The 576,716-nt window shown below is 43.2% G+C and overlaps 7 protein-coding genes and 3 long non-coding RNA genes across 43 annotated transcripts; 8 read left to right on the top strand and 2 right to left on the bottom strand.

The window, feature by feature from the left end:
- The first annotated feature begins 521 nt into the window (after positions 1-521).
- On the top strand, positions 522-31,947 carry PPP2R2D (protein phosphatase 2 regulatory subunit Bdelta). 3 transcript variants are annotated; one of them, XM_083443540.1, is made up of 11 exons: positions 522-804; positions 1,012-1,101; positions 17,106-17,189; positions 18,845-18,942; positions 20,940-21,105; positions 23,759-23,871; positions 25,420-25,597; positions 26,730-26,894; positions 27,561-27,730; positions 27,824-27,915; positions 29,661-31,947. In XM_083443540.1, the coding sequence occupies exons 1-11, from the start codon at positions 798-800 to the stop codon at positions 29,938-29,940; spliced, it is 1,443 nt and encodes a 480-aa protein (XP_083299666.1). In that variant the 5' UTR covers positions 522-797; the 3' UTR covers positions 29,941-31,947. The 3 variants fall into 3 exon arrangements, with proteins under 3 accessions (XP_083299666.1, XP_083299667.1, XP_083299668.1); XM_083443541.1 differs by lacking the exon at positions 17,106-17,189 and having other exon boundaries at positions 529-804; XM_083443542.1 differs by lacking the exon at positions 17,106-17,189 and having other exon boundaries at positions 548-804; positions 18,845-19,110; positions 20,889-21,105.
- A 2,998-nt stretch (positions 31,948-34,945) lies between these two features.
- BNIP3 (BCL2 interacting protein 3) lies at positions 34,946-45,854 on the bottom strand. The gene is made up of 6 exons (XM_083443559.1): positions 45,251-45,854; positions 40,946-41,123; positions 39,968-40,052; positions 39,679-39,785; positions 39,430-39,579; positions 34,946-37,344 (listed from the first exon to the last, which is right to left on the bottom strand). The coding sequence occupies exons 1-6, from the start codon at positions 45,294-45,296 to the stop codon at positions 37,290-37,292; spliced, it is 621 nt and encodes a 206-aa protein (XP_083299685.1). The 5' UTR covers positions 45,297-45,854; the 3' UTR covers positions 34,946-37,289.
- LOC310678962 lies at positions 45,529-46,915 on the top strand. The gene is made up of 3 exons (XR_014512064.1): positions 45,529-45,639; positions 45,781-45,876; positions 46,287-46,915. It is a non-coding gene; the product is annotated as an uncharacterized lncRNA (long non-coding RNA).
- Positions 46,916-58,396: 11,481 nt separating this feature from the next.
- On the top strand, positions 58,397-165,213 carry JAKMIP3 (Janus kinase and microtubule interacting protein 3). 18 transcript variants are annotated; one of them, XM_083443502.1, is made up of 25 exons: positions 58,397-59,039; positions 94,374-94,664; positions 97,362-97,594; positions 103,066-103,563; positions 117,852-118,067; positions 119,707-119,826; positions 122,498-122,644; positions 123,246-123,377; positions 123,805-123,840; positions 124,507-124,566; positions 125,495-125,623; positions 126,199-126,327; positions 129,407-129,490; positions 130,538-130,600; positions 130,833-130,931; positions 133,940-134,038; positions 134,142-134,201; positions 135,548-135,613; positions 137,123-137,191; positions 137,285-137,362; positions 140,448-140,651; positions 141,176-141,241; positions 143,112-143,184; positions 144,800-145,998; positions 163,730-165,213. In XM_083443502.1, the coding sequence occupies exons 3-23, from the start codon at positions 97,460-97,462 to the stop codon at positions 143,160-143,162; spliced, it is 2,541 nt and encodes an 846-aa protein (XP_083299628.1). In that variant the 5' UTR covers positions 58,397-59,039; positions 94,374-94,664; positions 97,362-97,459; the 3' UTR covers positions 143,163-143,184; positions 144,800-145,998; positions 163,730-165,213. The 18 variants fall into 18 exon arrangements, with proteins under 18 accessions (XP_083299628.1, XP_083299614.1, XP_083299629.1 ...); XM_083443488.1 differs by having other exon boundaries at positions 143,143-143,184; XM_083443503.1 differs by having other exon boundaries at positions 134,142-134,195.
- Positions 165,214-170,668: 5,455 nt separating this feature from the next.
- Positions 170,669-203,363, top strand: DPYSL4 (dihydropyrimidinase like 4). Of its 2 annotated transcripts, none has more exons than XM_083443528.1 (14): positions 170,669-171,034; positions 179,058-179,146; positions 179,996-180,180; positions 181,422-181,586; positions 184,417-184,478; positions 184,577-184,657; positions 187,479-187,547; positions 188,530-188,650; positions 189,440-189,596; positions 191,144-191,285; positions 193,261-193,431; positions 194,046-194,225; positions 197,939-198,110; positions 201,365-203,363. In XM_083443528.1, exons 1-14 carry the CDS (start codon positions 170,684-170,686, stop codon positions 201,454-201,456), a joined length of 2,037 nt encoding a protein of 678 aa, XP_083299654.1. In that variant the 5' UTR covers positions 170,669-170,683; the 3' UTR covers positions 201,457-203,363. The 2 variants fall into 2 exon arrangements, with proteins under 2 accessions (XP_083299654.1, XP_083299653.1); XM_083443527.1 differs by lacking the exon at positions 170,669-171,034 and adding an exon at positions 173,981-174,472.
- A 15,181-nt stretch (positions 203,364-218,544) lies between these two features.
- STK32C (serine/threonine kinase 32C) lies at positions 218,545-386,331 on the bottom strand. The gene is made up of 12 exons (XM_083443552.1): positions 385,380-386,331; positions 288,459-288,514; positions 238,992-239,143; positions 237,329-237,502; positions 235,684-235,721; positions 232,360-232,449; positions 230,910-231,013; positions 230,662-230,778; positions 225,479-225,604; positions 225,172-225,303; positions 222,759-222,826; positions 218,545-221,449 (listed from the first exon to the last, which is right to left on the bottom strand). The coding sequence occupies exons 1-12, from the start codon at positions 385,468-385,470 to the stop codon at positions 221,311-221,313; spliced, it is 1,287 nt and encodes a 428-aa protein (XP_083299678.1). The 5' UTR covers positions 385,471-386,331; the 3' UTR covers positions 218,545-221,310.
- LOC310677824 lies at positions 332,479-334,762 on the top strand. The gene is made up of 2 exons (XR_014511480.1): positions 332,479-332,926; positions 334,131-334,762. It is a non-coding gene; the product is annotated as an uncharacterized lncRNA (long non-coding RNA).
- An 8,362-nt stretch (positions 386,332-394,693) lies between the features above and the next one.
- Positions 394,694-438,501, top strand: LRRC27 (leucine rich repeat containing 27). Of its 11 annotated transcripts, none has more exons than XM_083443534.1 (13): positions 394,694-394,733; positions 397,102-397,196; positions 400,054-400,329; positions 400,596-400,726; positions 402,299-402,357; positions 408,713-408,865; positions 411,012-411,134; positions 417,047-417,287; positions 419,763-419,906; positions 421,001-421,094; positions 434,081-434,214; positions 436,222-436,348; positions 438,312-438,501. In XM_083443534.1, exons 3-13 carry the CDS (start codon positions 400,120-400,122, stop codon positions 438,459-438,461), a joined length of 1,566 nt encoding a protein of 521 aa, XP_083299660.1. In that variant the 5' UTR covers positions 394,694-394,733; positions 397,102-397,196; positions 400,054-400,119; the 3' UTR covers positions 438,462-438,501. The 11 variants fall into 11 exon arrangements, with proteins under 11 accessions (XP_083299660.1, XP_083299662.1, XP_083299655.1 ...); XM_083443539.1 differs by lacking the exons at positions 394,694-394,733; positions 397,102-397,196 and adding exons at positions 398,713-398,912; positions 399,044-399,107 and having other exon boundaries at positions 436,227-436,348; XM_083443532.1 differs by lacking the exons at positions 394,694-394,733; positions 397,102-397,196 and adding exons at positions 398,715-398,912; positions 399,044-399,124.
- Positions 438,502-450,349: 11,848 nt separating this feature from the next.
- Positions 450,350-484,211, top strand: PWWP2B (PWWP domain containing 2B). 4 transcript variants are annotated; one of them, XM_083443526.1, is made up of 4 exons: positions 450,350-450,668; positions 454,940-455,338; positions 473,422-475,069; positions 483,623-484,211. In XM_083443526.1, the coding sequence occupies exons 2-3, from the start codon at positions 455,196-455,198 to the stop codon at positions 475,049-475,051; spliced, it is 1,773 nt and encodes a 590-aa protein (XP_083299652.1). In that variant the 5' UTR covers positions 450,350-450,668; positions 454,940-455,195; the 3' UTR covers positions 475,052-475,069; positions 483,623-484,211. The 4 variants fall into 4 exon arrangements, with proteins under 4 accessions (XP_083299652.1, XP_083299649.1, XP_083299651.1 ...); XM_083443523.1 differs by lacking the exon at positions 450,350-450,668 and adding an exon at positions 451,352-451,432; XM_083443525.1 differs by lacking the exon at positions 450,350-450,668 and adding an exon at positions 451,412-451,891.
- A 7,555-nt stretch (positions 484,212-491,766) lies between these two features.
- On the top strand, positions 491,767-499,569 carry LOC310678964. The gene is made up of 2 exons (XR_014512066.1): positions 491,767-493,135; positions 495,463-499,569. It is a non-coding gene; the product is annotated as an uncharacterized lncRNA (long non-coding RNA).
- The last annotated feature ends 77,147 nt before the right edge of the window (positions 499,570-576,716 follow it).

Consider the following 576,716-nt stretch of genomic DNA (forward strand, 5'->3'; position numbering starts at 1 on the left):
GACCGCACCAAAATCCTCCGCAGCCCCTTACTTCCAAGTTTCCCACGAAACAGGACTGAGTTTCAAATGAAATGTGAAAAGCCCCATAAAAAGAAGCCTCAGCCTGAAGCACAATTCTGCTGAAGCCGAAAGCTCGCCACACTATACCTGGTGTGACTGTTCACCTGGCCCTCGTTAAAAGGGTTTAATTGGTATAGTTTGAAGGACTCTTTTAACTGCTGGCGTGTTCGTCACCGAAGGGCACGAATCCCTGCTGGATTTTCAACCCCTATTTTGGGGGGGGGGGCGGGAGAGAAGCAGCCCCATTCTCCCCTTCCCTTTCGAGCAAACCCTCCAAGCCCTGCGAGAACTTGAAGCCTCCTCCGGCCTGGCGGGAACCGGCCTCCTCCAACCCACGCGAGAGCAGAGAGCCGCTTCCACCCCCCGAGGACTCCCCTCTTCCTCCTCCCGCCTAGTCCTGCCTGCCTCTCCCTTCCCACACACACACACACCATTCATTCAGGCCCATCCGGCTTCTCCCTCCCTCCCTCCGCCCGGCGGAGGCTGGCAGGGGGATGACGTCACCGGATCAGGCTGACCGGCAATGGGCGCCATTTTGAAACCCCCAAACCTCCGGCGGCGTCGGCGCTGGCGGTGGCGGCCGCCACAGCAGCAGCAGCAGCGGCAGGGGCAGCGGCGGCAGCAGCTCGGGCACCGGCGTCGCTGGTAGCGGCTCCCTTTCCGGTCGCGGTCGGTTTACGTCTGCCACGCGGGCTTCGCTAGGCCCCGGTCTCCGCCCGCCACACACACGGCGCGACATGGCAGGTGAGGAGAGGGGCGCACCAGAGGCAGCGGCTATGGGGCTGGTTTGGGTGGCCCTGGTCTTGGCGGGCGGAGGCAGGCCTGAGGCCTCGGGGAGCCGGGCTGAAGGAGCTGGAAGGTTTTGGCCTATTGGCCTTGGGTTGAGAGAGATACTGAGAGGCGAGGGTCGGGCTTCTCACGGCATTTCTTCCCTTTCCCGTCTCTTCGCAGGGGTGGCCGGCGGCGGCGGAGGCGGCAGCAACGATTTCCAGTGGTGCTTCTCCCAGGTGAAGGGGGCGATTGACGAAGACGTGGCGGAAGGTAAAGGGGGTGGCTGTTGTTGTTGTTTTAATTATTATTTTGGGGTGGGTGGGTTTAGGGGACGGAATGACCCTGGGCTCCTAAGGAAGGGCCTCCGAAAGGCCTCACTTCCTCTCGACCCGGCTTTAAAAACCTCCCGCAATGGGGGGGGGGGCGGAATAATGGTAGAGGAGGCTCCTGCTAGTCCCGGAGCTCCCTCCCAAGGTTGCTGCAGGCCCTTCTCCTCTGCAACAACCTTCCCCCCCCCCCCGCACCCTCCACCCTTCCTGCAGGGTTGATGGGCCTTCACTTGCAAGGCATCCCGCAGGTCCCCAAGCGCAGGATGGGAAGGGGCTGAGGATGAACCCTGGTTCCCACCGCAAGGGTGCCCCCGTCACCCACCCCGGGCCCTTGTTCGGTCTGGAAGCAGCATTAGTCTTGAGAAAGTGTTGCCTTTTGCTCGCCTTTTTGTGGTTCTTCTCTTCTCTACCCCCCCCCCCCCAACCAAACCAAACCACCACCATCTTCCTCCCCCTTTTTTTGAATATGTGTAGGGGGGATTGCAGAGTCTGACTAAGCTGCTGCTTGCTCTGCCTCTCCACACTGTACAGAAAACTGCTGTCTTTTTCCCCCTTTTCTTTTTTTAATGTTCCGGGAGAAATGACAGACAGTGGAACAAGAGGAGCGAAAAGGAAAAAAGAGGATTGGGAGTGGGGAGCAGTCTGTCAAGGTTGTCAAGCTACATTCTAGGCATACAAGGAAGGGGAGGAGGCAGCCTTCTCTGAAATTTAGTTTTTAGCAGCAGAAATGTGAAGTCTTCTTTCTGGCAATGCGTAGCTTTAGGAGTACTTTTAAAAATGATATATCAACCAAGGTTAGATTGAACAAGTTTGTAGCCAAAACCAGCCCAGCCTGTAAAAGTGCCTTAAAAGTTCATTCTTAAGTATGTTAATTCCAAAGTAAATCTTACAAAGTTCTGTTTGATTTATTATCTAGTAATTAAAATTGCAGCCTAACTGTTGCTGCTTCATTAAAGTAGCTGGCTGGTACTCATGGTATTCTAGAGTTTTATTAAGAGTCTGCATTGCTTTTTGAAAGTGTACAGGTTGTATTCGTAAACTTATTAAATACACTCTTATTAAAAGTTTGGTTATTTTGGATTTTTTAACACTTATACTACTGTCCTTAAAAGCATTTTAATTTGACTTTGTGTTGTATTCTTGTTGTAGTTTAAAAATAATTCAAAAGACAAAAGTTGTGGGTTTTCTCTTTACAAGAGTGGAGAGGCCAACTTAGGGTGTGGTATGGAAGAAGATACTGAAACTTCTGTGATTACTAATACTCAGACTGATAATAGGTGACCCTTTTAACATAATAGAGAATTAAAAATGGTTTGCAGATAAGCAGTTTTCACACTTTCTTGAACCGCTGTTTGTTTTCCTGAAAGTGGCGTGTTTTCCAAGAAGCAATAAAGTTTCATTAATGCTTACTTGGGTTCAGTTGCCATTCTTTGTTTTATTAAGATGTTTATGCATAGTCAAGCCTTCTGAATCATCAGTGGGTTTTATTGCTGTTTGCTTGTAGCATTATGAATAAGTGTAGTAGAAACAATAAATAATTATTGGTGAGATGTGAAAGAATTCTGTGCTAGAATGGATAGTAGTAAAATAAATTCCAGTATGTGTACTAAATCTAGTATTGTTTTTCAACCTTGATAGTGATATTTGATAGTCTTCACACAGTTCTGTATCTGGGTGGCAGCCAGCTGCAAAACATTGGTAACAAGATGTCTACATGCTTTCATATTGAGCACAGTTAATATTTATGTAGAGAGTTGCATTTAGAGTTCTATTTATAGTGAAACAATTAGCCACACCCACAGTATGTGTGTCTGTCTCTAGCTACTTTGTGTAAGGGGAAGGGGTTACAATAATAAAATACCTGGTCTTGCACCAGGTGGGAATTTATAGTATTAATTAACGGCACTAAAATTTTCCGTAAATACCTTGATCATATGTTCAGTCTTGCAACTTTATTGCTCATGGTAATAAATGACTGCAGTGCATATCAGTTTATCCTGTTTTGAAACAGTTGTTGCAGTATACTTATTTTTGTTGTGAGAAAATAAATTTCTAACTACTTGCTAATGAGAATTAGTTTTTATAAGGTTGGCAATTGGTTTTAAAAAGTGGGTAATTTGCCATCTACTGTCCAAATTATTTTTTCAGAACAGTCTCAAGGAAGAAAGAATATTGTGCTTATGATCAAAATTACTCTTCTGTGGAGGGCTCCAGAGTCCAGTCCCTCTCAAACTTTATAGACACCCTTCCAGATCATGTGGAAGCCTCATTGTTTCTATAACAGTTTTCAGTATTTCCTACTCCTGGGCATTGTGACCCATCACATGGCTATAAAAGCTAGTGTGGCTTAATTTAGAGAAGAGAAGTTAGAACCACACTGGAGTGCAGAATACGACAAACTTGCTATTAAATGTGGGTTGTGTGCATGTTATATTAGTATATCGGAATATACTATGCTACATGTACAAGGGCATGTTTTATTTTATGGAATATTTGAAAATATTTGACCATAGCCAGATAACAAATTCACTTAACCAGCACCTCAGCTCTAATTTTTGCCCTTGTTTATTTGGACATACATTCACATCTTTCTTCCATTTTCCTTACCGCTATTTTTGAAACAACTTGTTCAAGAAGCTTTGTAAAAGAAATTACATTTAGGTTGTTGGGCCCCAAAGAAGGGCACTATAATTGATGATAGTATGTTTTTGCTGTTTCGTCAGTAACATTTTATAATCTTTAGAGATAAGGCAATATAGAGAGTTATACAACTAATCTTAAAAATAACAATTTTCTGCACTGGGCATAAGCAAAACTATCAACAAAAGTATATGCTAAAAAGAAAACTGACATTCAGGCAGCACATTTGAGAACTTAACCAGTTTTTCAGGATTAAAATTAAAATGTCATAGATCAGAGTACTCCAAACACATGCAAGTAGTTGCTTGCATTTCGCAGTATTACAGTTAATAGAATCAAGCCTGATATATTTGTCAGTAACATGTTTTCCTTTCTGTTCTTATACCCTATCCAAAAAAAATTTTTTTTAATTACCATGGATTTTAAAGGAACTTGCTTCCAGGTAAGTGTGGATAGGACTGTACCTATAATAGTTTTAGAAAATGAGGCCCGTAATTTTTTATTCATATATTTGTGTAATGCCATCTTAATAGTGATACCCCCATGGTGAAAATTACATTGCCAACTTCCTTCTAGCTTTTGCACTAATCACACAATGTATGGAGGTGTGTATTTTATGTATATGTGTGCAAAATAGGCTTCTAAGTTGTGCAACAATCTTCTCCCTCTGAACAACACATAAATTCATTCTATAAGACCTGTATTAATTCAGATTTTAGGAACACATTTTTGCATCAGAACCTAATATATATAGTGTTTTCAGCACTGGCATTCATGTGTACTATACATTCCACCATAACTCCATATAGGTAGGCAATGCTGGGTGAGAAAATTTGACAAGAATGTGTCATCTCCCTGTTCATAACATTTTTATTTTCCTGTCAGTTTCTTGTAGCGTAATGCGAGCCTTGATTTCTCTCCTGACTGTTGACTTTCTGCTACTTGAATAAATAATACAGAATTCTTTTCTCCAGGCCAAAGTCTTGTCTTTACTCTGTAAAGTACCCATCAAATTGAGGGTACTATATTTTTATAATAATACAGGCATCCCCCAACTTGTGTGCGATCAACTTCGCGTGTGACCACGTATATGTGTGGTGCCAACAAATAACTAACTAACCTAAAACAGTGAGAGAGAGCTGGAAAGTCCTTGTGGCTCACAAGGAAACCCTCCCCAGAGCCTGAAGAGGACATCAGTCATCCAAAAGTAAAAAAAAAAAAACTCTCCAGGGGCTCTGAAATGGTATGCAGGAGCTCTCACTGCTGCCGTGCTACCCCATTCAACAGCTGTTGGGCTGGAAGCTCTATGTACTGCAGTAGGCTCCCCACTTATGCATGTGGGGCCCTGGAACGTAACTCTTCATAAGTGGGGAGTCACCTGTACTGTACTATGGAACTGGGAATTATGGATTATAGTTCCCTGTTGTCTGTACATACTGTTGTAAACACATATTGGACAGTTTTGGACACTTGTACCTGCTTAATTAATCAAGATGTGTAATAGACTGGTGGGTGTGCATCAGCCTCTTTGTTCCTTTCCTTGCACAAGTGAGCAAATAAACCAGGAAATCTGAGATTAACTATCATTTCTGGCTTTGTTTGAACTGACAAAGTGTTGTTAATGGCTCTGAAACAAGCCACAGTATGAAGTTCACAAATCTTAATGACTTATTAAGCTGACATGTGCACTTCCAAACACAGCCATTATATATTGTGTGAAGCTGCCCTTAAGGCAGGGGTCGGAAACCTAACGTCCATGGGCCACTTAACTGGACCATGCACCCCTGCCGGTCGGTCGGCTCCCATGCGCTGTGCTAAACCGGTGCAGAACAGAGCAGGGACCGCCTTCCGCAACACTGGCCGGCTTCCCATTGGCTGCCGGAAGCTCCTGCTGCGCACGCCTCCTCTGCTCTGGAAGGAGCGCCAAAAATAGTGTTTGCACACGCATGCACGCACTCCGGTCCACCGCAGCGTCTGCGTGACCGTGAACCAGCCGAAGCCACAAAAACTTTGCCGATTCCTGCCTTGAGGTTATCGGCTACAAGTTGATAGACCACACCATATCTTGCTGTGGCTTAATAATATCCTTTAAACTTGAATTTTAGATAAGCTATAAAGAATTTTATACTTTTATTTTATGATGCTGTTTTTGTGCTGAAACATCACAACTAGTAACGAATCAGTGTTTGGGAGTGTTTAAATGCATTCTTATGAATTACCGTATTTTTCACTCTATAAGACGCACCCGACCATAATACGCACCTAGTTTTTAGAGGAGGAAAACAAAAAAAGCCAGCAAGAGCCACAGACATGCTCGCTTGGCGTGGCTCTTTAAAGATAAAGTGACTCTTGCTGACTTTTCCAGGAGGTGGAAGAAGGGACTGATGGGCTGCCCTCTGTCTCTTCTCCCACCTCCCTGAAAAGCCAGAGCAAGCTGTCCAGCTATTGCTGAAACCAGGAAGCCAGCAACCCAGAAGCGCTGCGCAGCTCTTGCTCTTGCTGTGCTAGCTTCGGCGATAGCTGCGCAGCCTGCATTCGCTCCATAAGACGCACACACATTTCCCCTTTTTAGGAGAAAAAAGGTGCATCTTATGGAGCGAAAAATACGGTATGTGTAGCTGTAAATAAGTGAAAATTTCAAGGCATTTATTGAAATGATCTCACATGCCACTTATTTTGTATTGATCTGGTACAGAAAGATGTGGAGCTATTAGAATAATAATGGGCTCGAAAGTGCTGATTTGAGTATAGCAAGATATTTTGGTAAATGAGGCTGCAATCATATATACACCTTAGAATAGCCCATTGAACTTGGTGGGGCATAGTTCTCCGTAGACATGTTAAGGATTGTATGGTTAAATATCACTTTTGCTTATATTTTAACTAAAAAACATTTTTTCGGTGGGGGGGAGTTTGATCAATGTTACTTCCTTATCCCAATATTGTGCATAACAACTTTAAAAATGCTTCTGATTTTGAAGCTTTGTATCAACCAGATATGTAAACTGACTTGATCCTCAACATAGTAACTGAGCTTTGCAGAATCTTCCTTTCTTGCCCCATCACTTACCCACTCCCACTCTTCCTACGTACATTGTCAGCACTTTGTACATTCTGCACACCATTAATTTTGCCTTTGCTGTGTTCTTTGACACACAGTATGGTAGGACTGGTGCATTTGGACCTGTCCACTCTTTAAATGTTGCTAATGTAGATGGTAAAGCCCTGTTGTGCTTTCTCCCATCTTGAGGAATAGCACTGTAGCAATTCTATTTATTTATTTTAAAGCATTTGTTGAAACAAAACTATAGCCTAAAATCAATAAAACGGTTTAGAAACAGAAAAGTATGTAAAAAGAAATAAAACAGATTCAGGGGATTCAAAAACATAAATATTGTGGTTGTGCATGCAGGCTCCTATACACACTGGTGATGAAAAGTGGATGGAGGGGAGGAGCCATCTGCTGATGCATGTCTGTTCAGCCAAGGGAAACCACTACTTCAGGCAAGCAAGAAATTGAATCCCTAAGCTATATAAGAATGTACCATATCACATAAGATATGCTCCAAGAGCCATAATATTTTGAGAAACGTACTCATTTTAAACCATCTTTCTTATTGGCAGTACTAGATTCTCTGGTTTTACATTTGAAGGATGTGACTAATTCCATATAGAAGCAACTTTGATTTTTCAGCAAACTCATTTTCAGCTGGGCAGATGTCTTGGCACTCATGCCTGTAATCCTGCACTGCAGAGTTTCTTCCTAACTGCATGGTTCAAAGTGCTTTAAGAGCATTGCTATAAGCAAGTGGTCTAACTTGCTTAAAAAGCAAGCTATTATTTGTTGTCACCATCAGGCCCTCCCTCAAGTCCTCTGGCATATGCAGAGAGGTTGGGGTCTTCCTGTCTGTGCATGGGTGGTGTAATGTAGAGAAAAGAAGATTGAAGGGACTCCTCTATACCTTACCTTCTGAAAAATTGTACTGCAATTGGAAGACTCAAGGAAATATGTGTACTGCTGGTCATTCTGCTTATCTTCTTTGGCAAAATTGCAGTTCTTATGCCAAACCATCCCATGGCATGATTTTTCAAAACTTGTGCATTTAAAGAGTTGTTTAGGACCAATTAATAAAAATCAAAGTGTTAGAAATAACCTCAAGTTCATCTAGTCCAATTGATCAAAAAAATCCAGTATGTTTTTAACTGGTTACCATTCAGAAATTACATAAAGCTGTGTGACATGAATTGATAGGGATACTTATCAGTAATTTACTGGGGTTCATGTGCTTCCCAGGATCATGCCCTATATGTTAGGTCCACAGTGCCTCCTTTCAAAAGATGATTTTTAAAAATGAGATAATTTATATGTAGTAAGAAAAGCTTCCTAATGAATATCATACTACATTAAGAAAAAAAATAATAGTACACTCGGGCTGTACTCATGCCTTCATGTTTCTGTGCAGTAAAAGGTTGACCAAGCCATCAGTTCATTGTATTTTTTTCTGGATAGTTGAAGGCACAGAAACCCTATCTAGTATACCAATGCACAGCTCCAGGATTATGAGCTTAGTTTGAAGCAAAATCAAATATGAAAGTTCATTTCATGCAGGCAACTTATTCCTACTACCAAACCTCCCTCATGTGTCTAAATACAGGCACAGGGCATTTAAGGTCAAAGCAATGTTGCTGACTGACTTTCTGCTTAGAGACAGAAGAACAGCAGTGCTGATCTGACGGATCCTCACCTTTCTTCTATCGCTGATTTGGCAAGCTATTGATTAATTCCTTCAATGCTGTAATGTGGCCTAGAAACAAAATATAGTACTACCATGCTGTCTTGTCATGACTGATTCTTATAACCTTTTGCTGCCTATTGAGAAGATATATGCCTAATCTTTGAAAATCTTAAAAGTATAAATGATTGTTATACTTTGTCATATTGTTAAAAATGGATTAGACCTGAGTGTTGCAAATATGTACCGTATTTTTCGCCCTATAGGACGCACCGTCCCATAAGGCGCACCTAGTTTTTGGGGGGGGAAATAAAGGGGAAAAAATTATTTTCCCTCCCCAGGCGCGGGGCTGCGGCGGGGGATGCCCGAGCTTCCCCTGACCCCAGCCCCCAAACAGGCAGCTCTCTGCAAGCTGTGGGAGCCCAGCGCTGGCTCCCGCTGCTTGCAGAGAGGTCTGCGAAGCCTGGACGCGCTGAGCTCAGCGCGCGCAGGCTTCAGCATGCAGGCAACTCTCCGCAAGCAGCGGGAGCGCTCCTGCTGCTTGCAGAGAGGTCTGCGAAGCCTGGACGCGCTGAGCTCAGTGCGCGCAGGCTTCAGCATGCAGGCAACTCTCCGCAAGCAGTGGGAGCGCTCCTGCTGCTTGCGGAGAGGTCCGCGAAGCCTGGACGCGCTGAGCTCAGTGCGCGCAGGCTTCAGCATGCAGGCAACTCTCCGCAAGCAGCGGGAGCCCAGCGCTGGGCTCCCGCTGCTTGCGGAGAGGTGCGCGAAGCCTGCATTCGCCCCATAGGACGCACACACATTTCCCCTTCATTTTTGGAGGGGGGAAAGTGCGTCCTATAGGGCGAAAAATACGGTAACTGAAGAAACTAAAGGCCTAAATCTAAAAATGTTAGCAAAATCAGTATATTGCTTCTAGAATTTAGCCGGTATAGGTATTTTAACTTTCTGAAACATCACAGGCATTCAAACCTACTTAGGCCACCAAGTGAACAGGAAATATGTTGAATAGCTGTTGTATGCTGTGTCACTTGGGAACTACTTTTACCTTAACTGATCTAAATAGCTAGTAAATTCAATGGACTTTAGCTTAGAATTGTCCTCATTTTTGAGAGACAAACAGATGTAACACTTAAACACCCCAATAAGATGTTTGCATTCTAATTTAAGGATTTGGGGCGCTAGCTATTAAACTTTTTGCCAAAGTTGGAATCAGGATGATAGTCTCAAAAAGACTGGTAAGGATCCATATGTAGCAAAAGCATCCTGTAGAAAAAGTGAACATACAGTGCAAAAGTTATGAAGTGTATGTAAATAGTTTTTCATGCATTACTTGTGGATAACATTGCTTATACAGTCATCAGTTAATCTTCCGTATTGGGAACATTTCCAGAGCAAAACATGTGCCCCTCCATTGCCTCAGCATTAGTGTTCACCATACCTTGCAGATATTCCATGCTTCCCTTCAAATGTCTTGAAAGCAAATGTGTTAGTATTTGCTATTTATTTTAATATAAAGAGGGTTGTTTCTTCATGGGAACACTAATGTGGGAACGTTAGAAAAAATAGCATATACAACAGGCTTACAGGTCATGTTTTAATATCCCATGGGAATTTTAATTTGCAGCAAAACAGGAACTGGCAGAAACAGTGTCCAACCAGTGATCATTAGGGATTTGGGGGATTAGATTGTGGAATTGCCTCCTAGATATTGGTTTGTGGAATTTCAAAGGGTTCAGTGCCAGTTTTGCTAACATCTTAATGATAAAGAATATCAACCTTTTTAGAGTGAGTTGCCATCAGTATGCAGATGACGCCCAACTCCTTGCTTTAATTACTAAACATTGAGGTGCTGCTATTTAGGGTTGCCATATTTTGAAGAGCAAAAAAGAGGGTGCTATGATGCAATTTGCCTCAGATTTTACCCCTGAAAAAGAGGACATGTCATGGAAAAAGAGGACATAGGGCAACCCTATCTGTTCTGAATATGTGTAAAGATGTAGCCATGTGGAGAAGGGGTAACAGATTGACACTGAATCCAAACAAAAAAGGTTTGATACTAGCATCCTGCAAAAAAAGTACATTTTACTATAATTGGTTGGCGTTTCAGTCTTCCTATCAGAACTGGAACCAAGGGTAGGACTGGGTTATCAACATATTGTCCCAAACTGGTCTGAAGTCTATATCATGATGTCAGTTTCATGATTTTTGACCTGGAAATATTTTGTGAATGTGTGTGTGTGTATGTGTATGTATGCGCTATGCAAAAATCACGATGTGGGAAAAACAATGAAGTATGACAATTACTCTACATAGCTTCATCCTTATTTCAGACATTGTGATATATCACAACGTTGAAAACCTTGTGATATATTGATTGTATGTTGATCACCCAGCTGTATTCAAGAGTTGTGCTGAACCTTCTCTTTGATGAGCATTTATCTGCAGGACCAAAAATAGTTCTATGCCAGGTCCATCTGTTGTGGAGGTGCCACCTAATTATGACCCTGTGGTAGACTTCTGTTGAAAAATAATTAAAGCAAGTTACACTTTGATGACATAGAGGACATGGTTTGGAATAAGAAGAAAATGGGTAGTCATCATGCACAGATTAACATAAGTTTGTGGAAGCAATTTTCCAAAATAGCTTCTAGACTTAGTCCTGAAACAGAATTCCATGAACTATGGCACCTATGTTTGTAAAATGTATGCTAAATGATACATTTTGTGGTGTTTATAATAGTTAACGTAATGTTGATAATTCAAATAATTGTTAAAATATGTGGAAAAGAATGTCTTCCTGGTTGCATGTTATTGCCCACAACATATATTATTGCCCACAACATATAATAGTGTTGCCTCCAAAAGCAAAATACAATAGCAACTCTGGTTTAAAGATATAAGTTAAGCCTTTTCTAGCATAGAAATGCAGTTATGGGAAAACTTCATCTGATGACATTGTCAGACGTCTTATTGCTTGTTTGTGGCCCCTGACACATGTTTGTGCCCTCTGTCCTACCCACAAAATAGGGCATACATTTGCATATATGATACAAAACAAATGCAGACCTTTCGTGGGTGGGATCGGAGACCCAATATGCATACAGTGTACTGTGCCTAGACAATCCTGTTGGTACTTCTGAAAGGAACATAATCTAGTTCATCAATAAAAATGTGCTTCAAAGGGTTTTCTGAACAAGGCAACTTTTAGTTCCATACATAAGAAAGTCAGGTGGCCTGATTAATGTTATGTGTTGTATGACATTATCATGGTAGTATGAAACTGCTCCCAGATAATAGGACAAGATTGCTTACTGAGTTCTTCTGTGTTCTCTTAGAATCTCTGGCAAAATTATAAGTGTGTATTTTGTCTTGGTTGCTGAATTCATGCTGTTGGAAAAGAGGGGATTTTTTTATAGCAGAAAACAATTGCTTCAAGAGGTCCATCTGTGCAGCTTAACCTTTCCATTCAGCTGATAGTAAACCATTTATAGCTATATGCAGGCAAACACAAGGCTTTAAGCATACTGGGTATAAAAATATTTCCCAGATGCTTGAATGAAGCACCACAATAAGAGGTCTTGTCTGATTGTTATAATTCAATGACTGTGTTTTGAGTTTATTTTTTAAATTACAAGATCTGGATTACTTTGTTTTGAAGGGACTTTTTTGTCTTATGCTTAATCTTTAGTTTTTGTTCGTGCATAGATGCTGTTAATGTAGGAGCCTTAATTTGCTATTTGTAGTTGTATGCTAACATAGCTTCCCATATCACTCTAGTTAGAGGCTATCTAAGAATAGAAGTGATTATAACTTGCTCACAAAAATTCACATATAAAATCTTTCTAAATGGTGCATTTTCATTCAAGCACCTAAGTTTTCACTGTAGAGGGAAAGCATTTGTTGTCAAAATGCTTAGTGGTTAGAATCTCTTGGGTCATTATTTTTAGTATCTTATGGGAAGGTATAGCAATTGCGGAAAATTAATGTTTTCTCTAAAATAAGTTGTACATGCCTAGTACCATCTGGAAAAGAAGATTGCAAAATAGTGTATCAGGTCTTGAACCTGAGTTGGTGTATGTGTGGCTAGCTCATGTGTTATGGGCTTGCGCCAAAGCTGAGTAGTTACAGTATTGGTACAACATTCTATATCACTATTGAATTTCCTTTCACCATAGTTCTAGTAGAACTATGCTGGAAGAGCAAGTGGTCTGTTCAATCTAATCTTCTTTGCTTGGTGCTCAGAGCCTTGAGGAACACTAGTTTATTGCACATTCGCCTCATCATTACTGTATTTTTTTCTCTATAAGATGCACCAGACCACAAGACGCACCTAGTTTTTGGAGGAGGAAAACAAGAAAAAAAATATTCTGAATCCCAGAAGCCAGAACAGCAAGAGGGATTGCTGCGCAGAACAGCAAGAGGAATCGCTGCGCAGTTAAAGCATCGATCCCTCTTGCTGTTCTGACTTCTGGGATAGCTGCGCAGCCTGCATTCGCTCCATAAGAAGCACACACATTTTCCCTTACTTTTCAGGAGGGAAAAAGTGAGTCTTATAGAGCAAAAAATACGGTAGATTCTCCCCACTCTCTATGGGTGAGGTTCAACTATTGTTGCACTTTGATGTAGAAGATGTGCATTGGGAATGCTGGGAATTTGCTCCAAGGTGGATGTGGGCTCATTGACAAAGCTTGCCAAATGCCTTCTTAGAATGCAGGTGTTCAAAAACCTCAAAACTGGTTGTCAAATCTTAGCTTGAGAAACCAGCTAGTGGCACTTGAGGCCAAATTGCATTTTTTGCTTCAGCCTGGAATTCTCTGATCTATTGCTCTTAAAAAAAATCCTCATGAAGAGGCCATTTACAGCATGGATAAGAGACTTAACCCCATGTCTCTTAGTCCCACCCATGTTTTAAGTTTTCCGACCATGTTACTTACAAGTGCAGTTTTGGATCCCTTGCATGAAGGAAAAGAAAGTGAGTGGCAAAGGAAGCACTCTCTTCTCTGTGCCCTTCTCTGATGCAAAATATCCTTTACCAAACTGAAGCTGTGTTTGACTACTTAGTGGTTGCAAATCCTTGTTTCCTAGCCTCTACCAACACAGGATCTCACAAATGTGGAACTGTCCAGTTATCATACATAGCTACAATGCTGGTTCCCCAGCAATATCTATGCCTGTTTTGGTGGATGGGGGGGCAGCAAAGTCATATATCGGCTTGTCCCTTTGGTTTGAGGGACACTTAATGACATACATTTAGATTCATGCAAGCCTCCCTGCCCCACAGCATATATATGATAACTACAGTGGTACCTTGGGTTACATACGCTTCAAATTACAGACTCCACTAACCCAGAAATAGTGCTTCAGGTTAAGAACTTTGCTTCAGGATGAGAACAGAAATTGTGCTCCGGCGGCGCGGCGGCAGCAGGAGGCCCCATTAGCTAAAGTGGTCTTCAGGTTAAGAACAGTTTCAGGTTAAGTACGGACCTCCGGAACAAATTAAGTACTTAACCCGAGGTATCTGGCTATCGTTAGCAAATTGTCTTCTTCTAGTATGCCATTCTTAAAATAACCAACTGTTACCTTTGGATCTGCTGGCATATTTTTTACTAGAATTTCTGATAAAATTCTAAAATGTCTGAATCTTCATACATGCCTAATAAGGTGGAATATACCGTATTTTTCCCACCATAGGATGCACCGGACAATAGGACGCACTTTGTTTTAGAGGGGGGAGAACAAGAAAAAAAAATTCTCCCCCTCTCTGCCCAGCGCCCCTTCAGTGAAGCGGCAGGAGGCGCTGCATAGAGGGGGGGAGAACTTTCCCCCTTTTGTTTCCCCGCTCTAAAACAAGGTGCCGTTTAAGGTGCGTTCAGGCGGCTACCTTGGAAGCCTGGAGAGCGAGAGGGGTCGGTGTGCACTGACCCCTCTCGCTCTCCAGGCTTCAGGTTCCTTTCGAAGCCCACCACCAGCCCCAAAGAGCAGGTCAGGGAGGAGCGGAAAGGCGCAGCGGAGAGACTCCTGCCATAGCCGCGAATCACCTCTCCAGCCGGGAGAGGGTTGCGGGGGGGCCTCTTTAGCCCCGCACACGCTCTCCTGGCTGGAGAGATGACGCGCGGCTATAGAGGCTCCTGCCATTGCTGCGCGTCACCTCTCCAGCCGAGAGAGGGTTGTGGGGTGCTTCTTTAGCCGCCCGTCACCTCTCCAGCCGGGAGAGGGTCATGGGGCTATGGCGTCTTCGCTCCATAGTACGCACACACATTTCCCCTTCATTTTTGAAGGGGGGAAAGTGCGTCCTATAGGGTGAAAAATACGGTATTTGTTCCAGGCATTTCACATTTCCATCAACAATCTGTAATTTTTGGGTATATTATTTAATCAGCATATATTGTTCCCACTTAGGCTGATATTTGTGTTCTAGAGACTCTAAATTGGTTAAGAACTTGCATATTCTACTCCCTTTGTTATCAAATATAATTCATATTTTACACCTTGGGTCACTTAATGAACCACAAATCCATAAAAGTTTTAAGTATATCTCTAATTTCAATGTATAGTGTAACAAGGGTAAAGGTATAGGTACCCCTGACCATTAGGTCCCGTCGCGGACGACTCTGTGGTTGCAGCACTCATCTCACTCTATAGGCCGAGGGAGCTGGCGTTTAACCGCAGACAGCCTCTGGGTCATGTGGCCCCATAACTAGCGATTTCTGAAGTCTGCCTGTGACTAGGAATTCAATTTGAGCTAGCAGACTGAATCACTGCCAAAAAAATGTTATAAGGATTGGTAGCTCTTACTAGAGGTAATGAAGGCATCTTTCTAGAGAACTATGGGTGACGTTATTTTTTAGTATGGAAGTCATTCAAAGAATATTCTAATCTAGTTCTCTAGGGTTTTCATTTGCGTAAAAAAATCACTTGTGTGGTAGAAGATACAAACCATTTCAGACAGCACAAGCTTATGCTCATTGGCTTACACTTCCTGTTTCCCATTATTGCATCTAAAATTGTTAATATGGAGCTTTGAATATCCATGCATAACTTTAAAACAAGAAATTATTTCCTCTCCAACACCATCCATTATTACATTTATATGGGCCAGATAAATTATCTCACTAACTGCCCAAAGGTTATGGAAATCTGTTCGCAGGTGGTTCATTTTATTAATCTAAAATACTAATTTTACCATCCCAGACCTGTTTTTCTCCAAAGCATGTTGCTATGTCTTCAGTAGAGACTGCAGCCTAAGAAACATAAAAGAGTATGGCCAGGGTACACAGAGCTACACAACTGTGTAGTACTGTCTCATCAAATTGTGAGGTTCAGTTGTGTGAAGCAGCCCAAACACAAGCACATCCTATGCCACATAATTAGTTAATTTTGAAACTGAAGCAGTTCATAGTATCATAGAATTGTAGAGCTGGAAGGGACTGCAAATGTCATCTAGCCAACCCCATGCAATGCAGGAATCACAGCCAAATAATCCATGATACCCAACTTCTGTTTTAAAACCTCCAATGAAGGAAAGTTCACTTCCTTCCAAGGTAGGTTTTTTTTCACTGTTGAACAGCTCTTACCATCAGAAAGTTCTTCCTAATGTTGAGTACACATCTCACTGATTCAACATAGGTGTGTTTGAGTGTGCATCTGTGTAGCTACTTGGATTCTGGCCTATAGGTTTAGCATGATAGTGTGTACCTTAACTTTAGAAATCACTATTACCCTGCTTATACTGCTCACTAGAGGGAAGAGGAATTAAGTAAACTCTAGGAATACTGACATCAGAGTGTTACCTTGTGGTAAGGGAAATGGGTGTGGGGGCATAGAAAGCACTGCAGACTTCATTCTCATTTTATTGAGATTTGCTCAAGTCTGCCAATATCTTAAGCATGTTTCCTTAAGAAAAAGGAATATCTGCATTCTCTCCTCAGCTCTGTTATTGTAGTGTTTCAAATTTATTCACTGAATAATTCAAAATTTAGAATCTTAATGCTAGTAAGTACATCCAGTGTAGCAGTAATCTTTCTCGCACAATACAATATAATAACCAAGCAGGCTGGGGAACAGATTACGTCTAGTTATTAGATAATGTTCAAGGAGCACTTTCATCCATTGAAGGGCAAGACTGGATCCAACCCAATATGTTTTATCCCTTCCAAGCTGATAAATTAATGCCATGGTCATAGTGTTTGTAGCTTTCTATAACCTTGAGGGCTTTTTAAAATGGAAAGCCCCATTTTCAAATGTTGTTGTGTTAGAGGTATTATTACAATCAATTGTATATATATTTTGTCAAACAAATAAATAAAACACTGAGTGGCTTTCCATGTGTCTTTTAGGTAGAGTTTAGGCTTATGCACCCATGACCTTTAGACAACATTCATTACTAGGATTATTTATTTATTTGCATTTATATACCACTGCTCTGCCAAGGCATCCAAGGCAGTTTACCATTTTTAAATAGTAAAGCAAATAAATTATATCAAATGTACAGTAGTAAAGTCTTCTCGGGCCAACTGGGAGCTGATGGCACAAGCTTCCTGGCCTGGGCTCCCTCGCTTCTCCCTTCCCTCAGGTCACACAGAGCTCCAGGGAGTGTGGGAAAGGAGCTACCCCAACAGTTCTCTCAGACCGTTGATGTTTCTGTCAGGAGCCGATGGTATGTTTGCCCAATTTTATCCTAAATTGTCATTTGTCATATTGTTACAGTAGAGCTAGGTTGCATGCTTTTAAATGCAGGCAGTAGCTGTTGGTGCAGCAGAGCAGGGAGGGGAAATGACATTGTGGAGGCTCAACGGCCTCTCAGGAACCAGCAATGGCGCCTGGTGTTCAGACGACCAGTGACCAACCCTGCCTACACTGCCCCACCGACCACTACTGCATATAGGCGGCCTCCTTTTTGTACTTTGAGCATCCATGACCGCCTAAGCTGCTTGTGAATTTCAAAAGGTATCTTGACATCCATAGCTGGTGCTCATTGTAACTGGTAGGGAGGAAGGCAGACAGGAGATAGCGTAGGAGACAATGACTCCTGGAGCCAAGGCCAATGACAGGCAAAACTGACTCCTAGTTTTGTCCACATCCTTCTCCCTGCTGAGTTCTACAGTGGAAGCACAATAAACGACTTGGACGAAGGAATTGAAGGGGTGCTAATCAAATTTGCAGGTGACACCAAACTGGGAGGGGTAGCCAATGCTGCAGAAGACAGAATTGGGATTCTAGACTGTCTTAACAGATTGGAGAACTGGGACCAAACTGACAGAATGAATTTCAATAGGGAAAAATGTAAGGTTCTACGTGGAGGCAGGAAGAACCAGCTGCACAAATATAAGATGGGGGACACCTGGCTTGCTGGTAGTATGTGTGAAAAGGATCTGGGGATCTTAGTGGACCACAAGCTTAACATGAGTAAACAGTGTTATGAAGCAGTGAAAAGTGAAAAAAGCTAATGCTATTCTAGGCTGCATCAACAGAAGTATAGTGTCCAGATCAAGGGAAGTCATAGTACTGTTCTGTTCTGTTCTGTGTGCATAGGAGGGTGGTTAAGATGGAAACAAAGGCTTATGAGGAAAGGTTGAGGGAGCTGGAAAAAAAGTGACTGTGAGGAGGTATGATAGCCTTCTTCAAATATCTAAATGGCTGTCACATGGAAGATGGAGCATGCTTTTTTTTCTGCTCGGGGGGTAGGACCCAAACCATTGGATTCAAGTTACAAAAAAGGAGATTCCAACTAAACATCGGGAAGAACTTTCTGACAGTAAGATCTGTTCGACAGTGGAATGGACTCTCAGGAGGTTGTGGACTCCCCTTCCTTGGAGGCTTTTCAGCAGAGGCTGGATGTTTTACTTGAGATTCCTGCATTGTAGGGGTTTGGACTAGAGGTCCCTTCCAACCCTACAGTTCTGTGATTCTTTGATTTTAGAGTCATAAGAAGGAGGAACCTGACAGTCAGTGCTACTCCCTGAAATGGTTGTAGGTAAGGCAGGCAGGTGGGGATTGGCTGACAGCAGATTGGATTTGGTGGGGCAATGCTCCATTCACTGAAATGAGCCAGCCTCCCCTGCATCTTGTTATCTTTAACATTTCCACACTCAGTGTTGAGTGCACAAATTTGAGATTGTTCTTCAAGATGTTTGGACTACTTAAAAGGTGATGAAAGCTTGTAGAGAGAACCCATCACTTTTAATAGTACAGTTGAAAATCAGCTTGCAAATTCATGTGGACCTGTTGTCCGTTCAATTGTATACCCTGTTCTTAAGGTACTTGGCTCACTTTACACATTATAATACTTTTGTCTCTGTTTTCTGTTTACAGCTGACATTATCTCAACAGTTGAATTTAATTACTCTGGAGATCTTCTTGCAACAGGAGACAAGGGTGGCAGAGTGGTTATATTTCAAAGGGAACCAGAGGTCAGTGCCATTTAAAACAATAAAAAAGTGGTTCTTCTCCCTTGCAATTTATGTTTAAAGTGAATGGTATCACAACATCACATCATCAGTTTTAATTTATGATCAAGCTATTTTCTTTTAAAAATTGATCTTTATACTTTACCTGCCAACTATTTCAAGTACATTGATGTTTTCCCCCAGAATTCATTAAGTCACAGTCATTCTTCAGATTACTCATTTTCAGATGATACTACCTACATTAGTTGTATGTGCATTCATAAGTAGGAATAGAATGGCTTGAGGAACATCTGTTCTTTATTGCTTGTTCAACTATTCTGAAAAAGAATGCAATAAGATGACTAAGAAAGGTTAAGCAATACATATATATCCTTAGCCACTGATGAGAAAGATTTTTGGGTTGGCTACTAGTTTTTATTTTACGTGTTTATTACATAGGTATTGTGTCAGCTGAAGGGGAAAGTGTGCACTAAGTCATACCATTGTGTTAAGGAATGCACATTTGTCTTTGGGAATCTTTAGAGAGAGGACTTAACAAAAAAATAGAGAAAACTTGCTGATACTTTTAGGAACAGCAAATAGAAAGGTACTAGAAAAAGCTGTCTGATTTATTCACACCATCTCAGGAACCTGTAAGTCTTCATTCCAACTAGGGCTGCAGTCCACTTTGTGTACTGAGAGGAGTTTAAGGTTCACAAAATAATGAGGTCTTGCAGCACTGCAAGGCAAGAATAGCCTTGCTTTATTTCAGATTTTGTAAAAGGGGAAAAGCCAGTTGCAATACTACTTACCTTACTACAGATGAGGAAGAAATTCTGATTTAAAACTTTGTGAAAAACACACATGCAAAGCTAATCAAGAAGATCCTCGTTTTCAGAATAGTTAAAAATTAGTAGCTGCAAGAACAAGTGAATTGATTCCATACATTTGCTTTTTCAAAGCAACAACAAAGGAATGATACCTTTATTTTTTTTAAAATGGTGCTTCCAGATATGTGTAATGGAGCTAGGTTTCTCTGACTAAAGGTAATTTGTGACATTGCTCCAAGTTTATGAACCGTGAAACAGTCATATACTGACTTAAACCATTGGGCCAGTATTATATTCTCTGATTTGGCAACAGCCAGTGATTTTTTTTTTTTTGGGGGGGGGGGGAGTTGAGTTAGAAAAATTGTCCATGCAACTTAGGTCCATTTTACTTGTATTTGGTAAATAAATCTAAAAACTGCCCAGCTTGTCTAATATTTGATTGCTGCTGGCACCCATTCGTTGTTACTTATGAAACAGATTTTTTCCATTAAAAAATAAAGTATTGGAAAACTTTATGCCCCATATCACTGGCAACAGCTCTCTAATGTCCCAGGCAGTCATCTCTCCCAGCCCATATTGTATCTGGGGATTTGCTACATGGATAGCATGTGCTTTATCTCAAAGCTACTTCCCCTTCTTGATCATAAAATGAACACTGCTATTTATTACACTTCTTGAATTAAATGAACAGTGGTATATTCCAACCTGTCATTCAGTAGGTCAGCTCTTCTGAATTTTTTTCTCCTTTATGTAAATAATTCCTTTTGCAACTTGTATGACAGATAAAGTTGTAAAGGTCTACCTTTCAATAGACGTGGCTATGATTCAAGAAAGCTGTTTGCCAACATATAGGCAGGAGCTCTCAAGTTTTTGCTGCAAAACCGTTAGTCAAAGAGGCAGATTGAAAACAGTTTGCTTCTGTGACTGTTATATGTTGCAGCACAAACTTTGGTTCTCTCTTTGTTCACGCACATGTGAACACAGCTTCTTTGCACCCTTTCCGTTGCCTCTTTATCATGCAAGAACCTCTTCCTGTTGTACTTTGCAAGTGTGAGGGCAGGTAGCTGCTTTAATAAATTCAGTATATTTTTTTATTGAATAACTTCTGATATTGTTGGAATCTTGGTTAATTCTTCTTAGTATGTGCATGCTACAAAAATTACTTTTTCACACATGTGTGTTCCCTTGCAGAACAAAAGCCGTCCTCATTCAAGGGGAGAATATAATGTTTACAGTACCTTTCAGAGTCATGAACCTGAGTTTGACTACTTGAAAAGTCTAGAAATTGAGGAAAAAATTAATAAAATTAGGTGGTTACCACAACAGAATGCTGCTCACTTCTTATTATCTACAAATGGTAAGTTTACACAACACATTTTTCTGCATATGTTCTAGTTGGATCTGATTACTTCTAAATCATTCATGTCTACTTACATATAGTATCATTTCTAATGTAACTACAGTGGTACCTTGGATCTTGAATTTAATCCATTCTGGGAGTCCATTCGACTCCCAAAACAGCCAATTGGCTCCAAGAGCTTCCTGCACTCACGTTGGACATTCAGCTTCTGAAAAACATTTGCAAACCGGAACACTCACTTCCGGGTTTGTGGCATTCAGGAGCCAATTTCCTGAGGAGCCAAGCCGTTCGACTACAAAGGTACCACTGCATAATTGAATTCCTCATTTGCAACACCAAATAACTGCTTGGTGCTACAAAAGCAAGTCAATAATAATAATAATAATAATAATAATAATAATAATAATAATGGTTGTTGCTGTTGTCATAATCAACCCTGCCATCTGGTGTTTCAATTTCTGCAGTCCCAAATCCCCACACTGGCCCATGAGCTAATAGCAAAGTGTAAATTTGCCATGACATTTAAACTGGTGAACCATGGGTTCTCTTGCTTTGTAAGCCATAGTTCACTAAGCTAGTTCAGTTGTTCTTTATGAAACCGTTATCGTGCTGTGGACTTCATAACCAATTTTGAACGATATATTGAAAAATCACCCAGGTCTAGACATAAGAGCATTGAGGCTATCAGCATCATGATGTAACCCTCCTTGTAAAGGAAACCAATACGCTTTCTCACTGTCAGTGTTCCCAACTGTTCTTTTCCAGATACTAAAGAGAAATTATTTGTGAAGTGTTTACTTGTCCTGTGTCAGATTTTCACAATTGCCCAAATTATTTTGATATCTTTCTGCAAACCCTTTACATTATAAGATTTCTGATACCTTAAGAGGTATCACTTGCTTGAGTGGGCAAACAAGAATATATCTTTAGATTAAGTGATTTAAGATGCCGAAAACCTTAATATTTAATAATTTAGTAAACGATAAATCCTTGAAGACTCCACTCTGCTTCTTAACTATTATACAAGCTAGTATTAATAATTCATGGCTTAATAATGTACTTCGCTGAACTGATACTTTTCACCCGAAGAGGACAGCATTATAGTGGCAGGAAACCTGCAAGTGTGCTGTGTTTCTGAACATAGTCTGGCCCCCACAGTATTGTTGAGGATCTCTGAATCATGTTTTTCTGTTCAGTTTAAAATATCTCCAGAAACCTATTTGACACAATGGACCAAGAGATTTACAGCCGTTGTGCTAGTTTATTTTATTTTTGCACTGGTTTTCTTAGGTAAATTAACTGGGGTATTTTTTAAAATATTGTTTTTAGAAAATCCAAACACTACTTTTGTAATAACATGACTACATGTTATAATAAATACCTTGCATAATGAAAATATCTGAAGAAATGTTTTCTCGGTATAAAAGTATCTATTTCTCTTCAAATAATCTACAGCATTTATCAGGCAAATATATCCATTTTATCAGAGTGTACTCTAGGCTGTTCATCAGTATGATAGTGCTTTTTATATTTTAAAAAACTTGTTGTGTAAGACTTTCTACTTATAGTTAAAAGAAGGTTCTTAGTTGCTTACTGAAATTGTAAATTCTTCAGTTGTGCAGACTGTTGTGGCAGGCACAGCTGAAACAAATGCTTATTGTTCAGGCTCTTAGAGGCACTCCTGACGTAATTATATAAATGCTAGTGGCCTAATGCATTTGTGTGCTTGGTTATACAGAAACTATGCATAAGTTCTTCATAAAAGTTGCAGCTTTGTAATAGAGAACGGTGACACTTCACATTGTGTGTTGCTAACAAATTGCTATATACAATGATTGCCTAAATTATATTAATTTTACCACCACTAGAAAAACCAATACAACACAGGGTTGTGTATGTGCCATCATTCTTCAGGAATGCATAAAAAGTGCAGCTTGTGTATCAAATAGAATTCAGTTTCATGAGAAATAAAGCCCCACTCTAGCCCGTATGGTTACAAAGATATGCTTTGTAATGTCAGTACTTCTGAAATTTCAGGGAAGGGAAGGGACTGAATAAGAGTGGAAGCAATGCTTTGTAGCTCCTTACTCCTTCACAATATTACCCAAAATAAAATTGATTATGGTCTGGGCTTCAAAAGTCACCAGTTGTAAGTGCCTCCCAATTCTCTGTAAAGTGCAAGGGTAGGGAGAGTTCAGGTCCCTTTTTCTCAACAATGCCTTAGCAAACACAAGTATCACACTGGAAATGAAACAAGACCTAGCCCTTCCCACCAGCTTTGGAGAAGAGGCTGCTTTCACTGCATCTTCCCTTCTTTAAAACCCTGCTCACAGTGAAATCCAGCCCGCCTGCTCCCCCAAGTCGTCCTCTACATGTGACAGAAGCAGTGTACCTGAGTATCTCTGGAATGTGTGTGTGGCACATTATTTCTATACAACCGTTGCATAATATGTTCCACTTGCAAAGATTATGCATTTAGAATTGATTTGTCTGGGCAGAGTTCAGTTTATAAACAAACCATTCATTCAGTCTTCTCCACATCCAAATTCTTAGTCCAGCTTGTATACCATACTGGGTTATTTGTAAGATGACAAAGTAGCTTTCGGTGTTGTTTGATTTCAACCATTTGAATATTTTCTCCTTTTTTCAGATAAAACTATTAAATTATGGAAAATCAGTGAACGAGATAAAAGAGCTGAAGGTTATAACTTGAAAGATGAAGATGGAAGACTTCGGGATCCATTTAGAATCACAGCACTACGGGTATTTTGTTACCTTTATTTAGACTTAACAAAATCTAAGCAATGTTACTAACTGTTGCGTCACAGTTGTATCATGCAAAGTAGAAACTTGATTAGATACTTGATTTTTTTGAAAGCTGTCAGTGTTTGTAAAAAGCAAAAAAGGAGGAAAAGGTTCTGACCTCCCTTTGTCTCCTCAGCCTGGTCCTCGGACCCTTGTCGGCACAAAAGAGTCCACGAGAATATCCTTGCAGAGTTTAATTCTTAAAAGTCTTTGTGCAAAACACGACTGAATAACTATACACACCAGCACTAACTAACTAACCAACCAACCCAAACACCAGCCTCAGCAACAAACTAACATTTCTCACTTATATATACAACTTGGTGCAGACCACTGAGTCATGCTGACCCACCTTTATTCGCATTAAAGAAACAGCGGCCATTTTAGCAGTGACAAAAGCTTCTAAACATCTACTTAGAAAACTATCAGGTTGGAAAAGCGCTATAACTCATTGCACCATTTTCTCTGTATAAAGAGAATCTTAACTATAAAATCTTATCTAAACACATAATTTTGCATGAAAAAGGTTGCAGCTGCAGTCCCTGTCCTCTCCAGGTACACCTGGATAAGCTCTGTCTTTAAAGCCACTGCCAGTCAGTACTGTATAGAGAATACTGACCTAGATGTAGCCATAGTCTGACTTGGTAAAATGAAGCTTCCTCTGTTCCTTTAATTCAAGACGTTTAACTCCCTTGAAACGTCTACAGTTAACCTAGTCATTTCAAAGACAATTTTATCTGTGTATTTAATACTGTTCTTTACTGGATGTTCTGGAACATTGTTAAGCTATTTGAAAACAGGAAAAGGTGATTCTACTTATGGTTGCATATCGGTTAAATTTGCACTTTTGGAAACTTGCACAATGTTATACCACTCTTGATTGTTTTTGAACGCTGAAGACAGGCTGCTAGAGAGCCTTTTCAGCTTAATCTTTCACAGACACAGAACAGTTTGACAGTCGCCATTTAAAATATCAAGCTACTTTTGAAACAGTGATGTACAAATTAGCATGCCAAAAGTTAGAAAGCAAGATGTCAGAGGAATGTAAAAGGACTTGATACACATGTGGTTCTATAGGTCTGAGTCATGCAGTTTTACTTGGCATGCTAGTACGTTTATGCCTTGTGTGTTGACACTTGAATTCTAATTTTTAGAATGGATTTGTGATCCCTGACTAGAGAAGGGTGTTGAGTTGATTGAGATCTGAAATAGTACACCATTAGAAATATCAAAGTCTTCAAAAGTAGGGGGTCTATGGCTTGGCTTTTGAAAAACAGGGTCCACAGTACTTAGCTAATTGGGAATCACTAATTTAGGGTATATTCAGAAGTAGTTCTGCTTGAGCAAAGGGCTACTTAGTACTATCTTGAATGCAATCCAATGCCAGATCATTCCAGCAACTTTTGTAACGTTAAAGATTTTGTAACTTTAAGATATTGTAGTGATTAGCCCTTTAAATAAATATTTTATGTAGCAGTGAACTTCTCTCCCTTTCTCTATTTTTAGGTGCCAATATTGAAACCCATGGACCTAATGGTAGAAGCAAGTCCCCGAAGGATATTTGCAAATGCACACACATATCACATAAACTCTATTTCAGTAAATAGTGATCATGAAACGTACCTTTCTGCAGATGACCTAAGAATCAACCTGTGGCATTTAGAAATCACAGACAGAAGTTTTAGTATCCTTTTTTATATTAGATACATAGAAATACTTAATGCTTAGTAGCTTCTTACAATAAGTATTACTGGCCTCAATCAATTGTTCTGAATATGATAAATCATCTGTTTTATTTTGTTTAGTCTTTTAAGACAAGGGTAGGGAATCTCTGGCCCTCTCAGGTGCTGCTGGACTATAGTTGCCGTCATCATTAGCCATGCTGGCTGAGGGTAATGGGCACTGAAGTTAAATAAAGTTTGGAGAGCCTACATGTTCTCCACACCTTTAGAATTTCAGGAGTTTTGAGTTTGGAAGAGCAAAAAACTGCAAGGCATGTAAAAATGGTGGACTCTACGACCTTGGAGGTATTTAAACAGGTTGGATGGCCATCTGTCATGGATGCTTTAGCTGAGATTCCTGCATTGCAGGGGGTTGGACTAGATGACCCTTGGGACCCTTCCAATTCTATGATTCTATGAAATATCGGGGAGGGGGAGCATTCTTCGCAGCTGTCTTGTGCTGTCAAAATAATGAGCAGTAACAGTGCCTTGTAACTTCTTTCTGCCTTGAACTCTTATGACTCCCAGTAAACAATTCTTCTCTGGGTTTTGCATTTTTTTAAAATAATATTTATCTCTCATATGCTAGAGTTCTGTTTGGCAACTATATTAAAGGGAGTCCAGAGCAGTGACCAACATAGTGTCTGATAAGACCATAGCCAAATGATAGCTTTAAAGTGTACAGTGCATTAATGTGTTTCTATCCCCTCCCAAAGGCCTGGACAAATTAAATTCAGTCTGAACATAGTCAGGGAAGCGGGTGCTTGATTCCCCCCCCCCCCCTTCCACCTTGAGTACCAAATATGAGGTGCTTCTATGAGAAAGCTGTCTCTCATGTTCACATACACCGACTGTTGGTGGTGGTACTCTGAGAAGACCCTCTACCCTCCACCCCTGTTGTAAACTGCAGGTTGTAGAGAATGGTGATCCTTCAATTGTATTTTAGATGATAAACTGAATGCTAGAAATGTCAATTCCAAATAATATAGAATTTGGGTACAGTTTTTAGATTGTTTATCTCCCTGTATTGCATACTTTGAAAGTTATATTTTGAGGAAAACAAAACTATATGAACCTATACAAACAAACTTTCAGACATTGTAGATATAAAGCCTGCTAACATGGAGGAACTTACAGAGGTCATAACGGCAGCAGAATTCCATCCTCATCATTGTAATGTGTTTGTCTACAGCAGTAGCAAAGGAACTATACGGCTCTGTGATATGCGTTCATCAGCTCTTTGTGATAGACATTCAAAATGTAAGTATTTTCTCAGTTTTCTTTACCACTTCTCAGAAAAAAAACAGGTATGTTTTTTGAAAAGGACGCGGGTGGCTCTGTGGTTTAGACCACAGGGCTTGCCAATCAGAAGGTCAGCGGTTTGAATCCCCATGATGGGGTGAGCTCCCATTGTTCAGTCCCAGCTCCTGCCAACCTAGCAGTTCAAAAGCACGTCAAAGTTCAAGTAGATAAATAGGTACTGCTCTGGCGGGAAGGTAAACGGCATTTCCGTGCGCTGCTCTGGTTTGCCAGAAGCGGTTTAGTCATGCTGACCACATGACCCAGAAGCTGTCTGTGGACAAACACCAGTTTCTCAGCTTATAGAGCGAGATGAGCGCCGCAACCCCAGAGTCGTCCGCGACTGGACCTAACGGTCAGGGATACCGTTACCTTTACCTTTATGTTTTCTGTAAACTAATATTAAGTTCTGTTTATTGGTAGAGAACATCCCAGTGTCTATCTGGGATCTCACCGTTCCAATGGGCATAGAGTACATGGTGTCTTGATTTTTTAGGGCACATTTCAGCAACTCTTGTGGGGCAGAGGTTGGAAACCACTGATATGGCTAAGCCTTGGTTAACTAAAAATGTTAAAGTATTAACCCTAATAGTAAGCAGCTTTTCTGTCCACTTTCACAACTTTCAGTCTTTGAAGAACCTGAAGATCCCAGCAGCAGATCATTCTTTTCAGAAATTATTTCCTCAATATCGGATGTAAAATTCAGTCATAGTGGTCGATACATGATGACCAGAGACTACCTTTCAGTTAAAGTATGGGATCTCAATATGGAAAACAGGCCTGTAGAGACCTATCAGGTACGGTGTTTGTGTGTTATATTTTATAATAATAAAGATTTCTTCACAAAATTGAACATGTTCTCATGCTCTTCAACACTTATATATTTTAAGGTTCATGAATATCTGCGAAGCAAACTTTGTTCACTGTATGAGAATGACTGCATCTTTGACAAGTTTGAGTGCTGCTGGAATGGTTCTGATAGGTAAGGCTGACTTGTGTAAGGAGACTCGCTTAAATGCTTGCCTGAACTGAAAATTGGTGGTGGTTTTAATTCAAGCAGAAGGAAAAGTAAGATCTATGATCCACACTGGGGCTGGTGAGCAGGGCGGGAGACAGCCTAAACTTCTATTTTAGCTTCCACAGTAGTTCTCGGTGTATCTATATTAGTTATGTCATTGTGTACTTAATAACTTGCTGTAGGTCATCCTCAAAATATATGATGGGTAGCATGATAAAAACAAATGTGCTGCCTTAGGAGGAAATATAAATTCAGTGATGGTACATTTGCTTTGTGTGGAAAAAAGAGGGGGAATTCCTGGGATCAGTCCTCAGTATCTCAGACTTCAAGCATGTGGCCTGGTTGCTGCCAGAAGAAAATTTTGTGTGTGAATTGAATGGTATCTTAGAAATGGTTGGCTGCTTGAAATATCCTTTAGTGTGGAAGTGGACAACCTTTGTTCTGTTAAGAAGCATATTCCTTTGGGGGTAAACTGTTGGGATCCGCATCCCAAAGTGAGTGGGGCCCTCCTTTTTTCTGTCTTCCCACCCAGTGGGCTGCTAGTATAGGGACAGATTGCTCTTGCCAGTGGTCTGAACTGAACATTTGCTACAAGAAGGTGTTGAAATGAGGTGAAGGACCACACAAATTAAACACCAAGGGCTTTAGGCAGCCCACTGCTCAGTGTGTGGCACGATATAGCATAGATGCCACAACACACAAAGATTCAGCAATGCCTTCCTCCAGGTTAAGTGCATCTCCTCTGGGAAAAACCCCACCCTAATAACGAGAGCTGTTGCCAATCAGTTGGTCTGGCTAAGCTGCTGGTAAGAGACAGTTTATTATTTACATGAAAAACATGATATACATAGGAAAATACTAATAAAATAGGAATGTCTCTCAAGCCATTGTAACTATCCATTAAGGTCTGCAGGAAAGGCCCATCTTTTGTGCTTCCACCTCTAACTAAAGTTCAGGGAGCAGGGGCCTTCTCTGCAGCAGCACCTCGTCTCTGGAATGACTACCTCTCAGAGGCGGGTCTGGTACTGACATTGGTTCCCTTTCATTGGTTAGAGAAGATGCACCCCTTCCCCCACTCTTAGGAGGAGTGAGAACTGTAAGGAGCCACAGCAGTTTGTTGCCTGCTGATGATCTTGCATATTTTAAGGAAATTTTAGACTGTTTGACTTACATGTGTGTGGTTATTTTATTGATATTTTGTTATCTTTCCCTGAGACCCATTGATGAAGAACAAACTACAGTGGTGCCTCGCAAGACAAAATTAATCCGTTCTGCGAGTCTCTTCGTCTAGCGGTTTTTTCATCTTGCGAAGCAACCCTATTAGCGGTTTAGCGGCTATTAGCAGCTATTAAAGGCTTAAGGGATTGGCGGATTAGCTGCTAAAAGGCTATTAGCAGCTTAGCGCCTTAGAAAAAGGGGGTGGGGAGCGGAAAAAAACCTCAAGAATCGCAAGACATTTTCATCTTGCGAAGCAAGCCCATAGAGAAATTCGTCCTGCGAAGCACCTCTGAAAACGGAAAACCCTTTCGTCTAGCGGGTTTTCCGTCTTGCGAGGCATTCGTCTTGCGGGGCACCACTGTAGTAATAACAAATAAATAAATAGTAAGGAAAAGGAAATTGCAACCCTCCTAAAATTGCAAGTAGCTTGACATTACCTATCAGAAGTAACCAATGAATAAAAAGTTGTTATCTTCTCTTTTCCAATGCAGTGCTATTATGACTGGCTCATACAACAACTTCTTTAGGATGTTTGATCGAAACACACGGCGAGATATTACATTAGAGGCTTCAAGAGAAAGTAGCAAACCTCGTGCTATCTTAAAGCCCCGGAAAGTGTGCACAGGTGGCAAGAGAAAGAAGGATGAAATAAGTGTTGACAGTCTGGACTTCAATAAGAAGATCCTTCACACAGCATGGCACCCTGCAGAGAACATCATTGCTGTAGCTGCCACCAATAACTTGTATATATTCCAGGACAAAATTAATTAAAGACGGCTTATCTGAGGACAAAGTTGTCGTCTTGCATAGTTAAGCTCAGTTGTTTATCTGTCAGAGAGATGGCCTTGTTGTCCTCCCAGTAAAGAACATTGATGCACTTATTTCCCTTTATAGGTAAAGGAGAGAAGCTGGCCTGGACTTGAGTTCATGGTGTATTTCTGCCTTCAGTGAGGGAGAACGTGGAATTGAATTTTTGTAAACGAAAAAAAGCCCACTAGAAGCAGAATTGATGGACAATACTCAATAAAGGCCAATATTCAAAACAAATGTATTTATTTAAGTCTGAGCCTTCCTTTCCAGTTGATAGACCAAAAATCTAACACCCAAGAAACAAATTGTCATAAAAATGTAATTTCTATCTCACGTGCTCTTTATCTGCTGTAATATTTGGGCCTTTCAAAACATATATTTGTGCTTTATGCCTGTAAACATTCTTTCTCTGGCCTTCATCTAAGCTTTAGGTGTTTCTACCTTTGAGCATATAGGTAAGTCTAGAGTTGGGTGTGTAGACAGGTTTTTCATGTATATTTACTCACCAACTGTATCTATAACCACACCTTCCGGTGTAAACCACTTAATAAAAATAACAAACTATAAAAAGTGTTTTTAAATCTGAAAGTATGTATTCAGTCTTTTTTATTGCATGTATTGAGATTGTGCAAAATAACTGACGGAAAGATTTGAAAATAGTTTGTCCCAAAAATATTAGGTTGTATCTAATGCTAGTCCTGCTCTGAACAGGCCCATTGAAATTAAGACACGTGACAAACAGGCTCATTAATCTCAATGGCTCTACTCTGAGTAGAACTTAATTGAATACTATCCATTTTTTGACAGTATAAGCAGTTTAAAGCAGTATCTACCGCTTCAAACACTAAACTGAATTTTTTTCTCCAGTTGTCATCACCTTAGCTTGTATTAGTTTTTTTGTGTAAGAAAGGGGGGGCATCATATGGTGCGCAGAAAAGACAAAGTGTAAAGTACTTGTTTAAAGTTATATACAGCCTTAAAGGAGCAAGATGGTCTTTTACATCAAAACCTTCAACAAATCACTGCTCTTGTTTAACAGTAAACATGCCTCAACATTTGAGAAGCATACCTTAATGTGCATTACTACTACTTCTTTTCTTAACCTTTAGTCCTTTTTGTTCCATAGAGTACACATTTGAAAAATATTACAACTGGGCATAAGCATATGCATACAAAACTTTCCATTGCAGTTCATATGTGTATGTTTTTAAACTTGATTATGCCAAACAGGAGCACAACTTAAACATGTTTTAACTCTTACTCCAGGTCTGTAACACCAGGAGATCAAGCTGTCTTGAGGCTGAATACTGATGTGAAAATATATTTGTAGAATACTGAGTTTCCACTAGCAATAGGGGGCTGCAGAAAAGTTATGGGGTCTCTCTCGCTCCTAGAAGATACGTGATTAACTCCCAGTATTTCACTGTAAGCTTCTGTGGGAGAAAACTTGTACACACAAAAAGAGTGGGCACACTTTTAATAGCATCAAGTATCTTAAATACTAGCGCAAGTACTATCACTTGCTCCAGACTTCCTACTAAATGTGCCTATGAAATCCTCCTTAAAATTCAGGCCCTTTAAGCTTCCAGGGTGAAATACTTGTGTGTGGTTTACACTCGAATTTTAAAGAAATGAAGGTTTAATATGATTGCTAGAGTCCGATATGAATATGCAAGAGCAGCATGTCTCTGTTCCTACCCTATCAATTAACGTCCATAGAGTGCCACTCTTGTTCGCGATACAATAATAAATACTAATTTGGGGTTTCTAAAGATAAAGATTAAAAATCGTATACTGTATATCAGTTGTGACACTATTTGCAAATCTTGAAATGTGGAACGGTTAGGTCATTTAACCATTAGATTGACTTTGTTCCTTAAAATACATGAGGTAAATACAATGGGATTGTACATAATTGTTCAATTATTTTGACCAAAAAGTTTAATAAATTTTAAATGTTTACCTGCACTTGCTCTGTGTACTTTGAAACTTTTTCAATGTACTCTTCCCAAAAAAAATTTCATCTGAATTGTCCAATGTCTTTCAGAATGTTCAATGTTATTTTCACTGTATAAAGTGGCTGCTACATGAGAGTAGCTTACACCCCGAGACAGATGGATGCCAGCCACACTTCTTTGCATAGATGTGACATATCTACTGCTTTCTATAGCATTCTTTGGGCCCATTTAGGTGTATGCTGGAAGATGCTATGATTCCGTATTTCAGATTTTTAAAAATGTTTTCAATGCTTTTAATGCTAGACTGTTTGCATGTCCTCTTCTTACTCCCCTACTAAATCGTAGCAGTTAATTGTTTTGCAAAGCTGTTAGTTGAAATAGCTGAGAAACATGAAATGCTTAAAGAAGCTTGCTGTGACTAAGTCAGAGGTCTCTTGGTGTAAGGGATAGCTTTGAATTGTGCATTTAATGTAAATGGGTTGGATTCTAAGTTTTTTCCTCAGTAAGTGAAAGGGATTCTTTCATTCACAAAACAGAAACTTGAGAATCCAAGTCACTGTGTTATCCAGCCTGAGCAAGGTATTTATATTGAACAGCTTGAAATTGGAGTTAGACTCCATTTTCCTGGTTCCAATCATACTATCAGTTTTGCATGTATTTGGATTGCTTCGTATTATTAAAATGTGTGCTTATGTTTTTACAGCACCTTGAAAAGTACTGTTGATTCACAATGAGGATAGTCATGTTCAGTTTTTTCATCTTTTCTGTAACATCTACCCATTTGAATGATAAAGCAATTGTGATGAAATGTAGGAACATTTAGCTTTCCCAGTAGACTCAACTTAGTAATATTGCATTCAACTTTTTGAATCTTAATTTTTAGGTCTGTGAGAGCTTTAATGCATAGGCAGTGCTGTACTATTTGACTTTGAGTTATGGTATAATTTCAGAGAATATTGTGAGGGCTTCCCCTCCTTTTGAAGCATCTGGATAATCACATTCAGATCTTACCATGAATATGCAGATGCTGGCTGGCTGGCTTATGAAGAGTCATTTAGGATGCAGGCAGCTGTGGATACCAATTTGAACTGGGTCAGGAAGGAGCCTGAACTTTGGCTCCCAATTTATGACTACAGCTGGCTGCATTCAGGGTGAGAGGCCTGCTAACAGTCTGGCACACATTCCTTTCAAATTGGCTCTGTTTCGGCATCTACCAGTCTGGGTTTTGGAACTGTTCATGGGTCACTGGAAAACGGGGGCATTTGTATCCTTACGATGGGCCGCTCAAGGGCCCTGGCTAATACTGTTTTGCAGAAGTGTGCTTGTTCCCTTCCTTGCTTTTGTTTTGATAGGTGCTTGGAGGGTACTGGTGCTCATTTGTGGCCACAGTTTGGTGTTTCTGGGCCAATCACACGGTGTGGCAAGATGCTCATGGAATCCAGTTTGGGCTTGGCAATAGTGCATGTATGCAGGGGTTGGGTAGGTATGGTATACAATGATAGTGCATTTTGCCAGCATTGTTTAACCCTCTCATATTTCGGTCATTTACCTGGGTGGAAACTTTTGCAGTTGCTGAAGGTCAGTGTTCAAGCCCATTTGGAATTCCAGGTCCTATAACAGTGGTGGCCCAGGGCCTTGATTGTGTGGGCTGAAGCTCCCCCAAGGTGGGTTTGTCAGGATTATGGTGACCCCTAGCTATCTTAATTGGGCAAGTCAGAAGATAAAAAGGGAAGCCCAGCAAGCCCTGGTATGTTAAGATGGAACTTCGCAGCTGAATGGGCTCACTTCTCCAATATGAGTAGCAATAAAAAAAGAAAAACAATATTTTTATTTTATTTTTTAAAAATGTCCAGTAGCACCTTAGAGACCAACTAAGTTTGTTCTGGGTATCAGCTTTTGTGTGCATGCACACTTCTTCAGATACACTGAAACAGAAGTCACCAGACCCTTATATATAGTGGGAGGGTGAGGTGGGTTTTTTCTCAGGAGGGTAGCAGGAGATGGGTGATTGACTCAATGGGTATGGTAAATCTGTTGACGACTGTTAACAACTGCAATTAGTCCTACAGGAAAAAGCAAGGGATAGTATGCAGATGATTAGCATATGTAATGAGACAGGAATCCAATATCTCTATTGACCAGGTCTCTCCATAGTTTTCAGTTTAGTGATAAGTTGTAATTCAGCAACTTCCTAAGTGATCTGCAGCGTGCAACGTAATTTGCTGCAGGTGAGAGAAGAGGGACTAAGTAGAGGCTTGTCCTTTTCTGTGGCGGGTACGTGTAGGACTTCTACAGATTAGGGTTTGGAGAGTACCCTTGGTGAAAAGCAATTTGCCTTCTGTGGCCTGTAAACTCAGTATGGTTCCATTTGGGGTGGGTCTGGAAGACATTTCTTAACACCTATGGGTGGAACTGACAGAAGGGTGGACTTAAAACCCATCCCCTTTCATGCGGCACAGTTGGCCTCGCCTGATCGGTTAGCAGTTTGGTTCCTCCACAGCTAACGCTGCAGAAAATTGGCATAAAATCATGGCCCCATATTTCACCCCAACTTCACACACATCAAACTTCTTTATTCACACAAAAGAATAGGGTTCTTGGTCTCCCTAGACTTCCGACATGTTGACACAAAGATGAATATAATTCAATATCCTGCTTGCTCATTTTTGAATGCTAGAGTTCTGAGAAGTTTTTTCTATATAAAGGCATTTGGTTCCCAAATTCTATTCTACAAAGATTATTCTGCCTTTAGTTAGTTATGTTCCGTGCTAGTGACGACGGCACCGAAGTGCCTAACTTCCACAGCAGAGATGGGGAGTTTATCTCTAGGCCACATGCCAATGGTAAGGGATGAAGCCTATGGCAATATTGCACTCTTTCTCTACTAGCAAGTCTGCCTTGCCTTTGGATTTTATTTTTGAAATGTTTGACAACTGAACATCCTTAGCAGCACCTCTTCCTCATTTCACACATCTTGACTACTGATAACACATAATTCAAAAGCAGTTAAATATTTACTCGCTTTATTGTTTTTGTATAGTAGCAGTAAACTTGTAATATACATTCAGTGGAGTATTTCACAGCTTTTCGACTTTGTGAGTTGCCAGAAGATGAAGTTCTAGATGTTCTCCATTCATGTTGTGAAAGCCAAAACAGTACTATTCTAGCACGATAGTTGCACAAACTCCCACTAAATAAATGAGATTCGTATGCAGTACATACACAATGGCAACAGGCAGCTTCAATCAAGAATCCTTTTTTTTTCTTCTGCCTAACTCCTTTTGCTAAATCAAAACAAAGCTACCACTTCATTTTATGTACAATGTCCAGTTTAAAAAGATGGGTTTCTTCTTTAAATGTGCCTTATCTACTCAAATTTGCAAAACAGTAAAGTAATGGTCTTTAATGATTTTACTAAAGCCCAGAAATACACAGCATTGTCCCCATACTTTGTATTCATTCCCCCCCTGATTTTTTATTTCCATTTTTTTTTGGGGGGGGGATAAATAATTCAATAATTAAACCATTGCTAGCTGACATTAAGAATATTCCATTCATCCTGATTCAAATGTATAAATGAATATAAGAAGTCCAAATGGGTAACTGAACAAAATTAATGGATTTACTGTAAGCCATGCGTTCAGACACAGCAAGGAAATTTATGGAGTTCCTAAGGAAGCAGTTCTGCATATTCACTCTAGCAGGAGAGAGCTTCGCATGTCTATATGCTTTTGTACTTGTGTGGCTGCTTTTTCCACTGCTGGGCGTAGGTAAGTCCTTGCAAGCAGGAAAGTTTCCATCAGTTAGAATACCCACCTATTAATAGTAAAATGGCTTAGAGTCATCTTTCCGTATGAAGCAGTTTGGTGACTGGCGAAACAAAGGCACACCAGTGGCTCACCACATTCATTTAATCAATATATTTTTAGACTACTTACACAAGAGAATGACACCAAACTGGGAGAAGTTGTCAATGCTGCAGAAGACAGAATTGGGATTCAAGATGACCTTAACAGATTAGAGAAATGGGCCCAAACAAACAAAATTAATTTCAATAAGGACAAATGTAAGAATCGCCAGCCGCACAAATAGAAGGTGGGGAACATCTGGCTTGCCATTGGAGCATGTGAAAAGGATCTAGGGATATTAGTAAACCCTAAGCTTAACAGTGATGCAACAAGAAATAGGCTAATGCTATTCTAGGCTATATCAATAGAGTATTGGAAAATATACTTGTCTTTGGAAGTGCTTGACTACCAAAATGCCTTGGTTGATCGTTGTAAATATTGTAGTACCATACACAAGCATCTATTTAACTCATAAGAAGCTTCTGCAAAAACAACATTCCTTGCTGCTTTTCAGTAAGGCTGTGATGATATTCAAAACTTATTTAACTGGTAAAATCACAAACGACTGGAGTTTTGTATTTAAAACCATTGTTGAACTTGCAAAGATTCAAGATGGGCAAAAGAAGTGTAAGTTGCAAATGTTTAGCACATGTTCATCCTTGTGTAAAACTTGATTTCAAATGGGCCAATTGCTAAAACCTGCACTGAAGCCTAGTGATAAGCTTGCACTAAGGCACATGTGGGTACCTCGGGTTAAGAACATTGCTTCAGGATGAGAACAGAAATCGTACTTCGGCAGCGGGAGGCCCCATTAGCTAAAGTGGTGCTTCAGGTTAAGAAGTTTCAGGTTAAGAATGGACCTTCGGAACGAATTAAGTACATAACCAGAGGTACCACTGTATAAACTCTGTGTTGAAGGCTTATTTACCTCACTACTTTTACTTCTGTTGCATATACATTTTCCTTTTTAAAACATAATGGAAAGATCCCATACTAAAACACACAAACCTGTATTTAGGATTTAGAGAGGTATCTTAAAGAAAATCACTAAACTGCTTCACAGACTCCAGCCTTTAGAAATGCAAGGCCATAATACTCTTGACCAAATATTCTTGCTATTCAATCAAGTTGTACCAACAACAACCCAAACCAATTTCTTTTTTACAAAAGTGAAACAAGACGAACCGTTTAATCCCTTGCTACATAATTTTCAATATAGACATCTTGTTCACAAACACACAGTTCATTTAAAGACCTTCTGTCAACAATTTGCTTTGATGACTTGAGCAACAAGAGGTTAGTTTACAAAGGAGTCATTTGGTGTTGGTTTTCAATCTTACCCTCTACAATTAGAAAAAGCCCCAAGAGCACACAACATTTAGGGACCAAAACATACATAGCTGTGTCACTTCTGCACACACAGGAGTTCCTTTTCGTTCACCATTTTGCATGTCTGGATGAATGTAGTCATGGTTTTTGTAGGAGATGAAGATTTGTTCCCATCTTACAACGAACTGCTGCTGTAAGCTGTAGTTGTCAACCGTCTTCCGATATAAATCCTGAGATCAACAAAAAGACAGCCAGTAACTGCTTTGCTTAATTTTGAAAGGGAATCAGATGGTAGTGAACCCTCTTTCCCTCTTACTTTGACTACTCACTATGCTATAAAATTGGGACGGGTGGCGCTGTGGGTAAAAGCCTCAGCGCCTAGGGCTTGCCGATCAAAAGGTCAGCGGTTCGAATCCCCGCGGCGGGGTGCGCTCCCGTTGCTCGGTCCCAGCGCCTGCCAACCTAGCAGTTCAAAAGCACTCCCGGGTGCAAGTAGATAAATAGGTACCGCTTACTAGCGGGAAGGTAAACAGCGTTTCCGTGTGCGGCTCTGGCTTGCCAGAGCAGTGATGTCACGCTGGCCACGTGACCCGGAAGTGTCTTCGGACAGCGCTGGCCCCTGGCCTCTTGAGTGAGATGGGCGCACAACCCTAGAGTCTGTCAAGACTGGCCCGTACGGGCAGGGGTACCTTTACCTTTACCTTTATGCTATAAAATTAGTGGGAATCTGGTAGGTAAATATACCTGATACCACAAATGATCCAGCTTTCTAAGCAGCTGGTTACCTACACGGAGGAAGAATTGGCTGGGATAGGTTAAGCCAGGGGTAGTCAACCTTTTTATAACTACCACCCACTAATGCATCTTTCTTGATGGTAAAATTTTCTTATCGCCCACCAGTGCTCGATGGAAGGAGGATTCCGCTTGTGCCATAGAACCCCGTACCGCCCACCCAGAATCCTGAAACACCCATTAGTGGGCAATAGGGACCAGGATGACAACCCCTGGGTTAACAGAAGAAAGGAAAGCTTCCCATCCTAACACACCTGGAGGGTTAGAGGGGCCTGCTGAACCCTGTGGGATAAGGGGCTGGAAGCACATTTTCCTCACACACTTCCTGATGGTGGGAGCCTTATCATTTTTCTGGGCAGTTTCAAGGAAGCCTTTTGTAAGCTTGGAAAACTTGGCTCCATCTGGGTCACGTCCATGCGAGCAAGTAATAGTTGTGAGCTTACTTGCATGGCTGAAATAGCCTCCATTGGATGTCTGTTTCCAATAGATTAGCATCCAGTGCTGCTGTGCCTACTGTGTATAGCAGATTTCTGCTTATAGAACAGAACTTCCTCCTCTTGTTGGCCTCCCTTCCACCCGGCACCCTCAAAATCTGCCCCGGGGGAGTTGGTGGAGTGCAGGGAGAAAATGGGGAAGTTTTGATGCATGAGTGGAACTCCAGATGCACAGCGCTGGACATCACTCAATACCTTGCACACATCTCTACGCCACTCGCATTAGATGACAAAATGCGAAATACCGAGGCACTGAAAAAACAAACTTGGGGGTGGGGGTAAAATCTGGTCCACTTCAAGGATCAAAGGCAAAGCTACTACAAATTCAGATTTCGTGTTTTATAGCTGTGATAAAATGTCATGGCTGCCACCAATCTCGGATGAAGGAAATGCCATTCCATTGCTGCCATTTACTCAGCAGCAATTACATTTCTGCACATTCTAATATCTGAAGACTGATCATCACCCTATATCTATATAGCACAGATCTGTCTTCTTTTTGCTGCCATCACTTTAAAAAAAGGAAGAGATTTTACCCCATTTTGTTTTATAATACCAGTGTCTACCATAAACCTCAAATATCACCCCAAAGGCTTATGGAATGATTCCCTGAATGCAGATTCTGTCCATGTAACCATATTTGATCGTGATGGGTAAATTACATTTTGATGGAGTTTTCACTGCAAATTATCTTGTAGATCAGGAATGGGGAGCCTGCCTTCCAGATGCTGGACTTCAAAAGACCCATCCAGCATGGTCAGTGATGGGATTTGTAGTCCAGCAAAATCAGGTTCCCCATCCCTGCCATGGATCAAAACATTTGGAAGTGTGGCAAAGCATAGTGAGCCTAGTTTTTCAACTATAAAGCCATCTCTTTGCCTTAAAAAAAAAAATTAGCACTGTATTTCTGTGTTACTCTCTCTTCGTGTAAATTAGTCAACACATAAGTTGGTTATGTTTCTGGGAGAAGCACACTAGACTTCTGGTCCCCTACAATTCCCACATTTAATTGACTGAAGGACTCCTTACCCTAATCCAATGGCAAGCAGATGGGAAAGCAACAGAGATGGCAGAAAAACCTTCAAAAATTCCGCAGAGAAGATGCCCCCTTTCTTCATCACGCTCGTGTTTCTCATGCTGAGGGTAGCAGTGCGCTTGGGGTGTTTAAACAGAAATTCCCTAGTTTGTGACGAGAAAAGAAAGAATCCAATCTGTAAATGTCTGTCACCACATTCTGTACATATCAGCGGGAATCAAGGCAGCTTCTGTCACACTTACTTGGGTGGAATGTTTTCAGGCCTGCTGGACCAGTCCCACATCCAGTCAGAATTTTTCTTCAAAAGCTGTTCAACTTCTTTCCTTCTTTCCTGAAAATCTTCCTCAGACTAAAAGAAGGAGACATATAATCAATTGGTTTGGATGCTATTTCTAAAGTGGGGCCGGGGGGGGGCACCTATTCAGCTTCTTTGGTCATTTCTGCAGGTTCCCCATCCCCGTACCAGACCATTCGATGGCTTGGAAAAGGCCCTCGGCCATCTGGCAATCTTCAGAAAAGGCTCGGCTTTACCTGAGAGCTATTCTTTTCTCCGCTGCCACGGCTTTCGACTTCAGAAGCTCTGTGAATGTCCTGAGGCGTCTGGGATCGAGGAGGACTTGGTAAAGAGAAGTTACAGGGCATTAACCCACATAGAACAAGGTTTCTAGATTTCGTTGCTTTCACTGCAGGACCAAGGCAGTTCAGATTCAGATGCCACAACTCAGCCACTAAGCTCACTGGGTGACTTGGAGCCAGCCACCATCTCTCAGCCTAACCAACTTCACAGGGTTGTTGTGAGGACAAAACATGCGGGTGGGTGTGCCTTTGTGAAGAATCATGCCTTCTGAGCTACTTGGAAGATTAAAATGGAGGAAATAAATACTCTCAAGATAAGCACAGAAGAAGAATGCTGAAGTTCTGGGAGTGCATACCCTCCAACATTCCTCATTTCTCACTCCCCGCTAACTGACCCTCCTTGAGCCCCCATTTTGTGCGTCCCCACCCCCGCAAAGCATTTCCTATCAGACAATGGGCAAGTGTCACCATCACTACATCAACAGTACCCTAATCGCTCTTTTTTTCCATTTTGGGGCTAACAAAACACAGGCCACATACATAAATAACCATTTTTGACACCTGGGAATTTCAGTCTGAATTATCCGCAACAGAAAGGACATTGGGGTTTTTAGGAAAGTACTTTTAAACATTTTTTTTTCCAATTCATTATGGATCATTTCCCAATTGTCTTTTACTCTTATACAAGTCCGTAAATAGAGACATTCTAGGACCAAATCAGAAGCTGGGACAGCTTTCATAATTCCGAGACTATCCCTGGAAAATGGGGACACTTGGAAGGTATGGGAGTGGCCTCAGCTCTTATCCAAAGACCCTGATTGGACCAGGGCCACTTACATCATCTCACAGATCTGCCAGCCTCTTAAGACTACATGCAAATAAATAGGAGAGTGCATCCTTTGAAAAGAGCAAGTGCTCTCTCTTTTGTTGTACCTGTCACAATGGGAGCTCTCTCGTGAGCTGCTTCTTCCAGACTCATGCTGGGCATCTAGCAGGATTTTCTCCATGTCGCCATTGTGAATAGAAATCGAGGCTGGGCCTTGCTCCTGGCTTGTTGGCTGGGCACCGTTACCATTCCCGTTGCTGGAAAAGTGCAGCTCCACCCAGGAACCTGCTCGGCATATGTTCAGAAACAAAACAAAAGCCACACAATTGCATATTAGGAAGCCTTCAAGCAGTTTCATTTGCCGGCATTCTGTTCCAAGCCTGGCTTAATGGCCTCCTTCTTGCATTCCAGGAAATGAGCAGAGTACTGCCTGTTAATAATAAATCTCTGCTCTAATAGGATCCTGCAATGGTGAAGCCTTTTCAGTCACCATCAGAGCACAGGAGTTAGGTCTTCACCCTATGCTGTCTCAACACCAGCACCACACTTGATGGTCCTTTCATAGATCACCTAGTTCCCACAGCAGAAGACCCTACCTGTGTATGAAATCTGCAAAAAGGAGGACCTCCAAGGGGGGAAATGATCCACCTCAGGCACAAAGTGTGAATAGGATGCTTAGTAGCAGAAAATGCGTTCAGTATTCCAAACATGGTAGGGATACTTGGCTTGGAATCTGAATTAACAAACAAACTCTGTTTTTCTTTTTCCTTTTTAAGCATTGCAAGTCCTGGGCTGCTTTATACATTAATGGGATGTCTTTCCATCAGCCACAGTGCCGGGAAAAGCACAATTTTAATTCAGCTAGATATTGACAGATATAAGGCTCCATGCACACAACATTATATTCTACATTCAATGCACACCAGGATATTGGGTGAGGGGGTTCCCTCTACCTAGCTGGCACACAATATGGACCTATTACATATTTCATGCCCCTGAAAAGCACTTTCCCACAAACTGACTTCATTCCAAAAATAAAAGCTGAATTGATTCTGCATTACCCACCAGAGCGTCCATTTGAAAATGGATGAAGGCAGCTGCCCAAGGACGTTGTGGGCCGGCATATACCAAGACCACAATCGCCACTTCCTTCTTCACCTGAGGCATATGCAGGGCAGAAAAGGCATAGCTAATCTAACCAAGGGGAGGGTTTTCAAGTCTATAGGATGTAACCACACTGAAATATACTCAGAGTCACAAAGTGATTTCATGCTCTTTATTCAGCTCATAGTGGTGAGGAGGAATGAATAAAAGTCCCCTCAAAGTATCTGCTTTATATACATTATTTACACAATGGGCTGCACATGATTGGCTAATTCCGGAATTCTACTGTAAGCCAATCAGGTTGTGGATTCACTTATATCTGGAGCATGATTGGGTGGTTCCTGCCAACCAATCATAGTGCTGCATTGTTCTAGGACCACTCAGACTGCTGCATTCTGAATCCTATTGTTCTAGGACCAATCAGACTGCTGCATTTTGGATCCTATTGTTCTAGGACCAATCAGACTGCTGCAGTTTGGATCCTATTGAACTCAGTACATAACACACACCCACTCTTGTGGAGGGCAGGATGCAGAAACAATCTAGATGGAAAGCAGCCTGTTCAAGACAAGTATTCGTGGTTCTTTATTGAGCAAAACTACTTCTTTGCACCCCAAATGAAATACGGGTGTCCATAGCTTAAGAACAGTATGTGAGAAATTGCCACTTTTTCCCTGTGGAAGAAACAGCATCCGAATACTGCATGTCTCAAATCCCTACCATAAATGCTGGTTTTTAAAATTAAATGTGGATATGGGGGCTGAGACTAATTATACAGCATTTTGAATCTTTCCGTTCAGATTCAGTAAGTCTTTTATTATGCAAAATCAAAAGAATCGATTTTAGGTGCAGCATCTTACAAATCAGTTCATTGTCCTTGTCTGTGGCCTGCTTCTGGGGACTAAAATCTCCAGGATGCTTAGTAGCAGGAGAAGGAAGGAAGTAAAAAAAAGGGGAGGGGGGGGACCAGCACAAGCAACATGTCAAACAACCACAGGCATCCCTGTTGCCAGATTGAAGCTATAAATAGCCTACAGATTATATATTATACCACCTACTACATAGTATCTCCTGAGCAAACAAGTCCTTCTGGGTCACTTTGAAAAATAAACAGTCACTGGGAATTGTGAAATACCCTCTTTCAAAACAAAAGTTATAAAAGGCACCAACAGTTTTCAGTCACATGGCATAAACAGACAGCTGCCAGCCTGTGCTTCTGCCTGCTAGGTCTTTCCCAAGCAACAGAATCCCATTCTGTGAGGGGAGCTGCACCAGTTGAATTTCTGCCGCAGAAAGAGGGGAAGAGAAGCCAGCTAACAGAACTCTAAGAGAAGCACAAGGTGGCAGTCAGATTTTGATATCGTTGTCATTAATGTATTAATTGCCTTCTACGCAACAGCCCCAAGGTGATGTACAATAAAAACAATTTAAAGAAGTTAAACACACACACACACAAACAAACAGACAAACAGTAAACACATTTAAAACAAAACTGACACCATACAAAACAGAGAAAGCAAAGACTCATTTCTCCAGATTGGAAAGTGCAGATACTTGGTGCCTGCCGTGGAGCAACAGGAATGCTGTTTCACAGAAGAGGGCAGCCACACTAAAAGTCTCCTATGAGTAACTATGGAGCAGGCTTCTGAAAATCTGGAACTTGCAGGAGAAGTTCTTCCACAGATCGTGGGAAATAAGCTGAAGTAGAGTTTAGAAAAGACTACAAACTACAACTTATTTTCTCCTTGTTTTGTATTTCAGAAAAATACAACTACAACCCAGCAAGAATTCTGCCAGTGTACCCTACACATTCAAAATACCAGGCAAGCAAATAAAATTCAAAAAGAAATCTAAAAGTATGGCTGATGGTGCAATAGGATGTTTCACATACTGTGCAAGTGTTATATTTACAGCTGCTAGTTTGATTTCACTTCCCTTAAGCTTTTTTTCTTTTTTAAGGAGCATGGGGCATATGCATCAGCTCTAGTCACTACAGTATAGGTGGGGCAGACCTAAATGAATGTATTAAGATCACAACGGTACAGACTGGAAGATTTTTGCTTCCTACATAATTATTTTTGCAGCGCTACATCTAGGGAGCTCATATACATTTTGTATATCACAGTCCTCAGCACATTTAACTCCGCATGTTAATTGCACATACATGAAATCACATGCTTCGCAAGAATCAGGTGATGTGTAGCGAAAATCATTTCAGGCTTGGTGGAAAGTTGACTATATAATAATGATAATGATAATAATAAATTTATTATTTATACCCCACCCATCTGTGGGGTTTCCCCAGTCACTCTGGGCGGCTTCCAACAAAAGATTAAAATACAATAATTCATCAAATATTAAAAGCTTTCCTAAACAGTGCAACAATAAGAATAATATAAATCAATACCAGCACATCCGCTTTGCAACAGACTTCATATTTAGCAATACACCCTGGTACTGTTATTATTACTTAATGATCCAATTACTGGTACGATCTACATCCCACTGAAGTCAACGGGGAAATTCCCTTTCATGTTACAATCTACCTTCAGGTTTCTCATTGTATGTTGGTAATAAAACCCAGGACTGCAGCTCCTTGAACAAGCACCGTATGCCAATAATTTCCGAAGGCCAATTATTTACAGCCACAAACGTTGCACAAAGTTCTGAGTAAAGGGCCTATGAGTCATGCAGGCAAAGGTGTCATGAGAACAGATGGGAGAGAGCAGGGATGACTCTCGCAACAATAAAAAAAAAAGTGCCCTGGATCTGCCCGTTCTGTACTTCGAAGGCCTTGAGCTACACAGCCCTGTGTCTGAACAATACTTGCCCTCCTGGTTGGCACTTCAGCTGGCCAGGAGCATTACACTGTCGGTGCGAGGCGAAGGAGGAGCAGCAGCAGCACATTTCCAAATCTTAGAGAGAAGTCAAGTTATCGACAGCCCCACCAAACCGAGAGGGCCTTGGCCAGGAAACGGGGGCAAGCTTTCACCCTGGCATTTCGCCATCCCATCCGTCTGATTCTCCTACCAGGGCCATTTCCCCACGAATTTCAGAATCGCAACCACCGTTAGGGGGAAGGGGAGAAAAGGAAAACAGAGAAAGAGTGACTTGGAGAAATCTCTGGGGTTCAGAAACCAGGCGATCAGGAATGCCCAATATCTCTGCCTCTGATCAGCCAAGAAGAAGAGCCTATCTCCCTGCCTCCCTTCCCACACCCCAGCAAGACTTCTCCCAGTAGAGGCCCAATAGTAAAGGGCGACCTTAAGGATCATACTGATTTCATGACAAGAAGGCCGATCCCTTACCCTGCAAGTTCTCCTCTTGCACCCCCAGCCCCTCGCTCGACGACATGGCTCCTGGGAAAGAAGCGCGTCTATTTTGGAGTCTCTCTCTCGGCTGCTCTCTTCCCGCTGACGCCGCTGACAGTAGCAGCTGCTGCCTGTTTCGGGAGCCAGCCGCGCACGCCCAGCTGATCGACCCCAGGGAGAGATCCCGTCTGTTATTGTTATTGTTGCTGCTGCAGGTTCGAGGGAAGGTGACGTCGAGGGAGAACGAGCGGCCCGGATTGGCTGGCAGGCCAGATCTTCGCCACGCCTCCTCCTCCTCCTCCTCCGGCTGGCGATGTTTGCAGTCAGCTGGCTGCAAAAAGCGAGCAGGGGAAGAAGCGCAAAGAGAGCAAGCGTGGAATCGGGAGGTATGTAAATAGCAACCCTTGCAGTGATCGCAGTATTTTGCGAGGTTCCCCAGCAAGGCGGCTCCGCTGTTCACCCCACCCCCCAACAGGCCTGCTATGCTCGCGCAATGGAATTGTTGTTGTTGTTGTTGTTATCCGGAGCACTTTAACGCAGGATTTAAACCCACGAAGAGACCCTGCCCACCGGACCATCAACTGCATTGCACGCTCCGGATTGGCTGCAGTGGGTGGCAGAAGGTAACCGATCCCGTATTGGTCGCTGAGCGTGGCTGGGCTTCTCTCTGATTGGGCGAGGAGCGGGGTGGGGTGGGGACCTCCAGGAGGATCCCGTCGCCACGCAGCCTCCTAGTTAATCTTTAGATGAACGATTGTGACCTCCTGTTCCAGCATCGTCTCGTGCAGCCCTTAAACTCGTGCGCTTGCTAGGCAACTTGTTGACCTGTCCAGCTTGGTCGTCTGGGAACATTAACCCCTTGCTACCTGCAAAGGCTCTTTCGCTTCCTGCGCTGTTATCTATCACTTTCCTGGTGCACAAAAAAATGTGCTGTTAAGCTTTCACAAGCAAATGTCTCCTGAAAGCTCCTTTACCCCACTAGCCAATTTGATAATCTCCCTATTGCCTAAACTATGCCACTTCTGTTTCCTAGGCCCAGGGTGGCTGTGTAGAGCAATAAAACTCCACAGTCTATTCTGAAATCTGCAAAGAACCTAGGAAGCTGTCTCATACCTTGTCAGAGCATAAATCCATCCAGGGCAGTATTATCTATGCTTCTCTCCAGAGTTTGAGACTGGGGACATTAAGGATTGAATCTGGACTTTTGCACATAAGTGAGATGTTCTGCCACAGAGCTTGGGCCCTTCCCCAGAGGTCAGTCAGCATATCAGTTGATACATAGCACATAGTGGCATTCCACCCACCTCTTGGAAATGCTTCTTCTCTGAAACCTTGTGTTGATTTTGCCTGCTTAAGAAAATGCTTTCTGAGAAATATGCCCAAGAGCCAGAATGTTCCCAAGCATGGCATCTTCAAGGTTACAGCTTCTGCTTCACCGGCCTCTCCCATCCGGGAGCAAGAGCATCGGGGGATGGGTATAGCCATGTGGAAGTTCCACTAGATGGACATAGTGCAGTTTACCATGTTGCAGGAATTTATGTATAGGTTGGGGGGGTTGCCCCTCCAGATATCATGCACATGCAGCACACTACCAAAATCAGCACAATCTCTTATGTGACTTTTGTGATTTGTCCCCACAAAACACTTCATCACAGTTTCTTTCTTCCTGATACCTGAGGGCCAGACAGGTAGCCATTCCAGAAATAACAAACCCAGATGAAGACAAAAAGGTGTGATTAACTTGGCTGGGAAACAGGGAAATGTAAATATCTCTTTTATTACACTTGATGGGTGTTTGATGGAAGGCAAGGAGAACCATGGGGCAGGGTCCAGGATGCTCAGATTACTGCCATCAGACCTCCCCTTTCATGATGTAACCATGATGTATTAGTGATGTAGTTTGGGGGGGATGTAACATGGGGATTAGCAGCTAATAAAAGCTTGGGTGCTCTTTTGTTCGGGGCTTCCATCTTGTTTCACCTTGTGGCAGATGGAAGTCCTGTCACGATAGTCTTCAATAAAGACCAAGTCTACTCGCTGCTGTTTTGCTCTGGTACTCCTGGCTGGTGTCCTTGTTTTTTTGTCCAAGGGAGCCCTCAGATTTCTCCATTAACAACCATTTCCAAAAATAGGCTGAGCCAGCCTATTTTGACCTCAACACAGATCAGAACATCCATAATTGGGTTCACATAACTCCATACCTCCAAGGTGTCTCTGATGAAAATAGAGACATCCTAAGGAAAAGTGGGACATTCCAAGATCAAATCAGAAACTTCTGTAAATCTGGGGCTGTCCCTGGAAAATAGGGACACTGATGCTTTGCCCCCACCCACTTTGACCTCACCCACCACTGCTGGTATGTGTTTCTCAACCACTTTCTCCTGAAGGAATGCAGTCCCCAACTGCCCAAAAGATTGTCCACCTCTGCTATGAGGTGAGACAGAGAGTCCAAGAACTTTGCGCAGGGATCAGTGTGAGCATGGGTTTGTACCCGGCATTTCCACTTCCAGATCCAGGAGTCTGTCGGCTGGACTACTTTGGCATCCACCAGTGTATCTCAACTAGCAGTGTATAACTTGAGAACAAAAAAGACACTGAGATACCGTAACTCAGGTGGTGCCCTGTGGTAAACTCTGCTTTGTTGGTGTAATCCATTCATTTTTATGCTAGTCAGTAGATACTGATAACTTTGCCCCAAAGAGATTCATCTCTGGAAGTTCGGCAGTCTGATCAGGGAGCTCGATATAGAAATCCTGTCAAGCTGTGGTGTTGATGGTTTTCACTTGGTCCTTAGCACAGATGAGTGAGTCATAGACGGACTCAGTAACCTTGAAGGTTTTCACAATAGGCTTCGCAGCCAACCACAGAAGCAATAGGGAGGCAAGTTGGCCCATCTCTTCAGGAACTGAAAATAACTGGAGAGTAAAATAACCCATGCTTGTTCTGGGGAAAACCTTCATGTGGTGTAATGTTCCTTTGAGTCCAACAGCCATTCTGACTGTTGCTCTGGAATGATGATTATTATTAATTTCATACTGCTTTATATTTTTAAGAGAAAAAAACCTCAGAAAAGTTTAAAACATCGAACAAAAGAATTCAGAATAAAACATGACCGAAGAAAGTCAAATATAAAGTATACATTCAAAGCAACACAATTAACAGGAAACTAAAATATTATGTTAAAGGTTTCAAAATAATGCATTACAAAGAAGGTCAGTTACAGAATGCACATTAACATGGCAAAGTTAACAAAAAGAAATCTTAAAATATTTCAGAATAAAACACTTCTAAAGGAAGTCAAATATAAACTGCACATTTAAACAATATAATTAATAATAATAAAATAATAAAACTGCATAATTAATAGCCAAGTCAGTGTCAAATGTGGGTAGAACAGCCCTGGCGAAACATTCCATGGACCCATCTTATTTTGATGGTTGCAAGTTGTTTTAAATTGTTTCTATTTTTTTAATGCTGTAACCTGCCACCGGATCTTAGGTGAAGTGTGGGTTGTAAATAAATTATAATAGTTATTAATTATATTAATAATAATGCTTAGAACAGGAACAGGCGCCCTGTGACTCTCCAGATGGTGTTAGACTTCAACTTTGATCACCCCATAAAACAATATATATATTTTAAAATTATTATTTTATTTTTATGAATGTATTTTTAACAGCAGCAACAACAATAGATAACTAGCGTAGCCCATCAACATTTAGAAAGCCCCACAGGCTTCCCATCACTGGCTTTGAATAACCCCTAGTAACCCAAACAACCACAACTGCCTGACTCAGCATAAGACAAGCTTCCTTTGTTCCTACTTCTTGGGGAAAACAGCATCAGCATGAAATGAAATGCACTTCCCTAATGGGTGGTAATAAAGTGTCTTCTAGGCTGACTCCATTTAGCGTGCCTCATTTGTGTGCTCTCTGGTTCAAGCCAATGGGGAGCACATGATTTCCCCCAAAGCATCCTGGGAATTGTAGTTCCTCCCTCACAGAGCCACAATTCTAAGCACCCTTAATATACCACAGTTCCCAAGATTCTTTGGGAGAAGTTATACATGCTTTGAATATGTGGCGTGGATCTGGGCCTTAGTTTACACGCTGCCCTGGTTCGCCAGAAGCGGCTTAGTCATGCTGGCCACATGACCCAGAAGCGAGATGAGCGCCACAACCCCAGAGTCGTCCGAGACTGGACCTAATGGTCAGGGGTCTCTTTACCTTTACCTTTATCTGCACTTTAAAATCCTTCTAAGTAGACCGCTTTCCAGACATACTAATCCTTATATCTGATTATCCACATTTCCCCCATCCAAAGCAGCTGGTCTCAGTGACTGGAAGACTTGGGTATTGCAACACGGCTGTCTGAAAAGGAGAAACTTGCATTCTGGAGAATTTTGTTGATTGCTGTTATGAATGACTCAACCAACACAGTGAGATAGACACACAGAGAGAGAGAGAGAGAGAGAGAGAGAGAGAGATTTGCTTGGATCAATGATCTTGCCTATATCAACACCAAGAAGCAAACTGTAGCCTTGAGATCAATCCCCACAATCTCTGTGATGACCCACGAATCCCAGGCTCCAACAAATGCAAACCGTGTTATCTTCCTTAAATATTGACCGAGACTGTAATAATCTCTGGAAAATAAGCACATTCTAAAAATAGGTGATTGCTAATTTAACAACACTACTTGGTGCATAGGAGCCAGAGAAAAGGCTGCTTTTGAGAACCGGGAAGCACATTTAATGATAAAAAGGTGATTTCTGTGGCTGAAGATAGCTAGTCATTGGAGCTAAATAAACCCAAGATTTTATGGACTCATTATCTAGCATAGTTAAATGCAATCAAGTAGGAACGGACAGTTATCTGCCTCAACTCTCCTTTCAGTCCTATGAGATCCTTTTGCAAGTGAGCCCATCTTGGCTGTGAGTCCAGCAAGACCTGCTCCCTGGCTTGCTAAGCCTTTTTTTCAACCTGGTGGGGAAGAGCAGGACCCTCACTCACTGCAGCTGCAAAAGCTGAGGCTGCAGAACAGACTCTTGGGCTGAGGTATTGTTTTGGGTTTTTTGTTGCTGATATTAATTTTCTTACACCTAGATCTGTTTACGATTTATGTGGAAATTGTTCAGTATGGTTGTGTACTTGTTGATGGTTGTTGAACTGTAAATAAATGGTTTATGACTACTTTTGTTATGTTTGTAATTATATAAACTCTTTTGTGCTGTTAGGCGCCTTGAGCATGGTTTTAACTATGGAAAGACAGCATACAAGTCAAATGACGATGGTGGTGATGCAAAAAAACAAAACAAAAAACAAAATCACAGGGAAGGCAAAATGAGGGAAACTCTGGAGGGAGAGGGGTTTATGGGAGGAAAAGAAATTCTATGCATATGCACACCCAAATTCTATCTGTTTCCAATAGTACTTTGATATTTCCATGCTACTAGGCTTCAATAAACATGATACTGTATTTACGCGAATCTAATGCACACCTGAGTTTTCAAAACCTTGAAACCAAAGTATTTGCTAGTGAATGTAAATGTGTCATCAAGTCTAATGTGAAACCTACTTTTCGTGACATAATTTGGCCAAAAATGGTGCACATTACATTCAAGTAAATACGGTAGGTTCTGGGATCCCTTTCTGGAAATGTGAACATGTACTAGCTGCTTATTGTATCAAGTCTTGTCCATGTCAGCCCAGGACTTAATAAACACCCTTCTGAATCTGTGCTCACACATACAAATGCAAAACTCCTCAAGTTGACCCATGTCTGATCATTCATTTTATAGCAGGTTACAGACTGGCATTCTTCCATAATAGCTCTCTGTTGCCCTCTGCCGTCCAGCAACACCACTGGCACCTGGTTGAGAAAATAAGGAAATCACTGTCCATTCTCTGTCTTCCTCACGTTCTGCTGTGTTTACTATCTAGCCTCAATTCTAGACAACTCGAAAGCTTGCACAATGTGATATTTTGATTGGCCTAGTAAAATTATTGCCCTACAAAGGATTTTGGAAGTTTCCAATGGGTCAAACCAACTACATACTCTACCTTGTTGTGTGAACTCTGAAAGAGTAGCACTGCTGAGCTGGCTTTCCAGAGTCACTTTTCCATGGGAGGTGCAACATTTCTGTGCAACTTTCCAAGGAACAAGATGCTAGTGGTGAGCAGGGTCGGGGCAGGGGGTCGGAATGGGTGGAGCAACACATGTAATTATTTCTGTACAGTGTGCTGCTTGCTATGCACACCCCTACCCACCAGCCAGCGAAGGAAAAAGGCAGGTGAAAACACTCAAGGAGGATGCAAAGCAGGGCTGGTGAGGGGCAAGACCTAGGGAGAGGGGGTGTGGTTAGAGAGAATCGCAGTGACTGGAGAGAGTAGCTTAGAAGGCTGCATCTGGCTTCAAGTCTTCCGAGCAAAGAAACAAGAGGGCATGCTGCCTTTCATCCCATTCGTAATGTGTGGCACAAACATTCTGCACGTGCAGAGGGCTGGATCATGTGATCTTATCCTTTTGAGGGGATAGGATTGTATGATTCGGCCTTCAGGCATGCAGGTATCAGGCTAGTGTACCTGTATGACATTGGAAAACCTAATGGGAGCTGGAGGTCCGTCCCCCGTCCCCCATGTTAGGAATACCTTTTACGGAAGATGAACTATGACCAAGGTAAGCATCGTAGCTGGCTCAAAACAAAACATCATCTGGACAGATAGTGTGTTAGGTGCAAATATAGGACACGGTCAAATCATTTACCAGAACATCAAACCCTTCTGAGAGTCAGGTATGTTTTGCGGTGGGGGGAGTTCTTATTGTATTTATTTTGACTGAGAAATGATGCCTGGTTTGCTTGTGGATTCCTATTCAGCATTCAACTGTCTGCTGCATAGGGACTGGGTGAGCAATTAATCAGGGATGGCAAACTGGTGTGTTGCTGGTCTCAACACCATACCCTCCAACACTTCTCTGATGACAATAAGAATGTCCTCTTCAATAATAATAATAATACCCCACCCATCTGACTGAGTTGCCCCACTCTGGGCAGCTTCCGGCATATGTAAAAACATTAAACATTTTTTTAAAACCCTTCCCTTCAGGGCTGCCTTCAGATGTCTTCTAAAGGTTGTACAGTGGTACCTTGGGTTACATACGCTTCAGGTTACATATGCTTCAGGTCACAGACTCCCCTAACCCAGAAATAGTGCTTCAGGTTAAGAACTTTGCTTCCTGATGAGAACCGAAATCGTAATATGGCCGTGCGGCAGCAGCAGGAGGCCCCATTAGCTAAAGTGGTGCTTCAGGTTCAGAACAGTTTCAGGTTAAGAACGGAGCTCCGGAATGATTTAAGTACCAGAGGTACCACTGTATAGTTACTTATCTCCTTGGCTCAAGGGTCACATAACTTCATACCCTCCAACATTTCTCCATTGAAAATAGGGATGTTCTAAGGAAAAGTAGGACATACAAAGATCAAATCACAAACTGGGAGAGCTTCTGTAAATCTGGGACTGTCCCTGGAAAATAGGGACACTTGGAGGCTTTGCAACACACATCAACTGCAACCCAAGTATGGTCAGTGGTCAGGGGATGATGGGAGTTGTAGTCCAACAACATCTGGGCAGCCACGTTTCCCACCCCCACTATATATGAAGAGATTAGATGGATTGGCATATTTGGTATTAGGTTCTAAGGCTATCAGGTGATTCCTGAAGAAAGAATTTTTTTTCTTTATTTTACTGACATGCCTTAGGAACGTTAAATTTGAAAAAGCACTGGTTTAAATGTCCAGATAGCATCCAGATTGCTCACTGGATTGTACTACTTGGCTTGAAGCGTTCTGTCAAATACATGTCAAAGGCTAATTGGGTTGTGAGCCTTCCTTCCATAGTGGCCTACATCAAAGCTATGCCCTGGATCTGGCAACTGTAGATTGAACAGACATAAATAATGTAAAGGTCTATCGATCTGGGAGCCTGCAAAGTTGCTTCCAAATGCATCTCTATGGGAACCAACTTGGTCTACATTTTCTTCATTCCGCATCCCGTGTGATACTGACCCACCTTTGTACAAGTGCAGCAGTAATAAGAAGAGAAAATCACCAGCTGAAATCAACACAATGACTTCCTATGGTGTTAAGACAAAAGCAATTACTTAATGGTTATTTTGATGATCATTGAATGGCCACAGTGCCGGCCCTGCCAGGAGGCACATTGAGCATCATGCCTCAGGCAGCAAATTGGGAGGGGTGACAGAAGTATGTTCACTGCAACTTGCCATTTGAAGCACATGACTTCCTCTAAAGAATCATCAGAACTGTAGCTTCCCCCTCACAGAGCTACAATTCTCATTACCTTTAACAAACTACAGTTCCCAGGATTCCTTAGGGGGTGTCATGTGCACTGTATGCTGGAGGTGCATTAAGCATATGGTGTGGATCTGCCCTACGTAGTAAGAGGAAAAACTCACCAGAGACAAGAAACAAAGAAAGACGGGAAACAAAAAACATAGGACTCCAGCACATGCCAGCATCTATAAACAAGTGCACAAATTGCAGCTTTGCTTGTAGTCAACCACATTGATTAAGCACTGCTTAGACTTTCAGAAGCTTGGGCCCACGGGAGTATCTTTGTATTGGGCAGCTCAAGGCTTTTGCAGCTGCATACAAATAATCTCTGGATGCATCTGATGTCTGTAGGATGTCATTCTTGCTGCTGCTGCTGCTGCTGCTGCTTTCCCCCTCTGTTCCTAACATAAGTCAGCCCTGCCGTTCTTCTCCTCCACTTTGAAGATGCATAAATCACACTGATATAATTAACGGCATCTAAGCCCGTTCTACCTGCAATAGCCACTTTTTCACTTATTAGAAGTCACAGTGTTCTATTGAGCTCCCTACTATCGTTAACTGGCCAGTCTCTTGTGTGTTATGCTGATCAGAGCCACATATTTTACTGCTTAGGCATCATCTGTCATGTCGTCTGCCTCATTGAGATTTTGAAATTAAAAACAACAAGAAGTCACAGTTCTGCCTCAGTGTAGTCAGATATAATGCTAATGTCACAGAAGCTAGGAAACCTGTGGGGTAGTTTATTAAGATAACCATTCAACTTCCACCCTATTTACTTAGCCAAGCTGACAACAACTTCCTTTCCATTGTTTCGATGGCCCAGATAGTTGTAAACGGGATGTAAAATATCTCCACTGAGACTGGATTCAACCACGACTTATGTTACATTGATTAGTTTGTGTAATGCATATGAAGTGAGGTGCATGACCGCCTTCTCACATGAACCCAGGAACATGGAAGTCACTTCCATGTGATGCAAAGCAGCCTTATGCTGCTGGATTGTGTGTGTGTGTACATGTATGTGAATGGAGCAAACGACGTAAGCAGGACGGAGCCAGGGTTTGTGGGTCTTTTCCACCCAGTCGGAGTCCTTTCATTCAATGGGGTGTCAGTTGGGTGGGAACGACCTGCACAAGCCACGTGGTTGTTTCATTCACACACACACACACATCTCACCAGTGGAAGACCTCATTAAAAGGAAGTGACTCCCACACATAGGCACATAATATTAAACATGATGCAGAAAAAGAGACAGAGAGGTGGTTTCCCCTCCTCTCTCATAACGCAAGAGTGATCCAAGGAAACGGAATGTTGGAAGATTCAGGACAAGCAAAAGAAAAGGTTTCTTCACACCGCACACCACTTGCATGGCTTTAAAAGGTGGTTAGATAAAATTTGTGGCAGAGAAAGCTATCAGTGGCTACTAGCCACAATGTGTCTATGTAAAGGGTAAAGGTAAAAGACCCCTGGATGGTTAAGTTCAGTAAATGGGGTTGCTGCGCTCATCTCTCTTTCAGGCTGAGGGAGCCGGCGTTTGTCCGTAGACAGCTTTCCGGGTCATGTGGCCAGCACGACTAAACTGCTCCTGGCACAATGGGACACAGTGACAGAAACCAGAGTGCACAGAAATGCTGTTTACCTTCCCACTGCAGTGGTGCCTATTTATCTAACTGCACTGGCATGCTTTTGAACTGCTATGTTGACAGGAGCTGGGACAGAGCAACAGGAGCTCTCCCCATCGCAGGGATTCGAACCACCAACCTTGATCAGCAAGCCCATGAGGCTCAGTGGTTTAGACCACAGCGCCACCCACGTCCCATGTGTTTATGTACCAGTTGTTGGGAATCGCAAGCGGGGAGGGTGCTGCTGCACTCATGCCCTGCTTGTGGGCTTCTCATAGGTATTGGTATTGCTACTGTGAGGAGAGGATGCTGAAAGAAAAGGGCATTCTCCAGCAGAGAGAGAGAAGGGGTGTGTGCCCTAATTCATATGACTTTCTCCATGCGGTCAGATGTTGACCAAATGGAAGTTTATGCCAACTGGTCTCAAAATACTCAGATTTAGCGCAGATGCTCAGATTCACCGCATGGCTGAAAGATTCACAAAACGTACTCTTATTGTTTAAGGCAGCATTTCACTCTGTGGCTCACGCTGTGTAATGCTTCTCTCCTCCTTTTCTTCTAGGCTGCAAGGGATGACATGTTGTTCCTTGACGTGTTTCTAAAAGTAACCTATTCAAATGCTTCCTGCTTCAATTTTACACTGTTAAAAAATCCCCAAGTCCATTTATAATACACATTCAAATGATAAAACAACGTAAAACAACTATCACACCCCCCCAAAAAAGATAAAAGAGCAGTAGAAGTATATAAACCAGCAGAACTGCATGAAAAATTCTTAGGAGCACAAAATTTCAGAGAGAGAGAGAGAGAGAGAGAGAAGAAAGTAGTAATAATAACTTTTAAAAAATAGCACCCCCCCCCAAATTTCCCAATGTTCATGTGGGCAGACTGAGAAGCAGATTTGGGTGACAGCCGGTTGCTAGGGTGCCCTCTGCATGGGCTTTAGAAAGATGCCCGCTTCTGACCAATCCCTCATCCTGCTTTCTGACGTGCTTGACACTCATTGGGCACCACAGCTGCCACTCGGGTAGGTCACCGAGATTTGCCCCTTCTTTCCAGCCTATCAGCAGGCAGTTTAGAGGACACTTGCCTTGTACTGGGTGCTGGCAACCCACACTATGCCACTGCTTCTAAGTGTCACAAAGGTTAGAGGTTGCACTAAGGTCTACTGGTAATGAGAAACATATCATGATTGATTCCCCACCTCCGGAAATATGGAAAATAGGAATTAGGTAGTTTTCATATTAGCAAAGTTGGAGATCAACTTTAGGTGGTAGATAGACTTTTAAAATGTCTACCCAGACATGCAATTTTATTATGTATATTTGCTTTCAAAACTGTTTTTTTTTAAATAAAAAAAGTCTGTTGATTTTATCACTATTTTCTTATGATTAGTTAATATTATTTTATTAAACTTACATTGGGGTTTTTTGTTTTCTTGTTTGTTAAAAAGGAAACCTAACTAACATATAAATTTCATTAAATATAAATGCAATAGAAGCCAGATTGGGTAGCTTTATATTGCTGCTGTCCCCACACTCTCTTTAGTGATTAAAAAGTACGGTAGACCCCACAGCCTAATTGGCATACATGTCTGATTTGGCCCTTAGGAAGCCTTGCAACATATATATATAACAATCCTGTATTTTTAAAACAATAAAAGAAATCATCATTGCAAGATAGTGTCATACCAAAGGCCACCCATATGAGTTTAGCTGAGATTTTGGTATTTTGCAGTTCATACCTACTTCATTAAATTACATCAACTCTCAAAAAGCACCTCCTCTGTTCTAAACCACATGGATGTAAAATCATTTTGCGGGAGATCTATGGCAAATTGCTAACATTTTTTTATTTTTGCAGAAGTAGATGCTTCTATTAAGCCTGTGCATCATAAATTAATGGCATTGCATCAATACCCCATCTCATTGTAAACAGAAAGGGATAGCTACCAACCACCTGTTACCCCATCTGTGGACCTTTAGAGTTTTGCCAGGCAACAGTGAATTAAACAAACCCCCACAGAATAAGTGTCCAATGAGGCTTGCACAGCTGTGGTTATATATTAAAGATATTTATCAGATACACAGGGGCATATATGCATCTTTCCTCTTCAGAGCACTTCACAATCGAACAGTTTGGACAATGCACAAAGGTGCCTTTTGTTAATGGATGCAATGAGCTATAAAACCCCAAACAATTCAGGGAGCGACTATAAATGTCAAAGCCTACTAAAAGTAGAATTAGAGAATATTTGAGAACTCTTGTTTAAAGCAGTTAGCTGTGGTACCCCTGTATTTGACAGAAATACCACTGTATTTGTATCATTGTGATATTCCTTAGTAGGTTCAAAAATCCTAAGAATTCTTTCAACGTGGCATGTGGCATTTAGGTTTCCTGTTGTATGCTGGCTGGTTAACTTAAGGGGGGACCCCCTAAAACAAAACAGTATGCTCAGTGGCCAAGTGAGGGACAGAAAGGGAGGGAGAAAATAGGGGTGGGGAAGGGAAGGGCAATGGAATGGGGAATCCTTGAAAAGGGCTTGGTTGGAATCTGGAACAAGAGCTCTCCATGATGCAACTCATTGTTGCAAGTTCCCTTGCTTAGTACTGTATCTGTTTCTTAGTAGGACAAGTCACAGCCCATTGCAGGCATTATTTAGCTTTGGGCTCTATTCTTCAACCTTGGTTCCCCAATGTGGGTGGACTACAATTCCAATCATCCACACCAGTCTAGCCAAGGATGATGGGAGTTGTAGTCTACCCACATCTGGAGACTCAAGGATGAAGAACATGGGGTTTGGGGGTGTCTGTGTGCTCTTTTTCCACAGTGAGCTGTGCCCAAAAAGCCTTACAAAAAACCACCTGTCTTATAGATATACAAACCTGCAGTTTACAAAAGGTACCAGAACGTTCAAATAGGCCAAAGTCCAACCATTCAGTGTTGCAAATAAATAATTTAGTCCTAACATGGAAGCACAGACCAAAAGGAAAGTTAACAAACAAGCAGTACATAAATACAACTCAAAGGAGCTGGGACCGTCTCTCTAGATCTGGGTTTCCTACAAGGGGTTAATGATGAGTTCTGCTATCTGCCATGCCCGGATACTTTAAAGACGTTTGCAAAGACCCCAGCGCAATTTTCCCTTCTGCATCCTTTCAAAGCAGAGAAACAAGAATTTCAAAATGAAGATGAGGAGGTGATCGATTAATACCTGGCCCCGGACGGGCCACGTCTGCGGAGGACCCCTGCAGGAGGAACTCGGACCGTCTCTCTGGCTGCTTGCAAATGCCAGAGAGAGGAGCCACGGGGATTTTAAATGTCAGTCTCGGCTGGGTCCTGCTACATCCCTTACTTGGCAGAGGGGAGGAAGGGGAGGTGGAGAGAGAGGCAAGCCTCTGTAACCTTGGCAACGCAGAGAGTGGAAGCAACAAACCCCACCCTGCTTAGGATGCTGGAGAGGAATTTGTTTTCCTCTTTGAGAAAAGCCAGCCGCGAATTAGGTGGCTGCAGCTGAGGGCTGGCCTTGCTGCTGGATCGAGCGCCTTTGCCTTTCCCTTCCTGAATGGGAGGGCCTCCGTTTCTCCAAGTGAGCTCCTCCGATGACGTGCCTGGAGTCGGCTGCTAGCTGCAGTGTCACTGCAATGGCTGAGGGGCGGCTGTTGGATGCTCGCAGTGAGCTCATTTTTCCCAGGAGGAAGGCGAGCATCCAGAGCATCGCCCGGCAACTGCAACCTGCTGGTGAAACCCCTCTCTAGCTCTTTGCCTCAGTTAGGCTGGCCTGAGTCTCCACTTTCAGGGTGTGTACCTGGTGAGCAGCTTTTTAAAAAAACAAAACCTGTATGGTCGATTCCACCCCTCCTCCTCCTTCTCCTCTTCCCTCCCTCCCTCCCTCCCTCCCTCCCTTGCTTTCACCCCCCCCCCCAAAAAAATAATAATAATGCTGGACTAGACTTGACGAATCATGCTTGCATCACATCTGGTTCTAAGCCGTTTGGAGGACAGCATATATAACCTGCAGGGAGAGAACGGACTTTTGGATTGCTTGATTTTTGCAGTTAGAAAATGCTAAACCTCTTGCAAAATGCAAGGTGAATGGCAACCCCTCCCACTCCCCTCCCCGCGCAAAAAACCCCCCCATGCTGCTTTAAACCTGCCTGCTAGGAACAACCTACAGGTTTTAGGCTGAAGTGCACTGCAATACACGGAATGGTGCTTCCTTCAGGTAAAGCAGACCAGCAATGTGCCCATCATGATGGAACTTGCCTGTAAGGTCAGTCTCTCTGCATATTTTTGCCTCTTTCTGCACCCGAATGGTATTGGTGTCTTTGCACACACAGTTATATAACTGTCTGCTTGTGCATTCTGGAATTAATCCATTGCCAGGTTCTCTGGGGTTTTTTTGCATGCTATACTATGCTAAGCTGTGCCATGATTTGTGTGATGTATCACATGTCTGCAGCCTGGGTAATAAATATAGGTTGGTGGTGTTATTTCTTTTATGGGGGAAAAATATTTTTAATGGAAAAGAAAAGGCCTTGCCAGATCCACGGCATTATATTCTATTGCATAATGTAGGGAGCTGCACCCATTTTGATTTGGTTACTTCAGATACAAATTCTGAGTAGAGCTTTTAGTTACAAGGTCCCACCTGCACTTTCACATATTGAGCATCAGCATTATTATTTGGGGGGGGGGGGTGAGGTGAGGAGAGAGAGTCTAGCAAATTGCACTGAGCTCCTGTGTGCTGTGGACACCTCTTTAATTCTCTTCTATAACAATAGAGCCCTCTGGGGTTGAATCTGCAGTTAAAAGGGAATTTCCCATTTCATCACCCCTGTTTCCCTTGTCGGTGATAAATGTCAGTTTGGCCCATTAAGTGACTGGACCTTCCAGTTCATAAAAGCTCACGAGCTGCAGTCAGCATACAACAATGCAGGTGGAGTTTGGAGTACAAAGATAGCAGGTGCAAATCTTTTTTTTTCCTTTTTCCTTTGGATTGTTACTTTCCCCCCTCTGAGCAATCCTGGTAAGATGGGACTTGGTACAATGGGATTCACCTCCATCAATGGTTCCCTTGGGAGAATTGAACAGTTTCTTTCTGCCTTCCATTCTGATTTGCTGCTGTTGGCCTTTACCTTCCTGAAGTACTGTGTTGTCAGCAATGTCATCCTTTGCTTTAAATATAGGTTTGTAGGGAGTTCTCTCTGTGTATGTGAAGGACCAGGGTGGAGGGAGGCAAGGTTTGGAATAGGGAGCTGTCGCTTCAAAGTTTAGTTTCCACTACTTATATGAAATGAACTGTCAGGCATCTCATAAGAAACCAAGGACAACACATATGACAGTAGAAACTGTTCAAGACAAAATGTTAGAAGAGCACTTGAGAAACAGAGCCACTGCAATGTTTAGGGCTGCAATCTGATAATAATTTTTAATAACAACCTAGGCTTGCCTTTTTTTCAAGCATTTTATCCCTTCTGTGTATCTAATCACCGGTATACATTTCAGTATTTTATTTCAGTAGATTAACTATACTGTATAAGCAACCTCAGAAATATTTGCTACCATCCAGGGGAATTCTCAAGCTCTGTCTTGTTGGGTATACTAATACATAATATTTCATTTCAGCATTGGGTGGGGGGCAAATAGATGAGTCTCCAGAATGATCTTTAGATGACACCTGAAAAGACTCAACAGTCTTTTAGCAGTAACAGCATTAATTGAGCACAGCAAACTTCCCATGAGTTCTTAAACCACCCATATTCCAAAAACAGATTGAATTTTATATTGTGGGGTGGAGCCCACCAACTTTTTAATAGCTGATTAGCTTGTTATTTATAATACACAAGGTTGTTTTCTCTTGCAAGAAACCTTGCAACATATATGGTCCATTACAATAACAGGATATGTAGATTGGTGAATGATTAACTGTTGCAGGTTAGATTGTGTGTTAACATAAAAGGACAGGAGCATATTTCAAAAGGAACTGGAGCACAAGACAGACTCCCATTGATTATATAAAATAGCACCATTTACTGAGTCTCAGTTGTCCAGTACCCCAGATTACCCATATGAACAGTGTGTGCATATCTCAAAGAGGACAACCCTCCCATTTATTTGAATTTCTAAATATCCAAAATAATTTTATTTTATTTTCAACTTTCTGAGTACCGGTATGTTTGGTCAACACTCATTAAAAACTCACCAGCACATTAGACATTCTTTGCAAAAAAATAAAATCAAAAGTAAATCACCAATTCTGCCATTCTTACAAAAACCATTGCCAAAAGTTCAGATTCTGCATTTGCATCTATAGCTGAGAGTTAGGTTATCCATATATCTTATGTCTACATATGTATAAGATATATACATAAGATTAGATAAGTAGATAAATAGATATCGCTGCGGTGGGAAGGTAAAGGGCATTTCTGTGCACTCTGGCTTCTGTCACAGTGTTCTGTTGCATCAGAAGTGGTTTAGTCATGCTGGCCACATGACCCGGAAAGCTGTCTGTGGACAAACGCTGGCTCCCTTGGCCTGAAGCAAGATGAGCACCGCACCCCATAGTCATCTCTGACTGGACTTAATCATCCATGGGCCCTTTACTTTTTTTTAACGTCTACATCCTTGAGGCTCCTTCTGATATTGCTGACAAAATACACATATTTTGTCAATGTTCATCTTTAAATTGTGAGAAACGACATTTTAAGAAGCTTTGTATACTGATCAGACTTTATGTGACTCATCCCATTGTGTATTTCTGTGTAAATTCCACTTGATGTTCCATTACCTCTTTTGTCTCCTCTGCTTCCTTCTAAATTTCACTAGGACTTGTTTAAGTTGTATTCAATGTTTTTTTTTCAGGAAGAGCTAGATGAATGGTTCCAAATGAAATTTAAGTATCCTATGCATATTTACTAGGGAATAAGCTCCATTGAACTCAGTAGGATTTATGTTTGAGTAAATATGCTTAGGATCAGGCTATTACAGTGAAATTCTTTAGTATTTACTCAGTCCTAAACCACACTGAGTTAAGCTCAGTGGGGCTTACTTCCCAAGTAAGTGTGTGTATGATTACAGTAGAGCTGCCATACATCTGGAATTTCCCAGACATAGCTAGGCTTCGTCTGTCAAAAATTCCGGGTGGAATTTTCAGGAAATGGCTATAATGTCTGGGGAAACCTAGCGTATGACAGCCCATATCACAAGTGTTGTTTTTTTGGGTGATTTCCCTTTTTAAAAAAGTTTAAAACTTCAATTTTCATGTCCAGATTTTCACTTTTTGAAATATGACAACCGTAAATTACAGAATTAGGGGTGTGTGTGTTTTCTTTCTGTAATGATATGATGTGTGGATGAGGCCATACATGCCTTCTTCCTCCCATCTAAGTCTACTTTGGCCAATAACACAGCCAGCTCAAAAAAGCAGGGAACTGTGCTCTCAGCATATCAGCTGAGATGGACAGAAGTGCTCCGGCTAATACTTAGCCATAGCTCAGAGGCAGATTACCTGTTTTGCATAGGAAAGCTCCTAGGTTCCATTACTGGCCTCTTCATGTAGGCCTGGGGATGACCCCTGTCTAAAAACTTGGGAAGCCATTGCAAGCCCTGTGGACAATACTGAAGTAGATGGATCAGTGTTCTGACTGAAGGAGCTCAATGGTCTGACGTTGTATAAAGCAGCTTCCTAGGTTCCCCGGTGCTTAGCCCATTCTGTTGCAGCACAGGTTTGCTTGATCCAGGCTGAGTTGTGTTGATGAGCTGGCTGGTGTACTTGGAAGTCAGACCAATTGATCCAAAAGGAATTATTTCCTATTAGTGGGTTTGGCATTTGGTTAGGTACTAAATCTGAGAGCGAGCAAATAACAACTACGATCTTTGGTGCAGATAGGAAAGCTTAAGATACTAGACTTAATGGGCTTCCAGGCATACCTTCTTTAGATGGGAAGAGCTGTAGCTCAGTGGCAGAGCAATTTGCATGGTGTGCAGAAGGTCCCAGGCTCAATTCCTAGGTCGTGTCTGAAACCCTGGAGAGCTATTGCCAGCCAGTGTAGACAATACTGAACTACATGGACCAGTGGTATAATTCAATATAAGATTTCCATGTTCCTATGTGATGTGTAATAGTTTACTTACTTAAAAAATATGCTAAGCCAGATCTGTTGCATTTAGGGACCTTTTGCTGATTCTGCCCTGCATCTTCTGCTCCAAGGTCCTACTCTGATGACACCACTGACTAGTGCTGTTGCAGCTGAGCTAAACTGGAACGATTTGTGCATGGAGCCTGCCCATTCTCTCCAAGAGAAATGTGTTTTTCCTCCTCCCTTATTTTCATTTCAGATAGGGCCTGCAGAGCTTTGTTCAGGCTACAGTGGCTTCCAAGGACAACGAATGCCATCAGAGCAAAGTGGTTCATATGTCTGGGCCATTATGGCGGTCCTCTTCTGTGTAACGCTGCTACAAAAATAAAAGATCAATATTAAGAGGCTAAATATGGTTATATGCAAAACCCTATATAATTTGGCTCTTGTAAAACCAGACAGTTTACTACTCTGTTCATTTATTTATTTTTATCACTTATAAAATAGCCTCAACCTTTTCTTTTAAAAAATGAACTCATTAAATAAGCAATTCACTAAACTACAACTTTTATTAATATGCAAAGTATGTCATGCTTTTTCATTAGCACAGAACTTTATGAGACGCTGAGAGCACATTAAAAGAATCTCATTTCTTGTTTTATTACGATTATCTAGGGTTTATTGAACTTGTAGTTGTAGAGAGTTATAGCCAACAGTGGTGTGCAGCATCACTTTGAAGAACATTTATTTCCCAATATGCATAGGATTGTGTTGCTAGTTGTACATACATCCTATTGAAATTAATGGCCACGTATGTCATAGAAATTTGTCCCATTGACAATGGCCAATTAACTTCACCCAACCCATGGTCCACACTCGTCCTTTCAGAAGTTGGTTGAAATGGGCAGCACTGAGGTCACAACTGTAGCCTGCTGAAAGTTAAGGAAGAGGCAGATCACATTGCCACATTCAAAACTTCCTCAGCACCATTCTGTTTAGCTCTGGGTAAAAGCAACAGCAATAAGCTCAAGGCCTATTGGCCGTCTTTCTAATTTGTTAAATGCGGGTTTCAGCTAACTTTGACACAATTTTTCAGATTATTAATTACTGGTTACAGTGGATTGAAATCAACGGGACTGCTTGGGTGGCAAGCCTATCCCCTCTTGCCTGGGATAAGCCCCACTTAATTCAATAGGACCTACTTCTGAATAGTTCCTACAGCCAGTCTTGACTTCACTTGAGTCTCACTGATTTCACTCGGTTCAGCTTATTTAGTCTGGATCCAGCCCAATGCCATAATTAACCAATTTTTGAATTGCAAATAAAGCTCTGCTTCTGCAGTGCAGTCTATGAAAATAAAAGTGCAGTTCACCAATTTCTTTTCCGTGGTCTTAGTTCATGTCTACAGAATGCACACTGGTTTGAACCCAGTCTATTGGCTGGGGCTTACACAGTACTACTGCTGATGGATTGCACTCAGTAGACCATAACCCAGTACCGTTTTGCATGTTTAAACTTAATTGATTTCACATAGGGTTTAGGTGGATAGCACTGCACTCCCTGATGCTCTTTTAGTCTTTTGATGTGCATTCAGGATTTCTATGGCTGCCTAATATAATTCTGAGCATTCCTTAAAAATAATAAAGATATTTTCAAATCCAACCCTCAGATTTCCAAAGACTCCATTGAAATGGAAACATAGTTTGGACCAATTTCTGAACATCTCATCACATTCAAACATCCACGTTTCTTCCACCCTGAAATGCAAAGCACTCTTCAGGGAGAACTAAAAGTGTTGGAAACAACTGAGAAATGGACATAAATCCCAAGTGAGTCCAGCCACTGAGTACTCTGAATGAGTTTTCGCCTGACAAGCTGAGTGCAAATGGCTCCCCCAGGGATCAAATGTAACATTGAGCATGGAGGCATTTGTTTTTTATCCATTTGCAGCCGCCATCGCGAAATCACCTTACACTGCATGTACACAGCCTCCATGCAACACTGACTCAGAGCACTTCCGCTTTGATTACTGTTTCAATCAGGTTCAGTTCATATATTATCCTGGCACGAGGCTGCCTCCTGGAAACCAAATTGCATAGGCACCCAAGAAGAAATGTTGAGCAGGCTTGGTGAGCTTTCCACAGGTAACTGATTTGCCACTGTAGTAAAGAGGATTCTGGACTAGACAGTCCTCTAGTGTGATCCAGCAGGGCTGTTCTGAAACAGTTGGCATAATGGGGCAGCCCCTTGGATCAGACGTCCTGACATTGTGTCACTGCTGATTACATGGACAGGATGGGGCAGGGAACCAGCAAAGTCAGGGCTGTGTGGACTTACACACCAGTGAAGAAGAAGAAGAAGAAGAAGAAGAAGAAGAAGAAGAAGAAGAAGAAGAATACCCCACCCATCTGGCTGGGTTGCCCCAGCCACTCTGGATGGCTTGCAACACACATAAAAACATCATAAAACATCAAACATTAATAATAACCATCTGATCTGATACAAAAAAGTTACAATAACTTTAAAATAGACAACCTATATCAAACAAAGCAACACTGAACAATCCACAAAAAAGCAATAGTAAACGAGGGTTGCCATATTTCAAAAAGTTGTTAAGTTGTTGAGCTTTTTGACTTGCCTAAGTTCCAGGACAGGGTGCCACCCCCCGGACGTCACTTCGGCCTTTGAAATCTGGTAATGTCTGGACGTATGTCAGCCCTATAGTAAACAACAAAATTAAACATCAGCAAATAATAATCAAACAGTCCACACCCATTAATTACAATAAAGAATTACCAAACTATAATCAGTTAAAAAACCAGCATACTAAACTATAATCAGTAAATATAATGGCAAGTCACAATGCGTAAAATACCACCAAGAATGCAAAGCCATTGTAAAAAGATCAAATTGAGAACCCAGGGCATACAACCATATATATATATATCACTGGACTCCTCTTCTTTCTTTTCAGCTGCTTCTGCCCACGCAGCATTGATCTTGCCAACACAGCATCAGGGTGTGGGGCAGTGACACCCTGCAGAGTGCAGAGCTGTGGCACCAGCCCCTTCTTCTTATGTACTTATGTCTGTGCAAAGGGCTGCCCAAGTAATTTGTGCTGATAGTAACCGTGCCAGGGAAACCATGCCAGTAATGTGTAGTTTCCTGGCATAGTGATTAGAGACCTGAATCAAAATGGTAGCCTTCAGTGCTATATTAAGCCACAACTGCACAACCTGATAATATAGAAAGTGGCCCTATGAACTGTGACCCATTTGATTATCTGCACTAGGCAAAGAAAACCCAAAACTTTCAGAGAGCGATTGATTTCTGGTGCACTGTATCTGATACTGCAAACCTTAAGAGTTTCAGCGGCATTATCGTTTCCATTCAGATATTCTGAGAGTGGTGATTCAAACTCCCTGGAGAGTGATCAGTGGAATTCTTAAATCAACACTATTTTGCCAGGGTACCAGTGAATTATACATAGTTCTATAAACCTGTCTCAGGATTCTTGTTTGATATACAGCTGAACCTGCTGTGCAAAAGGGGCTAGGATTAGTCTTTGAAACACCCCATCACCCCATATATGAAGACTTCCAGCAAAGAGCTCCAATTCCCAGAGTGGTTTAAACAACCAATCCCTCTTCCCAGGGAGCTCTGGGAATTGTAACTCTAAGTCCTGGTACCCTTAACAAACTACAGCTTCCAGAATTCATTGGGGGAAACCATGGCTGTTTGATGTGGCATCCTAGTGCTTTAAATGTATGGTGTGAATGGGGTCGTTATTTCTGTCCGGAGGAGCTGTGGCATAACAAAATCAGAGAAAAAGAAACCAGAAGATTTGTGGTACAAAACTTTTTTTGATTTTAGCAAAACGTTACAGGACTTCCATTGATTAGAAATGATGCAGTGTGACCACTTCAAAACGTTTGCAGGTGCAATGAACTGCTGAAAGCAAGATTGCATATGACTGCTCCAATAGCTTCATGTGCACAAATGATCATGCATGCTCAATTTAAAAAAAGGATGTCTGGAGGAGCCCAATGGTAATTAACCCACATAAATACAGTTTGTACTGCTTAGTAAATTAAGCTAATTTAGTGAAAGAGTTTTACAAAGGTATCAGCTAGTGAGTCTTTCAGGGTTTCCCCCCCGCTGGTCAGTGAAGAAGGGTTCTTAGGGATGGGAGAAGTATTTTTGACTCGTGGCGCGTCTAAGTGTCTTTCACATACATTGTTATCCATTGTTATAGTTGTAGCTAGCAGCACTATACCTTAAACCAATGATTTCAAAGTTCCTACCTGCAGGCCCAATTGACGCAGCTGAAAACTACTGAGGCCCAGCACTCACAAAATGGTGGTGGATGGAGATCAAGTTTGACACAATCAGCTGAAAATTACATACATCATTTTCAACTGAAATCTAATCCATCTTTTGAAGTTATTCCGTTTTTTGACCGCAGCATTTTCCTCATGGCAAGAAGTTCCACTGCTCAGGTTTCCCTGAGCTAAATAAAGAGGTGTTTTGACAGCCTCCCCATTTTCAGCAGAATTTGCTGATCCAGAAGCTTTAAGTGGAGAAGACTTTTTCTTCTCTAGTCTTCCTTCCTGCTGCCACGTACCCCTCAAAAGCATTTTTAGCCTTCCCCTGTACATTCATTTCCCATTCTCCTTTCACACTCAATTTGAACCTTATCCATACCCTCACCTCATTTTCCCCTCCTGGTCCTTTTACATTCACTTTCCCCTCCTGTAGCCCCTTCTCTTCTATTCCCACCTTGTTAGTTATAAACATTAACATTTTCTCTCACTTTTTCATCTCCTTCAACACCTCCTCTGGCCCTTTTCCCCCAGTGGAGGAAGACTTTCCTTCCTCTCCCTTTCCCCTTGAACATCTGTCACCTGGCCACTTTCATTCAGCATGCAAAGAGTTGCTGGTGCTAGCATTGGTCTGACCAAAAGGTTATGGGCATATGCAGGCAGCAGGGCAGACAGGTGAAGAGGCACCACAGCCCACCTGAAAGTGCCCAGGTGAGTCCTGGCCCACTGCTTCAAAAACACTGCCTTATGGCCTTCCTCGTCTCCAGCAGGAGCAACCAACCAATTATATCTAGAAGAACAGGGCTCATCACTTTTTGGATAAGTTTGCTCTCAGGAAACTTTCCACAGGTCCATGGGCTCTTTCAGGCCCTCTTTGTTATAATGACCTTGGATGTTATCAGCTAATTGGAGCCATTCTGCGATAACTTACTGTTCCCAGACAGAATCTCGTTATTTTTTGGCAATTAACTACACCTGGCGGGGGGGGAAGCTGCCCTATCTCTGGGAACGAATTTCAGTCGCGAAATAACTCTTTTTAATCATCTACTAACAGTGGCTTGGGTTTCTACAAGACAGCTGACAATGGATGGCTATGGGGATGCCATGCATAGCAGCATCCATTCTGTGCTCCTAGTGTGGGATGCAAACATGTATGAGGTCCAGACACTGCCTGCATCCTTTATGGGACACCAGGGATGTTTGCTCATATACTACTATATGCTCAAGAACATATGCTAGGGATGTTTGCTGGGTTTGGGCTCCCTACAAAACACATTTGAAAAGACTGAAACTGCCCTTTGTGCTTTTTTGTGTTCATGATGGCAGACACCACCCACCCACTGAAGTTATAATAAGAGGGAGTTAAAAAAGTAAAGGTAAAGGACCCCTGACAGTTAAGTCCGGTCGCAGATGACCCCGGGGTTGCGGCGCTCATCTCGCTTTACAGGCCGCGGGAGTTGGCGTTTGTTCACAGACAGTTTTTCCAGGTCATGTGGCCAGCATGACTAAGCCTCTTTTGGTGCAATGGAACCAGAGCAGCGCACAGAAACACCCTTTAACTTCCCGCCGGAATGGTACCTATTTATCTACTTGCACTGGTGTGCTTTCGAACTGCTAGGTTCGCAGGAGCTGGTAATGAGGAACGGGAGCTCACCCCATCACGGGGATTCGAACCGCTAACCTTCTGATCGGCAAGCCCAAGAGGCTCAGTGGTTTAGACCACAGCGCCACCCGTGTCCCTCTAAGAGGGGGTTACTGGGAGCTTAAAAGCGTCAGAGCTGTGTTGTACTGAGTGGTGTGGCTTGAGCTAGTGCTGGATTTATGTATAAGCTAAACAAGCTATAGCTTAGGGCCCCACTCTCTTGGGGGCCCCAAAAAATTTAAAGGAAAAAAATCTGGATGTAAAATATAAGATAAAAAAATATAAGATAAAAAACAAAATATAAGATAAAAAACAAATAAAATAAAAACCTACATACAGCAACTGTGTTTTGTGTTGTGTAGGCTCATATATGTTATGTGCACATGGCTTTAGATACCTATTAGGTCCATAAATTACCATATAGCATATATTCAACACAAAAACAGTGACAATTTGTTGTTGACGAAGGACAGCTGGACATATAGCTTAGGGCCTCATCAAATCTAAATCCGGCCCTGGCTTGAGCTCAAGTTTGTTTTTTTCAGGCTGGAATGTGTCTTTGAACTCTGATTGTGACTCTTTTGGTTGCCTGGATGGAGGATAGAAAGTGTGTGTGTATGCAGAAAGTACTGTACAAAGATAGCATTTGTATGTCTTGTTCTGCCCACTCTTGTCTCTGGCCCTGCGCATCACTGGTATGTGGTCCCTGCCATCTTGCCCAGGTGGAAATATGGACCTCGGTCGGAAAAAACATTCCCCACTTTACACTTTGGGCATCCCAGGGAATGAGCTGATATTCTCTGGGTAAAGGTATTGTTTGTGCTTGGACAAGGGGTTGGAGACTTGCCATATCCTTGCACAGGTGAGTATAGAACTGCAGCCTTAATTGCTACTTTTTATATAAAATAAAATATGCCATGTTATTAGCAGCCAAAGTTCTAGGTATGGTGCAGACTAGTGTTTGAAAAAGAAAGAAAGTCACAATGTTTATTGCTGTTATTAGATAGTTATAGAACTGTACCCGAGGGACTCTTTTGCCAAGCACAGTGTTCCTTATCTCAGGTTTTCCTGGTGCAATCTTGTGTGTTGTGCAATTTAAACTCCTGCATGTGCAGAGCCGAACAGTTGCCATCCAGCCCATTCTATAAAATATATGCAAAGGCATCCTCGTTGAAAAGCACAATGCCGCACGCAGGAGCAGGATACTTCCGCATACATGGTTATGTTTCCTAGCAACTGCAGCCATTCAGATGGGGAAGGCTTTAAATATTCAGTGATGTTATTTTTCCTGCCACTGCAAAGGCAAAATGGTCTCTGTTTGTTTTGCAAGCTTTTGTTCCCAGTCTCAGATTTAAAGAAAAGAATGCAATTCTTAAATGGTACTAGGTGGGGTGGGGAAAGGTGGGAAGAATGAATAAATTGAATATAGCCATGAATTGGATTGAAAACAGAAGTTCCAGTATTGCAGGGTTGCCATATTCTGAAGAGCAAAAACCCTTCCTTGCCTGCCTGCCTGCTTGCCCCCTCCTTACCTTTGCTGTCTTCTGTTCAGGAGTTGCTGCCCATCCCTGGGAATGTCATGCCAGGTCTGGCGACTGCCCAAGATGGCAGGAGGCCTTGCTCGGCTCCATGAAGGCCGCAACCGGCCTGCCAGCCACCAGGAGCAGTGAAGGGCCTAGCGCAGCCCCAGGAAGGCTACCTGATGCAGTGTTTTGTGTTCTGGGGCACAGCGCCTTCTGAGCATGTGCATGCCCCACAAAGAAAAATAAAAATAAAAATTCAATGCCCAGTCAATCTATGAAAAATGCAAAAAATCCACCCGGATGGGTGTGCTGCCCCCCCCCTCAAAAAGAGTTCATGTCCGGGAAATCCCGGACTTTGGCAACCCTACAATTTTGTTATAGAATCATAGAATTGGAGAGTTGGATGGGGTACTGGTGGTCTTCTAGTCCACTTCTGCAATGCAGGAATATGCCCCTATGGGGATCAAGCTGCAACCTAGTTCAGATTGCTGTATCTCAAGAATATATGGAGGCTGAAGAGCAAAAAAGGTTAACCGCAATGATCATGGAGTAATTCCCCTATGAGGAAAGGTTATGATTTCGGGGGCTTTTCGAACTTAGAGAAAATGCAAGTAAGGGAAATCTAATAGATTTGGGTAAAATTAGGCGGGGTGTGAAGAAAGTTGATAGGGCAACATTTTTCTTCCTGTCTCATAATATTTGAACCTAGGGCCATCTAACGAAATTGAATGCTGGAAGATTAAGAGTGGGCAAAAGGAAGGCCTTCTTCACCCTGTGCGTAGCTAAAACTAGGCAGTTTGCTTGGATAGGCCTTTGGTCCGATCCAATAAGGCTCTTTTTAAGTGTTGCTCCTCTTTGAATCTAGTCACAAATATGAGCATAGCTGTCAACTTTTCCCTTTTCTTGCGAGGAATCCAATTTGGAATAAGGGAATTTCCCTTTAAAAAGGGGGGAAAGTTGACAGCTATGAATATGAGGTGTAGCCATCTAAACACTTTTGAAAGCATCTCATGTATGCAGCTATGACAAATGATATTGCTTTAACTATGCATATGTTCTCTTCCAACCGATTCATTCCATGACAGAGTGTTAAGAGTGCTTAAGCCCACTGATTACAGAAAACTTAAAGCTGAAATCATACCCACACTTACTCGAGAGCAAGTGCCACTGAACTCATATAATAAGCATGCATTGGATTGCAATGCACAGCAGTGCTGGATTGTGGCATTAACTGAAAGGTTTAACTGATGAGAGACCATATTGCTGCAGAAATGTTGCATATGAGATCATCCCACCCAGAAAATATACACACGAGCTTGTTAGGAGCATATTAAAAGATAAATTAGGACTGTGTATCAAAATTCAGAGAGAAAGAGAGAGAGATGCCTTGCCCTTTGAAGCTGTGCTACCTAAAATAAGGGAATCCTTTTGCAGTCTAGTGAGCTGAGACAATAGTAACACTTACACTTAGCTTTGTATGCAAACGCTGAAAGTGTTACACATACGTTATCCCCCAAATATACAGCAATCCTGTAAGAGAACTGAGTCTTATTTTCCCTTAGCCCCCTTGCAAACACTTCTAATTAGCAGGATGAAGGATGTTATTAAAAGACAAGAAGGATCAGGGAAGGACCATTGCTCATTTGTAGAGCACATACTTTGCATGAAAGGTCCCAGGTACAGTCTCTGGTGTCTCCAGGTAGGGCTGGAAAATGCTGTTGCCTGAAACCCTGGAGAGATTCCACCAGCAACTGTCCTTGGTACTGAGCTAAATGGACCAATTTGCCTAACTTGGTATAAGAAAGCTTCCTGTGCTCCTCTAAAAACAGTAGTCCTGCCTGCTCAGATAACAGTAATGCATCAGAATAATAATTATAATGATAATGATAATAAATTTATTATTTATACCTCACCCATCTGACTGGGTTTCCCCAGCCACTCTGGGTGGCTCCCAACAGAATATTAGAAACACACTAAAACATCAATCTTTAAATACTTCCCTAAACAGGGCTGCCTTCAGATGTCTTCTGAAAGTCAGATAGTTGTTTATTTCCTTGACATCTGATGGGAGGGCGTTCCACAGGGCAGGCACTACTTCTGACAAGGCCCTCTGCCTGGTTCCCTGTAACCTCACTTCTCACAGTGAGGGAACTGCCAGAAGGCCCTCGATGCTGGACCTCAGTTCCAGGACGAATAATGGGTGTAGAGACGCTCTTCAGGTATACTGAAGGAGAAAAGCACACACATTCTCATGCAACCAGAAGCAACAGACAACTGCATCTGTCCTCCACAACAGGATGTAGATGGCTGTGCTCCAGCGTCACTGAAGTCTATCATGTTCAGAAGCCTCTGGCTAGTAGCTGTTCTGTTTGTACTGTTCCATATATAGTCAAAGGACTTTCTTCCCTGCCCTGGGCCTGCCTTTCATGCCCTGCAGCATACACCTTTCATCTCTGCTCGTCCTCGCTGACATGGGTCATTGTAAAGACGAACTGCTGATTTTGAGAAATGCTAATGCAGTGGGAGAGACAGGCAGCCTCGGGGAAAGAGGAGATGTGAAGAAATCCTTAAATCAGATTGCACATGCAAGAGAGCTGCAGGTGTCTTATTCCCCCTGTCTCTGAGTCTTATTGAAGTTTACATTTGTGGTGGTGTTCCTACCTCAATATTAAAGACATTCAAAATGGCAGTTACCCACAGAGGGATAGCCATGTGTAAGTGTTGTACATCAAGAATGGCCAAGAATCTTGTGGCATATTAAGGCAACCACCAATTTAATCATGGCTTCAGCTGTAACAAACCTGCAAGATTTTCAAATGTCGCCAAAATTAGACTTCTACAGAGCCACATTTGACAACTTTTATGCGATCATAAAATGAGGGCTATGGCTTGATTAGGTGATGGTATAACAATGGCTTGCTTTTGTATTAGGAAGGGTCATAGTTCAGTGGTAGAAGACATGTTTTACCTGCAAAAGGTCTCAAGTTCAATTCCTAACATCTCTGGGTAGACCTGGGAATATGCCCTGTCTGAAATTTCAGAGTACCTCCACCCATCAGTGTAGACAGTACAGTACTGAGCTACATGAAAAAGTCATCTGCCTCAGTATTAGAGCAACTTCCTGTTTGTAGAATTCAAAAAAAAGAAAGAAAGAAAGAAAGAAAAAGGGATGTTCAGTCAAGAAATAATTAACTTTGGTAGTGTGACACTGGAATGTAGCATTTTATATGCAGTACTACACAGAATGCAAAAGGGTCACATGAAGAAGGGTCACATGAAGAAGAGTTTGGATTTGATATCCCGCTTTATCACTACCTGAAGGAGTCTCAAAACGGCTAACATTCTCCTTTCCCTTCCTCCCCCACAACAAACACTCTGTGAGGTGAGTGGGGCTGAGAGACTTCAGAGAAGTGTGACTGGCCCAAGGTCACCCAGCAGCTGCATGTGGAGGAGTGGGGACGCAAACCCGGTTCACCAGATTACGAGTCTACCACTCTTAACCACTACACTACACTGGTTCCACTTGAGTTTCTCAAGTGAAAGGATGGCATCATAACAGGTGTCATAACAGGACTATAAGCAGTTATGGTTTAGGCCAAGTTCATATATTGCCATAGTAATGTGGCAACTTCTCCCTGTGGTCTGTACTCATACTACTCCAATTATGTCTGGGTCACTGTTCTTCTGCTGGTGATCAAAGGTAGAGCACTACCACCATGCAAATATATGGCAAGGGGTTAAGAAATGGGTCCCCAAATGCATGTTTCGATTAAAAGTTGGTCCTGGATCTGAAAAGGTTGGAGATACCTGGTTTAGGTGGAAAGTATCCAATGGTGAAATGGCAAGGTATGGATGATGTTGTTCATTTCAAGTGTTGTCCTGCTTGGGGACTGTGTGATGTTTGTGTGTTAAAGTGACAAAGGAGCACTTTAAATGTCTGGTGTGGGTATGACCTCAGTTTCATTTTTTGGGCCTGATGGGCTTGCTTTTAACACCATTTCTGTTGAAACAGGTTGTGTTTTGGGCTGAATTTTTAGATACATGTATGTAGTCCAGAGCAAACAAGAAGAGAAACCCTTTGCCTCATTCCTGAGTTTTCATCCTTGTCAAGAAGTTACATAGTAACTGGAAATAGTTTCAGGGCAGCGAGGATTTGAAGGACATGCTAGACACAAGTCTGCTTTTCCACCTACAGGGGAAAATGTTCCTTCTGTCACTTCTCTTTCCATTTTAATAGTGCTACAGAGGATGACAGCATCATGCTGCTCTTATCAAAAGTTTCCATCCTTCTGTTCTTTTACTTGCAAAGGGCCATGACCAGTGCTGCCATTTTGTTTGCACAACAGACTTCCACTTGCACCACAGAGCTTCCTCCTCCTCTCCTTTTCATTGCAGCCCCCTGGGCACCCTTGAAATCTGCTGCAGATGGGAGGACCTTCTGGAGCAGAATTTGAGGAGATGCTGGCAGAGGAGAGGAAGTCCCCTTGTGTGAAAAATTGCCTCCTACTTGATTTCACACTTCTCCAAAATTTGCTGCTCTCTGCTCAAAAACACATCCACATGTGTTAGATAATGTGTTTTTTTTAAAATAAATAAATAAATAAATATAATCAAGATGAACACTGAGATGAAATGCATATTTAAATTCATATCTTATGGCAATAAGTGGTAAAATAGCATATTATGATGACTTTTTGTTTTATTCTCTGAGCAGTTTATTTTTATGTACACTGCTTAGAAATGCTAATGATTCAGTGGTATGCAAATGTCTTAAATAAGTAAGAATTTTTGTGCAGACCCCCCTCAATTTCAGATTAATGCGGCAGCAGGACAGGACTGACTTACAAAGGAACAAATGTGAAATAGAGTGATTTGTCCATCCGTAGTTAAAATTAACTCCAGTTTTTGAGTTTCAGACAATGTAAGAACGTAAGCTGTGGTTGAGCTAAAACACAAGTGAAAGCTTCAAAACAGCTCCTTGTGACTTCACCATAGGAGCAGGGATCATATAAGCCCTGTGGCACCTCATCCTTGCAATGATAAATGATGATTTAGCATTACATGCAGACCTGATTTTAGGGTGGAATGGACCACCATTTCTCTCTGGTTGATTTTGGCCAGTTAGCAAATTAGCACAGATTCTTTAAATCCCCCCTTCCCCCTGAATTGTCTCTTTGTTTCCTTTATCTCCAAATCCACAGTAGGTATACATTATTCCCTCAATTGGTCTTTATTTTGAGCTGTTTTTACCTGATATTTGCTGAATAAATACCATCTTCCCCAGTTTTCATACAGTAACATAGATGGGGGAAAAGACTAGCAAGGCTGTTTCAGACAGACAGTTTAGCAATGGATAGTGGCAGCAAAGCTTCCCTGTACTGTGCTAACATGTTGGTAAATTCCATCTGAAATAATAAATGCAGACCTCTTTGCTGAGTCATAGACTCTTCAGAGCTGAACGGCTGTAGCTGGAGTTTAGGAAGCCAAAAAATTGTTGTTTTTCTTAAGTAGAAGCAAAGGCGAGGAAGGCATATTCTGAATTTATTGTGATGAATTTTGGATTTGATATCCTGCTTTATCACTACCCTAAGGAGTCTCAAAGTGGCTCACAATCTCCTTTCCCTTCCTCCCCCACAACAAACACTCTGTGAGGTGAGTGAGGCTGAGAGACTTCACAGAAGTGTGACTAACCCAAGGTAATCCAGCAGCTGCATGTGGAAGAGCGGAGACGCGAACCCGGTTCCCCAGATTACAAGTCCACTGCTCTTAACCTCTACACCACACTGGCTCTGAGTGTTTCCAGAATTAGACTGTCTTTAAAACTGGTGTCATATATTAATCCAGTCTGTCTAATCTCACATTACTGTTGGCACTTGGTAGATATACGATATATACGATATACTATATCTATATTGAAATGCATGGTTTTAATTTTAAAGGAAAGCTTTATTTTCCTGGTGTCTTGAACCCTAATATTTCCCACTTGGAAGAAGGCAGATAATAGCCCTGAAAGAGGAATATTTCAGGTGTTTTGCTGCTACTATGCTTGCAGTGCAGTCCTCTGCATGATTGCTTGAAAGCAAGTCCTACTGTGTTCAATGAAGCTTACTCTCATGTTATTGTGTATAAGATTGCAGCATTACTTAATGTGCACTAAATGCTCTTGTCATCTCAGAATGAACATGTCCATCTCTGGGTGTTTTAGGCTGCAATCCTCACCAAGTTTACCTGAGAGTAATCCCCACTGAATTCAGTAGATTTTACTTCTGAGCAGACATGCATAGGATTGCACTGTGAGCCTATACACACTTATCTGGGAGTATTCATTGAGGCTTATTTGTGAATATATATTCATAGAATTCTGCCATTGGTGCATTTAGCATCCAAATGAATGGCTGTGCTCAGAACTGTTGGAGTGTCTATTAAGAGGAACTGCCTACAAAGCAAATGTATAGGATGTGTATCTGCCTACAAAGCAAATGTATAGGATGTGTAATTTAGGAGAGAAGATGCATCACTAATCTTGTTTAAATAATTCTCCTGAGATGTGGGGCAAGCTCCCAACCCCCAGCCTCCGTTCTAATCCACCTGTCAGTTGAGGAGGTGTGGCTAAAGTTAGTTCATATGAGAATTCACAATGATCAAATTTCTCAAGCACTCCTGGGGCAGAACTTTCCTATGGCCACCCCACAGGTGGTTGGCTATTCATTTATTTCAAATATTTCTATACCACCTCCTTTTTATGAATTACAAAGGTGGTATACAAAGAATGAAATGTGTTAACGATGTAGTAAAATCGCAGCCAAAAAGCCAAGGCAGGAATAAAATCAATGGATACAATGAGCTAATATTAGTAATCAGCCAAGTCCTGAGATAATATATTCATTTTTAGCAAGTATCAAAAGAATAACATTGGTATCAGTGCTTTGCAGTGCCCCAATCTTGCTATTATTTTATTCAGCTTAATGCTGGCCTTCCAAAATAATCCTCCTGAAGCCTAGGGCATTCATGGGCTGTCATAGCCAATGCCATCTGTGTACAGGATGCAGTGCCTTGCTTTGCCTAGTTCCCCCCGCAACCCCACCAAAAGCTGATATTGCAATACATGACTGCAGTCTTGGACTTGGCTTGCTTGTTCAGTGTGCTTCTTCACACATCTGCTCCCATTTACTTCCAGGTGTTTGGGGAAAACTAATGAGAGGATCAGTTATCTTCACTCCCTTATTGAACAACTTCTGCTTGTTCACCTTATTAGAAAGATTCATAATCTTGGCTACAAGCAGAGAGATGGAAACAAATTAGATCTCCTGTTACAGTCCAAGCAGTTACAGTTGCAAGCTGGTTTTGGTAATAAAGTAACAAGATCAGGGCCGGATTTAGGTTTGATGAGGCCCTAAGCTACTGAATGTAATGGGGCCCTTTATATATCCAGCTGTCCTTTGTCAACAACAAATTGTCACTGTTTTTTGTGTTGAATACATGCTATATGGTATTTATGAACCTAAAGGTAAAGGGACCTCTGACAGTTAAGTCCAGTCGCGAACGATTCTGGGGTTGTGGCGCTCATCTTGCTTTACTGGCTGAGGGAGCCAGTGTTTGTTCGCAGACAGTTTTTCCAGATCATGTGGCCAGCATGACTAAGCCGCTACTGGCGAACCAGAGCAGCACACAGAAACACCTTTTATCTTTCCGCCAGAGCAGTACCTATTTATCTACTTGCACTTGACATGCTTTCGAACTGCTAGGTGGGCAGGAGCAGGGACCGAGCAATGGGAGCTCACCCAGTCGTGGGGATTCGAACCACCAACCTTCTGATCAGCAAGCCCTCGGCTCAGTGGTTTAGACCACAGCGCCACCCATGTCCCTATTTATGAACCTAAAGCCATTTGCACATAACAAATAGGAGCCTACACAACACAAAACACTGTTGCTGTATGTAGGTTTTATTTTATTTCGTTTTTATCTTATATTTTGGAAATGCACATCCAGTTCTTTTTTCCTTTAAATTTTTTTCTGGGCCCCCAAGAGAGTGGGGCCCTAAGCTATAGCTTGCTTAGCTTATACGTAAATCTGGCACTGAACAAGATAAAGAACTTTTTTGTGATTGGTAGACCTGATCACAACATGAAAATAACTTCTGCAAGAGGATATTTCTCAATTAGATTATGCAGGCAGCTGGATTTCGTCTCTTTAGAGGCGTTTAGACCACAGGGAAACAGAAACAGAAATGGGTTCTGAGGCACTGTAATTTTCTATTTCATAAGAGACTGAATTCTGGGAAGTAATGCATTTTTGTTTCTTTTAATAATTTAGGAACAATTTTGCTACAGTGCACTGGTTGTAGTGGACAAATGCTACAGTGGTGTGCATGTACTGTATATGCCTTTCAGTGCACTGGCTGGGATTAAGTCAGGGCAGGCAAATTAATTGGACAAATTCATGGAGGATAAAGCTATCAACAGCTCAGAGTCATGATGAGTGTGTCACCCACTGTCAGGCAGCATGCTTCTTTATATATATATATATATATATATATATATATATATATATATATATGATTTTCAGTTATATACATTTCAATAGTTTTACAATCATTTTAGCATTTCAAAACTCGACTTCCTCCCTCCTTTTCTGCGGTTCCTTAAATTTATTTTTATCTTTTCCTGCATATTCTAAATTAACTTATTCTTTTATTCATTTACTTTAATTATATACTCTACAGGTTATTACAATAATCCTGCCAATGTCCTTATCTGTTTACAATTTGTTTATAAATATTCAATAAACCATTTCCATTCTTTTATAAAAAGTTTGTTATCTTGATTTCTTATTTTTTCATTACGTTTCACCATTTCTGTCCGTAAGTTTTTGTATCCATTCTTCTTTTGTCAGGACTACTTCTTCTTCCATTTTTTTTTTTTTTTGGCAAATAAAATTTTTGCTGCTGTAGTCGCATACATGAATAAATTTCTATACTGTTTAGGTTGTTCTACCCCTATAATTACCAGAAGAAAAGCTTCTTTTTTTAAAAAAAAAAAAAGTTTAAACATCTTTTTCAATACATTATATATCATTTCCCAGTAAGCTTTAAACTTACTGCAAGACCACCACATATGACAGAAAGTACCTTCTTTCTCTTTGCATTTCCAACACTTATTTCATTATGATTTATACATTTTCTCCAGTTTACTCGGTGTTAGATACCATCTATATAACATTTTCATATAGTTTTCTCTTAAACCATTGCATGCTGTGAATTTTATATCTGTATTCCACAATAGTTAGGCAGCATGCTTCTGAACACCAGTTGCTGGGGAGCACAAGTAGAGAGAGCGCTCTTGCGCTCATTATCACAGAACTGGAGATTTGGAAAGGATCCCAAGAGTCATCTAGGCCAGGCATAGGCAAACTCGGCCCTCCAGATGTTTTGGGACTACAACTCCCATGATCCCTAGCTAACAGGACCAGTGGTCAGGGATGGTGGGAGTTGTAGTCCCAAAACATCTGGAGGGCTGAATTTGCCTATGCCTGATCTAGGCCAACCCCATGCAATACTGGAACCACAGCTAAAGAACCCCTGGCAGATGGCCACCCCACCTCTTCTTGAAAACCTCCAATGAAGGAGCGTCCACCACCTTCTGAGGTAGTCCATTCCACAATTGACCAGTTCTTGTGCTCAGAAGGTTATTCCTAATGTTTAGTTGGAATCTCTTTTTTTTTTTTTTTTGTAATTTAAATCCATTCATTTTGGTCCTAACCTCTGGATCTCAGTCCCAGCCCTGGACAGGAGGTGTTCTTCCTTTTGTAGAAGTCTAGAGTGGAATCCAAAACAATGCTGAGTGCAGCAAGGATTTCTGCATCTGCAATAGAATGTTCTTCCGCTCTCCTCCTCCATCTCCATCTGTTCTGGGGAAGATTTGGGGAGGGCATGGGATAGGGAGAGGAGAGAAAATTCAGATTGCACAAGTGGAAATACTTGTGCTGGTGGGATGGGTTACTTGAATACTTTCCCTATTCAGGATCCAAGCAGTGTGAAAAACCTAATTGCCCACATACTGTATTCGTGATTGTCCATGCAGGGTCCAGTTCTGTTGCATTCTTAAACAAACTTATCAGGAAACAAGCTTAATTAAAACAGCAAAAGGTCTTGTGGTACCTTTTTTGACAATTTCTCATACATGGATGCCTGCCTTTATCTCTTAGTATCTTTCCAGTATCGTCATGGAAAGGCAGATTGGACAAAGATGACACACACAGGGATAATTAATGCAATTATCCCAATGATAAAGCATTTATGTCATTGACCGTGCTATTTTGTACCCTTGCATAATTTTTTTAACATAAATTCTTAAATTGAAGGGATTCTTTGGAGACGGTAACATGTTTTTATTATGGGACATGGTGGTGGGTAATTTCATCTCTGCTACAATGGAGATTTCAGAGGGGTCCTTTCTTAGTAACCTCTGTAGTGCTATGCACATTAGGAGCTTGGGGTGAGATAATGAGATAGTTTGGCCTGGGCTGCTATTGACATTGTTGACAGCCATATCTGGTTTTTGTTAGACCTGGAGCATGTTGCTTCCTGATTTCCTAATGCATTACTTCCCACTTAGTTAGGAACCCATGTACAATCAGTCATCTGGCTAATGGATAATAAGAGATAAGATGGAAGCAGTGTTGGTTGTTCGATTAATATTGCAGCACTGATCAGTGAGATCTTGGAACTGCAAAGATCAGGCATTTCTTCTTCCTCGCCTATTCTGTGCTTGTTGAATGCTCGGCTCTTTGATGTGAATTTTGATGCAATTGCTCAGGCATTTTTGGTCTCAAGTATAGATAGCCTCGGCAACTTTTGTAAGCAACAAGGAAGGGTTTGTTTACCCTTTGAATGAAGGACAATAAATTTGCAAATTGCTCTGGGATTCGTTTGATCTCAAGTGCATTTTTACAGTTAAACGGATGGCTTGCATGTGCATTCACAGTTGATCCTTTGAATAAGGAACTTAAATAAGTTAAGGCCTCTGGTATAAAGGCACATTGTGTGACCAACACACTCTTTTATAGAGTAGAAGAGGGATTTGTAAGCTTTCAGATCTTAAACAGGCGGTGTACAAATTTTTCATTGTTTTGAACACCATTCTATTGGATTGCTGAATTGTTTTATTGATTGTTTTGTAAACTGCTTGGTGACCTTCTATGGTGTAAAGTACTCTATAAATACTGAAAATAAATAATTTTTTTTTTATTTTATTTTTTACAATCATTACTTGCTGTGGTTAGATAGAACCTGTAGATTCATGTACACTTGGTCATAGAGTGTCAGTTGCTGAGGACTCACCAGGAGCCTGCTACAGCTGGTGTCTTCATACCTTGCTTGTGGGCTTCCTAAAGGCATTCAGTTGGTTACTGTGAGAAGCAGAATGCTTGACTCTTTTGTCCCTTTTCTTTTAAATGGGCATTATAACATGTGGCACTTTTTACTGAGAGTTTGTCATACTTGCTTACATTGTAAATAAATAATGCATGGAATTGTGCCAGGGCAACCAGCAAATGCTTTGTTGACCTGGGCTAAAACATATGAGTCATCTAAAATCAGATCAGAGATACAGTGGTACCTCTAGTTACGGACTTAATTCATTCATGAGGTCCGTTCTTAACCTGAAACTGTTCTTAACTAGAGGTGTGCTTTCGCTAATGGGGCCTCTTGCTGCCGCTGCACCGCTGACACATGATTTCCGTTCTCATCCTGAGGCAAAGTTCTCAACTCAAGGTAACTCTTCCAGGTTAGCGGAGTTTGTAACCTGAAGCATTTGTAACTTGAGGCGTTTGTAACTCAAGGTACCACTGTATTTTGTTTCTTAATATCATGCAATGGCTTTAAAATGATGGACTTATAACTCTCCATGCTTTTATTCAGCTAGTATTCAAATTACCTTGACAAGGTCATTGGTGACAGTGTAACCAAGCCATATATTTCTGTTCAACAACATGTCACTTATATGCTGTAGACAGAGGAAGTCTTTGTACCAGATGACACAAAGCATTTCTTCTGTTTTCAGATTTCCTACCTACTAACTGATCCACAGTTTGCTTCAAGCATTTTCTTTTTCTGCTGTCTTTTATTAGCAAGATCACCACTATGAGAGTTGTCATTCTTTTATTAAAAGTACACAGAGCAGAAGAAAATGTAAAAATTAAAACAAGAAGCACATTATTATTATTACTAAAATTTATATACGTCCCTATACTTGCAGGGCAAGGAGGGAACTGCTCAGATTCATGCTCTCTAGGCATGGGACAAGTGGGACGAGCCCAGAGACAGACCTCCTCAGTTCCCTAGCCACATCTGTAGCTGCTGAGTTAGCAAGAATTTAGTTGTCTTGGTTACTGCAACCTTGTTCTCTCCAGTCTCCCATTTTCCCATTTGCTGGAGGCTGGTCCATCAGGGCAAACAGCTGCGCTGCCCCACCAGCCTCAGTTTTAAGTTCTCCAAGCCCACCTGCCTTCTTGTTTACAACCATTCCAGCCATGCTTGTCTGTTTTCTCCTCATTCTAGTTTTGCCTTTGTATATCTCAGCAGGGAGCAGGAATGGGGGCAAATGTATAATTGGTTGGTTCTGGCTTTACCTATTGTTGGGTCCCCTACCTTTGGCTCTACCACACCGAATGGGCACCAGTCACCACTGCTCTCACCTCAGTCCAGAATTCTACTGCCAAAAAAATATTCACCTCCTTCATGGCCCTGATCAAATTACATCTCTCCTTAAATGTCTTTGCTGGCTTCTTGGCTGCACTCAGATCAGCCAGCAAATGCCTTGTTATTGACTATGAAGTCTAGGAGCTTTCTATCCTTATCTCTCTCCTCTGGTCTCCCAAAACATCCCTGCCCATGACCATCACTCCTGCAGCTGCATCACCCTCGGCCATTTGAAGATATCCTGCTCTGGCAAATGACTGCCCTTTTTCTTTCACTGGTGCTCACCTGGAACTGCCTCCTAGCAAACCTGTGTGGTATATTCTCTCTCTCTCCCGCCCTTCAAATCCCCAGTCAATAATAATAATAATTATGGAACATAGCTAAAATAAATACAAGTTTTCCCCTCCTCCATTTCCCTTCCTTTGTTGTCTCTCTTTGTCACATTTTATGCTAAATCAGCCCTCACCAACAAGATGTTTTGGAATGCGACTCCCAGTCAGGATAGTCATATGAAGCTGGGCATGATTGGAGTTGTAGTCCCAAACATCTAGAAGGTAAAAGGTTAAGGTTAAGGACCCCTGGACGATTAAGTCCAGTCAAAGGCATTGGTTCGACATTCCTGGATCATTGGGGAAACGCCAGCTGCCTATTTTCTTTTCTCTATTGTGAGCTTTCAAAGGCTGTAGGACACTGTTTGGACCAGAATTTGTTTCCCGTTCCCCATTTAGTATTACAAAACCATTCATTTAAGAAAAGATGAAATTCATTCAAATTATTGAAAGCTTGTCAATGTTGGTTTGGCTAGATGTTGACTTGTTTTTCTTTCTGACACCCAGCTGTATTTTGTTTCTCAACAGGAAAGAAATTATGGAGTTGGAAAGTTAAGTAGTAATTTAGGCTTATTCTTGAATTGTTTAAAATGCATTTATGAGCATCATTAGTGTCTTAGAATGTCATCTTTGTTTATATTGATTACATTTAATTACTGAGTCATTGATTGCAAATGAAAGGGCTGAATCTTAAGGGTAATTTGATGTATTCCGATAAAAGGGAGGGAGAGCTATGGATATTTTCAGGGGCCGATGGTGCAGGCTGCCCTAAGGGCCCCATATTGGACAAGTGGTATCATTTCTTTTATCAAGAAACAGGGAGGGGGGGATAAGGAATTTTAATTGCTTTGTTTGTTTTCTACTTTGATTGATTTGCTGTGTGAAAGAAGCCTGCTGCTGTTTTATATGTTGTTGGTTTTTTCATTGCTCGAAAAGCAGACTAAGCCATTAGCAGATAATATTTTTAGTGAATGTAGGAGCCACTCCAGATTTTCAGATTTTTTCAGTGGCCTCCAGGTTGGCATGGATTTTGTTATATATTTTCCAGAGGCTCCAACAGGTAGGCACATCTAGTCCAATCCCCTGTAATGCAGTTTATTTGTCCCACCTTTCCTCTCCAATAGGCCCAAGTGCTCATTTGAACCCATGGGCCTTACCCTCTAGAGCAGCCTTTCCTGAATTTGGATCCCCAGATGCTGTCTGACTACAACTCCCATCATCCCTAGCAAACAGGACCAGCACTCAGGGATGATGAGAGTCATCCTTCAACAACATTAGAGGATCAAAGATTGAGAAAGACTGCTCTGGAGCAACAGAAATCAAATCTTGCTCCATCCTCTACATGACAGCCCTTGAAATATCTGAAGGTGGCAATCGATCACCTTTTAATCATCTCTTCTCTAAGGTTAGCATCCCTGGTGCCTTCTACCTTTGCTCATAGGACCAAGTTCCCGATTTTCTTGTCATCTTTGGTGCCCTTCTCTGACCGCATTCCAATTTGTCAACATTTATCTTTAACTGCAGGGTCCAGGACTGGATGCAATGATAATTATGATGGCAATGGACCATTAGTTTAGAGAATGCTCTTCCCAAGGAGGTCTACCTGGCATCACCCTTGTCAGCATTCTGGCACCAGGGAAGGATGCTTTGGTTTTCACAGTGCAAAGATGTGTTCTACAAGAACATTCTGCATGATGATAGTAACTTAGCATGGTGCCAAGATTGCTCCTATTTCCAACTGTAGATTGTTCTAATTGTCCTTTTTATTAAATCCAATAAGAGAATTTTAACACAAACAGCTAGGACTCTGTTGCTCTCAAGTCCTGTTTCCAGGCTTTCCATTGGCATCTGGTTGGCCACAGGAGGCTGGAGTAACTGGGTCTTTGTCATGATCCAGCAAGGCTTTTCTTATGAGTGAGAGAACTATGATGAAAGGCACCATGATTTCTTCGATATGAAGAGAGGCAGAGACAAACAGAAGTGAGAGATGAGGGGGAAGGAAGAATCTGTGGCAATGTGGACTGGAGAGGCTGACTGGCATAAAGAAGCACCATTTGGCAAGTTCTGTGGCTCTATTGCAGGTCATATGGTCATAGGGGATCCTTGCATGTGGCTCTTAGGGTGTTGGTACCTTGGCTGTCCCTGATGCACAGCCATTCATCTGGAGCTCACACCTTTGAAGTGCTCACACTCTACTGTGTGTTGTGCAGTAGCTATGCTTGGCAGCACAGGAGCCCCATAGCCCACTGTCTTCTACATTAATTCCACAGCTAGCTTTTTAGCTTCAATGGGTTTGCCCTAATGCAAACACACAAACGCACACACATCTACAGAAACAAATGATTCTCATCTAATTTACAAAGCTGTACATATTTCATATTTATTATATGCTTAATGAAAACTGTTGGTGAGCAATGCATTACTGTAAAAATGTACATATATTCGCTAAATGGATATATTGTTCATTTTCCTGTCTGAAACGACTGAGCCTTGGGCTGAGACTTCTTGTTGTTTTACAAGAAAAGAAACAGCCTAATTAAAGATATCTCACTCAGGAAATTGCATGTTTACAATTTATTTAATAAGGGGGGGAAAGACACTAAAACAATATTGGCCTTTCTGTGTAATTCACGCTACCTACTCTGTCTCTAAATTGCCAGTAGGATTAATAATATGCACTATGTAAATGTGCATAATGTACTGGGCAAACATGGAAAATGTACCATTCCCTGGTAATTATACATTGCTGGAAGGGACAATAATTACCTATCATGAGTGACAAAGTGCTACAACTTAACAAAACTGCAACCTATGCAAATGTGAAACTAAGTGCTAAGTAAGATGAGCCAGAGTACTCCTCTTATTCTTAGATGCTAACCCTTTGTTTTAATAAGTCAAAGAAATACAGAGACCTGGAGTTTTGCACGTTGTTCAGAATACAGGGAAAGGACAGCGCCCCACCTCCCGAATTCTTAGCTACAGAGGAGAACCAATTTGCTTAAATTGTGCATTGTGAATATTTTGATGGGCCCGCCTAACTTTCCCCAAGAATTTGACTACTAGTGTAGCAGCTCTGCATATGCTTCCACACTCGTATGGGACTGTTCAGTCTACTCCTTCATTCACTTCAATAGGGGGATCAAATCCATATATGGAAACTGCGGCATGCCAGAACGGGAAGGCCCTGACAGGGTGCCTCATATGTAAAACATTTCTGGAACATACTAGTGAGCAAAAATGAAATGAATCTCTTCTACTATTATGCATATCCTATATCTGCCACTACTCAGAGATTTAAAATATCAGTTATAAAACAATCACTTTTTCTTGCAACATTGGAAACCTCTCTGGTGCAAAACCACAAACAACCAAAAAGTAACTAGAAATTTGCAGCTCTTGTATTTCATGGCCCTACATTTTTTTGAAACTGCTCATGTGTTTAATATCTGCCAGCTGAGGGCTATAGCCCACAAAAGCTTATGTCTCAATACATCTGCCTGTCTTTGAGGTGCTACAAGACTGTCATTGTCTCTGTTAATCATACATGTAAGATGCCATTCCGGTTTTCATCCTTTGGCTATCTTCGGCTTCTTATGAGCTATACCCTGTACTTATTCTGCACATGTGTGCGCATGCCAGAAGACCTATTCTGATTGAGCAATGGGGGGGGGGGGAGGATCTATGGCTCTAGAAACAAACTTAGTACACACTTATTGCCTCAGGGTGCCTGTCAACAGGCACTGCTGCAGAGCTACTAAAGTGGGAAGGATAAGTCCCTGGAGACTGGTGCCATCAAAGACCAAGGCAAGCCACAATAAGTGTCCCCTGCCCTGATTTCTGCCCATCAGATACACAGGAACTTGCAAGGCTATAAGTTCTTTTGCTTTGTTTCAATTTATTTTGCATGTAAGTGTTTTGCAGAAGGGTGAGGAATCTATTTGCAGTTCTGCAAATTTGAGTAGATTTTGAAAAAGAACAGCTGGGGATTTATTTATTTTTTTGGTAGAAAATTCAGGTCATTCAGGATCAAGCACGTGTCTTCCCAATCTGTTGTGGGCATGTGCTAATCCCAAAGAATAACTTTGACTAGACTTTCACCAGGACAGATTGATTGTCAATTATGTTATCTTAAGAAAGCCCTAGATAAGGGAGGCAGCACAGTCAGTGAGTTTTTCTGCACTCCTAAAGCAGAATTCCCAATTGTTTTGTTAAGCATTTCTAGCAGCTAGTTAGACCATGATACTTTCGATTCTTGTTTGGTTATTTATTTCAAGTATTTGCAGACCACTTTTCAGAACCCTTTTACACAAAGTTATTGGATGTACAGTACGCATTAAAATAGAAGAAGCACAATATTAATGTATAGCTGAAAACCAAGTGCCAAAAATAGAAAATGGATCCCCTCTGGCTGCAGTGTGCGGAGTAGCCATCCATTCATTGTAATGTGGTCATTCATAAATGTTTAGCTATACTAGAGGCAAGATGGATTGATTTGACTATGCATTGGGGAGAGAGATGAATCCTAAAAAAGGACACTATGTCTAGCAACTTGCACTAATAGAAATTCATCAAGACATTCTTCCCTTCAAAGCAGAGAAATTAGGGATAGTAGGTACATGTGTCCTTTCTTTTAGTAAGCATCACAGCCTGTTAAGTTTCACTTGAACTCGGGACATCTAATGGCAGCTCCAGAAATAAAGCAATTGGTATATTTAGTCAAATATATATTCCTGATTTCTTTCTCAAACATATCCCCTGCTTGCTACTCCACATATACCCAGATGGAAAATGCCACTTTAGGAAGCCTGCTATAGATATTAAAGAGTACACAGATTTGCCTTTTGTAAAAATGCTTTTTTTGTTATTTTGAAGAAAAGAAAAGGGGGAGGGGCAATCCTTGAAGTAAAATACATGTTAAAGGTAAAGGTACCCCTGCCTGTACGGGCCAGTCTTGCCAGACTCTAGGGTTGTGCGCTCATCTCAGTCTATAGGCCGGGAGCCAGCGCTGTCCGCAGACACTTCCGGGTCACGTGGCCAGCGTGACAAGCTGCATCTGGCAAGCCAGCGCAGCACACGGAACGCCGTTTACCTTCCTGCTGGTAAGCGGTCCCTATTTATCTACTTGCACCCGAGGGTGCTTTCGAACTGCTAGGTTGGCAGGCGCTGGGACCGAACGACTGGAGCGCACCCTGCCGCGGGGATTCGAACCGTCAACCATGTGATCGGCAAGTCCTAGGCGCTGAGGTTTTACCCACAGTGCCACCCGCGTCCCTTAAAATACATGTTAGCTATTAATTAATCTGTTGGTAAAGTCCTTTTTATTGGCTGAGTTGCTATGTTCTCGTGGAATGTGCACAAACATGATATTTTGTAAATTGTAAAAAGCACACACACTTATCTAACTTTTAAGGAGTTGTCTTGTTCACTGCTTGATAACTTGCAATATCATGTGATGCCTTTTATATGTGTGAGCAAGCATAGGTTGGTTGTGGTTGTTATGGTAAAGCTACAAACAGAGGCATCTCATTAACTCAGACCTTATACCAACAATGCTGCTTTCTCCCATTTGTGTTCTGCACAAATCCCCACCAGGTATCAGCTCTGCTGTTTCGGGGGATCTTCTTGATGGTGAAATCCATTAATCAAATGGGTATTGATTTTTCACTCAGTTGGAGCCAGATAAATCTAATTTACAATTCAAATGCTGACAGACTTGAAGAGCAATTTTTAAATGGGTAGCATGCAGTGGACTATATTCCATGCAGTGGACATGACAATATTCCATTCTTGGCAGAATGTCATTCTGGATGCCTTATGAGAGGAAACATCATTTTCTTAGAATATTATACAAATTCCAGGCAAAGGAGATCCTAGGTAAAAGACAACTGCGGAGCGAGGAGAGATATTTCTTTATTCATCATGCTTGTTTTCCAACTTTTACGAAGCTGACATATGTTGGGTTATGCAATTTTATATAGATGAAGTCAAGGGATGGTGAACTGGCTCAAAGCCATCCAATGAGCTTTTCAGCTGAATGGGAGATTTGCAGCCACTTCTCCCTGGTGTGACTCAAACACTCTGCAAGCAACATCACAATGGCTCTGCACAGCATTCACAAGCATAGCAGCATGTCTGAAATGGCAATTTGCCCTTATACCATAATGTTCTTTTCTTCCTTCCATGAAAGAAACTCTTTAAGTAGACATAGTTCTGTGATCATTTACTATTGCTCCCCATTAAAAGCTCCTGCAAAATATCCCATTATAAATTGTCCCTTTCCTGATCTCACTTACTGTTTACAGTCATACAACTTCACCCTTAACTGTCCGCAATGGGTCTCTTAGGGTTGTATTCTGTCCCTAAGCCAAGCTATTCAACCTTTACATGAAGCTGCTGGGAGAGGTAGTTGGGTTTTTTGCAGTTAGATGGCACCCAATTACCCTGGCACTCACACTGACAGTATTTAGATACCCATTCAAGAGATGGGTTTTTGTTTTGTTTTTGGGAAGTTGCTGCAGAATCTTGCCTGATATATTGTGTCCTTGAGTGACTTTTCAGGATTTAGTTGTACTGATATTCTTTTATTGCAACTTGTTGGTACCTGCCCCAAAGTCTTTCAATTAGGGATGGGTTATAAATAGTCAAATAAATATTTGAGTGTAGATTTGTGCATCTGGCACTCAGGCCTTTCACTTGAATGTTGATTTCCTTTTCCCGCCTCCTGCATGTAGCCTCTGTACTTTGCTCCAACTTCCATAATTTTTATTTCATTCATGGAAGTTGAGGAATTCCCTTTCTTGATGCAGAACACACATCTAGCCTTGTTTTACAATGCCATCCTATGTGCATGTTTACTCAGAAGTAAGCCTCCTTTGTGTTTGTTTGTTTGTTTGTTTGTTTGTTTGTTTGTTTGATTGATTTAAAACATTTCCACCCTGCTCTTTAGTCAAAAAGGCTTCCAGTGTAGCTTACAAGATGAGCAAAAAGACGCTCTTTGTCTGCAGGCTTATTATCTACAGTAGAAGACACACAGCAGGGAAAATAGGATGGAAGGGAGAAAGCAAACTCAGGCACCAGACTGTAAAGTTTTAGTTCAGTGGAAACTGAGAACCAAGTAAATATATATAGGATCAACGCCTTTAAACGAAGAGCAAATATAATAGCTATGTCTGCCTCCTATTAAGGTTATGCCTCCCCCTTCCTTTTTTCCATTTATTACCTGCAGACAGGATATAACACCTTTGTCATTTGGCGAGGCTATTGCACAAAGTGGGCTTGGGAAATGCCTTGATGGATTTGCAGGAAAGGATTGATCTCCACTTAAAGGCAGGTGGCAGAAAGAGTGAATCTGACTCAAGGCAGTGCTGGGTGATGCATTATTCATGCCGCCATCTTTGACACAATGTGAGAGGCATTATCATATACATAATGTATTTTCCCTATTGCTGAGAAACGTACTGTTTTGTTTGAATGTCCTAAGGGGTAATACTGACGGCTGGCTAGGCTCCCTCCCTTGCATGACTCATTCTTATTTCTGTAAAATGAATTATAAGTGGAAATTGAGATAGCAGAGAAATGAAATTGGACTACTAATAGTTTGCTTGTGGTAGTCTCTTCATTGTCCAGATCTATGTAGGCTAGGTTTGTCAATGAAAAACTTCTCAAGAGAAGTCCTGCTATACATTTCTGGAGTTTAGTCATGGCAAGTCTCTGGCATGTGGCATCTGGGAGCAATGTTTTTTTATTACTGGCATGTGTCCACCAGTGTCCAGATGGCTTTGATTAATCATCTATGAGCGCAGACATGCACAAACAAACAAACAAACGGCACTTTCATTCTTCATATATAACAAAGCTGAGGCTTGAAGGAGAGAAAACAAAGTTACGCGGGGGGGGGGGGGACAAGAAAACACCAACTCTTTCATAGCTTCCAACAATGCTTTCCCCTGTATGCATAAAACTACATGTCCCCTATCAGAAAGATGCTTGCTTTCCCATTTTCCTCCAATTCTTTCTCCATATCTTCTATGGCTGACAATGCTGAATATTCCCATGCCAAAATCTGGAAACATGTTTTGGTGCAGTTTTTCTTGTGTCAACACCCAGAGTTGCGCTTCTTGGAAGAACGACGGGATGTGGATGTAATAAATAAGTAAATGAATATTATATCTCTATCTTGATTCTTGAGAACCAGCAGAATGTAGCTTTATGGGTTTACTTCTCATTAACAGAGGGGGTGTTTTATGAAAAAGAAAAATTGTGGAAGCCCAATGCATGCAGTCTTAGATCACTGTTATATATTTTATATTATATTATATTATATTATATTATATTATATTATTATACATCAGCAGGTATTGTACATGGTGATATCCATGTATTCTCTCATTATATTCCATTCCTTTGCAAAAGGCTTAATTAAAGAGTTCCATATTAATCTTTTTCTAGGAGTCCACCCCTCCACCCACTCACCAGCCAGGCATGCTGCTTAGCGAATGATAGCAGAAGCCAATTTCCTTAGTGGAAAATCTCATTATACAGTTAACATGTTTCTCAGCTTCATAATACCCTCTTAACATTGACTTTCTTGTCATTGTAATTGTGTGTGCCGGTATGAACAGGCAGGAAAAGAAATCCATTCTACGTTCGTCTTTATTGAGTATAACAAATTCGCATTCACATGTTCTCCAGGCCAGAAGCTTTCAAGCATTAAACAATGGGGGATTATTAGGAATTGAGTTTCCTGCATTCTGTGCTCATCGGGATGCACCTAGAATGCACATCATTGTATATCTTATGGTCAGTTTCTTAACAGAGGTTAAGCCTTCCTGCATAGGTTGAAGATTCGGGGCCTGGCTTTTTGAGGAAAGCATCTGTAATGTTTGTAAGGGATCCATTCATTGGTCCAAGCCAGTGTTTCAGAAAGCCATGGTTTAATAGCAGGTCAGTCTATCCCAGGACTTAACACTAGACTGAAAGGACAAGGAGGATTCTAGCAGCACAAACAAGACCCTGCTCATGGTTGTAGAGAAGACAAGAACCTGAACATTAAACTCTACACCTGCAAAGCTTATTTTACATCCATTGTCTTATTCCAAGGAGCCCCAGGCCTTCTCATTATAATATCATCCATTCTATTCCAAGTCTAAAATTAATATTCCCATGAACCTGGAAAACCACATTTCTCATTGTGGTTCTGGGGAGCAACCCAGTTTTTCATACAGAATCATAGACTATGAGTCTATGATCTTAAAGTTGGAAGGGACCCGACCCCCTGCAGTGCAGGAATTTCAGCTTGATCATACGTGAGAGATGGCCATCCAACCTCTGCTTAAAAACCTCCCAGGAAGGAGAGCCCACCACCTCTCGCAAGAGTCCATTTCACTGCCGAACAGCTCTTACTGTCAGAAAGTTTTCCCGAATGATATAAGGAGATGTAGCAAACTAAGAAAATGAAATAGGATGTCAATGGAAGATAAGTCGGGAAGTCTGTGTAAGACTAAGGTATGACTTGTATAGATGTAATATGGAAAATGGAAAATGAATAAAGGGAAAAAAGAAAGTTTTTTTCTGAATGTTTAGTCAGAATCTCCTTTGTTTTGGTTTAATTGAATCATCTCTATGGAGAAAACAAGATACAGTGGTACCTCGGGTTACCGATGCTTCAGGTTACAGACTCTGCTAACCCAGAAATAGTACCTCGGGTTAAGAACTTTGCTCCAAGATGGGAACAGAAATGGTGCCGTGGTGGAAGCAGGAGGCCCCATTAGCTAAAGTGGTACCTCAGGTTAAGAACAGTTTCAGGTTAAGAACGGACCTCCGGAATGAATAAAGTTCTTAACCAGAGGTACCATTGTAACAGGAAGCATATGTATAAAAATGTCAGCATGCTTAGCAAGTCAAGGGGCAGCTTGTCCTTTAAATACCACTGAGAGTCATGCTTTCTCTCTAAAGTTTGTCACAGCCTGGTATTTCCCAGTGATGGGCACTGAATATCAGTTGATGGGCAGCAGATGACCTCATCCTATTTGAATTGTCAAGCACCTGGGATGCATTTTGAGGGCATACGAGGCTGTCAGCAATTTCTCCAGCCTGAGCGACAGTGTGTGGGTGAAGTGTTGTAACCGTGTGGATTTGGCTACTGAAGAGCTAGTTTTGCATTTCAAGATGTTAGACTGATGCTGCTTTTTAACAAGCAATGCCTGCCTGCTTGCTTGTTTCTGTGCCCCTATCATCCCTGCATTACTTGAGCAGTGGTACATTAAGAGATTGTGACATCATAAATCTCCACCACTTGCCCCTCTTTTTCCTCCACAAAGGAGGGAAGCAAAGGTGCTTGATCAGACTATCTGATCCTGCATCCTGATTCCAAGAGTAGCCAGCCAGATGCCTTTGGGAAGCCCATAAGCAAACATTGTTTAGGAAAAGGGGAATGTTCCAACCAATACCATTTCAAATGTGTGCAAGGAAAGCAGACACTGAGTGCAATTGAGTTATTCTGTGCAAATTTTGTAACATGTGCTTTGTTTTCTTTTGCTTTGCTTTTTCAAGGAGGAACACGGGAGTCTAGAGATTTCAGCTGGGGCATGCAATTAAACAGCACAGAAGGAAGCCGCATCTCTCTGACCTATTAATGGATCATCATGGCTGGATATAATCTGACATTCTGAATGGCCTTTCCCGGCATCCTTTATGTTGCTATGAATTGAAGAGTGTTCCCTCTATTAAAAAAAACACACCCTGAAGTGTAATTAGTGGCCATGAGAAAGGAATCCGGTCACATGCTGGTGTTTTGCTGACAGCTTGTGCAGCAGAGGGATTTTCTTCCCATCAGAAGGCAAGGTAAATAGCAGCTTGCTTAGAAAGAAGAAAGCCTTTCAGTGTGGTCCATGTGGAATTGCAACTCATAAAGTAAAAACTCTATTTTCATTCCTGAAATTCTCATAAACTTGAAGACCACTGGAGGTCATCCCACCATTTTCCAGTTCTTTGTGTCTTTCTTACCGTGCTTCTGCAAGAATGGTCTTGATGAAACTTTATTGGATAAAGCTAGCAATTGCAAACATGAGTGTAATGGATGTTTTGATGTTTCTGAGAAATGAAAATAGCATGATGATTGTCCTTCAAAAAGTGAAGGAGACATTCACCTTGGCAGAATTCCCTGGGAAGAGGAAATGACTACTAAACCACCCAGGAATTGTAGCTCTGTGAGGAGCATAAAGGTCATTTTAACAACTCGCAGCACCCTTAACAAACTACAGTTCCCAGGATTCTTGGGGAGATGTCATGACGGTTTAAAGTGGTATGATACTGCTTTAAATGTATAGTGCAGATGCGTCCTAACTAACAGTCCTTGCTTCTGGAAAAGTATTTTGTCTTAAATACTCAAACTCCCTGTCCTGCATATGCATCACAGAGAGAGCCAAACAGATATGCTTAGTTTCACAAATGCTCCTTTGCCTTTGGGTATGCCTGTTATAGTGAAAGTGGCTTATGGGCTGTATCATCAGAGACAGTACTGTAAAGGCACAATTTCGCCTATAAACAACTCAGTTTGAATTGTTATCACAACTGATTAGTATGCACATTTGTTCAATAAATATAGGCTTGATTTGAGTTAGTTATTTTAAACAGCTTTTCCCCACTGGTGAATTAAATACTTTTAATCAATGATTTAAATTGCCTTGATTTAAATCAATGGTTTAAATCTAGCCTGTCATAAGCTGATGAGAAATCAATAATGTGCATGTATTTTTGAAAAAAATCACAGCTAATGCACCAACCAATATTGCAGTAATTCACATAACTCGTACGTTATCATATGGCTTGATATGTGATTTGGGAGAATGTGGGTGTGCAAAGAAGCAAGCCTGTATTTCCTACTCTTTATGACCAGGTGGTCAGATATTTTATGGAGTCACTCCCAGAGGCTTTGAATGGCTGGCCAGTGGTGAGGTGATGAGATGTCATCTTGCTGGGGTGGGAAAGGGGATAATGATTTGGGGTTCATAGAATCATAGAATCATAGAATCATAGAGTTGGAAGAGACCACAAGGGCCATCGAGTCCAACCCCCTGCCAAACAGGAAACACCATCAGAGCACTTTGTCATGAAGCATTCGCACAGACATTCTGCTGCATCCCCAAACTCATTCTGCAGTTCATTTTTCTATTCATTTTCCATACGAGTTAGTGTTGGACAAGGACCTGGGACAACAGGATTCAAATTCCCACTCAGCCATGAAGCCCAGTGGGTGACCTTGGGCCAGTCACTATCTCTCAGAGTAAATTACCTCACAGGATTGTTGTGAGAATCAAATGGAGAGGCAGATAAGTGTGTTGAGCTCTTTGGAGGGAAGGTTGATGATGACAATATATTTTAAAAGGAATAATAATAATAATAATAATAATAATAATAATAATAGTAATAATAATAATAATTTATACCCCACCCATCTGGCTGGGTTTCCCCAGCCACTCTGGGCGGCTCCCAACAGAATTAATAATAACAAAAAGCGATAAAACATCAAACATTAAAAACTTCCCTAAACAGGGCTGACTTCAGAGGTCTTCTAAAAGACAGATAGTTGTTTATTTCCTTGACATCTGATGGGAGGGTGTTCTACAGGGTGGGTGCCACTACGGAGAAGGCCCTCTGCCTGGTTCCCTGTAGCTTCACTTCTCGCAATGAGGGAACTGCCAGAAGGCCCTTGGCGCTGGACCTCAGTGTCTGGGCTGAACGATGGGGGTGGAGTTGCTCCTTCAGGTATACTGGGCTTTTAGGGCTTTAATGGTCAGCACCAACACTTTGAATTGTGCTCGGAAATGGGCAGATAAGCTTTCCCCCTCCACCAATTAAGAAACATACCAGAATAGGGATGAAGAGGGCAGCTTGCACTTCACCAAATAACTGCAATGGCTCTTTAGAGTATCTCATATGGTACTTCAAAAAGTCTAATGTATGGTTGGACCTTCTATGTGGTGCCACCATGTTTTCTAAAACACACAAAAGCTGAAATTGCTGACCTTTCATTGGCAGCTGAAACTCCTCCTCCCAGTCTTTGGGGAAGGGGTTGAGGCTTTGAACCAGCATGTATTTTATCACTCACTTGATATGTAAGTGATGCTGTGTTTTTATTGAACTAGTTTTTGAATTTTGTAATTTTGTGATGTAGCTCCACCCTAGGATGAAATGATGATGAGTTGCTAAGGAAGAATCTGCAAAGTTGCTCTAGGACAGCAGTTCTCAACCTATGGGTCCCCAGATGTTGTTGGACTACAACTCCCATCATCCCTGAGGCCTTGCTAGCTAGGGGTGATGGGAGTTGTAGTCCAACAACATCTAGGGACCCACAGGTTGAGAAAGGCTGCTCTAGGAGAAGATGTATTGTTACCAATAAGGAAGTAAATAGAAGATGCACAATTCCTTAAAAGGGGCTTCTTTCTTATGTACTTTGGTTCCTCTCCAGCTGAAACACCTTGTATTTTCCTTAGACTAATGATGGGACTCCCAACTGTTGGTCTTTCTTTTATTTTGCAGATGAATAAGAAAATGTCGTGGAGCAGAATCAAGGAATAGGCGAGAGCAGGAGGTCCTCTCTGCTTGGGATTCTGCCCCTCTTGCCACGCCGTCTCACGATGTCAAAGAAGGGTGCCAGCTTTCGAGCTAAAGGAGAAAGACCGGATGCCTTAGCTGCTTTGCAAGCCGCTAATGAAGAGCTCAGGGCAAAACTAACAGATATTCAAATAGAACTCCAGCAAGAAAAGAGTAAGGTGTGCATCTTTTTCCCCCCCCACCACTGCTAATCAAAACAAAAGCCATCCTGTTTCCTAAACACACCCACTTACAATGTGATGGCGAATTAGGAGGCAAAGCTCTTTTCCTGTGCCAGGAAAAAACACACCGCACCATGCAATTTGGTACACTTCATCACAGTACAGATGAGTGTTTTAACAAGTAAATGCACTTCTGAAAGATAGCATGTGCATTAATAGATTAGGTCCTTCTTTGCAATGGAACATAAGCCTTGGATCTGTAAATTGAGGAGTTGATCATGAAAAAAGAAGATGCTGCAAACATTAAACAAGGGTCCTCCTCTTAATATACTCTTGTGGAATGAAGCCTGAAGGTTGTTTTAGATCTTGTCTTCATACGAATGCGGGTTTTGATGCATTATTTAGAGACTTCTCTAATTGGTCCCCTATGGAGGCAAAAGCAGCTGTATTGTCAGCATGTACCATACACTAAGAAGCAAAACTGCCAAGAAGGGGTGGGGGGCGATGGCATAAATCCATATGCAGTGCACATTAAACAAGCTGATCCGGCAATTTCTTTTGAGCACAATCCAGCTTTTTAATGCGAAAATTAAATTAATCTTTGGTTACTGTGTGGGTGACAGCTGGAGCCCGCATTGGCTTTTAGAGTAATCTACCAAATCTGAAGACAAATTATATTTTGTCTACACTTCGCTTTGCTTTCAAACAGGGTTGCAGCCAATTAAGTACTACTCAGGGTGAACCTGCTGAATTTTATGTTGACACTACTGGAGAACGGTACTGATGATGAACAGATGTCACAGGCAATGTTAAATAAATGGCTCTTAATGTACTTAAATTCAGATAGGTTGATTATTTAAATGTTAAACTATAAATTGAATTGCATAAATGTAGGATAGACAGAAATATATGGCTGTGAAAGTTTATGCTTACTAGTAAAGGTAAAGGTAAAGGTACCCCTGCCCGTACGGGCCAGTCTTGCCAGACTCTAGGGTTGTGCACTGATCTCACTCTAAAGGCCGGGAGCCAGCGCTGTCCGAAGACACTTCCGGGTCACGTGGCCAGCGTGACGAAGCTGCTCTGGCAAGCCAGCACAGCACACGGAACGCCGTTTACCTTCCCGCTGGTAAGCGGTCCCTATTTATCTACTTGCGCCTGAGGGTGCTTTCGAACTGCTAGGTTGGCAGGCGCTGGGACCGAACGACGGGAGCGCACCCCACCACGGGGATTCGAACCGCCGACCTTTCGATTGGCAAGTCCTAGGTGCTGAGGCTTTAACCCACAGCGCCACCCGCGTCCCTAATATGCTTACTAGTAGCTGTAAGTAAATATCCCAAGTAATTCTAACGTAATCCAAATAAAACAATATAAAAATAGATAGGTTTGTGCATGGAGTTCTGTTTGTGGAATGGGCCACCCCTGTCCTCTCCTTGTGTATCATCAAATTTTTTCCTGCACACCCTAAAAATCTTCTGTGAAGGGCCCCTCAATCCTCTGGAGCAGATTTTGATGATGAGGGGGTCTTCATGGGAGAAGCGTGGAGGGGAAAGTTGCATGGTGCAACTGGTTGCGCTAGTAGAACAACAGTGTTGAGTAAGACTCATAATTTTATATAAGGCAATATAAAAATAAATACTTTTCTATATGGGTCTCCCACTGATATGAATGAACCCAAGCTAGTCATGTTCATTAATTTCAAAGGATCTACTCAGAGTAGGGCTAATGATGGCTACAACCCTTGGGTTTCTTTAAATTTATGTATTTAATTTTGGCTGGAATAAGTGAGGCCATATTTAGCCATGGCACATTTGCACTAGAACAAATGGATGCCTTCATCTGTGCCCGCTGCAACAAAACATGTCTCTCCTGTATTGGTCTCTACAGCCACAGCAGTCGCTGTGACTCTCCAACAGTTTGACTTCAAGTCCAAAGGGACACTCCTCCATTGTCTCCAGAGACAGATGTATGCCAGCTATTGAGCCAATATTGAGGCAACTGCACTGGCTAACAGGCCTTAAGGACCACATATTTCCACATTATACTATCTAGGCACCCAGGTCATTCATAGAATCATAGATATGTGCGTGTATACTGTACACACACACACATTTCTATTGTTTCTTCTATGTAAGTCCACACCATTTTTAAAAGCCTCATTCCAGGTATGATAGTTATAACCCACAAATGCAAGCCAGTCCAGACTTTAGTATTGATTTTATTTGATGTTACCAATCCATCCCGAGCAACACTGCAAACTAAGCACTGCAAACTAAGCAGTCGGTAATGAAATATAAGCAGTATGCTAATGTTAGACGTGGCCAGCATGTTGCTAATATCAGCTGCAGACAAGCAATTGCAGCCGAGGGTTCTGAATGGATGGCATCTCTTTGTAATTCATTTCTAATTAGGAGATTTAGTGTTACTCCAAAATTCTTGTGTAAATCACACGTCGGAAAACAAGCCCGGAAGTATTGCATTATTGAATCGCTTGTACAGCAGCAGCTTCATTCCTGGGAAGACATCATTAAAAGAAGGCCATTTGTATATTGTTCAAAAGTGTATGTTTGCATACTGTCCAGGCAGGACATTTTTATTTATTCTTTACTTCCAACGCTGCTTAATTAACATTTTAAAAACCACTGAGCAAGCACAAAGCTGTTTTAGAATCATAGAGGGAAAACCTAGGGTAGTCTGGTCCAACCCTGTGCAATGCAGGAATCTCAAAACACAGTCTCCCATCCAGTGTGAAACCACACCAGACCCTGCTTAGCTTTGCAAAGGGGCTGGAAGATTTTACTGCTGCACCACTACTCTGAAAATGGTTTGGGGATTTTTAAATTTAATTTGGTAGCTAAGAAAATTTGTAACATGTTAGTTTTAAGGGGCTTCCTGATGGGTGTTAGGTAATTTACAGATGGGTGAATCTTGAGAAGCAGTTTGCTGGGGATGAGGCCAGCTGGAGCCATGGCACTAGCTTCCTAGCAGGTTGGTCCCTGTTGCTTAGCAGAAAGGAGAAGATAAAGGATCAAAGGGGCGGGGAGGTCAATGTGGTGCAAATGTACTAGATTGGCTCTGTGAGTGTGTTTCCACCATGCCAAGCTCCCCGCCATCTTTCCCTCCAAGTGAGCCATCTTCTGGGTAGCTAGTTTAACTGCTGCACCCCACCCAGCAAGCTGCTGTTCTGTTTCCTGTGGGTAGGTGCTCCTCATACATGCAGCTTTTTTTTGTATCATCCACACAACATCATTGGCATCAAAATGACCATACCCCCCTACACACACTTAATCCAGATTTAACAGGGAGGACGGGGGATTCAGTCAGTAAAAAAACTGCTATCAGTTGTGATACCTGAATGACCCTTTACAATATTAAGACCCCATTTAGTAAAACCCCTTTAGTAACTGGGGGTGCCTCCAGACTCCCCCTATTTTGTGGGAAGGATTTAAGCGCATACTGGAAATTTAGGCTTGTGCAATTAAAGTGGAATAAAACACTTTGTTGCCCTAGTTCAATCAATCCACTCTTTTGTTTAATAACAAAAAAAAAAAACCCAATCCCCCCAATCTTTTGAAGTTAGGAAAATGATAGAGAAACATGCCAAAAAATGTGGGATGAATGAATAATGTGGGGTTAATGAATGATTAACAGGAAGACATGTAAGAACCCTGTAAGCAAATCAGGATGAATGCTCAGTGCAACTGGACAGAGTCTAACCACCGAGTAAGTTTTGTGCAACCCAGTTAGGATGAATGCTGAATGAAGGAGCCCTGGAAGTAACTGGAACAATGTCTGTTGGATCAGTTGTGTAATAGTAGCAGAGTATCTAAGAGCCAAGTAACATGGCCACTGTAATGGGGCACTGAGGTGGAAAATGGGGCGAGCTCATTGACAGTCTTTGCTTTTCAAAACTCTGCTACACTCACAAGTGTCTTACTTTTGCCAGCGGGTGATGCTTTTAGCTGGAATTGTTGCCTTGAAGAACTCAAAAAAAGCATTCAGTGCAAAAGTTAAAAGACCAGTGCAAAACTTGTTCTTACGTGAAACCTGAAATGAGCTGAGTCTTTGACTTTTGCGTTAGAAATTGGCAGGAGGTTGGTTCAGACAGACTCTAGTTGTTTTGCTTTCACTATAAAGGGTAGGCAGGCAGGCAAGAAGATCAGTGAATTATTTTAAAACTTTTGAGAAGGAGAGCTAATCCAGCCATACCAAAACTGCTTTTGTCAGCTAATTTAAATGGGTGTGTGCGTTGGTTGGTTTGAATTATTGTCAGGCGTATCTGTGTCGACACTCCTGTGTATGCATTAGCACGTTACCAAAAAGTGCAAAAATACAATGGCATGCAACCAACTTTTAGACATGGTAATTGTGTATCATCAAGGAGAAGCATGCAGGCGGCTGTTGAGAAACTTTGGTATTGTGAATATTCCTGTCCTTATTAAAGTTTATTAGTGCAATAAAGGGCCCCCTTTAATTCCCCATTGCCCATGCAGTGTTCTCTTCCAAAGCCACTCCCGACCTAAAGAGGGGGTGGGGTTGCGGGCTCACGCCCACGTCTACATTCTCGTGGGGCTGGCGGCAGCCCCGCGGGATGCAGGGATTCCCCAGGCTCATTATTATTCATCACCTTCGGGCCAGCCAATCAGCGGACGGGAGGGGCGGGCTTAGCTAGGTACTCTTAAGGTCGGGGCAGCCCCAGCTCACCCCTTTCTCTCCTTTACAGCAGCAGCGGTTTCTTCCAACTACTGTTGTCCCACACTGTCTGCTCACTAAATCCAGGGATTCTCTATGCCTTGGAAATCTGAAAAGGAGAGCTACATTAATTGCATATTGGGATCTCAAGATTTTTAGAAGGGGGGCAGTAGTTGGAGGTGAATGCCACATGGACGAGAGGAAATTAAAGAAGGCACAAAGAATCCATATTAAGCCAAGGTATGGACGGGCCCTAATTTTAATGTGTAAGTCACTGTAGAAGAGAAAGGGAGGTATTTTCCTTCCCTCCCTTTGTCTACATCTTCCCAGTACACCCAGTGTGCCCGGTGTCCGATGGGAAATGAGCCCAGGATTCAGTAGGAGATGGAGTTTTTCAGAGGGGTGGAGAAACTTGTAATGGGAGGACTCCATCTTTCCTTATCCACCCCTGACATGCTGCATTGTCAGGACTATGAGCAACTCTAACTTTCGGTGGGATTCTAACATGGGGGACAGGATTAACCCCTCCTTCCCATGCACCATGGTTCTGATCTAGCTTGTGCCTCCCACCCTGCATAGCTGATGTTGCTAATAGGGAGAAAAAACCCCAGACAAACTCACTCATTTAATCTTACATCTCTTTTTAACCCTTAATTTGTGATAAGGAAAAAACACTTGCTGATTTCCCAACAGCTGCCTTAAATATGTCCTCCAACATTTATTGCTAGGTTATAAAATCCATCTTAAACATACCGCGTGATACTTTCTTTTTCTTCTAGGTCAGCAAATTGGAGAGGGAGAAAAATCAGGAAGTGAAGCTGATCAAAGAACACGAACAGCACAAAAACACAGTGACTGTAACGGAGCTCAAGGCTAAACTTCATGAAGAAAAAATGAAGGAGCTCCAAGCTGTTCGCGAGGGACTTTTAAGACAGCATGAAGCTGAGCTTCTTAGAGTCATAAAAATCAAAGATAATGAAATTCAGAGACTTCAGGCCTTACTCAATGTTGTCCGGGATGGGACGCCTGATAAGGTTAAGACGATGCTCTTCTGCGAAGCAAAGGAGGAGGCCAAGAAGGGATTTGAGGGTGAGAAAACCAAAATGCAACAGGAAATTTTGGAGCTTAAGGGGGCTAAAAAGCAAGTGGAAGAAGCTTTATCTGTGGTCGTGCAAGCCGACAAAATCAAAGCAGCAGAGATACGGAGTGTATATCACCTTCACCAAGAAGAGATTACCAGGATAAAGAGAGAGTGTGAGAGGGAAATTCGCAGATTGGTATGTGCAAATTTCAATCATTCTGGAGGTTTTCAGCAACAAGGGGAAGGGAACGTATGTTCTTTCTGTGTTTTTGCTAATAAACAGTTCAAATTCACTGTGACGAAGCATCCTGCATTGGGGCTACTAATCCATACAGACTTTCTGATCCTTCTGAGGTTTATCCAGCACTAATGAAAATGTCTAGGAGGAGGTTGTCTCTCAAAGATATGCTGTGCTGTAAGTTAACAGGGCGCAAGGTTTTGATCCAGGCTGTCTCTTGGTCTCTTGCCATGCCATCTGTTTAAATGATCATTTTAGTTCCACTAGGAATCAACTTCACATCAGTACTCGTTAGTGAGCAGTAGGTTGTTCTTTTTTAAAAAAAGTTTTAAAGCTTGAAAAATAGTTATGTGCTAGAATGCAAATACTGCCTTGTCTTTCTGCTGGTAAAGGGTAAATTAGGAGGAAGGAGGTCACAACCAACTTTGCAAATTGTTGTGCATATCTACTTACTTACCTTTTCACAATGCTGTATTGTTACTGAGACATAAAACACTTCTGATGATTGTAGAAGTATAAGGTGATCTAATTGTTACGATCAACCTTTTTCTAGGCAAATTGGTATAGGCAAAACTTCAAATATGACAATAAATAGGCCAGCAAGGCTTTACAGTACAATTCTAGCCATGCCTGCTTAGAAGTAACTCATGCTGAATCTAATGGAACTTAGATAAGTGTGCATAGGATTACAGCCTCTTCAACTTAGACCTCTGAATATACATTTATGCCATTTCAGCAGGTTTTGGGGTTTTTTTTTTAAATGTATAAAGCAATTCTCTTTAGCCTGGATCTAGTCATGGTTTCTTAGCCTGTTTTCATACGTAAATGTCTCCATCTGGCCTCATCATATACAATTTGAGTTGCACAGTATTTCCCAGACAGAAGTGCTTTCCATGCAGGAAAATACACAACATATAAGCTGGCCTGTACACAGTTTCATTTCCAGGATAACATATTTGTATTATAAATGGCGGTATTTTGCATATAAAGCCACTCAAGAGATGGTTTAAATTCTCATTGGATAGCTCCGACTTTGCATGATAGCTTTCAATTTTCTATTTCTATTTCAACAGTTGTTTGATTCCCCCCCCCCCAGTTGTTAGGCGGTTACCAGGCATTCAGAGAGCAAGGCCTTTGCGTAGTCTTACGTTTTTGCTGCTCCAGCACCACATCTACATGTTACTATGTGTGAATTTATGTTTAACACTCCCGTGATCACAGTGAAAGCTACACTTAATGCTTTCTAACACCATTAGTGGGAGACTAGTTGCAGCAGCTAATTATTCATAGTAGATCAATTCTTGATGTATAACTTCAGCTGATTTATTATGCTCAGGGAGCTTTTTGCTGTTTTCCATGATAAGGATGACAATGACAAATGCACCTTCAGTTTCATATTAAATGATCTGCTTTTTCACAGTGATAGGACCTATTCTGAAATATGCAATATCCAGAATGGGTACTTCCTTTTCCAAAGTAAAATGCATAACTTTACTTGTAATAGAATATAGGCTTGATAAGTTAAGTCTAGTCATGTTAAATCCAATGTTGTCCAAATTGTGGGGTTCAGGAACATTGGGATCCTATACCAAAGGGAGAACTGTGACCAGCATCATATCTTTCCTTCATAGCCAAATACGCTGAATGCTCTTTTTCTGTTTGGAGATATCATGCAACTTGTGTGCACACTGCTCATTGAAAGCACATTCAAGCTTAATCTTTCCCTCAAAGAATCCTGGGCACAGTAGTTTGTTAAAGGTTTCAGGGAGTTGTAATTCTGTGAGAAGTAAACTACAGTGCCCATAATTCCTTGAGGGAAATAATGTGCTTTGAATGTACTTTAAAAGTATAACGTGGACCAGGTCTAAGTGGAAATAGCATCCATAGCATTCAAGGATGCAAAGAAACAGCCTAATTGTTCAATACCAAAATGTTGTTTTATTTTACTGCAGTGTATAGTTAGTAACATTGTAACAAGGGAGACAGAGTAGTATAATGGTTAAATATAACTGGATATGGACCTCTCTTTAGCCTTCGTGGCTTGGTGACCTTGGGCAAGTCTCATTCTCCCATCCTAAGTCATCCTCACAAGGTTGCTGGGAAGGTAAAACAAGGTAACTCCCACAAATACCGAGAGAGAGAGAGAGAGAGAGAGAGAGAGAGAGAGAGAGAGATGGATGGATGGAAATTGAATAATACCTTTTGAACTGAATGGAAATATCCACGTGAATGGACGGTCCAATATGTGAGCCGATAGTTCACAGAGCTCAGTCGCAACAACTGTGATTGCTGATGCTCCAACCTACATATTAAGGAATTCAGCAGTTGCTAGAAGATGTGAGTTACTTCTTGATATATTAGACTGATCACAAAAATGGGTGTCTTAGTGAAGTGTCCTAAGATATTTGGGGAGGCACAATTAAATGTTACATGCAAACACATATCAGTGTAGCCTGTCGGTATCTCTGACCTTCACAAACACGACTTAAATTCAAAACCAGTGTAGAGGGAGAAAGGTGTGATTTGGAGAGGGAGGTAGCAAGTGGGGAAATGATTCTTCCCCAAGCACCAATCCAGGCTCAATCACCTTTTCCCAAAGTAATTTTTCAAGCTTAAATGAACATGGGAAGAGCCTGCTGGATTGTGCCAAAGAGCCATCCAGTCTAGCGCTCTGTTCTCGCAATGGCCAACCAGATGTCCACAGGAAGCCTATAAGCAGAACCTGAGTGAAGCAGCCCTCTCCCCACTTGCAATTTCAAGAAACTGGTATTCAGAGTCATATTGTCTCCAACAGTGGAGGCAGAACATAGCCATCATGGCTGGTAGCCATGGATAGCCTTATCCTCCATGAAAAAGCCATCAGGCAACACTGTTACATGTTGGCATGCAATGTGCATTTTAGCCGTGAAATGGCTCTTTGAGTCTAATTAGAATGGAGCCAAATTAAGATATTGGAGGATTCCTGCAAAACCCCACTAGCCTTTTTCATTTTTACAGTAACTATCTGACTCAAGTGAGCATTTCAGCTCTTGTCATCGTGTTTGGGTCTTTTGTAGGGAACAGCAATTGGTGGAACACAAAATTCCGTTTATAGTAAGGGACTCAGTGGCTAACTTCTGCTAAATCCAAATATAGCTTTCCTCTCATATCTTACTTCCTTTCTCTAAATGTGCAGCTTTCCCCAAATAACCATCCCCACGCTTCTCCTCCCAACCTCGTATAGTGTGAATATTTCCAAGCAAAACATAACATAACTTGATTTTGGATGTTTGATGCAGCTCCATACTGGCTCATATCTGGATTTCAACCCTAGCACTTTTCTACCAGGCTGTGGGTTTAAATCTTCCTTACCCAGAGAAATGATAAAAACTAAGAGTTCTCATGAGAAAAGCACCACAGCTAATGTTCACCAAGGGAAATATTAACCTATTAGACAGAACAGCTGGTTGTTAATCAAGCAACAAGGTGACATTTTCATGTTAGCATCCTAAACCTTGGATGAGACCCACATTTTGAACATTGCTTTGAACAGTATGTGAGAGTTATAGGATAGAAAATAATGTTTTGACTGAGAAAAATGTGCTCTAATATATTTTAGCAACATCACAGGTTCAACTCTGCTCAATGATCTATTTGGTTTGCTGTAGTCATGTGATTATAATGTTTTCTCTTCCTCATGTCAGCCATAGACTACCACAAATTAATAGCAGAGCTCTGCTCAACAGGAGGCAAATTAATCCCCAACAGCAAACACTTTAATGCCAGAGTATTTACTATTCTTCGAGATCATGAAGCCATATGTCTTTACACTTATAATATAACATGCTATTTTGCAGATAGATACAAAATAACAGGAGCCAGAAATCTGTTAGTTTTATTAACTGGGCATGTTTCCCACCAACCACATGATAAGATGCAGGAACTTGATATCAATACTAAAGTGGACTAAGTACTGATTCCAGAAAAAATAGCTGTGTTGCTCTGCAGGAGCGGAAACAGCCATGTGATCCATGGTACTTTAATGTCTAACAGATTAGACTGTGGCATGTGGTTACATGGGCAAGAACCTACCGTATTGGCCCAAATATAAGCCACACATTTTTCCAAATTCCTTACGAGGGCTGTCTAGAACACAGGGCAATGGCGCCCGCCCCAACCGCTGCTCCCAAGCCTCCCCTGAACCGCCAAGAAGGGGGCGAGGCTGCCGGCAAAGGGGCATGGTTCCCCCTCCCCAGACAGCAGCCCAGGAGCATGGGGGCAATGGTGCCCATCCCGTCTGTGGCTCCCAAGCCTCCCCAAGCCGCCAAATTTTAAAGGTGTGACTTATATTTGGGTGTGGGTTATATTCGGGCCAATACGGTACTTCCATTTCATGCAGATGACAAAGGTAATCAATACTTATGAAAATTCATGCCACAATACATTTGTTTGTCTGCTAATAAGATATCTCACTTAGATCTTGTGTAAAACCCAGCAAAGAAAAGATTGGAAAAATAAAATAGTGAGCATCATTTTTTTTAATTGAAGTTTTCAACAAGCCCCTGTGCCACCCCTCCAAGTATTTGTGGAATAAATACTTGTTTAAATTATTGGGAATAATTAGACCAACCTTGTTGCATCGCCAGCATCTTACTCTTAAAAGTTGTTATTCACTTTGAAAATGTTAGAAAATATGATTCAACAAGATATTTGCATTTTGGATTTCTAATAATTTATATATTGTATTGTCAAAAAATCATTAGTAGACCTTTCTCTCTTCTGCTGGGTGTAGCAGAACTCAAAACAGCCGCATTAAACCCCTACTTTGCATTGAATATGTAACCTTTGATCACACGTATGGTTCTGCAGTTGTCAAATGTGTGCTAATGCATTCATCAGAGCTCTTCAAGCCTTTCTAGTATCTATCCTTTGGAGAAAAGTTGCAAGCATGAATACCACATTTGAGGAGGGGAAACACAGCAAAAGAATTCGTGACTTTGAAGGCTTCTCCTCCCCACTGAATAAGCATACCCTACATTCCCAATCTCTCTGCTTCTCTCTCACACACAGGTGTGGAGCATATCAAAGAGGGGGGAAAGATCCTTCTAAGCCAAGGCCAGCCCAAGACTTTTTGCTGCCTGAGGCAAAGGCCAAGATGCTATTCCCCCCTGCCCTATCCCATATATAAAAATCAACCAGACTGAAGGCTTTGGGACATTACTTTCACCTCAAATACAATGCTTTTTAATGATGTCAGCTCATTTTACATGGGGTGTCATCAAGTGTTTACATAGAGTGGACTCGAGTGTGTGTGTGTGTGTGTGTGTGAACAAACCCACAAAGTGCCCCACTCTGCTTCCAGCCTAAGGGTTGGAAAGAACAGTTTGCTGTTGGAGGGACTTGGAAGTTTCGTGCCAAATAATCCCAACCTCTGGAGAGGAAACACAGTTGTGATGGGCTTTAGAAGCCCTCCTGAAGCAAGCACACAAGTGGGAATGGTACCTGCCCTTTGGTGCAAGCTTGGATTTGGTAAAGAGAAGCAGGATATCGTCCCCTTCAGAGGTGCAGAGAAAGATAAAGTTCTAATTCAGGCATAGGCAAACTCGGCCCTCCAGATGTTTTGGGACTACAACTCCCATCATCCGTAGCTAACAGGACCAGTGGTCAGGGATGATGGGAATTGTAGTCTCAAAACATCTGGAGGGCCGAGTTTGCCTATGCTTGTTCTAATTCATTACAACAGGAGTGGTGTCATGGTGGCTACAGATGTTGGGTGACTACTAAGAGTTGCCCAAATGTTTGGACTTCTAAAGTTTGAACGTGTAAAGCCTTAAATAATTTTGCTGTGTTTGCTCCCTTGGAGAGTCCCAGTATTCCCAAAGCTTTCCATGGGCACAGATTTGCCGCTGGTGGTATTTTAAGACATGTCATTGTAAGCCTTGGATCCATTGGATACAATGCTCCTTCATGTCCTCAACATGCCTATATACTATATTGGGCTTTCAATGCATACTAGCCTGGATCTGCCATAGAGGTTTGTTCTCCCATTGCTACCAGTGTTTGGGAAAATAGTTTTGAAAAAACAAGCCAGAAAGCTGGAGGTGTGAAGGTAAACAAACACCCCCCCCCAACCAGCTTTTACCCTGGGTTGAGCAAACTGGCAAGGTTCCAAATGTCAGGATTTTCAATTCCATTCACGCCTAATTCATACTTCCTGGAACAATATACAGTGGTACCTCGAGTTACAAATGCCTCAGGTTACAAATGCTTCAGGTTACAAACTCTGCTAACCTGGAAGAGTTACCTCGAGTTGAGAACTTTGCCCCAGAATGAGAACGGAAATTGTGTGCCGACGGCACAGCAGCAGCGGGAGGCCCCATTAGCGAAAGCATGCCTCTAGTTAAGAACAGTTTCAGGTTAAGAACGGACCTCCGGAACGAATTAAGTTCGTAACTAGAGGTACCACTGTACAAACCGAAACACTCACTTTTCTCTGAATTTTGCAGTTCAGTTCTCTTCCCCCAGCCCCCCAACAGCAATGTGTTCAAAAAAGTATATTCTAGGGTGAAGTGTGCATGTAAATGTTCGTGCTGGTAAAAGTAACATACAAAAATGCACTGTATTAGGGGGAATTGCTTGCAAAAATGTGTATATTAGGCAAAATTGCATACAAAGACTTGAATATTAAGACAAATGTTCATGAGGACTCCACTCAGCGTTTTGTGCTGCAGTGCTCCTATTCTTCTTGGCAAAAGACAATGGCTAGTTTGGAAAATATACAGTGAAAGAGGTACATATAGCTTTATTTTTGTAAAATTACTTTTGTTTTGTTGTTGTTGTTTTAAAAAGTAACTAAAATGTTTGACAAATGAATAATGAAATAAATGTCCCTAAATAAGATGAAAATAAAATCAAAAGCCACATAGAGAAGAGAACTGAAGTAGATGCATACATTAGTTGATATGATTACATGCATGTTTTATTAAGGAAAAGAGCTATAGCTCAGAGGCTTTGCACTTCAAAGGTCTTCGGCTGCATTCACACCCTGTCTGCTAATCCCCACATTATATTTGAGCTTTCACACAACATAAAAGACACTTCTGGAAATATGGTGGAATATAGTGCAATATAGTGCAAGTTCAGCACTCATTGCCGCATTATTTGCAAATAGATGTTTTCTGGGAGCAAATAACACGGAAACATGGGAGCCAACTCCTAGGAGCCGAGCTCCATTTGCCCCCACAATAAAATATTTGAGGAGGTCATGGCCCCCAAAATTGATGGGCATTGCCATTCAAATGGTGTGCACCACATCTTGCGATCGATTCTGCAGGGTGGGACTTACGTGCCTCCCCAGTACTTTATTCAAACTGCCCCCCCCTGCACGAAAATGAGCACCCAACTTGTGCTACGTTCCACAGTTGTTCCAGAAGTGGAATTTTATGTCATGTGAAAGCTCAAATATAACGTGACAATGAACACTTAGGGAAGTGTCAGGAAAACAGAATGAACTGAAGTGTGAATGCAGCCCCAGCTTCCGTCCCCAGGATTTCCACTTTTAAAAGATCTCACATATCAATCTCTGGAAAATCTGAATCCTCAGAGAACTGCGTCCAATCACAATAGCCTGTCCTAGACTAGGTGAGCCAATGGCCTGCCTTAGCACTATTATGGGCCCTCTAGTTTCCTCTTCTGTATGCCCGAGTTTCCCCTTAATGGCATAATATTGGCTGCAGATATCTCCCTGCTCCCTTTGATCTTTAGTTACCTCTTTACTAATAAATGACTGACAACTTATTTACCTGTGCTGGTTGGCCCTGCAAGAGACATATTTCTTGTGGTACATTCTAATTGCTTCCTTTGACAGCTTGCCTGCAGGGAGATGGGCAAGCTATGGAGCAACCAATGATTGGCATGGATTTTCTCATTTGCAATTAAAACCTCTGTCTGGGAATGGTATGTGGGTTCCCCCCCCCCTTTCCCCTTTTCTTTTCAGCCCCAGATGCTGCGAGTTAGAAATGTTGCCTTGCCCTTCCACACCTTCTGCTACAGTACTCTATTAAAAACGCTTATGGAAGCTCCCAAGCTTATAAGCAGCTTATGCAGCATTGCAAATGACATGTTGGTGGGTTTTTTTCCATAGAGTCTGAGAAATAACAGCCATGACAACCGGTTTGATACAAATGATATTAGAAATTATTCGGTTTTGATTTTTAATAGCAGATGCTGGCGAGGGACGGCTGGGAGGAAGAGAAATCCCCCATCTTTCCTGGCTTTCCATAATTGGCAGCAGCGATGCTCGCAAGCTGTTTATTAATTAAAATGCATTATTGGTGGAGACAACCTGCTAAATATAAAGTGGAAACATCCATGCTGTTAAGCAAGCCATTTTCTTAAAGACCATTGGTTGCCTTCCTCATGTATATTCATAGGCTCTGTTTCACAAGTAGGCCTTCTGTTAGAGAAAGTAACTGGGGTGAAATTATCAGGAAGGCGAGACTGTTGGGAGCGTCGCTTCCTACTGTCAGGAAACAAACGCATGAGCTAGTCTTTTAGAGATATACACCTGGATACTAACCCAATACTCTCAGTGAGTCAACTCCTTTTTCTGCACTAACCTCTCCTTTGTGTTGATAGTATGGAGCTAAAAAGGCTGTAAATGTGGGTGGGTGAATGAGTGTCTCTATGTCCATGAGTGTGTCTCTTTTTATTAATTTCTCTACTGTTCTCCATATTGCTTAATGTTTCACTCTCTTTAAAATCATGTTATTATTGTTATACTTCAGTGGCTTTAATATATTAAATAGTATTTTCCCTTTTCCTTTTTGTTGTTGTTGCTTCCTTATTGTACAAATTTTTCACAGTTGTTTCTTTTTGAGGACTGAATATATGAGCAAGAGTCAATACTTGATATTATTTGAATTACCCTTTATTCTCTCTCTCTCTCTCATTCTCTCTCTCTCTCTCTGTGTGTGTGTGTGTGTGTGTGTGTGTGTGTAGGTGTGCGGTTTTTCTCTAAATTAAAATGTTGCCTGTTGACAGATCTGTGTTCAGATCAATAGATATTAGCTATGCAGATTTTTTTTTTTAAAAAAAGAAACCTTTATAAGTATTTCTGTCCTATGGCTTGTTTATACCATCCATGGAGAGATGCATAGTAAGCAGTCCTTTGTTTTATGACAGTCTTTGGTAGACTACAGTACATTTAAAATAGATTATATATTTCTTCATGGGGTTTTGTTTTTTTTTAATGATGGTGTGAGAAGTGCAGCACACAAATGAATTTTATTGCCTCTGTCAAAGAGGATTTCTTCCCTTCCATTCTTGTGTGCTAGTTCTGGAATGCATGGGTCTAAAGATGTTTGATGTTTTCTCTTGAGGATGTTCAAACAAATCCACTTGTCCTCTGCAAAAAAGAAAAAAGGGGGGAAAGGCAGTATAGTCCAGGGGGTTTCTATGATGTATTCAAGGCGCTTAATAATAAAGAAGGCTCTTCTATAGGGAGAAAATATTCCTCAGAACTACTTGGTCTCCAGGTCAACTATAAAGGATGTGAGGCAGCAATGGGAAAAGGATGGTAGAAAACTTTATCCATCTGTGACAAGATGCAGTGTACTATTGGCTGAAAGGTAACATCATAGTCATGATGTGTTTATTAAATTTTCCAACAGAAACATTTGATACAAGAGTTATCAAACTCTGTTCCAGAAGAGTATGTGTGTTTATTGGAGGTTTATCAGAGGCTTACTCACTAAGATCAGTAGTGTTTTAAGGTTCCTGGATTTATTGGGTAGTCTTTCTGTAAGCATTGTTCTACACTCCTCAATTGTGGCGAGAGTTTCTGGAGTAAATGCTACTTGGGATCCCCCTCCCCTTAAGTGAAGAGTGCTGGAGATTAAGGAATTTTTTGTAACATTTGGTTTACTTGCAACAAAGGCCTGGAGTGCCCTCCTACCCAGCCCTGCCTCCTCAGAGTATTTCTACCCCCTAGCTAGAACAGGTTGTTGAAGAGTGCCTCGTTCTTGCCAAGGTGGAGAATGTCAGATGGCAGCCACTATCTGCACCAGCTGTAGCTTCCAAACTGTCTTCAAGGGGGCAGCCCCTCATGGAGAGCATTGCCATAGCCCAGGTGGAAGGTTGCTAGAGCATGGACAACTGAAACCACGGTAGAAAGCTGAAGGACAGGCCATAACTGGTGAAGCAGACTAGGCAAGGCATATGCACCTCTAGCTACAGACTCTACTTGTGGTGCCAGTGACAGGCTGGAATCCAGAAATATCCCTGGACTATGAACCCTTTTCTTCAGAGGGACTACAACTCCTCCAGGAACATGTGGGGTGAAATATGTTGCCCACCAGTTGCTGATAGAAACCAAGTAGCTGCTTGGGTCTTGGTCCATTACAGTGCTGCTTTTGCTGCTGCTTGAGAAACAAGTTTATGACCACAAAGGAGTAGTAGGTGTTTTGTCCCAAGACCCAATAAAGGGGTAAAAGAATCCTGAAAACTGCAGGCTGGTCAGTTTGACTTTGATATTAAGGAAGACAGTAGAACAGATTACAACGCAATCAATCCAGAAGCATCTTCTTAACAATACAGTGATTAGTAGAAGCCACCATGACTTTGCCAAGAATTAATGCCAGACTAATCTTATATCTTTTTTTATTACTGGATTGCTAGCTTAGTGCAGGGCTGGCACGCCAACAAGGCAAGATGAGACAGTTGCCTCAGGGTGGCAGGCTCTGGACAGCCAGGGGAGTGGCTGTGCTGTTTGCCTCCTCCTCCTCCTCCACTGTGGCCTTGCCCACCACTCTGCACCCACTGCCAGCCACTACTCTCTGGTCTCCTTTTACCCCCCCCCCCCAGTGGGCAAGTAGCAGGCATGCAGCAGAGGAGGGGGGTGGGCTGCAGAGGAGGAGGAAGTGGGGCATTTTCTGTTTTGCCTATAGTGACAAACATCCTGGGCTGGCCCTGGATCAGTGCTGTGGACACGATTTATCTTGATTTCAGCAAAGCATTTACCGATGATATTTTTCGTTAGCAAACTGGTTAAATGTGGGCTGGGTGATCATACCGTCAGCTGCTTGGAGGTCTGCACTCAGACTGTGTTCACCTATGGTTCCACTTCAAACTGGAGGGAGGTTTTGAGTGGGGTGCTGCACGGCATTATCTTGGCCCCTGTATTTGTCAACATGTTCATCAATGGCTTAGGTTAGAGATGGGGAGCCTATTTCAACCAAAGGGCCAGATTTCAACTTGGCCACTTACTGGGGTTTGCTTTCCAATGGTGGATGAAGTGGGCAAGGCAAAAGAAGAACAGAACAGAAAAGCCCGCAGGCGTCTATCCACCACCTTTTGTCACAAACACACATGCATCAGATATGCAGCCACACAGCGCTTCCCCTTCTCTCTTTGTCATGCACACCTCACGCTCCAGATATGCAGGAACACACACACACACACAGAGAGAGAGTATTTCCAGCCCTTTCCACTCCAACACTAAGGTGGGTGTGGCTGGAAACATCCTGGAGCCTAAAGGCATTCCAATATCACAATCAGTGGCGGAGCAAGCTGAGCTGGGCCAGCTGCCCACGGGGATGGGGCCAGCCAGGACAGGACATTCCGCGGGGCCTCCAAGGAGTCTGCCTGCCTCCTCCCTCCCAGCCACCCTACAGCGGAGGGGAAGGCAGCAGGCGGATGTTTGGGGCAGCGTGGAGCTTGCAGGCACCCAAGCCACCGCGTCACTCCCAGGAGAGACGCGTGGCTCAAGTGTACTGCAGGCCCCGCGGTGAGTGCTGCCCGCCATTTTGTCACCCCCCCCAGTGGTGACACCCACTGCAACCCCACTGCAACCCCCCTTCCTCAGCCCCTGATCACAATGTTCCAGAATCATGACGGGTAGTAAAAAGCAAAGCCTCCCATCCCAGCATGCTGCTTCCCTACTATGAATCAGGCTCCCCTACTTTTGGGGGGGGGCGGGGAAGCAAAGTACATTTTTGCTACAATTTAACTGCAAGTTAAATTTGAGCCCCACTTTCTCTGCACAGTGTTCTGCAACCTGGTGCCATTTATATGTTTTGGACTGCGACTCTCAGTGTTGGCTGGGGCTGATGGGAGTAATACTCCAAAAACATCAAAACCTCACCACGTTGAGGAAGGCTGTGCCACACCATTAGTGCTCAACTCTGCCTGTCCCATCGCAACAAAACTCTGCTCCCAGCACACAGCAAGCAAGACAGCACAGGCATCTCATGGCTCCTAGAAAATGAACAGCATTTTTTCTGTATTGGTTAGCCTTGACTACAGAAGCAGCTTTTTTTGCTTGGTCATCCTGAGCAGGGGGGATAATGCACTCAGCTCATCCTGGTTAGTCTTAGGAGAGAGTTTCTCTCTCTCTTGGTCCCCTCTCTTTTGGGGTCTATATATAGATATGGTACATTCATCCCAGCTGTCCCTGCTTATTCAGAGTAGACTTAGTTTTCTCGTGTTTGGTAAATCACCATTCTTGCTTTGCCCCTATTTTGCCTTTTTAGAAGATACCTTATTTAAATATTGTTCATAGAGTTGTCATTTTTCAGGGTTCAGCTCTAGAACACAAACCTTTGAAAGGGAACTGGGCACATCTCATCTCTGTCTGATGCATGCATGTGTGAATTAATTCATGCGCATCGATATTTCAGACTGCAATCCTATGCACACTTATGTGGACGTAAACTGCATTGAATACAGTGACACTTAACTCTGGGTAAGGATGTGCATGATTATACTGCATAGTACCACACAGTGCACACAGCCCATTGGTAACATACTGTAGAAAGTGATTAGGCTTTTCCGATGTAATTTAAAGGAAAATGACAAAGCGGCATTTGATCTCAAATCAGCACAAGGCAGGTTATGGCACAGTAAATGAATACAAGTTACAAGAAGCAGCTGAGAGCAGCCTCTAGCGATGTGTTCCCCAGAACTGTTTCCTTCCATGAGCCTACTCCCAGGGTACTTTGGTTCCTACTATAATTACAGAATGCAGCAATCTAGATAAACAAAGAATGCTTGAATATTTTTACCACTTGTATCAGTACAATACATTTCAATGAGATTATGTTTGCTATGTCTTTGTATATACTTGGAAATTTGAGGATTTCCCCTCAAATATAATTCAGTTACATTTTTAAAAACTCTCCATGTGGCCATTCTCACTAAGACTTCAAATTTAAATAAGGAAACATCCCCAAACCCAAATACATTGAAATTAACCTATCCCCCCCCCAAAAAAAATTGACTCTACATTTCTGAGCTGCATGTTCAGCTTTTAAACAAGGTGTTTTCTTGTCGAGATGCCACAGCAATGTAGCTTGCTTCTCCAAAATATTCCCTTTATATATTTAAATTTTTCCATTTCTGCTACCCTTTGGGGAAATATTTAGGTTATTCTGTTTTTCTCTTAATAAAGCTGTTTCAAAACTATTTATATTTATATTATAGTTGGTTTTAATGGGTGTCATTGGGGTTCTGACCTTGCTTTTGAGTAAGCATGCATAGGATTGGCCACCAAGGGATTATCATTTAAATGCTGACACGAACAGCAAAAAATGTCATAACATTTCTGTGGAGTTATGTTATTCATTCCAAACCTAAGTTCAAAAAAGTATTCTGTGTTGTTATTCTTTTGTGATTAAACTCTCAGTGTAACAATCATTGTGGGTCAGGAATGGAGCCTACTTCCTTACTAATCAAATGAGAAACATTTCATGCCTGAACTCCAAAATCCAGGCCCTTGAACTTTAATGCGTGCATGAGGCACACTTTCAGTGCTGCACAGTTAATAATAATCCTGAACTCTGAATCTGATTCAAAAGCTACTGAAACTTACTTGTTTGTAGGAAACCTGGTGTGAGGATTTCAGTGTAATGTGTAGACATGAAGAAATAGTCAAACCAGTTCTCTCTCTCTCTCTCTTTTTGAAATTGTCTTTCTTTCTTTTGCTGAAAGAATTCCAAAGAGGTTTACTATAAGGGATAATAAGTGAGATGATTATTATCTTTGCTGCCAAAATACTCTATTTTTTGGGGTGCTCACCCCCTCCCCTTTTCAAAACCAGTGCTTCTTTTCCACGTTAAAGGGCGTGAAATCTGCAGGATTGAATTTTATGCGTTTTTACCTCTGGGTATCATCTAAAATGCTCCGCTAGCGGGGATGCTGCCAGTTACTATGGCAACGCCAGAACTGTACCATGCATGCCCGTATGTGATTGTATTTTGTTCTCCTTGTAGATGGAGGAGATCAAATTTAAAGACAGAGCAGTCTACGTGCTGGAAAGAGAGTTAGGGGTTCAAGCCGGGCATGCTCAGAGACTTCAGCTCCAAAAGGAGGCTTTAGATGAACAACTTTCCCAGCTCAGAGAGGCTGACCGGCATCTGAGCAGCCCCAAGCGGGAACTTCCTCATGCAAGTGGTGCAGGAGAGACTTCAGATCATTCAGGAAGTCCTGTAAGCACTTTCTAGTGGTTTTGCCTGAAACAAACAAATATGCCAAAATCTTGATGAGTGAGTGCACATTCTGGCAACAAATTCTTTTCCCCTCTGGGGTGGTGGCGAGGAATCTGCAGCCCTCCAGATGTTGTTGGATTCCAACTCCTAGCTGCCCCGGCCAGCATGCCCAATGGTCGGGGATGCTGGGTGCTGTGAGTTCAGCAGCCTCGGGAAGGACACCGGTTCCCCACTCCTGCTCTAGGGAGAGAGAGCCAGCAGGATTTCAAACCGAATTTTGACATGTGACAGCATGGTTTTTTGTTTGTTTTAATTTGCCAGCAGGTTAAAAGAATTAAAACAACAACAACACACATTTTGCCTTAGTTTGACAGCATGAAATGGTTTGTCCGAGACTTACAATGCAAATGCATAACTAAACTGATTAATGGGTGTGTGCTAATTTTGAGGGCTACTTACCAGCATTGTCGCAAACAACCGCAAAACTGAATTGACTAGCAGGGGGGAAACAGAAGTAGAGATCACTCTTAGGCTTCATTACTAATATCACTGAGGTTGCTCATCATCACAAAGCTCTTAACTTTAGCCAATGCTCTTTGCTGTTTCTTCCATGCTGTTTGCAGTCTCTTCTTCCATTATATCTAAACCCATTAAATTTTTATGCTGGCTTCTTATGTGACTTTGCCACTTCTCCAGCTTTTGTATTAATTTGCTAATAACAGAGATTTTTTCCCCCTGTGACATTTGTTGAACTTCTTTTCATTGTTGATCCTCATCAAGATTTCTTTTGTAGTGCTGCTTAATTTGAAATGTGGATATATATATATATATATACACACACATGAGCACAAAATCTTTTCTGTCCTTTGTTCCAAGCCTCTCCTGCACCTGTTGAATGAAGAATCCTTGCACTGTTGAGTGTCATTCAGGCCAAATATAATCATTGGTTTGCTTGAATCAAAGCTCTTAACATATGTGGTTCCAAATGAATCAAAATAGATCAAGAACAAATGAAGAGGAAATGTTAATATAATGAGATAACTATTTCGCTCTTTTTTTAAAAAAGCAATGATACCTACTCTTATATCTGTATTCATTCTCTATTTGGGTTAAACATTTTCACGTGTGAATTGATTTTAAAACACAATCCTCTGATTTTTTAAGTGACCCATTTAGATGCTCAGTTAGATTCACCGCTCCATGGGAAAGGAATTATGCAATGGTAGAATTGCACGTACCTGTTACATTTTATATTTCAGCATCTATATACCTCACATTACCATAAATAAGTTCTAGGCGGCTCAACTGTTTTAAGGCACTCAATTCAACAGTGGCAAATACAGGAAACATTGCCATAATTCCCAATGTTTTCTTTCACGATTCCCAGTATGACGTGTGTGGCTTGTTATCTACATATGCATCCCTTTTTCTTTTGTGTTTGCTTTCTCTTACATACATCCTTTCTTCGATATCTGTTGGTCTCATCTTTCAGTATTAAGGCATAGGTTACACTATTGATTATATATAATTAGTCAGGAATGGATGGATTCAACAAGGGAAGAAGATGGGGTCTGTAAAGAGCTCTAATATATATATATTTCCTCTATGAACAGTTATTTGCAGTTGTTTTTTGTTTTAGGAACAGCAGTTGGATGAGAGGGATGCCCGGCGCTTCCAACTTAAAATAGCCGAATTAAGTGCAATCATCAGGAAACTGGAAGATCGGAATGCATTACTGTCAGAGGAACGAAATGAGCTTGTAAGAAATCACTTTTATTTTTCATAAAATAACTTCTGACTGGATTATGTAGGGCAGATCCACTTCATCTATATGTCTCTTGTACTCAGCACTACAAGATCCTGGGTCTGAGTTTGGTTTGGGGGGGGCAGAGGGGTGGCACTCTTTTTAATAAAACGAGGCTGGTCAGATTTTATGCTGGATTCAGCCCTGTTGCTACCATCCAACCTCTTTACACCTAGGTCTGTTAAGTTTTTGTTTCACTCAAGAGACTTGACTATTTTTTGTGAGAGCATTGCTAGCAAGAGGTTGAAGCAACTTAAGAAGTAGGATAGACGTTCAGATATAGAGAATATAATATATGAACATAACTTGGAAAATAAATGTTGATGACTTTATAGTCGTCAATGAGTTCATCAATTTACTCAACTCATTTCAGAAAGCAACCATTAAGTCCCCTTCAGCTATAGAAAGATGCAAGAATCTGACACATATCTTAGCAAAAATTGCCTTTCTCTGAAGAAGATGTTTTTCTAACGTGAAACGTCATAATTGCATGTGGGATTAGGAACTTATCTACAGTATGCCATCAGCTGAAGTTTGAATGCATAAGAAACATTGAGGCTAACCCAAAGAAAGCTCAGAACACTTTTGATAGATGGCTAGGACAAGCCCGTTTTCTAAGGCAGTTTCAAAGTCGCTGAAGGTCCATTGGTAACCTCTCTCTTTTTGCCACAGGAAGGAATTTTCGCTCTTTCTTGAAGTGGCCACAAAGAAGCATTTTTTTCTTACCTCTTAGTTTCTTTAGTTTTTATAAGCATTTCTAGCACTAACCTTTTCAATAAAAAAAATTAGGCATCATTCAAAGATAAAGCACTTAGATTACAATGTGTGGAACTTGGGGCCTACCAGACGTTGTCAGGCTTCCAGTTTCCATCATTCCCAGCCAGCACAGCCAATGGGCTAGGGTGACGGAAGTTGTAGTCCAACAAGATCTGGAGAGTTCCCCATCCCTGCCATACATTTCGCTGTAATTGGAAGTGAAAAGTGGAACATGGGAAGTTCCCATGCATCAGGTCAGACTGTTTGTCCATCTAGTCCAGGCACCCCTAAACTTGGCCCTCCAGATGTTTTGGGACTACAATTCCCATCATCCCTGGCCACTGGTCCTGTTAGCTAGGGGTGATGGGAGTTGTAGTCGCAAAACATCTGGAGGGCTGAGGTTGGGGGATGCATGAATTCTAGTCAATTATTGTCTACTCTTGCTGACAGTGCTTCTTCATGGACTCAGATGAAGACCCACCTCATTACCTGCTCCTTGATCCTTGCCAGTGACTGAATGTGGAATTTTTGAATGCAAAAAGAGTACTCTACCATTGAGCTATGGCCCTCACTTTGCTGTAGGCTCAAGTTCTCAGTATAATTCTGACGAAGTCTGCAGAGTTAAACTTCTGGAATTTTCCCCTCCTGCTTTTAGTTCTTCAGAGCGCTACCCCATCTCTATGCAATCCTATTTAAAGGCTAGTTAATGACATTTACTGTGGCAAACCCTATATTTCACCGAGCTGCTGCAATAAAGCATGATGGCATGTTGGAAAAATCCATATAGATGAAATTTATAGAGGACATTAGAGCAGCAGTTCTGCAATATAATCTGGGGCCGCAACTGGGGCTTGCATATTTGATGAGGCAGTTGTGAGCACTGGAAGCACAGTCACTTGGCTTCTTTTCCATTTCCTTAATAGTATCCCAGGCTCGCAGGTATATAATCTCCATCATATGTTTCATTCATAAAACAATGCAAGCATATCTTCAAATGGGATGGTCTTGGTTGAAGAAGAAGAAGAAGAAGAGTTTGGATTTGATATCCCGCCTTTCACTCCCTTTAAGGAGTCTCAAAGCGGCTAACATTCTCCTTTCCCTTCCTCCCCCACAACAAACACTCTGTGAGGTGAGTGGGGCTGAGAGACTTCAGAGAAGTGTGACTGGCCCAAGGTCACCCAGCAGCTGCATGTGGAGGAGCGGAGACGTGAACCCGGTTATCCAGATTACGTGACTACCGCTCTTAACCACTACACCACACTGGCTCTCCACATGGCTTTCCCTTAAGAGAAAAAGCTGAGGACATGTGTCATTCTTTCTGAAAGTATACTGCGAAAGCGCCCTGCTCCCTGCTCTTTAAGGCAGGAGACATAAGAAATATCTATATTATTTTTAAACATATTGGTATTTGTGCAAAACGTCTTTGTTTTAAATTTTGCCAGTGCCCTTTTGGCACTTTGACTTTCTACACAATATTAAACTTTGCTTCCATCAATAGACAGTACCACAAACCATTACCTGAATCTGAGCCAATTCCTTCCATATATGGAATTCTAATAGGATCAAATTGGACTTCTACACCTAAGACTTTTCAGGTTCACATGTGAGGCCACTGCCTAACTGAAGCCAAACAGGTGTGAATGTGGCCGGTGCCTGGATAGATGACCACCTTGGTGCCATGCAAGCTACCTTAGGTTCTATGATAGAAGAAAGTAAATGTAAGAAAACCAATATTTGTTCCAATCTTTCCGATTAGAATTTTTTAATAAGTGGAGCATTCCACCCAATGTGTACCATATTTCTTTTATATTTATACCATCAACATTGTGCAGATTTCTGACACCTGTGTAATTTACCCCCCACTTTTCAGCTGAAGCGTCTGAGAGAAGCTGAGAGCCAGTATAAACCACTGCTAGACAAAAATAAACGCCTAAGTAGGAAAAATGAGGATTTGTCTCATGCCTTACGTCGTATGGAAAATAAGCTAAAATTTGTCACACAAGAAAATTTAGAAATGGTGAGATATTTACATCATGTATTTTCCCAGGAATCCCATGTTTTACAGTATTTCATTTTATTATATTAGCATTTTCTTGTACTTATTGTATTCTGTTTTACACATTTCATTGAACCCACCTTGGGATTGCAATATGATGGACAGCTTATAAATGAGGTATATAAAATGAAAAAAAATGCACACAACTTCATGCATATATGCAAAATGTCAAAGACTCACATCATTTTGCATATTCACCCACTGTTATATTGAAAAATATAATAAATGCTGGGAAAGGATGTGATTATATCTTTTGACTTTCTCTATGGTTGGATAATAATTTTATTATGTTTACTGTTTGCAAATTATGTTTTTATTGTGATTTTAAAATGAATATGTTGTGCCATTTTATGTAAACACTCAAACAAATTGTTGTTGATCCAGTGGTATATATTACTATTTAAAAATAGGGTTGTTTTTTTCTTGGAAAACTTGCATTGTGACAGTGTCACAATAATGAGGTGTCAATAATGACAGTGTCTTGCATAATGAGGAAGGATTTGATGATGTTTGTTGAAAAGCCACTCTCATCAGTTGCTCGACATTTGTTCTGTTTCTTTAGAGACAAAGGGTGAGAACAATAAGGAGACCAAGCTCTTTAAACGACCTTGATCAGAGTCAAGATGAAAGAGAAGTCGAATTTCTGAGGTTGCAAATCATAGAGCAGCAAAATATCATAGATGAACTTTCAAAGGTAAAGGAAGACTTCACTGCAATCCTTCTGTAATTGCCATGTGGCCTGGCACTGCGTGGACCTAGCTTCACTCTCTGGGGACAACCCCTGGGACTTGTGTGGGGAACCGAGAAGTCATCACTTAGAAATATGAAAGGGGTGGGGGTGAAACCTGTGGCCTCTCAGGTGTCTCTGGGCAGAGAAAGGCCCAAGGTCACCCAGTGAGTTTCATGGCTGGGTGAGGAATTGAGCCTTGGTCTCCCAGGGGTTGACCCTCTAGTCTAACCAGCACCTCATAATGAGTCTTGAATAATAAGCATACACTTATTATTATGTAATATATAGAGCTGGTTGCACAAGTTAAAAAAAAAGTATTGTGATATTTTGCTAAAGAAAATGAGACACGTGTCCTTGCATATAACAAGTTTTCCTAATTCTTTTAAACTAGACCCTAGAAACTGCTGGCTATGTGAAGAGTGTAATAGTAAGTAGCATATGGGTTTCATTTTGCTTTTCATGTGTGCTTATGTGAACTCTCCATTGAATTGTACAGTGAGGTTGTTATGTTTAATGGCTTCATACGTTAATATAAAAGAGATTCTGGTTAGTGCCTGTGTGTGTATACACAGGCGGTGACCATTTTGCACTAGGGTTTTGTTCCTGGCCCCCACGCATACACTGGGTGCATATAAGCACACCCCACCCCGTTCTGCCCCATTCCACCTGCCCTTCCCTGCCCTCTTTTCTCCCTGCCCCCATTCCTCCCCCATTCTGGAGATCAAGCATCAATTGGATGCACCTAAAATGATCACCACTTGAGAATATATATATATATTTTCAGGGACTAGTTTTAGTGCAAGGTTATTTCATCACAGATACCAGCCAAAGAATTTTGTCCTCAGATCAGGTGCTTGAAAGTGAAGCTGTGCTTCTTAAAGTTCGCAAATCATATTTTTATTATCATCACTGTCCTTTGATTTGTATTCTGATTTGCCTCACAGATTACCTGTGCAATTTAAATGCCCTGTTCTATTCCAATTTCACACTTTCCATAAATATAATGGTATAAGAGACTGACAAGTTCTTAGATGAATTGTATTCAATCCCAGTTTGTGGATCTTTAACATATGCATTTTGCTTCCGCTTGCAGGAGCGGGATAAGCTTCTAAGGTATAGGAAACAAAGGAAGAAATTCGCAAAATTTCCCAAGGTAAGAGACTAAGTGGGAAACTATGTATTATTTCAATGCATATATAATGATATTTAAAGAGCCTTTATGGAGTAAGCCAACTGTGACCATCGGCTATTATAATCCCTTTTAGCTCACTGCCTATTCAGACTTCTTCTTTTAGCTGATCTGCCTATTGGGCTCCCTTTCTTGTCATCCCTCTACCTCCTTGCCTCTGCCTTTTTCAAATAGGCTCATTTCCCTCACAGCCACTTTCTTTGTCAACAGGACAAAGGACTGACCTGTCCCCTCTCTGCAGTTAGAATGCCCATAGCTGATAGGACATTGCCAGTGTCCCCCCCCCCTTATACAGATCAAAGATGAAGATTATTCCATTGAGTTATGGTGGTGTATTTAATTTATGCAAGGTTTTTACAGCCTTTGTTGATGATCAGGAAATGGAATTAACCATGGGGTTGTATCCAGTGAAATTTTCCTTTTAGTGCAAGGACTTTCAGCTGTACTACAATACTTTCTCTCCCTCTTCTCTTCCTGCTTGTCCCCCGGAGCCTCCTAAATCTGTTATGGGGGTTTCTCCAACTCTCCAGAGCAGGTGGAGGGGTGGAGAGAGAGGAGAGGAGAGGGAGAGGACTTCCCATCATGCAGGAGGACATCCTTGCGCTAATGAGATGCCTTCATTGGATACAGCCCAAAGATGCTACTTGATGGGTAATAAGTGTTTACTGTGATGCATCATTCTCCTGGAGGAGCTTCTCATAAATTACTATATATCAAGAAAATGAAAAAGAGATGATATTTGCTCATATTATTCAAACAGGAAGTCTTCACGTCAAAGTTCATATAGGAAGGAAGTCTAGTTATCTTGTATTGTAAGATCTGCTTGATTTAATATGGAAAGATATGTTTGTATTGTTCAGTGGCCTGCACTTACACATTGTCATTTGGTCAGAAGCCAGTGGTGGAGACATTTTTTGGGTATGATGAAGAAGCTTCCCTTGAGTCTGATGGCTCTTCTATCTCATATCAAACTGACCGAACAGATCAAACACCCTGCACACCGGATGATGACTTGGAAGAGGTAAATGTCACACATTGTCCAGTGGTTTGGGTACTACTACTACTAGCTTGTGTCCAACTACATTATACTCAGAGAATAGACCAAGTGATGTTGATGGACCTAAGTTAATCACTAATAATACGTTTCTCAAAACTGTAGCTTATTACTACTAATAGAGGTCCTCTATAACCTGGGGAAAAATCTGGAACGAGAACATGGAATCTTTTATTCCCTTATATTTGGTGTAAGGGTTGATTTGCATCAGATGTACTGGACGCTAGCTCAAAAATGGTTATGCCATAATCAGTTTGTTAGTCTTTTAAGATGCTGCAGGACCATTTCTTATGGCTATGTTTTCTTGGTTTGTTCACATGGATTTGTTAGTAGCATAGATATTGCACAAACTCAAATGGTTAAGCCCATAAGAAATGTAGAATAGTTTTGTGTAAATCTTGTCGAAATGTTCTATCCTAGAGGAGAGTTGACTGTCTGTAAAGGCCGTTTATGAATTCCATTGGGGTTTTTCCTCAGGAGAATTATATTCATAGTTCAATCTGGCATTTCCTTTTTTTTTAATTATTGTTGTTGCACTTTAGGGCATGGCCAAAGAAGAAACAGAACTGAGATTCCGGCAGCTGACGATGGAATACCAGGCCTTACAGAGGGCATATGCTCTGCTGCAAGAGCAGGTTGGAGGAACGTTGGATGCAGAACGAGAAGTTAAGGTCTAAATGGCTTATATTACATGAAAATAAAGGCTTGTAACTATATAATATTTCCTGCTAGTCTAACCCTTATAACAGAGGTACTCGATCCTTTCTGGGTGAGAAATAATGGATATCCTAAAGTTCAGAGGTGGAGAAATGCATCCCTCCAGACACTTCTTGGACTTGAACTGCCACCAGCCCCACAGGTTTCCCATCCCTGCTTAAGGTTAAGACAATTTATGGTCGCTTACCTGAGCAAAGACTCTGAAAAAAGTATAGATGACATGTATATTTTAATGTTTAGGGACGCGGGTGGCGCTGTGGGTAAAACCTCAGCGCCTAGGGCTTGCCGATCGCATGGTCGGTGGTTCGAATCCCCGTGGCGAGGTGAGCTCCCGTCTTTCGGTCCCAGCTCCTGCCCACCTAGCAGTTCGAAAGCACCCTTAAGTGCAAGTAGATAAATAGGTACCGCGTTATAGCGGGAAGGTAAACGGCGTTTCTGTGTGCTGCGCTGGTGCCGGCTCGCCAGAGCAGCTTCGTCACGCTGGCCATGTGACCCGGAAGTGTCTCCGGACAGCGCTGGCCCCCGGCCTCTTAAGTGAGCTGGGCGCACAACCCTAGAGTCGGACACGACTTGCCCGTACGGGCAGGGGTACCTTTACCTTTACTGATATTTTAATGTTACCTTATCACTGTGGGGACCACTGCAGAGCAGTTCCTTTCACTCAAGTAATGTCCAGAGTCATATGGGAGGTGTCCATGGTGCTGTTCCTCTCTGCATATCAGCATTTCATCAATTTCTGAAGAATAATAATGACAATTTATGAGAAGGCGATGCTGTTAGGGGAAGGAATTCAGTTGTCAACTCACCCTACAAGACTTCAGACTATTACTGGAACAGCACAGGGAGGGAAATACCCTACAGCAGCAACCATATCACTAATGTAGCAACGGAAAGGAGCCTTAGCTTCATAAAGTATTATTTGTGGTACGTTATTATTATTCACTAGATATCCATAAACTGTCCAGAACAGGGCAGGGGAACCTGTAGTGGACCACAACTCCCACGAGTCCCAGTTAGTATAGCCAGTGCTCAGGGATGATGGGAGTTGCAGTCCAACCACCCTGATCTAGAATTGCAATCCATCAAGAGCAGCCATGACTATAGTCATGTTCAGATGCTCTTTTTCTGGCTTAAATCAACATGTGAGCAGAGAGAGAAGGGATGAATGTGCTTGTGTTGCCCCTATGCATATCTGCGTAGAAAGAAGCCCCACTGAATGCAATGATTCACTACTTTCAGTGGGACTTAAACCTTATACAGGTGTTCCTTTTCTGAGTTGAGCCTATATGTGAGAAGGGAAAGCAGGGCTGAGTGCAATAGGTCCACCCTCTTGCACCCTCCATGAACAGGATGGTGACAATCTACAGTGTGGACCCTGCTGCAGTTGGGTAGGTTCCCCTCATGATGTAGAACACCAAATGCAGTGGGACTTGCCTAATTCATTGTGCTGTTAAGTTGCATTTCTTTCAATGAGAGTGAGTCCTGATTAACTTGAGATAAATTGGCACCTTAAAAAACTTAAGGCAGACCCTGTTTTCAGGTTTGTGGTCTTAACTAGAATAGTAGGAACATGTGGGAACTACAAGGGAGAAGTACCCATATTAAGGGGGACAACCATCCAAGCTAAAGGTAGAAGCCATATAGTGACAAGGTGAAATGATGTCTGGGTAGAAAGCTAAAGTGCAGAAAGTTGAGAAACAGCTTAAAATGAGTTTCAGTGTGCTCCTCATTTTCATTCTTCCACTTTACCCCACTCCCTTCTTTTAGTTATCAGTGATAAATTATTTTGGGGGAGGTTTTCCTGGGCAGAAAGTTGTTTAATGTGACTTCGATCTGCTGTGAATTCATAATGTGCCTACGAAACCATCTCAAATACTAAACTCAACTTTATGGTCTCTCAAATCAGTCACATTGTCCACTCTTGTGCTGAAGGAATAGATTGCTGAGAAACCACATCTAGCGCATTTTTATTTTCATGCTTCTCGTCAGCTTAAAAAAAATGATGTATGAAAAAAACATTGCCGTTGAATGCCATTAGTATGGAAATCTGTTAGCAATATCATTGAATATAAAATGCTCACAAGCCTTTACTAAGATTACGTATTCACAGGTTTACACTTGTAAAAGAGATGCATTTCCTTACAAGTATCTGAATATTTAAATTGTGTTTTGCCTTCTTTGAGCACACCTTGCAAGTAACAATACCTTATACCACAGATGGGAAACATCCTCCAGATGTTGGTAGACTCCAGCTGCTATCATCCCAGACCATTGGCTGACACTGATGGGAGTTGGAGTCTAACAGCACCCGAAAAGTCAAAGGGTTTTGCATCTCTGTCTTATACATATGTCTACAGCAGTATACATTCTCACCTATTACTATATAATTGGGGGGTGGGGTTGCTCCCTCCTACCCTAGCCCAGACTTCTTTTTATTGAGAACCAATTGCATCCCAGGAGGCATAGAACACAACATAGACAGGTGATTGAAATGCACTGTTTGAAAATCAGCTTGAAAGTTGTAATATGATTTAGTCTGGGGAGAAATTGACCATGGATATCCAATACTTCATGCTCAACACAAGACCACTTCTTAAATCAGTATCCCCACCTCAAAAGCATGTTTTTATTTAAAGTCCACTGTTGGGCAAGACCTTTAGGACAAACCAAAAAGTTGAAAAAATGTGGCAAGTTTTCCAGTTCACCAGAACTTTTTCAGGCAAGATGGTACACACAGCATGAGATGCTGAGACAAGGGAAGTTAGAAAGAAATACACCCCTAAAGTACCCAGATTAGGCTGGCTAATGCAGCCCTGAGGTCAGCTTGTAGACTCAGTTCCAAGATGGAAATTACTGGCTTTCATAATGTGTGAACCAACTACCTGCAAATTGCAGTTCAAATTGTCCGAGTTCATGGATCAGCATTTGGGTGTTATTGTGCAATCCCGGGCTATTCAGATGGGTAGAACTGCATTGTCCTTGACATGATAGCTATCAGAGAAAGTTTGACGTTTCTTCAATCCCATCCTACAGACTCGTGAGCAGCTTCAAGCAGAAATCCACAGATCCCAGGCTCAGATAGATGACCTAGAAAAGGCACTTGCGGAGCAAGGACAGGTAATAAATGCATCGTATCAAATGCATCATAGCAGTCCAGTATTCAGTACATGTTTAGCTATGTGCAAATACATCCACCCTCATGTATTCCTTGGCCTGCAGCCTTCTTCATTCAACGTTTTCCTTTTAAGAGTTTGAGAAAATTGTTCTTGTAATCAGTCCTGACAGATTTTCTCAAGGCCTCCAAGCCACAGTCCAGGCACCTTCTAGGTCCTTTCTTGGGCTGATTTACTGGAATATGTTTAACTCCAAGATTTACTTCTACAAGTCTGGCTTCGATTGGGTTATATATTTTGAGGGCAGCTCAATATTTAATCTCTTGCACCTATGTTTGAGGTCCTAATCTACCAGACTCTCCACAATTCTCTGGTTTTGGCAGGTTTATTACTTAACTGTGGTAGTATACATTGCAGGGGCTTTCCCTATCCTTCATTCTGGCTTTTTGGCACTTCTGATCCTCTCCCTATGTGTTGAGCGTATAATTAATCTAACGGAAGGCTCCAAAAACAAGGATGATAAAGCACTCCAGAAATAGTTCATTTCACTGCTGCACCTCTCAAGAGAGGCAGCCTACGTTGTATTTAAAAAGTGCCTTGACTCAACACAGTCAGGAAGCCAATGTCCTGCTCACAATTCTCTCCTGGGAAATCATATGTCTTCTATTGATTTCTGCCCGTGGCTGTGTTCACATGTAAGCATGTAGACATGAATGTGCTGGCTCCTGGGGAGAGCACTGAAGCCACTTTGCTCCTCTTCAGTCCTTTCAGCTTAGCGCAGCAGCTAAGCCAAGGTTCTCAGCTCCAAGATTTGTTTTTGGCTTCAGTTCCTGGTTAAGGAGGAAAGAATTTAGTCGTGTTAAGATGACATGGTAAACTAAACTTTGGCTCAGTTGCTGCACCATGCTGAGCTAAGAGGCCCAGGGACAAGCAAAGCAGCTGTGAGTTCCTCCTCTCCTATCTTGGTAACCATTGGATGAACCAAGCCTGTGTTAGGAATTGAATATTGCCAGTGTTTTTTCAGTAATATTAATGTGTTTTCCCCCCCAAGGATATGAAGTGGATTGAAGAAAAACAAGCATTATACCGAAGAAATCAAGAGCTTGTAGAAAAGGTACATTTTTGGACACTTCTATTCAGAGAATAAAAATCCAATACTTACATGCAAAAGTGTAATCAAAGATTAATAATAAAGAACATTTGCATCATATGTGAACTAAAAGGGAGTTTAATGGACTAGGTGTGTATTAGTTTTCATTAGAACAAGAAAAGATGGTATTTTCTCATGAAGTACGTAATACTTTATGTATGTAATATCATAAAGAGTAATCCCTTTGCTTTCCCAGATAAAACAGATGGAGGTAGAAGAGGCTCGGTTAAAGCATGATGTTCAGGATGCTAAAGATCAAAACGAACTCTTGGAATTTAGGATATTAGAACTGGAAGTGAGTATGGGCCACAGAGCCTTTCCAGTTTGCTTTGTCGTAATGAGAGGTGGGTATGCATAGCTGTAAACTGAGCAATCGGCAACAAACACCAGTGTAACTACAGTGGGTTCTTTCATGAAGCAAGAGTGACAGATCTGTGCTGCATGTCAGCGGCAATCATTTGGTGGCAAATATTACAGAACATCTGCCTTTGTGCCGAGTCAGATGGCATCGCAGTGTCAGAAGAGCTTTGGAGATAATGTACAAGTAACTAAGGCATGCCAAGCATCACTTCCATCATGCTCTCCCTTGGTCGATCCTGCACCACCTTTTGCTACATCTGCAGATGTAATAGTAGTGACTTGCTGTAATGCAGCACCATGAATGATAGTGTGAGTCTGCTCAACATGCAAGCTGAACACCCCCTGGTTGTGACATGATGCTACTGCAGTGATCCTTTTAATCAAAACCCCAGGCTGTGTGCACAATATACATTAATGTGGCATTTCCCACCCACCCCAAATAATTATAGGAACTGCAGTTTTCAAAGAGTGCTGAGAATTGTAGCTTTGTGAAGGGTGAACTACAGTTTCCAGGTTTCTTGTGGTGAAGGCATGTGCTTTAAATGTGTGGTATGCCTGCAGCCAAAGCCGACCATTCTCTAGCTCTACAGCAACACGCTGAAATCTTAGCCTGTTTAATAATGCCTTATGATGTGGAAAAGTACTGTTCAAACCTTCAGAAGTGTGGGTAAAAATAGTGATAGTTCAGTTATAAAGAGCACATAAGCAGACAAAGGGAAATGGAGGTTAGATGGACAAAGAAACAAAGCCATGTTAACTGTTGGTCCTGGATCATACAGCTTATTATTTATAGTATTTTATAGTCTGGGTTTTGGGGGGATTTTTCTATTTAAAATTGTTTTTATTTGCTAGTTTTTAAATATCATCTGCACTGTATATTGAATTGTTGTACATTGACAACAGCCCTTGAATCTTTGTTGTTTTAGAGTCTGGCTCCTTACTATAATCTACTTTGAGATGTTTTATATATAGGGAGTGATCTATATGTTTACTAAATAAATTAACCCAACGCAGATGCTTTGTGGACTCCGCACATCAACAGGATGCAATATTCACCTGCATTATCTTAATTAGAAAGTGTAGGAAGATATTAAAAACACCATACTTCTTTTATACTAGGAGAAAAAATATAACATTGAAAAGTTTAAAGGGGAGCTGAATGGTAGAAAAATGCATGTTTTGCATACAAAAGTTCCAAGGTTTAATCATGGGCATTTCCAGTTCAAAAGAGCAAGTAGCAGCTCTTGGAAAATACCTTTGTCTAGGTCCTTTGAGGGGAGATGGAAGGATCTGCCAATTTTGATTCTTTCCATTTCTCATTTTCCCAATCTTAAATTCAGTTTTCCATGTTTTGCAGCCATTTCTGGTTTGTTTTTTTAAAAACTTTATGAAAATTCAGCAGCATTTTAGTGAAAATTTCTCTGAATAAAATTTCACCTAATGTATACGTTGTTGTTGTTTTTTGCTAGCAATTCCCCCTGATATCATTTTTATGCTTACTTTCTCCTTTACCCCCTAGCATATGCATTTTTGTGAACATTTTGTTCCGTTGAAGAATTTTTTTCATCGCAAAATTCAGATAGGTGCAACTTTTGAAGGATAGCTGTGTTTTGGTTCACATATTGTTTCAGAAAGTGTGAGTTTGATAGATTTAGCTTTAAATACACAGTGAATCAAATTTCTCTGCCATCCATACTGGAGAGGCACTGCTAGTCAGAGTAGAACACTGGGCTTGACAAACAAATCGTATCATCAGGTATAGTGCCACTTCCAAAGGCCTTGTCTCTCCCTAGCAGCCCAGAATTGAATTTATGTCACATATTTCTCTATTATGCTTCCCATCACCGCTGTGCATGCACAGTGTTGAATGACTGGTAAGGAACAGTCCATTTGTTTGTGCACTTCTGACAGAGCAGAGTGACCAAGACACTCCTTAAGCCCATATTAGCTAAGGTGAGTTTGGATTTGGATTTTTTATCCCGCCTTTCACTCCCTTTAAGGAGACTCAAAGTGGCTAACATTCTCCTTTCCCTTCCTCCCCCACAACAAACACTCTGTGAGGTGAGCGGGGCTGAGAGACTTCAAGGAAGTGTGACTGGCCCAAGGTCACCCAGCAGCTGCATGTGGAGGAGCGGAGACGCGAACCCGGTTCCCCAGATTACAAGACTACCGCTCTCAACCACTACACCACACTGGCTCTCTTCTCTACATGTGTTAGTTGAGGACCAGGCAACTTCCAGAATATTTTTGCAAAATAATGACTGGAGACAAAAGAGTTTTGGGATTTCCATTAAAATATATATAGAAACTCAAATTTGTGGTTTTTTTATTACTGAAAATGCAACGGATGAGATGCTTGGATTTCCCCGTTTGTCTTTGCATATTCTCGCTATCCAATGTTTGCTGTATGCCCGAGTTTCAGAAACTCTAAGAAGGAGTTTCTTAGATTAAAGGTTCTGCAATGAACAATAATTTTTTGCCTGTACCATTTATACACCACATTTGTACTATTACATCACACCATCACACCCCTTAGATCATGGATAGGCAAACGAACGCCCAGGGGCCTGATCCGGCCCAATTGCCTTCTAAATCTGTCCCGCGGACGGTCCGGGAATCAGCATGAGTAGAATGTGTGCTTTTATTTAAAATGCATCTCTGGGTTATTTGTGCGGCATAGGAATTCATTCATTTTTCTTTCTTTCAAAATATAGTCCGGCCCCCCTACAAGGTCTAAGGGAAAGTGGACCAGCTCTTGCTGAAAAAGTTTGCTGACCCTGCCTTAGATATATCTCAAAGTAGCCAATGCTTCTCCTTCTATACAGATTCCAAATGATTGACAGTCACCTTCTTACATATTTGGCTTACGTATGGTTTATATTTATGAAAGCTCATTCTTAATTAAGCTGATAAGAAAGCAACACAGTTTTGGTTTGATTACAGGAGCGAGAAAGAAGATCTCCAGCTATCAATTTTCATCACATTCCTTTTACTGAAGGGAAAAGCCCCCTCCAGGTCTACTGTGAGGCAGAAGGAGTAACAGTAAGTCATTCTTATTTTCTTTTTTCTGTGTTACTGCTTCATCTCAACAAAGCATTGTGCATTTTTCTGATATTCTGTGCCTTGTGTACCTCTCTCTTGTTAGGACATACTAGTAGCAGAGTTGATGAAAAAATTGGACATTTTAGGGGATAACGCCGTAAGTGTATGTTCATTTAATGAATTGTGCATGTTCCTACTAGTATGTTTTGTCCTTTTGTCCAGATAGCATTAAATAACCTCAAGCATCTTTTAATTAGCATCCATTTTTTAAAAAATGCTTTTCTTACATTTTGTTTGGGACAAGTCAATACAGGTCAATATTTGCATGCCCTTTGCTATTATATGCCAATAAGGTCCTTTATGGTTTTTTCCACACCACCTTAATGTTGGCTATTTAATTTTACGCTACTTTTCTTTAAAAAAGCAAAATCAATTCATGAGTGGGCACGCGCTTTCTATTTCCCCCTAACGCTTTCTCGGTCTTTGTTTTTTGCTTCTTTTGACAAGTATTTTAATAATTTTGAGAATTTCAGTCTGTCAAACAAAATAGAGCCTAAGGTGAACTAAATTTAAATTATTTCTTTAAAAAATGGTACAAAATTGTGCTACATAAATTCTTATTTCCTGGTCAAACTCTTTAGCTTACTACTGACCCTGTGCAAGTTACAAGTGAATTCTGCTGGACTGCTTGTTGGTTTATTTGATGATCCGCACAAAGATGGAGCCTGGCTGATTTCATCACTCCCACTGAAATCAGTGGGATTTAAAAGTGCTGGCATTTGCATCTTTGTCATTTGCTGTCTATTTCAGGAGTTGCTGGCACCATGGGGAAGGGCCACTCCACCTACAGCAGCATTGCTGCTACTTACTGGGGGCGGGGGCAAGGCAGTGGTAAGCTTGGGGCTGTGTGGGCACACCAGTGCAAATACTAGACTGGCTCCACTAGCGCAACTGCATGCTGCCAACCCTTCTGCTATTCTGCCCTGCCCTCGTGCCATCCCTGAAAGTGGGAGCAGCGGCACAACACCACCCACTACTGCTGGCTTCTTCTGTACATCATGCTTGTAGATCTGAGTTGCAGTTCTCTTCTGTATACTTACGATTTCTCTAAAGGAGCAGTGTAGAAGACTTTGGCTATGTGTAGAACCTCCCTGTGTGCAAAAAAAAGTGCTCTTTGGGAAGCAGGGCTAGGTCATGTGAGGCATGGAGCTGCTGTATCTCCATAAGTCTTTTTCCTTTTGCTCCATAATATCCAGGTCAGAGAGTGGGGACCTGTGGCCCTCCAGGTGTTGTGGGACACAATTCCCATCTCATCCCTGATCCTTGTCCTTCCTGGCTGGGGCTGGTAGGAACTGAGTCTGACAACAGGTTCTCCCTACTTGATCTAGGAAAACACAGCATGATGCCACCATGCCAAGAGCTGCTCTGCTCTCCTGACATAATTTGGCTATGGCAAAAAGATGAAAAGGCATGTGCTCTGATGACAATTCTGTTTTGTTTTTGCTGCAGAACCTAACGAATGATGAGCAAGTAGTTGTTATACAAGCGCGGACTGTTTTGACACTGGCCGAAAAGGTAATGAACATGGTTCCCCCATCCCATTCTGAGAGCTATTCAGTGAGCACTTTCTCTGATGTAGCACAGTCATGATCAGTGGGAGTATAGTGGTAGGGCTGATATTTTCCCACTCCTCGTCCACCCTGCATTCAAAGCTGTTTCTAAGATGAGGAATGCTTCCATACAGGTGTTTATTGTGAAATTGGTACTTTTCACACATGCAGGTTTTTTGCAGCACCCGCAATGTTATTGGCCTAGAAATGCTAGCTTTGTTTATGCCCCCCCCCCATTTAATTCAGATTTACCCTTTCTGGGGGAAATCAAATAAGTAAAAAAACAAACAACAACAGCCCTGGTACCAATGCCCAATATGCAGTATGTCAACAATTCATTTGAAAATCGAGGAAGCACCCCTGGACTACACATTACTTAGTAGATGCTGGTTGAAATGGCCCCCATGCATTTCTCTTCCCCATGCCACCACCAGAACATGTAGAATAGTGCATCAGAAGGCCATTTCCTGCCTCAAGGCAAAGCATTTTTATACTAGCACTACAATGTGTAGCACATATATTGGGACACTCTTGTTCTTGAGGAAGAGCTACAGAGAATCTTTGAATTGTAGAGTTGGAAGGGAACTTGAGGGTCTTCTAGCCTGGCAAGCCAGGAATCCTGCTCACAGCTGTCCCTGGGTGGGCCTAAATTACCAACCTTCTGGTTAACAGTCAAGGGCAGATGGTGCTGAGACGATGCCCCTAGGGCGACCATTGCCGCTGGCACCTGCGTGATTAAGGCAAAGTAAGCCAAAGAATACCTTGTGAATTGGTTAACATCATAAAAGACCATTTCCATTTGAATGCTATTCATTAGAAATGTCTATGACAGTTGAATTGATACAAGTGGGACCTGTAACGAACGGGCACAGTGTGGAGTCACTCCTGTTCATTGCGCCAGCTTTCAGGGCACTCCATTGCATTCACACACACCCCTCCAATTTCTGTTCCCCTACCTTACAGATATTCAGCATTCTTTGGCCACGAGCATGCTCAGTCCCTGTGAGTTGAGTTCATGTTCTCCAAAGCATGCTGATAGCTCTCTTTTGTCCTTGGTAGCCCCATTTTGACTACATAGCTGTCATAACTTAGCACTTCATTTTGCTGTTCATAATACCCTATGGGCAGCAGTCTTAAGTGCAGTCAAGACAAGGGGTAGGGATCTTTTTTCAGAACAATGGCCACATTCTCACCTGGGCAATCTGAGGTTCCACACTTCTGTTCAACAGCAAATGCAATACTCAGAATATCCTCATTGCATTCTTGGTAATCATTACCATACTCAAGGAACTAGTTGATCATTTTGTTGTTTTTTGTTTGTGGTTTATAAGCTAGCAATATACTGGAGCATCTTCGTTTTGTGTCTAATTGATCAGTAATATGAGAGCAATAATAAAAGAGAACTTCTGACAACTACTCATTTGTCAAATCTGCTTATCTGACTTGGATTTTTTCTCTCATCATGTCTATGTAGTGGCTGCAGCAGATAGAAGTAACAGAATCAGCTCTACAGCAGAAGATGATAGATCTAGAAAATGAAAAGGTAATACAAGAACTTATACAAAAAATTAAAAACGAATCCCACATAGCACATAGAAAAATAGCCAGTATAACCAAAATCTCTTTCCATCTTTAGGAACTATTTAGTAAACAAAAGGGATACTTGGATGATGAACTTGATTACAGGAAGCAGTCCTTAGACCAAGCACATAAGGTAAGTTGAATTCTTGGAAGATTAAATTCTTGGAAGATTCAAACAACCTGAATGAGAGTGACCATTCCATATTCCATCGGCTGATAGAAGCCTTTTAGTTAAAATTGAGTGTTGAAGAACAGATGTTACAGACTCGGTTTCATGACTTTGTGGTAAAGGTCCCCAGCCACCCGCCCCTCCCTCACCTGCCTTTGCTCTCCGGCTGGGCCAGGTTTCTGGAGCGGGGCTGGCAGTCCTTTACTTTTTTACAGAAACAAAACGCAACAGAGCTGGTAAATGCTGCCACCACTCCCTTGACTCGGGGGTACCTGGAGACACAGTCCAAGGGAGAAGACTTATGCTCCTTTGTTACCAGTTGCCCCCACTCTACAAGTTGCTTCCACAAACTTGCAGGCAGAAATTCGTTAGGTAAAGCATAACCAAGAAGTCAGGCTTTGGACTTAGCTTTTCCCTCAGATAGGCACATAGTACAAGAGAAAGTTTCTTTCTGAAACAGGACGACTGCTAGCAAGGTGGTATGCTAACAGCCGGGCGGATTTGCAGGTTGCAGAGCGCGCCTTTCTCAGCCATTCTTAGGATCTTTATTCACAAATCTCACGTGGAACCAGAACCCAGACCCAATCACAATTCTTGATTACATTCAAATTCACCAATGACCAGCTTATGGGCTAATAATTTTAACTTGTGACAGCTGAGCTCATTAAGTTCCCAGAACCGGGATCAAAAGATTTCCTCCCTTCTGTAGATGTTTGACAGATGCACATTCCCAGGTAATTAAAAATACTGATAACCACACCATGTAAGTCTGAATAGTTGGAGCCCCAGGTGTCAGGACTCCAAATCAACTGGAGAATTTCCTTCCTAGATAAGCCTTTCACACCCTAGGAGTCTGTTGGTCTGCAAGGTTAAAGCAACAAGACCTCTTTCCCATAATTCTTGTGGCTTGCTGGTTTCCCACAAGACCTCGCTCTTTACTTGACCAAAGAACAGCTTATTTGAAATGTACTAACTTTACTACAGACTTAATGGAGCATTTCATCCAAAATAAGTCCCAGTTACTCTCTGATTGTGTCATGAGTCTTCAAAGAATTATGATCAACTTAGTGCTAAGGAATAGGGGATACTGCTTTAACAAACTACTCTTTGTTTTAGGAACTCCATTGCTGCTACAATTTCTCTTAAGAAAAATGCCGGATTTTTAACTAAGGCACTTTGCAAATGCCCTTTCATGTTAAGAAGAGACAGTGATTCTGAGTACATGGTGAAAGAGATCATGAGAGTTGGTTTGGTACAAAAAGCAGGGCAGGGTTTCCCCCCTGGCATTAAGACAAAATGAAAGGGAAAGTTTTCCATACTTAATTTATGTATTCCACTCTGCTTTCAAAGGTACAAAAGTTGGATCAGTAAGAATGTTGGCAACAAGAAGTTTATCGCTGCAAGTCTGAGAAGTGTCCATTGATAGAGGGACATAACATAGCTGATTAACCCTCTGTGCTCCCTCTTTCTAGCACAGAGACTCAGGTTATCATGCTTCTACATTATTATGCGCACATAACAATATATCAGGGATTATGAACTGATGTGTGAAATGAAAGCTCCCTGCAGACTTTGCCTAACGCACAGAAGGGATTTCTGCCTTATCTTAGACAGGGCAACACCACAGAACATTCTCTGTATTATTGTCGGAGACGTGGCAGAAATATGGAAATCATTTCATATCAAACACATTCCACCCACACCTTTAAAAGTGAGAGGAAGAGGCTTATCCAGAATACTCCGAGGACTTTTATTCCTCACGAATAAAAGGCTCTCCCTGCTATCTTTGCATATTCCAGTGAATCTATCTAGTGGGTGGTGGCTGATGACAAGCAGTCATGGAGGCATTTGTTGTTTTCTATGACCTAGTGCTGCTTGTTCAACAATGCATGTCCATTTAAATAAAAATAGAATGATTAGGAGTTTAACTGGAAGTACTCAATTTAGGCAGACATGGCATGACCCAACTACCCATCACTCTTGCACATCTATATCAGCAGCTAAGTAAGACTTTGATGTGCAAAATGGATCTCCTTCTTGCACTCAGACACTATGTTGTCTCCAGAGCTTCCCCCCCCCCCATTTCCATTGAATTTATTTCTGTTGTCATTTCATTTATGAATCTCCTTTTTCATAATATGTCTCAAGGTGATCTGCAGTCATAAAATAAAATAAATAATCAGTGGAAGTAGTTTTTAAACCGTACAGAACTGCCCCCGAAAACAGATTTTAAAACAATGGAAAGTGAACATTTAAGGCAGAGACCTTTTCACCCTGCTGGAAAAGCTTGTTGAAACAAAAATGGCCTATGTTGTTTCCACAAAGCACAAACGGTGTGTGCCTGGGGATGCTGTTCCACAGAGCAGGGGCAGCCACACTGAAAACTCTGCCCCAAGTTTCTGTGGAGTGGGCTTCTGATCTCTTTGGAACCTTGAGAAGAAATTTTATGACAAACCACAGTAACCTACTGGGTATAAAGGGGTAAGCGGTTTCCTCAAGTAACTTGGAGCTGAGCTGCATATGTTTGTGCCTTCCATGTCGGTACCAACACCTTGAACTTGACATGGTATCAGACTGGCAGCCAGTGCAATTCCTTCAAGCAAGGCGTGATATGCTGGTGTTGGTTTGCTTTCACAATCAATCTGTCGACCATGTTTTGCACTAGCTATTGAAATCTCCCTCTTCACCACACCTTACACAATGGATATTTCAGACCCACTTTCATGCTAGACTCAGGGTACTTCCAAACGGGGGCTGAATATTGCACAAAGGACTTTCAGTTATCAGAAAAAGAGTTTTGGCAGCTGGTTTTCTTTTTTAAAAAACTTAGCAGATTTTCCACAGAAAGGGCAAAACCAGATTAAATTAGTTATGAACAGGGTCTGATATTTGGGTGGCGATGCTATTGTACGAGGTGAATGAAAACTGGCTTTTGTAACACAATAAGCACCCACAGAAAAGGAATAAAAGGCCACACAGCAAGTATTCCAAGAGTGTAATGCAAATAACAAGCCTCACAGTGAACAAATCATTTTCCCTTTTCATTTAGCACATTTTAGAATTGGAAGCCATGCTTTACGATGCCCTGCAGCAGGAAGCGGGAGCCAAAATGTCCGAAATCCTCTCAGAGGACGAAAGAGAGAAGCTGAAGAACGCTGTGGAACAATGGAAGCGTCAGGTGATGAGCGAGCTCCGTGAAAGGGACGCCCAGATCCTCCGTGAACGAATGGAGCACATTCAGCATGCGCAACAGGTATGTTTTGGGCAGGAGGAAATGTTCCAATGCTTCTGAATTCCCCTTGCTGGAAACCATAGGAGAGGAGAGTGTCATTGCGCTTGTGTCCAGCTTGCAGGTTTCACACAGGCATCTGGGTGGCCACAGGTTGCTGAACTATATGGGCCCACTGGCCAGATCCAACAGGACGTTTCTTATGTTCCTATGTTGAAGAAGCTCCCTCAAGCAGAGGAAAACCTGTGAAAGAGGTGCACTGGCTTTTCATTGCACCCGAGTTTCTTCCGCACTGTTATATAGCAACAACTCAGGACCAAGTTACTTGAAAGACTGTCTGCAGCCACAGACCTGTAAGTTCATTCATGTGAACCAAGGCTCTGGAGGTATTGTGAACTTTATCAGAATTCTGTACATATCCAAGGAGTCAGAGATGTCTGCATCACAGCCCCTGGCTAAGCCCCTTCCTGAAGTGTTTGAAAAATTGTTCTGGTTAAAATCTTACCCACCAGTATGGTAGTATTCATGCAGAATTTTACTTTTCACAGAGAATTAAAGAGCTAGAAGAAAGAATCGAAGCTCAAAAAAGACAAATAAAGGAATTAGAAGAAAAGGTATGTATAGTAAGGACAACCCTGAAATATGTGAATAATAAGGTGTGCCTATTGCAGTAGGATTTGTATATAACTATTTGCAACAGCCTCATTTAATGATCTGGTTGGACAGAGGAATTGCCTTGATCATTACCTGCTCAGTCACAAGTGTTATTAAGAACATTCATACGGGGTTGTAGAAAAGGGATGGTTTCTTACTCAATTGGCATTTTGGCTTCTGGAAGTCAAATCATGATTCTTCAAGCATGAATATGTTTTCATATAATTTATTTCATTCTAGTTTATGTATGTAGTAGTTATGGTATTGGCCTAGGACTTGGGATACAATGGTTTAAATCCCCACTCAACCATGGAGTTCTCTGGGTGACCTTGGGGCAGTCAATCTCTCTCAGCCTAATCAACCTCTGTTGATTTGGACTGTTGTCAAGCTAAAATGGGGTGGTGCTAGTTGTGGTGGGAAGAACGCTGTATGCCACACTGAGTTCCTTGGAGGAAAGGCAGGATATTCATATAATGAAATTCCCAGAATTCCTTTAAATATGTAGGGTGGATGCGGCCTCAGGGAAAGAACAGGTAGGAAGGCAACAGCCAGGAGACAATGGGCTATATCCAATGTAGCACTACGTTGAAGCCATTTAGTGGTATGCTTGTTCCACTGGCAAAGTGTTTGGTGCCAGAGGAGCATGGCTGTGCAAGAGGACATAAGAGCAGCCCTTACCCATCCCACCTGCCAAATCTGGCCCACAGGGAGTAAAAGAGATTTTCCCCTGCTGTGGAGAAACAACAAAAGTTAAAGGAGTTCTGTATTCGACTTGCAGTAGCGCCAAGGGGCTCACGTTCTTGTCATGATGTAACATTCATGAGTTAGTGAATTTTATTTGGGGGGGGAAATAAGAACCAATGAAAAGGGCAAGGAATATGCCCATGTGAGAAGGGGCCCCAGTAAATTCAGTGAAGCTTACTTCTCAACAGACATTTATAGGACTGCATCGTTAAAAATATAACTGTGCTATCCAGATACTAGACTTTCCCTGCTGCTAAAGGGATTAAAATCACAGAGAGCATGAAATTTTAACTTGACATTGAATTGAGGAAGACGGCAGAGGGAAACCCAGCCAGAGGAGCAGGGTATAAATAAATAAATAAATAAATAAATAATAATAATAATAATAATAATAATAATTATTATATCTGTATACTTTGATGAAAAGTTGAAATGCAGCCATAAATTTCCCTTTTCACGTTACATTATCAAACAATCTTTATTATGGTCAGAAACCAGACAACAGAAATAACAATAGTAACATGTATAACTACAATAGCACCAAGGGGCAGAAGCAATACACAAAATCCATAATCTCACATATAACTCATTTACATTAAAAGTTACAAACCAGCAGCTAAAGGCAGTAATCCAGAGACATTGCAGCAACAATTATGGGAAATTATGTGGAAGGAGAACTAAAGATTCATTTAACTTGTTTTCCCATCATTTTCTGAACCTCTTGGGTTCCAGTTTCAAGCCTCTATCTCTCAGCCTTTCCCAACCTGACGCCCTCCAGATGTTTTGGTATCCAATCCAATTAGCCCCAGTCTTTGTGGCTGATGGTCAGGCAGCAATGATCAGAATTGTGGTTGAAAACTTCTGGAAGGCACCAAGTTGAGAATGTCTGTTCTATACTGTTCATGGGCATGAAATGTATGGAAATGCTGATCAATTTGGAACTATGCCCTATTGCTGCTTATTTCATCTCTTTTTCCACAGACTGTTGTGCTTTGCTCTTATCTCGAGTTGTTGCTCGTTTCTCACTAGGCTTACTGTAATTTCTTTTTCTCTCTTTCCTTTCCCTTGTTTCCCCCCCATTTTTAGTTTTTATTTTTGTTTTTATTTTTCTCTTTAGCTTTCATTCTTTGGTCATAGTACACCCACACAATGGCAAGAGGTAAGTTTCTTGTTTTCCAGTTCTCTCTTTCTCCTCTGCTTCCTGCTACACTCTGGTTCTGTCGTCTCACAAAGCCGGTGTCAGAGACTGGGCAGAGGAGGAATGGTAGAGACCGCCTCCCTAGCCTGTCCCTTCCAGAGAAGAAGACAGTTCAGAATTACAAGAGGGGTTTGAGGGAGATCACAGCTCAGAGGCAGATGAGGGGGAAAGCTGGGAAATAATGGGAGAGGAAGAAGACGCACCAGAGGGGAGATAGCCGACAGACATAATATCTTTAGAAAGCATTCCAGAGCCCCCTCTTTCAGAACCCAGCAGGCATTGAAAGTAGGAGAGCAGAAAGCTCAGAGGCAGAAGGCACATTTTCAGGACCCATAGTGATGTCGCATAATAAGAAAGTGGGAGGGGGGTGGTGGCTCACTCGGAGCAACGCCATTACCCCAGGTGTCTGCATTTCTAAGCCTCTCTCTATGTATATTGAATAAACAGCATTGGTAAGAACTTTCCTTGTCTAATCCATTCCTGGCAACCTCCTGTGGGGGGCTCGATCCTGTGACACTTGACAGCCAGCTATGTAAAGCTGTATGTGATCTTGTATAGCCCGGACTCACCCCGGTTGGCTTGCCAAAGAATCTGAAAGGCAAGGTGATGCTGTGCTTTCTAGATGACCTGGTGGACTTGGCTTTCAGACTAGAAATTCCAGAGCAGAAAAAAATTGTACTTAAATACTGAATTCAAGACTTCCCTAGAAAAAGTGAAGAAGACGAAATACCTTATCTGCTCAAAGAATGACTGTATGTTCATTTATGCTTTAGTCCAAGAAACAGTTATCTGGGAGCAAGTCCCATTGAACAAAGGGATGGATTCAGCTAAATAATTGTATTGCAATGGGGCTTCCTTCCCTCCCCGCCCACCCACCACCATATGTCCATGCACCTCCCCTAAATCAACTCTGGGATATAAGGAGAACCCAAAAATAGTATATGGGAAAGGAGAGGGGAAATGGTTTCATCAGAAATGCTTACCGATGGAAAAATGGTAATAGTGCTGTGCTGAATTCCTCCCATAGCCCTAGGAACCTGGGAGTAAGCCTTACTGGACGCCATTAGATTTTCTTCTAAGTATATATGCACGGGATTGTGCCATCAGTGTCTTAAATAACTTTAACAAAAATAGGCATTCATATTCAGAAATCAAATGACCAGTGCATGTATCATCCAATATGCTCCAGCTTGCTTTTTACTGAGTGCTTTGTTCAAATATTATTTTTTTAAAGCCCAATACATCAGTGATTAGCCCACCCCTGTGGTACATCCTGTGCCCAGATGGGAGCAGTGGGGCATCACAGCTGAGCCTGGGGCAGAAACAGTTGGCTCCTCATCCTGTTCCTATAGGGTCCTCCTCAGCTGTGAAATTGCTGCCTTCTCCCTTCATCTTCCCCATCACTTGGACACATTGGGTCTCTCCCCCCCCCCAGTAAGTTTATCTGAGGCCAAGGAAGTTCAACTGAAATGTGACCCAAAGGAGTGGGGTATGTGTTTGAGACACACAGAGGTCTTGTTTCATACTACCTTTATAAGTAACTTAGCTTCTATTGTATATATATTTTTTCTTTCAGCCCAGAGAGAAATCTAGGAAATCTGTCTCATATGGAACAATATAACAATGGTAGCCAGTGCTGGAAAGGAAAGAGACATTGCCCTTTCAAGAAACTAGGCTGTGTACTGTATTCGGACATTAAAGACTGGAGATCTGCTCTTTTTGACCATTTTTATAAAGAACAACTTGTGTGGATTTTATTTTGGAGTGAAGTCTGATCTTCTGATAAGTGTAACTGTGTAACTTTTTACAAACTAGTATTAGAATTGTCAAAGAAGAAAGCCAAAAAACAAACAAACCCCCAATTGATGAACAACTACTGGCTTCTCTCTAAGGGAAGCCTTGACTTTGCTGCTCAAAAACAACTTCAGCTTTACATGAAAAGCAGTAAACTCATTCAGATGAAGTGGATATATTTTGGTTCCCTGCTAAGCAGGCAGTAAACTGCTTCTGTAAAGAAGTGAACATGTCCTGTTTTGTACTTCGGTCCTTTGTACTGTTATTCATAGTTGCTTAAATACATGTCTTGAAGGAAGATTCTCAGAGAACTCCAGGCTGGCGAAAATATGAATGGCTGAATGGCTGAACGACAACAAAAACGGTACTGTATTTCAAAGTGTTTTTTAACCAATAGAAATGGGGAACTACACGCAATTGTATTTGGTGGTGATCATTTAAGAAATACATGTTTCATTCCCATTACACATGAAATCATTTATATGAAACTATTCCCAGGCATTAAAATGGGGGGCGGGAGAGAGATTTGTTCTAAAATTTCATTGAAGTTTGTCTACAGCACTAGTAGAAAAATAGCACCATGATTAAGGTGTAATGCACTTGAATTCCTGGATGAAATGAAGCCACCAACATCAGCGTACGGGGAAACTGAAGTGGGATTGAAATAAGAAATTGAAAGTTGCTTGGATCTGTAAGGTCTGTCATGGAAAAATCTCTGAGAACGTTAACTTACTATCATGAGAAAGCACAAGATCTCTTGGCTTGAATGTTGGTGGAAGTGTCACCTGAGAAGCGAAGAAACCGAAAGGATGCAAAACAATGCACATAAAATTGCCAAGAGAAAAAGCAACCAATACTGGATATACAAAAAGGCCTATACAGATATATTCTAAGATGAAGAAAAGAAGAGGAGAGAAGAGGACAGAGTCAAAACACCAAATTTCCTGGAAATAAATTTGAAGTTCAAGGAGTTGCCCAAAGGTGAGAAGCTGATATTTTATGTACTCATTCACCACCTTACAAGCAAGCATTCTAATGGCCTATTCCTTATGCAAACCAATGTTGTTAAATACTCAGTGGTTATCTAAAACCCATAACTATTTTTGTTTGGTTGGCTTATTTCATGCATTAACTGTCTTCCAGTGGAGGCTATTTTTTCTCCAGCTGAATTCTGAATCTTTAGGAAATTAGATAGATATATGTAAATATTAAGTACTAGGTGTCATGGCCCGGCTTGTGTTGCTTGCCAATGCTGCTTGCCACCCATGCATCACCAAACTCCACCCCACCCCAAGGCTATTCTTTGGAGATGTGAAGTCTTGGATTCCAGTCAAAAAAACTGCTTTCAAACAAATGAGATAGCCTAAACTGCAATGAGTTAAAACGGATTAAGAAGATAGCGCACTTAAGTACAATCTTTCCTAATGATATTGACTTAAAAGTAACTTCCACCCATTATTTCCTTGCTTCAGGAAGTAAGCACTGTGGCATTGCAGCCCAATTCTAGTCATGTTTATTCAGATGTAAGTCCCACTGATTTCAGTGGGACTTACTCCCACATAAGATTGCATAGGACCACAGCCTAAATGCAGCTTGGCTTGTGTGGCAGATCCCACTAAATTTCCATTGGGCTAAACTAGCTCAAAGGCAAATATGTTGGTTGAAGTTGTTCCCACCAAAAATCACAAATCCAGTAGCATTTCTTGAAGTTCCTTGGATGCCAGCAGAGCAGCTGTTTTCTTCACTTAGGAGATGATCCCAAGCATATTTGATTACTGTATAAGAAAGTAATGCCAAAAGCAACAGATTCATTTTAGAGTTACATGTATTTATTTCCCATTCTACAGTCATCCACTTGAGGGCGCTCCAACCAATAATATGTGTCGTGTAGTGTTAAATCTCATTATCTCATATTTAAAGGGTTTGGTAGATGCTACACACCAAGTTGCAGCGGTATTCCCAGGACTGCATCTGTTCAGTTCTAGCCAGTCAGTATTCCCTCCTCCATAATAGTCCTTTTCTATTCCCTTCCCCCATTTCCTTTTATTTTTCATTTGCATTTAATATTATGTAGCTACTGAGCATGCTCAGTCCTTATCCGTGCGATAAGCTATTGGTTATACTTTGGTAGAGGAGACACTGGAGTTTAGGTCAAGCATTCATCAAATTTAATTTACAACACAATTCCATACAAATATTACTCAGCAGTAAGTCCCACTAAGTTCCATGATACTTCCAAGTAAGTGTGTGCAATATTTCAGCCTGTTTAAATAAATGTACATGCTATTCATCTAGAATATAGATACATTTTGACATTTTTTCCCCAAGTTTCATGTTATAAAATGTGGCAAGGTTTACAATTTAGTAGACGAAAGCCACTTCTTGAAAGTAAAGATTATCTTTTGTAATATTATATGGTTAATAACTGGGGAACCTGAACTATAGAGTATTCTGTTACTTTACCAAACTTAATTCAGCTTGAAATCCCATTGTGAAAAACCTATACAGTGGTACCTCAGGTTAAGTACTTAATTCGTTCTGGAGGTCCGTTCTTAACCTGAAACTGTTCTTAACCTGAAGCACCACTTTAGCTAATGGGGCCTCCTGCTGCTGCTGCACCACCAGAGCCCAATTTCTGTTCTCAACCTGAAGCACTATTTCTGGGTTAGCAGAGTGTGTAACCTGAAGCATATGTAACCTGAGGTACTGCTGTATTTAAAAGATCCATTGACCATCACATGGGCTCTATTTGTTTGTCACAGTAAACCTAGCTTGGGACGCGGGTGGCGCTGTGGGTAAAAGCCTCAGCGCCTAGGGCTTGCCGATTGAAAGGTCGCGGTTCGAATCCCCGCGGCGGGGTGTGCTCCCATTGCTCGGTCCCAGCACCTGCCAACCTAGCAGTTCGAAAGCACCCCCGGGGGCAAGTAGATAAATAGGGACCGCTTACTAGCGGGAAGGTAAACGGCATTCCATGTGCGGCTCTGGCTCGCCAGAGTAGCGATGTCACGCTGGCCACGTGACCCGGAAGTGTCTTCGGACAGCGCTGGCCCCCGGCCTCTTGAGTGAGATTGGCGCACAACCCTAGAGTCTGTCAAGACTGGCCCGTACGGGCAGGGGTACCTTTACCTAAACCTAGCTAACCATCAGGTGTGGGTGAGGGGAAACTTTGGCCCTCCAGATATTATTGAACTGCAGGTATTATTGAACTGCAATTCCCATCATCCATGATCATGTTTGTTGGGGCTGATGGGCATTGTAGTTCAGCAACATCTGGAGATCCAAATGCTCCCCACACCTGGTTTACCTTGAAAATGCCTGTCTGGGCTGCCTTCCTCCTCATTCCTAGTATGTGACCAAAACACAATCCCTGGCTTAACATTACATCCAAACCAGGGGTTGTGATTTGTTTCATTCCAGATAAACCGTGATTGCTAAATCAAGAACAAATGCTGACTTACCACCATTGTTTATTTGGAGTGACACAATGCTATCTCATGTTTCAAGGTTTGCTTCTTCCCAATACAAGAAGGGAGGAGTTAAGAGGCTGCAATCTCCTCATGTCCAGTAAACGATGGTTTGCGGCTTACTGTGATGTGCAAAGGTGGTCGTTGTGATTAACAGAGCACTTTGGGCTTCTCTTAGCTGTGTTGCTAATTGCTGACAGGAAAGTGGATATGGTTTCAGACTGAAATGCTAGATATATTCTAACCTTTTTCAAATGACTACTTCATTTAAAAAATGTGTTTGAAGATTTTATGCATAAATGAATATGGCAGTGGAGATTAACCCTGAGCAAACAACAACAACAACAACAAAAAGCCTGAACATTTACAAGCACGGGATGTCTGGTACTTCTGCTTCAGTGTTCCAGCCATTTTACAGAAGCTGAAATGCTTGGAGTTGACACTGCCAGACTGAATTTACAACCTTCTGTGATGAGATTAGACGAAGTTCCTGAGGCAGGAATAATGACATCATGGTTGGCGCTTGAGCCCAATGTAGCTTTTGTAGCACAGTTGGGAAAATAGGTTGGTTATAGTGAAGTTTCAATTTCTCATTACTGTTTCACTTATTCCCACCGGCAAACAATTTGATAAATTTCCCTGCTGGGCTTTACTAAGCAATTTTTTTAAAAAAAACAAAACCCAAAACCTCTGCTTTATTAAAATGGTCAGTCAAGATGTCAATAGCAAGCAGACCTTCATCAGAGGGCACCTCATCCAGTTGTGTTAAGGAAAAATAAATGGCCTTAGGCAGATAAATCTGAAAACCAAATTTTATGGAAAGTTGAAATGTTTCACTCATTACAGAACTGTTACTTAGTATTAAAAATATAACGCTCTGTTTCAGAGCCAGTACACATTCCAGATTTTCTCTATATGGAAATAATATTTATATATTTAGAAATTTTCTATACTGCTTAACTTTAACAAAAAAAAAAGAAATCCAGGTGTTGTCTGATATACAATAAAACAATGGAATAAGATGGTATAATAGGAAAGCGTGCGTATTAAAATATATCAAAGTTTGTTCACCCCGCAATATGCCTGTATGGATTGTATACATGCAGGCACCAGTAGCTTGGTACAGTGAAAGTCTTAAATGTTGACATTCACATGTGAATGAGGAAAATCTCAGGCATTTTTAAAATAAAGCTTTAAAACTCACAGATGTGAACACTGACCATCACTTAAATGAGACAGTTAGCATTCACTGGTATATGTCCAAGAAGTGGTGAAATACCTATGCAAGAAACATATTTAAAGGACCATTCAGTGGTTCACAAAATTTGCCTGGGACAAACATATACCCATATTTTTGGTACTCAGTTGGTTAGAACATCAAGGTTGCAGGTTTGATCCCTGAATGGGACAGCTGCATATTCCTGCATTGCAGGGGGTTGGACTAGATGATCCTTGTGGTTCCTTCTAACTCATATTATTCTATGAAATGCATCTCTTTTCAGCAGTGACTATTACTGAGCTTTTCAAGTCCGTAAAGTTCTTCTGAGACCCCTTTGCTTCTAGTTAGTGGCATCTTCCTAGACTATAAGGGTTAACCACTTTAATTACCATTTTAAAAAGCCCTTACATCTGTTAAGCTTCTTCACAGCTGTTGCGTTTGAGGCAGTGATAGCGTTTATTGGTAAAGAATTGATTGCTCCCATCTGCCAGCGATTCACTGGGAGGGGCCAGCAGACAAGAGGCCATTGTTTTATAGCGGTCGGTCACATTTGTGTTTGTAGGCTGGGAAGGCTTTGGGAAATGTCTGCAGGCAAGAGAGCCTATCATTTCAAGAAGTACCAAAAGACCAGCCTGTGATGGCTACATAAACCTGCCTGGCTCCTGACAAGGTTCATTGATTAGACAAACCCTGCTTTGATGGAAGTTCCGTTTTTCAAACAGAAGCACATGGCAGGGGCTAAGAGAATGATGGAGCACGGTTGCTTCTGGGAACAATAAAAGGGAAAAGGGTGCTGATCAGCATTGTAGTGACTCAAGCTTCTCCATGAATAATGTTTTTAATGGGCGATGTGTAATTAAGATCAGGTGGATGTATTTTTCAGATAGGAGCATGTGGCATCCATTCTCTTTCATTTAGAGCCCACATAGTCCCACTGAATTGTTACTGAACTTTACTCTCTTTGGGGAATTAATACTACAAGCAACATTTGCATTATTTATCTTATACAGGCTGTTTTAGCACACTAGGTGATTTGTAATTCACATATTCACTATTTATCAGTCAAATAACTTTGTAGTCATTGGGTGGAACCCACAGAAGTGCTCTTACACTAACAGAAGAGCTTTTGATTCAATGGAAGCATCTGCTAATGGGAGAGAAGGGCAGGCAAACTTTGCTTATTAGTCCTGTCATTCCCCACAGGCACCCCAAAAGAAAAATGCCTCTGGGAAGTTGAGGGACTCTCCAGTACAGGGTGGAAGGTAACTGAGGTAAGAAGAGTACAGGGTGGAAGGTAACTGGGAAAGAGCAGTCAGCAAAAATTGCCTCTTTCACCTCTTACATTAGCAGATGCCTCTACAGTGGTACCTCGGGTTAAGTACTTAATTCGTTCCGGAGGTCTGTTCTTAACCAGAAACTATTCTTAACCTGAAGCACCACTTTAGCTAATGTGGCCTCCCGCTGCTGGAGCACGATTTCTGTTCTCATCCTGAAGCAAAGTTCTTAGCCTGAGGTACTATTCCTGGGTTAGTGGAGTATGTAACCTGAAGCATATGTAACCCGAGGTACCACTGTACTGGGTAAACAAATTCTTCCAGGAGTGCAAAAGCAACAACTGGATTCTGTCCATCTTTCACAACAGTGCAAGAATGTATGAGGAAAGGTTGTGTCTGTGACAAGATCTACAACAGGAATAAGAATAAACTGTTCTCAGTAACATGCATAAAAAAGCAAATCTACTTCAACCCCACCCCACTAAAAATATGCAGAGAATTAACCGCCTAAAAGCAAACAGCAAAGGTTCCAGGCATGCTTCCCTGAGGAGAGCATTCCACAACTGGGCAGCGAGCCCTGAGAGGACTAGTTATTGGGTCACCATTCTCTGCACCTCTGGAATAAGAGAAGGGACGTGAACACGGTTCATGAGTGGAGAGGCGATATAACAAAGAAAGCTCAGGAGAAGCCTGAGGTCAAGATTTAATTGGCTGGTAAAACTGTGGATTTCAACATCACACGTTTGCATTTGGGTTTTGAAAGTGGCAAATTAGCGAATAGTTACTTCATTCATCCCAAAGTTTTGCATCAATTCTTGCTGGATATAAAACTTTCTTGGCAAACACAGCTTTATGAATAATAATTGAGCCTATTAATAGCAAATTTCATTATTAATGAGAGATTATTTATTTCCATCCTGCCAACCTAGCAGTTCAAGAGCATGTCAAAGCGCAAGTAGATAAATAGGTACCGCTCCGGCGGAAAGGTGAACGGTGTTTCCGTGCGCTGCTCTGGTTCGCCAGAAGCAGCTTAGTCATGCTGTCCAAATGACCTGGAAGCTGTACGGTGGCTTCCTCGGCCAATAAAGCAAGATGAGCGCCACAACCCCAGAGTCGGTCATGACTGGACCTAACGGTCAGGGCTCCCTTTACCCTTTACCTTTATTTATTTCCAAGAAGCCCTTGTGTGATCTTCATTGGCTCCCTCGCCTTCCATACTCCGCCCCCTCATATTCACAATGCCAGTAGTATCCAAAAGACAAGCTGTGCTCGTCTGCAGCACTAAGCAAGTTGTACATTAGGGATGGGGAACTAATTCCCTTCAAGATATTATTAGGCTCCAACTCCCGTCGGCTCCAGCCAGCCGAGCCAATGATTAGGATGTTTAGTCCAGCAATAGCTGGTGGGCCACAGGTTCCCCATCCCTGTTCTATAGGCTAGCATGGCTATTCTTGTGGAATTTGCCGGCTCTAGTGACAAAGATGTATCAAGGAGGACCCACAAGCTTCTCTCCTGCTCCTTCAGGGGGAATGTGACCACACCCAGAACAGGTAATATACCTATTTCTCAGACATTGGAACGAGCCACCCCAAAAGCCTCCGTCTCCTTGGGATTCAGATGCAGTTTATTGCCCCTCATCCAGTCCACCACTGCATCCCAGCAGTGACCTAAAGCTTTCACAGTCTTCCCTGAAAGTAGAGCTGTGTGTCATCAGCATACTGGTGACACCTTGCTCCAAAGCTCCTAATGACCACTCCCAATGACTTCATAAAGATTTTACATAACACTGGGGAGAAGATAGTGTTGGTAGCAAGGAAAAAATAGGTATAAAAGGATAATTCCCTGGATGACAAGATCCAGGAGTAGGGCAAGTTTTCTTTGGTGAGAGAACCCCAGCAAAGTTAAAAAATCTCAAAATATGCAGCAAAGTAAACTGTGTTAGACCTTTAAAACACACGCCCTTCTGTTCCCCTATTCCCCCAGCATAGGGAAAAGGCCACACATATGGCAAGTTTAAAATAGTTTACTTACAAACTCTTCAAAGGTCAGGTTCATGTGCTTTTCCATACATCAATCAGAAAAGTTGCACAGGCAGTAAAAATTGGCTTAGTTCCAAAGTAGCGGAAGTTCCTAAATTATTAGTATATGAAGTCAAGAGTGGCTTGTTAGAACCATGCAATCTGAGCTTGGAGTAACCACGTTGAGCTTCTCATATAGAAGGGAACAAAGGCTTGATTGCCTAGTCCTTCCCAAGGTGAGCTATGTCTGGCAGGACAGCTTTCTCTATGGTTTTAACCCCTTCGTGCATTATTTAGATTTAAGCCTGTTCGTGATATGAGGCTAGTTATCCTACAGATATCCCTATGAAATCCCATAGCACAAGCACCTGGAAGCCAAGGAGCACTCACCCAGTGCTACTCTCAAAACATGGCCTTGAAAATATGAACCACCATAATACAGTGCCTGTGATACCCATCCCACTGAATTGCTAGGCTGATTCTGTTCTGAAGCAAGGTCTGAACTCAGACTGAATGTATAACATTGCATTCCGTCCCCTCCCCCCAAGACTTGCTGAGCAATCCTAAGGTACAAGGGCTAACTCCTTTGATGGAGGAACTACTGCTTCCTATATCCTGGTAGCTCATTCCAGCCAGGGCAGAAGGTTCTTGCAGAATGTTTGTATTTATTTTTGGTCTCTGTTTTGTCCTGCCCCCCCCCCCCATTTTCCCTTTGATTGACATTATGTGGCATGGAAAATCACTGTGCTTCAAGGCTGGCATGGCTTTGCCATTTTCAAGGGCAAGTTGTTTTTATATCCAAGGCCTCCCACAATCATCCTGAGCACACCCTCCTTTTGAGAGCTGTTGCCAGCAACACATCACCAGTTCCCCTTAAGGCACAAGTGCCACCCTGTCTGGAAAGCTCCTCTCCACCAATGGAGGAGCACATACTCTGTATCCTTTAGGATTGTAGACTGATTTACCCTACCTTTATATCCTTTTCGTTTTCAGGTTTCATGTCATTATAAACACAGCTAGGTGAATGTTAGTGTAGTTTTGTCCCTTACAAATATAGACCCTGGTAAGGTGGTGGAGGAGGAGGGTGTGTGTGTTTACAAATAAAAACCCCTGATCTGCAAATGACAATGGGGATTTGAATCTCTCTACGGCAGAAAATCATTTCAAGAATGTTAATTAGTGGCCTGTAAGTGCAAACATTTTATATACAGACAAACTATTTACATTTAGTTGTTAGACCCATTTTGGGTCAGGCAAGGGGTGGGGAGATGAACGATTAGTCAAAATGTTCATTTCCCCTGATAAACATTGAAGTTTAAACATGAAAGAAATATAGGAAGCCATTTAAAATCCAATCAGTTCTGTCTCTTTTGTGTGTGCGTGTTCTAGTCAGGGAGAAATATAATTTGTCAGCAAGCCTCTTTAATTCTATTTATTATTAATGAATATTTAATCAGTGTGCATAGCAAATGAGGTTATTTTAAAAAACCAGACTAAATTTCCAAGGGGCACATTCACTGTAAATACATAACTATTTTTTATGGAATCAAAAAATGTTAGAGATTAGTTCTGGTATGCAAACAGTGTGGTTTAGGTTTGTTTTTTAAAAACAAAAAATACATATACATATACATAATATATACATATACATTTGCGAGCCCTGATTATAAACAATGAAGACCAGGCAGTGTGTAAATTGTCCTAGATGAAGTTCAAACAACAGTGTTATTTGATGAGGCGCCCGTCAGAAATTCTCGTCAGACCATCTTAAGTCATAATTGTCTAAATTGTGTTTGTGCTGCTTGTACATTCAAATCCAGATTATAATGATCTAATCCAATTACTTAGCCACAAACCTCGGAGAATAAGTGATGAAAATGATACCCACATTTTCTGAGGTCATGGTTTGCTCCCTGCGTAGCCATCTGTTTCCTGGGCTATCCCAGTTTCCTTTCAATTTGAATGCTTTGTTTCTTTTATGTCCACGTTGTAGAAATGTGTACATGAAAGGTACAGCTGATATGCAATGGGCAGCAGTGCTCTAAAACTTGGCTTGGCTTAAACACAGTGTATGATAAAGTAGCTTTGGAACTGCTGCAGGCTGCACTGCTGCAGTGACCTACTTCCCCGATTCATATGTGTGCAACGTTGTGGGTGGAACTCTTGATACGTCTGCAGAAGATTTATCTGCTCTGCCATGAAAGTTCACTGGATGGAATTTAATTGGCCACTTATACATCACCAAAAAGAGAGCAGGGGAAAACCATCACCAAAAAGAACAAGGAAAGACACATATTGTGTAAAATTTGCATATGCTAAATTACATGTATAGCGGCAAGGCTAGCAATAATTACCCTAGTTAAATAGAAATGCAATATATTTCCCCATAGCGGGGAAAACAGTGGTCCGGTGCTTTTTCAGTCTGCTGTTGAGATGCTTACTGTTGATGGACACCTTCAACTTCCTTCATAGGGTGCTTCATCTTTAAAAACCAGACTTGGAACAGACAGCCTTTCAAACATAGGATTAGTCTCTGACAGCCCTCCAAAGAATGTCAGAGTAGGGCATATGGCCATCCTAGGAAGCATTCACAGGGCTGGGAAGTGGAATGGTAGTAATCACTTGCCGTAATTCTAAATTTATACCCTTTTTTTGATAGCCCTCAATACCAGCAGTGGGGAATCTCCATCTAGTGGGTCTCATTTCACCCAGGAGGGATCTTAATTTGGCTTACGAGGTTGGTTTCCCCTAAACAATACCCAACTGCCCCACACTTGACATTCTCCTAGGCCTGCCATATGTCTGGAATTTTCCTGACATGTCCAAGTTTAAAAATGACGCCAGGCGGGATTTTTGCCAAATTGTCAAAATGTCAGGGGGAGACCAGATGTATGACGGGATAGAAAAAGCAGGTGAAAACAGCTCAAAAAGCTTAAAATCTCTATTTTGGGGGTATGTTTCCGCCAAAAAGCTCAACAATTTGGGTTTGTTCCTATGTATCAAAGTCATGGGCTGCACTGATAAAAGGGGCTGATTGCTCTGAGAAGCATAGTCCTCTATCTTGTGCCAGCTGTTCAAAAATGAGCCTTAGACAGCATGATAAATTTAGACTATGGTGAATTTATAACTCTGTTTTCTGAATCCACATAAAGGGGGAATTGAAAAAGCTGAACAGTTTTCAGTTGAAAGTTGCTATCAAAGGGTGCTCACAAAGAGAACCGGGTTTCAATCACATTAAACGTATTTATTCACCCAAGAGGAGGAAAGGGATTAGAACAGAAAATCTGAGTTGACATCCTGCCCTTAACTCATGCCACTGGGGTATTCCTCCCCCCACCCCATATTCAAAAGTGTGAATTGTGGGAAGAGTGTCTGTCGACCTGAATTTCCTGCTGTAACCTTGAAGTGTGTAGCTTGAATAGCTTGAAGTCAGACCCTTAATTTTCATACCTGGTATCTATCCACTTCTTCAATTCCATGTTTATCTATGGAACTTTTCCTCTAATAGCTGTTTGTCCTTTCATCTTACAAGCATTTATAGTTAAGAGGATGCCAAAAGGCTGTGTGGACCACCCGTTCTCTTATCATGCAAACTGACTGCCCTGACTGCAAACTAACAAATTAGTACTTTGTTATGCATTAAGTCCAGGGGGCAGTCATGCGATAACCACTTCAGTGACTGTTCTGGGATAGGGATCCAATTTGTTTCCAGCAGCATGAGCTACATTGGTTTATAGCATAAGCCTGTAAAAATGCAGTTATCCTTGGACATGTTTAGACAGATGGATATGGGGAAAGTGCATTAAATATTTCGTGAAGTGCAATGATGGTCTCATTTGATTTTCAAAGCCTAAAACAACCCTCTGCACAAAAAAGTAGGTGTTTATAATATATCCTGCATGTGCATCACATATGATATATCTGGCATATACTTCATATCCATTTCATTATCTGTACTAGTTCCAGTCTGTGTTCTGGACAATTTTGGATTGGGATTGGTCAATAAAGCAAGACCCCCAATTTCATAGGGCATTCTACTTGCATTCAAGCAAATCTTCCCCTGGTTACCTAGTGTAGCTTCTGCTATATAGACCTGCCAGTGGTTAGGAATGGTGAATTCAGACTGGAACTGATTAAGGACAATAAGATATTAAATATGTAATTTAGATTTACTCGTGGAATTGATCTTCCAGGAAGTAGATAATTCCATATCCCATTTGGGTCAACATATTCTTCCCAAATACATTCACCGTTAGAATTGCAGGGAAAGAGAGCAGATTACGTTCATAGGCTTAATCAGCAGCCTTATTCACTACTTCCTGACATCAGTGCATCATCTCTTTTAGGAGCCACACTTTTATAGCTTGTCTGCATCTGATTTTCTTAAGGCTTAATGATGCTGCAGACCCTCACGTCATTTTGCATCTGAACTTTTACTAGTCTGTTGTTCATTTAGGAATCTCAAAGGAGTTGTATTTCGAAATGTGCGTTGCCTTTATCTATCTCTGGCTTAATTTCCTGTGCAAGCCCATAAAGATGACAGTGGCAATAGCAAAAAATGTGCGCTTTGTCACTCACTTCAGTCATCTCTTTCAAAGAGCACCGCAATTGAATACATGCACCTCCTGAAGTGGTGCTGATTGGAAGCTATAATCCACAGCAGCATCGACACTAAGTGAGCTCTCAAACACCCCTATGCACTTGGATGGGACATCTATTTGACTTCAGATAGCTAAGAGCCCTTATCTGAAGTAAAAATCCCACTGCCCTACAACATCATGGCCTCATAAAAGATAGCAACAACTCCTTATTCAAGAACATCCACTTCACATTGGTTCTAGTGTTTCCTACTTTTGAAAAGCTGATGTGATAAATTTTAATATCCCCTGCATTGTAAACACTGACTGGTTGAGCTGCTCCAGCACAAGTAGAGAGTTCATCCAGTATATGTTTGTTTCATTTGAGAGATGTATGCCCTGCCCTTCTCATGCTTTTGCACTATTTTAAAAACATGGTATTCCCAAGAGGCATGATCATGGTTCAAGGACGCATTCCAGCCATGCAAAAGCACTAGCAGACCGCATTAGAAAGCTTAGGATGGGGCGTGGCCTGAGGTGGAGTCCTGAGAGCTGGCAGAGAGGCATGGAGAGCTCTATGTGGCTCCCTGATCTGAGTTTCCTTGCTGTTGCTAAAATGGATGCTCCATTCTGGACTCACACCAAGCCCAGGAGCATTGTCTACCCTCCTGTGGGAGCTGATTGGCTGGCCTCCACTTTGGGCTAGAGGACATAGGCTATTATTGAGTATATAATAAACTATTGTGGATCTCTAAGAAACAGTAGCCGATATTGTCATATGCGTGTTCAGCACCTCAATATCTATAAGAAATGGCTACTTTTATCTCATAGGCATGACTTTTGTCAAAATTTGTGGTGCAGTGGGTTGTTTTATTATTATTATTATTATTATTATTATTATTATTATTATTAAATTTCTATACCACTTAAAATGTTATAAATTTCTCTAAGTGGTGTACTGAAACCTGAAGGAACCACAGACAACTTTATATCTATCTATCTATCATCTATCTATCTATCTATCTATCTATCTATCTATCTATCATCTATCTATCATCTATCTATCTATCTATCTATCTATCTATCTATCATCTATCTATCTATATCTATCTATCATCTATCTATCATCTATCTATCCATCTATCCATTTATCCATCTATCCATCTATCCATCTATCCATCTATCCATCTATCCATCTATCATCTATCATCTATCAATCTACAAAGTGTGCCTTGAGAGATGAAATACTGTGGAAAGTCTCCAGGTCACCTGAAAGGCAGACTCTTGGGACCCTACAACTATTACAGGCATCAACATAATCTGCCCTAGCAACTGGGATAGGGTGCTGACATGCGTGTACTCTCAGAAATAGTGGCCCTCACCCTGTCTGTGACAAAAGAAATGGCCATGGATACAATAGTAGGGATAATGATAATAATTAATTTATGCCTCACCCATCTGCCTGGGTTTCCCCACCCACTCTGGGTGACTCCCAACAGAATATTAAAAACACAATAAAACATCAAACATTAAAAACTTCCCTAAACAGGGTTGCCTTCAGATGTCTTCTAAAGGTCAGATAGTTGTTTATTTCCTTGACATCTTATGGAGGGCGTTCCACAGGGAGGGTGCCACGACTGAGAAGGCCCACCGCCTGATTCTCTGTAGCTTCACTTCTTACAGTAAGGGAACTGCCAGAAGACCCTTGGAGGAGGACCTCAGTGTCCAGGCTGAGTGATGGTGGTGGAGACACTCCTTCAGGTATACTGGGCCAAGGCCATTTAGGGCTTTAAATGTCAGCACCAACATTTTGAGTTGTGCTCGGAAACGTATGGGGAGCCAATGTAGGTCTTTCAGGACCAGTGTTATATGGTTTCAGCGGCCACTCCCAGTCACCAGTCTAGCTGCCGATTCTGGATTAAGGGAGGCATCTATCCTCAACAGGATCACCATTCTGAGGATTAGTCCTGCGCACTCAATCTAGAAATGTGTGGAGCTTCAGTTTGGTGTGGCTGAAATGAAACAGGATGAGGCTTAAAAGCCAGCTGTGTCACTCACACTAGGAGCAGTCTCTGGGGAAAGAGTATTAAGCATTTCCATCCACACAGAAGTTCTGGCAAGGGTCTTGAAACTCTGGTAGCATTTGAGTCTTGCAAAAATATCCCCTGCATAGTTTGTGGTCTGTGCCTAGGTCTGCTGCCTTTGCTACTTTTTGTTCATAGCAGATTCCCCCTTCTGTCATTGAATGATGGGTTGTCTCTTAGGCGATTTCAAGTCATTTTCACATCATTTGACAAGCGTGTAATGGTGTCTCCTGTTTTTTTGTCATCTAAATAATAGTTAATGATTATATTAATTCAAGTTAATAATCTTACAATCTCTTCTAAACCAAACACACTTTAAAATAGTGGGTTTTCCCCAGAACTGAGAACTGGTCTCCAGGCATTATGCTCAGCATTAACCTTTTTGTCTTATACAGATTTGAGGACAGATTATTCCTATACAGTATACTGCTTATTTTGATGTTTCAAATAATAATTCTAATGTAATTTTAATTTCCTTCAGTATTTTTTTCACTCTGTGGGAATTGTAGCACTGTCTCCCACATCTTCCTATGGCTTTCATTTAGAAAAATACAAGGGAGTGTGTGTGTGTATTCTGGCAACGAGCTGCTATTTTTGCTCAGTTCCAATGTTTACATAACTAATTGGTTTTTTTATGGGGAAATCCCAATAATGCTTATTGTCTAGGTTTAGAAAAAAAATCCTTACAAAATAAATATGGTGAAGGGGAAATGCATTTCTTCCTATGACTGGAGGGAAATGATTTAAATTAAAAAACTTTTAAAAAGAAAGATTGCACATATATTGTGATGTCCGCTACTTGGGACAATTATTAAATTGTAAACTATTACAAATTGTTAATTATTCCACATTTACAGGTAAATTTTATCCTTTTCCTTTGCCCCCTCCAAAACATATTTATAAAAGTAACCCATTTCTGATGCTCATAGTGTCTGTGTTTCCTAGCCATATGGTGGCTTATATGTCTAATGCCCAGTTGAGAATTGACTGCAAGGACAGATGGACCATCTGCTGAGTGTCAAATGGGAAATCGTTTTATCCATTCATGATTATCCTCATACCCTCCTACTAAAGGCGAGATCATGGGACCTGTGATTTTCAGATCAGAGTGATGAGTTTAAACAAACTGTCATCATATCTATCTATTTGTCTATCTGTCTTTCTATCTATCCGTCTATCTATCTATATCTATCTATCTATCTATCTATCTATCATCTATCTATCTATCTATATCATCTATCTATCATCTATCTATCTATCTATCATCTATCATCTATCTATCATAGATTGATTTGACTGCTTATTTTAGCATTCATCTTTATAATATTAACTTGTCTGTCAATAATCACACCAACTCTTTAAAACATTACTTACCAGCTTACATTTTCCATACTCATTTGAGTTTTAACTTCAGTGCTTACTTAAACAAAAATCAGCTCTTAGTTTAAACTTTTCTGTTTGTTTGACTCTGAAAAAGAGAGTTTTTATTTTAAACTATGGAAGACCAAAGGCAAAAAATATCGGGTATTTTAAAAGACCATGATGTACAAAAAAATAGTCTCTGCTGATTGATAGAACTAAAGTATTTATGTCCTGAGGCAAGCTGAAGCATATATGTGTGAGCCTGGATTTTCCATTCATTTCATGTAAATGAAAGGAGAAGATTAAATAGGAACTTCATGTCCTCAGTGATACTCACTGCTTCAAACCAGCATCTCTAAGAACCTTGGAAGTGAGCCCCAATAGCTCAAGCTTGCAACTTCAAATGTGACTTCTATATTATCATCAGTAGTGCTGCCTGGCTGTAGTCAGATGACGAGTTTCTTCCATCCTTACAGCCACACTGATTGTCACTGACAGAAGCTTTGATGTAGCCAGAAATCCACATATACAGTAGAAGCCTACATATATAAATTCTGGTTACATCATTTGCCAAGTGATTTCTGCACCTTGTACTGGGTGTTGTCGTTCCTAAGATAAGAAAAGGAATGTGTTCTGTTTCCAAATTATGTGTGCAAGAGACGGTTGATTCCTTTTCTTTATGCTTTTCCATGTGCTCCATGCTATTTCCATCTCAAGGATAGCATGGAAGGAGGCAGTTGGTTCATCATTGTCCCTAGAGAAAAAGAGGAATGTCTGTAGTTGCATGCATTAGGGATCCCCAAGCCAGCTGCAGAATATTCATCAATTTCCCTCTCCGTGGGGTAAGGCAAAAATGGGAGAAATGTCAGGGTATATCACCACTAGTTCAATGGTTTTATATCAGTTTTACTATTCCCCAAAGGATCCTAGTTATTGTAAAATGTTGAGAATCCTGAGGTCTTTTATAGAGCTCATTTCCAAGGTTCCAAGGCTCCCTGGAACACAGTTAAAGGCAGTCAGTGAGACTCATGCACAAAGGTGTAGTGGTCTGGGATCATAGAAATATTATTATTTCTGCAGAAGGCTCCCCATCTCTTAGTAGATTTTTAGCTACTTTTTTTTTTTAGCTTTTTAGCTACTGAGAAGTCTTCTCACCCTTTGCACTGGTTGGAGACAAGAGATGAGTCAGTCACTGAGGATTGGCTCATAGTATCACTCTGGAAAAGGTGCATAAGAAGACAATTGAGGAGGCATTGTTCTGTATGCTCCAAAGCTAAGCATTTAGGAACACTGAAAACACATGGTGCTTCAGTTTCAAGAGGGTGGTGGGCAAGTTCTTCTACATACAATGGACCATCAAAGAAGTCTGATGGACCATTAAATCACTCCAGAAGATGGTATTGGAGCAGTCCAAATCATTGGCCAATGTATTCACACAGAAAATAATTGTTGCAACGCTTGCAACAATTGATTGTTGCAAAGCATCCCTAATTATTATTGTTGTATAATTATAGGATTATTGTAGAACCTTAGAAGGCAGTGTGTCTGTGAGGAGGCGTGGTTGTGAGGTGTGTGTGGCAGAGATGGGGCATGGCTATGACTATCATGAAGGGACCCTGCACTTCTGAATTCACCACTACTCTACATGCAGGATGTCCTCTGGGTTGATAACTAAACTGAAGGTGGGCAGTGGGCCCATCTGATTTTCTTTTACTGATTTATTTTCTTTTATTTTTCTCATGTTTTTATATGTTTGTTGGGTGCTGATCATAAAAAGTGAGATGAACCCTAAGAACCTCAAGTGGATTTTCCCTTGTGGAACAGAGGTCCCCCATCCCCTCTTTTCCATCGCGCTCAACTGTGCTTTTCAAAAGCAGCTCTTGATGGTTGGGGACCCTTAGGAACAGAATGGGATGTGGTGGAGGTGTTGCAGCTGGAGGGGGAAATATGTGGAAATTGGGTACCATATGTGCAAACCAAAATGTCTTAGGCTTGCTTAAACATCCCTTTGGTTCCATCCTATGGTTGGTCACTTCTGAACCTAACACTATTTTGATGTTGCCTTACATCTTTCCTTCCCCATTTGATTGACACATACTGTGGTTTCCTCTCAGATTTATAAATCTTTTGATTGATGGAATCAAAAAAGATTGGCTCCTCAGTTAACAAGCAGCCTTGTTAATATAAAACTGCATCATTCCCTGCACTCTCCTAGTCTATAAACTCAGTTACATCATAACATAGATACCTGAGGGGAAGGCTTATGATTTGTGTTTAATCAGGCTATATGGACAATCAGCAATTATGGTTTCTCACATTGCACTAGTGCAATGAAGGATAGTGGCTCATCCTTTGACTTGTCCATCCTTAGAACTTCTTTTACGATGTAGTAAGATTGCATTTCCTCTTTGTTTCCATCGTTTTCTTTGTTAATTTCATAACAAAACATCAGTGTCCACTAAGTCCAACATAGTTCACCAGACACGTATTATGACTGCCAAGCCTCCTCTTTTTTGAGTCCCAAAAGATAGCAAAAAGCAGGCATTTATCAAGCCCTTCATAGGCTTCCATAAATGGCAGACTGACTGTGTTTGGCTTGGCGCGTCACAATTCATGCAGGACGAAATTATACTATGAGCATTTTGTAGTTACTGTCTTCTTCTTCTTCCCTTTTCCTTTCTGGTGTGTGTCTGCGTGTGTGCACTTTCTTTCAGATTCAGACCAGGATTTGATGCTTCAATACATGGTCCCAAATGAGACTCATCAAATATAGTATGCAAAACCCCCAGAAACACCAATTAAAGATTCCCCCCCTTTTAAAGTAAATTCTGGCCACAAGCTGCCAGTTTTGGTAGCCCCTGAACACTTCCAAAATGTGTGCTACTGTTAACAAATTTAGCTTCAGTTTTTGTTCAAAACAACTGCTCCTGAAATTGACATTTACCCAGTATGTGATCCACTACTGATCTCGGAGACTACACTGAAAATTATTGCATTAATGGGAGAAGAAAAACAGAAGAAACTTTTGGGGGAAAATATATAGCCTATTCAATTGACATATTGGTACCACCATCTGGTCATTAGAAGATACTCTAGATCTTTATGAAAAAAGCAGTGCCCAAACGGGAAATTTTGTTGAAAACAAATATAAAGGAAGTTAGTGTTTTCATACTCATAATACCTTTTTGCTCCTGAACACCACATGATCCTTCTGAAGTTAAACACCTATGCAGCATGAGCCTAAGCGTGTTTACTCAGAGATGACACTTAAGGCTACAGTCCTCCTAAGCACACCTAGGAGAGTGTGAAGTCCCATTGAGTTAAATACTTCTGCCTAGTGATGTAAGTGCTTAACTTAGTAGTATGTATGCTCTAGTAGGAAGTGCGCATAGGCCTGTAGCCTTAACAACCATTTCTTTTCATTGAGTGAGATATTTACTGTATTGGCCCAAATATAAGCCATACCCAAATATAAGCCACATCTTTAAAATTTGGGGAGGGGAGGAGAGAGAAAAAGACAATACCCGAAAACAAGCTGCTCCCTTAAAATTCTGCAGGCACTCACGCCCGTTCCATTTTACCATATGTCTGCTTCAGCAGCAATATCATAAAAGCCAATTTTTGTAAGGTCACGAATTTAAGCCGTGCTTTAACTTTTCATGGTCAAGATTTGGGGGGAAAGTGAGGCTTATATTCAGGCCAATATGGTAAGCACATGGCTAACTCTCCCATCAAAATATATTGGCATCGGTTATGCCCATGGTTGACTGATGATTTACTCATTTGCTGCTATCCCTGAGCTGCACTCAGTTTTTTCTCCACAACAACTAACTACTTTCCTGCTAATTCCAGCAGGACCGACACTTCTACCTTCAGATAAGGTGCTTAAAAAAATGTGGATTTAAACCAATCCATGTGCACTGACTGCTTTGTGCATGCAGTATTCATTCTACTGGACATTTGCCCTGATCCAGCTACTCTTGCAACAAGGAAAAGCTTCAAATGCATGCACACAGCTCCATGTGCACAATTGGGTTTTTGTTTTCTTCAAAGACAAAGGAACTTCATGTGGAAGGAACACTTAACTGAGTGTTCTCCTTATCTTTAAAAGAATGGGAGATCCCTGCTTCTGGGGCAACTCCATATGCATCTTCTTTACCATCTCGGTTAGAGGTAAGAGTGGGTATTGATCAAATCATATGGAAGTGTGGCAGAATGTACAATGCAGGCATCTTTCAAAATGCCTTAAATTAAATGCCTGGCTGTACTTAGGGATTAAGATGCTGCTAGTGGCCTGGATATACAGGATGCACTTGATAAGATTTGAGAATGTAAAGACAAGTGTATTTGGAAACTGGCTGGAATACATTTCTTTTTCAGCCATGTTTCTGCATTATATGTATATGTTTATATATCCATTTCATGGACCTAGAATTGCCAATTTCCACTTTCATTCTCTCTTCCTTCTTCCTTATGAACACAAGTTTATCTGTACAGGACAGAGAAGCATGTAAATAAGTGATGGTGTATAAATATGCTATTGTTTATATGGAAACAGATATTTTGTACAAACAATGAATGTGATTTAGATTTCTGTTACTCAGATGTATTGCATTGCATTCACACACACACAGAGAGAGACAGAAGAAATTTTCTTTCACTGACTCTAAACATAATAATTTAGTCTTGATGATGAGTAGCACTTTACTCACATTGCTGATGGTGATAACATAAAATTCTGGAAAACTCCTGTATGATGGTGCATTCAAATGTTGAGCTGAACTTCCTTAATAAGGGAAGCAAAATGAAGCTCAGACATTGCTTGCCATGCCATTTAGATTGAAATTCTCTACAATTTAACTAGGAATAAGCCCTGCTAAATCTTCAGAACCTACTTTTGAGTAGATATGCATCTTATCAAGCTAGTTACTCCATCCTAAGGCATGCTGTACAAGCAGCAGAGTGCTTCGAATGGGTTATAGTGACATAGCATTAGCTTCCAGAAGCAAGATGCCCATTAAAGGATGTCACCATCCCTTCCTTTGAACTTGACTTGTGGCATACATGCCAAAATGATAGTCATCACCACAGTAAGCTGTATAGAACATTAAACTGCACCCCATCCACTTGAGTCGTTCATTGCTAATATTTCTACCCCACATTTCTGAGGCTTTCATCCCACTCAAGACTGCTTATATGAATTAAAATCACAATGAAACATATCAAAGAAATACAACACAAATACGCAAAGAAAGCCATGCTTTTCTGAAACAACAACTGTGCTCAGCACAGACCCTTATCTAAGCCAGTGTAGCAAAAGGCTGCCTGCACAGAAGAATCTTCCCTGATGCTCAGAAAATGTAGCTGCGGCCATAGAAAAGATCCTGTCTCTAGTCTCCATTAGCTATATGTAGGATACAGGAAATGGCCTCTCCACTAAATCTAAGACATGTCAAATACAGGTAAAGCTGAATTCTGCAACCTCTGTAGCCACTTTATTCCTCAGAGAGTGACGCAGGGCTGCGAGTGTATTTTGCTGCACTACCCTGCCACCTCCTTCAGTAATGCTAATCATTGGAGGAACTGAAGGAACAAGCAAGTTTCCCCAAAGAGACTCACACAAGACAATGTCATAGTGCTCATTTGCCTCTTTCAGAATTGTTTCCCTGGTCATCTCTGCTGCATGTTTTATCTCCAGTCCTGCAGATCAACATGGAACTTGGGATTAGAGTAAATGGCCAGAATCTAAGTCGCTGAGTAGAGTACACTGAAAGTACTTCCATAAACTACCTGGTGTATTACACATTTCATTTTCTAACCCCAGCTTCCCATGCTGCTCTGGAAGCTGCTCTTGTGTTCATGTTTTTGTATCTGTCCATAAGGTGGAAGGAGATTCCATGGATTTCGTTGGAACTAACTTCTAAGGAGCTGTACCTAGGATTATGTCTTAAATTCACTGTTTCTTTGGTAATGCACTAACAAGGAATAATATGCTCCATTTCTCCAATGTAATTCTCTAGCATTTATATGGGTCTGCTATGTATATTGTGAGATAAAAGTAGTAAAAACAGATTTGTATATAATTTTGCCTACCTTGAATTTACAGTTGCCCAATCTAGAGTACTAAGTGTGCTCTTCATGTGCACACTGGTCTCTTGCATGCACAAAAAGATTGCTCCCTTTAAATTTATAGTGAAGCCATCACTTGGAAGGAGCTGTATGCACAGCAAACCTTCTAGAACATATTCTATATGAAGGCAATTTAGGCTGCAATCGTACACACTTACTAGGAAGTAAACACCGTCGAACACACTGCAAAGTACTTCCAAATAAGCATGCGTAGAATTACACTGTTTAATAGGAAGCCAGTTCTAAAGCGTAGAGCTAGTATTTCCCTGTCATGATAGAATAGTATTCTGCACCACTGTCATCATATCTTGTTTTGTGATGTTTCACCAATGCAGAGATTCATCCAACCCATCAGCTGCATGTTTTAAGCACTGCCATTATTTCACATGCCATATACAGCTAATTCTTGGGAAGCTAGCAAAGGAAACCATGGACTCCAGTGAGTGGACAATGCCAATTTTCCTGTTTGAGTAGTACATGGCCCTAATGGAAGTTTGCTGGCATTCAAGTAAACAGGGAAGGCATCCCATGCACTGAACTTATCTGGAGAGGGAAATATGCCTGTAAGTGCTGTTTGACAGTAAAGGTTCTTGTGCCAAAGGATGCACAAACCCAAGGATGCTCACTCCCCCATCTCACCCCATGTAGTAATAGCTGGGACCATATATGCACCAGCACACACATTTTTAGTTTAATTACTGATATATGACAATAGCCAATATGGAAAGAAGATACGTGTAACTACATTGAATTGTAACACCAGAGTTCCAAGAAAGCCTTAATAATATAATCATATACCATGTTCACAACTACTTTGGCATATGACTTGCGCTCATCAGTTAGAGAACATGTATATTCTGGGTAATTGTTTTGCCATCACGTCTAAACTATAATCCATTTGAATTGCTGCTTAATTTGTCAGTGACTGTGTGTTATGTATACCAGACTTATGCCTGTGGTTCAAGCTGTTGAAGGACTGTGGCTGTTATTTGAAAGTATTCAGCTCGCTTAAAATCTGTAGTCTTCAGTATATCCCAGAGTGCCTTACACAGCTTGTTAACATAAATACCTGTCATCATGGAGGAAACCAATGCACCTGAAAGTTATTTGTGGTGGACAGGTGCCAAATTAACCTGTATCTTTAATGACACCATTAAACCCTTACAGTGCAGAGTGTGTTTCTGAACAGTAATGGATTTAGTTTAGACTCAGGAAATCGTATTGTGAATATGTACAGTACACCCGCATATTTAGTGTACAGTTTATTTAAGCAGCTGTTGTAAATGTCTGTAAAAACTAAAAGCATATACAATAGTTTTCTTCCATGATAAAATATGCCATGGTTTACTTGTGTTTTCTAATGTAATCTCATAATAATCATATCCTAAATACTTAATGTTTGGTTCTGTGCTAAAGAGATAATTGATGAGCCTAAAATAGGCTTATATGTACAAAGTTTTACACATATTTTTGTATTGTGATTCATATGCTATATATATCAGAGACTTTCTATTCATTTGTAAAGTACATAAATTATTGTAAACTTTTAATTAAAAAAGTCTTTTAAACGTATGAATGACTAGACATGGATTTTCTCCATGCAGCACAAAAAGAAAAGTGTTGAAGCCACCATGTAAACAGCAGTAGTTGCTTTTGAACTATACCAATGGAGTAATCTGAGTAAGTTTACACATTGATCAGCACACACCAAAAAACTATGCTCCAGATTGTTGTAGAGAATATTTCCATTTATTATACCAACAATTACAGCCAACCATAGACAACCCAGCTCCCAACACATCTCTTTAAATGTCTTATGACTTGATTGAATGTTTCTTGGCAGGATACAACTATTTAATCAATTTCCATATCTTTATCCTATTTTACCACATGCATGCCTAGTGTCCAAAAAGGTCTATATAAGTCTATATGCTGAGGAGGTGTGAAGACAACAGCAATGTGCTGACAGTTTGGAAATACCAAGGTTATGTAAGGTAGGTTATGCTGAGAAGAAAGAAGTAATTGACTGGTCTGTGACCTGCAGCCCACTTCCTCCTTTCTAAAGTTTCCTATTATGGTGGCCCATTGGAAGGGAATATAGCACAATTTCTGTAAATGGTGGTTCCGGTTTCCTGCTCATGGAAGTAGCCTCCAAAATCTTCCAAGAGAATTTGGGGAGTGTCACACTGGCCATAGGAGACCACTTTGTGTGAGCAGTTGCACATAGCAACTGGATTAATAATTCTGGAACTAGTCCTTACATTAGGTACATTAGATATGTATGTTCATTAGATTTTAGAGGTCTTGACTGTAAGAAATGACTTTGTGTTCATGGATAAATAGGGGTCTCTCCTTTCTGCTTGCTTTAAAAACAAGAACTTTGAGCCAAGCTTTCTGCTAGCATTGCAGTGCAATGACCTAATTCTGTTTAGTAACTCGTTTCTAGAGCTATAATCCTGTATCAGCTAAAACAACAAGGGAATAAAGTATGTGAAACAGAACAGTCTGTTGCCCAAAGGCTGACATCAGTTGCAAGCAGAAATCGTATACTGGAGTACTGTTATCTCATTCATAATGAAACTCAAAATTTAAATAATCTGTGGAGGAACCTACTTTTTATATGAATTCTGACCTAAATTACCATCAGCAAAATGAAACAATTAGTAAAAAAATAAATAAATCCCACTAGGTAGCATTGAAATTTTTCCACAAATAGTACAATCAAATTGTTTGTCAGACACCACACTGCAGTTGTGATGAAAATGTAACAATATTTATTCTACTTTTTTTGCACATATCTGGATCAAAATTAAAGGAATGCAGAAGAGAAAATGCAAGGTATGCCAGTGTATCATGTGCTTCATAATGCATGCATTCCATTCAAATAAGTCTTCAAATTTCATCTACAGAATTGTAGTTGGCAAGGGTTTACAGACTTAAGTGGAAGCACTGGGCTACAAATGTTCTATAGCCCTACATAGAAAAGTGCTTCGCTTTTGTTCAAAACGCCTTTGGCAATCCCTTGATAAACTGTTAATGGAGCAAAAGCAAGCACGTTATCTCTTGTGTCTGTCTCCGTTGGTAAGGGAATAATTGATTCAATAAAGGCTGTCAGTAAACTTCCATTGTGTTTATTCTTCTTCTGGGACCACCTCGACTCATGCATGGTGAGTTGAGCCAACCCCCCGCGAGAGGCAAAGCAGCGTTTAAGTGACAGCGATGGAAATTCTCCTGTAGGTGGGCTCTCGCTGGGATGTCCTCCTAATGAACTCCTCCGGCGCGGCTGCTTCAGCACCACAGAGCGTGGACAGCTCCCAGCCAGCCAGCCAGGCTCGTGGCGAAGACCAATGGCGTTACCTGCCTAACGCAGCGCGGAGCTGGCTAGGAGTTTACATCTGACAAGTGAAATCGGATTGAGCCCCTGCGTTGCCGTGACACCCCCATCCCCACACGGCGCTAGTTCCCCAGCCCTCCCCGAGGGCAACACTTCGCTCCACTCTCCAGCAGTCCCAGGCAGGCGGCCTCCCTCCCTAGCAGCCATGGCAGAGCCGAGGGAGCAGCTCCAGCCGCCGGAGAAGAAAGAGGAGGAAGTGCCCGATTATTTCGCGGCCCTCGGCACCTGCAGCCCCAAGCCCCGGCAGAAGTACGGAGGGATGTTTTGCAACGTGGAGGGCGCCTTCGAAAACAAGACGCTGGACTTCGAATCGCTCGGCGGAGGGAGGCGAGGGGGCAGCAACCAGAAGCTCAGTCGAGGGGACCTCAGCCAGCTCTCGAGCGGGTCGGAGGGGCAGAGCGAAGCCAGCAGCGGCAGCCAAAGTACCCCGGTCCTCACACCCGCGGGCCCACCGTCAGTTGGAGTAGCGGAGGAATTACCCAATGGCTGCCATCAGGTAACAGGGGGAGGAAGGCGCTGGGGACGGTCATTGGAGGAGATGCGCTATGGGGCTAAACTTTTGAGGGTGCGGGATAAAGCTGAACCAGCGCTCTGTCTGTCTCTCATAGAAATGTTTCAGTGATGTATTTAACGACCTGAGAAAGGTAATGAGCAAATCCGGTGCAGAAAGGCCAGTCCCTTAGCGGAATCAGCCAAACGGCCCGGGAACAGGCAGAAAGCGTCTAGCGTCTGGGTTTCTTCCAGCCAAGTAGGCGGCGCTCGAAGTGACTTGGCTCATGCGCGCAGGTTCAGCTCGTGAGACAAGGACCTGGCAAACCCGTGAGCGGCTCGGCGTCCGCCCTCGATTTCAGAGGCGCGAGAGCTGCTCCGAGCAAGCGACAGAGCCAGCTGCATTTCCTGAACTGGAATGCGGTTTGGAATTCACAGTGGAGCCGCCGCTTCTTAATCGCATCCGAGGTCACGAAACCGGTCACAATCGCCCCCCTCCCGCCCTCCGAAGAGGACTGATCGGGACGTCAGGTGGCGATTGATTTCCCAATCGGCGGCAGCCCGTTTAGACGGCTGGCTGACTTTCTCCAGCGTCCTCTTTAAATGTAGCGAGGCAGCAATGTATACCCCACAGGTAGAGCAGGAGCACTGTGTCCTCTGTTATTTTGCAACGCAAATGAGCGTCACCGGGGACCTGGCTTTTGTCTCTTCAGTCTCTTTCCAAGGCAGAGTGCACATCGGAGTCAGCGTGCATGGTCCGTAGAAATCTCTGCTGCTGTGAGATTCAACAGACCCGGTCTTATGTTACAGCCAATGGGAGTCATTTTATTGATTTTCATATGAATAAAAGAATTGGATGGGAAGGCTGAAATGCTTTACACATTTACTGCAGGGTAGGTCCGGGTTAATTCAAAGGGACTTACTTCTGAGTAGATAGGCATAGGAATTTCAATGAGGCATACTTTGGGGGAAATTGCCATAGAATAGCAACCCAAAATGCCTTTTAAAAAGGTAGGACCGGGTGTTTCTTCCCAGTAGCAGGAGCCACGCGGAGTTTGTGGCTAGGGCTGGAGATTATATCAACCCAGAATGCTGGCCTTGGTGGCTATGTTCTTACCTCCACTGTGGAGGTAGTAGACTTCTGAATGCTAGTTGCTGGAAGCAGCAGGAGGAGAGAGTGGCAGCAGTGCTCAGATCCTGCCTGGGGGCTTGCCATAGACATCTGGTTGGCCACCAGCATGGTGGAATAGATAGGCCATTGGCCTGATCCAGCAGGCTCTTTTTACACACACACACAACCACACCTCCTACATCTGAGTGGGAATTGCAGCAAGGCAGAATTCCCCTCTTCTCTTCCACTTTAATGCTGATAAATGGTTTTTAATAAACTACTTTCCACGTGGTGCAGTGGAGAGGGAGGGAGGGAGTCTCTTGTGACAGTCTCTTTTTCCTGGTAATTTGAGCACAAAGCTTTAAGAACTGAGGTTTTGTTCGCCAGTCTAAATGCCACTTGGCTGCCCTGCAAGTTATTGATTAAGGCTGATATTCTAAATAAAAATAAAGAATACTTGCCTTGGTGTAAGTTCCCTTGAACTCTGCTTCTGAACAGGCATGCATATTTTCTCTTTGTTCTCTGAAATGAGTGACACATTTTACTTATTACTGCAAAACACGTATACCCCCTTCTCTAGCCCAGCAAAACGCCCATTTAAAGTCTTTAAAAGATAGGACACAAAAGGAAAGGGGTGTGTGGAGGGAAGAGGTAAACAAACAAAACCCAGGAAACACATTTTTAATGTTACAACATCAGCCTCGTACACGAGAGCCCTCCAGGATCACATCCAGACTCCAGCTAACCTGGAACTTGCGTTTCCATAGGAGTGCCAGACTGATGCTTTCAGGAAGCCTACAGGCAGAACACAAAGGCAGGAGCCTGCTCCTTTTGTTTGCCTCCCAGGCCTCCCATTATTCATTATTTCCTCGAAATATGGACGACCCATCGCTCGTGGCCAGGACCCCTTAGAGCAGAGCAGACATATCCTCTGCATGAATTTATCCCATCCTTAAAAACAAAACCAGCATACTAAGCTACTGGTCACCAATTAAATCGTGCGGCAGAGAATTCCTTAGTGAATTACGCGTCGTTTGAAACAGCACCTCGTCAAGTGCGTCTGATTCCGCTGAGGATCCCCTTATTATTGGATACTACCCAGATCTCTGGCTTCAACACTCGGTGGTGCTTATGAAGGAAAATTCTGACCCGGGCTGAGCTGGTTGCCCCGAGGATCTGATGCTATATTAAAACAGAGGGTCACTTAAACCTGAGATACACTTGGAAAAGTTAAACAAAACGGGGCTTCCTTTTGAATGGACGTGCAGATGACAGCGCTACAGGGAAGCACCCGCCTGTTTGGGGCTACACAACAACACTGCTCTGCATAGGAGCCAACTCCTAGGGACTTCGCCCCCCGCCCCCTCAAATATTTGAGGGGGCCGGTGACCCCCAAAGTTGATGGGCATTCAAATGGGGTGTATGTGCCGCGTCTTGTGATCGATTATGAGGGAGAGGGCTTACTTGGGCCCCCCAAAATTTTATTCAAGTTGGCGCCCCTGCTGCTCTGCGAGCGTGTGGTCCTAGTCACTCGGAAGCCGGTTCTACCGACATCCAGGATATTGGATTTCAAGCTAAACTCGGGGTGAGTAAGTCCCAATCCAACGCAAGGTTTGAAATATGGATCTGAAGCGGGGTGGATGGGGGGCAGGTGAGCTAACTTCCCGCTCCCAAATCAGCCCCGGGGAGCCGCCTGCGTCTATACCAGCTCCCAGCAGGATGCACACACCCCAAGCGCCAAACGGGAAACACAAAAGCCCTCTCGGCTGCGTCTCCAGCCAGCCGCCCCCCCTGCTGACGAGGGCCTGGCCCCTGGAGAGAGAGGGCTCGGCCACGTGGCCTTTGTTGGCCGGCGTGGGGAGGCGCAGGCTTTTGTTGGACAGGGCCGTGGCTGCTGCGGCGGGCCGGGTTCGCAGGAGAGGCCCCGGCGGAGCTGTCTGCCTGCGCGTCTGGGGCCCTGTCTGCCGCTGCCTGGCGCACGGGCGTGGAATGCTAATCAGGCAGCTGCTCACTCGGCAAGGCTGCCGGGCGGCCGGCGCAGGGGGAGCCACCGAGCTGCTCTCGCTCGCTCGCTCTCGCTTGCCCGCCCTCCCTCCCTCCTTGCCAGAACAATCCGCCGGGCGGAGAGGCGCGCACGCACACGCGGCGCCACTCAGCACAGAGCCATCCGCCGGCGCCAGCCGCTGCTCCCTCGGCCGGCCGCCCTCCGGACCCACAAAGGCCCCTCGTCGTCGCTGCCGCCCGTGACCCCTTCCCACCTCCCCGTCCCGCGCTCGGCAAGGCCTGCGGGGGAAGATGTCGTACCAAGGCAAGAAGAACATCCCGCGGATCACGGTGAGCCGCCGGGCCCTGGGCTGGGGATGGCGATGATTCTCGGGTTGGCATTGCTCTATGAGGGTCCGATCTGCGCTTCCCGGGCTTGTGCGGAGCCCCCAGCCCCCACCCTCCGCCTTTCCCCAGGCTTCTGGCGGCGCTGGTGAGGATCCCACCCGGGTGGGCCGCCGAGCTGAAGCCCCTGGGTAGGATTTTCGTAACGGGAAGGCGAGGGGAGGTTTGGGTTGCAACGGGGAGGGAGGGGTAGGTGGAGCTGCGCGGTCCCGGTGGGCTTCAGGGGGAGGGGGCGTGAGGCTCAGGCGAGACCCGAGCGAGGGCATTCGGCATTTGTGCCTCCGCCGGCCATGGCTGGTAGTGACCGTCCGCCTGGGGACTCCTCGAACAACCTCTCCTTGTCCACAGCGCGCTCTTTCTCCCCATGTAACGTTCAGCCTGTAGGTGCGCGCTGCTGCCTTCTTCGCGCAGAAGCGAGCCAATGGGTTCCCCCACCCACCGGCTTTCCAAGGAGAAAAACAAAACAGAGCGCTGTGTTATTCTGGAAATCTCCCAGGGTTATAAAGCGCTGCGAAAGACCTTGAGGAATCCGCACCCCGAATCAACTTATAAGGGAATGCAAAACAACATTCTTCGTGGCGCGCCTTTCTTCTTCTTCGCTAAGTGGCTGGTGTCGCCTTCTTCTGTTGTTTATCCGCTTGCAGCCCACTCCCGCCCTCGATCTGATTGCTCATTCGAGGATTTCTAACTCCCTTTGAGTGGGTGACCTCCTACGACACCATCCTCCATTCGACCCTCTTCAGAATGTTAAAATGTGCATTTCCAGAAGCAGGTGCGCAGCCCAAGCCTCTTTCTCGAGGGGCAGAGGAGCCCCATTTGCCTCCCATGGACAAATCTATATCCGTGTTTTCCACCTCAAAGAGAGGGGATTAATATCTTTTTGGCTGAATTTGTTTTTAAGCGCAAAGAGCTTAATTTAGCTTGGTGTCTAGAGTATTTCTCAGTATCAGGCATGTGAAAGGCAATCAATACAGGTTCTTCAGATACAAGTTGAACAGATAAACACTGAAATGTGAGCATTTCCTATAAGGATTTCTTCAGTGACTGTGGGATGTAGTAACTTCTAATACACAATCTGTTCCTGGGAATATAGGTGGGGGGGGAATAGGGGGATGGAAGTCTTCTGACTGAGGGCTGCTATTTAAGACATTTGCCACTGAAAGCTCCCTGTGCAGAGAATTAGTGTCCTCTTTTGTTAAATGTAACCCAACTTGAACCCCAAGGATTTAAACAGTGTTTTATCCTCAGCTGGATGTGCTTCATAATAACAATGCAACAAGCTTCTATTTACCTGTTAAATGCTTTTCAAATACAGTGCACATTCATATTATGTGTAAGCTAAGCTCTGCTGTTTGAAATAAGTCCATGTATCAGACCTATCTTTATGCAAAGGTAGTTATTTCAAATGCCTTCTGGATCTCCATTACATCAACCCATACACACCTGAGACTGCAATCCTATATATATTTCTTTGTCATAAGTCTTACTGAATTTAGTGGGATCTACTTCTGAACGGGACAGCGGGTGGCGCTGTGGGTTAAAGCCTCAGTGCCTAGGGCTTGCCGATCGAAAGGTCGGCGGTTCGAATCCCCGCGGCGGGGTGCGCTCCCGCTGTTCGGTCCCAGCGCCTGCCAACCTAGCAGTTCGAAAGCACCCCTAAGTGCAAGTAGATAAATAGGGACCGCTTACTAGCGGGAAGGTAAACGGCGTTTCCGTGTGCGGCTCTGGCTCACCAGAGGAGCATTGTCACGCTGGCCACGTGACCCGGAAGTGTCTCCGGACAGCGCTGGCCCCCGGCCTCTTGAGTGAGATGAGCGCACAACCCTAGAGTCTGTCAATACTGGCCCGTACGGGCAGGGGTACCTTTACCTTTTTTACTTCTGAGAAGTCATTCAGGGGATTGCACTATAAGGGTAACAATATTTTCCTGTCTCTCTCTCTCTTCTGCTTCCCCACACAGCGAATTGTCAGGCATTTACCACAACTAAAGGTGTTAGGATCGGTTGCATATAGCCCACATCAATGTGAATCTCTGCATATTTCTACTTTTCAAAGGCAATCACAGTTTGTTACTATCTTAACATTAGCATTCTCCAAAACACAAATTATTCTTTTCTTGACCTACTTTTGATCCCTTCCCAGGTTTGATCCACTAAATCATTATTATTATTTTGTCATGCTACCCATTTGCATCCCCTCCTTATCCTGCCCTTTATCAGAGGGGTGTGTGTACATTGCACCTATAGACACATGCACTATTAGGGTTACATCTAATACAGCAGATTATGCTTGTGAAATCAACTGTGGAAATTTCTGACCAACTCCCCACTGAAATAAACTGTGGAATAAAGCACACCACATTCATTAGGATCTAAAGAATTGGGAAACTAGTGCTTATGTTCAGGCAGGAGTTCCCAAGACTGTGTGGCAAGCTGAAATCGAAGAGGATTGAAAAAAACAGCTTGTGGAACGGCATGAAGAGTCAAGGGGGAGAGAGCCTGTGAATATTCCGCTGAGCTAGTGCACGTCCCTTGTGTGAACCTAAGTGTCTCCTTGGATCCTGGCCATGATGACTGAGGAAGCTCTGATGCCTGCTTAAGCCCTTTAGGGTTGACTTTTAAAGTAAGCAACGTCAGAACTCATTACCTGCCAAGTAATTCTTGGCTGTGAGCCTCTTGACCTGATGGCCTAGCCTGTGAACTCTCAAATGCATTAGTAGGAGAGGTAGGTGACTCTTTCCCATTCCTTGCATCCTGTCATGTTAGATGGCTTGAAGAGCCTGCTGCATCAGGCCAATGGACCATCTATCTGGGTTTAGACAGGCCTCACAGCTCCCTTCCTTTCTCAGTGTACTCTATTTCTCCCATCAAAATGAGCAGCTGTGATGTCACTTCTGTAGAAGGGGTTTTCTTTCGAGGTGGGCTTTGAACAGAATGGCTCCCCCCAATTCCTGACATGTGAGGGCTTTATTCTTCATTGTTTGGCCGTGAGCGAGCCAGAGTAGGCCAGCCCTTGAAGCAGCGACTGAAAGGAAGCTGTTTGAATAAAGGCTGGCTTACCGCATCTGGCCCGTGCTCTGGTTGTTATGGAGAAGGGGTGCAACCTAGGAATAGTTACAGCATTGCTCATCCAATACTGTCCCCCCTTCATGGGGAGGAAGAGCTGCAGTGGGTCACTGAAGCTGTTCATTGAGGTATCCTGATGAAACAAACCTCTTATGCTTTCTATACATTATTCACTTTGATTGGTAGCACATGTCTTACCCACATCATCATTATTGACCCAATATTCCTGTATCAAGGTGTAAACACCCAGGAATTGTTGTGAAGGCATTCATTGTTCTGTCTAAGGCCCATGGGCTGGAAGTGGCCCGCGGAGGTCGTTTGACTGGCCCACGAGCCACCCCCGAACCAAGCTGGTTGTGCACTGCGCTAAACCAGCGCGGTGCAGGGATTCGCTTCCGCGGCACCGGAAATTGCGTCTGTGCATGCACAGAAAATCGCAGGCAGGCGCATGATCCAGCCCACAGAGGGAACTCCGCAGGACCGATCCAGCCCAGGCAAGAAAAATCTTGCCGACCCCTGGTCTATGAAATGAAACTGGTATGGGCTAACTTGAACTTGGAAGAAGGCCACCTGGGTACTCTAAATCCTATTATAAGAGGTCCTTGAAAGGGTGTTGTAAACCAAAGTAGCCAACTCCTTGATACTTTCCTTGTTAGTACTGTTGCATTTATAAAGACCTACAGTTAAGGGTATAAGCCCCAGGCTATGTAACAAGGAAGCCAATTCCACATGCCTTCAGAAATTCCTTTTTGTTAAAAATTCTGTTTCAGTTGCAAACCATTACATTTTTGTTGCCGTTAGGATGGGATACTGTCCTTCTCTGTACACTTACTTTCCTTTGCTGTGTGACTTATTCTGCATTTATTCTGATAATGTGTTTCTGAGTCCCTAGCATTCTCCAGCAGCTGGCAGATTCCCTGGAATTGCTAACAGAGGTCAACTCAAAATGAGTCACCTTTCAGCAAATTATAGGCCTGATTCCTTGTAATATCCTTGGAGACAGCGCCGAGAGGGGAAATCAACAAAGGCTTTGCACCAGAAACCCATGGCTCCTTGTTTTGAGAGCTGAAAAATGTGGGATTCTAGCCATCTTAATTAAGAGCTGCCTGGCTGGCACTGTGTTTTACAATAACATTTGACAAAAAAATAAGTCAGGCAAGACTGATGAGTGTATTTTCTAAATTCTATAACACATAATTCCTACCAGTTGGTCAGATAGCCCAGAGATGCCAACAATTTTTGCTGCCTTTGTTGTTTGTATTACATTCTTTTGCATTTCTAGACAAAATAACATCAGCTGCTTTGCATGTCTTAGACGAAGTCTGAATCTCAGGTGTGATTTGAGACCAACACTCAGCTTGCACCACATATTTCTCCATAGTCTGCTTCTGAATGTCTACCTAAAGTCACCTTTAATAAAATGTCTGGTTAGCTTGGAAATCATTGTTTGTTTGCTTTTAAATCAGAGTGACCGGCTGCTCATCAAAGGAGGAAAGATTGTCAACGATGATCAGTCATTTTATGCAGATATCTATGTGGAAGATGGCTTGATTAAGTAAGTTGCTGAAAAATATTTTGGAGTACAGTTTTATTTATTACAGATATTTGTGTACAATTTGATCTACTTTCATTGCTCTCCGATACATTAATTACAATATAAGCAAAGCATAGAGGAGACAGAGTATAATTGTTGTTACGCAACTACATGAAAGTAACACATTCAGTACTACGGTACACAGCACCTTTTGCTCACAGGGACCTATGGATCAAGATTATTATTATTTATTTATTTTCTATATTGCTCTTCATCTGAGGATCACAGGGAATGCCCCCAAAGAAGTATGATTGGCCTCCATCTGTCTTGGGAGACAATTGAGTAGTGCACCTTTGGGGGTTTAAGTCAGACTGTTGGAAGGTTGCAAAAGAAATATATCTATAGCTTAATCCTAAGGCTGTGCTCAGGTGGCACTTTCCTTTGCTCCCTGTTGAGTGCTAGAACATTTAACTGTGAATGTAGAAAGCATTTCAGCAAGGAGAGTCTGGTAAGAAAACACATTTCCAGAAGCCGTGTTATGAGCATCAGGAACACAGTGAGTTGATCTAGTTCAGGGGTAGTCAATGTGGTCCCCTCCTGTAATTTTGGACCATAACTCTCTTTATCCTGATCATTGGCCATGTTGGCTGGTGCTGATGGGAGGTGTCGTCCACAGCATCTTCACTACCCCAGATCTTGTTACCAGTACTCGATTGCCATTTAAATCAATGGGATTTAAGTAATAATTTAATTGCTGGGATCTTCATTCAATGAAATTAGTCTGGATCCGACCCAATATGTTGGATATCTGTATGCTGTTGTCCTCCTTGAATGAAACTTGCAAGCAATCTCTTTTAATGTCATTTTCAGGCAAATTGGGGAAAACCTGGTTGTTCCTGGAGGTGTGAAAATGGTTGACGCTTACGGCCAGCTAGTTATGCCAGGTGGGATAGATGTCCACACTAGATTGCAGATGCCAGTGTTGGGAATGACCTCTGCTGACGACTTCTATCAAGGAACAAAAGCAGCTCTGGCAGGAGGGACCACCATGATTCGTATGTAATGTCCTTACTGTGGACTGCATTCCCTCTGTTGTTAGAGCAGAAAAATCGGTCACTGAAAATAGCTAATTAGAGGTTGCTCACTTGGTGCGGTGGGGCCACAGCACTAGTTTCCCCAGTGTGACTGCCTCTTAGCAGGAGGGAGAGGAGCATGGTGGGAGCATCAGATTGGCTCTGACAGTGTGCCTGCACAGCCACAGTGGCCCTGCCACCTTGCTGCTTACCAAGTCCCTTCCAGTACGTGGCAGTGGTGCCACTCCTAAGAAGCTTGCTTTGCAACTCTGTTCTGTTCAACTCAGCGAGGCACTCTTGCCAGGTACCACTTGGGTCCAAATTTCCTCAGAGTGTAGCTGAGCTGAACACATCCAGGCTGACTTTCAGCAAATGAGAAATGCCCTGTGTTTGCCTTGTAACACGCTCCTTTTGATACACCAGTCACGAAACCATGTTACTTGTATGTATGTAAGATCACTGCTCATTTGGTCACACGAATTAGCCTTTAATGCATGTCTGGGCTCCCACAATGCATTCTGTACTGTAGACTTGCATAAACATATCCCCATGTCATTGTGGTACAACGACAACCCTTTGGGTGTAGCAGAACTTTCATTTTTCACAACATTTTGTGTGTCCTTCCCCTGCCTGGTTATAATCTTAAAAATTAGGTTGTCTGAAATATAATTATAGACACTGCAGATCTTTGGTGCTACCTATTCTGATGTGAGAGCCAGTGTTATGGGTCAGTTAGAATCTGTTAGAGTGTCAAACTAGGACCTGTGAAACCAAAGTCTAGATTCCCACTTATCCATTAAGCTCACCTTGGGCCAGTCATAGTCCCTCAGCCTTATATGAGGATAAAATGAGTTTGGGGAGAACCATGTACTTCACCTTGGAACTCCTTGGAGCAGGCATAGGCAAACTTGGCCCTCCATATGTTTTGGGACTACAACTCCCATCATCCCTGACCACCTGTCCTGTTAGCTAGGGATGGTGGGAGTTGTAGTCCCAAAACATCTGGAGGCCCAAGTTTGCCTATGCCTGCCTTGGAAGAAAGGTGAGATGCAAATGCAAAAAACCCCCCCAAAATGCTTCTTGAAATAAGAACCTTTCAATAGATATGGGGTAGGAAACCCATTGCCTTCCAGGTGTTGTTGGACTCTAGTTTCCATCATCTCTGGCATCCCATATTAGGCAATTGAACCCTCATCATCCAATGAATGCATTTGTTTCTCCAGTTGACCATGTGTTCCCTGAATCTGGGTCAAACCTTCTGACTGCCTATGACCAGTGGAGAGAGTGTGCTGACAGTAAAGCATGTTGTGATTATTCTCTGCATATTGACATCACACGCTGGCATGAGAGCATCAAAGAAGAGCTGGAGGCTCTCGTCAAAGACAAAGGTAAGTGCAAAGATACGCTTCATAGAAAGTAACAAGTGGATGGAGATTTACGACTGTCATAGCTTCCTAGTTGCAAAAAGGCATGAATATTGCAACACTGGAAGGCAAAGATCCCGCCACATATAAACTGCTAGATTATGCAAAAGAGTGTTTTAGCTTGAGAGCAAATGATGTTTAATAGATGAGTGAAGCTTATCCTTTTTGACAAGATGTGTTTATCATTTTATGAATATGATGTCCTAACATGCAGTGTTTTTCCACCATTGGAAAACTCAGTTTTTGTGTTCTTTGATTATTTGAGATCATTTGTCCTCTAATTCAATATTTGGGAAGTATAACTATTTTAAATGTTCTTTTTATTCTGTGTGTCTGTACCCACATGCATATACACATATATATACACACACATAAAAGTAAAGGGACCTCTGACCATTAGGTCTAGTCGTGACTGATTCTGGGGTTGTGATGCTCATCTCGCTTTATTGGCCGTGGGAGCCGGCGTACAGCTTCCGGGTCATGTGGCCAGCATGACTAAGTCGCTTCTGGTGAACCAGAGCAGCACACGGAAATGCCGTTTACCTTCCCGCCGGGCGTGCTTCCTACTTTGACGTGCTTTCGAACTGCTAGGTTGGCAGGAGCTGGGACCGAGCAATGGGAGCTCACCCCGTCATGGGGATTCGAACTGCCGACCTTCTGATCGGCAAGTCCTAGGCTCTGTGGTTTAACCCATACACACACATAGGACAATGAAAATTAGTTAACCATCAGTAAAAAAAACAAGCTTTCTTTCTTAAGCATGACAATATCCAGTGTTGTGGAGTAACATTCAATAGCATCCCACCTTAATATGATTTGACCCTTAGGTAGACATTGTTAAAACTAGAATCCCCCACTCCCAATTCCAATAGTTTATTAAGGTGCCAGCTATGACTTGGATGTGGAATACTTGAGAGGGCTTTTGGTATCCCATGCTACTGGGCTGCCCAAGTGGACCAAAACAAAAGAAATAAAAACACCCATTCTGGGTGTTGCATTCAGGTTGCTTCTGAGAAGGTCCACCAGGTGAACATCTAGGCAACTACTTGAATGCTTCTGTCTTTCCTGCCACTTTTGAATTACTATTGAATCAAATCTGCATAAAATCATTCCACTGTGGCAATGATAGTGGGAGAAAGAAGGATCCTGCAGGCATCTCACCCCCTTTGGATTCCAACCTTCATCATGGTTTTTCCCCACACAGAGGGCCTTCTGGGAAGCCAGCTGAATCCTTCCAGATTAAATCCGCTGTGAAGCTACTATAAGGCTATGCTATGGCTCTGATGTGGTTTCCCACTCAGAGAGCCAGAAATTTCACCCAAGAGCTACTTGGTCAGAACCTGCCCAGGCATCCCAGTGGGAAGGTCCACACATTCCTCATTGCAACAGGCTCCTTGTGGTGTGGAAGCCACTTCCATGTGGTGTGGTTCTAAACTGTATGTGAGACTGTTTGTATGCATGTGTGTGTGAGAGAGAACTGGGTGACAGTTCGAATGGGGTGACAGTGTGAATGGGGTGACACTCTTGTGTTTCCCAAGGAATTGGCACTAGACCCATACGACCAGGATCGTCTGCATGGCCACACTATTTCCTGCTATTCAGAATTGTTCTCTAGTATTGCTTTACTATTAGTAAAGAGAACTAACAATTATTCCCATTCACGATTGTGTTGTGCCAGCACAACTGGCCACAGGATCCATCACTGGCCACATGGTTGTTTCCATTAGTACGATTATACTCACTATTATTCAGTGTTCACAAAATCATGTGCCACAAGACCCACATAGTCCCACTCATCACACACATGCCCTGCATCATGGGATTGCACCCTGGTGAAGGGGCCGCTTTCTATAGGCCATGCTGCTGAAGGAGTTCACACTGAGTAGCCCCAGAAGAAAGTGGAAGGAAAATACCAAGCATTATCAGGAAGAGATTGGGAAACCTTGCAGGAAAATCATTTCTGGGAACACAGTGCACCATCTTTCAAAGAAACTGATGGTGAAACACAAGAGCCATAGCTCAGTGGTAGAATGTATGTTTGCATGAAAAAGGTTGGGTTCACTGCCTGACATTCTCAGGTGAGGTTAGGAAAGACTTCTGCTTGAAACCATGGCAAACCACTGCCGCTCAGTGTAGAGGATACTGATGGTCTCATTCTGTTTAAGGCAGCTTTGTATGTTCCTACAAAACACAACGTTAAGATTTTAAGTTAACCAATACATGGAATTGGTTTATCCAATCCAATGTCAGATTTCTCATGTTTATTTAAACGTTGCAATAAATTCTAATAATATAATTGGAAACTGTTGGGGATTTTGGTTCAATTCTACAACCCAAGAAGTCATACAGAGAAATTAACATAGCGCAGCTTAATGCATGAGCATAGCTTATTGCTCCAGATTGTCTGAAAAAGAATTTGATAGGTTCAGAGCCTTGTGGTATATACCTGAGTGGTATGTATCTGCACACTGTGGTTCCTAACTAATTGCACTTTTGACATTGGAAATAAAATGCATTAATGACAACTGTTCACTTAGCATAGATGAGTAATTCAGAGTCATATCATTGTATTTGACTTGACTGCTAAGAATGTTAAATCAGACACTTAGGATTCGATAGCATTTTCTTCTGAATAAACAAGCTCATGGCTCACAGCATAGATTTTATTCAACATTTTTCAATTCAGATTCTAAGCCTTGATTAGTTTTGTATCTAAGCTGGCCATGCTATGCAGCCTGGTAACTGATGATCATCTTTCAGTAGCAATCATTAATTCTCTTCTGCTTTCATTAAGGTGTGAACTCCTTTCTTGTTTTCATGGCTTATAAAGACAAACTCCAGTGCACTGATGCTCAGGTAATATACATACAAGATGCAAACTATTGTTCAACTATGCTTTCGTTGAAAAACATAAGCATTATCAGACTCCACCATTTTTCTTTCTTTCCTGGCAGATGTATGAGATATTCAGTATTATTCGAGATCTGGGCGCCATTGCCCAAGTACATGCTGAAAACGGAGACATCATTGATGAGGTAGAGTGTTTATTTATTTCATTTCATTTATGACTCACTGGCCATGAAGCATCCCAAAGCATTTGGCAATTTAAAAATCAGCAGTGAAAACAATTTCAAATCCAATCCAGTTAGAAGGGTGGTTGGAAAAGAAATGTCTTCAATAGGTGCTGAAAAGGCTGTAAAGACAGTGCCTGTCTGATCTGTAATGGGCACAAGTTCCAAGGGGCAGGTGCCACCACACTAAAGGCCCTGTTCCTACATCATGTGGAATGAACTTCCTGATGAGATGGTATCCACAGGAGACCCTCATCTGCAGAGTCCATTGATTGGTTGGGTGTATAAGGAGCGAGAGGATCTTTTAGGTATCCTAAAAGGTATCCAATCCATCTGTAATATGTTGAGGATAATGGCCTACAGTACAAGTTTGTACTTTATCAGAACTTGATTCTGGATCAGGCTGTGTGTGTGTGTGTGTGTGTGTGTGAGAGAGAGAGAGAGAGAGAGAGAGAGAGAAATGGGACCAACAAAAAGTAGCATATGGCAGTGCATAGGAGCAGCCATATGGATTCAGAACAATGTGCCCTCCAATCTTTGGGCACTTTTTCATGGCACTGTGGAAAATGATAGTATCTATATGCCAGCTGGGCATTTGATAACATTTGTTTGCCACTAACTACATATTGTCTGCCAAGTTACAATTGTAAAAAAAAACAACACATACAAAAGTTTAAAACAGCAACAAAAGAGTAATGCAACTTTATTTGCTACAAGTGTTCATACTGCAAAACGATAAAGAGGATGAACCCAACCCTAGCCAACTAAAAGATGAGCACCACAGCAGGCTAGAGTATCCTCATACCATGGGAACGTGTGTGTGTTGTCCTTTCCATGTGTTTGCTGTGAGAAACATTGAACATAGTTCACCATGGGAAAGTGGCATATAAAAACATGAAATCTATTAGGGATCTTCCATGGTAAACAGTTTAAAGTAGTTTGTGTGTGGTTGCTGATGCTTGTGTCTCAACCTTGTGTATTTAAATGTCAGGCACCTGAAACCTCAGAGAGGGAGAGGGAGAGGTGTCTGTGTGTGTGTGTGTGTGTGTGTGTGTGTGTGTGTCCCATACAGCCAAGGAGGGGTTGGGTTTGTGTATCTTCCTTGTTCTGTTTTACAGAGATCCTTAATATTCACCCCCAGGGCATTCTTAAATTATCATCAGTTGAAAAGTTGGAAGCCCTTCTGAAGATATTGATCTGCTTGGGATTAGAGAATTTTTGTTCACATCTGACATCATACTTTGATCCAAAGCAGATAGGTATCACCAGAGCGGGTGGTTGTTTTTAGGGTTTTCAACATAGTTATTAAAAAACTATGAAGGGTGACCTTCAAGTGTATTTGCAGGCAAAGAACAAAAGCATGGAAATAAATGTCTCTAGAGCACTTCAAGGACAGAAAACATTTACCTCGGATTGCAAAAGATTAAATGCTCTTGAAATTACCATGTAGAGATTTACTGCCTGTCAGAATATAACTAGTTATTCAGAAGGCTTACTTACCGCTTTGCACAACAATCTTCTGAGAAAGTGATTTGTAATCACTATAATACCTCAATAACAATAAATTAAATCCAAGTCTAACCTTGACTTGGCCATTGTACTGCAGGCTCTGGTAGCTGCCAGATCGGATTATCACAATGTTCTCTACAAGGAGCAGCTCTAGAAGTTACTTGGAAACTTCAACTGGTCTAAAATGCAGTGGCCAGATTACTGGATAGGGTCCCACTTAGATCAAATATAACACCTATTTTCAAACAGCTGCATTTGTTTGCACGCCCAATTTAAGGTGCTCATGTTAGTCTGAAAAGCCAACTCAGGTCCCAAATACAGTACCTGAAATAGCATCTCCTTTCCTACAGTCCTCCTTGAGTATTAAGGTCAGCAGAGGGGGTCCTCTTAGTTTTTCTGTATAAACAAACTTCATAATACAGCTTTCAGAAAACACTGAAGATGCTTATCTTTACCCTGGCTGTTGATTCCTGAGATGTGTATTTTTTTTTCAGGAGCCTATTTTAATTTTGTTTAAAAAAATTATACGTAGCCTAAAAGCTATAGACATATTGCATGGGTTCAACTTGTTTGTTGTACTAGCAGAAACCAGCATGTGTCTCAATAGCACAACAGGACTTCTCTCTCTTTCACTGCCACCGTGCATCTCCCAAACCTCCCCAAATCTGGTCAGGAGAACTCCTAGAACAGTGCATGGATGGAGGAGCGAGGAGATCATTCCTCCTGGCAATGCTTTTTGGGCTTGGTTGGTCAAATAGAAACATAAATTTGCTTTCCATGAGCCCAAATCCTTGGAGAAATTTTTTTGGACTCCATCAACACACTTCGTTTTGTTGTTGTTTTTAATGTGGATCATTCAGATGGAACAAGGATGTTAGAAAGATGGGTACTTATTATACATATTTAATCAGCTAGAATTATGTATCAGAATTCTATTTTTAAAAATTCTTCCTCTTTTGGCATCCTTGATATATTTCACTTGCCTTTTTTAAAGAATGGTTTCAGAAACACCCCCACACCCCCACTGCCACCCTAAGACAGGATAACAGTAGGATCTATGTTTAGACTTGCCTTGTAAACTACCAAACAGAGAGTTGCAGAAGGCAAATGGTTATGCTGCTGAGTTGCACATATAGATGAGGAAGTTAACCTCTCTAATTGTCATGGATAATAAATGGTTGTGGTGGTGTTTTTAAAAAGATAGCATTCTAAAGTTTCAAATTAGATTTTTGCACCTTTCATTTATTGCTTCTCCCATATTTCTTCATTTATTTAGGAACAAAAAAGACTTTTGGAGCTGGGGATTACTGGTCCAGAGGGTCATGTTCTCAGTCATCCAGAAGAGGTAATATTAAGTAGGTCCCCACAGAATTACTGTCAACTCTACTCAGTAAAATAAAATTGGGGAAATACCATTGAGGGTTAAATTCACACGTGAAATCTCTTTTGCCGAGCCACGTTCAGACTTCACAAAGCCTTCCAAAGTACCGTTTCGATAAGAGAGGGATGCCCATGCTTAAGCACTGAATGTCACATGCAAGAGCATCATGCACTACAAATTATTGTAGAGCTACACTATTTTTGAATAAAATCCTGTAAGTGTTTTGCTGCAGTGAAATTAGCATCAACATAGATAAGATTAATGCAACTGTATCTTTCAGGGGTGGATTATAGGTTCTGCTCCAGATGTTGTTGGACTACAATTCCTATCAGTCTCAGCTAGCATGATTTAATGGTCTCAGACTTAGTTATAATGAGATGATACCCCACAACATCTGGAGGACACCATGACGACGATCCCGGTGTAGCTTATAGATTTTGACACTTGGTGCTTTTGCAATCTGAAATGAGACTAAAAGGATGGTCCGTGTGTCATTATATAAACAACACCACTTCTGCTGAGTTTTATTGTTCTAGATGGCACTCTTAGGTTGCTTGTTAGGCAGTAAACCCCCTTCAACCCACCAGGAGCTGCTTCTGAATAAACATGCATACTCTTTCAGTTATGTGTTTATTTACGCATTTATTTGTTTTTAAAACCACATTTGAGTCTCTTCCAGTAATAATTATTGTCCGACTGAATTATTCATATATTTGAAATCAATCAATATCAGAGGAGACATAATGCTAACTTCCCCACATTTCCCTGTAACTACAGTTTCCCCGTAAGTGCAGTTGTGAGTGGGGTAGACTTATGAAGAACAAGTAGAACAATCCATCATAACAGAATCCTAGCAGCCCTAGCTGTTGTTTAAGCTCTAGGCAAGCTACTTCAGATGAAGCAGACATTGTGAAGTAAGTATCTGACTGTGTTCATGCTTCCAAAGGTTGAAACGGAGGCCGTGTTCCGTGCCATTACAATAGCGAAACAATCCAATTGCCCCTTATATGTCACAAAAGTCATGAGCAAGGGGGCTGCAGATGTCATCGCTCAAGCCAAGAGAAAAGGTAAGTCCTGTTTCACGCTTCCATACTGATGAGGACTTCCTGTCAAGTCAGCAGTTTTTGAACAGGGAAATTTAAATGCCCAGACATTTAAAATGATGGTACATAGTAGACATTTTTCTCCAGGAGATCAAGCAAGGACCGCTAGTGGTGGATTCAGAATATCTTTCAGGCATAAACTTGACATTCTTTCATGTCGTTTGAGCATCCTTGGAGGTGACAAACCTCTGGAAGTGTTGCGGACAACGTCCTGTCCTACTGTCAGAAAATCTTTGGTTGCATTCAGAAACCTTAAGGTTAAGAAATGTCATCTTCTGTGAAAGGTCTTTTGCATGGTCTTGTCTTGAAAATCCCTCTTGAGACAGGTTTGTCCCCAATACTCTGTTCTCTTTCACAGTATCTAAACGGTATACCTGACATTCAACCACAGACACTGGAATTTACTAGCACAAGATTTTTTATCAACCTTTTGCCCCTATATTTTCGATTGGGAGCTGTATACACACACACACACACACACACACACACACACACACACATATCTAAACACCAGTCTCATCTCAAGGGAGTCTCAAGTTAAGACCAGGGAAGCCAAATTTCTAACATTTGAATATATATGCAGATACAGCATGCTTGTTTGTTTCATATACATTTTCCTGCTTCCAAAGGGGTGTGCATATCACACATTTTTGTACCATAGGATGTTCCTGGGTGGGGGAGATGTGGGGCAGCTGCTTTTGATGGCAGCAATGTGCATACTGCAGTGGTGGTGACTGTTGATTGTTTGTTCAGGCACAGTTGTGTATGGAGAGCCAATTACAGCCAGTCTTGCTACAGATGGCTCTCATTATTGGAGCAAGAACTGGGCCAAGGCTGCTGCCTTTGTGACATCTCCTCCCATTAGCCCAGATCCTACAACGCCCGATCATCTCACTTCCCTCCTAGCATGGTAAGTCCTAAGGACAGAATGACCTTTCTCTGGAAACACCAAATAACAGACTGCAGCTCAAATGTGATGGTTAGCATGAGAAGAGCTAGCGGCTGTCCTGGAATAAGCATCCGAAAACCTCCTTATTTGGACCTGGTTTCCCACTATGCCAATATTTCTTTCTTCCTCTGGATTGCAACCATGGTGGAGAATGTCAGAGCTGTGGGCGTCTCTCCTCACCACAGATGCCACGAGCCTCTTGGAAGTTTTTATAGTCTTTATTTACAGTATTTACAATGGGTCATTAGCACATCGTTCATCCATCAGAGTCACTCAGTTCAGATCTCTGCTGAGGCCTGCTTTTGCCCCTAAAACAGCTCATAAAATGGTGAGGTCTCCCACCCCATAGTTCCGCCCTTCTCTTTACCACAGGCCTTCTCTAGGGCAGTCGTAAATTTCCCCCCTGATTCTGAGCCTGAGCTTAACCCCTGCATTCCCTGTGAACTTTCCGTCTCCCCAGCCCTTTCTGGGCTTATTCCAACCGCCCTCTCCTCATTGCCTCCCTCCCCCTCAGGCACCTCGTCCACATCTTCCGCTCCCAGGTCCCCCTCCCTCTGGGAAACTTGAGACTTCTGGTTCTTCCCTGACAGAGAATGTGTTCCTCTCATTTCCATATCATTTGCAGGTGGATTTTTTTCCTGGAAGCAAATAACCTGGGGATGAGCACTAAACTGGCACAATATCCCACTATGGTTCCAGAAGTGGGCTTTTGCATCATATATAACTTAAATATCATGTGGAAATTAACAGTCAGGGGAAAGTTGTGAAAATGGAATAAACTGCAGCCTTTGACTGGGACCTGGAAGACCAGGGTTCGTGCCCCCAATCACCCATGAAGCTCCCTGGATGACACAGGGCCAGTCACTGCCCTTGAGGCTACGCTACCTTACAGGGTTGTTGTGAGGATTAAATGGGGAGGGGGAGCCACTTGAGCCCTTTATAAGAAAAGTGGAATATAAATGTACTACTCATACTATTTTAAAAAAGGAGTGTGGCTTTATATGTTTGTTTTCCCCCATACCGTGGCTGCTAGTCCTGCATTCCTGGCAACTTTTTCTACCTTTTGCAACATGGCTGAGGTTAGGAGTCACTGAATAGATTGGTATCTCCCCTCTTCGCATAGAGGCCAAAACATAGCTTCTCCCCCCCCCCCCCACTTTTTTTTTAGAATTTAAGTCACTGTGACATTCATCTTGTCGCTTTGTACTGTTGAAGTCAGCACAGTAAAAAATATGGCAGAGTCAAGGTTGATTATGAATATAAAGCTGACAGTCTATTTCCTCTACTGCCTCTGTTCACCTCTATTGTAACCTCTAAGGAATCATTTTGAAAATCCACCAGTTCTTTAAAGTTTTATTAGCTGTTTGTTTCTTTTCAACTGACAACAAATCAAAATCACCCCAGATTTTCAGACTCGGTAGGAAAATATTGGATAAATTGGCTTATGCAACCATCAAAGAGCCGCCCCCCCCCCATTTCACTCTTTGCTTGCCATTTGTTTTAATTAGTGGGGATCTTCAAGTGGTTGGCAGTGCTCACTGCACCTTCACCACAGCGCAGAAGGCCGTCGGAAAGGATAACTTCACCCTCATTCCAGAAGGAACAAATGGCATTGAAGAACGAATGTCGGTCATTTGGGAAAAGTGTGTGGTGAGTCAGTTCAGCAGAATCCAGTGTGCTCTGAAAAGCAAAGGATGCTGACGTGGCTTGAACGTGTTAGATATCTCACTGCATTGTATTGGCTAAACCAGCAGTTTGCAGTGTACCTAATTTGCACTACAGAAACACAAACAAAAACCCAGCTGCCCTTCAAAATTCATACTTCTCTGAACTTTGCAATGCAGTTCTTCAGCTGAGTAATGTGTTCAAACATGCATGCTCTAAAGTGTTTATAGAAATGCACATCTTGGTGAAAATAACCAAGAAAATGCACTATATTAGGGACATTGCTTTTCAAAAATGCGCACTTTGGGCAAAAATGCATATAAACTGCTTTGAGTGTTTGTTTGTTCTTTACAATCACGCAATATATAAAAGTTATAAAATGAAATAAATATAGAATGAGAAATTCACACTTCAATGCTGATAAATCTTCACGGGGACTTTAACAAACAAACAAACAGATGCAGAATTGTGGAGAACTGAATTTAAGATTGAAAACAATGAGAAACATGAGAGAAACGAAATGGAAAGATTTGCCCATCCCTAAATGAGTAGCCATCACTTTGCTATCATAAGATAAGAATCAGATAATACCGTATTTTTCGCCCTATAGGACGCACTTTTCCCCCTCCAAAAATGAAGGGGAAATGTGTGTGCGTCCTATGGGTCAAATGCAGGCTCCTTGGCTTCAGCGATAGCAATGCGAAGCCTCCTAAGCCTGCTCTTTGAGGCTGGCGGTGGGGGAAAGCAGCGCTTCCCCCCACCGCCATCCCCACAAGCTGGGGGGGCAGCGGGAAGGCACGCGACGCCTTAGCGCTGCTCCCCGACCCAGCTTTGAGGCTGGTGGTGGGGGAAAGCAGCGCTTCCGCCCACCGCCAGCCCCACAAGCTCGGGGGGCAGTGGGAAGGCACGTGACGCCTTAGCGCTGCTCCCCGACCCGGCTTTGAGGCTGGCGGTGGTGGAAAGCAGCGCTTCCCACCACCGCCAGCCCCACAAGCTGGGTTGAAAAGCCCACAGGAGCCATGCAGCCTTTAAAGAGTGTGCCGCTCTTGGGGGCTTTTCCCAAAGGAGGGAGAAGGGACTGACTGGCCGAGTCAGTCCCTTCTCCCTCCTGTGGGCTTTTGCGGGAGGTGGGGGAATTCCGCCACCTCCCGCAAAAGCAGGGAGAAGGTCTTGGAGTAGCGTACAGGCTGCATGCAGCCTGTCCGCTGCTCCCAGAGCTGCGGGGGGGGGGGTCATATTTTCCCCTTGATTCCCCCCCCCCTGAAAACTAGGTGTGCCCTATGGGCCGGTGCGCCCTATGGGGCGAAAAATACGGTATCTATAATTTTAAGTGTTATGGACTAGAGGGACCTGTGGCCTTCCAGATATTGTTTGACTACAACATCCCTTCATCCCTGGTCTTCATCCCTGACCATTGATTATGCCAAGTAGGGCTGATGCGAAACAGCTTCTGGAGGTCTGCAGCTTCTCCACCTCTGGGAAAGAGTTCAGTGCTGAGTTTTATGAGCAGTCACCTCCTAATGCCATCAATAGACATGTACCATCCCTACTGTCTATGTCACAGTAAGAATAGCTGTGTTGGATTGAACCACCTTGATCCACCTGGTTTAGCATCCTTTTTCCACCATTGGCCAGTTGGATTTTTCTGGGATGCTTGCAAGCAGGGCATGATAGTAGGTAGCCCTCCTTTTTCACTTGTTCCCAGTATCTTCAGTACTTCAAAGATAAGTAGTTTTTTTCCCCTTCTCATACAAGCTGCAGTATGAATTACAAAGGAGCTCAGCAAGGGGGATAGATTTGGGATGAGATGACAGATTAAGGCCAGAGACTTTAATCTGTTTGCCTGAATGTAATACTTGTCAAATGAGCATGCTTTCCACACCCCAGAGGTCTATGGTTTTCAGATCTCTCTTTCTAAAATCCCCCTCTCCCTTCTTTCCCTCTTTCTGCCCATTTGCAGGCAACGGGGAAGATGGACGAAAATGAATTTGTAGCAGTGACCAGTACAAATTCAGCAAAGATTTTCAACTTCTACCCCAGGAAGGGGCGGGTTGCTGTGGGTTCCGATGCTGACTTGGTGATTTGGAACCCGAAAGCTACACAGATCATCTCTGCAAAATCTCACAACTTGGTAAAAGAAGAACTCACTGCTTTTACCTTTCTTCAGCACATTAGAAGTTTCATCATTTATAATGTTGAGCTACTAATTAGCTGTGATAAAATGTAATCCAGCTAAGGCTGCTAGCTTGTTTTCCAGCTTTGCTTTTAACTGTGGTTTATCTGCATGCATTAGCAGGTGCTCATGTTTATCTCCCAAGTGATGAAAAGGGTCACCTACAAAATGCTGCAGTTCAAACTATTATTAATGCTTGCAAGCAGGTGAGGTAGAGCTCCCCCCCCCAGTCAGCTGACAACCTTAGATCCATCAAAGATTGAACATTAAATTTCACCAATTTCAGTAGAGTTAGTAATGTGCTATGCAGCCAGATCCTATTTGTGTTTACTTGCATGTAAGTTTCAGTGAGTGCCCTATGTATACCTTGGAAGCTGTGCATGATCATTCAAAGCCACCTGGAGATTATGCACATTGACCAGGCCGTGGGCACCACTTCCCGTTTGTGTGCACATTTTCAGTTGGCATTTATGAACATTCGGCATCCAACCCACCATGGTGACCCTCTGACACTTACCTTTTGATATAATTCATCTTGAAGCTGATCAAGAATCTCTTGTTGGTTTTGCCAGAATGTAGAGTACAACATATTCGAAGGAACAGAATGTCACGGTGTCCCTACGGTGGTGATAAGCCAAGGGAAGGTTGTGCTGGAAGATGGGAACCTCTTTGTCACCCAGGGCATCGGCCGTTTCATCCCTCGAAAGACATTCCCTGATTTTGTTTACAAAAGGATAAAAGCAAGAAACAGGGTGAGAACATTTCTGTACATGAAACTCCTTCCTTCCCACTGCTGATGAAATGCTTCCTTGTCTCTTGGAGGCAGTTGCAAAAACTGCTGATCACAGGATCTGGAAAGAGCTGTTCAGTATGGTCAGATCTACTGTGCAATATTTAAGCAGGTCTTTCTGGAATGTAGCTGTTAGGGCTTGAGAATGAAATCCGGCATATTTAGTAGTGGATTTTGATGTTTTTCATATTGGGTGTTAAGCTTAGATGATGGCTGAAGGTGAAAACTAGGTATGAGAGTTGGATTTCCTAAATGATTCCCTCTCACCTTATTGCTGCTTTCACCCTCATGCTATGACTTGCACGGCCATAAGTGGATTGCAGCTGTGACCTGGAATCTCATATATAAGAGGGTTTTGAATAGTTAAGACAACTGATAAATCTCAGAGACAGAATTGGTACAGCTAGGCAGACATTTGGCCGGAGGCTGGGCATGTCAAAAAAAGTTCAGTCAGTGTTCAGCCAATGGGTCATAAACTGCCCTAGATATGTACAGACTGATCTAGGATAATCTGCATCCTCAAGTAGGAACTTCATGACAGCCAATGAATCCTCAGTTCCATGAAAAATACCTATACTTAAAAAAAATACAATGAATCACTATGGAATGATTGTATCTCGTAGCAAGTTTTCATCCTCTTCCACTTCCTTTCAGGACTCTAATCCTTCAAAATTCTAAGAATCATTATCCCTTGAGGTAGCATAGATGAGAACTAGGTAAACCTTGTGGTACCCTCCACAGATGTTTCCTACCTGTTGATCCTCACCAAGCTGTGTTCTTGCACACTTCCTCCTCTCCCTTTGCACCCAGCATGGGACAGGAGCCAGGAGTCCTTTCTCCTCTCCTGCCCTCAGACGCTCAGTTGCTTACTTTCTCTTTTGTAGAAACCATAGCTCGTGGTTGTGTTTGGGCCATTTTGTCCTCTAAACCAGTTTTGCAAACTACCTTCAAACTATGGTTTGCAATCCTGGTTGGAAAGGAAAGTGCAAACCATAGTTTGCCCATTTAGACGTAATGGCAGGATTCAGTAACGGAAGTGAAACGCATCAGTAGATGAGGGAGTTTGCAGGCACAAGGCACATTCCTGCGGTGACCAATCATGGTTTGTCAAATGGTATTTCTTATGGACAGAGGTGGACAGAATGTACTCCTGCAGAATGGGACTGTGGCCCAGGAATGCCTTTAAGGGCAACTAACCAAGTTGCCTGCTGCCACTCTTTGTAGGACTCTTTCACTCTGTCCGCAGCATGAGGGCCATGTGGTCAGGCGTCATATTGAGCATTCAATGTCAGTAGTTGCATTACTACTGAAATTTCAAGCATCATAATAAGCATGAACAAGTGTGGCCTCCAACAGAATGTTGCAGGGTGTCCTCCCTCCTAAAAAACAGTGCTGTGGTGCAGGATTAGTCCTGGCAACCATTCCCCCCTTAAGCAGAACATTCTGCTTCTCCAGCCTCTGCTCTTTTTATCTATTTTTTTTTCCATTTTCACTCTATAAGCTGTGGCTACTGAGCAGGATTAGTTCTCATTGTGCTATTTTGTGGGGGAACTTTGCCCCCCAGGAGGGCTTTATATAAAACTTTTTTTTTGTTCTGTGGCAAATCTGGGGTTCCCTGAGCATACTGATACCTCCTTCCTGTTTTTCAGTGACCTCATTTTGGCTGCAGCCTCATGGGCACCCAAACCCCTGAATTCACTGTTAGGAGCTGCAGTGTTATGAATGGAGCAGACAGGTCATCTCAGGCCCAGTATGGATATTGCAACTTGCCCCCCCAAATCCAATATTGATCAGGTCTTCTGCATGGACTAGTTGACCCTTGTGGTCCCTTCTAACTCTACATTCTATGATTCATTTAAACGTTACTTATTGTCAGGGTTGCCACAGTTGACGTTATAGCAAACAGTTGCATGTACGTGGCATACGGTAAGGAGATAAATAGGTACCACTCCAGCAGGAAGGTAGATGGCATTTCCGTGCGCTGCTCTGGTTTCAGTGTTCCATTGTGCCAGAAGCGGCTTAGACATGCTGGCCACATGACCCAGAAAAACTGTCTGTGGACAAATGCTGGCTCCCTCAGCCTGTAAAGCGAGATGAGCGCCGCAACCCCAGAGTCGTCCGCGACTGGACTTAACTGTCAGGGGTCCTTTACCTTTACCTTTAAGGAGCATTTGAACACAACTTCTTCTATGTGCAATGCTGCCTTGGAGAAGACCTTTTGGTGGCCTGCATGAGCGAGTAGCAATGCCCCACCTGGTCCTTAGCTCCCTTTACATGCACAGTTGGGTGCTCACAATCTTCCAGCACACACCTACCTCTGTGTCTGTGGGAAGGTTGCCTGCAAGAGAGCAGGTTGGTTGGTGGTAGGAACCTTCAGTGTATAGAGTGCGCACATGGAAAGAAGTTGCTTCAGGGCCCTGGATGATACCCTTAACCTTCAGTAAATAAATGCTAAGATTTATGCACATTACCTACTTATTTGGTGGGTTGCCTGGAAAGTAGCTACCATTTTTTTATCCATAGGGAGCTATATATTGAGTCCTAGCTTTACCTGCCTCGTCGACCCTTTTCTTATTTTTTTACATGCATTTGGAAGGAGTGAAATGGGGTGGGGGGGGGAGGAAGAACCACTCATAACTCTGTCAGATTCTAGCCGAAAACACTTACAAGTCCTGTAGGCTACCAATCAAACTGTGTTTGCGTTGTACTCGAAAGATGCAGCGCCCTCTGTCATTTTTAATTATCCCAGGAATGAAGTTCTCAACAAAACATACACTTCCATTTAGGCTGAGCTGGAGGTTTGCAAACTCGCCCGTAATTGGGCTCCAAATAGGGCAGTCAGTGATTGCTCGTGATGGTAATTCATTTGGGCAGTTGCCTTTGATACTCAAGGCGCTTATTCCGATTGTCTACATTCCACTCCTTGCCCTCCTGTCTAACAATAACTTCCTGGAAAGCAAGCATTAACACAGAACGGAAGAGCACCAGAGGAGCCCTGCTGGATAATCTAGTCCGGCATCCTGTTGTCCAAGATGCCTGTGGGAAGCCCAAAACTGGGACACAAGTACAATGACCCCTTCGTAGTTGTTCCCAGCAACTGGCAGCATATTGCCATCATGACTGGTAGCTATGGAGAGCCTCCATGAATGTGTCTAACCTCCTTTTAAAGCGAAGTCCGTGGCCCTTGCCACTTCTTGTGACGAATTTCATAGTTTGACTGTGTATTATCATCAGCAGCACTATAAAATATGTCTGTGTTTGTGTCAGTCTGGGTATATAACCATCTGAAAAGTGAACAACAGAGCAGAAATACTTGTTCAAAATGCAAAACGCTTCCTCTTTAAAAGGTCTCTTGTGACAGCATTTCTGTGCCTATGCCCAAGGCCAAACCATTACTTCTAGCTAACTTCTAGCATGTGTGAATGATACTCCTCAGAGGAAGAGTAGCTCTAGCTAACGTCTTGTAATAATGTTTTGTCTTGCTCTGTTGAGTTCTGTCCCTTTACAAGGAGAAAGGGGGAGACAGCTGTACTGAGAACACTTGGTCAGGAGAAAATAATAATACCATTAACATTGTTTTAGTGACAACCATCAAACATTTGGTTATGAATATACCCCAAGGAAAACCAGCAAACATTCAGTCAACTGTGATTCTCCCTCTTACTTTTTTTATAGCTTGCAGAAATTCATGGTGTTCCTCGTGGGCTTTATGACGGACCAGTTCATGATGTCATAGTAACTGCTAAAGCTGTGGCCCCAACTCCTACCTCAAGAATAGCTACCTGTTCAGGCAAAATACAGGTTCCTCCCATCCGCAACCTACATCAGTCAGGCTTCAGCCTGTCTGGTAAGTTGATTTTTTTTAAGGGGGTGGTACAAAATAAACAGCAAATTCACTTGGATAAAGAGAATGCTGACTTAAAGGGAAGCTCCCATTTTGTTGACACATTAACCATGGCCCAGATCTGGGTCACAACCTGAAGCCCATTCCAGATTTATAGTACTGGTATCTGTACTAGAATTTAGGGGTTGTGTTTTCTGCTGTTGCTACATGCTAGGCATAAAATAAGACTTGAATTAGTGACTGAACTGATGTGACTGCATCTTAAGCGCTTCATTTGGCATGGCTATGCGGCCTTTTAAGGTGGCTTGTTGCTGTTTTTATTAATCTCACACTTTGGTACCCAAGACTAAAGGCACCTTGCAATGGTGCACAAGCACTTTATCTGCTGCAAGCTAATCTACATTCTCTGTACTACATTGAAGACCTAGCAGTGCCTTTTGGTGGGCATGCGTCCAGTCACATCAGTGAGTTGCATAGTCAGTCTGTGGCCTAGTACTGTCACTTGCATGGACTTGCATCCTGTGGCTCCTGCCAGGTTGTTGGGCCCTAGTACATGACACTCCAGTTTGTGGATCGTTACTCACTTTGCAAAATTCAATTTTTGAAGGCAAGTGCCTTGTTAAGCGGGACGCGGGTGGCGCTGTGGGTTAAACCACAGAGCCTAGGACTTGCCGATCAGAAGGTTGGCGGTTCAAATCCCCGCAACGGGGTGAGCTCCCGTTGCTCGGTCCCAGCTCCTGCCAATCTAGCAGTTCGAAAGCACGTCAAAGTGCAAGTAAAGTAGATAAATAGGTACCGCTCCAGCGGGAAGGTAAACAGTGTTTCCATGTGCTGCTCTGGATCGCCAGAAGTGGCTTAGTCCTGCTGGCCACATGACCTGGAAGCTGTACGCCGGCTCCCTTGTCCAATAAAGGAAGATGAGCGCCGCAACCCCAGAGTCGGCCACGACTGGACCTAATGGTCAGGGGTCCCTTTACTTTTACCTTTACCTTGTTCAACAGTTTTCCTTTGCACCTCATTGACTCAGGTGCTGTGCTGCTGCTGCCAAAAATAGCATTCATGGAATGGGAGCTTCATGCCTGCTTGGAGAATGTTTAAGACAGGGGTCGGCAAAGTTTTTGTGGCTTGGGCCGGTTCATGGTCCAGCAGACGCCGCGGTGGGCCGGAGTGTGTGTGCATGCACATGCACAAATGCTATTTCCGGTGCAGAGGAGGCATGCGCAGCTTCCCATTGGCTGCAGGAGTTTCCTGCAGCCAATGGGAAGCCGGCCAGCGTCGCTGAAGGTGGTCCTCGCTCTGCTCCGTGCCAGTTTAATCCGGAGCACGGGAGCTCACTGAGTAGGCAGCGGGGGTCCCTGAATGGGTGGGGGGGGGTCCATGGGCCAGTTAAACGACCCCTGGTTTAAGCCCCCTTTCCAATTGGGCTTGCTTACTAGCTTGCTTACTAGCGCGCAAGGGGTAGTACAAATGGAGCACTGGATGCAGCAGTCCATCGCCATGGTTTTATGACAACCATGAGAGGGTAGGAGAAGTCAGTGCCTCCTCCAGAAGGGCATCACTTAGCACTAAGAGAGGCAGGAAGCAGGGTGGGACTGCCCATTGCATGTTCCACACTGGGAGATCACCTAGCACTCTTGGGCTTGGGACAAGGAAGGGGTCCATGAATGTACATTTGTGATATGGAAGCAGCTGGATATGTGGGGTGAGGGAAGTTTTTTTTAGCCCAGGCCCACATCCTCTGGGGTCCACACACTAGAGTCAGATGGGGCAGGGCTGGAGGCAGAAGTGGGTGGAGTAATGAATGTAAATTTTCATTTTGTACAATAGCTTAGTATCTCCACACACTTACACATCCCTCTCTATCCTCTGGGAAAATGAGAGGCATTGTCAGGGATACATTAAAGGTAAAGGTACCCCTGCCCGTATGGGCCAGTCTTGACAGACTCTAGGGTTGTGCGCCCATCTCACTCAAGAGGCCGGGGGCCAGCGCTGTCCGGAGACACTTCCGGGTCACGTGGCCAGCGTGACATCGCTGCTCTGGTGAGCCAGCACCAGCGCAGCACACGGAACGCCGTTTACCTTCCCGCTAGTAAGCGGTCCCTATTTATCTACTTGCCCCCGGGGGTGCTTTCGAACTGCTAGGTTGGCAGGCGCTGGGACCAAGCAATGGGAGCGCACCCCGCCGCGGGTATTCGAACCGCCGACCTTTCGATCGGCAAGCCCTAGGCGCTGAGGCTTTTACCCACAGCGCCACCCGGGTCCCAGGGATACATTATCAGCAGGCAAAAGTACTCAAGGAGGGAGCAAAGCAAGATTAGTAGAGAATGTGGTCTGGGGAGATTCCTAAGGGCCAAGTGGGGAGGATGGGGGTTTCATTTGGCTCCTAGACTTGAGGTTCCCTGCCCTCTGGCTTAAGTAGCACTTGTTCACCCTGAAGATTAAAAGCCTGCAGTTTGGACAAAAGAGGACCTTCAGTAGCAACCACTATCACTCCCTAGATTTTAGAAAGTGTCTTACCTTTTAACCTCTGTGTGCTGTTTAGAGCATTTTGGGTGCTTTGTAAGTCATAAACAGTAATAATATATTTCCTTTGATCAATGATGTCATTATTCATTCCAGCACGCTGTAATTATTTTGGATCACACTTTATTTTAACTCAATCCAAGTGTGAAACTCTAGAAGTGTTTAATCTTCTTTTAATCCTAAATGCTTAGCTATTAAGAGCTGTTTGAAAATACCTTTGGATATGGTCCAGACAGTTAAGTACTTTCAGACCTTATTAATTTCAATGGGGGAACTGAAGCGCAAACATAAATCTCATCCGCTGAAATTAACGTGCCTTTAGAAGTGCTTAGCGTCTGCCCCCTTCATTTCCTTATGTTCTTATAAAGGAGCATAAGATTTCCTATCTTTAGGAAGTAGCACATTATGGTTCAGTTTTCAAAGAGCATGATTCCACTGATACATGGCAAAATTCTCCATGCTACTTTTCATGATAAATGATTGTGCAGTAATAAATGTAAAAGAAAATAAAACATAATATAATATATAATATAATTAATATAATATAATTAATATAAAATATACTTGATTTGCATGTACACATTCCATTTCCTGTGTCAGCATGAATGAATCTCCATAGAAATACTCTTTTAACAATCGCATGATGCTCATAATAAGGCTGTGTTGTATTAATGAACGCATTTCTTGATTTACCTATTTGTAAGCATTCCATTGTGTGCCATTTTTTCTTTTAGGATCTCAAGCCGATGACCATGTTGCAAGACGTACTGCACAGAAAATTATTGCTCCCCCGGGTGGACGCTCCAATATTACATCTCTGTCATAATGATTCAATATTTGATCCATATGCAGACATAACTGTGATTAGATCTAACTGGGCATGATCAGGCACATTCAGGCTGCAATCCTACACCCATTTACTTGAGTGTAAGCCCCATTGAACCTGATGAGAGTTACTTTGGAGTCGATGTGTGTAGGAGTGCACTGCCAGAAACACTTTTAAGTCCCATTGCTTGAATCATAGCCTACTGAAATCAGTGGCACTTGCCCTCTTTCCCCCCCGTTGGGGCAGATAGTTTGTAGAAGTGCGTTTAACATTCCTTTAAAATTACTGTATCGTTAAAAGACTCTGCCTTGCCTACACTCCCCAAGCACCTCTTGCGTTACAAACGGTGATCACTGAGTCCGTGGTCCTTAAGAAGAACCTTTTTAAAAGTGACCATGTGGATATTTAACACTGCCAAATTAAAGGGCTTGGATGGGAGTGCACATCCCAGGAATATGAAAACGATTTGCCTTCTTACTCAGGATAAAATTCCCCTCCGTTTCTTCTTTCAGTGGAAAATGAGTGCACCCCTCCCCAGTGTATAGATTTTGTCAACTGTTTTAAATATATCCTCCAATTTTCAGCAAATCTCCAGAGACATGCATGTAAACATGTGACCTTCTAGTGAAGTGCTTTTAAATTCTGTTCAGCTGAACTGCTAGTTGTGTGCTAAGTTACAACCAAGGCATACCTGAATACTTTTCAATTTCAATTTTGAGGCTTTCTATCAATAATCTCTGCTCTTTCTACAAAAAATAGTTTTTACTGGAAAGGAATCCTTGTGCTACTTTAACACAAGCAGCTTATTCCTATATTTCCTTTCCTTTTTCTTGCTTTACCTTGCTCCTGTGCAGACATAATGCTGAACTTGGATTTGTTTTGACCAAGCTTAAGTATTAAGCCATAGGTTAAGGACTGGCCACAAACTAGGAAGTGAAAGCAAAATTTGACATGGGTTTTTTAACCACGATTTGAATCAACCACAGTTGTGTGATCATTCCCATGTCAAACAAACCATGGTTGAGAGCATCTTCCCATCATGACAACACCTCTGCTTGCAAGGTTGACAAGCAGGTTTCACTGATATCTCTCTGCACTTCCCCTTAGCTCACTGAGTCATAGGTTCAATGTGGGATCTTAACCAGAATTAAGGCAACAAACCATAGTTAGGTGTTATGTCTACATGGGCCCTTGTGAGCCTCAAACTCACTGCCAACATCTTCCTGACCCATAGGACTCCTTCATCTGGTAGATTGCCATATGGAAACCACTGCTCTAAATTTTATAGCTGCAATTTCACCAGTAACCGTAGATCGAGCCACAAATGGCTTATGACTGACATTGATTGAAAATGTCTATAAGATCTCATTGGTAGATCCTTGAACATAATTTTAGGAACCATTGTCACTCAGTATCGTTGTGGCAGCATGGATATAAGAAATACAAGTGTGGTCTGATTGTTCATGAAATTAGGTGTCATAGTGTCACTTTAGAACTGGTATAAAACATGCATCTAGACTTTGAAATAATAATAATAATAATAATAATAAGATAGCTGAATTTCTGGAACCTGGACACAATTGTGTAAGTGCCAGTATGTTTTTAGTCTTTTGTTAGTCTTGGATTTTTAAAAAACAAATTATTTATACAGGTTGTTTTTTTCCAAGTACCAAGTGTAGACCTTCTAAACCAGAAAATAGGTGTATCTGGAGGTCAGCAGCACACCGTGAACTTTTTATAAAACTTATAACAGGTTTATTATATTTAAAGCTATGTACAGCGAAAGTGATCTTCTATATTCCATATCATTCCATAAAACTATGCTTGTGACTCGTTTACACAAAACAACTTGTTTTTGTTCAGTTTTGTCATTTACATTCAATAAAGTTTCTTCGAAATCAGCTAAATGATAAGCCAGATGAATGATTCTGACCTCTCTTCTACTTCATATTGATTGGAGTTAAGGTAACCTCTGCATAATTGGTAATGACTCAACACCCGTTGAAATTTGATGGGTCCTCGATTACTGGTCTCTTTTATTTATATTTTGGGTTTTCCTCTGAAATGTTTTAATTTGTGACAATGAGGTAAAGAAAAATCATGTTTCCCCATTACTGTCTTGGCATGATAGAAAGAAGAGTGGTATAGCGTCTGTTCCTGACTGCACAAATCAGCTGTGCAAAAAGGGGGGGAGGGGATGGTTTTCCACAGAAGATTTATCAAGCTATAAAAAATGTCCTTAGATCAGTTTTTCCTGGAAGCCCCAGGAAACATGGGCAAAACTATTCATCCCTTCGGAATGAGAACAACTGTTATCCGCCTCCATTTTGAATTGGCTTCATGATGTCATTACATAGCCAAGTACTTTTGGGGGCAGTGAAACAATACAATAAATAAATAAATACCACTACTATCAAGTTGACCATATGATTCCTGATTGGCTGGGCACCTCTTCAAGAAGGAAAAAGCACTTTAAAAATGCACTAAATCAGCTACTGACCAAGGCTGCAAATAGCAGTGAGCGAGGGAAGTAAGGCGAAAGGGCAGCATTCGTTTCGCAGCAGGAAAAGCACTTGTGAAAAATTGGTGCCACCCTATGCGTACCAGAAAGGCGTGACATCCAGACTGAGAAAAGGAAACACCATTTTGCCATGTCAGTCATGTGCAGATAGGAATGTATCCTGCAACGGGATGTGAGGGCGATCTGGCTGCGACATCTGTCACCCCATTGATCGCCAGGGTTGATTCGGCTGATCTGGCTGGCTAGGCGGGTGTCCCCTTCCTCCCTCACCGCTCCATGTGCATCCCTCCCGAAGCTGCGCGCTCGGTGGAAGAGGACAACCATCCCAGATAGAAGGAGTGTACCGTTCTTCGGTCAAGGGTATACGATAGCTGCGCTCCCCTGCTAGAACCTCCAAACAAGGAATGTATCCTGCAACGGTACGTGGAGGTCTATATGCAGTTCCTCAGCTCTGTCCATTAGCCAGGATCGCTGACATGTAGCCATTTAAAAAAGACAAAACCTGACAATCAGATGTTCAGGAGGGAAAGCTGGAAGACTTATTTCAGTCTCCCTTGGCATTTCCTTTTCTGCCAAATAGCTGATCAGAGAGGTTCCAGATTATTTCTTTTTTCTTTTTTGTAATTTTTTTTATTAATTTTCAATTAAAAACATCCCAATTAATGACAAATTCAATCAAATCACAATACAAACATAAAGCCAAATTACATTCCAATTTAAAATTTCAGGGAAGAACTTCTCATGTTCTGGATGTCTGGAGCAATTATCTCACACATTCTTTTTCCTGCTTTCTTCTCTATTGTTACGCCAGTTTCCAAATTCCGATGTTAACCTCTCAAAATCTTTTCAGTCGCTGGTACAGAACTCCTATCATTTTAAACAAATCCATATGTCCATTCACCTGCCAGAACACAGTTTAATTAAACTGTGAGGTTCTGGATTCATTCGTTTGTTTATTTAAGGAAAACACACCATTGGTGGCTGGTGCCTATTGGCAAAAAGGCAGGGAAGTCAACAGTAGTTGGAGCCAGAACCAGCCAACTATACTTTTGTCCTCATTCTCCTTCCTGCTGAGTTCTGCAAAGGCAACATTCAGATCGAGGAGAAAGCAAACAGCCTGGACCATCCGCCTGGAGTGGTAAGTAAAGAGGAGAGCAGGCCTGGAGAAATCAGTTTTGAGCTGATCCCAGTGGAAATCTCAGGATTATAAAGTACAAAATGGTTCGAATTTATCTAGCGAGTGCCAACTAGCATCGCTTTCCAGTGTGGTGTGGGGCCCATTCAAATCCTGCTGTTAGTGAAAACATTCTAGCTGAAATAGGTCCTTGCTTCATATATATGTGTATATATGCGCAGCTGGAACATTTTGGATAGTAACAATATTATATGCCCTCACGGTATACCACTAAAAAATAATAGGCATGACTGGGTCCATTAATTTCAATGGATCTACTCCCAAGTATGTGGGATGTGGGTGGTGCTGTGGGTTAAACCACAGAGCCTAGGACTTGCCGATCAGAAGGTCAGCGCTTCGAATCCCCACAACGGGGTGATCTCCTGTTGCTCAGTCCCTGCTCCTGCCAACCTAGCAGTTTGAAAGCACATCAAAGTGCAAATAGATAAATAGGTACCGCTCTGGCGGGAAGGTAAACAACATTTCTGTGCGCTGCTCTGGTTCGCCAGAAGCGGCTTAGTCATGCTGGCCACATGACCCGGAAGCTGTACGCCGGCTTCCTCGGCCAACAAAGTGAGATGAGCGCCGCAACCCCAGAGTCGGTCACGACTGGACCTAATGGTCACGGGTCCCTTTACCTTTACTCCAAGTATAATTTGGTCGGAGACAACTCTTTCTCTTTAAATGGTGTTCTCTCCCTCAGATCTTTGCAATTCCAAGTAAACCCAAATGACGCACAGTGTTCTTTGACATGCTGAACATGTTTGCTGTTGTGCGTTATGTACCAGCATGTCCTGCAATTGGGATTCAAGTGCTGTGCCTAAATGGTCGAAGGCTTTGTGAAAATTAAACGAAGCAGAAGATGTACTCATTCATATGGAAAGCATTTTGAGACCACCAGAACTAAATCTGCAGCAGGATGCTGTGCTAAAATCTCAAGCATGAAATACCAGAAAAGGGACAATCTTAAGTTATTTAACCATTCTGCTTCCAGTGGTGGCATCTCTCCCCTTGATATACCTATCTCATAATATCAGACATTTCAGGTTGTACATTTATAACAAGAGATACGAAGTTCCTCCTCAGATGCTTACCTGAGCTGGATGCAAACAACTAACTTCCATAAAGTAAGGTAATGGAAGCATCTATAAGGTAATGGAAGCATCTATCACCCCTCATGTATCCCTGTAAGGTAGGTTAGGCTGAGAGACAGTGGCTGGCCAAGGTCACCCCACGAGCTTCATAGAAGAGCTGGGATTTGAACCCTGGTCTCCCAAGGTGCTAGTCCAACACACTAACCACTGTACCAAACAGGCTCGTCAGTGCTTTTGGGCTGGGAGAAATGCTACTTCTACTCACAAGAGAGCTGTAGGAAAGGCTTGTTTGGCTCATCCCACTATTTCCGATTGCCCTATTTTTGTACTAAATCCAATAACAGTTGAACATTAATTAATTAATAGTGAAAGATAGAGGAGGCATTTCCCCCACATTCGCACTATTTCAGATCACTTGCAACTATAGGAAGCCTTTATTTCTGATCAACTCGCTTTGCAAGCCCCAAGTGAGAATAATGATAAATATTTTAAATGGGTGTATATACTAAGTGCATAAGTCAAAGGCACTGACGTATAAGCTTTTTGAAATGGCTGACTCTGACTTTTTCACTTTCATTGATGCATTGCTTATTGACGAAAACAAAGTAAACCACAAGGTATGTTCTTAATTGCGCTGGGTTTGAGTGTGGGTTTTTTTTGCATTTTAGGCTGCAATCCCATATACACTTGCCTGGGAGTTAAGTCTCATGAGATCAATGGGGCATACTTTTTGAGAAGGCATGCATTGGTTTGTGTTGTCAATCTTGGAATTTTCCAAGAACAGGCCTCCAAAGCTTAAGGAAAACATTGTCCGTGTAATATTCCACATTTTTCATATTTGCTGGTGCCTAGTGCTCAAAAGGAAAAAAGGGGGAATGGCTTTTCAGTGCTATCTATCGGCAATTACTATAAACACTTGCATTAGCCATTAAGAAATAAAATAAAAGTAAAAAACATGCCTGATTAATTGAAGGCACAATTAATTCATTAATTGTCACCGTTGGAAAGTTCAGCCGATTTAATCAAACTGCACATTGCACCCCTACATCTGACGACAAGTCTGAATGCTAGCAAGAGAAGAGTCTGGGCAAAATTAAACTTCTGAGAAACGAGGTCATCATTGCTGTCTGAGAGAGCAAACAGATAGACTGTCACACCAAGCTAGACTTCCACGTGGGGCTCAACACTAAGAGAGAGTGGCAGGTTGTCTTGTCTGAACGTGTCCCCCCCCCAAAAAAAAACACACCACCTCAGCAACTTTAGATAGAAACCTTCACTGGAGGGAATGTAGCTGCCTCTAAAATTAATTTCAGGCTTTACCTGCTGTCCATTTCAGGTGCCTTCAAGTTGCAGATGCCTTTCCCATTTGATACTCTACATCAGGAGTGGGGGAACTTTTCCTGAGCAATGGAATTTCCTCTCACAAACTTTCAGGTCCCACATGCCAGTGGTGAGGGAGGGACGAGGGAGAAAGTAGGGGAAGCAACAAATGGAATTTTTTACCTTCGCACCGTTTCTGCTCACAGTCACAGGCCTCTCTCTATCCTCCAAACAGGGAAGAAGGAAGAAATGTCAGAGTTCAAAGTTACATTTCAGGAAGGTAACAACACCAAAGGATGAAGTAGTGTGGCTTGGGCAGAGGGGATGTAGCTTTCCAAAATGGACATGAGCAGTTAGCATTCTTTATGATTTGTATCTGCTCCTCTAACCAGATCCTCTGACAGACAAGTGGCCTTAGCACTAAGCAAACCTTGACAGCTGCTCAAGGTACTGTTTGTTTGTTTGTTTGTTTGTTGTTGAAGTTGTGGGTAAAAAGCATTTTCCTTTTCCTTCACTCCCTTTTACCTGCCTGCATTTGTAATCAGGAAGAATAGGCTCCTCTCTTAGGAGAGCAGCTGTCTTCTGCAAAGCAGCCCTGGGCATTATTCTCATCTCAAAGCTGTCTTTGAATATGTGAGGCTGCAATCCTGTACAGTGGTACCTCTAGTTAAGAGCTTAATTCGTTCCGGAGGCCCGTTCTTAACCTGAAACTGTTCTTTACCCGAAGCACCACTTTAGCTAATGGGGCCTCCTGCTGCCGCTGAGTGATTTCTGTTCTCATCCTGAAGCAAAGTTCTTAATCCAAGGTACTATTTCTGGGTTAGTGGTGTCTGTAACCTGAAGCGTCTGTAACCTGAAGTGTATTTAACCTGAGGTACCACTGTACTCACTTTTCTGGGAGTAGAGATGGGGAGGACATTTGATTCACTTCACATTTTGAAACCAACTTAATTCGCACTTCTCAAAATACGCAACCAGAACGCAGTCATCATTCAAAATAGGTGCTTTTATAAATTTTGCAGGGAAGCTCTCCAGCCAAGTATCATGTACAGAAATGCATGCATAAAAATATTATGAAAAATTGCTTTACAGAAATTAGCATATTAGACAAAATGGCATAGAAACTTGTGCAAATTAGGAAAAGTTCACAATCCATGCTGATAAATGCTCATGAGGACTTTTTTATATATATAATGAATTTGCAGACCAATGTGGAGATGTGGAGAACTGAATTTAAGACTGGGGAAAGTGAGAGACTCAGAGAAGCCAAATTGTCAGATTCACCCAGACAGATTATCTGGGAGTAAGCCCCCTGACTGAACTCAATGAGTGGCATTCAACTAAGTTTTATTCAGAGTAGACCCACTGGAATTAATGACATAAGTGGGACTTATTTCTGAGTTAACACATGAGTTTGCACTATAAGATAATCCCGTTTTCATTCAGAGGAATGGGGTGGTGTCATGCAAATCAGTCAATGCAGATTGATGCCAGTTAATACATAGCGGGGCATATGGCTGTTTCTTTTGTGTTACCCAACGATACCATGTTTATAAGCTTTCCTACAGGCCTCCTGGTCTAATAATGAAATATTAACAGGAAATCTGTCTCATCATACTGGCCTGTTTGTAAAGGCACTCGCTGCCTCCAGGATAAAAGGCTACCTGCAGTGTGCCTGCATGCAATGGAGGAAAGAAAGGAGCAAATACTGCTTTGCCCCTAATTTGTTTTGACAGATCCCTCCTCCACCCGCTACACACACACACACACACACACACACACACACACACACTTTGCAGGCTCCTGGCAAGATAGATTCTGGATTGTAGATCAAAAGATAAGATGCCTTAAACGGACTCTTCACACTGCGGAAGAATTAATCAGCAGAGATGAAAGTTTTGCCTTCTTGTATTTGCATATTCCCTGTGAACTAAAGCGAGTCACTGTGCTGATTTCTAAGCAGGCCCAGCTTAAGGTATTTTGTCACCTTATATCAGCCTTTGTCAACATGGTGCCCTCCAGTTGTTTGGCTCTTCTGGGGCTGATTGGAGTTGTATTCCAAAACAGCTGGAGAGCATGAGGTTGGCAAAGGCTGGCCTTCCGACAGATGCTGAACAGTATAACGTCGGTGCAGAGTATGTCGGTGCAGTATACCTGAAGGAGCGTCTCCACCCCCATCATCCAGCCTGAACACTGAGGTCCAGCGCCGAGGGCCTTCTGGCAGTTCCCTCGCTGCGAGAAGTGAGGTTACAGGGAACCATGCAGAGGGCCTTCTCAGTAGTGGCACCTGCCCTGTGGAACACCCTCCCAGGAGATGTCAACGCAGTTTTAAAAGACAACTGATGCTGTATTATTTTAATATTTGGTTGGAAGCCGCCCAGAGTGGCTGGGGAAATCCAGCCAGATGGGCGAGGTATAAATAAATTATTATTATTATTATTATTATTATTATTATTATTATTATTATGCCATCTGCCTTTCTCAAGAGACAATGGAGTATGCCTCCAGGGGTAAAGTCAAACTGCTGCATTAGCAGCACTGAAGTGACTTCCCCAGGGTGCAAGCCTGGGCAGTGTGCATGGAGGTCCTGGGCTGCTCAGACGACAAGACCCTCCTCTTGGCCTCACTGATGTGGTCCAAAGGAATGCAGAGCAATATGTTTGGCACCAGCTTGACTGTAGGAGTTGCTGAAAGGAGGTGTACAAGGCAACATTCAGGGACTCTATTCCAGACTTGTGTAAGGTTTACCCCTCAGCCTTTTCTTCTCCTGAAGATATTTCACAAGACAGCAGAGGTTTAGGATCAGAGTTTTCCTTCTGGGTGGGCTACCTCCCCAGATTGACAAGCCCCACCTGCCCCTCACTTCCCTCTACCTCACATGCAGACGCCGCCTTCTTGACCATTGGATCCACTATTGGTCTTCTCTCATCAATACACTGTAGCATGTCTTGGCATGCAGGAGAAAACCATCACCTGCCCTCACCTGGTTTTGCTGGCCAGTCAAAGCTGTTCCCGGGTTGTGGCTGTTGTCACATGCTGACAGCTTCTAGGAGCCACAGGTGAGAGGTGTGGACAGGGTGAGGACCAAAGGTGGACAAGCTACCATAGAAGTAGTATAATGTGTCCCCCATTAGAGGTACTACTTCTCTTCTAACACCCCATACACCCCAGGGAAAGAAAATAGTTTTCCAGTGTACTGTTTTCTTAGCTTAATCCTTCTGTGCTCTTTCTGACTAGATTAACCAGCTAATCATCAGGGCTTGCGATGCCCCGGATACACTGCTATGCCAAAATGGGTCAGCTAACATCACTGTGATGTCAGATGAGTGACAGGTGGGGGGCCTCTCCCACATGTCAAACCTATTCACAGTCTCAAGGGTGGGGGGAAGGCATGGTAAAGCTTAGCGAGAGAGGCCCTAAAAATATGGAATGGTCTGTGAGTCCTTCTCCAGCTCAGATTCTTCTCCAAGCCAGGGGAAAATTGCTTCTTTCCTCTCTGCTGCTTTCTCTTTTAGTGTCCTACTTAATGTTTCCTACTTGCACCATCCCACTGATCTAAAAAATTATTAAACGTGTATAATAGTGAATAATAATATTTTTCTTATTTGTACCCTGCCCATCTCACTGGGTTGCCCCAGCCACTCTGGGCAGCTTCCAACATATATGAAAAAATAAAACATTTCACATTAAAAAGTTTCCCTATACAGGGCTGCCTTCATAACTGCTTGAAAAGCCACCAACACTGGCCTGAAATGCCATTGACCAGTGTTGTGTTAGATCTCACTGTGGGCAATAACATTGGGGAAGCATCGCAGAACAAGTCTTTGTTCAAGTAAGTAGGTAATAGGTAGATATTTTTATGTCAATGGAGGATTTCATTTCCTGCATCTGGTGAAGTATACTTTAGTCCATGAAAGTTTATGCCATAATAAAATTATTTGTTAAGGCACTCCATGTTTCTTTCTTATTATTGAAATTAATTCTTATTTCTTTATTTTTTTAATTCCAGAGGCTGAGCAGTTACCCCTGTGTACTCCCTTCTTGGAGATTTTTAAGCAGAGGCTAGATGGCCATCTGTCCCGGGTGCTTTAGTTGAGATTCCTGCATTGCAGGGGGCTGGACTAGATGACCCTTGGAATCCCTTCCAACTCTATACTCTTCCAAAAATAATAACATTAAGCCGTGAGCCCCAGAAAAGCTACTGCCTTCTCCACTTACCTTACTTGCAGTCTGTGTTCCCCATTAAAACACTAGATCTCCAAGCATACAGTATATCCCACTGCATTGAAACCCACAGCCCACCTATCTTGTTGAAAACGGTAATGAGAAATGATAGCTTCCCCTGCCTAGAAGCCATGAGGTGGTTATATTTTATGCTTGTCATAAAGGTCAAGTGGAAAGAGCAACGATCCATGAAAATCTCAGCAGAAGAGGACCAAGGAACTGAGAGGGGGCCCATCCTTGAATTAACTCCAGAATAATTCCATGAATTACTGGTGTGGTTAGGGGTGGGTGGGGCCTGCACTTTTCTTCCTCTGTTTGCTTCTCCCTCTTTTCGCTAAATTCCTAAACGCCACCCAGAATGAGAGAGTCATACCGCAATCTTATGCATGTACACCTGGAAGCAAGTCCCATTGAACTCAGTGGGATTTACTTCTGAGTAGACATATACAGGGTTGCACTGTCGGAGTACTGTTTGTTGCACTTGGTTTGATTTTTTAGAAATTTAACTAGGTGTCAGGGAATCTGCCAAGACAATTATATAAATGAAGAGCATTTTCTCATTCTAAAAAGCTTATTCAGGGGGTAAGAAATCCCAGACTTTTCCCTTAGGGCTACTACCAGGTTCCCTTTCATATTCCCCAAGCTCACAGAAAAGGGGTGGGCAGACTTGAAAGAGTGTAGGATCCACTTTGGTTTTAACTAAAACCTTGAGATCTATCTCCCAGAGCTGAGTACAAATCACAGACATTTAGAATTAAAGATTTCCAAGCCTGAGAATTACTTTAGAGCATCAGAACCAAACAGAGTCCATTGTCCTTCTACACAAAAATCTATTGTTGGTTACCCCAGGGTTTCTTCATTTCAGCCATATAATTTTGAGGGAGAGTCTCTTTGTTGCTGCCATTTTTTAGTAATCACTCAAGAGATCTACTGGTAGATCGCAATTTACCTTCTTCCCACCTCTTGCTGTTTACTGAACAGTGCCTGCATAGCTGGGGAAACCACTTAATTGTGTTAGAATTCCTGATCTGTGATTGCAGTCATGGGATTTTTGTCTTTCACATGATGTGGTATGTTTTGACTCCACAGAGTAGGAAGTGATGGAGACAGGATGTTGTGTTACTGTGTTCCATGATGTGGGACCATTGTCCTTTGTTCTTTATCTCTTTGCTGTCTGATGCTATAGAGAGAGGGAGCCATGTTGCAGTGCTCCACATGTGTTTATATGTAAATAAAATAGATTAGCCAAAATGCTGGGTTGCTGAGGTCTGTCACACGCATGATGAACAAACTCTGTAGATCCCTAAGTATGCGGATGTTGGTTGGCATCGGTCGCTGTGATGTTTGGGCTGAAGAAAGTTTATGAAGCTCCCAAAGGATCGACTAGGAGGGAGAGACCATGTCTGTCGGGGATGTGTCTCTGCCAGGGTCCTACTCAAGTGTAGACTGAACTCCTGACAAATTGACCCCAGAGTGTCATAAAACAATACAAAGCAAAAACATATATGAAACATTTAGATAACATCTTAAAACGTAAAACCTACAGCCTACAGCAAATAGATTCAAAGTCACCAGGGACAGTAACTTTCAGCCATCAAACACGTGTGTAAACAGGGATGTTTGTAAATTCCTCCTGAATGTTAATAATGAGGGGAAAGGTGCACCTCAGCAGGGAATGTATTTCACAAAGGGAAACCACCACAAAGAAGGCCCTGTCATGGGTTAACACAAAATTGGCAACCCCATGTGATGGCATCACCAAGGGCTCCTCCACTGCCAATTGATATATATGTTGCTCTCTGTCTTATATGCACCATTTTGCATCTCCTTTCCAGTTTGCACTATTTTGAATTGCTTCATTCATGTACTGTTTCAGGCTCATGAGTTCAGACTCATGGTTTATCTCCCACAAACAAAACACAAACTGTAAGCCAGGAGCAAACCTTGGTTTCTGCACATGGTTAGTTTGGAATGAAACAGACCACAAGACCAGGTTTGCACCGTGGCTAAGCTCCCAGTGCCACGTCAGCATCAGGAGAAGAGCACAGCAGTAGCAGTTTTCTCACTACTTGCCAGCCCGTTTGCCTCTTCGCCATGGTTTGGCTTAGCATATTGCATGCAAAACAGGCCTCTGTATTACACAGAGAGACCTAAAGATGAATCTAAGCTTGCTCCACCACCCATCAGCTCAAGAGTGCCAAATTAGTATGGGCAGTCTGAACTGCAAGAGAAAATGCCGTCAGGTTTCATAAAGCTTTCAGAAAAGGAAAGGCTTCATCAACAGACACTGTGATACTCCTAGGAATCACAGTGTGACGGATTCTGAAACGTAAGGTCTTTGTGAGAGAGGTCATTAAATGTCAATTAAAAAACAGAAACACTTCTAGAAACTTTCCTATATGCATTTACTGTTGGTTTACTTGTTTTCATTGATGAATAGAGATATATACTAGAACTTATCTGCTGTTGTTGCTGTCAGTCTCGCCAATGGTGGTTCATGGTGGGCAGCGGCTGTGGAAGCTCAGGCTAAATGACCAGAGTCTGCACTAGGAGACAGGCAAGATGGTCTCTGGCCTCTTCAGCAGCCTCAGCTTTTGCAACTGGAATCGTTCAGAACCCCACCCTCCCGGGCCAGGTGGGAAAAGGCCTGCAAGGCAGGGAGCAGGTCTTCCAAGACTTACAGTCAAGGTGGTCTCTTTTTATTTTGATGCCCCCACATTTTCGTCATTTATCTTTCTGGAAGTCCAGTTCTCTACAAAAAGGGAAATTGGCTCTACATAACTGGTGCAGCATTTAGTTTGGGCATTTCTTTTTTAAATAAGGGGTGGGGGTGGGGCACTCATCCTAAATGTGGCCTCTAAACACCCTCTAGTGGGGAGAGAGACCAATGTATCCCTTGTGAATGAACCAAACCTTTGCCATTCATTCTGCAGCAACTTGCACACTATTTGAATTTAAACAGAGTCAGAATTCAACACTTTTATTAAAAAGTGGAGATGCCACAGGAATGAACTTGTTATGACTGGCCCAAAGAGCGTCCATAGGGAAATGCAAAAGTGCAACTTCCTTATTTACATTGCTCCAGTATAACATAAGAACGGGCAAGTGTAGCTTCTTCGTCCCAGCATATGAACTGAAGGCACATGACACCAATACCTTGCTGAAGCTAAGCAGGTCTCGTTCTGGCCAGTGCCTGGATGGGAGACCACCTGGTGCTCCATGATGGAAGAAAGGTGGCATATAAATGTAAGGAAATAACCCAACTCATGCAATAATGGTCATCTAAAGAGCTGGACATGCACTGAAGCTGAACATTGGTAGATTCAGGACAGATTAAAAAGGGCACTTCTCCACCCAGTTAAACTATGGAAAAATTCACTCCCATGAGAGACAGTGATGGGCACCAACCTGGATTACCTTAAATGAGGAAGGGACATATTTGTGGAGGATAAGGCTATCAAAGGCTACTAGCCATGATGCCTATGCTCTGCCTTCATGGTTGGAAGCAGTTATGCTCCTGAGTACCAGTTGCTGGAAGCCACAGGAGGGGAGAGTGTGCTTGTGCTCAGGTCCTCCTTGCAGGTTTTCCACAGGTATACGGTTGGCCACTGTGAGAACAGGATGCTGGACTAGATGGGCCATTGGCCTGATCCAGCAGGCTTTTCTTATGTTCAAAGAGATAAATTTGTAAAGGTCTTGTGGTGTGGTTCCCCCACCCACCCCAATACTTCAATATACTGTGATGCATCAAGAAGCAATTTGGGAGATCAGTTGGAGTTTGTGTAGGGGGGGGGACTCATTTGTTTACTCCTCTCTAACATATCATATTTCTGCTTGGCCTATAAAGGTAAAAGTTAAGGACCCCTGGAGGGTTAAGTATAGTCAAAAGGCCATTATGGGGTTGTGGCCCTCATCTCGCTTTCAGGCCGAGGGAGCCAACATTTGTCCACAGACAGCTTTCTGGGTCATGTGGCCAGCATGGCTTAACCACTTCTGACACAACAGGACACCGTGACAGAAGCCAGAGCGCATGGGAACGGTGTTTACCTTCCCACTGCAGCTGGTGTGCTTTCGAACTGCTAGGTTGGCAGGAGCTGGGACAGAGCAACGGGAGCTCACCCTGTCATGCGGATTCGAACCACCGACCTTCTGATCGGCAAGCCCAAGAGGCTCAGTGGTTTAGACCACAGCACCACCGGCTCCCCATGATTGGCCTATAACACCATTTGCACACACTTGGCTTTTAACACACCGTGCACACAAAGCAGATGGGCGATGCAATTCTGGGCTGCATCAATAGGAGTATAGCATCTAGATCAAGGGAAGTAATAGTGCCACTGTATTCTGCTCTGGTCAGACCTCATCTGGAGTACTGTGTCCAGTTCTGGGCACCACAGTTCAAGAAGGGCACTGACAAACTGGAACGTGTCCAGAGGAGGGCAACCAAAATGGTCAAAGGCCTGGAAACGATGCCTTATGAGGAACGGCTAAGGGAGCTGGGCATGTTTAGCCTGGAGAAGAGGAGGTTAAGGGGTGATATGATATCCATAGCCCTGTCACATAATCAATGATGGGCAGATTGGTGTTATTGTACATTATTTGATGGGTCTACATGCCCTGGCTGTTGGATTGGGCTGATGAGTCCTGCTCACAGCATCTGTTCTCATGCATCATTGTCTATCTGGCTAGGAATTTGGTCGCAGAAGTCTGCACCTGTGCGCAAAGTACCTCTGGCTGGATCAGAGAAGAAATCTCTATGAATAATCTAACAAAAGCTCATTACTATCTAATGAACAGCTGTGGAAGCTCACAGCAAAACACCGTTCTAGAGGAGAGGAGCTCCATACCATTACTGGTGGGCAATGCAGGCAGAGAACATGTGTTGAATGGAGGTTCAATCCCCAGCGTCTCCAGAAAGGACTGGGAGGGACCTGTCTGAGCTAGATGGTCTTACTCAGGATACAGCAGATTCATGTGTCCTTAGGATCAGAGGCAGAGGAGCATTTTGGTCAGCAGCATGGAGCTGCATGATTTCTGACTTGTCAGGCACACTCAGCATGGGTGGAGGCTACTGATATCGGTCTGACTTGTCCAGTAGGATTACCGTTCAGTAGGCATGCATCTAATCCAGATGTCACTCTGCTTCTGCCCTGCAACCTTTGCCAAAAAGGACTCTTCAGTGACCACTTTCTACTTGCCACACCTTGGCAGGTTGCTGCTGTGGTGTTGTTGTTTTTAAATCCTATAAATAAATGTTAACGTTCAGTTCTGTTTTTTTAAAAAAACCAAAACACATTTATTACTCCACAAATGCAATGACTTTTCTGCAGATACCTGCCAAAATAAAAACAATCCCACAAACATATTGCTGTAACTGAAACGTCCTCGTAGAACAGACTGTTCCTTTTCATGCAGTAAAACTTACAGAAATGAACGAACCTTGTTTACAAAGATATTTTACAAAGTAAAATTGTACTGTAATAAACCGACAAAAGAATAGTCACCCTCGATCCATCAAGATCCCATCGGCACCTTAGCTTTCTATTGCCAACACAGGTGTTTTGCATTTGTTTTTAAATAGTACTTCTCTGAGGTTTATCCCCATGAATAGTTTGCATGTACAATGACGGCTCCTGCTGATAAATTCGAGAAGCGGCTGACTGTTGCACCAAGTGAGCTCCTAATTCAGAGATCTGCAAGCCCCATCTACTGTGTTCATTAAACACCATATGATATATGGTTATCTCTCTCTCTCTCTCTCTCTCTCTCTCTCTCTCTCTCTCTCTGTGTGTGTGTGTGTGTGTGTGTGTGTGTTTTTATATCTTACCATAACGGTGAAATGTTCAGATGTGAGGGCCAAAATCACATCAAGATAACCTGAATGTGAAGTTGCCAGCTCACCTGCAACACTAGAAGCTCTGCTACTATTTTACCCCCCAGGCTTCTCTTGCTATCTCTCCATCGTATTTTTTTTTTTAAAAAAAACTGTGGTTGGCTTGCAGCCTTCCACCAAAGAAACTGAGGGCGGCATACATGCGACCGGTCCCATTTTATTCTCACAGAAAGCCTGTGAGGTGAGTTGGGCTGAGACATAGGGACTGGCTGATTAGCATAGTTGGCATTGGACCCTACCAGTCAACACTTGGTCCACTGTACCAGAGCAGCCAGTCTGGTGCCTTCAAGATATTGTGGGATTTCAGCTCCCATTTGCCAGTCTGGCTAGAACTGATGGGAAGTTGTAATCAAATGACATCTAGATTGTACTGTGTGGGCTTTCTTTGCAATAGGCCTTTCCATGTGGTTGACCAAGTGGTATACATTTGACCAAGGTTCTGATTGTGGGCTTCTCAAAGGCACCTGGCCACTTTGGGAAGAGGATACTGGACTAGATGGAACTTCAGCCTGATCCAGCAGGGCTTGTCTCATGTTTTTATTGTATGGCACCATTCCTGCTTCCATCAACAAGAATGCTTCTGTCCAAGTCTTGGTCCCTTTCAGCATTTATAGTGATTCACCATCAACAAGAGTGAGAGGCATTAACTCACATATTTACTGGTATGCAGAATTTACAGACAAATGATCAGGGCACGGGCTGCTTTTTGGACCTTAGCGCCCATCCCCATTGGAATGTTTTACAATAGCCATGGTCCACACCAAAGCGGATTCGATTACCTGCTTGTAAATACACAACAAATTCTAACTGCTGAAACAAGCCAGTTCTTCACTTGCTGGCTGACGATTGATACCAATAACCATTGTGCTCAATATAAGCATTTATTTTAGAGTTATTTCTTAGAAACCACAGGTCCCTGTGATTGCACCCCACACGTATAAGGGATTATAGTGAAAAGGAAAAGTACATCACTTTAGTAAAGTACATAGGAACAGGCTTTAAAAATACATAAATTCCTCATCTAAAATATTGTGCCTCAATCAAACCCTTGATTCCTCAAAGTCAGTGTGCTATATTGTGTATCAGGAATGCAGTACAGTATTGGCAGAATAAATGACTCAAGGACAGGGAGGAAGTGTAGCTTTCCTGGGAAGAAGGAAATCACCCTGGAGATTGCAACTCCACGAGGGGGATCTCCTAAGAACTCTCAGCACCCTTAACAAACTACACCTCCCAGAATTCTTTGCTTAAAGCGGCACGGCACCAATTTAAAAGGACAGAGCAGATGCCGCTTATCCATGAATCAAGTAGCCAATATGAAGAAGAACATCTATTAGCTCATTTTGAATGAAGATAATGTTTTTAGATGGTATCAGGGTTGTTGTTGTTGTTTTAAGAAAATCATGGCAGAATCTTCGACACAATGGTAAGTGCACAGCACACACTCCTTCCAAGAGTCCACTTGGAGGAAAGGATGAATAATTCAGCATGTTAAATCTGCGATTGATGAATTCATCACAGCACAGTAACAGAGCAAGCAATTGCCAACCCACACTTAAGTGTGGGATTCCAGCTGGAGTATGTGTGCCGCAAATTCTCTTGTGCTAATGCAGCCGAATCAGTTGACTAACCGAGTTGGCGCTTTGACTCTAAACACTTCTGCTGGCATAGATGGCAACACCTGCAGTGTGATATTCCTGCAGTACCAGCGTAGCACCAGGTATTGTGAGACTGTGCTACCCCTTCCAAAAGTGAATACAGTTTCATGGGGGGGGGGCTGCCGTTCCCTTGGTTTGGGCTAGGGAGAGGAACTGATAGGAAAAGCTTTGGCTTCTTTGAACACCCCTACACTGTACTCCACCAGCAAACTTGAATTTTGTTCTCCGTGAAATTTTGGTTGTGCACAATGCTCATTTCCTAACCAAACTCCACATAAAACTGTGGAAAAGGCAACTACGTTTTGGTTGTTGTCTGTACAAAATTGCTCCGCACCGGTTATGCCGTGTGCTGCGTTTGTGGAAATTAAAATGGAAAGTAAACCATCGAGACCAAAAATATTCGTGGAAACCCCACGCTAAGGGAGTCGGTGTGAATTCCATGCAAATCCCTGTTCCTTAGCAGTGATGGAATATAAAGGAACTTGTTACAGCACTGCTACAGAGGTAGTTGTAGCTTTGTAAGTAAGGCTGTAAATTGGTTCCTGTGTTCATAGGACCTTGGTTCCAACCCTGGCATATTGGCCTATAGCAGGCGCCTCAATAAAACAGCAGGGCGAGGGAGAAATGTCTTGAAAGTAAAAGCATGCTAAGTTCACGTTCCTACAGGAAAACACAACTGGAATGCAAACATAGCAATCTCATAGACAGCTGGTAACAAACAGCTTTGCATTAAAACACTTACGATATTTATGTACAACACATATATTTACTGTCCTAGAACCAGGGGTTCTAAGCGCTTTTATCAGAGTAACCTAAAGCCCACTGGCAGTGCAATCCTATGCAAGTCTACTCAGAACTATGTCCCACTGAGTTCAATGAAGCTGATTCCCAGGTAAGTGTGAACAGGATTGCAGGATAGGGAAGAAAAGGGCTTCTGAAACATTGAAAAAGGCAATATCCACAGCTGGAGGAAATCATCAGACCTCTCCTGTCCTCGCAAGAAGTTGAGACAGACATCATATGCAATACATTAAAATACACTTAGAATGACGCAGACAAAAAAAAAGCGCATCAACGCATCACTTCCTGCATAACTAGGGCATTGCTTTATAGCTATCTCACCTGTATCCAGCCAAACTAGTGCCCTGCTCCTTCATTATGAGTGAAGAAAACACTAACCTCTATTAATATGCTTGTAGCTTAAACAGCTCCTTGTTTAAGGATAGCTTTGTGAAACAATTCGGCATGTTTAGGAAAACACTCTACCTTGCAGCAAAACCATTTTAAAATTCCATGCTGCAAAAACCCAGCATATCTGGCCCTGGACAGGACCATTGGAAAGGATCCATTAATGCTGAGACTGGGCCCTCTGAAAATCGTGTATGGCCAAGTTGTCACTGTATTGTCCCAGTTGAACATACAAGTATTTTGCAACTGCCATGGTCCGCAAGAACTCTCTAACGCTCTGAAAATACCAAGAGACAATCTTGCATGCATGAGCCTTAGCTGGCATATTAAGGCCGGTCCCATAAAAGTGAGCTTCTAGTGGCTTTTGCCCCTTTCCTAGTCCTCTGGGACCACTATGCATGCTTTCAGTTTGCATTCTCTTGGACCTACGCTGGAACTGGGTCTGGAACCCTTATCGCCTTGCCAATATCCTTCAGACCCCACTGTCTGTCCCTGCGAAAAGAAAAGAGCAAAGGAAGAAATGGAACGGTTTTCACCAAAGTGTTGCATAGCAAAGTATTGGGTAAAAGAGGCGATCCCTTTCTGAAGGGGAAAAAAAATCCATGAGTTCTGTAAGAACTATGTGCCTCTGCTGCGGCTCTACAGTGTTGTTTTGTGTGACTCCTCTTCTTTTCTTCAACCAAGGTACTCAGTGTCCTGTCATCTGCTTGTCAGTGCAACCTGAGAATGATTTATTCAAGAGGTGCGCAAGCTCCCGGCCCCTTTGCCTCCTCTCCGTAGTCCTAGCTGCTGCCTGTGGAAGAACATACTGAGCTACACATATTCAGGTTGGAATTTTCAGATTCTGTTTCAGTCTCAGCTTCGTCGGTGGTTTCAGGAGGAGAAATGGACTCGTTCATTTGATCTTGGCTCCTCTTCAACCTGCATGAGAGAGAGAGAGAGAGAGAGAGAGAGAGAGAGAGAGAGAGAGAGAGAAGGAAGGCTATCATGCCCATGTGAAAACAAGGTTACGAAAGTGGTGCTTTGAGATGAAGCATGTGGTTTTTAAAATGGGGATTTAAAATGTGTACTTTAGGGAGATTTGGTATGAGTTTCAAGCCCTCCCTTTTAGCTGATTGTGGCCTTTTTGGCCAAGACTTGTAAAAAGGGCACTCCTGAGGGCATTTTGAGGGTTTACTCAGAGAATGCTGATCACTTTTAATTAATTTAATCAGTTTAGAAACTCCTTTGACATCACCTCCCATCGTGTTGTTGAGAGGACAGATAATCCACACAGCAGGTTATTTCTGTGAAATGACTCCCTATTCTGTTTGGATGATTTAAATCATGCCAGCACAACTTGGGTCTAACACACTTTTTTTTTTTTTTAAAAAAGGAACTTCATCTCAGGCCAAGCTGTCTGTTATTCTTCCTGCATTTCTGTCATTGTGCACAAATCTCTTTTTTGAATTATGTATGATACATTCTTTGTTCAAGTTTCTGACATTTTGATTGCCTCAAAGTTGTAGGGAATTGTAAACTAGCTGACCTCAGGCTGTTTGTGCCGTATGCCACCTCCTCCTAATTAGAACATCCTTGTGGAATACTTTAAAAAATAAAACACCACAATTCACATTGCATTGCCACTTAGGTTAAAAATGATACTTGCGCGATGAACAGAGGCATACATGCAATTTTTGTATATGAACGGTCATTAGTGCCATGATAGCTAACTGATTCAAAATATGGAGTAGGTCTGCTAGTAATAACAGTATCCTCTTCTCCCTCTTCACCACCAGGGGGCATCTATAGCACAAAGCAGCCTTCCCTAGCCAGATTCGCACTACAGTACATGTTTTAGACTACAATTCCCATCAGCTCGAGCCAGCATGGCCAATGGTCAGGGATGATGGGAGTTGTAGTCCAAAACATCTGGAGAACATCAGTTGGCTGGCATAAGGACGTTAACTCTGCACCCAATTCAAATCCTGATCAGCAGCTTGGGTGCTATGGTAAGATAGCCTAAGGAAATTAATTGAATGAAAGTCTTCTCCCCTTTATCCCAAGAAAAGCCTCGGGGGGGGGGGTCAGGAGGGGCTCAAGAGCAATTTGGGAGGGTGATAGGGCTCTGCTGCGGGAAGGAAGCAATGAGAAACTTTTCTCCCATGAACTTCCTGAAGTTAACTTAGGAGCCAATGAAAACCAGCCCCTCTCCCCATCCCCTGCCCTTAAAGCATCTTCCTAAACTTACTTCTCTCTGTTAAAAATGACAAAATCTTGCTGAATTGCTTCCAGGCAATCCTGGAGGTAGTCGTTTTCCTGATAAAAGAAAAGAAAACAGTTAACATGCACTTTCTGTCAAAATTTCTGAATGACATTTACTCAGGAGGGGCTAGTGGGGCGAGGCAAGTGGGGCTCCTTGGTTCTCCCAGCCTCCCGATGCTGTTGGCCACCGTCACTACAGAGAGGGGGAGTGGCAAGGTGCAGGGAGCCAATCAGACGCACTTGCCACCATGCGCCACACTGCACTGAGCTCCCCGCTCCACCCCGCTCTCCTCCACAGTAAGCAGCAGCAGCCCACAGTTCTGGGAAGCTGGGGGAACAGTGCACCTCCTACTGGCTGCTCCCGAGATGACTTATAGCACAAACGCTAAGACCAACTTGGAAGCCTCTCTTTGGTTCCTTCATTCAGTTCTGCAATTTATTATTTATACCCCAGCCACTCTGGGTGGCTCGCAACAGAACATCAAAACACAACAAAACACCAAACATTAAAAACTTCCCTAAACAGGTCTGCTTTTAGATGTCTTTAGATGTAAGGGGACGCGGGTGGCGCTGTGGGTTAAACCACAGAGCCTAGGGCTTGCTGATCAGAAGGTTGGCAGTTCGAATCACCGTGACGGGGTGAGCTCCCGTTGCTCGGTCCCTGCTCCTGCCAACCTAGCAGTTCGAAAGCACGTCAAAGTGCAAGTAGATAAATAGGTACCGCTCCGGCGGGAAGGTAAACGGCGTTTCCATGTGCTGCTCTGGTTCACCAGAAGCGGCTTAGTCATGCTGGCTACATGACTCGGAAGCTGTACACCGGCTCCCTCGGCCAATAAAGCGAGATGAGCACTGCAACCCCAGAGTCGGCCACGACTGGACCTAATGGTCAGGGGTCCCTTTAAGATAAAGGTAAAGGTACCCCTGCCCGTACAGGCCAATCTTGACAGACTCTAGGGTTGTGCGCCCATCTCACTCAAGAGGCCGGGGGCCAGCGCTGTCCGCAGACACTTCCGGGTCACGTGGCCAGCGTGACATCGCTGCTCTGGCAAGCCAGAGCCGCACACAGAAACGCCGTTTACCTTCCCGCTACTAAGCGGCCCCTATTTATCTACTTGCACCCGGGGGTGCTTTCGAACTGCTAGGTTGGCAGGCGCTGGGACCGAACAACAGGAGCGCACCCCGCCACGGGGATTCGAACCGCCGACCTTTCGATCAGCAAGCCCTAGGCGCTGAGGCTTTTACCCACAGCGCCACCCGCGTCCCTTTACCTTTACCTTAAAAGTCAGATAGTTGTTTATTTCCTTGATGGGAGGGCATTCCACAGGAAGGGCGCCACTACCAAGAAGGCCCTCTGCCTGGTTCCCTGTAACCTCGCTTCTTGCAGTGAGGGAACCGCCAGAAGGCCCTCAGAGCTGGACCTCAGTGTCTGGGCTGAACGATGGGGGTGGAGACGCTCCTTCAGATATACTGGACCGAGGCCCTTTAGGGCTTTAAAGGTCAGCACCGACACTTTGAATTGTGCTCAGAAATGTACTGGGAGCCAATGTAGGTCTTTCAAGACCAGTGTTATGTGGTCTCAGCGGCCGCTCCCAGTCACCAGTCTACATAGCTATCAACGTTTCCCTTTTTTAAAAGGAAATTCCCTTATTTCGAATAGGATTCCTCACAAGAAAAGGGAAAAGTTGACAGCTATGCAAGTCTAGCTACCGCATTCTGGATTTGTTGTAGTTTCTGGGTCACCTTCAAAGGTAGCCCAACATAGAGCGCATTGCAGTAGTCCAGTAGCAAAGCAACTGGTGCTGCATATCGCCTAATGGAAGGCAAGTTCTCTGCCTTTGCATTTACATGATTGCCTAATATGGTGGAGCAGAAGTGAGGAGCCTCAGGCCCTCCAGGTCTCCTTATTGAGCCCTTGGGACTTGCCCTAGCTCCCCCCCAGGCCAAGCATCCCTCCCTGGATCTCCTCAACACCCTCATCCAAGTGATAATACATAGCTCTGGCTTTTGAACTGTGATCATAATCCTTGCTTGGCTAGATGCAGAGGAGCGTATGTAGAATCCTAAGACTTTTGCATGGCTGGAATGTAGTCTACTGTACACACCCACTGAGCCACACCCATTGCTCCACCTATCTTTTGCCTCTGGCCCCACCCACTACCATGGGTCTGTGGGATGTTGCCCTGGGACAGCCCCTTAGGCTGGTAAAGGTCCCCCCTAGAGGAATTAAATAAGAGAATGGTAGAATGCAAATGCCCTTTATTCTCACATAACTGAAAGGAAAAACAGCACTGCCACCCTCTAGCAGAGACCAGTCTCTTATTCTTTGCAAAGTAACAGGCCCCACAGTAACTTAGCATTCCATCGGTTTTTGGGGGGGGGAATTGCAAGGGGACACGTACCGATTGTGAGCTATCCTTGCTATTATCCCTGGATTTATTCTTTGCAAGCCTCTTTTTCTTCTTGTGCAGGGGCCTCGACTCCAGGATCATCTCTTCCAGCTCAAAGGTGGGGTCACAATGCAGACGGCCTTTCTGTTAAAACCAGACCAGGATATTGCCTCAAAGCCATGCGATTGACAAGTAAGGTAATTTGAGCCGCATGCCAAATTTGTTTGCAGAACAGAAAATCCCTGGCTTTCTCTTCCCCCCGCTTCACAATACATAGGGATCAGGGACAGAAACAAACGTACTCATCTCTTCTACTTACATTAGGCACAAATCCGGCCTCCCCTTTCTTTTCGCAGATTTCGTCCCAGTCCACGTTAGATAAGTAGGAAGAAGTCTGGATGCTAGCTAAGCTAGAAAACCGGTGCTCAGGATTCACGGTCAAAAGCTGAAATAGCAAATGTCGAGTGATGTGGCAAAGCTTGATTTTGATAGAACAGTGCAAACCTGCCTTGATCTGGGCCAGTGGCATAGCAGGGGGGGCGGCCACACCGGGCGCAACATCTGGGGGGGGCGCTCGCACTCGCAGTGCTAAAATCAGTGCTAAAATCCACGGGTTAGGGGGTGCAAATTACTTGCCTTGCCCCGGGTGCTGACAACCCACGCTACGCCACTGATCTGGGCCAATTCCTAATACTACCTCACTTACATGGCTATTGCATCTGCATGAGTCTCACTAGAGCTGTTCAAGGGGGTGGGGACACAAAATCTAGTTTCCTGTTCATATTAATTCTAAAAAATTCATTCATTTTGTCTCCCATTTATTTGAATTGTGCCTTTTCCTTTGTTCATTCATTTCCCCGTTTATTTCAGTGGAAGATCCAGCTAGTCTTCTGCTGCCTATAACCCTGGCAGTTTCCATGTTTCCATTGGCCAATATTCTACTAATCCTGCACTGGTGGGGTTTCAGACCAGCCACAGATCAGAGAAGACAAATGGCCCTTTTGTTACTGGTAGCATAAACACTAATCATGAGACATACCGATCATGTAGGTGAAGAAGAAGAGGAAGAAGAAGAAGCAGCAGCAGCAAAGCAATGCCACCTTCTTCACTGAACATAAGCATATGTTCACAGATAACTCATCTTTATGATAATCATCTCTTTATGAACCTGTTCAATGTTCAGCAGTGCATACCCTATTCATTTATTTTCAAAATGTAGACCCAGAATCCCTAGCAAAAAACCCCATACAATATTAATAATGGCTGGCAAACATAAAGAAGAATGTTACACAAGACACAGGTAACATTCGAAACTGATTAACAAAATGTGCACCATGGAAACATTATAATACAGATCGCTGAGGGCAATCCCCCACAAAAGCTAAGAAATTAAGTAGATCCAGTCACCATCTTTTTTTAAGTCAACAAAATCAGTGCTCAACTTGTGATATGGCAAATACCTTTCTTAATAAAAAGGACTTGACCACACTGCAGACAAGGCTGGCCTTGCCATTAGGTGCCATCCTTCTAATCACAGTGGTCTGGTTCACACATTAAGCTAAACCATGGCTTATTAAACTGTGACTTAGTGTCATGTGTGAACCCAGTGCAGCAGCTTAACCATGGTTAACTGTGGTTAAACATAGCTCATTAAGGTAGTTGGTTTCTCAGCATTGGTTAGCACTAACAATAGCTTAGTGTTGTTTGCAAACCCTGACCTTCCCCTTAACTATGGCTAAAGAGCCATCACTGCCCAAAAACTACAGAGCTATGAGCAAACTGTGGCTCTTCCTGGCTTGTGTTTCCTTTCATGGAGGAAGGAGGACATAATAAACCAATATTTAAGTGATCATCTTTCAAACACTTCAACTTTAACTATGGTTTATAAACGATAGTTAACATTAACTATGGGTTGCACGTGGGAAGCAAGGGCTCTACTTTTGTGAAGTATGTGAAGCAAGGGCTCTACTTTTAAGGAAAAAACGACACGTTAGTGCTAAATGCACCTATGGGATTTTTTTTCTAAGCTGGGGATGGGCAACTGCTTTTCTGCATTGAAGCTGAGGAGAGAAGAGCTAAACCTCCTGTCCCCTTGTGCCACAGTCATGATGATAATTGGGACCTCCTGTTCCTATGATTAGTTGAGCATGCCTCCCCCACCCCACTTCTCCATGCTACACATGTAGTGTAATATGTAGTTTGGTTCCTCCCATGTTTTGTGAGCTCTGATAAAGCACTGAAGCCAAACTTGAAGCTCACTGTACGGATCAAGCCAGTTTGGCAGAATTTGTATCTTCCAGCCATTTAACCCAACTCAGAAGTGTGGCACATGCCCCTCTCGGGTGGAGCCAGAGTGACATCGGCAAGCAGGAAAGCAGCTGTCTGATTGCTTGATCGCTGCCAGTTAGCAACTCAACCAACAATTTCCATGCCACCATTCTAAGGCCAGGGGGCTGGATGCGGCCCAATAGCCTTCTCAATCCAGCCCGTGGACAGTCCATGAATCAGAGTGTTTTTACATGAGTAGAATGTGTCCTTTTATTTAAAATGCATTTCTGGGTTATTTGTGGGACATAGGAATTCATTCATTATTATTTTTTCCAAAATATAGTCCAGCTCCCCACAAGGTCTGAGGGACAGTGGACTGGCCCACGGCTGAAAAAAGGTTGCTGACCCCTGTTCTGCAGCTTCACCACAAAGGGAATCTTAATATGCCCTTTAAATTTAAAGGAATGGTAGTTAACACTAATTATGATTATACACTGGCCAGATCCTTTGCAAAAGCATGTAGAAAACTGCTTTATAATGTGTGCTTACATAATTTGTTCAATGTTATTTTCTGCTATGGCTATATTCGTTTTTTTCTAGATGATGTTTGTTTTTAAGACTGGGCTGTGTTCCTACACAAATCCAGCAGAGGGCATCTGTGCTCTTGTTGAGTAAGTTTCAATGGAATTGTTTCATAATGGAACTCCCCTTAAAAATCAAACTTTAATTATGTATATTGTCCACCTCCCATTGGCTTACACTGGAGACGCTCAATTGCTATTATTTGGGGGGTTATGCATTTTTTTATATATATATATATATATATATATATATATATATATATATATATTAACAGGATGCTGAAATCTAGCTTTTTAAAACTATCCAACATTTATAAACACAGAATGGCAAGTTTCCTCTCTCACAGAAATAGGAAAACGTTATCTAATGAGGCACATATTACTTGGTAACTGTTACTGAAACATGAACATGAGTTTCTTTATCTGAGTGCAAGGGGCTATACAGAAAAGCCACTGGAAGCCTGCATTGCTCTCCTCCACATTGCCTCTAAGATATTACAGGTGGAGCCGGCAACAGAATGCTGCAACGTATCCTTATCTCCTAACAACAGGACTTGTGCTCAAGGTTCCAGCCAGCCAGCCAGCCAGCCAGCCAGCCAGCCAGCCAGCTGTACTACAGGACATTCCATTCCATCCCAATCCCAGGTTTTTTCATTCTTCTTTTCCAAACGACACTTGACAGCCCATGGCTACTGAGCATGCCCGGTTCTCCTTTGAGGGGTTTTGTTTCTGAAGTTTGTCTAGACTTGTGAAACTCTTGGGGTTTCCCCGAGCACATTCCCTCTTCTTTCCCATCGCCGCCCCCCTTTTTTAGCTCCAATTCTGTTAGCACTCAGCACCTGAATTCACTATTAGAGAGAGTGATAATTCTGGCTTCCAAACACCTGCACTCTACCCTGAACTTACAAGAAGTTGCAATAATTGGCTACTGTTTTCCATGAAGGAATAATTATCATGCTAATGCTGAATTCTGTACACACCCAGATATTCATATCAGTTATCTCCTTCATTTCAGTTGATGAACCTGATCTATAACCTGGAAGCAGTTCCTCCAGGGAAAGGATGGGGACAGGCCTTGCAGGTAAGGGCATTCTGGATGTACATCAGAACTTGTTCACATGTAAACAATTGCTCTGTTAAGTAATAATAATAATCACAGCTTCTTACTAACACTTATTAGGGCTGTGCAACAGATTGACTCAAGGCCCAAAGCCCAAAGCCAAGTCAAGCTTCCTTGGAGCTGTCGGGGGGGCAGGGTGTCAAGCAGGAAGGAGAGCCAGGCATGGAAGAGAAGCTTTAACAAATAAGGGACCAACTGGGCAGTTGCATTATTCCTTCCCCCGAAGCAGCACCATGCAGGATTGGATCTGCTTGCTGTTAAGTGGGAGGGTCCAATCCTGTGCAATGCTGGTGTATTTTTAAACTCTATTTTAACCTTATTTTTTAAACCCTATTTTAACCGTAACTGTATTTTTAAACCCTATTTTAATTGTATGTTGAAGTAGCATTATTTTTTAAAAAAACAAAAAACCTGTAAAATCCCTTAGCTCTGCACCCAAATGGCTTTGGGGTGGATTTGGGGCAGGGTGGGTGGCATACAGGGAAAACCAGTCTGATACAGGGTCCACAGAATGGGGCCACAGTGTAGATCTTGTGTAGGCGATGTCCGTGCAGAGTCCTAATGTTTATGAGTGAAAAAATATAACCTGACAATTGCTGGCTGGTAATATTTAAGCCTTGCAAAGAGAACAACTGTAAATGAGCTCGAGTCACACCAGAAAGCAGATCTGGAGGATCACCTACTTGTCTATTTTATAGTCATTTCCTTAGCATGCTAATTCCACGAATCTCAGCGATGGCCCCCAGTTTAGAGCAGCCTTTGCCAACCTAGTGCTCTCCAGATGGTGCCCCTGAGACTGATGGGAGTTGTAGTCAAAAACATCTAAAGGGCACTAGGTTGGTGAAAGTTTACAGCATCCACTAGGTTGGACGTTGCTATGGTCCTTCTCTAGAGGGAGTGGCACATAGTCTGGATTGAGAAGCCTCTGAGCAAAAGGGCACTGCGAATATTGTTCCAAGCAGAGTAGCTCTGCATTCAAGTCCCAGAGATGCATAGCTTGCTTCCTGGCATTGCACTGGAAACAATGCACAGGGTGCCATCTGTTTGGAGGCCAAACAATCACAGATACATGCGTGCAGCAACATGCAGGCATGTGCATGAGCACGTCTCTTTGGATCAAGGCCCTTATTATTTGCATGGTGCTAATAAATAATTGAGAGTCCCATGGACTGCAAGAAGATCAAACGCATCCATTCTTAAGGAAATCAGCCCTGAGTGCTCACTGGAAGGACAGATCCTGAAGCTGAGGCTCCAATACTTTGGCCACCTCATGAGAAGAGAAGACTCACTGGAAAAGACCCTGATGTTGGGAAAGATGGAGGGCACAAGGAGAAGGGGACGACAGAGGACGAGATGGTTGGATAGTGTTTTCGAAGCTACCAGCATGAGTCTGACCAAACTGCGGGAGGCAGTGGAAGACAGGAGTGCCTGGCGTGCTCTGGTCCATGGGGTCACGAAGAGTTGGACACGACTGAACGACTAAACAACAACAATAAATAATTGCAACCCTTCCCGGATAGGTAAGTTATTTACCTTTCTTAATAATGCAACCGTGTCCTTTGACCATCCTGTTACGTACTGGACACTCACGGTGCTGAACAACTGAACTAAGGATTCCACGGGGCTGTTAGAGTGGATGTCATAAGGCCTCTGAGAAAAAGAAGAAAAAAGATATTGAAAAAACGGGGGTGGGTGGGTGGAATCCCAGGCTTACTTCTGAGGAATACGAAGCACTGAAATAATGCCAAACTATCTTTTTTAAACACTAAAGAACATGATACCCATCCACGGAGGAGCTCGTATGCCATCACTCCCAGGGACCACCAGTCAACTTCGAAGGAGTAACCAGTTCCACCATTCAGAAAGGAATGAAAAATCTCTGGAGCTGAAAAGATAAAGAAGGGGGGACACTGTTGAATGCCTCCACCCGTTTTGGTTTTGGTCAGTAGCAGGCAGTGGAGCAGAGCAGAATGGGGTGGCATTGCTCATCTGGCTTCCCAATGCAAGGATCGCTGACGGTAACCAATAGGGAGAGGGGAGAGGCAGGAGAGAGGCTGGGGCAGGAGCAGCAGTCGGGGTATTTGATTGTCTCTGCTGCTGCACCCACAATGCACCAACCTCCCTGCAGCCTGGCCTCTTCCCTTATCAGTTACCGGCTATGACCTTCATGCTGGGAAGCCAGATGAGAAATACCACCCCACTGGTTGCTACTGGTTTCTATGAAACTGGCTGTAAACTAACAGCTCATTCCTGTAAATGCCTATTCGGAAGTACACCCCGCTCATTTCAGTGGAATTTACTGCCAGGTTTAGTGGGTACAGGACTGCAGTCCTATTGAAACAAGAATAAGATACATAGTTCTGAAAATGTTTTTCCTCAAAGGCTTGGGGAGGGGATAGGTTGTTTTCAAGCTCAAATCAAGCTGCTCATTTTGACCTTTAAAGTTTGGCTTAGGACCTAGGGACGTCAAGGGCTCTTTTCTTCCATATGTACTTGCCCACATGCTCCAGTCATCAATGGAAGCCATACTCAAGATCCGTAGTTACCAGAAGCAGGACATTCTCTGCAGTCAGACCCACTGGACTAATTTGTGCAAATGTGTGAGCTTCCAGAGAGGAGCTTGCAGCTGCTTTTCTCCTCCCTGGTCATGCCATGCTGAGCTAAGCCAAGCTTTGGTTTAGTGTGTCTTCTGAACCATGAGTTGCAATCAAGAATAAACCTTAACCACAAGCCCGGGTTTGGCTGTCACACTTAAGCCAAACCTTGGTTTAGATGCTGCTCTGAGCTAAAAGGACAGGAAGGAACAAAGTGGCTGGGAGTCCATGTCCCACAGACTGGAATACTGTGACGTACAAACCAGATCACTCCATGAGACACTCTGTCAAATGAGATCCAGGGGCGTTTCTGTTTACAGAGGCAGCTAAAACTTTGCTATTTACTCAAGTGTTTGACTGAGTCCTCTTCTTTTTCCCCCCAGTCCTGTTATTTAAAGTGCTGTTTTTAATTGGGTCTGAAGGGATTTTTTGCTCGATGTTTTTGGGTTTTGTATATTTGCTGGTTGTTCAGGGGGAAAGTGTTTTGCCTGAGTTTCTGCACCATTAATAAAAGATCTTGTGGTGGTCAGTTCTAACTGGCACAGGGGGAAAGCTACACAGGGAATCCTAAACAGTTTTATGCGGGAAGAATATGATAAAATATGTTATTATTTAAAACTGGCAAGGTTTGGCTTACCCATATACGGCTTAGTCCCAGCTAACGCGGTTGCTCTTTCACCATCACGGATGATTGTTGCAATATTAAAATCTGTTAGGTGTGCATGGCCTTAAAAGGAAGAAAATCAGCACAGATTTTTAGAATGAAAACCCAAAGTGTCCAAGTTGTCCAGAAAGAAACTACTTCAGAGGACAATATTAATGCATGTAGTCACCCCCCCCCCAATATTTTCTATAGCTGGCTGGCAAGCAATATTAGCTCTTATTAAGATAAATAAAGCTGCTCTATAAGAATTATGTCTGGCTATTAGGCATTATGCACAGAATCTGGTGTCTGCTGTAGAATTCAGCATGCTAAAAAAACTCAGTTTTCATTTTAAAAAACAAGTTTCTAGTCCTTGTGAATTCAGAAAAAAAGTGTGGGCACATATTGATGACATCTGGCAAATCCACCATTGAAGGGAGATTGCACAAGCTTTCTAGTGGCTTGGAATGAGGCTTCTTTACACCAATAAGCCACTCTTCCACCATTTCCCCAGTGTTGTCTGTTTTCCATTTGCCTCATCCCGGTAAAAAAAATTCTAGAATCATCAAAAATCTGGATCTTAGAAGCAGAAAATAACTTAATCCAAAACATGGTTGCTTAGGCATATTGATTTCAGTCGGTTTAAGTAACCTTACTCTGTGCTCCCATGTGGTTTATGTTATGCAAATAAAACAGGTATAAACAAACACTCTTCATCTTTATTATGCATACAAATCAAATATTTGAATTTTCTTAGTGGAAGCTTGCAGATGATGACAGCAAATTAGGACTCGGAAATAAGGATCCACAAAAATTGCCTAGACTTGGAATTATTTTTCATTATCTTATGAATTCAACCTGTACATCAATACATTTTAAAAAGGGAGGGATGCTTCATCAAGGCTTTCTAGAATTTGTTTTAAAAATTCCAGATTAACATATATCAGAGGAAGAATAATACAATCTTAAGTAAATCTAGAATTGTGAAGCACCTCTGCATATTGCATCGTGGTAATTTTAGTATAGAAGTTGTTATTCTGATCCATTGAGATTTTTTTTACAATGGGTCAAGATGGCAACTTGGTGTTTTGGCCAACTTATGGTATGTAATTTAGAAAACTGTACTCCTGCATCAATATGCTCTGCAACAGGCATCACTTTCACTTAACTCTTTTCCTTGGCATCACTAGCAAAAGGACATGCTGTTCCCAGGATTCTCCTTAGAACAAGAGTAGGAAAAACCCAGCTTGTTTGAACCTCTTCTCTGTTGATAAACTAACGCATAAGCTACAGCACTTTAAATGCATGTAGGCTTATGCATGTATACATGTAGGACAAAAGCTTTTAAGAAGACTGGGGTCACAGTAGGCCACACCTTTGCCACTTCTCTTCCTTGGCTTGTGAAAAGCTACTTGATATGGGAATGTGCTGTTGCCTGAGTGAAAAAGAGCTGAAGACACCACCAGGGGGACACATGAACAAATCATCCAGCCGTCGACTGCAAACCATTAGAATCACACATTGCATGAATTCATTCAAGTGCCATCAAATCAAAGCTCACACTGAAAAGGATGAAATGTGCCACCCTCTCTATTTGGTTCTTGAAGGAGTTTCATTACAGAGAAAAGATGATTCAGACTAAATATAACAGAGCCGGTGTTTTTAAATGTGGTTCTGCCAAAGTCATGTAAAGCTGGGTCTGGGAATGGCATTTAAAGGTCCCAAAGGCAGGAGGAGTTGGACTCTCCTCCCCACTGTCTTCGCACCCATTTAGCACATTAGATTTCACAGAGGGACACAAACACTGCAGCACTCCTGGTTGGGAAAGTACAACTTTTAACGGTAGAGGTCTGCCATCATCCCTAGTAGTTGGAGCCCAAGATACGTCCTGTAGTTTGCATAGTTCCATGGCAGATAGGGATGGGTGAACCTTGCAGTTTCAGTTCTCATTTTTCCCATCTTAAATTTGGTAGTCTGCATTTAGGCAGCAATTTGCATTTTTAAAAATAATAATAATGAAAAATCATCAACGTTTTACTCTGAATTTTTCCTAGTAAACACATCTTTGTATGCAGTTTTGGCTAACATATTCACTTTTGCGAGCAATTTCCCCTAATACAAAACATTCCTGTATTTTATTTTCTGTTTTTCCACCTAAGTCTCCTTCTCCGAGTCCTTAGAGACAAGGGGAAGGGAAGCTGAACACAGTAAGACTGGCAGGCTCCTGGGAATCTGTTGCAGCTTCTGTCCCTACCTCTTCCTCAGCTGACTGTCCTACATCTTCAGCGTTTTCTGTCTCTTCTTCCTCTCACCCACTGAAGCCTGTTGCTTGCTTCAGCATCCAACCATTCTGCCCCCAGCTTCATCCTCTGATCTGTCTTCCGTGACCCACCACCATTCCCCTAGCTCAAAGCCTTCCTCTTCTCAAGCTTCCCTAGTGGGTTCTCCTGCTGAAGCCTCTCATAATCTCATCGTCCAACCAGTTCCTGACAGGCCAACATCCCAAACCTCACATATGGATGGCAGAACTCCAGGAAAGCAACCTGCATGTGGTGATATGTTTACGCTCTGAATAACTCCTGCTCTAAAGCTGTGTTGCATTCATAGGATTGTTGATAAAAACACATGAGGATGAACACCAATACTCGTAAATGCTAAAGTGGAAGCCTCTGTTCTGATGAAGCTCCATGTGGGTGTCATAGGAAGATGCCTTCCTATCATCTACACAGTTCAGTAAAGAGTATTCCGTAACCACACTGACTGGATGTCTTTCCCCAGCCCAGGGATCGAACCTGGAACTTTTGGTCTACAAAGCATGTGATCTACCACTGAGCCACAACCCTTATCCTCTCAAAACCAAGCAGAATTGTGGACTCTTCCTTTATTCCTGGCTTGCCAACCAGAAATTTAGTCACAGCAAAACACTTTATTCTTGCCTCTGCCTACCCAAGCAGGCACATAGATGTCAAAACTTCTTTTTTTTATAAAAAAATGTATAAATATGTACCTTTGTGCAAGGTTTCTATATCAGCAGAGGAATTACATATCAGCTGCACTTATGAAAAAGCTTTCCGGAATGAGTAATAGTAGCTACCAGTCAATGTCAATTACCGCTAATTCTTCACTGAAACAAGTCTTGACGGCAGATGAACGGAATCGATTTGCTTCAATCCCATAACCTTCTATTTATCATTCACAACCACAGAAATGCAGTATAATTCGGAAGATGTAAATGAATGCAAAAAAAAACAAAAAACCAGGGGGTGAAGACTATTCAAAGGCAGAAGCAATAGACATAATTAGCAATTTCCCCCATACCTTGTTCATCAAGGAGAATATTGTCTGGTTTCACGTCTCTGGAAAGCAAAAACAAGCATTTACGCACAACTTGGAAAAGGCAAATGCAAAATGCCTCATGAGCCTACCAAACAGTGGGTTGTTGTTGTTGTTTTGAGATTTCAAAAAATATTGCCCAGTGCAATTATAAAAGACGGTGGGGTGAAACTCACAGAGGAAACTTGATTTGAAAAACACACACCTTAAAACAGGCTCAATAAACAAAATAATGCTATGTTCTGAACACAGCCTGAGCTCAGATCCAGTTTTCTCAGGAACCTCAGAAGAGGCAACAGAGATTTGTGAATGGATCTTCCATTTCCTTAAATGTTATAATATAGCAGAGGAGGGGTGGGAGGCACCAGCAGGGGAACCCCCAAGGGATCCTGCATGGGAAGAAGGCTCAGAGCAGGGGTTGGTGGTGGGATGACAATGAGTGGGAAGAGGAAGAAGAAGGGACAGACTGGGAGGAGGACGAGGTGTCAGAAGCTGAAGAGGCAACAGGGTTTACTGAGCAGGAAGATGCTGGGGCAGAGAGAAATTCAGACTTGGAGGAAGGAAGCAGAGTTGAGTCAGGCTGCTGAAGAATCCAGGGAGTCTCCCGTTCCTGCAGTGACCAGCTCTCCTCCCCTCCCCCTCTCCCCAATCTCCCAGAACACCGAGAGGAATGAAGAGGGTGGAGCAACAAGAGACAAGGCTATAGAGTCTTAAGCTTTGGGGGAAGGAACCAGGGGAGGAGAGTTGGAGAGTGGTAGGAAAGTGGGGACCTTCAGTTCTCACAACTATGTCATTGGGGCGAGACCTGCTGGGAAGAGTTCCTGTGATCACTAGACCCGTGCTGTTTTCATTTCTTTGAATAAAGAGTTGACTTCGCTTACACCGGTGTTTTTTATTGCTGACCTACTCCTTACCCCAGCTCCTGACATTTACTCAGGGGTGTAGCAAGGGGGGTGCGGTAGGTGCAATCCGCCCTGGGTTTCCTTACTCAGGGGGGTGAGAAAATGGTGGGCGGCACTCACTGTGGGGCCTGCAGCATGCCCGAGCCATGCGTCTCTCCTGGGAGTGACGCGGTGGCTTGAGCGCCCACAGGCTCTGCACTGCCCCAAACAGTCTGCCCGTTGCCTCCCCCTCAGCTGTAGGGTGGCTGACTGGGAAGAGGCAGGCAGACTCCCAATCGGCTTGCTCCATCGCTGCATTTACTGCCAATATTTATTGGTCAGTTTTCTTGCCAAGATTCCACCTAGCTGAATCTAGGACTGTGCATCTGCTCTGGACAAATCCCACATCTCAAACCAAATTGGGCCAATTAAAACTCCAATTAAATATGTGGTCAGGTGATGAGAGGGGAGAAGAAAGAGATAGTACAGGTGAAAGTCTCTACCTGGATCTCCTCCTTTTCCTCACATGTTTTTAGTAGCCTAGTGCTTTGCCAGGCCCCTGATTCAGCTCAGGGCCTGGATCAGACCCAGGCATGGAGCCATTTGGCCTAATTGGGCTGCAGATCGAATGTGGGGGGGTGGGGACTTGCACTAGCTGCAACCAGCTCAAAAGCTCTCTCAAAGGAGCCTGATTTGTTTGATAGCTGTGCCAGTTCCCAACAGCTGGGAATAACAGATTGTGCTGTTACCTGTGTATAATATGCTGACTGCGCAAATAGTCTAAAGCTGATGCCATCTCACAGATATAGAGTTTCACCGTTTCCTCGGTGAACTGCACGTTTTGCTGGAGATGATAACGTAGGTCACCACCCAGGAGTAAATCCACTACCATGAACATGTCCTCTTCATCCTGAAACGAGTACCTGTGGAAAATTAGCAAAGGTGAGTTGGGCAAAGTGTGGACTTACCCATTCAGATTTCACAGATGGTGCTACCAAATGAGAGGCCTGTTTTCCCACTTCACTTACCCATGCACCTGCAAAGCAGGAACAATAAGTAGGCATCTTCAATATTTATATGTCTAAATATAACCCGTGAATTTCTCCGAGTCTCTTTTTGCCCATTGCCATCCTATATTTGTTCTAGATAAATCAATTTTGTTATTTTGTTTTGTTGATTATATGAACAGGTCCCTGTTTCATATCTTGCAAGGAGCAGCTGTCCCAGTTAATTTTACCTTGCTCATATAATCCCCGCTTCTATATCTGGCACAGTCACATGGCTTCTGTAATATGATCATTCCACACTCATTTTTTTCCAGGCATAATCAATAATGTACCAGAATATCAAGCAGGCTGTCTCTTTTCATTATTAAACAAAAACCAGTGCCATCAGTGCGAATGATTCATTGGCAAGCTGGAGTTGCTGCTATCTAGCCTCTTGATGATCTAGGAGCTGAAGGGCATCCCGGGCCTGGAGATATTCTTTATACAGTCGTACCTTGGTTTTTTAACAGAATGCGTTCCGGAAGTCCGTCCAACTTCCGAAACATTCGGAAACCAAGGCTTTGGCTTCTGATTGTGCAGGCATGCCAGAAACAATAGCAGAAGCCACATCAGACATTCAGCTTTTAAAAACATGTTAAAAAACCGCAACACTGACTTCCGGGTTTCGATCATTCGGGAGCCGAAACATACGAGTTCCAAGGCATTCTACAATCAAGGTACAACTGTACTGGACAATGTAGAGCTGAGCAATGGTTAAAAGTGGAAGCCAGTGGGCAACAGAGACTCACCATGGAAGGTTAGAGCATCTTGATGATGATATAAATGGCTAGGAAACAGGGGTTAAAAAATGGAAGTGGCTCCCTGGGTGAGACAGAGTCGCTATGCAACCTTCCCAGCAGATGGGTCATTGCTGCTCATTGGGAGGGTGAGGGTGAAGGTGGGAGGGGCGTTGGCCAATCCAGTGCCCTTCCCTTGTCACTGCCAGTAAGCAACAGAGACCGGCTTGCTGGGAAGGTAGCAGAGTGGCTCTGCCCCATCTGTCAAGCTGCTTCTGTGAAAAACTAGGGCTAGGCAAAGCCACTCAGGGGACACCCAACTTGGATCAATCCCCAATTTTTTTTTTCAGAGGGTGTCCTAACATTTAATTAGGGTTTTAAAACAGTTATCCCTCTGAACCTACTAGTAGTGGTAGTATGGACTTCTATAATGCTACTTTTTCTTTGCTGCTGTCTAAGACTCTGCTGTCTCCTGTTATGTATTATGGCATTTTGAAAACCAGACCTTGCATACTGCTGTGTCCCCAAACCCGCTTCTTCTAAGACTAGCATGGTCCTAGGCACAACTGGTGGAACAGAGTCACCTCCCACCCATCCCTAAAATAAATAAAAGAAAATAAGAGATTCACCAGAGATTCACCAGGAAGGCATGCTCAATTTCCTGCAGGATTTCCAGTTCTCTGAACACATTTCGAACCTCATCCCTTTCAACGCACTGCTGCTTATTCATGTACTTCATGGCATACATCTTCTCTGTATCTCTCTTTTGTACAATGCACACCTTGATGTCACCAAAAAAAGAGAAAGTGGCATTTAGATTCCTATGTTTCAATTTCCTTGGTTTCCCAGCTGTTGCAACACTGTGCAAGCGATTTTCATGGTCACAGAGGACATGGTTGCTCCTGATCATGTGGCCTGTCTCAGCAAGCCAGGCATGTGCAGTTGATCCCTGCCACAGAATTAGACTTTTAGCATGCACTCTGTAACAACATAGGTTTCCAGTAGTTGGCAAAATGTCCAGTAGTATTTGCTCACAACCAGTTTGCTATGGGCAAGGAGCTGATACGCAGCACTACCAAATAGCCATCACACTTGCAGAAGCTATGAGAATTATCCCTAAGTGCTCATAGGAAATACTTTGCAATCCAATCAAAATCCTGGGGAAATTGGCAGTAGCAGAAAATTGCAGAGTCAAGCACATCATTACTCAGGAAACATTATGTATAAGTGCACAAAATTCTGAGGGAAAATGAATTCAAAGTCTGTTCCCTGTCAAAAGATTGAATACTCTAAAAGAGAAAAAAAGTCAACATCTGGTAATGTCACTTTATCAAGTGGCAAAAGGCACTGGATCTATAAGCATGGCATAGATATGTGTGGCAGATTCTAAGCTGCACTGGACTCCAGTATCATTAAAAGCCTTTGTTGGGAAGATGTCCACAAGATGGACACAAGAAAATGTACACTAGGTTTAGGATTAGAGTTTTCCTTCTCCTAGATGGGCTACCTTCCCAGGTTGATGAGCCCTGTCTGCCTCTTAAAGGTAAAGGGACCCCTGAACATTAGGTCCAGTCGTGGCCGACTCTGGGGTTGCGGCGCTCATCTTGCTTTACTGGCTGAGGGAGCTGGTGTACAGCTTCCGGGTCATGCGGCCAGCATGACTAAGCCGCTTCTGGCGAACCAGAGCAGCGCATGGAAACACCGTTTACCTTCCCGTCGGAGTGGTACCTATTGATCTACTTGCACTTTGACGTGCTTTCAAACTGCTAGGTTGGCAGGAGCAGGGACCGAGCAACGGGAGCTCACCCCATCGAGGGGATTCGAACCGCCGACCTTCTGATCGGCAAGTCCTAGGCTCTGTGGTTTAACCCACAGCGCCATCCGTGTCCCGGAAGCAGACAAGTAGAAACCACCTTCTTGACTGTTGGACCCACTGTTGGTCTCATCCACCAGAGCCTATTTTCACATGCACATTAATGGACTGCTTTAATGCTGTTCTTTTAATATTCCGGGGTTTTAATGTTCTTCTTTAGATATTTTTGTTTTAATTTGTTTTTGCAAGCTGCACTGGGGACCTGTTGGAAAGGGGGGGGTGGAATAGAGGCAGGGAGGGGATGCCACCAGAAAGATGGGCAGATAAATCTTTTTATTTAGAGAAACCTGGGGCCTTCTATATTGCAAGCAGGTTTTCTACTACTGATCTATAGCCCCTCCCTTAAAAAACTAAAAAACAGAACAAACCTAAAGGGTTGCATTTGACTTACTTGAAATGTAGGACTGCACATAGAATCAATCCAGCAGATTTTTAAATGGCTGCATCTGGCTAAAACTCCACCTGTACTTCGTCCTTCATACTACTACATAAACTCTGCAGTTCGTCAGGCAGAAACATCTACTTGTATTAGCCAATTAATTCCATTAACGTCCAGGCAACCAAGTCGATATGTGCTGCCCTTGAGATGCTTTTCCGGGAATCAAAACTAATGCTAGCAGTTGCGGGTATCAGGAAGTTCATCTGGCTTTATAAATAAATAAGTAAATCTTGTGTAGAGAGCTGCAAAACTGGTGAGCTCCAATTATTATATTCCCTAGCAAACCTTTTACTTTGGACTGCATTTTATGTCTTCCTAGGCCCCTTTTAAGCACTAATGAAACACTTAATTACAAGGTAACTATTTGGAAATGAGTCGATGACAATTCTATATCAGGCACAATTACATCAGTCTTCTTTTAATTAGCAGATGTGCTTATGCTTATGAAGCAGTGCGTGCCTCTGAAAAATTAATCTGACAGTTCATTCATGCACGTTGCTCATCAAGAACAAGCAAGCTGAACGTGACCTGAAGGTAACATTGGATGAACAGTTGGAAAATATTCATTTGCCTGCTGAAGTCAACAGTGAGAATGAGACACAAATGTGCAGAGCAAGACAAGGAGCACGACCTTTCCTCATTATTAACAAACTGTAAATTGCTAACAGCATATAACGTGAAATTTACTATGGATGCATTAGAAGTAGAAGGAGCAAATATAATAGAAAGTGGAGGGGGGAAACATCAATTAGAGTGGCACACATGGACATCATGAGAATTATTAAATCTTGTTTGCAAAATAATTAGATGTGTGGGTGTGCAAGGCTCTTTGTTAATTCCTTTAGTTTGTCTATACACCACTTCATATTTCAACAGAAAATCCCTAAGCAATTTACGAATCCCATACAGGAGACGCAATACACATTCAAAACCAAGCCACGTTAAGTTTACTACTAATAATTCTACATTTTAAGTAACATAATTAAATAATTAATTAAATAATTAAATATCTTTAAACAAGGGACTTAGCCACAAATGATATATAAAATATGAAAATATATTGATGCATCAAAATGCAACATCATTACAATATATCATCAACATTTCATAAATGTTACCAAAAGTGCATTGCAAAATTGTATGCACATTCACACTCCACAAAACTGAGACATTCCCCACACAATCATTCAACATTACTCCATCCACACAATCCTCCCTCCAGTAAAACACCCCTGTGTTGAGCTAACAAATAACTAATTAATAGTCATGTACACTAAACAAAACAAATAATATATATAGGGTTAGCTTGTAGAAGAGACTCCAGTTCAGTGGCAGAGTTCATGCATCATATATATATAAGAGTTTGATCTCTGGTTGGAAAGCCAGCAGGCTAAGAACGATCCCACTCAGGACTCTGGATAATCAGTGCCTGACGGTACACATGGCTTTGGGCCGAATGTTCAATTAATCTGACAGTAGTAATGTCAGCACCATTATAGCACACACATCACTAGTATAAACTAGATCCCTGCAGACAACATTCTGCTGGTAAATAGCTACAAGCACAGCTCTCCAATGGATGGATCGCAGGAGAATCGTCTCATATATTGCTTCTTTTTCTCAGTCTACTCCATCCCAACCCACCTCTGTTCCAGTGATGTTGCATTTGGTTATGGTTTGTTTATATGCAGCTTTCTGGACCAAAGGCCCCCAAAGTACAATCGACATAATCAAAACAGTATAAAATAGCAAAAGCACAAAATGTCCACCAACCACTCTAGATAGGGGTTTGTGGGCTGCATTTATGCCCTCACCATATATGCTCTCTCCAGCATCCCACCTGTCACCCAAAGTCAAGTTAAGTCACATCCCCACAGCCACACCTGCTCCAATATCTCTCTTTCCAGCAAGCTCATCCAAACCAATTACCCTGGGGTCCTTGCTCTCATCACACCATGAAGAAGTGACCCAAAGGCCCCCTGAAGCCTCCCCATTTGGTCAGTGTGGCCATTTTAGGCAAGCCGCACCCACCTGTCCCCCAACTACAGATGTGGGGTAGGCAAAGACTTGACTCATGCAAACTTGATTCCCAGGCACCATCAATCTATTATTGTCTCCTTGGTGCCTTTTGAAAACCTGGAACAAAAATCTCCATTCATAAAATTTGTTGGAAAGGGTTTTTAAGTGGAAGTTCTTTTATTGCAGTGTGTATCCATATTAGATTTGAAATTGTTTGATTTATATTTGAAATGGTTGTAATTGCTTTACAGGTGAAGTTGTTATAATTGTTTTTATTGCTAATGTTGTCTCTTGCTAAATGGTGATGAGGAATTTTGCTGGAAGCAATTAATAAATGTAAATAAACTAATAAACTAATATCTGACTGGCCACTTCTGGAGTTAAATAGCCTTTTGGTTTGACTCAGCATGGCAGTTCTTATATGGGATATATTCTTAGAAAGCTACTGGAACTGATTTTTATATGCATACTGTTCAGATAAGGTGAATGCTCTGCAATGTGATTGTCTTACATTTATCATTATACAGTGGTACCTCGGGTTACAGACACTTCAGGTTACAGACTCCGCTAACCCAGAAATAGTACCTTGGGTTAAGAATTTTGCTTCAGGATGAGAACAGAAATCGTGCTCCAGTGGCGCAACAGCAGCAGGAGGCCCCATTAGCTAAAGTGGTGCTTCAGGTAAAGAACAGTTTCAGGTTAAGAACGGACCTCCGGAACAAATTAAGTGCGTAACCAGAGGTACCACCAGTGGGATGCCTTTTATATTTCCCTCTTCACATCACAGCCTATTCTTATAAACTGAAGCATCCTTTTCAACAAAAGGTCGACGATTTCAGTGTTGACACAATAGAGAGAATGCTGACATTTTCAAAGATACAACCAGTCAGTTCTGGATTAGGAATTGTGTTTTATATCTTCCATTGTAGAGAGAAGCCACTGCTGAGGTCTTAGCAAATAATGGTTACAGTCTTTACACAATATCATTTCTATTCCACGAATGACTTGGGGGAAGTACTTCCATGAGTAAAAAAAAAAAAACAACCATTGCAATTTGAGAAGTGATACTTGGGTAACTGCTGACAATCTGAATGAGTGAAGGTGTTATAATCCTGCTAGTAAGGTTTCAGTTTTTGAGAAGAATGGAGCTGGGGGCAGTCATGTTACTTTTTAGCTTCTCACCATAATTCAACATGATGATTTTTCAATGTCTAACCTGGGGCGTTGACAATACTCTGACAGGGCTGTTCCCATCTTTACGCTAGATTACTCTCTGGAATTACCTTCCAGGCTTTGTTTTGGAAATGTAAAATGATTAGGAGAATCTACTGAGGCAGATGCACATTGATCAAATGCTAATGTACAACCTGCTGCCACAAACAATATCTCCAGTATAAAAACACCCTTGGTTTCTGAAGACAGTACAACTCTGTCTGATGTAAGGATGGGATGCCAAAGTGATCAGAAATCTAGTTCTGAGGAATGCCATCCTGTATAGGAAGCATAGGTGCTGTGAATATTTCATATGGTGTAATATCTGTGGCCACCTTTCGGAAATCCCCACCCAGACGTCAAATCCACCTTTGAAATCCGGATGTATGGCAGCCCAACCTTAGATTTACATATCTGAGAATGACAGTTCTTCCTCCGCTATGCTCTGTTGGAAGCAGCACATCCCTGAATACCACAGTGTGTTGAGGGTGCTGCTGTACTCAGGTCCTGCTTGCAGGCTTCCCATTGGCATCTGGTTCGCTGCTGTGAGAAGAGGATGCTCGACCAGATGAGCTCTTGTCCTGATCCATTAGGGCTTTTCTTATGTTCTTACATTCCATTGCTGAAGAGTGAAAATGATGGTTAAGAAGAGAGGCCTTGTGCTGATCCAGGGGGGAGGTTACCGTGGGGCGAGGTCCAGGACCTGAGTCGAGGGTCGGGAGACTGTCCTCCATGGGCGAAGCCGGGTCCACAGCGAGGAGCCGGGCAAGGACAGGAACTCCGGAGGAACAGGACTGGGTGCTGGCCGAAACAGCTCTTCAACGACGTTGCTCCCGCAACCTGGGACCGGGCTGACTGGCCTTTATCTTCTCTGAGGCCAAGGGCGGCCCCAGCCCCCAGGTGACCCGCCTCTCCTGGCCTTAAGGCGAGCACTCCTCCTGGAAGAAAACAGTTCCCTCCGCCTCTCTGCCCTGAGCCTCTGCAGCTCAGGAGAGGCTGGTGGGTTAATGGACCCAGGGGGAGACTCACCTTCCCCTGACAGGGCTGGGAGAGGCGCACCTGTAGGCAATGCGTCCTCAATCGCCTCCGGAGCCAGAGTGGATTCACCTGGTGCCTGCTCCTGAGGATCCGACACAGGTGCAGGCGCTTCAGAATCAAGGCCCTGCCCCAGCTCAGCCGGGCCTGGAGGCGGGGACTCCTGTGCAGGCTGGGATTCCTCCGGTTCAGCCTCTGAATCGGATTCCCAGGCCATCACAGGCCTTCTGGTTCATCTAGCCCAGCATCCTGTTCTCGTTGTAGATGCTCCTGGCAAGCACACACAGGGAGGGAACAAAAGCAACAGCCCGCTCATGGTGCTGTTCTTCAGCAATTGGTATTTTTGTGTCTCTGAACCTAGAGGTTGCATATTGCTGCCGTGCGATTCATTGTTTGTATGCCGAAAACTGCAAATGGATGTTTCTTTCTCCCTTCTATCTCAACCCAGTGTAAAGGCTAAGCAGGCTGAAGCCTAGGGCCCCTAAATCTAGGGGGCCTCGCCAGCCCACCCGCTCCCCAGCGGGCAGTCTCCCCTCTCCCAAAATTGCAAACCCAATACGAGGGCAGGGCAACTTGGGCCTCTAAGTCTAGGGAGCCTCACCACCCTGCCCTTTCCCCAGTGCCACAGTCTCCCCTCTCCCAAAATTGTAAACCCAAGACTTCATGCAAGGACAGGGCAACTCGGGCCCAGCAACTATGAGACTCAGGGCTAGCCAGTGGGGTCCAATTTGAAGCAGTGGGCTGCAACTTGGATTTTTTTTTGTAGGGCCCCAGTTCACAGCCAAAGTCTGCAAAATCTTATAGATATAAATAAAATCCATCTAGATTGCCCTGGTGTGGGGGGCCCCTTAGGAGCAGCACGCAGGCCCAATTTGGCCCAATTGCTCCAATTGCCTAAAGGTCAGCCCTGATGAGACTGTGCAGGGGTTGGACTGACAAGCCCTGCACCTTCTAGAACCCTAGTGTCAATATTCAGAGTACAGACCCAAGGACGTGTTATGGAAATAAAGCGGGGCACTTATTGGAAATTAGTTTTGTCACCTCTCCCCCCAAAAAACCCCGAGACAATGAGCCCAGCCACCTTTTATTCACAGTCGCATAAGCACTGCACTACAGCATGGCCATAAACCTGTATGTTCAACCATGGAAATATACACCCAATGTGTAGCAATGGAGATTTATGTTGCTGCTTTATGAATGAACGCTGTGTTTTATGAATGTACTCTGTATTTTGTGAATTACATAAGAGCCACCAATAGGGAGCTCTAGAATCTGACAGCTAACCAATTGGGCACTACCAAACAGCGACCCCTATTGCTGAAAGCAAGTAACCAGCAGGGAATGCACCAGAAACCCAGAATAGCAGCAAATAAAATCTGCTCATACATCAGTGACTGATAAGACTTGTCAGCTAGTTCTTCCAAAGTCTTCCTAAATTATAAAGCTCTAAAACACAGGCCAAAAGAGAGCAGGTCTGGGAAGAGTGAGCCATACAATGGGCACCACCAGTGAAAAGGCCCTGCTCCGTGTAACTTCTGCCCTGTCATTTGATAGAGTGCCCACTTGCCCTCCTTCTTGACATGGAATGCTCTCTATTGGAGTCTCCAGATCCAGTACAAAGACCATAAGAAGGGAAAGCATGGACCTTGAAGTTCCCAACAGCTGTTAATTAAGCAAACAAGCACACAGGTCACCTTTGTCACAGTCAGGACACCTATGTCCTGGCCAGGCCCGCACCCAATCTTGTTTTTGTACAATCTTGTTTGTCCCCAGTAACCAAAATATATTATCAACATATACAAGCTTCTCGGTCTCCATAAAGCATACTTTTGGTTAAAGTTTATCTCCACACAGACCTTAATCATCCTGCTTGAGTCAATTCAACCGACGGTTCTAATGAGGAGGGGTTCTTGTAAATCACATAGAAGGAAAGTAAAAAAGGTTTCCCCCCCCCCCCATTCAGTCCCGTTGTCAACATACCCCGCCTTTGGTGTATCTTCATCGTAAAATATTCCTGTTTCTCCAACCCGTCGTCTTTTTCCGCAGAGGTCACTTAAATTAGCAGACTTCACTCCCCTTCTTCACTTGAAATATGTGCATTTGCTTCTTTTGTAATTAATTATTCCAAATTGCTGCAACTAGTGCGCGATCAGAGACAGCGTCCAGGAGAGCCGAGGTCCACACGGGGGCATTCTGCCTAGGGCCCTCACCCCCTTCTTTCGAATTAGGGGGTGATTTATGGGCACAGCAGGCAAGGGCAGTGTTCCCCATTTCCTTGGGGCAACAAGGGAGGCTGCCTACTCCCATAAGAGCCTCTTAATTACCCCGTGTGGGTCAGAGAGATGGTATTGTCAGCCATCTTCCAATGCGCCCCCTAGTGGCCCCGGAAAACTGGTGCTATTAACAGTAATCCTTCTAGCTGGTTAATTGGTTCAGCAACTTCCCTGCAAATGACGTGTGATGCTAATTATTTTCCCCAAGAGATAAATGATAACTAATCCGAGGCAGCTACAGTTGCAAATGGCAACAAAATATCTGTGAAAGGAAGAGGAGCAGGTTTGCTCAAGTGTGTTGCAGGTAGAAATACTGTTTATAATGAAGTGAGAGCAGTAGGTTACTTGCTCGAATTAACAAATCAGAAAGTTTTGAGAATTTAAATTCTAGATTAAAATTAATTACTTAATTGAGAAGGGGATTGTAATAAAAACACTGGGGCCTAATTTGAATAGTAGAGTGCCTGGTATCTGGTGAGCAATCTCATCCTTTATTTCCACACTGTGGTTGCATACCAAATCACCTGTCAGGAGAGCTATGAGATTCAGATGAGGGTCAGATGCCTTGCCAATCCCAGCAGGTATATGACAGGAAGGCCCGGCCTGCAGCCTGCCCACACTTTCTGTCTCTTAGTGAGGAGGGAAATCTGGGCAGAAGACTTAATCTCAGACTTGAAATGTCCATAGAAATGAAGGAGGAAGTGTGTCCTTTCTGTGATAGAAAAGGTAGCCAACCTCACCAACTCACTGTTCCAAAGGAGCAGTGAATGTGTGTATGTGGCCAAGAGGCTTGGTGAGTATCGAGCGAAGGCCACAAAAGATTTACAAAGTTCAGGTGTTGCTAAAGTTTTTCGGTGTTAATTTTATGCATTTTTTAAAATCACCATGGTATTTAACAACAATATCTTATGTCCGTTAGAGGAGAAATTGTGAATTGCAGAATTTTAAATACCCATCATCATCCTTGGCTTCACTCAATTTTGTTTATAACACTCTTCCAATTTGTTCTAGTTGTGAGGGTGGGGGATGGGGAGGGGCCTCACAAGTGTAGCAGCCTAGGGCCTCTCTTCATCTAAATCCGGCCCTGATCTCACCAGAGTCTAGCCTCTTTATTTCATACAGAAAATCCCTTCAAGCAATAAAGGTCATTATTATAAATAATTATTGTATAGTATTGGCAGAATTAAGCCTGGGCAGGCAGGGATAAACATGCACACCTGTTCACAATCCCGTGTGTAATAGATTCCAGAGAACATTGAGTCCCCCTTTAGATTCAACTGCTTTGGGAACATCTGCCTTTGCTTTCATTAACTTAGAGGTATAAAAAGGTTGAAAATTACTTTATTCAGGACAGAAATTATCCTCCAACTGTAGTCACTTTAATGGGGCTAAGGTGGTATTGTGCCACACCTTTGTTTTCATCATAAACTGGGCACGATACTCTTCCTTTCACTTGGGCCTCATTCCCAGGTAAGTTTGCGTAGGACTGCAGCAGCCTTACCTGGATGAGATCCGATGAATCACCATGTCAGAAAATGGGTGCTTGAGATGGAGCACAAGCCACCATGGACAAGAGAGTTACTGTAATTATTATTGCTAGCACTGGAAGCTGAGCTGCAATGACACACAGGTATGGCAAGGCAGGCTTGCGGTCAGGCTAAAAGCTTTAATCGGTTTAAATGGTGGATTAATCAACTCAGGCGTGAATTGATTAACTGTTATGAACAAGTTATAACAGCTGGCACCAAGAGCAAAAGGCATACACATATACATTTCAATCAAGGGAGGCTCCTCTTATGGGCAAATTGTGGCGTAGCCCTGCCAAGATTCCGAACCCCCTGAAACCTCCTACACCATAGTCCCCTCTTTGTCTTGCCACCCACAATAATGTCAGTACACATTCAGAGACAGAAAGGCTTCTGTCCATCTTCTCGGCTTAGCCAGTCATAGAAATCACTCGCAGTAAATCCTTCCTCTGTTTCCAAGGAGATGAAACAGAAGGGGGGGGTAAACCAAGTATAGAAAGACAAGGGCTCAAAACCTCACTCAGCCATGAGGATCACTATATGATGCTGGGGTGATTGCTACAATTTTATTTTGGTGAACAATGTGTGCAATCCTCTGCTCTTCCTTCACTGAAGAGAGAAACAAGCCACCGAGTGGTTGACTTAGTATCACAACGAAAAGGGAGGTGGATAGGGACCCAGGCACTGCCCACGTGACCTCCTAGGCACCCCAGCAGGTCTAGGTTCCACTGGTTTCAATAGTAATTTGCTCCTCATGTGTAAGTGACATAGGATCTTTAACAAGGAAGTAATATTAAAGCACAAGCCATCCCTCTAAAAATGAATGGTAGGTTGACTTAATTATGCCTTAGTCCCATCCTTCGTGCACAGGACACAGTGCGGCATACATGGCTGCCCTGAAATTTGGTCCACTTTGCAGCCTAACAGTGGAATCCTATACATTTCTCCCCAGAAGGAAGTCCCATTGATTTCAATTGGGGATTAATCCCAGGTAAGTGGGTATGGGAGCCTCACTGAACAACACAATAGGGCTTGCCTTGGAGTAGAAATGTATAGGATTATGCTGAAAATCTGCTGTCCAGACATATCTCTTGAGCAAGGTGTTTCCTCTTGTCTCCCTAGAGATCAAATCTGAGGAGAGGGTGAGAGTGGTGGCCTGACAGTTTGCCAAACTGATATGTCAGCAAGAACTGATGTCAGAGCCATAACTCCCTCCATGCACTTTTCTTTTTCTTTTTGCCTTTGAATTGGCAACTGGAGTATTTGTGCGTCAGACTGTACCCTTCAGAGGTCCAGATTTGGCTCTGTAGCCTCCAATTGCTGGTCCCTTCCCTACCCAATATCATTAATGCCATCTGGGTTCACATTTGCGCAAAGTGTAACTACTCGCATTTTGCAGATTTCTATTCCTTATGAATGAAGATTGTTCGGTAAAGCTATTTCTGAGCAAATTGTTTGCAGATTGCAGTGGAAATAGACTGAATATGCATCATTTCAAGAATCACAGTGGTTCCTATAACGCTTCTCACATCCAGACAACCCAAAAATTACCTTTGACTGGAATTGCAAATTGCAACCGTTCACTGCATTTCAAGTAATATTCAACTAAAAAACATTTAAAAAGGGACAAAATGAGGCATATTTAGAGGGGAGGGAAAAGCCCATAAGATAAGAGCAGCTGGCATAATAATGCAGCTATTGTTAATAAAATGATCTCAGTATTATTTGGGATGCTTTGCCAGCAGTAGGGAAAACATGCAGAATTTAAAACTTCAGTTCCTAAATGGGTTGTTGGAAGAAACATGTTAAAAATTTCCAATACCAGGAAAGAATGAACAGAAAGTCTTTTTCAATTATACTTGAAAGTGAGCAATAAAAAAAAATACAATGTCTCTACATGATGGAGTTTCTGCAGTTCATAATATTGTCAATTCCTAAATCAGCAGAGCTCAATTCACGAAAATATATTTCTTCTCATGTTATGTATATTTCATTACCTGGAATCCCTCACATCAAGGTTAGGGAACCTGTTAGACCCCATTCCACCTCTCCTCCCCTGAATACACTAACTGATATAATGCCCAGGTCAGCACTACATTCATCTGCAGGCTAATTATGAAACAGTCATTAAGACCCTTGGGTGAATAACAGAGCACATTATTCGCATGCAGATGTCCCTAAATTCAATCCTCACGTATTTCTAGAAGCTCAGCTATGAAGACTGAAAAAGAGCTCTGCTTGAGATCTTGGAGAGCTGCTGCAAGTCAGGGTAGGTGATGGACCGGTGTGTTAGATGGACCAATGGTATTGACTCCACAAGAGGCAGCTAAACACATTCAATAATTACCATATTTTCCCATGTATAAGACGCCCCCCATGTATAAGACGACCCCTATTCTTTTGAATCCAAAATTAAGAAAATGAAACCCTAAAATAGAAGTAAAAATCTGGATGATTGGTGGTGTCAAGTTGTTGATCTTTTTTTTTTTTATAATAAATTTTTATTAATAGGCCAATCACATCACATTGTTCAAATCACATTAATTCCAAATTATTACAGCCAAATTTTAAAATTTTTGGGGGGTACCCATATATCAAGCTCAGCACGAGTCCAAAATTCCGGATGACTCCAGACATCACTCGTTTGCTGCTTTTATTAGACAGTTCCATCCAGTTCGATTCGGACAGATCTTTATTACCTTCTTTCTCTTCTTGTTATTATCATTTATTCCTTTCTTTGCGATCTCTGATGGTTTTCACAAACAGATTGAAGATTTAGCGTCTCTGTGTGGGTATGCTCTGCCAAACTCATATTATTCAGGAGCGACCTCTGACAGTCTTCGGTCGGTCCATTATTTTTCCCAGGCTAGCCATAAATCAGGCGATATCGGGGGCTCTGTCAGGTCAAACTTGCATTCCAACCTTCTTTCTTTTTCAAATTCCTGAATCTCCTCCCCCTCATCTGTTCTCCTGCTAGCCTGTCTTTGCGAGACGCCATGTTTTTTTAACTGCGTCATAAGAATTTTCCTCCTTCTCGCCTTTCAATCTTCTCGTATTGTAATCCTTTCCCCACACAGTTTTAAAGTTCTGTTTATGTTATTTAAAACGCAACGATCTTGTTTCTTTCTGGGGTGGAGGGTTATTGTAGACATGTCATATAAAGGAATTTAAGAGGGTTTTTTCCTCCACCCCCCCCCTTCGTTCCAGCCTTACGTTTTCATGGTGGTAATTCATCAAGAGATTTACTTATCCGTCCGTCGCTCCCGGTCACAGAGATGCATTAGTCAGCAGTCCTTATCTCGAGCCTTACTTGATATATGTGCTTCAGTCTTTCTTCCGATCCGTCATTGCCAATTAGTCCAAATTATAATTCCAGACTGAAGCAACTAGCACGCGCTGATTGGAATCGGCGTCGGGAAGATCTGAATCCATCGAGGGCTTTTGCCAAGTGTTCCACACCCCCGACTCTCGGGTCAGGGGGTGCATTGTGAACACCGCTGGCAGGGCAGGCCCCCCCATGCCCTTGGGGGGGTTTAGGAAGGCTGGCTACTTCCCATACCAGCCCCTTAATACCTCGTATGGGTCAGAGAGATGTTATTGTCGGCCATCTTCCAACGCGCCACCTAGTGGCCCCCCAAGTTGTTGATCTTTTGGGGGTGCATGACAGTGATGGAATACAATTACAGTGGAAGGTTATGGCAGATAACTGGGAAGTTTAAGTGGAAATGGTCAGAAGAGATCCAGAAATGTGGGACGAAGGGAATGAAAAGAGGGTAGGGTTAGTTTGCATTGAGAAAGCAGCTGATGGTCTTCCTCAGCCAATATTTGTTGAAGCAGTTTCTTTAGGACAGGATTGTACAGGATTCTTGCAATGCCTTCTCACAGGTTGAGAAGGAATAATAGGGATACAGAAAGCATTAGAGGTAGGTAGAATCAAGCCAGAATCGGGAGAAACCAAGAATCCAGCCAGGTCTAGAGCATCCTTCAAGCTTTTACCAACAAACTAACTTTCCAGCAAACAAAACAGCCAGACCTCATCCAGAACCTGCTTTTTCCAGAGAAAGGCCACATCTTCAGCCCCTGAGTTGGTTCCTTGAGAAATAATTTAACAATGGCTTTAAAGAAAAATTGTGCTGAACAAACTGAATTTTGTCACCTGCGTTGATTATTTGCATTCAGAATATGTGCATACATTTGCTTACTTTGATTATTTCAGCCAGCTTTATTCACTCATGAGATCCTGCAAAGCACCATGATAGGTAATGTAGCTCCATAACCTGACTGTTTGGAATCCTGCTTCTGAGATTTCACCAGGCACTGCTCATGTATTTCCAAGCCTATCTCCGCAACCTTAGGGACGGGAAACTTAACTTCCTCAAAGTAAATCCGAGGTTCACATGAACACTGAATTACATGGCCAGTACCAAATTCTGAGCATAAACGGTTGGGATACTGCCAGGGAGACAAAGTCCATCATGACTCCACGTCGCCTCCGTTGCGATCATCGATCTCCCGTAGACACGCAGTATCAGCAATTAGCGACACAAGCTCCAGAAATAGCTTGCCACATTCCAGAGCTGATGCACGCTCTATCAGCAGAATTCACACAGCGAAAGATTCACGCAGGAGAGCATTATTTACAAGTTTATTCAGCGTTGATCAGAACAAAGAAAAACATGACTGCCTGCTTCGGTGTCTCAGGCACAGAGAGAGAAAACGAAAGCAATAGACACAACAGAAACATCCTGTGACACAAACATCCTGCTCCCTTTTAAGGTGGAACGGAAATATCCTAACATAAACAAGCAGAACTACAGGATCACTGAATGCAGAGATCCCTCTCTAGCCTTTTTGTTTTATGTGTCTTAGTCATGAAAACAATCCTGGGAATCTCTTGTTGCAGATAAGCTGGTGATTAATTTCCTTGAAACAAAAAGTTGCAAGAGGCAAAACCACTGCCTTTTGTTTCTATTAACTTCTGTTTCTATCCCACCTTTTCCCATCATGGTACCCAAAGTGGTGTCCATGTGGTTCCCAGACAATCACTGGCCAGACCCAGGCCTGCTTTGCTTAAGCAAAGTAGTGGCATTGTGAGTCCAACAAACAGTTTTACAGATTAGACTAGTCAAAACAGTATAATATAAAAACACTGAAATCTATCCTTGGGCAGGAAGAACCAGATGTACAAATATAGGATGGGGGACACCTGGCTTACTAGTGGTACATGTGAAAAGGATCTGCTAGCTTAACATGAGCCAATAGTGTGATGCAGCAGCAAAAACAGCTAAAGCTATTCTAGGCTGCATCAACAGAAGTATATTGTCCAGATGTAATAGTACCACTCCATTCTGGCTTGGTCAGACCACACCTGGAATACTGTGTCTAATTCTGGGCACCACAATTTAAGAAGGATGTTGACAAGATGACCAAGGGTCTGGTAAACTAAGCCTTACGTGGAGTGCTTGAAGGAGCTGGGTATGTTTAGCCTGGAAAAGAGGAGACTGAGGAGATACAATAGCCATCTTCAAATATCTCAAGGGCTGTCACATGGAAGAGGGAGCATGCTTGTTTTCTCCTGCTTTGGAGGGTAGGACTTGAAGCAGTGGCTTCAAATTACAAGAAAGAAGTTTCTAACTAAACATTGGTGGGGAGGGGGACTTTCTGACAGTAAGAGCTGCTCAGCAGTGGAACAGACTCCCACGAGAGGTAGTGAACTCTCCTTCCTTGGAGGTCTTTAAACAGAGATTGGATGGTCATATGTCATGGGTCTTTTAGCTGAGATTCCGGCATTGCAGGGGGTTGGACCTGATGACCCTTGGGTCCCTTCCAACTCTATGATTCAATGGCAGATTATATTTCACCCATCAGACAATAGGGTTCAAGTCCAGTGCATGGTCCATTCCTCTAACTTACTTAGATCTCCTCCTTTTCTCTATATTCTGCTGTTGGATTTATAGGTTCACTTTGAAGGCAACAAAACAGTGAAAGAGCTACACATTCATCCCTACTGCCCTCCCCCATGTGTTTCATTGTAACACATACAAAAGGCTCTATTTTTGTCCCCCTCGCCTCCTCTTCTGCCCCTAATCCCCACCGATGACCTTGTGTTCTTGAACAGTGTCCTGTTTACTGACCTTCATTTCTTACAAGTCACGTTTCATTTCCAGATATTTAATAACTCTATTCTTGAGTGTCTGGATTAACGCAACAAGCCAAGAGCCTTGCTGAGATTAAAGGTCTCTAATAATTGGATAACATGTCCTGAGCTATCGCATTCCAAGTCTACAAGCATAGCGCAGAAATGAAAACTACCATTTTGTATTCTGAGCAATATCCGCTAGCAATATCAAAAAACTGGAAAATAATTGCCTGGGCTATGCTAAACCAAGATATCTTTCCCGTTCCTTTGACAAAGATATCAGTCATTCCAACTCGAAACACTTATAACCCTGCCATCTGCATGACTATATCTGTTGCATTTGGAAGCGATAGTACTCAATCAACATGCAAGGAATTTGCTTGCTACCAAAATGGGGGGTTTTCTCAGCAGTGCGGCAGAGTGAGAGGAGGAACTGTACCTAGCAATGTCCTTGCTTATGTCTAACTCTTGCAGCCAATCCAAACTATGTCAGTACATCTGACTGAGTTCAGTGGGGCATACTTCCCAGTACGATTGTAGCCTCTCAAGCACAGAAGACTTTTATCAAGTCTCGTTACAACAAGACAGAGATTTCACATACCAGCAAAAAAAGGGGGGGCTCTGAAACTCTCAGCATTTATTTGTCGGGGGGGGGGGGATGACAATATCAACAATGAAAAGATCAGACAGCTTGAAACTAGACAGCCGAAAAGAGAAGGCTGAATGGAAAAGAAAGGAACAAAGAAAACGCAAAGGTCAAAAGAGAGGAGCAGAAAAATAAGGGAACTGTGATCTCCCTTCCTTTTGTTCCCTGTGGTAGAGATGAACCTTAAAAAGCTCCAGCAGCAGACAATTAAACAGCCTGGTGCCTCTTCACATTGTACGAAGCGTGAAGAAAAATGCAGGTCTTATTGGTGACCTGAACCAAGATTTGAAGTGAGGGCTTGATTCTTAGCATTTACAAATTTCACAGCAGCCATGAAACTGCTGCATAAAAGGTTTTGTTCCTAAGGATTTGGGTAAAATGAGTAATTATCCAATCATCATTATTTTCCTCCTCCAGACTCTCATGCAATCTGAAATCCAAGTACATAGAACTGAAGGAGGAAGTTCTAAAAACTTGTTCTCTCCTGCCCAAAGGACAGAAAAAGTTCCAGTGGAGGCTGTTCCATTAGTGTGAATGGGGCACTTCCTCGCCACCTCAGTCTGCCCTCAGCCAACCCTCACCTGCTTGTCTTCTTACTTATGACCAGCCCAGAGAATGGCACTGGCCTTCTCCTCCTTAGTCTCAGGGTTGCCATTGTAGAACTCAACAAAGAGGACGGGGACAAAACTAGAATTAATTTTGTCTGTCATTGGCTCTGGCTCCATTGACTGTTGGACATCCTTGCCAGATCCAATGGGCACCAGCCTCCATTGACTAGTTCTAATGGGCTAAAATTACAAAATGGTAAATTTCAGATGAACAGTAGCGTGAACTTACTGATAATGAGCAGTCTGACAATGGATCCAGTAGGCCAGAAGATTGGCCTTCAGTCAGAGCTTGGACAGCTATCTTTGGGGGATTCTTTAGCTCTCCACTGCGCAGAGCATTGGACTAGATGGCTAAACAGAGGTCTCATAATTCTATGTAAGCTCTCTCTTGGTTTGACTGAAGTAAGACTGGAAATGGAGGGCCAATGGATACATGAAGTTTTTCGGAAAGGCAAACAGAAGCTATGGGAGCAGGCTGATCAGGCTCAAAACTCACACAAAAAATGTTGCTGTCCCGCTCAGTCCAAAGCTGCACTTGCACCAGGAGGGAATTCCACCCAGAGAAAATTATAATCTTGTGGCCCCACATTGATCCCATTGGCCCATTGTCCATTGGCCCTAGAATCAAGAGGAAGAAAAAGAACACGTCTTTGAAGACGTTAGCTATCATGAGCTTACCCAACTCAAATGAAACAACAAATTCAGTGGAAGAATGGCAGTCTTGTTGGTATTGTTTAGCTCTACTTATCCTTTTCAAAGGCAAGAAACATCCTGTATTGTTTTGATAGGACATGGGCTTATCATTCTGAACAGTTAAATGGGGTCTGGGTTGCTCCGATTGTGCATCTCATCCAATCAGGGCTTTGTTTTGACAACAGTGTCACCAACAATGTTATCTTCCAACATTATCTTCAGCACCTAGAAAGGCTTTAAAATGAATTGGACATCTGTGGCATTGAATCCGGTGGTGATCTGCATAACAATAGCCACACTCTGACAATAATATAGTAGTAGAATAATTCTCATTCCTGGTGCATCATCGATAAGGAAATAGCTTCACTAACTACTGCTTTAAGTTTGCAAAGAACCTTCGGCTGCTGACTGCATTTCAACAGCGTTGAAGAGAAAGAGCCACACTGTGACACTTCATTGAATCTTCATTTAATTAGTACTGAAAGAAGAGGTTGCAATTACGCATGGATTTGAAAATTCCTGTTGAAAATTATGAAAAAGAAGATTGAAATCTACTTTGAAGTTAGGGAAGAGAGCCTCAGGCACTCGAAGCGCACAGGAAAAGAAGAAGAAGTTGCTGTACACATACATACTCAAAAACACACACAGTTTTTTGTTGCTGTACCTGTCTAAACATAAGATGGCATCACTCTATTTAGGGAAACTATGATAATGCTAGGGTGATTCAGACATAATGCCCATATTATAGTTTGGATTTACATCGGGGTGAAGGAACTACGGACACTGCTGGACACCACTTCCCATCACTCCCAGTCAGCATGCCCAATGGTCAGAGATTATGGAAATTGTAGTTCAATAACACCTGGAGGGCCACAGGTTAGCCACCTGTGCCCTACACAAATGAATCTTGAGTGCCTTGGGTTCACACATCCCCTCCTCTCCCTTCACATGGCAAAAACCTCCTTCTGTTTCATGTTTGTGGCAAGCATTTTGTCCCATTCCATCCAAACTGGGAAATTATGCCTTGTTCTTTCCTGAAAACCAAGCTAACAAACTACACAAGTGCGGACTGTTATTTGCCCTTTCAGACCGAATGACAAACTATGGTTTTCTAGAAACAAACGTCTGAACTGTTGTGCATGAGGGAGAGAACCTGCAACCCCAAGCCTCCTCAACCAAACAACATCAATCGTCAGTCTCAGGCTCCCAGGAGCCAGTCTCTGCCCAGGTGCAGCAAATGGATAGTCCCATAAGGCTTTCAGACTGTCCATTCAGTGCTTACACATAGATGGATGGAGGCAGCAGTGATAGGATCTGCCTTTCTTCTATGGCTTCAGTCAACATGCAGTCTGAATGGTACTTATATACCGGTATATTCACTACAGAATGCATGCCTGCCATAACCCTAAATTGGTCAACCTTAGCCATGTTTTATTTTTCTTGTTTTGAATTTCATAGTTAAAAATAAATAAATCTAGAGTTTTGTAAGTGTGTGTGTAATTGAAGGACAGAATTAAAATTAATTATTAATCTTTGGAAGTATGTCCCATTGATTTCAATGGACTTTTTTCCAAATTAAATAACTAGATCTTTATGATCCCATGGCAAAAGAGAGCCCAGCATTCTAGATGGACTCCTAGCATGTAGCCTCCCTGCATTACTAAATACAGGAAGACAATGAACATCTTATCCTTCCTGCCTAATATGGGTCACTGCGACATAATTTCACTAGCATTTATGTGAAACTCATAAATAAATCAATGAGCGTCTGAGATGACAAATGTATTTGTAAATTGTTTCTGCTACAGGAAACGTTCCTGTATCAGATGAATGGGTGTGTTGATATTTTGTTTCTGAGGTTACTTTTTGGATGAACACATTTAGTATATTTATATTGTTCTGATGGATACTTTACTACAGACAGACAGACCTGCTCCCTGCCTTGCAGGCCTTCCCCTATCTGGCCTGGGAGGACAAGACCCTGACTGACTCCAGCTACAAAACCCAAGGCTGCTGAACAGACTCTTGGGCTGCAGTTATTGTTTGGTGGTGGGAGGCTGTTGCTGCTGTTGGGTTTTTTTGTATCTTTATTTTCAGATCATATTATGATTTAATGGGGGAATTGTTGATTCCGTTGTGCACTGCTTGATGTGTTTTATTTATTAGATTAGAACCATAGAATTTCAGGGTTTCATGTTGTGAGCCACCTTCATGGTATTTTATTGTACACCAGTTCCAAGACTCATTTTGGCTATGTGAAGTGATGAATAAATATAATAAACTAAAGTAACAAAACATACGGCATCACTACCTACTTCACATTTGTAATTTTAATGTAAAAGGGTTACTTTAATTGGGGGGGGGTGCTCTGTGGGTCTAAACCACTGAGCCTAGGACTTGCCGATCAGAAGGTTGGCAATTCGAATCCCTGCGATGGGGTGAGCTCCCATTTCTCGGTCCCAGCTCCTGCCCTCCTAGCAGTTCGAAAGCATGTAAAGTGCAAGTAGATAAATAGGTACTGCTCCGGCGGGAAGGTAAACGGCGTTTCCGTGCGCTGCTCTGGTTCGCCAGAAGCAGCTTAGTCATGCTGGCCACATGACCCGGAAGCTATCTATGGACAAACGGCAGCTCCCTCAGCCTATATAGCAAGATGAGCGCGCAGCCCCAAAGTCGTCCACACCTGGACCTAACGGTCAGGGGTCCCTTTACCTTTTACCTTGTTCACTAACTTGAGAAGACTTTTGTCCACCGAAAGCAGAGTATAAATATTTAAAATAAATAAATATTCATTGGGGCTTATCTCCAAGAAAATGTAAATGTTCCTTATAACTAAGCAGTTGCACCACCACCTCTGCACTACTCACTGTGGACACAGCTAAGGATTATTCCAGGTTTCCACTGCTTCTTACAAAAAACTTACCTTAGGTTCCATAATTAGCATTCTTCTTGCCATAGAATGTGATGGCGAAAAAATAGCCAAGCTGTTCCTTTCTTTCATGTAGGGGAAAAAGCCCCTATAATTCATGGAATCTTTTGATTTCCTAGCGGGCGCATAGGTCATTCTTGCTTATCTTTGAACGAAAATGGGTATTGAAGTTTCCCCCAAAAAACCTGCAAGGCAGTCCCTATTGCTTTGCTGCTCAAAGAGACTTCACTGCTCATCAAAGGATGTTTCTAGGCAACCATCTTTAGACTTGTGAACCCCAGAGTCCAGTTTGTTTGTTTTTTAAAACATGCACCGAATGTGTCTTTTAGAAACAGAACAAGGAAAAACAAAGGTGGGCAGCAGTGAAAGGGAGCTTTAATGTAAACCATAATAAGATTTCAAAGCAGTTTCCAAGTTCCCATTAAACATTTCAGTCAAGTCATTTCTTTGAAACTCCGTTACCTGAACTCTCTGCAGCCTCAGTGCTTACATTTACCCAAACACACATACGTATGTTTTAAATGTTCCCCATGCCTTTCAGATAATTGCATATCTTCCAAGTGTGCCAATTTTCAAGTGACAATCCTGGAATTACAGATGTTGTCCCAGTTTCTGATTTGATCCCATAATGTCCCAGTTTTCCTTTTTCCTCCCCTCCATGTCTTGGAGAACAATTAAAAGCTGTGTGTGTGTGTGTGTGTGTGTGTGTGTGTGTGGAGGTGCAAAAGCAGAGTCATCTTTATACTGAAAATAAAATACCTGCACCAAATGAAGTAAATTGTGAAGCTGGCATACAAAGCCTTTCCTATAATTTTGAAGGAAAATGTCACCAATCCACTTTAAATTCTTTAATTGCAATTCTCTAACTGCAAGTCTTTAATAAACTGCCAGCATTTTTTTAAGGAAATGCATGGAGTTTTTATTCCTTTATTGTAAATTGAGACTTATAGTGTCTACTCAGAACTACGTCCCACTGTATTCAATGAAGTTTACTCCCAGGTAACTGAGTAAAGACTGGGCAGCCTTACACTGCAATCCTAAGCATTCTTACTCAGAACTAAGTCCCACTGAGTTCAATAGGATTCAGAGCCATATTTCCCATTGGTCTTAGTGGTTCGTTGTACCAGGGCGCTGGCTTCTCAGGGGTGCCCTAGCTAGTGGGGGAGCTGCGTGGTTTTGCCAGCAGCCTCGCCTTTCCCTGCACGCCCACCAGCTGCGCCCCACCAATTATATGGCTGGCAGGCATGCAACTTCCTTCCCAAGCCTCCGCGGGAGGAGAGCGATCCCCACAGAGGCTTAGGATGGAAGCTGCTTCCCTCCCAAGCATCTGCATCTGCTAAAGACGGGGTCATTGTCCTCCTCCTGCTTCCTGGTGAAAGGTGGCGTGCAGCTGTCCCAGGCTGCCTTCTCGGGTGCCCCCGACACCAGAGAGAATGTCCGCCAGCACGTTTTCCTGCTTGATCATTGCTGCCACGCCGGGGATCAGAGCAGTGGGGAGGCAGAGGACATTTTCCACCACCCCCTCCCTTGTTTTGGAGTTGCCTGGGGGGGCGCTGGAGGGATCTTTGCACCACGGCGCCGGATAGGCTTAAGATGGCCCTGATAGAATTTGTTCTCTGGTACATTCCTGATCATTCTCTGTTGTTGTTGATGTTGTTGTTGTTACATCCCACTTTTTCCCTGACAGGGACTCAAGGCAGCTTACAGCTAAAAATGATTTCATTTCATTTATCTGTGGAAGGTGTTGCACACGATCCCTTGCCTCACACATTCCCATTAGGTAAGTGAGGTGGAGAGGTTGTAATTGGCTCAATGTGACCAACCTATATGTGTATATGACATCCATGTGTGCGGCTAAATCAAACATGGCAGAAGCTTCCTGATGTGGAATAGGATGTCCCCATTTTCATCTGGAAAAGGTTGGAGGGTATGTAATTGGGCTGCACTCAGCTGAACTGAGCATTGTTTTCAAGAGACTGTCTTTAATGTGCCTCATATTTAAGGTGCTCTCTTGCATCAACAACAGTTATTAACTGCAAAAAGAGAGTAAGCTTGTGATGCCGGGAACTATTGCAGAAAACAATGACTAGGTGAGACAAGTTTAGCACAGGATACTAACACAGCAATTACAGCTATATCACCTGCTCCTGCAGTCATTATTCTGTCTTGATTGTAAATTGTTGTTTCTATATCCCAGTGGCGGGTAATTAGAGACTGTATAGCCAACTATTATTGGAATTCTATTTTTGGTGGTTGTAATAATTGCTGAGTACGATCTGAAGTTTTACTGGAACTAAGCTTTCAGTGGCCCCATCTAATTTCCAAAATCTGTGTCTCTGCCAGGTGAGATAAAAGGGAACGGGACAAAGATGTTAAGTCTATAATTCTATTTGTCCAAAGATGCTCAATGTAAATAATGTATAAACAATGGTATTAATGCTACGTAAGTAGTCATCTCCTTCCTGCCTAATAGCAATATATTGTAGGCTTGGAGCTAATACAGATTTATTTGCAAGGACAATTGCCATCTCAAGCTTAAGGGTTAGTAAAACTAAGCACATGGAGATGAGATGAGAAATATTTACATGTCTCATTGGACATTTCCTGACAATCCGTTTATTGAGCATTCATCCTCCTAATTAGTTTGCTCGGGGATGAGAAAATGCTGTTTATGTAATAAGCACTTGTTCAGATTTGTTTGCAGGGAGGTTACAACAAAGCAAACCTTATTCCACACTTCCCAGTGCATTTCCCCTTCACTTTCCTTACTGCAAAAAAGCCTGGTCCTTTGGGGACGCAAGACCTCCCAACATACTATAATTGTGCAACCTGAATTTTGCTGGTATGTGATGCAACCCCATCTGAGAACAGTGACAGTATTGAAGAGCCTGTTGTTCATTTCTATGGCACCGGCAATGTGTATGGCAATTGAAAGAATATCATAAGCAAACATTAAAAAGTCACCTCTCTGCCCCAAGTAGATTAAAATCTAAATTTTGACAACAGGGAAAAAGCAGAGGGTTGTATCTGACAATGTTCTACTCAGAGTAGGTTAGTCATGTTTATTAACTTCAATGGATATGCTCTGAGTAAGACTAGTATTGGCTGCAACCTGGAGGAAATGGAGAGCCAGGGGAAGCAGGTAATACATATCTGCAAATGAAGCTACATGGGCTGAACTGTAATGTTACAACAGGCATCACTTTACCTGATGCTGCACCATCCCGAAGAGCCCTGTTACCTAGTGGGTATGACACCCTGGTGCTGTCTGTGTCCTTGTAATATGTGAGCATGACAGAGCACACAAGAAATCGCCAGAGACAGCCAAACCTAATCCTCTTCTTTAACAAGCAAAGCACCACAATAGATTAAGGTATCTAGAAAAATAACCATGACAACTTAAGCAAACCCCAATTTTAAGCAGCATTTAAAGGTTAGAACTGTGCCCTAAGATCTTGGTTAATTGCTTTATTTAAAATGGCACAAAAATATAATTGCACTTATTAACACAAGGGTTGAGTGCTACAGTTAGATGTACACAATTTCTGACTTGTGACATTTTGTGACATTAGAAGTAAACATTTTATGACTTACAGCATTTTGTGAAATCATCATGCAATTTTTTAAAAAGAGGGGGGGAAACCTTTCAAAGCACCATCTTGACCTATCTCTTGATAATTTTTTTGTTTTGGAGCTGCTGAAGACTTGATTGCAAGATAACTTTATTTATTTTATTACCATTTTGCTTTTGCCCTGGCCCCACGATGGCCGCATACTTCTTTAGCATGTGACCAGCTTTTTAATTTATATGGATACTCCAGTTGATAGAACGATTGAACATAGCGCATAGATTTCAGTTTCCCAAAGGCAGAAGTCATACTGTGGCCTACACAGTTATTTAGCTCTTATCAGAAGTTTCCAGATAGCTCCTTAACAGCAGAGCTTCATTCTGTGTCATCCTTTCCAGAGGGTTACTCTGCATTGTGGACCAGTACAGTCAAATAATTTGCCCATGGCAGATTTTCATAAAGGTTTCCGGGATCCTGAAACCTTAACTACAACAGTATTTAAGAGGTTACAGCTATGGAGAAGCAATAATACAGCATTAAATAAACAGTGCCACTAGTTGGACAGCTTCAAACAAATTGGTGCTCAGATAAGCTAAAGTTATAAATAAAAGCCGTCTTACACTGCCTGGCAACAGAAAGTCCTCCTACAAGGGTCGCAATCTGCCAGTGCCATTTGCGCAATCATGCCTCTCTTTTTGAAGCGAGTGCACAGAGGTAGATGACAAATTATACATTAAAGACATACATACTTCAGGGAATGCTACTGAGGCAGTGTCTGCTGCGAAGTGGCAGCTGAGTAAGATGTTACCAGGATATTTCTCAGTCAGAGCTACTGACAGTGTCATATTGTCCAGAAAATCCCACCGTGGGTGATATGTCAAATGCACAGAGAAGTGGAACAACAGCTTTCGTTATTACACACGAGGGAACAAAGTCGGAGAAAGAGTGCTTGAAACCACACTCTGCCCTTGGGATCTGGGAAGGGATTTTGCACTACGAATGTAAACATAAAGGTTTAAGATTCATGCTTAGTAATATTTATACAGTGCTCAAGAGCCACTGGCTGAGAAGCCATAGGAATTGGTGGGAGTCTCGAGATGCTGGCAGATCACCAGATATGCATCTACCATGAAAGAGATGTCAAGGAAACATCCCAGAAACACTCGTTCTGCTGACAGAATGCCTGAAGCAGGATAGAGTCGAGGGAGGGACAGGGGTGACACAGAGAAGGAGAAAATGGGCTTAGCACCCTATCCCCTTCAGTCCACAGCCACCCAAACTTTGGTGGTGTAAGGCTCAGGTGCAAATAATTTCTGTTCCATTGAATTCAATTACAGTGGTTTTAAAATAAAGAAATAGTCATTGCTATGCCAACCACCACCTTGCTGGTATTGCCCCAACAGAGCACAGGATCTGGTATAGCTCAGTGCTCAATCAAAGCACACCATCCCCAGTATTTAATGCTAGACAGGAAAACCAAACTCAGAAGACTGGGCATGTGGAAAGAGGCAGTATCTTTCTAGCCTCATGCTTTGCAGATATAGAGCTCTTAAAGTGGTACTTTGATAAGGGGAAACAGAGACTCTGGGTGCTCTGCACACAAAGGAAGCACTTTCTAGAAAACAGCCTGGCCTCGGAAGACACACGGGATGGGAACTTGAGTGCTCATTTGCCTAGATCCCTCACAGGCACCTTGCCTTGGAACCTCAGATGCAAACACCCAGCCCCACTCCATTTGAGCGACTGTTTGTGGCCTCTATGATGGTTTTTGATCCTCTCAGTTGCATGTAGCCCTCAAGGGTAAGGATATTCCTAGCTCAACCAACCCCTGAGGCTGAAGCTTGAGCACTCAAGTGTCACCACTCCCTACTTTGAGACTCTGGAGGCTGAACCTTGGATCATCTGCGTTTGAGGCATGTGGTCTACCACCCATCTATACCATATGGAGTGGGAGAATCACTGGTGTTGTTTTCTACGACAGTTCATTCTTGGCATCCTAAGGCACCCCAAGCAGCTCTTGACTAGCCTCCCCCACTCCAGGCCAGACATTTCCCATTTCCCTACAGCTTTTCTGCTGCAAAGAACACAGCCATGTGGATTTCAGGCTATAAACTGTAAACAGCTCAAACATCAAGCTCACAGAGGGATGTGTAACCTATCCCTGTGGTGGGTTACATAAACTGATATGTTTTAAATTATACATGTGTATACAGCAGGCTGAGTTGGCTTATTTGATAACAAAACCTCGGCTGCTGAGAACCACACTGTAAATCTAAAATCCAAAGGTTTGATCTGTCCTCTGAACACCTCTGTTGTGTAGAATAGAGGGATCTGGCATTTCTCTTAACAATATATTGGTTAAGAAGAGAGCAGCTAAAGGTTCTTTCCCATTCCATCCATCCATCCCCAGAGCAACTGCTGACAATTCACAATATTTTTAAAATCACAGCACTCTCATATCTTTCTTAACATCTCTCTCATGTGAAGCCCTATTCACTGCAGTTTGTTGTGTCTCTGGTTTACCATCAGTGTGGAACTGCTCCATCTGCTAGCTGCCAAAGACAGAGTTTGGTTGCAGGTGGGTGGAACTGAGAGCTGCACCTCTGCTGCATCCAAATGGCTTGTTGGCTGCTTTTATGTAAAGCTGGTTCACAGAGACAAGTTGTGGATGTGAAATGGAACAATGTCCTCAAAGATTAAGGGAAACAGGCAACATCAAATGTTACGGCTCTGTTTCCTGACAGGCATTATACCAGATAGCCATAAGAGTAATTGGTGAACACTTACCATTGTTCACATAGGTCTTGTTGAGCTCTTATATTCAGGAGTAAGACCAACACATGACTGAGCCTTCCTTGAAGAGCCCTGCTCTGACTTCAGGCATATTTATGGATGGCACAAGGTTGGCAACGGTTGGAGTAAGGTATATTTAATCAGTTTTTATGTACATCTTTTTTAAACTTCTGCATTCTATTTGGCTTTTATAGTTCCATGTTTGTTTCAATGGTTAGCACTTGCTCTGTGTTTCAGAAATGAGGCAAGACAGAAATAGAAATAAATAAATCTGACCCCGCCACCCACATGAGATATTTTAACTCAGGGGTCCCAAACTGCGAGTTTCATTCAGGTTGTCTGAGGCATATCTGTAAAAGATGCTTATTTGAATATGAATTTGACATAATTTGAGGGAATGCAGGTCTCTCATCAAAGGCCCATGGGAGATGGGAGGCAGTCTGGGAACCACTGTTTTAGCTAAAATTCTCCTTTTCGCCTTATATAGGATCTGGAGAAGCAAAAAGAGGGAAATACTACCATTGGATAACTGTTTAATTCATAGCATGCAAAAATCCAAGCCGACTACAAAGATGAGAGACAATGGAATAGTGTTAGTGAAGGTAGCCCATGTAGGATTTGTTTACCTATCTCATCCTGAGCCTTCCAGTCCTTTGAAAAAGAAAATTAAAAGCTTACAATCAGATGAAAATGTACATGATGTAAGAAAAGCAACTAAAAAGTAAATCTAAGCACCACTTGTTCTCACTTCACATCTTGTACAAAGCATTCACTGTTCAGGTCAACGAAGAACACCACAAAACAGATTTTAAATGGCTGGCTTTGAAACGCATTTATCTATATTTGGGAAACAACATTTCAGAGAAGAAGCCCTGAGAGAGTTGAAAATGCCAAATATTCATCTGCCATAGGAGACAAATATTACCATGGCTTTTGATGTGACCTGAAGGGCTGGTTCAAATAAGCAGGTAAACTCTTGATTTCCCTACACTTGATGACTCACAAACTGAATGTTTATCATCTGGGCTGTGTCATAGACAGCGGTCAGAACTGAGACAGGATCCAGATGTTACAGCAGAGTCAAAGGTCAAGAAAGCTGTTGCCCGAAGTCCCAGACCAAACGGGAAGCCTTTAAAATATTAATCATACAAAACATCTTGGGGAGGGAAAGGTAAGTGCAAGCTCAGCTATTCAGTTCCCCCAAAGGATGACCACTTTACCCACTTCCTAGGCCTGAATCTCAAGGACGCACACACACACTCACAATACCATCTGCCTCAGCACTTGCCCCCAAACCGCAAGAAACTGAAATGTGGGGAAATGGCTCTTTGACGTCCCCATCCTGCAGTGCAAACGATAAGAGAGGAGGAACCCAGCCACCTCCTCTTATGCCCCTTAGTGGCTCACTGCCCTCCACAACCAAAGCTACAGAGAGGTAGGAATGAGGTGCTGAGCACTGAGGTGAGTCGGGACAGGACTCTGGGGACCCCACTCAGCAACTTGGCCTTTGCCATCTTGATAAAGATGGATGTTTTCACAAGGCGGCTAAATGTGGCAAAACGATATTTTACCAAGTGAGATAAAGACATCCCTTTCCAGTCTAATTGCAACAGAGCAGCCATCACTGCCCTCTCTTCCAACGGCTGAAGCACTATCCCTCCCTGTCTTCTGGGATAGTAAAAGCACAAGTCAGGACAAGGAAAGAGACTGGATGTGCCCTACCCTGTATTGACTAAACCTCTTGTGATGAAACAGCGAGCGAAATGTGTGTAGTCTCAGGTGGCAAGTGGGAGTTTTCTTTACTTTTATGCAACTGAGCTGCAGACATGGAGGCTCTCCTGTGCAACACCACTAATGTACCGCAAATGCTCTGGAGGGAGACGTTCGCGGGCTGAGGGAGCAATTAAATTTCCATGTCAGTTAATCTGCGGCATTCTGCTGAGATTGCTAAGAATGATTCAGGTCCATGCCAACTTTGTGATGAAACTATGACATTTCAGCTTCAGGACAGAGTGTAGTCATTTCACTCAGGCCACTGAAAAGTCTGTGTTTTTCACTTTCCCGTTCCTTGGGGAAGGGCTGGAGCTCAACAGGAGAGTGCATACTTCCTCTGAATGCAAAGAACTCTGAGTTCAATCCCTGGCATCTTTAGGTAGGGATGGGAAATACTCCTGTCTGAAACCCCGGAGACCTGCTACCAGGAAGTATAGCTAATACCGAGTTACATGGACCAAGTCTTGAAAACAGCCCTCCGTGGAAGGCTGTTTTCAAGACTCATCATGTATGGGGTGATTTGCAGCCAGAGTCAGGGTACAAAGGAAGCAGAAGATCACCCTTCCTTCACCAGGTACAACTGCTTCCTGAAAGTGGCCTCTGCACAGCAATTCGGTTTGAAAATAGCCTCTCACTGACTCCCATGGGAGGCTGCTTTCCAGCTTAATTTCTCTGGGGAGGAGGGTCCAGGACTTGGGCCAGATTTGGAGGCTGCATGAGCTGCATTTGGCTCATGGGCCAGCAGTTTCCCATGCCTGGAACATAAGCACATAGGAAACTGCCCTATATTGAGTTAAACCATTGGCCCATCTACCTCTTCCTACTGTCTACATCAGTGTTTCCCAATCTGTTTTTGGACTACAACTCCCATCATCCCTAGACAGTGGTCAGAGATGATGGGAATCGTAGTCCAAAAACAACTGAAGACCAAGTTGGGGAAACACTGATCTACATTGATTGGTAGTGGCTCTCCAGGATTTCAGGCAAGGGGGATTCTCGACCCTACCTGGAGATGCCAGAAGAGGACTTTCTGTGTCTAAGGCAGATGCTCTACCATGGAGTTACTGCTCTTCCCCTGGTCTAAGGCATGTACCTAGGATGCCACTGCCCTAGACCAAATTTGAACTGGAGAACCTGTGATAGAAGGCTTCTGCTCACTCTTTATCCTAAGTAATCAAGTTCTGCTAAAACTAAGGGTGTGCCATGTACAAGCTGGTTTCAAATTGCAACCAAGGTCTGAAGATATTCACTTCTCTCTCCCTCTCTCCCCCCCCCCTTCCTCTCTCTTTTAACCAGAAACCTTTTAAAAATGAAAACCACTTTACTTCCTGCAGCGTTTCATAAAAAATCTGCTTCAAAATAGCTCCCAGTAGAAATACTTATGATGGGTCCAGGGAGGGGTATGTGTGTTTCACTTTTTTACTGACTGGCAAACATAAGCAGTGAGACAGAAAGACACTGTTCCCCTCATTGCTGTCTAGGGAGAAATCTCAAGCTGTTAAGTGTCTGAGCCATGTACACTCTCTCTCCTACACTCCTCCTACACATAGGGAAGCAATGAATAAACTGGACTGAACTACATTGGAAAATGGGACCTCCCTGACCCAGCAATCCATCACCCATTTCAATCGGCGCCAATGGCCAAAGAAATGAAATCTATATGAGTTTACTAGTTAGTTTCACAAAGCACTGAGGAGGAGGAGAGGGGGAGGAAGCAGAAAAGGACACAGCAGCAGGTGAGATGCACTGTCAGAGCTCTCAGAGCTTTAGCATGTTGAAATGCCCTCATAGAAACTAATGGGCAAACAGAGATGTTGTCCAGGATGCTGTTTTTACCTGAGTCCCAGTTCAATACTGGATGCACCTCAGCAACCATCTAGATCCTTAGATTTGCTCCTGCTTTTTCAGCTACTTGCCATAAGAGCAACAAGCACCACACAGAGGTAAAGATACATGCCTTAAGTTCACTGATGCTGGCTTGGTTTGCAGTTAATGGTAAGCCAGAGCATGGCTTACCATTACTGCGTGAATGTGCCGTCTCCTCCAGACTTTTTAATTTAGCAGAATGACAGTAAAATCAAGTGTTGGCTTAGCATGTCTTCTGACCATGGGATCATGGTGAAGGTCTCTTCTCCTTAACCAGACTACGTAGCAAGAACAGACCTTGGCTACAGATTGTGGTTGAGGAAGAGAGACCTGAACCACAATCCTGGGTTCATATGGCACACTAATACAGTCCTTGCATTAGTTATAGTGCTGAGCTACAGGAGCAAAGCAGGTATGAGTTCTTCTCTGGGAGTGGACACACTTAGCGATGGTTTGGCTTAGCGTGATATGCAGCTGTGGTTGTCATCTTTGCAGAGAGAGATGTTTTGAGAACCAGGAGTATACGAGGGCCTTTACATTGTGTAAAATGTTGCCTCATTTATTTGCACTAAGGCTGCAAGGCTATCAACAACTGCTAAGGAGCAAGTCTGCTTGGACACAGTGGGATTTGCTTTTGATTAAATATGCTGCGGATTGGGCTGTTAAGCAAATAAGCGAAGGGTGAACTTTTTTTTGTTTAATCCCAAATCACTCTCTTCTAAAGACTCAGAAGCCCTGAAGCACTCCTGATGCAGAAGCTGTTTTGCTGACAGTTGTACAGTATATCATGTGTTGTAGCAGAAGCTTCCCTTTACTTTTCCACTTTAAATTATTTAACAACATTTTATGCTCTATAATTTTATGCTTGCTCTTATTACCACAGAGCTAGACAGCAAGTCAATAAGAGCCAAGTCCCACTTTTTCTTTCTTTGCGGTTTTCAGTCTGCTCCGCTGTACAGCCCCTCCATTTGCTGGCATGAACTCGCATTCCTCCTCCCGAGAGAGGCATCGCATTCTGACCCCCTTTCTTTTCCTTTAGTGCTTTCTCAAACAGCCAAATCAGCACGAAATTGCTGGAGGAAGCCACAACGCAGCAAGCAGAGCCGGGGGTGGAGATCTTGCCTGCGGCCCAGCCATCAGGGACTAGAGTGGCACTAGGAATGTGAGAAGACACTGAAGTATACTTCATTGAAGCAGGGGAAGGGCATGCAGACTTGCTGTGGTAAATACTGCAGTCTGGTGAATCCGGGGTGCTGAGGTAATCAATGCCGATCCCATCATTCCTTCACATACAGTTGCTATGGTAACAGCCCCACAGGTGTGAAAAAGGAAGCAGCAGCATCTTCCTTCCCCTTGGTTCCCTCACCATCCTCCTAGAATCATAGAATCATAGAGCTGGAAGAGACCACAAGGGCCATCGAGTCCAACCCCCTGCCAAGCAGGAAACACCATCAGAGCACTCCTGACATATGGTTGTCAAGCCTCTGCTTAAAGACCTCCAAAGAAGGAGACTCCACCACACTCCTTGGCAGCAAATTCCACTGTTGAACAGCTCTTGCTGTCAGGAAGTTCTTCCTAATGTTTAGGTGGAATCTTCTTTCTTGTAGTTTGGATCCATTGCTCCGTGTCCGCTTCTCTGGAGAAGCAGAAAACAACCTTTCTCCCTCCTCTATGTGACATCCTTTTATATATTTGAACATGGCTATCATATCCCCCCTTAACCTCCTCTTCTCCAGGCTAAACATGCCCAGCTCCCTTAGCCGTTCCTCATAAGGCATCGTTTCCAGGCCTTTGACCATTTTGGTTGCCCTCCTCTGGACACGTTCCAGTTTGTCAGTGTCCTTCTTGAACTGTGGTGCCCAGAACTGGACACAGTACTCCAGGTGAGGTCTGACTAGAGCAGAATACAGTGGCACTATTACTTCCCTTGATCTAGATGCTATACTCCTGTTGATGCAGCCCAGAATTGCATTGGCTCATGTCAAGTTTGTGGTCAACCAAGACTCCTAGATCCTTTTCACATGTACTGCTCTCAAGCCAGGTGTCACCCATCTTGTATTTGTGCCTCTCATATTTTTTGCCCAAGTGCAATACTCTACATTTCTCCCTGTTAAAATTCATCTTGTTTGTTTTTGCCCAGTTTTCTAATCTGTCAAGGTCGTTTTGAAGTGTGATCCTGTCCTCTGGGGTGTTAGCCACCCCTCCCAGTTTGGTGTCATCTGCAAATTTGATCAGGATGCCCTTGAGTCCATCATCCAAGTCGTTGATAAAGATGTTGAATAAGACCGGGCCCAAGACAGTACCTTGTGGCACCCCACTAGTCACCCTTCTGAGGCAGCCCAACAGAACACTCATCTTGTAAGACCTGAGGAGAGGAAGGTGGGAGTCTGAGTGATGGTGTGATGGCCTGGGAATCCGATTCAGAGGCTGAACCGGAGGAATCCCAGCCTGCACAGGAGTCCCCGCCTCCAGGGCCGGCTGAACTGGGGCAGGGCCTTGACTCTGAGGCACCTGCACCTGTGCCGGATCCTCAGGAGCAGGTATCAGGTGAATCCACTCTGGCTCCAGAGGTGGTTGAGGACACAGTGCCTACAGGTGCACCTCTCCCAGCCCTGTCAGGGGAAGGTGAGTCTCCCCCTGGGTCCAGTAACCCTCCAGCCTCTCCTGAGCTGCAGAGGCTCAGGGCAGAGAGGCGGAGGGAACTGGTTTCTCCCAGGAGGAGTGCTCGCCTTAAGGCCAGGAGAGGCGGGTCTCCTGGGGGCCGGGCCCGCCCCTGGCCTCAGAGAAGATAAAGGCCAGTCAGGCCGGTCCCAGGTTGCAGGAGCAACATCGTTGAAGAGCTGTTTCGGTCAGCACCCAGTCCTGTTCCTCCAGAGTTCCTGTCCTTGCCCAGCTCCTCGCTTTGGACCCTGCTTCGCCCGTGGAGGACTGTCTGCTGACCCTCGACTCAGGTCCTGGACCTCGCCCCATGGTAACCTCCCCCTGGGACCAGCACAGATGGGCTGGGCCCAGGGATGGAGCAAGCTGGAAGATGCAGCTGGATGAGCATTCACAGCTGCAAGACTGTTTTTCAAAAAGGGGGTGGGAAGGAGGATGGTCCTGGAGGAAGCGGTCTAGCAACCCCACCTTCAAATGGCAAGAAAGTGTGCGGAGCAGGCTTCTTCAAACTTGGCCCTCCAGATGTTTTTGGCCTACAACGCTGATGATCCCTAGCTAGCACAACCAGTGGTCAGGGATGATGGGAATTGTAGTCTTAAAACATCTGGAGGGCCGAGTTTGAGGAAGCCTAGTGTGGAGGATGTCTAAATTGAATGCATCGCAAAAGGAGGGACAGATTTCATCCTCCCCACCATTTTCTCTCCCCATCCCTCTGATCTTTGCTGCTTTGAAAACAAAGGAAGAGTCATTGAGATAAATTGGACACATGGGACTGATAAATATTTTGACATGGTGTCTGTAGCCACACATGTGTCCACAGAGGCAGATGTCTCGCCAGGGTCCCATCTGCCCACTGAAATTAGGCTGGAAAGAAGCCTTCTTTAGCCAACTGCATTGCAGAGGCAGTTACGGTGTGCTACAGCTGGGGAAGGGAGTTGTGCCATGTATGCGGTGCCCACAACAACTTCTCTGATTTGCAAATGTGCCCATGGTTGGCAAGCCCCTTTTTAGGTCTTTGGGTTTAGACTATTTTTCTTTGCTACTCACTGTGAAAGAGTAGGCCACTAAATTTATTTGAATTTTGCACTATTTTAGGTCAAGTAAGAAAGTAAGAAAAGCCTCCTGGATCAGGACAATGGTCCTTCTAGCATAGGATCCTGTTCTCACAGTGGCCAACCAGATGCCTATGGAAAGGAAGTGAGGGCAAGAGTAGTCTCCCCTCCTGCAGTTCCCAGCAACTGGTATTCAGAAGAATGCTGCGTCTGATGGTGGAGTAGACACCATGGCTTGTGGCCATTGAGAGCCTTTACCTGTGTCTTTCAAAGCCATCCAAGTTGGTGGCCATCACTGCCACCTGTAGGAGAGTGTTCCATGGTTTAACTATGACTGGCAGGAATTTCTTCTGTCAGCCTACAATGGATTGGGCTATGTTGACCAGAAGGGGCTCTCAACGTTTCCAGCAGGAATCTTTCCCAGCCCTATCTTAATTGAATTGAGACTGTTTTGCAAGCAAAATATGTACAATACTCCTAAGCCATGGTCACTCTTAAAGGCAGATGCAGTAAGGGCTTCTGAGATGATTCACATTTTGGCCATTTCAACAGTTGTGCCACACTCAAATTCTACTTTCCCAATGTATTCTTCTGTTGGCCACAGTACTGATGTACAAAATGAAATCACGGATCTGGTGATCCCCATGAAGTGGCCTTGTAATTCCTGCTTAGCAGCGCATGGACACTGAAGATGACTATGGCTGCCGCATATATATATATATAGAGAGAGAGAGAGACAGAGAGAGAGTACACTAACATAAAGCATGCTGAACCAAAATAAGCAGGACATTGGATTGGGAGCTTGGAACTTTTGAAAGGCTAACTTTAAAACCAGCTTTCCTGCATGGATGACTGGGGCCGTCATAAATTCCAGCAGCTACCATGTCACACAACTCAACCCTGAAATGCTAACATTTTTCAGAATTTCAAAGTTCAGTGCGGAAAGATCCCATTTCAAAGTAAAACAGACCAGACTGTGTCAATCAAACAGGCAGAGAGATGACAGGTAACTTCCAGTAATGAGTACAAGTTGAATATTGTCCCTTCCAACTCTACAGTTCTATGATTCCATTCAGAATTCAGAAACCAGCTTGTACAGCTGGGGGCGGGGAGGTTCAGGCCCATGAAGGAGGTGGGCAAAAGGCACCCAAGCGCCAGATGTTGGCTCACTGGCCTGGAGCCTGCAATCATGTCAGGTACCCTGTTCCACTGGAGCTCCAGGAGCTCTCACATGTCTTATTCTCAATGCCAGCTATATAAAGAAGCTGTGCCAGGACTTCCCAGTTTAATTTTGTATTCACTCATTCATCCTCTCACATTTATAGCCCACCTTTCTTCCATCCCCAAGGTGGCATCCATGTGGCTCCCAGGTAGTCATCTCCCCATCCACTGACAAGATCCAGACCTGCTTAGCTTCTGCAAGGTGATGGCCTCATGAGCCTTCAGACCATACCTTGGGGCCAGACTCTCTTTACTTTGCCTTCTTGAGTAGGGAAAAGCTTGGAAAAGTGGTTTTAGAAAAGAGAAAATGATGTCCCATGCAATGTGAGAGATGGGGGGGGGGGATTTAGGATGGCTGGTGATGAGATCAACAAATGGGCACCAACATATCAGGATGTGAGATGTTTAGAGGCCAACTGAGATCACCATTCCATATTTGCTTCAGGATCCAACCACACTTGCTGTGGGAGGGGTCACAGCTCAGTAATAGATGATATGCTTTGTATGCAGAAGATCCGAGGTTCAATCTCCAGCATCTCCAGGGAGGGCTGAACAAGACTCATGTCTGAACCGCTGAAATACCACTGTCAGTCATTGTAGGGATTATTGAACTAGATGGACCAATGGTATATGGCAGCTTCCTTTGCTGTTTCCCATGTGAAAATAGCTTCCTCCAACACCTCATCCATGGTACCAAGGGCTTCTAAAATCCTGCCTTTCTAACTTCTAAAGAAAGAGAGAGTGATTTAGAGAATGTGAGACTGCTGCCAACAGAGATTGTCTAGCCTAGCCTATTTTGGATCCACCCGTCTGCACCTATTAAAAAATGAATATGGAACTCAGGCTGCAAGCTGAATTCCAGCTAAAAGCTTAAATCAAATATTTACCCTCTATAGCCTGCACTTAGATTGAAACAACTACACATTGATGAGGAAATTCTTCCTGTTCTAGAGACAAAAGAGAAAGCATTGGGAATATTAAGCCTTACATTCATGTTACAAATCACAATTGCCTACTGCTTGCTTGTACTCTTGCTAATTTGACCCAATCCTGCCCGCAATTATTAAATGTCATTTGATCAGCAGGTTTAGGAACAAAGCCAGGTGAAAAATGGATTTGAGATATTAATACTTGATTGCCGTATAATTTGTTGACGAAGCTACAATCCATTTCAGTGTTGATCCCTGCAATCAAGTGTTAAAATGTGGTAAATATTATAGCTGTGCAGATAAATTCATGTTGAGAATTCTAGGGATCTCCAAATGGAGTAAGTGGGCAACAACACAGCAGAAGGGGGTTAAATGTACATAAGTGGAAAGTGATGCTCATAGGGCCAAAAAGCCTAGTTTTGCACACTGGCAGTGATGACAAACCAGGTTAACAGATATTGGGGTCACAGTGCATAGCTCTCTGATAGCCCTGCTCCCTGATGATGATGATGATGATGAAGACGCTGATGATGTATATGCCAGCCCTGGTTTCAGTGTCTCCTGTCCCCTGACTCTCAAGTGTTGAGTGACAGGGTCTGTAGAAGGCATCTTCAGGTGTTTGACTGAACTCAGTTAGAGTCCTCCATGCGGTTGGGAAAACTGGGCAGGATTCTATAGAGGATTCTTAGTATGTTTCACTGAATGAATGAAGATTCACCCTTTGGTTTTTCCTGCTCAATGTTTAACCGGGTTAGAGTCAGCAGGCGCATCAGCATTATGGCTGGTGTTCACAGCCCCTGCAACACCCTGCACATGTTCTTTGAACATGTGGAAGGGAAAGTCTGAAGGTGCCTTATAGTCATTTATGAAATCATACATAGACAAAATGCATAGAGATAACTTTCTTTCCCCTCTACATCTCTCATACCAATGGAATTACTAATGGATTCGAGATAGTCAGGACTTCTTAACCTGGTGTACATATTTGTGGCCACAGCAAATGGTGGTGGTCACTAGCTTGAAGGTAAAGGTAAAGGACCCCTGACAGTTAAGTCCAGTCGCAAACGACTCTGGGGTTGCGGCCCTCATCTCGCTTTACTGACTGAGGGAGCAGGCGTTTGTCCGCAGACAGTTTTCCCAGGTCATGTGGCCAGCATGACTAAGCTGCTTCTGGTGAAACCAGAGGAGCACACGGAAAAGCCGTTTACCTTCCCGCTGGTAAGGTACCTACTTGCACTTTGACATGCTTTCGAACTGCTAGGTTGGCAGGAGCTGGGACTGAGCAATGGGAGCTCACCCGTTGCTAGGATTTGAACCACTGACCTTCCGATGGGCAAGTCCTAGGCTCAGTGGTTTAGACCACAGCGCCACCCGTGTCCCTTCAGTCACTAGCTTAGGTGGGTTTATAAGAGGCATCCTAGAGGATAGCTCTATCCACAGCTACTAATCTTGACAGTTTTAAATGCACCCTCCTTGTTCAAAGGGCAACACGACACTGAATATAATTTCCTGGAGAGAAACAACAGGAGAGAACTATTGCATTCATGTCCTATTTGCAGGCTTCCTAGAGGCACCTGGTTTGTCACTAAGGAAAACAGGATTCTGGACTAGATGGGCTGTTGATCTGAGCCAGCAGGACTCTTCTTGTGTTCTTTGATGTAGATTCCATTTTCAACAGAAGTCTATTTTTCATAGGAACAGAATATATTTTCAGTGCTGTAGAATTACACTGGCTTGGATCCAGAGATTTCCCCGGTATGAATGGAAGGCACTTCCATTTATTCAATGGAATCTTTGGATCCAAGCCAACATTTCATATACATTGGAAAGAGGTGTCTCAAACTATTAGTGCAATCTCTGTGCAAGGGCAGAGATCACTCCCATACTTTTTAGGAATGATGCCAGTCTAGTTTTAATTGCCCGAGGTATTAAGGCTCTGGCATGGGCAGCTTTAGATCCAAGTTTTAGTTTCTATTCTGAGTATTTAATTCTGCTGCTGCCACCAATTCCCCCATCCTAGAAATAGAGAGAAGTGGTGCGTGGCCTTTGTCTACTTCTGCCACATATCTGCTTAGGAATACAGTGGGGAGACGTGAGGGCCCAGGTACACACACACACAAAAGGCAGCCACTCTTATGAGGAAAGGAGAGGTCACACAGGTCAAGATTTTCATTGTTAAATCTTCATCCTCTCTAACTCATGCAGCTGACAAAGGTCTGGCTCCACAAAGCAATTCAAAAACAGAATATTCCCATATTGCACTTAAGCTAAGGATGCTGAAAGAAACTGCAGCACCAGAAACTTAATGAGGGCAAAGCTGATTTCTGCTCCAGTGAAGAAATGAAACATTTTCTGTCTGGATTTGCCTGGATAGATGGGACTGTATTTACTGGCCTTGACCTATGCCCAAGGATGAGAGAGAAATCTGATTCAGTTTGCATTTAAAGGCAAACCTACCTAATTGGTACCAGTGGCGCTGTGGGTTAAACCACAGAGTCTAGAGCTTGCCGATCGGAAGGTCGGCGGTTCGAATCCCCGCAACAGGGTGAGCTCCTGTTGCTCGGTCCCAGCTCCTGCCAACCTAGCAGTACCACTCCGGCAGGAAGGTAAACGGTGTTTCCGTGCACTGCTCTGGTTTCGCCAGAAGCGGCTTAGTCATGCTGGTCACATGACCCGGAAGCTGTACGCCGGCTCCCTCGGCCATTAAAGCGAGATGAGCGCCGCAACCCCAAAGTCGGTCACGACTGGACCTAATGATCAGGGGTCCCTTTACCTTTACCTTAAAACTAGGCTAAACTGTCACACAAAAATTCATATATTAGTGAAACCAACATAGAATACATCATATGAGGGGAAACTACTTTGTAAAAATGTGTATATTAGGTAGAATTGCATACAAAGATTTGTATGTTAGGAGAAACTCAGTTTAAAATACTGAAGAATTTTCATGAGGTCTTTTTCCCCTAAAAGGAATTACAGATGGATGTGGAAATATGGAGAACGGAACTTAATACTGGAAAAATGAGAATGTGGGAGAAACCAAATTTGAGATAGTCATTCATCCCTCCCTGTGTCTCATGTCCACACTGACTTGGGTACCCTCAACACATGTCAATTCATATGAGCATTTAACTCATGCAAGTAGACCTACTTGGAGGCATCCGAGCTGATAGATGCATGAAGAATGAGGCAGCGGCAGCAAGTACAGACCTACTTTCTTCTTCATGCAATTCTATTCACATGAGTACTTAACACTCAACTATGTATGGAATACAGATGGTATCTATAACTAGCCTATGCCACGATGCCTCCTGTAATTGAAATCCTTAATATATCTGATTCTCAGTGGTGCAAAATTTATTTCCCCAAAGAATGTTGTAAAACATGTGGTCTAAATGTATGGCATTATATCCTGGCAATTTCCAATCTGAGGGAAAGATCTTTGTCATAATGTTAATTATTTTTTATTAGTTTCATTATATGCTTAATGGGAAATAAAGGTTCAAATGCTCAAAGATAATTATACATATTGCTTAGTATATACCAACTGTTGGTGACCTGGATTCCTGCTAGTACCTGCTTGGGAAACAGGTATCCATGGGAGGCAGTTAATGAAAACTGCTCCTTGTTACTTGTGTAAGATGCCAGAAGACTTGAATCAGAGACTTGGCAACACAGCACAAAAACCTTTGCTCCCTGCGCCACCATGGAAGAAGAAGGAGCTATTGGTCTGCTCTTGGCTGTACTGTGTGATATGTCCAGATTTAGTACTACTGCCCTTCAGCAGACTTGAGGAACCAATAGGGGCCCAGCTGAGATATTGATCCTGGTTTGGTTCCTCAGTCTGAGTTGTCCCTGAGAGAAGATAATTTGGCCTGCCTGCTTCCTTACTTGCTCATTCCAGAACCTGACCAACAGCCTGTTTTCAACCATATCATATGCCTCTTACCAGTTTGGTTCTTCTCTGCCTGCATTAAAACCAGGTCATTATTGAGCAATAGATATTATTTATGTAAACGATTTTAATATGCCTGCATAGTGGCAAACATAGTATGTAATCTAAGCAACATACAATGACATTATAAAAGAATACAGTTTAAGACATCCAATGACCTTTGAAAACAATAAGGCCAGTACACTCATAAAACAAAAATATGACAAAATGAAAGTAGCATTATCTCCACAGCCCAATCAAAATAATCTCATAAAAGCAGCAGAGAACAAGTTTGAAGGTTATTGTGCATAGTAGACACACGGCCCACAGCTCAGAGCAGCATCGCTTCATTCCCACTTCATTCTGCTGTGTTTGTCTAGAGTAGACCAAACAGTTGTAAAGGGAAGGAAGCAATGAAACTGAAGGAAATTGTGCTTGTCAACTCCAGATGTTTTTGTGTGATTGTGATATTACTCCACATGTGATCAGACTAAGGGGGGGGAGAGGAATGTTAAAGCTGCAAAATATATACCCACTCATCAGACAGCAAGTCTCATTTAAGTCCAAGGACTTATATCTGAATACGCACATTTGGTATTTTGCTGCTAGTTGCATTGGGCCCTTGATCTGGCCTAGCCTATGTCTACATATCAGGTTTTCTTTTGCCATCAATTTATCAGGCTCAGTGCGACAAGATTTTTATGACAAATGATTATAAGAAAAGCAACCAGAACAAAGAACATTGTTGTAGAATTTGAATTTCTGGGTTGCAGGATAGGATATTTTTGAATATAAATCCATGATCTGTGGTTTGAGACTGAAATTAAAATCTTGTTTTTATTATGTATCCTACTTCAAGAAACCTAGGCTGAGTCCAAAAGCTAATAATCAATCAGCTGATCTGTAGATCAAAGCACATCCCACAGGGTCTGTTTCTGTTCGGAAAACAGCTTGCTTCAAGAACATGTGTGCCTGGGTAAAGCCATTTGTGGATTGCGATGTTCCTCATTGTAATCTAGGCTTAAAATGAAAGACGACTGGGCCAAGAGAAGCCCTGAAGAACTAGGCTGTGGGAAGGATTAGCTATGTAATTTATATTCTACTCTTCCAGCAAAAAGCTCAGAGCAGCTTACATGGGCCTGCAAGGAGTTTTTTATTCAGGTCCACGGGTGCTCATAGACCTTTTTTGGATTACTCTACACAGGAGTAGAAGACTGAACTTCTTCACTGCATAAACCGATGGCTCTAGGCCAGGGGTAGAGAACAATGTGACCCTCCAAATCTTGCTGGGCTAGGTGAAGAAACTGTATCTTTATGAGGAGAAATATATAAGTAATGATGTTTCTATGCTATAAAAACTGTTAGGTTTGTAAATAGTTAACTGTGTAAAAGGGGGGAAGTGGTCTTTTACTTCTCTCTGAAGCCAGAAAGATATATTGTACTGCCAGGAAGCTGTGGAACTGATACTGTTGCTAATGAGGTGTCATTGTAACTTATGAGGTTTCAGCTGTGACAGTGGTAGAACTCATCTATTATCTGAATCAGTAGAATCTAAAAGTTCAGGTTCTGATAAGTCCCTTTGTGGGCGTTTCATTCAAACTTACTGGCCCATAGTTATAGGTCAATGATATTTTGGAATTCCAGTGAGACCATAGCAATTGGTGAGAAAATGAGGAGCTCACCAGTTGCCAGTGAAGGCTTATATTGGTGACCCCAAGCTCTGAGCTTTCGTGTTCATTTTCTGGGTCCCTCTAATGGGATCTTACACCTTGAAGCAGATATACAAATTGGGCTGGAATCAACTATTTCAACTCATGAGTCCTGCTAGCAGAAGCTAGTGCAAAGTCTTCTACGAATGCCATGGGGCTTTTTGTCTCCCCTCTTCTCCCTGCATTTCCCCATCACCCCTCCTGCAAATTGGCTCAGGGGGGTTGAGGGGGAACCCAGAACAGTGCATGGGGGGAGGAGGAGGGAGATTGCTGCAGCTGGCAAGTTGATATGCTGATGGAAAGATCTCCTTAGAACTATTCTGAATTCCATCCATTGAAAAGAAAAGGGACAGGTTGGTGGTCCAGCAGAGAGACATCACACCTCATGGTGATCCAGAGGTGGACTCCTCTACAATCTGATGGGTGGAGTAAGTAAAATATAGCAAGTGCTCCATGCTCTTCTATTACATCAGGAATGGCTTCATTGTGTAGGTTGGTTTCTTTATGTATGGAGATGTTGTGTGTGTATGTGTGTGTGTGCACGCGTGCGCTTACTTTGCAAAGCAAGAGCTTATTCTAAAGTAGGAGAAAGCATACGTACATTTTGCTGTCAAGCAAAAAAATAAAAGGAATCTAATTGGAACTGATACTGAGACATTTTCGAAACTGATTGTACTTGCAGTATTTCTACAGTGTAGGCCTCGGTGACCTTTATATAAGTAGATTAAAGCTTTGTCATTCTCATCTGCAAGCTCCGTGAATTATTAAAGCCATGCAATCATAAGGTTAAACTACTTCTGAACAGCAAACTACATTAGACGTGAGCCTTTCTTAGGAAGGTCATGCAAAAGCCATCTTCCTCGGAGAGGATGCAAACGAGGAAATTGGTAGAATTTGAGGCTGATTCACCCATCAGTTGATTCAGTTCATCGGCTGCCACTTAAGAGGTGCAGTCCTATCAACACTTAACTGGTTGTAAACCCAATTGACCTCAGTGAAGGGTTGCTTCTGAGTAGACATAGGACTGCACTGTAAGTGACTCACACGGCTGCATGTGTCGACCACAGATTGAAGAGATGGTTAAAAAAAACCAAAAAACAGTTCTCTGTGGTGTTTGCTGGGTAGTAGCCACTTCACACTTGCATGTCATCAGTTTATGCTGCAGCTATCAAATGATAAACATGGATGTGTGACTCTGTCCTTGCTCCCAGGTAAGTGTGATTGGCACTGCTGCATAGATGCTGCCAGCATCAATTCAAAACACGGGCTTGAACAGCAAATGTTACTGCTAAAAGAAAATGTTAAAGAAAAGAAAATAAGAGTTCCTCTCCAGTGCATGATTGCTTAAATGCAGGGAAGGAATGCCTGTATCAGTTTCAGTTTCTCACTTTTTCCTATCTTGTGTGTAGATCACAATGTTTCCATATCAGGTTGTAATATACAAATACCAAGACACACACACATCTCTTATCATTTTTGTTTGCACACATTTCTCCTAATATACATTTTTTTTGCAATTTTGTCTAATAAACATCTTTCTGAAGCATTGTCGTCTAATATATTGTACGTTTGTATTTTCACGAATATATGCTCTATATGCACACTTTTGCCTAACATACATATTTCTGCACAAAGTTTGGGTTGGGACACTGCATCTCATAATTCAGAAAAGTGTGAGTTTTGGAGGACAGCTGCATTTTGGTTCACATATTGTTTTGAGGAGTGTGGATTAGAGAGATTATTATTGAAGTGCAAGCAAAACTAAATCTTACAATTGGCTTCTGTTTAACGCATATTATTTTATCAACAACTATGTCTATATTTAATTGAATTTAGCTGTTTTATGTTCAAATCCAGCAGCTGCAAATTTATAATTCTACCTACTGAGTTGCACCGGCTTCCCTTAGCAATAGTAGTTTTACAGTGGTACCTCGGGTTAAGTACTTAATTCGTTCCGGAGGTCTGTTCTTAACCTGAAACTGTTCTTAACCTGAAGCACTTTAGCTAATGGGGCCTCCTGCTGCTGCCGCACCGCTGGAACACGATTTCTGTTCTCATCCTGAAGCAAAGTTCTTAACCCAAGGTACTATTTCTGGGTTAGCGGAGTCTGTAACCTGAAGCGCATGTAACCTGAAGTGTATGTAACCCAAGGTATCACTGTATAAATGAACAAAATGCTCCAATTATTTATGCACTAAATCCAGGGCCAGCTCCAAGTTAAAGTGAACTGGGTTCACTCTGTTGGATCTTCTCCTCTACTGATATGCCCTGGTGGGCTTATCTGAGAGTGGTAGTCAACCACTGTGGCAGCACCAATGCTCCAAGAAGCATTGGATGGCTGGGTCTAGCTGTCATTTACATTGTCTACAATGTCCCAGAGTAACAGTACCTAGGAGGAATTGCTGAAAATGTAAATGGTGGCTATACCCATCTACCTCATATCCCAGGGCAGATGTCAGCAGTTTTGCCCCACCTCAGCACTGGTGCCCCAACAGCTGGCCAAGGATGACAGATATGGAAGCCCATCTCAATGAAGTTTCAATGGCAGGGGACTACTGATTTCTCCTGTCATTACTCTGCTTTTCTATACAGCCATGCCTTATAGTAGGCATGGGGAACCTGTGACTCTCTAGATCAGCCTTTCTCAACCTGTGGGTCCCCAGATGTTGTTGAACTATAACTCCCATCACCCTTAGCTAGCAAGGCCAGAGCTCAGGGATGATGGGAGTTGTAGTTAACAACATCTGGGGACCGACAGGTTGAGAACCGCTGCTCTAGATGGTAGAGAAAAAGGTTGTGATGTCACTACGTATTAATGTACCATTTAGGTGCACTTGGAGTGGGTTATACTGTTTCATTCCCTGGTTTCTTACTAAAAGATGTGTAGATCTCTTAGCTAAATAGAAATTTTAATTTGATGGAAATATACTCCATTAGAGTTGCATATATTTCCATTTTAACAAAATCAAATAAATAAATAAATAAAATTCCTTTCATTAGCACCTTAGAGACCAACTAAGTTAGTTATTGGTATGAGCTTTCATGTGCATGCACACTTCTTCAGATACCGTTTTCATTTTAAGATAGTGCTCACAAAACCATAGCTACAAACTTTTTACACACACACACATATATTTTCCCCGTGCCTTTTTTCCATGCAATCACTCTCTATGAAGTCCCCAAACATACCACCACATGAACAAACAAACAAAAGCACACAAACATGCACTGCACTCAGCATGCAGTTTCCATGATAGCGGCAGCATTGCTTGGAGTCCCCAGAATTACAGGAAACCCTTGCTGAACATATCCATGTACTGAACCCCAAACATCTGTTTGCAAACTGGGGCATGCAAGGAGTGATCATGTGGGACAAGAGCAGAGCAGCTGAGAAAATGCTGAATCCTGTGTGAACTGGTCAATTAATCTTTTTTTATCACTGTTCAGAATTTATATATTCCTTAGTAGAAAGTCCAAAATTAGAATTTTTATTTCTCCTTCTCAGAGAGGAGATAAATATATTGGGTGGGAAGAGACATGTGATCACTCTAACTGGGTTAGTGAATTTGTAAAAGGAGGGGGGGAAATCCTGTATCTTGCATTTCTAAAACTATTTGGAAAAAGCCCATTCAGCTAAAACATAATTAGGTTACAGACGCAAGACCTAACATAGGCAATGTGGGAGCCACTTCTCCCTTCCATGTATGTGAATACCAGGCAGAGGCGCACCTGGTTGCTGGCAATACTGACCCCCACTGGGAGTGCAAAAGTCACCTATCAGACGATGGGTTGTATGGCATATGTGTGTAGTGACATGCCACTGCTGTTGCAGGGAGATCGAGCGTGGAAGTAGCTTCTTGTCCATCTTGCACTGTGGCACAAAGGAATGCAAGTAGTTTCACCCTTCCTCCTCACTTAGGATGCTTCAAGTACTTGGGTCACATAAAATGTACTAATTTCTAATGTGTTTATTATGGTAAAGTTATGGGGTGGTGGGTTTTTGGGGGGGAGTTGCTGATACTGCTCCTTGCCAGGGGCCCAAGGGACCCTAGGTACATCTCTGATACCAGGACTACATCTGCAGGGCCCATACGCAGGCATTTCTCACCCTATCATAACCAGGCCAGCAAAGGCACTGTGGGTTAAACCACAGAGCCAAGGACTTGCCGATCAGAAGGTCGGCAGTTCAAATCCCCGCGACGGGGTGAGCTCCCTTTGCTCAGTCCCTGCTCCTGCCAACCTAGCAGTTCTAAAGCACGTCAAAGTGCAAGTAGATAAATAGGTACCGCTCCGGCAGGAAGGTAAACGGCATTTCCGTGTGCTGCTCTGGTTTGCCAGAAGTGGCTTAGTCATGCTGGCCACATGACCCGGAAGCTGTATGCCGGCTCCCTCAGCCAATAAAGCAAGATGAGCGCCGCAACTCCAGAGTCGGGCACAACTGGACCTAATGGTCAAGGGTCCCTTTCCCTTTCCCTTTACCTCGGGTTAAGAACCTAATTTGTTATGGAGGTCTGTTCTTAACCTGAAACTGTTTTTAACCTGAAGCACCACTGTAGCTAACAGGGCCTCCTGCTGCCACCGTGGTGCAATTTCTGTTCTCATCCTGAAGCAAAGTTCTTAACCCAAGGTACTATTTCTGGGTTAGCAGAATCTGTAACCTGAAGTGTCTGTAACCTGAAGCATCTGTAACCCGAGGTACCACAGTATTTCCAATATAGTCTCCTCTCCAAGCCACAACAGCTTAGTTTTTTTTACTTTAGGGAAGAATTCCCCCTTCCTCTGCAGCTATGTATGAAAGGGGGTTTCACAAACTGGTGTGTGCACATTTATTACACGGTTAGCCAACATGGCTTTGCATTACAACTCTGACTATATCCGATCATTGACTATGCGGGCTGGGAGTGATGGGGGTTTTGGTCCAACAATATCTGGAAGGAACCATGTTGGCAACCCCTCAATCGGCAACACTTTGATGATGACAATTCTGAAAGAAGGTGGTAAGCCCCCCTCCACTCTTGCAAAACATGCCCCTGTGCTAAGTGACATGTGCCACTTCAGTAGAGTGGAAAGCAGAGTTGGGTATTCCGTCCCTTTCTCAGTTCAAACCCAGCACACTAAGTACTCCTTCTGAATTTCTCTGGGCCCAGGAAGGTGTGTCCTGGTGCCAGCCATGTTTATATTGTGGTGAATTAGTACTTTTGAACTGAACTACACATAATGAAGACAGCTTGAGATAGCATTGTCCCTATATCAGTACACTGTGTCCACAAGGTATAAGATTCAGATTAACAGTAATGTGCACTCAGAAGTAAGTCCTAGAGAATTCTATGAGGGAATTCTTACTCCCAGGTAAGGCTGCAATCACCAAAACCCCAATGCCAGGCTGGGAGAGAAAGTTGCATTGAGTGACAGAATCCCTCTACTCCATTCTGCTGACTCAACCCAACCAGCCTTCCATTCTGTTGGCCCAGACCTCCCTCTCCCACCCACCAAACATGGTGGTTTTGTTGCCAGAATGGTCTAACAGAAGGCTCTGAAACGGGGCACTTTGAGGGTAGGACTGAGCCATCTTATCAAAGGAGCAAGACAAGATTGAGGGGGGGGGGAATCTGTGTTAATAAACTTGATATTAAGATTTCCAGAATATTTGTCGCTTAGTAATTTATTTCCACCAGAGACGTATCTTGTGGTTATTTTTTTTTTTAAAGTGAGTCTCCAAATGATGGCTCTTATCTGACTTTGTCGTACTAAATTGATATCCTCCAGGATTGTTTAGGGTGGTGATATACATATGCAAAGCAGAATGATGCACAGGGTTTAAGTAGATGACGGCTTTAAAAACCTGAAAGATACCTTCAAAGCACGCACTTCAGTCCAGAATATTTCACACCTCCAGTCACAGGTAAGAATCTGTTACATTGCATTTTCTGGGTTTGAACAACTCCACTTAAAGAGGAAAGTCTAGCTGTTAAAACAGTTATGCCCAGATGGATTTTCTTTCTAGATTTTGAAAAGGACATGTATTTTCAACCTCTGTCGGGTCATTATTTCTCTCTCGGTGTATTCCTGTTAAATTAATGTGCACCTTCAATGTGTGCCTTTTTATATACCTGCTCAATGGATAAGGCACGGCTTTTTATTTCAGTAGCATACTATTACAGGTATATTCAGTAAAAGTAAGAGTTTTGCACATTCTGACACCTGCCTGAACCCACAGACTGCATTTCATTAGCTCCTTTTATTGGGCAATGAATTAAAAGGTTACACAGATCGTAATGGAAATAACAACTCATACACATGAGCCATAACCCATTCTATGAGTCACTGAATAAATTGCACATTGCAAGTCAGCTGATTCCAAGACACTTAGCACTTTTACCTTAAGCTTCCTGATTATTTTTGGATTAGTAGAGGAATAATGTCTTTTGGTTTCAAAGACATTCATCAGGGCCTGAGAAGAGAGATGAGCTTGTCAAAATTAAAATTAAAACAATCAGATGTGGGCCAAGTCACTTTCTAAATAAAGCCTTTTAAAAAGGGATTTGAAATATGACTCAAATCTTGATTCAAAGGTTCGGAAGTAGCAGGCAGTTGATAATACAGCCAAGCCCGTGAAATCAGCCCTTAAGTTGCTCTTTTCAGCTGCTATATGCACTTCTAGAACTCAATGGGACTTTGGAATGGACATGTATCAGATTGTACTGTGTGTGTTGTGACGTTTTACCTTGTGATTTTATTGCTATATGGTGCAATATGTATTGTGGTTTCTATATAAGCCACATCAGCTGTGTTTACACACAACACTAAGCCAACCCATGACTTAGCATGAGTGTGCAAATATGTTTGCTCCTGGGGTGGAAATCACAGACACTTTGCTCCTTCCTGGACCTTTCAGTTCAGTTGAGCAGCGAAGCCAAGACTTGACTTGCTATGATGGGCAAATCAAGCCATGGAGATAGATCATTCACCCCTCCTCCCCCTCCATGCCCCACAATCTTTTTTGGAGTTTTCTCCCAGCCTCCAGAACAGATTTGCAGACAGTGAAGGGCATGGACAGGAGAGGAAGGGGAAAGAGCATCTCCTTGCTCTAGAGGTAATCTTTGCGCAAGTGCAAACAGTTAATTGAACACCTCCTTTTAACTTTACTACAATGCACTTAATTGCTCCCCCTCCCCACACTCAAATTACAAACTATTCTCTTACCTTGCCAAAGCTTCCTTTCCCAATTGCTCGAAGTATCTGGAAGTGATCAAAATTCACTGCAAAAAAAGACAAAGAAGTTTTGTCATTTTTCGTTAGTTTCCCACCAATGTATTTCATAGAGGTATGCCATTTATAATCATAAATGAGGTGAAAGAGTGTTGGGCTTCGATTGCAGAGACCAGGGTTCAAATCTCCAGTTCAACCCTGACTTTCCTAGAGTGAGATATAAATGTGAAAAACAAAATATGCGAACACCAAGGATCCACATATGCAGCCATAAGCTGTAGTGCTCAAAATGTTGCCCGATAAACACCAAAGAGTTGTGAGTTGCTTTTTGCTAAAACACAGTAGTGGAGGATTTTCTAAACTTTTTAAGGTTAAAATATTCATTTAAAACATTCATACACTGGTCTCCTTTACCAACAACAAACCCAGAGCTTTTCAGAACTCCACTGGCAGCATTCTAGACAGTCTTAGACATATACAGACACTCAACTATCACACTCTCCTTACACCCACCACAATATTTGATCTATGCAATTCTTACTTCAATAAAAAAAGTGGAATATTTTCTCAATAATCAACCAATAATTATCTAAAGGTAAAGGTACCCCTGACCATTAGGTACAGTCACAGACGACTCTGGGGTTGCGCATTCATCTCACTCTATAGGCCAAGGGAGCCAGCGTTTTGTCTGCAGACAGTTTTTCTGGGTCATGTGGCCAGCGTGACTAAGCTGCTTCTAGTGAACCAGAGCAGAAATGGAAATGCCATTTACCTTCCCGCCGGAGCGGTACCTATTTATCTAAATGTACTTTGACATGCTTTTGAACTGCTAGGTGGGCAGGAGCAGGGACCGAGTAACGGGAGCTCACCCCGTCGTGGGGATTCGAACTGCTGGCCTTCTGATCAGCAAGCCCAAGAGGCTCAGTGGTTTAGACCACATAAAAAAAACCCACTGATTTCCTCCAGTTTTCTCATCTGAGGTGATACAGGCAACCTCTCCCCCATCTCTCATCTAGGGACATTAAGCCCCTCTCCACCAATGGGTTTTCACCCTGTGGGGATTCAGGCATAGCCAACAGCACACATGGAGCATCTCAGTCAATCAGACAAAAATAAATAAAAGTAATCACCCTTAAAGAAAAATAATGTGACCCCGTCCCAAATAAAAAGTGTGGATCAGGTGCTCAAAAGAACTGAAGAGGAAACAAGTGATTTCACTACCGCTCACCCAATTTCCAAAAAATCTTAAATGTGTATAATCTAGAAACTATATACAGTACTCTAAGCTTCTTGGAGGAAAGGTGGAATAATAATAATATAATAAATAATTGCAATACTATTCAGTCTTTAAAAGGCTGTGGCTTTTGTTTGTGATTGATGCAACAGAGTGATGGTGAATATGCAGCAGCCCACATACTTGTCACTTCTGTTAGGAGGAAACTAACATTTAAAGAAGAGGCTGCTGGCATCTGCTTAGTTGATTTATGGCTCCATTTGAGTTTTAGCTCCTAGCTAATTCCAGAACCATAATGGGATATAATGGCAGCTAGGAAGTGTGCTTATACATCACTTTAATTATGTTTAATGTTGCCTGGATCTGCAGACAAAGCAGCTAGAAAATTATTACTACAAGCATAATGACCATGATCTTTAAAAAGTATTCATAGTGTAAGATGCTATGTCACGTTTACCTAGCAAAATAAAAATCTATGGCTCCTAAATATAAACATTTTTGCTTTTCCGAATCCTGATTTAAGTCTCATGTGAAGTCAAAAACAGAATCCCACTTCAGTTATGCCTTGATTGGCTTAATTTGGTTGTGCTTTCCTGCACATGTTTTATAAGATCTCTGGCATTTTTTAGGAGGTTCTTCACACAACACAATTTGGAAGTAGGAGCTATAACAAAATGTGGCAATGTGTAGTCCTCCTGTTCAAGATATCAGCCAGCCAGTCAAACCTCTTCTAGGATTATTCATTTATGTATACAGGGGTGTAACAATAACAACAACAACAACAACAACAACAACAACAACAACAACAACATTGTGTTAAAGCATTTCTAGCCTGTCCTTCTTCACGAAGAGCTCAGCGTATGGAGGCAAAAGAGGTAAAAACTAAAATATGTAATGAGCGAATGTTGCTGTTTTGGTTATTAGTAAATAGAATATGAATCCATTATTCTGGGCCAGACTCTGTGATGAAGTATATACGACACACCCTTCTCTTCTGCTCACTTGAATGGAAAGCACAAGGTGGGTGTGCAAAAGGACATATACACAGAACTATTCATTCGCTTGAAGTAAATAAGGAAAGCAATGTACATCAAGGCTTGTGTGTGCATCAAGGAAGAAGAGGGATTTGGGGTTGAGGACAATAGTACTAATGCAAATGGCCAGCTAACATGAAAATCAGCATTTGGAGATTGCTCATGGGGTCCTAGCGTTTTTAAGAGGAGCTGTGGGGGAAAGGATGATCTGTTATGGGCGAAATGTTGTTCCACACAGGATAGAAAGCAAAAGCGTGCTATTTAAAAAATCCTACTCCTAGTTCCCACTGATTTGATCAAATTTAGCAGCAGGCCAATTTCATACCAATGTAGGCAGTCCTTCAAATGCTCAACCTACTTAGATAATGTCTTGTGAGTTTTTACGTGGTTAGGTGAATCCTGGCTCAGACTGACTGAGTTGCTCTGACGAAAGGCTAGCAAAGGAGAATAGGCAAGATGGAGAGATGGGGAACACTTAATTCCATATTTGAATTCAATATAACTTGCCAAACTATTGATTGCAGGCTTCTCCTTCTCCTTAATGGAGTTGGAGAACCAAGATTACAGGAAACCAACAACCTGAAGCCCCCTCTCTCTGCTGCCCCTACCACCCCCCACATCTCTTTATATTCACCATGGTTCACTGTGCCTTTTTCATGCTGGATGCGCAGCGTTTCTAAAAATGACAACACGTCTCCACAAAAGATGTAATTATTCTAAAAATAGAAGATTCTAAAGTTGCTGGGAACAATACATAGTTTTACTTTCTTTTTCAGAGAGAAAACTGCCTTTCACTAATGACTCAAATAGCTTATCATTGGGAACGATTTGTAATCACCAATATAAATGGGGAGAGGAGAGTTTCATGACATGCAGCCGTCACAAGTAAAGAGATGACAGCTGTTGCCTATTCAGAGAGGACCATTCTCACCCACTAACGTGTCTTCAGGGTGACACAGTTTTGACATCGGCAATCCATTATATACTACAAAGCTTTTGGCTTGAGGTTTCAGTAGAGAAACTGGAGGGGTCATGAGTGCTGGAAAACGCTCTGCAAATTACAAAGGAAGCGGAATGCAGCAAAGTTACATAACTACATAAACCTGGTTATGGAACTTGAACTGCAAATTACATAGAATATTCTATGGGCTGTTTCTCGTGAAAACAATACTGTTCATTATTTCTCTCAATTACTCTGACAATTCGTGTTCAGCCTCTCTTACAAGAGAGGAGGTGCTAGTCAAGAGACTGAACATTTGACAATGGAAGCCCTTAGTGGAAAGCAGATAATAGAGGAATTCCTATTTTTACCTAATGCTCAGCAAAATTGTATAAACTTGCTATATCATTGTATTTTTTAAAAAAAAACAAACAGTAAGTTGGGCAAGCTGGCCCTTCCCTGCCAATATTCACTGAATTAAGCACTGTATGGCCATCTGGCTTTGAACTTAGTGGTCAATAACCAGAACCTTAAGAGCTGCAATCATATAGCACCACGGTCGGTTCCAAATAACTGCTCATTACATGCTCATTTCTGTTTATGATTCAATCTGATAGACAGGAAGATAAGCGCCAGTCCTTCCTCTATCCATTGCTACAATCACAGAGTCACCAGTAATATTGTTCTGCTTTCTTTTGAACCATATCAGCAAAATCAAGAAGGTGGTTTTGTCACCTGGGCAACCAAGGGTTCCATACACACTGCCCAGGCTTGGACCCTGGAAAGGTCACTTTGGTGCTGCTAATGCAATGGTTTGACTTCACCCCCAGAGGAGCACTCCATTGTCTCTCGAGACACACAGATGGCGACAACAACAACAGTAGTAGTGGTTGGTGGGGGCAGTGCTGCTTACCTAATTTCCCATCACTGCCATCACAGTGGTGTACTAGGCGAGGTGAGGTGGCAGTGAGGTTGGTGCAGTGCAAACATGCCAATGGAGCCAATCTGACCCCCCCAGTTGGTGTGTTTGCACCATGCCAGCCTCGCTGCTGCCTTGCCCCTTATCCTCCTGGTGCACCACAGTGATGGTGGTGACTGAAGGTCAAGAAAGCAGCCCTGTCCTGCACCACAACCCACTACTGAGCGTCATCTGTGGCTTTAATTCGAATGCAGATCTGTGAGTCAGAATACCATGAGCCACACTGAGGCAGATTGGGAGGGAAAGTAGAACAAGATCACCCTCTTTACCATGAGACTTGAGGCGATGAAAGAAAGTAGCAGGTACCAGCAGAATGCAGGTAGTGGTAGCAGATCCTGCTCTGCCTGAGGCTTCAGAATGGCTTTGACAGGTCCCACAGGTGTCTAACTGCAGGGATAGTCAACAGGGTGGACTAAAACTCCTATGATCCCTGATCATTGGCCATCCTAGCCAAGGGTGATGAGAGTTTGAGTCCAACAACTTCTGGACAGTATCATGTTGGCTACCCCTGAATGATAGAATAAATGTAAGTCATTTTGGTTTGCATACATATGGTGTGGGAAATGGTTTATGTAAAGGTTATTTCATTAGAAAATGAACTATGTTGGCCAGACTTCGCTACACAGAGGCACTCCAGAGAGAAAGCAGCAAGTGTTGGTGGGGATTCAAAATGTAAAAACCGGCAGCAAATTATATCTGCATCTTAAATATCATTTCACCATCTTGCAGACCTTGGGTGGCAAAGAGAAAAAAACAAAACAAAAACAAACTGAACCTGAATTGCATGATTTGTGTTTCAACAAAGTGTTCAAATGTGTATAAGCTGGAGTATGGTTTCATATTTTGAGGCATATTATAAATCATTTTTTAAAAGTGCCTTTCACAAAATCTTCTTAGGCCACAGGCTGCAGGGCATTTGCACAGTAGAAGTTGCACTGAGGTCAATGGCATAATTCTAAGGCCCTGATCTGATGAAAAGCCAGTTGTGCTTAAGTTCCACTGAAACCAATGTGACAAACTTCACTGATTTCAATGGAATTTCAATACTACTAACTTTAGTTGGATCAGAGCCTAGGAATCATGCCACTGATTTCAATGAGACTTCTTTAGATGAGTTATCTAAATACAGTATAATAAAGAAAGGGAACAGAAGACTACTTTCAAGTCAATTGTTGCATAAAACCTCTTTAACAGGGTTTTTCTGTTGTTGTTATTATACCATATAAATGAAAGTAGTATTTGGAAGTTTATAAGTTAAGGGAAGTGAATTCAGAATGTGAAAAAGCCATTGGGGAAAGGGTGAGTGTTAGACCTTTGACTGGAAAAGAACATGTGTTCCCTACATATTTGCAAATCACCCCCTACCTTTCACAAGCAGAGTGAAATATTCACGTGGCTAGAGGAAAGGATTCAGAAACTGAAAATTGTGTCAGAAAACCTCTAGGCACTTCTAACATCTTTCTCCGTGAAACTGCATCTTGGCTGCACAGCTTCCAACATCCTCATGAGTCATGCAACCACTGGTGCCTAGTATACCTTTTAATTGCGGAAGCAAAGAACGGTGAAAAGAGGCAGGTATTCCAATCTGAATTAGTTTTGTGGCTGTCCTGTAATAATGCATGGCAGCACCATTTGTCTATGCCCCTTTGCCCCCACCCCTTTTGGTACCCATGATTAACTCCTAGGCTGATGTGATGCTGAGGACACACAGCATGTCGTGGTTTCATGGCTGGTCTGCATTTTCACAGTTCCTTATTCGAACTTCAAAAGCCACAACTGAAATGATTAAGAAATGGGTGATATGCAACTCACTCTTACTCAAGAGTAGCCTCACTGAAATTAACTTCTTCATGTTTATTGCCTTCAGCGAGTCTACTCTGAGTAAGTCTTAGTGAAATACCACCAAGGGTGTAGAAGAACAGTTCTGGCAGCATGAACATAAAGTAGCTGCTTTGTTTCATGCTAAAGGTGCAGAACTATTCACCGAAAACTAAGTGGCTTCTGCATATGTGCAAATTATGAAACATGTAGGATTTCATTAATAAAGTGCATTAATTAAACTGTGCAATGCTTTTGTTTTGTAACTGAAACAGTGTGAGTTCTTTCCCCCAAACATGTACAGCAAGCTCTGTTGTAGCAACTCAGTTAAATTAATAGCCTTTTCAAATAAGCACTGTTTTTATTACTGCCTTCCTGCTAGGGACTAAACTGTGAATAAGTTGCACTTAGGGATATAAAACTTTAATACATAACCACATTAACCACGGATGATGATTCTGGCCTGCTTTACCTTTCCTTAAACCCGTGCTGAATTTAAACACTTCTGCTGCTTATTGCAATGATCATTGCTGATCATTGCTTTCTGGCTTACGTCACGGTGTTGTGTTGTGCCAGAAGCGGTTTAGTCATGCTGGCCACACAACCCGGAAAGCTGTCTATGGACAAACGCTGGCTCCATCAGCCTGAAAGCAAGATGAGCGCCACAACCCTGTAGTTGCCTTTGACTGGACTTAACCGTCCAGGGGTCCTTTACCTTTTTTTTTTAATTCCTCAATAACCAAGAACAAATTTAAAAAGGCATCACTACACTTTCCATTCACTTCATTGCTAGGAATAGGGCTGTAAGACTGGCAAGCTGATAAAATCCTAAAGCTTGCTCTACCAGCACCAAAGTGCATTGCATGAATTGCATCAAACTCCCAAACCATTACACTGAATAAGTAAGATAAAACTGCTGCAGTATCACAATGTGTCAAACGCGCCATTATGTTGGAATTGCAGTGACTTTGTGATGCCTTTGCAGACAGTTACTGTATGCCAGCACAAATGATTAGAGCAACACACACTATACAAGAGCTGATGATTATTTTAATACAATTGGTATTGGTGCTGAGATGGTAGCTTCCTTAAACACTACCAAATAAAAACGTGAAAGGAGCTTCAATCCAGCTCAGTCCTCTGCATGCATGTAAGAGATCTGCACATATTGAAAGCAATTGGGTACATGCTGCACCAGAACCTGACAAGTTCATTTTTATAAAGAACTAGCTCTAAAAAGGGCCGCGGGTGGCGCTGTGGGTTAAACCACAGAGCCTAGGACTTGCCGATCAGAAGGTCGGTGGTTCGAATCCCCGCGATGGGGTGAGCTCCCGTTGCTCGGTCCCTGCTCCTGCCAACCTAGCAGTTCGAAAGCACGTCAAAGTGCAAGTAGATAAATAGGTACCACTCCGGCAGGAAGGTAAACAGTGTTTCTGTGTGCTGCTCTGGTTCGCCAGAAGCAGCTTTGTCATGCTGGCCATATGACCCAGAAGCTGTACGCCGGCTCCCTTGGCCAATAAAGCGAGATGAGCGCCACAACCCCAGAGTTGGCCACGACTGGACCAAATGGTCAGGGGTCCCTTTACCTTTACCTAGCTCTAAAAAAAGAACTTGCATTGCTGCAGGTGCCACATAATGCTAACACATTCTGCAGTTGTAAGAGATCAGTCTTTTAGGGTGGTAACACCTACGCTGTGGAACTCCCTGCCTATTGAAATCAGATAGGCCTTTTCATTGTACTCTTTCTGCTTAAAACATTTTTTTAAGCAAGCAAATTTGGACCTGTAGAAGTTACGAGTGTTTAGATCTGTTTTTGGCTTATTGCTAATTATGTAACTAGTTAGTAAATGGGGGGGGGGGTTTAAAGGGGGGGAAATCCTGTTTTGTCTTTTATTGATAATTTTAAGGGTTTATTTTATTTTGTAAAGCACTCTGAGGTTTAATGATAATCAAGCAGAATATACATTTTGCTGAATAAATTTAATAACAAACACGTGCCTTAACTCACTGAAATCCAACACTGAAATCCATGCTGTCAGAGCTGGCTCCGGGTCCCAGCTCACCAAGGACCAACGCTAGCCGGTAGTACAGTATCAAAGTCTTTATTGAAGAATAGTCTCCATTTCCAAGTCTCAGCGTCCCAGCTCTACGTCTGGACTTTAGACCGGCGAAGCTCTGTCTGAGTCCCCACCCCCTGTGCACCAGTTTAAGACTCTAATCTTACTCCACCTCTTCCTTCTCTCTCTCTTCCTCTGGGTCTTACTTGTTGGTTAAAGCAGAGTTCCGTGCCCAGCAGAAGGATGAGGAGTACGTGCTGCATACTCTTGGTTGCTTTATTTACAGTTCAAAGCAGTTATATTACAGACAGACATCTTGCCTCTGCCGGAGCAGAAAAGCATCCTCTCTCCTCGACAGCTTGGAGAGAAACAAAACAGTGAAAAACAGGAAACCAGTGTACGTCACATCCAGTCTCCCTTTCCCGTGAGAAACTCCAACAGTACAGTACAGACTGTGGAATGTAAACACCTGTCTCGTGACAAGCCCTTTCGCTGCACAGTGAAGGAAAACAGAAACCAACATCCTCCCCCTTTCTGTGAACATCACTGGGCAGCGTGTTCGTACAATATCAGTACAAACCCAACTTCTGCACATAGGTACAGTGTTGATCCCTTGATACAATCTTGGATAATACATCAGCAGGAATTTTATTACCTGGCATATAGGACACCGTTACGAGTCCCTTCTGAATACATTCCCTAGCATGCTGCAATTTTAATTGCAAGTGCTTCGTGCTTTGCTTACAACCTTCAGACTTCAGCAAAGCCAAACATGCTTTGTTGTCCTGGTAAACCTGGATTGGACATTTGACAGGAATTTTCATATCTTTGCACAATTGTATCAACCATTCACAATCCTTAAGTGAATAAGACAGTGCATTCAGTTCAGCTTCACAAGTACTTAAGCTAACTGTTGTTTGCTTCTTGCATGACCAATCAAACAGACCCTGATTGTACATGTAGCAAACTCCAGACGTACTTTTCCTGTCTTCAGTGTCACTTCCAAAACTTGCATCTGCAAATATCTCAAGACCACCAGACTTCTGATTGTTAAATCTCAGTCTGTAATGCATAGTGCCTTTCAAATACCGCGCTATGCGTTTCAGAGCTTTCCAATCCTTGACATTAGGATTGTTGACTTGTCTGCTTAGCAAATTACAGCTAACAGCAATGTCTGGTCTTGAACATCTGGCAATGAAGTTTAGCTTGCCTAGCACACTTCTGTACAGTGTAGAGTCAGAAAATGCTTCTCCAGTGTCATCTACCTGATAACCTGTTGTCATCGGTGTGTCTACAGGGTTAGCATCCATCAGGTTTAGTTTGCTTAACACATCAGCAATTTTCCGTGACTGGTGTACTAGAATGTTACCATCTTGATCTCTTTCTATTTCCAGAGATAGGTAGTTGTTTACCTCACCAAGATCTTTCATGTCAAAGTGCTCTTTCAGTTGAGCTAGGGCGTTATTGTACATTGCGACATCTTTCCAAAAGAATAATAAATCATCAACATAAAACAAACAGTACAGTTTCTTTTGCCCCTCCTCTTTGACAAATACACATGGATCAGCTTTCCCTTGCTGAAAACCTAGAGAAAACAATACTTCAGTGAGTTTTGTGTGCCAACACCGTGCACTTTGTTTGAGACCATAAAGGGATTTCTTCAGAGCACAAACAAATCCCTGTTTTACCTGTACGCCATCAGGTGGAAGCATATAAAGTGATTCATCCAGAGATCCGTACAGAAAAGCTGTATTAATATCATGGTGACTAATGTGTAGATTTTCCTCTGCAGCTAGCTTGAGCATAAGCCTAATGCTTTCATACCTCACTGTGGGTGAGTAGGTCTCGTGATAGTCTTCACCTGGTACTTGTGCAAAACCTCTGGCTACCAATCTGGCTTTGTGTCTGACTATCTTGCCATTTTGATCAGTCTTCGCTTTGAAGACCCATTTGCTTCCAAGCAGTTTCATTCCTGGAACTACTGGAACTAGCTCCCATGTTTTGTTCCTTTCCAAGGAATCAAGCTCAGCCTTCATGGCATTTAACCATGGTTCAGCTTCCTTTGAATCCAAACCCTGGATTTCTTGGAAACTTGAAGGTTCAAATACCTTCTTGGAGCTTTTAACAGCTGTTACTGCTATCGTAGCAAATTCATCAGCAAATCTCTTTGGAGGTTTGCCTTTTGTGGCTCTCTGTGACCTACGAATTAGCCTTAAGTCTTCAACACTCTCCTCTTCCTTCTTAGGAGAAAAGCGACCTATTGTGAACAATGGTTCTTCCAATTCTTGATCAGAGCTTTCAGAGGGTCGCATAGAGGCTTTCGCACTCTTGAAATCCTCTGAATCACCCGATTCAGTTTCAGATTCAGACTCAGAACCTTCATCAGTGGGTGTGGGTTGTTGTGGTTGCTTCTGACTATCCTCAGTCTCATCACTGTCATCAGGATAACATTGGAAAATTCCCACATTCTCCCCCCACTTTGCATTGTATTCAACACTTCTCGTGAGCTTAATTGTCTTAGAGTCAGTCATCATTATTCTGTAAGACCCTTTCTGATAACCTAGAAAGATACCATGCAATCCACGCTTGTCTAACTTTGAATTTTGTGGTGAATGAACCCACATGTCAGAACCAAAAATTTTCATGTGTTTGATGTATGGCTTCTTGCCAAACATCTTTTCATAGGGGGTACAACCAATCGCTGAAGATAACCTGCGATTGTAACTGTAAACAAAACACGAGAGAGATTCGGCCCAATAACTCTCTGGAAGATTGGCATCATGCAGCAAGGTTTTTAACCCTTGAAGCAATGTCTGATTTGCCCGTTCCGCAAGTCCATTCTGCCATGGCGAGCGAGGACTAGACAAATCGTGTTGAATTCCTTTCTCAGTCAGAAAAGCTTCAAACTGCTGAGAAGTGAATTCTCCCCCGCGATCACTGAAAAGAGTCTTTATCTTCTTACCATGCACATTTTCCAACCAAGCACAGAATTCCTTGAACCTAGGAAAAGCCTCTGATTTCTGCTTGAGATTGTACACAAAAATATATCTAGAAAATGCGTCAATGAGAACCATGAAGTACCTATTTCCACCCAAAGAGGGCGCTAGTGGTCCAACCAAATCAGCATGAATAATCTGGTATGGTTCCGTAGCTTGCCTACTAGACACCTTACCTTTCGCAGCCATTTTCACCTTATTTGCTGCGCATGCTTTGCACTTCATGTGGTACCTGCAGGGTCTAATAGTCATACCTTCAACCAAGGCAGGCATTTTAGATACTGCCTCAAAATGCAAATGACCAAATTTTCGATGAAAATCATGAATACATCCTGCATGCAAACTTTTGTTAGAACCTGCAATGCAACAAGTGTCATCCTGCACAACATCATCATAATACAAAACAAACAAACGATCAACATATTCAGCATGCAATTCATAGTCATTTTTCTTTGTGATGATGCACTTCTTGTTCTTGAAGGAAACGTCAATGTTCCGCTCATTCAGTTGTCCAACGCTGAGCAGATTATGTTTGGCGTCTGGCACGTAAAGGACATTCTGTATCGATAAGTCCAAACTGTGAAGAACAACAGTTCCGTAGCCTTTACTGGGAATAGTGTGGTCATCCGCCTGGTGAATCGCACCTTCCTGCGGTGTAAAAGACACAAAAAGTCTCTTATCGTTGCACATGTGGTGGGTCGCCGCCGAATCAACAACGAAGAAAGATCTAGACGTCTTCTGGACCTCTGCAACCTTTGGAGTGAAGCGTGAAACCATAGCCTTGTGCTGCGTTGTCCTAGACACCGGACCTTTGCCTTTGCCTCGGCCTTTTCCACGCGATGAGCTTTCGCTGCGCTGCTCTGTCTTGGCCCTGGGATATCTGCATTCCCTCTTCATATGGCCTAGACGTCCACACGAGTAGCATTTCACTGCCTTCAAAGCTTTGGCGCCATCTGGTGGTTCCACTGCACTATGGGATGACGTCTGTGAAGACTCCCCCTTGCCCATGCAGCTAGCACCCCGGCGATCTGCTTCATTTAACACCACGGCAGTAACAAAGTCCACTGTTAGCTGAGCTGTTGGCTGCACAGCAATCTGGGTTGCAACAGACTCCCAACCTGAACCCAAAGATTGTAGTATCATGAAAGAATACACAGCCTCTGGAAAGTTGAGTCCTCTCTGTTGCAGCTCATGTCTCAGATTTTGCATCTCCATCAGATGTAAACGCACATCTCCACCTTCAGCAAGAGCCATATTATGCAGCTTGTTAAAGTAAAACATAGTAGATCCAGCTTCTGTCCTTAAGTGAGCCTCTCTCAAAGAATCCCAAATTTCTCTGGCTGAGGTCTTATCACGCAATAGACAGAGCTCTTCTGGGGATACTATCAATGTAAGTGTTCCCCGTGCTTTGGAATCCTTAACTTTCCATGCATCTGTAACTGGAGCTGGGGGGGTTTCTGTAATGACCTCAAACAAACCCTCTTTCCGCAGAATTGCCTCTGCATACAAAACCCAGTCGGCATAATTTTTCTTGTTGAGCTTAGGAATCCCACAAGCATCCTGAAGGGCCATCATGACTCTGGCATTAGCCTTCAGCGTCATATATGCTGCTTTAAATCTTGCTGCGTCACTGCTGCACCTGCTTTATTCCAAAAGCGCACTTAAAAGTTACTTTCGATTTCCCCAGCATAGTAACTTGAGCCTGGGAGCCATTTTCCTATTCCCGGCAAAACGGCTTTAAAAGTTCAAAGTCCAGCCATAAAGCCATTAACTAGAAGCTGGCAGGCTGCCCGGAGCAGTAGCAACATACCTCATCAATCATGTTTATGCGCAGAGCAGATTCCAATCCGATCTGTCCCTCTGCATTCCGATCCTTTGCCGGCACTCCGATTCGACTTCTGGAGCCCATAACCACGTGTTGGTTAAAGCAGAGTTCCGTGCCCAGCAGAAGGATGAGGAGTACGTGCTGCATACTCTTGGTTGCTTTATTTACAGTTCAAAGCAGTTATATTACAGACAGACATCTTGCCTCTGCCGGAGCAGAAAAGCATCCTCTCTCCTCGACAGCTTGGAGAGAAACAAAACAGTGAAAAACAGGAAACCAGTGTACGTCACATCCAGTCTCCCTTTCCCGTGAGAAACTCCAACAGTACAGTACAGACTGTGGAATGTAAACACCTGTCTCGTGACAAGCCCTTTCGCTGCACAGTGAAGGAAAACAGAAACCAACATTACTACCCCCCGGGGTCTCTTCTCTCCTGGACTCTTCTGACGCAGACGTTGACCCGTCTGACTCCTCCCCCTCTCTTCGGCGGGCTTTAGGACCTGGCTCCTTACCCGGGCTGCCCACCTTGCCGCCCTCCTGTACATTTGAACTTGGCGCGCGCGCGCGTTTAACTTTCCTGATGACCGTTTCCTCGCTCCCTGACGAGGGTGTGGTCACTCCTGCCTCACGTTCTCCCTCTGCCTGCGCGCTCCCTGATCCCGATGCCTTGGACTCCTCCCCCCTACTGCCCTCTGGGGGGGACGCTGGTCCGGATTTCCAGCTGCTACTCTCTGAGTCCCCTCTGGCCCCTTCTTCCCGAGGTGTCCCCCTGGGCACTCCCCTTGCCCTGACCATGGGGGCCCCTTTCTGTGAATCCTCCGAGTCACTGGAGAGACTCAGAGACCTCGGACTACTGTCGTCGCTGACATTTCCTTCAGACTCCTCCCCCTCGCTCTCCGTTTCCTCCCTCTCCTGTGACTCTTCTCCTGAACCCCTGACACATGCGTTTTAAAATGCATCTAATTCTGTGTTAAAATTGTGGTTAGCATGTGTAGCTCATATTTTCTTAAACAAAAACATTGTTTATGGAGTTGTTTCTATGATGCAATTGGCAAGAGGACTGGGGGGAAAGTTGGGAGAAGGGGAGCAGGCACAGCTAACCAGATCGGGGCCCCGTCTTCAAAGGGTGAGAAGGCATGCACACTGATCCACTCGACTGGAGTAACAGCAAGAGCTTTTATAGAATATCAAACTGCCGGTACAAGTGGGTGGTTTGGCATCTCAGATGCACCTCAGCTCCTGATTAGCTGCCAAGTCTAATTCTGGTTGGGCCACAGTTGCAGCTGAAGAATTTTCATGTAAAGAACACAACGCCTTCATCCAGCTTACTGTTTTGAGACTAAGATCCCAGCATGTAACATTTGTATTTGCTTTCTGAGTAATTATTATTATTATCATTAATAACCATCCCTTTCCCCAGCTATATATTTAACTGTGATTCTAATAAAGTTAAATACATATATTCAATGGTGTGCAGTAATGTAAATAGCACCATGGATGGGAACTATAGAAATATACCCAGCTAATACTTAATCCATCACAACTTCCTCTAAATGGTATGTCAATCCATGGGGAGTTCAAAACATGTGTCTAAACTAATTCCAAGTTTTACCTTGCAAAATAATAGCCTTATAACACTAAAGTACCTACATCTGACTTTGTAACACAGGAATTGTCAACAAGGTAAAAAGAACTGGAAACAAATTATTTTTGTCTAGGGTAAAGATGGCCTCTGCAGAGCTGCTCTGTAAAGAAGAAAGTTGAATTCTCAAACAATACAGCTGTATGGTCCATGTTCCAAAAACAAAGCCCTGATTTAAAACATTACTTATAAAAACAAATTGTAATTTAACACATGACCACAACACTTGCCAAATTGTTACATGCGCTGGTAACAAAGACTAGGCAACTATTAGGTTATCACTGGCACTGTGCAATTGGGACTTTAAAAACCTGCCAGATAATTATTGGCTGAATTGACCCTTGAGATAAAGTTTTAGGACTGCTGCCTTCTGTTGACATCTCCTATAAACTTGGACTGATACCACTCGGTTAAGGGCACCCAGCAAGGAGAATTTCATGCTTCTTTATCATCCAAATGGCACCCAAATGGCCAGGGGATAAGCAATCAGATCATTGGTCTCATCCATGGTGTTTCTGGATCAAAGACTACTGGAACTGAGTAAGAAGAAATGGCTACATTTCCCACCAGGCTCTTTTCTGGTGGGTTGGGAGGGAGCTCATAAGATATCCCTCAGTAAGATCATAATGCAGGAATAATCAGTGTGCTAGCTGCCAGATGTTATTGGAATCCAACACTCATCACCCCTGACAATTAACCATGCTAGGGGTCTGATGGGAGTTGTGGTCACATTCTGAAAACCCTCAACTACAAACCTGTGAAAATTTTGTACGTTCTGGGAATCTTGATGAAGTTGGCCTAATCTTCTCTGGTTTTACTAGAGTTTAGCAGATATACTTTCTTCCCCAGCTTCTACTTCCAGGGATGAGGAGATACAAATTATGAACTGGTGGTGGTGGCACTAACAGAGATGCTGAAAGCTAAGGTCTTGCCACATTGCCCTGTAGTTTAGAACAGGAAAGGGGAGGGGCACATATAGCATAGGCCAATCCACCTGTCCATCCCTGATTGTACTATGTTATTTCTTTTTTGTGGTGAGCTGGTGTGCACTGGTATGGGCGTGTTTACCAAGAAGCTTGGATAAAATAAAACTGCACACGCCCTGAGACTTTGTGTATTTTGTGGCTTTGAGCAATGAGCATGGTGCTTCACCATACAAAAGCAAAATGGGAATAAAATAAAATGACTTTGTTAAGACTTTGCCACATCACAAAATAGTGTAAGCATTAGCTGTGAGGAGCCTTTCAAAAGAGATGGAAGCAGTAAAAGAAACATTAAGAGGAAGAGGTAACGGTGCCATATCCTTTATTATATGGGCTTGTTCTACTAAAAATATCTACTGCATACTGAAGCACTCTATATTAGAGTCTCTGGAGTTGCAATTTTGATTCTTATCAATTCTTATGTGATTATCCACATGCACAGAGCATTAAAAGAATCTAAGACATTTAGATATATGAAGTTTGCCTGCATTAAAATCTTTTGCACTTTCATCCCCGGCTTGTAGTAATCTTGGCAGGGGTTCGAGCAGACAGCAGGTGAGCATTAAGATGCAAGCTTCATGCACACCCTACAGTCAGCAGAAAGCTTAACTGAAGCATTTCAACCATAAAATGCTAACCCTAGCATTCATTTTCACAATTCTGCAGGGAAAGAATTGCTTTTTGCCAGGGACTTGCACTTCAAAAACAAATGCTTATTCCATTCCTAAATTGCAGAACAGCCCCCATAGACTCTGAGTACAGCCAGAATCAAAATGAAAGGGAATATTCTTAGCTAGCAATCCTATTCACTAAACTGTGGGTTCTTCAGTCCTTGAACAAGTGCAATTCTGAAGTAGAGATAGCTGTGCCCAGTGAAGCCAATAGGAAGGTGGCATGATCATGGGAGAAGGCCCAGTAGGAGATTGCAATGAAGGGAGAGGCACCTCAGAGACCCTAGTGTGGGAGTGTGGCTAGCCAGTCAGTGTGACTGTATGCATACCCCTCAATAGTCCCAATTTGAGCAGGACACCCCAGAATCACAGAAGCGAATCCTGGCTTCTGATTAGATCCCAGAATGTCCGGGGGGGGGGGCATTTTGTCTGCCATGTGCCAGTGTGTGGGACCAAAAGATGCTTGTATTTTGGTCCAGCGCTTTCGTGCGAGAGCTCAGGAGCAAAACAACTACAACAAGCATCCCATTTTTGATCAGCGGGATGTTAATAGGGCATGTGACCATAGTGTCCTCAATCTCTAACTCCTGAGTGGGGAAGGCACTCTCTTCCACATCCACATCCATCCCAGCTAATGAACTCTTTCACTTGCCATTACTTTATACCAAGAAGGAAGAACTCCATTACTGGTCTTGGCACTGCATATTTACAGATCTGTTGGCAAGGGTCTTCTTCTTCTTTGGCGATCACTCGTAGCTGAGTAAGATTGTCTTCTATAAACACGGTTTGAAAAGTGAGTCCACAAGTGACTGTGGAGGCCTGTTCTGGATCCACACCTCCTTCCACAGTGGGGACATAGGTTTCTGGGTGGGAGTTGATCATGGTGAAGGTTTGCCAAGTGTGCCTTCCTCTTAGCGCGTTTCTCCCTTTCATCCTGAGTTCGAGTGTCTTCAAAATCCATGACACATTTGTTAAAAGCTGTTCTCCGATTGGAGTGCTCTAGTACTCTGGTACTCTATCTCCTCCTTCCACAGGAGACTGCTTTATACCAGTTCAAACTATTTGTCCATCTAGGGTTGTCTCTGTTGATTGGCAGTGGCTCTCCAGGGTTCCAGACAGAAATATTTCCCATGCTCTGCATGCAGAACAGTTGCTCTACCCCACGGAGCAACAGCCTTTCCAGTGCTTTGAATGATGCCCCATGAACCCACCTTGGAGAAGGAAGGCTCCTTGCCATGACTGCCAACCCCAACTCTGCTATTCCTTCATCAAGAGATAGTGTTTGAGATGACTCTTGGCCTTCTAAGCTACACCTTCCCAACGAAACAGCCACATATCCTTTCTGTGAACATTTGTGCACTGACAATTCGCTTATACAGGGGAAACATCCTAGGCAGAATGACCCCTGTCCTGAACCTATAAAAGCCTATCGGCCTTTTTGTTGATTGTCATGTGAGGATGGGCAATCTTTCTTCGGCTGAGGAATTATTTTTGCTCCGATTTTATGCTCCGTTTCTCAGGATATGCTCTGAGATCTTTCATGCTGACTTTAACCTCATTCATTTCCTCCCTGCCAAAGGCTTTTGTGTGTGTTGTTCGGGATTCCCTGCCTATCCAGGGCCTGCCAGCTCCACTTTCCTGCCAGACATTCTTTGCCCTCCTGAGCAGCCATAATGGCTTTTCTAAATCACCTGCTGCATTGCGAGCAAGAGAGTGCCTTCTCTTTTGATTGTTCAAGAATATTTTCTGGCTGAATGCAACAATAAGCATCTCAGAAAACAGCCCTGGTGGCATGCTAAAAGGGGTAAGAAAATGAAAGAATGGAAATTTGGGCAGCTCTGCTCCTGAAGCATCCACTTGCAAGGAAGCCAGCTTTCAACATTTTCATTAGCCCAGCGGAAAGAGCAATCTTGAATAATACAGTGGTTATTTGGCAGAAGTAAAGCAATTCAATGGGCATCTTCCCATTGACAAGCAGTGGAATATAAGAGTCTTGTATATCTTTTTATTGATAATTGTAGCTAATGGGACCCCACTGTAAGAAGAACGTCTGGTCCCTGCAAGTTACGGGATAAGTGAGCTGAACTTAAATCTCATTGATTTTAAAGAGGGCTAAGTTACATCTAGGGACGCAGGTGGCGCTGTAGGTTAAACCACAGAGCCTAGGACTTGCCGATCAGAAGGTCGGTGGTTCAAATCCCCATGACGGGGTGAGCTCCCATTGCTCGGTCCCTGCTCCTGCCAACCTAGCAGTTCAAAAGCACATCAAAGTGCAAGCAGATAAATAGGTACCGCTCTGGCGGGAAGGTAAACGGCGTTTCCGTGTGCTGCTCTGGTTCGCCAGAAGCGGCTTAGGCATGCTGGCCAAATGACCCGGAAGCTGTACACCGGCTCCCTCGGCCAATAAAGCAAGATGAACGCCGCAACGCCAGAGTCGGTCACGACTGGACCTAATGGTCAGGGGTCCCTTTACCTTTACCTAAGTTACATCTTGACTTAATTTTCTCTACTGAACCTGTTCAAGGGTTCATTTTATTTTAACAAGATTTATATACTGCCTAGTCTTAAAAAACTTCTAAGAGGTTCACATAAAACAATGTAAATATTCATTTAACTAAAAAAAAATAGAGCAAGTTGATAAAAATATAAATAAAACCAGCACTATTAAAATATGCATGCTAAAATTGCTTAATATGAATCCAACCTGCAGCCTACAGAGAAAGATGCCATGACTGTTCTGACACTCTATGGTGTTGATCACAAATGTACTACCCAGCAGGTCAGAAATGAGAAATGGGGCTCTCTTGTGCATGAAGGGTTATGGGCAGAGCCTGGCATCCCTAGACCTTGCTAGCAGTGGCAGGGTCAACATGATCCGTACACCAATGTGCTGGGAGCAGAAAGCAGGAACTGAAAGTCCATGCAAGCAGATGGCTCCAGCTGACAAAACCAGTGAAGCAAATGAGCTGAGTGTCTGTTTAGACAACATGTTTTCCAACAGATACAAGGATATATATTAACCTCAGGGTTCTTATAAAACCTGTACTTAGGATGGGAGCGGAAGAGAGGAGAAAGGGGCTTGAAAGAACTTCTCTTAGCTTGAAGGTGTGTGTACAAAAAACCCATGCTGAACACACAGGGGAGACAGCGGGTCATGTCACTTGGCATTGTGTCCTATATCCATAGATTTAGCTGTGAGATTGGCTCTTTAGGGTGAATGGAGATCTGCTCCACTGACCTCAGTTGTCCTCACCTTCTAACTTCTTTTTATTACTACTTCTGTTACATTACTATCCCACCTTTTCTCCAAAGAGCTCAAGCTACCCCTCTCCATTTTATCGTCACAACAACCCTGTGAGGTAGGTTAGGCTGAGACACAGTGACTCACCCAGGGAAACCCAGTGGGCTTCATAGCTGAGCAGAACCCTGATCTCTCAGGTCCTAGACCAGGAGTCTAACCACTAGTTCACACTGGCTCTCTTACAGCCAGTCTAGGCCTATACGCACCAGGAAAGGGGATGGGGACAAAACCAGAATCCGTTGGTTCTACCTGTCATTGGCTCTTGCTCTGCCTAGCCTTGGCCACTCTACCCTTGCCCCCCAGTTCCAATGGGCATCATTCACCAATGTATTTGGCAATAACTTTGAAAGGGCCTACCCATGTACAGCTGTATGATCATAGCCACTTACATGTGATCAGGACCATGGAGGAAGCCAACATCTGTAAAACTGTAAGCATCTACTTTTACATTCACTCTATACTTGTTGACATCAGGGGGTGGGAAGAGCTACTGGATGTGGCTCCTCTTCTAAGTCCATGAATTTAGTGACTGTGTTGCAGGTGAGGGGAGATGTTGAGATGCCCCCGGTTTTCCACTTCTTAGTGGATATTGCATGCTTCTGAAATATGTGTGACTAGTTAATATTTGCTTAATAATAATTATTATTTTTTATTTATACCCCGCCCATCTGGCTGGGTTTCCCCAGCCACTCTGTGCAGCTTCCAACAAAATATCAAAATACAATAGTCCGTCAAACATTAAACGCTTCCCTAAACAGGGCTGCCTTCAGATGTCTTCTAAAAGTCTGGTAGTTGTTCTTCTCTTTGACATCTGGTGGGAGGGCGTTCCACAGGGCGGGTGCCACTACTGAGAAGGCCCTCTGCCTGGTTCCCTGTAACTTGGCTTCTCGCAGTGAGGGAACCACGAGAAGGCCCTCGGCGCTGGACCTCAGGCTTTACGTAACCTTTGAATGACAGGCATACGTTGTTGCTTTAGAACACAAAGTTATTTTATTTTCATGGGGACAAAACCACAACATTATGAACATCCAACCTGACCACTTTCAATAAGTGTGAGTTTCTGAGGACAACAATAGGAGCCCTCTTAGCATGGTGTGTCTGCTGCATACGTACCACCTCTGCCCCATTGTTCCCTGACTTCTGCATGCAAAGCTGAAGGCAGCTTGTAAGTGGGTTCAGTCAAACACACAAGCCTCTTCGTGATCAGGAAACCTGCCTTATTCCTGAATGTGAGTGAGCACATTCAGCAAAATGTCCCCTATCTAAAACCCTAGACCGCCAGACTTCGCAGACAGTACTGAGCTGGTCTGACTTGGTATCAGACAGCTTCCAATGTTTCTATTTGAAAGTGAAGATGCTTCTTAAAGTCTTTAACAGCTATCTCTTTAAAGCCAAGGAATTCACAGTTTGCATAGACCCATGCAAACTATTCCATTAAACCAAACCATAAAATTGTTTTTATATGCATCAGTATTCCCTTTGAACGATAATGGATAGGATCTACATTTGCTATCAGCCTTTGTAAACTCTTCTGTGTTTAATTGACTCTCTTTTGTCTACCTGACATTAGCAAGAACAAATCCTGCTGATGGATTTTATGCTTCTTCATGCATATAATTAAAACCTGCAGCAATGCTGTTAGTTTCCCCTTTCTCCAACATATAGATCTCTTTCCCCACCTTTCTGGCTGCAAACCACATGAATATATATATGCCAAAGTAGTACATAGCATGCAGTACCATGTTCCTGAGTGTCTCTTACTCATCATGTAGGCTAGAATGCTCTCAGGTGGTAAGAAGCAAGACACTTATTGACTAGCAACAATAATTTAAGACCTCTACTTGTGGTTTGAAAGCATTCTGATGTACACAATATATTTGAACAGCTGTAGATAATCTCCCAACCCCAAATCGCTAATCTTCTGGATTACATTAAATATTCCATGTGTGAATAGTAAAAAAAAAAAAAGTGTGGGCAACTGTTGTCTTGTATAGGCATATTTAAATATCATAAGATACCCAGCAAAGAAATGCTCCTTTCCCAACACCCTGGAGCAGATTTTGAGGGTGTGCAGGGGACTGCAGGGGAAAAGAAAGGAAGGGAAAGATCCCTTCTGCAAGCAGAAGTCCGTTCCACTAGAAGAACAGTAGTGTAGGAAATATGACCTCAGTGGTTGCATCTTCGAAACATTTCGAAAATAAAACTATCCCCTGTCATATCTGTGATAGCAATTATTTGGAACCATTAGCTGCCCCACAAAATGGCACAGTGAAAGACAACTGGCCAAAGATCATGAAAGGGAACAAACGCAGGGAAAATGGAAAAAAACCTAACATCAATTTCAGTGCATTGCTCTTTTAAATTGCAATGGCAGCTTTACTTTTGACTTTGGCTGAACTTTGGGTTTGCACCCACCCACCTTGAGCCTTCCATTGGACTTCTTAGTTGTTGTGCCTGCTGTGGCACCCTAGAAGCTCTGCACCCAGTGCAAGTGAACCTGTCATGCTCCCCTAGATATGTCTTTGCTTTGCACAGAAGATCTGTGGACATGTGAAGGGCTCTTCCATGCAAGAAGTAATCAAGCTGATTCCTCTCTTGGAATTTGCATGCTTCCATAAGGGTTTTGAATTTGGAACATGCAAGGAAGAATGTGGTTGTGTTCTGGAGGAGCGGTTGATGAGGCAGACATATTTTTTTTGCCTGCAAAAGGCTGAAGGCAGTCTTGAACATGAAGTATAAATTGGACTTTTGACAGATCCCAGGGAGTGCTGCTTCAGGGAGAATTTAAAATATCCTGCATGCAAATGGAACAGATCTCTCCCCACCCCCCTCCTATATAGATCCAGTCTGTAATGAGTTAAATAATTTCAAGGGAATGTTTACGGCACAATATTTATCAGCTGATGACTGCCACTATTGTGCAATAGTGTGGACTTCAGACTGTCATAGATCACCTATCACACACAGAGGCTTTTCATCACATGAATAAATCAGTGCAGGGAAGCTTATGAATCAACAGATTGCCATATCGACAGATTGCAGATTTGATGCAAGTCAGAGCACTGAAGGAGCCAAGGCAAAGGCTGCCTCACCAAGAAGACAGAAGAGTGAGTGAGACTGGTCAAGCGGAGCCCACCAATAAAACCAAGGGACCTGTCAGAGGGATTATGAAGAAAAGATCAAGCTGTCAGGATGAGAGGAGAGGGAGCATCAGAATGGTCAGCAGGAACTCAGAGGTCAGGCACAGCACTTGAAAGGGATCAGAGCTAACATGCTCAGTCCTGGGGCGTGCTAAGACAGCATCAGTGCAAGTGTGAGAGCTCAAGCAGGGCATCTTAAGTGGGAAGAGAAAACATGAAAAATGTCATCAAATGCATGCAGCCTATTCCCCATTTCAAAACAAACAAACCCCAAAGTTATTAAATGTAGGCAGGCCCCTGTGTGCCATCTGTGCCAAATACTTCAGATGCAATCAAGTATACAAATCTGCATAGTTGGCTTTATTTCCTTTTATTTAATTTTTATTCTCCTACCAAGATCCAGTTGTGTAATTTAATTTTTTTGTTGTTGTTCTTGCAATGGCCGTGGTAACAGGGCAGAGGTCCCATAGAAGGCCCTTTGCCCAATGACCCCCTATTATTTGGAGCTGACACCAATTATATATTCATTAAAGCTAGCAGCAGCATTACATTTGCTTCCCAGTCTTCTCCTTGAGACTCGAAGTGTTTTGCAATATTGCAAAGACAAAAGAATAAACCTGGAATAATAATAAAAATGTCAACCACAATCATCCATGGTAAAATGGATGGTAAATCTGTCTACTAGAAACACTGTGTGTTGTTTGGCTCACATTGCTTGCAGCGCATTTGTCATCTGTCGTCTTCTCTCTTCTGTGATCCCACCCCCAGTATTAGTACCGAATGATTTGGTCTTTAGGATGCAAGGCCAGCATTTCAGAAAAGCCGTGCTAGAATACAACCTCTTCCCCCAAATGTCTATCTCACCTCTGCTGTGGATTGATGTGTCTATGGCAGGGTTTCCCAATACTGGGTTTCCAGCTGTTTAAGGACTACAACTTCCACCATCCCTAGCTAGCAGGACCAGTGGTCAGGGAAGATAGAATTGTAGTCCAAAAACAGCTGGAGACCCAAGTTTGGGAAACCCTGGTCTATGGTCCAAGATCAGAGTAGGTGCTCTCTGTAGATACTCTGCAGACATGGCAACACCCACCCCAAAAGGACTGGAATTTAATTCCTGTGGGGATATAATACTATTCACCCAACTGTTTGGGCAGCATTAACTAACTAGATTTTAGCTAGGGACACAGTACAATAGTCAATTTTACTCTACAGTACTGGAAAAGTATAATAATTGACTTCCTGTTCCCAAAATCAAAATCATCACAGGAACATTTTTCCAACATTTTGTACTTGTTCTGCAGTTATTTATTATGCCAATGATGAAGTGGCTGTGGGATAACAAAGCAAGAATGCACCGTCTAAAGATAAAATATGTATTACACGTTCCATGCTCTCCAGCCAGAAAAATCCATTTATTTTGTTTTCAAGATTTGTTTGTGTGAGAGCACTTTCAAGGAGATTTTTCTCATACGTTTGACTATAACATCAAGAAAATGATAAATTAATCTACGTTCCTTAATAATAGTTTGGGGAAAAGAATCGTGTTTTTGAATAACAGCAAAGAACACTACAGAGGTCTTGGCTGAAAACATGGGACAATGGGTGGGAACTGACTGTGTGAAGCTCTATTGATGAAATACCCCAGTCTAGATAAAAGTAAAGGTAAAAGGACCCCTGACCATTAGGTCCAGTCGTGGCCAACTCTGGGGTTGTGTCGCTCATCTTGCTTTATTGGCCGAGGGAGCCAGCATACAGCTTCTGGGTCATGTGGCTGGCATGACAAGCCACATCTGGAGAACCAGAGCAGCGCACGGAAATGCCCGTTTACCTTCTCGCCGGAGCGGTACCTATTTATCTACTTGCACTTTGACGTGCTTTTGAACTGCTAGGTTGGCAGGAGCAGGGACCGAGCAACAGGAGCTCACCCCGTCGCGGGGATTCGAACCGCAGATAGGCATATGCAAACAGCAGATCTCTTGTAGATGGGATGGTGGGATATCCTGTTCAATTTCAGCTGGAGGAACTGAGCCACACATAGAAGGGAAGTACTTTCATCATGTTATCCACACAGCAATAATACTTTTCAAAGTAGTCTCCCTCCACACCCATGGAGGCTGATACTGATCAGAATGTAAACTTAGTTGAGAGAGGATGTGATATTTGAAAGAGACGTTCACAATGAGGTTTTGTTTCAAACATTGTCTTTGCTGAGAGGAGCTGTCCAGCCTATGCCGCAAAGGCTCTTGGGAAAGATACATGGAATGTTTAAGGTTTGGTTAGTAGGTCTTTCACTGTAGAGGTACAACTGCAGACTTAATCATAAGGAGCCCTATGACTTCAGTGGAGAGTACTTGATCCATATGGACCATGCCAGACTGTCTCCTGGGCTATTTGTTTTCATACTCAACTATCAACTGCAAAAAGTAGCTAGTAGTCAGAAGTGTTTTTTGTCCGCCTACTACACTACCTAAAGACCAAGTCCTACACTACCTAAAGACCAATAAAGCTAACTATATGCTTTAAATGAGAGAGAATGCAAAACAAACAAAATCTATCTTAGCCTCCACCCAGAAGAGTATGTTTACAAAATGTCACACATGTTTCCCCTGTGGCAAATATAAAAGAACATTGCTGCAAAATGCTACATTGCTGGCATATCACTCTGTATGAGGTTGTTAAAAATGTATACACATGAAAGATGCTGGGACATACCACAACTATCTCTGGTGAAGATGCTACTAATCTAATGCACATTTGTGGATATGTTCTAAGACTTCATATACTTTATATATATTATTATTTCTTAAATATGTATACTACTCTTCATCTGTCCAGCTCCAGGTAGTTCGCAACATAAATATATAGTGGTTTATCTCACTGTTCTGTATAATCCTGAGTTAGTGTTACTTGGATATTTGGAACATGCTGGCTGTGACAACAATTTTGATGGCAGTGTGTTGCAAGACCGTAAGCCCCCTGCTCTGAAGCAGTGGGTTACAAAAGCCTGGAACACTGCTAAAATGGCAAAGATGACAGAATTGTAATATAGGGAAACCACAACCAACATTTCCCCGAGGGGCTTGTTCACCACATAAAACTGCTGAGGTAAAATGTGGGAAGTAGACTTAACTTTACCCAGAAATCTTTACTGCAAGGAAACATTTAGGGTTGGATCCAGACTTAGCCACCGTTAGAGCAGTCCCACTGATCTACTCTACAAGTCTGCCATAGAATTTGAGTGCCAAACTTTCAACACTAACTTGTCTATTTATTTATTTAAAAAATAAAGTAAATAAGATATTTTACCAAGAATAAAAGTGTAGCAGAAAAAGTTGAGTCACCTCAGGCAGAGAGTGTTTTGCAGTATATCGTTACTCTTCATTTCATTGCTATAGTAATGCAATTGTTATTTTTCTTAAAAGGCCATAATGTTAAGGGGATGGAATTAAGGCCTTGTTACTGTTTCCAAAGAGAGATGTGGAAATTGACTTTATTTCAACTCCAGTTGACGTCATGAGAAGAGAGGTTACTGCAGATTGTTTCATTTTGTGCTGTGACTTATACCTCAAAAATCTGACCCTTTTCAGATCCACATACTGATTGGTTGCCTAATCCACCTCTCCCCTCCACAAGGCCAATAAAGCAATAATATGATTTCTAAGGCTTCCCAGTTAATAGTGTCATGTTGCAATCTGTCAAGGAGGACATAATGCCCTCTGACGCAAAAGGGTGGTTTTTGTTGTTCATTTTGCTGCCGTGTGCTTCTGTGTTTCGGTTTTTTAAATTTGAAATTAAGAGGTCCCCAGTGTTTTCCTGCAATTACAAATCCCAGCGACTTCTATCTGAAATCTTCCCTTGTCCTACTAATTCTCTTCATAGTAGATAGACATCTGCCATCTCAGCTTAATTTGACTACAAAACCGCAAGGGCAGTGTTCCTTAAATACAAACAGGGAGCTTAAATCTGAAGAAACTCATCATGTGCCTTGGCAGCCAAGTTTAACTGGGTTTGATTGAAATCAACCAAGAAGCAGAAAATGCTAACCATTGTGTTTCAGCTTCCATTTGAATCCAGGAGCAGAAATGGAAACTCCCTAACTGCAATGCTTGCTAAATACTGATCTATAAATTTCTCATATGAACTTATGTTTGAAGGAGTAGGATCATGAGCAGCTATCTGCATTGTGATGATTAAAATATGTGCTTAGTAGAGAAGCAAACGTAGACCTTAGATATGAAAAATGTCTTACAAAGACCTACTTTAGTGCAGTAACAGCACTGCCTTGTACTTTCTCTGTTGCTCCCCTTTGAGTAAAATACTCTGAATTAAGCTAAGTTAACTGCCTGTGGTCTAAACCACTGAGCCTAGGGCTTGCCAATCAGAAGGTCAGAAGTTCGAATCCCTGCGACAGGGTGAGCTCCCGTTGCTCGGTCTCTGCTCCTGCCAACCTAGCAGTTCGAAAGAACATCAAAGTGCAAGTAGATAAATAGGTACCGCTCCGGCAGGAAGGTAAACAGCATTTCCGTGCACTGCTCTGGTTTGCCAGAAGCTGCTTAGTCATGCTGGCCACATGACCCGGAAAAACTGTCTTGGCCAGTAAAGCAAGATGAGTTCCGCAACCCCATAGTCGTTCACGACTGGACTTAACTGTCAGGGGTCCTTTACCTTTACCTTTTTAACTGCCACCCAATAAAATTAAATGTATCAAAGTACATTGGTAGGAGAGGGAGAATTTGAGGCATGATAAAACAACCTTGCAGAAGCTATGCAGGTCTGGGACTACCTTTGCATGCCACTTGAATTCCATTGCTGAAAAAAGGTGAGACACAAACTTAATAAATATTGCCAAAAAATTGCTGTTAACACATTATAGGCCACTTGGAGTTATATCCAATTCTCTACAAGGGTGGTTCCACTGGCATAACAGGACTTCCTTTCCTTTCCTCTCCTCCCCCAACTCCCCAGAGCCAATTTTGAGGATGCAAAGAGGGGCTAAAGAGGAAGTTCCATGGTGAGCACAGAAGTCCATTATGCCAGCAGAGCTGCAGTGTTGGATATGGCCCAAGATGTTGTGCGTTATAATAAGTAAACGAAACCTACTGAAATGAAACAAACCAAAAGGATGGCAAGAAGCAGATCCAAGTTATGAGTCACAATATTATTTTAAGCATTACGAATTGCATATAAGTCAGATACTAAAACCCTTTGCCTTTATCCCAAAATCTAACACAACCCCAGTAAAGTGGTTGCCCACATCTCATCCCTTGTGACGTTTGTGTCTCCCTTTCCTTCTTTCCATTCATGGTCTCTTCTTCTGTTGAATTTGAGACTCTGAACTCCTAGAAACAAGGACTCATCTTTTGGCTTATGTTAGCCTATAAAGCACCAGGGACATTGATTGTAAAGGAAATAATAACAAGGATGATAGCATTCTCGTGTCACTGCCTAACAGCAGGTTCAGGCAACATGCAATTTGATAGCCAGCAAGCACTTCCAGTAATATCCCCAAAAAAAGGCCACAGCTGAAAATCCACCAAATTGATGCTCCCCATGAAGAATATTTCCCTAGATGTTAAGTGGCAATTTCTAAACCACGCCTCTCTTTACAGATAAACAATTTGCTTATGAAATGAATTATTCCTTGTTAGGAAGAGCGACTACAATTTCACAAAGCCAGCAGCACACACACAAATGTCTTCCCTCCAACAATAAGTAGGTCATTGGTTATCCCGTAAATTGAACAAGGAAAAGATGAGGGATGGGTTGAGTGGATCTTTTTTTCTTTTTTTTTTTTTTTTTGCCCACAGATGTTATTTTTAGCTCAGTTCTCACTTGATGAAGGACAAAAATAAAAGCTTATGCATTTTTCATGGCAGGCCGGCGTGCCAAATTGAGGCCCTCACAATGTGCCCTTGGCTCGATACATTTTTAATAAGCTGTACCCAGCAACAAAATGAATAGTCCATTTTGGGTCTCACATTCAGAGTCCAAGCCTGTGGGCATAGCTACAATTAGGCATAGCAACCCTACAAACACTTACGCAGGAGTAAGCCCCCTGGAACCCAATTCTGGAGTAGATGTGTCTAGAATTGTGCATTACAGCTCCTGCGGCATGAGCTGAAATGAGCAGGCCAGCCATAAATGTTCATTCTGCAAGTTAGTCAACTAAGTAGTTGCACTAGTGCAAGGATTAGCACTAGCACAGTGGGATTCTGCACACACCCCTGTGCTCATGCTCTCCTCTTTTGCACTTTCTTCCCTTCATATCTCCTCATCTCCACTTGATAGTGCCATTGGGGGAGGGAAAATGAAACTGCAGGAAAGGAGGGTAGCACTGCAGACTTTTGCCCCCACTGGAAAAATGTGTAGATCCAGCACAGTCTTCATTCCTGACCACTGGCAATGCTGGCTTGGGATGATGGAAACTATAGTCCAGCGACATCTATAAACCATAATTAAACTAAACTAGTTAAACCAGGCTTCCTCAAACTCAGCCCTCCAGATGTTTTTGGCCTACAACTCCCATGATCCCTAGCTAGTAGGACCAGTGGTCAGGGATGATGGCAATTGTAGTCTCAAAACATCTGGAAGGCCGAGTTTGAGGAAGCCTGAGTTAAACCATTGGCCATCTAACTCAGGATTGTTCAGATTGGCTGGCAGTGGGTACCAAGGATTTCTGGTAGGGATCTTTTCTGGCCCTACCTGGGTTGAATCTGAGATCTCCTGGTTGCAAAGCAGATGCTCTACCACTGAGCCACAGCCATGAGATGCTACAGTGTGACTATGCAGTGTGTTAGTGTACACAGCTGAAACTGCAGGTTCTCTACAGTGAAATTGGTCTACTGGGTTTCATCCAACGGTGTCCACGCATGGCTGAAATGGACTTCTGCTCATGCAGTGGGGTGCCCACTCTTCCTCCTCTATGCAGCCCCCTAAAATCTGCTCTGGAGGATTGGGGGACTCTCCAGAGCAGAATTGGAGAAGGAAGGAGGAAGTTGGCTTGTATATTGTTTAATTACACCTACTGTATATCAATCCTCCAGGTTTCCATGAGGGATTTTTCTTGGAAGCCTCAGAAAATAGAATGGCATTCTGCTGGTGTTGTCAAGGTCCAGAAGAGTGACTTAGTGCTGGCTTCCTCTGAGCTGAACTGCCTTACAAGAGAAGTCTACAACTTCAGAAGATACTATCATTAACTGTAAAGGCTGGTGTTGAGACAACTTCTTAAAAAAAGAAGTACAACTCAGCCAGCATAAATACAGCTACAGAATCCCCATGGGTGTCTGGCTGTTTCCACAATACTAAGGCAAACAGAAGCTGGCCAAAATTGTTCCTGGGAGTTGTGATGGATTGCGAAAATCGATGGTTGACCTTAGAGCAAACATGCTTAACTATGGACAGAGTAGATTTCTTACAGAAGAAATGTAGGAGTGCATTCAACACAGAAGGGTCTTCTACAGGAGTGAAAAGCATTATTATTTGGCCTGCAAGTACCATTTATGTTATCTGATTTCCCCAAATAGTTAGCTGATTTCTGATTTTAACATTTTGCATGGTTTTTATCCTAAGTTTTTTTACGTATAATATTTTGCTTTGTTGTTTTGTGAACGGTGATATATAAATATTTAAAAAATATAAATATTTATAAATATTTTATAATTAAATACATTTACAAAGTAGTGTTAGGTTATGCAATCTATTCTCCCCCCCCCCCCCCCAGATTTGGACACCTTGTATTTCATCTTACTTTGGAATATCAGCCACATTTAAGTGGGCTCCTAGCCTACTTTAAATATCAGGAGATGAAAGAACCACACTCAAGTTTTTATCAACTGAAAAGGTAATTACACTAAGCTTACTGCCTATAAAGTTCTGTATCTTTAGAAACCACATGTCTCAGGATGCGTCAAATTATCCATTCCCTTTCATGTGAAGCACAACCTGGGTGTGATTTTGCCACATACCAGAAATGGGGGAAATGGCAGCAAATTCCAACTACTTTACTATCCTCAATTGCTAGTTATTTAAACACAAACTACTGAAACCCTCAGAATCACAAGAGATTTGTCAACAGTTTCCTGTGTTGTCCACTGAGAGAAAGAGCGCAACTGTTTTAAGAAAAAAGAAAGAATGCAGCTAAAGGACCAGTCTCAATGTGGTACAGATGTATCACACATTTGACAAGAAGCATGCAAGGGGCAGGGAGGTAGATATTTCAGTTTTGTGTTATTTGAGACAGAAAACAAGTTGCTTTTTACTTGGCAGGAAGCACCCACAGGGTGCTAATAAGAGCACTGCTGACTGTCTTGGTTTAAGCGCTAAGCTTCTGTCCAATTGCAGAGCTACAATAGCCAACAGCTTACATTAATTCCTGGTTGGGTTTAAAGAATTCATATTGAAAGGCACAAATTCTTAACATTGAAGGGATTAGTCTCCCTTCTTATTTGCAACATTACAACATGGATTCTGCACGGCAATTGAGAGAAGCTTTTGCTTAGCTAAAAGTTAAGAATGCACTCTTAATGATTCCAGCGTACATATGCTCATGGAAAGCTAATTAGGGCCCCTGTAGTGCAGACTTTGGCTTTTTGTTCAATCTTCTCCAAACTGAAAACACAGTGTTCAGGAAGCCCTGCTGAGTGGTCTAGATTCAGAAGAGCCAGCTTGTATTGCCAGCAACTCTGCATTGTTTCTTGGATGCAAAGCAGGCAAACATTATAATATACATGGAAAATATGTGTGTTTATATGCATATCTCCAAGTAGTGAGAGACTCCAGGGGTCCCTGTGCTTACCCAAGTTTGTTTCCTCCTATGTAGCAGCCATGTGAGCTGGGTGGGGGAAAGGCCACTGAGCAACTTCCTGAGATATGCTTTATTTTGGTCAGCCAAAGCCATTGCCTTGACAAAGAAACTGGTCTGCCCCAGTCACCTGCTTCCCCTGTTTCTCCAGCAATTGTACAGAATGCTCCTTATCATGTAGAAGACCTTATTTGAAGTAGCGGTGATTGAACCATATAAATCGTCATATAAACATACGTAGCACTAAGTAGCGACAGAAATTTCTCGTGCAGCAGATTAACCAGCCATACCGAAGTAGAAACACATTCAGGTTTCTGTCTCTTTGTTCCGCAGCAGATTGGCAACCTTTGAAAAGTGGCAAGCTCCACAGAACTGCTGCTTGGGAAATTTGGCTCGCAGCCAGACCAAAGGTAATCAATTAAGCCAGAATTAAAATGCCATTTTCCAAGTTTTGCAAAATGACAAAGAGCTTGATGCAAGCTGACATCGGAAAGGTTATGCTCCTCAGAGCTTAACATTTAACAAAGGAATGGCTATAAAATTACAGCAAATGCCACTGTGTGTCACGATCTTTCTCGTACCACAAGACTCTCTGATGCTTATTTCCAGTAAACAAGGAGCTAGGGCTTCAGTCTTACCTGGGAATAGCTTCCACTTAATGGTCTTAACCCATAAAGGCTTACTTCTAAGTAGACTTGCTACTCCACCATCAGAGGCAGCATTTTTCTGAATGCCAGTTGCTGGGAACTGCAGGAGGGGAGACTGCTCTCGCACTCACTTCCTGCTTGTCTGCTCCCATATGCAGACTTTCCATAGGCATCTGGTTGGCCACTGTGAGAACAGGATGCTGGACTAGATGGGCCAGTGGCCTGATCCAGCAGACTCTTCTTTTGTTCTTAATTCCCAGTGGGAAATCTGCACAAAGTTGCTTTCAGAATCTGTTACTAATGTAAAAGATATCCTGTACAAATGAATTTTCCAAAGTATTGTGAGCTAGTGATAAGTTGATTTAAAAAATATTTATGTTTTGCTAGCACCATAATGATTATCTTTTATCTGGAACGAAACATAAGGACTGTAGAATAACATTTCCTAGAAAATAGATCTGTACAAATAAACTGAGTCATTTTAAAACAGAGCCCTCCCACCAATAATAAATTCTTGTAAAAAGACAATGGAACGCTAGATTACAGTTAACAACATATTGATCCCTGTCTGTACTTCCTGCATTTCAGGACCTCACTGTTTATAATTTCCCCCAGCATATGTGTTTGTACTCCAGTGCTTATGTCTTATTAGTCTTCAGTTCAAAACCCCTAGTGCCTTACAGCTTCCGGGTCATGTGGCCAGCATGACTAAGCCGCTTCTGGCGAAACAGAGCAGCGCACGGAAATGCCGTTTACCTTCCTGCCGGAGTGGTACCTATTTATCTACTTGCACTGTGCTTTCAAACTGCTAGGTTGGCAGGAGCTGGGACTGTGAAACGGGAGCTCACCCCATCACGGGGATTCGAACCGCCGACCTTCTGATCGGCAAGTCCTAGACTCTGTGGTTTAACCCACAGCGCCACCCGTGTCCCTGGGAGGCTGATAGTGGCTCTCATTTACCCTAAATGCCTACTTGGAAGAATGCTATGTAATGGCATAGTGTCATTACCAGAGGCCTTCTGAGAAATAAAATGGTGGCTGCCAGTCCCCCAAAAGGGTGCAGTCACAAGTAGGTAGTCACTGCTGTTGCAAGACAAGCCACAGAGAGTTATAGGAGTAAGTTTCAAGGCAACTTTCACATGCACGCACACACCAAAACTGAAGCCAGAAGTTCTTACTAGAAAACATTTGGCTTAGGCTTAATAGTTTCTTGGCTTTTCAAGGAGGCTTAATGCCTCTGAATTCCTTGAACAATTATAAAATAAGAGGTCTTCATCTAAAAATCAGCTCCTCTAGCTTGGGGAAGCAAATTCTGCTGCCAGTTTCCTGAGCTAACTTTGAACTAAATGAAAAATGCAGAATCTAATTTTCCAAAGGCAGCCTGCCAGTGTATAGATGTTGTGCATGGGTTTTTATTATTATTATTATTATTATCATGCGATCAGAACAGTTTCCAAAACCATTACCCTTCAGATGGCACCAATTTATAATCATGATCCCTATGTCATTTTGATGGTGCTGACTGAAAAGTTACAAGGTTAATTTCATTAGAAATTGCTCAGTGTGTATGTAATACAGAACTGCAAACAAGAAGAATATTCACACAGTTCTAAACAATGGTATCACACAATGCCTTTCAATGAAGAAAAATGAGTTAGAATGTGCACATAATAAAATTAGGAAGTCAGCAGAGCAGTGGGGGTCAGGACAGGGCGGGGGGAGAATGGTGGCATATGATTTGTTTCTTCCTGGTAACATCTAGCATAACGCAATTCCTAGCATGATATTGTTGTACTGTCCATTGCCAGTGGCACCATCAGAGTCGGGCAGGAGGGGCACCCAAATGCATTAGGACTGGCCTACCACATTTTGAAATAGGTGAACAAATCTGCAGTGAATGGTGTGGTGGGCTACGCTGCTCACCTAATATCCCTCTGGCTGAGTCATTGCTGCATACCAAGACAGAATGGTGAAGGGACAAGGTGGTGGCAAAGTTGGTGTGGCACAAATGTGCCAGCAAGAGCACCAGATGTGACCAATCCCTGACCTTGCCACCACCTCACCCTTCTCCCTCTCTAATCCCACTATACAGCAGCATCTCAGATGGAAGGAGGTCAAGTGAGCGATGCAGCCACACAATGACATTTGCTACTGGAAGTCGTGCACATTTACCACCTTGAGAGTGTGGCCCATGTAAGACGTAATCCAAAGTGTAAAATTATCTAAATGCACCACTGTCCAGTTCCATGCTCCCATTGCATAACATTGGTTGCTGGCAGTGGGGAATTGATGAGGAAATCATAAAGGTAAAGGTACCTCTGACCGTTAGGTCCATCAGCGGACGACTCTGGGGTTGCCGGTGTTTGTCCACAGGCAGCTTCTGGGTCATGTGGCCAGCATGACTAAGCAGCTTCTGGCGAACCAGAGCAGCACATGGAAATGCTGTTTACCTTCCTGCAGGAGCAGTACCTATTTATCTACTTGCATTTGACATGCTTTTGAACTGATAGCTTGGCAGGAGCTGGGACCGAACAACGGGAGCTCACTCCATTGCAGGGATTCGAACCACCAACCTTCTGATTGGCAAGCCCTAGGCTCTGTGGTTTAGACCACAGTGCCATCCTCATCCCAAGGAAATCATACTCTGTATTATTTGAAAAGGGAAGGGAAAGAGGCAAGGAGTAGTGATAGTGCCATTTCCCCTTGAAGCATCTATCTGTCTAGCCCAGCCATTCAGTCTAGTCCAGCATCTTGTTTTCTATAGTGGCCAATCAGATTTATCCAAGAAGCCCACAAGCAGAGCATGAAGGCAACTAGTACCCAGATGCATAACAGACTTAAAGTCATAAGTGACAAGAGCACCTGCACTTAAACTAAAAACAAAAACTGAAAGCCAAACAGAGATCAGGTCATAGGTTGCTTTGTAATAGGTTCACCAGTGTGTGCACTGATCACATTAGGCTTGCTGCTACCAGCAACCCACATGATGATATCCAATGTTAGTTATGGTCAGAGTAGACCCTTTAAAATCTGTGTACGACGAACAATGGGAATAGCCTATATATTTTTCTCTTAACAGGAATAAAACCAGGTCTTAGTGATCCACTCATTTTTTATTCCTCCATTTTTTTATTCCACCTTTTAAAATATTTTCTAGACAGCTGCTAGAGATTGATCACAGTTCTTGAAAATCAATAGTGGCTCCAACAGTAACATTTGTTAGTTGCTTCTGTAGCTGCATCTTCCGGAACAAGTATTGTTGAACACACATTGAGTTTAAGACGTACTACTGAGTATCTGATTGTTCACAAATTGTTCCTTGTTCTTTTACAGGGACCAAGATCAGTTCTCTGAGTAACAGCCATTCTCTGGGTTTTAGAAACCACAAGGCTCATGCAGTTGTGATTCAGAGTGAGTGATTAGATATCAAAAGGATACAGTGTTCTTTCTGACCCATATTACTAAAATTATTAAAATTAGTCATTTTTAGCATAAAGAGTCTCACAACAACATGCAATGTGAAGTTTACATTAGTAGATTTTATCTTTTGGCTTTTCAAAGATATCTGATTTTGAAGAAATTAAGTGATGAATTTATAGTCCAAAGCTTGGAAAAATGTCCCATTTTTGGTGATGCGCTCCAAATGTTTAGAATCCACATCTTGGGAAGAGATTAATACATTATATTTCAAAGTCAGGAACAGGCAAATCTATCACATTTACCCTACCATTAGTATGCATCATGTCATCTAGCAAACTGTATCTCATCAAATTCTTTATTTTATTATGAACATATTGGTAGCATATTGGAATGTTGAACATAACAAGAAGCATGTTCATTAAATCAACTGAAGAAAAAGCAATACAGTTTGCTGTTGACATTCCTTTCTGTTTTTCACATCTTCCCCTTTCCTTTTCCAATTAGAGCTCCAGAGCAGAGCCAATCTCTGCTGAAAGGAGCAGGGCTTGCATTGGGCACCAAATTTAAACAGCAAACCCTGCTAGAAAGCAGCAATTGAGAGTACATGTCCAAGGGTGCCCAAAGGATTTTCTGGACCCAGTACACTGTATGCAAATTGAGCTTTCCATCCTATTCACAAAACTCGAAGTCAGAAATACTCATTGATCTAATTCATCTCACTCCATGATTTACCAGTATATTCCAATCTATCTTCTGTCCATCCCTGTTCTAATCTACCCCAGTTTTTTTCAGTGATAAAATACTATCAATCTTTCATAGAAAGGTAATAAAACAAACCCATCAAAGAGCTAAGAGCAAGAAGGGAAAAGCACCACCTTTTAAGAGTGAAAGGCATTCATGAAACATAGGTCACAGGTTATGTCCAGACTGTTGTATTGATGTAATCATGAGACAAATTGTTTTCTGGAATTTAAGCAGTTTGGAGCTCGGGGTCACAGTAATTCTGATTTCCACAAATCAGCTGGATCAATGTAGCTCTGAGATGTGAAACACTCCAGTCATGAGCAAATCCTACTCTATTTGATTTGGCCCATCTGTGATCTCAGTCCAATCATGTGTGAAATTAGATAGTGATCGCTGTTAAGCTCTTAGAGAACAAAGGTCGTATCCATGATATTGAGCTAGTGAAGTTATCATCAAAGTATTATATTAATTGTCATTCTCTTTAGCAAAAGAGACCAAAGAGTAAAACTGAATGACTGTCAGAGGAAGACAGTCTGTGGCTTTTCCTCACCCCAATAGCGTGAGGTTCAACAGAAGGACAAAAAGTGCCTTAACCTCGCTTCTTGGTGGCCTTGATTTGATTCAGCTTACCAGGGAGTGGGAGAGGGGTGAGAGATCAACTATTCCATAGACGCTATAAAGATATTATTGATCACAGTTTTTGTAAAGAGGAGATATATAGATTTAAGTAACACATGTGCACCAAAACATTCAGTGTAGTAAGCTATAATAGGGATGGTTATATTGCTGTCAATTATGGGGGGGGGGGTGCAGGAAATCATGGCAAAGTGGTTCTGAGTGCTCATGGCATCATGGTGGTACAGTTTTCCTTTCCTCCTGGTGGATTTGCTACACCTTATGAGGTGTGGCTTCTGAGGGCTCCTGATCCTCAAGAGGAATCCAAAATATTATTCCATAAACTGGCAGAAATGTTGATGGATAGCGGTTCTGGTTCAGGGCAATATATATATATAATCTGATAGTGCAAGGAGGATTCAAAGTGTCTTTGCCTGGATGCCACAGCAACAACAACCCTTCAGAGCTTCCCATTCAATGTCGGAACAGTGAGGGTGTCACTCAAAGAGCAGGGATATTAGGGGCAGGGCTGGGATGTACAGTCCCTAATTCATGCCCCAACCCCAGTCTATGAGTACATGAAGAGAGCTCTAATAATGGACAGATCCCCTCTTCTTCCCTGGTTCAGTTCATAGTTGGGCTCTACAACAATTTTCTTCCAAAACTGGAATATGGAGCTGCTTGTCCTGAGTCCAATTATGAACAAAAGGTGGAGCCCACAGTACTTTCAATTATACAATCAGAAGTGCAATGAATTTTGAGTCCTTCAGCTGAGCCCCTATAAGCCCTCCTCACTTAGCAGGAACTGTTCCAGTAATAATAGGACAGAAGGAAGCCTATCTTCATCATCTCCTAGGTACCTGGAACACGGCTGCAGCAGCCTCTCAGGTGCCTAGGAGGGCAGAGGAAGAAAAGGGAGAAAGACTTCTCCTCAACCACTGCTGGAGCAACAGCAGCTACTCTAGTTGCAGCTTGGTACAGGCATTGCTGGCTGGCTGGCTGGCTGGCTGGGAGACATCTCAAGTCAAATAATAAATTAGGGCTCATCATGCTTCCCTCATATTTAAGGTGAACATTAAGAGTAACCAAGGTGCATATTCCAGACAAATGAGTTACAAACCTGAGGGACATTGTTATTTATTTCAGCAGAGGCTATTCCAGGGGTCGTCAAGGTTGACCTTGCCTGAGCTGGTTCACTCCAGCAGAGATCCCTCTGTGGGCCAGATTGCACTCGTTTTCTGGTGTCTGTGTCTGAGCAGACGCGGTTTCTGGCACCACAGAAGCAAGTCCCCGTGCCGCGCTGCACCAATTTAGCATAGCACATGGGGACTCGCTGAGCGGGCACTCGGTTCAGGGGCAGCTTGTTGGCCAGTTAAACGACCCCTGTGGGCTGCTTGTGGCCCATGGGCCTTAGGTTGCCTACCCCTGGGCAAAGGTATCATGGGCTTTGAAGACACTCGAACTCAGGACGCAAGGGAGAAACGTGCTAGGAGGCAAATCCACACCGTGATCAACTCCCACCCAGAAGCCAATGTCCCCACTGTGGAAGGACGTGTGGATCCAGAATTGGCCTCCACAGTCACTTATGGACCCATTGTTAAAACCATGTTTATGGAAGACAATCTTACTCAGCTATGAGTGATCGCCAAAGAAGAAGAACCCCTGGGGTATTCTATGTTCTCTCTTTTCCACCCAGGACTTTGGCCATGTGATAGCAAGTGTGAGAGGAAGGGACTACTGTCATTTTGGGAACAAGGCTAGAGGCAGCTTTCTCCATGACACGCTGTCCTTTTCCCAGTTCTTAACTGTGGTGGCAGCTGTGGGGGGAAGGCCCACCACCTCAGCTATAATGAGTAAATGGGGGGGGGGGACACACATTTGAGATCAAGACCAGTATGCCTACTGTATTTTAACAAGCTTCATTACTGGTACATTGGCTATGAAAGAGAGTGTTCAAGTCTAACAATCGTTAAACTTCCTGGGACATTAAGTTCTAAAAATAAGAGAGGCTGCTAATGAAGAAATTGTGCAATCTAAACTGGTCTAAATTGACTGGCTGTGCATCAACTTGCTGCATGTTAACTATTAATTCCAAATGCACTATTACAGACGAAGAGATTTGGATAACTAGCTTGCTTACATTTAAAAATACCCAGCTTGAAAAATCGAAGCAAGTAATTAGTAAGTGCCACATCTATGATGCAATGCCCCCTAGCACTCTCCTGCTTCCTAACACAGCTTGTGGGACTTTTAGCAGAATAACACAGGTACTAGGGAATAGGGAGGGGAGAAGGAAAGGTAAGAGTTATACATTTTGTAGTAATGATAATAATAATAATAATAATAATAATAATAATAATAATAATAATAAATTATTTGTACCCCGCCCATCTGGCTAGGTTTCCCTAGCCACTCTGGGCGGCTTCCACAAAGACCAAAAATACACTAGGACTACTTTCATGCATTGAAGACACGTGTGAACCATAATGGGTGTGTTGCTGTGTTCGTTTTCTTGGTTATAATGCTAACGATTCTCAGATGAAGATGATGGACTTTTCGGAGCTAGCCGACCTGACTGGAAGAGTCCGTGACCAGAAGGAGGAGGAGTACCAGGACGATTGGATGAAATTCAAAGACTATTTAGTTAAATATGCTAAGATAACTTAATTGGAAAAACTTGCAAATACCAGATAGGCTTAGGATTTAAATATGCAATGTTAGAGAATAATATGTTTAAAGTTAAAATGAAAAGGAAGAAAGATGTTAAGTGACTAAGTTAATTTTATGAGAAAATTGGTATTGGAAAACTGTTACAATGATATACAGTAGTATCTCTGGTTACGTACTTAATTCGTTCTGGAGGTCCGTTCTTAACCTGAAACTGTTCTTAACCTGAAGCACCACTTTAGCTAATGGGGCCTCCTGCTGCCGCCGCACGATTTCTGTTCTCATCCTGAAGCAAAGTTCTTAACCTGAGGTACTATTTCTGGGTTAGCGGAGTCTGTAACCTGAAGCATATGTAACCTGAAGCGTATGTAACCCGAGGTACCACTGTACAATGAAATTCAGCCAGGGGGATTCGATGAAGTCATTTAACAATGTCACCAAGATTGGATTAACTACAGTTAAGATGTATGTTTGTTTGTTTAAAATTCTGGAAAATCAATTAAAAAAAATTAAATACTCTGTGTGTGTGTGTGTGTGTGTGTGTATAATGCTAGCAATTCTGCATTCCTTTTACAATGCTTTTTGATTGATATCATGCCAAGTACCCTTCACAAGCATGGTCATAGTGTGACATAACAACAGGTGTCATTGGACATGTCATTACCACTACCCACGATGCACCCATGAAAATGGTGGGAAAGAAATTTATGCCAAAATACTGCCCCCAAATTTTGTCCCATGATTTTCTGAGTTAATAGGCTCGCAAGTATATTTTCTCTGGAAGCAATTAACACTGAAATTAGCACTAAACGTCCACTAGGTTTCCAAAGTGACTTCTGTGTCCTGTGAAGAGCAGCATTTGTGGTGGCAGGGTGTGGAGTCTGGGCACCCACAGCAAAAATGGCGACAGTGAGCCTTTACACATGTTATCTCAAACCCCAAATACACAGTACTACTGTTGGAAAGATTTTCCAGCAACTGGAATCGGAGCCTGCTTAGCCATGGCAGATCTTTCCTTCCTAAGAATAGATAAAAGGAATGGATGAATAGCTTTGTCTATGAAAATGTGAGGTTCTGTTCATTTACATCTATCTGATTTAAACTATGACAGAGACCACAGATCTCTCTACAATTTTTAATTAATGACATTTTAGCAACTGCTGCTTTGAAAAGCAGCAGGGATTGGGTTTTAGTTAGCAATGTCAGAGTATACAGAAGAGAATATTTTTTCCATCATAAAGGTATCTGAATCACACAAACAGACATTTTATTCTTGGAAAGAACAAACAGACATTTTCACTCTCATCTGAAGCTTGCCAGATAACGTTCAGGGGTCCTGTAAATTATCGGCCTGCTTTCAGGTCAGAGCCCAGAAAAAATAAGGATACATTATTAAGGATTTCATAGGTCAGAGGCAGATGATTATAATCAATTATTATTGAGCTTGGAGGCAAGACTAAAAGGATGTTATTATAGAACTATTCCTCACTAGGCAAGAAAGAATCGAGGAAAAGCTAAATGTGGAACAAATGGGCAAGAGGCTTGGCTGGATGGCCTATAAACTCTCATATGGTTTTAATTAGTAATTTTATAGAAGTTGTATAACCGGTAGCTATTATTCATAAGCTGTTTGTTACAAAAGGCTGATATTTCTTCAGATAAAGTAGATTATCTGGTGCTTAGAACTTTTCGCATTCAATTACCCTCCTCTTTTGCTTTGTGGCACAGATCTGGCCCACCCTAAGCTGTAGACGCGGGTGGCGCTGTGGGTTAAACCACAGAGCCTAGGACTTGTTGATCAGAAGGTCGGCGGTTCAAATCCCTGCGATGGGGTGAGCTCCCGTTGCTTGGTCCCTGCTCCTGCCAACCTAGCAGTTCGAAAGCACGTCAAAGTGCAAGTAGATAAATAGGTACCGCTCCAGCGGGAAGGTAAACGGTGTTTCCGTGCACTGCTCTGGTTTGCCAGAAGTGGCTTAGTCATGCTGGCCACATGACCCAGAAGCTGTACGCCAGCTCCCTCGGCCAATAAAGCGAGATGAGCACCGCAACCCCAGAGTCGGCCACGACTGGACCTAATGGTCAGGGGTCCCTTTACCTTTACAAGCTGTAGGAAAGGTCTTAGGTTTCTGAATGCCAGTTGCTGGAAACCATAGGAGGGGAGAAGAAAATGCTCTTATGCTCATGCTCTGCTCCCTGGTTTCCCCCAGGCATCTGGTTGGCCACTGCATCAACAGGATGCTGGATAAGATGGGCCATTGGCCTGATCCAGCAGCCCATTCTTACGTTCTGATGTTCTTAAAAGGATTACAGTGGGTATGTAGTTTCCTCCAGAAATATCAGTTTGCTATTCTCACATACCCATGTGGCTATCACCATACCCATATTATGAGTAAAAAGGACCAGAGGTAATCACAAGGTATATGACGTAGCTGACCCAAGATCATATAAAAATAATTTGATTGGCTCACACTGAACAAAACTAAATCACTATTGCACTGCTCTGCTTATTGGCTACCGACGTTCCTAATTTGAGAACTTGTTAGGTGCAAACCCCTAACCCAAAGTGAAACAAGCCCACCTGCTGCTGCAAAATCTGGTGAAGGAGAGAGTCAGAACTCAGTGGTAAGAGTGTATTATTTACATGTAGAAAAATTTAGTTTTAATCTCTGGCATTTGTAGTTAAAGGAGCCCAGACAACAGAGCTATAGTCTAACCATATAGGACAGCTCCTTTTATTTAGGGCTATGTATCTGTTGTGGCGCAAAAAAAAGCACAGAATGCAGTATTGCATACAGAATTAAACTTCATAAGAATCTCATATTTCTTTTTATGTATATATAAAAAGTTTATAGACCTCACAGTTAGAGAGCCAGTGTAGTGGTTAGAGTACAGGACAAGAGTACTGGGTGAGGACTTAGGAGACCAAAGTTCAAATCCACACTCAGCCATGAAGACATTGGTCAGTCAGAGGATTTCAGCCTAACCTATCTTACGGGATTGTTGTGTAGATGAAATGGAGAGGAGAAAAACTATGTAGGCCACCTTGAGCTCCTTCAGAGTGTATGAACACAATGCCTTCTATAATCTTAGAAACCCAAAGCAAACTGAATAAAATTATTCCAGTCTTTTTCCACCTTCTGTTTAATATATATGTATTCCATTACTTTTTTCATCTCTGCAATTTTCCATGTCTAAATAACCAATATTTTCACTCAGCAGTATTACAGCTTCACCATTTGCTGGCTATAAGTATCCTTGCCACAGCCAATGGGTTCTAAATCATTTTGTGATGCCTTAAAATATACAGATCCATACATGCCAGTAAGACAAGCAAGGTATCTGGGAGACTACAAATCCCGCCACCATCTGCTCAAAAACATAAAGAACCTTTTCTCCCAGAAGAACATTGTTCTTTGACATGCCCATGATTCTCTCCTAAATTTATGTGAGTACAAATGACTAAACCAAGACTCACGATGAAATCAGGCCCTTTCAATTTAGAGCAAGTTGTTGCTTTGCCACTGAAAGCACTGCCTTCCACTGTTCCCCACTCCCGCCCTGACACCTACACGAGAGCATCTGTTGACAAGCTAACTGAAAAGCAAAACAACATGGACACAGATACCATCCCTACAATTTTCCTGATGACAAGGGGCAATTATCTAAATGGGTACAAGTCAAGATTTTCTCTTTAAAGAACTCTCACACACAATGTGCACCTTGACTCTTGTATAAAAGATGCAGGACCAGAATTAACATAATTCTGAAATCTTCTATTTAGGGAATTGGACCTTCATCTCTGTTTCATTCGCAGCTCACTGAAAGCCTGTGATTACCATCTGAATAAGCCAGGCCTACTTTTAAAAAACTTAAGAGAAACAAGAAATGGGACAGCTAATCACTTCTTCACATTCAATCACTTCTTCACATTTTGCTCTAAGTAATATGCATGTTTTCTGCAGATTGTTTTGCTATTGTTTGACTAAAACAGAAAGGCAATGTTTCACGCACCTATTGGATAGTCAATAACCAATTCCCAACATTCTCTTTGTTGCATTCTATAATCACTAAAGAAAAAAGAAAAAAAGAAACTGAAGCCAGAGTGAGAGTGTATGCAGATGATGAACTATTCACATAGGAGCAGATTTAGTTACCCATGGCTTCTATTCATTTTTCTTGGGTGTAGTAAACTGGAAGCAATGGGCCAAACTGCTGGGGAGGTTTCCCTAAGAAACTAGCATCACAGTGAACAGGGATAGCCTTGGTCCCCACTTCATATACTATCCTGCTTTCTCAGGTAGGGCTGAAACTCAGTTCTTCATTTAGAAAGACAAAATTGCATGTCCCCACCAAGGTCTTTGCAATAGACAGATCCTTTGTCCAGACTTCTCTCTAACCTGCCCATTGTAATAAAGGGCAATCAGCTTATAATTCAGTTTGGTTAAAACTGATGAAAAGGTGTCATGATGTTTCTACAAGAAGCCTATCAAAGACCTCTATCAGGACAGCTACATTGTAGCTTTTCAGCCACACTTAGCTCCTGGGTGGAGTGGACCATACCAACTGTCAGGCATCTATATATTTACATTCCCTCTGTTAATAACAGTAGGCATTTTGTCATCCTTTGCAATTCCCTCCATTGGCTTCCTCAGACTGACAACAGTAGTATATGTTGCCGTGGAAACCGTCAGCAACTGAAAAATACCTAAAAGCCAGTAGCCCTCAAAATGTGTTCCAATTGTGGGCACATCAGTGTCACTAATAATAAAGAAGACCATCTCAACAACATCATATATCTATGTGCTTCCTAGATAAGAACTGTTAAAAGTGAAAGAATTTCATAGAAATGTCAGCTACTTCTCAGAGAAAACAAATAGCATCACCCGAGGCTTAGGCCTACACACACTGTAGGGAACAGAAAACTGTCACACGCTCCCCCAACATTCAGAGTAAGTAGGACTTATTAGTGACTAACCTTAGTAGCAGTGACATCTTCACATGGATTGGCATATGTCTATCACATTACAAATAAAAATAAAAAGCTTCGGTTCTAAATATACTGTTGATCATTTTTAACCCTTATTCATATCCACAAGTGTCCAGAATGGTTATCACCTGTTCAGATGTACAAAGTCAAGCATTCTTTTAATAAAAGTTTATTAATTACAATGTTCCCCAAGAAAGACAAGACAGTGTTATACTAGCAAAATATATATAGATATAAGATAAGCTCAAGCGATAGGTGCAATCTAGTTCTGATCAGGAAACTGATGTGCTGTTATAGCCCAGTAATGTTATTATGCTGCCTTGAGTTCTTTTTATGAAGGTAGAGTATTAATTTTAATAATAAAGGTTTAAAGTGGAGCCTCCCTTCTTTTTTAAAAAAAATACATAGTTAGATTTATAGTACCTCCCATCCCAATTTCTTCATATGGATCCTTATTCTCAAAGGACTCAGAAACTAATATAGCATCCACATGAATGCTGGCTGACACTGAGGTATTAAAATAATTAAAATCTGAATGAAATCAGAGGTAGCCAGGAAGCTGCAGACCTATGAACCTAAAACACTTAAGAAGTATAAGTTGAGATTCAAGATGCTGCAAATTAAGGAGAATTCCCATTATGATACTAACCACCATTAAAAGGGTCTACAAACCATCTCCTCCATATAAGTTGCTCTTGTAGCTACTATGCTAAGATTGTATCCACTTAAAGCAAATATATAACTTGAAGACTCAATACACCAAGGCTCTAACATGATGGCTTTATTTGTGAATATTGTGCTTGCTGCTTGTATATCAGTATTTCACCTGTTAGACCTGCAGCATGCCCACAGCAGGTATGTGAAGTGTGAACAGGCCCATGTACACGGGTGTTTAAAGACTCAGATAATTAATGCTTTACAAATTTGTTGTAGAAACACCAGAGTCAATACAGCAAACATCACAGTATACACTGTGAAGCTATTTTGGCTTTAACTGAAATCAATAGGACTTCGATGCAGACAAGCTGTCTGCCTACAAAAACTTAAATTCCTTCCACTGCTTTGGAAAGACAGGCTAGGTGGGTTTTTTCCTCATCAGGTGTGAAATTCCCCTCTTGATGATATGGACAAGGGACAAATGGTCTCCTTTTATCTCTTTCTGCTAGCAACCTCTCCATCAACGACTTTGCATTCCCTGCTGTACAAAAATCAAACACCCCTTCTTGATCCGCTTGGAATACATCTTGTACTCGAATCTAATCAAGTGGCAAGCCGACAACTGCTATTCATCATCCTGATGCCTAGACCACTGGCAGCAAATGCAATACAAGGACAATAAGATGCTATAAGGAAGCAACACTAACAATAGTGAGTTTCCAGTTTTCCCTGGTTAGCTCTTCTGATTCATACGAGACTGCAATTTTAATACCTGCCCTTTATAAGAGGGTTAATATGTGGCACAGAATTCATGACTGAGCATTAGAATTCACGTTTGTTCTCATCTGGGGATTTGAACGTCCGTGCCAATTATGTATCCACCATGAGGAAGTATTTCTCCCCTGGCTTTAAGTCTGGAAGGCAAGATTTTTACACCATCTCAAGAAGGATATGCTAATAGCGGAGAAAGGTACAGGAAACAGCAGCTAAAATTATCAAGGGATGGGAGGCTAGGGAGGTCGGAGAATTCAGATGAAAATGGAAATGTCCAAAATGAAAATCAATCCTGCAAATACAATCAGTTGTTTTCAGGCTGCAAATGTTATATAGTGGAAGGTAATAGATTACTTTTTTTCCAATTTGCATGGCGTTTCCTTTGCATTGAAATGAATGAAATGGAATAAAGTAAGGATTACATAGTTAATTTTTACCATAGTGGGCCGTGAGACAAATAACAGTGTGGTTGTCAGCAGCCAAACTGCAGCAGAACAGAACAAGTACTGTGTTTGATGAATGCGGGTTGGAACAGAAATGGATGTCCTCTTACTTCCTCAGTTGAAATACCTCCTGTGGTAAAGAATCTCTTACCCCCACAATTTCTTACATGCCAAGCAGTCGTGTATTTCCATCCAGTTCTATTCAAAGGCAGAAAAGGGTGCCTGAAATATGTGACCTACCTGACAAACTGACTCTGGCTCTCATTGGTCAGAAACAGTCAGAGGCTACTCCCTCCAAAGAGGCCTGGAGAATGTAGATGAAAAGCATTTTTCTCCCCCCACTCTCAGAGCACTGGAACTCGTGGTCAACCAGTGAAACGGGTTGGCAGTAGATTCAAAACAGGCAACATAAAAGTGTTTCTCCCAAGCAAGCACAATTCATCAATGGCCATTCATTGCCACAAGATGGACTGATGGCCACTGGGTCAGGTTGCTTGAAAAGGGGGTTGGACAGATCCATGGAGAATTGACCTATTCATAGCTAAGAGTCATGATAGCTAAATAGAACCTCTTTGCCACTGAATACCAAGTGGTACTGGGAACAGGGAGCTGAAGGGAAAGGTATGGCCTTCAAGATCTGCTTAAGAGCTTAAATTCACAGGACTAACAAGTCTCAACCTAAGACCTTAATTCACAGGACTCCCTAAGAATCATCCTTTCTCTTTCATAATGCCTTGCTTCACTGAAACACTGCTGTTGGTTCATGCATACTTGGAGACATTCACTAATGCATAAGGAAGTGCTAGCATAAACTGTATGCCAGTTGTCAAAACAAAGGAACTATGTATAGATTTTGGCACATTTCTCTTGGCTTTTCTATTAGGTTCCCCTCGTTATCTTCAGCAAGTTGGTTGGAAGAAGTGTGTGTATGTGTTGGGGGAGGGGGGCTGTAAGAGGGGTGATGCAGAGCAGGTGGAATCGTGGCTGCAGAGAGGCATGGACATCGTGTAGTTTTGTGATTCATAGAATCGTATACAGTTGGAAGGGACCCAAAGGGTCATCTAGTCCACCCCCCCCCGCAATGCAGGAATCTCAGGTAAAGCATTTGTGACAGATTGCCAAGGATAAGCAGAGGTTGGATGGCCAAGTGTTCAAATCTCAAAATGCAGATCTGGAAAAAAACAAGGCAAGCATCATGACCCAGAGATCCCTGCCGGCTTGGATTTTCAGTGCCCTTGGAAAAATTGCACACACACACCCCCAATAATCCGGGAGCAAGGGAGAAGCAGGGACAGAAAGAGAAAAATGAGAAAATGGGGGCAAGAGATAGAGGCAAAGCAGCAGCAACAACAACAGGTAAAGGGTTTAGGGGAGTGGCAAAAACAACCAACAAATTTAGAATGTTACTTTATCATGAACCATCTGAGCTTGCTCACAATTGTTGGTCCTAATCTGAAGTGAGCAAGGGAAAGGTCACCCATCCCTAATGGTGTCCCTTCTACCTCCTACCCTTGCTTGCAGTGAAGGCAATTTCAATATGCAAGTAACCCTATTTAACAATACACAGAGCTATTGCTTGGTGAAAGATACCTTGCAAATGTGAATTTCATATATTTGCAGGAGTCCAATCTGAGTCACATTTCTTAGAGAAATAACTGAAGAGTTTCTTATGTTCCTTGGATATTTTTCATTTGTCTAATGAAGCAATGTTTATTAAGCCACTGTTACCAGCTTTAGTGCTACCAGATTCTTCAGACACAGTCATTCTTTCCTGTTCATCGGCAATTTTCTGCATTCCCTTTGAACTTCCATGTAATCTAGAATATGCCCCATACATTCAATAAACATGGCAAAATGACAGTAGAGATCTGGTCACATATGGAGTTTATCGTGGGATGCTGTAGAGCAAACAGCAGCACATCGTAGGCATTATCTTACTGATTTTTAAACAAAAACAGTATGTGAAATTGGCTACAGAGCGACTTAGCATGCTAAGCTGCTGTTACATGCACTGTGGTGGGGTCATGAATAGTTTAGAGGAAGAACACAAAAGAGTTGCACTACAAAAAAAAATGTCCATCATACTATGCATTTGGGCCCATGACACCTGCAGAAACAGAAACCAGCCAAATGAATAATCATTAGCTCGTAGGGGAATTAAATCACACTTTCCCTAGGAACTGGATGTCGCTGCTTATCTGGCCAAAAACATTGCTTTAGGGGAAAACTCTTATATCACACCTGTAAAAACAGTTCTAGCAGTCACATATTTCTACATTAAAAACAGCCAAGTGGGTTGGAAGTTCCCCACCACAGAGATTAGAGGATCTTGGGCTAAAAAGCTAGGAAAGACCTCAATCAGAACAGACTGGTGTTGGGTTAAAAGGACCAGTGGCCTCACTTGATTCAAAGCAGCTGCAAATTTTAAGTAGCTATGCAGATGGAGAATTTCAGAAGGTGCAGCTATTTCTCGGCATGACAAGCTGCACATCATTAAATATATATATATGTTAAAGCTCCTACATACACACAGAGAAAGAGAGTTGTATTGGATCCACTTATTCACAGCCACATGAGCAGAGTAGATGTTGAGTCTCTCCTATGCAATCAACATCCTCCCTCATTCCTGGAGAGATCCTGACTGGGTGAGAAAGAACCATGTTTGACGCAACCCACAAGGCAGTGGTACTCGCACATACGTCACAGCTGTGTGGGTCAGCACTGTTGGGGAGCATTTTTCACATGTAGACCCCTGGGGCATACTGTTGGCAGTCATGAATCCGATTGCTTTTAATCTGTTGTAAAAAGAAAGTAAAATAATGGCCATCTGAGTTACAGCTTTGGTTGCCACCAGCCAATTCATCTCTGCAGTGTCTATAATGCAAAACAGCTCAATAGGACTGGAGTCAGTACTATTTTTGAAGCAATCACTGCCTACCTTTCTGTTTATACTGTGCTTTAAAGGCGGGGGGCGGGAAGCATGATGATATGTGTTTATTTTCATACTCGGAGCCACAGAAAGGACTGCATGCAAGCTAATCAGACAATTAAAGGCAGTGAATTACCTCCCCTGTCAATAGACCTAGTTTAACCAACTCAACTTTATACTCAGGAAAGAGGCTGGAGCCATTAATACTGCTAAGGAGCCTCAATTAATTAACACAGCAAAATCTCCTGGGTAGCTCTAAATGATCAGACAATATCCAGTGAGATGGGAGGCCACGACAAAAAAAAGGACACCTCTAACTTCGCCAAAAAGACACACAGAGAAAAAACAGCCAAGGCAATTTCTGTCTTGAGTTGGGGGTGGCGATAGTTGAAAGTTCTCTAGTTCTCAGAACCTAAAGGGAGTTTGCAAACCCAGCCAGAGGATTTCCCTATGACTCTTCATCTGCTTTTCATCGGGGACTTTCCAGCTGTGCCCACTTCCTGCCTCCCTTTCTCTGAGTAGCTAATTCCATTTCTCTTTTGCTGCCTGCAAATAGCCATTGGTACCCAGGAAAGTGTTCAAGTACCTCTGTCACCTCTGCAGTAAAGCCATCTCCCACTCTCTCTCTCAGCTTGTGCATTCTGGTGACACAGATGTCTTGCCCCTATGAGCTTGCTGCCATCTGCCCCTCTCCTAAGTACCTCACCAGGATAGGCCCACCAATACTACCACAAGTGACCAAGAAACCAGCCTGCTGTACAAATATAACATTGACCTTGGTTGTTCCATCTCCTTTCGCCTCTGGCCCTGCCTACCACTGGTTTGCGGCCCCAAGAAGGCAGCCCTGAAAGGACTGTAACTCCCTGGCTGGAAAAAGTTCCACACTCCTGGCCTAGACCTCCACCCAACTCCTGTGTTCTCATAAACAAGCTTGGCAACAGCAAAGGTGGCCATTTATCTCTCATCTCCCCTGACTTACCAATTTTTCTGGCATTTCAATCTATCTTCAGCCACAAATAATAGGTAGTTGTGCGACACGAGTACAAAATATTGTGATCCAAGGAAATGACAAGCACATCAATCCAGTGGACTACCAAAGAACAGATAATAACATAAAAATATGCCACAGCTCAACATTCATTTTGTCAAGTGGTTATTAATCACGGGCTCTTTCTGGGTGAACTTCAAGAGCCAGTGCTGGGAAATCGGTGGGGAGGGGGTGCGGAATCAGAAAAGCACACGGAACAAAATGTAGCCTGCTGCTCGGAAGCAAAAACACACTGCGCTTGACAGGGCTGGCTCCCAGGGTATACACTTTCGCAGGACTGCAACCCCAATCACCTGAACGCTGTGCTTTACTGCTCCGGGGAGCTTCATTCATTTTCCTCTTCCCATGAAGACATGCGTTACTATAAATAGTTTCAGTGCTACAGACAAGGGAGGAATTCTTAATAAGATCCACATAGGCTAGTTTTTAAATAGAAATGTGCACCCCCTCCACCACCTAGTGCAAGGACAAGCCTGACTATCCACAGAAAGTGAGACTTAATGATTATTACTTTTTTAAGTTTTTCACCCATTGCATGCACAGCTGTCTCTGTAGTGTGGTAAGACTCTCCTGGGTTGGCTTAATTATGCCTCCTCAGTAACGAGACCTGCATTTCCCCACTGAAATATCTTGACATAAGAGGAAGCACGATCTCCCCATACGAGAACATTGTGCTGGTTCCTCTCTCATCCGTCTTCCATTCCCACCCACACTCCCTCTCCTTTGAACTCCCCTCCCACTTTTTCACTTTCCCAGCATCCCTTTTTCATGCCCTGGCTCTCAGGAAAGTTCAGAACAATTACCAGGCATTACTGATCGCTTGCTTCAAGTGCATTAGGCATGCACATCTCTTCAGCTTCGGACCAGGCACAGCGTACGCACTGACTTCTGAGAACTGTAAACTGTTAAGAGCTTTTCGGATCTGGCTTAAAGCAGGGGCTGGAATTCCAGTTCTGATTTGGCTTGCAAGATCCATTCCCCCCCCCCCCAAGTTCTATGCACCTGCCTTACCCTCAGCATCATTTATGGGGCAGGTAAAGACACAGCTCCCTGTTGAAAGCAGAGTTTGCAGGCACTGTCAATCAGCTGATCAGTGGCATGCATCTGCAAAGCCGTTTCTTTGCCCATGTGGTTTGAACTCAGGAGCGTCAAAGGGAAAGACACAGCTCCTGACTGCAATGCTGAGAGGGCAACATTTGCAAAGCCTTCTTCCTTTATAAGCACTACCAGTAAGCCGATCATTGGCACTCGCAAAGCCCCGTTCCTTTGCCTGCCTGCTTTGATTTCAAACCACATGGCAAAGGAAAATATTCCACCTGACATCAAGTGGGCATCAGGTGACTGGTAGGTAGGCAGCCATGGCCACTTGTCAAAATGGCCCACAGGCATTGGGGGAGGTCAGGATCCAGCCAGCCAGCCAGTCAGATAAATCCAATACCCCAACCTCTGTACTAAAGCCTAAGAGGGAGGTGGTTGAAAGCTATGACATTTATGGTCAATTTTCTTATACCAGTTTTGGAGGTATGCGTCACAAGTTTTCAACTGAACCTATTTTTCACTATAACAAGAGTTTGCAATGCACTATTTGGGGAGGCAGGTCTTCTTCAAGAAACGAATATTCTGCTTCTGGATGTGAACTTGGCAATAAACTTTTCAACTAGGAGAGCTGTGAGTAATGCAATATAAAAGGAGTGTTCTGAGGTGCTGGGGTTCCTGATCCATACAGCACCCTGACATGGACCATGTGTGTTCCAGGGCGCTGAGAGCACATTTTATGCCTGTAGTTTTATTTACATACCTATTTTCCAGTGTTACAGACTGCCCTTCCACCCCCATGGTGATCCCAGAATGGTTTCCAAAGTACCATAAAATAAAGAAGAATTGTACAAAGAAATATGCATCTGTGAAAAACTAATCAGACTAGAGTAGAAGAATGGCCTGCTAGTTTCCCCCAAATGCCAGAAGGAATGTTTTTGCTTGCAGATGGAAACCCATCTGCATCACCACTGTCTGGACTTCCAGGGGAGCTACAACAGAGAGCGATCTCACACACATCACCTCCCAGCAGGACAACAGAAAGAGCTTCCCTTGCTGACTGTAAGGACCTCAGATGCAGGATATGGGAGAAGGCATTTCCATAATCCTGCAAATGGGAATCCCAATTACGATCATTCCATGCAGCTGATACTGGGGCTAAGCAGAAAGACCCACAGCAACAAATAGCTGGGGGAAAACAGGAATGTACTCATGAACCCAAGCAAGGAGTTTCGTTGCTTTTCCTCTTCCTGCACCTCATGGCAGCCATGTAGAAACACACTTCTCAGCTTGCTGTTCTGTGGTTGAACAAGTCGAGAATGAGGGAGTTCACATGTTTAATGGGCAATCTGCATGCTTGCACTCACAAATGTTTGAGCTGTATATTCAATGCAGTTATTCACCTCTTACATTCAACAAGCGTGCATTCTGCACACCGCAGTTGAGCTATACGAATCTCCCAAACAGGTGTACATGTGTAGAGACAGCTTGTACCTGTGTTCAGTGTTAACATGTGAACAAGCCTAGTGCCACATCCAAAAAGGGCCAGCATTGTGTCAAATAAAATAACTGATCGGAAGTTAAGGCCCATCACTCAGTGCTTGAGGTTTTAGCATAAATGTACCAGCTTCAATCCCTGGCATCTTCTGGTAGTTGAACTCAGAAAAACCCTTGTTTGGGATCCTGAAGAGGCCATGCAATTCAAAGCAGATAGAGAGGCCAGGAGTCTGGCAATGTTCATACACATTATACTGAAATAGCTTCCTATCAGGAGAGTTGGCATCATATTTTTTGGTGTAGCTCTTGCACCTTTAATAGCTGACTGGAATGTAGAACTGCAGCAAGTAAAGCATCTCCCATCATTTCATCTCTATACTAGAAAAAAGCTTCACCTGCTTTCTACGTGTCCTGATGCTCTTAAAAGGCACAGGAGTCCTGGCAGCAAACAGCTAGCAGTCCTTTGACCAGTACAACTGAACGCGGAGAGTTAAACTGTTTCCCCAGCTGCATCTGGCTATTCCAAAAACATTTCTGCCAGACATAGCTAGTTTCCAATGCAGGCACATTCTGATCTTTTTTAATTTGGCTGCAGCAGAAGCTGTCACCAGTTGTATTTTCTCCCTGAACAAACAGCGATGGATACAATTAATGCCTCAACTAGCATCTGTCATGTGATTGCCACTTGGGTCTCCAGGTGAGCACATAGCAGCCAGCTCAGCTCTGAAAGCCTGCCCTTCACCACTTGGAAGCAAGAAGCGGGTTTTGCTCAGGAAGCTTCGTAATAATCCCAGCATTGTTAACAATTCTGTCACATGACCAGCTGCAACCTAATGTATTCTTCAGACTGGAACAGCAAAGTGAGAATATTCCTACCCACCTGCTTGTGGGCAGAGCAGCACAGACATAATGAAATATCTCAGCTAGCTGACAAGGAATGTGGACATGGTGATGTGAAGGTGGTAGCTTGGCACATCATCTGGGCATGACTGGCAGATGGTGCCTCGTAACAATTACGTTTTTAAAAATATATGTCTTCCTTGAGGCTGTGGGGAACCATAAGATTGGAGCAAGCAATCACAATGTTTAAGAGGTCATTCCCTTTTCCTTCCAAATTAATTGAGTCGGAATAACCTCGTGTTTTCTCCAACATGATATCCCACCCCTCCAACAGACTTTACTTCAAAAAAATACTTTGTTGCTCAAAACCTCATGTACTAGGAAGAAGACAGCTTTGGGCTATTCATCGTACTGAGAATATGAAAAATGAAGTGTTACATTACAAGAAGAGAAGACAGTCTGAAAACCACTGCTCAGTATATTGGGAAGCATGTAATACTGAATATGGAAGACCTATGTTTTAATAATTATGGCTGCAAATCTAGATTCACTTACTTAGGAGTAAGTCCTGTTGGGCACAATAGGGCTTACTTTTGAGCAGGCATATACAGGCTTGTACTGTAAGTGCCTCTTGTTAATAAGATATTGTCAGACAAAAAGAACTGGAGATCCAACTAGATTTAATGAATTTTGAATTTACTTGTAGGTGAGCCTCTTATCTTACTCATTTCATAGTAATTAGGCTCACCTGGTTCACATCTATTTGTTGATCTCCCAGGAGGGTTTTTATTATCTTCTTCCTGTCATCCTGTAGCATCTAAGAGCCATTAAGTGTCCTCTACGAAAATTTCCCCATCCTTATCTGTCAAGTCTACAATCCTCGGTGGATGAATAAAACAACCACACACAAAAAGAGTCTTGACTTTGTCACTGATATTCTACAGCCTGCTGCTTTTCCCAGTTCCCCTTGTCTAGACCTTTCTATTCTCTACGTTGAAACACAATGAAAATTAGAATCCTGCTACCTCTGCAACTAGGACAGTCTCCTTCAATTGCCCTCCTGGATAGCTGCTGCCAGTTTGCAGGAGCAGATCAAAGAGTACAGCTGCAACTGGATGCCAAAGCACAGTATCTCGTTGCAAGAGAGGGCAATATGGGCCTTGAAAATTCGGCTGCCATTTGGAATGCCGCAGAGCAAGGCGCTTCTGTAAGCCCTTGGTCCTGCCCCACCCAGCAAGAACACCATCCTCAGGGAGGTGTGAGGATACATCACGATTTCCTGACTGTCCTGCCTGCCACAAGAGAGCCAATGAGTCACGTTGAGTCCAATGAAAGCTCCAAGTGAGCATCTTGTACCCACAAAGTCTAAAAGGGGACTGAAGGGATTTATGCTTCTGGGACCAGATAAACCTCTCACAGAAGAAGAAGGCCTAAGGATGTTAGAAGAGCCTGCTGGATCAGGCCAATAGTCCATCTAGTGCAGCATCCTGTTCTCACAGTAGCCAACCAGATGTCTGTGGGAAACCCACAAGCAGAATCTGAGCACTAGAGCATTCTCTCCTCCTGTTTCCAGCAACTGGTATTCAGAAGCATTGCTTCCTCCAACTGGGGAGGCAGAGTACAGCCATCATGACTAGGAGCCACAAAACAGGTGGGACTCTGGCTTGGAACCTAGCACCTCTTCTCCTCCTGTCTAACAATTTCCCTCCAGGTTCATTGCGGGGTCAACAGTGGGATGCAAGTTCCTGCTGAGGCAGTGGTCGTTTTCTTGTTGGCAGGCACAGTTTCCAAGCTTACAGACTCAGAAGATCCTGGCTCAGGAGTCTTTGAGTCAAGGGGCCCTGATCCAATGAGCTCAAGCTATGGTTCAGGTCTGGTCATAACGCTAGGACTGATGTTGATTTCTAGTACCTCTTCCTCTGGTTCTGCTCATCTGATGAATTCAGCTGGCCCCTTCCAATTATCAGTCAGAGCCCAGGATGCTGTTAGAAACTAACACAGCCACAGCTGATAGATGTGTCTGTAAGAAATGGGGGGTGACTGAAGAAGTATCCCCATTTCCCAGAAAGCAGAACCAATTCTTCACCACCTTGGAAGGAATGAGGAGAGGGTCCCTGGAGGAAATGTTATCTAGACTACAATAGGAATGTGCTCCCCTGCCCTTTGTTCTAGAAGTTGATAAAAGGTTTTAGTTTAGTTTATTTTTTTACAAGGAGACTGAAGTGTTCCTCCATTGTGTGAAGGAAAAAAATGTGCCACAATTATCAGACGTTTCATAATAAGCAGTTCTGACTACATTCCTTCCTTGATTAGTGTCTCAAAATAGAAATCGACTGAAGAGGAGTCCTTATATTTTGATAGTCAAAACAATCTGAAATCCAAGAGGACCACAAGGTATATTTCAATACCACTTTCATCCTTTCATCTGCTGTGTGCAAGATGGATGGAGACAGGAAAACAACAGAAAGGTGGTATTGATTGTATCTAGGACTATTTTCCTTGAATTTAACATGATGTTTTTAAAATGCTAATGGCAAGATAATACTAGGGCTTGCATTGACAACTCAGCTGATTTGCACAGGGTGTCTTCAATGCATTTAAAATACAGTGGTGTAAATTGGTCCTTTTGCTTTTTTCCACAAGATATAAGACACAATATTCAACTTCCTATTGATGGAAAGTGGTGGGTCATATAATTGACTTGAGTGTGACAATTCATAACTAAAATTATTAATATATGGTATACTTCACCATTTCCCAAGGCAGTAATTTCACAGGTAAATTCTACAGCCTGTTTTCATTTCAGTAGATGTCCTATGACTCCTGTGTGATGCAAAAGGACAAAAAGCAACTCTGTATTTACTTTCCATCCAGATCATCATGATTTTTAAATACCTAATACTCTGCATCATCTCTGCTTTTCCAGAAACTGAAGCAAATCCATAGCCCAAATTACTCCCATGAATTTGTCAACTGTTACTGGCCAAGTCTGCAGGCCAGAGCAAACCATAACTAATGCAAAGATCACTCCTGCTTTGCTCCTTTCCAAGTATGAGTGGCAGGAACAATCTGCAATCCCTGATTTAGCATTACATCCAAAACCTGGGATTGTGGTTTGTTACCTTCAAACAAACCATGATTGGTAAGCCAAAACTGGCTTCAAATCATGTTTTGTTTGGAGTGAAATAAACCTCAGTCCTCAATTTAGACTTATCCATCATGAGACCAAAACTTTATTTGCTACTCAAGGGGAAAATGTCCCACTGATTTGTGAAGCACCATTAAATTTGTTTAACAATTATCATGTCGAGTTCATTTTCCTCCAAATGAAAGAGAGAAGTGAGTAATATGATCAGAAACACGCTTGGTGTATTGAAAAAAAAATTCTTTTTACCTTCCAATTCAAGTGATTTATACAGTATTCCCTAGAAGGAAAAATAAAATTCGGTCTCATTTGCTAGTCACAAGCACATTAGAAAGGCACTTTGAAAGGTCTGATTTGTTCTCGCATAAGAGCTATGGTTTAATCTATCTAATTTTGAAGTCAAAGCCAACAATTCCAATTATTCCTAAGAGAGCAGAAAAACATATATCTCAAAGTAAAAACCAATTTGACTTAATGCAACGAAAGCTTAAAGGCAATCTTCAGAAAGAATACATTAATTTTGAAGGCTAACATTTAATTAGGTTGCAATTCAGAATCTATCTTTTATCAACTGAAATTTCATTTCAGTCAATGCTAATGATTTAGATATTTACCATTAAAAACTCCATATTAAGGATGCAGTATGCTGGCCAAGGGGCTGTAAAAGAGAAGGAAGCCCTGCAACTTTCATGGAGGATAAGACTAGCATTGGCTAACTAGCCATGATGGTTATATTCCACCTCCCCTGTTGGAAAGAGGGTGCCTTTCAACACCAGTTGCTGTGGAACACAGGAGAGGACAAGTCCTGCTGCATTTGGGTCTTGCTTGCACTCTTTCTGTAGGCACCTGGTTGGTCACTGTGAGAATTGGATGCTGGGCCTTGGGCCTTACCCAGCAGAGCTCTTCTTCTGTTCTTATGTAACTGTGATGGCATGCCTATTCTTCTTCTTCTTTGGCAATCACTCATAGCTGAGTAGGATGGTTTTAACCATGAGCCCAAAAGTGCCTGATGAGGCCAATTCTGGATCCACACATCCTTCCACAGTGGGGACATTGGTTTCTGGGCAGGAGTTGATCACGGTGTGGATTTACCAAGCGTGCCTTCCTCTTAGCAGGTTTCTCCCTTGCGTCCTGAGTTTGAGTGTCTTCAAAGCCCGTGACACCTTTGGTAAAGGCTGTTCTCCAATTGGAGCGCCCGCAGGCAAGTGTTTCCCAATTGTTGGTGTTTATACTACTTGTTTAAAATTTGCCTTGAGACAGTCTTTAAACCTCTTTTGTTGACCACCAGCATTACCCTTTCCATTTTTAAGTTCGGAAGAGAGTAGTTGCTTTGGAAGACAAGCATCAGGCATCTGCACAACATGACGAGTCCAACAAAGTTGATGTTGAAGAATCATTGCTTCAACACAGGTGATCTTTGCTTCTTCCAGTACACTGGTATTAGTTCGTCTGTCTTCCCAAGTGATGTGTAAAAATTTTCAGAGACACCGTGGATGGAATCTTTCGAGGAGTTGGAGATGGCTTTTATAAGTGGCCCATGTTTCACAAGCTAGTACAATAGCTTTGTAAACAAGCGTTTTGGTTTCCCTGCAAATGTCCTGGTCCTCAAACACTCTGCACTTCAATCGGGAGAAAGCCGCACTCACAGAGCTCAGGCGATGCTGGATTTTGGCATCAATGTTGGCCCTTGTGGAAAGATAACTGCCCGGATGGAGACTATGCATCCCTATGCTGGCACAGCAGTTATACTGCTGCAATTCCACTACTGTAAGGCTGAAAATTGAGTGGAGATATGGTTGGGCACAGCCAAGACAGGAAAGGAACAGACTTGTGCCAGATCCTATTCCCACTCAGACCCCATTTCTACTCCTGATGATGGTGCAACTTGACATTAACCACAGAGCTGGTGTTTGAAAAATATCACCCATTGGATTCAGGGGGAAAGAAGCAAATGCAGAAATCCTGCTCACTTTCCTCACAGTCTCCTCTTAGTCTCAGAGGCTGTAATTTCTGCCTCATTTCAGCCATCAAGACATTCCCAAATATTCCCTGCCTACCACCCATGTCATCCATATCTGCCCTGACTGTCTCCTGGTATTTCTTCATATCAATCAAAATTTCCATTTTTCAAAAAAAATCCTCCAGCCCTTACATCAAGACCTCCACCGTTTCTGTTTTCTTTGTCACTGGTTCTATCTTAATAATCAGTTTTGTCACCATTTCAGTATTTTTGTGCATTCGGGCTATAAATCTATCTGTTGTCTTATCCAAATTTTCCTTTATCTCCTTAATCAATGCATTTCTCAATTCATAAAAGGATTCCACCCATTCACCATAAGGCTTATCCCCCGTGTCCTGTGCAGAAGTCCTTCTGTCCGAACTTGGGGTTGGTTGCTTTTTAATGGCCATGTTCAATAAGCTAACCCTTTTCTTTCTAGAAGCCTTATAGGTACTCTGCCTCAGACATGCATCAGGATATTCATCCAGGTGAGCTGGCTGTAAGCATCTTTTCATGCCAATGTGGATGCACATTCCCATTCAGGGCTTCTGGCTGCTGTTCATGACTAGAGCCTTCGTGTTTAAATAAGGGCCCTGTGGATCGTGTGCTTTCATGATAATAGGCCATTGAGGGGATCTTAATGGCACTTGCACCCCCATTGCTATACTTCCCAATGATGTCATGCGGTTTTAATATAAACAAGAGCCGGACCAGTTGTATTTTTAGAACAGACAAGGAAGCACCCAACAAGGCTATACACAGATTGCCATGTGTGTGTGGATATAGTGTGAACAAACAAAGCTGCCATAGCAATATAACACAATGTAAAAATAAAGATGATTGGCACATCACGGTTTTCATGGATGGAGGTGGGGTGGGTGAAGAAGCCCAATTTCTTTGCAACTTTCCACAGCTGGCACTTTTACTGGAAAGCTGCTAAACTGCCAATTTTGATTTGTCTTAAGGTATCAGATGATTTGGTTCCTGGCAGGTTTTGCAACAGCAAATACCTTGGCACCGTCAGCTCCTTCATCACCATTTTCAGTAACCATGAGTGTCTGACTTGAAAGTTAATACTCAGCCTGCCGTGACAACAAAAACAAAAGGCTGAGTTTTCAAACCGTATTCATCATCAGTTAAGGGTTCAGTGATGTATGAAAGTAAACAGGTCAAGGGCAAATCCTCAGGTACTTTATTGTGCTACTGAAGATTACGTAATATGCTTGGCGAGGGTGTGGAATGCATTCTGAAGGAACCAATGAGGAAATAAATACATGCAAAACTGATGTCATAGTCTATATACCAAAGTTCCATTTTCTGATATGTTGGATAGACTAGTCGTTGCTATTAAAATTTGTATACTGCCCTTCATCCGAAGACCGTAGGGCAGTTCACAACAGAAAAATACAAAATGAGAGTACAAAATACATAATAACACAAAAACAAACCAATAGTCCCCTCTCACAAACACATTTTAAAAGCCTTACAATGTTAATCAGCTGACTGCCTGGTTGAAGAGGAATGTTTTTGGCTGGCCCATAAAGATAAGCAATGAAGGTGCCCGGCGAGTAAAAACTGAGGAAAATGTGAGGGCAGTATGTACTAAATTTGGCAAGGCATGCGCTGGAAGCTAGGAGGGGCAGTAGACAGCCATGAGTATGCTTCCTATGGTCCACAATTTCTCATTAGGACCCTGTGCTCACCTTGATATATATTATAACCAATGTATGAATTATATAAAGGCATATTGATTTCAGTGGTGGAAGCAAACTGCATGCCACACTCAGTCCCCTTCAAATTAGTGGAATGTAAAAGTGCTTAACTTTCATTGGATTGTACCAGTGATTATATTCTTTACTACTTCTTATTTTCTTAAACCATAATCTAAAGCAGAAATAGCCAACCTGTGACAACTCCCATCACCTCTGACCATTGGCCATGCTGGCTGGGGCTGACGAGACTTGGAGTCCAACAAAATCTGGGAGACTATAGGTTAGTCACCTGCGTCCTACAGTATGGTGCCTGCTAACATAAAAACTAAAGTACTGATGGAACATGTTTTTGCAACTCAGAATTCCTGGTGTGAATCCTGAGATACTTAGTTTGTTTATTATTATTATTATTTTGTCTATTTCTAGACTCATGGTAGCAGACATAGAGTTGAAAAACTGATGTCAAAGAGAGCTAAAAACCGAGAAACAAACATGAAGGTACAAAGAACCCTCCGTTTGTGATGGTGTACAACTAGCATGATTTCTAAGCCTGTCTCAAATAATTTTCATGGAGGTTGAACCAAGGTTTCTCTCATTTGGGGTATGCAGTTTCACTGCAAACGACACAAGGAGGAGAAAAAGCAATCTGTCCACCATCTGTAGCTTGGCAGTCAAGAAAATGATAAACAAATTATGTTAATTGCATGCATCTAAAACAAGCAGATTAGCTGCATCACTCGCTTCCCAGTGCGCCCTTCCCAGTATACAGATCTCAGTGCGAAACAAGCATCTTCCTTCAAGTTATAGTTTCCAGTGGATTATGTCACATACATTCCAAGGTAATTTAGCCCATTGTTATACAATGGGATTTAATAAAAACTCTTTCACAAGAAACATTAACAGTTGCCCTCTGCGGAGAAAATGGGAAAGGATGAGTCAGTAAATTAATGTTACATACATAATGCACATTTCATGGCAACCCTCCAATTCACAGCTGAGCTCGGCTCGGCTAATTGAGTCTGAAGCGACAACAGTATCTACCGAAAGCAGCCAAAAGGTCGAACCAATTCAGACAACCTGGTGAACTTTATCGTGACGGAACGCTCCGGCGGAGGTTTCAGTGTTGTTCAGTTGTCATGGTACTGCTTTGTGGGTGTTTGCAATATGCGCCGATGCAGAGTGTGAAACTTTTGTAACACATTTGCTACACAGTGCTTCGAAAGTGTTCATGCTAAAGAGTGAAGAAACAGTGCTGGCGGGGGAAGGAAAGGGTGGGGGATCTAACTTGAAAAGAAAAGTTTTCACAGATCCTACAAAATTTGCCATGCAGCACTGATGCTGCTTTTTCTATCCTTATTTTATAGTTGTCATAGGGCTCCAGCACTCACAAATCTTTACCACTTGGTTGTTGTACCAATTGGTAACGGGAGTACATAGGAAGCTGCCTGTCACAGATAAGATGGGTTAAACTGTAGAAAATGCATAAAATATGTGAGTTGAGCTTTGGTTGCACTCCAAGACCTTAGTGGTCCTTCCTGTGTCCCGCATTCCTTCCTGCCTAAATGAGCAACCAAGGTTGACCTTTGTGATCCTTTTTTCACCCCTGCCAACCTAGTGATCCCTCATGGTTTTTCCCTTTGCTCTCCTCTGTGTGCATATGTAGCACACACAGTACAGTGGTACCTCGGGTTAAGTATTTAAATAGTTCCAGAGGTCCGTTCTTAACCTGAAACTGTCCTTAACCTGAAGCACCACTTTAGCTAATGCGGGCCCCCACTGCCACCACGCCGCCGCAGCACAATTTCTGTTCTCATCCTGAAGCAAAGTTCTTAACCTGAGGTACTATTTCTGGGTTAGCGGAGTCTGTAACCTGAAGCATATATAACCCGAGGTACCACTGTACATTGAACTGGACAGGGATTGGATCAATCTACCTAACTAGGCAACGTGAATCTTCAGTTTCATATTTGGTTGGAGAACAGAGAGCAAGCATATAACATTTTGTTACGTATTGGACTCCTTTCCTTCAAGGAGTCCCCACCTAAACCTTGTCCAACCTTATCTTCTCAACAATCCTGTGTGGAAGGTCACCCAGTGATCTTCAGGGCTAAGTGAGGTTTGGAACCCAGGTCTGCCCAGTCCTAGTCAGAAATCCTATATGCTACCTAGTGGCATGTCTGTAAGCACTAAAATATTCCTGTTGGACTGGTTGCCTGAGGTAGGAGCACACATTGGCAGATTTTTATTGAAAAGGGCATCAATAGTCCAAGAGGTAAAAGGGTGATAAAAAATTATAGTGACAAATATTCTGCTGAGAAAACCTGGCTAGAGCAAAAACAGTGAGAGCTGTTGCACTTCCACGTTTGCCTAAGGATGGAGTTGTTAATGACAGACTTGGTCTTGGGTCAGTATTTCCACCATGTCTCTTGCTTGAAATCTAGCTCAAATCATCAAGAACTGATGTTTTTTGTTTTTTTGTTTTTGGCTTAAACAGGGGTCAGCAAACTTTTTCAGCAGGGGGCCAGTCCACTGTCCCTCAGACCTTGTGAGGGGCCGGAATATATTTTTTTTGGGGGGGGGGATGAACAAATCCCTATGCCCCACAAATAACCCAGAGATACATTTTAAATAAAAGGACACATTCTACTCATGTAAAAACACGCTGATTCCTGGAACCTCCGCGGGCCGGATTTAGAAGGCAATTGGGCCAGAACCGGCCACCGGGCCTTAGTTTGCCTACGCATGGCTTAAACCAACCTGCAAAAAAATCTAATAGGTCAGACTAATTCCCTAGAATGAATTAGCTTCACTGAGTGTTAATGTGTTCCATTGTTATGAGGGAGAAAACCTTTCTCTATCCACTAAAAAGGTAAAAGTAAAGGGACCCCTGACCATTAGGTCCAGTCGTGACCGACTCTGGGGTTGCGGCGCTCATCTCGCTTTATTGGCCAAGGGAACCGGTGTACAGCTTCCGGGTCATGTGGCCAGCATGACTAAGCTGCTTCTGGCGAACCAAAGCAGCACATGGAAACATTGTTTACCTTCTCGCCGGAGCAGTACCTATTTATCTACTTGCACTTTGACGTACTTTCGAACTGCTAGGTTGGCAGAAGCAGGGACCGAGCAACGGGATCCCCGTCACGGGGATTCAAACCATCAACCTTCTGATCGGCAAGCCCTAGGCTCAGTGGTTTAGACCACAGCGCCACCCACTCTCTATCCACTAGCGATGCATAGTTCTGTGAACTACAATAATATTACCTCTAACTTGCCTTGACTCTAAATAGTCTTCAGGTAGCAAAAATAAGATGCACCTATCCTCCAAACAGCATTGTTTTCCTTGAGATTGACCAATATTTTTAAAATTAAAAAAATCACAATTTATTGCAATTTACATAAAGTGGTTTGATCCAGACCAACACTCACAACCAGTCTACTGTAAGCACTCTGAAATACTTCCCCCCAAATAGTCCCCCTCATTTTGCCCTCTGATGGGTGTCCTTTTTAGGATCAGAATTTGTTCAGGGCACGTTCAGGCAAATTCACTGTAGTTTTGTTCTGAAAGAGAGAAGCTGAGCCAACGTAGAGCATCAGTCTGAACAGAAAGCAACAGAAGGAGCAAGCAGGTTGTATTGCTTTGGTTGGAAACAAGGTCAGGGAACTATGACAAGATTTTTGGTTTCTCTGCTGTGCTTGAAGAAAACAACTTCCATCCTTGCAGCACAGCACAAAAAGTCCCCCACCCCATTTAGCCTTTCTATTTCTGTTCGCTCCTAGTCCCTTCCCTTCCCTTGCCCTGACCTCACTAGCTCTACTCCTTCCCAGCCCCTTGTCTTGTTCATTCTCCTCCACCATTAATCTCATTTTCATAGTAAGATTTATAGACCACATATATAAATCATATATATAAAACATAAAACATTCTAATTAATGCTATAAATTATTCATTCAAAAACATACAGTAACAATAAAACCTGACTTGGGGCTTCCTTCTCAACACACACTTTTGCTGCTGTCTTCTGACTTGGGTGTCTGAGGACTGAATCTTGGATCCAAGCTATTGGAAACAGGTGCATCATAGAAATGGAAGGGATCCAGAGGATCATCTAGTCCAACCCACTGCAATGGATCTGGAGCATGTGGGGGCTTTGTATACTGTTTTTCATTTCCGTGTTATGCATTATTCTCTCTCCTGTTCAGTTTTTAGCTGTTAAATTCAATTCGGTATGCTTGTATTGTTTTAAACGAACTTGATTATGTGTGTGTGTGTGTGTGTGTGTGTGTATTTATCTGTTGATAATATTTCTAATTGTTTCTAACAAAATCCTTTTGAATTCTTATGTGAGCCACTTTGGGCACAATTTTGTGGGAAAGTGTTGTTTAGTCGTTTAGTCGTGTCCGACTCTTCGTGACCCCATGGACCAGAGCACGCCAGGCACTCCTGTCTTCCACTGCCTCCTGCAGTTTGGTCAAACTCATGCTGGTAGCTTCGAGAACACTATCCAACCATTTCGTCCTCTGTTGTCTCCTTCTCCTTGTACCCTCCATCTTTCCCAACATCAGGTTCTTTTTCAGGGAGTCTTCTCTTCTCATGAGGTGGCCAAAGTATTGGAGCCTCAGCTTCAGGATCTGTCCTTCCAGTGAGCACTCAGGGCTGATTTCCTTAAGAATGGAGAGGTTTGGTCTTCTTGCAGTCCATGGGACTCTCAAGAGTCTCCTCCAGCACCATATTTCAAAAGCATCCATTCTTTGGCGATCAGCCTTCTTTATGGTCTAACTCTCACTTCCATACATCACTCCTGGGAAAACCATAGCTTTTACTATAAGGACCTTTGTTGGCAAGGTGATGTCTCTACTTTTTAAGATGCTGTAGGTGTGGGAAAGTGGTGGACAAATAAACAGATGGTGATGATGACTTTTTCTCCCACCTAGCCCCTAGTCTCTCTATTTCTCCTCCCTCCATCTCTTAGACTCTCCATTTCCTCCCCCTCATTGTTCATTATACGCCCCCAGTCCCTAGTCTTCCTCTGTCTACCACCACCTCGTATAGAGTGTGCTTCTGGGTCAACTGTGCTCTGCCTATCATCACTTCTAGCTCCACCTACTCATAGCTCCACCTTCTGTTAGCTGCCCCACTCTTCACTCCACCTGCCCCAGTGGTCAGCACCCACCACTGCCATCCCCTACAGGGAAGACAATGGCAAAGATTTATCCCTGTGCTAGCTTTTGCACTGCAATGGAAACAGAAGGGCAATTTCCTGCTTCTGGCTCCTTTGCACCTGAGAACCTAGGGCAGGGTTCCCCAAACGTGGGTCTCCAGCTGTTTTTGGATTGCAATTCCCAACATTCCGGACCACTGCTCCTGCTAGCTAGGGATGATGGGAGTTGTAGTCCAAAGACACCCAAAATTTAGGAGACCCTGGGACTCAGCTACATTGGTAAAGAAAAAGTGCTTTAAATGTGTTATAACACTGTGACACCAGATGAAGCTGTGGAGTCTCATCTTTTGCCAATGTGATTCCCCTTTATGAAGTTTCAGACGTTTTTTTCTGAAATGTTTTTTTGATGTGTCTAGATCCAGCCTTAGTCTAGGGGAAGCGTGTTTTCCAGGCCCACCCTATCCCTGTGGATTTCATCTGTTTAAACTGTTTGTAATTTTGAATTTTAAATGGTAACCCACCTTGGGACTTGCTCATGAAGGGTTAGATAGAAATGTAATAATGATGACAATGATACGACTAGTACTACTAATAAGAATCCTGTAGCCCAAAGGCAAAAGGAAAACAACCCCCCCCCAAAAAAAAAGCACCCTGAGTATGAATCACCCTGAAATAGAGCTGTGCCTAAATGGTTTCTCCAAATTTGCTCCTCTATTTTTAGACAGAGAAACTGGGGGCGAGGACCATATGACTGAATTTCTTCAAGGGGATTAGAGGAGAGAAGCCTCTTGAGGATATGGCTCACAGCGAACGATGGCAAAAACACAGCTTTTTTTCCTGGATACCATTCTGCAGCCTTTACAGTGCCCTCAAGTCTACTGTCTTTCTGGGGCACTTTAGGCAGAAGAGAGGAGCTGGTGGCCATCAGCAAAACATGGCAGAGAAAATTGGGAGAAGGTTCTGCAAAGAGAAGTGAGGAAAAGTAAAATCTCGGATGTTCTGTGTGAGAGAGAAATGTCTACTGCGAAATTTTTATTTTTATTATTTATTGAATTTATATACCTCCCTATACCTGGCTCAGTTCCGCATCAAAGCACATCAGCAAGTGAGAAAAGTTGGCTTGGCTTCTCCATCTGCCTTGTTGCCACCACCGTAAACTAGAAAATGGAGGCAGAGACCAACATATGTATTGTACTTTGCCACTCGAGTGCGCACCTGGTGGGAACTTACAATGCTGCATCAACGCAGCATGGGAGGAACTTGGCAATACTTCAGGCGCAGGATATTGACTATACCCACAATTTGCATCCTTTTTGGAAAACAACTTCATAGGGGATTAAAATAACACACACAAAGATGGTTACGTGGATGCTTTCTGAAATGTGCAAGTTCCTGGTTTCATATGCACAGATAACAGCTTGAGAAAAGAACAAAATAATAGCTAATTTGGGTTTTTATCTCCAGCAGCATCAACGGGGTAGAACAGCTCATGAATTGGCTAAGCTTTTCTGAACAAAAGTAGACAAACATCGGTGTGTTTTTCCATCTCTCCCATTGTCCCCCCACCTACGTTTAAAGTGCTTGAGCTGCTGCTGACAGTATAGAAACGAATGTTTATAGTTTGTGGTAACAGCTGCTTGAGAATAGGGCTTAAGGAGTAAAATATGACAGGGGGTGACTTTTAATGTGCTAATTGACTTCTAGTGCACGCTGTTCAGAGACCCTTCTAAGATGCAAGGATGAAATAGTACATTTAGCTTTGGCTCCATAGTTATTTTTAGAGCCTATTTCATTTTGGCTGTTCAGTTACATTAAACATTAGTTCATCAGTTTATTCTGGGATTTAAAGAAGCATATGATTGACAGGCCTGGAGCCTGACATTCCTTATTTACCCATAAAACACAAACAACAAAAACACCCAGAGCTTGCTTGATTTGACATCAAAGCAAATTATCCACATATTAGAGGCAAGCTTGAATGCGGTTGGAGGCAATGATCTACGGCAGCCTTTGATAACTAGGCTGAGTGTAGGAGAAGCTGCAGTCCAAACCATCTGGAGGGCACCAGGTTAGCAAAGTAGTAGTAGTGCCACTCCATTCTGCCTTAGTCAGACCACACCTGGAATACTGTGTCAAATTCTGGGCACCACAAATGAAGGAGGATGTTGACAAGCTGGAACGTGTGCAGAGGAGGGTGACCAAAATGATCAAGGGTCTGGAAACCCAGGTTTATGAGGAGCAGTTGAGGGAGCTGGGCATGTTTAGCCTGGCAAAGAGGAGACTGAAAGGATATATGATAGCCAATATCTCAAGGGCTTGTCACATGGAAGAGGGAACAAGCTAAGACCTGAACCAATGGATTCAAGTCACACACAAAAAGATATTCCAATTAAATATCACAAATAACATTCTGACAGTAAGAGCTGTCCGACAGTAGAACGGGCTCCCTCAGAAGGTCCCTCCCTCTCCCTCTCCTTCATTGGAGGTTTTTAAGCAGAGGTCTTAATGGATGCTTAAGCTGAGATTCCTGCATTGCAGGACTTTGGACTAGACGACTCTCAGGGTCCTTTGCCAATCTACAGTTCTATGATTCTATGATGCCTGGTGCCTGCATTCTCAACGTGTGAATGAACTCCTAGGTTTCAGCAACTGCGCTGTCATTTTTTACTCCTATGCAAGGAAGTTGATGAGTAGGCCAAGACTAATCAGATGATGCCATTACAGACCATTGTCGCAAATCTGGGCCCCTGCTAGCCAAACTCTGGGTCTTTATTCCCTGTTTCACCAAGGCACATCAAGTAAGTGAACTATATTTCAGTGCATCATGTGGCACTATAGCACTTAAATACCCCAAACCTGCTCCTAGTTCACCCTTTATGTTTTGAACTTGGATAAAACTTTCCATCCCCCTAGAGTGACTGACACAGCATGTGGCAGTTTCTGTGACTTTGCTGAAAGTAGTGGGGTGGATAGTAATAATACCTTTATTGTCATTGTACAATATGTACAACCCAGGATGTATTCCTGTGTCAGAATACATCCTGAGGTGGACCAGGGACCCCTTACGCTTCCAAGTTGCTCAGTGGTCTCAGATTTTCCACACATGAAAAGTTAAATGCACAGCCTCTCTCCCCTGCCTTTCCCCCCAGAGATACAAATCCAAGTTGATCCAGAGTTTGAGAGGGAAGGGGGTGGTATGGAAAAGGGTAGGTTCCTCCCCCCCCCCCCCATTTTGCTAGCTTTTAATCACAGTGAATTATTTTCCAAGGCCACTCCAATCACGGTGATTTAGGGGAGGGATACTGAAGGAAATAAACAGAGCTGTTCTTCACAAGGATAATCCTCCTTCAAGTTTTGGCTGTGAGAGCAGAGCGTAAGCAACCGAGTTAATAGTCTAACTCGGTCAGCTGCTTCTTTTCCAGTCATTCTTTTTCCTAGCAAGCATTAAAAATAATAATGTTCTCTCTCTTTTTTCATCACAGAAAGCGTTTTTAATTTTTATTCCAGGAAGGGGCAAGAGTGAGAGAGAAAATGGTGACTATGTAGTTTTTTATAGATAAGGTAAAAAATCATTATCACAATAGTCACTGGAATTATTTGTCTGAATTATTTTGGGAAGTTTCTTACCAAGGGACACCCCTGTCACACCGCTTGTTTTCAGACTGATTGCCAACAAAAACTAGGGGAATTAATGTGATTTCTACTTTCCCACCTCAAAATGGTAAATGACCGTGCCTGCCATTTGAATCCAGTTCTGACAGATAAGAAGAATTACACTGTTTAAATAATAACTTAAGGATTCCCTGCATGATAACTTGTGGGTGGGTCTGCGTAAAATCTGGCAGGATTAATCCATTCCAAAGGGTTTTATCTGCCTGCAAACTTCATCCACCAAGGGCGGAGGGGTGCGTGCGTGTGTTATAGACATTTTTAGATTCCCCATTATAGTCAATGGAGATGAAACAGAGCTTTTGATTCAACAAATGTTTTTTTCTCTGAGCAATGAATCAAATGGAACAGTGTAGAGTGGATATTCCACACATTGGGCAGCTTCTACAGATACAAGGCAAATCTTGTGATCACTGAACACTGCTAACTGAAAGTGTGGGGGGGTAATTGTACACTATTAAAGTATACTAAAGTTAGTTCTTTCCTTCAGCTATCAGCAGGTTGGGCTATTGTCTTACATAAGTCTGCTTATGTAAATTCTGGCAAAAGATGGAACATGAGTGGTTGACCCTAAAAGACAGGAAATGTGGGAGCCTTAACATGGACGGGGGGGGGGGATCTGTTAATGCACTGAAACAGTAAAGTTTGAGAAATTAATCAACTCTAAGGCCCACAATCCTCAGTCAGCAGCTCTTGCTTTGTGTTTTGTGTCTTCCACATGTCACTGGGTCTTTACAAAGAATGATAATAATCCCGTTATTGTTGAAATACCTGAATAAGCATTATGCTTACAGAAATAGAAGACTTTCCATATCAGCTGAGGACAAAGCACACACACAAATGTCTATTAAGAAGATCATATGAACCCACAAACATAACAGCAGTTTGTGAGCTACTTTAGTGAGCTGGCCAAATTTTTTAAACTGAAGGTCTTACAGTTTCTCACTTAGCAACATATGGTGTTTTACCTGTGCACTGTAGGGAATAATTTGATTAAATATGGGGGATATATTTCTTAATGGTGGTAGGTGGCAAAACCCATTAGTTCAAACTGCTCATAAGCCAAGTTTGCACTCAACTACACTCCCCCCCCCCTTTTCTGGAGCGCTGAGACTCATTAGAGGGTGTAACTATCACCTTGCAGAAACTCCAAGCCATGCCTTTCACAGAGCAATTAGCATGGAAGAGAACGATCTTGTGCTACTTTCATTTGGATGAACATTTGTGAACTAAAATATAATGAAACAGAACACTGTAACATTCGTTATTTGAGTCTTCATTATCTTAGTCATCTGCAGCCCTAACAATTTGTTAAAAGAAAAATGCATGTGGGCATAAAGCAGGCAGGCAGGCAGGCACCCACTCCACCCTGAAAGTCCCTACCCACTCTATGCCCAACCTACCCATGTTGAACAGAAGGTCTGAAAGAGGCTTCTAAGTGCACTCAGCTCAATGCAATTTGAGGTCTCTCTGTGATAGGGAATCTTGCAGGGGCCATGAAGCCAGCCCCTCTCCCAACACACCTTGCACCTTACATCTTTTGAAGAGGGCCTGTACTGGAATTCATTAGAAATTATAGCTAATGAGTAACAACCATTGATCTCTCTTTTTCCTGTAGAGGATCCATAGGTACCCATTTTGATGGCAGGGGTCATTGCATTTTATCATCAAAACAACAGGCAACATTGAGAAAACACACATGACACAGTCCTCTTCTCTTATTATATCACACATGCCAAAGCTGAACCCAAGCTCTGTGCGCAGGTTTTCACTCTAAAGCCTGATCTTGAATTGAGCCCCAGAGTCCTCCTTTCCTTACTTCCCTGGGAGTAAGATCCACTGAAAGCAGTAGAGCTTACTTCTGAGTCAATAGCCAAAGGGTTGCACTGTAAATCAAACCTGTGAACCAGCGTCTTTCGTACAAACAGTATCGCTCCTGAAAACCCTTGCAGAGATGGGCCCCGTGCATCCTTGGTTCAGATGCAATTGCATTAAGATCCTGATTCCTAGTCCCTGGGTACATGCAAAGCCATCACTGTATATCTAGGGCACTGATAATGGGGGAAGAAGGTGGGGGAGGGGAGATTTCGCATTGATCCAGCATTCCACATTTGGCAGCTTTCCAGGCAATAAATCTTGTCAATGCAGTTCTGTAAAAAAAGACTTTCCCGGACAAGAGAAACAGTATTGCTACTTTAAAGAGCTTCCATCTGAAAGACCTGCAGGCAATCAAAGAGGATGGGAAAGAACATAAGGCTTGGTTGGGGTTTCTGTTGTCGTTGTTGAAGCTGTTGTTGGTTTGCAGGATGTGGAAATCTTCAGAGTTAAATATTATCTGGCCATTTGAAATCCACAGGCAGCACATAAGAAGGATCTCAAAATGGGCAGAGATGGTGCATTGATATCACACTGATCCATCAAGCAGCCCCCATTGCTTCAAGAGCTAGCACACTCTGTAAATATAGTTGCCATATGTGGGCACGTCACACCCTCCCTCTTGCTCTCCCCGCTCCATCCCTTCTCTGTAGGCAGGAAGAAGATTGGAAATGACATGTTTTCTGCTCTCCACATGCCTTCGCAAGGACACAGTAGGGAGGCAGAACGAGCGGAGACATGGCACCAATGTCACAGAGGGAAGCAATATATTTGCATCCTGTCTTGTTATCAGCACTCTAGTGGCCAGGACATTCGTCTCTCCACACACACACACACACACCAATCCTATTTGATTCTCAGATCATAAACATTGATGAGTATGGCGAGAATACAGATGTCTGTGATTAATGCCAGCCTCATTTCTGGCTAACTCTCCTTGACTTCTTGACGAAGTGAGATGCTCATAATTACACCAGGCAATAGGGAGGAAAGCTGCCTCAACCCAGAGTTGAACCACTGGTCTACCTACTGTAGCTGAGTGTAGTCTACACAGCCCAACAGCACTGCGGGGTTTCAGGTAGGAGATGCTCCCAGCCCTAGCTGGAGATGCCAAGATTGAACCTGGGACCTTGTGCATGCTAAGCAAACAGCCACTGAGCTGTGGCCGTTCCCCGTACTGAAGGGCCCAAGTGTATCTTGGTGTCCCCGTTGGGTTGTTCTTCCTCTAGGCTGGAGTGCCCATTGACAGTGGTGGTGGGTGGATTCTGCCTTACCACATTGGTGTCCTGGAGTGCAGCCATTTACTTTTTCCTATACAAATGGCAGTCATATGGAGGGAAATAAAGGGAGGTACTCCAGAAACCAACCAAGGGTATGAGCCAAGAACGACATCACAGCACTTCTTACGCTTGGTTTCCTTTCATGAGTAGCACTATTGGCACACTGCCAAGAGAGAACGACACTCAAGTCCCACTGATATGCTCCTTAAGTGTTAAGAAACTCACTGGCTCTAAAGGTTTCCTTGCTTTCTCTGGATTGCACAGATAGGGCAGCTTCCAGCATTGTTACTCTGTGAAAGGGCTTCTCTTCACAGGAGCAGAGTTGCACTCATGACCATTAACTATCCTTCCGTAGGCAGAAACTCCTACCATTCATGGAGCGACGGTGCTGGATGCCACCCATGGTTTTCTCAAACTTCAATTGTGCCTATTTATTTTACAGGGATAAACAATCAAAAGAGGAGCTTCCAACAGGAAGCTCTCCTTTGTGGAAAGGCAGCAGGAGGTAGCAGTAGTAATTCTGATGAAGTACAACAGATGTGATCTAACCAAAATAAAAAGGATTATAACTTGATTTCAAACTGAGCATGCAATTGAGGTATATCTGCTCAGCTGCATGGGGTCCTGGTGAGGACAGCAGGTCAGATAACAAGGATTTATTTCACTACTTACCAGTAAGTATTCACAGGCCTCCTCAACTATGGCCATGGTGTCTCTTGCTTCTCCCTGAAGTGGCCAGTCCCTTGTCATCCTTTGAACACAGCCTACCACCCTGAGCCTTCCTGATGAGGAGTCTCTGAGAAAGTCCCTGCTAGCTATGCCACCAGCTTCTTCCTTGCCCAATGCATATCCTCCTCATCCTCTTGAGGTCCGTTGCGTCTTATGCATAGCCATGGGTTTTCTCAAGGCACGGGTCATAGAATCATAGAAGTCACACACCTATACCAGAGATGGAGAACCTGCTACCCTCCAGGTATGGTTGGACTACAACTCCCATCAGCCCTGACCAGAATGGCCAATGATCAGTGATGGTGAGAGGTGCAGACATCTGAAGGGCGTCTTATGCTCCCAGTGGTTCCAGCCACTCCCTGCTCCCAGTGGTTCCAGCCACTTTCTATCCCTCATTCTCGCCAGTCTATAGGCCAAGAGAGTCCTACAGTCATGTCCCTCCCAGGCAATTTAGGTAGGCTGCAACTGAGCCACGAGGGTCCCATGCCGTAGCGGGTTGCAGGGGATAAACCACACATAGAGCTTGAAACTCTTGCCACTGAAATCCTTGCAATATAGAAGTGCTGAGTTTTGGCTCCATTACGTTCTGTGTTTTACTTGCTAACCAGCATGAGAAAGGAGACTTACAGAGAAACAGTGAGGCACCCTAGGACACTGCAATCAATCTCAACAAGGGGACAAAATTCAGAAAGAGGACCAGCTGGGTAATCTTCAAGACAGAGGTTTTAGGGCCACCCGGGGATTCTTCCCTTTCATCACAATCCAAGAGAAGGATTAGTGCTTGCTGGGCTGGCAGAGGCACATTGAAAGCAGAGCTTTGAAGAAATCGGAGGCAGAAGGAGAGCGCACAGCACAAACGCTGTGCGGAAAACATGCTGATGCTGGTGAGTTTAAATAGCCTTCCACGGTTCAAGAACTCAGCAGAACTCTCCCTGTAGAGTAACGTTACCCAAATAAATAAGAAGACTGTGAAGCAGGCCAGCCCATCTCACCCCAGCCTGCTGTCTTAGAAACTATGATGCTTTGGAGCCAAAGGAAGGACAGATGATGCAGGATCCAGATAGAAGCAGCTTGAGAAGTATAGGAAGCCTAATGTGGTCCGGAAGACCAAGAGAGTGTCGGAAGCCTAGATAGGGCTGCCTCTGAATACTGTTTGAAAGCTGAAACCAGTGCAATATAGCAGCTGTCTCTTATCAGAAATGGCAGAAACATAAACAAGTACAGAGTCCTGCTCAGAAGTGCTGCAAGAGGTACAAGATGTCAATCTTACATGCAAAAAAAGTGAGTCGGACCAAACATGCTAAATTCCACCATCTCCACCCCAAACTGTGTTGCTGTCCCCATCAAGCCCCACAAATTGGAGGGTAAAGTATTAGCCCCAGCTTTGCAGGGTTCAAAATCATGAGGGGCACCTCCACACGTTTATTTTATTTATTATTTATTTCATACGATTTATATGCCACTTGACTGAAAAACAAACCTCAAAGCATTATACAAAAACAGACCTCAGAGGCCATCCTCCAGCTCATGGAAGGTGTCAGAGATAGTAATAATAATAATAATAATAATAATAATAATAATAATAATAATTTATTTATACCCCACCCATCTGGCAGGGTTTCCCCAGCCACTCTGGGCAGCTCCATACAAAATATTAAAATACAATATGTCAAACATTAAAAGCTTCCCTAAACAGGGCTGTCTTCAGATGTCTTCTAAAAGTCTGGTACAGTGCTACCTCAGGTTAAGTACTTAATTCGTTCTGGAGGTCCGTTCTTAACCTGAAACTTTTCCGTAACCTGAAACACCACTTTAGCTAATGGGGCCTCCGGCTGTTGCCATGCCGCCAGAGCACGATTTCTATTCTCATCCTGAAGCAAAGTTCTTAACCCGAGGTACTATTTCTGTGTTAGCAGAGTCTGTAACCTGAAGCGTATGTAACCTGAAGCGTATGTAACCCGAGGTACCACTATAGTTGGTTTTCTCTTTGACATCTGGTAGGAGGGCGTTCTACAGGGCAGGTGCCACTACTGAGAAGGCCCTCTGCCTGGTTCCCTGTAACTTGGCTTCTCACAGTGAGGAAACCGCCAGAAGGTCCTCGGAGCTGGATCTCAGTGTCTGGATAGAACGATGGGGGTGGAGATGCTCCTTCAGGTATACTGGACAGAGGCAACGCAGGGAATGGAGCTTAGGAACTCATCCCAGTTCATCTTGCTCCCAAATAGACCTTTGCTGTTGATCTTTCTAAGGATGCTACAAGGTACTTGTGAGATACATATAAAGCCCCACTTTGGTTCATGTGGTCATGAGTCGTATCGGTTTTTACTCTACACTGGGGTGAGGAACAGGATTTAGACAGCTGGCCAGATTATTATCTCCCTCTCCCTTCCTGGATCAAGCATGACAGGTAGATGGAGCTGCCCACCTGCCAGTCACCTGATGTTCCACTTATGTCAGGTGACCCTTTCCCCCACATGGGTCTTGCAGAGCACTTTGCAAAGTGCTGCACAAGGTAGCACTTTGTAAGGAGCTTCTCAAGGCAGCTCAGATCTTGAAAAGCTCTTTGCAAACTGCTCTTTTGCAAAGCATTTTGCACGGGCCTTTGTGAACCACCTTTTGGCTGAACAAGGTTTATACCTGCCTCTCACCTAACATATGTGGTGTTTGATGTCAGTAAGGTGGGCCTGGCTTGGCAGGAATGGCCTTGGGGGCAAAATACGCCTAGTTGACCAAATTAAGCCTGCAGTCCGGAGGTTCCCCATCCTTGTTGTATACCTCCTGCTTCTGTCATAGATTAAAACCAATGACTCTCTTCACTGTAATAGAAACTGAGTAGACTGCAAATCTTCTTTTAAGCAAAAGCAGCAAGCTGAGTATCAGCCTGTCATGTATCTGAGTTTTTTCCTGAACATTTCAAGTAGATCTTTTAAAAAGAAATCTTTAGATCTAGCAAAATTTTACAGGAGAGGATTGCAACCAAACAAGGAAAAAACACCCTTTTTCTTTCTCTCAGCTTGTGTTTATTTGACAGGCCCAACATTTAACAAAGGGACAAGCAAAATATATTGACAGAAATGCATGATGACCCCTGATGTAACAACACCAATTTTGACACTTACCTGGAACAGAAAAATGAGGCTATAAACACAGCAGAATTCTAAACATGCCCACTCAGAAGAAAGTCCCAACTGAGTTCAATTGGATTTCCTCTCAATTAACTGCCTATAGGATTGTGGTCTCAGACTACAATCCTGAGCACCCTTACTAGATAGAATCTCTCATTGAACTCATTGAGACTTCTGTGCAACTGTCATCACTTTTACTCAGAAATAAGTCTCAATAAGTTCTAAAGAAGTTTTTTCCTAATAAGTGTGCTTTGCATTGTGGCCTGAGGCTACCCACCAGGAAGGTTTCGTGAAAAAGTCTCATGTGTGAAATTTGAGCAGCTTCCATTCATTTCAGTGGGCTTGCCGCAAGAGAACCTTCCAATGAATTCATAGAATCATAGAATAGAATCATAGAATCATAGAGTTGGAAGAGACCACAAGGGTCATCGAGTCCAACCCCCTGCCAAGCAGGAAACACCATCAGAGCACTCCTGACATATGGTTGTCAAGCCTCTGCTTAAAGACCTCCAAAGAAGGAGACTCCACCACACTCCTTGGCAGCAAATTCCACTGTCGAACAGCTCTTACTGTCAGGAAGTTCTTCCTAATGTTTAGGTGGAATCTTCTTTCTTGTAGTTTGTATCCATTGCTCCGTGTCCGCTTCTCTGGAGCAGCAGAAAACAACCTTTCTCCCTCCTCTATGTGACATCCTTTTATATATTTGAACATGGCTATCATATCACCCCTTAACCTCCTCTTCTCCAGGCTAAACATGCCCAGCTCCCTTAGCCGTTCCTCATAAGGCATCGTTTCCAGGCCTTTGACCATTTTGGTTGCCCTCCTCTGGACACGTTCCAGTTTGTCAATGTCCTTCTTGAACTGTGGTGCCCAGAACTGGACACAGTACTCCAGGTGAGGTCTGACCAGAGCAGAATACAGTGGCACTATAACTTCCCTTGATCTAGATGCTATACTCCTATTGATGCAGCCCAGAATTGCATTGGCTTTTTTAGCTGCCGCGTCACACTGTTGACTCATGTCAAGTTTGTGGTCAACCAAGACTCCTAGATCCTTTTCACATGTACTGCTCTCAAGCCAGGTGTCACCCATCTTGTATTTGTGCCTCTCATTTTTTTTGCCCAAGTGCAATACTTTACATTTCTCCCTGTTAAAATTCATCTTGTTTGTTTTGGCCCAGTTCTCTAATCTGTCAAGGTCGTTTTGAAGTGTGATCCTGTCCTCTGGGGTGTTAGCCACCCCTCCCAGTTTGGTGTCATCTGCAAATTTGATCAGGATGCCCTTGAGTCCATCATCTAAGTCGTTGATAAAGATGTTGAATAAGACCGGGCCCAAGACAGAACCCTGTGGCACCCCACTAGTCACTCTTCTCCAGGATGAAGAGGAACCATTGATGAGCACCCTTTGAGTCCGGTCAGTCAGCCAGTTACAAATCCACTGAGTGGTAGCATAGTCAAGACCGCATTTTACCAGCTTCTTTACAAGAATATCATGGGGCACCTTGTCAAATGCCTTGCTGAAATCAAGGTAGACTACATCCACTGCGTTCCCTTCATCTACCAGGCTTGTAATTCTGTCAAAAAACGAGATCAGGTTAGTCTGACATGACTTATTTTTCAGAAATCCATGCTGACTATTGGTGATCACAGCATTCCTTTCTAGGTGCTCACAGATTGTTTGCTTAATGATCTGCTCCAGAATCTTCCCTGGTATTGATGTCAGACTGACTGGGCGGTAATTATTTGGGTCCTCTCTTTTCCCCTTTTTGAAAATAGGGACAACATTTGCCCTCCTCCAGTCTGCCGGGACTTCGCCTGTTCTCCAGGAATTCTCAAAGATGATTGCCAGTGGTTCTGAGATCACATCTGCCAGTTCTTTTAATACTCTTGGATGCAGTTCATCTGGCCCTGGAGACTTGAATACATCTAAACTAGCCAAGTATTCTTGTACTATCTCCTTAGTTATTCTGGGCTGTGTTTTCTCTGCTGAATCATTTGCTCCAAATTCTTCAGGTCGGGCATTGTTTTCTTTATCGGAGAAGACTGAGGCAAAGAAGGCATTGAGGAGTTCAGCCCTTTCTGTGTCCCCTGTTTGCATTTCACCATCTTCTCCTCTGAGTGACCCCACTGTTTCTTTGTTCTTCCTTTTGCTACGAACATACCCATAGAAGCCTTTTTTGTTGCTTTTAACCTCTCTAGCAAGCCTGAGTTCATTCTGTGCTTTAGCTTTTCTGACTTTGTGTCTACACGTGCTGGCTATTTGTTTGAATTCCTCTTTGGTGGTTTCCCCCCTTTTCCATTTTTTGTACACATCCTTTTTTAATCTTAACTCAGTTAAAAGTTCTTTAGATAGCCACCCTGGCTTCTTTAGGCACCTTCCATGTTTCCGTCTCATTGGTATTGCCTAAAGAAGGTGCTTCTTTAGGCACCTTCCATGTTTCCGTCTCATTGGTATTGCCTGAAGTTGTGCTTTTACTATCTCCCTCTTAACAAACTCCCAGCCATCATGAACTCCCTTTCCTTTTAGTATTACTGTCCATGGGATCTCACCCAGCACTTCCCTAAGTTTTATGAAGTCGGCTTTCTTAAAGTCAAGAAATTGAGTCCTAGTATGCTTGGCTGCTCCTTTCCGCTGTATAGTAAACTTCAGAAGAGCATGATCACTTGCGCCTAATGATCCTTCCACTTCTACCCCATTAACCAGGTCATCGACATTGGTTAGGACCAGATCTAAAATGGCTGTTCCTCTTGTTGCTTCTCCCACTTTCTGGACAATAAAGTTGTCTGCAAGGCCAATGAGGAATCTCTTTGACCTTATGCTCTTGGCTGAGTTTGACATCCAACAAATATCTGGGTAATTGAAGTCCCCCATTACTACTATCTCCCTTCCTTTTGCATGCTTGGCCATCTGTTCCATGAAGGCATCATCTATGTCCTCCGTTTGGCTTGGGGATCTATAGTAAACTCCCACAATGAGGTCACTGTTATTCTTCTCTCCCTTAATTTTGACCCAGATGCTCTCACTTTGGCTTTGAGGTTCTAAATCTTGGATCTCTTCACAGGTATACACATCCCTGACATATAACGCCACTCCTCCTCCTTTCTTGTCTGGTCTGTTTCTCTGAAATAGATTGTATCCCTCCATTTTTACATTCCAATCGTGGGACTTATCCCACCAGGTTTCAGTGATGCCTATTATGTCATATTTAGTTTGCTGTACCAAGAGCTCAAGCTCATCTTGTTTATTTCCCATGCTTTGTGCATTAGTGTACAGACATTGAAGTCCATTAGTCATTCCCCCGTGTCTCTTATTTAAGGATTTTTTCCTCCCACCACTAGGTCTGCTTGCTGTTTGCTCCATTTGGTCTATGACATTTGGATGATCATCTTCATCAATTGATAGACTCCTACCTTCAGGAGCACTGTATCCCTCCCCCACATTAGTCAGTTTAAAGCCCTCCTGATGAGGTTTCTGAGTTTTTTGGCAAAAACATTCCTCCCAACCGTTGTGAGGTGCAGCCCATCGCTTGCCAGAAGTCCATCTTCAAGAAACTGCAGTCCGTGATCTAAGAATCCAAACCGTTCCTGTTTACACCATTTGCGAAGCCAGCTGTTTACTTCCACTATTTTCCCCTCTCTCCCTGGGCCACGTCGTTCAACTGGGAGGACAGATGAGATGACGATTTGTGCATTTAATTGCTTCAATTTCCTGCCCAGAGCCTCGTAGTCTCTTTTGATCTTCTGGAGGCTATTGCTTGCAGTGTCATTGGTTCCCACATGAACCAAGAGGAAGGGGTATTTGTCAGTGGGTTTTATGATTCCTGGCAGTCGTTCAGTTACATCTTGGATCTTAGCCCCGGGGAGACAGCACACTTCCCGAGACATCTTGTCAGGCCCACAGATCACTGATTCTGTTCCCCTCAGTAGGGAATCCCCTATCACCACTACACGCCTCCTCTTAGGTTTGGTCGGGGTTCTTCCGTGAGCGGTCCGTTCCAAGGTCGCCTGCACATTCCCTGAGGACTGACTTTGCTGCTCATCTTCATATACCTGATCGACTGTAATGAAGGAGAGATCCTCAAATGGAGTCTGCTCTTCGTCTTCCATGCTAGGGGAATTGCTCCCTTTGACAATATTTTTCCTGGCCCAAATCCAGAGGAAGGAACTTATGCTCAGCCATGACCTATTAATTTCAATGTGACTTTAGCAGCCCTAACTTTCTTTTGTAATGATACTTATTCCAGTATCCTTGCATTCCTCAGGATGATAAATGTTGGCCTGCTCAAGAAAGCCCATCAGTTGAGCAAATAATGGGTGGGTGAGGAATTGAATCAGGATATCCTGCATCTGAACCCAATACTGTGTTGACTATGCCATGGTGGCCATATTGGGTTGCATCCAATCACGTCATGCTCAGAGTAGACTCATTGATATTATTGGCCATGACTAACCTAGGCCTTTTGATTTCAGGATGCGTGCTCTAACTTAACTGGATAAAACCCGCTAACCTATTGGCTCAAGGGAGACATTTCATATATCTATGCATAGACACACTCAAGAGAGAGAGAGAAAACCTAAATATCAACATATTTAATTGAATTTTAGCATCTAGAGTATAGATCTAATTATTTCAGCAGTTTTTAAAGATATGTCTGTAAATTGCCTTTGGGTATATATGTGGAAGGCAATTACAATATTATTATTATTAATAATACCCCCTGAGAAGGAAGAATTATATCACAGATATTTCTAGTTAAATAAGTGAGTGATAAGCAGAGTTGAGGCTTCCATAGTCATCAATAACACAAAGCTGTTACAGTTGTTTTTTAAAGGCCTTTTATTTTGAAATTAAGAATTTCATGTTATAGATGAAGGCATGCACTCAAACTTTTGACAACATAATTCTATCCTGGTATCTGTTTTATCAGTCATATGTATATATGTATATCCTGCCTTTTCTAGCTAAAATTAGAACCACCTAAGGCAGCTAATATCAACATAAGCACAAGACAGAATGGAAACAAACAAGCAGCAAAACTACAGAAAATCAAGAGCTGTAAGGGAAAGAGCCGAGAAAGGAATGCCAGCCAATACAGAGGGCAGCCTTTAGAATTGCAGCTGTAATCACTTTCAATCCTGCCTGGAAACATATATGTTGCTGTGTGTGTTCACATGTGCTAATGGCAATGTGGACAGTTAACTTGCAACCTTTGCTGACCTTTGCTCACCAGGAACTCTCCATGGTGCTGTGTCCACTGAGCTGTCTTGCTCCTTACAGAATTAGAACAGGATATTAAGGGGAAAAAATACTATGAAAGTATTCCCATAATTGAATAGTCTATCTGCCTCTGCTCAATTCCCAGCTTGGCTACTACCAATTGCACCTTCCCAGGAGTCCTGGACTTGAGGGTCTTCACAGTCTCATTTTATCCTCTCATACAGGGCAAGGCTGCCTAGCATGCAGCCACGATTTTCAGGAACAGGCTCTACTGAAGCTGTGGCTTTCAAACTATAGGAAAGTTTTGAAAGATGTTGCTCTTTTAAGGTCTAGTACTCTGTACAAGTAAGCATCACCAACAGCAGTCTTTTTCAATGTTCTCTTTTAAGCAGCTCTCTAAAGTGCTTATCATTTTGTCTGGTGCAAAGGAAAGAAACAGGAAGGGGAGTAAATATGCAAGGATAAATAATGCAGCTATACAGATTACACAGGAAAGCAATCTTCACAAATATAAATAAACTGGTGAGAGTCAAACAAAAGTTAGTTGCAATTAGTCAATGAACTAGGACTTAGGCATAGTTAATCTGAAGTGTGCTCCCACTGGTTCTGATGAACCTTAGCCACGTATAATTTTTGCCTGATTGAACTTTTCCTGATCTGCAGTCATTGGTGTGCACAACTCAGCAAGGCTTCCCTGTACACAGCTGTGTCCCAATGTGCGCTCACATTTTTCTTACCTGTGGGGAACAGTAGCAACCTTATGCGCCTATGGGGTTCTGGATCAAAGGTGAGGTGTCCAACAGGACTCACTACTCCATGAATCACTTATGTTTTCACCCTCAACTATATAAAACAACACTTGTCAGTGATGCGCATCTAATCTTCTAGCCCACTATTACTTTATTCAAAATTGAGATTATTTTAAGCACCTTGCCCTATTTTCCCCCAAGTTTCTCACAGGTTTCCATGGGAATGAGAACAGCATCGAGGCAACCTAAAGCAGAGCCACAAACCTCCAGAAAATTTCAACTGCGGCTGCTGGTGAGACATCACAAGTGCCATAACTCAAATGCTACTTACAGATTTTAAGAGCCTTTGGGGTCCAATACAACTCCTGAAGTCTAGAGTGCTCTAAATGTGTCAAAGGAATGGAAGCTGAAAATGTCTTCTAAGTGTCCACACGTACCTCTGTTCAGACAGGCAACTGTATTGAAAGAATTCCTTCTTTCAGTGAAACCAGACATCTTGGCCTTTTCAGAGAAGTCCTTCCTCACACTTCTCTGCAACACATAGAGAGTTCATGGTCCCTTACTTTCTACTGGATATCTAGAGGCAAGGCAAGCAGTCATAGGAACACAGGAAGCTGTCTTCTACAGAGCTGTATCATTCATCCACCAGTATTGTCTACAGTGACTGGCAGTTCCTCTTCAGGGTTTCAAGCAGAAGACAGCCTGACCTGGAGCTTGATCCTGGGACCTGCTGCAAACAAAGCAGACACTCCACCACTGAGCTGTGACCCTTCCCCAGTCTAACATTCATCATCATAATAATAATAATATAATTATAATAATTTATTATTTATACCCCACCTATCTGGCTGGGTTTCCCCAGCCACTCTAGGCGGCTTCCAACAAAATATTAAAAATACAATCAAACATTAAAAACTTCCCTAAACAGGAAAACTGCATTTGTAGACCTCTATTGCCATTATAACAGATATGGAGAGGAGACGCCAACAACTACAAAAAAAAAAAATTTGAGGTTTTATTTATTTATTTATATTTATTTATTTATTCATTTACTTTATATACTGCCCTTCATCCAAAGATCCCAATTTAGATTATTTACATGAAAGTAAGTAGTTAAAGTTTGAGGACTATCATATTTTTTTAACTTTTCTCTGTTGGAACCTGCTATGTCTCACCATCTTCATGACAGGTTCAGCCCTGAACTGCACAAGACCTCAGAGGAGGAAGAAGACTGAATTGCTAGCCCTAGTGCGGACTGGGTTCCAGGAGAGGCAACGGAGACCAACGACCCTTGCACCTGGGGAGAGACCCAGTTCAAAGAGGCCACAAGTCTGAGAAACTGCAACACCTTCACTAGTCTTATCTCCTCATCAACTTACCCACCAACTCACCTGAGGAGCAGAGGTGACAACAGGTCCAACCAAACAGCAGAACCAAAGGTCCAGTACCTATTTAAATGTGTGAGGACAACTTTCTGTGAGTCCTACTCATGAGAAGGATACCCAATTTCTCCTTGAGGACAGTCAAGGAAGAAGTGAGGCAACAGTCAAGTGTAAATAGCTCAGTAGAAGCCGAACCAGTGCTGAAGCAACATCTCATCTTGCTTGGGCTTGTTGGACAGCTCCCCTGTTATTCTGAACTCCCTGGACAACTTGGGGTAAGACAGGATATGCTACACAACAGCAGTAGCTGTAATGGGACAGAACCATAATATGAGCTGTCTGTGGACATCAAAATACATTTCATCTATGGGAAATATTAATATAACTTTTTGAAAATGGGAATCACCCTTTAAAAATTGTACAACAGGATTTCTATGAGCCAACATGTACCGTGTTTTTTGCACCATAACACTCACTTTTTTCCTCCTAGAAAGTAAGGGGAAATGTCTGTGTGTGTTATGGAGCGAATCCCTACAGGTGGCGGGGGGGATCTGCTGCAGTCGTGAGCAGAGGATCCATGGTTCCCCTTCCTTCCCTCCTCCGTGGCTCGCTTTGAAACAGCAAAGCGGGAGAAGAGCCGCTGAGTGAGGAGGAGAGAGAGAAAGAGAGCCTGCTTGCTTTAAAGGAGCAAAGCAGGAGAGGAAAGGAGAGGAGAGGAGCCGCTTACACTCGTGTAAGCGGCTCCTGTCCGGTTGGCTCCTTTAAAGCAAGCAGGCTCTCTGTCCCTCTCTCCTCCCCACTTGCTAAATAACAGCAAAGATTTTTCAAGCAGGCTCTCTGTCTCTCTCTCCCCCCTACCCACTTGCTAAATAGCAGCAACGTTTTTTCAAGCAGGCTCTCTGTCTCTCTCTCTCTCTCCTCCCCACTCGCTAAATAGCAGCAAAGTTTTTTCAAGCAGGCTTTCTGTCTCTCTCTCCTCCCCACTCGCTAAATAGCAGCAAAGTTTTTTCAAGCAGGCTCTCTGTCTCTCTCTCCTCCCCACTCCTCTTATAAGAGCCTTCTCCTCTTATACCCCTCTTCTGCATTATTAACAGCATCCTTCTCCACCCACCCCACGCGTGTTCCTTGTCCCTTGAGTGCTTTTCCTTCCCTCCCCACTTAAAACGTGGTTACAAAGCACGGATCCACACGGATCCTCAGGATTTTTGCACTGGATCACCCCAAATTCACCATCAGATCACATAGCATGTCCATGGCTACAGCTTGCACCAAAAAAAATCACGCACCCACTGTTGCCTGGGGCTGCAGTGGTGCAAAAATGTGGTTACAAAGCACGGGTCCACATGGATCCTCAGGATTTTTGCACTGGGTCACCCCAAATTCACCATCAGATCACATAGCATGTCCATGGCTACAGCTTGCACCAAAAAAATCATGCACCCACTGTTGCCTGGGGCCACAGTGGTGCAAAAACATGGTTACAAAGCATGGATCCACATGGATCCTCAAGATTTTTGCACTGGGCTACCCCAAACTCACCGTCAGATCACATGTCTGTGGCCACAGCATGAACCACAAAAATCATACATCCACTGTTTCGTTTAGAATATTTTTTTTCTTGTTTTCCTCCTCTAAAAACGATGTGTGTGTTATGGTTGGGAGCGTGTTATAGAGCGAAAAATGTGGTATATCATTCTTAAAGAAAACCACAGACATATTTCAAGCTAAGATGAATTCCTTTGCAGATGAAATACCTTGGTTTCCCAGAATACACACCAGACACATTCAGGCTTGGGATACTGTACAGTAAATAAACAAAGAGTGCAGAGCATCACTCGAGGATTCACCGTCATACTGTGAAAAGGTGAAAGTGGGGAAGCAATATCTTTTTTAAAGTGTGCTCCATAATAAAGGACAGCAGTAAGAGGTGGATTTGTCAAGGATCAGGTGCCTCATCCTATGAAATCAATTCTGATTAGGTACAATGGCATTTGGACTCTACACAAAGATATAATACAAAATAAAAGCAAGGGCACCTCTTGACCTCACTAATGTAGGGGGGTTGTGAAGGCTGATTAAAGCACTTTCAACCTCTGCAATGCAGATGGTGCAGTACATCATTCCATGCTGGTACGTGGCCAACATTGTTGGGGACCAAGTCTACACGAGAGACAGAGGGAGTTCTTCACAACCAGCTTCCTGCCTAGGCTCTGTTTTCTGTTGTCATCTACCATGGCAAATACGGAACTCCTAATGTAGCACAATTCAAGAGCCATGTCAGGAAAAGACTGTGTGTTTGGGGGGAGAGTCTCACACAGTTCCAGCATGGCTGGGCCAGATTTGCCCACTGCTCCAGACATGAGAAGTACCCCCCTCACACAGACACACACAGCAGCTGCCCAGCCTGTATAATTCAATCATGGTTGTTCCACAAGAGGGAGACACCTTGCATAGAAAGAGCAGTGGGGCTCCACCTCTGGCCTGGCCACTGACATTGCACAGCTCCACAGCCTGGCCTGAAATGTATGCTTCTCAATTTCTGCACAATTTGAAACTCAAATTGCTCATAAGCTTTCCCTATTCAGCACAATACGTGGATATCAGAGGTAGGGTGTTGTGCAATATCAAGGCCAGCTGTGCAGCCCCACTATTTGTTTGACATGTAACCTACCCTCCTCCAGAGTCCTCTAGAGATTTTGAAGGCAGGGTATGACCACCACAGCTGCGAATCCAGTGCCCATTTTGTCCCAGGGAAGGGGCAGGTTGAAGAACTGTTGGGATGACAACTAGGCCACATTGCCCCTTTTCCGGCTCCTCTCCTTAGGGCAAGTAGACCAGCACCGGGACATCCCCTCAGCTTCTATTGACCTTTGATAGGGAAGGGCTGTTGCTCAGTGGTAGAACATCCATTTTGTGTTCATTAGGTCTCAGGTTCAATCCCTAGCATCTCCAGGAATGGTTGGGAATGCTGTGTCTGAAACCCTGAAGAGTCACTGCAGGTCGTTATAAATGATACTGTGTTAGATGAACCAGTGTTCTGACTCAATAGAAGGCAGCTTCCTGCATTCCTGTGTCTTTTGTCTGTACACTAACTCCACTGAGAGAGAGAGAGAGAGAGAGAGAGAGAGAGAATCTCATGCCTTCTAGTTAGCACTGCTATTTTATTTTTAACCCAATATGACATGGTCATAATGAGAGCACGGATTTCATAATATTGTCTCTCTCCCACAAAAATATAAGGCATTAATTGACATTTTATTTAGGGATGTCCCCAAAATGTCTTAAGGGGTCTCCATAGCAACCATGCTGTGCCAGTAAACAGGAGCACACCAGAACAATGCGGTAATTGCTTCTGGATATATTAACAAGTGATGTCTTCATATATATATATATATGGAGGAGCAGGCAATGCTTAAAATACATCTCTATGAAATGGTAATATATTTAGAAGAGCATTGCATAACAATCCCACCCACCCACGAGGGGGGTAACACATCATTGTTATCCATATTCTTGGCACTACGTCCTCATTTTAAAAGGTACATAAGAGCAGCTCTGCTGGATCAGGCCAGGGGATTTAATCCAGTCTCCTATTATCACACAACCAGATGCCTGTAAGAAGGCCACAAGCAGCCTGTATTCAGAGGCATACTGCTTCCGCTATCCGAGGTAGTTTTCTCTTTTTAAGTGCATACAATTTTCAAGAGAATGCAGAGTACAATTGATGCTTGACTGAATTACTTTAAAACCTCACAGCTCTGGTATATATATATATATATATATATATATATATATATATATATAATCGCAATGGATTAGAGAATGAATTGAGGGTGAGATGGGAATTGAGAAAGTTCTGCACTTTCAAAAAAGATGGAAATTTTTGCTGTGCTAACAGCTCCAACGAAAACTTTCCGTTCAGCTTTTGGGAAAATGGCATTTTAAACGTTGTGCACACATGCAGAAGGACACGGCGAAGTTGCCTTGTTAACAGTGTTTGAAACTCAGATATGTAAGCTAGGCGCCAAATGGCTCCTTAGACTAAGGTTACAGTCGCCAAAACGGAATGTCTAGTTGCCATTTGGGGGCCAGACTGCTTGAAAACCATATTTTTCAATGTGACTTTTTCGTTCCTGAAATTTATTCCGATTGTGTAGATAAAACATCACGAACAGAATTCTAGAGGGTGTGCTGTCAGTGTGTGGAAACAGGCAAGATCCCAAGATCCCCAGGCATGGGCCTGCAGGTGGTGGGGATGTCAGCTGCCATCCTGGGACCTGGGCATCTTCACCTGGTCACAAGTGGCTGATAGCCAGCTGCAAAATGCACCTGGCAAATTCCAAACGCTGCACCACAAAAACTGGTTGTCAGGAAGGATTCGGAGGAGCAATGGACAGAAGAGGCAGAACAGGAGCTCAGGGATGCTGAAGAGCCCTGCAAGCACCCAGAGGCTTGGAGAAGGAAGTTCGGACTCAGGAAGGCAGGGGGCTTTCAAATCAGCACAGACAAGGAGGGAAATGAAACGTAAGGATCAAAGACGTTTGGCGTGGGAATCGTAGGAAGCCACTCCCTGAATCTGACTCAACGGGTTCAAATGCGTAATTCTGAACTGTAGCTGTTTCTTGTATATATGTAATAAAGACTGTCAATACCACGCCGACTGTGCTCCACTGGGAAGGGGAAACACCACCTTTACATTGGTGGTGTACACAACTCAGGTGCTATTGGAATACAGTGGTTTGTCATCTGGAGCCTCCAGACTGAGTGAATGAAGGACTGCTATTCCAAAGATAACACAACAGAAACTGAGATTCTCTGTGGCTGAATAAAGCTTTAAACCACTAGTGGGGGACTTAACATGTTTTAAAATTTTCCTTTCCCTTTAAATTTTTTATATATGGGGGTGGGATGGATGTTTGGGTGGGCTTGGGAATTTGTTAGATTTTGATGAATTTGTAATTTTTGCAGGTTTTATTTGTATTTTATTGTTTTCTGGGTTGTTTTTGTTTTTTTGTTTTTATTGTTTTAAGGTTTTATTGTTTTAGGCTGCAAAAGAATAACATTAATTGCCATTAATGGAGGCTACTATGAGGCTTGGGATTGCTACGGTGGAGGGGCGAGGGAGGTATGGCGGTGGGGGCAGATGTTATATGCGAAGGGGATCGAGATATGGATATGCTCATACCCCTTCCAATCTGCGCCTCATCCCAAGGGACGAGGGTAGGATGAGCAAGGATTACTCACCTCCGTCACTGGTGCTGTGCAATGCCAGGTCTATAGGCAACAAAACCGCCACCCTGCGAGATTTCTTTACCTCGCAGGGGGTCGACCTGGCTTGTGTGATAGAGAACTGCGTGCTCAAAGGAGCAACAGTTACCTTACGAGAGATGGCGCCCCCGGGTTTCTCTGTCCTCCACCAGTCGCGGACTGTGGGGAGGGGTGGCATTATTAATCCGGGAAGATTGTCCTTTCAGGGCTCTACCATTGCCATCGATCCCCGGCATTGAATCTGTTGGCCTAGTGTGGGGCTCCGAGGAGAGCTTGGCTGTCTGGCTGGTGTACCAGCCACCTAGCGCACCAGCAGCCACCCTGTCAGGCCTATTGGAGGCGGTGGCCGGCTGGGCCTTGGAGTTCCCTAACCTATTGGTATTGGGGGACTTCAACATCCATGCTGATGCCACTCCCTCCTCACAGGCTCTGGACCTGGTGTCTTCCATGACGACACTAGGGCTCTCCCAGTTTGTTTCGGGCCCCACACATCAAGCAGGCCACACGCTGGATTTGATCTTTGGTGTAGGTATAGATGTGATCATGTCTCCTTTGATGAAGGTGCCATGGTCTGATCACTACGCTCTGAAAGCCAGGATTGACTCCCCCACCCCCCACCCTCCACCCTGCTTAGGTGGCGAGCCGATTTGGGCTCGCCCGCAGAGGCTGATGGACCCTGATAGATTCCGCCAAGCCTTGCGGGACCTTGCTCCCCCTGGCGACTCATTGACTGAGCTTGTTGAGGTCTGGAATACCCAGCTCCTGGCAGCCATTGATGAGATCGCACCTAAGCGCCCTCTGCGACCCCGCAGAAACCGGGCTCCCTGGTTTACCAAGGAGCTCCGGAAAATGAAGCGGGACCTCAGACGGCTAGAGCGAGTATGGCGGGGTGCCCGTGACGGAGCCTCAAGAACATCTTATAGGGCTTTTATGAAAACCTACGAGATGGCGGTGAAGGCTGCTAAGAAGTCGTACTTCTCGGCCTCCATTGCATCCGCTAGCTCTCGCCCGGCGCAATTATTTAGTATAATCAGGTCTTTAACATCCCTTGAGGGACAGCCAAATTTAAATAACAATTTGACACATCGCTGTGAGGCATTTGCGAGCTTTCTCTATCTCTATCCATCAACTCTATCTGTTGATGGATGGCCATCCTGACTCGGCCCCAGACACACACTGACCAGATGTTTGGAAGCTGTGGCTGGATGGTTACGGGGAGCCGGTTGAAGCTAAATCCTTCGAAGACAGAGGTCCTGTGGCTGGGACGGGGCGATATGGGATGGGGGGGGCAACTCCCATCTCTTGCGGGGGCGCAATTAGTGCCAGCACCGTCCGTTAAGAGTTTGGGTGTAATCTTCGACACCTCCCTTTCCATGGAGGCGCAGATTGCAGCTATAACAAAGGCGGCAAATGGCCTTGCCTCTGGTTCTCTATTAGGGTGTTATTGGCTTCAGTTATTTTACTCGCACCGCTATCTGTTGTTATGTCTTAAAAGCACGTGGCGTCGTCAGGTAACAGTTGCACTTTCACTAATATTAGTCGCTACTGAATTGTTGCTGTGATCTATCTATCTATATGCTTGTCTATTTAGAGCGTGTTAGCTGCCCTGAGATAAAAGACATTTTAATAAGCACATTATAAAGGAAAACACTTTCCTGTGTATGGCAAAAAGCAATACTAAAGAAAACAAAAATAGAAAATGTATTCCTGCCCATGGAGCCCACTTTTACAACATGGTTACGGCTTGGTTAACTTGAGGCAGGAGGAGTAAAAATGTGTGGTTTAAGTAAAAGATGTGGTTTAATGGGTTCTTCGCTTAAGCTGCTTTAAGCCTGTTGTCTTAGCTAGAGTTACATAAGTTGTGGGAGGCAGTTCTAAGCCTTGTGGATTCTATTTCAAAATATTTCATATTTTGATGCATATTTCCTTGTCCTCCTGTTATAGGTGTCATGACTCCAGTAGTGATCAAGAGTCTGAATCAGAGGCTAGAAAGCCTCCAGCTATGGAGCCAGACCTAGTTCAGGGCTCCAATCTTCCTCTTAGAGATGAGATGATCACAAAGCCTGAGAGATCCAGTGCCTCACCAGCCCAGTGGCACCTGGCACGCACCAGGCCAGAGGCTATGGAACAGATGGGAGTGCCTGCCTACCTTCAGCCTGAGGGTTGACCCTTGAAGACTCAAAAGCAGGGCGGTCCAGCTCTTCATACTAAGTGGGTCACAAGAGTACTTCAACAGAGAACCCATGGGCCGCACTCCAAATTAAATTTCCCTATCCTAAATTAAACTGTTTGCCATATATTTAATATTATTTGCTACACACAATCTGTTTCATTAAATATATATAATTAAATGCACAATTAATTGATTTTTTTTTATTTATTAAGCACATTCAATAGGCAAACAGGCTTATGCACTTTCATTAACAACGTATAATAAGAAAGGACTTACTTACACAGTTTCAAAATTCCAAAAGGATATTATAGACGATAATTCCAAAGAAGACGTATAATATACTGTTGGAATGGGAAACCAAAAATGAGGAAGTCAAATCAGTAATGATTAAGTGGGCACAGGATGTAGGTCACAACATACAATTTGAGGACTGGATAAGACTTTGGAAAGTGGATTTGAAATTTACCGATTGTATATTGTTGAAGGAAAATTACGTGAAAATGATGCACAGATGGTATATCACACCAGTAAAATTGGCCAAAATGTATAAAACAGAACTGTTGGAGGTATAAAGAAGGGGAAGGTACATTTTATCATATGTGGTGGGATTGCAAGATTATTTTAAAAAAAACTTTGTGTGAGCTGTTTGCTTGGAGCTGTTTGTGGTCCTGAAACATCTGCTCTGCCTTACCCCTAGGGAACTGGCATCTGACCAGAGCATAGCACTATGCATCACTATGCTAGCCCAGGGATATCCAGCATGGTGCCTCCAGATGTTTTGAACCATAGCGTCCCCTTCTCCTGACCATTAGCCGGCTGGGGCCAATGAGGGTCAGAGTCTGCCACATCTGCAGGGCACCAATGTCGGTGACGAAACCTGAGGTAATCTCTCCTTTCTGACCAACTGAACTGGGGAGTTTCTCCAGTTTATATCGTGAACCAATTCAAAAACATGCTGCATGACTCACATGAAGGGTTATGTCCTTAAAACTTGTCCTTAAATTTTGCCTGATTGCTCAGCCAAAGTGAATGCAGGTTTCTTAAGACCTGGGAATTATATCACCCCTCACTATTTTTTCTCAACTTCCTTCATATAGTGACAAGCTCACATCGCACCAGAATTTGATGCTTCAAGTGTAGGTGTAATATAAGAAACGTATCAGTAACAGTGAGGAAAATGTTTGATCCGCTTGCCCGGAGTATGGAGGTGCTCCGGTAAGCAGTGTGCCAAGGGCACAGACCCTCTCTCCAAAGCTTTCAAATGTCCTGCCATTTTGATAAAATTAAAAAGAAAGGAAAAAAGCAGTTGTCTCTTCAGCACAGCAAGGGACATTTACGCTTTCAGACATATTCTGCATACACCAGTGCAAATGAAACAGGACCCTCCCCAAGGTTTTTTCACATACGAAAGGAGGGAATAGATTGTGGGGTCCACAAATGTTGGCTTGGCTTATTAGTCAGCTGTTGTTTGTGGCCTCCGAGTTGAAACAATTTAACTTGAGATTGTGAAGGGTGGGGTGTGTGGTTGATGCTATTCTATTCTGCTCTAATTCTATAGCTTCCTGATGACCTGTTTATTGATCACTCCTGATTTGTTTGCAGGGAGGCTAGAAGCTAAGCAGCTGTGATCTCATACTTCCCAGTGCATTTTCCAGTCATTTTCCTTATCATAAGAAGTATGGTTTTGGGGGGAGGAGTCGGTTTGTTGCACAAGACCTCCCCATCAACTATAATTCCACAATGCGAATTTCCTGGTATGTGATGCAAGTGCCTATGCAGCACACCATCTTGAATAACCACTGGACTGACCATCAGAACTGTCTCTGATAAGACTCTTTGCAAGAGGGATTCAATCACATACTACAAATTTAGGTTTGTGCAATTAAAGAGGATTTATGCACTCCGGCACAACAAACTTGCTTTTTTAAAAAACAACAACACAGATTTCTGGCAGTAAGGAAAGTGATGGGCAAACAAATGCAGCCAGTAGGAATAGCGACGGACAGGAAGTCATGTCACCTCCACACAAACAAGTCCAAATTAATGCTCAGTTAACAGTGGACAGCATATAATCTCCACACAAGCTTTCCGCAAAGAAACTGGGATAAAGAAACAGGACATCTGGAAGCAACACAGGCCAACTAAGCTACAATGCTGATGCTCGCACAATTCAGTTAGGCCTAACAGCATGAGCACAGTGATGTGGTGGTCACAAATGCATGCAGGAGCACAGCTCCTATTCCCTAAGAGCAAAAACAAAATAGATTTCTGCTTTCACCATCAGGAGCCATCATCTGACAATGTAGGCACCACATTGCAGAGCTCGTAAAAGCAAAAGCAAACTAGGTTGTTGTTGTTTGGTGCATTTCTGTCCTGGTCTATCAACAGTAATGTCTCTCAGAACTATTGTGATGATAAAGGAATCATCCTTTTCAGTCCTCAAATGGGCAAGGGTGGGGGGGGACCTATGCCATCCACACCACCAGCATCTCCTTGTTCTATGCCTTTCCCGAATGTCATGTGTTTATAATGAAGATCGGCAGAGAGATTCTAACTGCGCTCAGCTTAAACAAGGCTAGAATCCTCCCTTCAGTCAGGAACCCTCATTGTGGAGGATTCTAACCACATTCAGCTGAACATGGTGCATGAGCAGACAAAGGAAGCAGGTCTTGCATGCACACCCCTCCGCACTTTAAACCCACATGCATTGTTTTGAACACCTGAAGAGGGCTGTAAGTTATGCCATATTATATATCTAACCCAGCCATCCCTAACCTGGTCTCTCTCCACAATATGTTTTGGGAATCTGCTCCAGCCAGCACAGCCACATACTGAGGGAGGTTGAAATACAAAATATCTGTAGTGCATCAGGTTGAGTAAGGCTGCTATTGCCAAAGAAGGCTTGCAATAGTTGTCTTGCTCCATCCCCAAAAGAATCTGGGGACTTGTTCAGGCGCTAATTCTTTCTCCCACGATTGTTCCTCTAGCAAGAGCAGAAACAAGTCACAGACCAACAAGGTGCATTTTCCCTCACCAGGTCAAGAAGAGCCCAACTTCAAATTAGCATGGGATCTCTCAGCTCACGAGTTACACTCAGTCTACCCATTAAGAGTAGCAGAAGAAGGAAGTTCTCAGTTCCATGGCTCGCTCAAGATATGGGATAAACATGGGAGCCAATTAACATCTAGATTTATAGGTGTTCTGCATATTTTTTCTTACAATATAATGGAAATGATCTTAGCGTATATTTTCAAGATCACTATATACAGGGTTCTTCTCACTTATTAAACTTATGAAGAATTAATGGTATTACCAGTATTTATTTTTTTTGAAAATCAGGAAAATGAGTTAAAACATTCCACACACACACAGGTTTTGCAACTATTTTAGGGGTGGGGGTGGGGAATACAGCTCAGTGTTTGCATGCAGAAGATCCCAGGGTTGATTTTCAGCATTTCCAAGTCATCTGTCTGTGAGTGACTGCCGATCAGCATAAACATTGAGCTAGATGTACCAATGGTCAGAATAAGCAGGTTCTAATATGAAAAATGGTAATTTGAATCCAGCTCGGTGACAGGGCAAGAAAATGAAAGAGAAGGCAGAAAGGTTTTGTTTAGAGATTCCTAGGTATTAAAGTTGTTCAAAGATAATCTATAAATGAATTTAACAAACTAAAATAAAAGTGCAAATTGTGTAGCTTATTTCTAACACATTTATGACACGATGTTTTATTCAGGCACAGAATCTTACCGAGTATTCTAGAAAGAAGGGTCTTTTAAATGAAGTGACCAGCAGATGTGAGACACTGGGCTGTTTTGCAACAGTTCTCCGATCAAACACTGTAAACACATCTAACTCCAAAAGCTATCTTGCAGGAAAAATTGCTACCACTCCAATACGGTGGTACCTCAGTTTATGAACAACCCTGTTTACGAACTATTTGGTTTACAAACTCTGCAAAACCGGAAGTAGTGTCCCTGTTTGCATACTTTACCTTGGTCTAAGAACGGAAGCCAAACGGTGGAAGGGCACCGGCGGCGGGAGGCCTCGTTAGGAAAAGCGCACCTCAGTTTAAGAACGGACTTCCAGAACAGATTAAGTTCATAAACCGAGGTACTACTGTATTAAAAATGATACAGGTAGGCAGCCATGTTGGTCTGACACAGGAGAGAGAGAGAGAGAGAGAGAGAGAGAGAGTCCAGTAGCCCCTTAGAGACCAACTAAGTTTGTTCTTGGTATAAGCTTTCGTGTGCATGGTATCTGAAGAAATGTGCATGCACACGAAAGCTTATACCAAAAACAAACTTGGATGGTCTCCAAGGTGCTACTGGACAACTTTTTTATTTTTTTATATAATAAAAATTATAGATGGCTGGGTCTTAGTGCTTATTCAGAGCGTTCAGGAACTAATGGGTTGTGTAGAGGTTCATTTTCTTTAGAACTTTACATTTCCTTTTGCACTCTAAACCTTCAGTGAGTTGGGTCCTGTAGGGCACCTGTGATTCACGACAGTTTCTTTCTCAGCACTCTTTATCACAGAAGCCCATGAACACTGCTAAAATATTAATAATGCATAGAAGGAATAATACCATTTACCAGTGCGTCCTGCTAATTCTGTGTGGTAGTACCAGTTTAATGTAAGCAAATCCTGAGAGGACCTGTAGCATGCACAATCCAATTCTGTGCATGTTCCTCTAGGAATTCAGAAGGGTTTACTCCTGAGTAAATGTACACAGGCTTGCTGCAGCCTCCTCTTCCATTACTCAGCCCACTCTGCAAAGCCATGCACAGATTGTCGAGTGCACACAAGGAAGGAGAACAGCAAACGATAAACTATCGCCACTTTTCACAACCTCTGAGTTGTGGCAGGATCTAGGTTTTACCCCTCCTTCAGAGGTGGAGGGGCAGGAAAGGGGAGCATGCAGTCTATATAGCCTAATCTCCATTATCAAAAGTGATCTATAGAGCCTAATCCCCATTACCAAATTTTCACAGCTCTCCTTGTTTCCTAATCCCCTGCCATTAACACGTGCAAATGTCTAATCCTATTAGGGCCCCCCCCCCATGGTTTTATCAAATTAAAAGAAAAGGACATAGAATTATAATATATAGATATAGGAGGCTTTATAATATAATATAAAGCCTCCTACATCTATACAATGGTCATATTTGCATACTACCAGCTCCAGATTCTGCATCTGTTACGGATGTGCGACTTAGTATTTTTTTTTAAAAAAAAGTTCTGAATTGTATACGTTTGTGCTTAGAAGTCAACTTACAGGATGGCAAAGGCATAAACCACAGACACAGAACCGTGCGGACACCATGTGCCCCTTTCAGAGGCAGAAAACAAACCCCAATCTTCATTCACTCTTCTCTTTCTTACAGAAACTGCCTCTTTGCCCGGCCATGCGCCCGCAATTGGCTACATCATTTCCGGGCAGTCTTGTCGGAGGCATCTCAAGCCCATCGATTCCCCCCCCCCCCCCACGCCGTCCACAAAGCACTTCTGAGTTTCCTGCCATTTCACTTTTCCCCCTAAGTGCCGCCTTAGAGGGTCCCACGACGACCCTTTCCGGAGCGGAGTTCCTGAGCCGGACTCTTCCCTCGACATACATATACAGTCCACACGCGCCCTCCGCGCGTAAAAGGAAGGATGGGCAGTGTTTGAAAAGCAGAAAGGGAGAAGAAAAGGGCTGCTCTTACTCACCATCCTCCTTCTCGTCGAAGACGGGTCTCTTGGAAGACGAGGAGGAAATGCTGGCTCCCATCCTCTTCTTCCACTTGCTCCAGTGAAACATTGGCGAAGGAGGCGCCAGGGCATTCCCTACCAAAGTCCCGGGAAGCTGGGCGAGCCGGGCGCGGCGGCGGCGGCGAGACGGCACGGGAGAGCACCTTCAAGATGGATCTGGGGTGTGTGAGAGGAGAGAGGGCGCGCGTGTGTTTGTGCGCCTGTGTGCAACGTGTCTGAGGGGCTCTTCTTCCCTGCCAGCCGCTTGCTTCTCTCTCTCTCCGTCTCTAGTCTCTCGCTTTTGTCTGCGCGGCGCGCACCCCCAGGGCCCTGGGGGAGGGAGAAGAGGAGCCAAGTGCCCGAGCTTGGCTCTTTTTGGGGCGCCTTCTTCCCGATCTGGAGAGAAGGGGGTCCCTCCTACTCCCCGTCAGCCTCTGGGGAACGGAGAGAGACCGGAGCGCCTCTTCAGCTTCAATCTCTCTCTCTCTCTCTGAACACACGATCGAAATCGCCCTGGTTTTGTTCAAGCAACACGCCTCTCTCCCCCTCCCCCTGCCTCACCAGAGCCTGGGCTTTCCCCGCGCAAAGGCGCTGCTGGAGACGAGGCGCGCCCCCGGAGCGGTCGGCGTTTTGTGTTCCGCGGCGCGGGTGCGCGTTGACAACGGCGAGACTCGGGAGCCGCTTGCCCTCAACTCCAGGGAACGCGAGACTCGCCACTTCACGGCTAGGTGGCGCTCGAGTCGTGCCAACGTGGGGATTACCTTTCACCTTCTGAGATCATCCGAACGCAGCTCGCTGGAGGAGGTGGCAGTTTGGAGATGGTGGAGGGTGATGGTGAGAGGGCATATGGCCATGCTAGGGGTCCATGCCCGCCTCCTGATTGCACTGCCTTGTTCTCTTCAAAGCAAAAATAAATGCGAGCAGACTAAAAATTGTATCCAAACAGGATGAGGAGGGGAAGTTTATTAGTATGCAAAGGGAAAGGGACATTTCTGTTTTGTCCCCCCCCCCCTTTTTTTCTTTTTTTGTTTAAAGGCTTTGTTGTTAAACTAAGATCTCTTTGATAGTGTTTTCTTTTCTTGGTCTGCAATAACCTGGAGAAAAGGGGAAAGAGGTTTGATTATGGAGTGTTAACAGAAAAAGAATGCCATCAAATGACCACCAGAATATGCCCAAGTTTCCTCAAGGGCCATTGGAGTGGCTTAAATGGAGGGTGATTGGTCACTTCCCAACTGAAATTGCTCTTCCTTGAGCAGTTATTGGGGCCACAGTGTCTTGGCAGGGTCCGTTGTTGATGCCTGCCCTGGGACCTTTTAAAAACATTTCCCGTGCTTTGAGCACCACTTGATGATTGGAGTCAACTGCCAATTTAACTTAACACCAGGTGCCAGACATGATCAGTGTGGTGTAGTGGTTAAGAGCGGTAGACTCGTAATCTGGTGAACCAGGTTCGCGTCCCCGCTCCTCCACATGCAGCTGCTGGGTGACTTTGGACCAGTCACACTTCTCTGAAGTCTCTCAGCCTCACTCACCTCACAGAGTGTTTGTTGTGGGGGAGGAAGGAAAAAGAGAATGTTAGCCCCTTTGAGACTCCTTCGGGTAGTGATAAAGCGGGATATCAAATCCAAACTCTTCTTCTCTTCTCAACATGAGGCATGGTGGGAAATTAAAATGTCAGGCAACCTCAGTCATCTGAAACTGCTCAGACAACTGCTGCTATATTGCTGGTTGTTGATTATTGTTTTATTTAATTTGCACGTTCTGTAGAAGGAAGTGAGTGGCAGATGGGTCTTGTCAACCTGGGAAGGTAAGTCGAAGTCCACCTAGGAGAAGGAAAACTCTGATCCTAAACCTCCACTGCCAGATATCTTTGGGAGAAGAAAAGTCTACGGAGTAAACCCTACACAAATCCAGAGTGCAGTCCCTAAGGCAGTTGAATGGCACCCAGTATGCCTCCTTCTGGCAACACGTGCAGCCAAGCTGGTGCAAAACATATTGCTCTGCTTTCCTTTGGACCACATCAGCAAGGCTGAGAGGAGGTCTTATCTGGACAGCCCAAGTCTTCTATACACATAGCCAAGGCTTCTGCGGGGGGGGGGGGTAACTGCAGCGCTGCTAATGCAATGGTTTAACTTCCCCCCTGGAGGTGCACTCGATTGACTCTCGAGACAGATGCCAACAACAATACCACTTAATATATTAAAAATATATCTAATACCTTGTGGTCTTCCCAACATCTCTGCGATTCATTCAGATAAAAATCCAATTAAAAAGTAAATAAACTTTGGCTTAAGTTCGTAACTTATTATCAATGCATGTAAACCCATAGACAGCTTTTCAGCATGTGCAGAGTGTCATTATTACTAGTGATTGATCCACAACTCACACACTTCTGGGATTTGGAGAAAGGGCCTGCAGGAGAGTTTGAGCTGAACAACATCTCTTAAACATGCCACTCCTCTCTACAACCATCCACCATGCCACCTAGTAATATCAGAACACCCAGGACTACAGTCAGATTCTATATTTGTTCCTCCCATTTAAAAAAAAAAGAATTTCAAAGAACTGAATCCATCACTGTGTTTTAAAGCCGAAAATGGCAAAAACAACAACAACCACCCTAAAATCATCATTTTGGATAATTGCATATTGTAGACAATTTAGTATTCTATAAACTTTAAACAATTCTTTCAGTAGGCTGGATAAGCACTTTATAAAAAAAACACACACCCAAATGTGCATTGCTTTCAATTAGAACTGCTAATTAATTCACAGCGGTTTTCTCCTCTTATTTAATTGTTCATTTAAACTGCGTGCTGTGCACTGAAAAAGACAAAGGGCGGGGCTTTAGGAAAGGGGGTTTGAGTTTAATGCATATTCTGGACTTCTTCATTGGTATGGTATTGCATATAATGCATTTAGTTCTTTGGAAACTCATACATAAATAACACAACAAAGATGAAAGTTGCATAATGGATACATAATTTCCCAAGCAGCAAGAATCAGAAGGTCCTAAATTACATGATGCTTTCATTGTGCAAAAGAAAAGATGTGCAGACCTCCTTTCAAATTACCAGTGCTGTGATTTTCTGGGGCTTCAGAGACACCAACAAACAGTGCAGGTAATGAACATTTAAAGTCTTGTGGCTCCCTCAAAGAAGTTGTGTGCATCTTTGTAGGTGCATTCAGACGTAATCCACATGGACTTACTCCCATGTAAGTGTGCCTAGGCTTGCAGCTTTCCTTATTTTCTACATTAGGTTTACTGGCATTATAGCCAAGTTTCAAAAATTACATCAGAGCTCTCTGAATTCCTGGTGTGCCATTAGCACTTCAAGAGAAATATGATCCGTACAACTTTCAGAACAAATTCCAGAGGGGTAGTGTTGTGCTAATGCATGGCAGCAAAATCACCCCAAAGTCATGCAGCAGTTTCAAGAGTAGCGACTTTATTGTAGGTTAAGCTTTTGTGGAAGAGAATTCTCTTCCATCAGATGCATGAAGCATTATCCTGAATTAGAAGATTGTTTACATGACTCATAAAAGCAGAACGACCCACAGCGCCACCCGCGTCCCTTGTAAATAAGTATAACCATAGAATTGCAGGGTTGGAAGGGGTCCCAAGGTTCATCTAGGCCAACTCCCTGAAATGCAGGAATCACAATGTTAGAATCCTTGACAGATATTCACAGACCCTCCAAATGTCCCATTTTTCAGGGACATCCCTGATTTAGATAAACCGTCCTGGTTTATTTGATCCTGGAATGTCCCACTTTTCCTTAGGATGTCCCTATTTTCATTGGAGAAATGTTGGAGGGTATGGAGTTATCCAACCACCAAGATGTCTGAAGGCAATCCTGTATCAGGAAGTTTTTTAAATGTTTAATGTTTTATCATGTTTTTATGAGAGCCAGTGTGGTGTAGTGGTTAAGAGCGATAGTCTCGTAATCTGGGGAACCGGGTTCGTGTCCCCGCTCCTCCACATGCAGCTGCTGGGTGACCTTGGGCTAATCACACTTCTTGGAAGTCTCTCAGCCCCACTCACCTCACAGAGTGTTTGTTGTGGGGGAGGAAGGGAAAGGAGATTGTTAGCCGCTTTGAGACTCCTTAAAGGGAGTGAAAGGCGGGATATCAAATCCAAACTCTTCTTCTTCTTATGTATGTTGAAAGCTGCCCAGAGTGGCTGGGGTGACCCAGTAAGATGTATGGGGTGTAAATGGTAAAATTATCATTAGGGAATGGAATGTCCGTATTTTCATTGGAGAAATTTTGGAGGTTATCCAACTTCTGTTTAAATACCTTCAATGTAGAAGAATCTATTGCATTCCAATGGAGTCTCTTTCACTGTTGAACAGTTCTTGCTGTCCTGAAGATTGCAGCCTTAATCCAGGAAAAGCTTTTGTAAAGATAAGGGGAGGGCCACGAGCAATCTCATCTGCTTATTCAATTACCTTAGATGCATTTTTAATGGAATTGGGTGTATAATAGTTGCTGCAGAGACACTGCAGTGAAAATAAGGAGAGAGGAGAACTAAAATAAAGGCTATAGTCCCATGGGCAGTTTCTTGGAATCTCCACTGAGCTCTATGGGATTTACATCCAAGTACACAGACATAGGCTTGGATTTGGGGAAATCCTGGGGTTTGTTGCGTTCTGTTATCTATATGTCTGTGTAAGATGTTTGTCCTGGACAGGACCCAGTAGATGAGGAGACAGAGCAATGAGGCAGGAAAAAATATCTCATTTCTCATGGATAAAATGGTAGATGACCCTCAGAGTCCCTTTCAACCCTAAAATTCTATGATTCTATGACTCTAAAATTATCTTTTTTGGAGGGGTCCCTCTACCAACCTCTCTATTTCTCTGTTCTTTATTTGGTTTGGGTAGTCCATCAATCTATTCTGGATGTTTTAAAAAGTGGGGGGGACAAACCAAAACATGCTATTGTTAGAGTGATTGATACCTTATTTCTTGCCAGAAGTGAATAACTGCAGTATAGACCTTCAGAGGGTGCTGAAACTTTTCCTGCAATGAAAATGTAGTGATGAAGGAAAAACTTTTCTCCAGGCTCCATCAGATGAGCTTATTCTGTTTGTCGCTACAGCTGATAGAGGTCCAGAGCCTCTGTCAGGATGAAATTGAACCAATCCTCTTTTTCCCTTTCTTTTTTAATGCGCTTTGTTCACTATTCCATTTTAGTTATCCTTCAGCAGCTCTCAGAACTATGCCTGGCTTGGAACAGTGACGGGATGATGACATTTTAAAAGCGAGCTCATAATTTAAAGCAAGCTCGTAATTTTAACTGAAATATAGAAGAAAACACTTTCTTGGTGATATTGATGCTGTAAGTTTTCAATAAAGGACTTCAACTGACAATTCATTGTATGCCAAATGAGTGTTTTCAAAGCTGAATGCTTGAGAACTCCAATCTCTTGGAAACCCAGAAGAACAATAAACTCTAATTAAAATAATATCACAGGCTGCCTTCTATAGATGTGCCTGATCTTCACTTTTGCTCAATTCCCTTTTGCTAACACCAGAAAGATTCCCAAGAAATGCTACTGACTTGTTTTCTTTCCTCCAGCATTGTCAACAGACCTAATAATTTTAACCAACATGAAGTGCTTTTGAATAATGATGCAACTAGGGCTGGAACTCAGGGCTGATGTCCACAGCCCTGTAAACTAGGGGACACCCAAATGACCATCACAATGCTAGAAATACCACATTGCTCTTTGAAGCACACCATCCAAAAATTAATCCCTGGTTTTGTTAATATAAAGACTACCATATTTCCCTTCACGTCTGCTTTCTGCCTGCCCCAGAACCTGTGTGTTTTGTTTAAGGGTTACAAGGTTGGACCAGATGACACTCAAGCTGCCTTTGAACTCTACAGTTCTATGATTCTAAGACAATGGGAGCAGACATTGGTTCTCTATAATAGAACCCTACGGGTATTACCTGGTACCTCTAGCATCTGAGAAGGGCTTATGTAGCTTGCAATCTCCACCTTAGATTTGAGTCTACAAGCTAACTGAATGAAGTTATCTGAATGACACCAGTGTCGTCACCCGGATTCCTCACCTAGGATCTTATGATTATTATCATTATGTTTTATTATTATTATTTTATTACTTCTGCCAAGTTTTAAGTACTGAGATTATTAATTTACCTAGGGTTTAAATAGGTCACAAGATTTTATGGTAACTATATCTGTAATGTATTTCTGTTGGTGTTTGTCCTTTGATGCTATGGCCTGTCGGCTACGCAAATAAAGTCTACTACTACTACTAAAAGCTAACCTCATAATTACAGTATCTAGACTAATTATTGCATTCCTGAGCCCCCTCCACACCCCTCCATTCCCTGCTTTTTGAAACAACCAGTTGGATGAAAAGTTCTTCAGAGCTCAAAAGCTTGCTAAGATTTTATGACATCTTGGTTGGTCCAAATAAATATATTGCCCACCTGTGGATTTTGGGTTTGTTCTTATGGGCCAACCTTTTGCAGCAGATGCTTGGTAAATACAAATTTCTTTCTCCCTTTCCCATCAGGGGATGGGAGAACAGCCCTGGCACATGTCAAGGGAGGGTCAGCCCACCAGGTGAGTTGTCCTGCTCACCTGACAAAGTCAGCCCACAGGGTTGGGCTAGGTAAAAATATGGCTCTCATAGCCGAAAAATTTCTCCATCCTGGATATATACAATATGTTGCATGATTAGGCAGTTTGAGGCCATCACCTCAGGTAGCTGACATTTCATTCAAAGATAGGGTAATGATTTCTGATTGTCATGGAAGCAAAAATATTCCTGACAGCTCTTGCATTGTAATTATTTACTTGGGGGAGGGGGAGTGTTGTTTGTTTGGTACAAATTTCTGTTCCTATAATTGGAAGCAGCATTATATTCTCTTTTGCTGCTAATGAAAATTGCCTTTGCAACACGAACGCTCTTCCTTATAAAACGGCAAATGTTGTAAAACATGTTTATTGCGGCGATAAAAACATTGTGTGAGTAGTACAACTGTGACATTCTGGCTCTTAAGAAAGCAATATTTACTAAACATAAAATGTCAACATATTTAGGCAGCATTTAAAAATAGACAGTGTTTGCAATCTGTACAACTAATATACCTTTTAGATGAACATGGAAGCTACTTCCCATGCAGGGCAAAGTGGGTGTGTATGTGCATGTGTGTCTGTGTGTTTAAGTGGGGTTCAGTGGTGCCTTCAACACCTGCAAGCTGGGACACCTGGTTATTGCTGATGCTCCTTACTTAATTTAGCCTTCCACCCCCAACCCCCAGAAGAAAGTTGCACACTAGGTATCAGAATAGGTATCAGGGATTGGCAAAGATCAGTTGCCCCAACTTGCTCAAGTGGAAGCACTTTTTGCTAAAGCAAAGCCATCATTTAATATAACCAACCTATTAGAAATACTGTACATGCACAAGATATTGATGCGCACAACCCCAGTCTCCATGCAGTGTAGAGGTTCCTGCACTTATTCAGGTTTTGTTTCCACAGTCAGCAGAGACTGTGGGTGTTTTAAGAAAATATAGTTTTATTTACACACACACACGCGCGCGCAGACACACACAACACCTGAGAACAGGATGGAGAGCAGGCATAGACAAACTCGGCCCTCCAGATGTTTTGGGACTACAACTCCCATCATCCCTGACCACTGGTCCTGTTAGCTAGGGATGATGGGAGTTGTAGTCCCAAAACATCTGGAGGGCTGAGTTTGCCAGTGCCTGATGGAGAGTATCACAGCATTAGCGCCCCAACAGATCTTGCTTCCCCAGTGGTTTCCAGAGAAGCTGCTGAAGGCTGAGCACAGAGCAAGGCAAGGCTTTGTGTCTCTGTGTCATCCAACTTCAATCCCTGCACCAACCCTATTGTTCTCCAAGTACTAGCCAGGTGAGTGGCATGGTGGAAAGGCCCACCCATTTGTTCTATGGCACAGAGCAACTTATTTCAATGTGCAAAATTGTGCTACTTAAACAGCCAGCCAAAAGGAACTAGTTTGGCAAGCTTCCCGTTATGCATTCTACCCCCAGAGATGCAGCATACAAATGCCTGCTTGCCACCTTATGGGACTCAAATATAAAATGCACATTAAAAAAAAAATCAACAGGAAAATAAAATATTATCATGAGCATGTAACATACCTGCTGCTGCTTTGCCAATCCTGCCAATGGTAGTTCATGGCAGGCAGCCACTATCAAAGCTCAGGATTAACAACCTGCAGCTACACTAAGAGACACCCAATATGGCTTCAGCAGCAACCTCAGCTTTTGTAGCTAGAGGGAATCAGGGCCAAGAGCAAAAAGGTCATAGGAACATTGCATGCATGGATTAAGGGGAAGTGCTTATGGGGAAGAGGGAATGGCTAGCGGGTAGTTTTGAACCCCTATTTCTTCTTAGAAATTAGCCACCGGGCAAAAAATAACATATTAAGGGACAAGAAAGTGTACAAAGCATGCACCTGGAAGGGTCCTAGTGAATGTTTGGCTTTCATGGGTTTTCTAAGAATGCATTTAAAACACACCGGTGTGACTTTGGAAGGCTTATCCATTTCTTTTCATAGTGAACTGAGGTGGGAAATGGCCTTTGGATCAGCTTACATTTTCACATCTGAGCAAGCAAGCAATTCCTTTGGAAAACAGCGCACATCGCACTTCACGTTTCCTGCCACTGGTGTTTCTGAAAATAGTGCCAGTTCTATCTTAGAAGGTGATAATAGTGACAGCTCTTTGCCTGCTCTTTAATTAATACTATTATATCCATCTGCAGAGGTCACAGCCAAAAATGAGAACTCTATCCACAATATATTGTCACATACCATCCCCAAGCAGCGAGAGACTCCAGGGGTCTACAGTTTGCTTACAGTTCTTATGCATTATTTCTTAAGACTGTTTGAAAAGCAGAGGCGGCATATATGTGAAAACTGTTGTAAAGACAAGCAAGGTGTTGCTTACTCACAGCAGTTCTGTCCTTTCATTTACTGTAGGTAACCAATTTCCTTAAGTAATCTGGTTTCAGGTTGTTCAGGGCTTTCTTTATAGATTAACAACAGCACCTTGAAGATGGCTCAATAGCTAATAGGCAGCCAATGCAGGTTCTTCAGGACAGGTGTAATATATGCACAACCAGGAATTCATTTCAGCACCCTGGACCCCTGATGGCAGTCCCACATAGCATGCATGACAGTAATCCAATTGTGACGCATGACGTTACCAGGCACCAGGGTTTTTTTCCAGCCGGAACTCAGTTCTGGCACCTCTCAGGTGGGCGCCGTTGCATTCTAAGAGAATGTGGGAGGCGTTCATGGTAAGTTTTGGCACCTCTTTTCCAAGAAAAATAGCACTGCCAGGCACAAACCAGTGTCTAAGCCAAGCTTCCTCAACCTCGGCCCTCCAGATGTTTTGAGACTACAATTCCCATCATCCCTGACCACTGGTCCTGCTAGCTAGGGATCATGGGAGTTGTAGGCCAAAAACATCTGGAGGGCCAAGGTTGAGGAAGCCTGGTCTAAACTATCCCTAGCATAGCACACAGCTGAAGAGATAAGGACTACTTACTACACTGAGTGCTACTGTTTTAAATAAATACTTTAATAAAGTATCCACAATTACTTACTGGTGACTGCAGCACCCACAAGACAAACAATCATGTTGCAGAGTAGCTTAAATGTCTCCAAATTGCTACTTGGTTTGCAGTGCATGTTGCTCCTGTTACATTTTAATCCATGTTTCACTTGAAACCATGTTTCACTGACTAAACAAATGAGTGACAGGAATGAATTTATACACGAGAAATTGCTACAGTATATAACAGCCTGTTCTTACATCACTCTGCACATTAAAATATAAGAGTTTTCCCCTTTTCAGATTTAGTTTTAGTTACCTAATCAAATGCCTAAACAGTTTAAACCTAAACTGCTACACACTCCATGCCACAGGTATATTTGGAAGAATAGGCAAAGGGACCCCTGGCCATTAGGTCCAGTCGCGGACGACTCTGGGGTTGCGGCGCTCATCTCGCTTTATTGGCCTAGGGAGCTGGCGTACAGCTTCTGGGTCATGTGGCCAGCATGACTAAGCCGCTTCTGGCAAACCAGAGCAGCGCACGAAAATGCCGTTTACCTTCCCGACGGAATGGTGCCTATTTATCTACTTGCACTTTGACGTGCTTTTGAACTGCTAGGTTGGCAGGAGCAGGGACCAAGCAACAGGAGCTCACACCGTCACGGGGATTCGAACCACTGACCTTCTGATTGGCAGCATGCATGAGGCAAAGTGAGGCGACCACCTCAGGCAACAGGATCTACGGGGGCAACAGATCCAGCCTGCAAGGAATGCATTGCCTGCTGCTGCCACAATGGCAGCAATGACTACAGTGCACTCTTTGGAGGCTGGATCTGCTAGTTCCTTGGCAGCCCCTCCCAAGATGCCATCTCTACAGCGACGTCTTAGTGCTGCTGGTCTTTTCCCCTCCCCAGGAGGAAATGGTGAAGGGTGTCCCCGGGGATCCCCAGGACTCTGCACCCAACTAGTGTGATTCAAAGCAGGACTCTTTCCACCCCGGGACAACCATTGATTCCCACTTCAACCATTGAGTAAGGTTGATTTGATTCCCTGCTTTGTTCCCAATGTAGATATTCCCTTATCCCTTCCTCCCTGGTGGAAGGATGCCAATCTGTGCTTCACCTCAGGTGCCAAAATGTATTGGCCCAGCCCTGCTCCCAGTATGTGAATTGTTCTTTGTTTGACACTTTTATGAGTACTTTCATCCTTTTAACAACTTGTCAGCCTTGGGTCCATTTGCTTTACTCGTCCTCCATGTGCGTATCTATTTCCACAGCTTGCATGTTCTCCTCTCGTGCAAGAAGCAATCCAGATGTCTCATTAGGAGATTTTGGACATATGCTACTTGCTTTTAGTCATTCATTCATTGGTATTTACTCACCAGCTGGAGGAAAAGGAACTATTCTTAATTGCCTTAATTTAAGAATCTGTACTTAGAAAACACAAAAACTCTCCCCCCTCACTTTTCCAAAATGAATCCCAATATGATTATTTTTATTTTCTTAAATGTAAAAGTAAAACCTGAGAGCAGTTGAATTACAGGCACAACAAGCTTGCAGTGATGGTGAGGAAAGCAAACATTATTTTAGTAACTAGTATCCTCTATTGGTTAAACTACTGTGTGTGGAATCTGTTTAAACAATATATGTGAAGAATGAAAATCCTCAATGTCTGGGCTTTGGTCAACACAGTGCAACACAGAGTATTTAGCTTCAATATTGAAATGGGAAAGAGAGAAAAGAGGTGGTGTTAATTTCTAGTGAGTTCAATTGTTTTATAGACTGATGCTATGCTTCTCCCTCCAGGAGCATAGAAAACAACAAAAAATTCCTTCCTCTCGTATTCCTAGTCATTAATGCCTCCAGCAGCCATGCCACTATCTTCTGACCCTACCTGCATTTTCATTTCCACTGTCCATGTATGAAATTCTTCTCTCAGGCACACTGACTTTATTCCCAGATATTGCACCATTTGACAGCATTCTATAACTTCCCACACAACATTTAGAACCCTATCCACATCTACTCAGATGGAAGCCACACTGCGTTCAATGAGTCTTACTCCCAGCATGTACAGGATTGAAGCCTAAAGAACATTATATGATATCTCAGGAAGCCAGCCAATGGCCGTAGAGAGTTTGCCGAATGAGAGATTACAGACATACAGGAGGCTAGCCAGTGGCTAAGGAGAATTTGCTGAGTGAAAGGTAACAGCCAGTTTTTCATTTATTCCACATTTAGGAATATTTTAGTATTTAGTACAATATTTTTAGGAATTAATTAATTTGTGCCCCAAAGGTACACCTGAAAGTTTAGCATGTTCTTAGTTTTGCATTTAACGCTAATCTGGATATCCAGAAAGAAATCCCCACAAAGAAAAGGTGCAAACGGTGGCATTAGCCATCATCAATTTCTCACCTGTGTGCACTTTGCTTCCTCCTCTCACAAAGCAATTACTGTCTGCATCAGAATTATTTTTATAATAGCTTCTTTCTGGCAATGCCATATTGGCAATTTGATTTTCCATCTTGCAAGAATTAGGGGCAGTATGAATCAAATTATTCATAGATTACTTAACAGTTATCTAAGATTAATGTAAGTTGGTTATGTCTTATATGTTCTTTGTCTGCATTTAGCCATGTAATGGATTTTTACCAATCCCTACAAATCCTCTTGGGCGGGGAGGGAAATAGATCCTATTTCAGACTGATGCAATTCCTCACTAATCTTTGCTAGAGTTATACGCTGCAGTTTTGTATTGTATGCTAATAGATGAGGAGCTATTACATAACAATACGTGGATGGTATGGGTTGTGTTAGAAACGAATGGAAACGTAGGAGTTTTTTGAGCGATCACGGCGGCAGCATCACTTGACCACAGTAGTTCACAGTCACCTTATTTTGTACCATTTTGACAGCCTCATAAATTAATCTGTTAAAGTGGGCCTGTAGAACCTGTGTCTCAAAAGGTACGCCTAAAGGAAATGCACTAGCATTTGGGAATAACAAAAGTTCCTTTAGAAACACAATTTACAAAGATTCATAATCAGAATGTAGACACCCTATACAGTATATAGAAATGAGCAAACCAGTGATATTTTAGCGAGCAGGCTAGCAGGTGGGGCCCATTACTTACATCATAGGAGCCTACACAACACAAAACATTGTTGCTGTATGTAGGTTTTATTTGATTTGTTTGTTATCTTGTATTTCATAGGAGCCAACACAACACAAAACACTGTTGCTGTATGGAGGTTTTATTTTATTGGTTTTTTATATTGTATTTTGGAAATGTACATACAGGTGTGTTTTTTCCTTTACATTTTTTGGGGGGCCACTCTTTTGGGGCCCTAAGCTATAGCTTGTTTAGCTTATACGTAAATCCGGCACCGCCTGTGATGGGTTAGTTGAAGCTGCGTGAAATGAATAAGGGGAAAATATTTGGAGTTCATAAGAACGGGGTGGAAACAGCTAGCAAGCATCCAGAGGGGGAGCGAAGAGCCGAAAAAGGAGGAGACGTTTCCCCCTCTTTCCTGCCCTCCCCCCACCCTTCCTGGATGTTTTGTGCGTTTTCTGTGTACCATCCTTCAAACACGCTCATGCCACCTAAGGTGGAGGAGAAGCCGGGAAGGGGGAAAGGGACGCAAAGCAGGCTGGGATATGGAGGGAGCCAGGGGTCGGCCGGGCCTGCATTGCGCGGGCCTCCCTCTCCCTGGCGGCGCCGAGGGAGGCCTCCACCTCCTGCTCCTCCTCCCGGCGCTTCCCGGCAGCTTGAGGGTTGCTATGGCGACCGCGGCCTAGCGGCCTGCTTGTTACCCTTCGGCCACGGCATAAAGGAAGCTCGCGGCGAGAGGGGCAGGAGGAGGAGGGAGGTCGCCCCGCTCTGGCACTGGGCGGCCTTCACAGTCCCCGGGAAGACGTCGGTGAGGAAGTGGGGGGCTGGCTGGCTGCTGGGGGCCTTTTAAGCGGGAAGAGAGGAAGGTTTGGGGAGAGAGACATGGGGAAAGGCGACTTTCAGGTTCTGTGGGGAGAAAACTGCTTTTTAACTCCACAGAACTCAGGAGCCGCCTTCGTTCTGAGCGCACAGCCGCATTAAAAACGACGACGGGAGAGAAAAGGTCCTAGAATCAGAACCGTAAGAGGGACCGACGAGGGTCATCTAGTCCAACCCCTGCCAGACAGGAATATTTTGCCCAGCGTGGGGCTCGAACCCACGGTCCTGGGATGCAAAAGTCTCAGAAATAGGAAAAGGGGGGGGGGGGATTGCCGTCTTCCCGGCTCCTTCTTTGTCACCATGTGGACCCTTAATGCAACTTGCTAGCTTTTGTTGTTGGTTGGTTCTTCCCGTTATTATCTATGCCCCAGCGCGGGGGGGGGGGGCGTTTCACACGTTGCACGTGACCATCCAGGGAAATCGCAGGTGTATTGTCACGTGTGATGATGGCACGAGGGTTTGTGTGCATTTTGACACGTGTATGTAGGGGATGCACAGGCTGGTGGGCAGTTTTCTTTTTGGGGCCAGGGTACTTTGAGCATTAGAACCAATTTCTCCCCTTGATTTCTTCAAAGGGAAGAGATGTTGTTAGTGTTCAGAACCCCACTGCTACAAGTATTGCCACTCTCATCAGTCCCCTTTCCCCATCCTCTCGTACATTTAATTATTTTTATTCTTAAGATAATACGTTGTCATCCTGTTACTCATGCTGATTTAAATGTGGATTTTACTGTCTTTTATTTTCATTTGTAATGCTTCTATTTGATGTAGCTTTCTGTTTGATGTTCTAAGATAGGAGGTTAACCATTGAGAGATTATTTTTATTTTAGCTTTATTGTTATCTTTGGAAATACAAAGAACAATGCTCTAATGGGGCTACTGCCCAAGTTGTGTAAAGAAAGAAGTTACTCCTTTTGGTCTGGAAAGCTGATTGTCTGAACAGACAGTATAAAGTATTTAGGTGGTTAATTTACCTTCATTATATACTTCTGTTACAGCACATTGCGGGGGGAGTTGTTGGTACCTTCCAATTTTTCTATATATATAAAAAGATATATGTTATTTTTCAGCTTATTGCTTACCTTTGGATGATGAGTGTGTAGGTTTCTGGTTTAGGCCAAGTGGTTTCTCATCAAATGGAGGAAAAGTGGACTTCCTCAGAAACTGATGGTGCTGGTGGTGATAATGCAGAAAACAAAAGGAGAGGTGATTCTGATTCTGGTTCATCAAGTCGTATCTGCCAGGCTCTTGACAAGCTTGAATCTAATTCTACAATCTCTCTGGATCTGAGTAGAAAAGATCTACAGCATCTAACGGATGACATATACAAGTTACTTAACCTTAGAGTAAGTTTCTCATACATAATAACAGTTGTTAAAATATCCAATCAGTAAAGAGTAGCTCAGTTATAAAGTATAAAAACTTAACAGTGTTCTTGTGTACAAATTAAAAGTATAATTTCATTATTCCAATATACTTTCTTGAATAATTCTAAAGTTTTACATATTTTTGAGTATTTCTAAGGAATTAATAACACATGAATTATACACCAAGCAATCGTTGCATATTCGTGTGTGTGTGTGTGTGTGCATAATGTATATATTTGTCTTAGCATTTGCATCTGGAAGGAAATGTCCTGTCTATAGTTCCTGAGGATTTCTTTCAGAATGTGCCAAACCTTGTTTGGCTCGATCTGCGTTACAACAAAATTCAAGAGCTTCCCCCTGGAATTGGATGCCACAAGTAAGTCTTCTGCCCTTTTACTTGTTTATCATTCTTTAAATTATTCTGTATGTTGAACAATACATACCCATTATGAAATTAAGTACTATTTCATTTCTCCTAAATTGACATCAGAAACTATAGTATAAGAAATAGATTTAACACAGTTGGTTGTAGGCCAAACTACATGTTACATTAGTCACTTTTTTTAAAAAAAGTGTGCTTAAATTGGTCACTTTTTTGTTTTGAACAGTGGTGTAGAAACTTTGGCCCAGAGACCTAGCTGGTCCGGCACAGGTCTCATTTTGCTTGCAACAGCACTCGCCTGGCTCACACCTGACATAAGTGATGCCAGATGTCAGACAACTATGGATATGGCTACAAATGCACAATTGCAAGGTTAAAACCACCACAGTAGAGATTTTCCCATCCAAATGGAACACATTTTCCTTTGCAGACATATGTAGGAAGCGATTTGAATCCAAACCGCTTCCTCAAAATGAATTTCAAAGAAGCAGCCTGTGATCGCTAAGTAACAGCAAGCCTCTTTGAAGGTACATTCCCAGTGTCAAGATGTACTGAAATTGAGGCAATAACTGGCTATATATTGCCAATGGATCCCTTAACCATGTTGTTTGGTTATATAAATGTACTAGCAGAAGATAAGGAATTGGTCCTGCATCTGTTAACTGTTTGTGACATAACTATTTGTTATAATAGTTATAATTTTAAAAAGACACCAACTTTGGAACAATGGATTATTAAAGTTTGGGATATTGTATGTATGCATAGGTTTACAAACATAATAAAAGTCAAATGGGAAAATGAAGTGCATTTATTGGTGTAACAAGCTTCAAGATAATGTAGACCCATTTGTTTTGCTTGGAACTTAATGCATTTGCATGCTTTGCCAGTTTATGGAATGGAACTCTGTAGTTTGCTTTTATATACCCACTTTTTTTGTCCTTCCCTCCATCCTTTATATATTATACTGACTATAAATAAACTGAAAAGTCACTAAATGAATTGACTGAGGCCCAAAAACCTTAAAAAATATATTGCTTATTTGGAAGTATCTGTCCTAAAATGACATGGCTAAAAGTATTTTGAAACTGGTCATCTAATCAAGTTTAAACATTGTCTGATATAGAAATGCTGCTCCATTGCAGCACCTGCATCCATTATCTGATGAACCCAAGTGAAGTGACCAAACTCCTGAAGGACGTGACATTTTTCTATTTTTTGACACTAACCATAAGATCCCTTTTGGAATCCACCTGTATAATTCTGTTTCTTTGAGATAGTTCTACCTCCACTGTCAGAGGCAGTATGCCTCTGAATACCATTTGCTGTGAGCTGCAGGTGTGCAGAGGGCCGTTGTGCTCATGTTCAGCTTGCAGACTTCCCATAGGCATCTGGCTGGTCACTGCAAGAACTGGATCCTGGACTAGATAGGCCATTGGCCTGATCCAGCAGCCTTGTCTTGTTATTTCTGTGAAAGGCTCATAAAATAAATTAGAGAATTAACAATTTTTGATATTTTCATTTAGATTTATTTTATATTTACATTTTGTTTTCTTCTTTATTGCAAAGGCAGTTGAAAACGCTGCTGTTAGAAAGAAATCCTATTAAAAGATTGCCTGTTGAGCTTGGTAAGTACTCCTCACTCCCCAGTAAATGCTTAAGGGAACCTAGTAATTTTTAGTAATTTACATTTATTGTAAATGCTCTCTTGAATAGTATGGAACTTTGGACAGATTTCACCACGGCACAATGCACCTATGTAGAGGCACAGTGTGACATGACCACAATTTAATTAATATATAATATCAACAGATCTGACGTAAATGATTGTTAGGACCAAGGCTAATCTGATTCAGAATTCTGTAATAGTTCCTCAGAGGTTGACTGGGAAACTCTTATTTCCATTACTGGTTGGGATCATCAGGAGGAGGTTGGATCTAAGCTCCTTTTTTTTACCCACACTAGTACAGTGGTACCTTGGTTCTCAAACGCCTTGGTACTCAAACAACTTGGATCCCAAACACTGCAAACCCGGCAGTAAGTGTTCCGGTTTGCGAACTTTTTTCGGAAGCTGAACATGCTCCGTTTTGAGTGTTACGCTTCCAGGTTGAGTGCCACACTTCCGTTTTGAGTGTTACGCTGAGGTCTGTCTGTTTTTGCTATTTATTTTGCGTTTTTGTGGCTCTTTTTTGTTTTGTTTTTGTGACTGTGTGGAGCCCAGTTCAGCTACTGATTGATTGATTGTGTGACTGCAGTACATTGTTTATTGCTTTCATTTTATGGATCAATGGTCTTGTTAGATAGTAAAATTCATGTTAAATTGCTGTTTTAGGGGTGGTTTTTAAAAGTTTGGCATGGATTAATCCGTTTTGCATTACTTTCTATAGGAAAGTGTGCCTTGGTTTTGGAATGCTTTGGTTTTGGAATGGATTTCTGGAACAGATTAAGTTTGAGAACCAAGGTACCACTGTAATGGTAAATCCCAGAATAGAGAAGGCTGAAGCATCAGTCTTTCAACACTTATAGTGTTGGTTACAACAACAAGTAGCCCCAGCCTTGCAATAGTAATCATGGGGGGAGGGGAACTGAGGAAGAGTAGAGTATGATAACCCAGTACTGTTGACCAGCCTCTTTGTGTATTGGGTTGTGTATTGTTTTTTGTTTTAGAATATTGCAGTTGCAGGAACTGTTATGTTAATGGTAGTAGCAAGACAGTGGGGAGAGGTGATTCATATGTTTCCCACTTAAGGGACAGATATAGGGTGATTCATGGGGATGGGCCGTTGCCACTAGCAAACACTTAAATAAGTATATTAAAGTTAAAGGTTCAGATCCTTTAATGAGCAGCTTTTTCACCTGTTTTATGACCATTGCTACCGTCATTATGAGGTATACACAATTAACCACAACAAATGCTGTTAGAATACATTGCTTGCTTTTTAACAATTTCATCTTGAAATTATCCAAGCATGGGCATCCAAGCATTGGTTAATGAAGATATTAAATTTCTTTTAACCTACCTGCCCTGCCATCTGAAACAAAGCCTGATCTTGCTCAGAATGTATGCTAGGGTTTTTAGTGGGACACTCGGCATTACTCATATTTCTCAACCCTAATAGTACCACTTCCAGTATGGATTTACTGCTGATGCATTTGCATTTGTATAGTACCGTCTGTCTGAATTTCTCCATAACACTTGTCAATCACAGCTCTGACCTGATTTGTTGGCTGAAACAAGGGAGCACTTCTAATGGTGTCTGCATGTTTTGCTTTGTAACTTTAATTCTATTATGAAAGTATATTGGGGGCTTAATCCAAACTCTCCTACCCCACCAGCAGCAGAAGCAGGGACAGAATGATTTGACCTGATCCGAACACAGTGATGTCACTCCACAGCTTTGACAGGGGCTCAGGATCCAATGGAACGCAGGAAAGCTTAGCCCCTCCCCAATTCTGAATGCCCTGTTTTAGGGCCTTCTACCGGCTGTTGGTGGTGGGTATCATGCCAGCAGCACGCCCACACATTCAGCAGGTGGAGGGGGGCAGTTCTGTATCAGTGAAGTGCCACTTGAAACCAGTTTAGCTGTCGGAACTGGACCAACAACACCCTTGATCAGTGTTTTTTTTCTAAAAAAATGTTTAGGGGTACTCTCATTTTCCTACTCATATTAAAATACTGGCCCTCAATGAGGCCAAACTTAGATTCACAAAATGTTTAGGGGTATTCATACTCCCATGTACCCCCAGAAAAAAAGCACTGCCCTTGCTCAATCCAACCTGACAAAGGGGGGGGGGTGTTGATTGCTCTGCAACTGTTTTTTTTTAATGAAGGCTCAATCGAGGCCTCCTACTAGTTCTGGGTCCAGTATAGTGGCACCCCCTATATCACCTTTTTAGCGGCGTAGAACCACACCAGTTAAACATGAACTGCATCCTGGAGCAACTTAAGCCACTCATGTGTTATGTAGCATCCATATTCCTGAAAGCCAATTATATGTTGGGCTCTGTGAGAACATAATGGACATATCCCTGGTGGGTCAACTGTCAAAAGATGCTTGAAAGTTTGATCCCCTCCCTCTGCTTGTTACAATTTGCCAAATATGGACCCTCCTCATCCAAAGTATGTCATATTCCAGCACACAATAATGTTTCTAATGTATAAACTTCACTGTATATTTCTTTAAGGAATATCTTACATTATTGCTGTATAGTAGTCATGGATATTACGTGGAACGAAATCTATACATTGTTCATCCTCCTACAATGGGAATTTTGTGCACTTTGAGAGTCATGATAAAATCACAGCCTTGTATCCTCTTAAGAAAGCATTCCTTACCATATGACAAAGGAGGGCTGTAGATGTGTGTGTGCAGGCAAGCAGAGATTTTTTACATTACACAGAATTTCCCATATGAGTGGGTGAGGAGAGCTTAGGAAAAGAAGAAGACAAAGAGGAACAGAAAATCCACACTGGGAACAGCAAGACTACCATTCTTATTACAGCTAAAATTTCTAGAGGACCATCCTCTAGAGGAAGTTTGTTTTACAGCGTTCATAATGGCTTTTAATTGCTGGCAATTTAGAATAAGGCAAACAATCTATAACAATATTTGTCTTCCAGAACTGGTTTCATGGAAAGAATTTATGTGCAAATATGCTGCATAATGCAGTCATGAATAAAGTATAGACTCATACAGAATACTAAGTATTGCACTCTCAGAAAGTAAGGCTGAAAAAGAAAGAATGATGTTCATTCAAGCTGTGAATGGACTTTTAAAAATATCATTTTCGAGGCAGTGAGAAAAATCTGTTATTGACTGCTATCAGGATCTCGACACTTTTCATATTGTTCTCCCCAAACTGATGTTAGCTCTGTTTACCTGAAAATAGGCAGTTGTTTTGTGTAAAAAATATTTCTTACCAAACAGTGTATTCATATGAATAGAATTTCCATTTTCCAAAAAGTATTATTATAGGTTTTTACCCTGCAGCAGTGCAAACATATCTATTTCTATGATCTGACTGAGGAGATTTTTATGCGTTATGTTTATTCATCTATCCTTGTAAATAAGCACAAAAAAATACTAGCTACAAAAAAGTTTACTGTTTTGCTGGGGGCTGGAAGAGGGCTTATTTAGTTGCATGCGTCCTCCAGCTGCCTGCCGATTTCTGTGCTGGGTGAGATTGAGGGGATGAATTTCTGCTGTAGATGTAGTATTGTTTTTAGTGTTTGAAGATTTTGTGATATTTTAAATTGATAAAACTACATTTTTATTTGGTTGTTAGCAGCCTTGAGCTTTTAATAAAAGAAGGGTGATTTGTAAAGGCTTTAAGTAAAATACATAATTAAAGCTGGGTATAAGTAAGACATCCCACATTTCTGCTAGTGGTAAGGGAAGTTCCTGCCCTCCAGTAGAAGCACTTGAGGATAGGGGGAAGGTTGAATGGTGGTCTGGACCATACCTGCCAAAACACTACATTGGGTGTGGATGCCCTATCCCCAGTTTTGTTACTTTTGTCCTTTTGTTACCTAAGCACTTAGTGCATACCAATTGCACACACAGGTGAATGACTTTGGGGCAGCATGACTGCATTATGTTGCTTGTTGTCTACAACCTCCCTATCTCTCTTATCAGCTTCTGTGCAGAATAGTATTCTTTTAGTGATTAGGCTGCCAGTGATGTCTCTGCCTATCTTATGTCAAAATAAAGTTGTGGCCTTCTTTGGAATTATATGCTGGCATTTTAGATTATGAACCTTTAAGACAGGAAGCTTTTTACCATTTGTTTTACAGTACTTTTTATTTGCTCCTAGTATGGAGGATGTGGTGCTATAAATCTAAGTAAATAGGGTATCATCCCAATGCACAAAGGTGTGTGCATGTAAAAGACCCATGTGCACCACTGGAATTTGCTCTAGAGAAGGAGGAAAGGATTTAAGATATTCTGCAGCCTTTGCAGAATCTCTCACATTGCAGTTTGTTGGCTTAAAAAGCAAGTTATTTTTGGACTTCAGGGGGGGGGGGTTCATACTTTCTTTCTCCCCCCCCCATTCAATGCTTTATTGAGTTTCATAAATAACAAAAACAAACTTATATAAACAAAAAACGATCTTATGTAAATAATCTTATATAAATATACAGATAAAAATTGATTCAATCTTATACAATCTCTTTTGTTCAACATTCTTACTAAAGTGTAATAGACTTCCCATCAACTCCCAATGTATTTACCATTTCTAATATCGAGTGTACTTATAATTATTACCTTCATCTATTCATATTTTCTAATACATTCTTGCCACATATCGTTCAATTTTTCCTTATTTCTTTGTTATTTTACATGGGGGTCACTCAAATGCAGCCATAGATGTCACACCACTGTTATGTTTTTGTAAATATATCTTAAACATGTCCCATTTTTGAATAAATGATACTTTCTCAATAAGACAACTGAAGACTTCAGAATTGTGGCCTGGGTCTCTTGTTTTCTAAGGAATCTACCCTGTCTGATTAAAAGCAAAGTTTTAGCTGTAGCTTTGCTATACTATATTCAGTTTTGGCTTAAAGCTTTTAAAAATATGTTTAGATCACACATTATCACACTTTGCTCAGTAGAAGTTGGTATTTACAATATTTCCAATTCTGTGAAGGAACAAGAGACTACATTCTGTCTTTGAGACTGTCATGGTATTTCACTTGTTCTTTGTGTTTGTATATGAGAATTGACTCCACACTTTCAGGCAATACAAAATTAGGTCATACCATCTGCCCTCATGACAAACATACTGCTGATCTGGGATCCTTCCATAGTGCCTAAAAGCATCTTAAAATAATATGTAAGGGTAGCATTACAAACATTTTAACCTCATTTCTAGGAAATCACAGAGTAGTTTGATTGCAATAGGTATGAAATAAGAGGCATGTATTTTCCAAAAGCCCAAGAATTGCCCCATGTCATTTTTTGTTTTTGGCTTCAAACAGTTGAATGAGTCGTCTTTTTTGTGCTCTCTGAAAGTACTGTTATGATCTATTAAACTGTGTATTTGGAAGCTATATGTAGCTCTTGAGTTTTTCAAATGTCTAGCTCGCGGGTAATCAAGAAAGCAGCCACCTGAGATTTCCATTTGTCAGCCACCTCTTTATATCTCCTTCCCAGGCCCATGCTCACAGATCTAGAGGTTTGTCAGGAAAAGCTGATACAGCCTGGGCAGAAAATAGACCCGAGCCCAACAGTAGCAATAGAACTATCTGTGGGACCTATCAGTAGGAAGTCTCCACTGATTATGTATTAGATTGAGGGGGGAAGAAAAGGCAGCTACTTAACAGGGGGCTGAGAAAAGTGAGAGCAGGGCGGGAATAAGATCTGGATAATGCTTTGGGGCATAAAGGAGAAAGGGCATCAGAGTCTGTGTTGGTACAAGGTGGTGAACCTGCAGCCCATGGACCACATACACTTACTGGCAGCATACTGGTAGCAAAGAGGGAAAACAGTGTGAAAGGGAAAAGCTCAGAGGGAGAAAAGGGTGTGCAAGTGAGAGAGAATGTGTGCCTTGTCCTGGTCTTGCCACTTTTGGCTCTGGCTCCACTGACCCCTAACATGCATCTTTTCTCCCTCAATGTTTAAATTACATGGAAGGGGAAAGTGTTCCTCAACAGCAAGATGATTCTGCACCCCTGGTACAGTAGTGTTGTAGAAGAAGAAGCTGCTGCTGAAGCATTACATTATCGAGTGCATAAATATGTTTGTGTTTGTCTTTAACCCCCTAGGAATGTTGACCATCTCTGAATAAAATGTGTCACAAAAACGTTACGTGGCAGTGGGTGGAATTCAACTATTGGAATTAATAGACGTAACTTATTCATGTTCATTGATTTCAGTGGGTCTGCTCTAGGTAGACCTAGTGTTGAATTCCACCCACTGCATTGAATGTTCCCAAATGACTGGTGGTGGTCAACTTAAACCATTTTTTCTTTTTTGGCAGGTAACATAAGTTCACTTACAGCTTTGAATCTCAGGCATTGTCCCCTAGAATTTCCTCCTCTTGAGGTGATACAGAAGGGCCTGCCAGCCATTCTATCCTTCCTTCAAAGGATGAGTGGTGAGAACCTTGACTATAGAGAACCTGTTACTCCAGGTATAGTAACTTTAATATGCTTTTTTTAAAGAAAAGATGTGTCCGCCTAGAGAAAAATAAATAGATAAGAACTGTTCTTTCTACATATATAGTTCAGGGGTCAGGTTGTGAAGTCATAGATGTGAAGTTAATTGTTGCATTTTATGGCATAAGGTTAAAAGTTTGTTTTTAGTCTATTTTTATGTTGGAAGGCTCTGCTGTCATCCTAACAAGAACAGGAAGGGTCAATTTAATGATTCAATTAGTTAACTTTGTGGAGTCTGATTAGGCTGGGATAGTATGGCCATGTATATTTCCTCATTACATCTCATTGTGGTATGTACATTGGACGCAGAATGAGGATTCATTCGTTTGCCCTGTTGGTCTCTCTTGTTTTACAGAAACCCCAAATTACCCCTGTGGGTCATAGTGCCGGCCTATCAGCCTTCTCTGTGCCAGCTCAGGTTTTAAGAGTGCTAGATAGTCTTAGCACCCCCTATTATTGTGAATGGGCACTATACCCATTGAAGACAATTTGTCTTCTGACAGAGCCTCAGTGTACATGTTTATGTGACTTCTCAAGCTGTGAAATAGGCTTCAGCTGCACTTATTAATGGTCATAAGTGGTTCTCATGTGGTTTATATTTCATATGAAGCTTCTGCTTGTATTTTATCTCCTGCCTTTATATTAGTTCCATAGTTCAGAACCGATGAGGTGTCTTACATTTGGCAAGACATGAGGAAAGAGTTGTTCTGAATTCTTAGTACCGATATTTGTGGCATCCTGAAAAAGCATTCAAAAAGCAAACTTTCTAAATTGTCATCTGGTTCAGCTTTAGTTGCATATAATTACCATTATTTGGATAGAAATGTTCATCTGCATAAGCATCCCACTGAGAGCAATGCACTGTGGATTTAAAACATCCACATTCAGACTGCATAGTCAGAAGCGTTTAAAATGTATACCTGCCCAGGAAGAAATCTTTCACTGTATTTATGGCATACAGTCAAAAGCTAATGTTTAAGTGTTCATGTTATATCAATCCCCACTTCATAAGATTGATTGATAATGGATGCTGACTTGAATAATACTGTTCTGGTTTTGTTTTATTTTTTAATGTATGGGGGAAACCCAAAAACTCATTTTCCTGTAAGTCTTGAGTCTGGAATTATGATGCTATTCTGATTCCCATTTTTATGAAATAATTACTTGCCATGGGGAGGTTTAAACATTGAGTGTCAAGACTTGGAGAGGAAGCCTGGTTTCATGAGAGACATTTTAATTGTTTTGTTAATTTCCTGTATCTTCATGACGTAATACCTATTAACATTTTTGAAGATATTGTATCAATCATGTTTCAATTCCATATCGAGGTAGTCATTAGAATTCCTGGCAATGGCTATGTAGAAACATCAGTTTAGACAAGTGCAGATTTCTGCATCTCTGCTTAAAGTCCTTCCAGTCACTAAACTTCTCCTTCCTGCCTACCCATAATATATGCAGGACCTTTATATGTGAACCTTGCTACACCACCAGTTTCTAGTGCAGGAGAAGCCACGCCCAGATTTTCTGTGGTGCAGATTTATGGTAAATGAATGTCTACATGACTATTACATTAAATAAGCACATTTTCTGGGACTAGAATTCAAGCTTAAAATTCTGCATTCTTATTTTTCACAATTAAAAAATGGTGTGATGTGACTTGTGTAAGTGGCATAAATCTTCCTTAACAACTGGTAATGTTTGATGTGTCCATAACCTGTTGGCCTTCAGGGAAACAGAATGTTTATTAGATCAGTGCAGAAAATTGTTAAAAGAGTTGGAAAAGGAGCATCAGCTTGGTGCCTGCTTAAACAACACACTTTTAATCCTTATCTTAGACTGTCAATGTTTTCATTTTTCCACAAAATCATATTGCTCCAATATAACTGGAGTGTAACTGGAAAAGGACATACTGTATAAGCTTGTGATTTCTCGCTGCAAACATACTACGCCTGAAGGAAAAGCATGCTTTTTGCACAACTAGACTCGTATTTTATCTGTCGCCGAAATAACAGACTACTCCCAGGTCAAGATATTCTTCATAGAGTATTTGTAAAGAGTCATTCCATGCCAGTTTAGCCACTTATAAAGTGCACACGTACCTTGAAATTCTGTATTTCGCAGATTTGCCTTCTCCACTAGAAGAAGAAGCAAAGGCCATTGTTAGAGAATATAAAAGAAAATGTGACAGACCACCAGATCGCAGGAAAGCTTTCAACGATTTGTGGAGACAGATGAGCTGCCTTAGTGAGTTTAGCAGAACGTATCAAGTTAGAGGGCAACAACATTTTGATGTTCATTCTTTCGTACATATTTTCATTTCCGTTTCTGTAATCTGTTTAGTTCAGATGTTGCAGCCAAATCATGGTTTGGACATTAGGATTGTGCCTCAGGCTCATGCACTGCCTTCTCTCCTTCATGTGCTTGAGTTTCCTTCACCTCTTGATCCATAGTAACCATAGTTTGCTATGATGACCAAATAGAGCAATATGTGTTGACAGCAAGCCATAGTTTGCCCGGAAACCAAATTCTGGGATTCACATTCTGGTATATGGATATCCATAGTTGTCAAAAACTAGGAAATTTGTATGTGCAAGGAGAGTTGGAAGAAGCATATGATTCCAAATGATGGCCTCAAGAGCCAAAAAAATGGTTTGGCTGTGATGCCTGAACCAATTCATTGTAAATATGTATACAAATTGTTCCATCCTTTGTAATCAAATAAGGGCCTATCCAGACTGCATTGTTTTACAAGATTGTTTTTACCCATTTGTTGGGCATGGTCCACTAAAGTCTGCCCCCACCCCCCACATCCCACCCCAAGTCAAGCAGCTCCATTCCTGGGAAATTGCATTTTCCTTGTAGTCAAACCACAGTATTAAGCTTCTGAGAAAATACAGTTCTATTAGAATAACATTGTTTTGTGTACTGTGCATCAATTGGATGGTGCCTGTAATAGCATTGCTCTTGCATTTTGCACTCTAAAACAAGTGCATCCTCCTCCAACTCTATTTTTACTGCCCCACGAGTTGATCTACTTCTTTCTCTGTTTTGTTGCATGTTTTTTCCCCTCCCACTTTGGATGCTATGTATCCTTCTGTATTTTTCTTTTTTTAAACAAAGTACCTATACCCCAAACCCAACCCATTTACATCCCTGTCCATTAGGTGGAAATAGCAATATAGTGCCATTGGTACTGGTTCAGAACTAGTGATTCTTTAACCCTTACGTTATAAATACTTTTTTTGAACCGCTGAACTTCTGAGGGTCATACATGAAATAATACATTTTTATTTAATTTTGTGATTTATAGATGTAATTCGATTTAAATCCAGAAGCGCTCGGGAATATCCTGGGATACACAGACTGAATGCTTATATTGCTGCCAATAGTCTGAACCGTAGAAGTGGATCATATGCATAGATGTTTAAATAGATGTTATTATTTATTGCTTTATATATATTTATCCATAATGTCTTAGAATTTTTCTGGACTGAACCATGTAAGAACAGCCTATTATAGTGGAGGCGAAATTCCTCTGTATTATATATGTGTACAATGTTTATTGTAAAATATAGTGCACTCCTTTTATGCTTAGCTCAAACTGTTGCCTGTTCGAGATAAAAAAGTATCATTTTGCATGATTAGGGTCATTTCATAATGACCCTAATGGCCTGATTCTGAGACCATGTCCCACCAAATAAATGTTTAGGTTGGGAAGTATCAGAAAACTACCTTGTTACAGCATCTCAAAATATGATTTGGAATCAACATTGCAGCAGTATTAGGAAAGCAGAGATCTTGGATCTGTGTGATCATTCCCCACTGTTTCATTGCCTCTTAGGCTTACAGTGCATTTATATGAATGTGTCTGTCATAAGAAGAGTGTACTGTAGACACTGCTTAAACTGTATATGCAAATTAATGATCAAAACAATATTAAAAAGCAATAGTGAGGTAGTTTGTGTTTGAAATGCACCGAAGGCATGAGATTCCTCATAGCACTTAAATGTAAACCCGATTGCATGATCAGTTATGGAAGCATAAGAATGTAGAGTCAGATGGTATTTATATTTATCCTAACTGAAATCTATTTGTACACATGCAATGTTTGTTTTCAAAATCACTGTAAATATTTCTGAAAAATACTGTATGTTTTATCAGTGCTTGTTATGGCCATGTGTCTAGAAAATAAATTATATATTAAAATATGCATTAGATCTTGTCTAATTGCCTTCCTTGATGCATATATGATTTGTGCTGTTCTTGTATTGTGGTACCTACAAGTTACCCCAGACCCCATCGCAAAGCTAAAAGCGGCATCTGCAGGGATTAAGATCAGGGAAACAGCATAGAGGACAGACTTAAGGCATGGCCCTCCAGATACTATTGGAGTCCCATCAGACCCAGCCATCATGGCCAATGGTCAGGGATTGTGGGAACTGTAGTTCACCTCTGGAGGGCCACAGGTTAAAAACCTAGGAAGCTTCTTAGTACTGAGTCACATCATTGGTTCATCTAGCTCAGTATTATCTACACTGAATGGCTATGGCTCTGTTATCGAACCATGGCTCTTCTCCTAATCTATACTCAAATACTTTAAGAACTGATGCCACAAGTTTGTGTTTGGATCAGATTCTTCTCCTCTTAACCTTTTATATTTAAAAAGCTCTGGGTAGTCTATTAATGCTTGTGAGTAAATTGCCATAAATGAATAGAAATTATCTGCTATTCTACCCAGGAGGCCAATTAAATTAAAAACCAAGCCTCAAGGGGTTCTCTGTTCCATGCACAAATATTTCTAGGTTTGGTGACATTTATAAGCAGGGAGATTTCAAGTGCAGGTTGAATGTGTCTGGAGACTTTCCCAGGCCTGTAAGCATTTAATATGCCAGTCACTTTGGGATTTGTGTGTGTTGCCCTTTTACCTGATACATATTTTCTCTGGCATTTACATCGTATTAATTGTGCAGGGTAATCTAGTCTGTGTTACATGTACAGCTAAGCCCTAAGCACACTCCGTTGGTGTTGCTCACGTTAAGCATGTAAATGAAGGATATGGCAACTTTATTATTTACATGTTAATTTTTAATTTGCATCTTAATAAAACAACAGGCTTTACAGTCTTGCTCATCTAAATCCATGCCATAAAAGGCAGCTACTTTGCTACATCCTGGTGCCATTTGCATGCTGGGAAAACCATGGGTGGTCAGCATTCAAAAACAAGGCACAAAGTTTTCGCCAGGAATTGGGAAGGAACTGTATAAAGAGCCAGCAACATCAGGAGCCCCAAGGCAACCTGCATATGACTGCAGGAATCTACAGGTCTCTATACATCTGAGGGCTTCTTTCAACTTTCTATTCCTTCCCAACCCGTGAAGCTCTCCCTGGTGAGAGCTGTTGCACTTCTGTCCATCCTATACCTTCCAGAAGAGCTCCCATTTTTCCTGCTGGGCCCCTTAGCCATTTTACTGGATATTCATTGTTGAGGTTCAAGGGCTACTGGTTGCTTGGTTATATGTGCTTGCCTGATCATAGCTCAGCTGTGGCATTATGATGTTCTTCATATTTATACACTTTCTTAGCTGGTAACCGACACTACAATTCTAACCAAGCCTACTAAGAAGTAAGTTCTATTGAATTAAGTAGGGCTTGCTCCCAAGTAAATGGGGCTAGAATTGCTGCATCAAAAGTGTTCCTCTGGGTTGATTTGCATTCATTTGCTGTAGATTCCTGAACTAAGTGACTGAACGAAGCCTTAGAGTCTTCCACCTGATGCTGGGTCCACCATCTCATATAGCATTTATTTTAAAGAATTATACCTCATATTTCAATCAAAATGTTGCCCAAATTTCTGTTCTGCTAGAACACAAACATTCTATAAGTTCATTAATTCTAGTAAATGTGTGAAAACTCAGCCTATCCTGAATCTTGTGTCTTAAACGAAAGATAAAATATTGAATAGTGATTTAAAAGTGGAAGGATCCGTCAAGATATACTGTACTTATGAACTGTTGTCTATTCAGAGCAAAAAATAATGTTAATATGCATCCCCAAACCCTGAACAGTGAGGGTTCAGGTGTGCACCATGTGCTCAAATTTGGCTTCTTTTGAATGAGGTCAGTGGAGGCTTAATAACATTTTGTAATAATTGCATCTATTTATAAACATAGTGGCTGAGCATAAGTGGAGACACAGCATTAAACCATTCTTTACAGTTAATCCAAAATTTCCTGCTCTTCCATAAAACCTTATGGGGAACAACAAGAATATTATCAAATCTTCAGGGCCCAACTCAGCAGTGTCTTCTCAGCTTCTCAACCTAACCCCAACCTAACCCAAACAGCATGATGACAACATCCTCCACAGAGATGGGGGAAGTGGGGAAAGAAAGCCCTCCTTCCTAACAACTAGCCCCTATGGAAACATTTCACCTTAGTTTGCTTAGCAATAGAACATGCTTAGCTGGAACCAGCTTGGCAGGTTTCAGGCTCATCAACTACTCTCAAAATTTCAAACTCTTTGAATTTGGAAGGGAATGCAAGAGGCATCCCTCAATCCCAAACCAGTATGGTATGGCATTGGTTTTTGTTGCTTTTCCTGTACTGTTTGGCGCCGTTCCAGGAACAATGGTTCGTAACCTGGGCTGTGAACCTAAACACAATTATAGGGGGAGAGACCATTGAACATAATGGGACTGCCTTCTAAAGAAACATGCCTAGGATTGAACTGCATGCTATTTCCCAGCTCGAGTTATATACAGTAGTCACACATTAAGGACTTAAAGAACTTTCCCCCCCAGAGCTCTGTAGGAAATACACGCCATACCCAACATACATGCCATAACTGTTTTCCCTAGTCGCACATTGTGGAAAACCTAAGAGAAAATCTACATAATCTGCCTACTTTAACAGTGCAGTTCTAACCATGGCTACTCAGAAGTAAGTCGTATTGAATTTTATGGCTCTTGGATAAAACAGATTAGATTTGCAACCTAAAACAATAGCAGTGCATCAGATGATAGGAAGGGTCCTCTAATCAGACATTACCTTGGAATGCTCAGAGAAAGTATGAGGACAAAGTCTAAAACTAGTGTTCACCCCTTGTAGCAAATTTGTTGCCATGACTGTATCAGATACAAGAAGAACGTGCTGTAATTGGTCTCATCATACGTTAAAATGGTGAAATGCCAAGCTATTATTTCAGGTCCATTATTCTTCATCCAGGTATATTGTTTCCCAAGTATGACATTTGCCTATTCAAGATACAGAGAAATAGAAAACATGGAGGTTGTATAGAACCGAAAGGCCAGAGGTATTGGGAGGTCAGAGGAAGTAGGAAAGATGTGTAGGGTCTATGCCTTCTAGGTTCCTAGCAATGTTTTGGGATTCAGCACTTCTGGTGGTAAGGCATACTGCATCATAGGCAGATTTAGGGGAATATGACCAGTTCAGTCACACTGGGCCCAGAGCCTTGGGGGTGCTGCCGAGGATATCGCAACTGTGATGTAGAATGCAGTATGAGAGGCAGAGGGGCCCCAAATTTTGGCAGTGCACAGGGTGCCACTGAAATTTGAGACCCCAAGACCTGCTGCTGCCTACCTGCCAGAATGGATCTCAGGATCGCAAACCAGCAAACGTGAATCAATGAAACCTTATCCTCTCACCATGCAAAGAAAATGGGAACAGGGACTAATGGATATGTAAAATAAACTAATAGTATTCCCTTTTTAGGAGATGAGGAAGATGTTTCCAAAATAATCTTTTTTAATGACCCTACTAAGATCATAAAGCATGGATTGAAGGAAAAGGGGCAGCGTAACAAATCCATCAGGCTCTAACGTAAAACAAGTGGCAGAGTGAAGAGAACTGCAAAATGTATTATTTTTCTTTTCATCAAGCTCTGTTCTCTCTGCCAGCATAGAAAACATTTCCATGTACAGTCCTATAGTGTCATTTCTGATGATTGCAATGTAATAGTGAGCAGAACAGTGGCTGAGAAAAGCAAGCCAGGCTTTCAAGAGTAGAATCACGTTGCTTTTTATGCTTAATTCTGGAGAGAGAAAGAGAGAAAATAACCAGGTCTTGTTTTGCCATTTTCCCTTCATGACTGCTTGCACCAATGAGTTTACTACACTCACCTCTTTTTGATTCCAATAGAAATTCCTCCTGTTGAAAAGTTAAACTTGACAGACTTCACAAAATCCAGTTTGGATTTGTCAGATGGATGGCCTAATGAAGAGGAAATGGTACGGTTTCAGAAGCTAAGAAACGAACTTATACAAGATGAAAGAGAGGAGTACCTGGATAACAAAATGGTACCCAATGAATCCATGCCTTCGTTAAGAAGACCAAAGACTAAAGAGAAGCTCTCTCGTAAATCATCCATGTTTTCATGCAGGTAACAAAATGCACTGTGCAACTTGCTCTGCTTTTAAGTTTCTTATGGAGAAAAAATATATTTAGTATATTAAAATGCATGTAAATAGTAAGTTGCATTTACGTAATTAATACCCCACAAGAGCCCTCTGAAATCGGAGCCTTTCATAAAACCCTTCATAAGGTGGGTGAGGGAATCAGAATTTTGGAAGGGATAGAAAGAGTCTGCAGGTAATTATATTTTATTATTTTATGTGAGCCACCTTTGGGATTTTTCTGAATTGAAAAACAGGCTAAAAATCTAATTATGATTTATATTTGCTGGTTGTCTTCTATAAATTCCCTAAGCAGTGTACAAAAACTAATATAAAACTCGTATCTAGCTATCTAGCTATCTACACTAGAATCCAAAACTAGCACAAATATCCAATAAATTGTTTTTACTGATTTAAATATTATATATTTTTAATAACCTACCCTGTTGTCATCTGCACTGGGATCTTATAGTGAAGGGTGCCTAAGAAATCCAACAAATAAGTATCACTATTATAATTTAACACATGGTAAATGTGATTAATTTATCAGCCAGCTGTACAAATGTCCTGGGTGAATGAATGAAGGTTTGACAGTTGTGAAATGAAACCTTGTTAATATTATCCTAGACAGTGCACATCACTTAGCACCTTTCTTCTTGCATTTCTACTCTTGTCTGCTTCACCAGCCAGGTGCCCTCCCAGCTGATGAAATCCAAATCATCTGGGAGGCACCAGGATGGCAAAGACTGGTCTACCGCGTGATGTGAATTAGAATATGTTGAATTTTTAAACATGAAACCATTGTAGAGATCCTTGAATCGTAATTAAAACTGTTGAATGTTTCCCTTCACCTATTGTGACAGCTGTGCTAGCTGTTTGCTTTCTGTATTTTCAAACTTCAAGCATCCCACATTTCAAATGCAAATAAATAAGGCTCAGAGGTTCCAGGAGAAGATGCTGCCATCGTTTCAGACCATTCTTGCATAATTCTTCAAAAGCCAACCCTGTGTTTCAGAGTATAATTCTACATTGTAGGATCTCGAGGACATATAACCAATATACAAGCTAGCTACCCTTCAGCTTGCACAGAGCCATAAATTGCTTGGTGGGCTAAACAGCTGCCTACCTTTCCCTTAGGTGAGAAATAAATTGTGGCACATTTGACAGAGGAGACAGCAAAAGTACATGTTGAACAATCCAGAGTTATGGTTGACAGATTATACTGCAAGAAAGGCACTTAACCCACAAGCTATATCAGAGGAACACTGGAGAATGAATAACATTCTTAGCACAGTGTGTTGTGTGGCACAAACACAGTTCCTGTATTTTTCCCCCTTTCCTGAAGAAAACCAGAAGGTGGCAGACTGTGTACACTCTCTTTGAAATTTGCAGCGCTTCTTTAGGTTTCAATTAGTTCCCAGGAATCTCAAAAATAGACCAGGATAGTACCATACAAATTGCAAGTTTCCACTCATGCTTTTCAAACAGCAACCCGCTTTGGAAGCATAGGGCAGTTTTAAAAGAAAAAATGCTGTGTCAGGATCAGAGCATCATTTGGCAAAGGGAGCAGGGGTATGTGCTTCCACCACATACATGCATACATTGCAGTAAGTGTGCAACCGATCATTCAGCAGGAGCAGCTGTATCTTAATATACTGTAAAAATAATAACATATGGTCTCTAAATGCAATTTGTTTTGTTGCTGTTATGTGTGTTTACTGTAACTATCTCCTCAATCCCCCACGGGCCAAATTTGACAGATGGGTGGAGTTTCACAAGTTCTGTTGATCAGGTGATCATAGCACAGCACAGCAATCTGCAAGGTTTAACAATCACCTGATCATTGGAATTGCAAAGCCAGGTTCGTAGCACACCACACAGAGCTCTGCAACCCCCTCTTCCCTCTTTGGCCCAACCACATCTTTACCTGCCCCACATCTGACATTATATATGGCATCAAGTCACCAGGCCTCATGAGCCAAATGGGGACACACAAATGGTGTGCTTAATTTGGCCCACAGCCTGGCGATTCCTCATTGCTCTCCTGAATTATATAAAAAGTCACGCTCAAATCACTTTGATTGCTTTTATGCCTATGCTGCATGTATAGCTAACTCAGATGTGACCAAAATCATAACAACAACTGGGCACGTTGCATTTTTTTCAGGAAAAATCAAAGGAACAAAACTAGATTTCTTGGCATCTCAACCAAACATTAACAGCCCTAGCTATGTATGATGCTGAGACTTACACTTCTATAATGTGAGGGATATTATTCAGTTGTGTTATTGTGTTGAAGGTTCTGCCTGGAGAACCAGGCATTCTGAACTAAAGGGACTATCTTTTATGAAGCTGGAATAGTCTGGGAAATAGAATAGATATTTTCTATATATAGTGCCCTTTCTTTTCAGCTATTGATGTTAAACAATTATTTTGTTTGACCTTTAATGTAAAATCTAAAGGACTTTGGCAAGAGGCAAGAAGACCCTGTTCCCTGCAGTTTCATCATACGATGTGCTCATTCAGAGTAAGAAGGTAGAGCAGTGCCGATTGGCAGCACTAAAGGACATGAAGGAGAAACAAGCTTTAATCGAACAGCGGAGAAAGCAAGTATTATTATTGGAATTATTAGCGAGTTATTTGGAAATTGCTGTGCTGTTCTGAACACACACACACACACACACACACACACACCGCTGTTTCCTACTTGACAGAATGCACAACCATTGCAGATTGTTTGCCTGTAGAGAGGAATCTGTAGGCACTTTGCCCTGCTTTTTGATGCTTTGCGTTCCTTTGCAATGATCCTGACTCACATTTACTCTGGGCAGAGCTTCTTGTGGTGGCGGCAGCCCTACAAGCAATGGGAAAGGACAAGACTTCCTCCAGAACAGAAACAGCAGGTGGGAGAAGGTGCCAAACTCTTCCACACCCACCAATTTTCACTCCCTCACCAACCAAGTTTCTCCCAGCAGGCTGGGACATGAGTCAAGCTTGGGTTGATAGTCCAGAGAGAGGGCAGACTTGGAGGGATGGGGAAAACCGCAGCTGGAAAGAGATGCTCCACACCCACACAGTGCTTCTCTTCAGGCAGTTGTGCAGCTTCCATTTTATTGCTTTTTTACTGGCAAGGTGCTGTCAAAGACATAGGCCGTCTCCTGTCACTGTTCAGTGCCATCTTCACATGCATGCTACAAGGCCCCATTCCTCTTGAAAAAGTTCCCAGTTCAATTATCAGCTAAAACAATCTCAGGTAGGAGGACTGGTAAATACCTTTGCTGGAGGTTTTAGACTCCAGATAAGAATTGCCAGACTGAGGACCTGATGCAGCCGATGCTCCTAGCTCCCCACTCTTCCCCAACATCACATTTCACCTTTTAGAAACACAATGAGAGGTTTTGTGTGTGTGTGTTTTTCTAAACCTGAGTATGGCATGGAGGGTCTGTTTGGGAGTGCTCCTGGTCTGAATGACATGATCATTTTAAATTTGCTGTGATCCAACATCTACCTAGATCACACCTATGGAATGTAAAGTAGGTTATCTATAGCTTAATACATACAAATCAAATGCGGTTCTTTCTCTCTGAATATATCTCCAAGTGCAACTTTTCAGCACCTCTGTAGCACATACATGTTGCTTTCAACATCTGCAGAGAGACAGAGAGAGCTTGATAGAATTTTATTTCATTTCTTTTGGTAGAGATAAAGAAGTGCTTCAGAAATGGAGGAGACGGAGCAGGATGATGAAAGAGAAGAATAGCGTATCGTACTCATTTGATAAAGAAGACACTGAGGTATGTAACAACAGCTACACTAAAGAAACCTGCAGTTGATTCTCATCTCTGACACTGGTATGCTAACTAACCTTGGTCTAGCTGCTCTATTTTTCTGTACAGTTGTCACCCCATCCCCGACAGCTTACTGTTTGTTACTCCATCAGTTGCCTTGAAATCCCATAGAATCATAGAATCATAGAGCTGGAAGAGACCACAAGGGCCATCGAGTCCAACCCCCTGCCAAGCAGGAAACACCATCAGAGCACTCCTGACATATGGTTGTCAAGACTCTGCTTAAAGACCTCCAAAGAAGGAGACTCCACCACACTCCTTGGCAGCAAATTCCACTGTCGAACAGCTCTTACTGTCAGGAAGTTCTTCCTAATGTTTAGGTGGAATCTTCTTTCTTGTAGTTTGGATCCATTGCTCTGTGTCCGCTTCTCTGGAGCAGACTCTGGAGCAGAAGCTCCATCCTAAGGAGCTTCTTTATCTGCTAGGGAACGCATAGATGTTTTACAGTTGAAACATCCTCTTACTTTAGGCAAGTGTAGAATAGAACCATCCAGTCCTGCCCTGCTCATCACCAAATTCTTTTCGTCCCCTGCCTCATGTTAAAAAGTTTTTTGCGACCCAAAGTCAGAGATACTGTGCAGGATTACATGAGGTTGATTCTGGTCCCACCAGAGGGCAGTTATCTAGGTCACAGGCAAAGCGCCAAGGATTGTTGGTAAACCAATTCAAACGCTGGCTGGTTCCTGACATTAGCACCAGGGTGCCATTTCTGTCCTTAAACTACACCTGCACCTATTCTATCTAATCTGATAAGCAGTGATACCATCAGGAGAGAACTTTATCAGCAGAATGAGGAGGAGGACTTCCAAACACAATTGGACTGCTTCTTACATTACACCATACATTTCGAGCACATAGATTCCCCCTCACAGAATCCTGGGAACCATAGCATGTTAAAGGGTGCTGGGGATTGTAGCTCTGTGAGGGGTAAATGCACAATCAGGGAGTTTCAGTGAAACGGCAAACATGCGGATCCCATTATTTATATGCAGGCATGCTATTAAGGAAACCATGCTTTGATTAAAGGTAAAGGTACCCCTGCCCGTACGGGCCAGTCTTGACAGACTCTAGGGTTGTGCGCCCACCTCACTCAAAGAGGCCGGGGGCCAGCGCTGTCCGAAGACACTTCCGGGTCACGTGGCCAGCGTGACATCGCTGCTCTGGCGAGCCAGAGCCGCACACAGAAACGCCGTTTATCTTCCCGCTAGTAAGCGGTCCCTATTTATCTACTTGCACCCAGGGGTGCTTTCGAACTGCTAGGTTGGCAGGCGCTGGGACCGAACGACGGGAGCGCACCCCGCCGCGGGGATTCGAACCACCGACCTTTCGATCGGCAAGCCCTAGGCACTGAGGCTTTAGCCCACAGCGCCACCCGCGTCCGCCATGCTTTGATTACTGATGTGCAAAACATTTGATGTGAGTAGGGTACAGAGTACATTATCAGATCCTTGACTCTGCAGGATTTCCTACATGGACCAATCACTTCACTGGCATTCAGAGAGCAGCGCAAGACCATCTTTGCAATAATAGGATTCCAGGGATATGAATTGCCACTTGATTATCCGCTCCAGCCTTTGGTACCAAGGCAGGGTCCTACAAAGATCAGCCCCCTACATATTGAACCCCCACCGTCAAACTTCTCTCCAGTAGAGATTTTGTCTAGAACGATTGCTGCTCAGCCTTTTGGAGGAAGCAGGTGCAAATTTAAGTAAACACTTAGGCAATGGCATCATGGCTCAGTCGGGGGGAGGGGGGCACGTGTGTTGTAGGTGTTGAAACATTCGGCACATAGCTTTTCAAAAACTGCGACTGCCCAAGCTGTTTGGAGGCGTTGAAGCAGAAGAGCTTTCGTTTAAAATAGGATTGTTAAAATTGATGGATGCCTCCTGAGGTTTTTGCCTCTGCCAAGTCAAAGCCAATGTAGGCTGGATATGACAATTAATCCAGGAGAGAAAAATCTGTCATCCTGATCCCAAGAGAGCTGCATTGTTTTTAAAGAAACCCCTTTAGAGCAGCTCGTTGACTACTGCTCTTTTACATTGGTTTTCTTTTCTTAAAAAAAAAAAAAAATCCTACAAAAGGGCACCGAAAGGTCCAAAGAGAAAAGATCTATGAGTATACCCAGGAAGGATGGCTTGAGAGAAGTGGCAAAGATGCTGGGGAGGAGAGCCATGTTACACCAGAGGACATAGGGGATCCAGAGTGTATTAGAACGCAGTATGTGGCTGATCGCCGAAGAATTGACGCTTTTGAATTATGGTGCTGGAGGAGACTCGAGAGTCCCATGGACTGCAAGAAGATCAAATGCATCTATTCTTAAGGAAATCAGCCCTGAGTGCTCACTGGAAGGACAGATCGCGAAGCTGAGGCTCCAATACTTTGGCCACCTCATGAGAAGAGAACACTCCCTGGAAAAGACCCTGATGTTGGGAAAGATGGAGGGCACAAGGAGAAGGGGACGACAGAGGACGAGATGGTTGGACAGTGTTCTCGAAGCTACCAGCATGAGTTTGATCAAACTACGGGAGGCGGTGGAAGACAGGAGTGCCTGGCGTGCTCTGGTCCATGGGGTCCCGAAGAGTCGGACACGACTGAACGACTAAACAACAACAACATGTGGCAATAGCACATTCCTCCCTGTGCTGTCTCTGGTCCCTCACCATCTTGCTTTTGTAACAGCAACAGCTCCTGCTGCTATTATTCAGCGTTCCTGGCGTTCCTTACCAGTAGTGTGGCATGGACTCCATTGTCCTCTCTGGTTGTATGAGGGAAGACGTCCCTGGCTAAAGGTTAAAAAATCAACCCACAGAAGCAGCTCTTCTGCTGTTCTCAAGTCAGAATCTTTAGGTCCCTGGCAGTCGGTGATTAGAGTCCATGTTCCAGGCTCTCCCTTTTCCTTGATCTTTCAGAGAGTTGCAATCCCCAGCATCTCCAGCAGGACTGTGAATGTCCCTTGCTGCCCAAAACTCTGGAGAGCTACTGCCAGTCATTGTAGGATATATAGATGTAGATATATATAAGTTTTATTAAGGCTTTTCACAATACAATAAAAAGCAAACTACAGTGGTGCCCCGCAAGACGAATGCCTCGCAAGACGGAAAACCCACAAGACGAAAGGGTTTTCCGTTTTCAGAGGTGCTTCACAGGACGAATTTCTCTATGGGCTTGCTTCGCAAGACGAAAATGTCTTGCGATTCTTGAGGGGGTTTTTCGCTCCCCAACCCCTTTTTCTAAAGCGCTAAGCTGCTAATAGCCTTTTAGCAGCTAATCCGCTAATCCCTTAAGCCTTTAATAGCCGTTAATAGCCCTTAAACTGCTAATAGCGCTAATAGCGCTAATCCGCTAATGGGCTTGCTTTGCAAGACGAAAAAACCGCAAGACAAAGAGACTCGCGGAACGGATTCTTTTCGTCTTGCGAGGCACCACTGTATTCTAAATGGAAAACAATAATAAAAAAGAGAAGAGAAAGGAGGGAAAAGAGCTAGAAGAATACAAAGTGAAAGGAAATAATAAAAGAATAGAGAAAGATAAAAAAGAGGTGGGTAAAAGCAAGGGAATAAGCATAATAACAGAGTAAGGCAAAAGAGAAGAGAAGAATAAAAGTGGCTTCCAAGTACCTGTCAGTTGTAACTGCAAGCGTCCTCACAATAATCCATTGTTCAGTCCTGAATGGCGTCCCGTTCTTCCTTCCTTTGCTAGTTGATTTTTTTTCCAATGTTCAGTTTAGGCATCTCACGCTCATTTCTTATCCTTTTCTTCCAAGAGAGGTTTTCCAATTATTATTAAATATAAAAATCAGCCTTGAACTTCCTTCAGTCCAGCCTCACAACTTCCTCACGAATTTCTTTGCTGTGTTTATAAAATAAGACAATATCCATTATTAGTTATGAGTTATGTAGACATTTGCTCACACCCCTTGCTTCCAATTCCATTTCCTGTTACCACGGCCTTCCATCCTTATCACTTAGAAAGCTTAATTTTCCACCTTCTGTATTTCCATTCTTTTTCCAAAAGCAGCTCACAGCACCAGAGCAAGCAATACAGCAACAAAAATGAGTATCAGTGCTGTAGAGTGTCTCCATAAATGGTCTTACTACCAATTCATTTCGAAACATCACAATCCAAATAAGCAATTCACGTTGAGAATATTAACATGGTAACATTTTAATTTCATTCAAAAAAATAGGCAATACCAACCAATAAACTATATTGCAACTGATATTGTTTATGTTATTTTAGAATATGTAAGTCAAAAGCCAGACTTGCTTTTTTAAAAATATTGATTGGAGTCAGGTCTTAATCAGCAGTCATTAGAGCATGAAATCTCAGAGTTGTGGGTTCAAGCCCCACTTTGGGCAAAAGACCCCTGCATTGCAGGGGGTTGGAGTAGATGGCTCTTGTGGTCCCTTCCAACTCTACAATTCTATTATTAAGTTTCTTAAAGCCTATAGCACATGGTCTCTTCCATTCACCATACTCTCTCCATCATATTCTGGTGCATCTTTTAAAGGCTTCAGCAGCAACAGAGACAGGGCGAGGGCAGGTTAACCTGATCTTTCCACGCTGACTAAAAAGCTTGTGATACAAGCATCCCTCCCATTCAAGCCTGCTATTCTTATTTGAAGAACCTTCTTTTGCATCAGATTAATATCTACTGACTCATACCCTCATAAATGCTTTCTCTTTTATTCTGATCACCTGTGCCTGAATGAAAGCTCCGGGTAGCTCAAATGCTTATTCTGCCAGCATTTGGAATCTCTGTTCTTACTTGCCTCATTTGCTTAGTGTATGCACACATGTACACACACACAAACACACACACACAAATGCATTGTGGCGTGGATGAATACATATCTGAAACACAAGAGGGCACTCGAGTGCCACATATCCAGCCTGCAGGCTGACAACGCAAATCACCATGCAAGTAGCAGAGGAACAAATGGGATCGTATTTCCTTTATTCCGCTTCTGTCATCTTGTCCACTGGGTAGTCTTTCAAGAGATTGCACAATGAGAGAGTTAGAGTTTCTGACCTAGCATGGGAGAAAGTGCTGCTCACCATATCACCATTACTTCCTGTGGATGGAGAAAGTGGCAGGGTGGTTAACGTGCTGCTTCCTTTATTAGTAGCGTTCAGGTTTCATTTATACGAATTGCTTTAAAGAGCAGGAGGAAACACCCAAAGCAGTCATGCAGTAATAGTTACATGCAGCAATACTTACTCTACAACTGAGTTTTCTCAATGCTTTTTGACTGTGCAAAGCATTTTGTGTATTATCTTAGTGATCCTGACAATATCCCTGCAAGATAGGTCAGTGTTATTATCCCCATTTAGCAGAGGAGCAGGAAGGACTAAGGCTGGGAGACAGAAGTCCCCCTCACACATTAATTATGTGAATAATCATAGATTTGCAGAGCTGGAGAGGACCAACCTCTCGCAATGCAGGAATCTTTTGCCCAACATGGGGTTCGAACCTGAAAATCTCATGCTCTACCCACTGAGGTAAATATGAAGAGGCTCTACACAATCAAAGGGACAGCAGGAGCACACTATTGACTCTAAGCCAAGGTCACACAGCTTCTTGATCCTGCCCTCCAGCATCCATGTGTTGAGACGGAGAAGGCTATATTCACAGACCTCTAGGTTTCCATGGGAGCTGGAATTGGCTTGATACATAGAGATGGGGGGGGGGGGGTAAGAAGTCATGTGACTTCAGAAGCTAGGCCTGTGGTGTGACTCCACTTATTTATCTGAATATGGAGGGACGCGGGTGGCGCTGTGGTCCAAACCACTGAGCCTCTTGGGCTTGCTGACTGGAAAGTTGGCAGTTCGAATCGCCACAACAGGGTGAGCTCCCGTTGCTCTGTCCTGGCTCCTGCCAACCTAGCAGTTTGAAAGCATGCCAGTGCAAGTAGATAAATAGGTACCGCTGTGGCGGGAAAGTAAACGGCATTTCCATGCACTCTGGCACTCGTCGCGGCCCTCCATGCACCAGTAGTGGTTTAGTCATGCTGGCCACATGACCAGGAAAACTGTCTGTGGACAAACACCGGCTCCCTTGGCCTGAAAGCGAGATGAGCGCTGCAACCTCAGAGTCGCCTTTGACTGGATTTAACCAACCAGGGGTCCTTTACCTTTACCTATCTGAGTTGTCAGGAGACTAAGAACATGTAGACGGCATCTTAAAAAGCAGAGACATCACCTTGCCAACAAAGGTCTGTATAGTTAAAGCTATGGTTTTCCCAGTAGTGATGTATGGAAGTGGGAGCTGGACCATAAAGAAGGCTGATCGCCGAAGAATTGATGCTTTTGAATTATGGTGCTGGAGGAGACTCTTGAGAGTCCCATGGACTGCAAGAAGATCAAATGTATCCATTCTTAAGGAAATCAGCCCTGAGTGCTCACTGGAAGGACAGATCCTGAAGCTGAGGCTCCAGTACTTTGGCCACCTCATGAGAAGAGAAGACTCCCTGGAAAAGACCCTGATGTTGGGAAAGATGGAGGGCGCAAGGAGAAGGGGACGACAGAGGACGAGATGGTTGGATAGTGTTCTCGAAGCTACCAGCATGAGTTTGACCAAACTGCGGCAGGCATTGGAAGACAGGAGTGCCTCGTGTGCTCTGGTCCATGGGGTCACAAAGAGTCGGACATGACTAAACGACTAAACAACAGCAAACAAAGAATGTGCCAGTGGTCACCAAGCGATTCTTACAGCTAATGTGGGATTTGATTTCCAGTTTATTTCCCAGGCTTGCAGTGAAACTGGCCAACATGGGAAACACAGAGGGTTTAGCTAATTGCATAATCTAGTTTGCACAATAGAGTTTCTACAGCAGCTTGGCAGCTTCTTACATAAGTGGACCCAAGTTTCGCCCAGCAGAGGGCTGTGTAACATTGCTAATGCTGTGTATTTATTGAATAAGCTTGCAGCAAGATGCTGATTAGGGAGCATTGGGTAACAAAGTTCATTCTGCTAAACTCTGGAGCTAAAACAAACAAACAAACAGAATTACCCAACTGTCTAGTGTCTACCAACAATTGCCCCCGTTTATCCTGGCACATGGCTCAGACTAATGTTGGTTTCAAAGAATATATCTGAGGGGAAAGTTGTTAATTGTGCAGCAGTTTCATACAAAATACTTTCATAATATTGGCAGAATAACTTCAGGCTGGTATTGCTTAGATTTAGAAGAATCTTGGAGCCCAGAATTACTGGGAGTTCTTGTTGCTGTCAGTGGAGACCACTGGCTGAAGTATGCGTCATGGGTTGGGAATATAGGAGCAGAGCTTCCATTAGAGGCAGCATCTACACTATACATTTAAAGCACTATAATACCATTTTAACTGTCATCGCTTCCCACCCCCCACCCCCCCCCCAAGAATCCTGGGAATGGTAATATATCAAGAGTGCTGAGAGTTATTAGGAGACCTCTTACTCCCCTGAGTGCTACAACTCCCAGAGTAGTTTAACAATCACTTTCTTTCAATGGGAAAGCTTTGTTTTCTAATCTCACGTAAGACAAATGCTTTAATGTAGAGTACAAAAACGGATGTGTTTATTCTCTAGGTTCTCATTGTTTACTAAGAGCTGTTTGCATTTTTAACAAAAAAAGATGGTTTAACATTTTCCACTTTATTAAGTCATTAAGACCTTGCCAAGATGCCAGTATTATAAAGCAAAAAAAAATACAGTCTTTTTTTTAAAAAAGACAGTATGTTTTTAAAGCTTTCACTTACTGAAATGTGCTCATTCTAGCTCTTTCACACAGCACATTTCTCTGTAAATAAACAAACTTGGATTCTTTGAGAAGTCTTCAAGAACTGATAAGGTCTTGAGACAGCTTGGGTTTCATCAAAAGCTTTCACATTGAAGGTCACTGGCACATTCTTTTAGGCTGTTTCTCAAAAGGCAATGTGATTTATTTTATGACAAATGGGAAGGATCAAGGACTTCTTCTTGGAAATGGCTTTGTGAGTCAAGGTCAAATCTGAAAGTTCTGCTTCTATTACAGTGGTACCTCGGGTTACAGACGCTTCAGGTTACAGACTCCGCTAACCCAGAAATAGTACCTCGGGTTAAGAACTTTGCTTCAGAATGAGAACAGAAATCATGCTCCGGCAGTGGGAGGCCCCATTAACTAAAGTGGTGCTTCAAGTTAAGAACAGTTTCAGGTTAAGAATGGACCTCCGGAACGAATTAAGTACTTAGCCCGAGGTACCACTGTATTGGAGGCCTGACAAAATGAGCAAATATAAACAAAGTGCCTTTCGTTAGCCATGGGGCCTATGTGTATTCCAGACTTCTTTGCTTCCCCTAGAGCACGGGTGTCAAACACAAGGCCCGCGGGCCGAATCCGGCCCGCCAGACCTCGTCATGTGGCCCGTGTAGCCGCCGCCGGCCGCCAGTCTTCACCTTTTATTCTCGCTGCTTCTTTTTTTTGACACAAGAAAGCCGCCTCTTCAGCGCACGCGCAGCAGCCTACAAGCCAGAGAACGTCTGCCCTCTAGCGGCGCTTTAAAGTGTGCCATACTAGTGGAGTGTTGCCAACGTTACTGAGAGCAAGGGGTAGTTTCGAGGGGAACCCCGTGGTGGCAAGTCTGGGCAATGGCTGAAGGCGGGAAATGGAGAGGGGCGGGAATGGGGGTACCTTTTGCGTCTTTCGCCTCCTGCTCCGCCTTCGGCTCCATGGCAGGTGTATGTCGGTTGCTAAGCAACCGAATGAAAGGCGCGCCAAGATCCCTGGGAAGTTGAGTTCAAAACCTGCTTCGGCTAAGAGCGCCTGCGCAGCAGCAGCAGCATAGTAGGAAGTAACATCAATGAGCAGCTTGCTCATTTTTCTCCCCTTCCCCCTCCGATTACTCTAATATAATATACGCTGCTGTGCACAATGGAGACAAAGCTACAAATATTTAAGGAATTCCAGGGGGAAGGAAATATTTATTTACTTTAGTCATTGCCACTTGCAAATGTATATAATGGGTAACATTGGTTTCTCTCCGTGCGTGTGAAATCGGGGAGTCCTATTGAGTTCAATGGGCTGCCTCCCAAGTGTGCCCGCTTCATTTAAAATAATGAGGATCGCGCCTTTAATAACTGCATTAACAGGGCAAAAGGGTTTTCCTTCCTGGAGGTGCGGGGGGGGGGGGGAGCCTTCCTTGCTAACTTTTAATTGTTACAATGCCTGCCAACATTTTTCTGGTAGGTTTTCTGTGTGCCGAGCAGAAAATCTGCCGGTGTGGCTACAGCGAGGGAAAAAGACGGCACCTGTTGAATTTCCTCTGCGGAGATCTTCCAGGAGGAGCAGGGAAATATCCCTCTTATGTGGTTGCCAAATGAGTGCCCGTCCACAGCTCTCCATTTTCTAATACCCATTTTGTTTTATTGGTGAGACGACCGCATTGCTCCAGAGGAGCTAATATCTGCCCGATCCTATATACAATTAGGTTCCCTAAAATCTACATAGGATCGAACTGTTGCAACGCATTTTATGCCTGCTTAGACTGGCCCTTTGAGGGTGACCAAACTGCTGATGCGGCCCCCGATGAATTTGAGTTTGACACCCCTGCCCTAGAGACTGATCCCCATTACATATTGCAGCTACAGTAGGGCTGTTGCCATAAGGGACATCTTTACCAGGGGGACAGAGTGAGATAAATCTCCCCCATATTGGGAAACCTCCACTTTGGGCTGCTTACTATTTAACAAGCCTGTTTCAAGATGGCTTTCATCTTTGGCCACAGCTCTGGTGTTGGCTAATTTCAAAAGCCAAGATGCAATCCACTGAGTAGACAACTGGGTTTTCTTCTGGGAGATTTAGGTTTGTCCTCTTCCTGTTGGCATCACTGTCCCTTAGCCTCTGCTGTTTCCTTGTCTATAAAATGGGAAATCCTCAGGGAGCTGTTGTGAAGGAAGGCACAATGAGGGCTGTAAAGCACTTGACAGATTAAAATCCTAGGTGAGTGATGAGGAGTAGTAAAGAGGCATCTTTTCCTCTAATATTGGGGGTGTGTGCATGTGCAGCATTTTTCGCAAGGAGAGCAGGCCTGCTCTCTAATTGATCGCAGTTAGAAGAGGTACCGTATTTTTCCTTGTAGGGGTTTTTCCCCTAAAAAATAATGTCAAAAATTAGGGGGAGTCTTATACATGGATAGTCCCGATGGTGGACTGGCGACAGTCCCCCAAAATAGGGGGCGTCTTATAGATGGAAAAATACGGTAATGCTGACAGTGGTTTCTTTCTTCCTTTAGTAATTTGGTTGATGTGTACAGAGAGCTGTTTTGCTCTTCCTTTTTTGCTATTTTTGGGAGCGAAGGATCCCTTTGGGGGTTTAGGTTTTTGGTTCAGTGGCTTCCTTAAATACTTGCAGCAGCCTGCTGTGCAAGAGAAGAGGCAGTCAGTTTCCCGTGGCTCCTCGCATTGCTTTGGGGTGGTGTTCAGCTCCAGGGTGTTCCAGTTAAGATCAGAAGAGGCAGAGATTGCACAGTTCAGGTATGCCCTCTGGACATATGGGAAGAAATAAAGATTCACTCACAGATGAAAACCTGCCCTTGGACAGAATAACTGACTAGGCAAGTTCAATTCCAATAGGGTATGTGACTCACTGCAGGTAGAGGTACACCACATGATAGGATAGGACTTTGTAAGCCTTGAGCATCCTAAGATGTGTATGATGAAGTCCCCTGATTCATGAGAGCTGGTGGAAATTCACTCTTCACCTGCCACCCAGCATCAAAGAGGAGTGTTCTATCTGAGGCCCTGCTTCCCCTGTCTCAGTTAATGGCAATTAAAATGTGGAACGCAGAATGTTCTTCACCAAAGCCTCTCGATTGTGGCACCAACCCTAGGGCAAATTCCAGTGGGAAACGCCATCTTTTTGCAGCTGCGTATCCTGGATGTCAGCCAAGTCACCTTTGTATTGCCTCCCACATAAGGCCGCCATGTCCTACAGTTGCTGAAGAAACTGTGCAGTACCAACAATTTGGAAGCTGGGGTCAAGGCTGGGTGCCACAGGGCCCAGTGTTGAGATCGCAGGCTGTTCACAAATGTCCACTCGTTACCACTGGCCCTTTGGTTCAGAAACAGGCTTCTCTAAAAGGAGGGAGGTGTGGCTGGAGGTGCAAAAGTTCTGACTTGGACCGGAGGGAAATGCAAGAGGGAAATAGCACCTTTGACCACCAGTGACATATCCAGCGACTATGAAACTGACATGCCCTTTCTGAGCATGCAAATCCACAACCTTCCCACCTACCCAAGAACACTTGTTGGATCAGTCCAGACTAAGTAGTTTTTAGTCACTTCCATTATTAAGAAACTGCGGTTTCAGAAATGTTTTAATACGGAGTTGATTTCCAGGGACAATAAATCATGCTGTGGGTTTGGCTCAATGGTAGGAGTATGCTCATTACATATACTATATTATTTACTATAGTGCTATATTGTTTTAATTAAGGTGAGAAATAAATCTTCATATGAAGCAGGCAGTGGTAGTGTGTGTGTGTGTGTGTGTGTGTGTGTGTGTGTGTTTAAGCACCATACTTGTTCTTCCTCCAAGGAGATAAGCCTCCTTTTATCCTCACAACAACCCTGTGAGGTAGGTTTGGTAGACAGAGGGAGGCCCAAAGCCATCCACTGAGCTTCATGTCTGAGAGGGTATTTGAACCCAGGCCTCCCAGGGGTAAATCATGCATTGTACCACGCAGGCTGGAATGGGGATAGGTATCAGCGATTCCCTCCTTCTTTACCTAAAGTGCTGGCTAATTTTGCTCACGGGGTGAGAAATGGCGAGATTAACCTCCAGTAGGACTTCATCTAGCAGTTACCGGATGCGACAGTTGCTGTCTATCTGCTACCTGTAAGGTCTGGGTCCCAGCTTTAGGCGCTGTGTGGACAAAGTGGAGGTTTTTTTCTTCGTCTCCCTCTTGCATAATACTAGAACCGGGGGCAATCCAACGAAGCAGAATGTCGGAGGATTCAGGGCAGACAAATAAAGTGCTTCATACAGCACATAGCTGAACTCTGGAATTTGCTCCGTTGTTTAAAGCCAACTTAGATGGCTTTAAAAGAGGATTAGACCATGGGTAAGGGGCCCGGATCTGGCCCAATCGCCTTCTAAATCCAGCCCATGGACAGTCCAGGAATCAGTGTGTTTTTCCATGAGCAGAATGTGTCCTTTTATTTAAAATGCATCTCTGGGTTATTTGTGGGGCGTAGAAATTTGTTCATTTCCCAACCCCCAAAAAATATAGTCCGGCCCCCCACAAGGTCTGAGGGACAGTGGACCGGCCCCCTGCTGAAAAGGTTTGCTGACCCCCGGATTAGACAGATGTGTGTGGGGATAAAGCTATCAGTGACTACAAAGCAACAGTGGCTATGCTCCACCTCCACCGCTGGAGGCAGTAGGCCTCTGAATACCAGTCGCTGGGATCTGCAAATGCAGAAAGTTGTTCTAGCATTGAGGTCATGCTGCGGGCATCTGGTTGGCTACGGTGAGAACAGAATGCTGCCCTAGATGGGCATTTGGCTTGATCCTGCAGGGCTCTTGTTATGTTCTTATGGAAGGCTGCAGTAGGAGGAGATCAGAGGCAGAAGTAATGGCCACAGAGAGTCAAACAAAAGGTTGTGATGAGGGAATAGATTCAGTAGTACTTGAAGTTGCCGGATTCAGTACGGAGCTGGGCCCTTGCTCTTTCTCTTCGGGTGAACAAGGAATTCAGTAGGTGAAACTTTTCTTTTTTTAAAAAAAAAAATCCTAATCATGTAACTTCAATAGTAATGGGATAGGCTGCATCTGGTGAAATTCTCCCTGCTCTGACATACTTTAAAGCACAGGAGCCCAGGCACGTCCAATGTTGAATCTTTTGGCAGCCCTAGCTACTGCCTCTCCTCCCGCCCCCTGACATTTTAATGCCATCATATGTTGCCTTTCCACTAGGTTTCTCGAAACGCACCTTACGCAACAGACAATATGAAGAACCACGACAAGCCGGAAGACTGGAAAGAAACAAGCAAGCAAGATGAACAAATGGAGATGACCCTAAACTTAATGAAAACGACGGACGAGCTAAGGTGAGAACAAAGGTGTTCGCTGCATGTTGCTAAACCGTAGTTCCCATCAAACCCAGCCATTGGTTATGCTTGCTGTGGCTTGTGGGAGTTGTATTTCTGCAACATCTAGAGGGCCCGAGCTTCCCTGCAACTGGTGTATGGGGTCTGGACAACTGGGAATGCATCTGAAGCAACACATTCCTCACACCTCCTTCCTCTCTTTCTGTTCCTGTGTTAGGTCCAAAGTTACTGTAAGATGGAATGCAGATGAGTAATGTTTTAGTTACAGATGCGATCTTCAAAAGAAAGTGTATTTCCCCACCACCACACACCCTCCCTAGGCCAATGTTGTAGCCCCAGGCCTGTTTTAAACCATTAAGTACTCATTCAACCCCCACAGTGCATTTACTTTTTGTACTAATGGATGCACTGCAAATATTTTCTCATTAGGGGACCTGGATAGCAGTTCTGTCACATTCCAGCCCCACCTGCTTTCAGACTTCTCAGCAACAATTATCAGCCAGCTCTATTTTTACATTTTCTTTTTTTTAAAAAAAAAAAAAAGGTCCCGTGGCATTCTTACTCTTCTTTTGTTTTCAGTTTTGATTCCTCGTTCACATCTTTATTTCATAATGCACTAAAACATCATCCAGATAGGGAACCCAAATATCATACTAAATTAGAAACACCTGTCATATTCTGAAAGAAAGAAATGTGTTGATCCTGTGTAAGATATTCTGAAATATCTGAAAGTTCTGAAAGATCTAAAGTTGTTCAGCCTGAAGAGGGTGGATGGGCAGGGAAGTGATATTCATTAGATTGCCAACATTATATGGCTTCCATAATAGGGCAGCACAACTGATTACAATGTTTTGTTTTTATGAGGACAAAGGAAAAGCTGCGGATTCAGTCAAAGGCTCAGCATTTTCAAGTTAGCAATGGCGGGGGGGGGGCGGGGCGGAGAGAGGAACCTAAAAACCGTAATGCCAGTTTTAAGCCTGCATTATTTAGAAATGTTTCAGACTTTAGCCCTCACATTTTGCGGCCACTTTCCTCCATCCTTTACAGAAAAGCCCACAACTTTATACCCTGCGTTTGTGTGTGGGTGCAGGTATAGCCCACAAAAGTTTATGCCACAGATACCATGATACTTGTTTTTGCTGCAACCTCATAACATCAGTCACCGCAGATACTTTCCTGGTCTTCTGAGTCTTCTCACAGTTGGGTGTTTTCAGGGAGTAGAAAAACACTTTAATACTGCTTTTAGAGCTTGAAGATAGCAGGCATACACTTTTTCTTTAATCAGCTTAAGCTGTTCTCCTTCAACAACAGCTGATAACAAAGCAATTGATACCAGCAATGAGAAGACTGCTCCCCTTCCCAGGGGGAAAGAGCTGCAGGTGGGCCACGAGCATTCCCTGTGTTTGGTGGGGGGCATGGCGATGCCTCCCGCGTCATTGGGAGTCCCAGCCATGTTATGCCCCACAGCTGACCAATCAGGTCGACTGGGGGCGTGGCTTGCCCAATTTAAACCTCCCCGCGGCCAGGGCTCAGTCGCCTTTTCTCCTCCTGCGTCGGAACTATGTGACAATATTTCTGTGGCTTGCTCTCTAAAACAATGGCAGCATCATACACCCACACCCCGTTTGCTTCACTGTGTACAGATTGAAATAATCTCTGGGTTTTCAGACAGTTTAGTGTCTTTGATGTTTTGTTATCTGTAGAAAAATGCTATTACAGTAATGGACTGATGAAATGTTTTAAGTAGATCCATAAATGGAGGTGAGGACATACTGAAAAATTCATAGGATTGCAGAGTTGGAGGGGACCCTGAGGGTCATCTAGTCCAACCCCCTGCAATGCAGGAATCTCAACTAAAGCATCCACGACAAAGGGCCATCCAACCTCTGCTTAAAAACCCCCAAGGAAGGAGGAGAGTCCACAACCTCCCGAGAGAGACCGCTCCACTTCAAACAGCTCTTGCTATCAGAAAGTTATTCCTGATGTACTCTTCTCTGTTTGTTTCAGAGCAGCCAAACGCAAGGAAGTGGAGAATCGCATCAGACAGCACACGCAAATGATGAAAGAAAGAAGGAAAAGGTTAACAGGGATCCCTCAAGAAGATATGGAGAGAGCAAAACAAGACTATGAGATTGTAGGTTGCATTATTACATTTTGTTGCTCCATTTGTTTTTGTCTTTTTCTGTAAACCGTGGCTATCCTCATTTTATATTCTTTATTGAAAAATAAAAAGGACAAAATTACAAGTCCTCAGAGTAAGATAAAACAAAAAAAGTAGAAACAAGAAATAGTACCCAAGCAGAAACAAAACTGTAGCTTTCCTATTGTTACCAGATCTGCTCATGAATTCTTAAGACTATCTGACTTTTAGAAGACATCTGAAGGCAGCCCTGTTTAGGGAAGTTTTTAATGTTTTATCGCTTTATCATCATCATCATCATCATTATTAATATTCTGTTGGAAGCCACGCAGAGTGGCTGGGGAAACCCATCCAGATAGATGAGGTATAAATTATTATTATTATTATTATTATTATTATTATTATTATTATTATTATTATTATATTCCTGCAATACAGGGAGTTAGACTGGATGACCCTCAGTGATCCCTTCCAACTCTACCGTTTTATGATTCTAACTCATGCAACTTACCGTATTTTTTGCTCTATAACTCACTTTTTTTCTCCTAAAAAGTAAGGGGAAATGTGTGTGCGTCTTATGGAGCGAATGCAGGCTGCGCAGCTATCACAGAAGCCAGAACAGCAAGAGGGATTCCTGCTTTCACTGCGCAGCGATCCCTCTTGCTGTTCTGGCTTCTGAGATTCAAAATATTTTTTTTCTTGTTTTCCTCCTCCAAAAACTAGGTGTGTCTTGTGGTCTGGTACGTCTTATAGAGCGAAAAATATGGTATATACATATTCAATGAAGTATCACTGTAGGGATTTTTACTGGAGACAGTTGTGTGCCACAGAAGTTTTTGCAAAAGACATGATTAGAAATACCAATATTGTCAAGGTAACACTACAAATCAAAATTGCAAACCACATTCAATTTTTGCTCTGCAGTTCTAGTCATAAATAAAATACAGTTTCTGCAAAACATGCTTTCCCTAGTTCAGATACAATGCAAAACTATGGTTTGCTAGTCATCTGTCACCAACCCTCATTCATCTAGCAGCAAATCAGATTTGGGCTTACATCTGAATTGACATATCATGATAATACAGTTTTTTTGTTCTGGTAAGTTTATGCTCAATTGCTGCCAAAAACTTAGGGCATCTTACATTTTTTTATATTGGTTAATAAAGCTGCAGTCACGTGCACATTTCTGTGGGAGTGAATCCCATTGAACTAAGTGGGACTTACTTCTAAGTAAACATCCGTAAGTTTGATCTGCATAAGAAGCAAGAGGAGCTTTGCAAGACTCACTTAGATTAAGTCAGACATCTTCGCAGCTCTCTGCCAAATGAGCTTAACATTTCCATGCTTCTGGCAAAGTGAGCCCTGGCCCAAGAAAGATAATTCCTGATAAATTTATTTGTCTTTATGGTGCCACCAGACACCCTGTGCTGTTTTGGCTACAAGAGACTGATACAGCTACCCCTCTCAAATTGCTATTGGCAGCAAAGTTTTGAGTTGTGCAGAAGGTTTCTTTGAAGCTTTGTTGCCCAAAGGTTGTTGTGGATTCAGTTCTTTGCTTTGGGGACCAGTGTAGGAACCATTTAGCTTTGGAATCCAGTTTCACAAATACAGTGGACCCTCAGGTTATGTTACCTTTGGGTAATGTAACTTTCGGGTTGCGAACGCAGCAAACCCAGAAGTGTATACTTCCAGGTTTCGCCGCATGCGCAGAAGCACTCTGCGTGCTTCGCGCATGGGCAGAAGCACTCTATCGCGCTGTTCACATGCGCAGAAGCGGTGCTTCTAGATGCAGACTTTTCAGGGTATGTATGGACCCCCAGAACAATTAAGTTCATATCCAGAGGGTCCACTGTACAGCAGTAGATAGCTACCTGAGACACAAATGAATAGTTGGGCACTAGCCTTGTTAATGTGATAACAACTCTAGTGTTCCTGCTTTTTATGTTTCCTGCCACAGGCTGAAAACCTCGAACAGCAGCTAGCAAATCTGAAAAGAGACCTGAACCAGGAATATCGTTTCACTGCCTTTACAGGAGAAGCGCAACCACCAGAGAATCCACTGCCTATCAACAAGCCTCCAAATATCTTTTCTAACACGACATTTTAAATTATATTAAATAGAATTTGTCATGCAGCAGCCACCTACACCAGCTTGCTTTGCAGTTGTTCTGCTTTTAACCAGGCTTTCAAATTTGTCCTTTTCTCCTTTCTTTTTGTTTGTTTTGCTTTGGAACGTAAAAATTGGAATCTTTCACACTCATCACCCTCCCCGTTTCAATATGTGCCTACAAGGTTTTGAAGTGCCTTCCGTTACTTCACGGTTTTAATGCCGATTATTGTTAATATTACCTTCCTGGAACCCTGCTTCCGAGATGAGCCTTGTAGATATTTGTCGTAATTCTCAATCTCTTTTAAGATCCAGTGGAGCAGAATTGCAGGATATCCTACAATTCTAATGTAACGGGCCTCTCTAATTAAAGGAAAAGTTCACACCTTCTAAATGAAGAGTTAAAAAAAACCCCCAGTGATTGGTAATATTCTTAATAATCATATTTCCAGCTCTAGAGAGTGGAAGGTTATCAGATTGGCATTCAACCTCCTGGAGGTTTTAAAGAACAGCAAGTGACTCACCTGGCCTCTTTCTGTTGTGCCTCCTTAGGCAGATCAGTTTTGTAACTCATCATTAAAGCCATCATGTTTTATTTCAAGAGTTTTTTCACTACGGATCAACATGCAATTTTGGTTTCTATGTCCTTGGGAAGAGTCAAATCCTTCCCCCCCCCCCCCGGGTTTTGTTGCCAGCAATATTTTTTCAAGGTCTTTGTGGTTGTGGATGATTAGAAACTACAGGGGGAACTTGAGGAGCTAAGGCTCGGAAATAAATCATCTTGCTTACGCAAGTATTAACCCGATGCAATGTTTCACACTTAGACTGAGATGAAGATCAAATATCACTTTAGCAGGGAACCTTCGCCAGCCTTCCTAGATATACCCTGTTTGAAATACCTTTTGAAATAAGGGCATTTTTCATGAAGATTCGAGGAACAAGACATCCTTTTTGTTGCACATTCATGACCCGATGCGCTCTTGATGCTATCAGGGCAGTCACACACAATCCTGCTTTTAATGCTGTTGGCACCTGCAAAGGTGTGTGATTTGTTGTTGTTGTTGTTGTTGCTTGTTTGTTTGTTTCACACTGCTTCTTTTCCAATCAATGCTTATCTATAGCTTCTTGCTCAAATCCCATGACTTTTTATACCAAAATGTTCTGGTTTATTTCCCCCACCACCAGCAAACACACACTTTCCTTTCTCTGTAGCCCTCCTAGACAGCAATAGTGTGGTAACATTGGGGAGGCATCGCAGCACAACTAATAAAGAAGAATAAATCCACTGCTGTCTCAAGAACGTGCAGCCAAATACACCTGCGAAAAAAATGCCAGTCCGGAGAGGCCCCAGTAGCAAAGACTTGGGTAGAAGGAAGGATTTGAGATTTAAACAGATCAGATAAATGCTTCATCTCAGGGTGTGGCTGTACCAGCTGTTATTCCCCCTCCGGATTCCACAAATAGCTGGTGTTCCATCCCTATTTCTAAATCCATCTGTAGCTGTAGTTTTATAGCCACAAAACGAACAGGAGGGATTGTGCTGGCCTTGTAGCAGGAGAGAATTTTTTAGCTTTTCAAAACAGTTGGGAGATACGCATTTTCATGCAGCAAAGGGGGAGCATTAGCTTGTCTGTTTTAGTTTTTCGGGTTCCTTGCCCTCTGGACATAGATCCTATCAGCTGACTCTTTGGGAAAGATACAGTTAAAACAACCAGAGTTGCACTGTCCCTCCTCCTAATGTCACAGAAAAAAGACATGTTTAATTGTAGATGGCCATGTCACTAGGAGAGCCACATTCCCAGCGCTAAAGGATGAGCAAGAGTTACCTCTGAGATTACAAGGGTCACTTTGGATCCACAACTCCAGCTAAATATATTGCTATTGAGCAGGGAATCCCAGCTACAGAAGTGTTTTGGTGGCGCAGCATACCGTAATTTGGCTTGTTAACCCAGCACTGACAGAATAGACTGATATACCTGAACAGCAAAGGTGCTTGGAAAAGTAGGGATGGAGAACCTTTGTTGAGCGGGGGGGGGGGGGGCAAATTTGTTGAGAAAAAATGCAAAGAAATTTGACTTTTTTGGAGCTATTTCTATGGAAAATCAGATTTCCCTGGACATTTAGGCAATTTTCGCCCGGACACTGCTTGCCATTGCAGTATTCTGTACATTTTCTGGACATGTGGTAACCCTAGGCCAAGCCCCTCTCCCTGTCTCCTCCCCTCTCACCTGTCTCCAGCCCTGCTCCTCACCTTGTGCTATTGCCTAGCTGGAATGCATCTTTGAACTTTGTAACAGTGCCTCTCGGTTGCCTGTATTAAGAGATGTATGTGCAGAAACCTCTACCTTTTGGCATGACTGAAATGTACTAAGGTAGGAGTCGCCGCTTTTGCCTCTGGCCCACTCTCTCTTAGTCTCTGGCTCTGCTCGCCACTGGCATGTAGCCCCAGAATGCTGCTTCTGAGGCAATACAGTCCTCAGGCTAAAAAGCTCCCATGCGCCCCCCCCCCCTCCAGTGTAGAATTGTTCCTGATCTCCCATCTATTGGGCTTGGGAAACTGCATAACATCTTCTTGGCTTCCCGGATGAGTTTGTGTATTGCATATCTAAGCCTGCCCAGTTCAGCATTTTGGATGTGGTTGGAGGTGAGCACCTAAAACAAGATGGCAGAGAGGGAAGCTTTGATAATTACATCCAGAAGAAAGTGTGTGGCTGGTTCTGGAAACTTCACAAGGCATATCCAAGTCTGAATTATTATTACTATTATTATTATTATTATTATTATTATTATTATTATTATTAATTTATTTAATTTCTATACCGCCCTATACCCGAACATCCCAGGGTGGTTCACATAAAATAGCAAATACATAAAATCAAATCAAAAAAAGCACAACCCAATACAACAAAAACAAAAAGAGCCAGCATTTTAAAAAGGGTGTAGGATGTAGATCAAGTCAGGCAAAGGCCTGGTTAAAAAGGAATGTTTTTGCCTGAAGTTGTATAGTGAAGGCGCCATGGTAACTTCCCTGGGGAGAGCCACTGCAGAGAAGGCCCGTTCTTGTGTTGCCACCCTCCTGTCTGCTCGAGGAGGAGGCACACAAAGAAGGGCTTCAGAAGATGATCTCAGGGTAGGTTCATATGGGAAGAGGCGGTCCTTGAGGTATTGCGGTCCTGAGACATTTAATGTGCTTTAAATCATACTGGAAGGTTGATCATGGGTCAGTTCTGGTTTTATGCCTGCAGAACACATCAGCAGTGACTCATTGGTCAGCATAGAGCAGCCTTCTCCATCCTAGTTGCTCTCCAAACCTTCCTAGACTCCCAATTCCGGTGCAACATGACCAATAGTCAGGGATGGTGAGAGTTGTAGTTCCAAACATTTGGAGGTCACCAACTTGCAGGGGGTTGGATTAAATGACCCATTGGATCCCTTCCAACTCTACAATTCTATGACGCAATGTTGGGGAAGGCTGACAGAGAGGGTCAGCCTCTCTGGAACCCTGGAACCCTTATCGTAGGGTTCCAGCTAGAACAATCATCCAGGGCAAAGTGCCCCAGCTATGAATGCCCCTTCTCTTTTTTCTGTCCATCATAGGCCACCTACCATCAACTGCTGCATAGGCCATTGAGTCTTAACTCCTTGCTTCCTAAGCTACAGTTCCTAGAATTGTTTAGGAAACTCTGGGAATTATAACTCTGTGAAGGGAACAGTGATCTCCTAGCAACTCTCAGCACCCTTAACAAACTACAGCCCCCAGGATTCTTTGGGGGAAGCCATGACCATTAAGATGGTGTAATAGTGCTTTAATAGTGCAGATGTGGCTTAAGATACCTTCCACGTACTGAGGGCTACTTTTCACTAAGGTGTCAGAGCTACAGAGCCAGTAGGGGTGACTTCATTGAGCGCTCCTCCGTACAAAAAGGCCTTGCGCACAGAAAACAGTTCTAACCCTGACCTGGTATGTTTCTGTGTAGAGAAATGTTTTCTCCTAGGGAACATTTCTCAGATATTGTACAGCCCAGGAACAGGGTCATTGCCTCAGTAAAATATGAGGGCAGAGGGTTACAGGAGGCCTACAGCACCACTGACCTCGTCAAGGAACTGCAACATATGAAGAACAAAGTTACAAAGAGGTCAACTGCTCAGCTCACAATTTATCAGGAGAGCACCAAAGTATCCACAAGTGCCTTTCCTTGCAACTGTACAAATCCGCTGGTGGTTTTTTGTTCTTGGAGAGAGCCATTGATTCTACTGTTTGTTGCGGCTCATTCATTGCAAATTAATTGATGTAGTTGATTCTAATTGCAATCCTCAATTAACTGCGACGTGCTCAAACAGCTGTTGGTTTTAGTGAGCGGCCTAAGTTTAGATTTCCCAAATGTGTATGTGTATAAAACCACATCTTAAAAATAAAATGCAGGTACATTTGCCGGCGTCAGCTATGGGCAACTTAAATTTGCCACATGATTAACTCTGCATGTCACAGTGTTTCCTTTGGTTTCTCCATTCTGGGATCAATTTCTAATCATTTGCTTATTTTCCTTTGCCCTTAAAAAGAATTGATCTCTACAGCATTGGACTGAGCAGTGATGTAAGGCAGAAATGGTTAGACACTGCAGCTGCATTCCAACATTCCCTTGCCTTTGGGAGTGACAAAGGCAGTTTTCTGGAGGCTAAATATTAACCAATCCTCCTACTCAGCTACTAAAACCTTCAACTGTACTTTGGCTTTTTTTCCTGTGGTAGCATCCATTTTGAATTGAGTCAGTACCCGCCCATGTTTGATCATGATGTATCATATCATGCTACGTTGCTTAGCTCGTAACTTGCCTTGAATATCTGTGCGCACATGATTAGAGAATATTGTGCTGGATCCAAAGGTTAGCCTGGCGGCGAGGGCAGACTTTTCTTTTCCCTGCACATCCAAAACCTCTCCAGAGGGTCAGGGGATCTTCCTGAACAAGAGGATGAGCCGTGACAAGGAAGTGACTGTTTGAGGACAGATTGCCCAAAAATTGGCCAGAGACACTTTGCAGAAGCGGCACTGCCAACATTCTACTCTTTTAAGAAGATGGTGAAAACATACCTCTATTACCAAGCTTTGGGAGGTGAAGAGGTGCAATCTGTCTGAGCTTAGTTTAGTATTGTACCTTTTGCTGTTTTGTGTTAATTTCATTTGTTATGTTAGTTTATGCAGTGTTTAACTTCGCATTGCCTTTTAAATTGGTTTTAGGAATATGCACTGATGTGTTTTAAGAAGTTGTATGCAGCCCTGTGTTATGGTAATACCCAAATAAATACATTCATTTAAAGCGATTCCCCTGCCCCTCCCACTTCAACCCCCTTGACGGAGCCCAGGCTGGTTGGGGTGGGAGGGGTACCCTTGATCTTCTTGTGGAAGATGGGGCGAGGGGAGGATGAGAAAGATTCATTATCGGAGCCGCCCTTTTGGATCCAACCCACTGGGCGTTTCCTAGAAAATAAAAACATCTCCAGGGTTGGGCTAATTAAGAGTAGGGACGGATGCTGCCAGGTGACTAGGCAAATCTAGAGGCTGTAATATAGACATGTTTTGATATATTTAAATATCTCTATCAGTCATCAAGGTAGAATGGCAGCAAGCATACTGCTAACACCTAAAACATGAAATGAATGGGGAGCCTGCACATCAAAGGCCTCCTGTGCATCACAGAGCCTGTGGGAGTCTGGATCCGTGAGCATTTAGACACCAGATGCACCTAATGTCTAAATGCTCACTGATACAGACTCCCATGTGCTCTGTGGTGCACAGGAGGTCTTTGATGTGCAGGTTCCCCATTCATTACAATCTAGGCCATAGGTCTCTCTCTGTGTGGCTTAGGCTTCTGCTGCTTCTGCTGAAATGGGGTCGGGCAAGCCTCCTGCACTTGCAAGATGTGCAAAAACTAGGTATAACAGATTGCAGTTTTGCCAATGGGAAAAAACCTGTTTTCATATCATTGTAGGATGTTATTAACCATGTGTTTTAAATGCCACCTTTATTTGTTTGTAAAACAGTCAACAGGGGGCCACAGCAAGCTATATTAAACTTCAGTTTTGGAGAAGGAGTAAAAAATAATAATATAATTATAGTATAATTATCCCAAATAATTATAGTTTTGCATAATATAGAGCAAGCTAGTGGGAGAGAGTCAGCCCAGATTATGAAAAAATAGGCTTAGCCTTTAGAAACAAGCTCAGTGTAGATTTCAGTTTTCCTTGGTAGGTGAAAAAAAGACTCCTCTGAAAGTATGAGCTTTCAGGTCAGTTTAAAGCCAGCTAAAAGCTAGTCTAGTTTATCAAAATATACAGCAGGCACATTGTTTTCATTAAAGTAACAACACTAGGCATGGAGATGGGCGTAGGAACTGTATTACTCATTCTTGCCAGCATTCAGTAGATACATGAGACAGTCTTGCACAAACGTACACGCATCTCTTGCAGGTAGGTGGACCCCTGTAAGCACAGCTCACAAGCAGTTTAGTATTTCTGTACATGAGTGTATGACAGGGAAGCTCACTTGGAGGGAGTAACATCATGGGAGGGGTGTTTCCAGCTCTCTCACCTTTTGCCCTTGGAAGCCTGATAAGGACCTATGGCTGGAAAGGGACTGAGAGCAACACCATTGTAGGGTGTGGGTGTGTTTCTAGGAGTGTGGTGAAACTGTGAAGCTCCCTTGTTACTTTTACTATTGGATGCTGTGCATTGTCTAAGTAATCTTGTCATATCTATAGTATTGAAATGTGGGGTTTTGGGTATGTTATTATAGTGGTTATTGCTTTGCTATGTTATGAAATAGTTGCTACAATCAAACCTCGGCTGTCAAACGTAATCCGCTCCGGAAGCCCTTTTGGCTTCCAAAATGTTCGACAACTGAGGCGCAGCTTCTGATTCCTGCACACAAGCGGAAGCCGTCTTGGACGTTCAGCTTCCGAAAAACGTTCGAAAACCAGAGCATTTACTTCCAGGTTTTCAGCGTTTGGGAGCCGAAACGTTCCAGAGCAAAGCCGTTTGGGAACTGTGGTTTGACTGTACATTATTATGAAATTGCTTGCTAGAGAGAGAGGGAGCCATGTTGCAGTGCTCTGGGTGTGTTTATATGTAAATAAAGTAGATTAGCAAAAATGCTGAGTTGCTGAGGTCTGTTACTTGTTTGAAATGCACCCTGTTTCTTTGTGTAAGCCGTTTCATGCATGATTTCTTTGTGCATGGGATACTGTTGTACAAGTGAAATGAATGAACGAAAGAATCTTTTTTTTTTTTTAGAGGTCTCTCGTGGCTTGGAATGTTGATGCACCTGTCTCTAGGGTGCTAGTTGCATGCATTGTATTGGCCATCTTCTTGGGAATTCTAATGCCCGGTACCTGCTTGGGAAGCTGCCTTATAGCAGACCAGACTATCTGTCCACTTCAGTTTAGTGCTATCTATCCCAACTGTGGGCAACATTTATTCCTTTCTCAAAGGCTGCATTCCCTTGCGTGTAATCTGTCGGTGGGCGGAGGCACATGCTGGCTATGGGCAGGGCTGAAGCCAGCCATGGGCAGGACTACAGGCAAAAGTGAATGGGACCCCTGCCTCTTTCAGAAACACAACCCCTCCCCTAGTAAGCTGCCAGGGGAGACCTAGATCATCCTGGCCAGGGGTCTGAACTGACCGCACCTGAGGTCAGTAGGCTAGCTTTGGGGGGCACAGCACTATCTCTGTACTCGATCACCTGATCGCCACACCTGGTGCTTGAAGTGACTTTCCTATGTGTGAGGGTTGGACTGGTCCTGCTAAGGACATGAACTAAGGAGCAGGCCCCATAGAGATCTGTGGGGCTTCCTTCTATGTAAACATGCTTGGGATCGTGCTGGAAGCAGTGGCGTAGCGTGGGGGGTGCAGGGGGGGCCGGCCGCACCGGGCGCAACATCTGGGGGGGGCGCTCACACTCGCAGCTCTCTGCCCCTACCTGGCTCACTCACTCTCCTCACTGCAGTGCTGGCTGTGCGAATCCGATCCGAGCCGCCGGGTCGCCACCCACTGTGGAGGGGAGGGTGCCAGGTGTGCGGTGCGGTGCGGAGAGAGAGTGAGGGACTATCTGGGAGGGACAGTGCAGCGGGGGGGGGGCGCAAATTACTTGCCTTGCCCCGGGTGCTGACAACCCACGCTACGCCACTGGCTGGAAATCACTTTACACAGGGATGGGGAACATGTTGTTGAACTCCAGATGCTGTTGAACCTCAGATGCTGTTGAACTCCAACTTCCACCAGCTCCTGCCAGCATGCCCAGGAATGGTTTGTTTTATTATTATTATTTATGAATTAAATTTATATACTGCCCTTCATCTGAGGATAACAGGGCAGTTCACATAAAAATACACGGTGGGATCACTGGAACTCAGTTCCAGCACCTCTTGAGTGAACACCATTGCCATTATAAGAGAACAAGGGAGGCATTCATGGTGAGGTCTGACACCTCTTTTTCTAGAAAAATAGCACTGGTGGTGAAATGTAGGTGGGTTCCCACAAGGCAAGGCACAGCAATAACAGCAAGAACCTTTATTGAACAATATAACTGGGAAACAGGGGCAAAGCAACTGCTTATATACATTCCTGAAAGTCTGGGCCACTCCCACTCCCAGCGTGATTGGCTGTCTAAACTTCCAAGCTGCGAATCACGACTCAGAGTTCAAGGGCCAATGGCAGAGGCCCAAATTCTGAAATGTTCTATGATTAGACATCATGTATCAAATCAGAACACAGGAGTTCAGAATCCTTAGTCCAGACTCAAGCTCAGGCAAACACAGACCACTGAATACATAACAGGTGGGATATGTAGTCCACTGGCATCTGGTGTGGCCACAGGTTCCCCCATCCTAATCACCTCAGTTGCCTGTGGTATAAATCATCCATAAAACAAGAATCTGCAGCGGGGATCTTGTTCTTAAGTGTTCTCTGGGTTGAATCCAAAGAGGGAAGCCAAGTGTGAGAAAAGATTTCAGAGGAACACAGGCTTATGCTACATTTGCAAAGTCCCCTTTGTGGTAGCTTAGGAACAGTGTTTAGACATCGTTGGAGTTTTGAGATAGTCCATGTGAAATGTGCTGCCCTCCAAGCAAGTTGCCTTGTTTTCTGCTGCTAAGGAGCAACGTTGATGGCTGTGGCTGCACAGCAACCGCAGGGAAGGTTATTACCGTGTGCTGTGCAGCACCTGCCAAATATCTATGCAGCAACATGGACAGACTCGCAAGGAATGTGATTCCACTGCAGCAACAGAAGAGAAAGTGCGATGGAGCAGCCCGGTCAGAGCAAGCAATGGAGCTTCTTCTCAAAGGAAGGGTCTGGTGACTGCCGGGGGCACAATCCACCAGGAACTTTCTGTATCCAAACCCTGTTGCGTTTACATGAAATGCAGTTGTTGAGCAAGAGCACAGCTGCGATCTTGCTCAATTTCCATTCAGATAAATCCACTAGGGAGGAGGGTGTGGAAGAAGATTCTGGAAGATCGGGTCTTTCAAATTTCCCAGGTATTGCCACTCCTTTGGTTGGTGTCCGTTAGCAAAGCCACATCAACAGATGGAATCCAGAGAGAGAAAAGACCTGATAACACCGCACTGAGCAAGCTTTAAACAAAGCAGTGTATAACTGGAGGAGAAAGGAACAGAGAGATTATGTCTTTCCTACTTCAGGCCTTGTATATAGCAGGGAGACATTAAAGCAAACATACAGAGGAAAACTCCCTCAAAACGCCACAGCCAAGCTACCCCAGCACACATCATGCCACTCTGCCTGGTTGCTAAACAGCACCTCCACCCCTCTTGGTTAGTTGACTTTAACCCTAATAGAATTAACCCTTAATTTGCACATGGAAAGATCTCTGCTGCTTCACTTACAACAGTGTCAAGGATCAGTTTGCTCTGTCACTTCAGACGCTGTGACTATGTCTGTTTGACATAAGACTATTAAGCCAGGAGGCATTTGGAGATGCAGCTGCCCCTCTCAAAAAGGGATAAAAATCAGATGCAACCAGGAAGTGGAGCGGAGATGGAAACAGCATTTAAGAGAGCACCTTCCTACACAAATGTAATATGTATTTTGTGTACACACAACATGCCCTTGCGGGTGTTACCAGATTCAGCTGGAACAGGATATTAACCGCTGTTTCCTTCTTTACCCAGCTTCCTAGGCACAATGACATTCTGTTGGCTTTGAGACAGGGAACTACATCTCGAAACACACATTGGACCGCAATGACCAAATAGCCACCAATGACCGTCACTCCTTGTGGTCCTCTGCCTTTATCCACTGTGTGACCCAGAGTTTTGGAAAATCTGTACCTGTCCCTTTCCACTTTCCACGTGAAGTAACTGCAATGTGACAGGGGTGTGGAAATGTGTCTCGTCCCCCCCCCCAGCTTCTCTGTCTGGGCCTTGGGGACTCTCCCCAGGGCCCTGCTTACCTACTCAGCATCCTTTTTACATTTACCTTGCTGGGACATGAGCTGTGATCACGCCTGCCAGAATGGAGGATGGAGCATGCATGTAGAAACATCTGGCTTTTGTGTGCCCACTGTACAGTCACATCTGTTGATCCGCCCGCTTTTGTCTCTGGCCCCATCCACACACAAAAATCTGGTATGCGGCTCCCAGAAGCTTGGAATCCTTGGAATGAGAAAGCTTTGTCACTCCCACAAGGCTACATGATAGCATAGTGGCTACATGCATACTGGGCAATTGGGGGAAAGGCCAACACATTTTCCCTAAACAAGACAACATTTCCACTTTGAGAAAGCATGTAAACTGTAGATTGCCTTGTTTTTGTGATGATTGTGCACATTTATTTTCCTGAGTATGTCTCCTGGTACATGCAGTGGTTATTTAAAAAAAATAGCATGGAAACAATCAAACCGTATAATAAAAACTGTGAAACAGCATTATAAAAACCAAAATAAGGAAGGTGAGGACACAAATTCAGCAGTAGCAAGGTTTAATCTTACTGGGAGGGGGTGGGGAGAATCTAGCTCAGTCTGCAGATGCCAGGGCCATGAGTTCGAGCTCCACATTGCAGGGGCTCGGACTAGATGACTCTTGTGGACCCTTCCGACTCTACAATTCCCTGATTCTAAGAAAGAAAACAACTAATAGAAGATGCTGTGTGTATGGCAGAGGAATGTCAGCACATTTTATAAGCTCAGGAAAAAAGCCCTGCAGTGCTGTGTTCAATGGAGCAGACTCCCCAGGAAACTGTGCACAGGGTAAAGAGAAAGGGACCCCTGACCGTTAGGGCCAGTCACGGACGACTCTGGGGTTGCGGCGCTCATCTTGATTTATTGGCCGAGGGAGCCGGCGTACAGCTTCCGGATCATGTGGCCAACATGACTAAGCCGCTTCTGGCAAACCAGAGCAGCACACAGAAACGCCGTTTACCTTCCCGCCAGAGCAGTACCTATTTATCTACTTGCACTGTGTGCTTTCCAACTGCTAGGTTGGCAGGAGCAGGGACCGAGCAACAGGAGCTCACCCCGTCGCAGGGATTCGAACCGCTGACCTTCTGATCGGCAAGTCCTAGGCTCTATGGTTTAACCCACAGCACCACCCGCATCCCTGTGCATAGGATAGCTGACCCTAATAAACTGGGTACAGCTACAGGCTGCCTTTTGGTGTGTTGTGTGTGTGTGTGTGTGTGTGTGTGTGTGTGTGTGTGTGTGACATTCCTTGTGTGGCGAGTGCTGTCAGGATGTGCACCTGCATTTCAAAGTTTATCACTAAGCCACCATTTACTAGTTTAGCTGTTCACTAGTTTCTGCAGCGGGTCCCCCCCCACGTGACAAGCATTTATCATCTGCTGTTCAATAGCTAGAGGTGGGCAGAAGATCTCTGAGGGATTTGCAAATGGATTAAGCAATCGGCTTCCAATTGTCTAAAAAGCTTGTCCTACCCTCAAACTAAAAGAAGAAGAAGAAGAAGACTGGGGTTGGGGGTGGAGAGAGAAACCAGGAGTGAGTTTCTGCATTAATTTAAAGGATTTGTGATCTTGGTTGCTGGTATTGATCAGAAAGTCCTGCTCTGAGCATGTGCACGACTTAGTTCTAAGCGTTTGTCCGCTGCCTGAGCATTTTGCACCTGGCTCCCGTGGGTGGATCTCCAGAGTGGCAACAGGGGAAAAAGCAGATCCCGCAAGCCTGAAGTCTGCCCAACCCCTGCAGTAAGTAGCCTAGCCGTTGTCTTTTACTTCTATTGTTGGAGGGTTTTGGAGCGGGCGGGCGGTGCTTTTTCAAATCCTCTGCTAGGAATGTGTTCAGGAGCAGGCAGAAGAGGAGGGGGGCGTGCCTGAGATTCAAGGTGGCGTCCTGCCCTGCTTGCCTATGGCAGCCTTCGCCAACGTGGCGCCCTCCAGATGTTTCCGACAACAACGCTCATCAGCCCTAGATCTGGAGGGCACCGGGTTGGCAAAGGCAGAGTTAAGGCTTAGCTGAGTTTTTATATGCCCCATTCAGAGGTTATCCAGATTGTGAAGAGCCTTGCACCCGGAGAGGAATACATACGGAGCACCAACGTAGTAAGCTTTTTTCCCCACAGAACATTAAGAACAGCCCAGTGCACATAGGATAATATAATTTTTAGAGCTGGGAGGCACCCAGGGGTCATCTAGTCCAACCCCCTGCATTGCAGGAACATAAACCATACCGGAAGGAGCATTGGCCCCTGATTTAGAGGTCTAAGAATTGCACAGGTGAATTTTTAACATGTATGAGCACAATCTCGGAGCGGAAAAGCCTCTCCAGCAGAAGCCGCCTGTCAGGCGAGGAGGGGGCGGCGCCTCCGCTCTCCAAGCGGCCACCGAGGCAATGCCAGTAAGCAGCCGCTAGGGGGAGCGTGGTGGAAACGAAACGCCGCGCATAGTAACTTCGCTGAATTGTCAAACATTGTCACGGTTAAAGGGGCTGAAGAGAGACAGTGATCGCTCAGGTAATGTGAGAGCCGCAGACTTTCTCCTCCTCGTTATTCCGGGCATTCCGATTAGTCTCGTTTGAAATGGTTTAATTCAGACTTGCTTGGGAGCCTCTTCCCCCCACCCCTGCGCCCATCTTGCCTTTTTAACGTTTTTCTAGCCGCTCTTAATAATAGTAATAATAATAATAACAACAACAAATAACATCCGATCCAGGCTGCAGAAGACGGTGGGATAACTTCGAATAAAGCAAAATCATTTTCCCACCGAAAGATTAAAGCGTGGCCATAAATATCCTCGATGCTCCTGCTTGCAGTCTGGGCTAAGAGCTTTTGAAGCAGCGCGGGGGGGGGGGCGCGGGGGCGAGAAGCCCAGGAGCATAATTTTGCAGAGAGAAAGTCCATTGAGACTGCAGTGCTGCTATACATGTCTGCTCAGCAACTGAGGCCTTTGAGTTCAATGGAACTTGCTCTCAGGTAAGTGTGGCTCTAGGATTGCACCCTGAATAGATCTGCTGTCAGGTTAATTACGAGGCTTGAAATGTGGCAAGGCGGATGTAAGGTTTCTCCTGACTCGTGCAGAATTTGCCTGGCCCTGCTTCAGAAACAGTTTGTGGACAACAGGGCTTTGGGGGAGGGGGGTGGAGGAAGAGAAGCCTCTAGCGAATGTTTCAAATAACCACCACACTGTATTTCTAAATCATATTTGTTTTCAGTATGTTTGAATACCTGGAGCCAAAAGCAAAATTATGCAACTCAAATACAATTTAAGAAATAAATTAATTAAGAGGGTTGACGAAGTAATCCACCCATTTTTATTTTATCAAAATGGTGGTGTTTGCCATACATTCTCTTTCCTCTGTCTCCAAATTGTGCCAAACACTTTGTACTTTGAAGGGGGGGAAAGCATGAGTTGCAATCCACTTAATCCTGAGAGTATGTCCCATTAAGATCAATAGGGCTTACTTCTGAGTAGGTATGTAGAGGATTGCACTGCCAAAGAAGTGAAATTTGCTTTAAAGGCTGCTGTTGTTGTTGTCTTGGCCTCATTGCTTGCCTCTAATTACTTCCTTTGAATGGGCTTAAACACCCCCCCCCCTTTTGTTTCCAAAGGATAGAACACTATATGTTGAGGTAGAAAGGCTGCCTTTCAATACAGCTTGCAGCCCATCTAGGTGTGTTATTCATGTGTTAAACTGTGTTAAAGGTTGTGCTAGTAAACAGATTTTTTTTGACAGCGTTGGAGATTTCTGTCTAAAAAGAGCCATTGCAAGAGTGGCAGGAGCAGGAGGAGCTGGTGGCCTTGCACCCCTCTCAAAGGCAGTTGCCCTCTTTTTATTTCCCTTTGGGTACAGGCCTCAGAAAGCAATTCTACACAACACCAGGCGGAGGCCTTCAATTCCAAGAAATCTTTGGATCTCTTCCCCAACCCTTCCCCCAATCCCACAAGTACAGTACAGACACCCAGTAGTAGCTTTAACCCTTTTTGTTCAAATCGCTGTGTTTACTTATCAACCTTCCTTTTTTTCCTTTTCTTTTTTAACTTCCTTGTTGTTTTTGCCAAAGCAGGCCCTGAGAGCGGCCTGGTCTTTTGCCCATTCTATTTTTATTCCACTGATTGTGACCAAAAGCAAGACTGCTGCTGAATCATGATCCTGGTTTTCTTACGGAGCATGTTTTTTAAAAGCATTTTTATTTGACGATGTGATGGGAGGCGGGTGGATACTTAAGTTCCCTGGTCTTGAACATGTTATACTTGGAAGTCTAATCCCCCTCCCCGCCCACATAAATTTGTGTTGCTTACTTACCTATGTGGATCAAGGTGCCAGGCAGATTAAACAGATGCATCAGAATACTAAACTATCCTCCCTTTTAAATTAGCAATTCAAAGCCTATGATTGTATGCACACTTACTACTAGGGAGTAAATCCTATTAGTGGGGCTTACTTTTAAGTGAATATGCACAATACTGGCTGCATGTAGCAACCTTGCAAGTTAGGATTTTGTTGCTACACTGCCCATTCAGAGTGCCATCTGTTGAGCCTAGACAAAGTAGTGTGTGGACTGTAACCTGGTTTTGGGCCGCTGTCCTTAACACCAAAGAGGGAGTAAGTCTGTTGAACACCCTGAGACTTGCTTCTGAGTAAGCATGCATAGGATTGCACCACTGGGGGGGGGGAAATATTCTTGTAAATGTAACCCTGTGCATGTTTACTCAGAAGTCAACCCCACTGTATTCAGTTGTGTTTATTCACAGGTGAGTACATATAGGGTTAAGGATTCTTGGCTGAAAGCAAGCAGCACCTTACTTCTGAGTAAATGTACACTGTTAATAAGACAGAGAGCTATGTGGAATCTGTGTCGCAAAGAAGAAAGCATGTCATAAATCTGTATTTCCAAACGCAGGCGGGTTGAGCTAAAGTCATGCATCCTGTTTTGGGATGACTTTATGCCTTTTGGGAACAGCTCATACTTCATATGAAATATCTTGCATTGCAGCTGGCATTGGAAATTTCCCATGTAAGTTGGAGAAGATGACCTCTTGTCATCACACTCCGTCCACCCTCAAACTCTATAAAAAGGAAAAAAAGGAGCTCAGAGGCTGGCCTGCTCACCAAATGCAAACTCACAGCTTTTTCTACCGTCTGTTTTAAGCCAACAAATCTGAGGACTTTGAATTGTGCTAGTGGGAAATGTTTCTGTCCATGTAGGCGGAAAGTTTGGGGATTTGGTTACACAAGTCCTTTGTCCCAGGACATTTTGCCCAAAGCACCATTGAAATATACAGCTTCACCTGGAGTAAATGGTAAGGGCTGTATTCTCCACCTCACTTACCTGGGAATCAGCCCCTTGCAATTCAATAGGACATACCTCTGAGTAGACAGGGTTAGGATTCGGCCCCACTGAACTCAATGTGACTCATTCCTGAGCATGCCTAGCTACTTCCCAGCTTTGAAAGGGCGAAAGTGGTGTTAATGTATTTATCAACTTTAAAGGCAACTGGAACACACGGGCCCCAAGGTGTTGAAGTAGTCAGAACCTTTGTCTCCTCTGCAAACCAAAAAAAAAGGTTGCCCTTGCCTAACCCAGGTATCTAAAGGGAAATAAGAAATAATTCACTTTAACTGTGAGCTTGTTCGGAAACCTACTGGACACAGAGAGGCGTGTGTTGCAGTGTCACCCACTCCAGGTAAATAGCTTGGGGGAGGAAATCTCATGTTTTCAGCCACTGTTATCTGTTGGGGTGGGGGTGGGGAATGCATGGAGGTTAATCTGCTTTTCCTGCTCGCTCGTTTGAAAACGTTGCAGTATAGAGACGGGAGCTGTTTTAGCTCTGGACGGTCACTTGACCCTCCACGTTACCGGTCTTGCGCGTGGTGCTTGTGAGCACAAGTGTGGGGGCAGAGGGCAGTCCTCCTTTCAAGGGTCACCCCGTTTAAAGTGGGGCGGGGAGGCAGAGGGGGCGGGACACAAAAGCACCCCCTTGTTCTATAATCAGCACCTTAATGTAGCCAATTGTTTCAGGATTCCGTCGTGGAACGTTCCCGGGAGGGAAGCATTGTGACGTCAGCGCACCTACTAATCCTCCCTGCTGAGGGGGAGCCTGGAGCCATGAGGTCATCGCAGCGGCCACTGTAGCAGCGCCAGCAGCAGCTTCAGAGGCCGGCGGGGTTGGGGGGGGAGGGGAGCTGGCCCGAGCAAGGCCGCCTGGGATCCCGCAGCCGCACTCCAGTTGCAACCCGAGGCTGCCGCCGCTGCCGCCGAGTTCCTCCGCAAAAGCATGGAGGAGGCCGACGCGAAGGAGCTGCAGGTCGGCTCCTGGCTACCCGTGCTGGTGGAGCAAATGGTCAACGACACCCTGGTGGTCACCTTGAGCTGCGGGGAGAGGCGCTTCACGGGGATCCTCCTGGATTGCACTAAAAAGTAGGCACGCGAATTGCTTTATTCTCCCATTTCCTCCCCCCTCGCCCCCTCCCCGCCACCGCCACTGCACGCGCAAAACTTCCAAAAACGCGGGGGGAGGGGAGCGGGGATTGCAACGGAGAACTTTGCCTTCCCCGCCGGGGCCTGCTGCAGGGCGAGGGCAGAGCAGCTGGGCAGGAGGAGGGATTAGGCCATAATCTGATTAAAGAGTTAAAGTTGCATGGCACGTTGCAGTGGGGGAGGGGAGGAAAGTGCAGAGAGAGGGGGGGGTGGGGCGGGGAGGTTGGCTTTTCTTGCCCCTTCTGAGCAGCAGGTTCTGGTTTCATTTTCTGTTCGAAATTCCTCGTGGAAGAAATATTTTCTCCTCTCTGAAAGCCAGTTTTCAGATTGGTGCAAAAGGCTTTCGGGTCCTCTGAAAAGGTTTCTGCAGTGAGCCATAATTTCTGTGGGTGCATGTTCTTTTTGAAAATGTACATCATGTAGTGGAGAAGCATTGCCTTCACCTTTCAAACCAGCAAACTTCTGTGTTTCCTATGTTGGAGGGAGGGGGGGGTTGCCTCCAAATGTTGCAACTTTGCTAAAAGTTTTTCCTCCTTTCCCCCCTGATAAAGCCCCACTTTGTGCTGCCTATGGGTGGCTGCTGGTGCAGCAACATGATAACCTCATGATGTCACATGTTGCCATAATTACAGACTTCTTTGTTCAAAAATATTGCACACTTCAGAAAGCCTTTATCTTCAGTTGAAACAGCCTCAGCTTGTCATTTTTCTTTCTTTCTGAATTTAGCAAAAGTACCGACATTGGAGAGAGTGTGTGTGTAGGAAGGAAACCTCATAGGTACATAATATAAAGGGGAGCAGCAAAGCCCTCCCCCCCTTCCCAATCTAGGGTTTATTATGTTTGGTGAAATCCCTGCAAATGAACAAAGGTTGGTGCTTGTGTTTGTAGTAGAGAATAATGTTATCCACATGTAGTATGTATAAAATTGCCTGCTTTGCAGGATTATCAAAAATGAAAGAATTTCATGTGCATAATAAATAAAGCTCCTAATGGTTTGTTAAAGTGCACATATAAGGTCCTCTAATAAAGGAGTCTTGTCTTGACCAAACCAAAGCTGGAAAAGCAACCGATGATAGAAAATTGAGCTTAACCATGTTACTGAAACACTCCTTTCTAAATAACCTGAAATGGCACTGATTCTCTCTCCCTTGTGCATGCATTCTTTTGTCCTAAAATAGCCAAAACCTCTTTGGAATACACCCACTACCCCAAACTGCAAATCGAGAGTCTCTACAGCAGGGATCACAGGGCACTCCTCAAATATGGGCCATTCTGTTTTCTGATGAGAAGTTGTAAATAAACACCTGCCACTTCTGGGGCCCCCAAATTCATTTTCTGTAATAAGGACTTGATCTTGGTGACAGCTTTGCTGTTCCCCCACCCACAGGCAGTGTGCAGCCATTAGCCTTTGACAATTATCCTGCAGGCGTTATCTCATAATTAGATATGCCAGCAGCCATTAATAGAAATGGCATGTGATTTTAACATAAGGCTTCATGTGCATTCCACCCCCACCCCCGCAGTGAATATTTTTCATTATTTTCAGCATGTAAACATGCACTCCATGACCAAACAATGTAAAATTTGCTTCATTGGGAGACACTATATTCAGTCTAATGGTGGGTTTCTGTGGCTCTTCTCCCCCCTCCCCCACCTTTCTCATTGTCCAGGTAGCTAAGTTACTGCTTCTGATATTGTCAAACTAGCCACAGAAATGCTTGCATTATGTGTCCAGCCATTGCTGCAGCTGTATTGATTTCTTCCTGGCACCTGAGACTCTGAAGCAAATTAACATGGGCCACAGTGCACTGGGATTTTTTTTGCGTGCAATCCCTGTTGGAACACATTGGAAGGCAGGGGCTCTCTCACCAAAGCCCCTTGAGTTTCCACCAGACAACCAAATGAGCAGTTTTCCTGTTTGTTTGTACATTGTGTTGGTTCTCTGTCATTCTGCCTCCTCTATATAGGCAGTTCCAGCCCTTTGAATGTTGGTTTCTGAGATTCACTCTTTTTCTCTCCTGACTGTTGCATTATTTCACGTCACACCACCTCCCTTTTTCAAAAACATTTTTTTCTTAGCACAAAGCACACTACTGTAACCCACTCAGTTTAAGCTTGCTATTTAACTTGGTGCAGAATTAAGGCTAAATAGTTTGATAGCATTGCATCCCCTGTACCCGGGGCCTGTGGGCTCTTGATTGCCCTCCAGCCCTTCTTCTGGCTCATGGGACTTTCTCAAGGCCAAACCCCTAAACTCATTCTGCTTTGCACCCTCCTTGAGTGTTCTTGCCTAGCTGGGATGTGTCCTTGTGCTGTGATCATGCTACTTGCTTGGATGGTTGGAGGTCAGAGACGGATGTCCGTTTGTAGAAACAAGCTTAATGCACAAAGCTAATACAGTGGTACCTCGAGTTACAAACGCCTCATGTTGCAAACGCTTCAGGTTACAAACTCCGCTAACCTGGAAGAGTTACCTCAAGTTGAGAATTTTGCTCCAGGATGAGAACGGAAATCATGTGCAGGTGGCGCAGCGGCAGCGAGAGGCCTCATTAGCGAAAGCACGTCTCTAGTTAAGAACAGTTTCAGGTTAAGAAACGACCTCCGGAACTAATTAAGTTTGTAACTAGAGGTACCACTGTATTCATGTTCACTGCTCTGCCTTTGGCCCTGCACACCAGTGACATGTGCCCCTCCTGCACAGAATTTGGCCCTCAGACTGAATAACATTCCCTAAAAAGGTAAAGGGACCCCTGACTGTTAGGGCCAGTCACGGACGACTCTGGGGTTGCGGCACTCATCTCGTTTTATTGGCCGAGGGAGCCGGCGTACAGCTTCCTGGTCATGTGGCCAGCATGACTAAGCCGCTTCTGGCAAACCAGAGCAGCACACGGAAACGCCGTTTACCTTCCTGCTGGAGCGGTACCTATTTATCTACTTGCACTGCGTGTTTTCGAACTGCTAGGTTGGCAGGAGCAGGGACCGAGCAACGGGAGCTCACCCCGTCAAGGAGATTCGAACCGCCGACCTTCCAAACCACAGTGCCACCCGCATCCCAACATTCCCTATCCTTGTGCTAAAGGCTACATTCAACCCATATTTTATGGGCTTCATATACTTATATGTATATGAAATGGCAATAAATCAAAGCCTGGCTATTGGTGTATGTACCTGGTGCAGTGTCCTGTTGTCTGACTTGCCACACTTCTCAAGCCAGGTGCCTTTGTTATAATCTTTTCAGTCTTTTTAACTCCTCCGTGTTGCATCTGCTTGCTTGCTTGAGCTTATTCGATATAAATAAATGTTTCCCCCAAAATAACAGGGCAAGATCGAGGGGTCTCTGTAATTTTCTTGCCTTGGCTAGATGACAGTTTTCCCTTAACAGACTTTCCTGGGTAAAGGCAATGTAAACCAGCCGTTTTGGGTTGCTTTTTAATGCAAGGCTTAAATAGCTTATCTATTGTTTTCTTTTCCAAACCTCCCAGGCAGTTCAAAAGCTTGGTGCCTATCCATTTGGAGCACAGTCCCTGGCCCCATCCCCCACCCTCATCCTCGTCCTCCTTTTCCTCCTCCTGGTTTGTTTAACCTCTTTCTACTCTTTCTTTTCAATAGGACTAAGATACTTCATATTCCGTTTGATATACTTCTTTCCAGCTATCTAAAATGCTTCCAGAATTGCCTTGCCATCTGTTGCAGGTTGATTTATTTGACCGGTTTAACATAATTGCCCTTTTCATACACTCCCTGGCAAACCAAGAGCTTTAAAGTTGTTACCTGAAAGATTTCTTTGAAGGGGCATCCTGGAGAAGAGCGTAAGATATTGACAGTGCAGTCCTCCTACCCATGTCCACTCAGAAGTAAGCCCCATGGAGTTCAGTAGGCATTATTCCCAAGTAAATGTGCATAGGATTGCGGAATGGCTGAGTAAGGAAAGAACCCAAAATAAGGAAAAGCTGCAGTATCTTGCTAGACTAGAGAGCAAAAAGGATAGGTGAGAGACGAAGGGAAATAATTGCATGTGGAAATCAATGCGATTGGAAACGGTAAGAATAGCCAAAGCTGTGTAAAAGATGTAACAAGATACTAGAAGAATTAAACGCCCAAGGAAAGATGCACAAATATGACTATAAAGAACAGATCTGGGAGAGGGAAGGAAGCCCTCGTCTCTGCACAGAGGAGTTATGGCCTGAATGCTGCATCATGAGGGTTGGGGAAGAGAAGAGCGGCTTCTCTTTTCAAATGACTGATGTGCGCTGGAGTTTCTAATTTGCACTTATCAAGAGGTTGAAATCGAAAGGGGGAGGGGAGTGGACCTCAGAAAGCAGCTGGACTTCCAGCTCAACCATTTGACTTCCTGATTTATTGTGGCAGACAAATCTGCATGTCCTTTTGCTGTTTTCCTACATTGTTAGATTCAGTATCTGAATGCCTGTATGTTTTACAGTAATTTTTTAAAGAAACGAAACTCTGCTTATATTGCAGCTAAGTATCCACAAATGATGGGGTTGGCTTACCACTTTGTTATTGTTCTGAGGTCCCCCGTCCCTCTCTTGGCACATAGAGAAAACAAGGGGGGGGGTGTCTCTCATTTGTGCTGCTGAGGAAGGTAAGAAAGGAGAGGTTCCTCCTGTGTGGAAGAGACTCCTGGCGTTTCTTATGTTCTCCAAGCAGCACAGCAAATGGAATCTCTGTGGAGGACATCTGTGTGCTGCTCTCTGTCCTGCTCAACAGAAAGCTGGGGACGCATCCCCTGGCAAGCTGTTGAATGGATTTGCAGTTGCTTGAACATTGGTTGTCCACACAGAGGCATGTTGAGCCCGTTTTACAATTCACCCAGCTGCTTTGCCCTTCATCCACCTGCAACAGTAAATATTCTGCCTATGGGGTTAAATTTTGGATAAAAGTAGGTGTGCTGCCCATCCCTTTCTTTAGCCTTGTTTTGACAAGTATTTGCTTTGGGCAGGAATAATATGATAACAGGGAGGGCTTTTTTCTGGTTCCCAATTGTTTATTTATTTTTCTAAAAAAAGGTTCTGCAATTTTTTGACCAACTACTAAGTTACAATTTTTTGTTGCTCTCCATCTCTATGAAACCACAGATTGTAAATACTTCTGCCTCCCCTCCTGCCATCTACAGTAGTACCTCGGAAGTTGAACAGAATCCGTTCCGGAAGTCCGTTCCAACTTCCAAAACATTCGGAAATCAAGGCTTCCAAAGAACGTTCGCAAACCGGAACACTCACTTCTGGGTTTGCGGCGTTCAAGAACCAAAATGGATGAGTACCAAGGCATTCGACCACCAAGGTATGACTGTATCTATCTATTGATCGATTGATCTATCCAGTTTGTTTACTTCATTTTGCATCTCAGCAAGTAAGTATTGTGAATAAACTTGCAGACTGATCCCGTGTGCCTTTTCTTGGAAGGAAGTATTACTGGGTTCCGTAGGACGTACTGCCCAAGTCAGTTTGCATAAGACTGTAGCTTTATTGGGGCGCTATCAGTGTTTTGTGAAATGTAGCAACTTAGCTTGCAGAGAACCGAGTGAGGTGGAGTGAGAACGGGGAGGAGGGTAGCAACAGGACAGATGAGACATGGATAACATACTATAGTAGGAGAAAAAGCCCTGAGGGTTTGGAATGGCAGAACAAAGGGCTGAAAACTTCTGCCAGTTGAAAGGGATTCTTGGGAGCAGGTACTCAAGAGTTGAATGGAGCTGTTTAAAAGCGGATGAAGGTACATCTTCCTAACTCACTCACCTCTGCTCCAATGAAGTTGTTGCAAAGATGAAATAAATCTCATTGCTCCTTCCAGGCTGTATTTAAGGATGCAAATGTGGTAAATAGGTTTATATGGCACACAAGTATAGATGCTGTGCATATGAATCTACCAGTTGCTAGAAGGCTCCATCCTAGAGTTGGAGGGAGCCTTGTAGGCCTCCTGCTCCATCTCCCCATGTTCAGTGCAAGAAATTCAGGATCCAGCCCTCCGTCCATTCAGCCTCTGGTTGAAGGCCTTGTGTGATGGGGAAAACTCACCAGTCCTCCAAGTAACTGGTTCCACTGGCAAGCTGCTCTTCTCTTAAATGCCAAAAATCTACCCCCCGTTTAACATAAGCCCAGTATAACATCTCTGTAATGCAAGCATTGCAAGTGTACATATTAACACAGGGACTGATGTGCCCCAAACCCAACATGTTCTGCTCGCTTTGGTGATCTCCAGGGTGTGAGCATATTGGCCCAGAAAGGCAACTGGGTATTTCCAATATGTAGAGACCCTGATGTTGGGAAAGATGGAGGGCACAAGGAGAAAGGGATAACAGAGGACGAGATGGTTGGATAGTGTTCTCGAAGCTACCAGCATGAGTTTGACTAAACTGTGGGAGGCAGTGGAAGACCGAAGTGCTTGGCGTGCTCTGGTCCATGGGGTCACAAAGAGTCGGACACGACTAAACAACAACAGCCTTCTGTGCTGTTTCAGCAGATACTTCCATCATTGAAGAACTGTGTTGGGAGAAGATCGGCAGGTGGTATTAAGGGCTTTCAAGGTTTCATCCCTCTCTGTTAGTGTGTGATAGCCTGGGAATCCGTTTCGGAAGCCGAATTGGAGGAACTCCAGCCTGCACAGGAGTCCCCGCCTCCAGGGCCGGCTGAGCTGGGGCAGGGCCTTGACTCTGAGGCGCCTGCACCTGCACCTGCACCTGCACCTGTGCCAGATCCTCAGGAGCAGGCACCAGGTGAATCTACTCTGGCTCCAGAGGGGATTGAGGACACATTGCCTACAGGTGCGCCTCTCCCAGCCCTGTCAGGGGAAGGCGAGTCTCCCCCTGGGTCCAGTAACCCTCCAGCCTCTCCTGAGCTGCAGAGGCTCAGGGCAGAGAGGTGGAGGGAACTGGTTTCTCCCAGGAGGAGTGCTCGCCTTAAGGCCAGAAGAGGCGGGTCACCTGGGGGCTGGGACCGCCCCTGGCCTCAGAGAAGATAAAGGCCAGTCAGCCCGGTCCCAGGTTGCGGGAGCAACGTGGTTGAAGAGCTGTTTTGGCCAGCACCTAGTTCTGTTCCTCCGGAGTTCCTGTCCTTGCCTGGCTCCTCGCTTTGGACCCCGCTTCGCCCATGGAGGACAGTCTCCCGACCCTCGACTCAGGTCCTGGACCTCACCCCACGGTAACCTCCCCCTGGGACCAGCACACAGCGCTAAGAATGGATGGTTGAGAGAAAGAAAGAGAGGAGAGCCAAGGCCCAACTGTTTTGAATTTCAAGGGACCAGTCTGAAGCACTTGCTCCAATGAGGAGAATGAATCTTGAGTATGGGATTCTTTCCCAGTTAAAGGGTGTCTTGTTCCAAGCCAGCTTGGTCTCTGGAACATCTTTATTTTGACATTAAGCGCACCGAACAAAACGCAAAATGGAAGCCAGGCCAAGAAGAAGGGAGCAGGTGTTAGGAAAGTGAAAGCCTGCTATTTTAAAGAGGTAGTTAACAGCTGCCTATTGAATTGTCATGCTTAGCAGTGCCCATGCTTGTGTTAGTCATTCATGGAGCAGAGGGAAGTGCCCTTTGGAAAGTCTGGGCTTAGTTATTTAGAAGGCTTAGTCATCTGGCAGGTAGGAGTTCAGATGTGCCCTTGTTCAAGTCTTTCCTGTAGCTATTTAGCTTTGCAGGGATTTGCCTTTGCCCTCTGCCACCCCTTGGCAGCTAACGTTTGGAAGAATAATATTGACTCCATCACAAGATAAAGTCTCTGCAGTCTCTCAGATATTGGGGGGAGGGCCATTTGTACAGGAGAATTTATGAGAAAGATACTTAGCTCTCTGCTCACCAGTTCTTTCATGAGATACATCTGTGTTTGGTGGTGCTTGTCCCCCATCCCACTGGATTTACCACCTGTTACCACCAACTTAAGGACTGAACAAATAAAAACCGCCTTTGCGAGGGAGAATCAGCAGTTGATGTAAAGGCTAAGGCCTCTTCTTCCACCAGACAACTCTCCCCTGCGAATGTATAGGATAACACATCATTGGAAACCCTATATACTCTGTGCCCCTAGATTTCAATATATGGCATGTATACTTTGATGAGAAAAATGAGGCTGTTAATTCAAGGCTGTGTAAGATGTACTAAATAAAGGACTCTGAAACAGAGCTGGAAAAGTATCTCAAATTCATAGTGTCGGGGTGGCAAATTTTGTAGGTTCCAGCCTTGAGGAGGGCTGTGGAGTAACTTGGGGTCGCACTCACACTGAAATGAATGTTTCGCCACAGATCTTTTTGTATCGTTGTCTCCCAGGTTGCCACTCATTTTGTGGCGTTTGCCTGATAAGAGGCAACTAAGTTTCATTCTTTATCTAATGGTGTCATCAGAGGTTACATTATTTATATGTATAAAAAAAATTAAAAATTGTCCAGTAGCACCTTAGAGACCAACTAAGTTTGTTCTTGGTATAATCTTTCGTGTGCATGCACACTTCTTCAGATACCATGTAAATTATTTATGTGCTCTCTCTCTCTCTCTCTTTCTTGTGTGTAAATTAATTGGCTTTGTTTCCCAATACCGCTATCTTCTAGGTAAACACGATACAGAATTGGAAAAATAGTGTCCTCCTTGTGATGGCAAACTGTTTTTCATGTTTGTTTTTATAACAGAAAAGCTAGGTCTGAGTGGAAACTTAAAATCGCAATGAGCTAAATGTCTCATTTTACATGTCTATTTTTAACCTATATTCTCCCACCCTTATTCTGCTCCTTAAACACACCTACCCACCCACACTTGCCCAGCCACCGTCACAGATGATGCTCTCTGACTTATTCCAGACACTGATTCCACTGTCAGTGGAAGAGGACTGAGCATGGCTTGTCCTGGGATTCTGATGCTCAGCCCAGCTCAGCTTTGCCTCAGCATTAGGATCAGGCAGCTGGAGGCGTGTTAAATACCAGGGCGTATTTGCTCAGCTCTAAGGGCCTAATGGAAAATGTTGTTTTGATGCTGGGCCTCAGCTGACTAAGGTATTTCTTGGCTGCATAGAATGGGCACACCTTCATGAATTTTGCATAAACTAAACTGCATGCGTTTTGTGCATATATTCCAAGCCACAACTGATAACTCATAGTTGTGGTTTTGATGAAAATTGGCCTCTATCCGTAGCATCCAGTATTTTGTATAATGTATCAGAATGCCCTGGTGTTCCCCTTCTTGATTTGTGTTCTTCTAATAGAATTGTGGAGTTGGAAAGGGACCCCAATGATCAAACCCTTACAATGCAGGAATCCTAGATAGAGAATCCCTGATAGATGCCCACCCAACATCTGTTTAAAAACCTCCAGTGAAGGAGAGCCCAATGCCTTGCGAGGGAGTCCACTCCGCTGATGAAACAGCTCTTAACATCAGAAATGATGATGATGATAATAATAATAATAAATTTATTATTTATACCCCGCCTATCTGGCTGGGTTTCCCCAGCCACTCTGGGTGGCTCCCAACAGAATAAAACTTCCCTAAACAGGGCTGCCTTCAGATGTCTTCTGGAAAGTTCTTCCTCATGTTCCTTTTTGTAATTTTGGTCACCAGAGCAGCAGAAAGCAAGGTTGCTCCATCTTCCATGTGACAGCCCTTCAGATATTTTAGTCTCAACTTTCCTATAAAGTAAAATAAAATAAAATATTTCCCTGCCGAAAGGTTCATTAGAACAATCTGTCTAATGAAGTGAAATATCAAGCCAGTGAGCATGCTACTTATTAATTTCTGTTTTGAGGTAGGAAGTTCTGATTATAATTAATATAATAAAAAATTATAATTTATGCCCCACCATCTGGCTGGGTTTTCCCAGTGACTCTGGGAGCCTCCCAACAGAATACAGTGGTACCTCAGGTTACATACGCTTCAGGTTACAGACTCCGCTAACCCAGAAATAGTGCTTCAGGTTAAGAACTTTGCTTCAGGATGAGAACAGAAATTGTGCTCCGGCGGTGCGGCAGCAGTGGGAGGCCCCATTAGCTAAAGTGGTGCTTCAGGTTAAGAACAGTTTCAGGTTAAGTACAGACCTCCGAAACGAATTAAGTACTTAACCTGAGGTACCACTGTATTAAAACACGATCAAACATTAAAAACTTCCCTAAACAGGGTTGCCTTCAGATGTCCTCTAAAAGTCAGATAGTTGTTTATTTCCTTGACATGTGATGGAAAGGCATTCTACAGGGTGGGCGCCACTATTGAGAAGGCCCTCTGTCTGGTTCCCTGTAACCTCACTTCTCGCAGTGAGGGAACCGCCAGAAGGCCCTGGAGCTGGATCTGAGTGTCTGGGCTGAACGATGGGGGTGGAGACGCTCCTTCAGGTATACTGGCCTGAGGCCATTTAGGGCTTTAAAGGTCAACACCAGCACTTTGAATTGTGCTCGGAAACGTACTGGGAGCCAATGTAGGTCTTTCAGGACCAGTGTTATATGGTCTCAGTGGCCACTCCCAGTCACCAGTCTGGCTGCCGCTGATTGAGTGTGTGTGTCTCCCTGCTGGGAATGTGTGTGAGGTGAGTGCCCTATCCCTTTACCCCATATAACCCAGGCTCTCCCCATGTTGTTGACCTACAACTCCCATGATCCCTGACCTCTGTCCACGCTGCTAGGGGCTGATGGGAACTGTGCCTAAAACAGCTGGAGGACATCAGGTGCTCTGGAAGAATGTCTCATCCTACTTCCAATTTGGATTGTGCGAATTGGTCTTTGTAAAGCTTGAGTGCTTGGGGTTTTGTCAGTCAGTACTCAATCACACACAAATAAGATTTTATGGATGTGTGTGGTCTGTCCTGGCTGCAGTATAGCATGCCCAGTCTGGTATCTGGCTCCTCTGAGCATAGAGAAGGAATAGTAGCTGTTGAACATCTTTATATTTGATGGGAAAGGAGGCTTGGCTTTGGAGAGGGCAGGTCCATGTTTACAGCCCAGAAGTTTTTAGGAGATGCCCTCCCAACAGCAAGGAGATATCATTTTGGTTACGTGTGTTAATGGCAACTTTCTTGAAGGCAGCAGCGAAAGCCTCCTCTCTCTGCAAAGCACCACTTTAATTCAAAAATCTCTGTTAAGATCGGGGCAATAATATCCTCTTGGGATTAAAATAGTTCCGGCTGAAGTATTCTTCTCTCCCCCTCCCAGGGCATACTGAGGAACAATTGAGGGTATTGTTCTCTTTTATACCACTGACACTTTCAGAAGTAGACCAGTGCTGTAAGGAGTACAATTGCTGTCTCTGAATATTTACTTGCTGTCCCAAATGCAATAGCCAGAGATGGCAACACTGGGGGGGGGGGGGCGGAATAATAAATGGGATTCTGAACCAAGAAAACACACGTTCTCTACTGTAGAAATCAGATTTGCTCAGTTCTGGCTTCAGTTTTTATTTTGCCAAATGAAAGCTTTGCAAAGGAAATATTTCCCCCCTCAATAAGGGACTAGTGAAAGATTTGACAGGGAACACGCTAAATATATGGGAAAGAAGAGACTGAAGTTATGTTTCAGGTTGTGCTGCAGTGAAGATTTGAAAAGTGATCATTTTTAAAAAATATATTTTGGAAAATGAAAGTTAAGATCTTCATGAAGTGGAATTATTCCATAGGTTCAGTGAACCTTTTGGGCGAAGTTGGTATACTTGTTCCTTGTCCAAGGGCAGTAATATGCTCCTATCTGGAAAACCTTTTCATTCAGTGGATGGAAGCAGCTTATAAATGCCAAGGAACAGATCATGCCCTTCCATTGAAATGACTGGAGCTGCTTGCTTGCATCTCTGTAAGCATTTGAGCTCGTGAATTGAATGGCACCCTGCTAATCAGAAGTAAAAAATTATCTGAAATAGCCAAGGCATAGACTGCAGTTTTGGATGGCAAATAAGGTTTGATAACTTTCAAAAAGACGGTTCTGCATTGCTTGCGTACTTTTCTTTGCGCCCATCAAGGTTGACTAGAAATTTTGCAAAAGTAGCTTTGCATCCCTGGGGAGTTTGTGGAAGTCAGGTATCATTGATTCAAAAAGAACCCAAGTGCCAACATTAGGGCTTTTTGTGGGTTGTGGTGTTTTTTTTTATTAAAAAAATGACCTTGCACTTGAGGCCATATAATGTATCTTAGTAGACTAATTTCCAGGTGGCACTTTTATGGAGACCTGTGACCCATGTTGCATGCAAATCTTTCCCCCAGGCACAGAAACGGCACTCTGGAGTGCTATTGCTGCCTGGATTTGACCCCTAAATTGCAGACCTGAGTACAAAGTGGTTGGTGCAGTCTCCCACGCAAGAGAGCTGAGTCTTCAAAAGCTGGCTGCCAATATTACTTCAGTCTCCCCCGCGCTAGACTTCAGTCAGCCAAATGTCGTGCTGGCCTCTTTTCTGGTGTCCTGCTGCTATTGCAACAGCTCAGGAGTTCTTTGCTGTAACATATATATACTTTGTGTATACAGTGATACCTCGGGTTAAGTACTTAATTCGTTCTGGAGGTCCGTTCTTAACCTGAAACTGTTCTTAACCTGAAGCATCACTTTAGCTAATGGGGCCTCCTGCTGCTGCCGTGCCACCGCCGCACGATTTCTGTTCTCATCCTGAAGCAAAGATCTTAACCCGAGGTACTATTTCTGGGTTCGCGGAGTCTGTAACCTGAAGCGTATGTAACCTGAAGCGTATGTAACCCGAGGTACCACTGTATATGGATTGATTGTAGAAATATAAATGAGAAAGGTAAATACTTGATTTAGGCCTGCAACCGGACCAAAGACATTTTGATAGCACTCTGGAATATAGATTCATCAAAAATGTGTAGAAACAAGATTTCTGAAACAAGAGGAATGCTTTTTTTTTTTAATGATGTACACATGCTGAGTGTCTGGCTAGGACTGGGCAGACCTGGGTTCAAATCCTTATTATGTTATCTAGCCACCTGGATGATCTTGGCTAGTTCATCACCGCTCATACTGACCTACTTCACAGGGTTGACATGAGGATAAAGTGGGTGGAGAACAATGTACCGGTATGCTTCCCTGAACTTCCGGGGGAAAAGTGGTGTGTAAATGTAAGGAAAAGAATAAATCTTAGAATCCCTCCTTTGTGAGAGAGAAATAAAAATGCTTCCCTTCAGGATTACCTGCAACCATGTACCTTTTTCATGGATTAAGCCCCCCCCCCCCCATTTAATTGACTGATCAATTAAGCAGAAGCAAGTGAAAACAGCATGCTCTGGGATTTAAGCTTAGAGTTTTTCCAGTTAAACTGGAATTCGGGAGGAGTGGCAGAGTGAATTAAAAAAACAATAAAGGATTGGATCAGGAAATGCCATCTCAACCTTGTTCCACGAATTCATTTGATTATGTGTACATAGCCTAAGCACCTGCAACATGTACAGATTTCCATGTGATCAGTAATCTGCAATTTCTTAGGGTTCTAGGTCATTCGGAGAGAGCCATGCCTGTACAAGTGCTGTACACATGCATGCGCACACACACCCCACACAAGTTAGTGTAGACAATTGGGAGAACGAACTGAAGCCAGGAGCAGGGATAGCCACTGCGATCCTGATTCTTTTCACCTCCCTGTTTGTTTGAGATTGCTGTGTATTAAATTGAACACTGTTTTGCACGGTTTGGGAGGTGGGGGCTTGTCTCTCTGTGTTTGTTGGCTTTGGCTCTGAGAGACTTGCTGCCAGTAGGTTTGAATCCTTGGGCAGTTCCACCAGACATAGTGTAGTGAAATTAATTTCAAACAGGCCACCTCCTGACTTGAGCATTTTGGATCCCGGTCAGATAATTCCTGTAGAAATTTAGGCACATCATGGCCTCTCCCCTCTGCAAGGACAAAGGACCTGTGAAGGTGATCTGCCCTTGGAGGCTAATGGCTTCTGATGGGATTCCAGAATGTTCTTGTGGATTTGCTGGCAATCCTGTCTAAGCTCTGTTTACTCTCTGGAATAGAGGTAGATTGCGTGGTTGACACGATTCTGCCCTCTTCCACTATGCAGAGCACTGAGAACTTGGTATATACAACTGAACTGTAGTTGCATTATAAAAGCATGACTTTAGTTTTCTCTTTGTTCTGCTCTGCTTTTTAGAATAGTGTTTTTGTATTTTGGCCTTCTGTTGCACTGTGCATGGCTCAGAGATTGTTAGTTATTGGGTGGCTGAAGAAACTGCAGTAAAGTCAATGATTCCTTTAACTTATTACAACCAGAGTGGCGGCCATTTTGGAAGCCACTTGAGACAAAGGTGGAACATGAAGGAAAATGGTACATGGTGTTTGGTTGAGGAGCTTCTGAGTAAAAGGTTAGATGGTGACTCACCATCTCTAAAAGAAGGTTAGTCAGTTGGTCACATTTAGGCCACATCCCAAACTAAAGAACATTATACTTTGGCCATATTTACAACATCCCATCTGCCCTCCTACCTTTGCATCTAAACCTTTGACATTTAACATGAAACAGGAAGGCCTTCAAAGTGGGAGCTTTTAGAGCAAGATGAGTTGCCAAATGAGAAAATTAATGGGTTTAGAGCAATTGGAAATGCCACACATTCTGCCTGCTTAAATCTATGTAGGCCTATGTATATTAATAATTTGGTTGTTAATGGGCAGAATAATTATTTGTTTCATTTTTTAATTTCAGGGCAAAAGTAGAAGTTATATTCAGATCCATGCCATGCACAGATTATAGAGTACAGTGGTACCTCAGAAGTCGAATCCGTTCTGGAAGTCTGTTTGACTTCCAAAATGTTCAGAAACCAAGGCACGGCTTCCGACTGGCCATAGGAAGCTCCTGCAGCCACTCAGAAGCCGTGTAAGCTGCATCAGACGTTCGGGTTCCAAAGAACGTTTGCAAACTGGAACACTCACTTCTAGGTTTGTGGGGTTTGGGAGCCAAGGCGTTCGACTTGCAAGGCGTTCGACTTCCAAGGTACGACTGTATATGGGTTTGCACCAGGCTGTTGAAAATCCTAACTTTCAGTATATTTTTTCTTTAACTCCTTTAACTCATCATTGTAGTGGCTGTTAACATCCATGCCATTTCAGCTTTGGGGATGGCAAGAGGTTCCTTTTGGGCAATTTGACACAATTTGATACCCCCAAAGCCCCCTGCTCCCTGCCGTGGCACTGTTCAGGAAGGACTCTTGACCGTTCAGAGAGGCTTTGGGTGAGTTGTAGGGGGACAGGAGAGAGGTGAAAGAGGAGTTTACTTGGTCTTCAGATCCAAGTTGCAGGCAACAGTTGCCACCAACCTACTGAACATTAAACACTTTTACCCTAATCCTCCTTGATGCCTTTAAAACCTGCCTTCTCCTCAAACGGATGAGATAACTGACCGGCTGCTTTAAAATAAATTTTTTGTCTCTAAGCATTTTTCTGACCTTCATCAAAAGCCTTCTTCTAAACAAATATTCAGCAGTCTCTGTTGCTTCAAGCTCTTGCTTGCTATTAAGGGCTTTACTTGAAAGAAGATTATACCAAAAAAAGGTTTATTTTATAAGCCTTATTTTCAACAGTCTGGGTTTATTTCCTGTGGGCTAATCTAGTCTAAATGTGGGGGAGGTGAGCGACAACAAATAGACAAAGGTATGTTTTTCATTCTAATGAAACGGACCCATGTTTGTCCGTCCTCAGTTTACTCATTAATGATATGATATAAACAGGAATTGCATTTTAAAAGGATGGGTATCCGGAATGTAGAGCATGAGCTGAAATGACTGTTGCCCATACTTCTTCCCCATTATCTTCATAAATCACAAAGAGAAAACACCCATTCCTCTTAGGACGGTACTTATGACCCCCTTGCTGCTCCCATGATGCCGTCACTCAGATTTGGCTTTGTGATGGTGCCACTTGGCCAATGAGGTTGGCCTATATAATGCCTTTGCTCTGATTTGGCTTCAGAAGTCAGAGCTTACTGCCCTCGAGACTGGTGAGGGCAGCAAATCACACCAGGTCTGGGGTTCCTAGCAGCAGCAACAACAACAAACAGGCCACAGAAAAGAGAAGTAAGGTTCAATTTCCGTGTCTTCTCCCCAATCCTCCTCTAACATCCCAATCTACCTGTCGCCTTTTGAGCCAGAGAGTTCACTAGAAAACTTTCTGCTCCACCCTTACGTGGCCTGAGAACAGCTAGTTCATTTCTTTCAGGTGCAATATAATTTACAAACTTCAGGATTCCTCATGGGAGCTGAGTAACAGGAAAAGAGCCAGTATGTTCCTTGGGAACCAGTTACTCAGAAATTCTGGGGCACCTAGAAGAACAACTGGTTAATTGCTTGTGTAATGAGTAATGAGTTTTGTGTCTGGTGCAGAAGTCCATCATCAAATTAATGCCTCAATAAATAAGATGTCACAGTCCTTGCTGTCTTCAGTTTAAAAGCTTTTTTCTTCATGGCTTTGTTTTTTTTTGTACCTATATATGTAATCCCAACAATCTTCACTCTTCACTCTTGCTTCTTTCTCCACATTCTTTTGTATGTGTGAGCATGCTTCACCACAGGTTGGAATTATTCATATGCAGTTTGTCCCTACACTCGAGTAGGTCCCTGGCAGAGACACATGCCCGATTGGCATGTTCTCTCCCTCCTGGTCGATCGTTTGGGAGCTTCAAAAGCTTTCTTCAGCCCGAACATCACAGCGACTGATGCCAACAGACACCGGCACACTTAGGGATCCGCAGAGTTTGCGCACCTTGCATGACAGACCTCAGCAACTCAGCATTTTGGCTAATCTACTTTATTTACATATAAACACACACGGAGCACTGCAACATGGCTCCCTCTCTCTCTAGCATCAGACAGCAAAGAGAAAAAGAACAAAGGGCGATAGTCCCACTTCACGGAACACAGTAACACAAACATCCTGTCTCCGTCACTTCCCACTCTGTGGAGTCAAAACACACACCGTCATGTGATAGACAAAAATCCCATGACTGCAGTCATGGAGCAGGAATACTAACAAGAAGTAGCTTTGTCACCTGGCACCGTAATGACTGCTGTGTAAAGAGGACCACTTTTCCTTGAGAGTTCCCAAGCAACGTTAAGGTTTTTTTTTGGGGGGGGGAGGCCCACAGCATAAAAGTCTATCTTGAGAACTTGATAGCTATGCGCAATTCACCCTTCCTGCGTTGTGCTTGCTTTTCATTGGAACTTTTTAGTGTGCAACACGTAGTGTTGGAAATTAGCCAGGCGCATTTTGCACCTGACTATTGTCCACTTGGAACCAAGTGAAGATGCCTGGGTGCCAGAATGGTCCTGGACACCTCCACCATCTGGAGATGCATTCCTTGGGATAATTGGATCTTGGCTGTTTTCACACGCTAATACCCCATCCTGTAGAATTCTATCACTTATATTTTATCTGCACAATGAAAGAGTGAATTTCAGGAACCAAAATGCTTTTTCTGTGCAGCCTGAGCAGGAGCGGTGAAAAATGTTATAGTTAACTATTGTAGCTTGTCTTCACTTACCGCACCCCACTGCCCTGCTCACAGTTGTGAAGAATATTCTTAATGTTATGTATGGTCCGTGTCACCATTAAGAAAAAAGAGGTAGGAATTGGCTAACATATATGTAGACTGCCCCTGGATAAAGTGACTTTTCTTTTAAGTTCTCAAAGCTCTTAACCTAGCTCAAGCTTGTCATCTGAACTAGCCAGATGTCACAGTTGGTCCATCATTTGAAAAATAAAACTTTAGAGCTGCCGGGCCCCAAAATGGTAACTAGACATTCCACTTTGGTGACTATAACCTAGGAACCATTTGGCTCCTAGCTTATATACCTGAGTTTCTAACACTGGCCACACATGAGAGAAATCTTTAGTGCACAGCTTTGCTTGGGCACTCCATACAAAGGGCAAAACTACCTTTCTAAAGCGGCAGGTGATATTCTTCAGAGTTGTAAGATAAGAAGGACGCTTTCAAATTCTTCTGTGGAGAAATATTTTAAAACTGTTCTCTCTGTAATTTTTAGGGATGGTTAAATTGACCCTGATCTTGTGTTTCTCTCTCCCCCTCCCCCACCTTTTGTTCCCTACCCACGTTGCTCTAGGTCTGGGTTGTTTTGTGTTCCGCCAGCTTCATTACCAAAGACAGATGAGCCTCTGGATAAAACTTGCACTAACGGGACGTCTGAAGACAGGCAGTCCATACAGCTGGAGACTGGGCAGTGGCCTTTGGACGAAAAGCCTTCCAAAGTCAATGGCGAGGAACAAGTTCCCCCCCTCTTGCCTCCGCCACCGTCAGGCAATGTTCTTCCTTACCCTCCCTATTTTGAGGGAGCCCCCTTCCCCCCTCCGTTGTGGCTAAGGCGCTCGTATAATCAGTGGGTGCCTCAGCCCCCTCCAAGGACTATAAAAAGGACAAAGCGACGCTTGTCCCGCAACAGAGACCCTGGCCGGCTCATCATGAGCACCATTAGGCTGAGGCCTAGGCGAGTGCTCTGTGAGAAGTGCAAGAACACCCTGAGCCCAGAGGAGGGGAACAAGGCCAGGCAGAACACAAAAACCAGGAGGAAGCTGAGCATCGAGGACAAGGAGCAAAAGAGGCACAGCGAGTCCGACTACGGAGAGAAAAGGGGCAAAAGAGAAAAACGGGGGGAGGAGGAGAAGTTCCCTAGGGAGTTGATGCACCGGACTCCGGTTATAAAAATATCTTACAGCACCCCACAAGGTAAAGGGGAGGTGGTGAAAATCCCCTCCCGGGTTCATGGCTCAGGGAAGCTGTTTTGTCCTCAGAGCAGAGGGGAGGACCAAGAGGAGACCAGAGACTCGGAAGAGGATCGGGAAACCAAATGTTTTGTGGACAAGTCTGCGGGCGGTCAGCTTGCTTCCATTCCAAAGTTAAAGTTAACCAGGCCTGTGCATTCCAGTGCAGATGTTCCACCTCCCAAGATCAGACTGAAACCCCATCGGATCAACGAAGGGGACAACGTTTCAATCTACAAAGCGGAACTTATCGACCAGATGAATGTCCTTCCCGGTCACAGAGAGTCTCGTGCTGCTTCTTTTTATACCGATGAGTCTGCGGATAGAAGTTTAGCCGAGATGTCTTCAGGGAGCTCCTGTGAAGACGACGACTTCAAAAGGTTTCCCCAAGGTAAAGATGGACACGATAACTTGGCTTTCCTTATGAATTACCGTAAGAGGAAAGCGGATTCTTCTAGCTTATCGGTGTGTAGCAACGACAGCCTAGACGAATCCAAATCTTCTAGCTCGGAAGTAACATCGCCAGACATGTGTGACTTTTTACCTGGCGACGATGCGTCCGTCTCTTCGTCCTCGAAAGATGAGCGAAAGATTGTGCCCCCATTAACAGTTAGACTGCACACGCAAAGTGTTGCAAAGTGTATCACTGAAGATGGAAGGACTATTTCAGTCGGGGATATTGTTTGGGGCAAAATCCATGGCTTCCCCTGGTGGCCGGCCCGTGTGCTCGACATAAACGTCAGCCAGAAGGAGAATGGAGACCCTTCCTGGCAAGAAGCAAAGGTTTCATGGTTTGGTTCTCCAACGACATCTTTCTTGTCTCTCTCAAAACTCTCCCCTTTCTCTGAATATTTCAAACTGCGATTTAATCGTAAGAAGAAAGGGATGTATCGGAAAGCTATAACAGAAGCTGCCAAGGCAGTGGAACACCTGACCCCAGAAATAAGAGACCTCTTAACGCAGTTTGAAACATAATTTTGGCTTCAGTTGCAGGTGAGTGCATTTGGGAGGCGGCACGTGCATTACACAAGCTGATTTAAGCACCTGTGTGATTGGAGTTTGTTTTTCAGAGTTTTTAAAAGTGAGAGGGATGGACTGCTTCAGTGGGAATTAATCAAAGGGGCTGTATGGTACACTATTAAAAGTGTGTGCATTTTTGGGGTATCTTGCACTGTGATATAAAAGTTTGGGTATATTAAGGGCATAGTCTTGGTCGCTACCAAGTCACCCCAGAGTATCTTTTCCATCTTTTGAAATGTGACTGGAAAGTTTGGAGTTAGAGCTTTTGGGGGGGGGAGGGGTGTTAAGTCATCATTTGTTAGAGAGCTTGCCAAATACCCTTATAGAAAGACAAGTGTAAATTGGTCTTATATGGGTCTTGTTGTTCCTCATGACAAATAAGAACTTGAGAAAAACTTCCCGGATCAGCCAGAGGCCTCTGTAGTGCGGCGTCTTGTTTTCACACTGGCCAATGAGATGCTGACAGGAAGCCTGCAAGCAGAACCTGAACACACAACAGCACTCCCTACAAATCGCTTTGCATTGATGAGATGCATATGATAGGAAATATAATTTAGGGAATTCCTCTGTGTGGCCTGGAGTGTTTAGTTTGGGGTCTTTTTTAAACAGTGACAACTGGGAATGAAGTTAATGGAAAGTACCATCTAGATACCCTGTATTTCTGTGGCATCATCATCAATAAACTATTTTTCTGTTGGGTAGCTTTTTCCTCAAAACTTGATGAAATTGTGCTCACACACTTGGGGGGGGGGCGCACTAATGGTGCTCCCCCACCCAGCTCATGCCTCCATGTAGACACTTGCCTGCCTGTCTCATTCCTGCCCTCTGTTATATTCTTTGCTGTAGTAAGGATTGCTAATCCTTTAGCTTGTCAGAGCTTGTTACTTCCCTCCTTTTTTGAAATCCAGGTAGGGAAAACCTGAATACCGGATGTTCGTAGGCCATCAGTATTGCATGACATTGTCTCTGTTTCCTGCAGTTTGAGAAATGCAGGCGATCTTGGGTATAATCTGCTGTCTGTTAGCTCCAACTTTGTTTAAAAGATGCAACATTTGGAATGTGCTGGCAGGACCTGCACGATGCTTGATTTCTCACATGAGGTGTTGGAGACTAGACCTGCTTAGAAACAAGACCAGCTATCCTGGAAACCCTGTTTACAAAGCCTTAAAACGTGAGAGCCAGTGGTGTCAGTTCCATGGAGAATGACAGGGAGTTGGCACATGCTCAGTGCATTCCTCTTCATCATTTCTTCACATGCTACAGGACTTGGCCCTGGTAATGAAAACAGATTCTGGGAAACCAAGCTGCCATTTTGGAAGGGACTTCTATGCCCTTATTCCCCCCCCCCCTTGGGTGTCTTCCTGCTCTACACCTTCGTATTCATCCTGCTGCTATGGCTTGTTATTTCTCTTCAGCAGCTGTCCATTGTTGCCAGAATTCAGGTAGTGAGTTCAGAAGAAATTGTTCCAAACCAACTAAGCAGGTCTCTGCAAACTGAATTCCTATCTGGGCGTGCATTATTATTAATGCAGAATTTGGGCTTGGTTTTCATGCATTTTTTTCTTAACCCATTTTATATTCTAGCCCCAAACATACTTAACCAAGGGGCTACAGGGAATGCTATATTGTTTTTTTCATCATTTCTCACTTCAGTCATTAGGCTCTGCAAGTCTACATTACCTGTTAAAAAAGAAAAGGATGGAGTGTGTGTGTGTGTGTGTGTGTGTGTCCGTCCTTATTCTCTTACATCATATGTTTGCTAAATTGCCAGCATTAAATGGCTGCTATGAAATATTTCTATAAAATTGTCTCAAAAAGAGATTTTTATGTATTATGCATCCTGTTGGAGAAGCTTCTTAGCCTCTCTCTTTTTCTTTCAGCATATCTTCCAAAATACTTTTTTTCAGTAATAAACTTAGTGAATAAACTTAAGGAAAATGTAGTCCGCTCGATTAAAAAAAATAAAATTCTTTAAGTGGTGTACAAATATTTTCAATTTTATTTGTACACCACATATATGGACTGTTGCAATCCATGTAAAGGCAAAGCTAAAACCAGCAACTTCTTAAAATGGATATTGGTAATTAAATTATATGTCTGGGTCGGCACATTCACTGTGAGCATTGAGTACACTTGAGGATTCCCCTGCCACCAGCCTATCTAACCTAACGTGCAAAATGGCTGAAGCTTTGCTGCAGTAATTGCGGATTGTGCCTATTTATGGTCCCCCCCCCCCGACCTGTGGCACCTGGAAACTGATTTCTAAGCCATAGTTGTTGCAAGTTGCTCTTGAGCCATGTGGGTCTCTGCACTTCTCTCTTGCTTCCTCTTCCACCTAATGCACAGACCCTCTTTTGCAGCTTCTTGGTGCATTAGCTGCCAGGCAACTGGCAGATATCAGCTGGTTCATCCTGTCGGCTAGTTTTCTTCATAGCTTACTCAGCATAAAGAATATGGCTCTGTGGTCCAGCAAGGATTTCTCTGCCAAAAGCAATCCAATTTATTTGAGGTACATGTTAAAGTTCCCCCTTCCCCTTCTGTGTCTTGCCGAGTTAGACCAGGTTTCTCAAGGTAGGAACAGTAACAACTGGAAACTCCAGGTTGGGGAAAATAAATATAAGGTAGGAGAAGGGGTACTTAACCCCACCTCCTGGCTTCCCACCCAGCGTTCAAAACTCCCATTGTTCTAGGTGCGTTTTATGACAGGGAATTTCATTAATGCGAGCAGTTTCTGAGCTCTGGGCACAATACTGCGCCTAAGATTTCAGATTAAAACTGCCACTGTTGGAAGGAAAAAAGGAGTCTTTTCTGCCTCCCTACTTCCAGCCACTCTCTGAAGACTAGAGAAGGGACCCTAATAAGAATATTAGGAGGGGTAAGGCAGAGGGGGTCTTCAGATGAGGATTAGACCATGTGAAAAATGAACATAGGATGTTAGCTGCAGTTCATTCATTTTCAGCTTTGTATTCTTGTTATAAAAAAGTGTGCCTTGGTTGTGGTGCCCATAACCTAGGTTTAAGGTGCTGTTTAGCTCCCAGCTTTCATATCTCAGTTTCCAACACGATTCTCACCCCCACCCTATGGAGAGAGAAATTGTGGTGGGTGATGCAAGTATGTGGGCAGGGGGCAATCGTCCCATCCACGTGGTTGTTCTCACACATCCCTGCTGAAGTCATCCTGTAAGCAGCCTGATTCTGCGCAGGTTGACGCTGATGTAACTCCCACTTTGCTCAGTGAGCTTTCTTCCACTAGCTTCCAGGTGGAAGTCACCATTGATTTTTTTTTCTTTAAAAAGAAAATCAAATTTATCCACAACCACAGCAGCTCCTGAAGGAAGTGGAGAAGGGAAAGCATTGCTGTGGAACCTGCTTTAGATGGGATGGCTTCACTCTGGAGGAGCTTCAGCTTCTCAACAGCAGTTAATCTGTTATGCTTTGGTATTTGGGCTTTGTCTGAAGAAGATAACCACCTCTCTAGCAGCTTTCTCTCTTTCAGTCATTGAACGCAACCAAAGACCCCAACTTCATCATCCGCTGTGCCTCCCCCTGCCCCCCACCCCACCCAGAAAAATCATCATCTCCTTTTGTTCTCTAGTTTCAGTTATCTCAGATCCGTAAAACTTTGCTGGTCAACTGTTTTGTTCAGCCAAACCAGTCAATTCAGCAAAAACCATTCCCTCAGAAGTTGTTTCAAGGGCTACCGAAGATGACAGAGAGTTGGATGGAGAAAATAAGTGTCTGCGTGAAAGGGGGGAATGAACAGTTCTGCTGGATGAATCCAAGGAAATTGAGGAAGTTCTGGAGGAGATCACTTCATGTAAATTGAAGGGCTTCTCTTCTTAGCGAAGGCTGGGCCTCTGACCGCATATCTTAATTCTAAGGGATTTTCTCTAACTGCAGGCAGTAATAGTGCTGAAATAAAAGTGCTAATGTAATTTGGTTTTTTTATCATTTTCCCCCCTGTAGAGGGCTATTGTTGTAGGGGATCAGATGCAGTCTTTTCAAACTGGTTTTCACGCGATAAGACTGGAAAGAAAATGCTTAGTGGGAAGTCGGGGTAATAACTGCAGTTATCTGACCTAGAAATAGATAATCTATGATGACCAGCTGCACTCTGGTAGTGTGGAGCCCTGCTGTTAAGCAGCCACTAAATGTAATGTGTAACTGTCAGAGGCTAATAAGAATGCAGCGGCTAATAAGAATGCAGGGCTGCATAACGAAGAAAGGCCAATTAGTGTTTTAGCAGGTGGCCAAACAAAATTTATGGTCGACTGATTCGGCGTTTGGTTTTTGTTTTTGCAGTCTTGGTCACAGATCTGCAGTCACTGAATAAAATGCTTGCGAGAAGTGCAAGCTTTCTTTTATTATAGCCCTATGATTTCCCCCCTCCTTCCCTTTTGGTGCTCTGTAGCGTCGCCAATATGACACCAACATACGGTGGCCTCTGTGCTGGTGGAGCTTTTGTCCTGTTTCCATATTTCTGAGGCTAGAACCCTATACTAGCTTACATGGGGGCAAGTCCAATTGAACTCAGTGGGGCCTACTTCTAAGTAGGTATTATAGGATTGTACTCTCAGAAATGTTCTTAGTTTGGGTTGTCTTTTTTTTTTTTTAAAGCAGTGCTACTCCTGTCTAGCTTTTGGGATCGTGAGAAGTATAATACAAGTGAGATGAGTGAAATTGAAGTTGTCAAGACAAAAAGCCTGGTTTCCTTGAGGAGATAAATCAGTGATCTTGGCTTTATTGGGTGGGTAGCTGGGGGGTTACAAATGCCCATGCTGAAGTTCATTAAGAAACAAAAATAATGGGAATTGTTGAAGAGAGATACTGTCATTGTCCCTTGACAATGGGTCATCTAGTAAAGGTAAAGGACCCCTGGACGGTTAAGTCCAGTCAAAGGCGACTATGGGGTTGCAGCGCTCATCTCGTTTTCAGGCCAAGGGAGCCGGCGTTTGTCCACAGGCCGCTTTCTGGGTCATGTGGCCAGCATGACTAAACCACTTCTGGCACAATGTAACACCATGATGGAAACCAGAACACACAGAAATGCAGTTTACCTTCCCACCACAGTGGTACCTATCTTTCTACTTGCACTGGCGTGCTCTTGAACTGCTAGGTTGGCAGGAGCTGGGACAGAGCAACAGGAGCTCACCCCATTGCGGGGATTCGAACTGCCGACCTTCTGATCGGCAAGTCCAAGAGGTTCAGTGGTTTATACCACAGCACCACCACTCTCTCCTCATCTAGTCCAACCCCCTGTAGTGCAGGAATCTCAGCTACAGCATCCATAAGAGATGGCCATCCAGCCTCTGCTTAAAAACATCCAAGGAACCCATCAGTGAGCAAGGTGTTCCTTGTTGTGCCCTTGTGGTTTGAACTGGAGCATGCTGGGCAGCTTGGAGAGTATGAAGAGAGCATGGAGAGTATGAACTAGAGTGCATCTAGCAGTCTAGCTCTGCTGTAGCGCATTGCAGGAAAAGATTGGTAAAAGTAAGCAAGCTGTCAGCCAAAGAAGTTTCTCTGCTATCGCTGGTCCTTCTCACTGAGGAACCTGATAAGTTTCCAAGAAGCCATTGGGTTCTCTGGGAAACAGTTTAGAAAACCAAGCTCTGAAGCGTAGGTACATATTGCTAAACACAGCTAGCCTTGGAGAGTCTCATGTGACTTGTATGTTCTCTGTGGCCACAGTTTTTCTTTATGTATTTGGTCCAGAACTCAGTAAGTATTTTGTGTGATTTACGGTGCAAGTGCAGTTGATGTGCTCCAAGCTTGTTGGATCTTCTTCGTTCTTGGTGGTGGTTGTTTCACTACAAACCCAAGGTCCACTAACCAGAGCAGCTCAGCATTTGGAATCAAGGAAAAGGATTCCTCTGAGTTCAGCCCAGGAAACTTGTTTTCGGCACCAGAATGGAACTTGCAGTCCTTTGACACAGAAAACCCACTCCTCTTTTTCTCCTAAGATTTCGTTGTTTCAGCAGTCTAATTTAGAGAGTGGGATCCTTTTTGTTGTTGCTTTAACAACTGGGAGTTAGCTCACCTACTGCAAACCTACCTTCTGCCAGTCCCTGATTTAGTAATGTAAATATTCTTTTCTTGGTTTTTTCTTATTATAAACTGAAATGAATCATGAACTCTGGGGCTAGATTTCTTTTTCTTTTTAGAAATGGTGTTATCTGGTGTATCTTGCAGCCGCAGGGCTTGTCTCCAAGAATATGGTCACCCAAAATTGTTCTTTTGTTGTCAAAAACAATGGTCTTTAGCTTTTGATTGTAATATTTGGACTCGATCCATCTCTGTGGATTTATGAAAGAGGCACTTGTTTCAGGAAGAAACCTCTTTACTTAAGGCATCAAAAAATGTAGAGTTATTTATTAAACTTCTGTAGATGTTGAAAAGCTGGGGAAAGTTACATAATCACATTTATTCATCATTTCTTCATCATTCAGTCTCAGTGTGGGTTAAAATCATGTAAGACAAAATGTTCAAACAGATCCAAACATCCCTAAAATCAGTTCTTAAGAGATACAGATGTTTTGTGGTTGGACACTGGACAACCTCAGCAACAACGAAAGGCAAAATGAAAATTCAGTGGCCACTGGTTCTAAAAGGTGTACATTTGTTGTTATTATTTTAATTTTTTAATTTCTATTCCCCCCCCCCCCCATCACTTCCTCCCAAAAGAGCTCAGGGTGGCAAACACAGCAGTGATTAAACAATACAATTAAAAATAAAATAAGAACATCTAAAAACAATTAAAATCATGTAAAATAATCACATGCTCTTACAGCCAACAATTTCAAAGTTGCCAGGAACAGTATCTCTCAACCATCAAATGCTTGAAATGTTTTCAATTTTTTTAACATTTTGACAAATTTAATTCCATTTCTAAAGCAGCAGGTGTGTCTGGCAAGAATTATTCCGCTATTAAGGTAACTTCATCCTAAGTGTTTTGAAGGCTTCTTTTCAGTTGTCAGCACAAGCTGATATTGCATGTGAGGATTACCATAACTTACTTCGATGCGCGTGCTGCTACTGCTTCCTTTTTGTGAAATTCTCGAGAAATAAGAAATCTCTATTGCTCTACAGTGTAAATTCTTTCTGGAAATGGATCTTGTCACCTCTCCCTCCCTGTTTCTTAAGCTGGTTATACTTTAAAATTCCAAAGTATTTAATATATTATAAAGTATGTTATGTGCATTTTGTTCCGTTCCTAACAAGCAGCACAATTCTGTATCAGTCTACTCAAAAATAAGTCCCGTTGAATTCAATAGGGGTTTCTCCTAGGTAAGTAGGTATGTGACTGCAGCCTTATTTGTGATGTGGTGTGCTGCAAAACATGCTCAGCATTGCTCAGTAAAACAAATCTTCAAATGGGGGATAGACGATCTGGCCTCCTCCGGATATTGTTCCCTTCTGCCTCAGACCGCTTGGCCATCGGGACTGTTGGAAATTGTAGTCCAGTAATATTTGAATGGCACAAGATTGCCTACCCCGATATAAAAATGAATGACAGGAAGAAATATGTGTGAACTTACCAGTGTAAGCAGAGAGGGAGGGGAGAGTTTTTGAGGGACTGCATCATGGGACAGGGAATGCTAAGGGCCAAAGTCATGTCTGTCATAGGGCTGGATTGACAGACGGATCTTCAAGCATGTTTGCAGATGTATAACAAAATCTGAAGTAATACATGCAAAGAGCAGAAGGCCTGTGTTCATGTGTCACACTAAACCAGGAAAGAGGCACCTGTGGCTCTTCAGAGATTGCTGGACTACAAATCCCATCATCATTGACCATGCTAGCTGGTACTGATGAGAGCTGGGAGTCCCAGCAGTATCTGAAGAGCTGCAAGCTCCCCAACACCAAAACATGGTTTAGCAAGATGTGCGTGAGCAGATTTGATTAGTCAGATTGTTGTTATTCTTTTTTTAAATACAAAAAAACCTGCAAAGGTAAACGGACCCCTGACCACTAGGTCCAGTCGTGACCGACTCTGGGGTTGTGGCACTCATCTCACTTTATTGGCCAAGGGAGGCAGCGTACAACTTCTGGGTCATGTGGCCAGCATGACTAAGCTGCTTCTGGCGAACCAGAGCAGCGCACGGAAATGCCGTTTACCTTCCCGCCGGAGCAGTACCTATTTATCTACTTGCACTTTGACGTGCTTTCGAATTGCTAGGTTGGCAGGAGCAGGGACCAAGCAAAAGGAGCTCACCCCGTCGCGGGGATTCGAACCGCAGACCTTCTGATCGGCAAGTCCTAGGCTCTGTGGTTTAACCCACAGCGCCACCCATGTCCCACCCACAACCCACTGTAGTGTGTGGTTTTTCGTTCAGCTATGGTTCTTCCTTTAGACTGAGCAGCTTCATAGAGTCCCTGTGCCTTCTCTCAAGTTTGCTGCGACCAATTTAGACTGTGAAGTCCCGCGCTATATTTGGACCGGTGGCTGTGTGTACATTTCTGGTGACAATTCTGGTTTGAGTGCGCAGTGCCACTTTCAGTAACCTCTCCCTTTTTCACTTTCTTCAAGGTAACAGAAGATAAGACCACAGCGGTCCTAGAGTTTCACAAAGTCTGTAAACATCCTGACACACACTTCCCTGGGAGAATCTTAAGGTTTCCGTGCTCGTGGCAGCAGGATGAGTTTTCGGACTGGCCCGCAGCTCATAATCTGTGAAAGTTATAACAAGCACCTGGACTGCTTAGTAAAAAGCCCTCCACGGGCTAGTCTGACCAAAAGTCACAAAGCTACTTAACACGAGAGAAGCAACCTTGGCGAGTGCTTTTTCAGTGGACTTGGGGGGGAAATGAAATGCAACACTTCGGAATGTATTTATTACCTATGAAATGTTAGCTACTCTTGATAATTCCCCTGTTCCTCTCCCCCTTCCCCTACGCGCGCACAAACACACACACAAAAACACACACACACTGCTGCTGCTTCTGCTTCTATGTAACAAGATCTCTTCACACTCTTGTTTTTGATTTTAACACCACAAAACTGTTTACTCCTATTATGTACACTTCTGCAAGGGAAATGCAATAGAATGGAACCGGTGTAGTCTTAAGTTAAAAATGGACTCACTTTTGCGTCTATTAAACTTCGGAAAAATAAGCAACGCATCATCCCTGGGTGGCTTTTATTCAAAACAACAGGCCATGGCCTCCTTTGTCAGCTTTTGCATGTGGAATCTTGCCAAGCTTCCCTTCTCATCTCAGCTTTGGCCGTCCCAAGTAAAGAGCTAGACCAGGGTGGTAGGGAACCTGAAGCCTTCCAGATGAGGGCCTGGATAGCTCAGTTGGTTAGAGCGCGGTGCTGGAAACACAAGGGTTGCAGGTTCAATTCCCATAAGGGACAGCTGCATATTCCTGCATTGCAGGGGGTTGGACTAATAATAATAATAATAATAATAATAATAATAATAATAATTTTATTTGTATCCCGCAGCTAACATAATAAAAACAACACAATAAGCCTAAAAACAGACATCAATTAGTTAAAATACATCTTAAAATTAATTCAGACAAGTTAAAATCCAGGCAGGTGGCAATTATCAGGGTGGAATTGAGAGTGGTTAATAATTGACTAGATGATCCTTGCCAACATCACCTTTCCAACAAAGGTCCGTATAGTTAAAGCCATGGTTTTCCCAGTAGTGATGTATGGAAGTGAGAGCTGGACCATAAAGAAGGCTGATCACCGAAGAATTGATGCTTTTGAATTATGGTGCTGGAGGAGACTCATGAGAGTCCCATGGACTGCAAGAAGATCAAACGTATCCATTCTTAAGGAAATCAGCCCTGAGTGCTCACTGGAAGGACAGATCCTGAAGCTGAGACTCCAATACTTTGGCCACCTTATGAGAAGAGAAGACTCCCTGGAAAAGACCCTGATGTTGGGAAAGATTGAGGGCACAAGGAGAAGGGGACGCAGAGGACAAGATGGTTGAACAGTGTTCTCGAAGCTACCAGCATGAGTTTGACCAAACTGTGGGAGGCAGTGGAAGACAGGAGTGCCTGGCGTGCTCTGGTCCATGGTGTCACGAAGAGTCGGGCATGACTAAACAACTAAACAACAACAACAACAATAAATGTTGTGGTCCACCAGCACCTGCAGGTTCCCCATCCCTGAGCTATGACATCTGGGCCCTTAAAATTTTTATGTGCCTGAGGCTCCTCTCTGGATTGTGGTTTCCCTACATGTAATTTTATCTGTAGAGATGTCTTGTTGTAGTTTGACATCTGTGTCTTCCTCATGATATAGGCATGCATCCATCTATGCAGTCTATATTTAGTCATTCCTGATTTTTGGCTTCACCCAGGGACAGTGCTCTGTGCAAACACTGCAAATGCACAGAAAAGGGTGCATTGCTGCAGAGGCAGGCATGATAAGCACATCATACATTCGGCTTTCAGAAACTTCTGATAACCAATGCACACTTCTATTTCCTCCTGTGTATCGCGTTCCTCATCACTTCATTCTTGCACCTAAAAGGTCTGCTTTACAGATGGTTCTGCACCAAGTCCCCGTTCTGAGAGTCTCCTTGACTGGAAGGAGGCAAGCCCACAACCTGTGGCTGCTGCATCTCTGTGAAAGGCAATCCTCCTTTGACTGTGAGTAATTCTTCTGTCTCTTTCAGGAGCAATTGAATGATCCGGTCATTTGCAAACAATAGAATTGCTTGCCCTTGGAGTAGGTGACGCATTGTGGATAGCTGTTTGCAGCCTTACCAGGAAGTAAGTAAACCCCACTTACTTACTCGGAAGGCTTACTTCTGAATAGACATGTGTAGCATTGCAATGTGTCAGTAACTTAATGTCCTTGCCCACACAGGGCTGTAGCTAGGGGGTGGTGAGGAAGGCCCCTGCCATGGGCACAGGCGAGGGGGCCCGCCCCGCAAAATCGGCTAAAAATATGTCTATAAATAAAAATATTGATTATTGCCTCATAATGAAAGGTTTTTAATAGAGGGTCTTTATTTGATATGTGTGAGGTAAAGTGCATGAGGAATTGAATGGGTGGGTGGGTTGGAGGAGAGGTGGAAAGAAGAGCTAATTTGTCCATGGCTAGGGGGCGCAATCTGGACAGTTCTGCCAGTGGCACAAGATGACCTAGTTATGGCTCTGTGCCCACGTGGCGCATAGTTTTGGGGAAATACTGGTTTGAAGGCTGCCAAACATATTTAAAACCTCAGAAGGAAGAATCCATGGGTTCTAGAACCACTGGTGGCTCACATGCAAAGTTGCATTAGGATATGAAAGAGGTATCTCCTTCATTGTTGCATATTAACTGACGCCTGCGTTTTTGGAATCCAGCTCTGGTGTGTACAGTATTAAGTTTTCAGAACCGCCTGTTCTTTTGCTGGCAGGGAATGCTTCTTGAGCAAGCAGCCTGGTCTCTGCAAATAGTGTTCCAGGAGGGGAAAAGTCAATTTTTAAGACTCTGAAGGGAATGGTAAAAAAGACTCAAATCTATTGTGGGTTAGAAAAGCTATAGACACTGTGTTCCATTTTGGCAAATGGTGCAAAATGTACTTCTTCCCTACCCACCTGACTGTGATGCCATGTAGGTGTTGCATGCCACCTCAATCTCCAAGCTGTGTAAGATCCGAAGGGTCCAGGGTTTGTGTTTCCTTTGAGAATGAGGGAATGACTGTGGGGTCTTATAGTATATGGTTTGTTTACACATATATACAACCTGAGCCTAGGATAGAGGGGCTCAAAGCATTAACACCCCAAAAAGGCCTGACTTTTCCCATAGCCACAGCCTTGGATCCCAGCAGAAATTAGGCCTCTCTCTCTCTCTCTCTCTCTCTCTCTCTCTCTCCCTCTCTCTGCCTTTCCAGCCCAATACTTTTGCATCCAACTTCTAGCTTGCATCACTCAGGCCTACAGCCTACCCCACCCCAAACTCATAGTGTAAGATCAGCCTGAATATGAAGGCATCCTGGTCAAATTAAGTTAAATGCCATCTTGCAGAAGCTTGGAAGTCGAGAGGTGCGCAAACAGGCTGCAGAAATATTTGCTCAGCTGAGTAAACTTTCCCAGCTGCTCAAGTTCTGACAAACTGAAGTTATTTTTTTTAAAATAAGAAGAAGGTTGGAAACAGGTTGGTTTCTGAAGTCTTCCAAGTGCTTTAAGACTTTCAGAGAAACTTTACATTACTGGGTTGTTAATAATTCCAGAAAGGTTTATGAAACTTGACATGGTGTTCATGTAAATAGACCTTAGGTTGCTTGGAAGTGAACTAAAATGTGTAGCCACTTCTCTCAATAGTTTTTATATTCCCCTTCCCCATGGGAGTGACCTTGGAGCACACAAAAATCTAATATGTGAACTGCCAACAATTCCTGTGGCCTCTGAATCTGGAAAAATGGATTGGCTTCACTGCAGGAAATATTACTGATGACATCTGTTATCTGCGCTTGGCACATTACATTTCCTCCATGTCCTCATGAATGGCCAAGATTGCTCTTTAAGACGTTCTGTATTGTGCAAACCTGTCCCCTTATTTATTTATTTTTAAATCATGTAATTTTATTGTAAATGTTTTGCTTTATGCTTCTCAAGGCAAAATCTGTACTGTTTACGATGGTGATTAGTACAACCATTGATTCTATACTTGAATTTTGCATTTCATGGGTTCCACAGATCAAAACCGAATAGGGGTAGGAATGGTGCAAGGCTTCCCTACTGTCTCTTTTCCATCTTTCTGTGTCCCTATCTGATCCCTCCATGGCCTGACTGTAAAAATCACACAATTTCTTGAAGGTACAGGTAGGTGAAGCGACTATCGAAGCAGAGAGAGGGTCTCGTTTCTCTTCCAACATAATGATAATTTAAGGGACGCTGTTCGGCCTGTGGAAATGAGAAATTATCCTTCCCTTACAGCTCACAGAAAGGGTTTGGCTATGCGATCACTGTTTTGGCACAATAAGTGCTTATTTGTGTCCCTTTTGGGTTTCTTTAAAAAAGGAAAACTGGATTGTTAGACCACAGTGTATGAAAGCCATGTTGGAAAGAACAGCCAGCAGCACCCCTACCAATTTCCCCCTATCCTGCTGCGAAAGAACAAAAACGAGTGGTGTGAAGTATGTGTTAGTGTTACATATGTTCAGGTAAAACAGAAATTCATATGAGAAAAGAGGCATGTTATTTTCTAAATATGTTTCAGACAGAGGAAGGAGGCCCACCTTTCAGTCTTTCTCTTGAAACACTGGATCTGTAATTTGAGAGCTAGGATTGGACAACACACAATAACCCCCCCCCCATGTGCTTTAATGGTTATTGGCAGCGTGTCTCACCAAGGAACTGATATAGTAGCTAGATGATAAGATTTTGGGGCTAATAATTAACATATATTCAAAGGGCATGCCCGAGGAAGAAAATCTCCGGCTGAATTATTTCTATGCCACTCATCAAATTTATGTGCATTTCTTGATATATCTTTATATTCAAATTATTTGAGCCAGTTTCACATATTAAAAAAATGCAAAATAGGTGTGTGTGTGTGTGTGTGTGTGTGTGTATACACACACAATAGTGCAAATGTAGATCAAAAGGGCCTGTCACAACACCAGGGGAGTATATTATACATTGTGAGTAATATTGATCACTTTAAAGAGAGAGACTGGGCTGAACTTGTTTTCTACACTTCCCATCAAGGGCATCCGCGCCCACCCCTTCCCAATGAGCCATAATCCCCAGATTCTCAACTTTCACATAGAAGAAAGAACAAGTTTCTAACATGTAGAGCCTGAAATACGAGACAAAATGAACAGGGACTATTCTCCCTAATCTCCCTGTCCCCCTTCAATGTTCTACTTTGTCCCTGCTCCGCTGAAAAAATACTTCCCACCATTAGGCTAGCACCAGTTGTATCCATCCCCCCAGGCTTCATGCGTTTTCGCCCAACACCGGTTTCGTATTATTTTATTTTACTATGTTTTGTATCCTGCCATTCCTCCAAGGAGTGTCCATAGTTATCTCCCTCTCTTAGCACTGTGGCGGTCCATGAGGAGGGCTGGCTGAGAGACCAGGGCGCAACTGGAGATTTGAACCTATGTCTCCCTTGTCCTACTAACCAAAGTGTCCTACTAACCCATCAGCCCTAACCAGCATGGCCAGTGATGAGGGATCCTGGGAGTTGTATTCCAGCAATGGGCAGCACCTGCCCTAACCACTATGTTGGCTCCAAAGAAAACTCGCCTGCTTGCTCAACCAGTTTTTGTGATCCAGGGAAGCCAAGACTCAGCAAAGCTCTTACTTTAAGAGCAGCAAGCCTTGTTTGTAGCAGCTGCATTTTGCCGAAGCAAAAGAAGGACGTGTCCATTGACCCTTAACTACCTACAGCTGTCGTTCAATTTGCACAACTTACTTCTAAAAGGGGAGAAGCCACTTTTTGTTTTCATCGGGAAATCCTGGCTTGACGTGGCAAAACCTCCGGGTAATAAAAATTCATGATTTCAGCATGCCTGCTTCAGGTGTATCATTTGTAATGATGCCGCTGCTGCATTTCAGTCAGGTTCTCATGTGTTTCGGAGGGATCGGTAGCTTGTGTTGATTGAACTTGGGAAACGGTCAGTTCACACATCATGGAGATTTAGATGTGTAGTTTTGACTCAATGGCTTGCTTAAGAACGAAAGAAGTGCCTTTGCTGGATCAAATCAAAGGCCTATCTAGTCCAGCATCTGCTTCTCACAGTGGCCAACTGGATGCCTGAGGAAAGCCCTCAGGCAGCACCATTAGTGCTGCTGCTATTATTGTTGTTGTTAATATCCCACCTATCTGCTTGGGTTTCCCCAACCACTTTGGGCAGCTTCCAGCAATATCTATCTATCATCTATCTATCATCTATCATCTATCTATCTATCTATCTATCTATCTATCTATCTATCTATCATCTATCTATCTATCTATCATCTATCTATCTATCTATCTATCATCTATAGCTATCATCTATCAAATGTCATTAAAAACTTCCCTGATGTCTTCTAAAAGTCAGATAGTTGTTTATTTCCTTCACATCTGATGGGCGGGTGTTCCACAGGGTGGGTGCTACTGCCGAGAAGGCCCTCTGCCTGGTTCGCTGTAACTTTACTTCTTGCAGTGTGTGAACCACCAGAAGACCCTCGGAGGAGGACCTCAGTGTCTGGGCTGAATGATGGAGGTGGAGACGCTTCTTCAGGTATACTGGGCCGAGGCCGTATAGGGCTTTAAAGGTCGGTGCCAACACTTTGAATTGTGCTCGGAAACATACTGGGAGCCAGTGAAGATCCTTTAGGACCGGTGTTATATGGTTTCGATGACCACTGCCAGTCTAGCTGCCACATTTTGGGTTAGTTGTAGTTTCCGAGTTGCCTTCAAAAGTAGTCCCACGTAGAGCGCATTGCAGTAATCCAAGCAGGAGATAACCAGAGCGTGCACCACTCTGGTGAGACAGTCTCTGGGCAGGTAGGGTCTTTCCACCTGTGATTCCCAGCAACTGGTATTCAGAGGCATATTAAATAGCTCAGTCGGCAGAGCATGACTCTTAATTCCAGGGTTGTGGGTTTGAGCCCCACGTTGGGAGAAATATTTCCGCATTGCAGGGGGCTGGACTAGATGACCCCTGTGGCCCCTTCCAACTCTATAATTCGATGATTCAAGTGCTTGGCCGTGGTTTGGAAGCCACACATGCTGCAGACTGCTGCCATTTTCCTCATAGGGAAAGATGCGGCCACATACAGCCAACTTTGCAGCTGCTGCTCTGGTTAACCTCTGACCCGCTGAAAGTACTGATTCTGATCTTTTAACACCCGTTGCAGCCTGGAGGGTAGCAAACTTTAAAGCATGTTTCTTTGCGTAAATTCTGGCATTGAGATAATCTGTTAGGGGTGCCGCTATGCCTTCCATCTTTATGAGAGATTAAAACAGCAGCAGCGGCAAGGAGTCTGTCTTTTACAACTCCAGCCCTAGGGCTGTGGGATGACTGCTACGTGTATAAATGCACATCTCTCTTGCCCTTGAGGTGGTGGTGGGGAAGGTGTTTATTTGTAAAGGCATCTAGATAGGCTACAAGAGGGTTGGCATGCTTGCAAGATGGGATGTTAAAAGGGCTAAAGCCCCCCCCCCCCATTACTCTAACTGAAACTGACAATATACTGTACATGGGGAGGGGGGGGCGGATCTAATGTGAAACCAGTGGAACAAGTTAATTGTGAAGTCAAACAGCCTGTTGCTTTCAGTGGGACAAGTCCCAGCCAATTTTAAGTGAATTAGGGTTCAAAATGGTATTTTGTGTTTTGTTTTGTTTTTAAAAGTTTTTATTGGTTGCTGTTGGGAGTAGAGAAGTTGGTTTTAAATAAAATGCTCTTGGGTTTACAGAAGCTATATTCTATTTAAGACCCAAGCAAAGAGGATGAGAAAAGTATCTAGTCACGAATATTCTTTAGAAATTCTGTGGGGGTGGGTGGGGATTAATTTTTAAATAGTACAGTGGTACCTCGGGTTACGTACTTAATTCATTCCGGAGGTCCGTTCTTAACCTGAAACTGTTCTTAACCTGAAGCACCACTTTAGCTAATGGGGCCTCCTGCTGCCGCCGTGCCACCGGAGCACGATTTCTATTCTCATCCTGAAGCAAAGTTCTTAACCCGAGGTACTATTTCTGTGTTAGCGGAGTCAGCCTGTAACCTGAAGCGTCTGTAACCTGAAGCGTATGTACCCTGAGGTACCACTGTATAATGAACAGAAGCAACTCTCATTACGAACCAATAATTTTTAACAGTAAGGAATGTGATATGAAAATGCACTGGGAAGTGTGGGATAACAAGGTCATATAATTTCCCTGCAAACCAATTGGAATAAATGCCCAACAAGTAGCAGGCACTGTATAACCTCTCTACAAATTTTGTGCAAAGCAAGTCAGGACGAATGCTCAGTTAAGAGGTTTTCTGGAAGTGCCCTCCCTCTCCTGAAATAATATGAATTGCTTATTTGGTTTTTACACTGTCTGTATTTTCAGCCGCAGTTGATTCTTTCAGAGCTGCTAGGGGTTGGATCACAAGCCAGGTGTGCCTGAGCAGCACTGCACAATGAATACACTGCCAACTTGCATAAAATGGTGGTAATTATATTTTAAAACACCCACTTACAATCGCAGTGGGCAACTCTAGACCCATGTATCAATTGCTAATTAACCCTGTGTCTTGCGTACAATGGAAGCAATTGGTTTTGCTTCCTGCTTCACTGCACACCTCATGCATATGTTAATTGCCCTCGCCCTGTTACTCATCATCTGCTTAATTTGCCCTATCTCAGAAACTTGTTTACCTTGAAAATGTATATTAGAACTATGTTTCTCACTCTCTGTGCCTTCAGAGATACTGGATTCAGAGAAGGAAAGGAAAATAAGAGAGGGCATACACAGGAAAAGGGAAATGCTGGCTTATTGAACAGCAGCAAAGCACACAAGACCCAGTGTGCTAGGAGAAAAGAAGACCAGGAAGACCAGAATGAGCTACTGCCTTATTATACAGAAGTTTAGGTATGAGGATGCTCTGCTTTTGTTGGGTCAATGCAGCTAAAGAAGCAAGGAGATCAGTTTCTTCCTTGGTACACTGTTAGGATTATATGACTCAGCCGCACACTCTCCAAATTTCTCCCAAATATGGATGCCCAACAGCAGCCCTCTATTATGAGCTGCAGTAGGAAGAAACACTTACCTTCCTAGGTAATCCCAGAGAAACATGAAACTTGGTATAGCAGAACTCTTACTTCCAGAAGGAGAACTAGCATGTTCTTCAAAACTTTTCAAAGAATATAAGGAATGATTCATATTCTGTAATACGCCTAAGCAATCTTATTGCCATGTGTTTATATATGTAAATGATGAGGCAGGAAGGCAAGGCATATGCAGCTTCAAAATATCATGGATACTTGTTTTCTTATGTGTAGCTGAGTACTCTGAAGCAGCCCTGAAACCCTTGGGATTATGTGGTTGTGTTCCAGCCGGAAAACACCCTCGGAATCTGGAATGTGTCATAGATGTGCATATGGCTGGTAGGAAACCTGTATCTTATTTCCCAGAAGAGCTTCTGTGTCCTAGAACGATTTTGGCAACATCCTGATGAAAGTATGCCATCTTGTTTCTGGGGATCTCAGCACCTCAATTCTTTCTAGAGTTTCAGCGGGGCATTTACTGAAAAATGTCATGGGAGGTTAAAAAGCAGGGTCCTTGAGTGCAGCATCGAAAAGCCAGGGCTAAAACTGAATTAAATACTGCTCACAATAGTCACTTGATGTTTCTTAACTCTGTCTCCACCCAAGACTCCACATTCAGGAAAGGATTTGATATGACTTACGTGTAGCTCTGCGCTTGATAAGAACAACTATGGCTGTAAATCTGATTCACCCTTGTTTAAATATTTATCCATTTCCTCCAGTGCAGAAAATTATTATATACTTCAGTTAATTAGGTCTACGGATTAGTACTGAACAGTGGATTATGATTGTCTGCTCATACAATGGGAACACACTGCATTTCAATTTATTTTTCCATGTCCACACTTCATGGGGATATCATTAGCATTTTTCTTATTATATCCAAGAAATGGGTCCTGCGGTTTCTTATTCCAGCTACTGTATGTTGTCACAGTCCAGAGAAATACAGACCAAAGAGACTAATGTGAGATGAGTTGGCAAATGTGAAATGCATTCTTGGCCAATAGGTCATTTCCTGCTCAAGGAATGTACTCCTAACATATCTCTTTCGTTGAACTTTTATGGTAGGCTGAGTTTCTCTCTGTAGTGACTCTTAACTGTCCACAGACAGGAATGCTTAACATTCCAAGCAAGGTGTTGAGAAAGAATGGCCAGCTACAATATCTTTAATCTACCTGGTGCAAAATTGCAGTCTGCTAAAACAACAACAACACCCCCCCCCCTAAATAAAGAAAGAACATTCAAAAATTATGGAAGACTGATGTTCGCTTTCAGATTCTCAGGAAGCTGGAAACTTTTGTGATTCTGATTCTTTTGAGTTAGCCTTTATGATTTTAACAGATAAATCTATGTCATATGCTTGAAGCAGTCCGGCATAGGCAGAGAAATAGAGACTTAGCCCTGCTATTAGGATTCATCTCAGGAAAAGGTGGAGGCATGCTACATAAACATTATATTTCTAATTTAGTAGCATGAACCTAGTGCTGGGTAGAGGGCTGGCCCAAGACATTTTGGCACCTGAAGCAAACCACAAAATGCTGTACACACACACACACACACCCCAGGAAAGAAGGGGGGAAATGAAAATCTACATCAGGTACAAGAGGGGAAGTAAAGATTTACACTGGGAACGAAGATGGGAGGAAACCAGAACTTCTCCTCTTCTCCAAGGGGACACTGTAGAGGTGGCATGGGGGGGGGGGCTGCCTCCAAGGAGGATCAGTCCCAGTGAGCCTCCCCTGGCAGACTTTCCAGTTCACAAAGGAAAAGCATGCCACTTGCTAATTCCTGCAAGCTTCACCTGTGCAATCCCAAGAGCTGATAAACAAAGAGAGTGGGAGTTCAGCATCATGCCTGGTGCAGAGCTTGGCTCAGTGTAGCTCAGGGGCAGAGCACATGCTCAGCATACAGATGGTCCCAGGTTCAATCCCTGACTTCCCAAGGTCGGATTTGGTTTTTGGAGCATATGCAAACATAGCTGCTTGTTTCAAGAATCTGAACTGATGGAATAAGGGGGAAAAGAGATCTCAACTGCATTCAAATAAATGGGTGCGGAAGACGAAAGAAGGCTTTGGTCTAGGGCACTCTGGTCAGAGCTGAGCATTACATAAACAAAATTCCCCCTCTTTCTTTCTTTCTTTCTTTCTTCCTTCCTTGCTGTCTTGACAAGACAGCAGCCTCATTACCTTGCAAGTGGATCTGTGCAATGGACAGGGCTTCTGGGGAAACTGGAATTCCAAATGCGGTCTCTAATTAAATATTGTATTTGTGTTTATCACTTTTTTAAAAAAAGCATTAAAAACTTCATGCATAGGATTAGACGCACTGTTAACTTTTGCAATTGGATTGCGGGATTAGACCTTTCCAAGTGCTCTTTTTCCGAAAAGGAACCATAGAAAAGACATCCCTAAAATATGACATGTCTCTTTTTTTGTTGTCCTTTTAAAAAAGAAAAAGAAATGTGTTTCAGTTTGGAGTCTCTGAAAAATAGAATGTGATCAAAAGCAGAGAAATGGGTTGTCTTTCTTCGCTTCCCCCCTTCTTTGTTTTTCAACTCTCCTGCTTCCCTTGCCCATAATTCACTTATTTGGTTCTTATGATCTGATGCTTTCTAATAATGGAGCTGGCCAGATAATCCCTCTTTTTCTGTTTCCTTATTTCCCTAGATAATGCTCCATCATGCTTCACAGCAAAGTAGGAATTTTAAGCATGGCTTTCCATTTTTACTCAGCACTTCCACTGTCCTGTGATGTGTCGGCAACAGCCAGCACGAACTACCAGAGGTCACAAGGATGGCTCGGCAGCTGCTGTTGACGCTTTTATTTGCTTAACCAGGCATTTCTGAAGTTTCTCAGATGATGCATTTCCAAGATGACCTGAGAGATGAGATGGGGCACTAGCCAGTCTCGGTTTCAATGCTTTCGGTCCCTTGAAAACTAGGGTGTTAGCTGTTGCAGAGAACAATAAGCCCATTTCTGCCAAAGATTTGCACTGTTATGTGGCCAACTTTTCAGCAGACTGAGAAATGAGGCCGCATTTAAGATTTCCCACCAGTGGGAGGTATATGCCACCAATCTGTATTGGATGTAGTGCAAGACAAAGGGGAGCTGCAAAGTTAGCTGGATCTGTGCTAATGTGGTCTCTTGAAAGGAAGAGAGAGAGGGAAAACTTGGCTCGAATTACTTTGCCAAACACTTTCCCCCCAGCGCTGAGAATTGAAAAGGATCTGATTAAAATGTATCAGATTGACTATATTTTCATCATAGCAATGAGGCGGGCAATTTGTTTCCTTCCCCCATCTTTAATGAGCACCGTTTAGACAGCTTTGTACTCGCTTTTTGGCACAGCTTTTGGATCCATAGGATGGACTCGGAAGCAGCCTTGTTTCTATTAGTTATAAGAATTTTCATTTTGTGGATAGTTATTTCACCATAGCTGTGACCATACCTCAGTTAGTCTCCTGACTGCAGGCTCAACTTCCTCAATACTATTCTCTTATACTGAATGACGTAAAGAGGAAGGTTCTGCTAATGTGTGTCGTGTGGCAATTGTCTCCTGCCCGAAACTATACCCTCCAACATTGCCCTGAAGCACTCAAGACCCCTGAGGTTCTCCATCTCTGCTCCCCCTCCTCTTGCCTCAACAGTATTATCTCTCCTTCTCTGGCTCACTTTACGACACATATTATGCTTTAAATGGTAGTGGCCCAGGGGCAATGGCAGCCGTGGCACAGCTAAATCCTAGGCAGCCTTATGGCTGGTGGAGGAAGGGGGCAGCAGAAAGCACCATCTGGCAATGATAACTGAGGCCTACATCAATGTCTGAAACCTTGCCCAGTGCGCAGCCTTAGTGTATAATCCATGCCGTTTGTGCCCTGAGGCCCCTTTGAGGTATTGACTTTAGAACTAGTTCCACAGAGAGTTACCCTGAAAAGACAATAGACCGTTGGGGAAGAACGTGATTATCCATAAACTCGTCTTTATTTTCAGCTTGCTTTATGGCTCAATCTCCAGAAGTAGTCCCTCATGGTGTAGTGTTGTTGTTTTTTTCTAAAGGAGAAGAAAAGGATGGCGAAGCAAATTGAAGGGTTGTTATTATAGGATACGTGACTTATTTTAAAACACCCTCCTTCTTCTGTTCCCTTGCATGCAGCACAGCTTACAGAGAAACAGTGGGAGATGGCCAAATAAATCGATAGCTTGCCTCGTCTTCTACCTTTCATTGCTGTGTGTCAGCAACAAAGCCACCATTCAGGCGCAAACATCTGCCTTGGTCTGCTCCCCCCTGAGTAATTCCAAAAACAATGGCCAAGCGCCCTTCATTGATCATTATTGACAAGCCCTTATTACAGAACTGTGGAAGGCTTGCATTACTTCACTTCAAACTGCATATGTCTTCTTGGGGGGTTTCAGTGGGTGCAGAATAGGTACATTTCAGAACTTGTCTGTGTGTATGTGTACATATACATGCACACATCCAGTTTTGTACATACTTTTAGGCATACATTTATTTGTTTTTTTAACAATTATTTTCTTGGCTTTTAAACAACTACAATAGCCATTAAACACTTATCCAGCAGCACATCTAATGGTGTTTGTTTTATCCATCGTCTCTAAACATACACTTACACATTCCACATTCAAACATATTATTTAACGTAACCCCTCCACTGAGAATGTTGACCAGTTGGTATAAGAAGGCCTTGATTTTGTTCATTAACAGAAATAAAAGGAGTCCATGTTTCTTGGAAGGTGTCGTTATTCATTATACCTTTATCTGTGTTTCAATTCTAACCCATGAAGACGCATGCCATAATATATTGGTTAGTCCTTAAGGTGCTACATTTTTTGACCTGGTCAAGAATGCCTTGCAGTTACTATTCCCCCTCCCAAAGCCACAATTCCCAGAGTCCCCTGTGAAGAGGGGTTGACTGTGAAACTGCTCCGGGAATTACAGCTCAGGGAGGGGAATAAAGGTCTCTTAACAACGCATGAGGCCCAAAAATTAACTACAGCTCCCAGAATTCTTTAAGGGAGGCCATGGCTGTTCAGAGTGGCATTACAGTGCTGTAAATGTATAGTGTGAACATGGCCCTCATTATGTTTTGGTTCCCTCCAGAATAGTTTGCCAAAAGCGCTCTGTGAGGCGGTCGTCGTTGCTGCACTATGTCCCTGTGGTGACGAATTCCATACAATACCAGTGTTGTTGTTTTTCCTGGGGGGACACAGGGGGATGCATACCCCTAAACATTTTGTGAATCTTTGTACTTTTGTCCAGTTACTGTATTTTTCCCAATTTGAACTATAAAATGGTGGTTTTCTTGAGTCAAAATGAGAGTACCCCTAAACTTTTTTTTAAAGAAACAAAGCACTGGGTACAACTATATGCTTTGTGAAGAAGTACTTGTCTCAGTCAAGCCTAATTGATAAAGAAGAGGCCAAATCTAAACTATTTTCATGGACCCATCGCTGCCTTGTGCTTGCTGTGCCTTGAGAAGCGACCTTAGCTGTGAAGGGAGGAACTGAGAGCTCAAGTGTGAGGAAAGCAGAGGCTGAATGTAAAGAGATTGAGCTTTGAACAGTGAGCTTCTTCTATTCAGTAATGTTGCCGAACTGCTTCTTTCAGTACAGTGGGGCCCCTTTTAAATGTAACTTTAAATTTAATCAGCTTGAAGATCAGCACCACCACATTAACAGCACTTCTGAACGGAGAGGTCTGTGGACTGTGAGCTTCATTTTAGGCGGTTCATGTTGTGTCTGCACTAAATATCCACACTGATTGGCAATTGTATTTTTATCGCTTCTTTTATTATTCCATATTGTAATTTGAACTCTACAGAATTCAAGTTACGATAAGAGAAACGAAAGAAGCAATAAGCATATGAATTAATAAATCATGCAGCATCTAGCATGGCGCACTACAATTGATACGACAGGCAGAAAAATCATTATGTGGTCCACCAAGACCCTCAGCAGTTTTCAAGTGGTCTGAGGGGGAGGAGTTTGGTTAGCACTGTGTTGAAATGCAGAGGGTGTGGTGTTTTAACTCTCCAATGTGGAGACTATGTTCAGCATTAAAAAAGAGAAGAAGAAACCTGGTGTCTCCAAACCTTCCTGTTTACCAAAATAACCATTTGTATTCCCATTTCATGCAGCTGTTTGTACCGTTCTGTGTTGCTCTCCAATTTATCTTAGCAGAGCTGGCCTGTCAAAGATAAAGCACTGGCAGATTGGTCTTCTCCACCTCGGAAAGGGACATCTTATCGTCCTATTTTTTTAATTGTGTTTCCTCTTAATAGCATTTCTGACCCGCTCCTTCCCTGCACCAGGAAAACAATCTGTTGGTCCTGGTAGTTCAAAAACGAGCTCCCCTCCCCTCGGCCCCCTGTGCCATTTCTACCGCAATGTCTTGCTTTTCCTTTACATGAAATGCATTAGGTAGGAATGCAACATCCAGCTTTTCCTGGTTGGCAAAACAATTAAGAGGCCAGGCAGGGAGAACAAAGCAGTGGCTGTAGATAGTGTTGACCAGGAGAAGGCAACCTAAGGCCTGTGGTCCAGATGCAGCCCAATCGCCTTCTCAATTCAGCCCACAGACAGTCCAGGAATCAGCGTGTTTTTACATGAGTAGAATGTGTCCTTTTATTTGAAATGCATCTTGGGTTATTTGTGGGGCCTGCCTGGTGTTTTTACATGAGTAGAATATGTGCTTTAATTTAAAATGCATCTCTGGGTTATTTGTGGGGCATAGGAATTCGTTCATTCCCCCCCCCCAAATATAGTCTGGCCCCCCACAAGGTCTGAGGGACGGTGTACCGACCCACAGCTGAAAAAGTTTGCTGACCCCTGGTGTTGACTGTGTTCTCCTTGCTGATAAAAGACTTAGCCAAAAAAATTTGAACTGCTGGTTCTTAAAAAAAAAAAAAAAAAGCATTATAGAAGGAGGGGATTTTTATGGGGCTGGGTGGGGAAGAAATCCATAGTAGAGAGGATGCACATTGTTTTGTATGGAATGCTGACTTGGTTTGTGTGTGTGTGTGTGTGAGAGAGAGAGAGAGAGAGAGCGAGAGAGAGAGAGAGCTATTTATTTCTAGGCTGTATAAAACATACAACTAAAAAACAACAATAGACAAACCACAAGTTAGGACAAAAATGTGCATAGAATGAAGATACCGCCCCCCCCAAAATAAAAAACATTTGCCACAAAACCAATAGAATCCTCCACAGCTATGCTGTAAAGCTAAAGTCTGTTATGAAACATGCAGAAAATTTGGGCATAATAAAGTTGTTGGGGCCTAAAAAGCAACAGAGTTGGTGCCAGGAGATCTTTTCTGCAGAGGGCATTCCACAGATGTGGTGCTACAACCAAAAATATCCTCTCTTTGGTCAACATCGCTCTTGCCTCAGGTGGCGGAGCTCTTTGCCCTTCAGGTGAAGAAGCAAGAGCCGAGGTCTGTTCATGCGAGAGGCCCAAGTTGTGGGACTCCCTCCCTAGAAGAGGTTCAGTTGACTCCATCTCTCCCTTAAGCTTCAGGTGAGCTGCTGAGACCTTTTCACTAAACCAAGTTTCTCGTGTGGGTTTAGGTTCTGTGTCCTTCCTTATCACAAAAATAGTCTGGCCTTACTGTTAGGAAGGGACGCGGGTGGTGCTGTGGGTTGACCACAGAGCCTAGGACTTGCCAATCAGAAGGTCAGCAGTTCGAATCTCCGTGACGGGGTGAGCTCCCGTTGCTCGGTCCCTGCTCCTGCCAACCTAGCAGTTCAGTCATAGCACGTCAAAATGCAACCTAGCACGTCAAAATGCAAATAGATAAATAGGTACCACTCCGGTGGGAAGGTAAATGGCTTTTCCATGCGCTGCTCTGGTTCGCCAGAAGCGGCTTAGTCATGCTGGCCACATGACCCAGAAGCTGTACGCCGGCTCCTTTGGCCAGTAAAGCGAGATGAGCACCGCAACCCCAGAGTCAGCCACGACTGGACCTAAAAGTCGGGGTCCCTTTACCTTACTGTTAGGAAAGCAATCATCAGAACCATTCATTAACCAATAATAAAAAATAAACAAAACCTCAACCTCCCCCTAGTCCAAAAATCTTTCACAACAAGCCAACAATTTCTCTCCTTCTGAAGTTCTCCGGAACAAGTTTCTTTCTGCAAAAACAAGCACAGTGTTCTCTGCTTCCCACTCAGGCTATATCCTGTGTATTCCAAAGATATCTTGCCATTCCAGTAATATGGGGAAAACAACCTCCAGGAACAATGTCCCCCTCCCTGTCTGCCTACTGCTCCCCGCATCTCTCCCTTTTCAGACACTTCCTGAAAACATCCCCTGCTCTAAACAATATTCTTCCTCGAAAATTTCAGTCCCCTGTAAAACCCCTATTTGATTGCCAACAGCTCTTAAAAGAAAAGACCCAAGATATATCATGCCTAAATAGCCACACAAGAGAGTAATAAACTAGCCATGAAATATACATGCTACAACGCTGCACACGATTAGACTGCTTACAGTTTTAAGCCATAAAGCTGACTGAAGTCAATGGAATTGAAGCATCACAAGGTGACTCCATTCCATAGGGTACATTTAGTTATGGAAATCATTTGCTACTTCAATATCACAGACAATGGCTTGGCACAGAGCAGCAGCAATCGCTCAGAGCAACAAACGACAGAAAGGAAAACCAAGAGTTCACTATGAGCAAACTCTGCTTTGCCAAAGCGGCGATCCTACAGTGGTACCTCGGGTTAAGAACTTAATTCATTCTGGAGGTCCGTTCTTAACCTGAAACTGTTCTTAACCTGAGGTACCACTTTAGCTAATGGGGCCTCTCTCTGCCGCCATGCTGCCGCCACGCAATTTCTGTTCTCATCTTGAAGCAAAGTTCTTAACCCAAGGTACTATTTCTGGGTTAGCAGAGTCTGTAACCTGAAGTAAAATACTGACTGGTTAAGAAAGGCTGGGCAAATATGTAGATCCCAAAAATGGATTTCAGCAGGTCAACTGGAAAAAGCATTTGACCGAGCCCTCATTATGCTATCAAATTCCAGCACCCCCAATTGATGAGAATAACTCATTTTAATGAATAAAACAATATGTAATCAGAACACACTGAAATTCAAATTAGTAACTGGACAGCCTCCCCAAATTTCTTTCCTCAGCACAAAATATATAATTATTCTAATTCGCTGTCATATGTTTGTTCAGTAATCTAAATGTGTTTTGTAATGTCTAAATATTCCTATGACATCAGCTCACATCTGCAGCTCTATGTAGGGGAAATGCAGTAAAACTAAAGGCAGATTTCTGGTCCCTATTTTTGTTTTTCTTTCAGTTTATCTGGAATGGACACAAGGGCAAGGACAAGCTTGAAGTGAAACTTCTAACAGTAAGCAAAAGTAACCTTTTCGATTCTGTGGTGGATGGATGAACATACAGGCCATGTCCTGTTTTCTGAGAAAATCTATAGGGTGCAACCCTATGCGTGCTTACCTGTGAGTAATCTGTTCTGTATACTATGGGACATCCTTCTGAGGAAACATGCACAGGATTACATATTGAGTGTATCCCAGGACTCTTGAACTGTTTCATTTCTCCTTTCAAAAGCTTGTCCCAGCTCAGAAAGCTTAAAAACTGCAAATCTATACTCCCCCCCCCCCCCAAATCTAGAGGGTTGTTTGTTTCTAAAAAAATAGTTGTGGAAGCCAATCAGGTCTTCAATATTATTCTTTTTCGGTGGTTATGGTGTCAGACTGTGACCTGGGAGACCACTTGGCCACAAAGCTCAAAGGGTGACCTTGGGTCACACAATCACTGCCTCTCAGTCCAACTTACCTCACAGGGTTGTTGTGGGGATTAGATGAGGAAGTGAAGGACCGTGTACATCAGGCATCCCCAAGCTCGGTCCTCTAGCTGTTTTGGGACTACAACTCCCATCATCCCTAGCTAACAGGACCAGTGGTCGGGGATGATGGGAATTGTAGTCCCAAAACAGCTGGAGGGCTGAGTTTGGGGATGTCTGGTGTACACCAGGAGCTCCTTGGAGAAAAAGGTGAGATATAATGCAATAAATGAAAGTTATTATTATCATCATTAATGTGATTTAGCTCCTGGCAATTTGCTGCTATTGTGAACAATTAAATAGTCCACTGACTGAATTTCACCGAGTACCTGCTTTCGGAGGGGGCATTTAAAGATAGTTATAACTTTTAATGAGGCATTAATGCAGCAAACAAGCCTATTATGGCTGGAAAGTCCCAGTTAACTGCAAAGTCAACAGAGTCAGCTGTGACAGTTGGCTATAGCAGCTGAATCACCAAGACCAAGCCGGTCGTCTCCATGGTTGCCGAGTGAAACAGACTCTGTCAAGCAGAGGAATTACAGGCCGCCTGGCCCTACCTGCTGCTCAGACTTGTCTGAGGCTTGTGTACCGATGCAAGGCATTCTGGGTAGCTGAGATTGTGTTCATGCTGAAATCTGAAGAGTTACTGGGCAGAAGGGTCAATGACTCCCCCCCACTCCCCTCCACTGGCCTAGTGTGTGTGTGTGTTTGCTTGTTTGCTTGCTTCCTGCCTCAGCTGGCTTCCAGTTCTGGCAAGGAAAAAGCTGGAAACATGACTCGTCTCCAAACCTCATCTGAAATTTCAGCACTGCAATATTGCTGATGGTTCAGGGGTTATTGTGCAGAGTTTTGCTGCTGTTCATCAAACACCTAGAAAGGACCTGCATTGTGCAAATAGCACTGTGGGAGCAGGTGCCTGCCTGGGCTGTGTCCAAGTGTGCTTTCTCCCTCTAACTGACAATGAGGGCAGAATTTGTCACAGTGCTGCTCTGTTTTGAGGTAGAATGGGCAGGCACCTAGTCTGCATGTGGGTGCTCTCTTTCTCCCTTCCACCACTCCAGTGATGACGTGACAAGGACTCTGGTGTTTGACCCAGCAACCTTGCGGTACAAGTTTGGAAATTAGCATTGTTCGCTACCTGGAGCCATGTGTGTTCCGGTCCCAGAATCCTCCTCTGATGCATAAGGAGAAAGGGGTGTGTGCTGCATTGGTCCCTGCAATTGGTGGGCAGTATGACTCCTCTGCAAGCGGCCAGGCCATTTGCTGTTGTCTAGTCGACACAGCAGTTCTCCACCGTGGGTGCCAGGGAAAGACCTCAAAAGTGCCATTGTGTCAGTGGGCAGCACTTTGGCAACTCCTGCTATAAAGTACAGTGGTACTTCAGGTTACATACGCTTCAGGTTACAGACTCCGCTATCCCAGAAATAGTGCTTCAGGCTAAGAACTTTGCTTCAGGATGAGAACAGAAATCGCGCAGCAGCGGTGCGTCAACAGCAGGAGGCCCCATTAGCTAAAGTGGTGCTTCAGGCTAAGAACAGTTTCAGGTTAAGAACGGACCTCCGGAACGAATTAAGTACTTAACCTGAGGTACCACTGTACAGGATTTTAAAGCCTGGGGTGGGCAGAAGGGGTGCAGACCACTTCTTTTTGATGGCACTCTTGGGGTAATACAGTGTAATCTCACTGTTTACAAGTTGTAGAAGTGACAATAAAGTATTTCAATAGCAAAGCTATAGTTGGGGGCAGCAGTTATAGGAATGGAAGAACATACACTAGTGGCCAAAATTGTGGAAACCTTTTGGAAAAAGTGTGTTTCCTAGGTTTGATGGCTCATAGCACCTGATTGGCTCTCTGAACACTCATGCTCATTGGCGACGTTCAAATGAAGGAAAGCTGCTTCATATCAGCCAAAGCAAGTTGGGCTTCCTTTTTCTGGTTGTTTTGGCCACTAGTGTAGGAGGGTTCATGCTGCATTTTCAGCATGGTCATGCTGTTTTATAGGCATTCAGCAAGACCCCATCACAGCTTGTGTTAGGATAGTCCTGTATAAAAGAGGACAGGCTTCCTGCTCTTTTAAGAGCTTGGAATGTGTTTCAGCAAGTGCGCTTTATATGACTGAGACATAGGCAATTGCCATATGCAGTTAGACCATTGGTCCTTCTAGCTCAGAAGGGTCTGTTAGAATTCCTGCTCCATGATTGCAGTCATGGGATTTTTGTCCATCACATGACGGGGTGTGTTTTGACTCCACAGAGTGGGAAGTGACAAAGACAGGATGTTTGTGTTACTGTGTTCTGTGAAGTGGGACTATTGTTCTTTGTTCTTTTTCCCTTTGCTGTCTGATGCTAGAGAGGGGGGGAGCCATGTTGCAGTGCTCCGTGTGTGTTTATATGTAAATAAAGTAGATTAGCCAAAATGCTGAGTTGCTGAGGTCTGTCATGCAAGATGCACAAACTCTGCGGATCCCTAAGTGTGCCGGTGTCGGTTGGCATTGGTCGCTGTGATGTTCGGGCTAAAGAAAGCTTTTGAAGCTCCCAAACGATCGACCAGGAGGGAGAGAACATGCCAGTCAGACATGTGTCTCTGCCAGGGACCTACTCGAGCATAGGCTGAACTCCTGACAGGATCTACCCTGTCCCACAGATGTGGCTTTCCAGGATTTCAGGCAGGGGTCTACCCCACCCTACCTGGAAATGCCGAGGATTGAACCTGCAAACTTTTTGCATGGTTGATGCTGCTTCACTGAGCCGAGGCAGTTCCATAGGTTGTGCTTTCAAAACATCCAGCTATTTATCGTCTTAATGCAGAATCTGTGAAGGCCCTGGATTCCTAGAAGCTTGTGGTATAGCAGGCTACTTCTAGTTGCCAATACCAAGACAGAGTAAGAGTTGGGTATTTCATCTAAGGAACAGTGTTTCCACAAAAACCGTGTGTGTTTATATACCTATTGGAAAAGGAGTGCAAAGTTATTGTCAGGGTGCTGCAGTGTATGGTTTGGTAAAGAAACAAGCCTTTTGTTCAACCCACTCATATTACGGGATGGATGTCACTTGCAGGACTCACAATCCAGGGTACACTGGCAGATGCAAAGTGCAAAATTGCCCTAAGGGGGCAGCTCGCTGGACTGTCTTTTTTCTCTCTCCCTCCCTCCCTACCTAGAGAGTAAGAGACAACTGCATTCCACAGGTCTAAAAATAAAGTTAATAAATCACAGCACTAGCAACACTAACGTTTGTTCAAGGAGTCCGTCCAGCAGCTTATTGTTTGCTTTTCAAAAGGAAGATTTATTATTATTATTATTATTCAGCAAAGCCACAGCGTGCATAGTTTCAGCCTGCCTCTCAGACACCAAAAATGAAGCCCATTGTTCCTTTGGAGAGTGTGGTCAGACTCGGTCATCTTCTTTGTGTGCCTGTCTCATGGGTTTCCTGTCTCCCTGTGGTTCTGCTCCCTCCTTTCATGTAATATTAAAGCTCCCTTCTATGAGATATTATCAATTTATAATAACGAGTCTTAAAAAACAAAACAAAAATAGACCCCAAAGCCTGATCTTACTAGATTTTTTATTTTATGTGTTTGAAAGACTGCATTCAGAGCTACAGTTTATTCTATTGCCTGATTCATTGTCACATATAAGAGGATGAAAGGATTAAAGGGCATGTTGACAAGTAGGAGATGGAAACCTCAGGCTGGCAGAGATTACTACTTGGGCTTTAGAACAGACTGATTTCTGGGGTGGGGAGGAGGTCACCTGCAGTTGGCTCCAGACACACTTGCTTTGCTTTGCGCTCCATGACGACAACATTCCCATGGAACTGAAAAGATTTTGCCTACTGCCACCTTTGTGACCTTTGTGGCTGCCCACTTTCCTCGTTGGAGACTCCTGGGCACCACCACAAATAAGAATGCAGACCCTCCAAGTTTCCCTATTTCCAGGGACAGCCCCCATTTACAGAAGCCATTCCAGTTTCTGATTTGATCCCAGATGCTCCCGCTTTTCCTTAGGATGTCCCTGTTTTCATCAGAAAAATGTTGAAAGCTATGGAATAGGTCATTCCCAGGGCTTTTTCTCCCAGTCAGAACTCGCTGGAACTCAGTTCTGGCACCTCTCAGGTGGGCACCATTGCCATTTTAAGAGAACAAGGGAGACGTTCCCTGTGAGGTCTGGCACCTCTTTTTCTGCAAAAATAGCACTGGACACCCCTATTTTCAAGAAAAGTTGGAGGGTATGAGAACATAAGAAGTGTATAAGTCCGAATCAGATAAGTTCTGGAGATGTAATGAGGTACGTTTTATCATATGTGGTGGATGTGTAAAAGGGTAAAAGGGTTTTGGGAAATGATCTATAATGAATTGAAAAAAATGTTTAAAAGTACCTTTCAAAAAAACCAAAAAACCAGAGTCCTTTTCATTGGGGATAATTCAGAGGGAAATTCCCAGGTGTCAGAAAAAGACTATGTATGCTAGTACAGCAGCCTGTGTTTTGTTAGCCCAAAAATGGAAAACAAGCAAGGTCCCAACCAAAGAAGAATGGCAACTTAAACTGATGGAATATGCACAGGTTGCAGATTTAGCATACAGAATAAGAGAACAAGAAGAACGTACATTTAAAGAAGACTGGAAAATGTTTACTGAAAATTGTGGGTGAAAATTGTGTTTAAAAACGCTGGTAGCATTAAGATTAATTCAACAGTGTAAATAAGTTTTGATGGATGTAACAATGGATTCCTGAATGGTTTAGTTCATGTAAAATATGCAGGGATGTATGGTATGCAAAATGAAGCACGGAAAGAGAAGAACGGAAGCCATTGATTTAAGGTTGATTAAATGAATATTAAATATAATATGAATTAAATGTAAATTAGAAAATTTAATAAACATTAAAAAAGAACATAAGAAGTGCCTTGCTGGATCAAAACAAGGGGATGTCTAGTCCAGCACACCGACACCAGCCAGATGCCCATGGAAAACCTGTAAGCAGAACCAGAACATGACGCCGCTCTCTCCACCTCAGCTTTCCCCAGTAATCCAGGAAACAGATTTTTCTGTCAACATTGATTTTCACCTGGTTGGCTCCACCTTCACTTTAGAGAAAGGGCCAAGCTAGAAACTGCATGGCAATTGTGTTTCTTTAGTCGTGTCCGATTTGTGCCCTCCATCTTTCCCAACATCAGGGTCTTTTCCAGGGAGTCTTCTCTTCTCATGAGTTGGCCAAAGTATTGGAGTCTTCAGCTTCAGGATCTGTCCTTCCAGTGAGCACACAGGGCTGATTTCCTTCAGAATGGATAGGTTTGTTCTTCTTGCAGTCCATGGGACTCTCGAGAGTCTCCTCTAACACCATAAGCAATTAATCTCTTAGTATTATTTGTAGTATTTTAAAGTAAAAAGGCAGTCACAAGATGCTACCCTGTTGAGTTAAGAGACACAGGTATCATGAGCTGGCTGAGTCAGGATTATGAAGTTGGGTGGCTTGCCAAGGACATTGAGAAACCTGATACTGAGGATCCTAGGGAAGGACCAAATGGTGGTGGTGAGTTGCCTCGACCAGCTTTCTCACTCAACCAATCACTGCGGGGATAATCACAAGCCCAACCTCCCTCTCCAGAGCTGTTGGAGCCCATTTCTGACACACCCATAGTGACTGCCCACCTGTCAGGTAGTGGGCCTAGCCCTTCCTCTCCAGAGGGGGATGTTGCACCTGCCCTGTCCACCTCTCAGGAGGCAGAGACATCTCCTTTGTTACTTAGGGCCCAGAGATGCCACTGGAGGTGTAACCAGATGAAGCAGGTTTCGCCTTCTGTACCTTCTGTACTAGCATTTTGCATGTCTCACACTGATTTAAGCATTAAAAGCTTTAGAGCCTGGATAGCTCAGTCGATAGAGCTGTGGCCTCTTAATTTCAGGGTTAGGGGTTTGAGCCCCGTGTTGGGGAAAAGATTCCTGCACTGAAGGGGGTTGGACTAGATGATCCTTATGGTCCTTTCCAACTCTGAGTTCGAATCCTTCAGCAACTGGAAGCCAGGGCAACTGGGGTGAGGGGACTGCTTCACTCCTTTCATTCCAGCCACTTCTCTACTTAAAATTGCCCTCCTTACTCATATTTCTGTCCCCAGGATGGAAACGCAGCCAGGAAGAGTGAAGGCGCAGTCTTACCAACCCGCTGTCCCTCCACTTAAGTTGACAGTGTCCTGCGGCTGCTTTCCATTAAAAAAAAAACCCCCAAGAAACTCTTACCTGCATCTGCCATGTAATATCTGGCTTGGCCCTAACAAAGTGAAGTGTGAACCTGTCATGGATACTAGGTGATCTTAAAATAGATCCCAACATAAGAGAAAATATGTGCTGCCAGCCAATGAGATTTACAGCAACAGCTGAAAACTTGGAGGGGCTTCCGATTGAAGCAGAATGCTGGTTTTGCCTTCAGTTGGAGGCACTGGCAAGAGGAGTGGGGCAGAGGCCCAAATGCAAACCATTGCCCCCTCCACATCCTCAGGTTTGCAGGTTCCTCTTCACACTTCAGCAGGTGTAGCCCAAGGTCTGTAGATGATTTCTAAGCATGCTCCATAGAATGTGCTCCATAGAATGTGCTTGCTCCATAGAATGTGCTTGGAAATCCTCTTTGGTCTTACACATGATGCATGCATTTGTGGGAATGTTTGGGGCAGGTCTTGTATCTGCCCCCGCTCTGTGTTTTATGGCCAAAGCCTCCAGAGGGTTTCTGAGAGCAGGCAACTGTGACCTTCTCTGAGGCCAGTTCATTATGACACATTTCTTTCCTTTATTTGTTTTTAAAGCTCATCAGCCCCCTTCCTGCAAATTGCACCCAAGGTGGCTTAGTATCGTCAAAACACCCTGTAAACACGTTAATCACAAAACAAATAACAGCAGCCAAACTAAAGCATGCTGAATAAAAGAGCAGAGCCATAAAAGCACCTCTTTGTATCAAGTGTGGTGGAATCATTCCATCCTTTCCAGCGCAGAGACATGGCAAAATCTGCTGCCTGTTTAAGAGACTAACTGGAAGGAGTTGAGATCAGAGTCTCAGAGGAACATTGATATTTTGGTACAGCAGCAGCAGCTCATTCACAACTCAGGGAATGACTGCGCTGGCTACTCTGAGCCCAAAGTGGGGAAACTGTGACCTTCCACATGCTGTTGGACTCCAAATCCCCAGTCAGCATGGGCACTGGTTAGGGCAGGGCAGGGATGATGGGAGCCAGGCATGCCAACTCCTAGGGGCAAAGGTGTCTTTGACCCCCTCAGTATCTGCTGGCAGGGGGCCAGACCCCCTCGATGTTGAGGAAACGGAGAAGGCTGAGCAGAGGCTGAGTTCAGTGGCTGGTTTCTCCTGAGTGTGAGGGGGAATCTGCTCCATGCTGGGCCTCCTGATAATGCAATGTCATGTTTACATGACACCACACACACGTGACAAGCACTGGGTGCATGACATCACACACATGCTCCGCGCGCCGCCCCTCCCCTCAATCTTGGGCACAAGATGGCGCCTCTGATGGGAGCTGAAGCCCCACAGTACCTGGAGGGTCGCAGGTTCTCCACTCCTGGCTGAAGACTTCATGAAGGCTGAATTGCTCACAGAGCACTTTCTGGGGAGCTTGCGCCTGATATCAGGTGATTGGCAGGTAGGTGACCCTGCCCACTTGGTCTGAGGAGGATGGAGAAGATCAGGGCTTAGACCGTCAGCCAGATCCACTTCCATCCCTTATTCCAGGCCTTATTCAGAGGGCAGTCAATTTCTGAATGCCATCTGCTGATGAAGAGGAGTGGGGAAAACACTGCTGCACTTGGCTCCTGCTTGTGGGCTTCTCACGGGTATCCCATTGGCCACTGTGAGCACTGGATGTCTGACTAGATAGGCCTGATCCAGCAGGACTCTTCTCATGTTGTTATTACTGGCAGTTAGGTTTGTTTCCTGGTTCCTGATTTTAAGGAAGATGCAAGACCGCAGCTTTCCAGGGCTCATTGGGGGTGGCTGAGACAGGATGGCACCAACATTGTGCAGCACAGCCTATCAATTTTAATAAGTGCTAATCCCCTTTTGTCTTGATATCAAGTAATTAGAGTGGATCAAGGGAGCTCTCAGCTCCATCCTATCTAATATTAGAATGGAAGTTTCATGCCACAGTGTGCTTTTTTTAAAAAAAAGCAGCTGTTGCCATGAGATTACTAAGACAGCTTTGTATTGCCATAGGAAGTACCTCTGTCTTTGGCACCGTTTAACTCCTGCATGGCTCATTTACACTTCAGAGTTATATGGAAATTGGCTAAGAATGGCATCAGCAATGCTAACTTGGCTGCAGTTGCAAACCTAAAATATCTCTTCCACCGCAGTTCCTCCAAATAACACCAGCGCAGCTCACAGAGAGTCGGGTGTGCTCAAGTCGCATTATTTTAGTGGTACTGAGGCACATCTGGCCTGTTCTAGTGCTGCAGACTTCGCAGTTCCATACTGTGCAAAAAGCCTCCACAAAGAGCATCTCGTTTTCATGTCCTGGGCATAGTTTGCAGCAAAGTACTCCTCTCAAGGCTGTGTGCAAAACTTTGGGTGAGATCACCACCAAGCCAGTTTGGATCTCAGATTCAAACATGCAATCTGCTTACAATGAAAGTCAGGGAACTGGTTATCAGCACGGCAGCTGCTGCCCCCACAGAATGGTCCACATGATGCTTGTTATCCTTTGCTATCTACCAACTGTCCCCATGCCTGGTGCCAGTAGCTTGAACTGCTGTGTCGGGACGCTAGGTCCTTGTCTCCTTTTGAAGCTGAATCTCTTGCATCTAGGTGCACATACCTTGTACAAGCATGAACCCAACAGCTTTCTCTTGATGTTCCTCAGCAATGGCTATTCACAACACTACTCTTTCTTAACCTGGAAGTTCCATATCATCTTTATGACTACCTATATTATACAGTGGTACCTTGGTGCTTGAATGTTTTGACTCCCAAACAAATTGCCTCCCAAACGCCACAAACCCGGAAGTAAGTGTTCTGGTTTGCAAACATTTTTTTGGAAGCTGAATGTTCGAGTACAGAAAGCTCCTGTAGCCAATTGAAAGCCGTGCCTTGGTTTTTGAATGGTTTCGGGAGTCGAACAGACTCCCGGAATGGATTCTGGTAAGTAATATAATATAATATAATATAATATAATATAATATAATATAATAAATCTCCAGTGCTATTTTTCTAGAAAAAGAGGTGCTGGAACCCAACATGAACACCTCCCTTGTTCTCTTATAATGGCAATGGTGCCCACCTGAGAGGTGCTGGAACTGAGTTCTGGCCAGTTCCCGCTGGGGAAAAAAGTGCTGTATATTTCTATTGCATTTATATCTCACCTTTTTCTCCCAGGAGCCCAAGGTGGTGTACATGGTTCTTCCCATCTTCATTTAATCCTAACAACAACCCTGTGAGGTAGGTTAGGCTGAGAGGCAGTGATTGACCCAGGGTCATTAATCACTGTATCAGATCTACAAGTAGCCATATTACTGCATCAAAATGCCAAGCAGCTCCAGCTTCCCGACCCCTTATCCATACCCTTTTGTGTGTATATGTTTATCACTTGTAGCCAGGGCAGTCCTGACTCTCATTTCATTCCGAAGACATTTTTGTAAATAGAAAATAGGCTTGTGAAGCTCAATAAACATTTCTGGATAGCCAGGGTCCAGTTCGGCCCTGCCTTGAGCTGTGAAGCTAAAATAAACACAACTAAACTTACATAGCCATGTTTGATTTTCCGTGACTCAAATCTCAATTTAAAAACGCACCGCAAAGCAATATCACTGCGGCAGCATGTACAGAATAGCATAAAAGCTGTCAATGTTATAAGGCTCAAATCATAAAATGAGCTTAGTGTTTTTGGGTTAGGAAATCGCACAATAGTTTGGGGTATGATCTGGCATTTTGGGCCCAGAGCTTAAAACATGTCTTAAAGTTTGGTTAGCATGTGCTGTTCTGTGAAGAGACAACCCAAATTTGGTTGTCACGTTCCCTTTGCCCAGGATCCAGATAATATGTGCAGAGGAGGAAGAATCACTCATGCCTTGATTTGTATATTGGCAGTGCTGATAAACAAATCTCACTGCCGACAGAGAGAAACTGGCATACAGTATAAATAGCAATTTGTATTTTCCAAGGTAAAAACCCTGCTGCTCTAGCAACAATAAAGAAAACGCCAGCTTCTGGTTCTGTTCCCTCCCACATTCACATATAGATTTTTTTTTACATTAAAAAAAATGGATCTAGTGTTGACAGATTGAAATGGAATAAATGAAGGAGCTGGAAGAGCTAATGAAGAACCCTTGAAAAAAAATGAGATGCTTGAGACTTGCTTGATAGTCTGTCACTCAAGGGCACTATGGTCATTTAACAGGAATAAAGGAGGCTGCCTTATACCAAGGTAGATCATAGGACCACCTAGCTTAGCACTGTCTGCACTGCCTGGCAGCCTCTCTTCCAGGATTTCCAACAGCGGTGTCTCCCAGTCTTGCCTGGAGGTCCTAGGGATTGAAGCTTGGGGCTTCTGCATTTAAGCAGCTGTGTCTCTATCATCAATCCCTTCCTGACAGGGTGCAAAAAAATACAGCGATGTGGTCAGAAAGTGACCACATATGCATGTGCCTCTTTGTAAGCAGAGGCTATTCAGGTGTTATTATGAAACGTGTGTTTTGCAAAGCACCTCAGACATCCTCTGCATGCTGTGCACTTGATATTCACATGTGGCCATTCTGACATTTTGATCCATTCCCCAGCTGCTCCCTCCAGATGCCTTGAGGCAGTTTTGGTATGGATGAGGGCAAAGAAGCTGGATCAAGGCACTGGGGGTAGGAAAACTGGCTGATCTGGTTGGAAACTTTTGGATGAGGTTGTAGCCCCCCAATGGGAGTTGTAGTCCAACACCACCTGGTGGTGGCAAACGGTGCTTCTCGTCGAACTGTACCATGAATAATTATAACAACAATAATAGTAATAGTAATAATATTTTATTATTTGTATCCTGCCCATCTAACTGGGTTGCCACAGCTACTCTGGGTGGCTTCCAACGCATATAAAAACATAATAAAACAGTAAACGGTTTTTTTCTTCAAAAAACTTCCAATGTCTTCTGAAGGTTGTATAGTTTCTTAACTCCTTGGCATATGACAGGAGGGCATTCCACAGGGAGGGTGCCACCACTGAGAAGGCTCTGTGCCTGGTTCCCTGTAACTTCCCTTCTTGCAGTGAGGGAACAGCCAGAAGGCCCTTGGAGCTGGACCTCAGTGTCTGGGCTGAATGATGGGGTTGGAGATGCTCCTTCAGGTATGCATGGCCAAAAGCCAGTTAGGGCTTTAAAGGTCAGCACCAACACTTTGAATTGTGCTTGGAAATGTACTGGGAGCCGATGTAGGTCTTTCAGGACTGGTGTCATATGGTCCTGAAATAGTTATATTGCTTTTATACTTGTTTGACTGCCATGTATGGGGAACTCCTTATACTATTAGTCTACAGTTCTCAACAGACCCGGTCATTGGCCATACTGGCTGATTCTCCCCAAGATTCCTTGGGGAGAGGGATTTCCTGTGAAACCAGTTTAAAACTTTAGAGATTTACTTTCTTAGCCACCATTCCATCTTCATCATATTATTGTCACCTAGCCAAGAACACTCTCCCAGCAATGCCGTCAGCAATTGCAACAGCATCAAGCATGTCACAATTTCCAAACACCACACTCTTATGCACTCTGTCCTAGAAAAGTCTTCTTCATTTATGGACATCACCTCATGAGATGCCATAAATATTTCCATTTATGGCTCAGATATTACCTTGTCCCTGTTCACAAACAGCTGGCTTCCAAAACAGCCAGCAATGTTTGCTTTATTCTGCAGTGTGGAAAGGTACATAACCAGTACGTAGGAATATGTACCTTCAGTATTTAAAACAAAACCAACATAGCATCTGGGCTGAAATCTCCCCCTGTTCCTCCCCACACATCACCCTCTTTTGTAACAGAGAGCAAAAATATCCTTTGCTTACCTAGTAAGTAGGTCACGACTGGACCTAATGGCCAGGGGTCCCTTTACCTTTACCTAGTAAGAGGCTAGCAACAAGGCTTGAGGCACTAAGTGTGATGGGAAACCTGTGATTTCTCAGGTGTTGCTGGAGATGATGGAGCCACAATCCCTGACCATTGTCTATACTTGCTGGGGCAGATGGGTGTTGGAGGCCAATAACAGCTGGAGGGCCACAGGTACTGCACTGCTGCACTAAATCAAGAGGAATGTGTTGATTCCAGCCCCAGATCCATGGCCCAGTTAATGCAAGGGCTGCATAATAATTTCAGCTACGTCTCTCCTGAAGCCTGGAACATTTTAAGTTACACATGTCTGTGTTTTGCTGATTTTCCTCTGCTGACCTCACAACTAGAAAGAAAAGGTGCTGTTGTTGTTGTTGTTGTTTTAAAAAAGGATGCTTACATCACCATATAGCAAATAAAGAACAGCATTTGGATGGCACACAGGCAGCATTCTGCACTGATTAATGGAGTGCTCGTAAAATATACAACACACCATTGCTTACATTTCTGAAAATGAATAGTGGAAGTTTGAAATCTGCCTGAGAAGTTTTACAGTCCATCGTTATAATCTCAGATCTTAAGCATGCTTGTATTTAGCAGCTCAGTGGTCATAGAGATACATGCTGGGTTTTAAAAATAAACCAACAAATCATGTATTTTACAAAGAGACACCAACCTTTTTTATGACCTTTGTCCTGTGCCTGTAACAGCACTGCAAAAAAAAAAAAAAAGCATCACCAAAAACGGAAGTCATCGATTTGCATAAGTTTCTTGATGTGCTAATTTCTATGTATCTGTGCAAATTTAGAAATAATGTTGGTAATTTAAATAGAAGTGCAATACCTATCCCTGTAGTAGTGAAGATCATGACCAAAGAAGCTGACAGGAAGTATGAGCCAACAGGGAGCCTGGACTCTGAGCTTTCGTATTTTTAAAAAGCAGGTCAGCTGGGCAATCAGACATCAAACGAACAAAGCAAAACATGGAGGCAGCATTCTAAGGCAGATACAGAGAAGCGACTCTTGATAAGGATGCTTAATCACTGTTGCTAAGCAATCAGAGGGAGGAATGCTGATCACCCTGCCTGGCTTTCGGGGATGCGGGGTGGCCTCCCAGAGCAGCAGAAGAAACAGGAGAAGCTCCTTGTTGCTGCTGATAGCCTGACACTGGATGGAGGAGGAGTCTGCCTGTGCACTGGAGTGTGTTAGTTTAAGCAGCTCCCTCCATGTCCACACTACATATATCATTCACTCCACAAGTGTGCAGTATAAAACACAATTGGCCGGCTTTGGTATGTCCTACTCAGAAGCCAGGCAATTTCATGACTTGCTAACCAGTTATGCCTTAACAAAGATAATCTAATCACAAGGGTGGAGTTTATACATGGATTGCAGGAGGCGAAGGAGGAAGTGTCTGGGTTTCCATTGGTCACCAGATGATTAGGCAATTGGCCAGCCCAATACATTCTTGCTAGCTGACCAAAGAAATCCACCGCCCCAGTCAAGGCACATAGTATAGCACCCAAAGTTAGGTGAAGTCATTCTGGTGCCTGAGGCAGAAAATCCCGTAAGCAGCAGCAATACTATAGTAATATAATGAACCAACAATATTTTTGCTGCCCTTTTATGACACTCCAGATCAGCAGCCTGAGGTGGCTGGCTCACACTGCCAAATGGCCAAAAGACCTATCCCTGAAGTACTCCCTCTTTCCTGATCAGTAATGAATGGCTTCTCTGGCATGGGTCCTGCCAGCTCACACCAATGGGTGATCCTTCACACCAGCAGCTGATAGTGTGGCTGGACACCTGCACTGGGCTTCTGCTGCTGGGATAATGCACGGACCGTCTTGTGTTTGTATAACCATCAAGTGTACCTCAACATTTCACATGTGGTGGACATGAGAACGTATAAATCCCTTCTGGCAGAAGGTGTTTACAGAAATAAGTTATATTATGGGTCAACATGTGGAATGTACCCCAAGTTTGGGATTGTTAACTATTTTTTAAAGAAGGGACACCTGACCTTTATTATAAAGAACTAAATGTTTTTCTTCTAGTAGTGGCACAAAATTGGAACATTTGTGGATTTCTCACTGGAAACAATGTATGGTCTATTGCTGTATCAGAAAAAGTAACCAAGAGATTACATGCATAGAATAATACAAGTGACGTAGACAATTTTGTTGAAACATGCCATCCTTCTATAAAATACCGTATTTTTCACCCTATAGGACGCACTTTTCCCCCTCCAAAAATGAAGGGAAATGTGTGTGCGTCCTATGGGGCGAATGCAGGCTTTCGCTGAAGCCTAGAGAGCGAGAGGGGTCGGTGCGCACCGACCCCTCTCGCTCTCCAGGCTTCAGGAAGCTATCCACAAGCCTTGCAAGCCCGGCGGGAGTTCCCGCGGGCTCGCAAGGCTTGCGGGCAGCAGCCTGCAGCCCACAAGCTCTGTGCCTCCCCACTGTCCCCCGACTTGGTTTGGAGGCTGGCGCTGGGGAAAAGCGCGCTTCTCCCCAGCGCCAGCCCCACAAGCTCGTGGAACAACGGGGAGGTGAAGCACCACCCTCCCGCTGTTCCCCGACCTGGCTTTTCCTTTATTCCCCCCCCCCCCCCAAAAAAAAAACCTAGGTGCGTCCTATGGGCTGGTGCGCCCTATGGGACGAAAAATACGGTACTTTACTGATAACTCTGAAGAATGGCAACTAACGAAATCACAGATTGGACTTTGGCAAACTTAGCTAGATTGATCTGTCCTGGAAAGGGGAGTGGGCGAGTTGGGATTTTGTTTTTGTATCTTTTTCTCTTTTTTGTAAATGTTATACAGTATATAGGAAATCAATAAAGCGATATTTTAAAAAACCCAATCAAGTGTACCTTATGTGGTTTTTTTAAAAAAATAAGTTAAAAAAAAGACGCAACATCAATTTTACAATACAAATGTAAGTGGAGAACAATCTTACTTTCATTTCTTGAGTAAAAAAAAATTTCTGAGAAGAAAAAACTGAGGAGTAAACCTCACCCAAATCCAGAGTGGAGTCGCTAAAACGGCTTGATGGTGCCTTGTGTAGGGGGGGGTACAAGGGGGGTGCAAGGGTGTGGTCTGCCCTGGGTGTCACCCTGACGTGGGGTGACACAAAGGTGGGCAGCACTCGTCACTGTGGGGCCTGCAGCGTGCACGAGTCACACGTCTCTGCGCCCACAGGCTCCACACTGTCCGCTCGTGCCTCCCTCCAACTGTAGGGTGGCTGAGGCCCCACTGTGTGCCTGGCCCCTATGTGCGCCACGCGCCACACCCCTGTGGGCACCACGTCCTGCCCCTATGAGCAGTTTGCCCCGCCCCTGGTCACGCCACCCAAATGCCTGAGAGGCCTGCTCCGCTGCTGGCCTTGTATGTCTTCTTCTGGTAACTCCTGCAGCCAAGCTGGTGCCAAACATTGCTCTGCTTTCCTTTGGAGCATTTCAGTGAGGCCAAGATGGGGTCTTGTTGCCTGGGCAGCCCAGGACCTCCATCCACACTGCCCCAGCTTGTGCCCCAGAAAGGTCACTTTGGTGCTACTAATGCAGTCGTTTGACTTCACCCCTCGAGGCGCACTCCATTCTTTCTCTCTCAAGACAGGCAGATACCAACAACAACATACTATATTAAAGGTAAAGGTAAAGGTACCCCTGCCCGTACGGGCCAGTCTTGCCAGACTCTAGGGTTGTGCGCCCATCTCACTTAAGAGGCCGGGGGCCAGCGCTGTCTGAAGACACTTCCGGGTCACGTGGCCAGCGTGATGAAGCTGCTCTGGTGAGCCAGAGCCGCACACGGAAACGCTGTTTACCTTCCCGCTAGTAAGCGGTCCCTATTTATCTACTTGCACCCGGGAGTGCTTTCGAACTGCTAGGTTGGCAGGCGCTGGGACTGACCGATGGGAGCGCACCCCGCCGCGGGGATTCGAACCGCCGACCTTTCGATCGGGAAGCCCTAGGCGCTGAGGCTTTTACCCACAGCGCCACCCGCGTCCCGTTAACATACTATATTATACTGAAACAATTAAACGTTTCTTTGATTGTACTTGAATCTTTCCATCACACTTGCCATCCTCTCTTGCCACACGAGTGTGGCATGCCATAGCCTTTGAGAACCACTGGTTTAACATGAGATGACATTGCTTTGAAAGTGAAAATGGGGCTTGAGTGCTTCCATTTCGTTTTCTTGCACACACGCTCACACACAGTTCTCTTCAAGTTGTCTTGCTCACTTTCAGCAGCAGATAGAAATCATGTACGAAAAGTATTTTTACCCTGGGAAGAAAAGATTTAAGCAAGATGAGCTTATTGCTAGCAAGTTCTTTTATTTCCCTTGAAGATAACAAGACTTTGTGTATTTCCTGCTGAAAGCTTAGCACAGTTCAAACATTGTGTTTGATGAATAATTCTAGTATACAGCCAAGTGAGGTTCCCTCCCCCCCCCTTCTGTGAGTTCCAAGGAGATTGCTCATGCCTTGCATTTTTCACAAATTATATTTCCAGGTCACTCCTAGCATGTGGCGTATTTTATGTTTATCAAGATCTGCCTCTTTCCAAATTTAAGCATGCAGAAGAAGGAAAGAATGTGAAAAATCCTGCCTCGCACAGTTTGTTTTTTTAAAAAAAATCGCCTCACCCAAGTCTTTGAGCAGTAGTATCTGCTCTGAGAACCGTCTGTGGAAGAGCAGAGAGGAAGTGAGTAAGCACTTTTTTTGTCAGAGTGCAGTTTGCTGAGCTGAACAGAAAAAGAAAGTGTCTTTAAAAAAAAAAAAGTTAGCCAAACTCCATTGCCGAATATGGAGCAAAGTTTTATGCACAATACACTCCTATACCTGGGAACTAGCCCCACTGCGCTGACTCAGAAGGAAGACTGGAAAAGATAAGAAAGGTCTATTTCATTGACTTAGCAGAGGCACCAAATTATATGTATTTCCTACCAATATCTCCACCCTGTACAATACCTTTTCTAAAAAAAGAGAAGCAGAGGTGACAGAAAGTGAAGGAGAGAGAGCAGATCAGGTGGTTGGATCTGTCAACTTTGGTTTTCCCCCTAGTCTTAAATTCTATGTGCCCCATTTCTGCAGAAGCCTGCAAACGTTAATAAATAATCATAATCATAAAGCCTGCCTGAGAATTTGTACACATTTCGTGCACATTTTTTTTCCTAATCTGCATATCTGTGCATGGAATTTTGAGTGATAACAAACTTAAGTCACACTGATTTCATGACTGAAAACCATGTCTACTCAGAAGTATGTTGTATTGAATTCAATGGGACTCTTAGGAAAAGTGATTTAGGATTGTAGCCTAAATCTTATCCATTATCCTTTCCCAATGTACATGGATTTTAGGGTTTACCAGGTACGTAGAACACCTGCTTTTATGATGGAAGATGCATTACCTCTATAGATCAGAAAGTCATCTTTAATGACAGACATTGGTCTGTTGTACTTACTGAGCAGGGCTCATCTGTAGTCATGGCAAATGTTGAAGCTGTCACATTGGCCTGCAAACCGGTTCAACAAGGCACAGTTATATGCCGTCTTCTGCAGGTAAATACTTCAGGAGCGCCAATTATATGTAGCCAGCATATAATAGGATTACGGAGTTTCAGAAAGGCCTTCTTGTTTGGAACAATTGCTGGCTGATAACGGAATTATCCACACATATACACACCCATTCTGCAAACATTGGCATTTTGCACTGACCTTACAATGAGGATGAGAAAACGGGATATGCATTTGTTAAGCACATTCATTGCCCAAGTATTTTAACTATTTAATAAAGACATTTGTCTCTGCCCTGGAAATGTAGTGCAGATCAGGGCGTGTTTTCCCATCTGGGTAAGGGTCTGCAATATCTTCCAGACGAAAGGAACAATCCTACGCACAAGAAACAGGCATAAGGCAAGCCTAGTGTAAGTTAAGTCAGTGTAAAATGCACCACATCCAAATGTTCAGGAGCAGGGCTACTGCTGGCTCACTCGGCCAAAGTCTGACAAGAGGGAAAGCAAGCCTTTAAAATAAGAGTTTGAGTTACACTACCTTGTTTGCCGGGTGCCAGGTCACAAGACCGAGCTGAACGGGGTTAGGATTCAGTCTAAGTCTGCCTCCCCTCCCCCCTGGTTCTTCCCCCCAAATGTCTCATTTTCAGGGTTTTTGCCAATTTAATAGCCACTGAACCAGGATGTGGGAGCTATAACAGCAAATATCCAGTTGAGCAGAGGATGAGGGAGTTAAGCCAGCATAGCTGTGCTGTGAACCTCTAAGCTCAGCAAGAGATCCATTGGATCCTAACCCCACTCATCCTGGCAGATCTTGCTACAGGATTGCTCCCTAATACTCTTCCCAGCCACCTTGAGATCATTGGATGGATGGATGTTTTTCATTGCAATTGCTTTTGGAATGTTTTCAGCTGTAACTGCTTTTAGATGTTTTTAATTGTCATTGATCTTAGAACGTCTCAGTTTGTTTTAGAATGTTTCTGTGTTGTTTTTGTTTGTAAATTGTTTATCTGTTTGCCGCCCTTGGTTTCTTGGGGAGGGTGGGCGGTGTATCAATTTAATAAGTAAATAATAAATTAGTGTTTTCTCTTCCTTTTTTCCATATATGTTCTATTTCTGGGTAGCCACCCAGGTTTCCTGGAATTAGGAGGTCATCTTGAATTTGCAGAGCAGTGTTAGTCACCAAATGATTAGCAAAACTGGAAATCCTTGTAATGGCTTTCCATTGACTCATGCCTGGAAGATCTTTTCACCGTAGTTGTTTCCAGAATCCATTACATTTGTTTGAGAATTCAGGGCTGTATTTTACTAACTGTTTGGAATTCACACGTTGAGTTGTAAAAATGTAAAATGAATTGGGATGCTTTAGTTGCTGAATCTTTAATGCTATCTAGAAATGTTCCCTCCTGCTAATTGTAGTACCTTGGCTCTCGAACGTAATCCATTTAACTTCCAAAACATTCAAAACCAAGACACAGCTTCTGATTGGTGCAGACACCCCAGAAACAATAGCCGACAGCCACATCGGACATTCGGCTTCCAAAAAATGTTCGAAAACCGGAACACTTACTTCCAGGTTTTTCGCATTCAGGAGCTGATTTGTTCATCAACTAAGCCGTTTGAGAACCAAGGTTCCACTGTATCTTCCTCCCCCTCATCTACCTTTTTACCCAGCAGCTGAGAGCAACATAAACAGGCCGTCCAACTCACAAATGTTTTCTCTGTAGGTTAGGCTAAGACATCGCAATTTGGCCAGGGTCAGCTTTATGGCCCAATTGGCAGTTCTAGTCTAATGCAACAGTGGGGGATCTTTGGCACCTGGGCTTAAATAGGCCAGACAGAATTCCCCATTAGACCACAATGAGTCAGGTACTCTTGGAGGAGACAGGTTTTCTAGATGCATTTCAATCAGGCCTGGCTTGGGTAGATGAACTGCTTTGGCCACCCTGTATGATGACCTGTATTGGGACAGAGGGACTCTGTTGGTCCTTCTTCATCTCTCAGCCGCTTTCAGTCCCCATGACCCCATGGTATTGCTCTAGGGTTGCTGTCTGAGTTGGCTATTGGGGTCACCGCTTTGTAGCTGTTCCGGTCCTACTTGGCTGGCTCGAGAAAGTGGTTCTTGGGGAGTATTGCTCCTTCCTTTAGTATGGAGCCCTGCAGGGGTCAGTTCTGTCCTCCATGTTGTTTAGCATCTACAAGAATCTGCAGAATGGGATACTGTTTTGGAGTTTTGACTTAAAACGTAACCAGAAAAAAACCTTCTCTAGACAATGGGTGTGTCACTCTAACCTTCACTGTCCAGTTATCTAAATGTCTACTTTTCTAAATGTCAATTGGCTAAAAACACTGAAATGTGGGAGCAGGCTAGTTTCTCACAAAATAAATGAGGAGAGGGCCTGCAGATTTTGCCTTGTATCTCGGGTTTTACAAGGTCTAGAGACTTCTCTGGTTTTGTTTTCATTTTTAAATTGAAACTAGGAATTACGGGATTTTGGCTCCTCTAGGGGGCAACTGTATTCTTTTTGACCATCCACAGAAACCCAAGACCTGACATCTACATAATAGCCCTTACAGTGCCAGGTGAATATGCTTTAAGTTACCCAGGCATTTCAATTGGCAAAATTCTGCCACCTTCCTTGAAATTTGTATCTGCTTGTTTGCTAACGTAGTTGTTAATGTTATTGTTTTATTGAAGGGTGGGGCAGTTGTATTGGAATTTTAAATCTATATGTGTTGTACACCTCCCTGACATTTAACCCAGTGAGGAATGGTTCGAAAAATGCTTTAAATCAACATTTAAATAAAAAGAAATAAAATACGTTGCAGTTTTGTAACTAAGAGCACCCATAACTATTCACTTACTTAATTTCATGTTACATGACTGACCTAAAGCTTGCATCTAAAGGTTGGGAAACCCATTCTGCAATTACTTTTATTATACCATGCAAGCCACGGTGAGCAGCTTGTACCTCTTGAATTGTGCTTAGCACAGTCATTAGGAGATGCTGTTGCTGGATGGCCTTTCACAGCCTGAGTGAGGGCTGCTTAATGTAACAGCTACTCCCCGGAGTCTTCTTTATGTATTTCCATTTTCTACAGCTGTTGGGAAATTACTGGCCTCTCTGGAAAACAATTTGCCCTGCCCATTGTTCGCAGGGCTTCCCTCGGAAGTAAGACCATTGCCTCGGGAATTCATCCTTTTAGAGTGCTGTAATGTAAACCTCGTGTTCCTGAGGCTAATTTGTTAATTTAGTTCCAGCGGGCTAGAAAAGAAAATGCCAACGCTGCATTCATTTCGGGACACTGCTTAACTTATGGAGCTTAATTAAAAACCCACGAGCCACCAAAGGGCAATCATAGAAATCTCCCTTCTGTTAGAAACCCGGGGAGGGGGGTTTGCAAAAATCTTGAGCAGCATAACATTACGCCGGTCTACTTATAAGTCACTCCCATTGAGTTCAGTTAGGCTTACTTCCAAGTAAGTGTTTTTAGGATTGTAGCTTTGTGAGGGGGGTGGGGCTGTAGATGTTAATGTATACCTGCCAAATTATTACAGTGGTACCTGGGGTTAAGAACTTAATTCGTTCTGGAGGTCCGTTCTTAACCTGAAACTGTTCTTAACCTGAGGTACCACTTTAGCTAATGGGGCCTCCCGCTGCCGCCACGCTGCCAGAGCACAATTTCTGTTCTCATCCTGAAGCAAAGTTCTTAACCCGAGATACTATTTCTGGGTTAGCCGAGTCTGTAACCTAAAGCGTCTGTAACCCGAGGTACCACTGTACTGAAATATTCTGAACTGAGGAAGCTTCTCAGCCTGAAGGGACACCTTGGGAAAATATGATGACCTGGCAGGCCAAAGGTAATTAGCATCTCTTCTTCACATATTATTCTCATAACCTGCACATGCATAATGTATGCGGAACTTCGGCTGATATTGGTTTTGTTCTGTGCATTTTGATTCCAGAATATAAGCATATTTTTGTACCCCAGTTCTGAGAGCAGTAAAAACCAAGCGGGTGCTCAGAGATTCGGTTGTTGCAAGTCTCTGCTTTGACAGCGTTGAGAAACAAGGCGAGGAAAATAGACCGTTATACAATATGATTGCATCTTACATGGAGGTTTGGTTCTGAGGCCTCCATGTATATGCAAAAATGCTTATATTTAAAGCACAGTGCCCAAGCAGCCCTTGCCTTCCAGAGCTGACTTGCTAAGTGAGCCTTTCCCCCTAGCAAGGCAGAGAGCTTAAAAGCTCTTTTCATCCTGGGAAACTGAAGCAGTGCTGGCACAAAAAGAGATTTTACGCCCTCTGCCTTGCTTGAGCAGCAAGGCCCATTCAGTCCACCAGTTCTGGGATGCCCTCGCAAATTCTCGCAGGACTCAGGGTCCATAAGATCTTGCAGAAGCGTCCTTGGCCTTCAAGAACTGGCACTCCGAGAGAGTCTTGCCTGGCAAGCAAGGTAAGAGCTGAAAAGTTCTTTTTGTGCCGAGTTTCCCCTTGTTTGCATTTAACTTGTGGGTTTTCAACCAGCCAGCCAGCCTACAACCGTCTATGGTTGAAATCATATGAATTAAATGTATGTAAATTTTGATCGCACTGTAATTAAGAGCTTATTCATACTTGCCCCACTCTATCTAGGCAGAGGTCCATGTGCCCCATGTCTGAACATGGTTGTTTTTTGGCCCAGAGTTTCCCCTGCAAAAACCCGCTTTTTAAAGCTGAATCAGAGCAAACATTGGTTTGCTTTTTTAACAGTTTATTTATTAATTAAAATGTTTATTTTATATTTATATACATTTACATTATGTTATGCAGGCGATGTGCAACAATATTTTTGTTTCGTAAAACACAAAACAAAATACATTTAAAATGTTAAAATACAGAAGAAAAAGGCACAAAACAAAATATACGCCACTGTAAAATGGCTGGCATTGGTTGCCAACAAAGGTCATAGTAAATGTAATGGTTCTGGGGTTGCTCATGCGTAAGTTGCCTTTACTCCTGGCTAGGTTGCCTGGTTGAACCCTTTCTGTCTGGACAGCCTCAAGTTCCGTGGCTGCCTCAGTCGCTGGCAGAATCCGTCAGTGGGCGTTTCTTAAACCTCTTCCAGCATAGAAGCTGTTTGACGCCCAGTCTCCTCCCCCTTTGCCTGCGCGGAAGTTTTCTGCGCAAAGTGGGTGTGGGCAACGGAGTACTGGTGCCCTCTCCGCTGGTCTCCTGCGAAGAGTCCTGGAGCCACCTCTCCGATTCCCCCATCTGCCCCCCTTCTCCACTGGTGTTACGCTGATTTCCTTCCCCAGTGGATGGGCTACCTCTCCCCCTACTGGAGCATCCTCTCTGCCTCCCGCTCTGATGGCAGTTCCCTGACAGTAAACAAGCATTTTCATTGTTTGCTAGAATTGCACAGCTTTGTTTCTACGGCGAGATTATCCCAGAGAGTGGGGGGCCACGACACAGAAGGCCCTCTTCCTGTTTCATGTGTGTTTGAACTGCTGCAAACTGTGACACAACTAGGAGGGCCTCTTGATGATCTTAGTGATCTGGCCATAGCTGTCAATGTTTCCCTTTTTTAAAGGGAAATTCCCTTATTCCGAATAGGATTCCTCGCAAGAAAAGGGAAAAGTTGACAGCTATGGATCTGGCAGGCCTGTATGGGGAGAAAGCATGTTCTCCAAGTGTTTAGGGCCTTAGAGGTTAATACTGAAACCTTAAACTTTGCACAGTATCAAATCTTGTCTGTGGCCAGGCACACTACCCAATAAACCTAGCTGCTGCATTCTTTAAAGTGTGGGTCACGCTCACTGAAAGATCAATGAAAGCAGCAGTGTAGATGGAACACAACGGGATGCATGCAAACCACAAGTGCTGTATGGAGTGTGGAAAGTCCATGGCAACCCTTTTTGTAGAGAAGATTGAGCAATAATTCTGTAGTGTTGGGAGCTGCCTGTCTGGAAGCAGCTTTAAGACAGCCACATTCTGCACACTGGCTTGCGATCAAGTCCCTTAGAACTCAATAGGACTCGCTTCCAAGTGCACATGCGTTGGTCTTTAAGCCCCGTGACCTTGCAAATGAATGATCAATGATTCAGAATGCTGCTGCCTCAACAGGTTCGGGCTGAAGGCTGGGTTCAGCACACCTACAAGCTCACATCATCAGGTGTGCCATGGCGGTGGCAAGACACACCTCAGCAGCTGTTACAGCTGGGCAAAGGGTAAGGCCTCCATGCTCTCTCGACACACACCCTGCGGATGAGTCACACTGTGACTCTGCATTTCACGCAGAAGATGGTTGCGTGCTCCCCAGTTCCCCCCACAGGCCAGAAGGAGTTGCAAGGGCAGCACTACTTCCAATGGGAAAGCGCTGGAGATGCAAGGCATCGTTGCTATGTATCCTTTGCAAAGTACAAGCTGGCAGAAGCAATGGGCCTTCTTGCCAAGCAGCTGATTTTCAACCCCTCTCCACCTCAAGGTGCTTTTCCTTCTGCCAGCTCTGAGCTGTCTTTGTCCCTTCCTCTCTATCTCCAAACTGAAATCTGCCAACTGTTGTTGAGGAGTGGACACTGTATCATGCATGTAGGAAGCTCCCTGTTACCTAGGCCATCTAGCTCAGTATTATTGGCACTGACTGGGAGTGGCACTCCAGAGTTTCAGAACTCCATGTCTGGAGGTGGTGGGGATTGAACCTGCCACTTCCTGCATGCAAAGCAGATACTCTGGCCCTGAGCTATGGTGCGTGTGTACAAACTATATTGCTACATCAAGGTGACATTTGAATCCATTGTTTTGTCCACTTTTGCCTTTGCCCCTGTCCACTTCTGGTATGTGCCCCCCAGAAGGTGTCCCGGATGTGAATGTGGCCTTCAGGTTTAGAACCATTCCTTCCCCCTGATTTCGGCACCATTGTATCAGAAAATATATTCACAGCAATCAGACAGCTGACTCATAGCTACGTCCTGTTTCCCAAGGGAGGGAAAGGAGCCATAGTTTCAAGTGACGTACCTAGAACAGAGTTTGTATTGCACCATTGTTCTATAGAGAACTTTCCAAACGAATGGTTTGGCTGTTTAATGTGTTGATTACAATGTTATTAAGCTGAGTGAAGTCCACCATTCTCTTCCTTCGTTGACTAGATGAAGTCACGTCCGGACAGTTGTTTTTGTAAGAGCTTTATCATTTTCTTTATTTCTTTTAAAATTTACATTTCCATCCCACCATTCCTCCAATGAGCTTTTTTTACCTCACAGCAAACCTGTGAGGTAGGTTAGCCCAAGATTAGCCGGTGAGCTTGATGGCTGAGTAGGGATTTGAACGCTGGCCTGCTGGGTTCTAATCCAGAATTCTGACTGCTACACTATGATGGCTCTTATGCCGATTTAGTACAATTACAGGGTCACCCATAAAGCATGCCACATATTTTAAGACCTCTTCTACCCCCCCTTCCCGTAATTTGTGCCGCTTGAACTCAAGCATTATTATTTATCATTCTTTTTCGTTTATATCGTGCAGTCTGTGTACGTGGCATTTTAGTGGCGATCTAAAAGTAGACAAAGGAAGAAACTGAAGAAAAGGGTGGAAATAAAGACAGAGGTAAAGGGGGAAGAATATGTAATTATTTCACCTACACCTACTTAGATTTCTGTGACCTTATCCATTGCCACAACCTTTCCTTCATCTTTCCCCCCACCCAATCTCCTGGCGCATGACATTCTTTATGAACAGTTGCCAGGCCTGATATCATATCCACTCCATAAATTTAAAGCAGTCTTCCTCAACCTCGGCCTACAACTCCCATGATCCCTTCCTAGCAGGACCAGTGGTTAGGAATGATGGGAATTGTGATATCACAACATCTGGAGGGCCAAGTTGGAGGAAGCCTGATTTAAAGGATCTGGCTTCCCCAAATAATTCTGAGAAGTGTAGCTTATCAAGGGTACTGGGAAATTTAACTTTCTGAGGGGTAAACTACAGTTCCCAAAATTCGGGGGGAGGTGAGCTATGTGCTTAAAAATATTATTATTAGTTAAATTTCTATACCACCCTTTGTCCAAGGATCACAGGGCAGCTTACAATATAATGCATGGTGTGGTTCAAATGGCAGATCAATCAAAGGAGTCAAGGGATACTGAGGTATCCATGCAGGGCACAGTGCATGGAAACTGCTGCAAAGCGTGACATTTTCTGGTTTTGACAGTTTCAGATTAGATTAAAGCCCCGCTCTAGAAACACAGGTATTAAAAGTCTGGGCACATCCTATGTGTGATGTATGGGCCTGCCTCTTTAACAGGAAGCCGCTGTAGCCGACTTTCTGCCAGGACCACTCTTTCTAGGGGCACTGTCACAGTGTGCGCCACACACATATGTATCTCACATGCACACGCTTTGGTTTGTTAGAGTGGTTGGACACAGTTCTGGTGAGACCCCACCCACCCACCATCTTAATTCCATTGCGTATGCAAATGTTATGCCATTTTTCTGCCGTGAGCCTATGCCCAGAGTCCTTCCTGCTTCTCTTTCTCTCTCTCTGCCTTCTCAGGCGAGATCTGCCGGCTCATCTGCACAAATGACTTCCCCCAGGTGGATAATATTCAAAGGCAGCAGGCAAGAGGATCAATTAGTAGCAGAGTGCCAAAAGGGAGAGAAATTGGCAGGTCTACCTTGATCATTTTTTGCTTCACGTTTCTGTACTTATCCGTGTACAGCCTGTACTCTGCTGAACGTCCTTTCCTTAGGTCACTGGCAAGGCAGCCCATCTTTTACGCCAATTACCTTTTCCCATTGTGATCCAGTGAGTCATTAGCCAGCGCAGAGCTATTGTATTAATTCCTTATCCTTTGGATACGGATGTGGTTTCTTTTGAGGCTTCCCTCTTCAGCTACTGTCTATTGTCTTTATGGATTCTAGTGTAGAACAGTGCCCATCCCCCGCAATCTTATTCGGCAACTCGGTCATATTAACTTTTCCATAAAAGATAAGGATCCAGATAGGGAAGTATAAGCTATTAAAGATCATATATTGGGGAGGGAGGAAGAACCCCTGCAGCCAATCTAGATTTTACAGCTGTGGCTGACAGTGGTGGTTGTTTTTTTTAATATAAAAAAATCAATGTCATTTTTCCTCCTCTGAAAAGATTATTCTTGTCAGCACTGTTCTCGGCTATGACATATTTTATAAATGATTTCTAGAATATGTGTTTCTGAGATATGAATGTCCTCTAGAGGTAAACTTCAGAATTATGAAGCCTTGGACGCCGAGGTTGTTTTGACCTCTGAAAGTTCTTCCATATAAAGTCACACCCAAACTTTTGTTCTTTGTGGCGGGGGGGGGGGGGGCGGGAGGACATAAATGAACGTGTGGAACAAGCTACCTAGGTCAGGGATGGCAAATCTCAGGCCTAGAGGGGAAATGTGGCCCTCCAAGCCTATCTGTCTGGCCCTTAGGATTTATTCTGGACCACAACCCCTGTCTCCAGGCCATGCTTATCACAGACCTTGCTCTGTGCCAGGCATAGGCAAACTCAGCCCTCCAGATGTTTTCGGACTACAACTGCCATCATCCCTAGCTAACAGGACCAGTGGTCAGGGATGATGGGAGTTGTAGTCCCAAAACATCTGGAGGGCCAAGTTTGCCTGCTCTGTGCCCTTTCCCAAGTGCCGTTCCCTGGTTTGAAAGGTCTCCTTGAAAATAATGCCTTTTGCTTGGGTGTGTGATAGTCCCATGGCTGGAATGTTGTTGTTTTTTTTAAGACATCTTTATTGAAATACATAATTATATGTGCACTAAATGTGGTGAGATGTAAATAAAAGAGAGAAAGAGAAAAAGAGAAACAGGACCAGCGCAGAAGGCAAAGTAAAGGGGGGAAGGGAAGAAAACCAAAACTGTATACTTTACAGAGTTGTTATTGTAATTCACCAGATCTTAACCTATTACAGTATTTGTTAGAATGGATTCCAAATATCATTGAATTTGTCCATGGCGAGTCTATATTTATATGCAAGTTGCTCATATCTTGCGAGTTTATATAAGTCTTCAATCCAATCGTAGAAGGGATTTTATTTTTCCAATTCATCAATATCAGTCTTTTTGCTGTGGTAGGGGCATGGATTGTGCTTTTGTAAGGTTCCATGTGCTGGGTATATAAGTCAAAAGGATATTTTGCACTGTAAGATTATTCCGTACAGTTCTGTTGATAGTTTCAGTTACCTTCTACCTAAAATCTTTCAATACTGGACAATGAAAAAACATATGTTTTAGAGAAGCATTGTCCCTATTGCATCTTCAACAGTTAGATATGATGGCCAGGCTTTTTGTTACGTAAGAATTAATCAACTTCTTCAATATCTCTGGGATCTCTGAGGCTGTAAAAGCTGCTGGTACATAGATGGTGGTTAGCAAGTGTTTTATCTGGAGATATCACCATTGAGCATTTGTAGGTAATCTGTATTTGTCTCTTAAGATGAAATATGTATACAATTCATCCTCTTCATTTATCAGCTGGTCTAACGTTAATATACCCAAATTCACCCAGCTCTTTCATACGACCATTCATTTCCCGATTTTTTAAGATGGGCTTCCCTACAAAATCATTTTGTCGTGGGAGAAACGGTCAAATTTATATTTTTGGGACATGTGGTGCCATATCGTTGGAACTGATGTTATTGTTTCAATAGTGTCTTGAGTATTAATGTATTTAGACCCGAGTGCCGCCCATCTTTCTAGAGGTGCTACATAGGAATATTCCAAAGTAGCCCAATTTGAACAGTTGTTTTCAGTTGTGGGTCTCCAGAATCAGTGGCTGCTAGTATTCATTGGGACTTGTAGGGCAGGGCAGGGAGTCCAATGACAGTCAGAGGCAACTAATTCTGGTTTTGTCCCCATCCACCTCCCTGCTGAATTCTACAAGGGCGACACAGAAACTGAGACAGAAGCTGACAGGCAGGGCCACTCCCCTAGGCTGGTTGTAAGTTTGAAGACAGACATGGGGAGTGGCTAAGGGCAGAGTTATATTGGTGTGACCGTGCCCCCTCTGCCCTAGTGGGTCAGCCTCCATGCATGTGAATGCAATTAGTGTGCATATTTTTGTTACAATTTCCAGAGGGGGAATGTGTCTGCATAGTCTTGCTGAAATAAAAAAGGGTTTAGTAGACTTCGAAAACAGCATTTTGAGAGGTCAGTGGGCTGACAGTTGCAAAACATATATGCTACCAAGCTGACAGCTGCTGAACGAACATTATGTGCAACTCCTGTAATTATCACTGTCTGTACTTTCTGCATTTCATTTCCTCCTGACCTGGTGGTTTGCAACCACCTCCCAGCAATGAACATTTATACCCTTCTCTATGAATTTTCATGCTTGGGAGATGGTTGTAAACCACCAGGTCAGGAGGAAATGAAATGCAGAAAGTACAGACGGTGGCAATTGCTTTGTCAAAAGTGACCTCTCACGCAGAATGCACAGGTGATAATACCCACAAACCCCTGTGGACACAGACATTTCCCTTGCAATACAAACAGGAATGGACAAATGCATTAATTGCAGTTTCTCCTTTCTCCGGTCTTAAGTTCCATTTGGCACATTTCTGCACCAGTTTGTGAATTACGTCTTTTAAAGGCCTCGTGAAAATTCATTACCGTTTTAGTCTGTGTTTCTCTGAATAGACACATTTGGACAAGTGATTTTTGCCTAATATATTTCTAACATTTTTGCACACGTTTTCAGGTTGGAAAACTGCATATACAAAATTTGCAGATTTGCGAATGCCAAAGGACGGCTGTGCTTTGGTTTGCATGTCATTTCGGGAAGTGCAAATTAGGTAGATTTGCATGGGAACAGAACCGAATCTGTTCCACACCCCTAGCACATTCAGAGAGAAGATTCTTCTCCTGATGAGAGAGAATGAAACTACCCTTTCTGATTCCATCCCCCCACTATGACTGCTGTTTTGCATCACAAAACCCATGAACATCAACAGGGAACCACACAATTAAAGTCACTTCTAGCAGTTTGGCCTTCAACATCTATCCCTTTTCTCACAGAACCAGGGACCAGGGTTTACCGTGGAGCCTTACACACCTGGGCTTATGTACCCTTGTCTAACAGAGTGCAGACACGCAACCTGAAATTTCTTCTGCACGGAGGACACTGCTGCAATTCCGACTTCAAGTCCCTCCTGGTTCTAGGAGACAGTGGGGGTGTGATTGGCCCTTCCCCCACCTGAACAGCCTCTTCCTCTGCTTCTGACATGTCCTGTGCCTCCTTCTCCATCTCAGACTGCTCAGACGCCTCCCTTCCCTGATGCCCTGGCTCCTGCCTCGCAGGTGGCCCCAAACCTCATAAATCACTGGCCCCTGGGTCAGACTTTGTCCCCCCTGCCTCTATCACACACTTGTCAGAGCCCTGTCATGTCCTTTGCATGCAGAAGGTCCCAGATTCAAGGCCCAACATCTCCAGGCAGGTCTCCTACTTGTAAACCTGGGAAGGTGCTTCAGTCAGAGTAGACAGTACAGTATTGATCTGGTTAAACTGATGGTCTCACTCATTATAAGGCAGCTTTCTATATTCCTATGACTCTGGCTACTATGGGCATCTCTCTGTCTCTGTGCCCTGTTGCCTCTTCTCCACCCAAGGGATAATGCAGTATTTCTTCCCTTGCCCAGGTTTGCTGTCCGTGTCAACACCAGCTGCAGTGCAGTACTAGCAGTGCTGGCTGGAGCCACCTATATATAGCTGTCCTCTCTTAAAACCAAAATCCATTTAACACCTTCTTTTCTCTGGACGACGAAGGCCCTGGCGTGACTTCATAAGCCAGCTTCAATTTCTTGTAAAAGAACAGCGACCAATTTTCAAAAATAAACACCCGTTTCAAGAGGCCTTGGCGATGAAGGATTTACAATGAAGCGAGTCAGAGGATCTGGTTAGGACAACAGTGCAAACTGTAGCTCTGATTGTTCTTTTGCCCTGCAAACAGACCGACAAGGTCTTTCCCCCAAGCTAACATTTAAGGACGTGCCTGGCCTTTTACAGGCAGCTAGCTAGGTTTATGTTGTGCGCTGCAAACACTGAACCACATTGCTCTTTCTTCTTCTCTTTAAAAAGCAAACCCTTAACTCAAGATAATTTGCAGCATAACATGGCAACCTCCGTGAGGGAACCAGGAAATACTTAATCTTACAATTAATACAGCGGACGCTCAGGTTGCGAATGTGATCCATAAGGGAGGCACGTTCACAACCCACAGTGTTCACAATCCGCGACCTGTGCATCTGCACACACGCGGGTTGCCATTCGGTGCTTCTACGCATGCACAAACACCAAAAACCGGAAGTAAGCATTCCAGTACTTCCGGGTTCGGCGCTGTGCGCAACCCGAAATTGCACAACCCGAAGCGTCTGTAACCTGAGGTATGACTATAAATGCAACTTGCCTTCCTCAAGCATTCTGGTCAATAGTGCAAACCCCTCATTGGCAATCTATCACTTGTTAAAGACTGTGAAGGAGGCTGTGTTTTCAAGTTTATGTTGCCAGTTATCATTGTAACATCCAACAGCCCAAAGGGAGTCATTGTCGTGTAGCACTTAAAATGATAGGCTGGGAAGACTGGCGTTCATTTCTTAAGCTCAGTCATGAAGCTCCCTGAGTGGTCTTTGCTCAACCTAACCTATCTCACAGGGTTGTTGTGAGGGTTGAAGCACTGGGTCTGTGTTGCTCTGAGCTCTTTGGAGAAAACCCAGGATAAAAATGCAGCGGGATAATCTTTCATATATTTTTTTCTAGTAATTGGATGACATTGCACTACATGTGTGCCGAGTGTCATTTTTCTAGAAAAAGAGGTGCCGGAACTCTCCATGAACACCTCTCGTGTTCTCTTATAATGGCAACAGCGCAGCCCTGAGAGGTGTCGAAACTCGGTTCTGGTGAGTTCCCGCTGAAAAAAAGCCCTGTGTGTACCAAAGAACTGCTTACTGTATGCTGTGGAAATACTTTGACAAATCTGATACTCCGGTGAGTGAGTGAATTTGAAACACCCCTCAATACAAAGGTGCTCATATTTACAAAATGTTTTTATTTTTCCTTTTAGGCCCCATCTGCACCATACGTTTAAAGCAGTGTCATACCACTTCAAAAAGCCACAGCTCCCCACACAGAATCCTGGGAAATGTAGTTTGCTGAGGGGGTTAAGAGTTGTTCGGAGGCCCCTATTCTCCTCACAGACCTACAATTCCCAGGATTCCCTGGGAAGAGGGGTTGACTGTTAAACCACTCTGAGAACTTTAAGTCTGTGAGGAGAATTGGGGTGGGTGTGTCTCCGAACAATAGCCTGGGGCTAGATGCCAAAAGAGGTGTGCCAGGGGTGGGAAAGGTTCTCCAGACTGAGGGCCACATTTGCTCTGGGCAACCTTCCAAGGGCCATGTTTCAGTGGGTGGGGCCAGAGGCAAAAGGCTGGTGGAGTAAAAGAAAATTACTTTAACTTTTATGCAGTAGGCTAGTTTCTACACACACACTCACCCCTCTTTCCTGCACCCAGGCAAGCAAGAAGCATTATCAGAATTCAAGGGCACATTCCAGCTAGGCAAAAATTCTTAAGGAGGCTGCACAGCAGAACCAGTCAGGGGTGGGGCCTGGAGAGAAGAGGTATTGCCTGGGAAAAGCTCCAGGGCCAGATTCAGGTGCTCTGAGGGCCACATCTGATCCCTGAAACAGAACTTCCCTACCCCAGGCCAAATGTACAATCAGCATCATGTTAAATCAAGCATCTGCTTCTTCCAGCAGCCTAAAGAATGCAATGGCCTTAATTTGCAAAACATTGGCTAGGAAACCCAGCTATTTAGTCAGCAGTGACAAAGCTGTCTGTAAATAGAAGGCCTGTCCATAGCCAGGTCCCCCCTGGAATGAGCTGCCCGACCATGGCATTTTAAAGTGCAGCAGAGAAAATGGTTTATGGCTGTGTGTTTACGAGGTGGGGGGGGGGGGAGAGAGATGAGCCACTCAGCAAAAAGATTAAGGCTGTTGTGCCAGAGCTGTGACAGGGAGCCTTATCGCGGGTAGGGTTTTTATTAGCCATGCCTTGTGATTTATAGAGATCTTGTTTCTAAGAATAATAGCTAATAATTTCTTTGGAACCAGTGATCATTGTTTGTATCCCTAGTTGAGCAAACACACTCCTCCACAATGGTAGGAAAGAGTCAGAAATTCTCAAGAGAGAGGCGGGGAGGGGGGGAAACAGGGGAGAAAGGGAGGCTATTAACTGAACATCTGTAAGCTTAGCCTCAGAGGGACAGAGCTGAGGAAAATGTAGGCCCCACTCTCTGTGTGTGCATGTGTATGAGATACACCCACACCCACACAGTGGTACCTTGGGTTACAGATGCTTCAGGTTACAGACACTTCAGGTTACAGACTCCGCTAGCCCAGAAATAGTTGTTGTTGTTTAGTTGTTTAGTCGTGTCCGACTCTTCGTGACCCCATGGACCAGAGCACGCCAGGCACTTCTGTCTTCCACTGTCTCCCGCAGTTTGGTCAGACTCATGTTTGTAGCTTCGAGAACACTGTCCAACCATCTCATCCTCTGTCGTCCCCTCCTCCTTGTGCCCTCCATCTTTCCCAACATCAGGGTCTTTTCTAGGGAGTCTTCTCTTCTCATGAGGTGGCCAAAGTATTGGAGCCTCAGCTTCATGATCTGTCCTTCCAGTGAGCACTCAGGGCTGATTTCCTTCAGAATGGCGAGGTTTGATCTTCTTGCAGTCCATGGGACTCTCAAGAGTCTCCTCTAGCACCATAATTCAAAAGCATCAATTCTTCGGCGATCGTCAGAAATAGTACCTCGGGTTAAGAACTTTGCTTCAGGTTAAGAACAGTTTCAGGTTAAGAACGGACCTCCAGAATATATTAAGTTCTTAACTCGAGGTACCACTGTATAAGGTGGGGGACAGCGATGTGCTCAACATTGTAATTATGTGACAATTTAATATGTAGAATTCATTATGCTGCTGATGTATGAAGGCACCAGAAGCCTGCAGCCAAGGAACTGTCTGGTTAGTTCAAATCAATATTCAGCCCCTTCCCACACTACATTGCTTGGCCCTTGCTGCCCCCTTAGGGTTGCTGGTTCATAAAGCTGCAGCGATGAAGGGAGACGCAGCCATCGAAGTTCCCTCTTTTGCAGCCCCTTGTGAATTTCATATTCACATGCCTCCCTGACCCATAGCCCCAACCCTCCGGTTTCTCTTCTCTTTCAGATTTCTCTTCCTATGCTTGATGGGAAGTTTCAGGCCCAGCTCTGCTATGTCCTTGAGTCATCTGTTGTTTCCCCTGGTCCCTGCTTTTCAGCCCACTGTCTCCTTTTCGTCCCTCTTCCCAGAGTCAAGCTGCCTCTTGACCAGCCTACTATTCCTGGTCCCATCCCCTGCGACATATAACCCCACCCTCATTGCGCATCTGTGCAGTGCCTTGGAAGTCTCTTACCTCCTTAGCTCTTTCCTGTTTCAGTTTCCTTTCGGCTCTGCCCAAACTCAAATTTCCTTCTCTCCTAGCTGCCCAACAATCCTCAGGAACACAAAAGGCTGCTTTCTACTGAGCTAGACCGTGAGCCCATGTAGCTCAGTGTTGTCTGCACTGACTGGCAATGGCTCTCCACTGGGTATCAGACAGGGGGCACTCCAAGCCCTACTGGGAGAAAGAAATAGATAGAAATACAGTGGTACCTCTAGATGCGATCCGGAGCCCCGTTCACATCTAGAAGCAAATGTAGTCCGTGTCTGCGCATGCGCAGGTCACGTTTCGGCGCTTCTGTGCATGTGTGTGATGTCATTTTGAGCCTCTGCGCATGCACAAGTGGCGAAACCTGGAAGTGACGTGCTCCGTTACTTCCGGGTTGCCGCTTAGCGCAACTCGAACACGCTCATCCCAAAGCACATTCAACCTGAGGTATGACTGTACTTTATTGTCACTGTCCCACTTGTTTACAGTGAGATTAAATGAGCCCCCCTTCCCCACCCACAATCTCTCAGTCCTTGTTACACTCTGTGTGCTGTCGTACAACCACCAACCCCAAATGTCAGCTGCAATGTTGCTGTCTTCCATTCAGATGGCAAAGATTGAACCTGGGATCCTCTGCATGCAAGGCAGATGCTGTCTCACTGAGCCATAACCCTTGCCTTCTGCTGCCGGCATTGCCACTCCCCTCCCACCAAGGACCCTGCCATCCCCAAGCTGGTCTTGATAATGGTACCCAGCACCTCATTGCGTTCACCCCTTTTGCATCAGACCTATTTCCTGTATTACAAAGAGGGCTTTCTCACTGAAGCAGTGGTGTAGCGTGGGTTGTTTGGGGTGCAAAATTTCAACACCCAGTGCTGTCTCAATACAGCTGCGCACTTCTGTCGCTGGACTCCATTCAAAATGGCTTCTCCATGCAAACCAGGAAGTGACCTCTCCAGAAAACAGAATGACTCTTATTTTCTTACCTCTGCAGCTGCGATCTCCTGAGTGATGTGGTCGGTAGCTGAATGCACATGCTTACTCTGTCCATTTCCCACCTTCCCACCTACCCTGCTCCATGTGGCCCCGGGCACTGGTAACCCATGCAACGCCACTGCATTGAAGTGCCAGCATAATAAGCATCGTGATGGCAATTACTAGGTATTTGTTGATGGTGTAATATTTTGATGGGCTTTCTGCTTTAAAAAAATAGAGTTGCCTCTTAATATAGCTTTGAAATCCTTAAAAAAAAAAAAGAGTATGAAGTCCATAACTGGTGGGCATATAGTTTCGGAATATCAAAAATAACATGGTGTGCCTTGCAGCAAGAACTAGCTGTCAGCTAGCTCTAAACCTTTGTGTGAGTGCCATTGCCCTCAGCTCAGGAAATTGTGCTGCTTGAAGCAACTCTTGGATGGTTTTTGTAAGTGGCTCTTACAGCACAGTCCTAAGCCTGCTTGATTAGACTAGTAAGTATTTTTAGGACTGCAGCTTTACTGGTTCTTGATAACTACTGTTGCTTTTAGCTACCGGTAGGTCTAGATCTGGTGAGAGATAGCGAGAGACAGGCTTGTATAACTGAGGGCACCATCTTATGCAAATTCTGGATGAATTCTATGTAAGAGGGAGTGGTAGGTGGAGAATCTATTCACCTTCTTGATTTATTACTGCACATATCAACCGTGTGAATAGTTGGGTAATTTTTGATCAATCATAAGTCACTGCCGTGCTAACCTTTCTCACAGATTTGCTATGAGGACAAAGGTCATAAGAACGGCAATGTTTTCTACATGCTGAAAAACGAGGCAGAAACTATAAGTGATTTCCAGAGGGGTAGCTCTGTTAGGTGGGCAGTGAGAGGTGTGTGTGAAAGATGAGCAATCGCAAGTCCCTTTTCAGGTCTCTGTCTGACTACTGCAATTCTCTCTGGGAGGAAGGGGAAAAAAGAATACCCCTTGAGCAATTTAAAACTTTCCAGACAATGCTTGCTACACAATGGTCTATTAAACACATCACAGCTGAGCTTCTGTTAGTGACTCATCCTGGCAATAGATAGACAGTCTGGCAGAGCCACTGAGGAGCAGATGGAAGCTTAAGAGGAGGAGGAACTTCATCAGAGATAAGGAACCTTTGGCCTTCCAGATGTTCATAGAATTGTATAGTTGGAAAGGGACCCTGAGGATCATCTAGCCCAGTGTTTCCCAAACATGGGTCTCCAGCTGTTCTTGGACTACAGTTCCCATCATCCCTGACCACTGGTCTTGCTAGCAAGGGATGATGGGAGTTGCAATCCAAAAGCAGCTGGAGAACCAAGTTTGGGAAGCACTGATCTAGTCCAACCCCTTGCCATGCAGGAATATGCAGCTGTCCCATGTGGGGATCAAACCTGTGACTTACTGTTATCAGCATCACGCTCTAAACAACTGAGCTATGCTGTTGGACAACAACTTCCATTGCCTCAACTACTAGCTTTGCTGGCTGAGGCTTATAAAAGTTGGACTTCAGCAACATCTGCAGAGCCACAGGTTCCCCATCCCTGAACTAACACCCCCTTCACATCTGCTTCTTTTCATTTTGTATATTTTTAATGGCAAAGTGGGCCAACTCACGGCAAAACCAAGTCCCAAATGCCCCTCCCTTTCTCTTTATGTTGCAGCCAGCCCAACATGCTTTCCTTGCCAGGGTAAACCTTTCATGATTATGATCACCAGGCACCCGCAACGCAGACACAGCGGTGGCCTTAACACATCTTGTTTGCCTGCTGAGACGTGGAGCTCGGCCGAGATTCATTTAGGAATTATAGGCACAATGACAACAATCCTTAGCGCCGAATATTTGGAGTGGGTGCTGTGACCCGCTGTGGGAGGCCGTGGTGGTAGCACTCCTGCTTCTGGAGAATTGCCAAGCGACACAAATTAAAACAAAACACGGTGTTCTGCTACTCTTTAGCAACACAAAGGTGGTGTGTTCAGGCTCCTGCTTTGTGATGTAGTGACAAGACGGCACAGCAGCATAAAAAAGAAAGAAAGAAACCAGCTTTTTAAATATGAAGAGCTTGCATATTTGATGATGGGGTGGGTGGGTGAAGAGTGGAAGTTTCACTTTGGAGACGCACAGAAACAGGAAGCACAAGGCATTCACACTTCCTGTTGTCCTCAGCAGGTACAGCAGCTGGATGCAGGGATGGACAAAGGGGGGTGCGGTGGGGGCGGGTTGTCCCGGGTATCACCACTGAGGGGGGGTGACAAAATGCCGAGCGGCACTCTCTCCTGGGAGTGACGCGGTGGCTTGAGTGCCTGCAGGCTCCACGCTGCCCCAAATGGTCTGCCCACCACCTCCTCCTCAGCATCCTGCCTCAGCTTGCCCCACCCCCATGGGCAGCTGGCCCCACCCCCAGGCGCAGCGCTCACACGCCGCCCCAGCCCCTGATTGGTTTGCTCCACCACTGGCTGGATGAAGGGCTCCTGCACCATTACTAGTTGCGTAGAAGAAGGCATGTTGACAGAACTGTTAAACAACACAGGGGCCTTGTCCTCTCTTTCACCTGTCTTCCTTAGGCTGGTGCCAGGTCTGACAGACCACTTCCCCACCCCATGCCCAGCAAAGTGCCCCTTCTGGGATCCTCTTTACACTAAGGGGATCCCCTCCACAGTACGGCTGGGCGATATATCGATATATCATCCAAAACCGTTTCAAAGTCCATATGGTATCAGTTTCATAGTTTTTGACATGGCAATAGATCACAAATCATGATGTGTGTTTGTGTGTATGTGTGCTATGCAAAAATCACAATGTGGGGGAAAACGTGAAGCCAACCAATGCCTCTACATAGTTCCATCCTTATTTCAGACATCGCGGTATATCAGTATATTGCAATGTTTAAAAGGTAAAGGACCCCTGACAGTTAAGTCCAGTCATGGGCAACTCTGGGGTTGCGGTGCTCATCTTGCTTTACTGGCTGAGGGAGCCGGCATTTGTCCGCAGACAGTTTTTCTGGCTCATGTGGCCAGCATGACTAAGCCGCTTCTGGCGAAACCAGAGCAGTGCTCAGAAACGCCATTTACCTTCCCGCTGGAGCGGTACCTATTTATCTACTTGCACTTTGACATGCTTTTGAACTGTTAGGTTGGCAGGAGCAGGGACTGAGCAACGGGAGCTCACCCCGTTGTGGGGATTCAAACCGCCCACCTTCTGATCGGCAAGCCCTAGGCTCTGTGATTTAGATCACGGCACCACCCAAAAACCAGATATCGCCCAGCCCTACCAGGCAAGGTTTATTGCAGTGACAGTTTGTGGCAGTGGTGCTGGAATCCAATGGATTGTGGGAACTTTAAAGAAGTGGTTGATAGCTGCCCACTGCTGCCACTCGTCCCGTCCTGGTGGTGGAAAGGAGGGCCAGCTGAATGCAGGCAGCAGCACCAGAGCTGTTTCCACTTGGGCTGCTGCAGCTGTGTCTGCTTTCCCTACTGCATCCAAAGTGTGCTCTCAGCGGATGTTTTTTCACTTTCCCTAGCAATAGGTGTGTTATGTTTGCTACCTGGGAAGGGACTTCACACACACATTGCACATCCATTGTTGTCGCTGTTACTGTTAATCATAGAAAAGTGGGCTGCCCTGGCATACTGTGCCGATCAAATGTTCTGAAATGAACTGCAGCATGGGAAAAGCTGGGCATGATCAGCCAGCCTTTCAGACTAATTAAGACCGAAATGTGCTTCGCTTTGGCTGGATCATACTCAAAAAAGAAACTGGAGCCACAGCAGTCGCCAGCGTCCAGTTCTCCACTCTGCCGACCCTCCCAAATCTTTAAGCGTGCTAGAAGTTAGAATTATGGTTGCAGAAATAAAAATAGCATGACATGCCCGCAGCAAAGCTGTGAATAAATGATGACACTGTACAAAGAAAAGGTCCTTTTCAAGTCCATATTATATGAGAGATGCCTGGGACACAATCTTCCTACTCAGAAATTGCAAATAAACCCTGTCCTCATGCCCACAGTGTGTCTACTCCTGGGAGCCCGAGCAACTAAGGTCACATAAACAAGACCCACTCTTTCTTTCCTACAGTGTAGCTTCATTGTGGAATACGGATGGGCCACATAAAGATGAATTGTCACTTGGCTTTTTCTTTCTGGCTCTTGCATTTACATCTTGTAGAATGTACAACTATATGCCTGTCTCCACTGACTGATTGGGCAAGGGGGCGGGGATGGCGTTATGGAGATTTTTTTTTAAATGGAAATTGAGGATGAAATGGCATGTTATAACATAACCCTTGGTTTCTGCTGGAAACAGCAACCCTATCTCCCCATGCCCCTCTGCAACCTCTAGCATAATGATCACCTTATGTTCTGACATCATTAATTATTTCCCTGCTGGTAGGAAGTGGGGGTGGGGAGGAGGCAGCTCAATGCACTAATGCCAGAATATGGTTATTTAGCTATTCAATTCCTGGCAGTTTAAAAAGGGATTGTGTACCACATATTGGGAACAACCTGCCCCTGAGAGCCTAAAGACTTGAGCCAGTCAGTGTAGACCAGGGGTTGGCATCCTAAGGCTCATGGGCCACAAGTGACCCATGGGGGTCGTTTAACCAGCCTACTCAAGGACCCTTGCTGCCTGCTTGGTCGGCTCCAGTGCGCTTCACTATAGCAGCATGGGGACCGCCTTCTGTGACACTGGCCGGCTTCTCATTGGCTGCAGGAAGCTCCTGCAGCCAATGGGAAGCTGCGCACGCCTCCTCTGCACTGGAAGGAAGCACCAGAAATAGCATTTGTGCATGTGTGCGTGTGTTTGCGCACACACTCCGGCCCACTGTGGTGTCTGCGGGACCGTGAACCGGCCCAAGCCACAAAAACTTTGCTGACCCCTGGTGTAGACAATACTGGGGTAGATGGAGAAATAAAAGGACATAGTTAAAAATAAATTGAAAGAGCTTACTTCTCTTTGTTCCCATTTGGGTTCATTTCTCTTCCCTTTTTGTGCACACGCTGCCCTCCCTCTTTAGCACTCATTTGCCTCTTCTGGTTCCCCAGCTCTTCTTTCTAGCCATGGGCATTCACCTAGCCTCATACACCGCACATTTTGCCCAGGGAAATGCTTCTTTCAACTAATGCAGCACTCGACACATCATTTGAAATCGGCCTTCTGCCCACCATGCTGGCTGGGGATGATGGCGATTGGTAGTCCAGCAACATATGGGGACGCAAGGTTGCAGGTGGCTCCTGTAGACGAAGGGATGCTCCTCAAAGGGAGCCTGGGGTGCAGGTGAGGAGCAGCCCTGGTGGTGCTGGCAGCTCATACATCAGTGCTCCTGGTGCTTAACAACCTGATTCTCACAACTGCTCCATACAAGAGGAATTCCCTGGACAGAATCGACTTCCATGTACAAAATGAGACTGGCAGTAGCAGTATAGGTGTGGCTATAAAGCACCTTAAGAGGCACTGGAATGCTTATGTTATGTAGTGGATTTTGATTAAATGTTCTCCAAGTCCCTTCTTTGTGGGTGGCTCATAGGGTGAGGAAGAGGCCCCCCCCCCCCATTGTAGCTCCCTATTTGTGGAAGGCTTTCCCCATCGACATCTGCCTGGTACCTTCACTGAGATCTTTCTAGCCCCGAGCAAAAGTGTGCCTTTCCCCCCAGGCTTTTACATTTTATTTTATTTTATTTTATTACATTCATATCCCACCTTGAGACCTTTGTGTAAGAAGCAGCTAACAAGACATATAACAACCATAACAAACTAGGATGGCAACTTGCATGCTCAAAGTGAGCTCTCTAACTTCACACCTTTAAAGGTTGGAATTTGCAGCATAAGATCTTATGCTTTCTCTGACCATCACAGTTCAAAGCAGCAATTCGGCCCCTCTATGGGAATCACCCCTCTCAGTGATCTTTTTGTTTGTTTGAGGCTGACAGATTCAGACATACATTAATTGGGTTAATTTTTATTCCATTGTGTTCCCCCACCCACCCTTAACCTCATAATTCTTAATACATGACTCCTATTCAAATCGTATGACTTAGTGTAAAGTTCACCTGAAAAGAACAGCTTATCAACGTGTTATGATAAGCATGTATGGCATTAGACACAAATTTAGGATACAGTTGGCCTAGAAGAGAAGATATCCTTCTTCAGGCACACCCGTCTATCAGTGTGTGGTTTGGCTTTCATTTCATTTATGCCTAGCTGACTTCTTACATCACCAGGGTGTTTGAACACTCAGGAAACGCAGAAAGAATTGTTCACCATGAGCAATTTCTCCTCATGGAGAACAAATTGTTCTCCCTATATACTTCATCTAGTCTTTTATGCCGCTTAAACATCCACCTAAAGGAATTTAGGTCCAGCTCCAAGGACCTTCTGGCGGTTCCCTCATTGCAATAAGTGAGGTTACAGGGAATGAGGCAGAGGGCCTTCTCAGTAGTAATGCCCACACTGTGGAATGCCCTCCCGCCAGGTGTCAAGGAAATAAACAACTATCTGACCTTTAGCAGACATCTGAAGGCAGCCCTGTTTAGAGAAGTTTTTGAAGTTTGATATTCTATTGTGTTTTTAAAAATCCTGTTGGATTTTACCCAGAGTGGCTGGGGAGGCCTGGCCAGTTGGGTGGGGTATAAGTTGTTGTTGTTGTTGTTGTTGTTGTTGTTGTTGTTGTTGTTGTTATTTACAGCCACGATCCAGTTGTGTTTATGGCTAAGACGTATATACGAATACAGAAAGCTCAAAGCTTTCATTGAAACCTTGGTGTTTCATGGAGTGAAAATTTGATGATCCAGTCCACCAAAGTTTGCTGAAAGCTGGCAGTTCCCTAAAAAGCTTTCAGTGGCTCCCTAGGACAGCTGTTTGTTGGGGAGCAGCACATCTGCTTTTGCTGTGGCCAAAGATGGAAGAGAATCTTCCTAGGTCTGCCCTGGAAGAGATGCTCTGGCAGCTCAAGAACATCAAGGAGGATGGAGGATGAATCTTCTGTTACACGGAGGCTAATGACAGACAGGCAACAGGCATGGAAGATGAGTGATGAACAGCAGGGATGGGGAGTGGTTGCCAAGCCCAATGGGCTGAGTCCTGGGTGTGGTGCCAATCTGGAGAGTAGGGCTTGCTAAGAGGCAGACGGAACATGGAGTGAGTGATTCAAGGGTAACGCTCTATCAGGAGGTAGTGGAGCTTGTGGAGCTGTAAGATTTGGGAGGGTCAGTTGGGACTTCAGAAGTCCACCCCAGGAGTAGCACCATCTGCATTAAGCAGCTAAGATGAGGGACAAAAAAAAAAGGGAAGGGATTCACAGAGGATATGATTAACAGTGGGTAATAGTCATTATGGCTATTATTGGTCATTACTATCAGTGGTTAACAGGCATTTTTGTTCTACTGTAGGGCTAACAGCAACCTCAAGGGCACTTATTTAATGTTTTTTATACCTGCAATTGTTTTATATGCATTTTCACTGTGTTGTGAAAACTCTTCAAGAGGCTTCCTTGGAAGCAATTCACAAATAGAATTACAGTACTATCATTACAACAACAAAGCTACTCGGTCACCAAACAGCGCAGGGAAACAGTAGCCCTTTCTGTTTGCTAAGAAATCTTCAGCATGGGCCTTGAAAAGCAAATGCTTTGCTGGAGAAAAAGAGCGAGAGAGAAATCTCAGTGGGATGATCTTCATCAGTGGCGTTGTTAGCACTAAATTATTATTTTAGATCTGAACATCTTTTCTCTGGCACACATAGTTGATTGCAGCACTTGGGGCTTGGGTGTTTTATGGCCGAGCTAGGAGTGAGCAAGCAGTTCTGAGGAGCGATAAATTTCTCTGCTCTAGAAAAAGCTTCAGGACGCTAACATAATTTCTTCTTCGCAGTTGGCATCTGATGCGATTTCTCAGTAGGAGAAGACAGTTTGTTTCCAGCTACTATGAGGTACTGCAGGAGTTTGGATCCCAAAGGAAAGGGCTTCATTCTCATCCTTTCTTCGTCTTACAGCAACTGGTTTGAACTGCTCAGTTAGTGTAAATAAACATTACTTCAAAAGCAGCATTTGAAAATTAGGATTTCCCTGCTATACAGAAACTGGCTTCTGCACAAAAACATGTGGACATCAATAAAGAAGGAAGCAAACTATTTCTCTGAGGCAATCGTATGGCTTATTAAGCCGCAGGAAACATCTTGGGGCCAGAATGTAATACCAACTCAGGATTCTGCATATGCAGAAACAGAATATCAAAACTTTTATATGAGCATCATAATGCAGGAACCAGTCTTTAGAATTACCGTATTTTTTTGCTCTATAAGACTCACTTTTTCCCTCCTAAAAAGTAAGGGGAAATGTGTGTGCGTCTTATGGAGTGAATGCAGGCTGTGCAGCTATCCCAGAAGCCAGAACAGCAAGAGGGATTGCTGCTTTCACTGCACAGCGATCCCTCTTGCTGTTCTGGCTTCTGAGATTCAGAATATTTTTTTCCTTGTTTTCCTCCTCCAAAAATTAGGTGTGTCTTGTGGTCTGGTGCGTTTTATAGAGTGAAAAATACGGTAGCTGATTAATTCACCAAATTAAGAATTTTCTGGATTGCACCTGAAAATAGTTCTAATAATTTCCAGGTGAACTAAACATGAATCAAGTTTCTTTTGCAGTGAGACTTACTTAGATTTTAAATTGAATTCAATTTTAATTCAGTCATACAGTATATAAACACACATACAGTAACTGTGTTTGATCGTAGCCACGGCATTTACCATTTTTAACTATCTGAAAAGAAATGCTGCTCTTTCAGCTTAATTCTTAGGGGAAATTACACTGTGTGCATGTTTTGATGCTTTCTTAGTCTTCTTAAGTATATTTTATATTTTGGCAGAGCTGCTGGTAAAATTCTGAAGGCTGGGGGAAAGGGTTGACCACATGAATGAATTGTGCATTGAGCTGTAATGGAATTAGTTCCTTTTTAAAAGGGGTGAACTAGAATTGGAGCTAATTCCTTTTTGAAGGAGGTAAACTGGAACTAACACATTTTCCAAGCACTGGGAGGGACACAAACATGGATTCCTCTTTTTAGCATTTACATCGGTGCAGCAAATGTCAATTTGAAACAAACACGTGGGATAACTGCAAAAGCATGTTGATTGATTGATTGATATTGGTGTTCAGATCTATTATAAATTGTATCCACAACTCAGTCCCATAGGATGATATCCAGCAAATGTAGAGTTAATTGTAATGAGCCGAATGACACTGTCAAATAGAGAGTTAATCCGGTTCCTTACTGAAGCTCTGCTTAAACAGAATAAAGGCTACAATCTTATGCAAATTTACCTGGAAGTTAGTGTCACTGAACACAGAGGGATATACCTCTGAGTAAACCTGTATAATAGTGTTGTTCTGCCCCTATGAATAAAGCCAGAGAGGGACACCCTTCTGAACTGAATGACCTTCTAAGCAACCCAACTGCTATGTCCTGCCCATATTACTGGCTGCTGAGAAGCCCATGGGCGGGGCAGGACACAGCAGGATAGAACAGGATGCGAGGGTGAAAATTGCAGGGATGAGCATCAGCACAAAGGAAAATAAAGGTGTGGATCATTTGCCACGTAAAATCAGTTTATGAGATGCAGAACACAATATATTCACTGTGAAAAATGTGCCCTGCTAGCTTATGCATTAACCCTTTACTCCCCAGTCTCTGAGAAGGTGAGAATTGTACAAGCAAGCCGGCTTTGATCTTCACGGCAATGGCAAAACACATGTAGCAGGTATGGCCGGACACATTCAGGGCAGAGATCATTAAAACTGCATTGCTGGATGCTGCTGGTGGTGATGAATTTCTTATGCATCACCCTTGTCCTTACAAGAGCCCTGGGGTGCTAACAATAAAAGCAGCATTAAAGCAAAATTGAAACACAGCACAAAATACCTGAAAAGCATCCCAAGTGACATCATATGGGGAACAACCAATCAGCAGTATGTATTGCGAATGTATGAAGCTGCTTGGCACAATATAGGTTAAGAATAAAACTGTGCAGTATTATTGGCTTGCAGCTGCACAAGGGGGTGGGAGATGGAAGTCATTCACTAAGGAGAAACTTGGCGAGAAAGTAAACTAGCCTGAGCTTAAGGTAAATAATAATGGATTTTTATAGCTCATGCATGCAGAAGGTCCCATGTTCAGTCCCTGGTATCTCCAGGTAGGACTGGGAGAAAATCCTTGAAAGTCACTGTGGCTGGATCTAGATACATCCAAGAAGCGTTTCAGTTTAAAGCGTTGTAAATTCAAACAGGGAAAACAGGTAGAGTAAAACAGGACCCCACAACGCCATCTGGTGGCACAAAGTTATATCGCACATACAATGCATATAAATCGCTTTTTCTTTACCAGTCTAGCTGAGTCCTGTGAGTCAGTGTGGACAACACTGAGCTAGATGGAGCAATGGTCTGGCTGAATATAAGGGACCTGGGGTTACTTATTGTATTAAAAAGTGTACTAATTTATGTCAGTTTAGTGTGGGGAGACTGAGTGCAGAACAAGAATACTGCAGTGATTGTAAGATGTACTCTTCATACAAAATATGACATACCCTCCAACATTTTCCTGATGAAAATAGGGACGTCCTATTTAATGATAATGATTATGATATTTATACCCTGCCCATGTGACTGGGTTGCTCCTGCCACTCTGGGCAGCTTCCAACATATATAAAAACACAATAAAACATGGAACAATTTTCAAAAAACTTCCCTATGCATGTCTTGGGGGTCAGACAACTCCATATCCTCCAACATTTTTCTGATGAAAATAGGGACGTCCTAAGGAAAAGCAGGACATTCTGGGATCAAATCAGAAACTGAGACTACTTCTGTAAATCCGGGGCTGTCCTTGGAAAATAGGGACAATTGGAGGGTCTGAGATGGTGACCGGACCATTTCATTTCATGGAACACGCATCAGGCCCATGAGAAATCTCTCTCTTCAACTGTCTCAGGGCCTAGGTGTGAATGTGCTGCCTGCCTTTCGTTGATATGCTACTGCAGCAGTTGTGAAAGAGTTCTAGGACTGTGGGATCCTGTTTTAAGCCTCCATTAAACTGCAAGAATAGTTCTACAAGCAAATAAGTTAATTTGGTCATCTGCTCCTTGCCTGCAGGGTAACATCTGCTTCTGATTTTTGGGAAAAACCTGGCCTGGAATTGCTCTACTGTCGGCTCTCTGGCTGGATTCCCTTAACACTGCAGTGATTGCCATATCTTGATTCTGGAGCCGGTCGCTTCTTTGTTTCCCCCCCTCTTGATACCTTGGTTAAAAACAACAACAGTGATTCCGTGTATCATGTGGCCATGAAGAATTTGCATTTCAGGCTGAAGCTACTGTTGTGGAATCACCTTATTAATATATTAATATTCTGCACGGCGGAGCAAGGTGCCAAGTAGCCATGAATAAGGGTAGCCAACTTTAGCTGTGACAGAAATGAAACAATAGTCTGAAAACACTTTAAAGGCTAGCATAAACTGTCATGGATTACTAAGCAAGAATGATGCGTCTGCTGAATAAGATGCCTAAGACATCTTACTATGTCATAGGATCATAGAATCTTAGAGTTGGAAGGGACCAAACGGGTCATCTAGTCCAACCCCCTGCAATGCAGGAATCTCAGCTAAAGCATCCATGACAGATGGCCATCCAACCTCTTTAAAAACCTCCAAGGAAGAAGAGTCCACCGCCTCTTGTGGGAGTCTGTTCCGCTGCTGAACAGCCCTTACTGTCAGAAAGTTTCCCCCCGAATGTTTAGTCAGAATCTCCTTTCTTGTAACTTGAAGCCATTGGTTCGAGTCTTACCCTCCAGAGCAGGAGAAAACAAGCAGGTTCCCTCCTCCATGTGACAGCCCTTAAGATATTTGAAGATGGCTATCATATCTCCTCTCAGTCTCCTTCCCCCCCCCAGGCTAAACATACCCAGCTCCTTCAATACAGTTTTAGTCTTGAAAGTGCTGATACTGCTATTTTAGCTGTTCCACAAACTGTGATCTACTTTACAGGGTTCTTGTGAAAGTGAATGACTATGAAACACCTGGCCAAACCTAAAAGGCTATTACAAAAAGTAGAATGGCGCATAGGGTGGTTCAGATGAGTGCAGAAGCTATACATCACACAGGACCATGCATTACGCTCTGTGTGCATATCCCACTCAGGCAAGCTTGTCCCAGCAGACAGCTGCTGAATTTGCTGAGGACCTACATGTAAAGTCCATTGTTTGTAGGCCTGATTATTTTGGTTGTGCGCAGGGCTTTTTCCCCCAGCCATAAATCACTGGAGCTGTGTTCAGGCATCACTCAGATGGGCATCATTATTGTAAGGGAGCGAGGGAGACGTTCATGGTGAGTTCTGGCACCGCTTTTTCTAGAAAAATACCACTGGTTGTGCCATAGATTCTTTTTTTCTTCTTTGATTTTTAGGTTGAGCTTCTTCACAATTCCAAAAATCAGGAGTGGGCAGACTGTTTATTTTTATTGCTTATTTATCAGTATGACATTTGGATCCATTCCACCTTTCATGGGAGGAGCTCAATGTGGCATTCATAGGTCTCCTTTCCCCTATGTTACCTGCTCAACAACCCTGTGAGGTAGGCTAGACTGAGAGACAATGACTGGCCCAAGGTCATACAGTGTAGGGTCCCCAGATTTCAAGAAGTAAAAATCCGGACATAAAACTTGAGCTTTTTTGGGGGGGGGAATTGCCCCCAAAGTTGTTGATGGTGATACTCTGTTGGTTAAAACCCAGACATTTTGCTGATTTTTCAGAATTCACCCCGATGCTAATTTTGCCATAGAAATCCCAGATGAGTTTCGTGGCTGATTTTAATTTTGGTCCTATAAGTTCTAGGCTAATTATTACCCCTCAACCTTATTCCACATTCGGGTGGGGGCGATGTAACAGTGAATTAGTTGGGGAACGGGAATAATCTTTCCCCATAGGTCTGGAAATTTACAGGGTCCCTTTTTTTACAGTCCTGTGTGGTACCTTGAAGACTAATTCAGCGTGCAATCCTGTACATGCTTCTCTGGGAGTTATCGCGATGGATCAGTGGGGCTTACTTCTGAGTAATGTACCGTAATTGTGGCATGGACTCACATTAGAAATTGTTGCAGCAGGGCCCCCTCCTGGTCCAAGTTAAGACACTTAGGTGCTAAGTAATGATAAAACTGTTAAGTTTCCACTTTTTCTTTTGCAAAGGAAGAGGGACAGGGAGAGAACGAGAACAGGTGGGTGCCGCAGTTGAAGAGAAGCCGGTTGCCAGCAGTTTGTAAAACTGTACATTATTTTCACAAGGGAGGAGGATGAGGAGAAAGCCAGAACACCTTCTCCACACCCCTGAGATCTCCTAGAAGCTCCACCAGGTCCAGCAGGCTCCACCTGCCATTAGCTACCCTGCGCATGTAGCACTTTACGCCACAATAGAGAGGCACCATGTTTGCATTCTGCTTCACGTAAAGACCAAACGAAACCTCTCTGAACATGGAAAAGAGTACTGGAAAGAAGAAAAGTGCTCTAGCCTCATCTTCTCTCTGAGATGCTACATTTCTACATGCAGAAGTATACATATATTTTTCTACATGAGGAGCATTCAACATGGGATCCCTCCCGCATCAGCCGTTTGAAGTGATGCAGTCCCATGAAAACAGTCTCATGTGGTTCTTCTTTGTTTGAAGTTAGATAATACAATAATACACAATAATATCTGGATCCAGCCTGTGGGCTGCTGGTTCCTCACCCCTAATCTGCAGTATGTATATATGTCTGGTGACGCATGGCTCTGTGGAATATCCAGGAGTGTGGAAAGGATATTCTGTGTAAACTCTTTTTCAAAGACTTAATGATGGTGCAACATTTTAAGTGTTCAGTAACACTTTAAGAAACTCAATGCTTCTTGAGATAGATTTCGGAATGGCCAATGGAGAAATGCTCTTTGATTTGATTTGAGTTTGACTTACTAAATGTAACAGAGCCCTCTAGTGGTATTCTTGCATTACTTTACAAAACTAATGAAAGTACCGTATTAATGTGATCAAGTATCACTTGGGATGTCAGCTTTTGGAGATGTCAGCTGATAATACATGTGATGGACAGTTCTAATAATAATGATGATGGTTTTATTATTTATACCCCGTCAATCTGCCTGAGTTTCCCCAGCCACTCTGGGAGGCTCCCAACAGAAGACTAAAAACAGAATAAAACTTCAAACTTTAAAAACTTCCCTAAACAGGGCTTCCTTCAGATGTCTTCTAAAAGTCAGATGGTTGTTTATTTCCTTGACATCTGATGGGAGGGTGTTCCACAGGGCAGGTGCCACTACCAAGAAAGCCCTCTGCCTGGTTCCCTGTAACCTCACCTCTTGCAGGGAGGGAACCGCCAGAAGGCCCTCAGAGCTGGACCTCAGTGTCTGGGCTGAATGATGGGGGTGGAGACGCTCCTTCAGGTATACTGGGCTGGGGCCATTTAGGGCTTTAAAGGTCAGCACCAACACTTTGAATTGTGCTCAGAAACGTTCTGTGGCTCTTCTTACCAAGGCTTTTCTCTTTAATGAAAAGCAGTTGTGGGAGACTGAAATCGGGAATGGTGGATTAACAGGAAGAAGGCTGCTTAATCCCTTTCCTTCATGTCATTTGCATCTGCAAAATCACCTCTGCAACTGTTGTTGTTGTTTTTTTTAAATCTCTTGGCTGTGTGTGGGTGTTTTTATGCCTTGCCAGACAGAGGTGGTGGCAGGGGGAGAGCAAGTTATATCTCCCCCTGGCTAAGGGAAATGCAGGTTCCCCAGGACACCACCACCATTATTCAGTTTCAAAGCAAGCATGCACCATAGGTTGCTTAGCTGGAAATACAGTGGTATCTCAGGTTAAGTACTTAATTCGTTCCAGAAGTCCGTTCTTAACCTGAAACTGTTCTTAACCTGAAGCACCACTTTAGCTAATGGGGCCTTCTGCTGCCGCTGCACCGCTGGAGCACAATTTCTGTTCTCATCCTGAAGCAAAGTTCTTAACCTGAGGTACTATTTCTGGGTTAGCGGAGTCTGTAACCTGAAGCGTATGTAACCTGAAGCATCTGTAACCCGAGGTACCACTGTAAATCTATAACAGCAGCTCCTGACAGAGGCAGTGTCCTGGCCCCTTTACCAGATGAAGGAGACACTGAATCTAATCCTTCACCTGCTCTCCATAGGGCTACTGCTGCTTTGGAAAGAGAAAATACCGCTGAAAATAAATTCAGCAGACTTTCCTGAAACCAGACATAGGTGAATCTAAACCTACACAGCCTCATCTTTCATCATAGAATCATAGAGTTGGAAGGTAACCCCAGGTGTCATCTAGTCCACCCCCCTGCAATGCAAGACTCTCATGTTCAGAGTCTAGTATGTCTGGGCACACACAGAGGTTCCAGCATTCATTATATAAATCATGGGATTGGCTGGAGTCCTCAGTTAGCAGAGATGCTACGTTTGGTTTGTTTGTAGAAAATTTCCTGTTGCAAACTCTGACTCAGTATTTCTAAGTTCAAGATACACTGGAATCATACAGAAGAAAAAGGCAAAGGGCTATCCAAGCATGCAAAGCCAGTAGCCCATAAAAGTGCAATGGATAATTTTAGGGTGCAACAAAAGGGAGAGTTAACAGAAGAAACTATTTGGAACAAATGTGCAGTCAAATGATAGAAGCGAAGTAATTCAGTTTTCAGTTGTCCATCTTTCAAGGGTAATTCAGGGTGTGAGCAATTATCAGTAGGTTCAAGTGTGTTCTTTGTACACTTTTAACAAAAGATTTAATAATGAGAAGAAATTGTGGCTAAGATTCCTGAAAATGCTTAAATATATGTGTTCCTTGTCTCAGGATACCCCAGCCCATGTTACAAAGCAGAATCTCTTCATTTCAAAACATGCTCATTCTTTATTAAGCTTGAGAAAAGCTTTTATATTTGAATATTTAATTTGCTATTACCCTGACAGTGGTCTGTTGTAGAGCTGGAAAAGCTACCATTCACATGATGAAATAAATATATGAGAAAATGGGTGTTTGTGTGATTTTTGAACAAATATGAGTGACATAACAAAAGGAAAAGGAGGATAAAAACAGAATCCTGCACTTGATAGGCCTTTGGTCAAATCCAGCAGAGGTTTTCTTATATCCTTATGACTTGCATAAAGTAATTATTCAGTGGTCCCCCTCTACCCATTTGTTTTGCTTCAAAAATATGCCAATAATGACTTGGGTACATTTTAGGCTTGTATCTGTATCTCTTACACACATGCAGCTGCCACTGAAATATTTGATGAAGCTGCTGTATTTTGAAATATGTAATTTCAATATATCATGCATCCATGTATTTAAAAATCCATTATCGTTTAAGAAGTGTTATGTAACTTATTAGCTGTCCTTCTTTACTGTTAATATTTCTGCACCAGGCAGAAACATGCCTCTTCAACCAGGCATTTGGCTGAGTATTACTCTACAGACTTTTAAATGTATTTGTGTGGGTTGTGTGTCGTTTCACTGTTATTTACTTGTGCTTTTTATCTTGCATTTTATTCTGTGGGTGGCTCTGAGACCTTATGATGAAGGGGCGGTATATAAATCTAATAATTAAATAAATTAATAATTGAATTTTAAGCAGAACGTCAAATCATATGTGTGGAAACATGAAATAAGGTTGGGCATTGTCTTGGAATGCTACATTCCAATAATTAACAAACAATCTCAATATTTCAATAAATTTGTTGGATGCACATCCATCAATGGCCCTTTTATAATACACAAGTTATGTCAACAATGCTACATCCCATATGTTTTGGTACCATTGCAAGATGCCAGATGATTAATCCAATTTCCAGTTTATTGCTATGACTGGCTGCCTTGAACGCAGCAAGAAGAAAAGCTTTTAACCAAATATATTTTCCTAGTTGCAAAGCGCCATCATTTCCCCCTTTCCTTCGACACTTTATCAAGTTTTCTTTATTGCAATGGAGAAATATTTTTTAACATAGTAAGAACTGCCAGAATCATCAGGTATTTTCATAACACTTCACAGGGTGCAAAACACTCTGGGGGTATTTATAGTCATCTCATTTATCATAGCTCAGTGAAGCCAGCCCATTAATAAAATCTGACAAATGTCACTTAATAGCAAACCCCAGAGAGAGAGAGAGAGAGAGAGAGAGAGAGAGAGAGAGAGAGCACAGAGGCAATGTGATAGAAATGCGCCATCGTGTGGCTTTTTCTATTGTTGGTTTTCTTACTCTATTGCCTGGGCTGGTATAATAATGCTCTAATATGCGGTATATAGTTCTGGCTTTTCCACATGTCAGTCTGAGCTATTGCCAAACATATATCTGATCACATCAGGCATGTTAGCACAGCTTGTGACCAACAAAGCTGAATGTAGACGAAAGAACATGTGTGATGACTCAGCTAGGGCTGAAGAACTTCTTTTTCCCCCTTTTTTGGCTGGCTGGCCAGCCTTGTAAAAACAGGGGCACCCATCAGGCCTCGGTACGTGACGAGTGAACTACTTTGTCTCGGTGAGTCACAGCTTGTGCCAGTATTGCCTACTGCAGAAACAGCCTTTACACAAAGGCTTCTTCATTGCTATAATCATGTGTAGCTTGGCCCACCTTCCCTTTTCCCCTAGCCCAGTGTGGACACCCTCCATCCTTGCTAGTCCTGCACACACCTTGAGCCGCTCAACAGAAATGTCTAAAATCATTTGGAGACACAACACAGCAAGAACGAGCAACCAGCAAAGCAACTGAGCCACAAGACGCACACAAGACGTTTCGTCTTGCCTGGGATATGACTGATCTTGCCCTGCAAGATAAACCGCCTAAGATCTGTTCCTTCAGACTTTTTGGAGTTTTATTTATTCAGGGACAAACTCCTATAAATGTTCAGTAATTCCAGTAAAGAATGCATGCAGTTTCTCATCAGAGCACATCAGGATGATTGGGTTCATCCATAGTTCCTCTAAGGAATGACCCCATGTGTTTGTTGGGGCAACTGTAAGTCTAATAGACCTCCCTTGAGCCTCCTTTACGGCATCCTCTTCTAGGCTTCAAGGCTGTGTCTCATTTCCTACCAGGGAAGCAAGGAGTTTCTCGCCCAGCCCATGATAAAAAATACTTTTCTGTGCATCATTTGCTGCCCACTGGGTAGCCTGACAGCTGCTTTCAAGCTTCAAGGAACCCTCCTCTATTCACTGTTTTTTACTCTTCTATAAAGCAAGTATTGTTATCCCTTGGTAGCAGGGAACGGGGGCAGGAGTTTACAAACCTGCTCACCAAGCAGCTGCAAAATCCATTAGCAGGGTAGGGTGGTGGTTCTCACCTAACCTCCTGTCAGTCACATCACTGTTGCTTGCCAGGAGGTAGAGGGGGAGGCACGAGGCAGCAGTGAGGTCAGTGTGGTGCAAACACACCAGCAGAACCAATCTGGTGCTCCCGCCAGTGCATTTTCACTATGCTGACCTTGCTGCTGTCTTGCTCCCCCTCTACTTCCTGATAAGCAACAGTGATGTGACTGGATGGAGGGTGGATGAGTGCCATAATCCCACCAGACTGTCCACTACTGGCAAAACCCCTTGAGGTTTTGTGGGCTCTTGATGGGCGTGCTTACACAACCCGCACAACCTGTTTGTGAACCAAGCAGAATAGTATTGAGTTATCCCTAACTGAATACACACACACACACACACACACACACACGAGTTTGTCAGTGTCTGAAATAATTAATTATTTTCTTTCCAAGGCAGTGACAGTGGTCAGTGTAAATATAGTTCCAGGACTAGGAGTAATTTCAGGATTTGGGGTATATCCCACACTGATCCATTAACGTTAGCAGAGGTACAGTATATGCTAATGGTTTTGGCTGCAACATTAATTAACCTGCAGCTCATTCACTTATTCATTCCTTTACTCCCACAGGGTTGCAGGAAGACCTGGCCGGAGGGCAGGGCACTGGAACCAGTCAATAGCTGTTAGCAATATTTACACACTAAACAATGGAAGAGGAAGTCCCCAAACAAATTCCACCATTGTTTGATAAAACCTTTTTTTTGGCCACTGATTAACTAATTTAAACAGAATAGGACCAGTCCTACCATCGGGCAGAGTGAGGTGACTGCCTCAGGCTACAAATTTTGGGTATTCATAAAACAGCAGCATACTGTTAGTTCCTTAACTTATCGTTGTTGTATTTTTACTCCCAGGAGTAAAGGCCCTTGTGGGATTTTTCTGCTCCAGGAGTTAAAATAACTTGCCTGTCCTTAAGTATTACATACTGTGATTTCAAGCAGCAAAATGTCTTGGGCAGGCCCTGCCTTAGAAACATAAATTGTAGTTGGTGGCTGGGGCACCATCAATTAGAGGTCACGTTTTGGAAATGGAATCAGCTACGGCCACACCCTTACGCCAGGTTTTACATTTTTTCCAGCTGGGGACAGGGTTGCCATTGATACAGGGAGCAGTGAGAAAGAAAATGAGCCCTTAAATGAATATTCAGTCTCTCCACACCTCTCAGAGGTTTCAGGAGCACTCTAGTCTCTCAGAAGCTTAAGAAGGTCTTCCTGCAACTTCTCTCCAATCGTCACCAACCAAGCAGGTCACATGTCTCAGATCTCTACTGAGCAGGGTCATCACAGAGCTACCTTCCACTGGCAATTAAGGGCAGAGAAACGAAAATGAGGGAGCATTGGCCAGGGTTGCATTTTGGAGCTCCTTTAACCCCATGTTTTAAAACAGTTGCAGTGGTTTCCAGTTTATTTCCTGACCAATTCAAGGTGAACCCAGGTGACACAACTTGTAGCTTCAAATATCTGAAGGACCACCACCACTCCCAACAGAGACGTTCTCATGCGTTGAGATCTTTAGAGGGAAGTTCTACCAACTTGGAAGTTCTACCAACTTCAGAAGTGCAGGAATGGTGGCCCCAGAGACAGTTTTCTCTGGCAGTGTCTGAATTGTGGAACGCCACAAAGGTGTATTCAGCATATTTGTGAAACAACTTCAACTGTATGGTGAGCATGCACCTCTTCACACTAGTCTTGTACAGTTATGGTAATTTATTTTGTGGAATTAACCATTTTTCTTGAATCTGTACTATTCTGCCTTTGTTGGAGCAGTTTTATTTGCTTTTAATAACTGGAACTTGTTTCATAACTTTATGACTGTATTATTGTAATCCATCTTGGGATCTTATGATAAAGGGTGAGTAAGTTTGTAGTATAGAAACTGAAAGACTAAACTCTGTCCTGCTCACTTGAAATATGTCTGTATCCTATGCCAATATAAATAGGGAATAAGTACATAAACCTTTTGCATTTTAAAAGATTCAATAGTAAAAGGCATATAGATATTACGGGCGTATGCCGATCATAATATTCTTTTTAAACTCCAGTATACCTCTTTTTTTGGGGGGGAGAGCCTAACTTGGGACTCAGCTACATTGGCAAAGAAAAAGTACTTTATATGCAATGTTTATGCATTCTTACACTGTGACACCAGTTCGTGCTGTGGAGTTCCCTTTTTGTCAACCTGATTTTTCATACAGTCAAACCTCTGTTGTTGAATGTAATCCGTTCCGGAAGCCTGTTCAGCTTCCGATATGTTTGACAACTGAGGTGTGGCTTCCAACTGGTTGCAAGAACTTCCTGCACTCAAGTGGAACCCATGTTGTACCCTTGGCTTCTGAAAAACATTCAAAAACTGGAGCATTTACTTCCAGGTTTTTGGCGTTCAGGAACCGAAACGTTCCAAAACAGAGCCATGCAGGAACCAAGGTTTGACTCTAAAATGTTTACAGCGTGTTTAAATGAAATGCTTCTTTGATGTGTCTAGATCCAGCCTTGGTCCCATGTGTTCCAGTCTGCCCAATTCAGCTGTGGGTCTTTCCAAGTCTGCTTCCTTCCCCTTCTTTCACTACCAAGAAATCAATAATTGGCTATTATTTTCCTTTAGACAGAAGTGAATGAAATTGCATGCCTAGAAGCGCCCACCACCCGCCCATGGATAAAACCTGCCGAATGACAGGTACCGTATATAATTTCAGAGGTTTTAGTTAGTGCTGGGCTCCCGTAACATCAGAGGGGTTTTTAAGAATGAAATGTCTATAATTATTTTTATTTTGGGGTAGAATTGGATGAAATTTTCAGTCAAGTACGGCGCTTATGAGAGTATGAAACCTGGCAAATTTTAATAATTGTCTGCAGCCATTTTGTTTGTTTTGAAAATTCTTGAGGGAGTCCTGTTTTGACTTGTGCTTCCATGAACAGATCCAGCTTCACCACTCATGGCTTGTCTGAATTCAGTGCACACACCCAATCAATATTGTATTTCTATAAAGACTGCAGCTGAGGAACTTTAGCAACCATCTAAATATCAAGTACGCGTAAAGCCAGCCAAGACGAAGGTTAAACATTAACATCCTATTTTCTTTAGGACTTTTTGCCCTGCCTTTCTTGACTGCTGTAGCTCAGAGTGACCACGGCAATTATTCATTTTGCAGTTCCTTGGAACTGACAGTTCTTCTTCAGGAAGGGGAAACTCTTCCCCTTCAGATTTTGGCTATTAACAGCACCATGAGGCTTCTTCTACATTACAGATACTAGAAGTGTTTGAAGACATGCCTAGGGATGTAGCCCTTGGCTGGAAAGGAGGGGAATGCTTGCAATTGCCTGACTTAAGAGATGAGCCCAAAAGCTGCCATTTGGAATCCGAAATGTAAAATGAAGGACACATATGTCTAAACCTGCAAACAGACAAGTTCTCTTTTTAATGTGATAATGACAGGCTGCTTTCCCCCCGAGTTGGTGCAAGACTGTGTGCTCATTAAGCTAAATTCCTTCTCGCCACATTAAAGAAGAATGGCTTCTTGTTCTCCAAGGGTAACATCCACTCTAGCTATTCCTGGATCTTGGATGTCACTGGCGGAAGAGATTAGAATGATCAGGCAGGCGGAATGCCTAATTACAGGACTCCAAAGCTCTCTGCAATTTAGCCTCTTGGCTTTTCAGCCAGCAGCAAATTCTTGCCTTGACGTCTCACATTGTCCAGCAGGGGGCTTACTGCTGGGATGGTTTGTGTCTGAACAAATCTGATTAAATTATTCTCCCAGCCACCAGGCACAAATACCGAAACTGCGCAGAAACAAAATCCAAATAGAGCTTGTGTGTGTTTCTTGTAGCATTTTAATAAAGTGTATTGTTTTTGTTTAAAAATGGCTCTATTTGTTTGCAATTATTATTATTATTATTATTATTATTATTCTTTAAAATGTCAACAAAGGTCCGTATAGTTAAAGCTATGGTTTTCCCAGTAGTGATGTATGGAAGCCGAAGAATGGATGCTTTTGAATTATGGTGCTGGAGGAGACTCTTGAGAGTCCCATGGACTGCAAGAAGATCCAACCTCTCCATTCTGAAGGAAATCAGCCCTGAGTGCTAACTGGAAGGACAGATCATGAAGCTGAGGCTCCAATACTTTGGCCACCTCATGAGAAAAGAAGACTCCCTGGAAAAGACCCTGATGTTGGAAAAGATGGAAGGCACAAGGAGAAGGGGACGACAGAGGACGAGATGGTTGGACAGTGTTCTGTGTTCTCGAAGCTACCAGCATGAGTTTGACCAAACTGCGGGAGGCAGTGGAAGACAGGAGTGCCTGGTGTGCTCTGGTCCATGGGGTCATGAAGAGTCGGACACGACTGAACGACTAAACAACAACAACAACATGCTGTCTAAGACTTCTCAGGCTGCAGTTCTGCAATCACTCACCTGGGGAGAAAAGTCCCACTGAGTGCACTGAAAAGAAATGCATAGGATTGAGCTGGATTCTTGTTTCCTGTAGGCTAATCTGTTAAAGCAATCAGTTGAATCATCAAGCGGCTAGTCCCTCTTGCAATGATTTGGGTAGTCTGTCATTTTTCAGCTCTATAAATCTGCTTGATAAAGAAACTATGCTCATGCCCATTTTGTGTTTCCATTGTCCAAATAACTCCACCTGTACCAACTTGTGAGGCTGAAGGAACTGATTGCAAGAGGATCGAGCATATTCTATCATGCCACAAAGACTGCTGACCAACACAAAAATCAAGTTTAGTGTTACATATACAGCAGAAGCATTTGTTCAGAGAAACAGCTCTGCCTCCCTGGAGACGGAGGAAAGGCTAATGATTAATGCCAAAGACTGAAGAATTCTGAGGCTTCCTGCTGAGGAAGATGCTGCGGTACCTTATTACCTGTATGCCCAAGACAAATGAAAACTCTCCCCATAGATCATCTCGCATAACATCATTGATGAATGCCGTAGAATTGGTGGGATTTGTATCAAGCTGTGCTAGACTGTGAAGAATAAGAAACTCTTCGCATCTGAATCTACCAAAATCTACTTCGTATCCATTAAACACAAAGGAAAGCATTGCCTTAGAGAATGCAGCATACCTGAGCCAAAATCCTGCACATCTTTCTGATATAATTCTTAAGTACAGTAGGTGGCATTGTTGCTGAGTAAAGCATTCTCCTCGAACAGATGTTTCTGTTTTCCTTTACAGTTTTGGCCAGGGATCAGTTCTCCTGAAATGTGTCCAAGATTTCCTAGACCAAAGGAGGAAGATAAATATGTACTATTTTTAATTCTGTTCCATAGGAGGTTTCTATACCATAACAGGCATTCTTTTCTCCAGAGGCTGCCACCAGTATTTCTGGATTCTATTTTTAACAAAGATTGTTTATTGAGCATCGATCAAACTGAGATATACATTTGGGTTTTATGGTGCATTTTCCAATAATGTTTATGATTCATAAGACTATTTTATCCTAGAGGGGTATTAAAATTCTCTAGATATAAACACAGGGTAGAGGAAAGACTGCTGTTCAAAACTCAGAAGGGTGACAAGAAACATAATTTTACCTAAATATAGAAGGGACCCAATCCAAGCAGTCATGCACAGCAACGCACATGTATAGCTAAAGGCATTCCCATTCCTTGTGTGGATCCATATTTCCATCTGATGTGGATGGAAATGTGTGCTGTTCCTGATATTAAATGTAACTTGGAGCGGCCTCATTTGATGTTTTGCGTTGGGATTCCCATGGCAATTAATTGTGTGTTCAGATTTGTGTACGGTTGCTGATCCAGCACCCTCTCTCACTACTAGATGCAGACATGCACAACCCCCCAGGTCCCAAGCAGCTAGGTCTGCTTTCCACAGTAAAGATGATCCTATTCATATATATTTTTGAATAATTTTTATTGGATTTTATAAAGAGATACAAAGATTATTACCAAATATATTTTCTGGTCTAGATAAATCTAGATAAAAGAAAAACAGAGGAAAAGAAGGAGAAAAGAGAGAGAGATTAAAAGAGAGGGGAAAATTAAGTTAAAGAAACTAAAGGACTTCTAATTCTTCATCTGTCAGCTATATATAACCATTATTCAACTCAAATGATGACCTTGTTCAGACATAATGCTCAACTATAGTTGACTCATGTCTTGAGCTAATGCAGTCCCTCAACCCCTTCTGCTCCTTCATGCTGATGCCTGAATATTTCTACTCATTAATCTCTTTCATATGTTTATCACGTCAAGCGGGAATCTATGCAGTTAAAGGAGCAATGGGGGGGGGCAGCCATGCTTCAAGCTCCCCAGCAAGTGTCCCCCATCCGGCCCTGTGCCTGCGTTCTAGCCAATTGTCAAGTTCTGTCTTTCTTCTTCTCCATTCCTGCGTGGTTGCATTCAGTTCTGTGATATGCCTTTACCCACATCCTAGGATCTGAAGCTCTAGGAGTTTAATCTGGGTGACATGATGGGGAATTAATTGCTTTCCCCCCCCACCTCACCCCACAGGACCCCTTCCAATTATTAAGCTTCTGAACCAAGGAAATGATTGCTAACATTTCAAGTTCCTTCAGCACCTGAGGGTGGAAAGGTGGAGCCCAAGGGGGTTCAGAGCTAAAACGAGACAAGAACAATCTCTTTCACTAGTCTCTGGGGCATCTGAAGGTGGGCTCAAAATGGCAACCGACCTAATTAGTTCCCTGAAAAACCACACAGGTATTCAGTCCTAAGTGACCAGACTTCAGGTGCTGAGGGGCTCCAATTTTAGTCTCCCCCCATGCCGTTGGGGTGGAAAAAAACTGCAGGAAAATTAGTACTATTTCCTGCAATATCTTTTTGCAAGACGGTTACAGCTGAACAAGTTACTGGAAAATACATATGCACCTTTGTGCCATCTTCAGATTTTCTGTTTGGGTTGCATTTGTCCTAATGGTGGGATCCCAAATTTGGAGTTCCTCTACCACGGAACGGGCAACCTGATAGAAGGTCAGGTTAGAGCTCTTTCCCCCACACAATCTACCTTTCTATATACAGGGAACATTCAACAAGTAAATTTAAAGTATGATAGGTTTGTTCTCTCCCTGCTAGTGATACAGCGTAATGATATAATCTTTCTGTGTGTGGATGCCAGCTTCCACAAGAGCACAGAAAGAGTGTAGTACTTGAAGGTGAGCACAAAATTCACCGTCCTGAGAACCGCCCCTTTATTTAAAAAAGAAACAAAACACATTTCTAGGTGTGTTTGCACTATGCCGTGTCAAATCTCAGAAGCCCAAGCAGCGGCTGATTCAGGTTGCCTGTGGTTAAGGGGCAGGGCTCCCGGCACATTGCTGTCTCCACCCACCCCCCCCCCCAGGAGAAACATTTGCCCAATTTGTGTAATTTATGCAGCACATACAATCCAGCATATCTTGGCACAGAACTTTGGGCTGCCTGGGTAGAACTTCTATTTATTTACATTAGTGAGGTGTGCGCACAGATCGGGATATAATTTATCACAGAATGACAGGCGGGTGTGGTTTCTCCCATTCAGATGCTATGATCCATTCAGAATTGCTATGGCCACCTGAATATTGTATACGTTTATCATTGAGCTTGGAGACGTTTCAGCTAAATCTCACCTTGAGACAAGGTGGCAGGAAACATCTCTCTGCGTATTCAGAAGAGAAACAACAGCAACTACACCACTACCTACATGTTAGCTCATTAACGAGATCATAAAGGAAAAGAGTCCATATTAGATTAAGGGTACGTTTGAGGAGAGGCAGAGCTTTGAGTTTTGATCTTCAGCACCACCTACTTGGACAGATTTAAAAGAGGATTAGACAAATTCACTGAGGATCAAGCTGTCAATGGCCCCTAGCCAGAGGCTCCATGTCTCTGAATATCAGTGTCTGGAAGAGAGCTATTGCCTCCATCTCTTGATTGGGGGCTTCCCAGAGGCGTCAGGTTGACCACTGTTTGGAACTGGCTGTTGGGCGAGATAAACCTTTGGCCTGATCTAGCAAAGGCTCTTTTATTCAGAGAAGCATTATGGAAACCCAAAAGCTCACTTTGTGCATGTATGTCACCAACAGATGTTTGGCAGCACCTACTGTATGCCTTTCGCATTCTTCTGACCTGTGCAGCGATAACGCCTTTCTGAAAGAAAAGCTTTGGCAGCTTGGATTAATGGACCAGTTGAAGAATGGAATTTCCTCCATCATGGCAGTGCGTGTGGGAATCTGCTTTGCCTGCATGTCGAAGCCTGCCATGAAACTTTGCACTTGAGACAATAGGTTACAAAACATCCTGGACTAACACAACATAAATATATAGGCTTACAATTCCAATCACCTTGGTTTTTTGAAACCAGAATCCAGCTTCCACATTGGCAGCTATATGCGGCCTAGCATAAATGAGGCCTGCTTCCGACCTTCACTCTATTAGTATGGGTCTTAAAATTTCAGTCAAAAATATTTGGTTTTATGTTGGTTGATTGTCATCCTCAGTGCTCAAATTATGGGTAGAGGTAGAACAGCCCTTAATGAGATCTAGAAGCACCACACACCCACCCAACTTTGTTCAATTTATCCAAACCAAGGAGTTGGCAAGGGTGCTTTTATCTGTGTTTTCCTGGAATTCCTATGAGATTTCTGCATTGCTATATTGGGAGTACTGGAGCATAGGGTGAAGCCTTGGGGCTGCAGCAGCTATGCCACTTATAATATTCTTTAATTATAAGAAGTAGGCTTCTGACTCCTGACCAGAAATATTGGGAAGCCTATGGGCCAAAGGACTGAAGCATAAAATTAGCCTGAACATTAAAACTAATCAAAAGAGACATTGATATGAATCAGAAGCGGCTGCAATCCTCCACATAGTTAGGCTGCTAAAATCCCATGAAAGTCAATGAAATCCAAGTCGCCTAACAGTGTACCAGATTGCAGCCCAAGAGTGAAGTTCTTGACTCAGCAAGGATGCCTTTGGTCTTACTGGTGCTGGAACTGTATCTATCTAGGACAAAAACTGTGATAACACCTTAAGCAGGCTACAGCATTACATCATCAGGTCTGCAGGTTTTGCAGTTACATTTTGAGTTACATTGAGCAAAAACAAATAAGCGTCTAGAAAATATTTTCACAAGTAGGTAGAAGAGAGACAGTTGAGAAAACAGATAAAAAAAATGATGATAACATTATTTCTCATATGTAATAGATGCTAATGATTAATTTACCACATAGCAATGCAGGCTTGAGTAGCATAAATCTAGTGTAGTTTAATAAATATAATAGAGTCATATATCCATACCTAATTATCTCTCTAATTCTGTGTCACTTTGACATTAGGTTTTATTGCAATCTCCTAATGCTCAATTAGAATTCTGCGAGGCAGCAATATTGCTTAATGATCTGGGCCCCTGGTGGTTCTGATAAAGCTGTTTCCATTTCTTTGCAGCTGTGCAGCTTAATGTTTGTTTTGTGCCACACACACAAAATACTTGCATCTCATTCAGCAAATGATTCGTCTTTCATCAGAAACCAATTTCTGGCTTGCAACTCTCAGGCAGCGGTGGAGCATATCCCCACGCTGCCCAGGGCGGGCGTGCTCCCGATGGGGGCGGGGCATGCGGAGTGCCCTCCCAGGTACGGGATAGCCGCATGGGTGCATGGAGTGGCGTGCACTCCCTGCAGCTAGGGGTGGACATTCGGCGCACCGCCCATCTGCAACTCCCAAGCCTCCCCCAGCTGTCAAAACGAAGGGGAAGTGGGGAATGCCGCCAGCAAAGCAGCTCAGCTCCCTCCCTTCCCCTGATGGCTCGGGGTAGGCTTGGGAGTTGTGGGCAGGCGGCATGCCAAATGTCACCTCCCCCAGCGAAGACACCCGGGTCAGACCACCCCCACCACACACCCCTTCCTCTGCCCCTGCTCTCAGGTCCTCTAGCATATGTTTGACCTATGGGCTAGGACTCAATGGGTCACAGGTGGACTTCAGAAGGGTTGCAGCAACAGTACTACAGTGGTACCTCAGGTTAAGTACTTAATTCATTCCGGAGGTCCGTACTTAACCTGAAACTGTTCTTAACCTGAAGCACCACTTTAGCTAATGGGGCCTCCTGCTGCTGCCACACCGCCGGAGCACGATTTCTGTTTTCATCCTGAAGTAAAGTTCTTAAACCTGAAGCACTATTTCTGGGTTAGCAGAGTCTGTAACCTGAAGCGTATGTAACCTGAAGCGTATGTAACCTGAGGTACCACTGTATTACCATACCAGAAAGAAAGAAAGAAAGAAGGAAAGAAAGAAGGAAAGAAAGAAAGAAAGAAAGAAAGAAAGAAAGAAAGAAAGAAAGAAAGAAGTGAATCTACAAATGCACAGTTGGACTAAGTTGGACAATTGCCAGTTCTGAAAAGGTTGAAAAGTTGAAAGTTGAAGATTTTTGCTCTAGTCTAAGGCTTCATCTGCATTATTCATTTAAAGCAGTATCATACCACTTTAAAGAGTCATGGCTTCTCACAAAGCATCTTGGGAACTGTGGTTTCTTAAGTGTGCTGAGCATTGTTAGGAGACCCTTATTCCCTTCACAGGACTGCAATTCCCAGAGTTCCCTTAGTGCTGCTCCTCCCCCCATATCTTTGTTTGGAAATGTCACCTGATGGTCAGAATTCAGCCCTCTATGAACAGCCTTTCCATATATGTATGTGGACCCCTTGATCAACCCCAACATATAAAAACGATCCTATATTAAAATATTTTTTATTGGATTCCTCCAGCAACTCCTTCCTGGTAACAATGTGTGTCCATCTACGCCGTTGTGCAACCATGGAAGAAATGCATGCAGGGTCCATTTTAATAGAGAAAAGGAAAGGAAGCTCAGCCAACCCAAGGTAATGGTTATTTCAGTCAGTTGCTCTCTCCTCACAGCATTGAGTTGGTTCAGTCTTGCACATAATGAATCTAATGTGAATAAAAGCCTGCCATGAAAAGAGAAAGCAGGAACAGGAAGAGAATATTTGATTCATCACTTTTTGGAGTGTACTTTTGTTCCAGTCTTTGAACACGTGGAATGGGCTTCTAAGTACATTTCAGATAATGGCCAGTATTAAAATGTACCATTTTAAAATGGCATCTCTTTTGTCAATGCACTACATGTAAAGAACCTGAAGATCTCCAGCTGCTGTTGGAACAAAAGGACCCCTTCCGCTCCCAGGAAGAACCACTATAACATACACTGGTGTTTTGACTGTATATTGGGATTGTATTGGGATTACGTTTGCATGCGTCTTCTTTTTAATATTGTTAGCCACCTTGAGTCTCTTTGGAAAAAACAGGTGGGATAAATTCACTACCCCCTACATAAATAAATTTCACCTCTAGGGGAAATCTACTGCAGAATTATTATTTTTGTTATTATTTCAAGGAGCTAAGTATATACAAATAATGATTACATAGGAAACACAGTAGAATATGAATATGCAGCTTAACTTTTAAACTTAACACTACTCAGAATATGCAATATTAAAATTAATGACAACTCCACCATTGCTGAATCCTACATTGTCCCACCTAAATTCCTCTGGTTAAAGCTTATCACATTATACCAGCTATCCTAACTGCAGGGCCTTTTAGTTTAATAGAACACAACAACCAACCCAGTGTCAGTTTCCATGAAACAAGCTCCTATGGTCTTAGATGCATGTTACTAGAGATCAATCTGGAGTCTAGGGTCTAGGATCCATGAAAATCCAAACAGAAAATCAATCCGGGGGAGGGGGGGGAAATATTGCAAGCAGGAAGAATGTAGGGATGCCATAGTTAAGCTTTTTTGATTTTTTTGCCAAAGTTGCTACACTCTGAAATTCTGTACATTCCCTCTATTTTTGAACTATGCATGTGCATGTGTGAAGACACACAAAGTGGTGGCTGGAAGTCAGGGAGATCTAGAGAGGCAGAGACAATGACAGATGGAGCCAGTTAATTCCAGTTTTGTCTCCATCCTACTCCCTGCTAAATTCTACAAGGGCACTACTGTGGACAGGCTGTGCCAACCACTGGACGATGGTAAGACTGGGTTGATTGGATCAGCCTTCACCATCCAGACATGCACAAGCATACGTTCGCGCCCACACAAATTGCTAAGCCGTATCAGCTCATTTAAACCCTTGCAACAGGTGATCCACACATCTAAATGTATTTATATCGACCCTTTATACATATTGTGGGATTTTGCAACCAGGACACAAACACACAAGTACTAATACTTGCTATTGGAAAAGGAAGTAAAAATATAAAAGATTTTACAATATACCCAGTATAATTCTTATGAGAATGTCTGTTTCAACAAGTGCATAAGAGAAAAGCCTAATAAAGTCAATGACTGTGAAAATAAAACAGGATATAATACATAAAGTATTGGACTCAGTAACAGGAAATCAAATATAATCTTTCTTTCTTTTTTCCAGGGAGATGCCCGTCTATGTGTGTGTTTGTTCCCAGACTGGCAACACAGAGAATCCTGTTTTATCTCACCTTGTTTGCAAATGAAACGGGGCACTGTGATTCTTGTTTGAATATTTGTTTGAATATTTATAGAAAAGCATCAATCCTGAGCACACGGCTTTATGTTGCATGCTAGAGTTAGCAGTGGATTGCCATAAATAGGTGCTGTTAAACTTCCCTCACAACCTTAATTTCTCCTCAAGTCACAAAACTGTCACTGGGAACAGCTGTGCCCATCAGTTCATTTAGGGGCTGTTGAGCACAGCACTTGTGCCACACCATTAACTCCAAGAAAAATGGCAGGCTACGGAAACAGCCCCATTTGTCACTCCTTCGTTCCGGGCTGGCCCTCATGGAGGTGCCTGACAGCTTAATTATTATCAATCAATTGCAGCCTCGTACAGCAGGCAAAAGGAAAGCAGAGTAAATAGAAATGGATGCGATGGGAATCCTTGTGGACACAACTGGAGCAGATGATGTTCGAGCCGCAAATAGGCACTCGCATGCGAGAGGCAGGTGGAAAAGTGAGGCCACAAGCGGTAAACCAACAGCAAGAAAGAACACAATGTGTTTTGCAGCACGTAAAAGGTGACCTTTTGGTCAAAGCACTTCAGGTTCTGCAAGAAAGTAGAGTTCTCAAACTAGAAATGGCAGGGGAGGCTCAGACCCAGACCAAATGCCCCTATTTTCCAAGAACACTTCCAGATTTACAAAAGCTATCCCAGTTTCTGATTGATCCTGGAATGTCCCGCTTTTCCTTAGGTTGTCCCTATTTTCATTGGAGAAGTGTTGGTGGGTATGCCGGCTGGAAACCAAATGCCTCAACAAGCCTCTTTATTCATGTTAAGTTGTGGGTGAACATATCAGACGACGCAGCGATTCTTCAAACAGCTCTTCTTTATTCACAGGCCAGAACAGAACTGAACTGAAGGGTTTGGCCAGCCTGCTTATATAGAGCTCCACTAGAATGCAACAGTAACCATTTTCTGTAACTATCCAATCACTGAACGTCAGTTTCAATCCCTTATTTGCATACGTGGACCTGAGTGAAAACTATCTACAGTATCCCCCTGCTGGCCCAAGGTGAGAACTTCAGTACATAACAATTCAGCCCTCAGACTCTCCCTGGAACAGAGTTCCTCCTCAGCCACACCCCTCACCAACCCTGCTTTGTGTGGGTAACCATGTCATGATACCTAATGGTAGAGCTGGTCCTCCTGAGGAGCTGGGCCAGAATTAGCAGCTTTTCAAGCTGGGCGGATGCCCATCTGAATACCTATATTGTTTACTCACGGAGTACTCTTATTTCTTTCTGTGGATTGGTTCAGATATTTCCCGCTTCATTTATGCAGGTTGGCCAAGTATGTCTGTTTAAGGCACTGATACCCATAACCAAAAGGGCTCCCAGAGCAGCTTACAAGAGAAACATGAGAGAAAGTGTTGTCTGATCTGCTGCAACCCCAGTTACAGCTGGTACATGTTCAATTGCTGCGCTCACACAAATTGCTGCCAGGAAACTGCAGCTGTAACCAGAATAGCGATGGGCCAGATGTTACTTCTATGACACAGCTGCTTCCCTGAATTCATCCTATGTGTCCAACTGAAACCTTTGAAGCAGGCTTCTGGGTAGAGAGTGGGTTGACATGGGAAACAAATGCTGAAGTTCAAACACCAGTTCAGCTAAAATATTTCCTCTATTCAAAGATGTTAAACAGGAGAAAGCAAAAAAATTATTTTGCAGTGGTATCCACCTGAAATAACGACGCACTGTTTCTCTCCAGTGTTAAAGCACTAAACTGTAGTTGTGAATTAACTATAAACCAAAATCTGTCATTAGACACAGCTACAGATTTAAGTATCTGACACCACCAATATGATGAAGCTGATGTAAATAGATGCACAGATTGGTGGGTGCATTACAATCTAGGAAATTAAGGGTGCAATTCTGTGCACGCTTCTGAATAGACGTTTATTTATTTAACAGAAATTGTGTACCGCTTAATCATAAACCTTCAAGAGCTTTGTAGAAGACATTATATAAAGCAATGATTTAAAAATACCCATAAAGCCAAATGTTAAAAACTAATTCCTCTGTCCATATGAACCTACCCAGACCCTGAGATCATCATCTGAGGCCCTTCTTCGTGTACCTCCATGAGAAGTCCAGGCCTTCTCCATGAGAAGAATGGGCCCTTTTTTGCAGTGGCTCCCTGTTTGTAGAACTTTCTTCCCCCATGGAGATTCATTAGGCACCAGGCAAAAACATTCCAGGGATTATTGGTTTGTTTTTACTTTTGCTTTTATTATGTATTTTGTGTTTTTTATCTTGTATTTCTGTTTCAAGAAATAAATAAATAATAGTTCATTTACCTCCCCCCCCAAAAATATATATATAATTAAAACCAGCAGTTTAGGGGGGGATTATATACATAATAAAATAAAGATGTCAAAAGACATACATAGAATTTTGTTGTAAAAGCATGAAACAGCAGATGAGATACAAAGCATGGTCCTCTGAAGCAAAAGTATTTTTCCGCCCCTCTGCTACCAGGTCTTCTCTTGAAAAGGGGAGTTTATTATGGACCACCCAGGTCATTATGTTCCTTGACATTTTTGCTGTGTTTGGAAGAAGACCAGGGGATACTTCAGCCTGAGACGAGAAGCAGAAAAGAAACCAACACAAATGTAACAATGGACTGTAGTGAAGCACAAGTTATCCTTATCTGGCAAGGAAGATATGCACTTGAAAAAAGTTGCTTCTCTGCAGATGCCCTTCCTCCATCAAAACCATGCACAGGAACTGGAAACTGATAGGCAGATGCACTGCAGTATTTATTAGGAAGTGATACAGCTTCTGTTTACACAACATGTATGGGGGTACATCATGTTAAAGTACATCCCAAAACCGCAAGCAATGCCTGGAGTTAATTTTCAGCAAAAGACAAAGTGACTAAATATGCACATTATTTAAATACTCTTTATTAATTTTCTGTGTATTAGATACGTGCATGTTAAACCAGCTTCCATCCTCCACCCCAAGATTAATTTAAAGCAGAATCTATTTTGTGTTTATTCAGAGCAATAAGTCTCCCTCATTCTGTTCAATGGGGCCAACTCCCAGGCAACTTTGTATTGGATTGCAGCCCTAAACAGAAAACCAGATATCTTTCCTGCCTGGTTGGAAAATAAAAATAAAAATGGACAACTCTTGCTTGACCTCCAGCTAAAATGCTGTCCATCTTCCTCACGGTCTTCCTTGCTTAAAATCAAACAACACAACAAGGTAAAAAGATGGAAGCTGGGAGGTCCAACTAAGGCACAGCGCTAGTTTGTGCAAAACAGAAGAACAGATGTGTGTTTGGTGTTAACTTTACTTATGCAATACCCCTTTTGTGCCTGGAAGAGGTTTTCTAATGCAGATCTCCAGCTAACCAACGGATGGAACAGAATTAACAAGGTCCCAGGCAGAAAAGAAAAAATGGAAGTTCCGTCAATGAACCTCCAGTCCGGTAGTGACGGTGGAATTAGATATGGTTTAGACTTGAAAGAGGATTTCTGCAACTGTTACCTCGCATTGCCAGGAAAAGTTGGCAGGCTTCCCCACCAGTCTCTTCCTAGAGAATTGGCCTGCTTTACATTTTAATTCCCAGAGCTGCACTTTTCACATTACAGCTTCTTCTTTACAATATGTGATTCACTAAAAGCTTAATAGCTTCTCAAAGTCAAAAGAAGTTTCCAGTTACACTATTTCTTTTTAAAAATGCCCTGCAAGGCCAGTGTGTCACATTGCCCTAAGGTCTGGTGTCACAATGCAGCTGAGATGTGAACATTTTACTCACACCCGTTTTAATGGATTTTCCGAGTCCATCTTTTCCCATCAGGTGTTCAGTGGTGGTTCACCAAGGGCAACTGAAGAGGTCCAGCAAGAGGTAAAAAAAAACAACCCACAACTATTGACATTGGCATGAAGGTAAGTTGAAATTTACCATGACCTAACATAGATATGGGACGAGGGTGGCGCTGTGGGTTAAACCACAGAGCCTAGGACTTGCCAGTTAGAAGGTCGGTGGTTCGAATCCCCGTGACGGTGTGAGCTCCCGTTGCTCGGTCCCTGCTCCTGCCAACCTAGCAGTTCGAAAGCACGTCAAAGTGCAAGTAGACAAACAGGTACCACTCTGGTGGGAAGGTAAACGGCGTTTCCGTGCGCTGCTCTGGTTCACCAGAAGCAGCTTAGTCATGCTGGCCACATGACCCGGAAGCTGTACACTGGCTCCCTCAGCCAATAAAGCGAGATGAGCGCTGCAACCCCAGAGTCGGCCATGACTGGACCTAATGGTCAGGGGTCCCTTTACCTTTTACCCTTTACCTTTAACTTATAGATGCAAACCAGTATCAAAATGTCTGCCTTTTTGTGGGTATTGTTTTCTAGGGCAAGGGGGAAGGGATTTCAGCTGCTTCCTTCTTGCTTACAGGGCAAGAGAAATGAAGTAGGCCAGTTTGATCCATCTTTAAGCAGAGGCTTGACAACCATATGTCAGGAGTGCTCTGATGGTGTTTCCTGCTTGGCAGGGGGTTGGACTCGATGGCCCTTGTGGTTCTATGATTCTATTCTATGATTATTATTGTAGACTGGAAGCCAAGCCTGCAAGAATTTGCAGTTAAGGTGATATTTGTAATAGGGCTATTAACCATCATCATTATTGGTGGCAGTAGTCACATTTAGAGCTAATGCCACCACAGATATTGTACATGGTAACCCAGAGAGTCAATGTGGCATAGTGGTTCGAGTGATGGACTATCAACTTCGGAGACCAGAGTTCAAATGCCTACCTGGCCTTGAAACTTGCTGGGGGACATTGGGCCAAGTCACTGTCTCTCAGTCTTACCTACCTCACAGGGTTGTTGTGAGAATAAAATATGGAGAAGGACAACCATGTATGCCACACTGAGCTCCTTGGAGGAATTGTGGGATATAAACGTGAGAATGCATGGATGAATTAGCCTACTTTATCCTCACAACAGCCCTTTGAGGTCGGTTAGGCTGTGAACTTGGTTCCGAAACTCTTGCCCCACCCTTGATAACTTTAACTACCCCACTGTACCAGCAGAGAAATTCACCAAAGTGCAACTAAAAAAGCAAACCAGCCAGTATCTAAAACACTTTGGTTTCTGTAGTGATGGTTAGAAACTGAACTGTGAAAACAACATTTTCACAAGTTCTATGTGTAAAAGAGGTCATTGATTTTCTTCTGTATAAAATAGGAATAACTGAGTAGCTTTATCTGGGGGGGGGGGGGTTACCATATGTGTTCCACAGCTGAATCACTGCTCATGGAAACAGAGCATTATGGACTCAGTGAAGAGGACCCTGTGCTTGAAGAACATGTACCAGACAGAAAAGGTCACTGCCTAGCATCCACGGAGGGTCTCGTAGTGATAACTGTCAGCTGTCAGAGTTCGTGCATTGGGTTATGTGCTCTAGGATACCCTGGGAGTGGTCATCTCAAGTCATCACTTCTTTTTTGCCCTGGCCTTGTCCAGATGTTATTGGACTCCATTTCCCATCAGGCCCAGCCAGTATGACCAATAGTCAAGACTAGTGGTAGTTGTGCTCTTCAGTCCCTGAGCCCTGTGGTCTTCAGGACACACTTTAGGAAGACAGGGTACAGGTGTGTGGAAGGGCACATTGTCCCTGCCCACCTTGGAATCCAAGCTGACCTGAGGCCACTTGAACTTTCTTCAGGTCCAGCTTCTCAACAACATCTCAGAGACCCCCCATGAAAAGAAACAGGAAGAAGACGCCTTGGTGAAACAAATGAATCTGCCTTAGTCAATGATTCATCTGGCACAATAGTGCCTACACTGACTCGCAGCAGCAATTCAAGTTTCATATAGGGATTGTTCCTAGGCCTACCTGGAGATGCTTGCCATTGAACCTAGGACCATCTGCAGGCATGCAAAGGTTGTGATCTTTTGCTGACCTATCATAAATGGCCTCGGCCCAGTATACCTGAAGGAGCATCTCCACCCCCATCGTTCTGCCCGGACGCTGAGGTCCAGCGCCGAGGGCCTTCTGACGGTTCCCTCACTGCAAGAAGCAAAGCTACAGAGAACCAGGCCTTCTCGGTAGTGGTGTCCGCCCTGTGGAACGCCCTCCCATCAAATGTCAAAGAGATAAACAACTACCTGACATTTAGAAGACATCTGAAGGCAGCCCTATTTAGGGAAGTTTTAAATGTGTGACATTTTAATGTATTTTTAATCTTTGTTGGAAGCCACCCAGAGTGGCTGTGGAAACCCAGCCAGATGGGCGGGATACAAATAAATTATTATTATTATTATTATTATTATTATTATTATTATTATTATTATTTATTGCCTTTCCTTAAAATCAGAGGTTTGCAACCTGTGGTGCTCCAGAGGCTCATAGAAACACTGAATCATAGAATCATCTAATCCAACCCCTTGCAATGCAGAAATCTTTTGCCCAACTTGGGGCCCAAACCCACAACCCTGATATTTAGAGTCCCATGCCCTATCGACTGAGCTGAATGCGGACTGATGGACTACAACTACTAGCTCCCTAGCCATTGATTATGCTGAATGGGGCTGAGGAGAGTTGGAGTCCAACAACATAGCCACAGGTTCCCCACTCTTGTCTTAAGTCAAAACCGTGTGTGAATCCAGCCATCACAAAGTGAAGTGTCTGATCTTCATGGGATACATGCTAGCCACTTAAGTCTGAGATATGGTGAAGAAAACTTCAATTGCCTGACCACCCCCATAGTTGACTGAGTATTCGCCCCATACTACTGGCAGCTCTGGTTAGAGTTTTCTTGGTATGATTTTGTGCAAAGAGTTCTGCTTATTTTGCTTTTGCAAAAATCATCCAGGATTTATATCGATGGATTTACGCTGAGATTTTGTGTGTTTGATATTTAAGCTGTGCTTAGCTTCTGAAGCAACTGACTTAATTTATTATTTTTAACTGTTGCTTTCAGACACCATTAGAAGTTCTGGATGAAGCACAGTTCTACAAACACAGATCCCCCTTTGCCAGTACAGCTTGTCCCTTCAATTTTGTGTGAGTTTAAGGTCACCTTAGAGATTTCAGAAATGCAAAGAAACACAAAGCAGGCCCCTGATTCCTAGTCATCTGTTTACAGGAACAGATTTAACTCAAAGAAAGATATTCATCTGGGTGCAACCTCATCCATATGAAGCGGTTGCTGCTATGGTCATTACTCAATACTTCTAACTCTAGCCATTTCAGAAATACTTGAGTATAAAGGAAATTGTGCGTCATGGGTACGAACTGCTTGATTATGATTACATGCCTTCCAGTCTTAAGACTTCTAGGACTCCATTAAGGCAGGACATAATCCACCAGCACATTTTTCTGCATAAGCCTCTTACTACGCAAGAGCATCACTGTATGTTTTTCTGTGTGAAGTAGAAAGATCCTATGTACACTTACTTGGGAGTTCACATTTAAACATGAACCTCCATAATCTACACTTTTCAAAGGGATACATGAACCACAACAAAGCCAAAATGTGCACTTTTCTGAATTTTTGCAGTTTAATTACGCCTCTCAGTATGGACTTGGGGACATAGAGTACTTTCAGCCTGAACATTCAACATCCATCCAAGTTTCAAAAAACAACAACACCCAAGGCCTGTGTCTTTTAAAGACTCCAAAAGCCAAATTATACATTGCATGATGCTACATAGATGTGCTTTTACATGTAGGCATTTTGTTTTTAAACAGATTGGCAGTGTGGGTCCCCCAAACTGTACTGGGAGTCTAGTAGAGAACTCAATTCTTTACTTTTCACTGTGCTTCTGATCTATGTCAGTTCCCACATCGCTACATTTTGCGGGGTGGGTACCTCTCATTTGTTTCAATGGAAGCTTCCCCATCGCTCATGCAAATGGCATGTGTGGAAAATAATATAATAGTTAGAGATGCATTGTGACAATTCATGTGTTGCTTTTCAGGTGGAGCTACTATTTTCTGTGTACGTATATGGGCAAATGACTTGGTGTGCTCCAATATCCTTTTCCAGAGTGACTTAAGCTGCATTTTCCATGAAGCTCCATTGTACATAACAGAATTTGTACACCGTTCTCTTGAAACTGAAGCACCTTGTGTTTTCAGTGCTCCTAAATGCTTAGCTTTGAAGAATACAGTGGCTGA

The sequence above is a fragment of the Podarcis tiliguerta genome, assembly GCF_965153285.1.
Source record: "Podarcis tiliguerta genome assembly, chromosome: 5".
NCBI lineage: Eukaryota > Metazoa > Chordata > Lepidosauria > Squamata > Lacertidae > Podarcis > Podarcis tiliguerta.

What these genes read in the sequence shown, in the direction of transcription:
- STK32C (XM_083443552.1), bottom strand. Translation starts at nt 385,470, where the DNA reads ATGTTTCACTGGAGCAAGTGGAAGAAGAGGATGGGAGCCAGCATTTCC. An exon ending in CTTCGACGAGAAGGAGGATG is followed by an intron (nt 288,515 to 385,379) that starts GTGAGTAAGAGC and finishes CTTTTTTTGCAG; the next exon opens with TGAATTTTGATCACTTCCAG. An exon ending in GTCATTTTTAACAGAGAGAA is followed by an intron (nt 221,450 to 222,758) that starts GTAAGTTTAGGA and finishes TCTCTCATGCAG; the next exon opens with GTTGAAGAGGAGCCAAGATC.
- JAKMIP3 (XM_083443488.1), top strand. Translation starts at nt 97,460, where the DNA reads ATGTCAAAGAAGGGTGCCAGCTTTCGAGCTAAAGGAGAAAGACCGGAT. An exon ending in ATCAAGAGCTTGTAGAAAAG is followed by an intron (nt 130,601 to 130,832) that starts GTACATTTTTGG and finishes TTGCTTTCCCAG; the next exon opens with ATAAAACAGATGGAGGTAGA. An exon ending in TTAGGATATTAGAACTGGAA is followed by an intron (nt 130,932 to 133,939) that starts GTGAGTATGGGC and finishes GTTTGATTACAG; the next exon opens with GAGCGAGAAAGAAGATCTCC.
- BNIP3 (XM_083443559.1), bottom strand. Translation starts at nt 45,296, where the DNA reads ATGTCGTCGAGCGAGGGGCTGGGGGTGCAAGAGGAGAACTTGCAGG. An exon ending in GAGAGCTCCCATTGTGACAG is followed by an intron (nt 40,053 to 40,945) that starts GTACAACAAAAG and finishes CTCTTTACCAAG; the next exon opens with TCCTCCTCGATCCCAGACGC. An exon ending in CCTGAAAACATTCCACCCAA is followed by an intron (nt 39,580 to 39,678) that starts GTAAGTGTGACA and finishes GTCACAAACTAG; the next exon opens with GGAATTTCTGTTTAAACACC.
- PPP2R2D (XM_083443540.1), top strand. An exon ending in TATTTCAAAGGGAACCAGAG is followed by an intron (nt 18,943 to 20,939) that starts GTCAGTGCCATT and finishes GTTCCCTTGCAG; the next exon opens with AACAAAAGCCGTCCTCATTC. An exon ending in TGCTGGAATGGTTCTGATAG is followed by an intron (nt 27,916 to 29,660) that starts GTAAGGCTGACT and finishes TTTCCAATGCAG; the next exon opens with TGCTATTATGACTGGCTCAT.
- PWWP2B (XM_083443526.1), top strand. Translation starts at nt 455,196, where the DNA reads ATGGAGGAGGCCGACGCGAAGGAGCTGCAGGTCGGCTCCTGGCTACCC. An exon ending in CTCCTGGATTGCACTAAAAA is followed by an intron (nt 455,339 to 473,421) that starts GTAGGCACGCGA and finishes ACGTTGCTCTAG; the next exon opens with GTCTGGGTTGTTTTGTGTTC.
- DPYSL4 (XM_083443528.1), top strand. Translation starts at nt 170,684, where the DNA reads ATGGCAGAGCCGAGGGAGCAGCTCCAGCCGCCGGAGAAGAAAGAGGAG. An exon ending in ACGGAGACATCATTGATGAG is followed by an intron (nt 184,658 to 187,478) that starts GTAGAGTGTTTA and finishes TCATTTATTTAG; the next exon opens with GAACAAAAAAGACTTTTGGA. An exon ending in GTCAGGCTTCAGCCTGTCTG is followed by an intron (nt 198,111 to 201,364) that starts GTAAGTTGATTT and finishes TTTTTCTTTTAG; the next exon opens with GATCTCAAGCCGATGACCAT.
- LRRC27 (XM_083443534.1), top strand. Translation starts at nt 400,120, where the DNA reads ATGGAGGAAAAGTGGACTTCCTCAGAAACTGATGGTGCTGGTGGTGAT. An exon ending in ACAAGTTACTTAACCTTAGA is followed by an intron (nt 400,330 to 400,595) that starts GTAAGTTTCTCA and finishes TATTTGTCTTAG; the next exon opens with CATTTGCATCTGGAAGGAAA. An exon ending in TAGAGAACCTGTTACTCCAG is followed by an intron (nt 408,866 to 411,011) that starts GTATAGTAACTT and finishes TGTATTTCGCAG; the next exon opens with ATTTGCCTTCTCCACTAGAA.